General features: G+C 42.6%; 6 protein-coding genes, 5 long non-coding RNA genes and 1 other non-coding gene across 41 annotated transcripts; 6 read left to right on the top strand and 6 right to left on the bottom strand.

Annotated features, from left to right (window-relative positions):
* Positions 1-30,447: 30,447 nt before the first annotated feature.
* TCP10L (t-complex 10 like) lies at positions 30,448-37,697 on the bottom strand. Its single transcript, XM_007964936.3, has 4 exons — positions 37,451-37,697; positions 35,626-35,841; positions 32,440-32,577; positions 30,448-30,678 (listed from the first exon to the last, which is right to left on the bottom strand). The coding sequence occupies exons 1-4, from the start codon at positions 37,589-37,591 to the stop codon at positions 30,448-30,450; spliced, it is 726 nt and encodes a 241-aa protein (XP_007963127.3). The 5' UTR covers positions 37,592-37,697.
* A 7,446-nt stretch (positions 37,698-45,143) lies between these two features.
* CFAP298 (cilia and flagella associated protein 298) lies at positions 45,144-58,510 on the bottom strand. The gene is given in 9 exon segments (XM_007964765.3): positions 45,144-46,482; positions 46,779-46,874; positions 47,663-47,794; positions 48,630-48,788; positions 52,128-52,195; positions 54,416-54,583; positions 57,772-58,126; positions 58,128-58,390; positions 58,393-58,510. Coding segments are annotated over 9 exon segments (1,461 nt in total). The 5' UTR covers positions 58,502-58,510; the 3' UTR covers positions 45,144-46,371.
* Positions 58,334-71,171, top strand: LOC119621441 (uncharacterized). Its single transcript, XR_005237991.2, has 2 exons — positions 58,334-58,567; positions 70,923-71,171. It is a non-coding gene; the product is annotated as an uncharacterized lncRNA (long non-coding RNA).
* On the bottom strand, positions 64,265-166,018 carry SYNJ1 (synaptojanin 1). 24 transcript variants are annotated; one of them, XM_007964898.3, is made up of 33 exons: positions 165,572-165,882; positions 164,400-164,545; positions 138,384-138,470; positions 136,269-136,536; positions 131,518-131,743; positions 130,375-130,458; positions 124,466-124,527; positions 123,142-123,238; positions 121,918-122,087; positions 120,205-120,286; positions 117,769-117,921; positions 114,908-115,064; positions 112,581-112,604; positions 109,610-109,801; positions 106,636-106,720; positions 102,816-102,956; positions 102,328-102,520; positions 101,300-101,458; positions 93,755-93,911; positions 93,044-93,161; positions 92,739-92,954; positions 89,020-89,098; positions 85,590-85,752; positions 81,802-82,011; positions 81,066-81,209; positions 80,380-80,418; positions 78,851-78,898; positions 77,577-77,615; positions 77,383-77,453; positions 75,159-75,267; positions 74,397-74,614; positions 70,388-70,411; positions 64,265-67,317 (listed from the first exon to the last, which is right to left on the bottom strand). In XM_007964898.3, the coding sequence occupies exons 1-32, from the start codon at positions 165,661-165,663 to the stop codon at positions 70,391-70,393; spliced, it is 4,050 nt and encodes a 1,349-aa protein (XP_007963089.3). In that variant the 5' UTR covers positions 165,664-165,882; the 3' UTR covers positions 64,265-67,317; positions 70,388-70,390. The 24 variants fall into 24 exon arrangements, with proteins under 24 accessions (XP_007963089.3, XP_007962979.3, XP_007962968.3 ...); XM_037990617.2 differs by lacking the exon at positions 165,572-165,882 and adding an exon at positions 144,099-144,403 and having other exon boundaries at positions 67,211-67,317; positions 114,908-115,073; positions 164,400-164,502; XM_037990619.2 differs by lacking the exon at positions 165,572-165,882 and adding an exon at positions 144,099-144,403 and having other exon boundaries at positions 67,211-67,317; positions 70,388-70,408; positions 114,908-115,073; positions 164,400-164,502.
* LOC140709826 (uncharacterized) lies at positions 165,904-166,909 on the top strand. The gene is made up of 2 exons (XR_012090560.1): positions 165,904-166,131; positions 166,700-166,909. It is a non-coding gene; the product is annotated as an uncharacterized lncRNA (long non-coding RNA).
* Positions 166,910-167,011: 102 nt separating this feature from the next.
* LOC119621440 (uncharacterized) lies at positions 167,012-170,580 on the top strand. The gene is made up of 2 exons (XR_005237990.2): positions 167,012-169,082; positions 169,694-170,580. It is a non-coding gene; the product is annotated as an uncharacterized lncRNA (long non-coding RNA).
* Positions 170,581-171,291: 711 nt separating this feature from the next.
* On the bottom strand, positions 171,292-208,731 carry PAXBP1 (PAX3 and PAX7 binding protein 1). 2 transcript variants are annotated; one of them, XM_007964752.3, is made up of 18 exons: positions 208,248-208,728; positions 206,705-206,833; positions 201,235-201,411; positions 199,025-199,246; positions 198,035-198,138; positions 196,797-197,014; positions 196,100-196,289; positions 192,242-192,365; positions 188,413-188,512; positions 188,210-188,325; positions 185,780-185,979; positions 182,848-182,992; positions 182,069-182,190; positions 180,969-181,045; positions 180,540-180,606; positions 175,809-175,955; positions 174,887-175,041; positions 171,292-172,554 (listed from the first exon to the last, which is right to left on the bottom strand). In XM_007964752.3, the coding sequence occupies exons 1-18, from the start codon at positions 208,588-208,590 to the stop codon at positions 172,437-172,439; spliced, it is 2,754 nt and encodes a 917-aa protein (XP_007962943.2). In that variant the 5' UTR covers positions 208,591-208,728; the 3' UTR covers positions 171,292-172,436. The 2 variants fall into 2 exon arrangements, with proteins under 2 accessions (XP_007962943.2, XP_037846554.1); XM_037990626.2 differs by lacking the exons at positions 171,292-172,554; positions 174,887-175,041; positions 175,809-175,955 and adding an exon at positions 177,399-178,986 and having other exon boundaries at positions 208,248-208,731.
* A 164-nt stretch (positions 208,732-208,895) lies between these two features.
* On the top strand, positions 208,896-333,241 carry LOC119621439 (uncharacterized). Of its 6 annotated transcripts, XR_012090556.1 has the most exons (6): positions 208,896-209,121; positions 214,709-214,770; positions 215,420-215,541; positions 244,124-244,288; positions 308,659-308,847; positions 332,910-333,241. It is a non-coding gene; the product is annotated as an uncharacterized lncRNA (long non-coding RNA). The 6 variants fall into 6 exon arrangements; XR_005237987.2 differs by lacking the exon at positions 244,124-244,288 and having other exon boundaries at positions 208,903-209,121; XR_012090557.1 differs by lacking the exons at positions 244,124-244,288; positions 308,659-308,847; positions 332,910-333,241 and adding an exon at positions 251,619-253,384 and having other exon boundaries at positions 208,904-209,121.
* On the bottom strand, positions 220,444-240,835 carry EPCIP (exosomal polycystin 1 interacting protein). Its single transcript, XM_007964747.3, has 2 exons — positions 240,730-240,835; positions 220,444-221,271 (listed from the first exon to the last, which is right to left on the bottom strand). Exon 2 carries the CDS (start codon positions 221,205-221,207, stop codon positions 220,548-220,550), a length of 660 nt encoding a protein of 219 aa, XP_007962938.3. The 5' UTR covers positions 221,208-221,271; positions 240,730-240,835; the 3' UTR covers positions 220,444-220,547.
* LOC119621539 (small nucleolar RNA SNORA70) lies at positions 267,212-267,346 on the bottom strand. The gene has a single exon (XR_005238092.1). It is a non-coding gene; the product is annotated as a small nucleolar RNA SNORA70 (small nucleolar RNA).
* A 36,181-nt stretch (positions 333,242-369,422) lies between the features above and the next one.
* LOC140710453 (uncharacterized) lies at positions 369,423-371,602 on the top strand. Its single transcript, XR_012091472.1, has 2 exons — positions 369,423-369,840; positions 371,229-371,602. It is a non-coding gene; the product is annotated as an uncharacterized lncRNA (long non-coding RNA).
* Positions 371,603-433,692: 62,090 nt separating this feature from the next.
* Positions 433,693-436,264, top strand: OLIG2 (oligodendrocyte transcription factor 2). The gene is made up of 2 exons (XM_007964707.3): positions 433,693-433,852; positions 434,630-436,264. Exon 2 carries the CDS (start codon positions 434,691-434,693, stop codon positions 435,660-435,662), a length of 972 nt encoding a protein of 323 aa, XP_007962898.1. The 5' UTR covers positions 433,693-433,852; positions 434,630-434,690; the 3' UTR covers positions 435,663-436,264.
* Positions 436,265-476,495: the final 40,231 nt, after the last annotated feature.

The raw sequence follows: 476,495 nt of genomic DNA, 5'->3' as shown, positions 1-476,495 counted from the left end.
TTGAGAGGCCAAGGCAGGTGGATTACATGAGGTCAGGAGTTTGAGACCAGCCTGGCCAATACAGTGAAATCCCATTTCTACTAAAAATACAAAAATTAGCCAGGCATAGTGGCATACGCCTGTAACCCCAGCTACTCCGCAGGCTGAGGCAGGAGAATTGCTTGAATCCGAAGGCCAGGATTGCATTGAGCTGAGATCTCGCCACTCCACTCTAGCCTGGGCAACAGAGTGAGATTGTGTCTCAAAAAAGAAAAAAGAAAAAAAAAGAAATGTTTGTTGTTTGAGCCAGTCCATGATATTCTGCTATAGCAGGCCAAACTGATTCATACACTCCCTTTGTTTCATCTTCATGTATTTCTGGCATCCTCGTTTGTACCAAATAATGGAATCTTAGAATTTTCAAAATGGAAATGTTCTCAGAGTCCATGTCATCCAGATCTTCATTTTACAGGCGAGGCAACTGGTCCAGCGACTCATCTGTGCTCATGTCAGGAGAGCCATGCAGGCTCTGGAGAGCACACACGGAGTGAGAGAGACAAGTAGAGATCCTGTCCTGGCAGGCACCAGCCTGTCCGTGGTTTGGTACAACACGGGTGTCATCCTGGGTTTCCCAAGCCTCAGCAGCCAGTGGATGTTAATAAGGTCACATTATTAATAAAAATAAGAATGAATAGGCTGGGCACGGTGGCTCACGCCTGTAATCCCAGCACACTGGGAGGCCGAGGCGGGCGGATCACCTGAGGTCAAGAGTTTGAGACCAGCCTGGCCAACATGGTGAAACCCCGTCTGTACTAAAAATACAAAAATTAGCCAGGCATGGTGGCAGGCACCTATAATCCCAGCTACTCGAGAGGCTGAGGCAGGAGAATTGCTTGAACCCAGGAGGCAGAGGTTGCAGTGAGCTGAGATCGCGCCATTGCACTCCAGCCTGGGGGACAAGAGTGAGACTTCATCTCAAAAAATAAATAAATAAATAAAATAATAAGAATGCATAAATAAGTAACTAACTTGACATAGGAGCCATACATATGCATCTGTCTGCTACAGAGCCTCCCACCCCTCTCCAAGTCCTCACCTGGGTTTTCTGGAGTCCCGTGGTCTGTCTCTCAACCACCCCTATTTGTACTCAACACCCCAGACGTTATTTGAGTGTTTTCCTCAATCATGACCGTAGCTGCTCAGACCTTCTCTGTCAGTATCTGCTTCCCCTGAAAAGATTTCTTTCTTAAGCCTTTCTGTCTGTGTCCACAGTGTCTGAATGAAGGTCCTTGGTCTTCAAGGAACCAAGACTACACTGAGATCCATTCTTGGGAAGTGCCTCTCCTTCAACCTCCAGTATCACTCATCCATAAACACCAACACTATTTGCCTCTTTGTGTATCATAAAGTTCCCCGTTGAAACAGCCCCTTAAACTCCAGTCCTGAAAACAAACCCACTGGGCTACAATAAGAACCAATTTTAGACACAGACATCTTCCCACTTCCACTTGACCCCAGGTATTCTCTGCCAAACTACAATTCCTCCAGGAAATCAGCATCTAGCAGCACCCCCACCAACCCATGGAGGTTTGTTTTGTTTTGTTTTGTTTTTTGAGACAGGTCTCACTCTGTCACCCAAGCTGGAGTGCAGTGGCGCAATTACAGCTCACTGCAGCCTGGACCTCCCTGGGCTCAGGTGATCATCCACGGGGCAGGTTTGAAGAAAAGCCCAAGATAGATTCAGGCTGGAATTCCCACTATATACAGATCACTAGATTTAATTTAAATGTGTCTTAAATTTTACAAATGATGCAACAGAATGAAAGATGTAATTCAACAAAACTTGTCCAAGAGGTTCTTGGTATTTTCTCTCTTCTGGAAATCGTCAATGAAAAAACATGTTATATGAGCTAGCAGAACTCAGTCTTTTAAGGGCAAAAAGGTCATTTAATTGCACAATAAGAAGCATACTGTGGTCAGAAAACAACTCTCTGTTTATTGCCTATGTCAAATTATTTAGGTATCTATGAGAGAAAGGTGGATGTACCAAAAACCTAGGCTATGTGTAATCATTGAAATTGAGTATCAAATTGTGCTCTACGTTTCCTGGGAGCCAAGATAAAAAGTAAAATAAGTAAGTTATATAGTCCTCCACTATTATTCATTTCATAGAGTACCACAGCATCTGGTCTGATCTAACAGCCAAAAGCCTATCATCACATAAATAAATGAATTAATTACCTCGGTCTCTAAATAAAGGGAATAAATCACCCTAGACAACAAGGTCTTGGAGGGTCTCGTCTGGGTGGTCCCCACCACATGGCCCGCAACAGTTTTCCATAATAGTCAGAAACAGATTTCATCTGACTTTTTTTTTTTTTTTTTTTTGAGTCAGAGTTTTGCTCTTGTTGCCCAGGCTGAAGTGCAATGATACGATCTCAGCTCACCGCAACCTCCGCCTCCCGGGTTCAAGCGACTGTCCTACCTCAGCCTCCCAAGTAGCTGGGATTACAGGCGTGTGCCACTATGCCCCGCTAATTTTGCATTTTTAATAGAGACGGGGTCTCACCATGTTGGTCAGGCTGGTCTCAAACTCCTGACCTCAGGTGATCCACCCACCTCGGCCTCCCAAAATGCTGGGATTACAGGTGTGAGCCATCGTGCCTGGCCCTCATCTGACTTCTTATGCAAAGTACAAGAAGAAGTCACATTGCTTTCTTTCCTATCGTTTTGAGAAGGTGTTTGTACAAAGACCTCCTGCTCTGAACACTGCTTGTTCTGCCTCTGATGGGCCCAGCTTCCTGGATGGACCACACATGCTTCCAGGCATGGCTTATGAGACCCTTGAGCCTGGCTTAGGATGACCCTTGGTGTTCATTTTCCTCATCATTTTCAGCCTGGGCCAGCTTGTCTGTCTCTCTTGGACATAGGAAGGTGCCTTGTTAACCTCTTTTCACCCTCTCCCATAACCAGCGCACAAAAAGATACTTGGATCCTGGGTCATTGTTCCCTGACCATAGGCTTTGTCGAGATTAGAAATAACTGATTCTTTCAAAGAGAATGCCTGTATTAACCAAATATACTCTAAAGATATGTAGCAGATGCTACATTTGTAATCATCATAAAGCTGAAAAGAAAAAGAAACACTGCAAACATAATGAAACAATTCAGAAATATTCGTTCCTGACTTTAGGCTGGAAAGAATATTCTTTGTACACCATATTGTTGATAAGACAACATTCTGAGGCCCACGTTTTAGTTAGTTACCAACTCCTAGAAGCCAATGGAAAATCACGTCTTTGATGTAGAAAATAACTGAGAAAAAGGGTGTAGAGCCTCATAAAATACCTGTGCTTAATCTGGACCAGCCAGGAGCAAGGCTTGAAATCCTCTTACTGAGGAAAATGAAGGAATGCACACTTGCCTTTTGAGGCACAAAATAAAAGAAACCTATAAAATTTGTGTGGCACAGTGTCTCAGAAATCAATTACGTAATTCTTAGAGCAAAAACCTGCTTATAATCTGGTGTTTAACAAAACTTTTAAGGGTTATAAAAGGCTTATTAAAATCTTACCTTATGGTCAAACTGATTAAGATTAAATACATTTGTCTATAAGGTTTTATTAAGATTTTGGTTTAACATAAATAGTACGTTAATGTAAAGGTGAAATTTGGCTTACTGGGTATAAAAATCATACAGGGAGTACTGCCAAATATGAAATGGTATTTGGCTTTCTTTGGGCTATATTTGCATAAATATATTATTGGAATGTGATCCGAAATAATGAGAAACTCCTATAATTCTGATATGACTTAGTGTATGTTACTAAGAATTATAAGAAAAACCTGTTGTACTTTCATTCCAATGTTCAATTTATCGAAAAGCTGAAATAATATCCCTGTAATTTTAGTCAATATTTTCACAGATAATTTCTTCTATGAGATTAATATTTCACAGACCTTTAGCAACTTACTTAAACCTTCAACTTTATCCTAAAACATTCCTTTAACTCTCTAAACTTAGGCAAGAAATCCATATTCCCATGCCTTCCTATAATCTTTTACCAAAAGTACATTCTATTTCCCTTACACACCTTGAAGGTAAAACTGTTTCTTCAGTAGTCTCAATTACATGTTACAATGTTAACTCTTTTTTGTTTGTTTGTTTTGAGATGGAGTCTCGTTCTGTCGCCAGGCTGGAGTGCATACAACGTTAGCTCTTAGCAACTTTTATTTTTGGTGAAAAATCTGGTTAGTAAGTGATTTTAATTATGTACCAGGTATGGAGCCTAGGACCCAGACAAAATAAGACAAAGGACTCATTCCCTAAGGCAGGAATTAAGCCTGGGCCGCCACTGTGAAAAGAGAAAGCATCACTACATGGTTACAAGGTCAGGCTCCCCAAGACATACAAGACAAGAGGGAAATCTCATCCAGTTTTGTTTTTAGGGACCTTCAGCAAAATTTATAACCAGTTTGCTGGGCCATCTTGAACAGTGGGCTTACAGGTGTCTTAAGACCATATTCCATCCTATGATACCCCTCTTTATGGCAGAACAATACAGAAAGACACACAAAGCACACCAGATTCACTATAGCTTAGGACTAGCCTCACAAATCCTTTTCTCCATTAATCTAAAGTTTACAGAGGAGATAAACAATGATTTTTACAATTCATTCAACCAGTTTGTGCACACAGAGAGACAGAAAGAGAGACAGACGCAGACAGAGAGAGACAGGAAGCATTGCTTGAGGCAGGGTAGGGAAGGCAAGGTGCACAGGGAGGCCAGAGCAAGACCCACCCATTGCAGTGACACTGAAAAGTTTGGGCGGTTGCTTGTGAGTAGAAAAGGGATAGTTTCCAGCAGTCTTATCAGCTCTCGAGTTTCCCCTTTTAGGGAGAAAAAAGCTCCCCATGTCCCACAATCCTGTATGTGCCTAATCCTGTCACCCACAGCCCTTAGCAAAGAGTTCAAGGCAGATTAATCTAAAGAGAATAGCAGTTAACATCTCATAATACCAAACCCATTCTTAGCCAAAAGGAACTTTACTGAAAGGGGCTTCTAACCCCTTAAATCTTAAAAGGGACTCTAACCCTCCTAAGCTGGGCCTTTAACCCAAGGTAGGTCAAGTGTCCATGCCTTTTACGAAGGGCGGCCTCTAACCCACTCTGTCTTAGGAGAGCCTCTAACTCCCCTAAGTTGGGCCTCTAACCCAATTCCACCTTTACCTGGGTTCCCCACCACTTACCCAAAGTTGGCCAATCAGTGCTGTGGTCCATTTCCTTTGGGTCGGGGGGTTTCTTCAGCATTGTCCCCTCAGGGTGCACCGGAAAGATGTTACTGGCCCCCACCACTTACCGGAAGTTAGCCTTTGGTGGGCGTTTTCTGCACTGCAGTCCCTTCAGCGGTCACCAGAAAGATGCTACAGGAGAGGAGTCCCAATCCAGACCCCAAGAGAGGCTTCTCGGATCTCGTGCAAGAAAGAATTCAGGACGAGTCTGTGGAGTACAGTGAAAGCAAGTTTATTAGGAAAGTAAAGGAATAAAGAATGGCTTCTCCACAGACAGAGCAGTCCTGAGGGCTGCTGGTTGCCCATTTTTACGGTTGTTTATTGATGATATGCTAACAAGGGGTAGATTATTCTTGCCTCCCCTTTTTAGACCATATAGGGTAACTTCTTGACATTGCCATGGCATTTGTAGACTGTCATGGTGCTAATGGGAGTACAGCAGTGAGGACAACCAGAGGTCACTCTCATCACCATCGTGGTTTTGGTGGGTCTTAGCCAGCCTCTTTACTGCAACCTGTTTTATCAGCAAGGTGTTTAAGACCTGTATCTTCTGCCAGCCTCCTCTTTCATCCTGTGACTGAGAATGCCTTAACTTGTGGGGAATGCAGCCCAGTAGGTCTTAGCCTCATTTTACCAAGCCCTTATTCAAGTTGCTCAGGTTCAAACACCTCTGACAGTAGTTTTTAACTCTTAGTAACCCTTATTTCTAGTGAAAACTCTAGAAAGTAATTTTGAACTGTTTCATATCAGTTATTTGTAGACAAAAACTATTTTATAATTTTTTAGATAGTTCAAATTATTTTTATTATCGGATCTAAATATATTTACTTTACTATATAGAAATAACATGTCAAGGTATATAGACTTAAATGCATGTTTAATAATGAATACTTCAGTATCTTAACTTGAACATGACTTATCTTCTGATGTTTTTATTACTTAATTTAACATAACATGACTCTAGGATTTTAAATCACTGAAAAGAACTTTGAGGCTATGACACAGGCAGCCTCCCTAATGTCTCCTCTCAGTCATTCTAAGTCCCAAGAAGCATGTGCCACCCATGAGGACTGTGAAGGTCAGGGCCTGTCTGAGTCCATTAGGACAGAAGCCAGAGCTGTGAAGACTATGCTTGGAGGATCCAGCCCCTCCCACAATAGCCAGGAGGCAAAACAGGGAAAGCAGAGGAAGAAGGGGCCATATTGGGCTTGTAGCTGGTGGTCTAGGCACTAAGAATGCGTCTCCAGATGTCATCTTGGCCACCTATCCAGACCCCTGAATCCAGAGACTCCAAACCAAAGACATAAGCTCACAATCAAATCAAGCGAGTATCTATTCATATTTTACTGATAGTTTTGAAGCCATTTCTATTTTACCAACAAATTAAAAACTAGCTTTATTTACCAGATATCACATACACATAATACATATAGACATACGAACAAACAGAAGCGGGTCCTAGAGCTTTTGCCAGTTTTTAAATAGTTTTTCTTTTCTCCATTTGGTGTATCAATCTTTCTATTACCTATTTCATTTCCCTAAAGCAATTGTTAACTAGGCATCAAATTTGCATTTATAAAGAGAGGACTTGCCACGATCCCCAGCTGCTATGAGAGGGAAATGGACACAATCCCTTAGGTGAAACAAAAAAACATGTATATTTCATAAGCACAGAGCTAAGATTCTTGGCCTAAGTAATGATTCACCATTTGCTCAAACCAAGGGGAAAAAAACTGCTCAAGTAAAAGTTCACTTAAGATAGACAGAAAAGCACCTTAAATAAAGGCATTACTTATTATTTAAATTTCAAAGAATGGTTAGAGTTTCTATGGTACGTAGGCAGACATCCTTAAAAATTGAGATTTCTTTTATAGATGTAAATTTCTTTTACAAAAGAGTTTCAAGGTAGCCAATTAAATTCCAGAAAAATGCATTTTACTTCAATAGGGTGTCCTTTTTAATGTAGCCACTGTTTCTTAGTTAAAAGTACTGAGTTCAGGGTGGAACCCATTAGGGAACAGAGCCAAGAAAGCATCCTCTATGCCAGACCTCCCACATGGACAGGTCTGAACCAGAAGCAAGCCTATTTTACCGGAGGGCCTAACTTTTGTAAGTACCTTATCTAGGATAACTTTCTTTCCTAGAAAGTAATAGTAATAGTAGCAGAGAGAAGCAGATTTAATTTTTCTTATCAATTAGTTTCTTAAGCGTTTTATTTGCCTTTCGTAAAATCTTTAAATAAAAATATTGAAATCTTTTTAGAAGCTTCTGCACATCAATAGGCATCCCTAGATAAGACTAATTCAGGAGCCCTCATTTTCAAATGCATTTCTTCAGTGCAGTGTTGTTTATTTGGAACCTTCCATGGTAAATTATCTTTAGTAAGATTTCACCATTTCTGTAAGACTTGCTGCTTCTGAGGCCTAATACTTACGCATTGTGAAAGGAAAATAAAACTTGGGGCCCCCAAATCACTAAGCTAAAGGGAAGAGTCAAGCTGGGAACTGCTTAGGGCCAACCTGCCTCCCATCCTATTCAAAGTTACACCTAAGCTCACTGAGATAAATGCATATCTGATTGCCTCCTTTGGAGAGGCTCATCAGAAACTCAAAAGAGTGCAACCATTTGTTTCTTATCTACCTATGACCTGGAAGCCCCCTGCTGGCTTTCCAGACTGAACATCTCACATATGTTGATTGATGTCTGTCTCCCTAAAATGTATAAAACCAAACTGTGCTCTGACCACCTTGGGCACTTGTCATCAGGACCTCCTGAGGCTGTGTCACAGGTGCGTATCCTCAACCTTGGCAAAATAAACTTTCGATATTAACAGAGGCCTGTCTCAAATATGTGGGGTTCACAGCATGTATAAGCCAGAAAGTACTCAGTTCTTCCAAAACTAAGGGTTCCATCTTTATGTGAAATATTGGCTTTGGAGATCAGGTTCCCTTAATCAACTTGGCTAATGATTTTTTTTTTTTTTTCCTATCTAAGCCTGCAAGAAAAATGAAACAAAAAGGAGAACAGAAAAATCCCCATGAATTTCCAAAAGTCAAATTTTACACCCCCTGCAATATTGCCATTTACTACTGGTTTCTTTCTGACCCAGTCAGATATAAGAGGCCTATAACTGGATCCAAGCCAGTTAATTATCAGATCCAATCCGATCCCGGGCCTAGTCTAGTTTCTATTGTGACTTCCAAACCCAGTTTGGGTCAGAAATTTGCTCAAAGACATTGGAGACCCCAAAACACAAATCTGTGGAGCTTCAGAATCTAAGAGAGAACTTGCCACGATCCCCAGTTGCTATGAGAGGGAAATGGACACAATGGTGTGGGCAAAAAGAGTCAAACTCTGTAAAATATTCTCAGAGATTTATTCTGAGCCAAATGTGAGTGACCGTGGCCCGTGACACAGCCCTCAGGAGGTCCTGAGAACATGTGGCCAAGGTGGTCGGGGTGCAGCTTGGTTTTATATACTTTAGGGAGGCATGAGACAGCAATTAAATACATTTAAGAAACACATTAGTTTGGTTCAGAAAGGCGGGACAACTCAAAGCGGGGAGCTTCCAGACTATAGGTAAATTTAAACATTTTCTGGTCAATAGTTGATTGAGTTTATCTGAAGACTGGAGATCAATAGAAAGAAAATGTTTAGGCTAAGATAAAGGATTGTGTGGCTGGGTGCAGTGGCTCACACCTGTAATTCCAGCACTTTGGGAAGCTGAGGCAGGTGGATCACCTGAGGTCAAGAGTTCGAGACCAGCCTGACCAACATGGTGAAACCCTGTCTCTACCAAAAATGCAAAATTAGCCGGGCCTGGTGGCACATGCCTGTAATCTCAGCTACTTGGGAGGCTGAGGCAGAAGAATTGCTTGAACCTGGGAGGCAGAGGTTGCAGTGAGCTGAAATCGTGCCATTGCACTTCAGCCTGGGCAACAAGAGCGAAACTCTGTCTCCAAAAAAAAAAAATAAAGGTAAAGGATTGTGGAAACCAAGTTTTATTGTGCAGAGGGAACTGTCGGATAGCCGACTTCAGAGAGAGCAGGCTGTAAAATGTTTCTTATTGAACCTAAAAGGATGCCTGGCTCTTAGTTGATTATTCCCTGGATCTGGAAAGAAAGGAAGGAAAAAAGGGGGGGTGAGGGGAGCGGGAGGAAGGGATTCTCTGCAGAATGTGGATTTTTCCACAAGGGATGGCTTTGCAGGAACACTTCAAGATATGACAAAGAAACATGTTTTGGAGTAAAATATTTTTATTTTCTTCCTTGTTACGCCAGAGTCAGATTGGAAAGTAAGTCACAATATACAGAATTAAATAAACCCCATCTGATGAGAATTTAGGGTTTGTAGGGCATGACTCCCCAGACCCCTTAGACAGGAATTTGAACAAGATAAAACATATCAGAGCTTAGTCCTCGGTGGGTCCGGTGGGTACCTTGCTTAGTCACTCAGCACTCATGGGGATCATCAGAAGATCTATTTGGATCCCACTTCTGATGCCATCTATTAAATGATAAAACTTCAGCTGAATTAAATGTAAGAGTTTAATTTAGCAAAGAATGATTTGTGATCCAGGCAGCCTCCTGAGCCACAGTAGGCTCAGAGACTCCAGCGCAGCCACGTGGTAGAAGACTCACAGACAGAAAAAGGAAAGTGACGTGCAGAAAACAGATGTGAGGCACAGAAACAACCAAATTGGTTGCAGCTCGGTGGGAGTTTGCCTTATTTGAACATCGTTTGAACAGTTAGCCCTCGATTGGCCAAAACTTGGTGACTGGCACAAAAGTAGGCTTCAGTCTGTTTACATCTTCACTTAGGTTAGATGTAACACTTAGGTACAGAGAAACCTTTAGGCTGAACTTAAAATATGTTAAAAGGCAGCGTTAGTCTAAACTTGATTTAACAATAAAAAGACTTGAGGCAAAGAGAATTTCATAACTTGTTCAAGATCACAGAGAGATGAGAAACTCAGAATAACCCTCAAGTACTCGGGCTCCTGACTGGATGCTGTCAACCTCCCCTGGACTCTCACGTCTACATTGCTTTTGGCCTATAACTTTTTTGTGTCTGTGCATGAGATTGTGAACTTCTTTTCAGTGATAGCCTGGTATTCTTATTTTATTACACTTTTTAGTTCTTTTTGAGTACAGCCACACCACTCTGAACACGCCCGCTCTTGTCTGATCTCATGAAGCTAAGCAGGGTTGGGCCCGGTTAGTACTTGGATGGGAGGAATAGATCTTGAATTTTATAAATAGCACTCAGACATCTATTTTTATGCTTATTTTTAAATGTCTTGATAAAATGTTTGACTACTATTACATTCTTGGGAAAAATCTCACTTTTTCTTGTGTTATGCTTTTAATAATCACTAGATTTTGTTTGCTAAAATGTTATTTAGAATTTTGCATGTATTTTTCATTGGCCTGTGATTTTTCTTTTTATGTAACATCTTTTTTAAGGGTCTTTATTAATATTACACTCAAGTTTTCTTCCGCTTTCTATGCTCTGAATTCAAGCAGTTAAAATCCATGGGAAATATTTTTCCTTGACATTTTCGAAGAACTACGCATGTAATATTATATTGACTGCTCACTGAGCCCCTTGCCCTAAAGCCTGGTAACATGATTAACTTACGATTCCTGGATAAATGCTATATTCTCATTCCTCCAATTTTATCTATATGTAAGGCTCTTGGCTTTGAATTTGGTTTCTATCTCTTTGTTTACTTAAGTTCATCTTGGTAAAACACTAGCTCTCCCAGCATTTGTTCTCAGTTCTGTGAGGCAGAGTTGATAAACTTTCTCAGTAGGACAGACACATATTTTGCCCAATGTGTGTTCTCCATAAATGCAGGTGAGAAAGGAGGGATAATTAGAGGAGACAAAATGAGAATCTCAACCATTTGAGCCCTTAAGCAATTCTACGATAAACTACAATTTGTACAATATTTTCTGAGTCATGTAGATTTATCACAAAATCTATTCTTAATTCACAAAAGTTACTTATTTTGTTTAACAACAAAGGAGGAAGTTTAAAATACCCATTTTTATAGACTCATATGTATGTGGTGTGTATGTCTTTATAAGAAGCATGAACAAAATATAATACAACAGTCTCGATATCTTGGGACTTGTAATATAAGTGACTTTTTAAATTATAGGAACGTAACAAATTTATAAACAAAAGTTATTTCAACACAAGCTAAAAATCTAATGATCCTATTAATTTACTGAAACTAGCACTATTCATCTGCAAGACTTATATAGATATATGTGTTCATTTTCTTGGTTATTAAATATGGAATTGTGAGGTTTCATTAGAAACTATGAAATTATATTCTGAAGTGATTGTAGCATTTTTCACTCCCTTCAGCAACATTTCTCCCTACTTGCTGTTGTTATGATACTGGCAGGCTGGGGGAGGTTCCTGAATGCCAGTGGGACCTTGACCCCAGGGCCGTTTAGGCTCTTGACACTGTCATGAGGATGAATTCAAGGGCGAGTCAGGAAATAGTTAAAGTACAGAGATTTATTGTAAAGGGAAAAGTAGACATTTCAGAAAAGAGAGTGCAGTTGTACTCAAGAGAGAGACATGTACAAGCAGGTTTTACCTTTCTGGGCCCCTTCAACCAAGGGGTTGAATATTCATGAAAATTCCTGGCAAAGGTGGAGATTTCTCAGGTCTGTGATTGCCACCCATTTTTAATCAAATATGAGTGTTCTCAGAACTGCCATGGCACGAGCGGGTGTGTAATGAGCATATAATAAGGTCCTAGCGAAACCGAGGTCAAATCCAGCGCCATGTTGGGTTTAGTTGGTCTTAGCCAGCTTGGTCCACACCCTGTTTTTTAGGGTCTTATTAGCCCTTAGTCTCTGCAAATATTTCAACAGCTTCCTTTTGCTAGTCATCTGAAACTGCTGCCTGGATCATCTACTCTCCTGTGACCACCCTGATTTATTCCTGTCTCAGTCTTTGTAATTTTTGCTATTCCAGTGGGTGGCAAAAAATACTTCGTTTTTGCTTTCATTTGTACTTCTTTGCTGATGAAAGATGTTGAACACCTTTTCATGTACTTATTGGTCATTTATATATGTTATCTTAAGAATTATCTTTCAAAACTTTTTTCTATTATTATTCAATTACTTGTGTTTCATATTTGTAGGAATTCTTTATATATTCTTGATACAAGTCCTTAGTAAGATTTAAGTATTATGATCGTATTCTCTCAGTCTGTGGATTAACTTTTCATTTCCTAAATGGTAATTTCGCATAAGCAAAAAATTTAATTTTAATGAAATTCATTTTATTACTTTGTTTCTTTAAGATGGAATTTTTGATGCATCAATTTGACCCGCCAACAGTTTTTAGTTTTTCAAACACTAACCTAAATATCATTGTGAGGGTAGTTTGCCAATGTGCAGATATAAGAGAGATTATTCTGGAAACTTTTGGTGAGTCTGCTGAGTGAATCAATTAGGAGGCCTTAAAAACTGGGCTTAGGTAGGAGAGAGGGAGTGAAAGTGGGAGAGAAAGTAGGGGGGAGAGAGAGAGAGAGAAAGAGCACAGAAGAAATTCCACTTGTGACCGATAACTTCCTATATGCATGGAGTTCATCCTCACGATCTTCCTTTCTTACTGACAGCTTTATGGATTTTGGATTGTTTAGCCATCCATTACAATGCCATGTCTGGACAATAAAAATAACTTGCATGATTTTCGGCTCTTTTTTTCACCTGCTTGTTGGATGTTAATGCTGAGGACACCTTTGAAAGTCACACACTGAATATTGTTCAAGCCTCCATCAATCTGGGTTCTTGAATTGTTAGGGTTAACACCATCCCCTCATGCCAGTTAGTCTTACATAAGTAAGAATTAAGCTTTTCTTTGTTTAGTTGCTGAAGTATGGAAGACTATCAATTATAGTAGGTATAACTATTATAACAAACACAAATATCTTGTTGAAGTTTGTCATAGGTTGAGTTATCTATGAAGCGGACCCCCCAAAAGAACTTGAAGGCAAATAGTTTATATGGGAGGTTATTGCAGGGTGTAGGTGATAGAGTAGTGGGGGATGAGACTATGGATGGAAAAAAAGACAATTTAGTGCGCATTAATCAGGTTACTACTCTACTCCCTGTGGTGACTTCTAGTACAGTGTGTGGAATACCTCTCAGAGATAAGTAACCCAACAGGCAAGAAAGCTGTGTCATTGCATAAACCCTCCTTGTAGAGACATCAAGCCATTGGTCCTTTTAGCCTGTGCCTACGCATGCTCACCCCAAACATCCTGTTATGGGATGAATTGTGTTTTCTCCACCCTCTCCAAATTCATGTGTTGAAACCTTAACCCTCACTGTGATTGTATTTGGAGACAAAGCCTCTAAAGAGGTAAGTAAGATTAAATGAGGTCATATAGGTGGGATCCTAGTACAGTATGACTCATGTCCTTAGAAGAAGAGAAAGAGACCTTAGGGATGCACATGCATGGAGAAAAGGCCACAGGACAACACAGAGACAAGGATCCACCTGCAAGATGAAGAGACCAACTCGGAAGAAACCAACTCTGCTTTACACCTTGATCTTGGACTTTCTGCCTCCAGAACTGTGAGAAAAATCTCTGTTTCTTAAGCCATTCAGTCTGTGCAGCCCTAGCAAACTAATACACCTACTCCTACAGCACAAGAAAGCACGCAGGCTGAGAAGTGCAAGTCTTTATAGTAAGAAGCATGAGAATGCAAAGGATGGGTGAGGTGATGCTAGGGCCGACTTAAGCCCCCTGGCACTGCTCAGAGACACTAGTGCCCCGTGTTAAGTTCAGGATATCCTGATAATTGGTTTTTCAAGTGATGTCTTCTTGCAACTACCAAAACTTACAGCAAGAGGTTAGCAGACCAAGTAGCATTCTCCACTTCTGCACTTCTGCATTCCTGAGCTGTAGTTGATATGTATACTCTCCCTCCTCTGCCTGTGTTCTAGATTCCCCTCAGCCACACCCAGCAGTTCTGTTCTGCTAGTGGAACTTGCTTGTTTGCAAGCTGTGACCTGCACCCACGATGAGTCTGACTTCCTGGTGACCATGCCTTTGTCACATCATGACTTCTTCCATGCTCGTTCTGGTTGTCACCAGTCAGAAACATTGAGATATTCAGTAAATAACCAGAGTTCCAGACAAACTCCACATTCCTTCTCTATATAATTGTGCCTCTGAACCCATGATAATAAGAACGAATTACCTCTGCTTTTATATTAACTCTTTTCTTTGTCTGCTGGGTCTATCAGGATGAGTGGTCCAAAGTAACGAAGTAACAGCTTAGTTACTGCCTGGTATAAGTGCCCACCAACCTTGCAAGACAGAGGCAAACACTAATTCTGCAGGCCCACAGGTTTTGGGATAGGAAACCATTTCCTGAATGGATTACTAGAAGTTATAATGAAAGGGACCACCCCTCCTTGCCAGGTCTGTCTTGCAGACCCTGACTGAGTGATGGATGAAAGGAGTACTCAGACACAGGTATGCAGTGTAAGAGCAGCTAGGGGACTCACTAGTGGCCAAAGAGTGAGCAGTCTCGAACAGCCAGAGCTGCTTGCTTTTATTCACTATAGATATAATGCTGAAAGCCTGGAGCAAACACAATTTGCAGGTAATTAACATTACTGTTCCCCCTTTTAGGGAGCAGTCACATGCATGGATGATCAAAGGTCCGTTTCTGGACAACATAAGTAAACAAGCCTATTTAAGATAAATTCCCTTACACTCCCTTGTACCTATTCCTTGCCCTCCTCCTCGGGGTAAGAGAACAGCTGCCTTCAACTTGTTCTCCCCCAGAGCTACGCAGAGCCTCCGACCTTTCAGAAGGCCTACTCCTTTCCCTGTAGCTTCTTCCACCACTCTGACAGATCTCCTACACCTCATTCTATTCTTTGGTTTCTGGTCCACGTGAAAATAAACAAAGATCACACAAGCGAGATCAAGCAGAGGCTTGTTATTCACAGATTTTTATAGCAGGGGAGGCCGCCAACATCACTAGAATCCCTAAAGTTGGCAAAGACTCAATGGCAGGCAAGGGAACGGGAAAGTTTTACAGTAAACAAAAAGGGAAGATTTCAGGTATCCTCTGATAAGAGGTTGTTGGCTCAAGGTAGCTGGAGGTGGGCTAACTAGGGTCCTATGTGATTGGTTTAGGGAGCATATTTGGCTTTCTCTAGTTGTCCAAAGTTATAAAGGTGGCAAAAATTAAGGAAGCTGGAAGTTCTTAATTAAGTCCTGACTGTTTTGGGCTGATTGATAACAGAGCTTATTTGGTTTCCTGGACTGGCTGCTGCAGATTATGGGTCAATGTCCTGTTTTTATATATAGTCTGGCCATTGTTCATTCATAGATCCAGTTTATCATCCATGTATTCTAGTTAGTGGGGAACCATGTGATGGCCATTCACTCAAAGTATGAAAATGCACCTTTGAGGACGGGGCCAAAACGTTGGAAGGTGTCATCACCAGGTCAACACCATAGCTTTTTTTTTTTTTTTTTCTTTTAAAGAAAAGAGACCAATCCAATATGACTCTTATAGGCAGAGAGGTTTTGATTGATATGGTCAATGGATGGATCCCACTGCCATATGTTCATTGTTGCACTTCTTTTTACCATAAAGTTGGTCCTTTAGGTTTAGGCATTATTCTATGGGATTTTATATTCATAAATCAGATCCCCTGTGAGCCCCTGAATAGTGTGGACTGCCCCAAAAGTTGCAGGCTTGGAAACTATTCCATATGTGAAATAGCTGTCAATTCCTGTAAGAACAAATTATTGCTGTATGTATCAAAAACATTTCTTTTGCTATGCAGAAGCTCTTTAGCTTGTCTCATGTGTCTATTTTTGGTTTTGTTACAGTTGCTTTTCAGGACTCAGCCATAAATTCTCTACTAAGTCCAATGTTGAGAAGACTATTTCTCAGGTTATCGTTTAGGATTTTTATAGTGGGAAGTCTTACATTTAAATAGTTGATTCATTTTGAGTTAATTTTTGTATATGGTAAAAGGTAGGGGTCCAATTTTACTCTTTGACATTTGGCTAGCCAGTTATTCTAGCACTATTTATTGAATAGAGTCCTTTCCTCATTGCTTGTTTGTATCAGCCTTGTGAAAGGTTGTGGGTGTGTGGCTTTATTTCTGGGTTCCCCATTCAGCTCCATTGGTTTATGCATCTGGTTTTGTACGGTGCCATGCTGTTTTGGTTACTGTACGCTTATAGTGTAATTTGAAGTCAGGTAGTGTGATGCCTCCAGCTTTGTTCCTTTTGCTTAGGATTCCTTTAGCTATTTTGGGCTCTTTTTTATTCCATATGAATTTTATAATAGTATTTCTAATTCTCTGAAGAATAACATTGGTAGTTTGATAGGAATAGTGTTGAATCTGTAAACTGCTTTGGGCAATATGGCCGTTTTAACAATAGTGATTTTTCCAATCCTTGAGAATGGAATGCTTTTCTATTGATTTGTATTGTCTCTCATTTATTTCAGCAGTGTTTTGTAGTTCTTCTCATAGAGATCTTTCACCTCCTTGGTTAGCTGTATTCCTAGGTATTTCATTTTCCTTTTGACTATTGCAAATGGAACTATGTTCTTGATTTGATGCTCAGTCTAAACATTATTGGCGTACAGAAATTCTACTAAATTTTGTACATTGATTTTGTATCCTGAAATTTTACTAAAGTTATTTATCAGTTCTAGGTAGCATTTGGCAGAGTCTTCAGGATTTTCTAGGTATAGAATCATATCATCAGTAAAGGGAGACAGTTTGACTTCTTCTTTTCCTATTTAGATGCCCTTTATTTCTTTCTCTTTCCTGAATGCTCAAACTAGGACTTCCAGGACTAGGTTGAGCAGGAGTGCTGACAGTGGGCATCCTTGTCTTACTCCAGTTCTCAAGGAAAATTGTTCGAGCTTTTGCCAGTTGAGTAAGATATTGGCCATGGGTGTGTCACAGATGGATCTTATTATTTTGTGGTATGTTCCTCTGATGCCAAGTCTGTTTAGGGTTTTTACCATGAAGGGATGTTGGATTTATCAAAGGCTTTCTTTGTATCTATTGAGATGATTATATGGTTTTTGCTTTTAATTCTGTTTATGTGGTAAAGAACTTTTATTGATTTGCATACGTTGAAACAGCCTTGCATTCCAGGAATAAAGCCTTCCTAATTGTGATGTATTAACTTTTTTATATGCTGCTGGATTTTGTTTGCTAATATTTTATTGAAGATTTTTCTGTCTATGTTCATCAGGAATATTGGCCTGAAGGTTTATTTTTTCAAATCCAGATTTGCATATCTGGCTCATACTGGCTTCATAGAATGAGTTAGGGAAACAACCTTCCTCCTTGATTTTTTGGAATAGTTTTGTGTTGGATTGCTTTCAGTCTGGTAGAATTTAGCTGGGAAACCAACTGCTTCAGGGCTTTTTTGGTTGGTAGGTTTTTCATTGCTGATTACATTTCATAAGTTGATATTAGTCTATTCAGGGTAACAGTCTTTTCCTGATTCAATCTTGGAAAATTGTGTGCTTACAGGAAAGTATCCATTTCTTCTAGATTTTCTAATTTGTGTGCTTAGAGTTATTCATAATAGTTTCTGAAGGTCTTTTGTATTTCTGTGGGGTCAGTTATGATATTGATTTTAAAAACACCTTCTTCATTTCTGATTGTGCTTTCTTGGATCTTCTCTTCCTTTTTCTTTGTTAAACTAGCTAGTGGCCTATCGATTTTATTTATTTTTTTGAAAAACCAGGTCTTGGTTTTATTGATCTTTTGTATGGATTTTTACATGTCAATTTCATTAAGTTATTCTCTAATTTCAGTTGTTTATTTTTCTTCTGCTAGCTTTGGGATTTTCTCCCCCCTAGTTCCTTTCCCTAGTTGACCTAGTTTCTTCCTTTCCAGAGATAGATTGTTAATTTGAGATTTTTTTTAACTTCTTGACGAAGACATTTAGGGCTATAAACTTTCCTCTTAACACTGCCTTGGCTGCATCCAGAGATTTTGGTAAGTTGTGTCCCTATTTTCATTAATTTCAAATAATTTTTTTGATTTCTGCCTTAATTTTGATGTTGACCCAGGAGTTATGCGGGAGTAAGTTATTTAATTTCATGTATTTGTATAGTTTGAGGAGATCTTGATATTGATTTCTACTATTATTGTACTGTGATTCAAGAATGTGCTTGGTATGACTTCAATCATTTTGAATTTATTGAGACTTTTTTATGATCAAGCATGTGGTTGATCTTAGAATATATTCTGTGTGCAGACGAGAAAAATGTATACTTTTTGGTTGTTGGGTGTAGTGTTCTGTAGCTGTCTGTGGTCCAGTTGGTCAAGTGTCAAGTTTAAATCCAGAGTTTCTTTGTTAACTTTCTGCCCTGATGATCTAACACTGTCAGTAGGATATTCAAGCCTCCCACTAGTATTTTGTGTTTGTCTAAGGTTTTTCACTGGCCAAGAAGAACTTGTTTTATGAATCTGGGTGCTCCAATGTTAGGTGCATATATGTTTAGAATAGTTAAGGCTTCTTGTTGGATTGTACCCTTTATCATTATATAATGCCTTTTATTGTCCTTCTTGATTTTTGATTTAATGTCTGTTTTACTTGATATAAGTATAGTGACTCCCACTCTTTTTTCCTTTCAGTTTGCATGGTAGAATTTTCTCCATTCTTTTACTTTAAGCCTGTGGGTGTTATTATATGTGAGACGGGTTTCTTGAAGAAAACTGACATTTGGAGCTTGTCTTTTTATCAGGCTTTTCATTCTGTGACTTTTAAGTTGGCATTAAGCCTATTTATATTCAAGGTTACTATTGATATGAGTGATTTTAATTTTGTCATTGTGTTGTTAGCTGGCTATGTAGACTTAATTATGCAGTTGCTTTATAGTGCTTGTGGGCTACATGCTGAAGTGTGTTTTGGGGTAGCAGGCTCTTTCAATTCTATGTTTAGCATTCCCTCACCAGGTCTCCCTCATCAGGGACCTGAGGATCTGAGGACCCCCTCACCAGGTCCACTTCTGGGGATCTCTTGTAAGTCTGGTGTAGTTTAAATATATTCCCTCAGAATTTGCTTTTCTGAGAAGGATTTTATTTCCTCTTTGTTTAAGAAGTTTAGTTTGGCAGCATATGAAATTCTTGGTTGGAAATTGTTTTCTTTAAGATGCTAAAAATAGGCCCCCAATCTCTTCTGGCTTAAAAGGTTTCTGCCGAAAGGTCTGCTGTTAGCCTGATGGGTTCCCTTTGTAAGTTACATGCCCCATCTTTCTTGTTGCCTTTAAGATTTTTTCTTTTGTGTTGACTTTAGTGAATCTGATGACCACGTGCCTTGGGCATGGTTGTCTCTTACAGTATCTGGCTAGGGTCCTCTATATTTCTTGGATTTGCAGGTCAACCTCTCTAGTGAGATTAGTGAAATTTTCATGGACTACATCCCCAAATATGTTTTCCAAGTTGCTTATTATTTCTTGTTCTCTCTCAAGAATGCCAACGAGTCACAGATTTGGTCTGTTTGCATAATTGTATATTTCTCAGAGGTTTGGTTCATTTTTCTTTATTCTTTTCTCTTTATTTTTGCCTGAGTTGACTCAATTACCTGTCTTCAAGCCCTGAGATTCTTCTCTCTGCTTGGTCTATTCTGCTGTTAATACTTCTGATTGTAGTTTGAAATTCTCATAGTGAATTTTTCAGCTCAAGAAGTTCAATTTGGGTCTTTCTTAAAATGGCTTCTTAGTCTTCGAACTCTTGAATCATTTTACTGAATTGCTTTGCATCCTTGAATTGAGTTTCAACTTTCTCCTGGTCTTGATAGGCTTCCTAGCCATCCAAATTCTGAATTCTATGTCTGTCATTTCAGACATTTCAGACTGATTAACCATTGCTCCATGGCCTATCTGGAGGTAAGGGGACACTCTGGCTTTTTGAATTGCCGGAGTTCTTATGCTGATTTTTTTCCCATCTGAGAAGGCTGGTGTTCCTTTAACTGTGATGGAAATCTCATACAGTCAGTTGGCTTGGTTTCTGGAAGTTTTCAGAGGGCTGAGGCTCTGTACAGGATCTTTGTTGTTGAATTCTTGCCCTTGGTTTATCAACAGGGAGAATTTGCAGAGTGACTTTTTGTTCTTGTTGTAGTTTGGGCTGTGATCCAGTAGACAGTGCTTGAGAACAATGGATGGAAGATGGGCAGCACGGCTCCTTTGTGTGTCCTTGGATTTGTAGCTATGCTCTGCAGTGCAAAGGGGAGAGAGGTGACCCCTTCACCAGATCCATTCCTGGGGATTGGGGGAGCCACCTCTGATCACTGGCACTTTGCCAATAATTCCATTTATTTATTTATTTATTTATAATTTTATATTTCAGCCTCAGGGCTCCCTTGGACAGAGGTCCAGCAGGGAAATAAGCCACATCCTTACTGGACCTGCTCTGTGGAGGGAGGCATGTCTACGTTCTAGGACAACCTGTGAACCAGTGCAATTCACCCTTCTCAGTTTTCTGAGAGTGTGGGGTACTCCCAGACTTGAGTGCAAGGCACAGATCCTGAGCCATGGGCCATGGCCCTGGGGTATCAGGACCTGCTTGCAGCTCCCTCCTCCAGACCCTTGGGACTGGGCCCCAGGTGCACTACAGGATCTGAAGAGCTTCCAGGCTTCCAGAATGCACTTAGGTGGTGCAAAGCAACAGGCTGGGCAGTGGAGCTATGCTATGTACAGGCTTCTGCCGGGTGGCCAGGCAGGAGCCCTGGGAGGGGCTGGCAGGCAGGTAGCCTGTTGGACAGATGTGCCCCAGTCCCACAGGGAAGGTGGCCCTGCTTTCTCCTCAGTTAGGGCCAGAGACTGTCAAAGGGAGATAGGTTAGCTAGGGCCAGAGCCTGTCAAAGGGAAATAGGCAGGCCTTGGTGGGTTAGGCTCCGCCAAAGCTCTCCCTAGTACAAAGGTTCCTGGCACCATGCTTGCGGCAGCTCTGTCTAAGCACATGTCTAATCTCTGATGACATCCACCTACCAGCTGAAATGTCCATGGCAGGTGTGAGGTCTCCAGTCTCCAAGTCCCTTCACTTACCCCTTCCTCAGACACTGCTTAAGGCCAGGAAGGAGCCTTAGCATTAAGTTACCCTGCTTGGAGTTTCCAGCTTCCTCCCTCTTCAGCCTCAGGGTCTGCATCTTTTCTACATCCACAATCAGCATCTTCTTTACAAAGATCTATTCAAATTATGTTGATTTAGTCAAAATCTTGGCCTTTCTCTAAGGGAGCAGCACTTCCCAGCAGCATTGAGTTGGCCATCTTAAGACTCAGTTAGTATATAATTTTAAAATATTTAATAGAAACTTTAAAATATTTGAAAAATTAATCTTACATTATCACACTGTTCATTCTGAATTGTCAGCTTCCATGAGTTGAATCATTAACTTAACTGTCTGAACTATGTATTCTTCAAATTAAAACAAATGACATAATTATTTGGAATAATTTTTTCTAAAGGTGGACAACATGATATTTCTGTAGTATTATTAAATTACTAATATTTGGGCAGCACTTAACAAGTTAGATAACTGACTTGATAGTTTGTAAAACTAATCTCATTGACACTTCTTCTAGTCCAGATATTATTTTCTCCAATAAACAACCATTGTTTATAAAAATCACTGTCAAAGAAAGATTAAAACAGATTTAATGAACTAAAAGAAGTGGAAGGTTTGTTTATTAAAAGGAAGAGTTCAGAGATCTGAGCTCAATACAAGATGAGCATACATCTTAAATGAAATAAAGGGAATAATAGGAAAGAAAGAAGTCAAATGAATATCTAAACATTTTTCATCAAGGAAAATATAGGAAAAAACATTTGCCTATATTTTCATAAAGGCAAAATGTAAATATCTAATTAAAGTGCAATTGTAAAGAAGGACAGGCAATACAGCTTTGTTAACATACAGCTGCTGTTTATTGATTGTCCAACATCCTTGATGAAGATTAGATTTTATCACCTACTGGGTCCTCAGGGTCCACCCAGGAGGTAGTGGGTTTTGACAGTTGATAAACACAGCTGAACTTTACCTATTATTCACAGTTGGTTTTCCTTTTTTTTGGAGACAGAGTCTCGCTCTGTCACAGAGGCTGGAGTGCAGGGGCGCAATCTCAGCTCACTGCAAGCTCTGCCTCCTGGGTTCACACCATTCTCCTGCCTCAGCCTCCCGAGTAGCTGGGACTACAGGCACCCGCCACCACACCCGGCTACTTTTTTGGATTTTTAGTAGAGACGGGGTTTCACCGTGTTAGCCAGGATGGTCTCGATCTCCTGACCTCGTGATCCGCCCGCCTCGGCCTCCCAAAGCGCCGGGATTACAGGCGTGAGCCACCGCGCCCGGCCCACAGTTGGTTTTCTATATGAATTTCTGTGAGTAAAGTTTTCTATTACTAACTTTTTAATAGTAAAATTGAGAACGTTTTTCAGGCGTGAGCCACTGCACCCGGCCCACAGTTGGTTTTCGATATGAATTTCTGTGAATAAAGTTTTCTATTACTAAATTTTTAATAGTAAAATGGAGAACGTTTTTCTTATTGCCATTGTTTTTTTCTTTTCTTTTTATACAATTACATTATTTTACAGCATCTTTTAATACCGTCAACCTATAGAAGATAGTCAGAATGTGGTTGTATTTCCTTACAGGTTCTACTGACTTAGAAGTGTTCTGAAGTTGAAGGTTATGATTCTTTCTCATTTTGTTTCAAAACAGGATCCCCATTTCCCTAACGCAGGATTCGAGGGCACAAGCAGAGGAGGAAAGGGGGGTCAAAGTCAGAACCGCCTAGAAGGCAACGAGAAGCAGAAGCGCGGGCCTGCCAGATGCTCTGCAGCCACTTACCTGTGGGCTGCGGAAGGCCACAGAAGGAACTCAGCATCCACCGGCCACATTCTGCTCCCCGGAGCGGAGGACAGAGCCGAGTTTCTTCAGCCAGTGGCTCCAGTCAGCTCTGCCCCACAGGTAAGGAGCGCGCAGCTGCCACACACCGCAGGCATCGCGGACAGATCAGCCTTCCTGGGGCGCCCGCGTGTGGAGGGCGCCGCCCTGGTCGCTGTTGGGAGCTCCGCAGGCCCGTGGCCTTCTGCCTGGTTCTCCCACCTCTGCAAGCCTCGCCTTCAGGACTCCGCCTGGCCTTCCTCTTTTCTGTTGGACAGACTCACGGGACTGTCTGTCTGGACGATGTGTGCACATTTCTTACCACGATTCCTCTGCACACCGGGTCCAGGCACCGCTGCGCTGGGGATCGCACAGCTGACCTGTGCAGGCAGCGAAGGGGCCTCACGGGGACCGCTCAGCTCCCTGAGGGCGCAGCCCACCTGCCCCGGAGGGAATAAACTTCCGCGGTTTGCAGTGACCCAGTTTGTGGCATGGCACATGTTGAAAAGTTAAATTCTGGGCGCGTTACTTCAGAGGTGCGCTGCGAGCAGCTTTGAGCGGCGCAATGACCTGTTCACCGAACAGCGCCCTCTGTAGCCCAGAGCTCAGAACGGGCCTTTTCATGATGTTCCTGCATTGCGTTTACAGCCTCCCTGCGAGGGGGTTGCGCGCACAGGCGGACCTCGTTTATTGCGCCTTGCTCTATCGCGCCTTGCTCTATGGTGCCTGGGAGATACCGCATTTTTTTTTTTTTTTTTTTTTCAAATTGAAAGTTTGTGTCAACTCTGTTGGGGCACCTCTATGGGTGCCATTTTTCCAACAGCTTGTGTTCGCTTCATATCTCTGTGTCACATTTTGGTAATTCTTGTAGTATTTCGAATTTTTTCATTATCATTATGTCTGTCATGGTGATCTGTAATCAGTGATCTTTGATTTTACTTTGTTTTGGAGAACCAACAACCGCACCCACTTAAGACAGAAAACGTAATAAATGTCAGGTGTGTTCCGAGTGCTCCAATGATCAGCTGCCCCCCATCTCTCTCCCTCCCCTCAGGCCTCCCTATTCCCTGAGACACAATTGTGGAATTACACCACTAATAACCTACAGCGGCCTCTAAGTGTTCAAGTGAAAGGAAGAGACACATATCTCTCACTTTAAATTGAAAGCTAGAGATGATTAAGCTTAGTGGCGAAAGCCTGTTCAAAGTTGAGAAGGGTTAAAAGCAAGGCCTTGTGTACCCAGGAGCTAGCCCACCTGTGAATGCAGAGAAAAACCTCTTAAAGGAAATTAAAAGTGCTGCTCCAGTGAACACATGAATGACAAGAAAGCGAAACAGCCTTATGGCTGATTTGGAGGAAGTTTGAGTGGTCTAGATAGAAGATCAAACTAGCCACAACATCCCCTCAGGCCAAAGCCTACTCCAGAGCAAGGCCCCAACTCTCGTCAGTTCCACAAAGGCTGAGAGGAGTGAGAAAGCTACAGAAGAAAAGTTTGAAAGTAGCAGAGGTTGGTTCATGAGATTTAAGGAAATAAACCATGCATACAAGTGCTTCCCTCCAATAAAATGTCATGAGATAAGAACTTTTTGCAAATTTGCTCACTGTTGATTCCCTAGCCCTAAAACAATGCCTGCCACACAGTGGCCATGGAATAGCTACAGGCTGAGGAGTCAGAAGGTGCATCAGGATGAACCATCACTCGTGAACAAGGCAAAACAAAGGACATTTTCAGATGAGCCAAAATTGAAAGGGTTGATTGCCCCCATCTCTTCATGCTTGTCAAGTAGAAGGAAATTGTGCCAAGAAGAAAAGCCCAAGAAACAAACGGGAAAGAAGCACCCCAAATTCTGCATAAATTTAAGAAGTTTAAAGTAAACACTGGCTACATAAACACCACAGTAATAATCATAACTAATACTGAGGGTAAAGACAACCTCGAGTGAAAATCCTGGCAGAAGCCAACACAATGACATGAGAGATCGGGGAGAGTTAGAACTAAAAGACTCTTGAGTTGGTTGTGGAGGACAATAAGGATACTGATACATTTTCAGTTTATGAAACAAAACTTCAGATTAAAAGAAAAGTTATTTTCAGATTCTATACCTTTCTTAATGTCTGTTTCTTATAAGATCCTATTTAAAGATAAAGATTTAGAAATAGCAAAAGAGAAAGAATAGAAACAGGTATACCAGGCATATATTAACTAAAAGAAAGCTGCTGTACCTATTGGATTTAATAGACTTAAAGCAGAAAGCATTAAAGGTATAAAAATAGGTGTCACTGGTTAAGGATTTTTAAAAAGAAACCAATTCGTAAGAGAGAGAAAAATTACAAATAAATATTAGGAAATTCATAACCAAACTAGGGTTTTTTTTTTTTTTTTTTGAGATGGAGTCTTGCTCTGTTACCCAGGCTGAAGTGCAGTGGAGCGATCTCAGATCACTGCAACCTCTGCCTCCTGGGTTTAAGCAATTGTCCAATCTCAGACTCCTGAGTAGCTGGGGTTACAGGCACACTCTGCCACATCCGGCTAATTTTTGTATTTTTAGTAGAGATGAAATTTCACCATGTTGGCCAGGCTGATCTCGAACTCCTGACTTCAGGTGATCTGCCCACCTTGGCCTCCCAAAGTGTTGGGATTATAGGAATGAGCCACTATGCCTGGCCCAAACTGGGATATTTTTAACACAGTTCTGTCATTATCTAATGCAGTGGTCCCCAACCTTTTTGGCACTAGGGACCAGTTTCATGGAAGACAATTTTTCCATGGACTGGCATGGATGTGGGGTGTGTGGGGGGAGGTTGGACGATTCAAGTGCACTAAATTTACTGTGCACGTTATTATTATATTCATTATATTGTAATGAATTAATTATAAATTATATAATTCACCACAATGTAGAACAAATAGGAGCCCTGAGCCTTCTTTTTTTTTTTTTTTTAAATAAAATCTCACACTATAACCCAGGCTGGAGTGCAATGGCACTGTCTCGGCTCACGGCAACCTCTGCCTCCCAGGTACAAGCGATTCTCCTGCCTCAGCCTCCTGAGTAGCTAAGATTGCAGGCGCGTTCTACTATGCCCGGCTAATTTTTTGTTATTTGTTTTTTAGAAGAGATGGGGTTTCCCTGTGTTGACCAGGCTGGTCTCGAACTCCTCACCTCGTGATCTGCCCACCTTGACCTCCCAAAGTGCTGGGATTATAGGCGTGAACCACCGCACTCGGCGCCCTGAGCTTTTTTTCCTGCAACTAGAGGGTGTCATCTTGGGGTGAAGGGAGACAGTGAGAGATCATCAGGCATTAGATTCTCTCAAGGAGTGCACAACCTAGATCCCTCGCTTGCACAGTTCACAGGAGGGTTCGCGCTCCCATGAGAATCGAACGCTGCCACTGATCTGAGGGAGGTGGAGCTCAGGCCTAACGGAGCAATGGGGAGTGGCTGTAAATACAGATAAAGCTCCCCTGGCTTGCTCACCTCCTGCTGTGCAGCCCAGTTCCCAAGAGACCTAGGAGTTACCCAGAGGATGGCATTTTAGAGTCCAGGCGAGACTTCGGGAAAGAATAGGGTGGCTTTTAGGACAATGAGCTGACCATACTGTGTGAATAAGTAACACCCATTTATCCGGGTTGCTGCTCGAGCCATGTAGCCAGGTCAACCCAGAAAAGCTAAAACACAAGCCCCTGACTGAGGTCTGATGGTGTTTACAGAGGCATCCAGACCTGGGTGCACTTACACACTGGCACGGAAGCCACAGGCTCACAGTTCTTGGATAAGAACCCGGAAAACATGCATTAAGCGGGGTGAGCCCCAAATTATCTGGACAGCTGCTGCTGTGGGGAACTTGCCTATAGGGCTCAAGTATTTGCTAACCTGCAAGTCTCCACACCTCTACACGCTCACATGTAAAGACACCTATGCACGCGGGTTCCTGGTGACGTCACTCACCTGTCTGCTTGTTAAGAAACTGCACAGCTTCCAAACCATCAGGGTAGGTCGTGTGTGTCATCTGAGCATTTGCATAATAGTAAATCTGTAAGTACCAGAAGCAGCTATGTTGGGAGGCAGTTTGTGTTAACATTTTGAACCTGGATTTAATCTAGTAAAGTCCTTCCTGCAGGTGGGTCAAAGTACCATCCCAGCAGGTGGGAGTGGGCTGACCTCGTCCATGGACACACTCCACAGCAAGGAGGCATGGGGAGAGGGCTTGTCACCCAAGCCCAGAAGTCAAGACATTGTGGCACTAGGCTAGTGGGAGAGAGGACTGGACCGAGGTGGAGTTCCCAGTCCTTCACCTGGGAGAAACGCACGTTGCACTGGCATTTTGCAGCCTCTGCCTCTAAGTCGGTGGGCACAGCTGAGCCCCGGACAGTCAGCAGCAGGACTTGGGACCACGTTTTGTGTTGTATTAAAGTGTTTATCTCCCACTCGTACGCTTGCTCTGCGGTCAGGGTGGCCACAGTGACAACTGCCACATTCAACACCTGATACAAATAACGCACAGAGACACCACCTGCCACGACTGCGGCGCTCTTTCTAAATGCAGATCATTAACCCTGAGGCTTCCAGGTAAACCCATTAGCTGGATCCCCAAACAAAATAAAATCCCAAGAAAAATGTTCCCACTCGTCCCCCAACTGAAGATGTTGCAAAGGGCAGAACAGAATGTGGGTTTTTCTCGGGAGAACAGAAAACAAGTGGGACCTGTGTTCCTAGACTTCCCCGCCAGGTGCCTACTTTTACATCACACGGAAGTTCACAGCCCAAATTTCCTGCTGCAGAGAAAATAATTGCATTTTATTGACATGTTTTATAAAATATAGCATGTTACAAGTGGTCCACTAGCTAGGGCTTAGAAGTATGTGTGCTATTCTTGCCTTCCAGTCTATTAATGTCAATTGAGAACTGTAAATCAAAATGATAAGAAATGAAACTTTGACTTGGGAAACTCTTAAGCCGTGAAAAATACTAATCTTGTTTGACTATGTGCTAAATGCAACCAACTTAAATCTGTAAAAAAAAAAAGTCTCTGTTTGAAAGACTGTACTTCAGGAACTAAAGAGACATTTGGAATCGTCTTAATTTTCTGCTCTTGTGAAGAAGATGCAACCATCTCTTGACACTCACTCCGCATGTCACTTCCCCAAGATGAAAAGGTCACCTTCTCAGGTCTCCCTCAGGGGAACCAGGTGGGCCACCCTTGCAGAAGCCACTCAGTCCACCTAACTGCAGCTCTGCAATGTTTGGGGAAAAACCAGTGAACTCATCAGGTTGAACGTGGCTGAGAAATCCACCTTCAGAACTCTCTAAGACTGATGAGCTTCCATCTAAAAAGCAAATAAGTTAAATTTAAAAGGATATGGCATATACATTGTGGAAGTATCATTATCCTAATGCGATTGCTACATTCAGTTTAAGTGAACGTATGAACACGTTCTCTCTTGTTCATGAGATTACTATACACATGTCAGGTCAGTTCAACAACAAATGATCCTGTCAGGAGCATTAATTCTTTACTGAATATGCTCCGTGGTATTTCTTGGGCATCACTCTCTTCCGAGTATTTTGACGGATCCGGAGATTCACGGATGGAAAGGCACTCTCTGGGCCCTGAAGCTGCCCACAGTCCCGCGGCAGGCAGACACGGGAGAGAAAAGCCGGATCCTTGTGACACTGGCTTACGGGACCTATGAAGGGTGAAGGAGCACCACAGGCTTCCAGGAGAGCTGGGGGTCAGGGCAACTTCCCCAGGATGGCGTCACTGTCAGCTGAGATGATGCCTGGAGGTTGCGCAGATGCTAGCAAGTGGGTGGGAGACAAGGTCCCCCATTCTGCCCAGCACCAGCAAATAAACTGAGATCTTGTCCAGGGGCCTGAAGGGGAGGAGGCGGCAGGAACAAAGCAGCCAGGCTAGTGCAGACCTCATGGGAAGGGCTTCCCCACCCCACAGAGAAGTGCCGAGGGGACTGTGAGGGCACGCAGAGCCTGCGGTGGTCTGAAGCAGACAGATGGTACCAGCCTCACCTCTACGAAGCTCCCTGCAGAGGCCACGAAGCAGCCTGGGGGCAGGAGGCCGGGGGAGCGGACTCAGGAGGAAGACAGTGTCGGGTTGTGGCTGTGCTGTGCATAACGGCCACACCTGAAGCTCGGCCACACCTCAGGCTCGGCCACCACATAGGCTCCATTTCTTTACCGAGATAGGTTCCTGCAGGGGTGGCGAAGCTGCTATGGTCATTTTCTGGCAGCGAGGTGAAGAGGGAATTCTTTCCTGACTCCCCCAGGGGCACTCTTGGCTCCTCCCGGCGGGACCCCCAGTGCAGGAAGCACCCACAGCTGCATGGACAGAACTGGGGCTTGGGAAAGGGGCCAGGCAGGTGCCACACGAGAGGGCACTCCATCAGGGTGGCAGCAACACCGTGGGCCGGCAAATGGAGAAAGGGGAACAAAGCACCCAGGTCCACCCAGCCCCAGCCAGACGCCTTCTGCTGGGAGTGTGCTCAGAGGGAAGTGACCGCTAGGATTCGGAATCTCCAGTCACGGCCCCTGGAGACCGACATGTGGGCTGTGTGTGGGGTGAAGGGCTGGGGGTGTCGGCAAGTCTCACAGGTAAGAAACCAATGAGAGAATCAGACAAAACGTGGCCACAAATTAGGCAGCTCCATGAAGGACATGTCCTTGCCATAGTAAGATGTTCTGCTCACGAGCATCCACAAGAAAGCCCTGCATTTTACCGGGAGCATGGAAACAGGAGTCCCCGACCCTGCTCACCAGCTCCTCTGGCTGCTGCCATCTGCTCCTGCAGCATGGCGGCCTGGGAAGCCTGCACTGGTGATTTGCTGCCCCTCGAGTTTTGCAGACTTCGGGAAGATGGATGCATAGCCTGGAGCAATGATAGTCACAGGCCTGCCTTGTCACAAGGTCCCTGGAGCGGGCAATACCTTGAGCCCAAAGGCTGGGAGCACAAAGCCATCTTCAGCCATCCTCGATTTCCAGCAAGACGCCAGGGCTCACCCAACAGCCCTGCACCCCGCACTACAAGGTAGATCAATTCTTTTAAAGACTCTGCAGAAATATACCAACTACAGTGCTCAGGAAAGCAACTGATTTTTAAAACCCAATTCAAGTTGTTTGCTTTTATAGCATTAAAGGCATTTCTGAAGAAATTCAAGGTTTTATCTATAGAAACATAATTAGTTTAATAAATTACTCGGTCTATTTTGAATAACAAATTGAGTACTTTTATTAGACCTAAGTGGAACTTTCTCTGAATCTGAATTTTCCATTCAGCCAGTGTAGAGTGACACAGGTGTCCGAGGCCACCTTTCCATCTTCAGACACCCTCCGTCTCTCTGCACAGGGAGTCGGCCTTCCAGTGGGTGTTGCTCTTCTGCCTTGACGTCTCCCGGAAAGACTTTTATCTCTATTTTCCTGTGGTGTTGTTTTCCACAAGTTAATTCTTCTTATCTTTAAACTCAATGGCTGAAAATAAATGTGGGAAATGTTTGCATTAGTAGCCATTATATTTTTTTTAAATGTTAAGCAACACATCACACCAGGTATCACAGAATCTAGATGATTCTGCCTCTGCTTCCTACAGAAGGACACACGTGGCATCCACTACTTGGTGTCTCTGATTCCCCATTTTACAGCCCACGCTCCTGTGGAATTCAGGATTCCAATATATGGCTGATATTGTAGAATAAAGTCAGCAGTGAAATAAAGTGCTTGAAGCTCAATTAAAAAATGCATCATAAAAATAATTGTCTACCTTTTGCACTATTTAAAAAGTGATGGTTTCAAGGCATGGATAAGCCACCCATTCAGTTATCTATTTGCTCGTACATTGCCCAGCATGCCTGTGATTAACTCAGGTCCATGAGGGAGCATGAGAGAAGTCCGCATGTCACAGGAGGCTGGGCCTGTGCAGTCCATCCTGGGACTTACAATGTTTTGTACTCATAGATCTGAAAAAGCTATTTTCCTACTTGTGACAAACGCTTGGAGTAGATTTCTGATCTTCCTTCAGGGAATAAAGTGTTATCTGACCAGCAGTTGCTTTGGGAAAGAATGCAAAGGGATAAATCATCTTCAGGAGTTGGGGGTATCAGTTGCTGGCTGAGGACTCACGATATTTGCCTCCTGAGTATGAGGGTGACACAAAGCTAGGACAGGAAGAGACACACTGGCTGGCAGAATGTTCTAAAGAGGATCTAATTTTAACAAAGAAAAATTTGATGGAGACTGCTGAGACCAGCTCGGTCAGGGAGACCCTAACCCAGTAGCGCTAGAGGAATTAAAGACACACGCACAAAAGTATAGCGTGTGGAGTGGGAAATCAGGGGACTCGCAGCCTTCAGAGCTGAGAGCCCCAACAGAGATTTACCCACATATTTATTGACAGTAAGCCAGTGATAATTTGATTGTTTCTATAGATCATAGATTAACTAAACGTATTCTTCCTTATGGGAAACAAAGGGATGGGCCAAAACAAAGGGATGGGGTCTGGCTAGATATCTGCAGCAGGAGCAAGTCCTTAAGGCACAGATCACTCATGCTATTGTTTGTAGTTTAAGAACGTGTTTAAGCGGTTTTCCACCCTGGGTGGGCCAGGTGTTCCTTGCCCTCATTCTGGTAAACCCACAACCTTCAGTGTGGGCATCATGGCCATCACGAACATGTCACAGTGCTGCAGAGATTTTGTTTGTGGCCAGTTTTGGGGCCAGTTTATGGCCATATTTGGGGGCCTATTCCCAACAAGAGACAAAATAGCATCCTGTACTGTGGCCCCCAAGCTAATAGTGCCACCCCTGTTCAGAGGAGTCCACGCTGACAAGCAGCAGGTGCAAGACGGCAGTGCAGAAGCAGGGACACGGGAGGCTGTGAGCCCCGAGACACAATAGCCACGGCGCGTGGAGAGAGTGCCTTGCACATCACCTCCGCAGGCTGCACCCACGGAAACAAAGCCCCCGAGTCCATGTGGCCCAGCCAGACGCTTGCTGCTGTGAGTGCGCTCAGAGGGAAGCCGCAGGAGGACTTGGAATCTGCTCTGCAGCAAGAAGTGCTAAGGGTTAGGATCTTGTTTGAAAGGCATGCACCCGTGTCCTTGGAAGAACACAGGACTCCAGGGAGCACCCTGCTCACCCAGGGAGGAGAAACTGTGTGGTGAGGAGCTGACGGGGTGTGTGTGTTTGGGTACAGAACTTCTGCTGCTCTTTACAGATGATAAGCACAAAGGTTCACCTTTGGAGGAGCTGAATTGTTAGATGACGATCTTTGTCCCAGGAGAGTGGCACTCTGATTCTTGCGGCCAGCGTATTTGGGCATTGTCTCTTCATCAGCCGACGGAGGTGAAATTTTTCCAAAAGCGGGTTCCAATGCCTAAAAGACAAAATGCAGGGAAAATTTTTCACGTTTTCGAAGGTAAAATAAATTCAAATTTTAATACAATCAAGAATAATTGGAATGTCCTAGAAAAAATTACAGTACCAGGTAAGGGGACTTGGACTGGGTTTTCCCCCTAACATGTTGATAAGCACAGAAACCCTCACCAAAGGTTTGTGAAGGAAACTGGAGCCGATGTTTGCTTTGTGCTTCTTATTGTGGTTCCTTGTTTCAAAATGATCACAGGATCCCAAAGGCTACAGAATAAACAATACCCAACATACCTTCCTTTAGGCTCCTGGTGTCTTCAACCAGGAATGTGTTAACGGAGGAAGAAAATGTGATACTACTTCTAGTGTTGTCTCTACAACTTGTCTAAGATTCAAAATGCAACTTCCCAACTTTCCGAGTTATCAGCAGACTGACCTGGAACAGCGTGATCCTTCAGGTGGGATGAGGTATGTGAGGTCTGGAATGTTAAATTATTCACCACTCTCCCCTCTGAGGAGGAGGAGGGAGTGAGAAGGGGAGAGGGTTGCTATGAACGAACCCTTAATATCAGATCCAGAGTGGCTCACCCACACAGCCGTGCCCGCGTTCCGTGGGTGCTCACGCCTCAGCCTTTTAGATTATTCAGTCCCTAAAACTGCAACTACACACAGATACACCTACGCATATTTAAAGTGTGGGATTCACATATCCCATCCTCTTTCTTCAAATCAGGTGTGCTCTTGTGAGCGTAGGTCCTGTTCTTATGAAGAGCTCCATGGTGACCAGTACAATGCACAGAATGGAAAAATATTTGGAAATTCACCAAGCTCTGATCTTGAAATAAGAGAATGATCAAAAACTGTAGGGCATGTGAAGACTGAGTAAGACTTCATTGACTCTTGGGGTAATTGTCATGGTTACATTTCTCCCAATGTACAATGACCCAAATGGGGCAGTAGATACTATTTTTTAGGAACTGGCATACAATATATGCAGGGAAAAATCCCTGTGGGTCTTCTTGGGTTCTCCCCACAGAAGGTGGACAATCCTGGCCAGTATTTGTGGCAATGTCCCCCTCTCTTCCTCTGATGGAGGAACAGCCTGCCAGCTTCTGCTCTTCCTTCCACAGAAGGACTGGGCGCTTTGCTGTGCTGAGAAGCTAAACCCACTTTCTTTCTGAGGCAACAGAAGCCATCTCCATGGAAACAAAGCTCTCGCAGAGCTCCCAAAGACGGAGAATAACTTCCAAGATTTCCCATAATTTATTGTAGAGGAACTTGTGGCTGTTCTCGCTGTGCTTGGAGAACAGAACACAGAGCAGGCTCCTCTGGAATATATTCAGTGGGCGCGTGTGTGTGCGTGTGCGTGCGTGTGTGTGTGTGTGTGTTGTAATCACTGTGCTGTATCGGAAATATTCTAAGTCCTGGAAGTACCGATTTAAAAGTTCACACAATAAGTGCAGCTAGGAAATGTTAGTACTTTTCTTAACCTACTGAGAAATATCCCCACTTACTTTTGGAGGGTGTTCGCGTGGTTCCATGTGTCGTTACCTGTACGTATAATTTTAATGATTCAAGTTGCTTAGACCCATGTGCGGGAAACAGGACCCAGACAAGGCAGTAGTAACACTGGCCACATTCACACTCTCTCAGGCTGGTTCTTTGAGCCATGTGATCAAACGTGAAAGCTCAGTGTTCTGTAAAGGCAGGCTGGTGCTGGGAGGCACCCACTACTTCAGCATGAGAATGCTGGTTCTCCGTTTGGGATAGAGCAGGGTAGTGATACAGGATGGGGGCAGGAAAGTCCTGGGTAGAGAAGGACGGGTCCCTGGCTAGGGCTCCACCCCCGGGCCTGTGCCCACGGACCCAGGCATTTCTGCTTTCGGGCCCAAATGTTGCATTTCCCAAGACCACCCTGGCCTGCCACCCTCCCATCCTATGCCTATAAAAACGCCGAGACCCTAGCGGGCAGAGACACAAGCGGCTGGTTGTCGAGAACACACCGGCCGAAGAGCACACCAGCAGACACAGCAGACACCAACAGGGCATTGACTGGTGGAATGACACAGAGTTTGCTCGGAGTGGTGGGAGGAGAGCCCAGCTGCTGAGCAGCCCAACTCCAAGGGGAAAACCGCCTTCCCACTCCATCTCCCTTCTGGCTCTCCCATCTGCTGAGAGCTATCACCACTCAGTAAAAAACCTTGCACCCATCCTCCAAGCCTACATGTGATCTGATTTTTCAGGTACACCAAGGCAAGAACCCAGGACACAGAGAGCCCTCTGTCCATGTGATAAGTCAGACGGTCTAATTGAGCTAATAAACACAAACTGCCTACAGACGGCTAAACCAAAGAGCTCCCACCCTGTAACACACACCCACTGGCGCTTCCGCTGGAAACTTTCACCCCTAGACACTGCCGTGGGGTCAGAGCCCCACAGCCTGCCGGTCTGTATGTTCCCCTAGAGGTTTGAGCGGTGGAGAACCAAAGAAGCGAGCCACACCCCCATCGCACACCCTGTGAGGGGGACAGGGGAACTTTTCCCGTTTCAACAGGTCTCTATTGCATTCTACACAGCTGCCCTAGAGGATGAACCGAAGGACACCAGGCTACTGAGCTGGCTCTGCAGTCACCCTGGGTTCAAATCCCAGCTCCATGTTCTCCAGCCCGTGGCCACGATGGAGTTAGTTTTAGTATCCATTTCATAAGGTCGACATAGAGAGTAAGACCGTACAGCTCTGTATCTAGCCCATGTAAAGTCCACAGTAAGAGTTTGCTGCTGTTGTCCTGAGATGTCTTAGAATTCTAGACTTGAGACACACAGCCTGGGGGCGGCAGTTCTTCTGTCGGCTGGAGTGCCAGGGGAGAGGCCTGATGCATCCAGTTCTTATTAATCATTACTTACGGGAAATGAAGTTGATTGGAAGTGAGCAACCCCGCCCACCACCTGGAGCGTGAGCGATACCACGTCACTCAGCAATAAAGCCCACATCTTTACAGGGACGCTATTTTCACATAATGCAAATGGTACAAAAACATAAATGCACTTTTGGTACCAGAGCGCGTGATTCTTGCCCCGCATGTGGGGACGCTGCAGATTTCTGCCTGGCTTCCCACTGCCGCAGCTGCGGAGATCTCAGCTCTTCTTGGAGCTCTACCTTCTGCTTCCTCAAAGCATGTATACGACTCCGGAGTTTTGCATGAACATCAGCCCACAGAGACTTCTGTCTCCCGAGCTCTTGGTGGAGTCTGATGATCTGCTGCTGTAATGGCTGTTATTGGGAAGAGAACACCAGAAAAACCTCTCAGACGTCACAATGGGCACATTTATCTGCACAGTACTCAAGCCCTCTCTGATGTAAGACCAACACTATTCCTGGGACAAAAGACACCCGATGAGATAAACAGGACAACCACAGCCTCTTTCTTTCTTTCTTTCTTTCTTTCCTTCCTTCCTTCCTTCCTTCCTTCCTTCCTTCCTTCCTTCCTTCCTTCCTTCCTTCCTTCCTTTCTTTCTCTTTCTTTCTTCTTTCTTTCTTTCTTTCTTTCTTTCTTTCTTTCTTTCTTTCTTTCTTTCTTTCTTTCTTTCTTTCTCTCTCTCTCTCTCTCTCTCTCTCTCTCTCTCTCTCTCTCTCTCTCTCTCTCTCTCTCTCTGTCTTTCTTTTTTCTTCAGGGTCTCACTCAGTCTCTCAGGCTGGAGTGCAGTGGCATGATCTCAGCTCACTGAAGCTTCAACTTGATGAGCTCAAGTGATCCTCCTGCCTCAGCCTCCCAAATAGCCTGGACTGCAGGCATGTGCCACCACACTTCACTAATTTTTGTATTTTTAGTAGAGATAGGGATTTCACCATGTTGCCCAGACTGGTCTCAAACTCCTGGGCTCAAGCGATCCACCTGCCTCGGCCTCCCAAAGTGCTGGGACTACAGGAATAAGCTACCATGCCTGGCCATAGCTTTATTCTTATTAAGTAGTGTTTATTATGAGTTAGTCCACATAATATAACCAGATAAAGATGGTTAGTGAATTATGATTTTTCTGTTAAAACACTACTACAGCAAAAAGAGGCTGGCATTCTTTTTTTTTTTTTTTTTTTTTTTTAGACAGTGTCTTGCTCCGTCACCCAGGCTGGAGTGCAGTGGTGCAATCTCAGCTCACTGCAACCTCCACCTCCCAGATTCAAGCAATTCTGGTGCCTCAGCATCCGGGGTTGGGATTACAGGCACATGCCACCACACCTGGCTAATTTTTCGTTTTTCAGTAGAGACAGGGTTTTGCTATGCTGGCCAGGCTGGTCTCAAACGCTGTACTGGCATGGATGTATGGTCAATAGTTTAAAAATTATGGAAGTCACTGCATTTTCAACCTGACGTGTTAGCCTTCCCCTGGGATCTTTCAGTGGATCGTAGAGCCTCCAGTCTTGCTCTGAGAATATAAGCAGGATCGTGATAAAGGTATAGCCCTGCACTGGGTGACACTGGCCCACCTGTGGGACTTTAATGACAGCAAGCACTGTCCATCAGGGTCCAGTGAGGAAGATGGTAAAAATCAGGAAACTTGCTGGGATGATGTGAGGCATGTCACCTTTCTGATTTTCTTTAATGAAGTTTTTAAAGTCTGGTGCCTTCTCCTGGATTACAGGAGAAAAGTTGGAATGTTAATATTTTCTTTAACTACCTGCCCTGCCTCCCATCCACCAAGAGATATGGTTGCAGAGGGGGAAAAAGCCACGTGACCCTTGGAGAGGAAGTACGGAATCAGTGTCCCCGGGTGGTGCATTCCTACAGGGGCCCGGCGAGGGAAAGTCCAATGGTGGGCCTCAGGGACAGGAATCGGGGTCCCGCCTGGTGGGGCTAACTCTGTCCCCACAGAGCTCAACTCACTGGCGTCTCCCCGGCGTTGCAGTCCTCTGTGGGGACCTCAGCTGCCGCAGCTGTCTTCTCCATAACAGCCCCAGCTCCCGGGCATGGGTCCTCTGGGTGGGTGCCCTGGTGGGTGCCAGCCTTGAGCTGACCTGCCAGCATCCTGGTTGGGAAGGGAAGGGCTATGGGGACACTTGAATGCAGCCCCCCTAACCTGTCAGTGTGGGCTGAAGGCCCCAACCCCAACCTAAGTGTAAGCAGGACCTGGAGCCACTCTTCTCCCCCTGGGTCGTGTGCACATTCCCAAGCCTGAAGCTGACCAGGTGAAAGGACACCACAGACGGAGGGACTGAGCTGTCCACTCCTGGCTCTCCACCATCCTCTGTGGAAAATGCTTGAAATCCTAGAAGATCAGCCTGACACCTAATGCACTCTGGTCATCCAAAGAGGGGTGTGAGTGGGATGTGAGCAGAATGTGAATGGATGTGAGCGGATGTGAGGGGAATGGTCTCGGGGTGTGAGCGGGATGGTCTCGGGGTGTGAGCAGGATGGTCTTGGGGTGTGAGCGGGATGGTCTCGGGGTGTGAGCGGGATGGTCTTGGGGTGTGAGCGGCATGGTCTCAGGGTGTGAGCGGGTGTGAGCGGGATGGTCTCGGGGTGTGAGAGGGATGGTCTTGGGGTGTGAGCGGGATGGTCTTGGGGTGTGAGCGGGTGTGAGCGGGATGGTCTCGGGGTGTGAGCGGGTGTGAGCGGGATGGTCTTGGGGTGTGAGCGGGATGGTCTCGGGGTGTGAGCAGGTGTGAGTGCGATGGTCTCGGGGTGTGAGCGGGTGTGAACGGGATGGTCTTGGGGTGTGAGCGGGATGGTCTCGGGGTGTGAGCAGGTGTGAGCGCGATGGTCTTGGGGTGTGAGTGGGTGTGAACGGGATGGTCTTGGGGTGTGAGCGGGATGGTCTCGGGGTGTGAGCAGGTGTGAGCGCGATGGTCTTGGGGTGTGAGCGGGTGTGAGCGGGTGTGAACGGGATGGTCTTGGGGTGTGAGCGGGATGGTCTCGGGGTGTGAGCAGGTGTGAGTGCGATGGTCTTGGGGTGTGAGCGGGTGTGAGCGGGATGGTCTCGGGGTGTGAGCTGGTGTAAGTGGATGGTCGCATGCGACACTGAGGGAATTCTCAGCCCTTTAATCAGCACCATAGGATCAGCACCCACCTGGAGGGGCACAGGCAGACCCTCCACTGTGCTGAGTATGAGTCTTGAACCGTCAGGGCGACATTTGTGAATTCATGGTGAAGACGTGGAAAGGAAATACCTTTTTATAGGTAGAGCATTTATACCAGTTCTAGGAAGCTCACAGCAATTGGAAAACAAAAACAAAAGAGAAAACGCAAAGCTTTGCTGCAAGCCTGCAGGGTCATCTCCGAAAGCTGCCTCCACCTCTACCTCGCCCTCTCAGTTTTAGGAAGCCCGTGGCCCCTAGCAAAACCCTGACTGTGTTTTCATAAACTTCTAACTGTATACAAACATAAGAAGGAACAGTTTAACCACAGTGATCGGAGAAATGTTGTTTAAAAGAGAGTCTCCTGATGGAAGCGAATCAAAGGCCTAGAACAAGACCTACCAGTAACCGGACCACTGCCGTTCCTTCCCGGCCGGGACTGGGAATGTGTCTGCGGAAGTGGGCTGGGGTCACGGTCCTCACAGCCCTGAGAAAGCTCCTTCTTCCCCACTCCTCTGAGGGGATACCGCAGTGTCCTCGGCCCCAAACTCATGACCCCCTCCGTCCAGGGAAGACCCCTTCCCTCAGCCCTACTACCAGACCTCGTCACCTCACCTGTTCCCTGACGGTCAGTTCTGCTGGGACCAGGTTATCTGGGCTGTGTCCCAACAGCTGTCCCCAAGCCCTCTCACCTCATATCCGGAGACCAGAGAGCAGCAGACGGTTCCAACGGACTTTCTGTCTTAAAGGGGCATGAACGTCTCACTCAGTGTCACCATTGTACCAGCTCAGATAATAATTAAACATCCCCAAACCTGCAATTCTAATACAGAAACTCATCGTCAGTAGAGTCCATCCATCCACAAAGGACACTGGAGAGAGTCAAACTGCTCCTCCCAATTGACAAAAATCATGTGTTTAATATCAAGTCTTCAACACCCAACGTGTAGTAAGAGCTCATTTCTCTGAGCATACGTTTTTGAAGAAATATAAATTTTCTTTGGATATCAAATTATTTACTAGAAAAAAACATTTTTTATGAGGGGAAAATAATATATGTGAGTTTAAATAGGAGACAGGATTCAAAGTTTCATCAGTTCACTAAATGCATCTCCATCTGAATTGTTCGTGTGATTTTTGTGATAGAGAAGAGAATGAGGAGCAAGCGAGAGTCAATGTTCCTGTTAAACCCTGGCCATCCTTCTCATCCATGGTGCTGCGTGTGGAAAACACACACCTGGGGCTCACCTGAGCCTGCTTGGGACGTGTGTCACTCGGATAGTTCTGCAAGCGACTCATGTGCAATAGGCGGTAAACGCCGACATCGTGAATGAATGAAGAAAATACTACAAAGAGGAACCAGAAGGCGCTTTTGTCCCTGTGCATCATTCTAACTGTGGGAGTGTGTGTGTGTCCTGAGGTGTGCGAGTGTGTGTGTCCTGAGGTGTGTGAGAGGTTGTGTGTGGGTTCCTGAGGTGTGTGAGAGAGTTGTGCGTAGGTCCTGAGGTGTATGAGGGATTATGTGTGTGTCCTGAGAAGTGTGATGAATTGTGTGGGTCCTGAGGTGTGTGAGGGTTTGTGTATGAGCCTGAGGTGTGTTGGGGTTGTGTGTGAGACGCTGAGGTGTGTGAGGGGTTGTGCGTGGGTTCCTGAGGTGTGTGAGGGCTTATGTGTATGAGCCTGAGGTGTGTGAGAGGTTGTGTGTGAGACGCTGAGGTGTGTCGGGGTTGTGTGTGAGACGCTGAGGTGTGTGAGGGGTTGTGTGTGAGACGCTGAGGTGTGTCGGGGTTGTGTGTGAGACGCTGAGGTGTGTGAGGGGTTGTGTGTGAGACGCTGAGGTGTGTCGGGGTTGTGTGTGAGACGCTGAGGTGTGTGAGGGGTTGTGTGTGGGTTCCTGAGGTGTGTGAGGGATTATGTGTATGAGCCTGGGGTGTGTGAGGGGTTGTGCTTGGGTCCTGAGGTGTGTGAGTGGGTGTGTGTTTGTCCTGAGGCGTGTAAGAGGTTGTGTGTGTGTCCTGAGGTAGGTGAGAGTTTGCATAGGTTCCTGAGGTATGTGAGGGGTTGTGTGCGTCCCTGAGGTGTGTGAGATGTTGTGTGTATGTCCTGAAGGGTGTGAGAGGTTGTATTGGTTCCTGAGGTTTGTGAGAGTCTGTGTAGGTTCCTGAGGCATGTGACGGTTTATGTGAGTCCCTGAGGTGTGTGAGAGGTTGTGTGAGTCCCTGGGGTGTGTGAAAGTTTGTGTAGGTTTCTGAGGTGTGTGAGAGGTTGTGTAGGTTCCTGAGGTGTGTGAGGGGTTGTGTAGGTTTCTGAGGTGTGTGAGGGGTTTTGTGTGTCCTGAGGTGTGTGAGAAGGTGTGTGAGTCCCTGAGGTGTGTGAGGGGTTGTGTGTGTCCTGAGGTGTGTGAGGGGTTGTGTAGGTTCCTGAGGTGAGGGCTTGTGTGAGTCCCTGAGGCGTGTGAGAGGCTCTGTGAGTCCCTGAGGTGTGTGAGGGGTTGTATGTGTCCTGATATGTGTGAGGGGTTGTGTAGGTTCCCGAGGTGTGTGAAAGATTGTATGAGTCCATGAGGTATGTTACGGGTTGTGTGAATCCCTGAGATGTGTGAGAGGTTGTGTGTGTCCTGAAGTGTGTGAGGGGTTGTGTAGGTTTCTGAGGTGTGTGAGGGGTTGTGTAGGTTTCTGAGGTGCGTGAGGGGTTGTGTGTGTCCTGAGGTGTGTGAGACGTGAGTGTCCTGAGGTGTGTGAGGGTTGTGTGTGTCCTGAGGTATGTGTTGTATGTGTGTTGAGGTGTGTGAGGTGTTGTGTGTGTGTTCTGAGGTGCGTGAGTGTTGTGTGTGTGTTCTGAGGTGTGTGAGGGTTGTGTGTATTCTGAGGTGTGTGAGGTGTTGTGTGTGTCCTGAGTTCTGTGAGGGTTGTGTTCGTTTCTGTGCTCCTCTCAGGTGCCACATGGGTTTTGTTTGCAGGTTGAGACCTGGACGGCCATCCCTCCCCTCTCCGTGGGGCAGGCAGGTTCCATCCCCATCTTCATGGTGTCTCCATCCCCTAGAGACTCTGCCATCGCTGGGACACCCGGGGGTCTCTCTGCCCAGTCCTCAGAGCACCCTGAGAAGTTTGACCCAGCTGGAAGTTGTGATGTCCTCGAGTTTCTGGAAGCCTTTCTCAGTCATCTCTACAAGTTGGGGAATGAGGGCTCATGTCCAGTGTCTCATGTCCATTTCCACAGAGTTGTATTTTTTATCCCGAGGATGTGTGAGCTCAGATCTGTCCATCTTGCCATCGAAGTAGGTCCACCTGTTTTCATCACCAGCCGTCATCGATGTGTTTCAGGCTTTGCAGCTCCCCTCCTGAGCCTCAGCCGGAGTGGCTCCCAGGGCAGGGTCCCCCCATCCCTCTCTCTGCTGCGGTTGTGTGTGTGTTGCTCTTCCCGGCCTGCCCAGGACATTTTCTTCACTGAGTCTTCCCCAGATTCTCGCCCTGCAGCAAACACGTGCAGCCACAGGTCAGGTCGGAGCCTCCTGGGCGTTGGGACTATGTGGCCCTTCTCTTCTCTCTGATAAGGCCCCCGTTTTCTGTTCAGCCTCGTGGTGCCTTAGCCGCATTTCAGGCATGGTCTTCCAGGGCTCTCTGGTCTGAACATTCTGTAGAGGAAACCACGGCACATCTTTCACTCATCTTTTAAAATCAGGGTGGCGGAGGCAGCAGTGGGCGGAGATCGACACACTACACTCCAGAGCGAGACTGTCTCAAAAAAATAAAATAAATTTTATCAATAAATAAATAAATAAAATGGTGGAATGTATAAACACAGTTTTGTGCTTTGCATTTTTTCTCCCCAGTTAGTATACATACGATGGCCTTGTTCCTCTTAAGGGCCGCAGAGTGCTCCACTGTATGGATGTATCATATTCACGCAGGCCCCTCTGATGGCTGTGTGGGATGTTTCCAGTCTCTTGCTATGATGATGTTGCTATAGGTATAATAGGGCTGAATGGTGACCACCTAAAGATACGTGGTCCTAGTCCCACGTATAGGAACCCATAAATACTCCTTACTATGGAAAAAAGATCTGTGCAAATGTGATTTAATTGAGAATCTAGGCCAGGTGCAGTGGCTCATGCCTGTAATCCAAGCACTTTGGGACGCCGAGGCAGGCAGATCACCTGAGATCAGGAGTTTGAGACCAGCCTGGCCAACACGGTGAAACCTTGTCTCCACTAAAAATACTGAAATTAGTTGGGCACAGTGGTGCGTGCCTGCAGTCCCAGCTACTCAGGAAGCTGAGGCAGGAGAATCGCCTGAACCTGGGAAGTGGAGGTTGCAGTGAGCCAAGATCATGCCACTGCACTCCAGCCTGGGCGACAGAGTGAGACCCTGCCTCAAAAAGTAAATAAATAAAATAAAATAATTAAAAATCTAACAACAGTGCCCTGGCCCCCAAGATCTTACGGTCCATCCAGGGAGACAGACTTGTAATTGAATGCTGTGATTACAACCAGCTCAATGGGGGATGAAGAATGTGTGTTTGGAAACCTGGGAACTGAGGAGGGAGTGGGCGCTCAACCTTAATGCGGGCTGTGGGAGTCAGGCAAGAATCAGAAACAGGTTACGGAGATGATACTGGAACTGTTTTCCGCTTTACAAAAAAATATTTAAAATTATATTTTACAATGTTAGTACACAATGTTAGTATATTTTAAGAAGTGAAGTCCACTTTGATAAAAGAATGTCTATCTTCCTTGTATATATATCTGTTCCTATAGAATACCCATTTAAGTTTGTGTCTTTGTAAGAGCTGCCATAACGAAATACCATGGACTGGGTGGCTTAAACAACAGACATTGATTTTCTTACAGTTCTGGAGGCCGGAGGTCTAATACCACAGCATTGGCAGGGCTGGTTTTTCCTGAGGCCCCAGTACTTGTCTTGCAGATAGCGGCCTTCCCCCTGTCCCTTTCCTCTGTGTACACAGATCCCTGGTGTCTCTTTTTTTTTTTTTGAGATGGAGTCTTCCTGTGTCACCCAGGAGAGCAGTGGCATGATCTCGGCTCACCACAACCTCTGCCTCCTGGGTTCAAGCAATTCTCCTGCCTCAGCCTTCCCAGTAGCTAAGATTATAGGCACATGCCACTATGCATGGCTAATTTTTGTATTTTCAGTAGAGACCATGTACCATGTTGGCCAGGCTGGTCTCGAACTCCTGGCCTCAGGCGATCCACTCGCCTTGGCCTCCCCAAGTGCTGGGATTATAGGCGCCTCACCTTGGGCAATTTAATCCCTCTAGACTCTGGTTTCCTAACTCGTGAGATGACAATAGTTTCTGATTTGGCCGTTTTGTGGTATAAACGAACAAAATATGTAGGTAAAGTGCTTAGTACAACCGTGTGGAAAATAGTAAAGCCTCCATAAATGCCAGCTGCCATTACTGTTATGTCTAGCATTACTTCTCCTGGAAATCAGCCACCTCTTTTCTTGAGCCCTGTCTAGGGCCAGTGGGTTTTCAGAAATCTAGAGTGGCAACTCGATCTTGCAAGAATCAGTGAGAGGTGGGGGCAAGCAGCTCTCTCGTCACTTCTCCAGGGGGGTGGTTACTGAGGCTTTGGAAGGGAATTTAGCGAGCTCAGACCCCCTCAAGGCTACTGTGTTCCAAGTATGTGGCAGTTCCTTTCAAGCTTGATGGCACATTCTTTGCAGAGCAGTTGCCAAGGAACAAGGTAACTTGTGACAGAAATACTGCCTGATGCTGTCAGTTTGATGGTCGAAAGGGTTTTAGGTGGTGTCAAATTTTATTACTAGCATTCCTGGTCTCCATGAAAGAATCACATAAGAAGACAAGTTATGTCACAGGATAAAACTGCAGACCCAGATGGGCACTGTGCATACAACAGACACGTGGTTTCCTTTTGATATTGACCCAAGAGGGACTAGATTAAAAAAAGACGAAAATAACACCAGAGACCACAGACTTAAGCTGATCAGTGGTCTAACACTGGCAAGATCACTTTTGTTGATAAATTGATTTCTTGGGAAATCCCGGGAAAGTTCCTGGATGTGACCCATGGTCCTACCATCACTAGCTGTGACCTTGGATGAGTCAGCAAAGGGAACACACACAGCACAGTGACAGAGCGGGCACCAGGGACCACCTGCGACCCCCCCCACCCCATCACAGATGGTTTGCAAATAAACTACTCACGTACTTACTAGGATCTGCTGTACCCAAACACACCAAGCTCAGAGTTCTCACTTGGGTATTTAAGGAGTGTAGTGTCATGGGTGAGTGAGTGACTTTTTGGTTAGTAAGTTCTGCTGATTACATGAAGCAATGGGATAACTATGATGGCCAATAGAGTGTTCATACTGCAGGTTCAACAAGACTTTCTAATAATATTGAAGTTGTAGTTCCCTGAAAAGAGCTACTATGATTACATGGCTTGGTTAACTTTTTCTTACAAGTCTGAGCATGGATTTAACACACACAAACTATACAAAGACAGAATGGTCCTGAAATAAAATCACAGCATCTTATTGCATACACTACATCGTCCAAGGTCAAAACCCTTTCATAGAGACATTTAAAACTATAACCAAGTAAAAGAGAAAATAGATGCAAATTTGCTTTTACAAAATTTGAAAATCAACCAAAAGAGTAAGGCACAAGATGCAGTCAACTACAATGCACTTTAGAGAACAGAGCTTTGCTCTCAGGTCTGGGACCCATCCCCTGGGCAAGGCCGCCTGGCAGCAGGCAGGAACCAAACCCCTGCCACCTCCACTACCTCCCAGGGTTCCTCTTGGCAGGATGGTGGGGAGCACAGGCACCAAGGCAGGAAGGCCAAGGCAGGAAGACGCCACACGTCCTTTGCTTTCCCTCAGTGCAAGCACACCAAGTTCCCTGTAACCAGAAGAGGACCCTAGGCACCAAAAGTCAAGCATGAGGAAATGTCTGGGCCATTTCTGGTTGCCACAGGTGGTCTGGCAGGTGCCTTTCAGACGCTAAAGTGCCAGGGTTTGCAGGCTACTCGGATGGCTTACAGTGATGATGAGTTGGAGTCTTTAAACTCAATGGTGTCCTAGATACTTAGGATGATGGTGACCTTCTGATGAAGGAGACTTGAGAAGCTGAGAAACTCCAGGAGAATTTAAGTTTCAAGGTCAGATGAGTTTGCTACTCAACTTCCATCACGGTTGTAGCTTTCGCTCCCAGAATACAAGGCTAGAGAGGCATCAGCCAGGAGGTAAACTTCACCTTCAAGGCTGGGCGATGCCTGGCTACAGTTAGATCCCGCAGCAGGGTTACAGAAGTCTCTCCAGCAAGGCCGGGAGTTTGGCTTCCAACAGATCTACAAAGAGGGCCAGGAGAAAAAGTACGCTGAGGGCCTGGCGGCCTCTAGTGGTCACTGCCTGTCATCAGCTTTCCTCCAATAAACCAGGTGTCATGAGAATATAAAACAATCAGGAAGGAAGAAAAAAAAGTTTAGTATTTTATCAAAGAAAACCGTGACATACTAAATAGTCCTGAAACAGAAACGATTTACACATTTTCTTATGATTACGTATTTATTAAGTTCTAAAACCTTGAAGAACTGCTATTTTTAAAATTCACACTAAAAGAAAACTAAGAAAACTAGAAATGTTAACATCTTTTACAGAAGGTGGTAAGTAGCCTTTTTAAAATTATAATCGCCTAGGAGAAAGGTGAGCTAATCTCTTTGGAAGCGTCATCAGCTGGTGAACTTCATCTTGGTCTCCACTTTATGTCTTTTACTCCATGAAAATGTCTTTTCAAAGCAGTGTTATCCGCCCACGGTGAGTTTAAACAGGCGTCGTCATCATTTTCTTCCAATCTCTGGAAATAAGTATGTTTTACTCAGGCAGGCATTTCAGGAAGGTGTTTTGCACATAAAGAGACTGAAGAAAGAGTCTATGACTGACCTCCCCTCTCCCTGCCCACTAGGAGCGGGACCCTTCCATGTTTAGCCCCAGGAGACACCTGGCAGGACCCCGACAGCCCTGCAGAGAGAAGCTCTAGAAAGAGCCCTCCCCAGCATCCTGCAGAGCTCACCACTCCCCACCAGCCCCAGGTAAGGCACGCAGGCTCTGCTGGGCGCCAGCGCCGCAGAAAGCCCATCTGTTCCCCGCTACCTTGAGCTCCTCTTGCCTTCTGTGATAGAACAGCATCAGCTGCTTCTGCTCCTCGCTGCTAATAATAGGCTCTCGGGCTGGGGCTCCCTGTCCCCTCTGCAAAGAGGATGGCAGAGCAAATTGTGAATTAAGGTCCTTAGAGTGACAATCCTGAAGTTACAACAAATGTTTTACAATTGCCTTTGCCAACTACTAAAGATAAGCAGGTCCCCCACGTCTGATCACCCGAAGTGAAGCATCGAGGGAAGCCTTGGTCTTGAGCAGACTTGAGCCCTGGACTCTCACTGTGTGGAGACCAGAGGCTGCACGACGCCATCTCTGTCTTGGGCATTCCCAAGGCAGACACTGTAGGCAGGTCCAGTGGGAAAGGGAGGAGGCTCAGAGCCACAGACTCTGGATCTACATATGGTGGAGGGCCCCATTTCCCCGAAATCACAGCCTAGTGACGTAGGAGCACCCACAAAACCAAGGCGGCCCCTCAGGTTACAGCGCTACACGATGTCCTTCAAAGGTCTCGAAACTTTCCTCCTCCTCCTGTACATGGCATCAGCAGTTTGCAAAAGCCTGAAATCAGTGTCGGGCGAAATTTTACATTTCAAGGAAAATATTTGTTTACTTGCAGCCCTATTTTTAAGGTTGAAATTAACACAGTGTATTTCCTCTCCCCCACATATTAAAACAAACTCTAGGTATCACTAAACAATCCATATTTTCTTCCAGTTTTTGTTGGTGTGCAGGAAGAGGATATTTTTAGTTTAAACCCAAGCCAATAGGATTAAAATGTTTGTACCAGTAGTTTAAATCTTTCAGATTCACTGTACATTTTTATCAGTTTGAAGGGAAATAACAAAAAATACTGACATGTTAAAGCAAAAAGTACTTACTTGCTGAATCTTGGCAATAATTTTGGTTTTTTCATTTTTCCCCACGTAGTCTGAAAGCTTCTTTGTTCTTCTCAGCTCCTTGGCTGCCCACCACAGCTGCGCCTCTGATTCTTTAATGACGTTGAGCCCTGCCTGGGGCCAATCATAAGAACTAGCTTGACTGTGGGTTCCCACCCAGGGGGCAGAGCCCAGCTGAGCCCCTCCCAGCAGAGCGCAGAGAACAGATTTCTCCCGGTGCTCCCCATGGGAGGCCTGACTCCCCCACCTTACTCTAAGTCCTTGCTGACTTTAGTACCTTCCCTGTTAAGTTTCCACTCATACCCTGACGCAGTTAACCTCCTCCTCTGGACAACAGGGAGATCTTATCTCATTTGCACCTTGATCCATATAGTTCATCTTAGACAGATCTGTAGGCCACTGCCAGGGAAGGGCACTGGCATCGTGCTGGGTGTTTAAATCGAGGTATAATGGGGCTGCCTGTTTACTTCTGCATATTCCATTTACTTAAGATGGCTTAGACAAAGAATATTGTCCAATAGGATAAGAACTGAGAAAACCCAAGGAAAATGGAACATGAGGGTCAGAAAATAACATGAAGCAACAGGTAAGACTAGAAACACAAATTTCCATGCAAAGGGACGGATGCATTCGGGTAGAAATAGGAAGAAGTTAGGTAGCTGGCTTCCTAGCGGCCAAAGACAGTGGAAATGTTTTCAGTCACTCCTGACGGGTGGCCTCACAAACTGCATCCACTGCCTCCCTGTGTGTGGGGCCAAACCCCTGACTCGTGAGTACCCACTCTCAGGGGCCGCTCCTGAATTCGGAACTCTGCTCTGATGCCGGGCCCAGCAAACCTGACAGCTGTGTAGGGAACAAAACACTACATCCAGAAGAGGGGCGTCAAATCTGAAGGGCTTTGGGGGGCCGTGAACTCACCCTCCAGAGTGCCCACCCAAGAACTACATACCTGCGTTCCCGACAAATCTTCCTTATTTTCAAACTCCATGCGGATGGGATCATACGGTGGCAACCCCATGGGGTAAACAATCATCACTGCGCCTCGAAGCTGATCCAAGGCATCTTTCACCATCTCCATCGTAACACAGACACCGGCTTCCACTTGTTTCTGCAAGCAGAAAGGCATCGTTATCTACAGTGTGGCTAACCAATTCAGTAAATTCGATCAAGATCTTGTACAAGACCCTTGCCAGATACTGCCAGAGCAACAAAAAGAAACCAAACTCTCCTTGCTCCCAGAGTGACTGCCATCTATTTCAGGGGCTGAGCCAAGCACACCGCGGCCTGTATTATAAAGCAGACAGTGAGCAGCACTGAGCACGGAGTACAGTGAAGTGCGAAGCATGCTCCACCGAGAAACAGCCCAGTGCTGGCAGCACAGATGGGGGCAAGGATCGGGAGATACACGGCAGAGGCAGCAGGCACCACAGGTGGGCCTTGAAACGCAGACGGGCTGAAAAGGTAGAGATGGCAGCAGGTGCTTCAGGACAAGCTGAAACAAAGAAAAGCAGGGGCCAGCCTCCCCGGCACAGGGCAGGAAGGAGAGGAGAAGGTGAGGCCAGCTCTAGTTGGATCAGCTGGAGTTTGTTTTCGAACGGCCACAAAAGCCAGGCTGAAGAGTTCACGTTTCCTCCGTTAGACCACGGGAAGCGACTGCCTTTTCTGGGAAGGAGTGGTAATGTTGGGAGATTTATCTTGTAACTGGTATAGAACAGACCCAGTTGGCCAGGTGTGGTGGTTCACACCTTACATAATCCCAGCACTTTGGGAGGCCAAGGTGGGCGAATCATCTGAGGTCAGCAGTTCAAGACCAGCCCGGCCAACATGGCAAAACCCTGTCTCTATTAAAAACACAAAAATGAGCTGGGCGTGGTGGCAGGTGCCTGTAGTTCGAGCTACTCAGGAAGCTGAGGCAGGGGAATCGCTTGAACCCGGGAGGCAGAGGTTGGAGTAGGCTGAAACTGTGCCACTGCACTCCAGCTTGGGCAACAGAGTAAGACTCTGCATCAAAAAAAAGAACAGGCCTAGTTGGAGGGAGACCAGGTAGCAGGCACTGAAGAGCACAGAGGAAGGTGCGATGAAATAACAAATACATCTGGTCTTTGCTACTCAGTTCCAGGCACAGAGCTCCAAAACTAGTGGAATTTCCTGAGGGACAGGAGTGTCTTGTTATTTACAACAAGCCCCTCCTCACCACACCTGAGCTTGTGCTAACACAGTAACCTGTAATCAGCGCTTGGTTTCAAGGAAGGGGCTGGCCATGCCAGGGAGACCAAGGACATGATTAGAGGGTTGGAGCTTTCAGCCTCACCCCCGTCCTCCACCTCCGGGGGCTAGAGGTTGGGATCAAACACGTGGCCAGTGGTTTAAGCAATCATGCCTACTGAGCAGAAACTCCACAAAAATCCCGGACATCATGGCTCAGTGAAGCTTCCTGATTGGTGCAGACGCTGATGTGCCGGGTGATGCATATCAATGGGGGCGTGGTGGGAAGCTCCAAATTTGTAGTCAAGCTGGACACACGTATGGGTGGCCTGGGGACCTCACGCACAGCTGGTGTCTGAAATAAGAGGAGTCTTGTTGGTGATCTTGCCCTTTGACCTGTGGGGTCTGATGCTAACTATCTGCCTTTGACCAGTGGGGTCTGTGCTGTCTCTGAGTAGTTAGTGTCAGAATGAAATGGAATTGACTGGCAGGACCCCCTGTGGGCACCAGAATGCAACAGCCTACAGGAGAGCCTTAAAGAAAGCCAGAGCTGTGGAAGTGAAAGGAAGAGGTGGATTTAAGAGGCATCATGGGACCAGACGGTACAGGACCCCACTTCAAACCTAGAGGTGACAGAAGGGAGAAGTGTTGAAGATGACACTGAGGATTTGGCCTATAAAACCAAGACACTGAGGTTCTGTTACTGGAGACAGAGAAGCTCATAGGAGGTGCTGATTCTCAGGGACAGAACACAGAGGGAGAGGAGGAAGCAAGGAGCTCATTTCTAGAAAACTGGACTTCAGAGTGCTGACCGGGTGTTCAGATAGCACGGTCCCGCAACCAGCTGGAAATTCAGGTTGCAAGTGAAGCAAGATGTCAGGGGGAAAGGATGGAAGCTTCAGAGTTATCTGCAGAGGGTGGAATTTGCATTTGGCAGAGTAGATAAGATGCCAACGGAGGAAGGCGGCCAAGGATAAAAAGTACTTTCAGAAGTACACAGGCAAAGGGGAGAAGTGAGGCGACCGAAAGAGGAGTTCCACAGCAAAGCGTGGGGAGATGGGTGCAGAACAATGGCCAGACCACCGTCTTCCTGCCAAGGCCTGAGATGTGCTCACATGCCTAGGTGCCATCATCACGCAAACACTGGACTCAACCAAGGCCTCTCCTGTAGAGCTTCTTAAAGCCGTTACTATATTAACAGGCACAGAGCTTCAGGGCAGCCTTTGCTGAGGCTCTTCAAAGATTAGTCAAAAGCTTGATGAGTTTGATAAATATTGGTTTAAAAATAACAGTTCTGCTGAGCAAATCAGGAGAAGCAGAAGAAAAAGTGGTTATCAATCGAGAGACTTGCAGTTGAGGGTGGTAGCAACTAATATCACCAACACACAAATACAAGCAACACATACAGACACCACTTCTTTCAATAGCCTTAAATTCTTTTCCTCCAGATACACATTATCTGTGTATCAATGGTATAAATTTACGCTCCTCCCTCTATAAAATAGCCTTTGTATACATGCTAAAGACAATTACAAACAACCAATTTATATCAAATACATATTAAGTCAATCAAGTGTCTGGAGAGCTACTCTATGGCCACAATATTCAAATCTCCCCTACTTAGCTTTGTTAAGTTCTTCAAAAAGGTAAAAGAAACGAAATCAACATTTGTATTATACATATTTGTATTATACATGAACCTACATTTACACAAGTCAACAAAATTTATGTCTGCCTGTAGGAACGGGGAGGACTCTGGGCAACTGTCAGGATTATGAAAGGAAAAGCTATGGCCTACCCCAAATTGCTTGTTTCCTTTGCCTCCAGAAGGCTGAAAGAGAAGGCTGGCAGAGAGGCAACTCTGGAAGCCAGAGTTGGAGTTTTTTCTCAAAAGACAAGTTTCAGGCCAGGCGCGTGGCTCACCCCTGTAATCCCAACACTTTGGGAGGCCGAGGCGGGCAGCTCACCTGAGGTCAGGAGTTCGAGACCAGACTGACCAACATGGAGAAACCCCATCTCTACTGAAAATACAAAATTAGCTGGGCGTGGTGGCATGTGCCTGTAACCCCAGCTACTCGGGAGGCTGAGGCAGGAGAATTGCTTGAATCCAGGAGGTGGAGGTTGCGGTGAGCTGAGATCGCATGATTGCACTCCAGCCTGGGAAACAAAAGCGAAACTGCATCTCCCCCTCACCCCCCCTCAAAAAAAGACAAGTTTTAGAGCATCATTTTAAAAAGCCAACCTTAGATATTATTGCTTTGGCTTCTTCTATAGTCTTCTTTAACACTTGCTTCATTTTCTCATTTGGAGCTATATAAAAAAAAAAAGGAGAGAGGGAGAGAGAGCTGTCAAATACAAAGCCTCTTTAAAACTCTTCTGAAATATCTCAGTCCCTTCTGTCTGAGCCAGGGGTAAGTGGACTGAGACAGAGTGCGAGTGTGGACTTTAGGGAAGAGAGGCAAGAAACCTGGTCGCCGGAAGTTAGGTGAAGATCTCTTCCCAACACAGACACCTGGAGTGTGCTTTATGCAAAGTGGCAAAGGCTACAAAAAACAGAAACCCATGTTGTTGGGTAAACAGGGCCGGCAAACTTTTTCTGGAAAGGGCCAGAGAGTAAATATTTGAGGCTTTGCAGGCTGCACAGTCTTGTTGGGTGGGATTACTCAGCTCTGCCACGTAGCACAAGAGCAGACAATACCACGGAGCTTGTAGTGAGCGGAGATCGCGCCACTGCACTCCAGCCTGAGAGACAGAGCAAGACTCCATCTCCAAAAAAAATAAAAAAAAAAAAAAATAATAAATAAGTAAATAAATGGGGTGGCTGCATCTCCATACAATTTTATTTACAATAGGCAACTGCCTGAATTTGGCCTGTAGCCCATAATTTGGTGACCCCTAGATTAGGAAAAAATAATAACTTGAAAGCTTAGAAGCAAAAAAAAAAAAAAAAAAAGAAGATGGAATGCCCAAACCTAGGGAAAATGGGGCAAGTTGAAACCATATATTCCTAATAAATAACAGTATTAACTAGACATTGAAAATATTAAAAATTTAAGATTGTATTAGAATAGAAGTGGTTAGGTCAGGCATGGTGGCTGATGCCTATAATCCCAGCACTTTGGGAGGCCGAGGCAGGTGGATCACCTGAGGTCAGGAGTTCGAGACCAGCCTGGGCAACATGCTGAAACCCTGTCTCTACAAAAAATACAAAAATTAGCTAGGCGTGGTAGCAGGCACCTATAATCCCAGCTACTCTGGAGGCTGACAGAGGAGAATCACTGGAACCCGGGAGGCAAAGGTTGCAGTGAGCCAAGATCACGCCACTGCACTCTAGCCTGGGTGATAGAGACTCTGTCTCAAAAAAAAAAAAAAACAAGTGGTTAATTTAAGAACATATTACATATTGGTTTAATGATGAATAATGAACTGTTAAGTGGTTCTCATATTTTTTTTCTTCATCTTACCACATCTTCTTAAGTCAGAAAGATGTGGAAGAAAACCATTTTTCAGGTTAACATTCAAAGGAAATAATACTAGGAATTCTTACTATCCCTGATATTTTAAAAAAATATATTTTTGAACTGGTAAGGCCTTGCAGGAACACTGTTCTTTTACTCCTAACAGTGTTTTAGGGCTGATCAATTACAGTGTTTTAAATGGAGTGTTTAATGCAGGTTAAAAAGAATAAGCTATCAAAAATGATTATCATCAATTCCACATGATCAGCCCAACACTGAAAGGAGAAGAATTTCTTCAGTGTTTTGCCATGTACGGAAGTGCTCTGCCCCAGAGAGAGGCATGTCCTTGATCAGGGAAGTCCATGTGCTGACATGCTTTCCCTTTCCTCTCTCACACAGTCCAGCTCGAAAGATTCCCCCAACATCTGTGAACAGTAACAAAACACAACTCTGAATACATTTCAGTGAGTATCTGCCAACAATTATTAGGTGGAACCACATGAAATTGCCAATACTCAACCATTTTTGACCTACAGAAGGGAAAGGGTCATTTCATCTCGTTCATCGAATATATTTAAAAGCAGGCTGCAACTTATTAAGAGCTAGACAAAAACTTCCTTTATCTACCTAATTCATCCTAGATTAGAGTTTTACCACAGGAGCTACAGAGTACAGTATTTTCTAAGTCTGTAGAGAAATGATGAGGTCAATTTTTGAACATAAAGAACTGCTTTCTTACGCCTATAATCCCAGCACTTTGGGATGCCGAGGTGGGCAGATCACCTAAGGTCAGGAGTTCGAGACCAGCCTGGTCAACATGGCAAAACCCTGTCTCTACTAAAAATACAAAAATTAGCCAGGTGTGGTGGCGCATGCCTGTAGTCCTGGCTACTCAGGAGGCTGAGGCAGGAGAATCGCTTGAACCTGGAAGATGGAGGTGGCAGTGAGCTGAGATTGTGCCACTGCACTCCAGCCTGGGCAATAGAGCAAGACTCCGTCTCAAAAAAAAAAGGAACTGTTTTTATACTTATGCCTAGATAAGCATGCACATAGAAGAGAAATCCTCACTTACCTTGCCCATTCCTTCGTCCAATATCATCCTTTTTAAATACTGCACCTCCGCTAGGTACACATTTTTCACCCCATTCATCCTTCAATTTCAATTCTTCAATCTGATCATCAGTCAGTCCTTGCATATTAGGAGGGAGAAATATGCCATGTTCAGCTAATTCTTCCATTTCTTAAAAATAAGCAAAAGACAGTATCACAATCACAACACCTCATACCATTGGAACGTAAGCTACAAAGGGCCAGGGGCTTGCCCAACTGGCTCACTATTTTGTGGAACAAACATTTATATGCCACTTGCTAAGTGCCAGGCCTGGCCTGGACCCTTGACAAAGAGTCATTGATCCACCCTCAGCCAACAGCATAGAGAGCTCAGAAGCTCGCCCCATGTCCCAGGCAGTCGGCCTGTAGATTGAGTGGCCAATCATTTGTGCTATGTTGTGCTTCCTAGAACTCTGGAGGGGCAAAATTACTATTCATTGAACACCTGAATATATATTCACATGGGTCTTACAGTTTTCCAAGTGCACTCACATGGACTATCTCATTTAATTTAACCTTGTACATTCCCCCCACCCTCCTTAATTTATGGTTGTATCATGTCAGGCTAGCTCAGATGACACAGCTGCAGCTGATATCTTTTTTCTTGAGACAGAATCTCACTGTGTCACCCTGGCTGGAGTGCAGTGGCACAATCTCAGGTTCACTGAAACCTCCAGCTCCCAGGTTCAAGCGATTCTCCTGCCTCAGCCTCCTGAGTAGTTGCGATTACAGGTGTCTGCCACCATGCCCAGCTAATTTTTGTATTTTAATAGAGACACGGTTTAGCCATGTTGCCCAAGCTGGTCTCCAACTCCTGACCTCAAGTGATCCACCCACCTCGGCCTCCCAAAGTGCTGGGATGACAGGCGTGAGCCAATGCGCCTGGTCTGAGACCTTCTATAAAACTTCATGTCAATGCTTCATAAATAATTTATACAAATCAGTGGGGAGGATTTAAAGCAGCTTACACCCCTCAGAGGTAGCAGAGATGGGACAAGGGACTTGGTTTTCTAGTATCATGTTCACTATTCAAATACATGGCTATTTTCCCTAATCCTTATATATTCACCCCAAAACCAGTCTGCATTTTAAACTTGCAAAATTGCCTTCCTTTCTCTCTCTCTCTCCTTCCTTCCTGTGGAGGCACCTGGATCTCAGTGTTCCCATAACATTGTATGAGGACGTCACCTGACCTGAAATAATACAGTATTACGAATAAATGGTGTCATTGAATGGGATGTTTACTGTCTCCCTCTCCACCACAGTCTAAGCTACTTGTTTCTTAAAAGTAAGGGAAGGTTAGATAACATCTATCACAGTCATCATGATGCCACCTCATACCCCATTGGAATGTTAGCTTCCAGGGGTCAGGGGCCTTGCCCATCTGGCTTTCTATTTTATGGAACATTTATATGCCACTTGCTATGTGCCAGACCTGGCCTGGACCCTTGACACAGGGGCACGGTACTGGTCTTATTCATCCTTGTCTTTCTTTTCTTTGAGACAGGGTCTCCCTCTGTCACCCAGGCAGGAGTGCAGTGGAGCGATCTCAGCTCACTGCAGCATTGCCTCCCCGGTTCAAGTGATTCTCGTGCCTCAGTCTCCCAAGTAGCTGGGACAACAGGCATGTGTCACCACGCCCAGTTCAGTTTTGTATTTTTAGTAGGGACTGAGTTTCACTATGTTCTAGGCTGGTCTAGAACTCCTAGGCTTCAAGGGATCCACCTGCCTCTGCCTCTCAAAGTGTCAGGATTACCCGTGTGACCACCGCACCTGGCGCCATCCTTGTCTTCTGAAGGCTGAGCACTGGTGCAGAATAAATACATGAATTTTAAGTTCACTAATGTGACTCTCAGCATTCAGCACATTTCCAATTTACAATGTTATAGAAAGAGAAGACAAATTCCTTTTCTCCTCAAATGCTTTAACTTAAAAATAACATTTAATATTGTGTTTGTGTTGGAAGCTCAATTAATACACTACACATAAGTTTCATGAAAAGAACCATAACCCTCAGGAATTTCTCCAAGGTGCAAAAATTACATGTTCATGCAATTTAATCAATACATTTCATAATAAATCACATATTCATGCAATTTAATAAATCACATAAATGAATATACTATTTATTGCAAATAGTTACGTTTCTATTTTCTATGTATACATGATGATAGTTATATAAACACTTAGTAATATCCTACACCACATTCAGAAAGTATCATCCCGTCAAGTTCAAAAGCTATGCTGTCTAATGCGGCAGGTACTCACTCACTTGGCGATTTAAATTTATTTAAATTAATTAAAATCAGCCGGGCGCAGTGGCTCACACCTGTAATCCCAGCACTTTGGGAGGCCGAGGCAGAAGGATCACCTGAGGTCAGGAGTTCGAGACCAGCTTGGCCAACATGATGAAACCCCGCCTCCACTAAAGATACAAATAGTAGCTGGGCGTGGTGGCATGGGCCTGTAATTCCAGATATTTGGGAAGCTGAGGCAGGAGAATCCCTTGAACCCGGGAGGCGAAGGTTGCAGTGAGATGAGATCGCGCCACTGCACTCCAGCCTGGGCGACAGAGAGACCCTGTCTCTCACACACACACACACACACACCACACTATATATATAATTAATTAATTAAAATGAAAATGTAAAATTCGGTTGCCTGGCCGCACTAGCCACATTCCAAATGCTCTGCCACACGTGGCCGGCGGCTGCCCAAAGGACAGCACAGATGGGGGCTCTTCCACCGCCGGGAGATTCTGCGGAACAGCGGTGCCCTGGAACCTGCGCGGGGAAGGGAGACGGCGCCGCCAAGCGAGCAACAGGCCGTTTCCAGGGCGGGGAAAGATCACCAAGGCTTCCTCAACTGTAAGGAGCCGCCCCAAAGCCAGGTGGCTCGCTGCTTTACATCGGGCGACTAAAAATAGTAATTTCAGCTTTTAAAAGCCCACCCAGTTCTCATCTCACCCCTCACACGTGATTAATTGCACTAAGTCGGCTGTTCAGCCAGGTCTTTCGGCTCCCTCCTCCCTCCCCAGCCCATTTCCACTTATTCGCAGCACCCCAGGATTCGCACCCCAGGATTCGCAACATCCCGGGCACCTGGGCCCACCTCCCAGCCCGGGATGCCAGACAGGCTGGACTTTCTCCGGTTCCTTTCTCATCTCCGGTTAACCCCAGTGTCCCGTTTCAACCCCGGCTGCTGCAAATCTCTTCAATAATCTTCACAAACCTGACCCCTCGGCCCACCCTACCCCTCTTTCTCCATCCCACGCCTGTCTCTCGATCTGTCCCGGCTGGGCCCGCCCGCGAGCCGCACCTGAGCAGAGGCGCTGCACCTTGAGCCGCCCATTATAGACCCGGGCCACCTGCACCGTGAGCTCCTCTAGCTCGGTGCTCCCAGGCGCCTGCAGCAGGAACTGGCTCTCGTCGCCCCGCTTCACGTGCAGCAGAACCATGGCGGGCCCGCCGAGGCACTGAGGCGGTGAGAAGGCCCGGGCTGCGTGGCCCGCGAATCCGGCCGGTCGAGGGTCGCCGGATCGCCAGCAGCGACGACGCACTAACAACCGCTTAGGGGCCCGAACCCCACGCTCCGGAGGCGGCAGTGAGCGAGGGAAACGGCACTCGTTCCCGGAAGTGGATGTTGCCAGCAGCAACAGTGAAACAGAGTCAAAAGAGCCCCCAGCTCCAGCTCAGAACCCGAGTGGCGGAGGCTGGGGTGCACTGAGGCCCAGCAATCTACGCCCACATGTAGCTGCCGCCGGAGAAACCACCCACACAGCCTGAGAGGGCAGCTGATTCTGGCCCCACCGACGGAAGGAGATTCGCAGAAACCCCTCCCGGAAGTGACTGTTGTCGTGGCAACTTCCCAAACACAGACCAAGCCGCTGAAATGGAGGGTAGACCTCCCAATAGACTGGTCTGGGGCCCGAGATTCCACTGAGGGAGATACGTGGGCTGAGATGGGAGTTACTAGATGGGGAATGGGAGGAACGGCAGGCAACATACGCGCCGAGTTCCGCAACTGCCGCCCCACAACCACTCCACATGCCAGCGTCCCTTCCGCCGCTTTCAGTCTCCACTTCCGGCAACGCCTCCATGCTGCTTCCTGCCTGGTAAAGTTTGGCTGCAGCGAGCTAGAACTGGGTCGCTCTGTTTGCTGCTGTTTGCGCGCGTTTGCTTTTCAGGACGGAGGGGCCAGGGCGAGTGTCCGCACTTCTTCGTTCAGGCTGATTTGGATGGCGTTGCTAGGGTAGCTCCAGCGATTCCTGCCACAGCGACCCTTCCCGAAATATCCAGCGGACTCTTGCAGAAGTCGATCGGCGTCAGTCGCTGTTTCTTCCGGGCGCCGCAGATCCACAGTCACTGCTCCCATGGAGCTTATATTTTAGTGTGACAAAGAGAAAACAAAAATAAATGGCAGGCCGGGCGCTGTGGCTCACGCGTGTAATCCCAACACTTTGGGAGGTCGGGAGTTCGAAACCAGCCTGGCCAACATGGTGAAACCCCGTCTCTACTAAAAATACAAAAATTAGCCAAACGTAGTGGCACGTGCCTGTAATTCCAGCTACTAGGGAGCCTGAGGTGGGAGAATCGCTTGAACCCGGGAGGCGGAGGTTGCAGTGAGCCTAGATCGCGCCACTCCATCCTCTGCGACAGAGTGAGACTGTGTTTCAAAAATAATAAATAAACGGACGATGCAAATTCAAATACAGGTCTAAAAAAACTAAACAGGTTGATGGACTTCTTAGGTTGGATGGTCAAGGAATGCCTTAAGAGATGCGTAACATTTGCAGAGTCCTTAGTAACAAGGCGTCTAGGCGAGATAGTGCAAGGCGTCTACCCGTTGTCTCGTGGTTCTTGGAGGGGAGCAGTGCTGAGTACATATCGATTTGACTATTACAAGCGCCCGCTACTTCCTGTTCCTTAAACTATGGAACTTTGGTCTTCTTGGTTGAAACTGGGGAGTGTGTGTTGGGGAGGGGGCGTGTTGGGGGAAAGGGTATGACTGAAGGCCTGGAAATGCCCAAAGCTAATCTGGGCTTGATAGGAAGACTGATAACTGATAGTGGATAGAAGGGGGAAGGAGCCTTGGGAGAGGGGAAGGTGTGTTATTATTTCTAGTACTGTTGAGACAGGGATCACCCAAACCCGAGAACAGGCAGTACTGGTCTGATTGGCAAATGCCTATCTCGCCAGAAGGAGAAATGGGCTACTATGTTTTCTTAGCTCCTGACTGCGGGCCATAAGGTCATACCCTCTCTTGAATCCAATTCCGTACTCATCAGCTTCTTAAAATTTTACAGTATAGCCTTCCAGATAGAGAGCTACATGTCCACAAACTTACGTATTTTACAGGGTCTCCATATAATTGTTAATAATATTGAGAAATGTAGAAAATCGTTGCGTAAGAACCCGTGTTTTGACCATCCAGTTTTGTTTAAATATGTAGCTTAGTAATCATCTAGTGATTATTAAAATCACCACAGATCAAGCCTGTGCAGTATCTTTAAATTTGTCAGCCCTGGTATTTGTGGTCCTCATAATTTTATTATAACTGCATTCTGTTCAGCATTTTCTTTTCTTTTCTTTTCTTTTTTTTTTTTTGAGACAGAGTCTCACTCTTGTCGCCCAGGCTCATTGCAACCCCTGCTTCCTGAGTTCAAGCAATTCTCCTGCCTCAACTTCCTGAGTAGCTGGGATTACAGGCGCCCGCCACCAGGCCCAGCTAATTTTTGTATTTTTAGTAGAGACGGGGTTTCGCCATGTTGGCCAGGCTGGTCTCCGCCCACTTCAGCCTCCTGAAGTGCTGGGATTATAGGCATGAGCCACCACCCGGCCCTGTTCAGCATTTTCTTAAGGTCCTTTTCTTGTCATACAGGTCTTGTCTTAAATATCTGTGGTTAGCTCTTTCTTGGTGTGGTTTCAGCAGTCATAAATCATGCAAAGCCTGTTTTCTTGCCCTCAGGCACCCAAATGAGTTCTGAATCTGAGGACCAAGATGACACCTGGTGTGGTCTTGTGAGTTTTCACTAGTTTTCTCTTTGTATTTGAGGTGCTGTTGCCTTTCTAGGATGAAGAGCATCTTATGACCATTTGTATCTGTTCAGCAGTCCATCAGTGATTAACATCTTGATCTGGATAATTTATGAGTCTTTCATGATGGCTGCTGGATATCAGGCAGCCAGAAAGGAAAAGAGCAAATTTTGCTCTATTGACTGCCTTTTTTTTTTTTTTAGGTCCTAACACACTACAAATACAGTTAAGGCCTCTCTCTAATCCCATTCTCTTCTTCCCCTTCTCCAGAGGTAAACTGCTATTCTGAATTTGGTGCTTATCATTTCCATTGCATGTTTTTAATACCATTAACATGTGTATGTACCCCTAAAAATATATCCTCTTGTGTATTTTAAATTTTATTTATTTATTTATTGAGACGGAGTCTTGCACTGTTGCCCAGTCTGGAGTGCAGTGGTGCAGTCTCGGCTCACTGCAACCTCCGCCTCCCAGATTCAAACAATTCTCCTTGCCTCAGCCTCCCAAGTGGCTGGGTAATTACAGGCGCCTGCCACCACGCCCAGCTAATTTTTTTGTATTTTTAGTAGAGACGGGGTTTCACTATGTTGGCCAGGCTGGTCTCAAACTCCTGACCTCGTGATCCGCCTCCCTTGGCCTCCCAAAGTACTAGGATTACAGGCGTGAGCCACTGCAGCTGACCTTGTAAATTTTATATAAATGATATCATACTATTTTGTATCTTGCTTTATGGCTACACTGTGAGGTTTTCTCATATGTTCTTTTCACTCACTTATTTTCCACTCCACTCCCCAGTTGAGATTTATTTCTGGATTTCACCATTACGAACAATGCCTCTCATGTTCCACAGATCCTAGTTTCTCTAGAAGTCGGATTTCTTGTTGATAGGGTACATGAATTTTACCTAATATTGTTAAATTGTTTTCTTGAGCTGATGTGCCAGTTTACTCTTTCACCAACCATGTAAGAGTTCCCCTCTCTCCGTATAGTATAATTGGTAATCCTTGATATGGTCAGACATTTTTTTAACATTAATAAACTGGTGTTTTGATTTATACATCAGTTTCTTGTGAGTTTGCTTATTACATGCCTATCACCCTTGCTATAGTTTCTGGCCCTGCAGAGCTCAGAATCTGGCTGTGGGTCATGTAAAAAGAATGAAAACTAAGCTACAGACTGGAGAAGTATCTGCAAACCACATATCCAATGAAAGATTAGTAGAATCTAGAATATGTAAATAATCTTCTAAACTCAACTGTAAAAACAAAATCCATTTAGAAGATGGGCAAAATACTACAGACACTTCACTAAATATAAGATGGCAAATAAGCACTTGAAAAGATCTTCAGGCTGGGCGCAGTAGCTCACACCTGTAATCCCAACACTTTGGGAGGCCGAACTGGGCAGATTACGTGAGGTCAAGAGTTTGAGACCAGCCTAGCCAAAATGGTGAAACCCATCTCTACTAAAAACACAAAAAATTAGCTGGGCATGGTGGCAGGCGCCTATAATCCCTGCTACTTGGGAGACTGAGGCAGGAGAATCATCAGAACCCGGGAGACGGAGGTTGCACTGAACCAAGATTGTGCCACTGTACTCCAGCCTGGTTGACAGAGCAAGACTCCATCTCAAAAAACAAAAACAAAAGATTTTTATCATTAGCTGTTAGGGAAATGCAAATTAAAACCACAAGGAAACATCCACTACTATAATAGCTAAAATAAAAAAATAACGACAACACCAAATGAGGAAAAGGATGGGGAGAAGCTGGATTACTCATGCATTGCTGATGGGAATATGAAAGGGTAGGCACTCTGGAAAAGATTCAGTTTTTAAAGAACGGAAGCATGCCATTACCATATAACCAAGCAATTGCACTCCTGGGTGTTTATCCCAGAGACATGGAAACTTCTCTTCACAGCAGCTGTATTTGTAATAGCCACCACACTGGAAACAACCCAGGTGTCCTTCAGTGGATGAATGGTTAAAGGATGGTACATCCATACCATGGAATACTATTCAGCAATAAAAAGGAACAGACAGTACGTGCAACCTAGATGAATCTCCAGAGAATTATGCCGAGTGAAGAAAGCCAACCCCAAAAGGTTACATACCACAAGTAAATTTACATAACATTCTTGAAGTGAGAAAATTATACATGCAGAGATCAGATTAGTGGTTGCCAGAAGTTAAGGGCAGGGGAAAAGAAGATGGGATGAAAGGGCAGTGGGAAAAGGGCAACATGAGGGCTCCTTATGGTGATGGAAATGCTCTGTGTCGTTCATGTCTTGGTCATGCTCTGGTACTGTAGTTTTGCAAGATGTTACCCGTGGGGGCAAGTGGGTAAAGGGGTACATGGGGTCTCTGTATTATTTCTTATAACTCCATATTAACCTATAAGTATCTTAAAATGTTTTTTTAAGGCAATAATTCTGTAACTTCTTAATCAAAGGTTAATGAATATTAAGAATTAAGGTAAGAATTTCAAATATCAACCAGATAGGTCTGAAAAAAGGCAACACTAGCCTTGGCCTTTTTTTTTTTTTTTTTAATGAGATAGGGTCTTGGTCCGACGCCCAGGCTGGAGTGTGGTTGTGTGATCATAGCTCACTCACTGCAGCCTCGATCTCCTGGGCTCAAGTGATGCCCCACCTCAACCTTCTAAGTAGCTGGGACTACAGGGATGCACCACCATGTCCACTAATTTTTTTGATTTTTACCAGATATAAAGTCTATGTTGTCCAGGCTGGTCTTAAACTCCTAGGCTCAAGCAATCCTCCTGCCTTAGCCTCCCAATATGCTGGGAGTACAGGAATGAGCCATTGCACCTTGCCTAGCCTTGGCCTCTTTCTTTTTTTGAGGCAGTCTCCCTCTGTCCCCCAGGATGAAGAGCAGTGGTGTGATCTTGGCTCACTGCAACCTCCGCCTGCCAAATTCAAGCTATTCTCCTGCTTCAGCCTCCTGAGTAGCTGGGATTACAGATCCCTGCCACCACACCCAGTTAATTTTTGTATTTTTAGTATAGACAGGGTTTCACCATGTTGGTTAGGCTGGTCTCGAACTCCTGACCTCATGATCCACCCATCTTGGCCTCCCAAAGTGCTGGGATTACAGGCATGAGCCACCACACCCGGCGCTGGCCTTTTACTTTGGGTCTTTTTAGACAGTCCCTTTTTCTGTCTGGTTGTGTCCCAATTCCTTTTTGCCCCCTAGTTGTTCCTTCTGCTTTGGGTAAGAAAAATAATTCATATTTCATGTATTATTTTCAAGTCAGCATGATTTTGAGTTAGGGCCTCTCTTATGGAGTAAGTGCATGGACCTTCTTCCCCCGGCCCCCCCCCCCCCCCCCCCCGAAAGAGTTTCGCTCTTGTCGCCCAGGCTGGAGTGCAATGGCACGATCTTGGCTCACTGCAACCTCTGCCTCCCAGGTTGTAGCCATTCTCCTGCCTCAGCCTCCCCAGTAGCTGGGATTACAGGCCTGCGCCACCACACCTGGCTAATTTTTTTTTGTATTTTTAGTAGAGACAGGGTTTCACCATATTGGCCAGGCTGGGCATGGACTTTTTAATAATGATTAGTAATCTCAGAAAATCTTTCTTCTTACTTTTAGAGGAAGCACTATCTGGAGAAATGAAAATAAGGTCTTGAATTAAAATACCTGATTCGGCAATAAGGGTTAAGCTTATTTAGTTTGAACGTCACTAAACTTGTGTATGTAAAGTGCAAGGACAATGGCTGAGAAAAATTCTTCCCTTTCGAACAAAGAAGTCAGCATGGTAAAGACAGATATATTTATTTCATATGACAGCACGTTTCACAGGATATGTACAGAATGTCTGTGTACCACTGACTTTAATACTGTACTTCTATAAAGTTTATCATTATAAATATTGTATGCCACATAAGCAATAAAATTCTTACATATAAACAGCAATCTAATATAGAGAACACAGAGTTCACAAAGAGATCTTAGTGTCTAACTTCTGCTCTGCTTTTAACAGAACTAGTAAATATTTAATAATACACAGAATAATGGCTAGTTATTTGCAGCATACCTTTAACTTTCATAACTTTGTGCATTTTCAGCAACTTGCCAAGTGTAATTTTCCTGATAAAGGCTGGGCTGCTGATATGTATATTTTAGACAGTAGTTTATATCCAATAGGAAACATTGCTCACAGAACTGCAATTTGCACTAGTGAAGTTTACCTAACAATGAATTATTTTGCTAATGGAGAGCAAATACCATATACACTAGTCACATGGATGTTAAAGCCACAATTTCAACAAGTTAATTCACATTTTGAAGCATACTGCTTATAGTAATACTGCTGTTTAAAAGACACTACTGCTGAAATGATTAGAACCTCCAAAAAGCACAATATAAAACTCACAAGAGTTATTTCTAACAGCAAATCCTGGCTGTTAACAGAGAAGATTACTTCTATAAATATAGTATTTTGATAACATTTGAGCATTTAGAAAAATGCTTTTTTTTCCTAATAGATTTGCTTTATGTCTAAGTGCAGTGCAGTTTGCTGTGCTTTTAACATTTTACATATTCGTAGCCATGAACGCTATTTTTTGATATCCCTCAATGTACATCTTTAAAGGTTAAGTGTGGACATAGGAATTTAGGTGGACATATACAACTCTTTATATAAAAGGAACGCTAATGTAAGTCTTAATGGGTAAAGATGATTGTAATGGAAACTGACAAAGAAACAACTATTGCTCAAGGAGTTTTCTGATTGGTTTACTTAATGATATCAAAATACTACATTCTGTAAAAATTCTGTGTACTTCTTCATAAAATTAATAAAAGCGGGATCAGTTGCATATTGGCAGTGCAGGAGACAAAATCCACAGCTAATTTGAGGTATAGCCTCTAAAAACTTAAAGCAGCATCATAGATGTGTTATGTAGCCTCGTAAGAGGGGGGAGAACACAGTGGATATATCCCCAATTCAAAGTACTCAGGGGACGGCTGCTTTCCCTGCTAAAAGCAAAGTTCCAGAGCAAAAGCAGCAAAAAGAAAATATGGGAGGGATATAGGCAACGTACATTCAAATGTACGCAGAGAAGATAGTACGGTTAGTTCTAATATTTCTCCTTGAACTTGGTGGTATGTGCCTTCCCTGCATATAAGGCCATAGTGCTTTTTTGGGAGCACTAGAATATCTATCCACTTGACAGCGACCACAAAATAGGCTGTTTCCAGCGGCAAGAACCTCCTCCTGGAGAAAAGCATATGAAGGCGCTGGAGTAAAAAGTAACAAGGTTGTGTGTATTTGAAGGTGTTGGGTGTGGAATGGTAGAAAATTCTGATTCTGTGGTGAGATTATTCTAGTTTTGAAAACAAAATTAATGAAAGGTCCAAATTACATTGCAGCCATCTTTTTGGTAATGTGATATTGAGAAAGGGACTCTGTTGGAACTTTTAGGTATAATTTGGTCTGAGTTATATCCTAGAAATTAAACTATGAATTGTGAAAATATATAAATGTATATGGAAGTATATGTGTTTGTATGTATTATATATGTACACATACTTATACTTTTTTCCTTTAAAGCAATGCCTTTCAAAACTCTGTTCACTGTAACCTTGGCAGCTCTTTGGTAAATACTCATAGATACCAATTGTTAACAAGTATGAGGGGGCTGGTGGAAATGTCAGCTGAAAGTTGGGTGGGCTTTTTTGAGATTCTTCAGAAGCCTGACTGAAAAGTTTCTGAATAAGGACTGTTTTCTAAAGCAGTTTTAAGCACTTTTTATGGCTACTACTGTCTCCTATTCATCCAAAGAGAAATACATCAAAACTCCAGTTAACAATGAGAAGGGTTTTTCCTTATTTCCAATATACACATATTCCAACTCTGTACACATCAAATAGTGGTGTTTTGTGAAGATATCAGTGCACTTACAATGACTTATTGCACATAATGAAATACAAATGCCCAATTCTCTTGGCTCTACCTGCCAAAAGCAAATACCCACTGTCTTCTGTTGCGTGGCGTTATCTTTCTGTAAAGTCCAGTGTGGGCGAAGCCTTAGAGGCCAAGGTTGTGAAAGGATCTACTGGAGGGCTGGTGCCAGGCAGGAGCAGAGGGACAGGAGGTGGAGGAGGTCTTCTTGATGGCAACACACAGAAAGAGACATTTGTACCTTTATTCCAGTCATCATTCAATATCAGGTTGGAGCTGGAAAATGAACTTGGCTGATTACCCAGTAAATCTGAACAAGCTGACTTTGACTTCCCTTTCACACCAAATTCCTCTTCTTCCTCAAAGGTTACCCATCCTTTTGGGTTGCTAATTTTTAATGTAGACTGCCCCTGTAGATCAAAACTTTCCTTAAAGCCATCAAGTGAAGATGAAGCCTTGCTTTCGTTATGACTGAGAGGCTGCAGAGAAGGGAAAGGATTGATAGTAACGGGCTCTTCTTTGGAGAACCATGAAGTTGCCTCTGATTCTTGAGACTCGGCTTTAAATGGGTTTCCAGGAGCAGCAGTCCTGTCACTGAAAGGATTTGTCCTGGTCAAGCTGGTAATAAATGGGTTTGGAGAACTTCGCAAATTTTCCTGGGACTGACTCCGAGCTGGAATTGGAGGCATTGTTGGCATGCAACTTACAGAACTCAAAGTATTAACATTACTTTGCGTTACAGAAGGCAACTGAATCAACCTCTTTGGGTCTGGGGTTGGAACAGGTGACGTTTGAACAGATAGCTGAGCCTTTGATACAGCAAGCAGATTAAATGGCAGATCTTCAAATGGGTCAATCTTTAACGGTGATTCTCGTTTGACACCAGAGATTCCATTTGTTTTTACCTGCAAAAGAAAGGGAGCACTAAAAAATCAGTTTATATTTACTTTTAATACCCCCCATTCTTCCTGTCTCAATTATTCTTCCCTTTTTAGGGGCAAGCATATAAATTTAGAAACTAAAAAGTAGCTTTGTGTAGTTTGTTACTCTGGTGGTTTAAATAAGATGAAACAGCTACAATCTTTAAAAACTTCTTTCTAAATAAATCCTTTCTAATAAAATCAATTTTTTAAATCTCTCAAAATCAGCTTATTTCATTGATGCAAGTTTTGAAATGGTAAGAAGGAGAATTGTATAGAATTAACAAATTTGTTCATGCCCAGTTCTATCACATTTCAGTATGAACTTAAGAAATCCATACTTATAACTTATGGTGAACCTATATAAATAAATTTCCAACACCCATCTATGATGATGATGTGGTTTCATTGTTCTTTTAAGTATGTTTTCATTTAAAATTAATGTTACTATGAAAATTCAATTTTATAGGTAAAATAAATTCTATTAGCATATTTTATTCATAAGATGAAGACTCCATCTTTCCCTCTCCCTCTTCTAGTTGGAAAAATAAATTTTGAGAGTTCTTTGCTTTTTTTTTTTTTTGGAGACTGAATCTTGTGTTGTCACCCAGGCTGGAGTGCAATGGCACGATTTTGGTTCACTGCAACTTCCACCTCCCAGGTTCAAGTTATTCTTGTGCCTCAGCCTCTGAGTAGCTGGCACTACAGCCATGTGCCACCATGTCCAGCTAATTTTTTGTATTTTAGTAGAGATGGGGTCTCACCATGTTGCCCAGGCTGGTCTCAAATTCCTGAGCGCAGACAATCTGCCTGCCTCAGCCTCCCAAAGTGTTAGGGTTACAGGCGTGAGCCACCACGCCCGGCACAGCTGACTTTTAATGCAAGCTCTCCTTTGTTGAATAAGCTGAGTAATGTGAGGCTGAGTGCGGTGGTTCACGCCTGATTAATCCCTGCACTTTGTGAGGCTGCGGCGGGTGGATCACCTGAGGTCAGGAATTCCAGACCAGGCTGGCCAACATGATGAAACCCCGTCTCTACTAAAAATACAAAAACTTAGCTGGGCATGGTGGTGCATGCCTACAATCCCAGCTACTCAGAAGGCTGAGGCAGGAGAATCGGAGAATCGCTTGAATCGGGGAGGCAGAGGTTGCAGTGAGCTGAGATCGCGCCACTGCACTCCAGTTTGGGCAAGAGCAAAAACTCCGTCTCAAAAAACAAAAACCAAAAACTGAGTAATGTGGCAACTTTCCGTAAAAAAATTGACCCTCCTGTCTTGTAAAAATGTTCCAAAACAGATACACTATTAGTAACCAAATGCAACCATTGCTTAAAACCAGACGAAAAAAAGTCCCATTTTCTATTTGGTTTATGAAATCTACAACCACAATGAAGATGTGCCTAGAGTGGAGCCTGGTCTCTTCTATGTGACAGAGTTGTCTGTGAACTGTCATCAGTAGGAAGAGTGCTTGGAATTCCTTCACTCTTGCCCTAAATCCCTTGGTCCCTACTCCATAAAGAAGCTGGTTGGAGTGGAGCACAGCCAAGGGACTGAGCAAAGCCAACTGATCAGATGAAGGAAAAGAACTACGATTCTGGCCTCATGGGCAAATTAGCTTATCAGGCATTCATTATTAATTTTGAAAAAAATGTATATAATTCTTAAAACTAGAGTAGATGACTTGGACACTTATACTAACTTAAGAAAACTTCAGGGTTAGAGAGGACGGAACAAAACAAAAAATTCAGTTCAAGACTGGCAATGTAATAAAATGAGCACTGCCCAACAGGAATTTGGATAGTTGTTAAAGCAAAATAACTATACTTTCATGAAATATATTGGAAAAAAACAGCAGCAGTCTCAATAAAATGTAACTGCATATTATGAAACAGTTACTGCTTAAGAATAAGGAAGGATGTTCACTTGTAAGAGGAAATGGTGTGGATGACTTAAGTGAATAACTTTCAAGTATCTGTTTTATTCAACTATCCTAGAATATGCTTTATAATTGGTTGAAAAAGTATACGTTTCTTCAAACTTAGTGTGATAAATTTGTACAAAATTAAAGAGAAAACATGTCGCAGACTTTAAACTGTATTCTAAATGTCTTAGGTAAGTAGATCTATATGTGGAAATGTACTTACAAGGAAATTTATATAGCTATTATAAAATTAACTCTATATTACCAAAAATCTCTGGACTATTTATAGTTAATATAAAATGGAAATATTTGAGTCTGAGACAAAATTCTCCTATGGCAGATAGAACCGTCCGCACAGACATTAGAGGAGAGGAGAATTTTGTGCTCTGCCAGCTTAGAATAGAAGTCACCTGCTGCATAAGTGCTGCACATTTGAATATCTTTATTTTCATTATAGGAAAATTTTTATTTCAAAATATGTTAATTTGATAGAATCAGGATCATTTTTCCCAGACTTGAAATTACAATGACAACCACATCACTATTCATCACATTAGAATTAATTTCTAATCTAAGCAGGATTTGTGATGACAATATTAAAACTGGTGCTATTTTTACAGAGAAAGGTGTTGGAAGGCCCTTTAAATAATCCTGTTATACTGCTAACTTTCGTCTTTCTAAACCATCAATTCTTCCTTACCAATAACAATCTTGCTACTAAAACTATTTGAAAAAATATTTCCCCCAAATATTTTTTCCTAAAAAACATACTGAATTTTGTGTTTATGTAATTACATAAATGCCATTGTTAAAACCAAGAACCAATCTGCTTTTGCCAAAAAGGCCTTCATATACCTAAATCTTACTTTCTTGAAGTTATACTTTTTAGTTTTGTTAATTTTCATTTAAAAATGAAGCAAAAAGTGGTAAAGCATTAGCAAGAACAACAACATGATTCCTAAAATCCAAAATACTAAGAAGAAGAAAAAGCAGGTTTTATGGTATGATAGAATTTATTAATGGAGACAGGTGGTTTTAAAAATGGGTGAAACTTTAGATGTATGAAGAAGAGATTCATACATCTAATGTGTTGAGACGGATGAAAACACATGTAAGATTGATAAATTGTCAGGTACCTGTTACCCTGATGGTTGCTCCTGCTTTGAGAAAGGAAACAGACATCAAAGGAAAGAGTTAGGAGGATAATCCGAGATCAACCAGCAACCCTAACAATTCAGTCAACAAAATACTTTCTAAGTTACATACAGAATCCAAAAGCAGCAATATTTGCAGGTTGTAACATAAATTCAAAAGACAATTCCAATTCCTTTTGTAATTTTGTTGAATTAGGGTCCAGACTTTAGTTTTGTCTGAGGTTGATTTACTAACCAGTTCAGTTTTGTTATTCCAAAAATAATACTCCAATTGATTTCAGAGTTCTACAATATTTTAAGCAACCTGTTATGGACTGAGTATTTGTGTGCTCTCCCCTCCCAAATGTGTATGTTGGTTCCATAAGCCCCAGTGTGATTGTATTTGGAGGTGGGGCCATTGGGAGGTAATTAGAGTTAGATGAGGTCATGAAGGTGGGACCCCACGATGGGATTAGTGTCCTTATGAGAAGAGACACCAGACAGCTTGTGCAAGTGTGTGTGCCTGCTCTCATTCCAGGCACCACATGCAATGAGACGGCGTGAACACACAGTGAGAAGGTGGCTGTCAGCACGCCATAAAGAGCGACCTCACCAGAACTCAACCATGCTGGCACCCTGATCTCGGACTTCCAGCCTCCAAAACTGTGAGAAAATAAATTTCTGTTGTGTAAGTCACCCAGTCTATGGCATTTCTTATGTCAACCCAAGCAGACTAAGACACAGCCTTAGGATAGCCTAGGGGTGTCATTATTAGAGAAAATGGCAATGTAATGGTACAAAATGATACCATTTTTGGTACATACTATTTTGCAAAAAGACCATCCCACTGAAAATTAGTATTCATTTTAACAAAATGGTCAGCATCTAGCTTGTTTTATCTTACTCAGATTTTCTGAAAAATGATACCCTTAATATCATTAATTTAATTCATAACATATTAGTTGGAACATACAAGAAACTTGTACCTTACAAGAAATTTGGAATTTACCTTTGTTTAAAAATGAAATCATAATCCCTCTATAATATACCATTATTTGAAAAAAATCTAGTATCCTCAAAAAACAGTTTTGAGGTAAATCTTCTCCAATATCTAAACGTACTACTAAACAGCAAAACTAATTTTGACAATTCAGAGACATCATCCTGAAATATATTAAGTACTTCAGAATTCCCTGCTTAGTAAACATGAGACTCTTGTTTAACACTCAAGAGTTTTGTGTATCAGCTCTGGCAGTGGATAGGAGATCAGGAATAGGTTTATACTGAGAGGTACAATGTTGCTGTATCCTCCATTAAATGGGTCTAGATTGCTGCGATTTTTCTACTAGGTCTCATAGTAACAGTACAGCAGTGAGTTCAGTTCCTTTACTTCCAGTTGCATTTCCTTATTTCTGGCTTAGCTGATAAAGATGACTAAGATGCTGGAAGTCAGATAGATAAGTAAGGATTTTTTATACTTTGTAAAGGATGTATGACATGTTATATAATCACTCAAATTAAACGAATCTCTTCTATACAAAACTAAAAAGTCAAAGAATAAATAATAAAAAGTAAAACTGGGTCATGTATGTTATGTTTTAAATACCTTGTAGATTTGGAACAGGATAAGACTTGTAAAAATTACAAATGTTCAATTCTAAAACTATTCCATCTCATTACAAAATATCGAATTTGTCATATTTAAAAATCTCACCATCAGGTTTGAAAATCTTGTATATTTTTCAACTTACAGCTACTTCCAATAATTTTTAAAATTTTTTATTATTTTTAAAATAGGCATTATTTTATGGTTCAAAATTCAAAAGGTACAAAAAGATAAAAAGACTCCTCCTCACCTTCCTCCTGGTCCCCCAGCATTGGGCATTCCCTGGAGGAAACTGTAACACTTTGTGATCCTCACAATGACACTTTGCGATCCTCACAATGACACTTTGCATGTAAACAAGACCCCACCCTCCAAGAAAAGTGTGTCTGTGTATCTAATATTAAGGAGTTTGATATCAGTGACAGAGGCAAAAAGATATTTTTGATGAACTGACAACCACAAGATTCAAGAACACAATCTAAGGGCGCACACACAAAGCATGTGCGTCGGCCACGAAATTGCTATATTCACTTCAATGAAAAACATAAATCAAAACAATGGAAAGTTTTCTGTGAAAATGATACGTGTCTTAAGATGATTTTATAATGATAACTACAATCTCAGCTGACAGTCTGCACTTCCGGAAGTTTTTCAGAGTACTTTATCTACTTTCTTATTGGTCTAAGGACACTTAAACCATCAGAGTTTTAGTAATTATGGCACACATCTACAATGAGACGGATGCCCTAAAGCAGTCCTAGAAAGCTCAGAGTGGCTAGCTGAAAAAGTTTTTTGCCCTTCAATTACATTTTAAAAACAACAGTATACATTACAAGAAAATAAGGAAAAAAATCACTATTGACTAAAAATGGATTAGCAGAAAAAAAAACCATTCTTTGAAGTTCTGCCATTATTATGCATTTTCAGCATCCTCAATTTTTTTTTTCTTTTTATTTTATTTTATTTTATTTTTTTGAGATGGGGTCTTGCTCTGTTGCCCAGGCTGGAGTGCAGTGGTGCAATCTCAGCTCACTGCAACCTCCACCTCCTGGGTTCAAGCAATTCTCCTGTCTCAGCCTCCCAAGCAGCTGGGACTACAGGCGCCACCACCACGCCTGGGTAATTTTTGTATTTTTAGTAGAGACAGGGTTTCACCATATTGGTCAGGCTGGTCTTGAATTCCTGACCTCAGGCGATCCACCCACTGTGGCCTCCCAAAGTGCTGGGATTACAGGCATGGGCCACTGCTCCCAGACTTCATCCTCAATTTTCTAAACGAAAAAAATGTAGCATGCTTTGTGTTATTAACCAGCTTAGAAGAACATTTATTTTTCTATATTATATATCCTTCAACTTTCACAAATGTTACTTAATAAACGCTAACTGCTAACATTATTCATATTGTTTTGAGTCATATTTACTTTAACATCTGTTTTCACCCTGTAGACACTTAAGAAACTGTTCACTTCTGCCAACTAGCTGGAAATACCCATATATTTGTAAAAATAAATGTTAACTATTACTTATAAATGTGCTTAAGGGACATGGCTAATACATATTATTTCTGTATTTCAGATCTTTCCAAAGTGTAAAAGAAGACTTTTTATTTATTTATTATTATTTTTGGAGGTACAGGGTCCCACTGTGTCACCAGGCTGGAATGCAGTAGAGCGATCATGGCTCACTGCAGCCTCGACCTCCTGGGCTCAAGTAATCCTCCCACCTCAGCCTCCCAAGTAGCCGGGACCACAGATGCATGGCACAATACCTGGATGATTCTTTAATTTGTAGAGACAAGGTTTCACTGTGTTGCCGAGGCTGGTCTTCAACTCCCAGGCTCAAGGGATCTGCCCACCTCAGCCTTCCAAAGTGTTAGGGTTCACTCATCTCACAGTTTTTTCAGAAGAGTGTAATGAGATACTTTAAGGAAAGATCACTTTGAAAATTCACAGTAGGCTGGGCACAGTGGCTCACACCTGTAATCCCAGCACTTTGGGAGGCCAAGTGAGCAGATTGCCTGAAGTCAGGAGTTCAAGACCAGCCTGGCCAACAAGGTGAAACCCTGTCTCTACTAAAAATACAAAAATTAGCCGGGCATGGTGGCAGGCACCTGTAGTCCCAGCTACCCAGGAGGCTGAGGCAGGAGAATCACTTGAACCCGGGAGGCAGAGGTTGCAATGAGCCGAGATCACACCACTTCACTCCAGCCCAGGCAACAGAACGAGACTTTGTCTTAAAAAGGAAACAACAACAACAACAAACAAACTTATATATATATGTATAACAAAATATAAAAAGAAAATTAAAACTCGTCTTTTACTTCTTAGACAATAATTAAAATATGTATGTTCAAAGACTAAACCATATGCATCAAAGATAATATTTTGTGTAACAAATGAGATTTACTTGCGGTTGTGAGGAAGCTTCTGAAGGCAAGCTATGGGATGACCTGCTTCGAGGTGGTGGTTGTGGTGGGGTTTCCAAATTTGGCTGGGGGCCAGACTGAGGCATAGGTGCTGCCATAGGGACAAGAGGGTCCTGCAACCTTTGAGCTGGCGGGGCCAAAGAAGACTGTGGAGGAAAAGCAGCCTGAGGCTTCAGTGGTTCAGGAAGGAAAGTTGAACCTGAAAAACCAGTGGTTGTCAGACGTTAGGTGTATTCTAGAAAACCACATTTTTTTCCTTCTTTGGTGAAATGTTAGGAGAATATTCTAGTTATTTCTTCCCCCAATAAGTAGCCTCATTTCTTGTGGTATAATGAAGGAAAGATATATCTATTTGAATACATTGTAGAAGGTGGGAGATGACAGAAGGAAAAAGAGAAAAATACACAACAAAACCACTATAGTATTTCTAATCTAGTATCTACCTTTCTTTTCTCTCAATTTTTAAAGATTTTTGGTTTTTGAGACAGGGTCTTGTTCTTTTGCCCAGGCTGGAGTGCAGTGGTGTGATCACGGCTTACCACAAGCTCAACCTCCCGGGTTCAAGTGATCCTCCCACCTTAGCCACCCGAGTAGCTGGCACCACAGGCATGTGCCATCACACCTGGCTAATTTTAAGAGTTTTTTATTTTTTTACAGATGGGGTCTCACTATGTTGCCCAGGCAGGTCTCAAATTCCTGGGCTCAAGCGATCCTCCTGCCTCAGCCTCCCAAAGAGTACCTACCTTTCGATGTTTCTGATGTTTTGCTTTGGCTTTCAGGAGTCAGTCTTCCAGCAGATGCCCGCGCATGGCTCTGTGGGGCACTGATAACTCCAGCACGAGGAGGAATCATCTACAGATGGGAAACATAACACTTGAGACATTTACTTACCTTCTACAGGTAAAATTCTGTGAAAACATTTGCTTTTGCATCTCATTTACTTTCTTCTATGGTATTAGTCCCTATCTTGTCATTTTAAGGGTTCTCTACCTGAATCCATATAGTGATGAATTTTAAAATCTTCCTGTTTACTTCTGACTGTTTACTATCTGCCAGACATTATGTTAATTAAGCACTGTATAGGCATTTCCATTTCATCTTCAAAATATCCCTCAGAAGTAGGTATTATTTTATCATCTCTATTTTAAATTAAGATGAAGAAATGTATACAACTTGCCTAAAGCCATGTAGAAAGCAGAGCCAGGATCCAAACTCAGGTCTGACTAGCTGCGGGCTAGAGTTCTTAACCATGTGCAATGCTGTCTTCATGGAAAAAACTGGGATGATTTTAAAATACACAAGGAGACACAGAGACATATACCTGAGCAACTAGGAGACTTTGGGGAAAAAAAACACCCTGAGATTTGTTGTTGTTTTTTTTTTGAGATGGAGTCTCACTCTGTGGCCAGGCTGGAGTGCAGTGACACAATCTCTGCTCACTACAACCTCTGCCTCCTAGGTTCTGGTCATTTTCCTGCCTCAGCCTCCTGAGTAGCTGGGACTGCAGGTGCCCACCACCACACCCAGCTAATTTTTTGTATTTTTAGTAGAGATGGGGTTTCACCATGTTGGCCAGGATGGTCTCGATCTCCTAACCTCGTGATCTACTTGCCTCAGCCTCCCAAAGTGCTGGGACCACAGGCGTGAGCCACCGCGCCAGGCTGAGATTTGTTTTTTAAGAGATGGGGTCTTGCTATGTTGCTCCAGCTAGACTTGAACTCCTGGGCTCAAGCAATCTTTCCACTGTAGTCTCCTGAGTAGCCAGGACTACAGGTACATGCCACTGCCACCCAGCCATATATATATTTTTTAAACACAGAAGTACAACTTTTGAATGACTAACTCAATATTCCAAAATAAATACACTGAAAAGACTCATCAGTGAAAAATATTTTTTCTATTTTCATATGTTTGCTGAAGGATCTAAGCTAACAATATTTATTTTAAGCAAAATATGAACTTTTAAACTCACAAAAATCCTGACTTTCTTTTCCTGTACTTATGGTATTCAACAGAATAAAGAAAGTTCTTCTGCCCAGTGTGGTAATGGAATCAGTGAATGGCAAATTTTCCTTTTTTTGAAAAAAGGATAAATATTTGAATATTACACATAAAAAAGAACCTTCAAATTATTAAGTGGACAGCTACAACAGAAAAGACAAAAAACTTCTATGTTCATAGGAAGTAGTTTTTTCAGTTCTCACAATCTTAATAATCTTAATTTCTAGGTATAGTAACAGCTCTCAGTTTCCTACTCTTCAGATATGGGCCTCTCAGTAGTCTCAAGTTCTACTAGACTAGCCTAAGTCACTGCTTTTTATTTGCTCAGTCACTGGTTTTTATTTGCTCTTTCTCTCTGTTCTTGATTACCTGTTATAGTCCAGAGAAAGTTTTCAAATTATAAAAAACCTACGTGTATAAGAGAACATATAAACATACAGAAAAGATACATTCATCAGGTAGAGAAAAATCCTGCAACACCATCAACCCTCCTATTTCTAATACCTTTACGGAATATGATGAATCTGATCAAGGAAAAAACCAAAAAGAGAAAAAAACGTTTGGAACCAGTTTTACTATACTGTATTTATCATTTTTTTTCCTGAAATGTAATTAAAATCCTTTTTTAATGAAGGATTACTTTATATCTTCATTACTCAGGTAAAATGATAAAAAGCTGCCCAAATCCATCATCTCCTCATATACTGAGACTCTTAAGATATTTACTTAGTGACCATAATTGTTTTAAGTCTATCACTTTTATCCAAATAGTGGCGTTGGTTATTTTTGAAGAGTGTGTTAAAATAATGTGAGAGTTGGGCAATCATCAAGTGCGATCCCCTCATTTTAGAGCTGAGGAAACTGAGGCCTTGAAGGTCACATGATTTCTCCAAGGTAACAGAACTGACTAGTAGTAAACAGGACTTAAAGCCCAGACCCCTTGGCTCCAGGCAAGGTCTTACCTACCGGTCTGGCTGTACTGTATCCAGCAGGTCCTGGTCCTGCAAGTCCTGCTTGAGGTGAAGGCTGACTGCGTCCTGGAACAAAGACATCATATATTTAAGTTTAAAACAATAAAAAAGAAACCATGTACTTATATTCCAAGTGTGTATTTCATGGTCCAGTTTTGAGGGTGAATAGCTACATTCAAGTGTTTTTACCTATGTTATCTTTCCGTGTTGTTCCAGGGCTTTTGGGTGCTTCGAAGCAAGAAGGGAAAAAAACAATTAGTTGCAAGTTAACAATTAAGCAATGTTGCATAACATCAGCTTGCTGTTCTGCTTCATTACCAGCAGAAATGGGGGCTTTGGATAATGATGAAGAGTATTATCAGTCCTGAATGAAATACTCCAAAAGAGAGAAAAATTACAATATTTAGAGAGACCTTTATGGGAGACAAGTGGTGACTTTAGTTTGGTATCTCACTCATGGGGCCACTTTTAGGGTGGCATTCCCCATAGAGCTCTCTTTTGTGAACCCTGAAAACATACAGCCAGCTGTGCGAATGGTCACCAGATGTGGCACTGCTGCCCCTTCGAGTCTGGCAGACAAGTGGCTCCTGAGCAACAGACAGGACTGCATTTGTCAAGTTACACAAGAGGCTCCTAGTAGCACTACTTTAGGGCTTCACACTGTGGATGTCATTGTGGACAAGGTTATCTTATGATGAGATCTTTCGTATTTCTATAACAAAATCCTATTAAGACAGAAGACAGGCATATGTTATTACCAAATATCTGTCTTATGGAAGACAGTGTTAAAAATATGTTCAAACTCATTAGAATGGTAGCTTAAGGATAAAATGAAATAAATTACTCTTGGGGCCAAAAGGAGTAGGAGTGACTATCAAGGGCAGCACCTTAGATAAACTCTTTTTGTAAAGAAAGTCAAGTACAATTGTTATAAGAAATACATCAGCCTTTTAATAACTAAAATCATAACAAATGGCCACTAGTCTTAAAGGTCTTTTAAACAAATCTGGCTCAGTGCTAATCTATAAAATAGCTATGTTATCTGAAATCAACTACAAAATACTATATTCTTGGATCTGAATTAATAGGGTTTAATTATAATCAATAATTTTTAAAACTTCAGATTAGTAAAGTACATTTCTAAATATTTTACTTATTCTGAAAATAATTTTGAAGACATTCTTAAACAGTAATTTCACAACCTGGACATACATAAACTATACATGAAACGGAGTACAAACAACACTAAGGATCTCAGGGAAATTAAATGGATATCCATTAGAAACTATAGGTGACATAGAATGAAGAGAGGAAAAAATACAAGATATACATAAGGAGGGGAAAGAGAAGTTTACAGGTGGACCAAGAAAAGATTTAGTATGCCTGTAAACACTGGGGGGTGGGGCACTGACACTGAGAAATAAAATGAGAGAACCATTTCTATAATGCAAGAGTCTTGTTACCTTCCATCTCTCTCCTAGCTACCCCAGGACTGGGAGGGGCTCCAATACCTTTTTAGAGAAAGAACAGAAGCTATATATTGTTCAGGGCCCACATCACAGAATGAAAGGCAGGCACACAAGACAATTTCCATAGTAAATTCACTTTTGCAAAAGGGCTCTTTTATTGCTTTAAATTTCTTCAAAGATATAAATACAAACCAAAGTGACTTCAGATGCTTGGCCCAAACCTGAATCCTCCCTTTACTCCAACAGAAGAGTAGAAACAGGACGACAGTTTTCTTTTTATATATACAATTACTACCAGTAGGGAATTTAAAAATATGTTTGATGAAGCCCTTTGCTTTAAAAATCATCTTACTCCTTATATCCAGAGCAAGTAAAAACTCTGATATTTGATAGTCAAAAGAAATCATAAATTTCTATGAGACTACGTAAGTCTTTTGAAGTTAGTTTTTGACGCATTAATATTAAAAACTCTAATGTACTATAATTACGTAAAGGAATTATTGGTTACAGGATGAAAAAACATGTTGCAAACACTGCTTACAAAAGAATTATGAAGGGGAGCAATTTTTAAAATTAAGACAGATTTCACTGTAATCCACTGGTTTGCTAATGTAACTTATGACAGATCCATTTTAAATTTATTTTTTTACAGGATGTTTTCCTAATTAAAGCAGAATATAAGCAAAAATTATCATGGAAATTTAAAAAAAAGCAGGAGCTTGAAAAGGGAAAAATTAAATGTTTTCTGTAGGTCAATGGAAAAACGATCACTTAGCTGTATTTGGCAGAAGCTGTAATGCTGAAATAATTAAGCTATTCTTATCACACGCAGTCATTAAGATCTACACACAGGCAAAGTCGGTCTGTAGGAAGACCTGAATCTCAGTCATGTCACTAGGCAAGCTACAATAGAAACAGACCAGCTACACATGCACAGTGAGCCTTAGCAACATTGGATTTGTAAAAATTCTTCTGAGGAATTGTGAAAACTCACCTCATCTTTTCTTGAGAATTAGAATAAATAAACTTGTCAAATGTATAACTCCAACTGAGCTCTGTGAATTTTCACCTAAACCAAATAAACTATACTTCAAACAAAAAGTGACCCACTGTGAATAAAAATTTCCTTATGAAGAAATGAAAAGAAAATCATACAGTTCTTTGCTAATCCACAAGCTTTTCCACTAGAAAATAAATGTATCACTAATCAAATACTTGGGAAATGTTCTGTATTTACTGTACCTGAGTGACTTTTAAAATTAATATAACTTTTAGGTATTAAATCTTTGTAAATGAATCGACCACATTTATTTTTAAAAAAATTATTAGGCCTGATGAACAATCCCAGCCTATCTGGGAAATGAAAGCCTTTATTAGTTTTATTTGTGGATTAGTTTTAGACCGGAATGTCATTCATTTTGACTTTTATCAAACAAACCTAAAATGTCTTTCAGTTGTAGGGATCAAGCTCCAAAACATTAATGAACCACGATTCACACATGCTAACAAATGTAAATGGTTACCTCCAAATTCCTTTCTAGCGGGTGCAGGACTCCTGGCCCCTTATAGTTCATAAGAAAATAGGCAGTAGAAAGGAAATGACATTAAATACATAAGTGAGATGTCAAAGATTGCTATAGTATCCGTGATGTCAAGTATCATGCAGGAATTACATATTATCTAGGTACTACAAAAACTATTATTCAATGCATATGCTTATAATTGAAGTAACAGCACTATATTTAATTTAAAAGAACACTAAACAAATATATACAATTGTACATTAATACGTATGCTCTCCAGTTTTAATTATAGATTTTACAGAAATTAGCATATTTTAATGATTTCATGCTTATAAATCACCCAGAAATGAGGATTTTGAAAAAAATTAAACCTAAATTTACCTAAGAACAGTTTACATGCGTTACTAGATCAAATTAGCAAAAACAAAATAAACCTCTCTGGCTGGCTGGTGAGAAGGCAGCTAAAGGCAGCTGTGAAAACACCTTAGAGGAATCTACTCTGCAAACACTCTACCGTGTCTGTTGCGACTACGATGTTCTTTAGAGAAAAGCTAACAAATAGCAACAATGATAGAAAAAAAAATCCCAGTAAAATCCAGAAGCTAGAGATTGGAAAACATGCAAAACATTTTAAAACAGAGTGAAGAATTTTACATCTAGCAGAAATGGAAATAAAAGGTTTTCACCTGAAGGCGGAGGAGGTCTCTGTGGGGGAGCCGGACGTGTGGGAGGGGCAACAGGGCGGGGCGGTGGCGGCCGCTTGGGCTCCAAGGGTTGGGCGGGGTCTTTCTGTGGCAGCGGCATTGCTGGCTGCGCATCAATAGGAGAACCTAAAAAGCACAAAGGAGGTAAGAAGATCAGGTTCCAAGTAGCTGTTGACAGAAGGGAATATATATATGTGTAATGTTCTATCAAATGTGCACAATGGTGTAAAAAAAGGGCATGTATTTTCAGTATGAATAACAAAAGCAGTCTACCATTAAACTGCCCTCTGGTACCATGGCAGCAATAATGCTACCTCTGTGCTGACGTCTTCCCTAGGCCTCAGGTGCTGAAAGCTAATTTACTAAGTGGCCCTGATATGGCACAAACAATTTTTTGAGTTAAGTCATTTTGCAGTCTGGCCAGGAGAGAGAAGAAAAAGCCCAAATAGTTATGGGTTCATACCATAGAAAATCGTCAGTTGTACGATACAGACAAACCAAACCACATAGAAAAAAGATTAAGAACAATTTCCATCTAGTGACAGTTATAACAAATTTCCTTTCCATTGAGAGCTAATCATCTACAAGTTTTCCTCTTCTGTACCGGAGAAAACAAGGTGCACTTTAGCACCGAGGTATAAAACTTAAATGATGACTCTCCAACATCAAGCACATTGGCTACAGGAAGCCATACCGAACTTTCAAATAAAATGCATACTCTGTGCACTGGGAGGCCCAGGAGTTCTTGACGGTGCTCGGCTTGGTCTGATGGGAAGGGAAGGTACAGGACCCTCTGATATCGTAGGTGACTGGCAGGGACTAGTTCGGGGTGAAGAGCTGGGGGAAGTACCAAGGCCGGAACTTGAAGATGGCTGGAGATGCTGAGGAAGAAGTTCCTCCACTTCGGCACTATAGTCATCAACATCACCTAAGGAAAAGCAGGCTTGATCAGAGATAACTCCATTTTAACTTGCTCAGAGATTTTTTTTCACCTTAGGTTTTAAAGAGTTAAAATACACAAAACAAATATGAACATTATGACACTGCAAACACACATGGATTAAGCGTGAAGGTGTGTATAAAACCAGAATTAGTAGAAATGCTGTTTCAGAAGATGTGAAGATATCTATTGTCTCTGAGCAATAAGATGCCAGGTGACCAACCACTTGGAGCTGGGGTGACCCAATGGGTTATCAATATGCCCCAGAGCAGCTTCTCCAGTACAAGCCAACTCAAGTTTCCTGCTCTCCTTCCAAACCTGTCTACTGTGCTCTATGGAACTGCCTCACTCCCTTGCCCAACCCAGGTCCAGCCTTAGAGTCAACAAGCTCTCAGGAGCCACACAGCCTTCCCCCAGAAGGCTCCTCACTGCCACCCTCACCCCACAAAGACCCTCTTTGCTTTAAGCAAACACTAGTTCTCCCCCAGGGTCTCCTCATCTCCACTTACTTCTGGGTAGGAAAGTGGGGTCAAGGTAACCCTTGCAACCTAACTGCCATTCCAGAACATTAGTCTTCCAACCCTGAACAAAAAGTCCTACTGCTCTGAGGCTATGCCATCAGGAATTTACGTAACACCCTCTACCCCCACTTGCTATAGTCATCTCCAACGTCCATTCTTCCATTTCCTGAACCCATTCATTGAGGACTAAGCAGAGAGCAAGACTGTAAGTCAAGTCCCGCACCATCTTTCTGTGTGACATCAAAGTCCACGTGGACAACTCATTCAATAACAAAATGCCTTGGTCCTAACCTTACTGACATTCACCTCCACTCCTAACCCACACCCCTCAGAACTGCACTCCTCTGAAATAACAAACTCAAAAGCTTCATTCTGAGTTTGGCCTCCCAGCTTTTCAGTTATCTCCCTTGGCTACTCTTTCTTCTTTTGATTTCTTCAGAAGCCAGGGCTTGATCCCTCTAACTTTGACCTCCATCGGATTCTGCTTTCTTCTGTACCTACTTCAAATTCTATGGTTTTCCATCTCAAACATTACCCTACTTCACTCTTCTTCCATTGCCCGTGCTTGACATAACCCCATCCCTGTACTGATTCCCCTGTTTAATCTTTCTGTGGTAGCACTTGGACTGCTGACTGCCTCTGCTACCCAGTCCTGACCACTGCAGTCACATTTGAAATCATGCTTTTCAGTCTCTTCTGGGCTCCTAAAGTGCCTGGCAATTCCATGATTTCCTGGTTTGCTCTTCCCCTCACCCTTTGCTCTTCAGGAGCTTTACTGCAAAACTCCTCAACCCTCCTGAAACTGTGGGCTGTCCCACTCCTGCAGATAACTTCAACACTTCACAGAGAAGAGAGAAGTCTTAAGATGGGAACCCCTGCTTCAACAGCCTGCCCCCAAGCTGGAGTCTCATTACATGGTTGTCACTTGGGTATTTGAGGATGGAACAAATGGACCCTACCCAGCCTAGTTTTCTCAGTGACACTGCTCTACTATTCTGCCGTGCCCTTCCCCCAAACCATCAGCCCTTTCTCCTCTACTTTTCCATTAGCACTGTGCATTCTCAAGCCTCTTCCATCCAAAAACACCACCCTAGGACCTCCAGTCTTCCTAGAGCAATTGCCCTCTTCTCTTTTCCACCAAACCTCCTTAGAAGAGTTGTCTACAGACCCTTTTCTCCACTTCTTTACCTTCCATCCATACCAATTTACCACCATCTGGCTTCACCACTCCTGAGATCATTCTCATGAAATGTCAATAACAACTTCCCTTCCTGTTATTAAATTAGAAGGACACGTTTCCATCCTCATTTCTTCTCATCTTTCTGTGGCACAAGACACCAGTGACTACTCCCCTTCCATGCTCTACTTTCTTTCCTTGATTTTTAAGCCATGAATTTCTCTTGGTTCTTTGAGATTTCTAAACAATTGACATTGTTTCTTCTCATTTTCTTTTCATGGGCAGCCTTCTTCTGTCTATATTTAAACTCTGTATTTCCACATACTCAATCCCAGGACTATATTTCTCCATATTCAATTTATTCTGTCTCGTTATAATTCTGTTGGCCAAAGTTATATTAATAAATGCCCATCACTTTGCAGACCATTAGAACTTCCTTGACTCCAGGGCTCTCTCCTGAGCACCAGACTCATGTTTGATTGACTCCATGAACATCTCAAATTCAACATATCCAAAACAAAATTCATCTTCCATCCTGCACCTACTTCTCTCTCTGCATTTCTTTTCTTCATTTACTCCCTCACAAACATCCCTGCATAATCCATGTGGATCCTCTTTCTCCCGGCTTGGGCTGTGCACATGCTTTCTTCTTGGATCACTCCTCTATAGTGTTAATCCCATTCTTCCTGAGTCTTTGGATTCTCAACTTAAATTTCAATTCCTCTGGGAAACCTTGCCCAACTTCCCAAATCCAGGTTAAGCACCTTTCCCATGAGCTACCACAAAACCATTCATTATCACAATTATTTCACTTTATTATGAGTGCCTGCTTACTTGTATGTAACACCCAATAAGCTATGAGTTCTGGAAAGGCAAGAACCACAGCTGTCGAATCTCCAGCACCCAGCTGTTTCTGGCATAAAGGTACTACATAAATGTGTGGACTGAGTAAACAAATGAACAGAGAATGTGAAAATGAGATAACTTTGTAAGACGTTCCACTCTTAAATGTGGTACCTAGCTATACAGTGCATTACAATATTATTATAATCTAAGGTATGCATTTTAATGAAAAACTGGCTAGAATAGCATATTGTGATAGAAAACAAATGCATTTAAAAATTGTTTTCTTTTGATAATGTTGCCATCAAACAAATGCATTTTAAAATCATGTTTAAGGAAATTTTTGGCGTAATTACTTAAACTCATTTCTGTTCTCAGAATACCCTTTTGGAACTTCTACTTTTTTACCTTAACTTTAATTATTGGGACTAAACCATACACCAACAATACTAATTTGGGTTTTTATCCAATAAGAATATAAATTAATATTTGTAAAGGTCTTAATATTTGAATGGAAGAATGGTAAATACATTTAAAGTATACACAAAATAAACACAATATGATGCGAAATAAATTCGTTGTTTTTGTTTTTTGTTTTTGTTTTTTTTTTTGAGACAGTCTCACTCTGTTGCCCAGGCTGGAGTGCAGTGGCACAATCTCGGCTCACTGCAACCTCTGCCTCCTGGGTTCATGCAATTCTCCTGCCCCAGCCTCCCGAGTAGCTGGGACTACAGGCGTGCACCACCACACCCAGCTCATTTTTGTATTTTTAGTAGAGATGGGGTTTTGCCATGTTGGACAGGCTGGTTTTGAACTCCTGGCCTCAGGCAATCCACCCTCCTCAGCCTCCCAAAGTGCCGTGATTGCTAGCATGAGCTGCCGCACCTGGCCAAAATAAATTCTAATTAATAGTGCTATGTATGTCCCAAGAAGAAGAAGAAAGATAAACTTGGAAAACAAGACTTCACAGATGGGAAGAAAACATATCTAGAACTACAAGAAGTAAATGTGTTTAAGAAACAAACCTTCCATATCAAAATCTGCTGCAACCTCTGCATCTTCACCAAGCAGGGTAGAGCTTGTTGACGATGGCAATGCAATGCTAATTTTCTCTAAACTCATTTCTTCTTCCAAATTTTTGATCCAGTCTGGACTTTTTAAAGCAATAGTTATAGTCCGATTCAATAACTAGTGGAGTAAAAGAGATATAAAATAAAGATTAACGTGAAAGTTAATTATTTTGGAATAAAGAGGCTGACTTCGTTAAACTATGCAATGGTATAGACAGTTAATTTAGTTAGACAATTCAGCATAGTTCTTTCACATATACTAAATTTTAAACTAGTTTAAAAGTAAACATTTGTTTACTCAGTTCTCCCTTTAAATGCCTATGGTGATAAAGATCTTTTCTAGGCTGCCCAGAGATGCAAGTTTCCTTTGCTATAACCACTATGTTTTCCTGGCCAGATGTAAATTCACCGACAACTTTGCCACATAACTTTATACTTTCTTTACTTTGATTCAAGTAATTGTTCCCATGTGAAACAACTACAAAAGAGACAGCAGAAAATCTTTAAAATGCATTTCCTGTTCCTATTCATTTGGTCTTTCTTAACTTGGCATATGGTCCTGAGAGCTGCTATACTGTCAGCTGCTAAGTGCTAACCTATACTTTTAGCATTTCAAATGTCAGAAGAATATTAAAAGAACTGAACACCATTTTAAATCTTCAACAAAAATTAATCATTCTAAAAACACAATGAGTTCTACCTGTGAAAGTGGCACTCTACCTTCTCTATAAATTTGGGTGACTTTTAGACTAACGTATAATCTAAGACAACCAAGACATTATAATCAAGTTATAGCACATCATGTCAATGTATTTTTAAAAAACTCTCAAAAAAACTTGCTGATAACAGCAAGACTCTTTGGTCAAGGATAAACATGCACTAGAAAGGAGTTCTCATTTAGAACCCATATTCTTGTAACAAACTTGCTTTCTAAATTTAATCTCTCTCCCACATAGTTTCAATTTCCTTTGTTTGAAGAGTTTCTTAATGTGAACAAGATGTGAATATTTTTGGTATTTGCAAATGAACTGTGTAGCTGTGATCAATATGCTGTGCTGACAGTTGGCACCTTTGTGGGTACAGATCTTCCTTGGCTCAAAGTGTTACTGATATTGGAATTCCTTGAAGGCATAACAATGGAGGGGTTGAAAGTTGCTGAACTGAGTGACACAGCTGTGTTTATTAGTAATTTAGCATCCACACTGAACTTTAAAGTCAGAATCCTAAGAATTCATAATCCTTTACTTGCTAAGTAGATATAAGTACTAAAATCAATCCAATTTCAGAACTTAACATGCTTTACAAGTCATATACTACTTTTTAAAGTCAACAAAATTCTTTTATATTCATCAAAAAATACTAACAAGCATTCTTAAATACCTATCACCATAATGGTCAATTAAGATATAATTCCTTAGGAATATCCCCTTGATAGAGACCAGGGCCAAATGAAAAGGAAGAAATGTAGAAGGCAAAAAAAAAATACTCAAAAAGATACATAGAGGTTCATTGGAATATTGGTTTTACTAATTAAGAATAGGAAATAATCTAGATGTCTATGAATAGGAGATTGTTTAATAAATGTATATATTTATTCACATAATGAAATTAATGAAGCCATTAAAAATCACATATTTAACATGTCCCTGACACAGTCACAAGAGGTAGTAAGAAATAGCTTTATAATATGGTTTCAATTTGTGTTTGCATATATGCATATCCCATTTGTGTTAATGTGTCTGTGTGTATAAAATCCCATTTGTATTTATATATGTATATTTTAACATGAAGATTAAGAGAAATTACTTCAGAATGGTAAGATTATGTGAGTGGTCTTATTTTTAATTCTTTTCCGTATTTCCTGATACATTATTTTACATGAGTATATTAGTATTACATTTAGGAAAACGAAACTCTAGAAAACCTATTTTGAAAGCAATACACACAAAGAATTTTTTTTTTTTTTTTTTTTTTTTTTTTTTTTGAGACAGAGTCTCGTTCTGTTGCCCAGGCTGGAGTGCACTGGTGCAATCTCAGCTCACTGCAACCTCCACCATCCAGGTTCAAGTGATTCTCCTGCCTCAGTCTCCCAAGCAGCTGGGATTACAGGCACCCACCACAACGCCTGGCTACTTCTTGTATTTTTAGAAGAGACGGGGTTTTGCCATGTTGGCCGGGCTGGTCTCACACTCCTGAACTCAGGTGATCCGCCTGTCTCCGCCTCCCAAAGTGCTGGGATTACAGGCATGAGCCACCGCGCCCAACCTAATACACATAAAGAATTTTTTTTCTTCGGCCGGGCGCCGAAGAAAATTGGGATTTTCTTTCGCCGGTAATCCCAGTACTTTGGGAGGCCAAGGCGGGAGGATCACGAGGTCAGGAGATGGAGATCATCCTGGCTAACACGGTGAAATCCCATCTCTACTAAAAAATACAAAAAATTAGCCGGGCGTGGTGGCGGGCGCCTGTAGTCCCAGCTACTCGGGAGGCTGAGGCAGGAGAATGGCGTGAACCCGGGAGGCGGAGCTTGTAGTGAGCTGAGATGGCGCCACTCCAGTCCAGCCTGGGCGACAGAGTGAAACGCCATCTCAAAAAATAATAATAATAATTATATTTTTTTTTCTCCAAAGAAGTTGATGTGACAGAATAGGAAGCTCAGGCCAGTGCTCATGGAGTAGGTCAGTGCTGCAGGAATCAGGCCTAGAGTACAGTCCATCCTGTGCACTGACCATATACTTAGAAATTTAGGATTTGAGTCTAAAAGAGTTCAGAATAAAATGACGGATGCAGCACTTCAGAGAGGTAAAACTGTTCCAGGCCAACAATGTAAGTTTCTGTCATCAATGACTTTTCAAATCACTGGTTAGGAATATTTCCATTTGTTAAAAATTTCTGAAATACTTCAATGGGATGGATTTGTTATCTCTGGAAATTAATTTAGTTACGTTTGAAGAAGATAACTAGGTAAGCCAAGCCAATGAAACAAATTCCTAGGAATAATGAGCACCTCCCTCCCTTGTTTTCTGGTAAATAATGCATTTTCTTTCCTTGATAGAACATTTTTCTACTATACAGATGAGCCAGACTACCCCCAATTAAAATTTTAAAACTTTTTGCATCATAAAATGTAATAAATCAAATTAGGTGCTAAACATGTTTCCTTCTTAGTCTATATCAACAGTTAATATCTCTGGGGAGAGACCTAAATAAGCCTAGGCTAGTCAGAAATCAGGTCTAAATAAAAAACATTAAATAACTCCTCGAACATGCCATAAGGTCTTTTCCCCTCCCGTTTAAATAATTTTGCTGCATGTCTATAAAAACATCGTATCATCTTCAGGCATTTAATTTCAGAATGGTTTAGAATCAACAAATGCTACCTTACCTCTTTACCATTTAGGCTCAGAACATTCAAGGCAGAGCTTCCCTCCAAAAATGTAACCCACATTTTATCTTCTACAAATCTTTAAGAAAGAGAAAACCAATAAAAAACCATAATTAATATCATAGACATAACAAGGTCAGTGACGACTCCCACGATGACCGATTAACAAGGGCCCGCAGAGGCCAGGAAGTAAAAAGTAAAGGAGGGAGTGCAGGTAGGGCTAGTGGTGACCTGGAGAGGGCACTCTTCCCCTAAAAACACTCCAATTTCTTTCAAATACTGTTAATGGAACAGCCACAAGAAATGGGTCTGTGCACCTCCATTTGTCATCACTGCTAATCTACTCCCATCCAATCCTCTATTTCATTGACAAGGCAAAAAGGGAAAGATGTTAAGTGACTTGTTCAAAGTGACTCTATAAGGAGAATAAGTTACAGGGCTGGGATCCAAGTCTCCTGACCTCACAACCCTGTCCTATGTATTTTCATTGTCTCAGTGACTTCCCTGAAGAAAATTTCCTATGATCAAAAAGATGAGAGTTGTCAGTGAAAGAAAACAAAACCAGACTGGCCCCAAGAAGCCTTAGGTTGTGCTTCTTGTCTTTCGTCACTGACAAACATTTACTCTTTTGGGACTTCAATGGTCTTTGATAGGATTCCAAGTTTTCACTTTTGAAATAAAACTCTCAAGAGGAAAAATAAATAAATAAAAAGGACAGAACAAGTTCTGAAGAAGGTCACGGGTATGTAATTAAGTTATTATTCAAAAAAGAACAAATTATGTTATCAATCTTATTATAGAAATAATTTGGCAAGTTGAACCACAAGTTCAGAAATCTTTACAGATTTTTCCACAATGAGAGAGGGGAAAACATGTACACACACACACACACACAAAATCACTTTCCCCCTAGCCCCCTGCTTAAACTAGGATTTCAAAGTATGAATTATGAATATTAAGAGGAAAAGGCCAAAAACAAAAGTGTGCACAAGTACTTCACCCTGGTAAAATCAACGGCCGGGAGGGACTGGAACAGATTTCTACAATCCCACAAATATGACCCAGGCAACTGATTCAGTTTCTTTGGCATAAAGCTATATTGTAGGATGCTATTCTTTGAAATACACAGGGAGACCATTCTTACCTAACTACATGAAGGTATCTTTTTCAGATTGTTGACAATGGAGAATATCCCTCCTCCAAAGGTTATAATCACCACGGTAAGCATACATTTATGCCACACCAGTCCTCTAAACCCCAAACATTATTTTTTCTTTGATAGGTACCAACACTTTTGTGGTCCTGGGTTAGGGCTAATATCTTTGTCCTTATTCTCAATCAGCAATGTGCCCCTTACACATTTCTAACTTTCACAAGGGATTCTGGTTCTTATATCTATTGATTTATGTAAGTTCTTTTGGAAGCTGTATTTTCTTCCTGCTTTCACCCACTATGGTAAAAGCTTCTAGACTTTTCCTTCAATTAATGTAAGCATCTATATGTATTTAAATTTATCCCATACACATTTCCAAGGAACCTATTATTTAAAAATAAAGGGGTTTACAGAGTTTACTCACTCCTTAATGGCTTAGTCTAGACTAAAAGGTAATAATCAGTTTCTTCTCACTGCTTATAGAGATCCTCTTTGTTGACTTTCAGTGTCTGCTTTTTCTCTTCCAACTTAGTCATCTTGGGGTTTAACAATCAGAATATTCCAGGTTGGAGACACCCCATGGTTTTATAATGTTAGGTTAATGCTTTAGTTTCTTACCAATACTTTTCCTAATGATGACAAACATTTGGGGGAAACCTTCTCACTTCAATTTAACAAGTTCTTTAGAGGTTGGGTTATAAAGACAAGTCCCTTTCCTGTATCAGAGTCTTTCATCCCTTACACAGTTTGGATTCTTTGTAGCTCAGTGCAGTATTTCACATTTGCTCAGGAAGACATTTATCTGCTACTTTGCAGCCCACTCACACAGTCTACATGATGCTTCTGGTGGTTTGGCATTTCTGTACTTGGCAAAGTATACTGTCATCTGTACACTTACAGATTTCACTGTGTACTTTCTAGAACCTTAAGATTTTTTAAATGTTTTGTTTTAATTTGAAAGCTTTGGGATAGATCTTTGTCAAAAGATTTGAGCAAAGTCTAAACACAATTTCTTCTCCATTTGTTCATTTACTCTCTGAAAGGACTTGAGGAGTCTTTGATTTTCACTCTGTAGAAGCCATACCATCTTAATTCTGTGGACTATGCCCTTTAGGATCTGGGGGTGTCATTACACACATGCTGACCTTCCCTACTAGATTACAAGCAGGAGTTGTATCTTCAATTTCTCCTCTGCTCTTCTACAGCAACTAGTATAGAGATCCGCCCACCAAATATCTATAAAACATACCTAACTAAGCAAATGAATGGTATTTAAAGGGATTTAATGGTACCTCTTTCCCTATGAAATTCAAACACATGCACACATGGACATCATTCAGTCTCAAAACTGCTGTATAGTTGGAAGAGAAAGTTTTTAAAACAACGAAAGAGGCATCTGGTTCTGCAAAAGGCAGATGGCTAAGTCAATAAGGGAAACCAAGACTGGAAGGGAATGACTCCTGACTATTCATCACATCTCTGTTTGTTAGAAATTAAACATACTTAAAATTACTCGAATTTTTTTTAACTGAGGCAGGAAGGGAGTCACTGTTACTTCTCCTTAAAACAAAGAAACAAAAAAATAGCAATCACAGCTTCATTTTGTTATAGGGTTTTGTTACATGTTCTATTGTGTAGGAATCATGAGAGTTCATATCTGAACTTGCACCTATTTTTGTTTTCAATTGTTCACATAAAGTTTCACTATTTAGCTGGATGTGGGGGCTCATGCCTGTAGTCCCAGCACTTTGTGGGGCTGAGCTGGGCAGATCGCTTATGGCCAGGGGTTTGAGACCAGCCTGGGCATCATGGTGAAACCCTGCCTCTACAAAAAAAACACAAAACGAACAAACAAATAAACAAACAAAAACTACAAAACTTAGCCAGGCATGGTGGTGTGCACTTGTAGACCCAGCTATTTGGGAGGCTGAGGTGGGAGAATTGCTTGAGCCCATGTGGTTGGGGCTGCAGTGAGACATGAACACACGACTGCATTCCAGCCTGGGCGACTGGGTGAGACCCTGTCTTAAAAAAAAAGTTTCGGCCGGGCGCGGTGGCTCAAGCCTGTAATCCCAGCACTTTGGGAGGCCGAGACGGGTGGATCACGAGGTCAGGAGATCGAGACCATCCTGGCTAACATGGTGAAACCCCATCTCTACTAAAAAATACAAAAAATTAGCCAGGCATGGTGGCAGGTGCCTGTAGTCCCAGCTACTTGGGAGGCTGAGGCAGGAGAATGGTGTGAATCCGGGAGGCGGAGCTTGCAGTGAGCAGAGACTGTGCCATTGCACTTCAACCTAGGTGACGGAGCCAGACTTCGTCTCAAAAAAAAAAGTTTTGCTATTCATTTAAGCTTTCTAAGTAGAGAATTCAGTTATAAAACCTATAGAATAATATCCACAGTATGGTTTTTCTTTAGTTTGGAAATAAAAATACCATATACTAAACACTAAATAAGGTGATATCTTTCTTTTTAAAAATTCTCTCCTTTTCCAAATAAGGTGATTTCTATATAGAAATAATTGTTTATGAATCACGAGCTACTTTTGCATAATAAACATCTTACCTTATAAGTATAACTTCACCAAAACTTGCAAACTGCTGCAGAAGCTCATCAATCAAGGCATCATCAAAAAAATTATTTTCTGGTAAAGAACTTTTGATTGAGACCAATACCGTACCATCTGGTGGACCCTGAACTGCAATTACTTCTTTATAAATGTTTTGCCTCTCTTCAGCTTCAACTTCAAATATATCTATATCAATCAGGGCAACGACAGGCCTTAAGGCATAAAGAAAGATAGATGTATTAGAAATGTTTTTAAAAGGGTGTATTTCAAACACCATTAGAAAAACTGAGACTGCTTAAACCTATGGTCAGAAGTCTTCAGCTCAGCTCTTCCATAGTGCAGCAAAGTGCCTGGAGTCCACGTGTACAGGATTTTGCTTTCATCTTGAAAACTAGCATTTAGAAGATCTAGATCTTCAGCTGCAGTCAGAAGAAAAGAAAACACAAGAGAAGCTGTATGAGCAGGACAGATTGTGTAGAGCAAAGAGGCATTCTCCTTCCTTTCGTGAGCTTCAGTGGTTTGAGGCTGGAATGCCAGAAACACCTGGTAATAGGCAGGCAGTCTAAACACCTTTAAATTCGAAAGGCTTTTGGTAAAGTTATCTTTTTATTCTTTATTTAGTAAAAATTAAGATACAGCTTTACTTCTGAGATTACTTAAAGGACTGTGACTAAACGGTGTTTCATAAACAATTCAAGAGACAAGTGGCAGTTCAAAACATATGCAAACCACTAAAGTTAGTTTAAAAACCTAAATTAGCTTCAATTAAAAATTTCACAAAAATATTTCCTTCTCTTTACATGAAATTATATGAAAATAGGCTGAAAAATTAAATAAGTTATTATAAACAGATTTGAGAATATTTTTAAAAATCTGACATATTTAATGTATTTATTCTATTCTAGATGATGTTTCTTGAAAAACAATATTCTCCTCATTTGATATTATGTCATTCCCTGCTTCCTCATAAGTTTACATTAGTTCATTTAAATAAAGAAGTCCATTTCCCAACCTGATCTATCAAAAGGCCATTTCCTCCTTCTCCAAAGGACACGGTCTGTCCATGCAGGGGTGCGGCACTTTTCACTGGTGTCATAGTCGTCAGAAAACAAGTCATACTTATACGTCGGAGCAAAGGTTACCTTTCCTTCTAAAAATCCTCTAAAAATCTAAAATAAACATATACAAAATAAGTCATTCCCAAATAGCAACAAGTTCTGTTTTCATGCAGGCAGCCATCCATTAAATGTCTACTATATGCTGGATCTTCTCAGAAGAAATCTGTATGCGTCTGACGAACACTTCTAGCTGAATGGAACAAAGCTTAGAAAAATAACCTGAGACGGAGCCTTTTTCATACTGATAGGGATAGGAGGCAGGGAAATTCTGGGCAGAAGTGGGTGTGTCCCCAGCAAGGGCTCCACCCTCAAGCCAAAAAGCCTGTTACCAGAGCCCCACGTGAGAACTTATATCCCTGTTTTCCCACCCAAATGTTGCTTTTTTCAAAACCGCCCATGGCCTGCCTTGCCCCCAGTCCTGTGCCCATAAAAACCCCAGGCTCAGCTGGCAGAGAGAAGCAGCTGGACATCAGAGAGAAGCAGCTTGTCTTCAAAGGGACAGCTTGGCAGTGTAGTTTTGGAGAGGAGTCTAGCCATGTGATGGCTGGACTTCAGGGGAAGATTATTTATTGCTTTGTCCTCTTTTTAGCTCCCCTTCCCACCAAGAGCCATTTTCATCGGCACTAAAATCCCCCACATTTACCATCTTCAATTTGTTCATGCGACCTCATTCCTCCTGGACACCACACAAGAACTCGGGTGCCATAAGTGTGGGAGCATAAGGCTGTCACACTGACCCTCCACTAAGCTGTTAACACTTGAGCCATCTGCAGGCGGCAAAGCTAAAATGGCACTGTAACACTTCCTCTGGGGCTTCAGCGGTTGCAGGCACCCTCCCCTAGATGCTGCCTCGGGGCTGGTACAGAGTTCGTTCTTGCTGGTGCCCAAAAGTGCTCACCCCACCTCCTGTACTCACTCACCAGAACTACCCCCCACACAGGGGTGGAGCGCAGGTCAAGTGAATGGAGTTCGCCCCGTCAGTGCCCATGCACTCCAGTTCCCACTTGCGAAGGGGTCACGGAAATATCCTGCTTCAATACCACTTGTTTGACATTCGATTAAACTAACCACATGAATAAGGGAATTCTGCCCCATCTTTGAGCTATATGAGACATTTGGAACTGTAAATGGGATTTTGGAAACATCTAGCCTGATATCTTATTCTCAGATGAGGTGCTGAGGCCTGAAAAGGTAACATGGTGCCCGAAGTGTTAGAATTCAAGTCTGGGGATCACCAGGCACCATACCAGATGGCCACTGATCCTTTTACCTAAAACATATATATATTTAATAAATTCTTCCCAAATTTTGTGGTCATAAGCTTTAAGAAGTGTTTCAAAAGTCAGATGACATAAACAAAAGAAAAGTCAATAACCACAAGACTTAACCCCCCCAAAAAAATAGCCCTAAAGACTAAGATTCTAAACTATTACCAAGGAAAAAAAAGTTTATCCTTCTATTTGAAAGTGAATCTTATAGATACATAATATATTTTTCTTTATGGGAATTATTATAGGTTTTCTCTTTCCTACTTTTATTACTTTTAAGGGAGGACACCAACCCTCATATTGTCTTATGCCCAATTTCTGCCTCCAAAGAAAGAAGTAAAAACTAAAAGGCAGAAATGGAAGCCACAGGCAGACAGCCTGGCACCGCGCACCCTGGGCCTGGTAGTTAAAAATCAACCCCTGATCTAACTGCTTGTGTTATCTATAGATTTCAGGCATTGTATGGAAAAGCATCATGAAAATCCCTGTCTTGTTCTGTTCTGTTCATCAGTGCATGCAGCCCCCGGTCACATACCCCCTGCTTGCTCAATCAATCATGACCCTATCACGCAGACCCCCTTGGAGTTGTAAGCCCTTAAAAGGGACAGGAATTGCTCACTTGGGGAGCTTGGTTTTTGGAGATGTGAGTCCACTGATGCTCCCAGCTGAATAAAGCCCTTTCCTTCTACAACTCAGTGTCTGAGGGGTTCTTGTCTAAGGCTCGTGCTGCTACATTTCTTGGTTCCCTGCCCAGGAAGCAAGGTGATTAACGGACCAGGAAGCGAGGTGATTAACTGACTGTGGAGGCAGCCCCTTAGGCAGCTTAGGCCTGCCCTGTGGAGCATCCCTGTGGGGGATTCTGGTCAGCCTGAGCGACGCGGATCCTGAGAGCACTCCCGGGTAGGTAACTGCCCCAGTGGAACGCCTCACCAGAGCAGCGCGTGGCAGGTCCCCGTGAGTTAAAGGAAAAACTTATGTTGGCCCCAGCCCTAGGACTACCAGATTTGACAAAGCCCTTTACACTCTATGTGTCAGAAAGATAAAAAATGGCAGTTGGAGTTTTAACCTAGACTGTGTGGCTCTGGCCAAGGCCAGTGGCCTATCTTTCAAAACTAGATGGGGTTTCCAAAGGCTGGCCCCCATGTCTAAGGGCCCTGGCGGCAACGGCCCAGTAAGCACAAGAAGCAGATAAACTAACCCTTGGGCAAAACCTGAATATAAAGGCCTCCCTCCCATGCTGTGGTAACTTGATGAATACCAAAGGACATCACTGGCTAACAAATGCTAGATTAACCAAGTACCAAAGCTTGCTATGTGAAAATCCACGCATAACCACTGAAGACTGTAACACCCTAAATTCCACCACCCTGCTCCCAGTATCAGAGAGCCCGGTCAAGCATAACTGTGTAGAAGCGTTGGACTCAGTTTATTCTAGCAGACCTGACCTTTGGGACCAGCCATGGGCATCAGTAGACTGGGAGTTATACATGGACGGGAGTAGCTTCATCAACCTAAGGAGAAAGATGTGCAGGATATGCGGTGGTAACTTTGAATGCTGTCACTGAAGCCAAGCCATAGACACAGCGCACTTCAGTCCAGAAGGCTGAGCTCATTGCTTTAGCTCGGGCTCTACAACTCAGTGAAGGTAAGACTATTAACATCTACACTGACTCTCGATACGCCTTTCTAACCGTCCAAGTGCATGGAGCATTATATAAGGAAAGGGGCCTGTTAAACTCTGGGGGAAAGGACATAAAATATCAACAAGAAATTCTACAATTATTAGAGACAGTGCGGAAACCTCAGAAGGTGGCAGTCATGCACTGCAGGGGACACCAGTGAGCCTCCACCTCAGTGGCCTTAGGAAACTCCCAAGCTGACTCAAAAACTCAAAAAGCAGCATCTACCCCTTACTGCGCATCAGTAGCAGCCCCCTTACTCCCTCAAACATCTGACCTGGTACCTACCTATTCTAAGGAAGAAAAGGACTTTTTCCACACAGAAGTGGGGCAAGTAATAAAAGAAGGATGGATCAGATTGCCAGATGGGAAGGTAGCTGTGCTGCAGCTGCTGACAGCCACAGTTGTACTGGTTGTGCATGAAACCACTCATCTAGGTCAAGACTCACTTGAAAAGTTGTTAGGCTGGTACTTCTACATCTCACACTTGCCAGCCCTTGCCAAAGCAGCAGCACAACGGCGCGTTACTTGCCGACAGCACAATGCGAGGCAAGGCCCCACTGTTCCACCCAGCATACAAGCTTATGGAGCGGCTCCTTTTGAGGATCTTCAGGTGGATTTCACAGAAATGCCGAAACGTGGAGGTAACAAGTATTTGCTGGTTCTTGTGTGTACTTACTCTGGGTGGGTGGAGGCTTATCCAACACAAACTGAAAAGGCCTATGAAGTAACCTGTGTGCTTCTCCGAGATCTTATTCCTAGGTTTGGACTGCCCTTACAAATCAGCTCACATAACGGGCCAGCGTTCGTGGCTGACTTGGTACAGAAGACAGCAAAGGCATTAGGAATCACTTGGAAGCTACATGCCGCCTACCGACCTCAGAGTTCCGGAAAGGTGGAGCGAATGAATCAGACTATCAAAAATAGTTTAGGGAAAGTATGTCAGGAAACAGGATTAAAATGGATATAGGCCCTTCGTATGGTATTGTTTAAAATCAGATGCACCCCTTCTAAGAAAACAGGATACTCCCCTTATGAAATACTGTATTGGCCAGGCATGGTGGCTCACGCCTGTAATCCCAGCACTTTGGGAGGCCGAGGCAGGCAGATCACGAGGTCAGGAGATTGAGACCATCCTGGCTAATATGGTAAAACCCCATCTCTACTAAAAAAAAATATACAAAAAGTTAGCCGGGCGTGGTGACGGGCGCCTGTAGTCCCAGCTACTTGGGAGGCTGAAGCAGGAGAATGGCATGAACCCGGGGGGGCAGCACTTGCAGTGAGCCGAGATTGTGCCACTGCACTCCAGCCTGGGCGACAGAGCAAGACTCTGCCTCAAAAAAAAAAAAAAAAAAGAAATACTGTATCATAGGCCTCCTCCTATACTAGGGAGACTTCCAGGCACTCCCCGAGAGTTTGGTGAAATTGAGTTACAGTGACAGCTACAGGCTTTGGGAAAAATTACACAAACAATCTCAACTTGGGTAAATGAGAGGTGTTCCGTCAGCTTATTCTCCTCAGCTCACCCTTTCTCTCCAGGTGATTGCATGTGGATCAAGGACTGGAACGTAGCCCCTTTGCGGCCACGGTGGAAAAGACCTCACGCCGTCATCCTGACCACCCCCACGGCTGTAAAGGCAGAAGAAATCCCACCCTGGATCCACCACAGCCATGTGAAGCCTGCAGCTGCTGAAATTTGGGAGGCAAAACCGAGCCTGGACAACCCCTGCAAAGTGACTCTAAGGAGGATGACAAGCCCTGCTCCAGTCACACCCGGAAGCTGACTGGTCTACGCACAGCCGAAGCTGAGGTGAATCATCGTGGGACTCATTTTCCTTATAATTTGGACTTGTATGGTAAAAACTTCCACTGATTTTCCCCGCATGGAGGACTGCTCTCAGTGTATATACATCAGGTTACTGAGGTAGAGCAACAAGTTAAAACAGTCTTTCTGTTCTATATAGTTACTATGAATGCCTAGGAATTTTAAAAGGAACATGTTTATATAATGACACTCCGTACAAGGTATGTAGCCCAGGAAACGACCCACCAGATGTGTGTTATGGCCCCTCTGAGCCTCCCAAGTCCACAGTTTTTGAAGTAAGATTAAGGACTGAAGAGTGGTGGGGACTTGTAAATGATACAAGTAAAGTATCAGCCAGAACAGAAGCAAAAGGGGTGCCCAAACACATAATCATGAAATTTGATGCCTGTGCTGTCATTAATAGCAATAAGTTAGGAATGGGTGTGGCTCTTTTGATTGGGAAAAGGCTGTATGACCAAAAATCAGTACATTTGTCATGAATTAGGACTGTGTGGAAATGAATGTGGATACTGGTCTTGTGTCATTCGGGCCACTTGGATAAAAAATGAAAAGGATCCAGTACACCTTCAGAAAGGAAAAAGTGGCCCTTCCTGTATTAAGGGACAATGTAACCCCTTAGAGCTAGTAATAACCAATCCCCTTGATCCTTGCTGGAAAAAAGGGGAGCGTGTGATCTTAGGAATCGATGGGGCCGGACTGGATCCTTGAGTAAATATCTTAGTTCTAGGAGAAGTTTACAAACCCTCTCCTGAGCCAGTGCTTCAGACTTTCTATGATTAACTAAATGTGCCAGTACCAGAAACTCCAGGAAAAACAAGAAATTTGTTTGCAACTAGCCGAGCATGTAGCCCAGTCTCTCAATGTCACTTCATGTTATGTACATGGAGGAACTATAATGGGAGATCAATGGCCATGGGAAGCCTGAGAATTAGTACCTACGAACCCAGTTCCTGATGAACTCCTGGTGCAAAAGAATCACCCTGATAATTTCTGGGTCCTAAAAACCCCAATTATTGGGCAATATTGTATAGCTAGAAAAGGAAAAGAATTCACTCACCCCGTAGAACAACTTAGTTGTCTGGGACAGAAACTGTATAACAGTACCACAAAAACAGTCACTTGGTGGAGTTCAAATCACACAGAAAGGAATCCATTTAGTAAATTCCCAAAGTTGCAAACCATGTGGACCCACCCGGACTCCCAGGGAACTGGACAGCCCCCACTGGATTATACCGGATATGTGGGCATACAGCTTACGCCAAATTACCTGACCAGTGGGCAGGTAGTTGTGTTGGCACTATTAAACCATCTTTCTTCTTACTGCCCATAAAGACAGGCGAACTCCTGGGCTTCCCTGTCTATGCTTCCCACGAAAAGAGAAGCATAGCTATAGGAATTGGAAAGATGATGAATGGCCCCCTAAGAGAATCATACAATATTACGAGCCTGCTACTTGGGCACAAGATGGCTCAGGAGGATACCATTTACATGCTCAACCGAATCATCCAGTTATAAGCTATCTTAGAAATAATCACTAATAAAACCTGCAGAGCCTTGACTATTCTGGCCCGGCAAGAAACTAAGATAAGAAATGCTATCTATCAAAAGAGACTGGCTCTCAACTACTTGCTAGCAGCTGAAGGAGGGGGTCTGTGGGAAATTTAACCTTACTAATTGCTGTCTATACATAGATGATCAAGGGCAAGTAGTTGAAGACATAGTTAGAGATATGATAAAACTGGCACATGTACCTGTACAAGTGTGGCATGGATTTGATCCTGGGGCCATGCTTGGAAAATGGTTCCCAGCGAAAGGAGGATTTAAAACTCTTATAATAAGAGTTATAATAGTAATAGGAACCTGTTTACCGCTCCCTTGTTTGCTACCTGTACTTTTTCAAATGATAAAAAGTTTCATTGCTACCTTAGTTCACCAAAATGCTTTAGCACAAGTGTACTATAGGAATCACTATCGATCTGTCTTGCAAGACGACATGGGTAAGTGAGGATGAAAGTGAGAACTCCCACTAATGAGTGAAGTTCTCAAAGAGGGGAATAAAGCAGGAGAGCACCACTCATATTGTCTTATGCCCAATTTCTGCCTCCAAAGAAAGAAGAAGTAAAAACTAAAAGGCGGAAATGGAAGCCACAGGCAGACAGCCCAGCACCGAGCTCTGGGCCTGGTAGTTAAAAATTAACCATTGACCTAACTGCTTGTGTTATCTATAGATTTCAGACATTGTATGGAAAAGCATCATGAAAATCCTTGTCCTTTTCTGTTCCATTCTGATTACCAGTGCATGCAGCCCCCAGTCACATACCCCCTGCTTGCTCAATCGATCATGACCCTCTCACATGGACCCCCTTAGAATTGTAAACCTTTAAAAAGGACAGGAATTGCTCACTCGGGGAGCTCAGTTTTTGGATATGTGAGTCCGCTGATGCTCCCAGCTGAATAAAGCCCTTTCCTTCTACAACTCGGTGTCTGAGGGGTTCTTGTCTGCGTGCAGCTCATCCTACTATACTTTAAGGAAAGATAATTCTATTATCTATTTACCTACCTATACATATTTAAGTATAAAAAGACCCCAATAAAATTTTAAAACATCTTGATTTAAAAAGGCATGTTTCATGACCCAAAATCTTAATGCTAGAAGTATGGATATACCTGTCCAGCATTTTTCTGATTGATAAGTTGATCTCCTGCTATAAGAGAATCCCAATTTTGCTGTCTTATGAGCTCTTTAACTTCTTCGTTAGGGAGATCGATTCGATAGTTGAAATCACCACACCAAAATACATAGTCATGGGAAAACAGCATCCTTCCCTGAAAGCAATGAGATAGAACTTTAAATTCAAAACAATCGATGTTCAAAAATGTTTTACAACTGTTTCTTTGCCTGAGATATGCTTGTCTCCTCCCATGTCCTGTTTCTTTAACCCAACAGTAATAACACATGTGAAAGGAAAATCAATCTCAGGACCCCAAAATCACTAAGCCCAGAGAAAAATCAAGCCAGGAACTATGACAGGTAAACCTGCCTCCCACTTTATTCCTAAATAAGATAACTCCAAAGATAAGAAGCTACATACTTCCTCACAATTTGCCCACAGGAAATTCCTTGTGGACAAAGTACAGACAGAACTCAAAGTCATCCCTCTGAGACTCACCTGAGACAAATGCACATCTGACTGCTTCCTCTGCCCTATTGTTTATGTAAAAATGCAGATTCACTGAGCCAGACTAAATTATGTATTCAGTGGAAGGCTGATCTAGGACTTAAAAGAATGCAACCTTTTGCCTCTTATCTACTTCTAACCTGAAAGCCCTGACTTCGAGTTGTCCTGCCTTACCAGACCGAACCAGTGTACATCATACACATATTGGCTGATGTCTCAGGTCTCCCTAAAATGTATAAAAGCAAACTGTGCCCCTGACCACCTTGGGCACATCTCATTCTGAATTCTGGGGGCTACATCATGGCCACGTCCTTAACCTTGGCAAAATAAACTTTCCAAATTGACTGAGACCTGTCTCAGATATTTTGGGTTAATATACATGAAATATCTATTTAGGTGAATATTCTTAATGTTTCTAGGAACTATCTTAAAGTTTCAAAAGCAATGATGTAGAATTTGGGGCAAATTAAAATACATTCAAAGCTTTATCTTCAAGAACAAGCAGCAAGAGCTTACCATAGGAAAACTCAATTTTCGTGCTATTTCTACAAAATCTTCATTTCTTTCTTTGACTTGTGACTGCCCTGCAGCAAAGTGGCTACAGACAAAGCAAAGGCTGGTTGTATGGAAGAGCATTCGGATTGCAACTGCTCCCTTATTTCCAGTTGCACCTCCCATTCCAGTCTTCACAGTATCAACTGCAACATCCCTTTGAAACAAAGAATTCTAAATCGCAGATTTGAAATTTCAAGAGTTCCATGTGCATAGGAAATTAGGAATATACATAATCATATAAGTACACATGGTATGGTACTTTGAGGGCAAGCCTTTGAAATAGTACAGTGAAGCTATTAGTGAGTCTTTAATCAAAACCCCCAAAACCCCATTTTAAAACAAGAACTATAGATAGTTTTTGTTTGAATAACTCAAACAATAAACATTCTAGGCTTTTCTTGTTATGTAATGGTAGGAAGTAGCCTTAGAGGAGTGTTCTGTTTACTGACCTGATAAAAGGAGCATGCTGTGGTCTGATAAAAACAAACAAACAGACGCCCACCAACTGTTCAGAAGCCAGCAGCACATACTTGTTGTCTCTGGAGATTGTCTTCTGAAGTTCTACAGCCCAGAGCTTCTGATTTGTTGTGCTACAAGAAAATATTAAAAAGAGAATTTTTAAAAAAGATAATTGACAGTAGCCTCTTTTATGACAATTGTCAATTACACCTTTACCCAAATTTCCTAAGACTCTGAAGGAAGCTTAGGCTGTTTTTGTTTCCTTTAAAAAGGAAAATCTATAATTTAGCCAAAAGAAAACCACATTTCAAAATCTAATTTATTACTTCTTTACAAAGACAATATAAAAACATTAAATGACTACTCACTGGGTGAGTAAACTCAAACTTATACATTTTACTTTTTCCTTAAGTATTCATTAAGATGACAGAGAAGTACAGTACTATGGGAGATTGGTTCCAGGACCTCCTGTGGATACCAAAATCCAAGGATACTCAAGTCCCTTATATAAAATGGAGCAATACTTGTACATGTACATCTCTCCTATACTTTAAATCACCTCTAGATTACCTATAATACCTAATACAATGTAATGCTATGTAATTAGTTATTATATTGTATTGTTTAGGGAATAATGATACAAAAAAGTCTGTAAGTAAAAAAGACCAAAAAAAAGTCTGCACGTGTTCAGTACAGACATAATTTAAAAAAATATTTAATATTTTGATGAGCTGAATCCAAAGATGTGAGACCCAAGGATATGGACAGCTAACTATATGTGCTTCCAAATACATTTCCCCACTTTTTAAAATTTTAAATTTTTCTAAATTATAATTCATGTCTTTTTAAAAAATCTTGCTATGGGAAATTAGAAGAAATAATCATTAAACAAACCACCATATACCCATTTTGAAATTACCAACATTTTGCCAATCTGTTTTCTTCCAGCCTCTTTACCTTATCACATTTAAACATTAACAATTCCTTATTATCATCTAATAGTTTATACATACAGTTCCCCATTTATAAAAAAAAATCTTCTAACAGTTGGTTTGTTTCTTTAAAAAGGGTCCAAACAAGGTCCACATATTGCATTTGCTGGTCATGTCTCCTAATCTTTTTTTCTTGAGATGGGGTCTCACTCTGTCACCCAGAGCTGGAGTGCTGTGGCGGGATGTCAGTTCACTGCAACCTCTGCCTAAGCTCAAGCGATCCTCCCACCTCAGCCCCCCAAGTAGCTGAAACTCATTCTTCATCTTCTCAATGAACCTTATCCTGATCATTCATTTAAGACTTCCAACACTTCCCTGTGTCCCTATAGTTGGTTCCCCTTTCCTCTGTTTTCCATTGCACTTTTCTAACATGCTGTATAATTTAACTTGTTGTTGTTATTGTTCACTGTCTGATTCTTCCCACTAGAATACAAAGTCCATGAAGATAGGGATTTTTGTCTGTTTGGTTCATTGGAGGTACTTAGAGTGGTGCTCAGTAGATACTGCTTAAATAAATGAGTAAATATTCACCACTTCATTGAAGAGAATATATATATTATATATATATATGTGTGTATATATATGTATATGTGTGTGTATATATATGTACATGTATATATTTGAGACGGAGTCTCGCTCTGTTGCTCAGGCTGGAGTGCAGTGGCATAATCTCCACTCACTGCAACCTCTGTCTCCCGGGTTCAAGTGATTCTCCCTGCCTCAGCCTCCTGAGTAGCTGGGATTACAGGCATGGGGTACCATGTCCAGCTAATTTTTGTATTTTTAGTAGAGATAGGGTTTCACTATGTTGGCCAGGCTGGTCTCAAACTCCTGACCTCAAGTGATCCGCCTGCCTTGGCCTCCCAAAGTGTTGGGATTACAGGTGTGAGCCACCACGCCCAGCCTAAAGAAGAATTTGATTAAACCTAGCCTAAAGAAGAATTTGATTAAACTCTATTTAGACAAACAATTGATCCATGCACTTAGTACTAGGAATCCTCGGAGTTATATTCTAGTTTAAGACCTGAATATATTTTTCAGGAAACATAATCAAACAACAAAATGAGTGAAGTTGATTTCTTTCCAATTTTCCTGATATGAATTGTTATTCATTTTGGCTAATAAAATATTTGTCACTTGCAAGATTGATGGCTATTTCAGCCTATAATTTTCTCCTGAAAAATCCTTTAAAATATCATAAAATATGGGAAACTGCTGAAATTTAAAAGCAAGCATACTTTGTTAAAATAAAACACTGAAGCTTTAAGCTTCACTCATATAATTTGTATTTATAATATGGGTTCAGAGCAGCAATTCCCAAGTGTGATCTGGGGACATCCTTGAGGGTTCCCAAAGCCCACGGGGTCACAACTATTAAGACATCTTTCACTGTGTTGACTGACATTTGCACTGATGGTGCAAAAGCAACAATGGGTAAAAGTGCTGATGCTCTCGCTTGAATCCAGGCACCAAACTATACTAGTCGTCATTACAATCCCCACTGCCATATACCTGCAGAAAAAAAAAAAAAATTGCCACTTCACCTAAGAATGTCCTTGATGAAGCAACAGACATTATTAATTTTATTAAAGCTCAACCCAGGTCACATCTTTTTAATATTCTGTGTGATACACAGGAAATAAACACAAAGCACTTTAGTTGCATACTGACTTATGATCTATAACTCAAAAAAAGAAAATACTTTAAGTTGGGAGTCAAACTGCCACTTTTTCTTTGGAATATAATTTTTCCTTAAAAGAACTAATGACAGACAATGGTTATTCAGATTTAGGTTACTTGGCATTTTTTTCAGCTAAGTCTGTCTCTTCAAGAAAAACAACCAAGAGCATTTGTTTTCAATGAAAAAACTTGAGTTTTCAGGCAAAAATTAGTATTCTGGAAAACTTGTATCTGCTACCATGATCCTTACAGCTTCCCAACAATTATTTTCTGATGCAAATACCAGCGATGGTAATTAAACAATATGATGCTTTGGTATTATATAATGAAATGTGTAAAATTTGGAAGCGCTACATAACTTAGGGAACCCAAGTGACCAATACATGATGTTACCAAATCATGCAAAGGTAAAAGATGAATTTTAGAATAATAGAGCACAAAAAGTTCATCAATACGGTTTCAGATTCCATTTTGCAACTAACCTTTAAGACACTACCATTTGGTGTAGTGTCTTATCTATACTACACCAAGATAATACTTCTCTGTTATCTACACTACAGCAGAGAAGAAATGATCTGTTTTGGTGTAGTATCAGAGAAGAAATTATCTAGAAAGGTTATTAAAATATTTCCTTTTCAAACTACATAGTTATGTGATTTTTCTCCATATACTTCAATCAAAACAACATACTGCAGCAGACTGACACAGAAGCAGATTTAAGAATCTGGCTGTCTTAAACTAGACATTAAAGAGATTTGGAAAACGACAAGACAGTGCCACCCTTCTCAGTAAATTTTTTGTTTTGAAACAGTTATTTTTCAAAAAATTTATTTTATGTTAGCATGCAATAGGTTTATTATTGTTTTTAAGTGAATTAAATGTTTTTAAATTTTCATTTCTAATTTCTAATATAAATAGAAAGACATAAACAACATTAACAAAAGTTATTTAACATTCTCAATATTTTTAAGTGTGCAGAGAAATCCTCAGACCCAAAAGTATGCGAAATGCTCTTTTACAGTTTAACAAGCACTTTTCCATTTATTATTTCAAACTATCCTTGTAACAATTACTTATCTGTCCTCCATAGTTTCCCTCAACTGGCAAACTTTTCAGCGTATTAATGTGGTTAGCTTACCTTGCATTCACAATGTTTCCAGCATTCAATTCTACCATTTCTTCAAAACCAATTGCAAATATATCAGTTGGCTTACTTCTTTTATCTAAAATTAAGCATCCAAGAAATACTTTTAAATATAGCCTCAGGCAAATGGCAACCCCACCCAATACAATATAACACCAGAGCTCATAAAAATTGATTTTTGTGTTTTGAGTTTAACCAAATTCACATTAAAGGCAAAAATTCTTGAGTGGAATAAAATTATTAAAATTTACTTTCTATTAGGGTGTCCTAAGTTTGCTTCTTTAAGACTTATCCTTGAAGATTCTTCAGTCCTTTCAGAATTCACTTTGAAAAAATTCTTGCTAAAGTTTTTACCAGAAACAGCACAGAAACAAATCATTTCTCAAATCAAAATCTCACATAAAACTTGAGAGAGAAAGAAATTATTCAGAAAAGGCACAAAGAATAAAGTGACTGAGAAACTACCTCAAATTGCTGGTAACAGTTGGGAGGAATTTTTTCACATTCAAATTTGAAAAACATAAGCTTGATCTTTTTGCTATTTTCTGGGTGAAAGAAATCCAGGAAAACTAGGAGAGATCCAGAAAGTAGGACACATCACCCTGTCTAGCTACTGGCACTCTGGAAACTACAAGAACTAATGGAGTACAGAGTCGCCTGAGAAAGCTGCCCAGCGAGACTTCAGGTGCCCCAAGTTTCTAGAAATGGGGACAAATAGCTAGAAAGAGCCTATATGGCCAGATGCTATAGCCCCTGCCTGTAATGCCAAATCCTTTGGAAGGTTGAGGTGAGAGGATCACTTAAAGCCAGGAGTTTGAGACCAGCCTGGGCAATATAGTGAGACTCCATCACTACAAAAAAATAAAAATAAAAAAATTAGCTTAGCATGGTGGCATGCCTGTAGTCCTAGCTACTCAGAAGGCTGAGGAGTGAGGATCTCTTGAGCCCAGGAGTTTGAGGTTATAATGACCTATGATATAGATACTGCACCCTAGCCTGGGCAACAGAAAAAGACCCTGTCTCAAAAAGAAAAAAAAAAAAAAAGAAGAGCCTATAATCTGAACTGATACTGAAATTTAAAAAGAATTATTGACTGCTATTATGTGCAAGGATCATGCATACATCATCTCATTTAATCTGCCACACAAACATAAGAAAGATTATTTTTGTCTTTTATGTACAGACAGGAGGCTCACCCAAGTTCACACATAAAATGCAGCCTGGCATACAGACTCTAAAGCCAAACTGCCTTAGTTCAAATCCTGGCTTTGCCACTACTGCACGAACATGGGCAGGTTCCTTCCCTTTCTATGTCTCAGTTTCTTCATCTGTAAAATTGGAATAATGGTGTCTACGAAATAATAGGTCAGCTCTGAGGATTAAATGAACACATGTAAAGTACACAGAATTATACTGTTAGCTGTTATTTTATTATTACTATTACAACTTCAAGTTCGGTTAAGAAAGAAAGGGCATTGTAGGCTGGGTACAGTGCCTCACGCCTGTAATCACAACACTTTGGGAAGCCAAGGTGGGTGGATCACCTGAGGTCTGGAGTTTGAGACCAGCCTGGCCAACATGGCAAAACCCCATCTCTACTAAAAATACAAAAAATTAGCCAGGCGTGGTAGCAGATGCCTGTAATCCCAGCTACTCAGGAGGTTAAGGCAGGAGAATCGTTTGAACTCAGGAGGTAGAGGTTGCAGTGAGCCGAGATCCTGCCACTGCACTATAGCCTGGGCAACAAGAGCTAAACTCAATCTCAAAAAAAAAAAAAAAAAGAAAGAAAGAAAGAAAAAAAGATTTTGATTAGAATCATGAACTTAATTTTCTTCTTTTTAAAAGTTAACTTTAATTCCTTTTTAAATAGTATATAATTACCAAGTTTTATATGTGAGGGTGATGTGTATAGGAAATGGTGTGAGATAAAATTTTTCTTTTCTAGTTATTTTTCATCAGTTTCATCTTAAACCCTGGGATTTTCCCCAAACTTTTTATTAAAATGCCCTTTCTCTTTTGTTTTTTTGAGAAGGAGTTTCACTCTTGTCGCCCAAGCTGAAATGCAGTGGAGGGATCTCAGCTCACCACAACCTCTACCTCCTGAATTCAAACGATTCTCCTGCCTCAGCCTCCCGAGTAGCTGGGATTACAGGTGCACGCCACCACGCCCGTCTAACTTTTTATTTTTAGTAGAGATGGGGTTTCACCATGTTGGCCAGGCTGGTCTCAAACTCCTGTCCTCAGGTGATCCACCCACCTCGGCCTCCCAAAGTGCTGGGATTACAGGCATGAGCCACTGTGCCCAGCCCAAAATCTTAATAATTAAGTATCCTCGGCTCAATGTTTGTTTCTGGCTATTAACAGTTTGGTGCAGAGAACCCAAACTGAATGCCAACAAAGTTTTTCAAGGATAAACCAATATTCTTAAGTCATCACATAAAGTACCAATAAATATCACTAGTTTTATAAGGCTGCTCAAGACCCACTCTGACGTTTCTTATCTAGTAACTAAATAGAGGATTAAGAATTGAAAAATGGGACATAGTAGGTTTGAAAAATAAAACCCAAATGATCAATTATATTTTAATTATGTAATTTTGGTTAAAATTAAAAAACGATCAATGTTAAATAAAATAAACAAATAAAAACAAAACTAGATTTTCTTATATGTGTGGTTGCCTTCAAAGAAATCTATGTGTGAATTCCTACTTCCTGAGAATAAACTATGAAAAGAAAAAGATTTTTTGTTTTACCATTATATGTTTTTATGAAGTAGAAAACAAAGGTCTAGAAATTTTAAAAAGGTAAGATTTTAATAGATGTGATCTTTAAAGACATCGGTCTTCAAATGTATAGCTCCAAGTTTCTTTCATAAATTAATGCATACTCTGAAGTGCTATATTTGTTTTCTAGATCAATACATCACAGTCAGGATTTATTAACTAAATCCAAATTATAAAAAGCCAACCTTGAAACTCCTGGATGCCAGCTAACTTGGGTGCATCAAGAAGCCAGTCAGTGAGTGTTTGATTCTTAAAAGCTATGCTGCGAAACTGCTTCCCACCATTCACATTCCAGGTTCCGACACATACTCGAATTTTCTTGGGCTTTGAATATTTGTAGAAATTCTCACACATGCTCTTTAGTACTTTAGAAGATGCTAATCAAGACAAGACACAACAGAATTTTAGCTGCATCAAACCATTTATAAAAATTGATTTTCATAACTGAGATATGATGTCTACCGAAAAGCACAATTATTATCACAAGCACAAACAAGCAAAAGATACATGCACAGGCACAAAAAAAGATCAGCCTTCAATGCAAAGCCTGTTATGAGGCAATTAACCAACACATCTTTTAAAAAAAAAAAAAAGTCAACATTAAATAGCCAAGTAAAAAAAAAAAAAAAACCACACATAAAGAATTATTGCAGCAACATGCAGAACAAATAGTTCTGTTTCAATGAAATGGTACATTAATGTACAAATACTAAGAATCATACATTTTTAGGAAGATAGCAATTAACTTTCTACATCTTTCATTAATAGTCTGGTAAAAATATAAATTTTATTTTTCTCCAAACAAAACCATTTAAGAACATTTACATTTAAGATTGTAGCTACTGACAGGCAGCTTGATGAATAATGGCTCCTTGACAAAAATGCAAGATGATATTTCTGAAAATGAAATCACTACTAAATGCTTCCCATCTCACTCAGAGTGGAAGCCAAAGTGCTTAAACAATGGTCCACAAGTCCCTAAACAATTTGTTTTGTTTTTCCACCCTCATCTTCCACTCTCCCTGGTGCACTCTGCACGGGTCTTCCTGCTGTTTCAAAAACATATGAGGCCTGCTTCTACCACAGGGCCTTTGCACTAGCTGTGCCCATAGCCTGCAACACTCTTCCTGTACATCCTTCAAGTTTTTACTTTCCAATGAGGCCTTCTCTGACCACTTTATGCACTCTGCCCTTAACTTTCCATTATCCCCTCCCTGCTTTATTTTTCTCTATCGCATTTATCACATTTATAAACTATGTATTTTATTTATTTATCCTGTAACTTTCTCCCCTCATGAGAATGGAAAATCCATGAGGGCAGACACGTTAGTCTGTTTTCTTTATGGCAATACTCCTAGTAACTAAAAGACTACCTGGTACGCAGTAAGTGCTCAATAAATAATTGTTAAATGAATGAATGTTGAGTACATTTTGAATCCTCAATCCCCCCCTTTTTTTTTTTTTTTGGTCTACAACTAATCTTTTTTCCCTTTCTAAACCACATTCTATCTTGGTTAAATTCGCAGCATAGAACGTTAAAAGCACCTCAACCTAAAAACAGAATCTGTACTTAACTGGCAGCTAACTGGTAACAGGAAAAGGACATCAAAACTATTTTCACCTTTTACCACATGATCTTATTTTATTACAATATTATGATACCAAGATATAGCAGTCTATGAGAGGAAATGAGAGTGAAAAATGCAAGTAACATCTTAGTATTCTTGTAAAGATAATTTTGACCTGTGGAACTGCTGATTTAGATAAGTATATCGCTATCGTTTCCAGGGACAGATATGCAGATTGCTCACCATCTAGCTGTTTGCTTTGATAGCTTGTATAGAGGTGTCTGGGTGGTAATGAAAGCAGATTACTTGTCTGGCCTGTTAGTATGGTTAATTCAAAGCTGACTGTACCTAGATAAAAATAATTCTCTACGATTACGGTTTATCATTGCTCTTTAAAACTGAAGTCACTACTTGTTGTTACCAATGCAAACATAGCTTCTACAATCTATTCTATATCAACACACAGGTTCTATAATAATTACATGGCTTAAAATATTCAGCAAGACAATGAACTGTGTGAACAAAAATATGCTGCCTCACTGTATGAACTAATAAAGTCAAGTCAGTTTTTAAATGAAATAAAAAGGTAAAAAATAGTCCTAGTTTACTCTTAACTGGTGGCACCTTAATGTGCTTAAAGCAACAGTGAGTCAAAAAAATAAAATAAAAAATTTTAAAGAAGAAACGAGTCTATGCTCAAACAACAGATGTCCATCCCTAAATACCATACCATTTCAGAAAATGGTGTTCATTATATAAGTTAAAAACATATCCAGGTGCTCCCTTCCTCTACCCTTCTCAAGAAAATAATCAACAGCTTCTCAAAACATTCAGAACAACAACTAAGCCAAACAACTCTTAAGGGATAGCAAATCCTTTTCAACTAAATTTCTGGCAAGAGTTAAGCTTTCATTCCTTTTGCCACAGATTCATGTTTAAAGACAAGATCATAAACCTTGCCCAGAGAATGAAGACATGAGATTCCTAGGAATAAATAGGCAAGAAAAATAAAAAATAATCTTTAGGTCTTACACACTTAACTATTCGTTGTTAGAAATCTTGGCACTTTTTAAAATTAAGAGATTTCAGATCATATTTTAGTGCATGTCTATAGTTTCGAAACTATTTCATTCACAATAAGGAAATGCAACAATGCCTTCTTAAATATTATATGTGAGAAACACTGTTGAGTAGTCATAAATATCACAGATGGCACTCAGAAATTAATTCAACATAGTTACTTCTGGATTTTTTTCCATCAGCCTGTTAACAGTAAGGCATAACACTAATAATGTTTGTTCAATGAAATGTAAAGTGAAATTAAAACTAGCTGAATTATCTTCAACTGGAATTAAGCAATTGCTACAGGAAGACAAAGGGCACTGCACATTTTCTTCAGAATGAAGTACTTAATTTTCTCAAGCTTGAAATTCTTTTCTCAGATTAAAACAAGATATCAATTTATCCTGTTAGCATCTGACGGCAAAATGAGAAAGCTTCCAATTATATGGCTTTATTTGTTTACAATATCAACTTCAGAAAAAAATGAGAAAAAATTGCTTTTATTTATAGATTTTCTATACTGTACCTGACTGTAATGTCTGTTCAGAAACTATGGATGCATCAAGAAGAAAACAAAGAATCATTAGTAAAAACAAGTTACAATTAAAATGTAGAGTATAGTGACAAAACATTTTGAGAAGACCTCACTTTTTTATTTTAAGTCAATTTGATGACTTTATTTTTTCTGATAGCTATAGAACACCAAAGGTTACAAAGAAACGATAATGACGGATACAAACCTTCTGCACCTAAGAAAAATCCTACAGTGACTCAGTGATGTCCACCATTTCACCATCAGAAGCTCCTAGGCCTGCTCTTCTGGCTGCTCCTGTGTCTATGTTATGCATGCATGTGTACATGTATGAGAATATTATGAATATAAATATGAAAACCTAAGAAGATGGAGGATGTTGAAGATATGGAAGATACTGCCCTAATATACAACTTTTAGTATTCTTTCTGGGACTTAGCAGTTGATAAGTACAATCACTTCAGCTATAACAAGAAAAACACATTCTAAAAATATCGCCATGCTATGCAAATTTTGCAAATTCCCACAACCACAGGGCTCATGGAAAAATGGGGTAAGGGGTACCACATTCAAAAACTTCAACAGTGACACAGCAAAAAAGACAGGAACCTCATAAAAATAGTAGCAAGACATTACACATGTTAAATGGTTATGAAATACATGAATACAACCATTAATAAGGCCCTTCATCTTGAATGAAGTTGGCTTGCAGAAATGGGCATCAGACAGAGTGCAGCTTGTAATGTGAATAATGGAAAAAGGGATATCTGAAATTAGATGAAACGTTGAAAGAACAGATGTGAATAAGTATGGCTCATAACACACGTAGTGAACTGAGGCAGGGGAAGATGTTTGAGGTGTGTGTGCATATGTGTATGTGTGTTTTATATGTTATATATATTTCTAGCCATCTTAGTTCTGCTGGGTGCACTTTTCTGCATTTACCCAGTGTTGCTTGCCAGCAAAATCACTCATAAGCTCAAGCAAAATTGGCCTTATGCTCAAACAGTTCCCTAACATATCACATTGGAACAAATTCCATTCTCAAAACAAGCGTTACAGCAGAACTGACTGTACTTTTTTTAAAGGTATTATTTTACTTATAGTAAAATGTGAAGGCAACTAAAAACACTAATGCTGAAGTTTGGGTATTACATAGGTCCCTTGTTTCTCCTCTTCTTTCCTTCAACCACTTACTTTCAATTGTTGCTTATTAATGCCTCCACATCAATGTAGGCACAGGTGGAAAGAGGTGACAAAACACAAATCAGTCAAGTCTCTACTTTTGGAAGCCAGGAAGAAAGCCTGAAGTTGAAAGTAGTAGCTGAGATCAGATACTTTTGGAGTTTTAGTAGGTCTAAGTTCCCCAGCCCAGTTATAGGTCCCTGCGGGGCTGTCTGTAATTAACTACCTTTAGGCACCATGCAGAATTCTGAAAGAATCCATAACCTATTTGACCAAGTAATTACCCAAGAATACGTTACTTGATGCAGAAACAATTTTCTCCCACTTGAACAGGGAACATTAACAAGTTTGGTTTAGGGCTAACAGAAAAAAATTTGTTTTTCAGAGTGCTAAAAAGTTAAAATGGAAAAAAATTATTGTGTCAATTATACCTCAATACATTTTAGAGAAAGAAAAAGCACGTCTAATCTATTAAGTTCTACAATGAATGCTGAGTTTTCCCATCATGCTACTTTTATGTGCTCACTGATAGGAGAAGCTTTTTTTTTTTAATAGAAGACACAATGGAAGGTGAAAACCGATTCTGAAGGCCATATATTTATTTCAAATATTAAAATTGGTAATAGCAGTTAGTGCCCAATAATTAGCACTACTTTCAGTTATTAATATGATTTAATGCTTATTCGAACAATAGCAATTAAAAGTTAAGACCAAATTACAGAAACTTTTGGGGTAGTGATTTAAAAAATAACCAATATAGGCATTAGTTTTTCCAGTAAAGCATTTTTCTGCATAATTAGGTTATTAAATGCTCTATTAAAAGTACCAGCTGAATATTCTATGAAATACTGTCTTGTACAAAGTTAACAATGCTTAATTATTTACCCTCTCAATCATAATCTATAGAAGAAACCATGCATGGGCCTCAGTTTATAGCTTAGTAATACCACTGATTATACAAACATTTTAAAATAGACAAATTTCCTTTGGAGAATGTAATTTTAAAAAATTACCTTTATAGAAATCCCTTCGAAAACTATTTTAACCAACTAAAAATTGTTTGTGTAAATAAGTTTACATTTACCTCTTGGACTTTTAGGAATGTAAATAACAAATAAAATATAAAGTGCACATACCACGCAAACTTCCAGTAGTTAAAAGTGCTCGAGCTTTGTCAGCTAAATCACTATTCAGAGTATTTCCCAGCAGCAAAACATCAATGGCCTCTTGCTTGGAGCTGTCAAAGAAGTTATTCTGAATTGTCCGGGTGACAGACCGAGCACCATCTTTTAACTTTCCAGCCTGTTGAGAAAGAAAGGAGTGCAGATTTTCATTTTAAATATTACTGATTTTACTCAGTAGGTATTTTGAAATTTTAAATCAGTTTTATATAATTTGAATATGAAAAAGGAGCTAATCGTTCTATTTTGAATATATAGTCATGACAATTAAAATGCCTCCAACATGTCACTGTTTCCTTTCTTCTTTTGGATTAAAGCTCTGCACAAAGAAATGAAAAAGCCCAGTGCTACAACCTCATCCAGTAATGACATCTAGAGCAATAAATGTTTAAAATTGCTTATTACAAAGGAAATAAACTGAAGTGAACTTATTTAAAACAAGACAATTCCTTCTTACAAGGTAATTTGTAAACTTGGGGATAAAATGGGTAAGGAGAAATGGGAGATAAAAGAAGATACACTGAGCTTAACTGACCCTAGAAAAACTTCAAATTACTTTGGTAGTAGAAAAAGAAAATGGAAATTGCTCCCAAATAGCTTACATTAGTTAAAATTAAAACTAAACCTAAGAATGAAGGTCTAGTCTCAAAAGAAATTTACAAGTACAGTTCACAAAAGAATATTACATGTAAACTACAATTTGTATATTTTGAGTCATTTTATTGCCTATGCAAAAATACATCATAAAATAAGAAACTTATTCCTATAGTGAGAGTTGATTATAACTTTTAATGAATATATATTTTACTTAGGCATATCGGTTACCATAAAGATTTATTTTGATCTTACAGTTTTGATGACTGTCAAAACAAAAACCTTGCGCCTTTTAGGAAATAACTTCAGTTTGCAATATGTAATTTTTACTCTTTAAAGAAATAACAGTAACTCTAGGCTTCTTTTTAGAATAAAGAGCCAAGTTTCTTAAATGCCACTAAATGAAGAACCAGTTTTCTTCAATGCCGTTAAATGAATGCTACTATATTTAATAAGCAATTAATGTTTGGCATTAAATGTTATTTCCTTCTATATAATAACATATACAAATGACATTATTTGAAAAGACACTCACCATTCACATTATCAGGCAATTAATCAAAAGGAACCCAGAGAAAGGAAAAGAAAGAGCAGTTCAGATGTTAGATTTTAGTTCAATTCAGACTAGCATATTTAATGTATAAAATTTTATATCTGTATATGTTAGAGATAAAAGATCACTGAAAATATATGTAACCTCTGTACATACATTGTAGTACATACATTGTAGTCACTGCAGAAATAAAAAGGTAGAAGAATATAAAAGAATATTTTAAGCAATAGTTTGAGAATCAGCTTTTAATAGCAAGAATTATGTTCTTTATTTAAAAGGAATAAATCAAAGTTTAACAATTTCATGTTTACAAAAATAGGGACCACTTAAGAAGTAAATATTTGTAAAAGTCAATACAAATTATTTCTATGAGTTGAACAAAAGAAACTTTGCAGGTAAGGCCAATACCTCTGGGCAGAGGCATGGCGTATTATGAGACACAGGGGAGGAAGACTTGGAAATTAAAAGAAGACTTGGAGATCATGAATGGTCTTTAAAGAATTTCAGCTGCTATATGGAAGAAGCTGAATGAGAACTATAAAAGTGATAAATGTTCTCATTTCTATTCTTGAAATAATTTGAGGAACTGTGGAGAATTAGAAAGTTGATAAATTCAAGTGAGGCCAGGATCCTTAAAAAGTTAAACTATATTTAAGAATATAAAATAATGAAAATTATCTCAAGTATTGTTCTGAACTCCCTCAACAAGGGCCAAATACTTGAGAAGAAAGTAGTGTGTAGATACTGCCAGGAAATAAAAAGTAATGATGAAACAGACAATTATAATTAAGTCCGTTCTTTTTTTTTTCGGAACAGAGTCTCACTCTGTCACACAGGCTGGATGGAGTGCAGTGGCATGATCTTGGCTCACTGCAACCTCCACCTCCTAGGATTCTCATGCCTCAAAACTCCTGAGGAGCTGGGATTTCAGGTGTGCACCACCACGCCCAGCTAGTATTTTGTATTTTCAGTAGAGATGGTGTTTCGCTATGTTGGCCAGGCTAGTCTAGAACTCCTGGCCTCAAGTGATCCACCTGCCTCAGCCTCCCAAAGTGCTGGGATTATAGGTATGAGCCACCACACCTGGCCCATATCTCACACGTCGTTGGCACATCTTGATAGCCACACTTCCCAAGGTAAGATAAGTAAAGATCAATTATGCCCTAATGTTGGGTTCATAGTAAGCACTGTATAAACTGCTGATTGACTTATTTGTCCCAGTGGCATACGTCACACATCTATTAACTGTACGCACTGTGTCAAGTGAAGGGAACACAAAGCCAAATAAGACAGAACCCTTTATTAAGAGGTCTATGGTTTTAAAAATCATATTTGTAATCAAAACAAACAATACAAAAAGTAAAACAGATATACAAGGGAAAATCATGAAAAAAAGAGCAACATATATCATCTTAGTGGACTGTCACTAAATGACTAGATATGTCATATATACATACTTCCCAAACTTAGGGAAATATCTATCTTCCATTTATTCACTACTATCCACTGTGAAAGGAAGTATCAAAGAAGGCATAAAAGTACATTAAACAGAATTCTAAGACACATCTATTAATTTAAACCATCTATTAATTTTAAAAGGCCATTTAAAAGCTTTATGAAGAGAGGAAAAAGAGGATATTCTGTAATGTTAAGACAGATCTAGATCTACCTTCGCTTTCCCTTCAAGAGCTCCAGTTCCTGCATATATCTTACTGATTGAATCACCATTCACGGACCACATTGACCGAAAAACTTCTTGAAAGCGAGTCACCAACTGAGGCTTTTCACCTAAACCAAGAGCTTCCAACTGTTTAGCTAGCATCTAAAACAGCAAAAGAGAAATTTTTATAAGTACATTAATATATTAATTGTAATATGGCTTTTAAGAACTACCAGAATCAAACCAAAAATTTATCGTTATAGTACTATTTGGGACTAGATTCTGAAAACATAACAGTTTACTAGGCTGAGTTATTTCCCATCATTTCAATTTTTAAAACAAATACTGTATCAATGAAAACTGCAAGTATTGATAAAGACTTCTTTCTGGTTAAATGACAGAATTTATCTTATTAAAGTAGCCCTATAAATCAGAGTTGTTTACCTTGCCCACCTAAAAGAATTCATCCATCAACAGTCTGCATTTGAACTGAGAAAAATGTTTACTTAGTTTACCTAAATAACTAGGTCTCTTTAATTTTTGGATTTGGCTTTATAAGTTTAAGTAATTAAGGTAGGTAAAAAAAAATACGGAAAAAAAGGAGTTGCTCTTAAATTGTCACAAAATAAAGAAAATAAGTAAAACCTCTGAATAAAGTCATGACAGCTTTTTATGCATAAAATCCTCATTGGTAATATATATATAAGGAAGAACTGGGGGGAATAGCAGGCAAGAAATTCAAGGATCTCTCAGCTTTCACAAGTCCCTATCACATATAACAATAAAAGTGTTCCAAAAAGTTACTGATCTTCATATGTATGAATTCTAGCCTAGAGTCAATGTTCAATCTTTATCCAATCTGTTTATCTGGAATGTAGTCATATTCTATGCCTTGCATTTTCACTTAACTCTTTCCAATTTATGTTTTATTTTATCATGTAAGTATGGTGATTATCCATAATTATAGAGAACCAAAAGCTAAAATAATATTTTTTAAAAACCTTAAACTGGGTTCATTTAATTACCTAGAGACTTACACCAGAGCTGTTCTTTGCTAGCATGGAGAACAAAACAAAATAAGCTCCAGGTCCTCCTTTATCATTTAAATCTTTCTCTCTTCAAGGAACTGGGCAAAACGGATCTTACTCCTCTACTAGTTTGGCTTTGTCTATCTTAGTGGCAAACTTTGTAAACTGTCAAACGTTTGCTATCCTAGGGAGTTTTCTAATTCCTAACTATCAACAGTGGAGAATCAGCTAAGTCAGATCCTGAAAACTAACATCTGTTATAATTTTGATGAAGAGATCCAAGTCTTTCAATAAGCTTACTATCAGAATCCATGAACATTTATTCAGCCACTTAAAACCAGAACTTGAAACAAATCCAAGCCAAGATAAGATAAACTCTTATCTAAATGACCAACATGCTTGCTTTCATTTTCTTGTTTCTGTCAAATTTTCTAAATAAATTACAAATAAACCTCAAAAACATATTTGAAAAAATCCAAACAGTAAAATTTATTTAGTTACATGAAAAATATATTCTATAATAGAGAATTTTATACACTGTACTTTCATTTTTGAGATAAAGAACCTCAGCTGCAAAGTAACTAATTAACCAATATTCAGGTCAAATTTAAGATCATTAACTAGAGGAAATAAGAACATGTAACTTCCTATTGCTGTTTTTTTTTTTATAGTATTTGAGAACTATGTTAAGTTCTGATGGAACTAAACGAAGTTTAGCCACAGCCTTATAACCCTAACTTGCAGAATAGGGAAGACTTAGAAAGCTCAGCACTGCTAAACAGTTTGTCAAATAGTTGAGACTATGTTTATATTAGGATGAATCTGATGGATAAGTAGTAAAGAAAAAAAAAACAGTTGCAAACAGAGACCTTATCACAGAAGTTGAATCACATTCATTTTCATTCTAACTGGCATTTTCATCTGATCCTGTTTTTTATAACTACTAATTTGAAAACACCAAACGAACTGGATTGGGTTACAAATTGTCAAAAATATAGTCCTATATAATTGTACATGTGAAAATAGACCCTTCTTATCCTAAAATAGATTGTTAAAAGATAACACAGAGAATAAAAGGCCAAATACACACATATACCCACACCCACACCCACGTATATATTTCCTCCAAAAAGACAGGGAAAAAATTGTTGAAATACTATAAACAGCAGATTTTAAAAGGGAGAATAAGGAACAACAGAAGTAGATAGACAGCTACCTAAAGAGAATATGAAGATCAGGTAAAGGAAATATTTAAATCAAAACAAAGTTTGGCCAAAAAAGAGACAGAGACTAGAAGTACAAAATGAAGCATACCATTACATATATCTTCTGAAAAGTAATAAGAAATCTAAGTATTACAAAACCACTTAAAGAGGCAGATGATACAAGGCACATACATTTTAATTTATTTTTTTACCTCTAAGCCAAGAAATGCCTGCACACTATTTGTTCTATCAAGACAATCCAAGCAGTTTGTTCGAACTGTACCACTCTGGCATCTGTAAACAGTAAAGTTAAATATCTAGTTTGGAACAAAAATAAAACTAAAACAAACAGCAAATAATTGAGGTAATTAAAATGTAGCACCCACCTTCCCTCTCCAGCTTTTTACTATTACAGTATTCAAATACACACACAAAAAATTATACTGTGAACATCCATATACCCACCATTTAAATTTGACAACTGTTAACATTTTGTCACATATTCTTCATTACATTATCTATCACACACTTACTTTTAATTAGGCCAACAATTAGAAACTAAATATACATTCAGGTTTATGCTCTTACAGTTCTTTGCACATAAAAGAAAAATATTTATGGAACAAAATTTTTTTTAAACCTAAGATCTGTTATCTCTAATGACTGTGTCTACAGCATTGATGCTAAATAAAATACAAATTGAAAAATTAAAAATTTGAGCTTTCTGCACTCAAGTTTCCCTTAACCTATATTCTGAACTTTTTTAACATTTACTTGGCCGGGCGCGGTGGCTCAAGCCTGTAATCCCTGCACTTTGGGAGGCCGAAACGGGCGGATCACGAGGTCAGGAGATCGAGACCATCCTGGCTAACATGGTGAAACCCCGTCTCTACTAAAAAATACAAAAACTAGCCGGGCGCGGTAGCGGGCGCCTGTAGTCCCGGCTACTCAGGAGGCTGAGGCAGGAGAATGGTGTAAACCTGGGAGGCGGAGCTTGCAGTGAGCCGAGATCGTGCCACTGCACTCCAGCCTGGGCGACAGAGAGAGACTCCGTCTCAAAAAAAAAAAAAAAAAAAAAAAAAAATTTACTTTTCTCCTCTATTTCACATACGAAAACTGAAATTTAAATTATACTAAAGCAGTCAGTAAACAATGTCTTTCACTTCTATTTGCATTTAATAGTCTTTACTGGCATCAAGAAATATTAAAACATAAGTTTTAAAAGAGAAGCAAAACAGTTTCATATATAATAACATGAGGTATGAAGCCAGACAAATCCCAGTTCTAACACTTGTTAATTATGAGACTTGCAGCAGATGGGAATGGACATAACAATAGAGCCTATCCCTACAATTGTTATTGATACATGTTAAGACTTAAGTACACTGCCTGCTCTATAAAATGCACTCACTAATGTAACCTCTTATTATTATTTGATGAATTCTAAAGAAAGAAAAACAAGTTTAAAATCAAGTATAGGATGGGTGAGATGGCTCATGCCTGTAATCCTAGCACTTTGGGAGGCTGAGGCAGGTGGATCGCTTGAGCCCAGGAGTTTGAGCCCAGCCTGGGCAATACAGGGAGACCCCGTCTCTACAAAAAAAAAAAAAAAAAAAAGCCAGGCGTGGTGGCACACACCTGTAGTCCCAGCTACTCAGGAGGCTGAGGTGAGAGGATCTCCTGAAACCAGAAAGCAGAGGCTGCAGGGAGATGAGACTGCACCACTGCACACCAGCCTGGCAACAAAGTGAGGTCCTATTTCAAAATAATAAAAATAAAACAAAAAATTTAAAAGATATTTTATTTGATTATAAACTTTAATTTTAAAAAGAAAATTTAAGAGTTCAACATTAAGAATAATTTTTAATTATAGCAATGTTCCAATTCAAAGAACAGAGAAACAGGGAGAAACAGGGGAGTCAAACCTTTGAACTTCACTTCCATTGAAATAAAAAAATCCATAATCTAGAAACTTCTGGACTTGAGGTTTAAGGACACTGTGTAATTTTTCTGCCTTTCCTCCCTTAACCATTTGATGATAGTCAAAATTCACCATCTGGATATCAGCAGCATGTTCAGAAGCTTTCAAATGACTCTGGAAGTAAAAAGGCAAATATTCATCTAAATGAAAGTAAAAAGGCAAATATTCATTTAAATATTCATCACATTTCATTGACACTGGCAATAAATCTTTTCCCTGAAGTCTCACATACTATCCCTCAGAGATAAGGTGACATAATTCACATCAGGGTACTTAAATAATATTCTCACCTGGTTTAGGAAATAAAAAATCATTTCCAATTGCCAGCATTTTATTTTTACAACACAAATTTAATAACTATTTATACCTATTATAGAATCTCAAAATTATCTAAGACAAAGGCTATCAATGACTGAAAGATTCCTATTTTATAACTTCACTCAATACATACAAATATTTTTTAAATTTTACCATAAAGTCACTCTGTAAAGTATAATCTGTTTATTAACAATATTTCACAAGATTAAAATAACAGCTATATAATTAGGATGCTTCTGGACTTAGGAGATTGAACTTTAGAAAATGTTTCCTAACTATCTTAAGTTTATAATCATATGTAACACCATAATTTATACAAATTCATTATTAATTCAATAAGTGCTTAATAAAATATTTTTTCTTTAGAAGTCAGGCAATTTGGGGGTTCCTTTCGACATGAAATTCTCAAGTTTTCCCTCATCAATGCACGAAGGTATAGTGCTGCATGTATATAAATGCATTATTCCCAATTCCATAGGTTAAAAACAATGACTATGGTTCTAGGAAGCAGGCAAAGCAATCAACAGATGAAGAAGGAAACTGCTATTTCTCTACTAGTGATAGATAAACTTTGGCAAGGAGGGTATTTTTCTGTTTCTCTACAAAATAAAAAAGCAGATTAGAAAACAGTGTCATTTGCATTGAAAACTTTTCAGAATCCCAGTTTCAGCAACATTAGCCTAAATTGTTTCTTAATAGACCCAAAGAGTTCAAGTTTCCAACAAGTACCCAACCTTTTTCTTGGAAGTAATTTACTTCCTGGAAGAATCTGATTACCATATTATTTTATTTTTTACTACCATTCTAGGTGTCCATGGGGCAGAATGAAATAAGAAATGACCATACTTACCTGGAAAGCTTTACTTAACATATGTTCACCTTCCTTAGATCCAAGCAAGTTTACTATTATTTGTTTACCATATAAGTTCTTAAGTGTTCTAAAATGCCTATTTAAGAAAGAAAGGAAATAAGCACATGTCAAATAAGAAGCCTAATTTTTTCAATAAATAAGAATCCATTATTAGATATAACTTACATGACATTATTTTAAACACAGAATTGGAAAACTGGGTGCAAATTCATTGTACATGGTCTCAAAGCTGAATTTATGAAAACTCATGAATGCAATTTCCTCTCTGACTTATGGGTACTGAGACTCCCATCCCTGCCGGAGCTGTGGACACATACAGCTTCTGCCTACTCTGTGAGGCTGGCACCAGACAAGACAGACAACAGCCATAAGCTTGACTGGAAACGCAGTAAGGGCAGATGGCAAAGGGCTGCTGCTCACATGTGAGGACATCATACACTCTGTTGAGGATTCACAGGGACCTCCTTACTAGCTCCAGTCTTCAGAAAAATGGGCCCCAAATACGAGTCTTTTTTCTTTCCAGCTTCTAACCATTCCAGAAGCTATGTAGAGCAATGCCACACAAATGTAACACAAACCACACCTATAATGTTAAATTTTCAAGAAGGTGCATTTATAAACATGAAACAAAATATACTTTCTTTAACTCAAAATGTCTAAAATATCATTTCAACATGTAATCAATATAAAACAACTACAGTTAACCTTTCAACAACACAGGTTTGAACTGTGCAAGTCCACTTATATACGGATTTTTTCAACCAAACAAGAATCAAAACTACAGTATTCCTGGCATGCAAAACCCATGAATATGAATGATGACTTCATACGCATGGGTTCCACAGGGTCGACTGTGGGACTTGAGTATGTGCAGATTTTGGTATGTGAGGGTAGAACCAATACTCTGAGTATACTGAATGTGATTTTACTAACGAGACACTTTACATTCTTTGTTATTTTTTAAGGCAGTCTTTGAAATCTCGTGTGCATTTTATACTTGCAGCACATTTCAACTGAGACTAGTCACACATTTCAAGTGCCCAGCAGCTACATGTGGCTAGTGGTTGCTATACTGGACAATGTGCCCACAGAGGAAGTTTTAAGGTCAAGAGATTAAGACCCACACTTCCATCACTACCACCCCCAGAAGTCGTAACAGTAGGTGTCACTGTCTTTCAATTAAATTAGGAGTCAGAAGGAATTTTATTTAAAGCCAAAAAAGTCTGAAATGAATCAGTAAATATAAGTAGTCCCACTGCTTAGCAATATCAAAATTTAAAGCACTATGTAAAAATTGTCTTACCTGTCAAAAGCAGGTGCATTGGCCTCAAATCCTCTTGACATACGGACACGATGAGATCCCACCTTAGACAAGAAAAATATATTTAATCAAACCAAAAACCAACATATAGACGAAAGAAATATCACTGCTTACAATATTTAACAATTTCTTTGCTGAACACACAGTTGTTAATCAAATAACTGATTTTCATTCATGATATGCTTTAAAAAAAAAAAAGTTCCAGGGGATTTCCACCCACCACCTTTATTTTTAAAAAACCAACCTCATCAAAAAAATAACTAGAAGTTACCTCATTATGAAATATTCGTAAACTAATAGGAATTTTTATTGATGAAAACTATTTTTAAAGGTGTTTTCATATATGTTACTTTAAGTTCAAACTACATGCCCTGTGTAACAGATAGTATTACCATTTGGGTAATTAAAAAAACTGAAATACCAACAGGTGAAATAACTCTGAGATCAACATAACTAATTCCAAAAGAGATTCAGATGAGATTTTATGTCTCTGACCTAAATTCCTACTCCTCCAAGCTGCCTACCAGTACAAATGTCTATGTGTTTTTTTCTTCTGCTATGTTGAATACTCTATTCACCTCTCCCTCACCAAAAGTTCCACCAAATTGAGAATATCATTCCTTCCTGGAAAAGCAGACTTTCCAAGTCAACCTTGCCATCATCCAACTATAGTAATTGCACATTTTGCGGAATCAGAAATTTTGGGTTAAGCAAATTAAACAAGATGGAAAATATCTACCTATTGTATATTGTTATAATTTTTCTTTTCTTACATAGGAGAATAGCAGAGAGATGAGGCATAACTGAGAAAGATACAACATGCCAAGAAGAAATATATAGGTGAGACCAGTTTATTTCTCTGAACTTCAATTTACACATTTCTCTCTGAGACTTTGGGATGAAGGTTGCCCAACACAACAAGGACCACTGAGGTGGGCAAAAAAAAGTCGCCCAAAATTCATTCTTGCTAACCTGTGAACAAGTGCTTTTTTTTTTTCTTTTGAGACAGAGTCTCACTCTATTGCCAGGCTGGAGTGCAGTGGTGCCATCTCGGCTCACTGCAACCTCTGCCTCCCGGGTTCAAGCGATTCTCCTGCCTCAGCCTCCCAAGTAGTTGAGACTACAGGCACGCGCCACCACGCCTGGCTAATTTTTGTATTTTTAGTAAAGATGGGGTTTCACCATGTTGGCCAGGATGGTCTCGATCTCTTGACCTCATGATCTGCCTGCCTTGGCCTCTCAAAGTGCTGGGATTACAGGCATGAGCCACCGCGCCCCGCCCAAAGTGCTTTTAAAGAGGGTGTAAAAGGAGGATTGTCAAATCAGTCATGCAATTTGACAAGTAAAACCAGAAAATAAACTCTAATATGCTCATCCAAATCCAAAACTGAATTAACAGTACAGTATTATCATTCATTACGCATTATTCCTCACTGCACTCACTAAGTCAGATAATCTAATGAGTATTCTGATAACCAGGGGATTCTCTAATTTTTAAATAAGAAATCAATTAGCCTAATGTCATATCTGTGTTTTATTTTATAGTACTTAATAATCTTCATAAAAGTTTAAAATTTGAAAGATGTATGTCCCAGGACATTAAGCATTTTAGACTGCAGAAAACTCAGAAGAAGTTGATACTTTTTCTTTGGAGTAATCCCAGATTAATTGCCTATCACTCTATACAAGTTCAAGACTTAGCATTTTGTTTACTGATTAACATTTATTTTGCATAGTACTGCAATTGTGCATAAGGTGAAAAAAATCCAGTTCTCACGTCTTCCAGGTAATGCCTGTGGTTGTTTTCCATCACTCTGTTCCCCAACACATATACACATCCAGCTGTGTATCACAGATCTCATAGCAATATACTGGCTAGACTAGATTAGATTTTTGTTTTTGTGTTATTAGAGACAGGGTCTCACTCTGTCAACCAAGCTGGAGTGCAGTGGTGCGATCATAGCTCACTGCAGCCTCAACCTCCTGGTCTCAAGGGATCCTCCCACCTCAGCCTGCTGAGTAGCTGAGGCTACAGGCACATGTCACCATGCCTGGATGATTTTTATTTTTTTATTTTTTTGTAGAACTGGGTGTCTAGGTTGCCCAGGATGGTCTTGAACTCCTGGTCTCAAGTAATTCTCCCACCTTGGCCTCCTAGACTAGGTTTTATTACTCAACGTTGAAAGAAAAGTTTTACAATAAGAGAGCTGTTGCCAATTGTGATAAAAGTAGCACTCCAGAAAGTGTTAAGGCTTTAAATAACCGTAACTTTACCCAATTAAAAAAAAAGTTGCAGCCAGGCGTGGTGGCTCATACCTGTAACCCCAGTACTTTCGGAGGCCGAGGCAGGTGGATCACCTGAGGTCAGGAGTTTGAGACCGGCGGATCATCTCAAGTCAGGAGTTCGAGACCAGCCTGACCAACATGGTGAAACCCTGTCTCTACTAAAATACAAAAATTAGCAGGGCATGGTGGCACATGCCTGTAATCCCAGCTACTGGGGATGCTGAGGTAGGAGAATCACTTAAAGCCAGGAGGAGGAGGTTACAGTGAGCCAAGACTGTGCCATTGCACTCTAGCCTGGGAACAACGGCTAAATTCCATCTCGGCAGGGAAGAAAAAAGTTGCATTAAAGGTATTTTAAAAAATCATTTAATTGTGTGGTATGGAAAACCATTTTCCATCAATATTACCGCTTCATATTCACATATTTCTGAAATTTCAACCAAAAATTGGGCGTAGATCTCACAATGTTTACCGTTTTTTGACTTATTGATATGGTTTGGATCTGTGTACCCCCCAAATCTCATGCTGAATTGTAATCCTGAGGTTGAAGGTGGGGTCTGGTGGGAGGTGACTGAATCATGGGGGTGGAGTTCTCATGAATGGTTTAGCACTATGCCCCCTTGCACTGTTCTTATGCTAGTGAGTGAGTTCTCATGAGATCTGGTTGCTTAAAAGTGTGTAGCACCTCCTTCTTATCTTTCTTTTGCTCCTGCTCCCACCATGTGATACTCCACTTCGCCTTCCGCCATGATCGGAAGCTTCCTGAAGCCTCCCCAGAAGCAGATGCTGCCATTCTTCCTGTACATCCTGCAGAACCATGAGCCAATTAAACCTCTTTCTTCATAAATTACTCAGAATCGGGTATTTCTTTATATCAATGTGAGAATGGACTAATAAACTGATATATACTGTAATGTAGTATAATAGTATACTGAGTATTGTCAGTTATAAATGCTAAAGAACTTCAGAGAAAGGAAATAAGTAAAAGGAAAATCACAAGTAAAAGGAAAATCACAAGTCAAAGGAAATCATAAGTAAGATGCCAGTCTAAAAATGTCATCTTACTTGTGTAACACCTTATGACAATTCTTACAATGCCTCAAACAAATTCATCTTGGTATTCACCTTTTCCATAAAAGGCCTGAATGCCCAAATGGCAAGCTCTCTATGAAGCATCATTATATCTTTGAATCTCCCATAGCACCTAGCATAAAATAACATACATGAGAAGAACTCAAGTATTTAACAAAGAGATCTGAGTGGCCACTGAAGGAAAATAATTCTTAATTTTGGAAGTAGAGGATTCCTGCTAGAAAACTGCAAGGCCTGCAGTTGGATAGGCTGAGTAAACCAGATCATAAGGACACAGGTGCCTAGTAAATCTGACAGGCATAATATATATCAAAAATAAGAAGACCTGTTGGAGTTAGCAGGAAGCAGGGCCTTGAGGGACAAGACAGAAAACTGTGAGAATCTTCCAGGCTAGAAGAAATTATGAAAACCTTAACTCAGAGGATAGTAGTAGGAATAAAAAGAAAGTCCCACTGCCTAGAAGAATGCTGGGACTAATGGTAACAGGGCTACTTTTCACTTGGTCAGGACTGGCTGCTTCATAGCCATTACAGTAGGATCTTATAAAACAGAAGTTCTTGACTTTGAGTGGTAGAGAACTTGGTTAAAAATGAGGATTCCTGGCCGGGCATGGTGGCTCATGCCTGTAATCCCAGTGCTTTGGGAGGTCGAGGTAGGTGGATCACCTGAGGTCAGGAGTGCGAGACCAGTCTGGTCAATATGATAAAACCCCATTTCTATTAAAAATACAAAAATAAGGCAGGTGTGGTGGCACGTGCCTAATAGTCCCAGCTCTCAGGAGGCTGAGGCAGGAGAATTGCTTGACCCTGGGAAGCGGAGGTTGCAGTAAGCCGAGATTGCACCACTGCACTTCAGCCTGGGCGACAGAGCATCTCTCTGTCACACACACACAAAAAAAATTCCATATTTTTCCACCTGTCACGACATAACATTAGCAAACAGACTGTATAGGAAGGCTGCAGCACACAGGAGAAGGAAGGAACAAGGAAGTCCCACTCAAGGAAGATCCTTCAGTGTAACTACTCAGGACCCAATCTTATTGGATCATCAAAACACTGTAATTCAGAACTTCTTACTAAAATAACACAGGCCAGGTACAGTGGCTCAGGCCTGTAATCCTAGCATTCTAGGAGGCCAAGGCAGAACTGTTTGCCCAGGAGTTCAAGACCATCCTGGGCAACATGGTGGGACTCTGTCTCTACAAAAAATAGTGATATGTGCCTGTAGTCCCAGCTACCTGGTAGGCTGAGGTGGGAGGATCACTTGAGCCTGGGAGATCAAGGCTGCAGTGAGCCGTGATTGCACAGTGCACTCAAGCCTGGGTGGCAGAGTGAGACCCTGTCTCAAATAAGTAAATATATAAATAAATGTAAATAAAATAACACAAAAACAGTGTAACACAGGGCTCATAAACTGTTATTAGAATCTCTAACACTAGCCTGTCCCTAAAACAAAAGCATTCACCTTGCATCACATCAGGGTTTCAGCAATGTTCTTAAAGCAAATATTCCAAACACCCATTGTTGATCATGAAAGCTTAGGAGAAGTGGGGTTCTGTTGGCATTCTCTCCTAAGGGAAATTTGGGGAAAGATATATCTATTTAAGTTATCCCTACAAAGATAAAACAAGTCAAATCATCTTGACAAGAATTCAAGAATTTTTGCATAGCAGTACAAGGGTTAATCCTTGTTAACTCTTAGACTGTCTTAAATAAAATGCTACTAAAAAGGTTCAAGTGGTCTGTAATATTTCTCTGCAATAAACAGTCTACAACATAAGAGATCCAGCAGTCAAATAAAAGAAGCAAGAATTTTTTTTCTTTCCCTTTTCTCAATACTATAGGCTGAAGCACCAAACTTACTAGACTATACATACTTAGATCCTAAAGTAAATATGACATACTTTAAGGACTAATAAATTTTGAATAAAAATAAAATGTCAACAATAGTTAACCCTTACATGGTGCTGACTGGTGGCCAGGTGCTATTCTAAGTGCTTTTTATTTAATCCTTACAACAACCCTATAAAGTAGGTACTATTAATATTCCCATTATACAGATAAGGAAACTGAGACACGGAAGGGTTAAATTATTTGCCCAAGATCACACAGCTAGTAGTGGTACAGTAAGGATCTCAATTAAGAAGTCTGGTTCCCAAGGCTTTGTTTTATCTACTACATTCTTCTGTCTAAAGAGATTAAATCATTATATACTAAGATAAGAAGATAATAAATATGGAATCACATTGAAAATCAATACACTATAAAGACCTCAAAATTTTTAACACTAAATACAGCAGCTGAATTTCAATGGCTATTTGAAAGAACATTAAAAGAAAAAATATCTAAGATAATTCCAGAAACTCTGTACTCAGATCCTTATTTGTAAATCCAGTTAACATTATTAGATGGAATAATGGAACTATCAATGAATTAATTAATAAACTATCCAGAAAGTTTAAAAAATACGAAAATTTTTCAAAAAATAAAAATAACTGAATGTCAAACACATACTTGCAACCCTGGTTGCTCCCAGAACAATGGAACAGATCCTCGGATTTGTATGAAGGAAGAAACTGAGTCATCTAAGTATACAACCTACAGAAAAAAAAAATAATATGTAAACTATTTCCACAGAAAGGTTGTTACACTTACATTAGAAAAACAAATTGACTAAAATCTATTGCATACTAGTTAATTTTTTTTTTTTTTTTTTTTTTTTTTTGAGACCGAGTCTCGCTCTGTCGCCCAAGCTGGAGTGCAGTGGCGTGATCTCGGCTCACTGCAACCTCCACCTCCCGGGTTCAAGCAATTCTCCTGTCTCTCCCTCCCGAGTAGCTGGGACTACAGGTGCCCGCCATCACACCCGGCTGATTTTTTTTATTTTTAGTAGAGACGGGGTTTCACCATGTTCGCCAGGACGGTCTCAATCTGCTGACCTCATGATCTGCCTGCCTTGGCCTCTCGAAGTGCTAGGATTACAGACGTGAGCCACCGCGCCAGGCACATACTAATTATATTTTATAACCTAACTCTCATGTACAATTGTCCAAAACAGGCCACTATACAGGCTTGACTTTTTTTTTCTGTTAGCAATATTAACCAAAAAAATTGGTAAAAATATAAGCATAAGATTCACAATGTTTAAAAATAAATACCTTTTAAATCTTAATATTTTACATACATGTCTTTATATTTCATTTTGTTTAGCTCTTTATAACATAATTTGAAGATCTCTGTTGGGCTGGGTTCATGGCCTAAATTTATAATCATATAGTTTCATAGCCAAAAAATCATAATTTCTAATTTTTAGATGGTACATATATTTGCCATTAAGAGCTGGCTTTAATTTAACTTCACAAAAAAACAAGCTGTCCAGCTCTACAACTGAGGATTTTAAAATTCAATACCAAAACACAGAGCATTGACTATGTCATGCTGATTAGTGACATCTTGTTACCCAGATGAAGAGCCAGACCAAAATAAGTTTGTTTTAGGGAAGCCTTTTTTTAAGGCCCATAAGTAACCAAGAACAATCATAAAACAACATTATAGATGTTAAAATGAGTTCTGAATCAAATAAAAATCTATTATTCTAGTATTTTCTGTACCTCTCCTATAATACATTAATTAAGTAATATAAAACACTATATATACCTGTTCTGTTTCTACAAAATTGGCAACATGACCATCATCATTTGTTCCCCGGACATTAAACCTGGTCCCAGCTCGTTCACAGCTTAATCTTGAAATGAGGCAAGCCTTTGCCTGTTTATGAGCAGCATAAATTGTTCTGATTTCTACTCCTCCACACATAAGACGTAATAACCAGTCATCACAATTCACACCATAGTGTTTGAGATGCAAATGCAAAGACTGATTCCTAACAGGAAAAGAAATAAATGATTAGCTTATGGAATACTAAATAACAAAGTATGACTTTAAAAATAATCTCCTGGAAAATTAATTTAATATTATTAAATTTAAAGGCACAAACAACAAATCAATTCATTTACATTTACTATGCTAGGGATCAGAAGACAGGGCCATAAAATGAGATCCTTCAACATGTGATCTACGGTCCACAGAAAAGGAGTATTTTTGTGTTTTTAATATCTATGGCCCATTTCTGTTACGTCTTTATATATAATGTATTTATAACCTAACTTGTTCCAAAAAGGATTACATATGCATGTCCCCACCTCAATTTATGAAGCTCTACTTTTTTAAAATTTTTTTTATTTTTGAGACAGAGTCTCGCTCTGTCGCCCGGGCTGGAGTGCAGTGGCGCGATCTCGTCTCACTGCAACCTCCGCCTCCCAGGTTCAAGTGATTCTTCTGCTTCAGCCTCCCACGTAGCTGGGATTACAGGCGTGCACTACCATGCCTGGCTAATTTTTTTTTTTCTTTTTCTTTTTTTTTTTTTGAGACGGAGTCTTACTCTGTCACCCAGGCTGGAGTGCAGTGGCGCAATCTTGGCTCACTGCAAGCTCTGCTTCCCGGTTTTATGCCATTTTCCTGCCTCTGTCTTCTGAGTAGCTGGGACTACAGGCCCCCGCCACCACGCCCGGCTAATTTTTTGTATTTTTGGTAGAGACAGGGTTTCACCGTGTTAGTGTTAGCCAGGATGGTCTTGAACTCCTGAACTTGTGATCCATCTGCCTCAGCCTCCCAAAGTGCTGGGATTACAGGCGTGAGCCACAGTGCCTGTCCACGAAACTCTACTTTTAAGGCTTGACTTTTATAAAGCTCTATTTTAATTAATTTAAATTTAAATAGCAAGATGTGGCTAGTGGCTACCACATTAGAAAGTGCAGGCATAGGGTTTACCATCGCTCCAAATACTTGTAGCATTCTAGGTAACAGATGTGGCCTGGTTTCCAAACTTTTTTCAGAGAAAAAAAATTTATTCAAACAAACATGCAGAAGCCCAATGATTATGATACAGATAAAAACTGCTATGGCTAAAGTGGGGATTGGGACTGAGCCTTGCTGGGTTGGCCATCTCACCCTGATTACCCCTCAGGGGTCTCTCCTGGAACCTTAGACCTCCACAGAACATATAAAGAAACTTCTAACAACATACCACTAAGGAAAATATATTAAGTGGAAAAACTCTATCAATTTGAAAGTGAGTTTTCTGTATTGTTCAAGCTTGGTTCTCTAGGTTTTAAGTGGAATTCTTCTACTTAAGTGCTCCGTACTCTCTCTCTCTCCCTGTCTTAAATAAGGTATAAAAGATGTAATAGCATTCTCTTGAAGACTCACAGCAATAGCCCTCAACTCCCTACCAGCCCCTCAGATTACAGGCTGCAATAGAGATAAAAAGGGTGGTCACCTGAAGTTCTGGAAAACCAGCTATGACCCAACCCCTCTTATCCATCCAGGAAAGCACAAGCGAATATAAATGAGTGATGAGGTTACTACAGGGATAATGTTAAATCTGATAACCGTTACTTATTTTAAAAATACATTGACTTAAACTTCCATACTTTACTACTGCCCACATTGATCTGCGGCAAAGTTCAAATTGGTTGTGACCCAGTATGTCCAAACACCACAGCTGAGATCTACGCCACAGCAAAGTTACAAGAAACTTACTTGTCCCCATTTAAATAGACCTTAAATCCTATGCATTTTGTGCAGGCAGAGTTCCTCTCTCTGCTGTCAGTTTTCATTTTTCTTTGCTGTCAGTGTGTCACTGTTTTAGCATTTAAATTTATACATGACTTTTGACTGGCAGCAGCTTAGAATTTCCAATGGAGTAAAGTTATCTGGGTTTTGTGATAAGTATCTGCCACTCTTTGGCTACAAAAATTACATGGTTGTATCCTGGAAAATATTGCTATTAAGTGCAAGGGTATGCACAATGAATTCCAAAAGTTTCTGTTTTTCTATATAAACTGAAGCTCAAGAATGCCAATCCTTAGCAAAATTGTAAAATGAGCAAAATTCACCTTTGGTGCTTTAGCCGTCCCTTTGTTCAACCTGTCTCCTACTGGACAAACCTCAGGCTTTCTTTTATCTGACTTTGCCCCCACCTCTACTCTTAAGTGAATTAAAAAAAAAAAAAAGATGAGGCCAGGCACGGTGGCGCACGCCTATAATCCCAGCACTTCGGGAGGCTAAGGTGGGGGGATCACTTCAGGTCAGGAGTTGCAGACCAGCTTGGCCAATGTGGAGAAACCCCATCCCTATTAAAAACACAAAAATATTAGCCAGCATGGTGGTTCACGCCTGTGGTCCCAGCTACCTGGGAGACTGAGGCAGGAGAACTGTTTGAACCCAGGAGGTGAAGGTTGCAGTGAGCCAAGATCGCGCCACTGCACTCCAGCCTGGGCAACAGAGTGACACTCTCAAAACAATAAATCAACCGACCAACCAACCAATCATTCCTATTGATTAAACCTAGGCAATATATCTGCATCTGCTTGGACTTCTAATTGTTGTATGAAAGCTTTTATCTCTCAATCTAAGAAACTTTGGGTAAAATGAGGAGGGAAAAAAAATGTAAGGACAGCTGAAACACATTTACCTTTCCAAAGGACTTCAACATCCTCTGCTAGAAAAAGTGTAGTGTTGACATGGTTTTAACTCTTGGAAGCCTATTTCTGAATGCTACACAAAAGTACATCCCATCATTGCTAGCTTCTTTGGGCAGGCAGGAACTCATGTCCATTCATCTGCCCTGTTAGTCCTTGCAACCTCTCTCTCCTTTCCCCTCCCTCATGGTCTCCTCCTTTGCTAAACCCAAGTCTCTAACACATAATGCTATAAACTCTGTTTTTATTCTGTCCACTCTTCTCCCTGATGCCACCACTGGGTCAAAATACTTCCATGTGAACTACAACGTGATTAAGCTGTTGCTCTAAAGTTAGTTTCTTATCCTAAGGTTGTTGTTGACTTTGAGTCTTCTGACAGCTAGGGCAAATGGGTGACACCCAAATGTGCTACTCAAGGACTACGTAAGTGACAGTGAAAGTGTGAGAGAGAAAAAATACACAAGAGGAAACACCTTGAATCTGAACTGTTAAGGGAGGCCAAGAGCAAAGAGTCCTGAACTTTGGCCTTAAACCATATGTCAATATAATAAAACATAATTTGCACAAGATATCAAGGGAAAAAGTCAACATCAATGCTGGCTGTAAACAACAGAACTACTATACTAGAAATCTGGTCTGCTGCAATAGAACAATGCTAATTATAGTCCCATGTGTTCTGCTCATCATTTGTGCCTACTTAGAACACAGCACAGATATGCATAATTATGAAATACATCGCACTTACCTACATAAGTCCTACCTTATTATAGTACTAGACTTTGTCCCAGTATACTACTACTTCACAGTCTGTTGCTCTTGAATCAAGACCACCTACTTATAACCTTAAAATTTAGAATAAGGGAATGCTGGCTTAGAAAGGGAATGCTGCCAGAGACAGGATTTCAAAACCAAGAATAGGAAATGTGAGTAACACAGTTTTGTTACAATTAAATTCATTTCTAAATTTACACAACTATTTTAAATGTATTTTTAAAATGAAAGTTCAGTCTAGATCAGGTGGAGCACAGGGGTTTTATGTCACATGCCAACTTCAATAAACCAACAGTGGCTGCCTGCCATGCTCAGCTGAGGACTCCAGAGAAAGAAAGAGGGATACACTCAATTAGCAATGTCTGTCCCTTGTTATCTCTAGACATAACAACTGCTGAACATTTTTTTTTTTTTTTTTTTTTTTTGTAAAGCAAGCACAAGTTTTATTGGGGGAAATACAAGTACACTCCAAGAGAGGAGTGGGCTGACCCTGCTTGAAACACCCCCAAGACATTCTACATTGTGATCTTCTATTATCCCAGTTCTTTCTTTACCCAGTTCTCACCAAAGTTTGGGGGATCCTCCCTTACTGTGCTTAATGCACATGCACAGGAATGAGTGATCAATATGAATCCTATCTAATGGTGGCACTGCTTATTACCACCAACCCAGGAAGGTATAGCCATCAATTTTGTACTCATTGTGCCTGCTCGGCTCTCAGGAATTCCCCTTTGCCTTTTTCCTTCCATATCAGGATCTAGTTAACAACATTCTGACAGTTCAACCATGGAGTGAGTACTGGGCATCCTAAGAGGTATTTCGGGGCGTTCTTTCCAACATGGATACCTCCCCCTCATGCCTGCTCATATCTGACTGTCTACTCTTACATTTCTCCCTCAAGGCAGGGGGACCCAGAAATCTTTTGGGAGATGGGGCAGAGGTCATTCTCTGTAGCTACTTGCTGCTGAAAAAGGGCATCGAGGGTCTTCAGGGTCCTTCCTCCTTGCTTGCTGCCACGGTGAGGAGGTTTTGACGACTGAACAACTGCTGAACATGTTATGTCCCAAATCACCAAAAGGGAAAAAATGAACTCACCAGAAAAATCTATTATCTGTTGTCTGTTCTTGCATGCTACGATGCGCATTAAGACTCAAATCTAAACTGATGCCAGATGCAGACCATGCAAAATAAAAGTTTCCTGAATTCAAAACTTTCCGCACTTCTGAAATGCGATCCTCATCTGAAGAATCAATTCGCAGTGATATAAACTCAGTGGAAGTAACTCGGAAAACTTCAGATTCTTGAATTTTTCCAACAGACATACATCCAGTGACTAGGACCAGATAATGTAACATAGTATCACCTGCAAAACCCAAAGATTTTACTGGATGAAAAATCCCAACATTTTCAAGCTATTCCATTTCTTCTTGCACCTCTATTTTTAAAATCTGACATTGTGATTATTTTAAACTTATCATGGATGTGTTGAAATTCACTAGACATTTTGGTTGAAAAAAAATCCTTGTTTAAATATATTAAGTATAATAAAGCATTTAAACATTAACAGGATAATCTCACACAAAACTGTTCCCGAACTTACTATGAGGCTATAAAAACTTTATCAAATAATTGGCCGGGCACAGTGGCTCATGCCTATAATCCCAGCACTTTGGGAGGCCGAGGCGGGCGGATCGCCTGAGGTCGGGAGTTCAAGACCACCCTGACCAACATGGAGAAACTCCATCTCTATTAAAAATACAAAAATTAGCTGGGCGTGGTGACGCATGCCTGTAATCCCAGCTACTCAGGAGGCTGAGGCAGGAGAATCACTTGAACCTGGAAGGCAGAGGTTGCGGTGAGCCGAGATCGCACCATTGCACTCCAGCCTGGGCAACAAGAGTAAAAAGTACGTCTCAAAAAAAATGAAACAAACAAGAAAAAAACTTTATCAAATAAAAAAGTATGTGTTACCTTCTCTACTTTTACTTAATGACTGTCAGAAAATTCAGATAAGATAATTAATTCACACTCATTTTTACAAGTTCTTTGTAAATAGTAAAGTTGAAAAAATGGTATACTATTTTGAGCTGATGATATTGATGACATATGGGCAAAAGTCTCTGGTAATAATTTATAAAGCAATCTGGTTTACAAAAACTTTCATAGAGATTGTTTTCATGTAATTGTGACAAAAAGTCTATGAAATTAACATAAAGTTGAAATTGAACAATGGTATAATGTGAGCATGGGCTCTGACACAGGTAGAAGTGGCCCTGAATCGTGGCTCCATTACGTATTACCTGGACCAATTTCAGTACGTAGCATAACCAACCTGAAATACCATCTCTTATAAAAAGAGATTAAAGCAAATACCTCATTACACTGTGAGACTTACCCAGGACTAATCAGCAAAGCACCTAAGCACAGTGCTTTATATGTGATCGATCCATAACAAACGACAAATCTCCATTTTATAGAACGGTGCTACTCAAAGTATGGTCTATGAACTGTTACCAGCTCACAGTGAGAAAGGACGCTTACACCAGAATGGAAATCAACTATATTACTAAGTTCATCCTTTAGTTTAGCTGACTTTTTTTTCTAGTAAGACTTTATCAATGAAAGAAGCCACATGTTGATTTACATCATAGTGCAAGCTCCTTATCTTATCACGGATCAATAACAAAATAATTTATGGACCAGTACCAATCTTGAAGCACCACTTTGAGCCACACAATTATAGATAAACTAGTAACTGCAAAGGTTACTCTGCAGCTCATGGTGACATTAAGTGGCAAAAAAAAAAAAGGCTCAAGCAGAGACTTTCTGAATTCAAAACAGATGTCTTTTCCACTACAAACCAAGAAAAATCAGTGTAGTTCTAATGAAGACACTTTTTCCTAAATGCACTGAAGCAACGAAAAGGAAAATGTTCTGATTTTCTCTTTTGACAACTGACACTTATCTCTTCAAGTGGTCAAACCAGAGACTGTCTCCGAACTTAGACTTACATGAGTTTGAGCATGTAGCATGCCTTTTTGGGCAACAAACATTATCACAACATTAGCTACATTAATGTTTAAAAGATGTTAGCACATGTGTAGCTTAAATAAGGAGTCTACAATAATTCATAGCTAGTCCCTCTCAAATCCTTAGAATTACAAAATAGAAATGAAAAAATGAATGAATTCTACTGAATGATAAACTTACCAAGATTTAACCGCAAAACACCTAAGAGTCCATATGCATCCAGTACTTTGGAGTATGTACCCTTGATTGCCTCTTTTTCTGCAGATGCTACAAAAAAAAGTTTTAGTTTAAGAAAAATGACCTGAAACATTGGATTCTATTTAGCTAAGTATAAATCCAGAGTTTCAATCAAAAGTTTCTAAATCTGATATTCTTAAATGTACTGCATAAAGTATTTTCTCAAACTAGTAACATAAGTATTCTTCCCAAAGAGTCAACAAATTATTCCAAGACCATCTATTAATCAATCCATCCTCTCCACTGATCTGAACTCTGTCTTCTTATCCTTTTATTCTTGACAGAATAGTGCTTGACACTTAGAAAACTGACAAAACATTTAAATGATAAAAGCTAATGGCAACACTTAACTACACAAATGTAGTGCAAGAATGGGGAAATCTGATTCTGAAAGGACAAAAGTCTGGTCTTTGCCTTATTTCTTCTGCTATAAAGTTAATGTTATCTTGCTAATGAATATAAACCACAGAATAATTTTCCTAAGACAGGCTATTATGATTATTCTATTGAGAAGAAAAAACAACAACAAAAATCAAATCCTGAAACTTTCAAGGAAAAATCTTCCTAGCACTTAGCAAATATATATTAAAAAATTGACAAAGAACCAAAGAAATATTAACAACCAGTATTTCAAAGGACAAATACAAATAATACATCCCACAGTCTACAGTTGATCCTTGAGAAAGATACCTTCCTTTCCTTCCAGGTTTCTTTCCATCTTTGCTGCTTTCCCTTCTCCATTATCTGCCCCACACTCAACTCACTTCCCGGCTGACTGGTCCACACATTATTTACTTCTTATCTCCTACACTTATCCCCTTTCCTTTATCTACAAAATATGATGTTTGGCAATACTGACGTGTTCCACGTTAGAAAATCATGTAAGGAGATCCTTATGACTGGTTCATTTCCAGTGCATCTTTATTGCCAACAAAAGGGCTCTTCTTAGCCTACTGCTTTGCCTAATACTCCTTTGTACTTCTCATTAGAGATCTTTTGCTTTGCCTGGAAGCTCTTCTCCAGAGTCCTACAGAACATTTCAGTTTCCCTGCCTGCTTCACCTCTTTTCAGACCATGTAGGCTTAAGCCTTCTTCCTAATGATCTGGTTTCTGCCTTCTGATGAGTTTTGCTCTGCTAGTTGCAGCACAGGCTAAGACTAAATGACTCAATCACTCAATTAGCTGACATTTTCACAATTCTCTAATACGTTCATTATTAAGTGTGGGCCATTATCAAACCACCCAGTATGAAATTAGGGAGTGGAGATTTCACCAACCCACTAAAGTGATGGGGGTTTATATTTCATTCTGCATTCCTTGAGTTCCTATTATTATTATTATATCTTATGTTTGCACAACAGTTAATCCTAACATTCCATGACAAACAACCCAAATATAAAACATTACAATATAAACTTTAATTACATTTTATAAAGCAAAATAGAATTGCCTTCTCCTAAATACTGCCTCTTTAAGAGTACCACATGTACTGTTAACATTATAGAGACTTGTTATACCTCTCAGGACAGAAGGCATGACTTCCAGGATAAATATTATTCTAGAATTTTACAAGTCATATGCCATATACATTTAAAATACAATCACTAATATAGTTATATAGAAAGTACTAGATATATCCATTTCAGCAGCAATCATCATTTGGGTTCAAATACCAGGAGGCAGAAGAGTTAAGAAGAAAATATAGTTTTTTGTCTGTTTTTTTTTTTTGAGACAGAGGCTGGAGTGCAGTAGCACAATCACAGTTCACTGCAGCCTTGACCTCCAGGGCTCAAGTAATCCTCCCACCTTAGCCTCCCAAGGAGCTGGGATTACAGGCATGTGCCACCATGTCCAGCTAATTTTTTTTTTCTTAATTTTGTAGAGATATAGTTTCTCTATGTTGCCCAGGCTGGTTGGGAACTCCCCGGCTCAAGCAATCCTCCTGTCTGAGCCTCTCAAAAGTGCTGGGATTACAGGCATGAACCACCATGCCTAGCAAAAAATATATTCTTAACATTAAGTCCCCACCTTCCTTTAGAAAACAGAAAAGTCATTCTATAACTTAAATTACCATGTAACAAAATGTTCTGTCTTCTAATAATGCATAATAATTATCTTCCCATTAATTACACTCCAAATACATGAACATATGTCTCTCAGGACCAATGAAGGCCCATCTGTTAGACTATCATCTAACTCGAACATGCAAACAAATACCTTGCAGTTTAGTTATGTACATGTTTGTATTCTATTCGGAGACTCAGGAAACAGGAGACACACATACCCACACACACACCTTAAAGTGCATACTCTTACAGCCAAATGTACTTTTAATTCCAGACACTTCCAATTTCATAAGAGAAAACAGTATCTTCTTCCTAAATATATTTGTATCTGAAGGACAGTAGATGTTTCCCTATTTTATGATACATGCTTCAAAGGTTTTGAGTAGAGTGGAGGGAGGCCCAGTACTGGCCACTAGGAAAAGGATGGCCTGTGCATGAAGCTGAAGCTAGAGGCGGGGGTAAAAGGGCGTCCACTCGTGGGAGGGGCAGCCTGGCATGAGTTCCTGAAGTCTGACTAGGGTGAGGACTGTCCACCCAGGTGTGTTAGGGGCACCCTGGCATGGTAAGTAAGAGCTTGAGAGGGATGGGGAAGGCAGGGTTTTGAAGTTCCAGTGGGGTAAGGAGGGTACCTATGCGGTGGAGAAGGCTACATTGGCAATAGGAGAGTGGTTATCTACGGGGAATGATCAAGAATAATGACAGCCAGGTTTCTCACTGTCAGAGAAGGTACTCACAAATGCAAAGAGAGAAAGTAGAATGGACAGTGTTGATTAGAATTGGAGTTACCAGGCCGGGCGCAGTGGCTCACGTCTGTAATCCCAGCACTTTGGGAGGCCGAGGCAGGCGGATCACCAGGTCAAGAGATTGAAACCATCCTGGCCAACATGGTGAAACCCCGTCTCTACTTAAAAAAACAAAAAATTAGCCGAGTGTGGTGGCAGGCACCTGTAGTCCCAGCTACTCAGGAGGCTGAGGCAGGAGAATCCCTTGAACCCAAGAGAGGGAGGTTGCAGTGAACTGAGATTGTGCCACTGCACTCCAGCCTGGTAACAGAGCGAGACTCCATCTCAAAAAAAAAAAAAAAAAAAAAAAGGAATTGGAGTTACCAGTGTTTTCTAGATAGACTGAAGACAGATAAAAAGACATAGAAACATAAATATAAGTATATATGTCGTATACATAGTTACATATACTCCTTAGCACTAGCCATTGAGCAGACCCAGGATCTATAATACTCTGACAGCAATGCACACACCTAGCATACTTTGGCTTCTACATACCATTCTCCACTAAAAGGAACTACTAGGATTCCTTAGAGAAATGGTTGATTCCAGGGCAAAGGCAGGGACAAAATGAGCCTGAAACATAGTATTGTGCCAAAAAGTAAGCAAGTGTTTAAAGGATAATGGAGATATGTCACAAACATGTAGAAGGCAGCTTGAAGGGGTTTCTACTGGTGAAATCCAGGAAAATTTAAGCATCAAAACAAATAATAAGAGTAATGGATTATAAGCCTATGAATTCAAAGTCTCATGAGGAATGGGCAAAACAATTATAAAAAGTCTTCTCGAAATGCCTAGCAAACCATCACCTTTATCAAGTAATCAAAGTGAACACCAACAGGGAGGGGCCTGGCACAGTGGCTCACGCCTGTAATCCCAGCAGTTCGGGAAGCTGAGGCAGAGGGACCGCTTGAGCCCAGGTGTTCGAGACCAGCCTGGGCAACACGGCAAGACCCTGTCTCTACAAAAAAATATATTAAAATTATCCAGGTGTGGTGGCATGCACCTGGGGTCCCAGCTACTCGGGAGACTGCAGCGGGAGGGTTGATTGAGCCTGGGAAGTCAAGGTTGCAGTGAGCTGAGATCATGCCACTGCACTCCAGCCTGGCCGACAGAGTGAATCCCTGTCTCAACAACAACAACAATAAACCAAAGTGAACACGAACAGTAAAAGGACAAGTCAAAACCGTGAGCCACCTGTCAAGATACAGTGAAAAGAGCACCACTGCTGCAGTACTCCTGCCAGAGGTGAGTAACCTGAATCTATGCATGAGAAGCCATCAGACCCAAAGTGAAGGACAGTCTACAAAGTAACTGGCTTTCACTTTCAACATTTTTAAGGCCACAAACATCAAAGATTGAGAAATTTTTCTATTTAAGGAGACTACAGAGACTGACAACAAAATAAAACGTATACATCTGAACTGGATCCTTTTGCTATAAAAGACATTGTTCGGGCAATTGGTAAAAATTGAAGACAGGATAAGGATTAGACAGCAGTAATGCATCACGGTTAATTTTATGATAGTGAGAGGTGACAATGTGCTAGCAGCCCTCACTCTCAGCGCCTCCTCGGCCTCCGGCCTTGGGGTCCACTCTGGCGGCGCCTGCGGAGCCAGCCCTTCAGTCCGCCATGGCACTGTGGGAGCCCCTCTCTGGGCTGGCTGAGGCGGGAGCCTCCTCCCTCTGCTTGCAGGGAGGTGTGGAGGGAGAGGTGCGGTGGGAACAGGGGCTGCGCTGGCCAGCCAGTGTGAGTTTTGGCGGACGCCGGCCAGGGCACGGGCTGGGTGGGCCCTGCACATGGAGCAGCCAGCCGGCACCGCCGGCCCAGGGCAGTGAGAGGCTTACACCTGGGCCAGCAGCTGCGGAGGTTGAGCTGGGTCCCCCACTGCTGGCCCGCCGACTCTGCACTCAAATTCTCGCCGGGTTTAGCTGCCTGCCAGGGGAGGTAGGGCTCGGGGCCATGTCTGAGCTCCTCCCCCTGCGGTGGGCTACTGGACGGTCGCCGCCACCTGCTCCGTGGCACCCAGTCCCATCCAAAGCCCAAGGGCTGAGGCATGCAGGCACCGCTGGGGACTGGCGGGCAGCTCCGCCTGCAGCCCTGGTGCAAGATCCACTGGGTGAAGCCAGCTGGGATCCTGAATTGGATGGGGACTTGGAGAACTTTTATATCTAGCGGGAGGATCCTACCTGCACCAATCAGCACTCTGTATCTAGCTAACCTAGTGGAGTCTTGGAGGACTAGCACTCTGTGACTCTGTGTCTCGCTCAAGGATTGTAAACACACCAATCAGCACTCTGTGTCTAGCTCAGGGTTTGTAAATACACCAATCAGCACTCTGTGTCTAGCTCAAGGTTTGTATACACACCAACTGGTACTCTGTATCTAGCTAACTCTGTAGCTAACTAGCACTCTGTGACTCTGTGTCTAGCTCAAGGATTGTAAACGCACCAATCAGCACTCTGTCAAAATGGACCAATCAGCTCTCTGTAAAATAGACCAGTCAGCTCTCTGTAAAATGGACCAATCAGTAGGATGTAGGTGGGGCCAGATAAGGGAATAAAAGCAGGCTGCCTGAGCCAGCTGTGGCAACCCACTCGGGTTTCCTTCCACGCTGTGGAAGCTTTGTTCTTTCACTCTTTGTGATAAATCTTTCTGCTGCTCACTCTTTGGGTACAGGCTGCCTTTATGAGCTGTAACACTCACCACGAAGGTCTGCAGCTTCAGTCCTGAAGCCAGAGAGACCACGAACCCACTGGGAAGAACGAACAACTCCAGATGCACTGCCTTTAAGAGCTGTAACACTCACCACGAAGGTCTGCAGCTTCACTCCTGACAGCGAGACCACGAACCCACCAGAAGGAAGAAGCTCCAGACACATCTGAACGTCTGAAGGAACAAACTCCGGACACACCATCTTTAGAACCGTTACCACTCAACGCGAGGGTCTGCAGCTTCATTCTTGAAGTCAGTGAGATCAAGAACCCACCAATTCCAGACACAATAGTTTTACAAGAGAATGTCTTTCTAGGAAATACATAGCAAAGTATTTGGGGGTGATGGGGCATCATGTCAGCAACCTATTCTTAAAAAGTCCAGAGAATCCACTCAGTTCTGGGGCAAGAAAAAAAAAAAAAAGAAGTCCAGAGGAAAAAGGTTATTTATACCATACTTCAACCTTTCTGTATGTTTTAAATTGCTTCAAAATTAAAATTTTTTCAATGTAACCAGCAAAAATAATTTTAAAAAATACATATACTTATTCCCAGATAAAGAAGCTTTTATCTCTGACGTTAATAAGGTAAACTCTTCAAAATACCTTGTTATTCCCTCCCCGTAGATTTTTTTAATGGGGAAAAAAGATTTCCTTATTTTATGAGACTCCATAAAATTCACAAAAATACATGGTGGAAGGGGGATGAACCTAATTAAATTACTGCCCCACTTCTCTGATAATTTAATTCTAGAAAATTTTAGAATCTTCTACTATAAAGAGATTATTTAAAATAAGAAAGCCTATACAACATTACATAAAATAATATGTATAATCTTTAGATAAAATACAGCACTTGGAAATATTTTACAATCATCACCATCATTCTTTTTCCCTTAATAACCTCCTTTGCATCCCATGCTTCAGCCAAAATGAGTAATTTTGTTGCCCACATGTTCCACATTCTCTTCCCTCTCTCCCTTTGTTCATACTGTTGTTTCATCAGGACCAACCTTAATCATCCTTGTATTTCCAAATATTACCTATCCTTCAGTTCCAAACTAAAACACCACTTCCCAAAGATTTTCCCTGATCACTCTAGTTGGAGGTAAATCTTTCTCCCAATTTATACTATAGTTACATCTAAACTAGTAACAACAGAAACTAGGTCTTACTTCTTTTTCCTTTTTTTTTGAGACAGGATCTCACTCTGTCACCCAGGCTGGAGTACAGTGGCGCAATCACGACTCACTGTAACCTCAAGCTCCTGGGCTCACGTGATCCTCCTGCCTCAGCCTCCTTCCTGAGTAGCTAGGACTACAGGCACTAATACTACAGGACTATACTGAGTAGTAATAGGACTATAGGCATGTGCCACCATACCAGGTTAATTTTTATTTTTTGTAGACACAGGGTCTTGCTATGTTGCCCAGGCTGGTCTGAAACTTCTGGCTTCAAGTGATCCTCCTGCCTTGGCCTCCCAAAGTACTGGGATTACAGGCATGAGCCACTGCACCTAGCCTCATTTCCTTACATCTCAACACCATACCTACCTAACACAGAGACTTTGAATGAACACTGCAGCTGCTGATTAAATATTCATCTAATAGACAAAAACAAATGGAGAGGTTGTGCATTAAAGAAAATGTTTTGCTAACTTAAAAATAATACATAAAATGGATCACCTGAGGTCGGGAGTTTGAGACCAGCCTGGCCAACATGGTGAAACCCCGTCTCTACTAAAAATACAAAAATTAGATGGATGTGGTGATGCACGTCTGTAATCCCAGCTATCTCAGGAGGCTGAGGCAGGAGAATTGCTTGAACCCAGGGGGCAGAGGTTGCAGTGAGCCAAGATGCGCCACTGCACTCCAGCCTGGGTGACACAGTGAGACTCCATCTCAAAAAAGAGATAAAACATTTTACTTTATCATTGAAAGTATCTGAATGCCCTCATTACTGAGATTCACATTCAACAACTCCTCAGTTATGTCTGGAAACTTTGAAATGTGTATGTCTGTGGCAGGGAGTAGTAAGGTGGGGGTGGGAAATACAGGCATTGTTAAATGATTGCTAACCAGGGTTTAAAATACTGAAGTTTATGAAGTGGCAGGGTGTGTGGGGGAGCTCAGAGGAAACAAACTGAAAGAATGAGCGGAACTGAAAGTTCAGGAGATACAGTGTTAGGGAAGTTCAGGTCACTTTCCTGCTAGTGCAGTCTTGCAAGGTATTCACTGCACTTTCAATGAACGGAATAAACTCCCTTTTGTGAAGAGGTATTTTTTTTCCCCTCCCATTCATGGTGGTTATTAAACAAACGAGATGCTAGGCAAAACAAACCTTTCTTTGTAAGTTACTGATATCTAACCATAAGTAGGTAGGAATGTCCCAGAAGAGAATTGCTTTCGGAGTGATTCTGAGCCCATCAAGATCGACAGCAGTTCAGCTAAGGTAAGGCGGCCTGCACCTCATTAGTTCACATGCTGAACACATCAGCTAAGGCAAATTCCAACTTCTAAAGTTTCTGCTATAACACCTTAGGAATAAATAGTACCTAACTCCCGCTATAGCTCATTTTAAAGGAAAAGACTTTATTTTTCCCATGTCATACTCAACACCATTTTTCGTTCATACCTTTTCTTAGGTACTTTTTTTTTTTCCATTTGATACCAACTGTTTATTAGAAAAGAAAAACTTTTTTGTGGGCCCAAAAAGAATCGTTTTGCTGGGCGTGGTGGCTCACGCCTGTAATCCTAACACTTTAAGAGGCCAAGCAAATGGATTGCTTGAACCCAGGAGTTCAACACCAGCCTGGGCAAGATAGCAAGACCCCACTCTAAAAAATAAAAAATAAAAATAAATTTAAATTTAAAAAAGAGTAGTTTCTCCATAAAAAATAAAGGTGGAATGAAATGTAACAGGTTAGGTATAACCAAAACTTGCCACATAAAGACAATAAGAAAATTTTAACAAGAAGATTCATTTTTCAACGGCCTATTAATGACAGAACAATTAAAAAGCCACATAAAAACCAATCTTACTTAAGTATTAGAAATATATTTCAATTCACCCATGGATCCAACTCACTTTTAGACTGTAAAATTTTTACTGACTTTAAGAAAAAACACTGCCGGTTGGGCACAGTGGCTCACGCCTATAATCCCAGCACTTTGGGAGACCCAAGGCGAGTGGCTCACTGAAGTCAGGAGTTTATAGAGACCAGCATGGTGGAACCATGTCTCTACTAAAAATACAAAAATTAGCAGGGTGTGGTGGTGCACACCTGCAGTCCCAGCTAGTCAGGAGGCTACGGCAGGAGAACTGCTTGAAGCCAGGAGGCAGAGGTTGTAGTGAGCCAAGATCACGCCACTGCATTCCACCCTGGGCGACAGAGTGAGACTCCGTCTCAAAAAAAAAAAAAGAAAGAATGAAAAAAACCCTGCTTTTTTTTTTTTTTTGAGACGGAGTCTCGCTCTTGTCACCTAGGCTAGACTGCAGTGACGAGATCCTGGCTCACTGTAACCTTCGCCTCCTGGGTTCAAGCAATTCTCCTGCCTCAGCCTCTCGAGTAGCTGGGATTACAGGTGCCCACCAACACGCCCAAATAATTTTTGTATTTTTAGTAGAGATGGGGTTTCACCATGTTGGCCAGGTCGGTCTTGAACTCCTGACCTCCTGTGATCCTCCCACCTTGGGCTCCCAAAGTGCTGGGATTATAGATGTGAGCCATGGTGTCCTGCCAAAAACACTGCCTATTAAACTCATGTACTTACATTATGCTTAAAGAGTATTGACAGAATTCTCGCTGCCATGTTTTCATGTAAAAGAAATGGAAATCAGGTGGGGCGTGGTGGTTCATGCCTGTAATCCCAGCACTTTGGGAGGCCGAGATGGGAGGATCACTTGAGGTCAGGAGTTCAAGACTAGCCTGGCTAACATGGTGAAAACCCATCTCTACTAAAAAAAATACAAAAATTAGTCAGGCATGGTTGCAGACACCTGTAATCCCAGCTACTCGGAAGGCTAAGGCATGAAAGCTTGAACCTGGGAGGTTGAGGTTGCAGTGAGATGAGATTGCATCATTGTACTCCAGCCTGGGTGACAGAACAAGATGCCTTCTCAAAATAAATAAATAAAAACATAAAAACATAAATAAATAAATAAATAAATAAATAAATAAGTAAGGAGGGAGAGATAGTAGGTAAAAATATAGAAAAACAAAAGTATCCATGAGTTGATGATTATGGAGGCAAGGTGACATATATAACAGTTACACTATTTCGCCCAAAAAAAAGTTAAAAAAACTATTCTCATTATGTTCTTTAAAATACTGGATACATTCAGAAAGGAGAGAAGATAACTCTGGCCAATTATCTTGAGAGAGCCAGAAGCTACTAGAATTCTAAGGGATCAGAGAAGTACTTTTCTCTAATTACCCTAGACCAGGAGTGCATTAGCCAAAAGTTCAATAGGCATTTGAACTTTTTCTTTTTCCCCCCAAACACGATCTCTCACTCTCACCCAAGCCTGAGTGCAGTGGCATGATCATACCTCACTGTAACCTGAAACCCCTGGGCTCAAGCGATTCTCCCACGTCAACCTCCCAAAGTGCTGGGATTATAAGTGTGAGCCATTGTACCTGATCGATTTGGACTTTCATAAACTTCAAAGGGAGTAGTAAGTCCTACAATCTTTAGAATGGTCCCATAGCCCACACTTCCCAAGGCTCTCAAACACTCATCAAATAGTAAATGTATATTAAATTAAGAAAGGAGAAGATTTAGTAATTCCAGAATGGAGGCATTAGGAAGGGTAAATATTGTTATACCCTGCCATCAATATCAATGTTTTCCTTACATTCATCCTAAATAATTTAGTTTTAATATTCTACCTGTTGAAACGGAAACTATCCTTGGAAAATAGTAAGTTGCCTTTTGCTCATTATCACAGAGTAAGTTAGGAAATATTTAAAACTATATAAAGCCATGAGGTAGTAATATCCTACAACTTAATTCAGATAACTCAACTCCTTCCTTATTTTAGTCTGTGCATGTTTTCAAACTTCTTTTACCCGAACAAATTCATGCATGACTGAAGGGAGGCCCAACCTACAACTATTCCTCTTTAAGCTACTGGAAGGTAACAAAAATAGAAACTGTAGAGGTGGTCTATTTATAGACTACAGAAAACACTCAGAATATAAATGTATCAATTGTTCTCTATCAAAATTTAACATATCAGTTGTGCTCTATAATATTATTTGACATCCTCCACCTTTTTTTTTCTGGAGTGACTTAATTTTTTTTTTTTTTTTTTTTTTTGAGATGGAGTCTCGCTCTGTTGCCAGGCTAGAGTGCGGTGGTATGATCTTGGCTCACTGCAACCTCTATCTCCTGGGTTCAAGCCATTCTTCTGCCTCAGCCTCCTGAGTAGCTGGGACTATAGGCACGCGCCACCAGGCCCAGCTAATTTTTATATTTTTAGTAGAGATGGGGTTCTACCATGTTGGCCAGGATGGTCTCGATCTCTTGACCTTGTAATCTGCCCGCCTCAGCCTCCTAAAGTGCTGAGATTACAGGTGTGAGCCACTGTGCCCAGCAGTGACTTACTTCTATAATACTATGTCATGTGACATAACTGGCATTATTCAGCATTGTTGTATTACCACCTCATTTCTCAAATTAGAATTTAAGGCAAATAATAAAGTATTAGGATTAAACTATAAAAATTCAGATGAAGACATAATCATATACCTATTTCTTGATTTTCATGAGTTGTGGCTCTAAAAGAGAGGCTTGTTAAACATAAAATAGTTGTCACATGATAATCACACCTGCATTGATAACTCCACATCTGAACGGGAAAGAAACAAAATTAACTTCTTATCCAAGAGCAATAGGTAACTTAAATGCCACTTTCATTTAACTTTAAAAGTATTTGGAGGATGAAATTTAAATGTAAATTTCTCCAACTTCTGATGAATTATAATAATTTAAGCTAAATAATAAAGCCATGCAAATGAAGGGCCTACTATCCAATGTCAGCATTCTGCTGGGGCTCAAACTTTCCAGTCTGAGAATACACTGTTCTTCCCCAGCTGACACAGAAGACCAAGCTAAAGAAGGTCAATAACAATGTAAAAATAAGACTGCATGTTACAATGATCTCTCTAGAACCACAATTTGCCTGTGGTTGCATGCACTGCAGTTTGTGGTGAGCTTATTTACATGCAGACAGCACTTTGGTACAGAACCGGAGAACCTCTTGTGTGAAGATCCTAGAGATCATGCAATCCAAGCTTCTCATTTTCAGAAGAAAAAGAGTAGGGGTTAGATCATTCATCCAAGATCACATAACTAGCTGGCAGTTAAGCTTCTTTCCATTCATATATAAAGAGAAAAATTATTTTAAAAGGAAAGGTTCCTCTTATAAAAGTAATTAAAATTCCAGCTGAAAGACATTAAACTATCTAAATTAATGTCCTATTTAAATTGCACATTCTAATCTTGGTGACATTTAAGGGGAAAAAAAAACAAAAAACTTTCATTCATTCATGCAAGAAGTATTTACTGAATGCCTACCATGCACCAGGCCCCTGGTAAGGTTCTAGGAATAAAAACAGTCAGTACCGTGACACCTTCTTAGGAATCAGATTAGGAAGACAGGTATTATATAACCATAAAAATGCAAAATTATAAATTATAGTCAGTACTATAATGGAGTTCCAACAGATTACAATGGGAGAACCTAATTTAAAATTGTTTGTTCGAGGAGGACAATTATTAGAATAAACCTCACTGAGGAAGTGACCTTTATAGTGAGACAGGAAGGCTAGCCAAATAAAGTGGAGATAAAAACGTTTCAGGTGACATATATACTGTGATCCAGCAGTTCCATTCCTAAGAATATATCCAACAGAAATGTGTACATATATGTACCAAAAAACATGTACAAGGATGTTCATACTTGTGTCATTTATAATAGCAAAATTGGAAATAAAGCAAATGTCAACAGCTAAATATTTTAATATTCATAAAATGGACTACACTGCAACAAAAATGAGTAAATTACTGCCACTTGCTACAATATGGATGATTTCCCAGGTATCAACATGGATGATTTCATTGAGTGAAAGAAGCTAGATACCAAAGAATACACAGAGAATGATTTCATTTATGTTAAGTTGAAAAACACTTAAAACTATTCTATGATATAAGAGGTCTGAATAGTGATTATCTTTGCAGATCATAATAAAGATAATTGGGAAGGAGCATGAGGGGATTATTCTTTGGAGAGCTCTCTGGTATGCCAGTAATAATGTTCTATTTCTCAACCCAGTTGTGGTAATAAGGGTATGTTTATCCTATAATCATATATCAAGCTGTATGTTTAAGATTTATATACTTTTCTACATGTATTATAATTTTAAAAGCTTATTATTTTTAAAAAAATACATTTGAGCAGAAGGGACAGCATATGTAATGACCCTGAAGCCAGAAAGAATTTGGCACATTCAGAAGTCAAAGAAGGCCAATGAGGTTGGAATATAGAAACCAAGAGGTAAAGTGGTAACAGGTTGAAGAGGGAAGCAGAAACCCGATTTTATTATAGGTCATCTTAGAGTTTAGATTTTAACTTCAGTGGCCACTCACTGAAGAGTATTAGGCAGGGGAATAATAAGATCTAAATTGTGTTTTTTAAAAGACTGTGGGGGGTAGGTAGGGTAAGTAGAAGCAGAGGGACCCGTCAAGGAAGCAATTGTAATGATCCATGAAAGAGACAACAGAGTCTTGATTGAAACAGAGCCAGCAAAATGGAGGGAGTTGCATGGAATCTCAAGGAAATTAAGAGGAGGAATTGACTAGACTTGGTAATAGACAGAATGTGTGAAATGTGAGGGGAAGAGGTAGAACAGAGAGAATGTGTGAAATGTGATGGGAAGAGGTGTTGAGGATGATTCTTAAGTTGTTTGAAAAAACTTGGTAGATGGAGTGCAATCCATTGAGATAAGGGAGACTGAAGAAGATCAGGTTTGAGGGTATGCAGTGGTTGATAAGACCATCAATACGGTACCTATTCCAACTCTTCCTCATTTGGTAGCCACCAGTTTGTGATACTATGGAAATCACAGAAATTTCTACCTTCTTCTGCCAACGATCTACCTGATCCAAACAGCACATGATATCTCAATAGTCATTTTTGGTTCAGGAATACACAAACATTCAATCCAGTGCAAGGGGAAGTGCATTTTCATTTTGTGGGTTCTAACCCATTATCTGAGTTTCAAAAAGCTGGATCTCAATTGTGTCATCCAGCATAATTACTCAACCCAGCTCTGTATCAATCCCACGTCACTTTGCCACAACTAAAAATCTGAAAACTATACTTTCTATTCCATTCTCTAAGAGAACTGATAAAACTAGGATACAAGATAGGCCAAAGATACATTCCCAATGCTAACCAAGGACAGACAACTAATGAGCACTAAGGAACAAACAGCTAGAAATTTACTTAATTATAAGATTCCAGAATTTAAAAATAAAAACAAAGAGGCTGGGCATGGTGGCTCACGCCTGTAACTCCAGCACTTTGGGGAGCTGAGGCAGGTGGATCACTTGAGGTCAGGAGTTCGAGACCAGCCTGGCCAATATGGTGAAACCTTGTCTCTACTAAAGAGATACAAAAATCAGCTGGCCATGGTGGTGCACACTCGTAATCTCAGCTACTCAGGAGGCGGAGGCAGGAGAATCACTTGAACCCAGGAGGTTGAGGTTACAGTGAGCCAAGATCATGCCACTGCACTCCAGCCTGGGCAACAAAGTGAGACACTGTCTCAAAAAAAAAAAAAAAAAAAAGGCCGGGCGCGGTGGCTCAAGCCTGTAATCCCAGCACTTTGGGAGGCGGAGACGGGTGGATCACGAGGTCAGGAGATCGAGACCATCCTGGCTAACACGGTGAAACCCCGTCTCTACTAAATATTACAAAAAACTAGCCGGGCGAGGTGGCGGGTGCCTGTAGTCCCAGCTACTCGGGAGGCTGAGGCAGGAGAATGGCGTGAACCCGGGAGGCGGAGCTTGCAGTGAGCCTAGATCTGGCCACTGCACTCCAGCCTGGGCGACAGAGCAAGACTCCGTCTCAAAAAAAAAAAAAAAAAAAAAAAAAAAAAAAATTAAAAAAAGAAGATTCATTCTACTTATAGTTCACACATGGTCCACAGGATATTAAATGACTTTGTTTATCTATATTTCAGCAACAGATTCAACAGACTACAGCAATCCTATGGTCCACCAGTGAACAGAATGAAACATAACTCAAAAAATATTTATTGCTAAGAGCTAGTTATATAAATAAACACACTTTTATATATATAAAGTTAAATAAGACTATAATGAAATAGAAACACAAAATTTTAATAAGTACATTTAACATATATATTTAATGTTTTGAGACAATAAAGTTTTTTTAAAATTTTTTTTCTTTTCACTGACTCAGTTGGCCCAGAATTATCCAGGAATTTCAAGGGTCTAAAATTTTTTCATTCTGAACTGAGGAAGTAATGCGTATCCAACCAAGAAGAATTTATACATCTCTCCAAGTACCAAATTTATTTTCTCCAAGTGCCGAATTATTCAGTAATTTGGTTCAGTAGCTATGAAATGCAACCCAATGTGAATGCATGTGCTCACATACGTAACACCACAGATCAGCAATGGCTTATACTTATAAACTCTATTTAAGTTGGAAAAAGATAAAATACAAATTCTTATTAACAACCATTAAAACACTCGAGCAAATTTTAATTGTCACCAGTAAAAATACGACACACAATTTTTAAAACTATACTTCCTTTTGATACTCTAATTACAAGGCTAACCAATTGCACTAGCCCATTCCATTCTTCATTGCTTCTTTCACTTTGTATGCTTCTTTCAAAATTTCACTGAATCAGACTTTACAATCTCAAAAGTTTCAAAAATGTTATATTGGATGCTAAGAAAGGTAATACTACAATATTAAACTACTAATCATTATAATTAGCTCATATTTTTTCAACCTTCGAATGTCTGAAAAGTCTTTATATCTTCATTTGTGGTTGGGTAAAAAACTCTAGGTGGATGGTTTGGTTTGGTTTCTTCCTTCCAGTACTTTAAAGATGTTCCCAATGTCCTCTGGCTTGGATTGCTTGTAAAGAAAAGTCTACTATCATTCTTATCTTCACTCTTCTTCTGTACATGTGTCTTTTCTTCCTTGGGCTAATTTTAAGATCTTCTCTGTATCACTGGTAAACAGTAATTTGATCATGTATTTGGGTATAGTGTTCTGCTTTGTGTTCATTTAGCTTCTTGGATATGTGGATTCATAGCTTTCATCAAATTTGCTAAATTGCCAGCTATTATTTCTTCAAGTATTTTTCTTCCCTACCACCTTCTTTCTGGGATCCACATATTCATGTACATTGGGTCACTGGAAGTCATCCTGCAGTTCACTGATGCTCTGTGTATTTATTTCAGCCTTTTTTCTCTCCATATTTTATTTTGGACAGTTTCTATTACTATGTCTTCAAGTTTGCCAATCATTTCTTCTGCAATGTCTAATACAGTAATCCCTATCACATCTAGAAGTCTAATTTGGGTCTTTCACTTTTTTTTTTTTTTTTGAGAGATGGAGTCTTGCTCTGTTGCCCAGACTGGAATGCAATGGAATCCTCTTGGCTCACTGCAACCGCCACCTCCTGGGTTCAAGTAATTCTCCTGCCTCAGCATCTCGAGTAGCTGGGATTACAGGCGCCTGCCCCCACGCCCAGCTAATTTTGTATTTTTAGTAGAGATAGGGTTTGACCACCTTGGCCAGGCTGGTCTTGAACTCCTGACCTCAGGTGATCCACCCACCTCAGCCTCCCAAAGTACTGTGATTAACAGTGTAAGTCACCACACCTGGCCTCTTTCACATTTTTCATATCTCTTCTTAACAGGCTCATATTTTCCTCTACTTGTTGAGTATATGGAGTATATTTCTAATAGCTGTTTTAATGTCCTTATCTATTACAGCATCTGTTTCTACATTTGACTTTGCTCCTTATGAGGTATATTTTCCTATATTCCTATAAATATTCTTAAACTTCATTCTGGGATAGTTATTTGGAAATTAAGTTACTTGGAAACAGTGTCATTCCTTTGGGTCTTGCTTTTAAGCTTTGTTAGGGAGGGCTGGAGTGGAATTTAGTCTAGGACTACTTTGCCCCTTTACTGAAGCAGTATACCGTTTTCAGTTCTCAACCCAATTCTCCATGCAAGACTTCTCCACTCTGGTTGTTAAACATGAACTATTCCTAGCCCTGTGTGAGCTCCAGAAATTTTTCTGCCTAATCCTTTTTGGTGATTCCTTCCCTGCCTCAAATGGTTTCCTTACACACTGGCACCGATCAGCACTCAGCTGAAGTCTCAAGCGGAGTCCTCCACAGATCTCTGGAGCTCTTTGTGCAACTGTCTCGTCTCTAGCACACAGCCCTGAGATTCTGGCTGCCTTGATCTCCCCATATTCCCTACTCAGGAATCCTGTCAAGCTTTGTTTGAGTGACTCTTCTGCTGCTGTGGCCTGGAAGCTCTCCAGGCAGTAAGCTGGAGCATTCATAAAGCCCACCTCACTTGTTCCCTTCTCTCGGGGGTCAGCATCTTATGCTGCCTTTTGTTCAAGGTCTGCAAATCATTCCATGTATTTTGTTCATTTTGTTGTTGTTAATTAAGGTAGGAGGGTAAATCTAGTTCTTGTTACTCCACTGTGGTCAGAAGCTCCTGTTATAGTCCTGAGTTACTTACATTTTATAGGACAAGTTAGAACATCTGATAGACATGAGATGATGCAATAAAAAGTCACAGAGTTTTTACTATTCAGTGAGAGTGGAAGTTCTGCCTTTCCTTTTTATTTTCTCATAGAAAAGTTAAGTGGTGAAGAAATGAAAGTATTAACTAACTACCGGTTTGGCCCTAGGTTAATCCTACTACCAACCCAGAATTAAAAAGTTCAGTTGATTTTCTTTTTAAAGAGTTGACATTTAAGTTACTTTCTATTAAATACGTACATTCCTCAAACTACAGGGGCACATAAGAAAAGAAATATGCACCTTCCAAAAGTATTTATAAAAAGAAAATGAATTTTTGCAACCCTAACATAAAGTGATATCCAACAAGTCTAAATTTCATGATTTCTCTGCTGAAAAAGTCAACTATAAAAAGTCACTTCTTCCCTCAACTTGCAAATTTTTCTTAAAAAGAAGACAGGACACTGCAACTTATCTAAAGGGCAATCATGCTGACAGCATTTGGCAATTAAAAAACAAACTATACACACTGTTTGGCATTACCACCTACTACATTTATCCAAAATTCTAGAACCTGACATTTAAGTTGGCGCAGGAAAGAAACTTTGTTTTTAATGACTTTACTGTAAATTAAACCATACTTTCTCCTCTAATATATTAATATATTAATAGTTTGTAGGGAAAAACACAAGTGTACAGTTCCCTCATTAGAAAATGCTACCAATTACACCCTTAACCTTAACGCCTTCCCTTCTTTTCACGCTTCATTCCCCACCCCTGAAAATAACAGCCACACAATATACAGTAATACAATAGCTTCACAACAGCACAAACAATAATTACAGTAAAAAAATTAAATGGTAGGACTATGTCATTAGAGCAATTATCTTTCCATTCCTCAGTTTCCAAATCTCTGAAACACGGATAAAAGCACAATCTGAACTGAATGAAAAAAATTGTGTCAAATGCCACATCTCCTAAACTCTGTGCTAAGATGCCCAACAGCACTATAGCAAACTCCCAGGAAAGCTGCATATTTTAAACAGAAGGAAACACTGAGATTCTCAACATATGCTGGAAACCAGCCAAACTATTAACCTGAGGTGCTTCAGAGTTGTCATATTAGATTGCAGTGCATTCCTTGGATGATATATATTAGTGAAACTGGGTTTTTGCTGGCTGCTGTGATAAAAGCAAGTGTCACCTAAAAATCAATGTGGAACAGGAAATGAGGATGGCAGTGTTCAATCTGTTCCAAGGTTTGAAAAGCTATTCAGGCTGGGAGCAGTGGGTCATGCCTGTAATCCCAGAACTTTGGGAAGCCATGGTGGGCAGATCACCTGAGGTCAAGAGTTCAAGACCAGCCTGGCCAACATGGTGAAACCCCATCTCTACTAAAAATACAAAAATTAGCCAGGCGTGGTAGCAGGTGCCTGTAATCCCAGCTACTCAGGAGGCTGAGGCAGGAGAATTGCTTGAACCCAGAGGCAGAGGGTGCAGTGAATTGAGACCGTGCCATTGCACTCCAGCCTGGGTGACAAGAGTAAAACTCCATCTTAAAAAAAAAAAAAAGAAAAAAGAAAAAAAAGAAAAGCTATTCAGCGCTCAGTGCTCAACAAGCACACACATCTCATTAGTAAACTGTGGTTATTTATGAAGAAAATAAATTTTCTAATTTTTTCTGCATTTTTTTTTTTTGAACAGCTATAAAAGTTGTTGGGACACACATCTTTATTGGATCTAACTATTTAATAAACAGAACTATTAAGTATTGTCTGTGACAGAGGGGTGTTGTGAAAAACTTAACGAGGCCAGGCGCAGTGGCTCACACCTGTAATCCCAGGACTTTGGAAGGCCGAGGCGGGCGGATCACCTGAGGTCAGGAGTTCAAGACCAGCCTGACCAACATGGAGAAACCTCGTCTCTAGTAAAAATTCAAAATTCGTCGGGCATGGTGCCACATGCCTGTAACCCCAGCTACTTGTGAGGCTGAGGCAGGAGAACTGCTTGAACCCGGGAAGCAGAGGTTGCGGTGAGCCGAGATTGCACCACTGCACTCCAGCCTGGGCAACAAGAGTGAAACTCACTCGGAAAAAAAAAAAAAAAACTTAATGAGATAATAAGGTCACCATAAAACAATGAAGTTTAAAAACCTCTGGCTTAATGTTGTGACTGGCAGAATAAGCTTCCAGTAACTGGTAGCCATTATCATTTCACTATGATTAGTCCTTTAACTATGCAGTTTTATAGAAAAGAGAGGATTATTTCGAATTCTGTAATAAAGATCTCAGAATATTGTCCTATAGTATTATGATTTATATTTAGTATTATATATAGCATTATGACTTACGTTGTAAGAAAAAATTAGGTAGACAAAGAATCTCATATGGACAACCTGGAGGAAAACCAGGTCCAGTGATATGGCCTTGCTATTTATAAAATGCATGATTTGAGTCCTAATCTGACTCAAATTATGCTACTTGAAAAGTCTGAAAATAATTTTACCACTAGACAGATAAAAGCAATTCATCCTTACTCCCATGCTAGCATGTAATATGGAAAAGAGCAAAAGTTTTAATTTTAAGAGCTAGGAATCCATGGCGTCACCTCACATCCCCATCTTTTACGTGACTTCTGTTTTTACAGTTATCCTCCATTTCCCATATGTTGACCTTTTCTTTACTCCATCTTCTATTTAGGACATAATTATGAAATGAATCATTCACTTTACTGAAGCCTGAGATGGGCTGTAAAACACTGAGACTGTAAACGTAACGCATGTATGTCAGACTGATGGCTTGTCCTTCTCCTGTGACAGTCTTTGTGTATGTGTGTGTAAACTGTAGAAAGACTAAGAATAATGAATTGTACACAAAGCTGAGAGACATTTTTTATCTCTTAATAAACTGTTTCCAGGAAAAAAATATGTACCTATTTATAACTTGCTAACCATCACACAAGCTGCTTAAACTGGTAGATGCAGCAAACTAGACACAGAGCTCACCTGCTACACTGACCCACTATTCCAAAGACATCAAATTGCAATTTAATCAAACATTTGCTGTACAAATACTTTTCAAAACTGAGTAATGCTAAAAATGGGTACACTACTAAAAAACATATTAACTGTTATCTAAGGGTAAGAACTTTTTAGAAGGTGTTTTAAATAAATCAATGCAACAGAAGAAGTAAATAATGAAATTATTTTCTATTTTAAACAGGTAACTTTGAAGGCTGGGCGTGGTGGCTCACACCTATATTCTCAGCACTTTGGGAAGCTGAGGTGGGTGGATCACGAGGTCAGGAGTTCGAGACCAGCCTGGCCAACATGGTGAAACCCCGTCTCTACTAAAAATACAGAAAAATTAGCCAGGTGTGGTGGCAGATGACTGTGGTCCCAGCTACTTGGGAGGCTGAGGCAGGAGAACTACTTGAACCCAGGAGGCGGAGGCTGCAGTGAGCCGAGATCGCACTACTGCACTCCAGTTTGGGTGACAGAGCAAGACTCCATCTTGGGGGAAAAAAAAAAGTAATTTTGAAACAAATTAATGGTACTTATAGAAATAATAAATAACATTTATCACAGACATTTCAAATTGGCATTTCAGAAGAACCTTAATAATGTGGGTAATAGTTATTTCCAATAGAATTTGTCAATAACAAATCTAAATAATGTGTAATATATGTCTTTTATATCAGCAGTTCAGTCAGATAACAATTCTTACAAATACAGGAAATAGGCCAGGCACGATGGCTCATGTCTGTAATCCCAGCACTTTGGGAGGCCAAGGTGGGCGGATCACCTGAGGTCGGGAGTTCGAGACCAGTCTGACCAACATGGAGAAATCCTGTCTCAACTAAAAATACAAAATTAGCTGGGTATAGTGGTGCATGCCTGTAATCCCAGCTAAGTACTTGGGAGGCTGAGGCAGGAGAATCACTGGAACCCGGCAGGCGGAGGTCACGATGAGCCAAGATCGCGCCATTGCACTCCAGCCTGGGCAATAAGAATGAAACTCCATCTCAAAGAAAAAAAAAAACTCCATCTCAAAGAAAAAATAAATGTTATATATATATGTGTGTGTATGTATGTATGTATGTATATGAAATAAGTGTTATAGGGCTGGGCTTGGTGGCTCATGCCTATAATCCCAGCAATTTGGGAGGCCAAGGCAGGTGGATCACTTGAGTTCAGGGGTTCAGATCAGACTGGCCAACATGGTGAAGCCTCATCTCTACTAAAAATACAAAACTTAGCTGGGCATGGTGGTGTGCACCTGTAGTCCCAACTACTCAGGAAGCTGAGACACGAGAATCACTTGAACCCAGGAGGCGGAGGTTGCAGCGCACTGAGATCATAACACTGCACTCCAGCCTCAGCGACAGAGCAAGACTCTGCTCAAACAACAACGACAACAACAAAAATATACAGAAAAATACCTCATATTTTCAAACATAATAACTGCATGTTTATCAACTTTGTAATCTAGGTTAGTCTTTCCCTTACTGTCATTCATTTAATAATCACATTTTCTTCAAGTATGAGTAAAACACTACACTAAGCACTAAGACTGCAAATATTACTAAGACACACGGGCCTTTTCCTCAAGAAGCGCGGCATCCAGACACAGAACCTGAGCACATTTCCCCATGATATGAAGGCACTATACTCAAAGTGCTACAGGAGTATTGGCACTTGGTTCAGCCTGAGAGTTTTAAGAAAACTACTTAGTAGCCCCATAAAAGACAACAGCATTAAAATTCTGGAAACATGGTTATTTTGGATGAAATCTGCAAGCCAAAAAAAAAACAGCAATCCCCTAATCTATCACAGAAAGGCCTATATACACTTTGCTCAGAAATGAGCATCACTATCTAATTATATCAGAACATCCAGGGGCCTGGAGCCCAGACACCAGTATTTGTAAAAGCTGCCCAGGTGACTATAACACTGATAATGTCATAACATCATGACTGATTTAAGCTTAGAATCCTATCAACATAAAGACAGTCTTGAGGCTGCATTAGTGAACACTCGGGTCCCTAAGGGGATCCATGGTCTGAGACTATTTTCATTGTATTTTTACTTGCAACCTTTTGGTATGTGCTAATAACATGAAAGATAAAGTTTCATGTTTGGTATCTCATGACCCTTCAGCATAAGCCAAGAAAATTAAGTGACTGCTAATCCTCAACACTGTACGCTGATTAAAATGTCCGTTTAAAATCTACTCTTTAAAGTAAAGCCAGGGCAAGTAGAGACTTGAAATTAGGAACTTTGGGTACATAAAGACCAAGTCCTGCTAAGGTCACTTCCACCACCCATTTCCAAGAAAAACACCTACATATGAGCATTTAGACAGCAACAAAACCAGCACATAAGAAGTATGGGTCTCGGCTGGGAGCAGTGGCTCACACCTGTAATCCCAACACTTTGGGAGCCTGAGGCAGGTGGAGACCATGAACCCAGGAGTTTGAGATCAGCAGGGCAACATGGCGAAACCCCATATCTACAAAAAATTACAAAAAAAAAAAAAAAATTATCTGGGCATAGTGGTGTGCGCCTATAGTCCCAGCTACTCAGGAGGCTGAGGCAGAAGGATCAACTGAGCCCAGGAGTTCCAGGGAGTTCAATTACAGTGAGCCGTGATCACGCCACTGCACTCCAGCCTGGGTGACAGAACAAGATCCTGTCTCAAAAAATAAAAACGAAAACAAAGTATGCAGCTTGTGATACAGAGTAAGTTCTAGAGAAACGAAGGGAAGGCAGAGATAAAGGTGAGCTGGAGTGGTTGGGGCAGAGTCTTACGAAGGAAGAAGACCCGAGGAGGACCTCAGTGGGACTGACAGGCTCAGATTAGAGAAGCAGCACTCTAACAGTCTTGGAGGAAGAAGGTGTAAAAAGCAACAGTATAATGAAGCTGAAAAAAGCATGGTGCTTGGGAAGGCACTGAGGAAACACCAGATCTCCTTAAAGGAGATCAACACTGGACAAATAACAGGTTGAGGAGAATAAACTTAATCTTGGTGAAAAACAGGGTTACACTTTGCTTTACTATAAAAAATGATTTTAGGGCCAGGCGCAGTGGCTCATGCCTGTAATCCCAGCACTTTGGGAGGCTGAGGCAGGCGAATCACCTGAGGTCAGGAGTTCAAGACCAGCCTGGCCCATAGTGAAACCCAGTCTCTACTAAAAATACAAAAATTAGCTAGGCGTGGTGGCGCATGCCTGTAATTCCAGCTACTTGGGAGGCTGAGGCGGGAGAACCACTTGAACCCGGGAAGCGGAGGTTGCAGTGAGCCGAGATCACACCTCTGCGCTCCAGCCTGGGCAACAGAGTGAGACCCTGTCTCAACAAACAAACAAATAAAACATGATTTTAGAAGATTCTACAGGTAGATGAATATGCAGAATGCACTGAAATTCAGGGAGCTGGGATTGTTGAAGATGAAGAGAACACATTGATATTTTCCAAGCACAGCTTCTGAATACAATAGGCATTTTTAAAGTGTGAAGATTTTAAAAGTGAACACTGTATAGCACAATACAAACCTTGGTATCACTCCAAAATGAAGGCCAAATTAATTTTAAAAGTCAAATGACTTAAGAAAGTATTACTGTAAAGTTTATAGTAGGAAAGATAATGACATTCCAAGAGATTAGACATCCATTTATGTTAGCTTTATAGAAAGAGGCAATACTCCAACATTTTTTTTCTGAATTACTCACATAGTCTAAATCTAATGAAAACAGAATAGTTTAGACAATATTTTAATATTCATTCTCCTTAGAATGCACATTAATGCCAAAATAAATGTTTTAGGGCCTTTTGGCAAAAACAAACCATTATTTGGCATAAAAGATGGCTGCTGGAGGTTTTGGAAATATGATTATTCTTAGGTTTCCTAACCTTGGAGTAAAGTATAGCAATAATTCTAAAAACTATAAGTAATACACAGTTTGCAGCTGAAAATTTGACTTGCTGTTATGAGTAATCATAAAGACACATTTAGAATTTATACAAGATTAGTAAGTCAGGTAATGTCACCAAAAAACACAAGCAGCTGAAAAATGCTTCCCATAGGAAAGCAAACATTCGCCCCCCCGCCAAATATTTTTATTAAGAATTCATCAGTATAAGAATTACACTTGTATAAAAATATATGCAGTGGATATTAATACTGTACCAAGGTACAGTTTGATTTAAATCCAAAAAACAACTTGAAGTAATTAACCCCATACTGATTGAGTATAGTCAATATTATTTATACTTATTTCTTAGACCTAGAGCCCCTTCTCCTTCATGCAAAAACTTATGTACCAAATATATATTTCTTATACACTGTTCTTTGCTTGAGACTTTTCATTATGTCACTATCTTTTTCCCCATCAGATGCAATTATACTATTTTAGTCAAGTTAACACTTTAACTGACATTAATATTCTATATGCAAACAGTGTGGTCTTAAGCTCTTCATTTACTGAGGCTGGAGAAAGCTTAGTAGTTTAAGATATTTAAGGGCTTATATGTGTAAGTATGCCTTTCAAACACTATTTTTAATTTATAAGGATATAATCAGTAACTAAACTAATCCTAACACTAGGATTATCTGCCTAATTCATATATATATAATCATATATTTTTTTTTCTTTTTAATTTTTGAAACAGGGTCTCACTGTGATGCCCAAGCTGGAGGGCAGCGGCGAGATCAAGGCTCACTGCAGTCTTGACCTTCCAGACTCAATCAATCCGCCCAACTCAGCCTCCTGAGTAGCCGGGACTAAAGGTGCACACGACGAGACCAGACTAATTTTTGTATTTTTTGTACAGAAAGGGTTTCACCACGCTGCCAAGACTGGTCTCAAACTCCCTGCCTCAAGCGATCTGTCCCCCTTGGCCTCCTAAAGTGCTGGAACAACAGGCATGAGCCCCAACACCTGGCATATCTTACATTAAGAAAGAAACATAGTATTCAAATGAATTTTAATTTCATCCATCTGCCCCTAAAATAACTCAGACCTTACTAATATATTTTTATTGTGGTACAATAGTCCTTTTCTTTAAATTAGACTATCAAAATGCTTTTTAAAATAATATAAAATCAATCAAGTATCTCACATGAAAATCTAGAGGTTGTTTACAATTCCCTTAATGAAAACATAACGGCCATAACATAAATACTCCAACAATATTGGATAACATTAGATAATACCTACTACTATAACTGACCTACCAGTAAATATGTCAAGCAAGACATCGTATGGGTTTATGTGATATATGATACAAACTGCAACAATATTTCTCTGGAAAAAAAATTTACTTTTAGAAGCAGCAGCAGAACCCAAGAAAGCAAAATCCTGCACCAAAACTGGCATCGCCCTACACCCCCCCCTCAACAAAAACCTGTTAACAAAAAGTTTACAGGAAAATAAGTTTGATTAAAAGAAATACAAGCATAATCTGCTAGAGGAAATACAGTGAAAGGGCTGTCGGACTCTTTTCTAAAAATGGTTGCATCTGAATTATTTCAAATCAAAACAGAGACCATGATAAATTGGGCTCTAACAGATGACTTACAGAGCACAGCGACGGCCCCAGACTCGAACATGAGACATTCTTCCTTATGCCTAGTTTCCACTATGAGGCTGAAAGGTGGGGGATCCAATTTGTGATAGATCCGGAATCCTTTACTGAACGCCATTCTCCTTTCTTCGGAGGCAGCCCTGTGGAAACCAAGCAAAGCAAAGCAAATGAAGCTGATGTTTCCTTCTGCAGCAAGGACTGCAAAGCATCCAAAAGTCCCTCCCTGCCAGGTTTTGATGGGGGGTTGGGGTGGGGAAAAAACAGACAGCTCAGGGAGAAAATGGCTTATTCCAAAAGATAAGTCGTCACTTAATTTTACCAAAAAGCAAGAGGAAAAGCTACCAATTCTCATACCAAGGCAAGACAAGGTTTTAGCACTGTAAGTCCATCAACGGTTTGGTTGAGTTTCCCGTTTAATTTATGCTTACTGAAAGGAAAAATTTTGAGCGTATTTCGTTCGGAGTTGCTTATCAGCTTCCTGCTTCAAGGTCTGTCACTACGTTGAAACGGAACCTATTTGGAAACTTCAAGCAGTTCCTTCGAGGGGAAAGGAGCGGAGGTGGGAGGGAAGGGTGACAAGGCTGGTTCAAAGCTCCTTAGGGGGCAGGAGGAGGAAAAGGATTATTCTACGCGACAGGCTCTCCCGGGTGTGGCGACGAAGGGCAAGGGAAACGGCACAGGTTACCACCGCCTCCCCTGCCCCGGGCTACCGCCGGCTAGGGGGACCGCACGCGGGGCCGAAAAATACGAATAGCCACCCGGGAAGAGTCATGACTCGGGGCACCGACCCGACTGGGGCTCCTCGGGGTCCCGGGAAGTCGACTGCCCGGGAAAACGGCTCCTTCTCAGAGAGACTGAAGAGCCGAGAAGCCCAAACCCTCCATTTATGCGCCAGAAGAGATGACCCGGCGCCCAGGCGGATTCGGTTCGTTCCCGCGGGCAGGCTGACAGCCGCTGTCACCAGCCCCCCGCCTGACGCGGCGCCCTGCACAACCCGTGGTCTCCTCACAACCCCGCCCGCTCTCCCGCACCCCGGCTGCTCGCGGTCGCCCCTCACCGCTCCCGCTGAGGCTGCGGAGGCAGAGGCTGGTCTTGGAGGCGTCCGCCCGCCCGGCTGCCGGTGGCTCTGGCCGCGGCCGCTCCCCGCCCCCCGCCGCCTTGCTCACCCCTTCCTCCGGCTCCTCCTCCTCCTCCTCCCGCAGCCGCCACTGCCTCCAGAAGCGTCACTTCCGCTCCAGCAGGCCCATCTCTTCCGCATTGCGCCGCGGCAGCGAGCGGAAGATCCGCCCCTCGCGAGGGAAGGGGCGGGGCGTCAGGAGGGAGATCACGCCCACTCTGCGCCGACCGGCCAGGCCGGCCACCAGCGGGCTGCCAGAGCCTCAGTCTCCAGCGACCTTCGCCTCCTGCGGCCGCCCCCAGGCCGAGCTGCGATCCCACCGCCGGGGGTGCAAGGAGAGGGAAGATCCGGCCTCCTTGGTCCCTTTGCGTGGGCTCTTCAGAGCGTGAGCGCCGGGGAGGGACTCAGGAGAAAAGCTTGGGGGGCTGCGTATTGCTGCTCCCCAAGCTGGGCGTCAGGACCACCCCCTGCCGCCCCCACGGGCCTGACGGGAGAGGAGGGAGGGCTCGGTATGGTCGGCTCGCCTAGCCAACTAGGTGGCGCCTGAAGAGCTGTCCATGGTGTCGACAGCCCAGCAAATGGCACCGAGTTCCCAGTCTGAGTGTCGGGGTAGGTAGCAGAAGAAAAACTAATGCCTGCTCTGGGACAGTTCTGTTCGGTGCCTTTTCTTGTGTGTTCTGGAGCTCACAGGGTGCTATCGAAGAGTGCTCAGGTGTATACGATGGAGAGTGGGAAGTCACAAACCAGGATCTCAAGGCTGAGTCCAACAAAACATGGCTGTAGGGAGGCCACTACAGCTGTGGTTGTCACTGATGGATGAATAGCTTTTGCCAACCGTGGAATTTAGTGACTAAAGGCACCTGATCCTTTTATCTCATCCTCATTTTTCAACAAATCGTGCTTCCTGGCTAATATCAGCGTGTCCCATAGATTTATTTCTGATTCCATTGAATAGACCTAATAAGTATGAGAATGAAGTCAAAGCCAACAGGGCAGAAAGGAATTGAAAACCTGAAGAACCCAGCACTCAAACTGTCTCCACTTGCCTTTGTTCTTTGTTTACCTCTTCTCCTTCTGGTTTTTAACAGCCAAAGCAGAATTTAAATTTGGTTATGTTGCAAAAATCATTTCCCTCTTCAGGCCCTGTCATGCGACTTGATTTTTTCATCCATTTTAGAGAAGCTGCACCCACCCTGGTTTCAGGACACGGAACTAAATTTATTAGAAAAGAAGCCACTTCAAGTCATGAAGGAGAAATACGAAGATTCTTGGATTTCGTTGTAAGAACTGGAGGGGGTTTCTATCTCAGTACTGTCTCAGAAAAAAAACTGTCGATATCAAATGCGTTGCTTGAGAGGTACCTTTTATGACAACTGAAATCACTCAGTTTCAAGAGGAGTTGGGGACTGAAACCAAACTTGCTTACTCCAAAGCCCAAAATCTTTTCCACCATGCCTGTGTGTGTGTAAGGCTACACTAGAAACGCATCCTTTCTTATAGTGTGAAGCATGAGTACTAAGCTCTTTTAGGAACAGGTGTTCTGCATATTCCTGGTTCCTTTTTATTTGGAACTAAGGAGATTTAGGTCCAAATTTCTGGGTTCTGGGTTGGAATTCCTGCTTCTTTCTTCAAATTAAACTGGGGGGTAGCAAGACTCTTATTCCTAGATTGTTAGACGGCCACAGCTTTTCCACATCTCATTTTAGTCATGAAAAAACATGCCCAGAGTTTGAAAAACATAAAGGCAATTTGACTAGTGGCTTGACTGGTTCTATCTTCTTTTTCTTGTCCCTCTTTCCTATTTATACTTCTACTTTTGTTACAGCATTTGACAATAGCTGGAAAAATTTTCACTGACCTTGAAATGTCTTTGGGGTAGGGTGACTTAAAATATAGGTTAAGTGGCATACACAGACTTCTTAGTGAGATCCTAAGGGCCTACAGAGACAGGCTGACACCAACTCAACCCTTGAAACTGAGCAATGAAGAGGCTGTGGGAGGCTAAAAAATGCTACTTCAAAAAGATGTCCTTGTCTGTGAATGTTAATTTAGGTTAATTTGCAGATTTGATTAAGGGACTTGAGATTATTTTGGATTATCCAGGTGGGCTCTAGGGCCCTAGATGCAATCACAAGTGTCCTTATAACAGGGAGGCAGAGGAAAATTAAACATGCACACACGAGAGAGAGAGAGAGAGAAAGAGAAAGAAAGTAAGTAATATGAAGACAGCAGCAGAGATTGGAGCTTGGCAATAGCCAAGCTATGTCAGCAGCCGTCAGAAGTTGGAAGAGGCAAGGAAGGATTTGAGCCTAGAGCCTTTGGAAAGAGCATGGCCCTGTTGATTCTGGCCTCCAGAAGTGCGAGAAAATACATTTTTGTTGTTTTAAACCACCCAGTTTGTGGTAATTTGTAACACCAGCTACAAGAAATTAACACAAGGCTGATGTGACTTTCCATCAGGAGAGAGCGAGCCCCAGGTAGGTGTTTCAGATATCACATCCAATAGAACAAATTAAAGACAAACACCCTAAATTTTCAATGTTGATTTGTGAGCAAGTTATTTCTCCTATAGGTAACTCTCATTGAAATACACAATTCATTATGTGGAAACATGGAATTGTTATTTCCATAGGTTTAAAAAAAAACCTCACATAGTGGCAATATGTGACCCAACCTAATAGTATGACCCAGGCAGACTATACAAGAATTTACGTATTTACAGATGATTAATGATAATCCCAAACAATCACATTAAAAAACTATATCAAGTGCATGGCTATAAATTTTGACAGGTGATTACTATGTGAATTAGTAGTAGTGCCTGCTTTTCTCTTTTGTCTGGCTTTTTTTTTTGGTCAAAAATGCTAGACAACATGGAAAATCAGGGAAATAGTCACAATCTGATTTAGTAACCTTTAACAGCTTCTTCTCAGGTTACACAGGCTAACTTTTATATCAGGATCAGGATCTGCAGAGCAATTAGTATAGTGCTCTGCAGATCCTGGTCCTAATATAGTATAGTATAGCAGGATCTGCAGACCCTAGTTGTACCTGGCCATACTCCCCACCAATGACTGAGAAAGAAATGGCTGATTGTTCAAGAGAAAACAGTGGTCTTGAAAGACAACACAACAGTAGGTTACAAAGAGCATTAGCTTTTTCTTTAAAAAAATTCAATGTAACCAGTGAAGGATGAGATTTTAAATTAGAAAAATGGAAATCCTATGAATAAAAAACTAGTAAGCTCGAGAGCAGAATCACTGTGGGAAAAAAAAACTGAAAAATAACTTGCAGGTACCATAGACAGGAAATTGCCACTAGAGCAAACAGGAAACTTGTGATAGATAAAAATGAAGTGTTTTCATTTGGAACAAGAGACCAACTGAAGAGAGATCAAGTGAAGGGCGTTTATTTTAATGACATACAAGGATTCTTGTGGACATCAAAGTGCCGGAGCCAAAAACAGGGCTCAACCTTCAAGATTAGAGCTGTGTTCAAGTTGTTCAAGTTGACTCTGGGTCCCAAAGCAACAGCAATTTCACTAAGGTTATGCGTAAAAGGTAAGCTTTCATGATCAAAATGTTTTTGCAAAGTAGCTTAGAATGGTTTCTGCAGTGTTTTGTCAAAACTTTTCTCATATATTTTCCTAAAGATATTTAACAAGATCCTAAGAAGTCATGTGCTAGGGATTCTCATTGTACTGAATGATTGTATCCTTTAAGCCTCTGGAGTTAGGACTCACAGGAAGCCAGTACAAATTACCGGGGGCTAGAGTCCAGAAGCAGGCCAGGGGCCAGTCTACATTGCACTTCGATACCAATTCCATATAACAATATTCAGCCTGTGTTTGGGCAGTCTGAAGCAGCCCTTAGCAGCTGTGAACCCCATATCCATGGACTGTTTCAGTTCTGGAGGGCAGTCTTCAAAACATTTATGAAAGTACAAGACCTCCCAAACATTCAGATACATTTAATTTTTCTTCCTACATGTAGTGCCAGTGTTTTTCTCATTTTCATTTACTTGAAACAACAGATCAAATGTTTTGTCATAATCAGTGAATGGCAGGACTCCCTTTATTACACGGGTATTACCATGTTAGAGATAAGAGCTCTTGTAACCATAAACAACCACTACAATGTAGCAACTTACAGCTTCCTATTTTATATTGCAGCTCTGTAACATTTGACCATTTTTGTAAGGGTTTCATGATTTCAAGGACGATTATTAGCATTTTCCATTTTTGGCCAATTCTGGATGCTGGTAATGTTACCACTGCAGGCAACGATGGCTCTACTCAACTGAAGACCTCTTGCAGGCAATGTGGACCATATCTGCTTTCCTACCTGAGAGATTAGCAAATTGGGTTTGGTGATCATGAAATTCTCTCAGATCTCATATTAGCAAGGAGACCCTGGTTGTACTTGTCAGGGCTGCCAGTTGGCCCTGCTGAAACTTTAGAACTGCACCAATGTCTAAGACTTTCATCCCTCCCTCCTTCCTTCACACAGGTGAAACCTGCCTGCCTCACTGTCTGACAGCTTTCCCAGCCTCCTCCAGGCTCCCCTCTGTTTTCTCTTATACACATTCCCCTCCAATAAACTTCTTGTACATTTAATGCCATCTCAGTGTCTGCTCCCAAGAGGACCCCAACTGACTCACTGGGGCATTTAACCTCCAATTCCTTTCCTCCCTTGGCTGAGATCTGTTCCAAGAAGTATCTCCAGGACACTCCAGCCTGTTGCACAGGCCAAAGAAAAGCCCTCAGGCAGAGGAGCAAGTACTTGCAAGAGGACACCCGTGGCAAGAACAGGGACATGGTGAGACATCGACATCATTGGCTCCAGTAGTACTAGTCACTCTTGACTATGTTGTTTCAATAGTTTTCCTTCTCAAAAACATTTGTCACCTATTTTGGAGTTAATTCAGAGGATTGCTCCAAAAGAAAAAACTAAAAAGCAAAACCAGCTTTATTAAAATGGTTCTGGATTTATCTTTTGAGAATTCTTTTCATAAGAAATAATGTCCTTAAGCTATATCAGGAATAAATGTTCTGCTTGAGATAGAAAAACCATTGGTTTTATGTACCCTACATCAAATTCCTAGTGTGATGTTTAAACCCATTCCTGAAACCTATAGCCTGACAGATTTCATAGGATAAAAAGCCTGAGTTTAAGAGTTCTTAAAAGCAGAGTAATTAGTCTAATGGGTTTGGAAATAATATGCAGTTTAAGGCCTAAATGATCTGCATGTGTATACATGTTTATATGTTTTATTCTACTTAAAATGAGGAATAGGTGTTCTGACTTTAATTCTACTTAGTAGGCCAGTAAGGTGTAACAGAAAATTCATCCAGAATGAATACTGTTTTGGTTTGGCTGTTTCCCAACCCAGTCGCACCTTGAATTGTAGTAATCCCCACGTGTCAAGGGCAGGACCAGGTGGAGATAGCTGAATCATGGCAGGTGGTTTCTGCCATGCTGTTCTCCTGCTAGTGAGTTCTCATGAAATCTCATAGTTTTATAAGGGGCTTCCCCCTTCCCTCAACACTCATTCTTTCTGTTGCCACCCTGTGAAGATGTGCCTTTCGTCATGATTTTAAGTTTCCTGAGGCCTTCCCACCCATGCAGAACTGTGAGTCAATTAAACCGCTTTATAAATTACCTAGTCTTGGGTATGTCCCTATAGCAGCCTGAGAATGAACTAATACAAAGATGTAGGAATAAGATAAAATTAACAGAGGAAATAGAGTGCATGACACTGTTCTGCATATTATGTTCTGATCAAGGGTACACATGGACCTGCTCATAGTCCCACTTTATTAGTCATTTGAAATGCTGCAAACTTAGTCATCAGGAAAATACAACAAAGGATATATTTAAAAATTAATTTAATGCTTGGCTAAAGCTTAATTACATATATAATTATCAAACGATAGTCCTTAATTTCCAAAAAATTCCTTTTGAAAATCACAGAATCAGAAAGCATAAACTTTAAAACAAGTTCTTTGAATATTTACAATGTGATATAAACATTATAGAAGACCATGGATATTAAATTGCCTGGGTGTGGCTAATCAGCAAGGCGTATTCTTTATTGCATATTTAACTCACATATGTGGGATTTTAAATATGACAGACTACTGAAATTCAAATGCATGTATGTGCAAGCTGGGCAGGGAGTAAAATCATGAATGAGACAGGACGGTCAGCCCAAAACCATGCAATTAGGTTGTGGGTTTATTATTCTCAAAAGTGAAATTTCTATGTTCCATTTGAAAGTATGTTGCATATATCATTTAGCATTCACATTAAACCCACATTTGACTCTAACGCTGATTCAAGGAAAAAAGTTCAACATTCACTCAACGACTAAGTCCACAACTCAACTCTCAATGTTAAGGCAGCACAGCTACAGTGATAGCAACGCTAACCAAAAGGTAATGAACATTTAGTCACTTGCCAGCCCTTTTGTTACAACAGTGTAGTAATTTCCCTAAGACAATTTGCTACCGGATAATTTTCTGCTGTTAAAAGGCTTTCTCTGTAGAAAAACACCACAAATTTCCAGTGTGAAAGTAAATCCATGGTGGTATAAATATATATATGCATAATTACACAATTTACACTGCACACATCGTTTATAGGGGACAATTAACTGAGAGGGTTAATTTAAATGACCATACAAAATACTTCTGTAAACAAAGTATGACAGGCAGTAAACATTCATAGACTCCTAGAAATAATCTGAATTCCTTTCATTCTGAAGAAATATCATTTAAGGACACAGTATTGAATATAATGTTTTTTGTATTAAAACAAGAATCGCTATTTTACAGTTTAAGAAACTTTACATATATACAAAATTTACACATTGGGAATGGTAATCAAGCAAATAGGTTTTTCAGTCTCACAGATCTATTTTCCTTCAATCAAAGACTTAAATTCTTTCACATTGTGGTCACTTGCAACAGACATAGCATGATCCAAAGCTCGAACACTTGCAAGGAGTTTTACTATCTGTTTTATGTTTTCCCTAAAAGAAAAACATATAGCAGCATCTCATTAATTAGTACATCTAAGAGAAAATTTGCTACTGATTTCATGGCTATTTTAGAGCTTCTGCAATCAATTTTTCCAAGCACACATTTTCAAAGAAGGGAAACAGATATACAAGCTACGGCATGTAGGAAAAAAAAAAAAGGCCTGGGCGCGGTGGCTCACGCTTGTAATCCCAGCACTTTGGGAGGCTGAGGCGTGCGGATCACCTGAGCTCAGGAGTTCAAGACCAGCCTGGCCAACATGGTGAAACCCCGTCTCTACTAAAATTAAAAAAAAGAAAAAAAAAAGTTTACATTTATCCATATAAAACAAAACTTACATATGTTTAAATGACTAGCCCAGAGACAGGGGACCCATTTCTTTAAAAAAAAAAAAAAACAAAATTCATTGAGATCAATGAGTTTCATTAATATTGCGAAAGAAAAAAAAGCAATCTGTTTTCAAACTACTTCAGAGGCCTGTCTCCCATTCCTTCTCAAACCAGAGTCCTGGCTCTTTCAGCACATACCTGGAACACAAAGGGTATTTGTGTCTTTTCATCACTAATCCATCAAGATCCAGTGTAATTTCCACTCCACCAAAATTCACTAAATAAAGTATAATCTGACTTTCCTTATCACCCCAGCTAGAAGGCATTCTGCTTTCTTATTAGGAAGTAATCCTCAAATTTTAGAACACATTAGAATTACCTAGAGAATTGCTGAAATGCAGATCATCCCTGGCCCCACCCCAAGAGTTCTATTCAGTAGGCCCACAGTGGGGCCTGAGAACTTGCAAGTCTATCAAACTCCCAGTATCATGCTGATACTGCTGGTCTAGGGACCACGCTTTAAGAATGACTGTTTTAACAGTTAGCTTAAACCACTCATAAGAAACAAGACATATATGACATTAGTAATTGTCTCATCTCTTCTACAGAATTGTAGTAAGCACCTATTAGGGAAGAATTAGAATTTGCAAAACTTGGCAACCCACGTGAAACCTGCTTTATATGCATTGCACAAAGCAGGTGCCTACATAGCTGTTAAAGTTCTTTTCTGTAGAAAAGTAAACACTATTTGTTAACTCCCAAACAGAAACACTGTTAAATGTATGTAAATCAAAGTTTAAAATGTGATAAAACTTATCTAGTAGAAAACAACACACTGAGAAAAAATGTTAGTGCCAACAAATAACAAAATGGCACACACTAAGAACAAAATCAAATCAACCAAAACCTGCCAAAGAATTTTACCATTAAAATCTTTTTTGTTGTTTTTTGAGATGGAGTCTTGCTCTTTCGCCAGGCTGGAGTACAGTGGCACAATCTCAGCTCACTACCACCTCTGCCTCCCAGGTTCAAGCAATTCCCCTGCCTCAGGCTCCCGAGTAGGGGGGACTACAGACATGCACCACCACGCCCACCTAATTTTTGTATTTTTAGTAGAAACAGGGATTCACCATATTGGCCAGGATGGTCTCGATCTCCTGACCTCGTGATCTGCCTGCCTCGGCCTCCCAAAGTGCTGGGATTATAGGCGTGAGCCACCGCGCCCAGCCTAAAATCTTTAATAGCTACTTTAATTTTATTGTGGAAAAAATATCCAATTTTCTTGCAGGAAAATAAAGTCTGTTTTCAAGAAAGGGGAATGAGGGAACGGAAGGTTTTGTTATAGGGGTATGACTAATGGTGTGATCTAAAAAAAAATGAAACTTTGACATTACAAAGATATATGAAATTAAAAATTTAAAAAGAAAATTCCTTCAAACTGCCCTAGTGCTATTATTTACTTTTTATGCTAGAGATTTATCCCAGAATTACCTGAATATCCGTAATTAATGTCCACAGAAAGGCTAATGGTTCATTCACTCTTTTCTTACAACCCTTGATAAAAATTAGAAATAAGTTGCTCCCAAAAAGCCATTAGTGATAACCTCTAGTTCATAATATGGATTAAAACAAAAAATTTCCCCAAATTGGGAGATAACCTTGAATTTACATCTGTATAATGAAACTCCAAACAAGAGAGTCTGAGACTTCTCTAATTCTTCAAAGAGGGAGACAGAGAAAACCACCATTGATTCACTCCCCTGAGGGGCTGGTCCTTACCAGAAGTCTTTCCTTAGTATCTTCATAAGTAATATACTGAAAAAAGATAAAGTAAAAACTGCAAAAACAAAAAATTATGTGCATTTTGGTAGGTTTATAATACTAAGTGAACATACAATTTAAACTAAAATATAAATATTTCTACTTAAAACATTTTAATACTAAATCTGGCAACTAAAACAACTCTAGATTACCATTTCATTAATTACAAAATTACCTTGCATTTCTTTTTTCCACATCAGAGCACCCAATACTGTTTCTATAAATTGTATCTGCTAAGTGTACAAGGTATCGGCAAAAGTTTTCTAACTGAGAAATAGTCCTTTCTCCTTTCAGATTCATGAACCATTGTTTGGGGAAACAATTGATTACCTGTGGAGAAGAAAGATGTAAAATAAAATAGTTAAGACAGAATAAATTGAAGTATTAAAAGCGAAGTCTAGATAACGGGTATAAATGTATTTCACCAGAAGATATGCTTCTGAGCTACAGCAATTACTCTGAAGAAATATTCTTTTAAATCTGACTTCCTACGTTAACTAAACCAATATACCTGAATTTTTACCCCAACCAATGGGTTAGGCACTCAAAGCAAAAGAAAATCTGTCCAATATTTGAGTAAATTAGTAATGTAAAACTGACAACCAACGGCTTCATTTTCCAGTCTTCTAGGATGGCCTAAATAAACTGAGTTTCCTTTTTCAGCAGTTTTTGATGTAAAAATATGAGTGGTATAAAAATGAAATCACAGTGCCCCCATCCCCCGCAATAATTCCATGAATAGGTATCCGTGCATGCTGACAACGGGAGTCGAGTTGGCCCAGACTGAGGTTAAGATAGTAAGGTTATTATTATCCTAAAATTAAAGCTTTCATTTATACCTACAAAATATTAAAACTTTTACTAATATCTATAAAATATGGATATAGATGGATAGATATATATAATAGTATGCATTTTTATGTAAAAAAAAGCTGTAGGGGTTTGGAACTACCTGGGTAGGCAAACTGTCAACCTTACATGCAAGTCCAGTAATCAAAGGGGTTTCATAAAAATCTCAAATCCCTCTTCAAACAAACAAAAACTTAATTCAGTTTAACTCATATGCTTTAAAAACTACGCTATGTCATTTAACTCACATTTTGGGCTTTTTTGATGCTGTCATCTCCATATTCTGAATTCTGAAAAGCCATGAGAATATATCGATTTAATAAACCATCTATTGATAACTCTTGTAGAGTTTTATTTGAGAAAATGCCATACCACTGAAGAAAATTGCCTAATAGCTGGAAAGAAGAAAAAAAAATAGGTAACGTGACACAATTAGATTAGGTACAAAGTAAATAAGTTACATAGTAAAACACCATATGAAATAGAGCAGACCCTGTCTTGCCAAAGCACTAAGACATATTAATACTTTCAAAGGTACAGATATTTCCTAGAATGGTTACATTTGAATATTCAATTTTAATTAGTCAAAATTGAAACAGCCACATGTAGCTAGTGGCTACAGCACTGGTCAGCATAGATACTGAACAGTCCATCATCGCAGACAGTTAGGGAGTGCTAATTCTTAGGTAAGTGTCCTCTATTGAAAATCACACTCCAGCTGGTTCTATGCACACCCCCACCCACCCTCGCCGCCGCCCGCAAAGGATGGGAGAGTCTGACTACAACCCTGCATGGCTACCACATATCATGAACTACAACCAAGTTATAGCACTGTGCATCTCAAGCTACCCAAGCTCAATCAATACATAGAAAATGAAAGCTATCATCGTAAAATGGAAGCCCCATCCCATCCCACCATAAAAATTTATAATTTCCCAGTTGTTTCTCAACTTAGTAAATGGTAACACTATTCAACCAGCTGCTCGTGCCAGAGGTCTGGAGGTCATTCCTGACCTCTCTCTCAAGTTGTGTGTCTCCACCACCATCCAGTCTCTCCATTTCCCTCAGTTCCTGCTGCCATCCCCCAAATCCAACCCACCTTAATCTCTTCGGAACCCTGCAGTTACTCCAGTGATTATGAGCAAGAGCATGGAGTAGCCTTTCTTAAGCAGGGCTCTGCAAGAGTTCCAAACCTATAGAAAATGATTTGTGTGGCTCTTTACTCAGTTCTCCCAAGAATGATACACAGTTAGTACTGTTACAGATGCACGGGAAAGAGGAGAATTCACTGTAGACAATGGAGGCCTTAGGGCATTAGGTATCAAGTCTCCCACAGAAGCCCAGTTGAGAAGAGCTGCTCAAGAGTCAGACTGGCCTGAGTTTGATTCCCATCTCTAATTACCAATGGAATGACCTTGGGCAGGTTATTGTGTGCCTCACTGCCCCATCAGTAAAGTGAAAAAACAGTGTGTACCTCATTGAGTCATTCTGAGGATTCAAGATAATCTATGTCAAAGGTGCGGCACAGCGCTTGGTACACAGTAAACACACAATAAATACTGGTTCCCCTAAAATACACAATAAATACCAGTTCCCATTTTCATTATTACTATCCATACCTACTTGAATCTATTATCTCCACATAGCAGACAGTAATCTTAAAAATGACAATTTATGGCTGGGCACAGTGGCTTATACCTGTAATCCCAGTACTTTGGGAAGCCAAGGGAGGAGGACCACTTGAGCTCAGGAGTTTAAGATCAGCCTGGGCAACACAGCAAGACCTCGTCTCTTTAAATTAAAAAACAATTTAAAAAAAAAAAAAAAAAAAAAGGCAATTTGTTTACTTACCTTAAACCCTTCCACAACACACATATATAGTTAACTGGTTTTCAACAAAGGTACAAAAGCAATTCAATGGACTGTGAAAGGGAAATATGTTGGGTTTCTTCAAGCTAGGAACCCCGCTCGGGCAAATCTGCCTCCCATTCTATTCAAAGTCATCTGTCAGCTCATGGAGACAGATGCATATTCTGATTGCCTCTTCTGGAAAAACTTATCAGAAACTCCAAAGAAAGGAACCATCTCTCTCTCACCTACATGTGACCTGGAAGTCCCCAATGGGGGGGCCTTGCTTTGAGCTGTCTCCACCTTTCTGGATGGAACTAATGTATTGATTGATGTCTCGTGTCTCCCTAAAACGTATAAAACCAAGCTGTTCCCCGACCACCTTGGGCACATGTCATCAGAACTTCCTAAGGCTGTGTCATGGGTGCGTCCTCAACCTTGGCAAAATAAACTTTCTAAATTAACTGAGACCTGTCTCAAATTTTCGGTGTTCACAGGACAAAGGATAGCCTTTTCAACAAATAGTCCTGGAACAAATAAACCTTAATCCAGGCCTTACACCCTACAATAAAAATTAACTTGAAAAGAGTCATAGACCTAAATGTAAAACTTAGAACTATGAAACTTCTAGAAGAAAGGATAGAAGACCTTTGTGGCTTCAAGTTAGGCAAAGATTTCTTAGATATGACATCTAAAGCACAATCTGTAACAGGGAAAAAAGAAAAACTAGACTTCATCAAAATTAAGAACTTCTGCATATGGAGGACTGTTAGAATGGAAAGATAAGCCACAAACTGAAAAAAAAAAATCTGCAAATCATTTATATGATAAAGGACTTCTCTCCAGAATATAGAACTCAATGCTTAGTAAGAAGAAAGCCCAATTTAAAACCTAAGCAAAAGATCTGAAGACATTTCACCAAAATACATAAACGAATTGCAAATAAGCACATGACGGTCATTAGGGAAATGCAAATGAAAACCACAATGAGATACCACATTGCACCCCACAGAATGACTTGAAAAGCAAAACACTAACAGCAAGTATGGTGGGAGTAAGGAATAACCAGGACAGTAACAGGTTACTGGTAAGAACGCAAAATGATACAGCCACTTCCAAAGACAGCTTTGTCCAGCTGTTTCACCCAACTGAAATGAAACTTACATATTCAGAACACCCTTATAGAAGCTTTGTTCATAACCAAATTGGAAATGTTGGGGCCAAGGGAAAGCTTCCCCTTAGGCCTATGAAGTTTCGCTGAAAATTACTGACAAGAGGCAAATTAACAGGAGAAAAGACATATAAATTTATCTGATCACAGTTTTATGTTACATGAGAGCCTTCAGAGTAAAGACCCAAAGATGGAAGAGAAACTGTCTACTTCTATGTTTAGGTTTAACAAAGTATGTACAGGCATGCAGAAACACGCCTGGACAAAAAGGTATGATCTACTGCTCATAGACCAAGAGAAGACACACAACAAAGCCTGTCCATCCAGATTCTTCTGGGCCTCTCCCAGCAGCATTCTTTCTTTCTGGGTATGGGGCAGGACCTTCTCTGGAATGGGGGTTTTATGACCTATAATCAAACAAGGTAGGTCAGATTTATGGCCAGTTTTTACACAGGCAGAGCCAAAATTAAGAGTAATATATTTAGGTTTTATGGTTGGCTTTGCAGAAAAGGGGTTCTGAGTCTATGACCCACCTGGGGCAACAGGGATTCTAGTTTCTATGTCAACCCTCAAGGGAGAACAGGACTGAAAGACAGGAAGGCAGGAGAAGGTCAAAGAAAAAGTTCTTCTGAGGCCGAGGCCTTCATTTTATGGTATTGTTTTCTGAGTCCCAACATAAACAATCCAAATGTCCCTTAATTAGGGACTAAATAAAAACCAAAACCCAACTCTGGTGCACCTACACAGCAAGGCTGAGCCTCAAATGTATTCAGTGAAAGCAGCCAGACTCCAAAGACTGCCTATCATGTAATTCCCTTCACTTCCTAGGACATAGACTGGGAGGTGGCCGGGGCTTGCTGTGACCTTGACTGTACAGCAGCAGATAGCATGGCTGTACCTGCTCATCAGAATTCACACAACTATACACTAAAGAGAGTGAATTTTACTGTGTGTAAATCATACCTTAATTTTTTTTTTAAAGGAAAAAATCTTTGTGACTTCCTACAACTTTTGGGATAAGGACCAAAGTATTTCAAATGACCTACAAGATCCTCTACCATCTGGACTATGGACCTCCTTGCTCACTCCAGCTGTCCTATGCTTTCTTCAGCGCCTCCAGTGTAGCCTGCTCTCTTTCACCTCAGGGCTAACTCCTATTTATGCTCCAGGTCTAAAGGTCTAAATATCACTTCCTCAGGGTGGAAGGAAATCTTCTGGGACTGGCTAGTCAAGGTCTCTGTGCCCTTTTTATCTGTTCCACATTACCTTGCATGTCCCCTTTCATAACTCATCACACCTGCGATTACCTATTTGATGTCAACTGTGCTGAACTATGAACTCCACAAAGATTCCACTTCTAGCTTGCTTACTGCTATATCCCCAAACCTCAGAAGAGTATCTGCTCCAGCCGTCCTCCTTATCTGAGGTTTCAGTCAGCCGTGGCACAGTACGATAACGTTATTTTGAGAGAAAGAGAAACTACATTCATATATCCTTTACCATAGTGTATTATTAATAATTGTTCTATTATTAGTTATTGCTAATTTCTTACTGTGCCTAATTTATAAATTAAACTTTATCATAGGTATGTATGTAGAGGAAACAACAGTATATATAGGGTTCAGTACCATCTGTGGTTTCAGGTAGCCACTGGGCATCTTATCCCCATGGATATGGGGAGGACTACTGTAGTCTACTTGCTAAAAAATTAATTGCAGCTTAGTCAGGCATTTTGTTGAGTACCATGGACCTTACTTTGAAACTCAGAAATCACTTTCTCCTCTGAAAATATCAAACTTGAATGAACTTTTGGAATAAAATTACTTTATAAAATGGAGATTTTGGGTATACATATAAATAGATCTAAGCCTATGGAGTTAATAAAACAAAACACTCTGCAAAATATAATATATGAATTCAAACGAAATCTGAGTATTTTAGATAGTCTATGAATACGTACCTTAACTGAAGACCAAAACTGTCGTTGAAAAAACAAGTAAGGCCCAGAATTTTTATTTTCTAAGACACTAAGTAAAAACAGAGAAACATACCATGATCAGATATTTTATATGTAGGTGCCACATGATTCCTAGACAAAAGATTTTTCTACAAAACAGGTAAACTAATTCTTTGATTTTTCAAATAATTGCATTCTGGAAGACAGTATGTTAAAAAGGCAATGGAAGTTTACTCTGAGACACTCAGGGAGAACATAAGAGTATTAATTGTTTTATTCTGCTTACGGGAACAATCTCCCCACTAATCTAGTCTCTCTGTAATACACTATGAGGGTGAAGTTTGTATTTCAAGCTAGTTTTTCAGAATTTTATAAGCCTTCTCTGAAGGACAATGGAGAATATTATCTTTAATATTCTTCAGAGTTACTTACTTTTTGGGATATAAGGGCATAAATACATCGTCATCTAAAGTTCTTCTCATTCTCAATAAAAGTGCCTTTAGGTATACCTAAAGAGTTAAAAGTAGATCACACATTTTAATAAGCACTATGACCAAAAAAAATAAGCCATATTCCAAATCATGTAACTGAATATTGAACTCAGTGAACCAGTTTCCCAAATTTTTAATTTTCCTCATTGAAGACCCTAAAGTAATTAATACTTAATAATCTATTAGTTCGTTCCTCAACAACTGCCATGCAATAAAACTTTAGAAATCTTTCAATCCCTTAGTCTACATAAAGATTTAAGACCAGAGACATAATCAAGTTCTCAAAGTGAAAATTCAACAATGACAAAGAACACCCACCTTCTCTACATTTAAATAGCTCCTATGAAAGGCCCCTGAAGAGCACTACCTTTAAGTGTGGAAACTAGTTATAAAACAGTATCTAGTTGTTTTATATACTGTTTAATTGGTTTGGGTGCCCAATCTTTTGGCTTCCCTGGGCCATACTGGAAGAACTATCTTAGGCCACACATAAAATACACTGACACTAATGATAGCTGATGAGCTAAAAAAATAAAAAAAATTTAAAAAGGGGGGGCAGGGTCTGTGCATAAATTTCATGTTTTAAGACAGTTTACAAATTTGTGTTGGGCCGCATTCAAAGCCGTCCTGGGCCACATGTCCATGGGCCGGACAAGCTTAAATTATCAACTGTTAACATTTTAGTTTCTCATTTCCCCCCAAGAAATACAGTCCTTAAAAGGACATTTGATTGGATTGGGACTGAGGTGTGGTGGTGAGAAATCATAATAATGAAAGGCTATTTAAACTGATGGCATCTTTCTTCCTTATTAATTTTTTTAAACTGAAAACTAACATCTCTCTGTGGGACTAGGTATTAAAAAAAGGAAAAAAACCTAGCATCTCAAATTTTGTGTATTTCAGGCTTTAACAGCCCTGATGGCCCAAGTGGGAGAACCAGATTTCTGATTGGTTTAGGATAACAACTCATTCTCTCAATGCTTGCTCATATTCAATAGAAAGAGGAAAAAAAAAAAAAGTCTTCCAAAGATACTAAATTACCTGTGTATTTTTATTTTCTGCATTCACTACTGAAGGATATCCATTGATTAATTTTAGTGTAATTCCCACCATTCTTGAAGTCTGTGTTGTAGAAAAAGGGTCCCACATATTTTCAGCTATCACTATTAAGAAAAAAAGAGGATTGAGACACAGAAGCCAATTGTAGCTTAAATTTTTTGTCAAGCAGACCTCTATTAATGCCAATCCTAATTTATTTTTCCTCTTTCTCTACAATATAAGCTTTAGTCTTCTTTGTGCTATTAACTGTGGGAATTTGGAGGGATAAGGATGTGGAGAGAGGATAGATTATTCTTATTTCTGGTACTCGGGGAAAATGAAGATAAGGAAAAAAGAGGATTTCTGTAGAAATGTTGTTTTGGCATCAAGAATTTCAAACTAACATTTCTAGTATTCAAAATAAATTCCTGTACCAATGATTCCTAATCTTTTTTGAGGAACTTATGAAAGTATTGAAATTGCTCCCCACATAAATGCATATCCTCCCTCAAACTATGTATAATTTTGCTTCGGTTAGTCTTTGAATTTCTAAACCTCACCGATGAAGCAATTACTGCACTCAATTACAGGTCCACCCTAAAGTGGTCCTCAAGTCCCAGGATAAGAACCCCTCTGCCCTCAAGTCATCTCTGGGCCAGGTGGTAACCATTATTTCTCATGTAATTTCTATAAGGAAATATGCTCTGAATCAAAAACTCGTAAAAATAGATTTGGGAAAGCCAGTGTGTCTGAATGCTCAATTCAGAGAACAGGAGATTTACCTGTTAGTTTAGGAAGAATCACCTTTTCCACAATGGTAGGTAGTAGGGCAACATCTACATCATCTTTTTCTTGCTCTCGTTCTTCACAACCATAAAACAGCAAAGATTCAAACCACAACATATTCTCAAAGTCACGACATTTTGCCTAAAAGACATTTAAAAGGTTACCCAAATACTAAAATAGTGGGTATTTCTGCTTCCAGCTATGATAAGAGAAACAAGAACTGGATTTAACCTTTGGTTGTAAACAACTAAAAACTAGACAGCTAGAGATATCATGCTACCGGACTTCAAACTGTAAGGCCACAGTAACCAAAACAGCATGGTACTGATACAAAAACAGACACATAGACCAATGGAACAGAACAGAGAACTTAGCACTAAGACTGCACACCTACAACCATCTGATCTCCAACAAACCTGACAGAAACAAGCAACAGGGAAAAGATTCCCTGTTTAATAAATGGTGCTGGGAGAACTAGCTAGCCATATACAGAAAATTGAAAATGGACCCCCTCCTTACACTATATACAAAAATTAAGTCAAGATGGATTAAAGACTTAAATGTAAACTCCAAAACTATAGAAATCCTGGAAGAAAATCTAGTCAATACCATTCAGGACATAGGCATGGGCAAAGATTTCATGACAAAAACACCAAAAGCAACTGCAACAAAAGCAAAAATTGACAAATGGTATCTAATTCAACTAAAGAGCTTCTACACAGCAAAAGAAACTATTATCAGAATGAATAGACAACCTACAGAATGGGAGAAAATTTTTGCAACCTGTGAATCTGACAAAGGTCTAATATCCAGAGTCTACAGGAAACTTAAACGTGTAAGAAAAAAAAATCCCATTAAAAAGTGGGCAAAGGACATGAACAGACATTTCTCAAAAGAAGACATTCATGTAGCCAACAAACATGAAAAAAAGCTCAACATCACTAATCATTAGAGAAATGCAAATCAAAACCACAATGAGCTACCATCCCACACCAATCAGAATGGGAATTATTAAAAAGTCCAGAAACAACAGATGCTGGTAAGGTTTTGCAGAAAAAGGAACACTTTTACACTATTGGGGGGAGTGTAAATTAGTTCAACCATTGTGGAAGACAGTGTGGCAATTCCTCAAAGATCTAGAGGCAGAAATACCATTTGACCCAGCAATCCCATTACGGGGTATATACCAACAGAAATATAAATCATTCTATTATAAAGCTACGAGCATATGTATGTTCACTGCAACACTATTCACGATAGCAAAGACATGGAATCAACCCAAATGTCCATCAATTATAGACTGGATAAAGAAAATGTGGTACATATACACCATGGAATACTATGCAGCCATAAAAAGGCACGAGGTCATGTCCTTTGCAGGACATGGATGGAGCTGGAAGCCATTATCCTCAGCAAACTAACGCAAGAACAGAAACCCAACACCACATGTTCTCACAAGTGGAAGCTGAACAATGAGAACATATGGACACGTACTGGGGAACCACACACACTGAGGCCTGTTGGGGGGTGAGGGTGGGGACTTAGTGGAGGGAGAGCATCAACAGCTACTGGATGCTAGCTTAATACCAAGGTGATGGGTCGATCTGTGCTGTAAACCACCATGCCACATGTTTACCTAAGTAACAAATCTGCACATGTACTCCGGAACTTAAAAGCTGAAGAAAATACAAAAGAACTGGACAAAATACAATGGACCACAGGCTGCACAAGACTATGACCCTTGAAAGAAAGGAATCAAATGAGGTGAGGTGCTAGTTCAGGACAGCAGAGCAGTCTTGCTGAGTGGAGGAAACAGAGGGTGGAGTTCAGGAAGGCTGAGACAGATGGAAGCTGTGGGGCAGAGGAGTGGGCGACACAGAAAAACAACTCCAAAACACAGTCTCGGGCCTTTGCTGTCTACCAAGATACTCAGGCACACAGCAAAACTTCAGGTCTGGCCAAGAGCACACAGGAAATAGGAGCTGTGAGCTGAAAGCTTCTCAGAGCTCACATTTTTTTCAGTTGTGTTTCCAGGGCTTCAACCTCAGCCCCATTTTCCTTACAGTCCACAAATTCAACCTAGCCAATCTCAACCGTGTGTACAGCTTCACCCAAGTCGGTAACTTCTCAAACCACATTATAAACATCACCACTAGACCTCCAGAGTCAATTCTAGCCCCCTCTAGCCCCTTCCCTTTATGACAGACCAATAGGTCCTCTTGATTCCACCTCCTTATCTTTTTTCTTTTTCTTGTGACAGGTCTTGTTCTATCACCCAGGCTGGAGTGCAGTGACACAATCATAGCTCATTATAGCCTCAATCTCCTGGGCTCAAGCAATCCTGCTTCAGCCCCCCAAGTAGCTGGGAATACAAGCAGGTACCACCACAGCTAATTTTTTTTTTTTTTTAAATAGAGACAAGGTGTTGCTATGTTGCCCTGACTGGTCTTGAACTCCTGAGCTCAAACAATCCTCCTGCCTTGGCCTCCCAAACTGTTAGGATTACAAGCGTGAGCCACCATGCCTGGCCTATCAATTTTTCTCACCATGACCACTGACTTGGTTCATGTCCTCATTTCACACCTGCCTCATTGTGCTTTCCCATCTGGTTCTGAGTTCCTTTAGGATCAAAGGACCAAGTTCTTACTATTCGTATTCATATCCCAGTGTTACTACATATAATTTTAGCTGGCTGAAAAAAGAATTATATGTAAACTGAAAGAAAAAAAAAACACAGCTCTTCTGGGAAGAGATGAAACTTAAAAGGAAAGATCATAAGATTATAACCAGATACAATCTGTATCAATTACAGCCTATTCCTATCGCCCCTGCAAAATATTTTGCTTAAGCTTACTTCTCTAGCACTGAGATTAAAATTACCCAGATATCAAATTATAACACTTTCTAATAGTGACAGAAGCCACTCACCTCAAGAGGAGTCCAAGTGAGGAGCTGAAGTCGTATGAGGGGGTTGAATAATTTTGGCAAACAAAGGCCAATGTAAGCATCCTTGTAGGACGTGTAGTATTTTGAACGCCATGCTTCAAACTGTGATTTAATACAGTCAATTGAATAGAAACTTTCAAGGACATCTTCAAAAACTTTGCTGGATTCTTTTGAAATTCGATCTGAAAACAACAAAATCCCAGAGAGAACCATACATTAGTATGAAGTAGGAAAAAAACAGTCCAATATTTTCTGTGTTTTCTTTGTTGCTTCAGTATCAGAAGATATGCTAATTAACAAAGGGCCAATTATTAGTCATAATTTAGAAGAAAAAAATAAAGATAAATTGATGTTTCAATTTCTCTTTTATGTAAACTAAAGTGCAGCCAGTCCTTGTTTTGAGTTCCAGTATGTACAATTTTTCTAAATTTAGCTAAATAACACCTGTTCCCAAACAAGACAGTTCAAATTTCAGTTACCATAGTACATTAGCCATGAGTAATTGCACTGCTAGCTTTCTAGTCCACAAACCACTGCACAGATTAACAGCTGTGCATCATAATCAGTCACTAATCACACTGCTTCATTCAAACTCTGTTGGTGATTATAACAACTGACATAGCCAACCATCAGTTGAATGGATGCTAAGAACTTCAAGTGAAAAGTTATTTGAGAATAAGTTTTTTTTTTTTTTTTTTTTTTGAGACAGATTCTCACTCTGTCACCCCAGCTGGAGTGAAGTGGCACAATCTCAGCTCACTGCAACCTCTGCCTCCCAGGTTCAAGTGATTCTCCTGCCTCAACCTCCCGAGTAGCTGGAATTACAAGTATGCACCACCATGCCCAACTAATTTTTGCATTTTTAGTAGTAGAGATGGGGGTTTCATCATGTGGGCCAGGTTGGTCTTGAACTCCTGACCTCAAGTGGTCCACCTGCCTCGGCCTCCCAAAATGCTGGGATTACAGGTGTGAGCCATTGTGCTGGACCAAGAATAAGATACTATTATGATGTCCCAGATTACTTGGGAAAAGGAAATCTTTACAATGGAGAGAGGAAGTTCTGAGAACCTTTACTGCAAGATCAATCTTAATGCTAATAGTGGGACAGTCTAACATTTGTCATGTGCTTTTAGGCAGTATGAAGCAGCATCCTGTATAAATTATTCTTGGGAAAAAAAAGTTTAACTTAAATCTAATTAAGCCTTCAGACCTAAATTCCAGTTTACAAGAAATGGATCAAAGAACAAGTTAAACAATGCTATGAGGAAACATACAGACCAGTCTAGAATATAGGATATTCTATAAGAGAAGTGGCCCGGTCTCTTCAAGAAGCTAGTGTCTTAAACAATAGGGGTGGGTGTGTGAATGTGTAGAGTACTTACGATTATTCATTTATTCTAGATTTTAAAATGTAACAACCAAATGCAGAGCATGAACCTTAGGTGGATCCTGGTTTCAAAAACCACAAAATAACAAAATAAAAATAGTTCCTAAAAAGAGTTTTTCCAGGATGCCATTGAGGAAAATTAAATATGGACATGATATTAAGAAATTTGTTAATTTTCTTATTGTGTTTAAAAAAAGAATCAGAATAGCCATCGTAAAAAAAAAAAAAAAAAAAAAAAGATAATAGTACTGTGATTATACAGAAAAATATACTCATTTATAGGAAACAGACACTGAAATTTTGGGGAGTGAAGTGCCAGGAGGTATGTAAGTGACTTTCAAATGGTTCAACAAACACACACATCTCCATGTATAAAGAGTCAGGCAAACTTGGTGAAATGGTAAGCATTGTTATCTGAGTGATAAGTATGTGGATGATCACTGTGCTAGTCTTTCAAATTTTCTGTTTAGAAACGTTCACTGTAAAAAGTGAGAGAAAGAAGCTTCTCCAACTAAGTTCCAAATGGTGTGCAATTGATATAATTCCAAACAGTTATAGCCAATGGTGGGAAATGAAGACTTTTATTTGGGACCCTTCTGAAAATGCCTGGCACATAATAGTACTAACCACCCTCTAAAGTGAGATTACTCATGACTCCCCAAATCAAGGTTTCCTTCAGGGCTGAGTGCTCTACTGCCAAGCTTTACCTTTCCAGACCAGACAGGCTGCAATGAGAGTTGCCCTCAGGACCTGACAGATTTCCAGTCACTTAAAATTCTCCCATTTGGAAGAGTAACAACATTTATTATGCAAGTACTAAGTATACCCTATGAGAAGGTGTTACCTATTTTTGAGAATTCATCATGATATTCACTAATAAAAAGGCATGCAAGTTTCTGCAATTAAAAAAGAAGTGCCTGGTTCTAATGCAGAGGCCATGAATATTCAAACCATTTTATGGTAAAAACCATACCCAAGTAGAAACTAAATTGATGATGAGTCTTATTTCCAAATAAATGTCTAACCTTTTTCCAGATTGAAATTAGTAATATCTGTAGAAGTTTCTTCATCATCACTGGAAAGGCCTTCAAGGTGATCTGCCATCTTACCGGTTTGCTCTCTGGCTTGTCTACGACGAGTCCTAAATAATAAACATCAAGTTCCCAAACTAGATAAAAGAGACTCCTCCCTTCCCAAACAAGCCAAGAGCAAAGGTTTTGAAAATTACCTCCTGGCCTCCCGCTCTGCAATGCGACGTTTTGCATGCTCTTGATACAGTGCCCGATCGCGTCCAAAGGAATCAAGATTTGGTGCCATCAGAGCTTTGTCTGCAAAACAACAACGGTTAAAATTAAAAGCCATCTTTCAACAATCTTGAGGAAAGAGTTTGCACAGAATAAGCCATTACGATAGACTGCTTGCTAATCTCAACGGCAAGATTCTGCAATAACTGGTAAACCGGACAGGATTTTAGTTTAGAACAAATTTCAGTATTATTCTGCGTTCCCATTTTAAAAAGCAGAAAAATTAAAGAAGTGATTTCTTTTTATGAGTTCAACAACCCTACAAATATGTAATTGGGCTTACTCACTATTTTTATGTCTAAGTAACAGGACAGCTATCAGGAATAGCTATCACGATGACCAAATAAATTAAAACTCTAAATTACCTGTGCAAAGGGAAAAATAATATATTACACTTTTAAAGAAGATCTTAAGCATCATGTTGAATGATATGACAGCAGGAAAACATAGGAAGACGTAAGAAAACAGTTTTGTTGCAAGAGTTTAATAAATTTATTATAATTTTGCTTTGTAGAAGTTTGTTTTCTATCACTATTTTTAGAACAAGGAAACACTACAGACTGAAAACCGTATCTAAGCAGGACTAACTTCTGCTTTCTCAATGCTAATCTTTCTCTTTCACAGCATAGTTTGTTTTATTTATTTATTTATTTATTTATTTATTTATTTGCCTTCCTATTTTCCATTTGTCAAAAAACGTTCTAGGGTAATTTCCTAGCTTTAGTTTCCAATCCTATTTGTATTTCAGTTATCATGTTTTTCGTTTTCTAGCGATGGTTCCTGTTCTTACAATATTCCTCTTCTACAGTATTCTATACTGCTGCTGAATAGGATACCTTCTGTTATCTCCCTGGGGCTCCCAACTGTTTGAAAGTATCCTGTTCACAGAAAACTTGTATACTTGCACCAGCACTGTCTGTCTCCTCAGTCCCTTTGGTTCTACTGCTCAGGTTGGTCCTTCTGATCATCGTTAACTGCCTGTTCATGTAGAAGAGCAAGATTGGAAGCTGTGTGTGTGGGCAGGAGCTGTCTAACAGAGGTATCTCCATCGGATCACTAGGTACAGAGCCAGTTCTTTTGTTGGGGACTCCCAGATTTTAGTGTTTCAGGGTCTTTATTTTGGACCTATTCTCTTTAATCAAAAGACTCCCCTAATCTCTTGCCTAGGTAGAAGGGGTGGGGGAAACATCTGTCCACTATACTTCCCTCATTTCTACGTTTTAGTTCCACACTATGAAGACATGATAGTAAGGGGAAGCAAACAACCCAAGGCATTGGGTGAGAGGGGAGAGAGGTGAGCACATGCAAGATGAAAGACATCCAAGTTAAGACGTGCGTATTTTTTTACTTGATATCAGAGATGTGTCACCAAAATCAGCAACAGGAAAAACAAAACCAAAAATCAGCTCTTACTTCAGAATATCCTAACCATCCCAGGCCTTACTATTTATTTATTTAATTTATATTTTGAGATGGAATCTTGCTCGTTGCCCAGACTGGAGTGCAATGGCACAATCTCAGTTCACTGCAACCTCCGCTGCCCAGGTTCAAGCTATTCTCCTGCCTCAGCTTCCTCCCGAGTAGCTGGGATTACAGGCACCCGCCACCAGCTAATTTTTGTATTTTCAGTAGAAACAGGGTTTTGCCACGTTGGCCAGGCTGGTCTTCAACTCCACCTTGGCCTCTGAAAGTGCTGGGATTACAGGCATAAGCCATCGTGCCCAGCCAGACCCTACTATTTTTAAAAGTTGACTTTTTTTTACTGAGTTTTTAATTCATATTTCAAAATAGCTCTGAAATTAGGAAGGAGGTATGTTCCTGAGTGCACCAATTACAATGAAAAATTACTAAACCAGAAAGATGTCCCAGCCCTAGATGTGAGTTCACTACACACCCTAGATAAATTAGCTAAAATATCCCAAACTATAAAAACAATTCCTGACTCAAGAGTTTTCCTTCATTCAAGAAATATTATTAAAAATATCATTATACTTAAAACATTGCTGCACGTATAGGTTTTGTAAAATGTGCACTGGAGGAGACAGGTGAGTGTAACGTGACTCAAGTGACAGCTCCTCCATTTCTGTAAGAATTATACACAGTAATTGCAGGTAAGTGCTTATCAATCTAAACAGATGAATTTCAGACTATTCTTTACTTCTTTAAAAAACAGATCAGAAAATGAATTGATTCTCCAGCGTCCCACGTAATTTTCCTCAAATCTGTGGCAATTAATGTATACTCCCTCTAGGGCTGAATTTTTCACTTTCCCAGTATCTTTTAATTTCTTTCCAACTTTCAACAAATTAGTATACATAATTCAACTCTTCCTTCAAATTCCCTCCAAGTAAATAGCATCATATTCTCAAGAACAAATTACAGGTGGGAAAAGGTATTTGACGAAATGTACAGCTCACACAAACCATCTAACTTAAAAGAAAATTACCTCCTTTTGTAATATAATGGTTACCTGCAATCTGCCCCAGAAATCTGGTTATCTGGATCAAAAATGATCTGGGAGGGATGCATTAGTCATGTAGGTGGCTAATGTCAATAATCCAGTTTAAAATTCGGTGGTAAAAACAGAAGGTCACAGCCACTTATAGTGCTCATAGCTGAGTCTGCCTCAGCTATGAGGGCTGTATTACCATCTGTTTATGCCTCTTCAAAACCCATCTGACATATAGGAGGATGCTTTTTCAGGGATCCTACGTCTCTCTGACTTAGAGGAGACCCTGTACAGCAAAGCATTGCTTTCTGAAAGAATAACATTAGAGCTCTTTGCATTTGATCACCTGGAAAGGTTGTTTAACATGCAAATTTCTGGATGCTGAAGACCTAGTAAGAATCACTGGGGATAGGACCAGAAAATCCGTATGTTAAACGAGTATCAGGTAACTGTGATACACACTTCCATTTGAGAAATGCTGACAAAGGGAACAAAGAAATGACAAAAGAAACCACAAGGAATTCATGCTAGGAAAATTCCTATTAGCGCACTCAAGAATATGGAGGGCAATGGAAAAAAAGGAACTAAAAGGTTTAAAACATCTAGTTAAAGGACCTCCACTGAACTATTTAACAAGGGGTTTCTAATTCTGGTTTTCCATAACACATGTCATCATGATGGAAGTACAATTCAATTTCTATCCATTTTTATACAAAATTTCAAGAATTGTAAGCACCAACTGACTTACTAAAAAACCCAGTATATAAGGCTAACTAGAGAAACATTTAAAAAGAAAACACAAAACTTTTGCTTTATCCAAAGGATGAAGCTCAAAACTCTCTTAATCTTGGAGTTGTGTCATTTGTTAAGTTATAGCTTCCCTCCCCTTACCCACAAAATGTCCCAGTCCCTAAATTCAAACTCTTTCACTGTGATCAAGAAAAGCATTTATTTGTATTGGTGTTTTAAATGAAAATGGGGGAAAAAAACAACTAGGGCCAAACAAACAATGGTTTTAACATAAAATACTGATAATATCTTTTCTGTCCTCTAAAGGAGAATGAAAAAACATGCCCAAAGAAGAATAAGACTGACAGAATATTAGCACGTTTTTGAGCAAAAGCTCTATTTTCTTAAACACAATTCAAGTACATGCTGTTACAATTTTTAGATCTACCTGACACAAGAGCAAGGAAATTGTTTCTTTAAAAAAAAAATGCTCCAAGATCTCTAATTTTCAATTAGGCTGCACTAAGTAAACAAGGTTGTTTAATGAATAATAAAAACCTTCAAGATGGACTGACTTGAATGGCTTGAAAACTCCGAAGATTCATCTTTAATATCATCTTGTCGTCTTTGGACAAGGCGGGAAGCTCGCTGTTTGTACAGCTGATGTATTGCTGATTCAAGTTCATTAATCAGTGGCACCTGTAAAAATACAACACACTCCGTAACACCAAACTCCTCAGCTGCTTACTTATTTGAGGGTTCCATACTATTTCCGGATTTCTGAAAAAGTACCCTCTCTATGGACAGAATAATCATGAATCCCCAACAGCACACAAGTAGCAAATTCAGTTTTACATTTGGGAAACCACACTTCTTCTCTTAATCCATGCATAGAACTATAATGTCCAGTGCCTAGTTATTGGAGCAAACGTTAGTTAAGAAATGTAGCACTTCAGTATTCATGGAACAAGTAAAGAAATGTCAACAATTTTAGAGCTTTTCCTTTAGAGAATATTTAAGTACTTAGAAGTCTTTTTAATATCTATTTTTAATTTTCCAGCAGCATTATCTGCCTTGTGATTTTTGTAGCTCAAAGTAAAACATTATCACTGTGCAATACCAAAAAAGTGCAATGGCTCTATGAGTAGGTAAGAACAAAAGTCTGCTAATTCTCCAGTTTTGGATATTTCAGTTGTTCTGCCACTCATAAGTACCAAGTACGTTACAGTAATCTGTTAACTATTTTGTACCTTTATTACAAATTTTTTAATGTAAACAAAATAATTATTAGGGCAAATAAAATTTCTAGCTATCACTAACCTCTCTGAAATCAATACATCGCAAATTTAGAAAGTTGTTCTCTTCCTGTCAAATGTTTAAATTCTTCCATATTTTATAAAAATTTCTTTACATGAATTGTGAGCTTACAAAGTCAATAATTTTTTCCAGGTTAATATCCCTAAAGCATTTACTTGATTCATATAGAATACAAAAGAACATGAGAGCTAACTTAAAACAGAAAACTTTCTCTTTATAAATACCTTATGTTATAGCCAAATGCTATGAAACTTTCACGTAACACTAATGACCACTACACATACCTGAGGAAACCAGAAATTCTAGTTTCCTGATGGTTAGTGCAAATGGAAAACACATTATTTAGAGTTTGGGAACACTGGCACCAAGTGTTATAGCAGCTTCCTGAACTGAACAGACTGCAAATGGAAAATAAAAAAAGGCAGGTGGAATACAAAGATGTCTGTAATAAAAGCAATTTTATATACTTGCATGATTCCATTGCAAAAGTAGCAAATGTTCACAGAAAGGTCAAAGTAATGGAGTTATTTTGCTCTTTAACATGCCACACTATGGGCAACAATGTCCCCAAATCTGCAATGATTATCCTTCACAGCTGAGTCCAGAGACTCTGTCATTACACTCTACTATAATCTGATTTTTTTTTCCAGCAATTACTGCCATAACATTGCCATTTACACTTCCCCACGCCCTCATTATTTTTTTAAAAAAAACCATGAAGTACTGAAGATAAATGAGCCTAAGAGGCATTCTTTTATCTTTTAGTCCTAGAGATTGTTAAGCTTCCTGTACTGTAAGAACTACCCACCTAAGCTGGCATCATACAGAATACAATTTGCAATGTATAGTTAAGATCCTGACAATGTAGTCTTTTTCTTTAGATTAACTGGAATGCCTTTTACTGGAGGTCCAGAGAAAAACTCTACTGAGAATAAAAGCCCTAAACTGACTCTCAGCTCTCATTCAAGTTTCTTAACAATATTGATTTATCTCAAGAGTCTTGCACCATGACGATTTCTTGATCCTCTCCAAACTCAAAATTCTTACCAATTATTACTATTTTAGGACCAAAGTTAAGGCAAAGAACCCAAGAAAGATAATTACAGGGAAACAAAAACAATGGCAAGTTAAAATGATTTACAAATATTTAAAACTTAAGTTTAAAAACCAACTAAACTTTCATAAGCAAAGAGGAAAAAAAAGGGATCTTTATCTTTTTAGTTTAACTCTGAAATAATATTCTTATGGTATAATTATTCAAAATATCCAATTATTTCTAAGTATCTCCAATATAATAATTTATATTATCAACTCAGCAGTACTCTTTTTTGTTTTTTCTATGATTATCTTCTAAAGATCTAAACTGAGCAGTACACTTAATAAAATGAAATACACATGAAAATGTTAGAATGAAATATAATACTCATTTTTAAATGAAGGTATGTCTACCTCTCTTTTAATTAAAATGTAGTCACTGTATAAGGTTTAAGATTTGTTCCAAAAAATCTAAGTGACTCTGTATAACCACGTTAGCATAATCTGAAGTAAACTTCTCTAGGACCAGGGTAATCAAGAGATGAAGTACACTAATAATTCAACAATTAAAAACTATAAACTAGGTTGTCCTACTTTCGGCATGACCTAGCTGACCATATTACTGTCAAATATTTTAGACTTGTATTTGCAATTATGAATATCTTAATTTACTCAAGAAAGTTACAAAGCAAGTACCAAGATACTTCAAGAAGCAGCTCTCCAGGGACAAACTCACAAAGTATAGTTTAAGTAAAAGATACTTTCTCTAGTCACAAAAGTTGTAAGACCAGCTCCCACCATGCCCACTGGGCTCAGAAGAGTTTTGCCAGTAGGAAGGACACATCTGTCAACTCTTGACACTTAGGTTCCACTTCCAATCTTGACTCCAGCTCCCGGCACAGAGGAATACAGACAAGCCTATACTTCTTCCCCACCCTAAGCAACTGATATACCACAAGTGGTACCATAACTCAGACTGCAGCTGCTTCTCCAGAAACCAGGTGATAAAGACAAAACATAACAAAGCCTACAGAGAGGACGTGGTGAATGCTATCTCATCCTGAATCTGATCACAGACTGACTGGAACCATTAAGACCCATCAGGAAGAAAGACCCATCGGGAAGAAAGAACCATCAGGAAGACAGTCTAGCAATGTTCTTTTCCCAGCTATTGGTTTTAGGGTATTCAAGTAATCAACAGAGATAATAAAAGTTGAAATACATATTTAACCACACTATATGCTTACAGCTTCTAAGCTAATCTACATAGTCAATAACAAAGGGAAATGTGTCTTGCAATCCAAAGTTCAGACAGGATATTTAAGGACCACAGTTTAAATTTTTTTTTTAAAGATAAGGCTGCAAAGTCCACGAATGCTTATAAACCAGTGCCTCAACCAATATTTTATCTTAAAAAATCAATTAGGAGGTCATTTGAGAAATTAGCTGTGTGCACCTAATTTTAAATGTAAACAATAAATGGTATAAGAATGCAAAACATTTTGTCAACTGACTATCCTATTGGAAAAAAATAAACTTGGGAGAAATGAAACCTTAGAAAAATGACATCCAATGAATGGTTTCTGAAATGAATCAAGCATAGGCTTATTTAGATAAAAGCTATTAGCAACCATGGTAATCATCCAGCGTTTAAAAAAAAAAACAAACTAATAAATATTTGCAACTTTATATGCATATTTAGAATTACTTGTAGAAACAGCTTAAAAATAAGTTTAAACCTGAACCATAAAAGAAAATTTTATCAGATGAGTCCCTTATCTTCTAAGAATTCAGCACAGGAAAATAATAATCTACCACCATATTGACATAAGACTTTCCAAAGTCTTATTTAAATGTGCTTTAAGATATTATCTTTATTTCTGTTTTCAACAAAGGTATTATATTGCACCTAAGAGATAATGCCACTAATGAAGTGAAGAAAAATGAAGCATGACTTTTCATCACTTCTAATGTTGAGTTCAGTGGGTACTTTCTGAGAATTATAGAATGTTCTACACAAGGCCATGTAGACCTCCCTAATTTTGCCTTATTCAAAGAGATTAATATTTTTGCATTCTTACCTTTTCACTGAAACACTCAAGCAAGTCTTGGACATACCCTCGCATTTCTTGCAAAAATTTATACCGTTCACCAATACCCCCAGAAGACCCTTCTAATCTTTCAATAGCCCTGGTAGAGTCCACTCGGCTTTGCAGGTGTTTCTCATGCTGCTGTCGATTTGTTTTGTGCAATTCTTTCATGGAGTCCAACCTTAGGAACACAAAAGGATAAATATAACACATTTACATCCAAAGGTCTATGCTGTCAGGACTCTTGCAATATTAAAATATGCATTTAGTTCCACTATTAGAACATAAAAATATTTGGAATGGCATCTTTTCATCTGTACTGCTTTTTTTCTCAAAAAACAAAAAATGGCAGTTTACAGATTTCGCAGTTTTGTGGGCTAACCAAAATCTCACTGTTTTGCTTTTCCCCCCATAGCGTGACTACACTTTTTCAGAGTCCGAGAGGTACAAACTCAGAAATGTCTTCAACAAGATCATGGAGTGGCATTTTTTATAACTTTTCGAGGCTTCCACAGAAGTAATCCAAGAAGGTAGCAGAACAAAGTATGAAGTCATCTTCTGTTTAGCTTTTGAAGCTGGGCCAGTGAATCTTCTTTGCTGATATTCTGCATCTGCTACCCCAGACTACATGTTGCCTGAGGGAACAGAAAGCTAGCGGACAGGTCTTTAAGAAGTTGATCTGCCCTACCTGTCTTTAAGCTGTTTCTTTACCAAATCAATAGTAACGGGAGTCATCTCATTACTGGGAGTTTTGAAAGGGACTGTATTATCTGTTTTTTGAGATTTGGCATCTGATGATCCATAGGCCGTATAACTATAAGGAATGCCATAGGATGAGCTGTAAGGCATTGTCTGGTAAGTGTTCTGGTAGTACATATTCACTTCCGTGGGCTGACTGGCTTGAACCTAGAAAAGAAACGGGATATAAATGAAATCCAGTAGTTAAAACTTTGAAAATGATAATACGCCTTTAGGGTTAAAAAAAAAAACAGCAAAAAATTATACCTATTTGCCAAACATTATGTAATAATTGCAGAACTCTTCAAAGTTAGATAAAAACAGGATTGAATGAATGTCATATCTCTTGGTGGAATCACTGCATTTATTTCTAATAATTTTCAGAAAAACAGCATTCAGAGTTGGAAGGAACATCAAAAATCATTTAAGGCCACCTTTGATCAATGAAAGAGGATAAATGCCTTGCCCATGGTCACAGAATCAATGGGCAACCAGAGATTAGAATCTAAAACTCCTAACATCCAGTCCAAGACTTTCTCTATTGTGTTATTTTCTTAACTTCACCCAAATGTATGCGAATTCTGCCTCAAAACACTAGTAACAAAAATAGGTTTATGTTTATGTAATTTTTCTCACTGTATTACTTACTTTTATAAAACAAATTGTTTTAACTATTAGGGAAGATATTTTTCATCCATCTCAAATTTTTGTATTACTTAGAAATCCATCTTCTTTAAAATAATTCTTAAAGTCCAAAAAAATAAGCTATACACACAAAAAAATTCCATTTAAAGCAATGGTTCTCAAACTTTAGTGTGCATCAGCATCACCTGGAGGGCTTGTTAAACAAAGATTGCTGGCCCCACCACCCCAAGTTTCTAACTCTGTAGGTCTCTGGGGGCTGATAATTTGCGTTTCTAATGAGCTACCAGGTGACGCCGATGCTGCTAAAATTAAGGACCACTTTGAGAAAAACTGATCTAAGAAACTGGAAATTCCTCCATCATTCTGACTGCAAAAAGCTGAACACAATGCAGTTTATTCTAAAAGCCTGTGTGTGTGTGTGTGTGTGTGTGCGCGCGCGCGCGCTTTTATCCTCATGGGATTTTGTTACTTGAAATGACAAAGATTCAATTAAAAAGGCTTTTTAATCTACTTTTAATTTTTAGTTTAATTCTTTTGTCTTACCTGAGGGATATTAATTCCTTTCCTTATCTGCTCCTGTTCCCATCGGCTGAGCTCTTCATCCTGTTCTCCAGTTACTAAAGCATCATCATCACTCCCCTCAATTCCTGCAGCCATGAGCAACAAAGAAAAGTAAGTAACACCCAAACAGCAAAGAGGTAAAAGATGCTGACCTGACATTTCACAAGAACTGAGCAAAACTATTAACTCAATCTTACTAAAATGTCTAATATGATCTCCTCTCTCATTTGGTAGTCCTGACTTTGCCTGTTTTAAACACAGTATTCCTTGAAGCTAAAGGCAGTATTAATGTAACAGTTAAAATCTTGGATGTGTTTCTTAACCTCTGTAAACTTGACATCAACAAAGGGAACAAAATCTAATGCCTCCTAAGAATACAGAATTACATGAATTTATGCATGTAAATTACTAAGCACAATACCAGCTGCACAACAAATGTTCAATAAACATTAGTTATCACAATAATATAGTTTTTTAAAATTCCAATAAGATACTTGTACCCAAGAACAGTCCTCTAACATAAAATTTAGTAAGTCTAAATACTTTTTACTTGACTATAATATCAAATCACATTTAACAGCATTAGAGGCCAGGCATGGTGGCTCATGCCTGTAATCCCAGCACTTCGGGAGGCTGAGGCACAGTGGCTCATGCCTGTAATCCCAGCACTTCGGGAGGCCAAGGCAGGAGGATCTCTTGAAGCCAAGAGTTAAGACACCAGACACAGTGAGACCCCATAACTACAAAAAAATTAAAAATAAAAAAATTAGCCAGGTGTGGTGACAAACACCTGTAGTCCCAGCTACTTGAGAGGCTGAGAAAGGGGCACTGTTTGAGTCCACAAGTCAAGACACTGCAGTGAGCTATGATTGTACCACTGCACTCTGGCCTAAGTGATGGAATGACACTCTGCCTTAAAACAAACAAAAAAAGGCAATGCAATAGGCTTACTATTCAATTAAATCAAGTTACCTATTTCCTCGGCAATTTTTTGTCTTTGTGACTTTTCTTTCACAGAAAAAACTATCCGGCGTTTCTCGTCGTCATCTTCATCATCACTGGCATCATTCTCATCTTCTCGAACAAGGCGGCCTTTGCCAGGCTCATTATCATGAGGAGTGAAATCTCCCAATTCTCGGGCCATTTGGCGCTTTTTCCTTGCAGCATGTATAAAAGCTGCATCTGGAATTTCTCCTAGAAACAAATGGTAAGAATATGACAGTATGAGAGGTGCAAAGTTCCTATTTTCTTGAAAATATGAAAGGTAAAATAATCCAAGATAGCCTCATCACAGTGATGTTTCAACTGCTGGCACCTCCTTCCCACACTGTGTCTGCAATCTGAAAGATTGTTAATTGAGTTTAAATGGAGTATAAAAGTCACTGAGGAAACTAAAAAGAACATATAATGGTAATATATATGGGAAAGAGTGGGACGGGGTAAAAAGGAAAAACCCACCAAAGCAGTTTTGTTTTAACTGTAATTTTTTTCTTCATTTTTAACAAATAAAAGTGGCCGGGCACGGTGGCTCACACCTGAGGTCAGGAGTTCAAGACCAGCCTGGCCAACATTGTGAAACTCCATCTCTACTAAAAATACAAAAAATTAGCCAGATGTGGTGGCAGGCGCCTATAATCCCAGCTACTCGGGAGGCTAAGGCAGGAGAATCGCTTGAACCCAGGAGGCAGAAGTTGCATGAGCTGAGATTGCACCATTGCACTCCAGCCTGGGCAACAAGAACGAAATTTCGTCTCAAAAAAAAAAAAAAGTTACAAAACTGTATTATGATGCTGGAAGAGATAAAAATAATACAATCTCATGACCCTGAAAAGGCACTATATGATGTATAGTATATTTCTCTTGCAGATAGTTTTTAGTTCACCCGTAATCATACTAAATATTTAATTTTGTACCTAATTATTTCTCATATCATAATAAGCTTTATTCCACGTTATTGTTCTCCATAAACATAATTTTTAATGGCTTAACATTTTCCGGATAAGGCATAATCTACCTCACACATTAACTGACCTTTTGACTATAGTAAAAATTAATGCCTCCCTACTTGCCTAATCGTTATTTTAACAGCTACATAATATCCTATCAAGTAAATGTACTATAATTAACTAATGAACCTTTCCCCTCCTGCTAGAAAATGTTGCTCATTGCAAATGTTCCAATAAAAACATTATTTCCTTGGGATAAATTTCTAGATATGAAATTACTGGGTCAAGAGTAAGAACATTTTGAGATCTATTGATTCATATTGCCAAAGAGTTTCCCATAAGGACTGTACAAATTAGACTCCCACTAGTGATGTATGTATAGAATTTACTACAACTTTCTCAGCCCAGAGTAGCATGTTTTTAAATTGTATAAACATTAACAGGAGTTAAATGGTACTGCTTCATAATTTAAATCTGGCTACTGAGCACTTATTTATTCAAAAGCTGATTAGCCAGTGGATAGACCTGCAAACTATTTTTTGCAGAAAAGTAAAAAGGAGTATGGACATAAAACAAACAGAAATTAGGCCGGGTGCAGTGGTTCACGCCTGTAATCCCAGAACTTTGGGAGGCCGAGGCAGGCGGATCACCTGAGTTCAGGAGTTCAAGTCTGGCCAACATGGAGAAACCCCATCTCTACTAAAAACACAAAAATCAGCTGGGTGTGGTGGTGGTTGCCTGTAGTCCCAGCTACTCAGGAGGCTGAGGCAGGAGAATTGCTTGAACCCGGGAGGTGGTGGGTACAGTGAGCCAAGATCGTGCCATTGCACCCTAGCCTGGGCGACAGAGCGAGACTCCATCTCAAAAAAACAAAACAAAACAAAACAAAAACAAACAAAAAAACTAACAGAAACTAGTTTTGCTTTTAGCAGCCGTTCAGAAGAAAGTTAAGTCAGTCTCAATCTGATACATTAAAAAGGACTACAGGACCATTTTTCCACTTACTTGAAGACTCATTTGCAAAATAAAATTACCTGTCTGTGAATAAACTTGGAAAAGGTGGGAAACTTCTGGTTCTCCTATTTTTTATATTTGCAAATGGAAAAACTCCCTCTTCAAACAGCGATGTCATAATAAGAAACACGACTTAGCTAACTCCTTCTTAATAATCATCTTTAAAGATGGCCCATTCTTGCGGGTTTGGTTTACTTCTGAGAAACACTTTTGAGTACACACCTGGACGGAGAACATTCAATGAAGATAAAGCATTTGAAAAAGCTCCACCAGTCTTTGGCTTTTCTTCCTCTTTTTCACTTTCCATATCCATTTCATCTTCACCATGTTCACTGATGATAACTCCATCTTCTTGATTTGTATCCTTAATATGTCCTGTTTTGTCCAAAGGTTGTTCACCTAAATTTTTGAAGAATTAAAATATATGTAAAATAAAATTCATAAATTAAGAAAGCTTATTTCTATGGTATTGACATCATTTAAAAAATATTTAATTTAAAAAAAAGGAACTTTTCATTCAATTATGGGCTCAATCCAGTAAAGCTTGAATTGTTTTGTTTATTAAAAACTCAAAACTCTTGAGTGCATGAGTATGAAATAGCATAACAGACAGGATTAGGTAAAAATAATACAGAAGATAAAATAAAGGATGCATTTGAGGCCCCGCTCCATCCCACCTTCAGTTGATTTTATCAAAATGTCAACAATTTATCAAAACTGTTTCCTCTAAACTCCCACAAGGAACTGCTTGTACCTCTTTTAAGCATTACTTCATTTTATGTTAGTATTTCATTAAACCCTAAGCCCATTCAAGGCAACTCTGTTATGAACAAAGCACATTTACAGTCCAGCTAAGTCTCTTAGTAATGGACACTTACATGGAATACCTTCTTAGCTCAAAACCACTTGCCACCTATCATCTAAAGAGATAAGATCCCAGCAGTCACATGTACACTGTGCAAGCCGGACCCACTACCATGACTCAATGTTTAGGAGTGGATGTCTGACTGAAGCAGAGGTAACCGACTCTCTTTCTGGGAATCTGGAATCAGGACTGAAACTAAAGGCTACATGACACTAAGGAGAACAACCATATATAAACTAGGAAGGGAGCTGAGGAATGGCCACATTGTGCCATCTGGACAGAGAAGAGAGTTTCCTAATTCTCAGTTCTAATCCACTCCTGAGGCCCATTTCAAGATTGCTTTCCTGCCATTGGCGTCCAGGAGGCACCACTACATCTTAATGATAAACTGCTCTGGTTTACATTGCTTATAATTAAATAATCCTACTACAGCCAAATCAAAGTGTTTCACCTTGAAGCAATGAACCTGGTAATACTCACAACAGGCACAAGGAATATACTGAAGAAAGAGTAAAGCAAAAGTTTATTCTCAATATGAAAGATATTTTTCTGTCATTTCCTTAGAATGTTCCTGTCCCCAAAACTACTTCAAACTTCTTCCTTCTCAAACCATACTGTACTCCCTTAAGTAATAGTCCTAGAGATAACATCCCTCCCCTCTTTTTAACTTTACCAAGAAGATTTCAGGTCACCTGTTTTAGGCTCTTTCATTTTTTTTTTTTTTTCACTTACCATTTTCTCATTACCCAGACTTCCTTCTGAAGTGGATTCTGAAGCTATAAGATTTTAAAACTAACTTTATCACATTATTAGATGGAGTAAAAACTACCTATTTCCTTTTGCTCTAAACTCATGCTAGGCAAGGCGTGGTGGCTCACACCTGTAATCCCAGCACTCTGGGAGGCCAAGGCAGGTGGATCACCTGAGATCAGGAGTTCAAGACTAGCCTGGCCAACATGGTGAGACCCCGTCTCTACTAAATATACAAAATTAGCCGGGCGTGGTGGCACACACCTGTAGTCCCAGCTACTCAGGAGGCTGAGGCAGGAGAATCGCTTGAACCCAGGAGGCAGAGGCTGCAGTGAGCTGAAATCACCCCACTGCACTCCAGTCTGAGCAACAGAATGAGATTCCATCTCAAAAACAAAACAAATAAACCCATGCTAAACCAATGGCTTTTAATGGACTAAAAACAAAAGTGCAAAAGGTCTACTACATCAGATATGCTTAGATAATGAACCAGTCCTACAAATTTTAAGAGTCAATGTTACATTAAATTCACAAGTATTTGCTTATGATTGAGCAAACACAAGTCCAAAGCATGGTGATATGTGAATGTTACTGGTCACGTGTTACCCTTCCAAACATCTCTATAGAGATGTTAAATAACCTTTTTCAAGTCTCCATTCATGCCTTCAATTTCATTTACTACTACTTCAGGAAACCCGCTCTCACAATTATTATCCACTTCACCTTAAACCTGGTCAGGCTCTCCCTCTCCTCTTCTACAAAGAGGCACAGGCTTCTCTTCATAAAAAGAGCGCTTTCCCACTTGACTCCATTGGTCCCTCTAGTGATTGCCTATGTCTCTCTCTGCCAAACTTCCCAAGGAAGCAGTGTGGACCTGCTGCCCTCTACTTCCTCACCAACTTTTGTGCCTTGACCCTACGAATGGCCTTTGATTTCACCCAACCTAAGCTCAGCAGCTAACCCAATGGCTGCAAGTATGGCTAATTCATATTTGACAGCATCATTGAGCAATTTAGCAAAAGGTGTTCCTTCTTCCAAACAGCTCTCAGGGCACTGGGTCGGGTTGGTGGGCCACTCCCACCCAGTTAGAAGCCCTCTTCAAGAGAAAAGCCGGGCAATCCTGCCAATAGCCCCTCCTTGGTCCTCACTTTTCCTGACTTTTCTTGTACTAGTTCACATAAGCGACCATCATCTTCCTGAAACTTTCTTCCCTTTTCCTCTTTGGCCTTTCTGATTCTTTTATCTCTTTGGTAAATCCCTTCCTCTACATGTAGGCTTACTAGAGTAGAAGTCTTTGGTCTTCAGGAATTTTTCCTTTATGTAAGGCTCCCTCATCAATTCCATCCACCTTTAATTATCACCGCAATAAGCACTACCCACAAATCTATATCTCTATTCACTGGCTACTTCCACTCAACTTCAAGTTAAAAATTGAACTCATTATTTTAAGAATATCAGAAAAACGGGGTTCTCAAGTCAATACCGTGGTTATTTTGAAGTTAATTGTCTCTGCCTACTAAAGAGGGTTGAAGGTAGGAAGAGTTCTGATTGTCAATGACAGACCTTCATTTCAGTGTTAACGACGACAATCTAAAATACAATCAGACTCTGCCTTCAGGGAGGACATTAATTGGAGTTATCTGGTGAGTGGAGTATCAGAATTAGGTGAGGGTAGAAGGAAGAGGTCAGAGATGGCTTCCTAAACTTCACACTTGTTTCCATTTCTAAACCCAACAATAAATGACAACTAATATGGTTTGGCTGTGTCCCCATTCAAATCTCAACTTGAATTGTACCTCCCAGAATTCCTACGTGTTGTGGAAGGGACCCACGGGGAGGTAACTAAATCATGGGGGCTGGTCTTTCCCATGCCATTCTCATGACAGTGAATAAGTCTCACGAGAACTGATGAGTTTATTAGGGGTTTCCGCTTTTGCTTCCTCCTCATTTGCTCTTGCTGCCGCCTTGTAAGATGTGCCTTTCACCTCCTGCCATGATTCTGAGGCCTCCCCAGTCACGTGGAACTGTAAGTCCAATTAAACCTCTTTCCCAGTCTTGGGTATGTCTTTATCAGCAGCGTGAAAAGAGACTTAATACAGCAACCATGACAACAGGCCTTTCTCAGTTGTCACTCATCCTGACCTTTCTTCTACTATCTCCTTATAAATAACTGGTCTCAAGAATTCTGGGGAAAATAAGGCAGTCTCCTAGACTCCAAAATAACCAGTTCTCCTAAAAACATTCCTCCTTCCACTTGGCTTCGCTATTCCTATATGTAATTATTCATAACCAAGTCACCCTATGGTTTGAGTGTCCCCTCCAAAGCTCATGTTGAAATTAATTACACTGTAACACTATCAACAGGTGGGGCCTTTAAATGGCAGTTACAACCTGAGGAGATTAATGCTGTTATCCCAGGAGCTGGCTCCTGATAAAAGGGTGAGTTTGGCAGGATACTCCCTCTCTGTCTTGGAGGCTCACCTGCCCTTCTACCATGTTATGACACAACATAAAGGCCCTTAGCAGATGCCTGTGCCATTCTCTTGGCCCTCCCAGCCTCCAGAACTGTAAACCAAATAAACTTCTATTGTTTATAAATTACCCAGTCTGTAGTATTCTGTTACAGGAGCAGAAAAATGAATTATGACACTCCAGGTCAAAAGCTCAAATTTGACTGTTCTTTTAAATCCAACATGGCAAAGTGTACATCAAGCCTATCAATTCTTCCCTTGGAATGGTTCTCAAATCATTCTTTCTTTCCACTTCTCCCCCTACAACAACAGAAAACATTTTTAACTCACCCAGAATTTCCTACTAAGTCAGTAGAAGCCTTTACTCTTGCTCAACTGTGAGACCTTTTTAAACCCACTATTAATGGATCAAAGCTGGCCCTTGAGTTTAAACTGCTTTCGACCTCCAATCTCTCCTCATGCTGCATATTAATACCAGGCTAAAGTTTCAAAAGGCATTTATCATGTCATCATCTTGGCAAGCCACTGTAGCAAATGTAAACCCTTACTGGATACTGAACATCCTTCACAATCTGTCAACGTGTCTTTCACATGAAACCTCTAACTACTTCCTTCACAAATCATCCACTCAGACCTGTCAGGTGTACTTGTTCTTTTCCAAAACGGCTTTAGTCATTTTAATCCTTGATCATAACCCCAATCCTTCCCTTTCGGAATTTTAATTATCAAAGATCCATCTTCAAGTCCCACTTTTTCCATAAAGCAGTCCTCTCTCCTCTGAAAGCGTAGCTATCCTTTAGAACACTAATTGAACATTTTGGCAAACACTGAGTTCTCTTACACGGTTATGAGATACTGTCTTCACAACCAGATTGTAAATTTGAGATACAATGCCATACTTTTTCACATTAAGCCTGTGAGAATCTGGGAAGTCATGATTCTCTCATTAATTCCATAAAACAAAACAGCATTTGCATGAGAATAACTCAGATCATGGAATATTATACTGGATCCACTTCCCTAAAGACAAAATAACTGCTTAAAGTTTTTTAAACTGAGGTTTTGAGAGACGTAAGAGATGTCTGTACAATACAACTGCCTCATTATTCTAAGGAGTCTTCATCTAGTATCAGATAAGGCTGCTGAATGGAAGTAATACCAATATTAAACTTAGGGCATTCCTAAAAGTTCTCTAAGAATAAAATCCACTGTGGAAGTACCACCAAGGAAATTGCAAATCTGTCTCTACAAAACACAAGTACAGGAATTTGCACAACACTCCTTCGAACAGGAATAAACCTGTGTCTTAGGCTGAAATGAGAAACCTTTCTCTGTTCAACAGCAGTCTGCACACAAGAAGGAAAACTGTGAGAGAATCTAGTCATTGCAGCAGAAATGTTCCAGTGGCAACAATTCTGTCTTTTTAAAAAATACATTTACAAAGCAGTTGTGTTACAATAAAATAACAGAATTGTATTGCTACTCAATGAGGGCCCTTGACAACCACGGGGTCCACTGAATGAGTTCAGAAGATATATAGCAAATTACTGTGAGAAAGAGCTTTCATTTTGTCATTTCAAAAGAATTCAGTTAGTTTGGTACTTACTTTCAGCTGATGAGTTGAGTTCTGTCTTAATCTTCGATTTTTCAAGATCTTCTTTATATTCCTTCTTGAGCAATTTTACTATCTTTTTGCTATAACTTGATTTCTTCACTTTGAAAACTTCTTCATTTTCTTAAAAAGGAAATTAAATGAAGTCTGTAGAAACTATTTTCTGAAAATATTTTCCCTTCTTTCACATGATCTTACGTGCTGTTCAGACAAATTCTCCCAAGTATACATACTCATATGCCAAAGTCATTGTATAATTATTTCAAGTTTGTCACAGACTCCAAAAACAGAGGTCAACTTCCTAAATTACTGTGAAGTAATGAGATTTTGAGACTTTTTAAAGGACTAGCACATGTAACTTCACAAAATTTTCCTATTGTCTTCCTTAAATCATCTATTTAAGGAGGGGAAAAAAATCATTCAAAATGTTTCTGAAAAACCACATCATCAAGTTATTAACGAATTTGAAACAAAGTATCTAAAATAAAAAGGTGCTGTCAATTCTGAGTAACTACATCCACCATAAGCTGACATAGTTGTTTTAAGGCTAAGGTAAGAGCAAATCACTTTTCTTTGATTTGAAATTTTAAAAGTACTAAATACTTCTTAAAAATAGCTCATGTATCTCAAAAACAAAAATCTGTCTGTACTCCTCACAAACCAAATAAAAAGTAACAGAAATGCCAAAGATAAACTGCCTACCTTACTGGAAACCTGAAAGCCTCTAGAATAAAAATGCAAGCAAGAGTTCCAAAACTTAATTTCTTTTTTCGTAACACAGAATTAATTGGGTTATGCACATTCAAACGGTCAGAAGAAAAGATTTAAGGCTCATTTAAAATCAGCAATCTAAATCCACTGCAGCCTGGTCTCCCACAAGGAATTGGAGAAACTGCCTTGCTTTTACTATTACACCGTCTCGCTTCACTGTTCCCAAAGTCAGTGCGAAGAAGGCTGGGTATTAGCTACCCGTAATTACTTTTATGGGTAAACTGAGGCTCAGCGACTGCAAGGGACTGGCCCAAGGTCACTCAGAAGCAGAGCTGCAACTCCAGGCTTCTGTTCCCTCTCCTAGTATTACAAACCCAGCCTTCATGGTCGAGGACGCCTGGACAGAGGATCCAAGAAGTGTGGGCGCAGTGACCTGCAGTGGGCTCGGAAAGCATACCAAGAGCAGCCAGGGGACCCACACCAAGTTGGCTCTGAAACACGCCAGGCAGAAAAGAGGCAGGACAGAGAACACCGAATTTCCCCTGAAACATTCAGAATGCCCAATCTGAGCTCCCGCCCCGTGGAGTAGGAAATGCACAGGAAGACGATGCAGAGGAGGTGGTTAAGAAAAGGCTGGTGGCAGCGCGGGAACGTGTCCCTTGCCCGAGCAGAAGGCCGGAGGCTGGGGAAGATTCGCAGCCGGTCGGGCGGCAGGGGACTCCGTTCCAGGGCTAGGGGGCTGGGTGTCCAGAGAATACGGGGGCCGGGTACTGGGGCCTGGGTCGGGGATGCGGCCGTCTAAGGGCGCCCGAAGCGCGGACTTTACCTTCCTCCTCGTCCTGGAAGCTGAGCAGGCTGGCCCGGGGCATCTCTTTGTTCTCCCGAGGCCTCTTGCGCGTCTTCAGCCCGTTGCCCGGCTCCGCGCCGCTGGGGAAGCAACCCCCGGCCTCAGCTCCGAGGCCTGGGGTCAGCGCGGAAGGCGGCGGCGGCCCCGGGCCCAGCAGCGACTCCCCCCCAGGGGCCCTGTCGCCGCCGCCGGGGCCCGCCTCTTCGCCCGTGCCCGGCGGCGGCAACAACGGCGGCGGCTCCTGCTCCTCATCGCGTTCCCGCTCTTCCTCTTCGGAGTCGTTCCGCTTGCGCACGTTCACCCGCCGGGCCTTTCGGAACATCTCCGCGGCCCGCACGGCGGTCGAACACCCGCTTCCACACCGCGGTCCCGGCAGCGCCGAGCTCGTGACGGCGCACGCGCGTTCTCCCCAGCTCCAGCCGGGTCGAGTCCTCTCTGTTGCTACCGCGCACCCCACGAGCGCGCATGCGCTTGTGCTCCCACGCGCTCTCAATACTTGGAGAAAAAAAGAGAGGGAGCGAGAGAGAGCGAGCGAGCCGCACACCTCTCGCGAGAGCGTCGGCTCTTTGCATCTCCCTCTGTCGGATTGGAGGACTATTAGCATGGAACTCCGGTGTTGTTTGACAGGTCACAAAGAGGATCATAGAGATGAGAAAAAAGAGTAGGCTCTGTTGTCCCTCAGACTGCGCTGCTGCAGTGCGTCTTCGCACTTACGCGGAGCGGTTGGGTGAGGAATCCTCCGGCCAAGCGGAGGAGGGGAGGGATCAGAGAGAGAAGCGGCTTTGGGGAAGGAAAGTGTGGTCTAGGAGGTGAAATAGTCCTCTCCAAACTTTGACCGGAGGTGTGACTACTGGTAATCACTACTCTTGAGTAATACTTTGTATTTCTACAGCTTTATAGCTACAGAACTCTTACAGAGACATTGAATTTTATTTATGATACAATGTTAATTCATTGAATTTCTTTTATGATACAATGTTAATTCAAAGACATTTGAGTTTCTTTTATGATACAATGTTACTTCAAAGACGTTGAATTTCAGTTATGATACAATGTTACTTCAAAGATACTGAATTTCGTTTATGATACAATGTTACCTGGCTTGATGTCCCCTGCTCCCCAGTCTCTCAGTAACAAAGAAAGCAAAAGTGTTTTCGTAAGAATGCCAAGTTTGCTAGCAATTCTTTGAGTAAATACTTTCCGAAGCTTAGTGAGTTTCAGAAACAAATGGAAGGAAAACCGAGCTGGGGGTGGGGAAGGTTGTGACAGTTCTCAGACGTGGGTGACAAAACCCTCAATGGCCACACCTTCACAGGGTGATTGCTCTTGAGGTTGAACTCACAGGCTTTCCCTGTCTCCTCACCGAACTTGAAGTTTTTCCCTCTGGCGTGCCCTTGTGTGTGCAAATTCATTTTGATGTTTCAAAATTAAAAGGGTATTCGGTAGAGTGAAAAAAATCCACCCATGTCTGGAAGACTGTTCACTTCCTCAGTGGCAATGTTAACAGTTTCTTATGATCCTCTAAAGATGTTCTACAAACATAAAAACAAATAAATACGCATATTTTAATGTGTTCCCCTTTTTACACAGATTGTGTGTAAACAGTGCATTTTTAGCCTACCATAAATTGGAAATCTGCCCATATCCGTATATGAAGGTTTGGTTTTGTTTGTTTTTTGAGACGAAGTTTCGCTCTTGTAGCCCAGGCTAGAGTGCGGTAGCATGATCTGGGCTCACTGCAACCTCCGCCTCCCGGGTTCAAGTGATTCTCCTACCTCAGCCTCCCCAGTAGCTGGGATTACAGGCATGCGCCACCACGCCCGGCTAATTTATTTTTGTATTTGTAGTGGAGACTGTTTCACCATGTTGGCCAGGATGGTCTCAATCTCTTGACCTCGTGATACGCCAGCCTCGGCCTCCCAAAGTGCTGGGATTACAAGTGTGAGCCACTGCGCACGGCCCTCTTTTTTTGTCGTTGTTTTTTCGCAGCTGCATAGTGATTCATTGTTGGGATATACCATAATTTATTTAGCCAGTTCCATAAACACTGATATTTAGATTATTTCTAGTCTTAATCAGTGCTGTAATGAAAAGCTTTGAAAAGTTGTCACATCTGGAAGATGAAATAGAATTGGAATTGCTTGATCTCAATATGTGCATTTATGATTTTGCTCATTCTAAATTTATTTTTATAGCAGTTATGCAGTTTGTACTTATATCAGCAAACATTAGGAGGCTGTTTGCCCACACCATCCTGTCGAAATTTCAGTAACATTTAAAGTCCAGGTTGAAGCGGAAGATCCCGAGCACTCCAAGCATTTCTTTTTATTTTGTTTATTGTTTGTTTGTTTGAGACGGAGTCTTGCTCTATAGCCCAGACTGGAGTGCGGTGACGATCTCGGCTCACTGCAACGTCTGCCTCCCATGTTCAAGCAATTCTCATGTCTCAGCCTCTCTAGTAGCTAGGATTACAGGCTTATGTGACCATGCCCGGATAATTTTTGTATTTTTGTTTTGTTTTGTTTTTCTGAGACAGAGTCTTGCTCCTCTCACCCAGGCTGGAATGCAATGGCACGATCTCAGCTCACTGCAACCTCTGCCTCCTGGGTTCAAGCGATTCTCCTGCCTCAGCCTCCCCAGTAGCTGGGATTACGGGCACCCGGCACCACACCCGGCTAATTTTTGTATTTTTAGTAGAGATGGGGTTTTGCCGTGTTGGCCAGGCTGGTCTCAAACTTCTGACCTCGTGATCCGCCTGCTTCGGCCTTCTGAAGTGCTGGGATTAAGGCATAAGCGACCACACCTGGCCTAATTTTTACATTTTTAAATTAGATTTGAAGTGTGCACAACTAGGACTCAGTTTCGGAGCTAAGTGCATCCTCTATAACATTAACATTTTCTTCTAGTTAATAGGAGAGGTTAATAACATCTGGTTTCCATTCTACTCATATTACTCTCAGTTCTTACATTCTGGCTGTTCAGCACTGATGTCAGTTCTGATTCTGACAGACTGTTTCACTAGTGAAATTGAACTCCCTTTTCTAATTATGGAAGATTCAAATTGTGCCTGGTCAGCCTCCAGACACCTGAGCCAAGAGAAAGATTTGCAGTAAAATGATTAGGGTAGAGGTAGCAAAAATAAGGTCCAGAAGCAGAATATGTTATTATGTTGGCCTGAAATTTCAAAAATTTCTCCCAGTGTAAAAATGGTGATTGGATATGAACAGAGGGAAGAGCACCTGCCATTTTAAAGTAAGTCACGATACAATCATGTGTCACTTGACAGGGATACATTCTGAGAAATATGCCATTAGGCAATTTCATCACATACTTACACAAACCTAGTGGTATAGCCTACTGCATACCTAGGCTGTATGGCATAGCTTATTGTTCCCAGGCTGCAAACCTATACAGCATGTTACTGTACTGAATACTGTAGCAATTGTAACACAATGGTAAGTATCTGCACCTAAACATAGAAAAGATATAGTAAATATATGGCATAAAAGCTTTAAAAATAGTATAGGACATTTACCAGGAATGGAGCTTACAGGACTGGAGGTTGCTCTGGGTGAGTCAGTGAGTGAGTGGTGAGTGAATACGAAAGCCCAGGATATTACTGTACACTGCTGTAGATTTTATAAACAACTATACACTTAGGCTACACTAAATATTTAAACATATTTCTTTCTTCAATAATAAATAGCTCACTATAACTTTTACTTTATAAGCTTTCTTATTTTTTAAAACTTATTTTGTTGTTGTTTTGTTTTGTTTTTGTTTTTTGAGATGGAATGTCACTCTGTCACCCAGTCTGGAGTGCAGTGGCACGATCTCAGCTTACTGCAACCTCCACCTCCCAGGTTCAAGCAATGAGACAGAGTCTCGCTCTACCCCCAGGCTGGAGTACAGTGGTGTGATCTCAGCTCACTGCAACCTCCACCTCCCAGGTTCAAGCAATCCTCCCCCTTCAGCCTCCCAAGTAGCTGGGATTATAACCATGCACCACTATGCCCAGTTAAATTTTGTATTTTTAGTAGAGATGATCCACACACCCCACAAGCTCCTGTGTTGGCCAGGCTGGTCTTGAACTCCTGACCTCAAGTAATCTGCCCACCTTGGCCTCCCAAAGTGTTGGGATTGCAGGCATGAGCCATTCTCTTTACCCTCTGAAGGACTGAAGTAAATAGACAGTAGACAGAGTAAGAAGAAAAAAAGGCACACAAATTTATTATATGCACAGGGGCATCATAGGAAAAAGTGAGTACCCAATAATGGAATGAAATTTAGAAGCTTATATACCTTCGTCAAAGAGGAGAGAGAGGGAAGGATAAGGTAACTCAAGGTTGAGAAAATAGTTTGGGGGAAAGATGAATAGGTGATAGAGCCTGTGCCAAGTCTGTCTGGGCATGGTGTTGACCTTCAATCTCTTCTCTTGGGATGCAGTCAATCTTCCTTGATTGATGAGATTCCTGGGGAGGAGACTCATGACAATTGAGTTTCTTTTTGGAGGATCTATCTTTAGGCAGTTATGAGAAGTTCAGAGAGCCTCTCCCTGTGCTTTGGGAAAGAAAGAGGGGCCAGAGACAGGAGGGCAGGAGAAGGTCAGGGAGACCCTGGTTCTGAGGTCCTTCTGTGGTTTTCCAGTCTCCTGTAGTTCAAAGTACTCAGCATGCTAAGGTGGCATGCTTTGTGGTATTGTGAGCCCTAACAGTGCCAATGGCCGTTTAAGTATCTTTATCATTAGAAAATGTGTAAGGACTTTGGGGGCTGAGGCAGAACATTTTCCTGCAAGATGATTACAATGAAAGGTTTCAGGGTGTCTTCTGTAGTAAACTTTTCTTCAAATATTTCATGTAAAATGAGCATTTGAAATCATTTTATCCAGTTCAGCATTTTTTATCTTCTAGTGTTACTATGTGAAAGAGTATTATTCAGAACCATAACCATAGTAGAACAAGATATTTGTATTACATTCACAATGGACACTTTATATTATACATCTGAGAATAGTGTAACCAATGAAACAGCAAAAATAGCAATCTATGCACCCTTCCTGAAAGAACCCACTTAGTACCTGTTGGGTCAGTATCATTCATACATTATTGTCCCTTTTGGAAAAAAATTTGAAGCAGATATATTACGGAAGACAACAGTTATAAACATGCCCTCTAGGTATAAAAGGTAGAATAATTGATGTTTCTTTTTTTCTGTATTGTTTAGTGTTACTAGAGGGCAGCAAAGTCATACAATAAACATACAGTAAGATTAGACTGTGATTACATAACAGAATCAGATGCAGCTTTGAATTTGTTAAAAACTACAGATGGACTTTAAAAAGTAACTTTTTCCTAATTATAAAAGTACTGCTTGCGCATTTTAGAAATTCAGAAAATACAGAACAATACAGAGAAGAAAATAAGAATAACTTATAAACTAATCATGTGGTTTAAATCGTAAAAGGTATTAAATGTTAATTTTTGGTTCATTCCCTTCCTGATTGCTTTAGTCATCCTCTGCTCAAAACACCTAGACTGTTTTCTGTTTTCCGCACAGATACAGCATCTATTTATCTACAGTAATGCTCTGTGTATTTTTTAACTAAATGGTATCATACTCTATGTGTTGTTTTATAACTTGCTTTTTCCTTTCAGCTTGGGATTTGCAGCTCTTTTAAGTATGTATAAATATACCTCATTCATTTTCCCAACTTTTTATTTCGGAAAAATTCAGATGTATAAAAACAAGCAGAGCCAGGCGTGGTGGCTCACACCTGTAATCCCAGCACTTTGGGAGGCTGAAGTGGGCAGATCACAAGGCCAGGAGTTCAAGACCAGCCTGGCCAACATGGTGAAACCCCGTCTCTACTAAAAATACAAAAAAATTAGCCAGGTGTGGTGGTGCATGCCTGTAATCCCAACTACTCGGGAGGTTGAGGCAGGAGAATTGCTTGAACCCAGGAGGCAGAGGTTGCAGTGAGCTGAGATTGTGCCATTGCACTCCAGCCTGGGCGACAAAGCAAGGCTCCGTCTCGGAGGAAAAAACAAAAAACAAGCAGGAGGCTGGCATGGTGGCTCATGCCTGTAATCCCCAGCACTTTGGCAGGCCCAGGCAGGAAGATTTCTTGAGGCCGGGAGATCGAGACTAGCCTGGGCAACATAGCTAGACCCCATCACTATTAAAAAAACTAAAAATAAAAAAATTAGCTGGGTATGGTGGCACACACATGTAGTCCCAGCTACTCAAGAATCACTTGAGTCCAGGAATTAGATGTTACAGTGAACTGTGATCACACTACTGCACTCCTTCCTGGGCGACAGAAAAAGACCCTCTCTCAACACACCAACACACATAAAAGCAAGAATAATACGATTACCCACATATCCTTCATCTAGATTCATCACTGTTAATATTTTGCTACATTTGCTTTCTCTCTTTAGCTTTGCTGAGTCATTTCAAAGTTACCTGCGGACATCCTGATACTGCAGCCCTCAATACTTCAGTGAGTATCCCCTAAGAACAAGGGCGTTTCTCTACATACCCATAATACAGTTATCACACTCAGGAAGTTTTACATTAACATACTACTGTTAATCTAACATCGAGTCCATATTCAAAATTCCCTCACTTATCTTAATAATGTCTTTCATGGCTGTTGTTTTATCCCCAATCTGGTATCTTGTAAAGATTGTGCATTGCATTTAGTTGCCATGGGTATTTAGTCTCCTTTATTCTAGGACAGTCTATCCTTTCCTTTTTTCTTCTTATCTTTTAACTTTCATGACATTGACCTTTTTTTTTTTTTTTTGAGACAGTCTTGCTCTGTCACCCATGCTGGAGTGCAGTGGCGAAATCTCAGCTCACTGCAACCTCTTCACCTCCCAGGTTGAAGCAATTCTCCTGCCTCAGCCTCCCAGGTAGCTGGGATTACAGGCATGCACAACCATGCCTGGCTAATTTTTGGTATTTTTAGTAGAGACGGGGTCTCTATGTTCGCTATGTTAGCAAGGCTGGTCTCGAACTCTTGACCTCAGGTGATCCACCCACCTTATGCTGGGATTACAGGTGTGAGCCACCATGCCTGGCCAACATTGACATCTTTGAAGAGTCCTCGTCAGTTGTGTTTGTTTTTGTTTTTTTTTCTTCTCCAGAATGTCCCCTATTTGGATCTGGATTACACAAGTTTGACATTTTTTGGCAAAAATCTTACCTAGGTAGCGTGTCCTTCTCAGTGCATCACATCAGGCAGCTTATGGTGCCAATTTGTCCCATGGTAAGTTTTTTTTTTTAAATCTCTGTGGGTACATAGTAGGTGTATATGTTTGTGGGATACATGAGATAGTTTGATACAAGTGTGCAATGTGATCATGGAGGCACATGGGGTATCCATCCCTTCAAGCATTTATCGTTTGTGTTACAAATAATCCAATTACACTCTTTTAGTTATTTTAAAATGTACAATTCAGTTATTATTATTGACCATGGTCACCCATGGTAAGTTTAATCACTCAGTTATGGACCTTTCTCCATTGTAAAGGTCCTGCTTGTAATTAATAAGTAATCTGTGGAGTGATGATACTTTTAGACTGTGTAAATATTCCTCAGAATTTCAACCAATAATTTTAGCATCCATTAATGATTCTTTTCAGAATTTATGATTACTATAGCATTTGCAAAATGGTTATTTGGTATTACTCCCTATTACTCCTTCTAAATTTATTAGTTGCCATTCTTCTGTAAATCAGACTTTCTCTCCTCCTTTCCCACTTTTTATTTTTTTACTTTTTTAGTGACAGTACAGATTCATGGAGTCGTTTTCAAATCAATATCTAAAATCCATTTCTGTAATTGATCATTTTGATGTTTATATTGTCCCTAATTTGGCCAGCAAAACTCTCTGCAATGGCTTCTGTATTCTCTTGCTACATCTCCATCAGCTTTTTGACCTTATCTTACTTTCTGTTACAGTAAGATGTTTCAAGCTCACTTTATGTTTTTGTTTCTCCAGACCCCTGGAATCAGCCATTTCTTCAAGGCCCTATTTTTGTTTGTTTGTTTGTTTTAGTGGGGAATGGTGTTGAGAAACCACAATTTAGGTATCAGGTGTGTTCTTTGCCACAGGGGTATCATTGCTTCTAGGCTTTCTCTGAGGATAAAGCTAAGACATATGTCTTAAAAAGCATGAGTTTGGCCAGGTGTACTGGCTCACACCTGTAATCCCAGCACAGTAAGGGAGGATTGCTTGATCCTACGAGTTTGAGACCTGCCTGGACAATATAGTGAGACTTTGTCTCTACAAATAATTAAAAAAATTAGCCAGGCATAATGGCATGCACCTGTAGTCCCAGCTACTTGGGAGGCTGATGTGGGAGGATGGCTTGAGCCCAGGAGGTTGAGACTGCAGTGAACTATTAGCACACCACTGCACTCCAGGCTGGGCAACAGAGCAATACCCTGTCTCAAAAAAAAAAAAAAAAAAAAAAAAAATCTTCAGTTTGCACTGATACCTTTAATTCCAATCCAACATCCCAGGCGGCTGCTTCTTCCCTCACTTCATATTTCCTACCATTACAACTCTGGATGGACCCCCAAAAACTTCAATGTATTTACTTTTTTGCACAATCCTATAAAGTGGTTTTAGAATTGTTGTACCAATATTATCACCACTAATAAACCTACTAAAGTTTATAATTTCTTTGCATTTTTAAAAGCTAATAGTGTTTTATTTCTTTCACAAAAAAATCTTAAAATAAATGTGGCAAAATGTTCATATTTGTCAATTCTGGATGATAATTACATGAATGTTAGTCATACTATTCATTCTTTTCTTTTTAAAAAATAGTTATTGAAGTATAGAATGCATACAGGAAAGTACATTTATTGTAAGTGAAGAGCTAAATGAATTTTTACTAACTGACATATGTGTATCTGTGTGTGACACTTCTCTATGTAGATATACAAAAATATAATTGTTGTTTTCTAGCTTGTGTAAATTTTAAGACACATTACTAAATAGTACTCAAAGTGATTGTACCAGTTTATTCTCTTAAATAGAGACTATCTATTTGCCTACAGGCACGACAAAGTGGAATATCAAATAACTTTACTTTTTGCCAATCTAGTGGATGAAATATTAGTTTCCTATTGCATTTCTCTTGGTAGAGGTAATTTTTTTTTGTTCAGTTATTGGCTACTTGTTTTCATCTTAAAGTTAATTGCATGCTTATTTCATTGTTTTTCTATTAGATTGTTAGTCTCTCTGTTTTCCACTTTAATACTATCTAATTTAACATTATGATATTTGTCTTGGGTATAATATTTGTCAAATGGTTGCCCATTTTTATGGTGATTTCTTAGTTATATACTAAACAAGGGATGGATTATTCATGAGTTTTTCGGAAAGGAGTGGGGGTGGGCAATTCCCAGAGCTGAGGGCTCCTCCTGTTTTAGACCATATAGGGTAACTTCCTGATGTTGCCATGGCGTTTGTAAACTGTCATGGCACTGTTTGGAGTGTAGCAGTGAGGGTGACCAGAGGTCACTCTCATCTCCATCTTGCTTTTGGTGGGTTTTGTTCTTTACTGCAACCTGTTTTGTCAGCAAGGTCTTTATGACCTGCATTTTGTGCCGACCTCCTATCTTATCCTGTAAGTAAGAATGCCTAACCTGCTGGGAATGCAGGCCAGCAGGCCTCAGCCTTATTTTACCCAGCCCCTATACAAGATGGAGTCGCTCTGGTTTAAACGCCTCTGACATTTCCCCCATCCCTTTTATAAGAGAACCCTTAATCCTAAGGGTTGTAGAGAGATGAAGGTCCATCTTTTGTAACTTCTGGAGGCTGAATGGGGCGATGATATTCCTGCCTAACTATTAGGGTCTCAGATCCAGGGTAGAGAGGAGTTCAGTCAGAGAAAGTCTCAGTATGGTGAGGGCCATTCATAACTCTGACTAAAGGCAATATAACTAGTTTCTAGATTTTGGAGAAATTAGGTAGAGAGAAACAAACATGCTTCAAATTTTGTTCACAGGAGCATAATTTACTCAATTGTTGAAAGCTGTCAATAGCTCAAAAGAAAAGTTTCCTTGACTCCAAAGTCAGCCAGTCAGTGTTGGTCTATTTCATTTGGGTCAGGGGTCTCCTTAGTATCATCCCTTCGTGGTTGCCATAAAGATGTTACCAGAAAGGGGTCCTAAACCAGACCCCAGGAGAGGGTTCTTGGATCTCACATAAGAAAGAATTCAAGGCGAGTCCATAGAGTAAAGTGAAAGCAAGTTTATTAAGAAAGTAAAGGAATGAAAGCATGGCTATTTCACAGGCAGAGCAGCCCACCTCCCTTTTCTGTTGGAGAGCTGGTGGTTGAAGTTTTATTAGCACACCACTGGCTGAAGGCAACAAGCTACTAGCCCCAGACCAGATAGGTACCATTGACATAGTTTGTTTGACCCACATAATATTAATTAAAACAAACAGACAAAAATGCTGAATGGCATGCCACATTTACAAGTTGTGAGAATTCGCATAACAACCTGGAATACCTCATTCTCTTGAAGGATCAGATCTGGCCTCATCAGATTTTCCCATGGCAGCCCTCAGTGGGAGCTGAGCCACTGTAGAGCTTCAGGTGGGGCGTGCACCTTACTTAACCACCATCCCACCACTCCCTGTTGTCCCCCAAACCCTGCAGCTAAATGCCAAATGCCATTTATCCCCATGCCTGTGCTGTGGATTTTCTCTCCCATTCTTCACCCCACAGCAGCACAAACTGAACCATATTTTTAGTCCAGAAATCTAAAACCTCAGGCTTGATTTATAACTAAATTAGTTTTCCTTTTCTATTGATTTAAGTCCCATTAACTCACAAGTATTTCTCAAAAGGCTCACTTAAAACGTATGTGAAAGGGTTTTGAAACTATTAAAAGCTACAAAATGGAAGATATTTATAGGAGGCATATTACTTTCTAACATCATTTAATTTTATACTTTATTAATAAAAGAAATTAAAATTCAATTTATTATATTTTCAGTAACTAATGACAGTGAATATCTTACTAATCTTTTCACTTATCTTTTCTTGCTTTCCTTTCTCCTCCTTTTTCCCCCTTTCCTTATCTTTTTCTATCACTTTAACATTATCTGAAGTACAATGTCAGTAATGAGGTCACATTTTTCTATTAAAATTAATACTTTGGTCTTTGTTTTGGCCTAATTTAAACACTGACATGGACTCATGCTAATTAGCCTGAATGGCTAAGTCCCCCACCAATTAAGCAAATGTAGAAATTGCAGGTTATTTCAGTTGCTCTATGTTAAGGTTAAGAGGAAAAAAAAAAAAGTGATGTATGTGATCTAAAGTCATCAGCCCCAGGACATCTTGTTAAGTCATGGACTATTTCTTATCATTATGGCATCATGAATGCAATAATGTTTCAAATTCATTCCACTCCAGGTTTAGACATTTGTATCACAATTGCAGTGGATTTTTTTTTTTTTTAAGATAGAGTTTCGCTCTTGTTGCCCAGGCTGGTGTGCAATGGCGCGATCTTGGCTCACTGCAACCTCCGCCTCCCAGGTTCAAGTGATTCTCCTGCCTCAGCCTCTGGAGTAGCTGGAATTACAGGCATGTGCCACCACGCCTGGCTTATTTTGTATTTTTAGTAGAGACAGGGTTTCTCCATGTTGGTCAGGCTGGTCTCAAACTCCCGACCTCAGATGATCCGCCTGCCTCGGCCTCCCAAAGTGCTGGGATTACAGGCGTGAGCCACTGCACCTGGCCATTTTATAAAACTCACAGTCCTAAGACCTCTGAAATCAATTATTCTCTACTTAGAGGAATTCCAAGCAATTTCACAAAATGAATCAGAAAAACATTAAGGCAGTGTTTTGAAAGAAGGTATGTTTCTTGGGGGTCACCTCCTAGGAGGAGCTCCACTAACCAGTCTCCAGGGTATGTTGTTTTCTCCATTTCTGACGGGATGTTTCCCTACAGGCTCCTAGTTGCAGAGACCAAGCCTAGCTGCCTCCCAAGACATGTCCCTGGACGGAATCAAGTTGGTTTTCGGGTTTCTTTTTCTTTTGTTTTTCAAAAGTGCACTGGCAGTTGGGCAGAGAGCAGAACAGAGAGCTGGTTATTGGTGTGTGTGGCTGTGTTGCAAATGGAGCCTGCAGAGAGAGGCACAGTTGTGGTTAGGGATACCCATCTCATGGCCTTATTTCCAGATTCCTTCTGCAAATTATCCATCATTTGCCAAAGTTCCAGGCAGCTGGACGCAGTTATTATGTTAGTAAATAAATGTGACAACATAGCTTTTGTGGCTTGGCATTGGGAAGGTTTTAAAATAAGAAAAGTCAGGAAAGTTGTTGGCAATGCTGGTAACGTTTTCAATACTATATGATTTTAAGGATGAGTCCCTGTTGAAAAGAGCCATATCTAAGAATGAGATATACATACATGGCTGCCAGCCTTTGTGTAACCACATGGGCTTCTCTCTGGAGTCACTGTCCCCAGCACTATGGATGAGTAGGCTCTGCTCTGGGAAGGGATGCTTGGCCTCCGTGTTGATGCGCAGCCTCTGCAGACCACAGATAGCCAGGTATTCAGTGGGGAGAGTGTTGGCGCTGCACAGGGAAAGCTTCAGGTCTTGGACCAGCGTGAAGTTCAGCAGGCGGCCCAGCGCAGATGTGTCGGTGAACCAGATGGTCAGATGGCCATTGTAGCTGGTTCGCCCCACCGCAAGGGGCAGGACGGTTTTACAGCTGCACATCAGGTTGGCCAAACTGTAGTCACAATCCCGGATGTCCGCAGAACAGCTGCAGTTCCGAATGGTGTTTTCCTTTGTGAAGATGAGCGTGCTGTTCTCCTGACCTTTGGTGAAGCAGTTAAGTGCAAAGACCCCCAGAGCGCTGATCAGAAGGAGACAGTGCCTGCGAGGTGGTGCCATGCTTGCCCAGCGTGGGCCAGCGTGTTTATCCCCCACCTTTGTGAACCAATTTGTTGGAACTCACCTGAAAGAAAACAGGCAGCTTTATCACAACCTTTCATTTGAAATACACAGTTTATGGAAAAGGAACCCCAGAAAAAAAACAAGTTGTAAACATTTCCTTCTCACTGTTCTAGTAACTGTTTCTTGAGCCTCAGGCAATACTTGCAGCCCAGGCACTGGGAAAGCTCTTTTCTCAGCACCTTATCCAGAGACAGCAGCCAAACCTTTGAGCTCTGTTCATCTGAGGTGTAAAACTCCCAGTGATGTCGGCTGACAGTGAGGCCAGCATGTCAACAACACAGCCAGAGCAATGCCAGAGCGGATGCCAGAGAGGAGACCTACCGCATCCTATCTACGGGCAGGGATTTGGAGTTGAGAGAGCACATTCTCCAAACATCCAATTACTAGTATCAAGTGCCCACAAACACCTGAACATGCACATGCTTTCCTCCCCCTCAATATCTGACTTCCTGGAATTCAGGAGACAAACACTTCTTTGTTGGATTCAGCTATCCAAGCACTACCTATTACACAACATAGCATGAATACCAATGAAGCATTTAGTTAATGGTAAGCTTTAATTTCTAAGTAGATAAACATGCCTTCCATCCCCACTGTATCAATCTGTTTGTAGGTCCATTCATCCTTTTCAGGGCCTCCTACCTAATGTACCTAAGTAACTGTGGTAATGGACAACAAAAAGACTAATCACCCACTGATTAATCACAATTATTTTGATTTAGCTACTCTTATGCCAGAAGAAATTTATGAACTGATCTTGTCAATTGCAGGGCTCCAAAACAAAACCATATATAGAACTTCTAAAAAATCTAAATAAGGTAGGGATGCATGGGTAATTTAAAGAGCAACACCAATGTCCAGTTTTGGGGGGAAAGCCCTACAGTGTCTGGCATATGACAGATGCAGGGTCCTCCTTTGTGGTGTGATTGGAATGAGATGGCAGAGCGTACCACATTTCAGTTTGGCGAAAGTAATCGCATTCCCCCAATGACTGAAGAGAGAAACCAAACAATACAATTCAGTCCGTCTCCATTTGCTGAGTTCCATGGGTGTGGTGGGATACTGGGCATGAGACCTCTGAGTGCGAGGGCCCGGAGCTACTGGCAGGGCCACTACACTAAGGGCCAGGGAGCAACAGATGGAAGGGTCAGTCTGAGGATCTCAACATGTGTCCAAAGAGTATGGTGACAGCAGGGAAGAGGCTAGGCAGACAAGCAGCAATTAGGGTGTAAGACGAGGCCACAGGGCAATTAGAAATCCAAAGGAATCAAAGCTAAAAATGTCAGGGATCAGGTAGACAGGAGGCAGAAGCCACAACCCCATGGCTGGAATGCCAGGAGGATAGAAGTAAGCTCTGCCACGTAAACTTGAACAGAGGGCAAGACATTGATTCACAGCAATTCTGACTGTATTCATGCATTTATCCATCCATCCATCCATCCCTCCCTCCCTCCCTCCCTCCCTCCCTCCCTTCCTTCCTTCCTTCCTTCCTTCCTTCCTTCCTTCCTTCCTTCCTTCCTTCCTTCAACTAATGCTTATTGGAAGATTACTAGGTGGCACGCCCTCTCCTAGCCATGAGGTTACAACTCAGAACAAGACAACCCAGGGCCCAGTCCTCATTGAACTTTTGTCCTAACGAAATTCCTTCTGCTTCCAATGGGCTGGGCATCAGAGCCCAAAGCCAGGCCAGTCCTGCATGTGAGGACGAAGAGGCTGTAGCAGTGGGGAAGAAGTGGGAGGAGGGGGCAAACACAGGAGTTGGGCAGGACCTAGCCTAGGCCATGTGCCAGGCCCTGGCTTAGGCCAAGCAGAAGAAACAAAGATACAAAAGACCTGGATCCTATCCTCCAGGATTTATCCCCAAAGGAAAAGACAAATAAGGCTGAACTGAGAAGCGCTGTACTGAACATACAGGCTGCTATGAGAACACAGCAGAGAGAGAGAGAGAGAGATTCGACGTGGGGGACTGAATAAGGCGCTTTATAGAGCTTTGTGTCTATTTTGAAGTTGGCACAGGATTTTCTTAAAGGATTTATTAATAGGTACATTTTGTCATGAAAGAAAGAGCTTTGAGAAACGTGGAGAACAAGAGTTCTCCCTGAACAAGAGGCTTAACAGTCTTAAGCAGTGTTAGAATGTGGGTGTGTCTACCCCGCTTAGTGAGCATGTGTTCTTGTTCTGGTCTTTGGGCTTCCTGATGTCCAGGAGGCAGGGACCATCCTGAGGTCCTGAGGAACGGTGAATAATTTATTAATTACAAGATAATTTTAGACAATCAGCTGTCCCAGATTCCACTGGAGGCCTCTGGGACTTCATGTCCCAGTAACCCTGTCATCCCAGAACCAGGAATGCCGTCAATACCGTTGGCCCACCCTGACCCTAGCCTTAAAAGGAAAGAGAGGGGAGAGGTCTATTCATCAGCCCAGACTTACTGAGAAAAGTGCCTACCTCCCTCTTTCACGTGCCGATCCTGTTCAGGGGCGGCCATGGAGGAGGAAAAGAGATCAGAAGAGAAAAGGATATTGGTTTGCTGGAACATGTGGGACAAGAAGTTCCCAGAAGAATTTGTGAGCAACTTCCCAACAGTAAGGCCCTGGCTGGACCTCAGGATGGTCCTTCCTGGATATCAGGAAGTCCCAATGCCAGAACAAGAACACATGCTTGGGGGGAAGGCTCACTAAGAGGGCACTGAGTGAGGCAAATACCCTGGTAACCCGTTTATGGGGGCCGCCACAGAGATGCCAGTTGGATATTTTCCTCCTTCAGTCTACCATGAGTTTCTTTTTTCTTTTTTGAGATGGAGTGTTGATCTGTTGCCCGGGCTGGAGTTCAGTGGTACAGTCTCAGCTCACTGCAAGCTCTGCCTCCTGGGTTCCAGCAATTGTCTTGTCTCAGTCTCCTAAGTAGCTGAGATTATAGGCATGCACCACCATACCCGACTAATTTTTGTATTTATAGTAAAAATGGGGTTTTGCCATGTTGGCCAGGCTGGTCTTGAACTCCTGACCTCAGGGTGATCCACCCGCCTCGGCCTCCCAAAGTGCTGGGATTATAGGCATGAGCCACTGTACTTGGCTGTACCGTTCAAGGTTCTCTTTCACTGGGGTAAACACCTTGAGAGAACAGTTTTTGGGCTTTATATTCTCAGTTTCCCACACAGTGCCTAGCACATAGCAAGGACTCAACAAATTTCATTGAATGAATGAAAAAACATAGTTTACCAAATGACAGTGTACTCAAACTCTTTTAACTGCTAGCTATAGAAATCCAATTAAGACTGACTTGAGTAAAAAAAAAAAAAAAAAAGAAACTGCTCACTTATTTGAAAAATTAAGGAAGGATTTCAGGCATGGCTTGATCCAGTTACTCAAAAAAGGTTATCAGAAATGTCTTTCCATCTTTCAGTTATTCTTTCTCATTTGTGGGCTTTATTCCCAGACAAGATTACTCCTGCTGGGGACAAGATGGTCACTAGTAGATCCAGGTTTACTTTCTATCAGCTGAGCAACCTCTCAAGAAAACAAACAAACAAACAAAAAACCCAAAAAACTCTTTTTAAATAGCACCAGGCTGCTGGGTGTGGTGGCTCATACCTGTAACCCCAGCACTTTGGGAGGCCAAGGTAGGAGGATTGTGGGAAGCCAGGAGTTCAAGACCAGCCCAGCCAACAACATGAGACATAATCTCTACAAATAAAATAAATTAGTTGGACATGATGGTGCGCACCTATAGTCCCAGCTACTCGGGAGGCTGAAGCACAAGGATCACTTGAGTCTGAGAATTCGGTGTTGTTTAAGCCACCCTGTTGTGGTATCTGTTATGGCAGCACAGGCAGAAATAGGGACACAAGTGCAGGTTCAGGGCAAGGTGTGCGAGCACACTCAGTCCCTGGCCTCGGCGTCTCTCTGGATAGCTTCTTGCCTAGGGTGACTGACAGAGGGAGGGATGATATGAAAAGGCACCTGTTCTTCTCACGACCTAACCCCAATTCTTACTCCACGGGTTCATGACAGCCAATTCTGCTGGAGACTGTGTCTTAAACCTTCCTCCCCTAGTTTCCCTCAAGTACCCCTCGTGAGCTGTGATTTCACTGGGCTTTGAAATCTTAGGCCATTTGAGGCTGCAGTGAGCTATGATCGTATCACTACACACTCCAGCCTAGATGACAGAACAAGACCCCCTCTCTAATAAATAAATAAATATGGCTGGGCGCAGTGGCTCAGGCCTGTAATCCCAGAAATTTGGAAGGCCAAGACAGGCAGATCGCTTGAGCTCAGGAGTTCGAGACCAGCCTGGCCAACATGGCGAAACCCTGTCTCTACCAAAAATACAAAAATTAGCCAGGCAGGGTGGCATGTGCCTGTAATCTCAGCAACAGGGAGGCTGAGGCAGGAGAATCGCTTGAACCTGGGAGGCAGAGGTTGCAGTGAGCAGAAATTGTGCCACTGCACTCCAGCCTGGGTAACAGAGTGAGACTTTGCAACCAAATAATAATAATAATAATAAATAACCAAATAAGTAAATAAATAAATATTAGGAGGCAAAAATACACTGGTCTCCTGAGTCGTACGCTCAGCTCAGGACCCAGCGAATGGGATCAGCCGCACTGCAAACAGTGGACTGAGAAGGTAGGAGGATGGTTCTGCAAAGGGAAATCAGGAGGCACTATTAGAAAAGGGCCAGGTAGGCAGTCAGAAAAGTGGGTGCCCACAAGACCGTGGGATGAGCATGGGTGAGCATTGCAACTCTACTCCTCTCAGTCTCAGCAAACACCAAAGCACCACTTAGATAAAATGAACTCTAAGAGTGCAGATGTATGTCTGACTTTGTGGGATATATTCAGAATTTCAAATTGGTTCCTTTGCTGGAAGGCCCCTCGTTTTTACCTCCCAAGAATCTTCAAGGATTTTTGCAGGGACACACGTTGGGGACTGCATTTGTGAGTGATAGCCCTGCTTACCTCTCCAAGTCCTGCCTTCACAGTGTGTTCCTTGGGGTGCCCAGGCCCCGGCTTTCTTGTGATTTTAACCTCAGAGCCATAACTCAGATCTATACTTGAGACTGCTTCTTGCCGGGGCATCTCCTCAGCTTCTGACTCGAGCCTTTCACAGTTTCTTCTCTTGAGTCTTTCCCCTAAGTGCATTTCCACTTTAAAAATAAAAATCACCGCCAGGTGTGGTGGTTCACACCTGTCATCTTGGCACTTTGGTAGGCTGAGGGAGGCAGATCATTTGAGGTCAGGAGTTCAAGACTGGCCTGGCCAACATGGGGAAACGCTATCTCTACTAAAAATACAAAAATTAGTCAGGTGTGGTGGTGCACACCTATGATCCCAGCTACTCAGGAGGCTGAGGCATGAGAATCCCTTGAACCCAGGAGGTGGAGGTTGCCGTGAGCCGAGATCGCACCATTACACTCCAGCCTGGGCTACAGAGTGAGTGAGACTCTATCTCAAATAATAAAATAAAATAAAAACCACTTTTGATTTCAAATTAAACTCACTTCCAAATTACGTTTTCAAATTGCTTTTGATTTTTAATTGCTGTAAGAATTTGAAGAATATCACTTGATTTTTCCACAATTAGTTATTTGTCTTTTGTGTTAGGACTATAGCACTCAGAACATCATTATTTATGACATTTCAGATCTGTTTTGGGCAATTGCTCCAAATGCTATCCTCCCACTGACATAATATCTCCTTACTAGTAATATCTTCTTATAAACAGAACTAGTCGAGTTTGAAACATTCCTTTTGAAGCCAAGTATAAACATTATCTAAATGTTGGGTGTAATCCTAGATTGAGAAGGAATCTGTGTGGAATTTGTTTTGAAGTAACTGATGTCTGTATCTCCTCAATTCAGAACCCTTTGCCTTTATGCAGCTAGTTGCTAGTATTGTTCTTGAGATTTCTTCAGCTGCAATACAAAAATAATACTCAAACTGACTCTGATAGTAGCTCTAGTTTTTAAACCTGTCCGGTGATTTAAAGGCTCAAATATTTAACAATCATGCACATAGGCTGGGTGCAGTGGCTCACGCCTGTAATCCCAGCACTTTGGGAGGCTGAGGCCGGTGGATCACGAGGTCAGGAGTTTGAGACCAGCCTGACCAACATGGTGAAACCCCATCTCTACTAAAAATACAAAAATTAGCTGGACATGGTGGCATGTGCTTTTAATCCCAGCTACTCAGGAGGCTGAGGCAGGAGAATCACTTGAACCCGGGAGGCAGAGGTTGCTTTGAGCCGAGATTGCTCCATTGCACTCCAGAGCAAGACTCGGCCTCAAAAAAAAAAGTCATGCACAGTTTTTAGCACCTTGACTGAAAAATTTGGATGCACAGACATCCCCCGAGTTTTTGTCATGGCTGCATCAAGCTACTTATTGTGTCTTACAACCTAGGTATGTCAGAGACTTCTAGTCCCCATGAATGCCATTTTCGCCTCTTCTTCCTTGGCACATCGTTGGACTTTATTTCTGAGCTTCTGGTAGTGAAGTGGTGCCATGTGATTGAGTTCTGGCCTATGGAATATGGTAGAAGATTCCACAAAGGAACCGGCAGCCCTAGAAGATGGCAGAACTGTAGACAAAAGGTTGAATCCCTGAATGATTGTATGGAAGAGAGCACACCCCTCTACCCCCTTAATGGCATTAGTCTGTGATGTAAGGGAGGAGCAGATCTCAATTGCTCTAAGCCACTGATGTCTTGAAGTTTGTCAAAGCAGCTAGCCTACCCTGTTAGCTGGGTACAATACAGCAGGTGCTAATATTGCTTTGCTACTTATGATTTTTACATCCTCTTTTCTCAAAAGAAAATGAGAAATCAACATTTAGAGGACATTTATTGGATGCCAGGCAAATGGCCTAAGTCATGGGGAGGCAAAAATGAAGACGATATCATCCATGCCCTCAAGGGACTTGAAGTTTGCCCAGAGAACTTGGGATGTACTCTGGGAACAAACAACTGGGCAACTAATTATGAGACAACATGATTGGTAGTTCTTAAAGATGCAGATGGAGGCCAGGCACAGTGGCTGACGCCTGTAATCCCAGCACTTTGGGAAGCCAAAGTGGGCAGATCATCTGAGGTCAGGAGTTTGAGACCAGCTTAGCCAACATGGTAAAACCCTGTCTCTACTAAAAATATAAAAAATTATGGCCGGGCGCGGTGGCTCAAGCCTGTAATCCCAGCACTTTGGGAGGCCGAGACGGGCGGATCACAAGGTCAGGAGATCAAGACCATCCTGGCTAACATGGTGAAACCCCATCTCTACTAAAAAATACAAAATACTAGCTGGGCGAGGTAGTGGGCGCCTGTAGTCCCAGCTACTCGGGAGGCTGAGGCAGGAGAACGGCGTGAACCCAGGAGGCGGAGCTTGCAGTGAGCTGAGATCTGGCCACTGCACTCCAGCCTGGGCGACAGAGCAAGACTCCGTCTCAAAAAAAAAAAAAAAAAAAAAAAAAAAAAAAAAAAAAAATTAGCTGGGCGTGGTTGTGGGCACCTGTAATCCCAGCTACTCAGGAAGCTGAGGCAGCAGACTCACTCACTTGAACCTGGGAGGCAGAGGTTGCAGTGAGCGGAGATTGCGCCATTGCACTCCAGCTTGGGCAACAAGAGTGAAACTCATCTCAAAAGAAAAAAAGAAAAAAAAAGATGCAGATGGAGTGGTGGTAAGGAAGAAATGGAAAGACTCCCAAAGGATGTGCTCTTTGGGCCAGGCGGAGAAGAGGTTCGGGTTAGGAAAGGTGAGGCAGTGCAGATACAAGAGTCATTGGCGCAGATGTCAGAATGACTGAAGTCCTTAGTATGTTTAGAGCAGGTATAAGACATCTGGGGGTCCATGAGGCTGGGGAGGTAGGCAGGAGGACAGGGTTAGACAGGACTTTGCTGATCAAGCTAAGGGGTTTGGACTTTATGCTGGCAGTTACTTGGTCTCCAAACTCTTCTGATCATCACCCCATCAACAAATAATTTTAAAACTGTCCCCAATTGATGTATCTGTTAATTTAGGAATTAATTAATACAGGCTATTCACATATTACCATGCTTACATATCATCTGTATTATCAACAATACACAAACAGTAGCATTTTTAAAAATTTGAGATGAAAAATAAATAAAAATGAAAGTTTGAATATTTTCAGCTCTACCCCATTAGCTTGGCTTGCAAACCTCCTGTGATGTAAACTCCCTTTTTGGAGCCTACTGCAAGAGACAAAAAATGAGATGGTAAAGGTCTGAAGCAGGAGACATCTGCTTAGATCTTGTTTAAGGAAGGTAACCTAGGCTGCCAGGGAGAGATCAAATCTGGGGAGAAGACGCTAGAGTCAGGACAGTGAGTTCAAAATATTTTTCTTTTATATTTTCTTCAATGATTTCCATCTATCCAATTGTTGACTCCTTATAACTCCAGGCTCTTTGGATAAATCTATTTCAATATCTGGAATCCTCAAGGAGATGGAGAGGACCAAGAATGTAGGATTGAGAAGGTGGGGATGAGGAGGAAGCTGTCTTCCTCCTATGACGATGCAGTCAGGACACCTGCTAGAACTCCCGGGAGGGAACCAGTGGTACAGGGAGCAGGAGAGCCCGGTGGGCAGCACAGAAAAGCATTCGTCTCGCTCTGTCTCCCAGACTGAAGTGCAGTGGCACGATCTTGGCTCACTGCAACCTCCCACTCCTGGGTTCAAGCAATTCTCCTGCCTCAGCCTCCCGTCGTTGTCTCATTCTTAGCATCCCAACACAGTTTGCCTGGGAACGCCACTCCCTGAGACATCCACTGTGAGCCCTGACAGCCACGAGAAAAACATAGCTCATTTTCTCAGAATTAGGAGCCTCTGGGTGGCTTCATCAGACTGGCAGCAAGCCTAGCTGCTAGTGAGGGTTAGTTATGGCAAGCTATGGAGTGGGTGGAGTAGCTCTCCAATCCCCAGTTCCCCTTGATGTGCCTTCCTCTTAATTCCTTGATCATCCATTCTTTCCAGGAGCCAGTGCTAAAAACCCGCTCACAGATTGGGATCTGATACCAGTTGGTTAGGCCTTAATCAGAATTTAAACCAGCACATTCTTTCCCAAGGGTATTTACACTGTAAGCCGTATGGCTACCTTGTTCCTTATTAAAGAGATAGCAAGGATCAAATAGAAAGTATGGGAGGAGTGTGGGGTGGAGACTCCACGCTAGGGCTCCAGAAACAAGTGGTCACCTGTTCTCAGGTCCAGTGCCCACTTGTCCAGGGTTGTGCAACCCCTCTTCCCATTTAGGTCAAGGAGGGGTGTTGGCTATTCTGTTATGTTGATGAGATGCCCACATAAGCACTGTGTGAGGGCTTTAGATGTAGGACCTTGAAATGCTCTTGGAAAAAGGGATTTTAGCATTTTTCTTTTCTTTGGCTTTGTTCCACAAATGCACTGCAGGAGGCAGGTTAGAGATAAACACTATGTAAGATGATATTTGAAAAGGGAATTACATCTTTGTTGTTTAATATTTCAAAGCTTATGAAGTTGAAAGCTAATTTGGGTCCCTCCCCAATGTTTTCTTACTGTGGTACGTGTTGTCTTTTATTTCTTCTTCACATTCCACAACAGCACATCCTCATCCTTGGTACGAACTACTGAGTTTTCACAGGCCCTTACAAGGATCTAATGCTGAAGTCACCGTTCTGTGTAGTCTCTGTGGGTGAAGATCATTTCCCTTTCATTGTGGTTTACGCAGTTCATTGTGAGGGGCAGGAAATGAGTTCCCAGTAATTCCGATGTGATCAGAATCTCTTTTGGTTTATATAGTAGGATCTAAACTATATGCTATCATCTGATATATTTGCTCATCTAGAAAAAGATGAAGTAAATTCATGTCTCCGTAAGTTGGAATTATGCAGGCAAAATTAGCTTCAAGTATGCAATTTGGGTTTTGAGAGGACACACTTTAAAATATTTTTGTGACTGTTCATGTTGAACTCACTAGTATATAGTTGGATCAGTCAGATAACCTGTCTGAGTCTTATTTCTCTTGACATGGCACAGGATAATAATCCAACCACACAGGTTACAAAAGCAAAGTAGATGCATGTGATTATATATATATATGAATAGTACTATATTATTTATTTATTGTGTTTAGAGATGGGGTCTCACTATGTTGTCTAGGCTGGTCTTAAACTCCCAGGCTTAAGTGATTCTCCTACCTTGGCCTCCCAAGGTGCTAGGATTATAGGCGTGAGTCACCGCACCCAGTCTGAATAGTTCTATAGTATTATGTACATTGTAGTACTAATAAGTACTCGTAGGTATACTACAATATACATAGTACTATTCATAGACAATGATATTTTGTAATATCGGAGTCATAGTGATAACAAATGTATTACCATGCTCTGTGAGGGCATCCCAAAAGCCACCCCAAAGAAATCTGAAGTAACTGGTTCATTTAATGCATTACTTGTATCAAACATTTGACTAGAGAGAGAACAAGCACAGCATAAAACAAAAATGTCTCTTTGCATGATTTTTCCTGTAACCAATCAAATCAGATTTACAAATGTCCTCCTGTAAATGCTGAGGACTGTGAGGTCCTGAAATTATTAGTGAGCTAGTCTGGAAAATAGAAATTAATTATCCGATTCCCATTTCTACTAATTTAAATGTGTGTAAAATGTTTAAAGGAACAGCAGGAATGTGGGCTGTGATCAAAACATTTTATTTCTGATCTCCTACTGTGCCTAATGGATATTACAGTAGGTCAAATAATGGTCCCTAAAGGTGCCTGTGTCCTAATCCCTGGGCCCTGTGAATGCTTTACCTTACGTGGCCATAAGTCCTCTACAGACATGATTAAATTAAGGAACTTGAGATAAGGGGATGATCCTGGATTATCTGGGCGAGCCCAATGTAATCAACAGGGTCTGTATAAGAAGAAGGCAATATGACAACTGAGATTGGAGTGATGTGGCTACAAGCCAAGGAATGCCAGCAGACTCTAGGAGCTGAAAGAGGCAAGGAACAGATTTTCCCTTGGAGTCTCCAGAAAGAACCAGGCCTACTGACACCCTAACAATAGCCTGGTCAGACTGGTTTTTAACTTCTGACCTCCAGAAGTGTAAAAGAATATAGATATGTTGTTTTAAGCCACTAAATTTGTAGATTTTTTTTCTTTTTTTTGAGATGGAGTCTCGCTCTGTCACCCAGGCTGGAGTGTGGAGTGCAATGGCATGATCTTGGCTCACTGCAAACTTTGTATCCCATGTTTAAGCGATTCTCCTGCCTCAGCCTCCTGAATAGCTGGGATTACAGGTGTGTGCCACCATACCAGCCTAAATTTTGTATTTTTAGTAGAGATGGGGTTTTACCATGTTGGCCAGGCTGGTCTCAAACTCCTGACCTCAAGTGATCTGCCTGCCTTGGCCTCTGAAAGTGGTGGGATTACAGGTGTAAGCCATTGTGCCTGGCCAATTTGTAGAAATTTGTTATAGCAGCAATAGGAAATGCATACAGAGATGATGAGGAAACCAAACCACCACATCAAACCACCCTTGTGGACCAAAGCAGCCCTTCTGTATTCACAGCCCTGCAGTGTTTGCTAATTACATTATGTGGTTTATTCCTCTCATTAGCCTAGATCATAAGCTCTCAGGCTAACTATTCTCCTGAAATACCAAACTCAATGCTCCCATAGAATAGTCACACCATGTTGGATCCTGCCAAGCCCAAATGGATACATCTGGATATGTCTTATGAGTTGAGGAGGAACCATCTTCAGGTAGTTAATTGCATACGTGGAATTGTTGAAGAAGAAAGAAGAACGAAGAGGATATGGGAGGGTCCAGGGCAGTGAAGAACAGAGGGAGGGGACAGTAGCATTTGTGTCTTTACAGCCCACACATATGCCTGAGGCTGAGTCTGGTCAGGTAGCAAGCAAAGGCTGCAAGAAGTGCTTTTGAGAATTCTGAGATGTGAGGTACAAGTGGCCCCCTGTCCAGGCAAGAAAGGGTGACATTGAGTGATGGATAGAAGCATTTTCTCCACTTCTGTACTGAGTACAGCTCAGCTGTAGCACAGTGAGGAATGAGGGACAGGTGGTACCATTTGACCCTTTCTCGAGAACAGATTGGGGCCACCCCGATGTTGCTCCCTGGTCATCAAGCAACAGGGAGCCCCATGGCCAAGGCAAGGGACAGTCAGCATCCAGTGGGGGCTGGGGACAGGAGCAGATGAAAGGACCATTGTGAGCATAGGCAAGACCCCTGGGGACTCAAAGGAGCACCTGGAGAAAATTCTATTTTGTAGACATAGTGGTGGGAGGAGGCAAGGACCTGTATCAGGTAGGTGGGAGCATGAACCAGCAGAATACAAGCTATTCGTGTTCACTTAACTTCATCTGTGCCTGGTGAAGCCAGGAGCTCTTCAGGTATCAGCTGGATTACTGGTTTGAGATTAAATTGATTGAATCATAGAAATAGACTAAAGTGCTCAGGAGCTTAGAAGCTGAGTAAGAACTCCTGAAAAGCAGATATTTTATTTGGAAAGCACTGAGCTCACCTGGGTGTTAATTTCACCCACTAATTTGCTGCCTGGATACAGGGCTTCCTTGTTGGTTTACTGTGGGGTTTTATTAGTCCGTTTTCATGCTGCTGATAAAGACATACCCAAGCCTGGGCAACTTACAAAAGAAAGAGATTTAATGAACTCACAGTCCCACATGGCTGGGGAGGTCTCACAATCATGGTGGAAAGTGAGTCATGTCTCACATGGTGGCAAACGAGAAAAGTGAGAGCCAAGTGAAAGGGGTTTCCCCTTATCAAACCATCAGATCTCGCGAGATGAATTCACTGTCACAAGAACAGTATTGGGGAAACCACCCCCCATGATTCAATAATCTCCCACTGGGTCACCCCACAACACGAGGGAATGATGAGAGCTACAGTTCATGATGAAATTTGGGTGGGGACACAGCCAAACCATATCACGGGCCAGGTTTCTGATGCTTTCTTGCTGATCGAAGTTTCCCCAGACCTTAGCACAGGGCTGGGCACACAGGGGCACACCACGACTGTTTATATTATCCAAATGAGTCCCTACGTTGGCTAAGCCAATGAGGTATGTTATTGGTCCTTGATTCCCTATTATGCGTTTTTTTTTTTTTTTCGGTGAGGGCAATGGAGTTTTGCTCTTCTTGCCCAGGCTGGAGGGCAATGGCTCGATCTTGGCTCACCACAACCTCCGCCTCCCGGGTTCAAGCGATTCTCCCACCTCAGCCTCCTGAATAGCTGGGATTACAGGCATGCGCCACCACACCCGGCTAATTTTTAGTAGAGATGGAGTTCCTCCATATCAGTCAGGACCTCAGGTGATCCACCTGCCTCAGCCTCCTAAAGTGCTGGGATTACAGGCATGAGCCACCTTGCCCAGCCCCTCTTTTGCCTTTTACCTCCTAGGATTGTCAAGTGTTATCAAATCAGCAAGCAACATTCATCTTCTTCTTCAGCGACTTTCATTATATGGCCTAGCCATGGCAGAGAAACCAGAATGAGTTTCTGTGTATGGTTGACAGGGTGGGAATTTGAGCTTACTCTCCTATGGCCTAGCTGTGCATCATCCTTGAAAGCCACTGAATGACATCTGGCAAAATCCCAGGAGGCACCTCCAACCTCCTGTGACTTTACCAAAGGGCCTAGTCTAGGTTCCCGGTTGCCTTACAACTTCCCTTGAATCTGATGAGGATGAAGGGTAAAATACACTTGGCTAGAATGGAGACCGTGAGTCCCAAGTCAGGCCTCCAATCACTGCCCTTCCATCTTATGCCACACACCCTCCGAGGGGCGAAGGAAAACATCAGTACAGTTAGTATATTTTGGTCTCACAGACATTTGTGAGCATCACAAAGCCATTCCCCTAATTGCTCTTGGTTAAGCGATTACAACAGCCCTTGCTGCAAAACTCCCCCACGACCCAACCTTTCAGAGTCCAGTCTTGTAAAGCTAACTCAGGGAGAGCTGAGCTGAAATTACTGGGCCAGTATTATGTGAGTGTGAGGTTGCCAAGGAAAATGAGTCAGACACTAATCCCTTTGCTAGGAGATGAGGAAAAAAAAAAAAAATGGCTGGCAGACCTTTACTATTTTAATTACCTGCTTCCAGAACAATAAAAGGGAATTCAGATCTTCCACTTACAGTTGTGCCTTCTTATATTCCCATAAAGTACCTGCACTATTTCCTTAAGATGTAAGCCGTGGACTTTTCTTCCTTTCAACTGTGTTCAAGCTATAGTTCCGACCATTCGAGTTTGGATAAAAATAAGAATTAAAATTTCCTTTGCTGGTTTTGGTTACAAATATTGGAACCAATGAACATTTAAACCTTGTTTCCTTCTTGAAAGATTTTTCAGAGTTTTAAAATGCCTCCTGGGAATGATGACTAAAGGTAATGTGGGATCCTGGATGGGATCCTGGGGCAAGAAAAAGGACAATGGGCAAAATCTAAGGACATCTGAATAATGTTTGGACTTTATTTTATAATAATAGTGTGTCAATACTGGTTCATTAATTGTGACAAACGTACCATGCTAATGTAAGATGTTAACTCTATGAGAACTCTCCATTAGCTTCACGATTTTTCTATAAACCTAAAACTATTGCAAAATAAGAATTTTATTTAAAAAGAGTGAATCCTGATCTCATTGATTACTCTTTGAAGATTAGTTTTGTGACAGCAGCAGAGCTCCAGTAGATAATCTGGCGTCACGATTTGGGCTAAACTGAGTGCCCATGAAATAGTGTCTAGGCACAACTCCAAATGAATTATTCAGACCTCCTGGCCACAGAGAAGATTCTTTTCTTTCTTTCTTTCTTTTTTTTTTTTTTTAATGACCCAGAGACTGGGCATTTCGGAGATGCAAATGCGAAGTAATCCTTTTATGGGAAGTGGATCAAAACTGAGAAAGGAGATACACCAAGGCATGTTGTGGCGACAAGCCTCGAGGAGTACGTGTGTGTGTGTGTGTGTGTGTGTGAGAGATGTCTCACTGGGCTTTCATTGTTCTTTCTTTCTTTTCCTTCCTTCCTTCCTTCCTTCCTTCCTTCCTTCCTTCCTTCCTTCCTTCCTTCCTTCCTTCCTTCCTTCCTTCCTCCTTCCCTCCCTCCCTCCCTCCCTTTCTCCCTCTCTCTCTTTTTCTTTCCTTCTTTTTTGACAGAGTCTTGCTCTGTCGCCCAGGCTGGAGTGCAGTGGTGCGATCGATTGCAAGCTCACTGCAAGTTCTGCCTCCCGGGTTCACACCATTCTCCTGCCTCAGCCTCGCGAGTAGCTGGGACTACAGACACCCACCACCACGCCCGGCTAATTTTGTGTATTTTTAGTAGAGACAGGGTTTCACCGTGTTAGCCAGGATGGTCTCCATCTCCTGACCTTGTGGTCCCCCCGCCTTGGCCTCCCAAAGTGCTGGGATTACAGGCGTGAGCCACCGTGCCCGGCTTTTCTTTCTTTCTTCTTTCCCTCCCTCCCTCCTTCCCTCCCTCTTTCTCTCTTTCCTTCCTTCCTTCCTTCTCCCTTCCCTCCCCTCCCCTCCCTCCCTCCATCCCTCCCTCCTTCCTTCCTTCCTTTCTCTCTCTCTCTGTCTGTCTTTCCTCTCTTCCTTTCTCTCTCTCTTTCTTTCCTTTTTGGAGACAAGGTCTTGCTCCCTCACCCAGGCTGGAGTGCAGTAGCTCACTGTCACCTTGAACTCCTGGGCTCAAGCAAACCTCCCAACCTCAGCCTCCTGAATAGCTAGGACTATGGGTGCGTACCACTGGCTAATGTTTTTAATTTTTTGTACAGACACGGTCTCACTGTAGTGCTCAGGCTGATCTACAACTTCTGGCCACAAGAGATCTTCCCACCTCCCAAAGTGTGGGGATTACAGGCGTGAGCACACCTGCCTTACACCTTACACCGCGCCTGCCCGCGTTGTGTTTTCTTATTCTCCAATCTGGACCCTGTTCCCCTCATGCTGCTTATGCCGCCCTCTGTATTTGGGATGATTTCTCTTTCTTATCTACTAAGAAACCACCTTCATCTCTCATACTGTCTTCAAATCTCTCCTCTTTCATGACATTTTATTAGGCTGGGGGAATAGGTGACAGTTCTTGTTTGACTCAAACTTACTTTTCCTAGAGTGCAGCATCAGTCTATTGTAAGATAAATTAAAAAAAAAAAAAAAAAAAAAGGTTTTTCAAGCCAATCTGTTATCACACAGAGCCTAGTACCTAGTTGTGTTAGATTTTTAAGCCACTCCCCAAAACCAGACTTTTGCTGTGATCATTCTATTGCAACCATTCTCTTCAGGTTCCCAGTGAATCCCACCACCCCCATACTAAATCCAGTGATTAATTTCCTGGTCTCATTTTGTTTGACTTCCCAGCAGCATCTGACTTGGTTGCTTCCTCCCTTCTTTTTGAGTGAATAACTTTCTGTTCCTCCATGATGTCACCTTCCCCTGGTTTTCTGTCTCCTCCAATGGCCACTCCTTCTCAGTCTTTTGGTTGGCATCTGATCTTCTTACCTGTTACTGTTGCATGTCCGCAGCTCAGTGCATGGCTGTCTTCTGTATGTGTGTCCACTCTTTTGGTGCCTGCATGCTGTCCTGTGAAGTTCAGTACCACCTAGATGCTGATGGTGAACTGAGATATGTCTCTGCCTCCTGACCGCATCGTGTTCACATGTCCCACATTGTATCTGATAGCTCTTTCTGAATGTCTAATAGACATCTCCAACTTAACATGCCAAACACACGGCTCCTGATCCCCAAGGAAGTTCAGACTCCTATGAGAAATGTTATTGTATCTATAACTCACCATTCCTCAGCCCCATGTTCCCAAGGCTAAGCTAGATAAATATAGCAAATTGTCATTGATAAAGAGGCAATATACTTTAAAATATAAAATGTGATACATGTATGTTGTATGTTGAAAATGGAATGATATCAGGAACTATCCATATTTTTATTCACTAATAGTAAGATCTAATGAGTGTTTCTTTTGTGCCAGGTACTAAGTGTTTCACACATTTTATGTTATTTAATCCTTTCTGTAATCCTACAGGTAGATATTATGGCCCCAATTTTTTTTTTTTTTTTTTTTTTTTTTGAGACAGAGTCTCGGTCTGTCACCCAGGCTGGAGTGCAGCGGCACTCTCTCAGCTCACTGCAACCTCTGCATCCCAGAGTCAAACGATTCTCCTGCCTCAACCTCCCGAGTAGTTGGCATTATAGGTGGTGTACCACCACGCCCAGCTAATTTTTGTATTTTTAGTAGAGACTGGGTTTCACCATTTTGGCCAGGCTGGTCTCGAACTCCTGATCTTAAGTGATCCACGCACCTCAGCCTCTCAAAGTGCTGGTGTTACAAGCATGAGCCACTGCATATGGTCCCATTTTCATATCAGGAAATGATACACAGGGAGGTTAAATAACTTGTCCAAGGTCACAGAACTAGTTAATAATGGCTAAAATTTGAACCCAGACAGCCAACTATATTCTGAAGAGTCATGGTGGAAATTACAGTGCTATATCCCACCCCAGGGTCTTGGGTCTATTCAAGGGAGATTCCATGCATTGTATTCTATTACTAGATGCTGCGGCATTTAACCTAGATGTGTATAGAACCCTCATGCTAAATGCTATGATGTGGTGTCCTCATGAATGGATTAATGCTGTTATTGAGGAGTAGGTTGGTCACCATGAGAATAGGTTTCAAATGAAAGGATGAATTTGACCCGTTTCCTCTCTGTCTCTCTTATGTGTGTGCACATGCTCTCTTGCCCTTCCACCTTCCACCATGGGATGAAACAGCAAGAATGCCCTTGCCAGATGCAGGCCCCTTGACCTTGGAATCCCTAGTCTCCAGAATCATAAGAAAGAAATCTGTTCTTAAGTTCATAATCAGAATAGAGGACAATATGAGCAGAGTGCTGCTTCTGCTAACATAGGTATGGAATGTGGGACAAAGAATTCTCAGAGAGTGAGCCACTGGGAAGTCCTAACTAGAATATGTGGCTACTGTACCTTTCTACTTGACACAGTCCTTGAGAGAGTGAATTAGGCAATGAGTGCAAATCCTTCAGGCTTTTCCCTTGAGTGACTTGGTAGACACTCAGTTCATTGCATCACCAGGGTTCACATCCACAGCTTTGCACAGCTACCCCTTGGTCCCATGCCCACAGAACTGTGAGGCCTGCCTGTTCTTCCCACTGGGGCCTGTTGACCTACTAGCTCCCACAGACACAGACACAAGCCACTGGGCACTGAATTTTAAAAGCTGATAATGTAGCAGCTTTAAGCAGTGAAAAATATTAGTGTGGAAAAGAAAGCTGAGAAATCCAAGTCAGCTCTTGAAAAGCACTCATATCCATAAATACTTTATTGAAACTGTTATTTTCAGAAAATGCCCAATTTCTGTCTGAAAAAAAAGTAATGAAAAGTCTTTTTTTTTTCTTCCAAACATATTGCATTATTTAGTCTAAAAAAAAGGAAAAAACTTCTCAAGGATGGCTCTTTTTGGTAAAAAAATTTTCAAACAAATGAGATCTTTTCTTTTTGGTATTTTTTAAGGATGGGTTTTTTATAAATATTATGCACAATGTTTTTGAAACGTTTCCTGTCCTCAATATACACCAACATACTTTGTGCTAAAAACTTTCCAGAAATATTTTTATTAAACAAAGAAATATATGCAAGACTGTATATGTTCTACTCATTTTGAGATATAACATTCCCCTCCTCATCTTGCCTTTTGCTACATTATTTATCATGCTTTTTCACTTTTGAATAAAAGACCAATTTTTTTAAAAACACGAACTATCCAATCCAAATGTTAACGCTCATCTTAACTTTCTTTTCTTTCTTTGTTTTCTAATCAGCAAACTCTATAAAGCCTGGTGTGTAAATAGGCAGTAAATATAATACTATTAAAAGATAAAACAGAGCAAAGAAACAATATCAGCCGATGTTTTGGGAGTTCCCACTTTTCTTTGTTTGCGATCACAAAAAGGAAAAGAGATATCAGATCTGATATATCTCTTTTCCTTAATTGTTATTTAGCACTGAAGACTAGTGAAAAGTCTAGCCAGATGTTTTAAAATAGAGACAAGATTTCAAGGAGCTTTCTGTTATATTAGCCTTAAATGAGTTTATCTTTTTAGGGTTTAAATGAGAAGACCATTTCATTATTTGCTTAATACACTGAAAATCTTTCATTTTCAAGGCAGGATCTCAGTAAAGAGGAATTCATATGCCTGGAAGCCTAAAGTAGTGTTTCACAGTGAAAGCCACTCATACGTGTACATTATGTTCAGGAAATGCAAATGCAACAAGAAGGTGACCCTGATAATGGTTCTTCCAACCGTCACAATTCCTGCCATGCAGCAGAAATTCTGAAGCTCTTAAAAACTGTCAGACTAGGCATGCTTTTTAAAAAAGAGGAACAGAGAAATTACTTACATCTCAGAGTTCCATCGTGAGGCCTTGCCTCTCCACTCCACAGACCTCTGCCTGGCCACGGATCCTTCACCCTGGCTTGACAGCTGGTTTAATCTGCAAGCCAGGGTGGAATGCGTGGTCTTGCACTTGCTGTTCTTTTCCGTCTTCAGAGGGCCAGCGGCCTGGTCATTTCCATGGCAACCAGGAGGAAGCGGCTGGCCTACCAGTCTCATTAGCTACACGCAGGAGAGAACCTGCCTTGGTGACTTCTGGCCACTCTTTTGGGTTTCTAAACTGGGAAGTTTCTAGAAGAAACTGAGAAGACTGTTGCTGTAGGCTGATCCAAAGGATTGACACAAATGGAAGAAATTCTACTTTAGCAGGAAATTGAATGGATTAAATGTAGAGTACGGAGACTCCTTGATACTTTTACTTTCATGATTTATTCCACCTTTTTTGGTCTGATGAATTGTTACTTACGGTAAATGCCTGCATTACTGTAAAAAGTGTCCCATCGTGGTTGTTCTAAAGGAAAAAAAAAACTCATTTGAACTCCAAAGATAGACATTATTCTCTCTCTCTTTTTTTTTAAGTTCATTTAAAAAAAATAAAATGAGAAGCCACAAAACCAATAAATAGGTAAAAATTATTCTATGTACATTAACTGATGTCTTAGTCCTTGTAGGCTTCTACAAAAAAATACCATTAGTTGGGTAACTTACAAACAACACATTTATTTCTGTAGGCTGGGAAGACCAAGATCAAGGCAGATTTGTTTTCCGGTGAGGGTCTACTTCCTGGTTCATAGATGGTACCTTCTAGCTGAGTCCTTAAATGGTGGAAGGGAGACAACTGTGGTTTTTCAGCTTCTTACAAGGGCACTAATCCCATTTATAAGGGCTCCACCCTCATGACCTAATCACATTCCAACATCTCCACCTCCTATGCTATCACATTGAGGATTAGGTTTCAATATATGTATTTTAAGGGAAGATAAATACCTGGGCCTTAACAACTGATGAGGTCTCACTAAATACGGGAAAAAAAGATAAGGTAGGGGACCCCAGTCTCCAGGCCACAGACTGGTACCAGTCCACGCTACAGCAGGAGGTGAGCAGTGGGTGAGCAAGAGAAGCAGCTTCATCTGTATTTACACCGCTCCCTATCACTCACATTACCACCTGAGCTCCACCTCCTGTCAGATCAGCAGTGGCATTAGATTCTCATAGGAGCAAATTGAGAATGCTATTCTATTGTGAACCATTATGAACTGCACATGCAAGGGATCTAGGTTGCATGCTCCGTCTGAGAATCTAATGCCTGATGATCTGATACTGTCTCCCATCACCCCCAGATGGGACAGTCTAGTTGCAAGAAAACAAGCTCAGGGCTCCCACTGATTCTACATTATGGTGAATGGTATAAGTATTTCATTATATATTATAATGCAATAATAATACAAAGTGCACAATAAATGTAACGCACTTGAATCATCCCCAAACCATCTCCTACCCCTGCCTGTCTGTGGAAAAATTATCTTCCATGAAACCGGTCTCTGGTGCCAAGAAGGTTGGGGACTGCTGAGATAAAGAAAATTCTTGCTAATTAAAAGCATTTAAGAGACTGGAGCAATTGATTTGTAATTACCCAGATACAGATTCTCCAATATGTTAAAGAAGAGAGCACCTCAGTAGGGATATTCATTCATTCATTTATTATTCATCTAGTGAATCCTTACCATACACATGCACTATGCCAGCAGATTTAAGGGGCACAGAGATCAATGTCATGGTTCTTGTCTTTAGGGAAGTTATACTATAGAAGGGGCAATTATATCAGTTGTATCTGGGAAATGTTTGAAGGGAGGTATAGACACAATGCAGGGGAGTCTCAGTGAAGGTCAGCCTTTGCCAGGGAGACTGGTGAAGTCCTTGTGGAGAGGTAGTTTTGGATCTAGGCCTTAAAGGATGGCTGGGATCTGTGTGGTCAGTTGTGGGGGAAAGGACAACAATCCCTAATGGAGTGATTCTTTGATGAATTGCAGATCCAAGCTGATGGATAAATCCTTCCTCCTTTCTGTACCCAGAGAGCCTGACACAAATGGCTTCTCGGGTGGCCCACAGGATAAAGGAACTCAAGTAACTAAGAAAATTGCTGGAGCAAAGGTTTGGAGGTGGAAGAGTCCCAGGCCTATTCAGCCATTTGGAAAGCCAGTGAATCACAGCCAGGATAAAGGGAATTGAGAATAGAGGCTGCTATTGTTTAGTGATCAGTTTCAGCAAAGCACATGTATAAATTCTACCATGTGAGAACAGCAAAGTGGATCTTGGATCAAACCTTGAGTCTGTTACCTTCTTGTACATTATTTAAACTTTATGAGCCTCAGTTTCCTTATCTATAAAGTGGGTACAATAATACTTTGTTGAAAGGTAGAACTGAGGAAAAAATGAGATAATATATGTGCACTGGATGCCTGAAGATGAGGGAGGGAAAGGCTGGCCAATGATACACTGAGTGCCCCAACTTTCCAGAGCAACTGTGGCTAATCCAATGGTTTGGCGTACTCAACCTCTGTTTCTACATCTTTCTCTCTTGCCTGCCTCTACTGTAGAGACTGGAAATCTCTATAATTCAACACACCAGAGTCTCTTGAAGCTGAGGTTTCAGATGGGATTTAAGTTTTATTATTTATACTTGACTCAGAACGAAGTCATGTGGAGAGAGGACCCTGAGACTTTGGGAATGAATTAAGTGAGGAGAGAGAGGAGAGTACTGGGAATCTCTTGCTGGCCAGGGTCTCAGCATATATGGCACGGTCTGTGGTGGGGGTGGCCTTCTGACTGAGTTGTGGACTGGTTGTGGCCCATGTGGCATGGCTCAAGAGCTGAGAACTGTGGCACTAACTTCCTGTTGGAGAATGTGGCCTCTTAATTCAGCAACTTCCTGATGGTGGATCAGGTAGTAGCTCCCATGATGGTCAATTTCTATGATGACTTTCAGAGTTCAGTCTAGAATCCATTTCTTCAGTCCTTCCAATGACTCAAGGAAGTATCTGCACATCTGAAGAAATTCCTGGTTGGTCTAAACCAGCTGGAGTAGACTCTGTTGCCTGTAACCAAGAACCCTGCATTATATACTAGTGCTTTCATTCTGGCCAATACAAGGTGACAGAGTTTGGATATGTGTCCCCGCCCAAATATCATGTTGAATTGTAATCCCCAATGTTGGAGGTCGGGCCTGATGGGAGGTGATCGGATCATATGGGTGGATTTCTCTTGAATGCTTGATACTGTCCTCACGATAGTGAGTTCTCATGAGATCTGGTTGTTTAAAAGTGTGTGGCACTTCCCCACACCTATTCCTGCTTCCCCCATGGGACACACCTGCTCCCCATTCACCTTCTCCACAATTGTAGGTTTCCTGAGGCCTCTTCAGAAGCCAAGCAGATGCTGCTGTGCTTCCTGTTCAGCCCACAGAACCATGAGACAATTCAACCTCTTGTCTTCATAAATTATCTGGCCTCAGGCATTTCTTTATAGCAAGGTGAGAATGGCCTTGCTATAAAGAAGCCACTTACAAGGTAAGTGGGAGTTTGCTGGTATTGTCTCTTCTACTCCTTTATTTTAATAACTAAGATAAGCAGCATAAGGTATTTAGTGTAAACCACGCACAAAGAAGGCAGCCAGAAATGGTAGCTATTATATTGATTACTCCTTGTCACTTTCTCTATTTATGACCCAGATACCTTCCAGGACCTCTTGCTTAGTGGGGTTCCTGGCTGAAGGCAAAGAGTGTGAAGAGCCAGGTACTTCCCTGGAAACTTGAAGGCCAAACTCGCAGCTGCCGATGGAATGTGGCTCCGTCTCTGTATATGGCATGTTAAACATTTACCCCAGGTTTTATATCTCCTTGTCTTTTTAAAGCGTTTACTTCCACTGGCTCTTTGTGTTAACTGGGTCACATAGTTTAAGTTGATTTAGCAGCAATGAGTATTGGGAAGGTTAATAAAACCACACCTCAGACTGCCTGTTTTGTTCAGCTGTGGAGCCAACGGGTGGCGGACAAGTGTTTGTTCACGATGAGATGGAATTCTAGCTTTGTCCTTGACCAATTTGTTTTCTTTCTTCCTTTTATTTTTATCATAAAAGCAATGCAAGTTTCTGATAGCACATTCAGATAATATCCAATGTATTAAACAAAAGTGAAAACCCACACCCTCCTCTACAACTGATCTTCCAGAAATAACGTCTGGTGTAAGTCTGCAGTGAAGCAAATAGTGCTTGATTGTTCACTAACATGTGTTCCTTAAAATCTTTTACCTTGGGCCTGGCATGGTAGCTCATGTCTGTAATCCCAGCACTTTGGGAGGCTGAGATGGGAGGAGCACTTGAAGACAGGAGTTTGAGACCAGCCTGAGCAACATAGTGAGACACTGTTTCTGCAAAAAATAAAAAACTAGCCAGGTGTAGAGGTGCCCACCTATAGTCCCAGCTACTCAGGAGGCTGAGGTGGGAGGATCTCTTGAGCCCAGGAGGTCGAGGCTGCAGTGAGCCAAGATTGCACCATTGCACTCCAGCCTGGGCGACAGAGCAAGACCCTGTCTCTGAAAAAGAAAAAAAAAAAAATCTGTTACCACAAGACTTCAAATTCCACTGTTTCTGACACCCTCTCTTCATGGATTCTCATCTGGAGTCTCTACCACCCCCTACTTAACTGCCTCCAAATCACTACCAGTGTCTTCTATTACTGTTTCTTCCATCCGGGGCAGCTTCAGGAGTCATCTCAGGCTCTCTCGTTCCTTCTCAACTTCCCTTCCCCTTCCTTCTTTGGTAACTTCAACATCTGTATTCTCAGCTCGCTGCAGGATGTCAGCACCCATGTCCTCACCTCACGGCCTTGCTGGGCCCCAGAGCTTGTGCAGGGCTCTGCGTGTGTTCCTTCTCCCTGCTCCATCCTCACAGTGTCTCTAGATATCAGGGCCTCTGGCCTTACCTCTTCCATCCACCCTCGGCTCTCCCTGCCCTGCTGCATCCACACTGCCCTGACCCCTACCAGGGTGACCCCTACCTATGACCTTTGCCCTCTGCAAATCCACTCTGGGTCCTCTCATGGTCTGCTTCCTCAGCATCCACTCTAGGGTGCAGACACTCATGGAGAAAATGCAGAGAACTAAGAATTCCTAATGCTTGGTTTCCTGAGAACCCCTGATGTGATCCCAAAAGTCTTCCTGGCAGTTCTGGCCCAGTGGCTGTGATAACTCTTCTCCACTTGTATCACATACTCACTCCTGTCACGGCATCCCCAGCCTCGTGAGACGGCCTTGCGTCTAAGAGGAGCCAGGAATCGTACCGGGGCTTTCTCACCATCCTGCTCACACCCATATACTTCTTAGAACATGAACTTCTTGAATCAGACACCTCGTAAGCGCTGCCTCAGCTCCTTTCAGCCACACCTGTCTTTGATTCCAGCCGCCACTGTAGTGACAATTCTGCCATAAGCCTGACCAGCAGTATGTAGAACTAACTTCAAGCACCTCTCACTTCCTATCCGAAGCCTTCTCTGTCATCTCTGCAGCCTGGGACAGACGCTACAAACACTCCTTAGTAGTCTCATGAATGCAACCTGAAGTTCCAGGGAGTTAATGCCTCCATGGAGTGACCCTCTGACCAATGCGGGATTCGAGCTGATGGATAAATGCCTCCTCCTTTCTCAACCCAGAAAGACAGTCTTGAGATGCGTGCCTTGTGGCTTCTCAGTGGTTCACAGAATTAAGCAATAATCTACCTTGGGCTGCCTCTCACCGCTTTCCTCTCCCTCACTCTTGCTTCTAGGCATCGCAGTTCCCAATACAGTGTTTGCATATATGTATACATATATGCTTTTCTGATGTTCTACTCTCTGGGGAAATCAGGCTAAGCCACATTCTTTCTTCTTTCCAGATTCTGAAATACATTCTTCTACCTGTGAGCTAAAAGCAGCCCTTCCCAACTCCTGCGTTTCTTCTCTAGTGATGGCCTCACCTCTTCCAATAAGTAGAATTTTGATCTTGATAGTTTTAAGAAATGTATCCTCAGAGCTTTGAAAATCCCTCTTTTCAGAGTACCCCTCGTATGGAATTACCTGCATCCGGAAGAATACCTGAAGCATCAAAGTGATATCTTCAGTCCCTTAGATGGTTTTTAAAGAACTAAAGTAGTCATCATACATCATCTTAGTGGCGACATTACCTATGCACTTATCTGAATTTACAAAGCAGCAGAGTCCCTCTCACTCCACGATAGTTACAGCGTGTACGATTAGCAGAGAATAACAAAGGCATGATATGATACAGATGTTGGGCAGCTAACTAGGCACGCTTTCCAAATAAGTGACTCACTCTTGTGCGGCAGTTTCTCAGCGGATGTGATTCCAGTGTGTGCCTTGGCAAAATTTAAAAATTACAACATGGTTTGGACCGTAGAGGTCGATGACAAATGGTAAGAACCATAGATATTAAAGCATAAATGTCAGGAATCTCTTGTACTTTCTATCTCTTAATCCCTGCTGTTGGCTCTTTGGACTTCAGATGTGTATGGCCTCCTCATTCTGAAATGCATAAACTGTCACTTGACTCTAGAGTGCCACTTAGCTGTCATTTCACTGTTGCATAGATCTATTGGAACTTCACTCTCCAAGTCCTCTCACAACTTGCTTGGCCTTACTGTACTTTTCTTATTTGTGGTACCTATTAGCCAACCTTTCCTTGGTCCTCCACTGTCATCCATGAATCTATAACTTTCCTGGTGCTTATATTATTTTACTGGTCACATCCTCTCTCTCTCTCTGTCTCTTTCTCTCCTTTGGGCTCTTCTTTCTCTCTCTCTTTCTTTTTTTTTTTTTTTGTATGGAATCTCCTTCTGTCGCTCAGGCTGGAGTGCAGTGGCACCATCTCAGCTCACTGCAACCTCTGCTTCTTGGATTCAAGCGATTCTCCTGCCTCAGCCTCCTGAGTAGCTGGGATTACAGGCAAGCACGACCACAGCCAGCTAATTTTTGTATTTTTAGTATAGACAGGTTTTTGCCATGTTGGCCAGGCTGGTCTTGAACTCCTGACCTCAAGTGATCCACCTGCCTCGGCCTCCCAAAGTGCTGGGATTACAGGCGTCAGCCATGGCACCTGACCTATTTTTCCTTTTTTTGAGCAGCCCTTAAAGTATTGTCCTTAACCCTGCTCTTCTTCATGAGTTCTAGTCACTTGTTTCAGTTATATGACGATCACCCCCGCTTGGAGAATAAACTCAACACAGATGATTAGAAATAAGAGGGCTGTCTTATTGACACTCATTGGTAATCTATCCTCAGTTTGGATGCTTCCAGAGATGGAAGGCTTGCCTCCTTACACAGCAGCTTTTTTTTTTTTTTTTTTTTTCATTTTTGGAGAGCTCTATTATGTAAAATAATTTCTTATGTATGGCTGAATCTACCTTCTGGGAATTTTGAGACATTGGCTGTTTTACCACCCTTAAGAGTAACACTCTTCTCGCCTCTTCTTTCTGATAACCCTTAGCAGATAACCCTTGCTCTTTTGGCTCCTATGAAGCTTTTCTGAGTCCCAAACTCTCTTAGACCAAAAATCTCAGAAACATTTTGACTCTTCCTTCTTTAATCCACACAGCCAACGAATCATCAAGTACTGGAAATTGTAGTTTGAAATTTCTCCTGCAGAAAAAGCATGTTTCAAGGTGTAATAATTAAATATTGTAGAAATAATAACTATTTTTTTTTTTTTTTGAGACAAGGTCTCGCTCTGTCACCTAGGCTGGAGTGCAGTGGTGTGATCTCGGCTCACTGTAGCCTCGACCTCCTAGCCTCAAGCAATCATGCCATTTCAGCCTCCCAAGTAGCTGGGACCACAGGCATGCACCACCATGCCCAGCTAATTTTTATATTTTTTTGTAGAGACAGAGTTTTGCTATGTTGCCTATAGTGGTCTCAGACTCCTAGGCTCAAGCAATCAGCCTGTGTCAGCCTTCCAAAGTGCTGGGATTACCGGTGTGAGCCACTGCGCCCAGCCGGAAAGAACAACTTCTCTCAAATTAATTTAGAGAGCTAATTCAAGAGTGATTTTAAAAATCCAATGGAAATTGATACAAGTATCAAAGGAGTTGATACAAGTATTCTGAAGTTCAATGAGATAATAAAGGAAATATTCAAAAAATGAAGAATGATAAGGGGGAATTAGTCATTTGACTTATTAAAACAAAATGATACTTTGGGAGGTTGAGGTGGGTGGATCACTTGAGGCCAGGAGTTCAAGACCAGCCTGGCTAACATGGCAAAACTCTGTCTCTATTAAAAATTCAAAAATTGACTGGATGTGGTGGCAGGCACCTGTTATCCCAGCGACTTGGGAGGCTGAGGCCCTAGAATCCTTGAACCAGGAGTTGGGGGTTGCAGTGAGCTGAGATCCACCTGGGCAATAGAGCAAGGCTCTGTCTCAAAAACAAACAAACAAACAAAACAAACAAACAGAAAAAAACAAAACACAAAAACCAAAATAGCAGTCACTGAAATAGTGCAGTACTGACATGAACAGAGGCAGACTGTAACCACAGGTGGCGGTGCACACCTGTAGTCTCAGCTATTTGGGACAATCACTGGAGCCCAGGAGCTCGAGGCCAGCCTGAGCAACACAGTGAGACCTTGTGTCTAAAAAACATTGTTTTGAATTGATATATAAAAGAAGAAAATACATGTTACTGAGGAGATTAAGGATTACTCAGCAATAATTTGGAATCACTGGCTATGAATTTGGAGGAAAATCCAAATATATAGATTGTCACTATGTATTGAATGAAGTCTATATGGGATTAATACGTTTTAAAAAATAAAACCATAGGAAAACGAGGTAAAAATTATTTGAATAGTAAATAAACATTTAAGATAAGAAGTACAGGCTAAGTTTCCCTTATCCAAAATCCTTGGGACCAGAAGTATTTTGGATTTCAGATGCTCTTTGGATTTTGAAATATTTGCATGTACATAATGAGAGATATAGGGGATGGGACCCAAATCTAAACATGACATCCACTTATGTTTCAAATACACCTGACACACATAGCCTGAAAGTAGTTTTATACAATATTTTAAATAATGTTTTGCATGAAACACAGTTTGTGTACATTGAACCATCTGAAAGCAAGTGTCACTATCTCAGTCACCCATGTGGACATTGCTGTTTGGCATCACTGTTATTCCAGGCTCTGAATGTATATGCTATTGATAAGAATCATTTTTGGCCAGGCGCAGTGGCTCACGCTTGTAATCCCAGCACTTTGGGAGGCCGAGGAGGGCAGATCATGAGGTCAGGAGATCGAGACCACCTTGGCTAACATGGTGAAACCCCATCTCTACTAAAAGTACAAAAAATTAGCTGGGCGTGGTGGCATGGGCCTGTAATCCCAGCTACTTGGGAGGCTGAGGCAGGAGAATCGCTTGAATCCAGGAGGTGGAGGTTGCAGTGAGCCGAGATCATGCCACTGCACTCCAGCCTGGGCGACAGAGCGAGACTCTGTCTTAAAATAAATAAATAAATAAATAAAATCAGTCTCTTACACTTATTCGCACATGAGTACTGACCAGTAGAAAATATGGCATGCCATCCAATACCGTTTAGGACATAGGCATGGGCAAGGACTTCATGACTAAAACACCAAAAGCAATGGTAACAAAAGCCAAAATAGACAAATGGGATCTAATTAAACTAAAGAGCTTCTGCACAGCACAAGAAATTGCCATCAGAGTGAACAGGCAACCTATAGAATGGGAGAAAATTTTTGCAATCTACCCATCTGACAAAGGGCTAATATCCAGAATCCACAAAGAACTCAAACAAATTTACAAGAAAAAAACAAACAACCCCATCAAAAAGTGGGCAAAGGATATGAACAGACACTTCTCAAAAGAAGACATCTATGCAGCCAACAGACACACGACGATGTGCTCATCATCACTGGTCATCAGAGAAATGCAAAGCAAAACCACAGTGAGATACCATCTCACACCAGTTAGAAATGCAATCATTAAAAAGTCAGGAAACAACAGGTGCTGGAGAGGATGTGGAGAAATAGGAATGCTTTTACACTGTTGGTGGGAGTGTAAATTAGTTCAACTTCTGTGGAAGACAGTGTGGTGATTCCTCAAGGATCTAGAACTATAATTACCATTTGACCTAGCAATCCCATTACTGGGTATATACCCAAAGGATCATAAATCATGCTACTATAAAGACACATGCACACATATGTTTATTGTGGCACTATTCACAATAGCAAAGACTTGGAACCAACCAAATGTCCATCAGTGATAGACTGGATAAGAAAATGTGGCACATATACACCATGGAATACTATGCAACCTTGAAAAAGGATGAGCTAATGTCCTTTGCAGGGACATGGATGAAGCTGGAAACCATCATTCTCAGCAAACTATCGCAAGGACAGAAAACGAAACACTGCATGAGATCACTTGGACACAGGAAGGGGAACATCACACACCAGGGCCTATTGTGGGGAGGTGGAAGAGGGAGGGATAGCATTAGGAGAAATACTTAATGTAAATGATGACTTGATGGGTGCAGCAAATCAACAAGGCCCATGTATACCTATGTATCAAACCTGCATGCTGTGCACACGTACCCTAGAACTTAAAGTATAATTAAAAAAAAAAAAAAGAAAAGAAAATATGGAATGCCATAAATACAGTGAAAACATAATGTGTTCAGGGCAATCAAGCTTCTCAGTAGCATTCCTGGAATAGCTGGATCAGCTGCTAAACAGCAGTAGCAACAAACAACAGCAGGTTTCCAGTCTCCACCTACGATGCTGTGTTTTGATGAAACGGTTACTGTGCACTGTATTTTATTTTTTTAGATGAGAAGAAACTTCAGAAGCAATTGAGAGACCAGGAAGTGGGTCCTCTGGGGCTCATGAGGCATTCTGCTGGATGGCTTTTAAAGATGTTTCCTCCAGAATCATCTGCCTCATTAAAGCATAAATGTCAAGCGTAAATTGTTCTTGTCTTAGAAGTCTCTGTTTGACTTTATAAACCGGATATGATTTCTTGTTCTGTTATGAATGCGTGGTGCTCTGGTCCTTCAATGAGCCCATCATACGTTTTCATTATGTCATCTAGAGGCAAATTTTCTGCAGTGTTAACCACGTTATCTTCATCATTGTGCACCTGCATTTTGACTGTGACCCATCACACGAGGTCAGGTGAGAAATCTTCCATTTGTGGCATCATGTTGGTGCTTAAAAAGTTTCAGATTTTGGAATATTTTAGATGTGAAATTTTAAGATTAGGGATGCCCAGCCTGTAATAGATGGTGCAGCCACTTTGGAAAACAGTCTGACAGTTCCTTGAAAGGTTAAAGATAGAGCTACCATATGACCAGGCAATTCCACTGGAAGGTATGTACCCAAGAGAAGTGAAACACATGCTCACACAAAAACTTGTACATGAATGTTCATAGCAACATCATCATACCCCAATATTGGCACAACCCATGCCCATCAACCGATGAATGGATAAATAAAATGTGGTATATCCACACAATGGAATATTATTCAGCACTGAAAGAGAATGATATACTGATACGTACTGCCACATGGATAAACCTTGAAACGTTAAGTGCAAAAAGCCAGTGTGAAAGCACCACATACGGTATGATTTCATTTATATGAAATGTCCAGAAGAGAAAAATCCATAGAGACAGAAAGTAGATTGGCGATTGCCTAGGGCTGGAGGTGAGATGAAATGGGGAATAACTGCTAATGCGTATGGGGCTTATTTTTGGGGTTATGAAAAGCTTCTAAAATTGATTGTGTTGATGGTTACACAATTCTGTGAATATACTAAAACCAACGAAGTTTGCACTTTACATGGGTGAATTGTGTAGTGTTTGAATTATGTCTCATTAAAGCTGTTGAAGAAGTAATTGAAGAAGTCAGAAATAAAATGTATTAGAGAAACAGAACTGATAGTCTATATATAGATGTATAGAAAGGGATTTATGATGAGGGATTAGCTCACATAATTGTGGAGGCTGAGAAATCCCTTCATCTGCCATTTGCAAGTCGAAGGTCCAGGAAAGCCAGGTGCAGTATCAGTCTGAGCCCAAAAGCCTGAGACCCAGAGGAACCAATGATGTGAGTCTAGGTCTGAGCCTAAAGGCCCGAGAAGTTGGAGAGCTCATGTCCAAGGGCAGAAGAAGATGGATGTCCCAGCTGAAGCAGAGAGAGCCAATTCACCCTTCCTCCACCAGCTATTTGCTTGTTAATCCTGATTGTGCAAAGAGCTCAGTGTGCAAAATATACGTCTAAGAGGGAGGGAGGCTGGGCGCCGTGGCTTATGCCTGTAATCCCAGCACTTTGGGAGGCCGAGGCAGGTGGATCATGACGTCAGGAGATCGAGACCATCCTGACTAACATGGTGAAACCCCGTCTCTACTAAAAATACAAAAAATTAGCTGGGTGTGGTGGCGGGCACCTGCAGTCCCAGCTACTCGGGAGGTTGAGGCAAGAGAATGGGGTGAACCCGGGAGGTGAAGCTTGCAGTGAGCCAAGATTGTGCCACTGCACTCCAGCATGGGCAACAGAGCGAGACTCCGACTCAAAAAAAAAAAAAAAAAAAAAAAAAAGGGAGAGGACACACAGGAGATCTGGGCAACGAACTAGCTCTAGTATTTAAACAACCATTGTAATAGGTTGTTTATGTATCCAGGTGGAGAGCCAGTGATGAGGGAACTTGCTGGGCTTAGTTTCTGAATCTCCATCAAACCTGTGCCTTCGGCTAAGCTGGGGATCTGCTAGCTGCCTACTAAAGGACGGGTGCCTGGAATCCACTGACAGTTTCATATATGGTGTGTTCTGGAGCATCAGCCATCGAGCCGGGGAGAGAGCCCTGGCTCAGAAGACTATGAGGGTGCACAGGAATAACTGGGGCTCCATCACCCAAGGGAGGGTGCCTGTAGGACTCAGTTTCAGGGACAGTTTCAACCTCCTGGTACCATCTTTCACTTAGCCTTGTGCCTCATCTACATACCCACACCCTGATATTTGCCAAACTGTCTGGACCATGAGCATCGCCTCGGATTCTGCTTCAAGCCATAGCTGAGCAGGCAACTCCACATAGGCCCCAAGGCCTGTGTATTTCTGATCAAGTCCTCCACCTACTGGTGACGCTTGATTCTCACGTCCCTAGGGTTTACCAACAACACTTGTCTTTCCAGACTGTTCTATTAGAGTGAATGCTGACACTCCCTCCATCCCATTACTACTAGAAGTTTCAGACCATTAACAACAACAAAAAATCAATGCCTGTTGGAGGCGCTATCGGTGAAGCAGCAACAGGAGACTGACTGCTTTTGTTATGAGCCAGAATCTGGTGTGATAAAACCAGAAACAAAAACCAGCCCCTTGTCTTGGTGAAAAAGGGGGTCACTAGGCAAAAGGATGGCGAAAAAGGCCACCTACATTCCTCATTCAAACTCTTCCTCATTCCTTGATTTCTCCCAACAGGTAGCCGTCAGATATGAGAGTCGGTGTTGTTATAAACCTCTTCAAGAATATTGGGGAAGAGGCCGGGCGTGGTGGCTCACACCTGCACTTTGCGCCTCCCAGCACTTTGGGAGACTGAGGAGGGCAGATCATGAGGTCAGGAGTTCAAGACCAGCGTGGTCAACATGGTGAAAAGCCCATCTCTACTAAAAATAAATTAGCTGGGTGTGGTGGAAGGAGCCTGTAATCCCAACTACTTGGGAGGCTTAGGCCGGAGAATAGCTTGAACCCGGGAGGCAAAGGTTGCAGTAAGCTGAGATCGTGCCACTGCACTTCAGCCTGGGCAACAGAGTGAGACTCCATCTTAGGAAAAAAAAAAAAAAAAAAAAAAAAAGGACTATTGGGGAAGAAATAGCAAACCCTGGACATTTCGGATCATTAAACTACCCCTTGTGTGACTTGCCCACAGTAACGTTTTTACAAACTCATGGAATTTTACTGCCTTTAGGGGATGAAACAGTTGCAGTCATGTTCTGATTTGATTATTCAGAAATGAAATTTATGCTTTAAATTTCATCCAGGATTTATAGAATTAAAAAAAGTTATTATTCAGTATTTGAAATACCACTTTGCAAAAGCAGAAAAGTCATAAATGTGTTAAACTGACTAAGAAAATTAAGATGGCAGTAATACATTTTCTAATAAAAACCATAGCATAATAGCAAAATTACTGCAGAAAACCAGTTGTTGTGGCAAAGACATAAAATGTTACAGCTGCAATAATATGCTATTTGTTCCAGCTTTTTTTTTTTTTTTTTTTTTTTTTTTAGACAGAGTTTCGCAACCTCTGGCCTTCCAGGTTCAAGCTATTCTCCTGCCTCAGGCTCCCAAGTAGCTGGGATTACAGGCATGTGCCACCACGCCTGGCTAATTTTGTATTTTTAGTAGAGACAGGGTTTCTCCATGTTGGTCAACTGGTCTCAAACTCCTGACCTCAGGTGATCTGCCTGCCTTGGCCTCCCAAAGTGCTGGGATTACAGGCATGAGCCACTGTGCCCAGCCAAATATAACTGATTTTTAAATCCAATCTGTTTTTACTGTGGGAATTTGATCCATTAATATTATTATGGTATATTTAGGTTTGTATTTATTATCTTACTCCATCATGAATTTGTTTTTTATCCCAATCACCTCCTTCATTTTAATTCTAAGCTTTCTGAGGTTTGTTTTGTGGAGACGGGGTCTTGTGTCACCCAGACTGGAATGCAGTGGTGCAATCATAGCTCACTGCAGCCTCCAACTCCTGGGCTCAAGTGACCCTCTCACCTCAGCCTCACGACTAGCTAGGACTACAAGTTGCATGCCACCACACTCAGCTAATTTTTAAATATTTTGTAGTGATGAGGGTCTTGCTATGTTGCCCAGACTGGTCTCAAACTCCTGGTGTCAAGAGATTCTCCCATCTCGGCCTCCCAAAGTGCTGGGATTACAGGCGTGAGCCACCTCACATGGCCAACAGTGATTGCTTGATAGTATGTTTCCATAAAAAAAAAAAAAAGATCATCAAATCAGAACACCACACAGGGAAGCTTTGCTAATATGAGCTTCTGTTCTTCACCTATGGAATCTGACTGAGTCCATGGGGCTGGATTTGGTGAAGTGTTGGACAAAGGTGTCATCCTAGATACATAAACAGGAGAAAAGTACAAAGAAAAGTACAAGTGATAATGAGGGAAACAGCAAGTTCATCATGAACTACAGATAACCTCTATTTTCTCTTCATTTCTTTTCCTGTCTAGCTTAGGTGGTTTCTGGTAATTTCCCTGGGAATGAAGTGCCCAGTTGTATTTCTTTTTTTTTTTTTTTTTTGAGGCAGAGTCTCGCTCTGTCGCCCAGGCTGGAGTGCAGTGGTCGGATCTCAGCTCACTGCAAGCTCCGCCTCCCAGGTTTACGCCATTCTCCTGCCTCAGCCTCCCGAGTAGCTGGGACTACAGGCGCCCGCCACCTCGCCCGGCTAGATTTTTGTATTTTTTAGTAGAGACGGGGTTTCACCGTGTTAGCCAGGATGGTCTTGATCTCCTGACCCCGTGATCCGCCCGTCTCGGCCTCCCAAAGTGCTGAGATTACAGGCTTGAGCCACCGTGCCCGGCCTGTATTTCTTTAAATTTACTGAAGTACAAATTTTAAGGTAGGAAGAAGATGATAAAAACTTTTCCTAGGAAAGTTAAATGTGATCAGCCCAACAGTGAGACCGCTCTAAACATCCAATCCACAGTTACACCCCATTAACTCAAGAAAAGAAATGAGAGCGTTGCTCTTTCTTCCACTAGATGGCAATGTTTCTCTGCGCACCAACCAGACACGCAGGCTCTCCCGCAAGGTAGCCAGTGTCCCCTAGGAGGCCTCCCGGGCTCGCAGCACCTGCTCCCGACCCAAGGAGCCACCTAAGACGTGGTACAGGCTTCTACTTAGCTGGAGGAAGAAGAGGTGCTGAGGGTCCCCTGGGCCTGTGACTAAGAACTGGGGAAGCAAGGGAGTGAAAGAGGAGGGAGGGTATTTCCAGCACGCGAGCACTTCAGTGAAAACACACCGAAGAGAATGCCTTTCCCAGGGAGTATCTTTGGACCTAATTCAGGATTTGAAATGAAGCTTTCTTTCCTTCTTCCTTCATCCACTTGTCTTGGAAAGCATCTGAATAATAGGCAGTGCTGGTTTAGGTCTGAGTATGACCCAGCTGGAGGTCAATTCAATTTACAAGATGCTCACTTTATGTCATTGTACCATTAAAAGTAATTGCAAAACCACAATTACTTTTGCACCAACGTAATAATTAAAAAACAAACATCTATCCACTCGTCAACTTCCCAGAACAGTTCTTTTAGTATTGCCTCTTTTCATGGATAGATACGTTTGGAGACAAATGTTCAAAAAATCATTCTAGCACCTCAGTAGGTACAGAGAAGTACTTGGTAGGTACTGAAGAGGTACGGTCAGATTGCTGTATAATCACAGTGGATCATAAAAAATGACACTGCCCACCCCCTATGTATACAGGGGTTGTACTTTAAAATTTTTGGATCTCAAAATACATTTTCTAACTAAAATGTTGTACATGGCTGTTAGTTTTCTGAGTTAGCCCACAATATTACTTCCTATTTTATCATATTCCTTTATCATTTGAGTCATCTATGGTTATTATAAAAAATATAGACCAGGCACAATGGCTCACGCCTGTAATCCCAGCACCTTGGGAGGTTGAATTGGAGGATCGCTTGAGGCCAGGAGTTTGAGACCAGCCTGGGCAACACAGTGAGGCCGGATCTCTACAAAAAAAATTTAAAAGCTAGCCTGACATGGTGGTATGGGCCTGTAGACCTAGCTACTCAGGAGGCTGAGATGGAACGATCGCCTGAGCCCAGGAGTTTGAGGCTGCAGTGAGCTATGATCATGCCACTGCATTCCAGCCTAGGTGACATAGTGAGACTCTATCTCTATAAATAAATAAATAAAATAAAATAAATAGAGAGAAAGATATTATAGTCTCCCCAAATTTCATCCCCAGATACAACCATTGTCAACATTTTTGGTACCAATATTTTTCTCTACACATTACCAAAAAGTTGTCATAATTTTAAATTCTTCACAGCGACTAGGTGCTAAAGACTTTAGGTGACCTGACTTTAGGTGACTCCTCTTGTCTGTGTTCTGCTGTCACCGACCCAAGACAATTTTTTTCTTTTTTTTTTTTTTGTTTTGAGACAGAGTCTCGCTCTGTTCCCCAGGCTGGAGTGCAGTGGTGCAATTTTGGATCACCACAACCTCCGTCTCCTGGGTTCAAGTGATTCTTGTGCTTCAGCCTCTCAAGTAGCTGGGATTACAGGCATGTGCCACCACACCTGGCTAACTTTTTATATTTTTAGTAGAGACGGGGCTTCCCCATGTTGGCCAGGCTGGTCTCGAACTCCTAACCTCAGGTGATCCACCCTCCTCGGCCTCCCAAAGTGCTAGGATTACAGGCGTGAGCCACAGCACCCGGCTGGCAGAGCAATTTTTACCTGTTCTCTGAAGATTTTCCAGCTCACTCCAGGTGACATGGTTTCTCCATTTCCTGACTGCCGAGGTGCGGGGAGGCATCATCACCAGGTTTTCAAGTATGTTCTGTGTTCTACGATGGTCTCCTGTTGTTAACCCTTTCGTCTTACTATTTCTTTGAGAGTAGAAGCCATGCTTTAGTAAGTGCTTAATAACACCTAATAAATATTTGTAGACTAGTCCATTAGTTGAAGTCTAGCCCCATAAGCCTCCGTTTTTCACCGGTAAAATGTCAGTCCCCAACTCTGTCGCTTGCCTTCACAAGCTAATATCCACACTACAGAAAAGGACCACAGAGGCAGGATTGGGCCCCAGATCAGGATAAACCATTGCGGCCAGATATATTTCAGGACAAAAGTGGGAACTTGGGTTCTTGGTTTTGGAGAGCTCATTGACTATAGAGTTCTGCAAACATTTTTGTACTTAAGTGTCGTTTTAAAGCTCAAGTTGGTTTCTCTACATGATATGGTCTTTTTCTCCCTACCATGGGAAATTAGCATTAAAAATGGTCTTAAAACATATTGAAGCCCACTTGTTTTTCATAAGGAAACATGAAAAATGTTCAGACTTCACCAGTAGTTAAACAATGCAAATGGTGGCAACTTATATAATTAGCCAACCTGTTTTAAAATGAAGTTTTGCTATGCTGGTGAGGTCTTGGCAAAGTGCTACATCCTCATGTAGCCAATTACAATGTAAGTTGGTTCAACCCTTTGAAAAGCAGGTAGCAATTCTGATCTAAGAACCATAACAATGTTTATTTATTTATTTATTTTATCAAATAGTCCTGGGTTTTGGAATCTATCCTAGACAAAGCATCTGAAGGGAGTTGAATGCTCTGGGTTTGAAAATGTTTGCTATAATCTTTATTTTTAGCATTGAAAACTGGGAAACAAGCTACTAATAACTACCACTTGTCTGGCTGTGCAGTTCAGAAGCGACTGTCACATGTATCATTTCCTTTGATTTTACCGTGGCCCTGGGAGGGAGGTGCGGTTGTGACCCTTACTTCATGGATGAAGAGAGGTGTTCAGAGTGGTTAAGGTACGCAGATCACACTGTTGGAATAAAAGCAGAACAAAGCTGAGGTTTTCTGATTCCAGGGGCTGATCCTGCAGTATGACATCCCTTTATATTTGTGTGCAGCAACAGGATAAATGTTAACATAGGAATGTGAGTGTAAGTATCTAGCATTAACATGATTATTTTGAAAGCAACATAGCAATATTAAAAAGCACTTGGCTGAGAAAAAAGTACAAAAAAAATCACATCTTTGCTGTAATTATTACATAAAATTAGATAGTCATAATACTTAAGGACTGGAAGAGAAGAGAAGAAATGAAAGTCATTGAGAGATTTCCTCTCATTTTAGTACCGCTATGCTTATCATTTCATATTGCTGGGAACCATCTGGCACTCTTTGACTCTTGAATGGAATCATAATTTTCTTAGGAAAAATTATATATATAGAAACGCATTTCACCGTGTTGCACTCGCTTTGAGAACACTAAATATAAAAGTTCCTGGAATTATAGATTCACAGAGTCACAAAGGCCTACGAGGGAAGGGCCGGTGCTGGTGGCAGAGAGAGGCTGAGCCCAGCAGTCCCCAGCCCGTGTTCTGACTGTTTCATCCCAGTGACACTTGGGAAGCGAACCTGGTGTGGAACACGGAGGGGTGGGACCTCCTTGTGAGGCTGACAAAAGGGGGCTGGGCTTGCCAAATGAAATCAGGCCTTGGGAGGGTGGAGGAGCCTCCATTGTCCTCAGCGCCAGTGATTAAATGCCGGATTACAGGGGAAACATTCCTTCCACCTTCCCCAGGCCCCAACCTCAGCCCGTCAGGCCCATTCACAAGGCTTCTTCCCCAAAATATTGACTGGGGTACCTTCTATTTATCACCCTTGCAGCGGACACTACAACCCACACAAAGGGGCTTCAGGAGGCTAATGAAAACCAGGTAATAGAAGAAATCAAGGGCTAACGCCTCAAAAATGCCACAGGGGCTCTGGGGCAAAGGAAAAGACATATGGTGTGAAAAGCACCTCCCAGATGCTGCCCTGCTCTCACGATCTGCCTGTAGTTAGCACTCGGTTATTTTCTTGTGCCTTCTACTGGCCAAGCACTAATGTCTTGCTGCACAAGTCTAGCTAGTTTTCTCTCTTTTGCAGACAAGACATGTCGTGTTGGGTAGCGTCATTTGCAACAGCCTGATCATCCAACTGACCTGGATATTCGGTTCTCCTTTGTTACTAAGGCCTTGCCTTTCCAGGAGCATCCACATAGACTCTGCCAGAATGTCATCAGACTAGGCTAGTATCTTGGGCTCAGCTTAATATTCCCTCAGCCTGACATACTGGATCACAGCAGTCAGGACAGAAATTTTGAAAGGTTGGGGAGAGAGCTGTATGGGAATAGTGCCTGGAATAAATAGATAAACACATTTTAGAACTACTGCATAGACCTAGATGTTCATCAAAGTATTCGTTTGCTTTTTAAAAGGAAAATATTATGAAGTGTCTTCAAAATAGGAGGCAGGGAGTAAATACATGCTGCAGGTGTAATAAACGAGTGACTTAGGGAATCACAACACAAACTGTCATGCCAGATTGCTTGGACTTTGTGACTTACTACCTATGTGAACAAGCTCAGTTTCCTTGTCTGAAAAGCAGAGATAATGATGACGATAATAATGATAGTACTTGCCTCACAGGATTGTTCTGAGGATTGAAAGCATTGTGTAACAAGCTCTCAGATCATCATCTGTTACAGAGTACATGCTATAAGAAGTGTGAGCTACTATTATTATTATTACTTGTTTACAGCAAATAAATCCTAGAGGTGTATTAGCAGCACCAACTTTCCTACAGAGCCAAAGAATATAGAAATGCCGGTATGGAGAGGGATAATTCTGATTCCCTTTCCTTTCCTTCCTTTCCTTCCTTTCCTTCCTTTTCTTCCTTTCCTTCTTTCTTTCCTTCTTTCTTTCCTTCTCTCTTTCTTTCTCTCTTTCTTTCTTTCTCTCTTTCTTTCTTTCTTTCTTTCCCTCCCTCCCTCCCTCCCTCCCTCCCTCCCTCCCTCTTTCCCTCCCTCCCTCCTTCCTTCCTTCCTTCCTTCCTTCCTTCCTTCCTTCCTTCCTTCCTTCCTTCCTTCCTTCCTTCCTTCTTTCTTTCTTTCAACATACTCTCACTGTCTCCCAGGCTGGAGTGCAGTGGTGCAATCTCAGCTCACTGCAACCTCTGTGTCCTGGGTTCAAGCAATTCTCCTGCCTCAGCTTCCCAAGTAGCTGGGATTACAGGTGCATGCCACCACGTCCAGCTAATTTTTTGTATTTTAGTAGAGTTGGGGTTTCGTGGTGTTGCCCAGGCTGGTCTCTAACTCCTGAGCTCAGGCAATCTGCCCACCTCAGCCTCCCAAAGTACTGGGATTACAGGCATGAGCCACCGTGCCTGGCTCTGATTATTTCTTTATACTATATGTCCTTAAGTACAATTCTTAAAAAAAATACCAGCACATAGAATTTAGAAGTTTATTGAAATGTAAAAATCATAGGAATGCAAGGATGGCTTGCTATTATGAAGTTTATTATCATAATTTACTATATTAATAGGTAATGGAAGAAAAAACCCATAATTGTATTTTTGTGACCCAAATAGCTTTTTTTGTCAAAATTTGACAATCATTTCTTTATTTTAAAAGTTTCAATTAGGAATAGATTCTAGACACAATAAATTAACATGTAAACATATATGCACATATTAATTGAAAAACCATCATGATACTAAATGGCAAAATGCTAAAACCATTTTTTTCATTATTAAAGATAATATTGATCACCATGGAAACTATTTTTTAAACTGTTCTAGGAGTACTAGCCAATGCAATTAGATAAGAGAAAAAAGCTATAAATATGGGGAGAAAATTATTTGCAGATTATATCATTATATATCTTTAAAATCCATATCAGTCAATTGAAAAGCTGTTAGAAATAATATGACTAAATACCTGGTTATAAAGTTAGTTATGCAAAAATTACTAGGCTTTTTCTGTACATAAATAGAATGGGATGAAATTGATCAATTTCAAGTCTGATTGGCTAGATGATTTTTTTTTCTTCTGCAAACCAGACCCCCTCTGCCTCTGAGAAGTGGTCTGTAACAGGATGAATTTCTGTTGGATCAACTGAAGTGGTGGCTTGGACAGCAAGGCAATTCTTCATCAAGACATACCTTTTTGTTGCTTCTAATTACCTGCTGGCAGGAACTAAAAATGTGTCTGTTGTATGCATGCCATGTGTGTGAAATTAGAGTCTTTGAAGTTGTTCAAATAAAGAACATAGTTGTAGGGAGATATAAAGACAAGCCAAAAGAAGCAAAGTTTATCTGCCTTCACACTTCACCCATCTGTTAACCCAGCTGAGACACATTTTCTTGTAGTATTAGTATTTTATGCACTGTTTTTCTTGATGTAGTAACAGATTTAATTAATTCTTTATGGTATTAGACCCCTCATATCCATGAAGAAAGAACATATTCCATCATTACGTTAATATCATGTCTAATACAGAGTGGCAGTACAATCGGAAAGTTATTTCTCAGACCGCTAAATTTATTCATAAACATTAAACACTGTGCATTACTTTTAAACTTACTTTTGATCTGCTATCAAATCTAAGAAGTTGCTTTGTTACGATTAACTCTATATAATAGTGAATTTTTTCCTCTAAAATATGTTTTAAAGGCTGAAGCTATATTTGACATCATTTTTGAAGCTAAGTGATTTATTCTTTTTTATTCTCCACTGTCAAATATACATATTTGAAGATATGTACAGTAATACCATTTTCAAGCACTAGCTAGTTTAAGGAGCATAGAGCATGGTAAGTGATATAAAACTTCATTCACCCATAAGCCCCAAACCCCTAGTACTGAATGCTCACATATATCATCCTTACTATTAGAGAAATTCTGTTTATAACATATATGCTGAGTTCGAGACCAGCCTGGGCAACATGGCAAAACCCCACCTCTATGAAAAAATACAAAAATCAGCCGGGTGTGGTGGTGCACCTGTAGTCCCAGCTACCTGGGGGGCTGAGATGGGAGGATAACCTGAGCCCTGGCAGGTTAAGGCTGCAGTGAGCCGTGATTGTGCCACTGCATTCCAGCCGGCATGACAGAGTGAGACCCTGTCTCAAAAAAAAACAAAAGAGAAAAGCGTTCAGCTTTTTGCTTCCTACACGTATGTCACCACATAAACAAAGGAAAGTGAGACTCAAGTTTACCATAAAAGAATCCTTCACTGGAAGCAAACCCTCAACTGTTTTAGAAAAATGAGTTATCATTATTATCTTGCTAAAAGGGTTCTTTATTTCATCACAGGAACCTTCTACTAACCTCCTTTAGTCTAAAAAAGCTCTAATTTATACAAATTAAATGTATAGATCAATTTGATCCCTATAGTTTATCCATCCAACAATTTTTTTGATTAAAATTTTTATGGCAGATAAATCTTTACTTCCCTTATTTCTACCTCCTGTATTGAGTGCTCAATCAACTTTTAAATAAATTATCACATGTACATATACATAAGATTACTTAACATTCCTATGTTGAATTTTGAATTTCTTTCATTTGTTCGTTCATTATTCCATCCAACAAATATGGATTGCACACCTACTACATGGCAAGCCCTGGGGTTATGGCAGTGAACAAAATTCTTGTTCTCGTACAGTTTATATTCTGATTTGGTGGAGGTGAGAAACTGGTGACCTTAAAATTAAAATCAATCAGATGCTGAGTTTGTTATTAAAAAAGAAAAGAGAGCTCAGGTTAAATATACGTCCTAGCAAATCTAAATCTTTCTTGGAAGTAAGACTTGGTACTAGTCTCTCCATTATCAATCATTTGGGCATTCTGTGATGATTTTATTATGTCCTTAATTGCATTGCACAAATGGAAAGAAAATTATCTCTTCCAATTGCTGCTCCCTTCTGAAGAGTCCTTCATGGGAGCAACAAGCAGCTGATTTGCCATCAGCTTTGTACCCGTGTAGGGGCTATTTTGGCAACAGCATATGCTTTGGTGTCAGAGTAACTGACCTTAGAATCTTAGCTCTTACTATGATATTGGGCTAGTTACTTGATTTCTCTGAGCCCATTCTTCCATCTGTTAAACAGGCATATTAATCCTCCTTTAAAGGAGTATCATTCAGATTAATGAAATAATTGGCGTATGGTACCTGGCAGGTGGGACTCCCCTACACAAGGTCCCCATTTAGTGGCAGAGCCAGGATTTTAGATCCTACATCACCTCGCTCTGGTGCCTGTCCTTATCTCATACCAAGTTTACATTTAATAATCTCTGGTGATTTTGCTCACATGACAAGACAATAGATTTATTCATCATTTATTAAGAAGACATTGAACTCTGTGCTGTGCTGCCTCTTTGACCTCTCTGGGCCAAAAATGAGGGATTTGGATGAGGGTCCAGGGTCTCTTTTAACCATGCACTTCTATGACTCTAGGCAGGGTGGCCAACCATTTGATTTGCCTGGGACTCAGTGGTTTCCCTGGACAGGGACTCTCAGTACTAAAACTGGGAAAGTCAGAGAAAACTAGGATGGTTGCTCACCCTAACTCCAGGATTCTTCTGCATTTGATTTATTCTGTCACCTTCCCTGATATACCTCTGAATACCTAAGATTGGACATAATCCTGCAAAAGAATTCAAACATCAAGTTAGCAAACAGAACTGCAGCCATGTGGCCTTTCCACCTCTTCCTTCATTCTTTCTTCTGCCTTTGCAATTTCCTATCTGGGTGCTGTTTTGGGAAACTGTTTTTAATCATTCATTGCTATGATTTTAGTTTTGGTAGCTAGCCAGAGAGCAGCTGATCAGCCATGTCAGCAGACTAAGGAACACTCACAGAGATTTTCTTCTCTGCAAGGTTTGATGTCTCCGTTTACCTTGGGAAGAAAGCAGAATGTCCACAATTTCACCGCCTCTAGTCTCTCTAGTGAATGTAAAGGCAAGTTCCTTCTCCCACTCCTCCTCTGCCTCTTCATTTTTATTCTCCTTCTCATTATTATTATCATTACTACCAAAAGGCAGTCACCTCTAGGGGAACAACGACCAAAGGAGAACCTCTCCGAGCACCATGTTTTGATGCTGATCGGAGGCTGCACACCTTGCAACGGCTCCCTGGTGGGAAGACGGGCTCTGCCAGCCCCAGCTGAGATATCACTTAACAGTGCAGGCTCTTCAAGGGCAGGGCCAGCTCAACATGTTTACAAGATGTGTAGCTATTAGCAACATCCTACAGCTCAGCTAATTAACGGGGAGAGTGCCTGATGAAGCCCGGCTCTAAAGAGGACCAAATTGCATCAGTGTTTGGGCTTTAAATTGATACCAAAAAATAAATAACTCACTGCAGGTGTTTCGAGTTGCATCTTCCCCCAGCAGGTTGGTTGTTTTGAGTCGCATCTTCCCCCAGCAGGTTGGTTGTTTTGAGTCGCATCTTCCCCCAGCAGGTTGGTTGGTTTGAGTCGCATCTTCCCCCAGCAGGTTGGTTGTTTTGAGTCGCATCTTCCCCCAGCAGGTTGGTTGTTATGCTTCAGCTACCGCAGATCCCAAGGTGGCCCAAATGCCAGGGTTACAAGTTTATTAAGGTCATTTAAGTTGGTTACATGTAGCCATTATTTTAGCTGAGTGGTTAAGATCATACACGGTCAGTCATATGGTTTGGACCTGCGTCCTCACCAAATCTCATGTCAAATAGTAATCCCCAGTGTTGGAGGTGTGGTCTGAATCATGGGTGCTCATGAATTCTCTTAATGGATCATGGGTGCTCATGAATTCTCATAAATAGTTTAGCACCATCCCCATGATGCTGTCCTCAGGATAGTGGGTGAGTTCTGGTGAGATCTAGTTGTTTAAAAGTGTGGAGCACCTTCCCCCGCTCTCTCTTGTTCCTACTCCAGCCATGTGATGTGCCTGCTTTCCACTGCCCACCATCATTGGAAGTTTTCTGAGGCCTCTGTAGAAGTTGAGCAGATGCCAGCATCATGTTTCCTGTACAGCGTGCAGAACTGTGAGCCAATCAAAACTCTTTTGTTTGAGACAGAGTCTCACTCTGTCACTCAGGCTGGAGTGCAGTGGTGCGATCTCAGCTCACTGCAAACTCTGCCTCCCGGGTTCAAGAAATTCTCCTGCCTCAGCCTCCTGAGCAGCTGGGATTATAGGTGTCTGCCCCTACGCCAGGCTAATTTTTGTATTTTTAGTAGAGATGGGGTTTCACCATGTTGGTCAGGTTGGTCTTGAACTCTTGACCTCGTGATCCACCTGCCTCCATCTCCCATAGTGCTGGGATTACAGGCGTGAGCCACCGTGCCTGGCCTCAAAACTCTTCTTTGTAAATTATCCATTCTTGGGTATTTCTTTTTCTTTTTTTGGACAGTAAGTAGGATTTATTGGTGAATATTAAGAGGGGGCAGCACAGTGGAAGCCCTCATGAGTGCAGGGCCTGTCACTTGTCCAGAGGGCCACAACTGGGATGCACTTGACCCCATAGTCATCTGGGATGAGCCACTTCTCAGCCACCATGTCTTCAAATTCATCCACATTGAACTTGGTGAAGCCTCATTTCTTTGAGATGCGGATCTTCGGGGCAGCCAGGGAACTTGAATTTGGCCCTGCGTAGGGCCTCAATCACATGCTCCTGGTTCTGCAACTTGGTGTAGATGGACATGATAACCATGGTACAATGTGAACCCTGGCCACAGTGCCCTGGGGCTTTCCAAAGGTACCTCGCATGCCTGTTTGGAGCCTACACTGGGGTAGTGCAAGGTCAGAGACATGAACATCCATCTGAAGGGCCTGTCTCCCAGGTCCCTTAGAGCAACCCATACAAGAAACAGGCTGCATACACTACCAAGGAAGCAGCTGTTTGCAGTCATTGCACACCTGGCCCCCATGAGGAAAAGAACTCACTCAGCTTAATTGGCTGCAGATCGGGTATTTCTTCGCAGCAATGTGAGAACAGACTAATACAGTCGCCAACCCCCGTGAATCCTATACCGGGAGTCACCTCATCCTGCCACAGCTAAGGACATGATCTAAGTCTTGTCTCAGATGAGCTCAGTCTCCACTCTGTGGCACACATGTTTTCCTTTAAAATGTCCCTGTTATTCAAGCAGGAATGAAATATTTCTCTCACTTTTCTGGTTGAAGTCTTTCCATGATGAATTTTCTTAATCAGACCAGTAGGTGAGTTCCATTTCTTATAAAATCTTCCTTTTACTAATAATCTCTTCAACAAATAATGACCTTAGCAATTGTTGACACAACTTCCTCTATTTGAAGTTTTAAAGGTTTCGTTTGGTTAAGAAAAGTAACTTGGAATTTTGAGGTCACTTCTATTGCTACTCATGGATTGAATTGTCCTGGCTACCTAGTGATTTATTGCTTTTTGCCCACTGCTAGGAAGGAGGTTCCCAGTGTTGGAGGTGTGGCCTGGTGGGAGGTGATTGGCTCATGGGTGCTCATGAATTCTCATAAGTGGTTTAGCACCACCCCCTCGATGTTATCCTCAGGATAGTGAGTGAGTTCTGATGAGACCCGGTTGTTTAAAAGTGTGTAGCCCCTTCCCCCTCTCTCTCTTGTTCCTACTCCAGCCATGTGATGTGCCTGCTTTCCACCGTGTGCCATCACTGGAAATTTTCTGAGGCCTATGCAGAAGCCTAGACATGGTAGAGCCCATGTCTATTTTATGAAGGGTAAAATAGCACCCCTATGATACTGTATCATCCTGCCAGAGTTTAATAAATTAGGGTAAAAACCAGGATTTCCCAACTCTCAAGGTAAAAGGCTGTGTTATTTGTGAAGTATTATTAGTAGGATGATTTTACCAAGGCGTCTGGGTTTATTCTCAGTGTAGAGGAGATTCCTGTATCCACTGGAAAACTGACCAGGCACTATCTAAGATCGTTTTCAGGGCAGAGAACATGCCAGCACCAGTGGCTACTCTTGGACAGAAGGGGAAGGTCAGTAGTCAGCTGACAAGACTTTGACTTTTATTTTTATCCCCTTCAGTAGAATTTGAAAAATGAAGGTCATGTCTTGCTGTTGAATAATAATCATAATATCTTTTATTTATTTTTTAATTTTGTTTTTATTTTTGAGACAGTCTCGCTCTGTCACCTAGGCTGAAGTGCAGTGGTGCTGTCTCAGCTCACTGCAACCTCTGCCTCCTGGGTTCAAGCAATTCTGGTGCCTCAGCCTCCCAGGTAGCTGAGATTACAGGCACCTGCCACCATGTCTGGCTAATTTTTTTTATTTTAGCAAGACTGGGTTTCACCACATTGCTCAGGGTGATCTTGAACTCCTGAGCTTAAGTGATCCTTCCGCCTTGGCCTCCCAAAATGCTGGGATTACAGGCAAGAGCTACTGCATCCAACCAATAATAGTATCTTTTTTCAGGCTGGGATTCAAATGTTCCCTTAGTTCTCTTAGTTGTGTTTACCTCTGAGCAGACATAGAAGGGGCCTGTGGACTTAGGGCTGCCTCCTAGGAATGGTGGCAACTGTGTGGTCAGAAGTGACAAAGGGTCACATAGTAACCAGAAGGTGGGAGGTGACCCATGGCATCTCCACACCTGCATGAAGGCTGGTCAAGCCTTCTTGGTTTGGGGGCACTTTGAGGGGAGGGTGGGATAAGAGTTGCAGTTGGAAGAGAGGAATTTGGCTCAGGTGACCTGCCACCTATGACATTCCTTTCATGCTGAGCTCACAGGGGCGCTGCGAGGTTTGCTATTCACTAATCGCATGTTGGCTAATCCATCACATTCATGGAGCAAAGGTCAGCCACATACATGCAAAATAGCAACCAAACATCACTCCTAGTATTGCCTAATGACTTTCTCTTGAAAGTCAGACTTGGGCTGGCCTCACCTTCCAGTATCATCTAACTGGTGCATCACAAACTACGAGGGTTCTACTGGAGCCACCAGAGGCTGACACAGTTGCCCTTCACCGACTCCTCTACGAAGCTCTGTCCTGTGTCTCTCCTGAGAACATCCTCTCCCCTCCAGCAGGTCTTCTAGCCACATGTCTTGCCTTGATTCTTGCCTTGATTCTAAAACCATCCCCAGTCTGCTTTTGCCTAATAGAGAGGGAGAAAAGTCTATCCTTTTTTTTTTTTTTCTTTTATTCCTCCTCCTGCTCTAGCATTTTTTGAGTCAGAGTCTTGCTTTGTCACCCAGGCTGAAGTGCAGTAGAGCAATCATAGCTCACTCACTGTAGTCTTGAACTCCTGGACACAGCCTTCCTCTCATGTCAGCCTTCCAAGTAGCCAGGGCTGCAGATACATGCCACTATACCCAGCTAAGTTTTTATTAAACATTTTTTATAGAGACAGGGTCTGGTTTCAAGCTCACTGCAGGCTGGTCTCAAGTTCACTGCGGCTTCAAACTCCTGGTCTCTAGTCATCTTTCCACCTCAGCCTCCCAAAGTTTTGGGACTATAGGCATGAGCCTCTGTATCCTTTGGAAAGTCAGTTTCTAAGAGCTCAGCATCCATCCAGGTGGGAGAGGTGAACATAGGTGTCTCTCCTCTGTGATCACTGCCACTGAGATGGGAGAACAGGAAAAGATGGCAGTTGATTTCTGTCCTTTCATCATGAGTCCATCTACTCTCCTTCCCGTCTCACATCCTGCCCTTGCCTCCAACGACAACGTTATCAAGCCTGCAATTAAAAGCAACCACTTTTATGAGTCATTGTTTTGCAAAAGCAAATACCCTCAATATGTTGATTTAGAAGGTTTCAGGGGAGCCACCATGAGGCCACTTGTGCAATGCCAGGCTAACTACTTTTGAAAGAGGACCATATGCTGCCTTTACAACATCCCTTTGGTGTTTAATTTGATGAGACAATGTGCCACAATCAGCTGTGAGGACAGCAGCCGTGATTGATGGAGAGTGACTCACGTGGTCTGACTCTGATTTCAATATCACCGTGCTAATCCCATTATTCGCTCGAGTTGGCTTGTTTTGGGCTACCTTAAAAAAGTTGTTTCTTTAATGGTCAAATTGCCGTGAGGTCTGGAAGATTTAATGTATCATAAAACTCATTAAATAAGCAGCCTGGCAGCCCACACTACTGGGTAGTGTGCTAGCATATGGGAGATCCAAGCTGAAGACTCCAGCATTCATTTCAGTGCCACCCAGTCAAAGCCTCAAGGGACAAGTCTGGAGTGTGTGTTCTAAGCCAGCATTCCTCCAACTTTCATGGGCGCGTGAATCATCGGAGTGCTTTATGAAAGTACAGATTCTGATTCAGCAGTTGTGGGGCCTGAGATTCTGCATTGCTGACAAGTTGACGTCCATTCTTCTGGTCCAAGGCCCACACTTCGAACACTAGTGAACATTCACTAGAGGATCTTGTGAATATCCATTGACAGCAGCTAACACTTATGAACCACATGACTGTGTTGTAAGTACTGTATATGTGTCTGCTTATTTAATCTTTACTTTTAACCTCACGAGGGAGATATTATTATCACCTCCATCTTCTAGATGAAGAATTAAATAATTGAATACCTAAGTGAATAAACTAAATAACTGAGGTCAAAACCGTGTCCCCTGGCTGTACAGCCTCTTTGTTTTTTGTTTTTGTTTTTCCCAACCTCAGCATTACATTCCTTTTCACATAAGACTTAGTGCTCTGACCGCATTTTTAGTTAGAGAACGGTAGCTCTTGTGTAGATCTGCCACGGACTTGTACTGGGTAAAACAATGCAATCCATCTTGGGGGCTTTAGACTTCTCTTTCTGGATCCCTTTCTCTAAAAGATAGTCTTTACCACACCAGGGTGCCACTAATACTGAATCAAAGCAATATGTAGCCAAGCCATGAACGGCTGATATCCTAACCTGAGCCTTGCCTGGTAGTGGCAGCCGTCTTAGCCTCTCTGGTGCTTTATGTTGAATGGGTGCTCGGGATGAAGGGACTCTGGCAGCCTTCCCAGAAAGGGAATAGCAAAAGAGAAAACAAACACCTTCTAGAGGTTTCTGGAGAACTTAGGGAATCCTAGAAAACCTGTGTAAGGTAATGCAAATACGTTTCTCCTCCCATCTGTTTTAATTGGCACTCCTGCTCACCATTCATTTCACCCTGGGGCCATGGTTTGAGTACAGTTTTCTCAAATCAATAGATTTTTTAATGTGAAAATGTATTTTTGATGTTATATTTTAAAAGATTTAAGGTAACAATAGGTTATTTTGTTTTCAGGGATTTTTTCCTGCTTATTTTACTTCATAAGTAACAAAACAACAATAACCATGACCTAGACATTTAACTGGAAAAAAGGTAGACTTAGTAATTAACTTCTAAAAATAGATCTCACAGATTCATAAACATGCCTAAAAGGCAAAAAGTACTGAACCAATGTCAGCTCAGAAAACGCGCCGAACCCACACAACTGCCCCATTTTATACAGATAAAGTAAGAGTTATGTGTCAAAAGATAAACCAGGTTACAGCATTACAGCCTTTCCTTTAGAATGAATGTGCTGAAAGGGAAGAACGTTACTACACTGGTGATCAGGAGGCCTGAGTTTTTTTGTTGTTGTTGTTTTTGTTTTTGTTTTTGAGATGCAGTCATGCACTATTGCCCAGGCTGGAGTGCAGTGGCGCGATATTAGCTCACTGCAAGCTCCGCCTCCTGGGTTCACGCCATTCTTCTGCCTCAGCCTCCCGAGTAACTGGGACTACAGGTGCCCGCCACCATGCCCAGCTAATTTTTTTTTTGTACTTTTAGTAGAGACGGGGTTTCACCGTGTTAGCCAGGATGGTCTCGATCTCCTGACTTTGTGATCCGCCCACCTCAGCCTCCCAAAGTGCTGGGATTACAAGCGTGAGCCACAGTGCCTGGCCAGGAGGCCTGAGTTTTAACCCCATGTTAATTTGAACCTCAGCTTCCTCATCTGTAAGATGAGGTAGACTGGCATCCAGACCTGATGTTAGATGAATTAAGCCTCACTGGGGGATGCAACACCAGCCTGAGGTTTACCGATGGGATAGCTCATTCAGCCACAACTATCACCCTCTGTTTTCCACTGGACTTTGAGATGCATCATAAAACACTAGGATTTTTCTGCTTCAGCCAGTTGCAATTGCTCAGAAACCTCATAAGAATATAGATTCCTTTTTTATTTTTTTTTTGAGACAGGGTTCCCCAGGCTGGAGTGCAGTGGCACAATCATGGCTCACTGCAGCCTCAGCTCACTGCAGCCTCAAACTCCCCAGGCTCAGGTGATCCTCCCACTTCAGCCTCCCGGGTAGCTTGGAGTACAGGCACTTAGCACCATGCCCGGCTACTCTTTCTGTTTTTTGTAGAGACGGGGTTTCACCATGTTGCCCGGAATGGTCTCGAACTCCTTGGCTCAAGGGATTGTCTGCCTAAGCCTCCCACAGTGCTGGCATTACAGGCAAGAGCCACCGCGCCTGGCCGCTATTTATTCTTTTTTTTTTTTAAATAAGGAATATATTTACATATATTTGATTGCTGTACTAGGCATTGTGTAACACAAAAATTATCCATTATAATAACAGCATGAGATACTGTTCTCCCCATTTTACGGATGGGATGAGGAAGCTCAAAGAGGTTAAGAGACCTGCCCATGGTCACCGGGAGACTGAGGCTTTACCACCATGAAAACCTATCCATGAAGGTCAACGGCGTTTCCTTCCGCAGAGACCTGTGCGCCATGCCCATCCCTTCCTGCTAATGATGCAGCTTGCTTGCTTGCTTGCTTTATCCTCAGCTCTTTTTTAGAGCAGGAAGGCTTTGTATTTTAGCCTATAGTGTGCTATTAACAATGCTTTCCATCAGCAGCTTTTGTTTCTCATAAGGAGTAAGACAATAAGCAGCCTTAAGTATTTATTCATTTCTCTTCAACTCTTGCATGGAACTTAGGTCAGCTTTAGTCTTACTCCCCTCTGCATTCTTTGTAATCTTGTGGATTGTGTGGAGAAGTCTACCCCAAACAGATGACCTGATTACTGAAACCCCTGCATTTTCTATGGTTTTCCATTGTAAGGGAATCACTGCACTGTAAAAACCATAGGAAAATGCCATTTCTCTAAGCATATTTCTCCAAAAAGATTTCACCAAACATATGCATTTTCTTAACCTGAAGTTCTTCATCAGTCCTGGCCTCTGTCTTTGAAATGCCCAAAATGTGATGATGTAGGAAAAAGAAATTTTGGGTTGATGGGAAAGGAATGGATTTTAGAGGAAGATGTTTGCAAAGTTCTGGGAGTGGTAAGGAGAAATGGGAAATGGACGGAGACCACTTGGGTCTGTTCTGTGTGCAGCCATAGTGTTGTTTGCTATTGAGTTGTTTGTAACTTTCTCTCCCATTCCCATCCTGAGATTTAAATGACCAATTTTGGCATAAGGACTCACAGGTGCAGAACATTCTATAGGCTTGGACGACTTCATAAAAAACGATTCAATCATATCTGGGACGAAGGCTGTCCCACTTATTCTCTCTAGCAGCCTAATGCTCTCGCTTTATTCAGATTTCCAATAGCAACTGTCATTGACTTTGTACACTTACGCGTTAAGATTGTACTTATTGTTTGGAACTCTTAATGCTGCAAATACCCGTGCAAGACTTAGGCACTGATAAGAGAAAAGGTTTTAAGGAATGTTTGAATTAACTCATAACTGCTACTTGCAAAGCTTCCAAAAGGTCTGATTTTTAAAAATTGTCTTTAGCATATGTAGAAAGATGTGATCAGGAACTCACTGAAATATAAGAGCAACTCCTAGTATTATAAGGAGTTTGGCTACCCTGGGAATGCATTTTATAAAGAAGAAAACAGTTGTTAATTCAAAGACATTGGGTCATGCTCGAAGTTGAAAAAATTCTTGTCTATTACCATTTTTCATTTGTGTTCCCTAGAATTCAACAAAAATATATGCTGTCACTCCTGTTCCTCTCTACTGCTCTGCCTCAGTTATGATATAGCAGAGAGTTATGTAACCTAACCCAGACTAAAAATTATCACCACATTGAGAAATCACCTGGCAAAAGTATTTACTTTCTTTCCTACAGAACTTTCTCTCTCGGTGATTTTTGCATTAGTTTACTTTAGTCACAAAATGATGCAAACCAACAAGGAAAACTAAAATGGTTTTTATCTAATGTACATATAATTGCCTCTGAAAAAGTTTCAGAAATCTCAGTGACCCATTGTGTTGTTATAACCTGTTTTAAGCAACAGGTACTAAAATGAATAGAAATGAACATTTTTGGTCTCTCTCCTTCCCCCTCTGCTCCCTATCGTTTAAAATCACGTATCTTACATTAATTCCATTAGATTTTCAGCTGCTTTTCAAGAAGCAGGGTGTCCGAGCAGAACAAAATGTTTCCTGCCAAACAATGGTTCTGCTTAATTTGATGGTTCTGCTTAAGCAAAATCCCAACAATATTCCATGAGACCATTACACACTATTTTATCCTTTTCTTTTCTTTTTTTTAATGTTTCACTTGCAGGAGCGGGGAGGGGAGGGGGAAAGGCTAAAACAAACTAATTTTTGGTCATTTTATCCCTTTCGCAAACAGTTTGAAGACTAACCAGTTTGTACTTACAAATCTGGGGCATTAGCAGACGGGGATCCGAAATCCTCATGCATGCAAGCAGTAACTGTTTGTATGCCAAGCTGTTTGTAAGCCTGATTTGACAGGAGAGAGCTATTCATTCTTTTGTCAACTGTCAGTCTAAAAACGTTAACCTGCCTGGGTCCCGGGGTATGGGAGCGCTAAATCTTCCGTCCTACCACTGTATAATGAACAGACTGTTTCATTAGTGGGACAATTCACTCGACAAATCCAGCCCAAACAACTTATTTCACAATTTGTGAGCAGAATTAAATTTCGGGGGAGTCGCAAGAAGGGGGCGGGAGGGGAGGAGGGGGAGTAGGTGAGCGGCACACAATATACTGAGGGATCAATGCGTTGGGATAAGTGTTCCAGGCAATTTTGCTGGCAGTTGCGGGCTGAGGCTCGCAGGACCGCCGCATGCAGATCAGCGGATTAGGGGCACCGCAGCATTAGGTCAAGTGTCTCGAGGGGAGCTGATAAACACCCCAAACCTGACAACAGATTTTCCTTTCTTCCTGCACCACTTGTTAAGTGTCAGAGCAAATCTTTTGAATGGCAGTGGAGTTTACTTAGAGGCCCTTTCTTCAAGAAGACACTCTATCCATTTTCTGAAGCCCATTCCAGGCTGCCTCAGGAATAAATTTGCCCCGCATCTCACACACACACAAAAAACGTCTTTTTCCTCCACATCTTGACTATGAGCCTTTGTCTCAAGGTGTGTGAACCAGAACAAAAATCCACATCAAGAGCCCCTAAGGTTTCAGAGCCTCTGGATTTAGCTTTAATACAAATTAAACACTTTGAAGATTACACAAATACTTTTTTTTTTTTTTTTTTGGTCACAGAAAAGTCTCATTTTAAATATTACCAATGTATGGATTCTGTTAAATGAAAAAATTTTAAGCAGCAAAGGGTCATAGAATGACTTGATCTTAACAATATCCTATATGTACATTGCTGGTAATTCAAACAGAGTAAAGAGCCAGCATGCTGTACCTCTTACAACTTAAGAATCCCAAACAGGAGAAGCCAGCCATGCTTATTGTATTAAGTTGTATCTCTGCGTTAACTCAAAGTGCATGATAGAAAATCTGTGTTGCAACATTAAAAATGTGCTTACTAGGTTTGAGCAGAGAAGTTTGTTTTCACTTTGAGATGTTCTATAATGTCTAAATAGCCTCAAATGTTTGAGGGCTCTTTGTCGCAGCTGGTTTTGCATTATGGTTTTGTTTTTTATTTCTTTTGGCTGTTTAATTTTTGATTTGGTACAGTGTGCAAATCTAATGTGAAGTTTTCAAGTGACCACTGTTAGAATGATCAAGTAGGAAAGTCCTCTGAATATTAGCATATCATTTTCCCAGACATGTGAACTGGAGCCATTTTGGGCAATCGGTTTGAAGATATTTTCCTTTTAATAAGTATATTCTATCAAATAGAGTCTTAAGGAAAAGAAAATAAGTGTTTTGGGTATATTTTTATAATACTTTTTTGAATTTTGGTAGTGGAAAATATGTTACTGAAGTACTGAACAATATTTCTGTGCTGGACCAACACTATGAAAATTATTTCAATATTATTGATTTCTATTGCTAACTCCACCTACTCCATAGAGAATGTTTAATCAGGCAAACTAGTACTTAGGCCAAAAATGCTTCTTATTCTCCCTTTTCCACCAGAAAATTTTGCAGGATTAGAGCTATTATACTTTCTAGTAGTTACATCTTTGGTGTCCGAGGATCTCAACACTAAATGGAACCATTACAGGACATTCTACACTCACTCTACACTGCCAGATTCCTGTTATAGGAAGAGATTCACTATTCTTTACCTCATTTTCACCATTTTTTAGGAAAGAAAAATGTACTGTATTTCACTGTGCTGAATGCAACTGCCAATCAAGATAGTCTGCAGCCTAACTGTGGACCTTGATGATTTCACATGTTCTGTGGAAGAATTTCTCCCCCACCTCCAATGACTATGGCATTCCTTGGGAAAGTTAGCTTGGTATTTACTTTCCCCAAACAGGTCCCAAGCTGACCAAACACACAAACAAAAACAAATAAACAAACAACAACAACAAAAAACAACAACCAGTTAGCCAGGCTGTTCCAGTGGCCCACTGAGTTCCATGATAGCAAGAATTCTATGAATAATAATGGGACACACGATCCCATGCAGTCTCGCAGAGAGCGCAGACTAATCACCCGGAAATTCTGCTTCATCACAGTCCTTTCTCTTGCCATAAAATGGCTTGGGCTCTGTCTTTGCTTCCACATCATTTAAGCCTTTCTGCCCATCCTCTAGCAATCCCATCCCTGGGGCCTCTGCCGGTCGCTATGCTGGGGCTCCCCAGGGCTCCTCAAGAGGCTCTGTCAGCTCCATCCTAGAGGCCTCTTCGCAACACCAGATGAAGTCCACACCTCCTCTTGTAGGATGTTCAAGCAACACAGGCCAGAGTAAGGATCAAAGCAAAAGTCATCCTAAATTCGCCACCAAGGGATACCACTGCCAATAAACAGGACACTTCTTTTCTGGATGTCTATGCATTTATACATCTTGTCCAATAACAATGGTACCATAGCATGCATACCATTTTATTTTATTTTATTTTATTTGTATAAATTTATGGGTACAAGGGGAATTTTGTTGTATAGGTAGATTGTGTAGTGGTGAAGTCAAGGCTTTTAGTGTATCCATCATGCAAATAAGGAATATGGTACCCATTAATTAATATCTCATCATCCACCCCCTCCCACCCATACATACCATTTTATAAATAGCTTGTTTTAGCCAACAATATGTCATGAAGGTTTTTTCTTATTTCACTGACTCTATATCTTCATTTTCCTTTTTTTTTTTTTTTTTTTCTGAGATGGAGTTTTGCTCTTGTTGCCCAGGTGGGAGTGCAATGGCACAAACTTGGCTCACTGCAACCTCTGCCTCCCGGGTTCAAGCAATTCTCCTGCCTCAGCCTCATGAGTAGCTGGGATTATGGGCATGCACCACCATGCCCAGCTAATTTTTTATATTTTTAGTAGAGACAGGGTTTCATCATGTTGGCTAGGCTGGTCTCGAACTCCTGACCTCAGGTGATCCACCCACCTTGGCCTCCCAAAGTGCAGGGATTACAGACGCCTGGCCCATATTCCTTTTTAAAGACACCAATATGGACAGGCACCATGCCTGGCCCATATTCCTTTTTAAAGACAGCATCAGAGTTCAATAGATACTCCTTAATTATATAATTAATCCCTTTTGTGGGCCTTTTGGTGGGGGAGGTGCCCATTTTTTTCTTATTAGAAAGAAAGCTGAAACCTGTGTGTTGTACAAATAACTTTTGTGTACTTCTCTGGTTAGCTCTTTAAGATAAAGGCTTAAAAGCATTGTTAGGTCAAAGGATATATATGTTTTCACATATGTAGTTAAGTTGATCTCTGGAAATTTATCATATTATGGTAATCTTGTCAGCTGCTTTTCAGGGGCAGGAATGCAGTGGGGCAGGGAGGCCATATTTACTTGTGACACATGATTTTTCTTGGCCACTTTGGGGACTTCCATGGCCAGCAACGCCCCCCTGCCCAGGTCTTGCTTAGCCCCAGGCCCGTCGCTGGAGGCACCCTGCCCACTTGGCCAACCTGTGTTATAGCTTGTTCAGTTGTTCCTGAGATCTTGTCCCACGTCCAAGAAGAATGAGAATATGCTAACAACTGAAAGGTGAGGATGGGTGGAGAAGAATTTTATTGAGCGATGGAACAGGTTTCAGTGGAGAGGGAACATGGGGGATGGTCCCCGACTCCTGCAGTCGATGGTTTTTCTCCCTCAGTGTGGCTGAGTCTGGGACTTTTATGGGCTCAGAACAGGGGAGTGTGTGCTGATTGGTTTGTGAATATGCAAAGAAAAGCTAAAGAAAAGTCTCTGCTCAAAGCAGGGCACAGCAGTGTAGAAAACCAATTAGGAAAAGGTAAATATATGTAAAATAGGTGAAGGGTGGGGACCAATCAGAGGAAAGTATGCCAAATGGGAAGAGAGGTTCTCAATCCAATCTGTGGATCTGACCTGTAACTTGGCTTTCAGGCTTTAAACTGTCTTTGGCTTGAAGGTCAGGTTTCACTGGGGACCTGCCCATATCAGACTAGGCATTTGCCTCCTGCCACTATCAATTCCCCCCTCTGAAGAGGTACATCTAACTGCCATTAGGATAAGAATGGTGGCTGATCTTAACTGCTTCATGCTGACAGGGGGTGCTGTTTTGGGAAAATGGCAGTCAGATCTCCCTCAGAGTCCTCTCTAAGGGTCTCTGGTAAAAAGGAGCCATTGTCTGAGGCTCCAGTTGCATGACCGTTTGGAGTTTGATGGCCTGAAGGTGAGAAAAGACAAGCCAGGTTATTAGAAGACATGTATCAAAATGAAACAAGGGGGTAAGAACAGCTAAAAAATCCCAAGGTTGCCAACATGGCCAGATAACTGATGGCTGTAATTATGCCTGCTAAGATTTGAGTGCATGGAGCTTGGCTTTGGTTAGCTCTCTTGGTCTTTTTTCCCCAAACAAAGAAACCCTGGGGTTATGGGCACCCTATTTGCTCCTATCACCTGGCAAGATTTGCAGGATAATTGCCCAGAACTAGAATATTGATCCAGATTTCTATATTACCCAGCCCTTTTGCTTCTTCTGAGCTGCAGCTGGAGATCACTGGTTGGTTCACAGGAATAAACAGGGTTAGTCTGAAATGCAAACAAAAACTTAAAAACAATGAAACTAGGATTTAATGTCAAGTGTATGGTAAGTTTTGAAATATATTTTTTATCTCTCCAGTCCTCTTTTTCATTAAAACAAAACATGTCAAATAATCCTGTTTACCTCTCTTTTGGATGTTCCAGGGGCCCTCTGTAGCATCCAAAAGTTAGGGGTTAGAAAAGACCACCTCAAAGCTGAAGTTTGATTTTTGGCGAAGCCTACAAACATGTTAAAGGTTTAAAACATTTGATATTATCAAATAGAATTCCAAGTTACCACAAGTCATTTATTTAGCCAAAATGATGATTTAAAACATTTTTAAAAAGGAAAAAACCTTTACTTATTAGGAGAGAAGACTTAGCTTTCCAAACAGACTGTCTTGTCTCCCTCTCTCTTTGTTTTGAAACCTTGTAGATAATTCTATCCAATCTTAACCAGTTTGACCATGAGGTGAAGTTCTTATAAATATTTTAAAACTCTTTACAAATTTTTGTTAAAGAGCAGATCAGTGCCTTAAGAAAACCTTGTTATGCTTTTATTCCAATGCTTGATTTATGGAAAAACCAAATCATACTCTTTTGAATTTAGTTGATCACACACAGAGTTTCTTTTGCAGGATTAATTTTTACCAACCTTTCACAACTTGTTTAAACTTTTAGCTTTATATTATCTAATTTAAAACAATTCTTTAACCCTCTAAAGTAGGCAAAAATTTACATTCCCATGCCTTCTTATAATCTTTTACCAAAAACATATTTTACTTTCCTTACACACCTTGCATGTAAATCTGTTTTCAGTAGCCTCAATTACATGTTATAATGGTAACTCTTAGCAATTTTTAATTTTAATGTAAAACCTGGTGAGTTGTTTTAGTTATGTACTAGGTGCAGCTAAGGTCTGACTCTTTCCAGTATAGTTAGAGGTGTAGTTAACTCCACATGTCCCAAAGCCTTACCAAACTGTAAAGCAGGCAAGCTGAACAATTTTCAAAAGCCAAAGAAGCAGTTTATGACCTTAGAGCATTTAGCAAACCTAATATCTGAACATAATTTAGACCACATGTTTACATTTTGAAGACATTTGTATTTTACCAATAATCTTTAAAACTTTCTATTTTTCAAAGATTAAAAATCATGTGAACTAAATGGCATTACAACTTTTATTTCTCCTTTAAAAATTTTGATTTTTTTTTTCTTTAAGTCAATTAGTTAGAGCTCTTTTTTATATAAACATCACACACATCACACATATATAACTACACAGACAGACAGAAGAAGATCCAGTAGTTGTAAGATTTTTCATCTGCCAGTTTCTTAATTGGATTACTGGCCTCAGGGTTGCAGCCCTTTAAGAGCAGCGCTAGGAAAGCATGCAGTTTCTAGGGCCTAATAAACAGGCATAGCTGGAAGACAGATACAGATTTTGAGAGGATTCTATCCACTTTTAATGGGGTTCCATGAGGAAAACAGAGGTTTTTACCCAAAACGGGATCCATGGTACCTTTTCTGTTTTTCCCAAGCCATCCCAGGCTATCAGAGGTTATCTTAGGGCCTCTTGTGTGTGCATTAAGAGTGGCAAGACAAAATGGAGAAAAATAATTCAGGTGACTGAGTAAAAAGAAAAACTTTTTCCAGCAAAACAAGATCCAAGAAGAGAAAAAAAAAAAGCACAAAGGCCTTTTAAATATACATATAGCTTGGATATCCACTTTTAATTAAGCTGACTTTTAATCGTAGCACTCTTAAAAAAATTCCTTTAATTCCCTTATTACTCGACTTTAGCCATGCCAAGCAGCTGATACTCCCAACTTTTGAACTTCACCAAAAGTAACCTCACAGGTGAAACTAATAAACCTCAACTAAGGTTATGATTTAATCATGAATGTACCAGGTATTTTCAAAGAGGTGGTAAGCATTTTTTACACAATCTAAAATCTTTAAAGGTAGCTCAGAGAAAATGTTATGGGATCTTTGAGGTACCACTTTTCTGGTCAGAAACCTCTGTGCAGCTGCTGCAGTGGGGTGGGCAGCTCCAGATGTCTGCACAGGTGCTGGCTGTCTGCAAGGCTATGGCTGGACCAGGCACACCACAAGCAGCTTCCAGAGCTGGTGGTGGGGAACACAGTGGCACTCAGAAGCTTGAACATGTCAGGAATTGCAGGACCCCAAGGAGGGAGATACAGCCCTGGCTCTGGGAGCTCCCCGGTCTTGGCTCCCCGAAGGGCCACAGCTCTTTTCTCCATCTCTTCACCGGCAATGTGGCAAGCAGAGGGCATGTCTTAACCCTGTTTGTGTTACAGCTGTTTTAGCCTCGCCATTTGGCAGGTACCCAGTCTTGTCCTGTGACCAGGAAGAATAGGTATGCTGACAAGTGGAGGGTGAGCAAGATGAAGAGGAGCTTTATTGAGTCATAGAACAGCTAGGAGGAGACCCTCAGTTTGTAGCTCCTTTCCACAGCCAGGGTGTCCTGATGAATGTTCAGCTGCTAGCAGAGAGGATAGCTCCTCTCTACAGCTGGTCATCCTGTCATCTGCTCTGCTCTGGCTGAGTATAGGGCTTTTATGGGCCTCAGAGGGGAGAAAGTATGTATCAACTGGTCCACAGGTGACCATGGGGGGCACCTGGAAAAGGCACCACAAATTCCCACTTTGGTCTGTAGTTCTGGCAGCCACCCAATCACTGAATGAGGATATGCCGACAATTGAAGGGTGAGGATGGGTGGATAAGAATTTCATTGAGCAGAAATTTATGGAACAGCTCTCAGTGGAGAGGGAACATGGGAGTGGTTTCTCTCTCCCAGTGTGGCTGAGTCTGGGACTTTTATGGGCTCAGAATAGGGGAGTGTGTGCTGATTGGTTTGTGTGTATGCAAAGAAATGCTAAAGCAAAAGCACCACTCAAAGGTGGGCACAGCAGTGTAGAAAGCCAATTAGGAAAGGATAGGTATATAAAATAGATGAAGGGTGGTGATCAGTCAGAGGAAAGCATGCCAAACAAGAAGACAGATCCTCAATCCAGTCTGTGGATTTGACTTGTAGCTTGGCTTTCAGGCTTTAAACTGTCTTTGGCTTGGAGGTGGGGTTTAACCAGGGACCTGCCCCTATCTGTGTAGGCATTTGACTGCCTCCTGCTACTATCACTTGTATTAATTCAGCCTATTGTAGCCTGCAGCTCTCATGCCTTGGAACTAGGGTTTGTCCTGTAGGTTCTCATCAAAGCAATTTACAATATAGTTCTTCTGATTTCTCCCTTTCTTTTTTCTTACCTAAGTAACTCATGACATTTTAGGAACCAATTTCCTAATGCTTACAAAAGTCTCTTGAATTATTTGAACAAAGTGGTGATGTAAGAGAAGCATGTTGATTCTTGCAATTCATGTATCAGAAAGTTTAGTTGGCCTGTGGATCATCTTTCCATACTTTCTTTGATTTTGATGCCTTTCTTTGTCATTATATCTGAAAGGACCAAATCCAGGGACATGCCTCTCACCTCTAGTCAGAGTAGAGGTTCACTCTATATTATTTTTAGTAATTGTTTATTGAAATTATTAAACTGGCATGGTCAAATTCCATAAAACTTGTAAAAATCAAAAAGAAAACACATCACAAATAATTTCTCTAAGTTATGACATCATCTTCACAGCCATCAAGGCTTCACAAGGGTTGGCCCCATTCATGAATGTGCCTCCCCTTTATGGCTGGAATGTAGTGTTTTTACTTAAACCAAGAAATAAAGGGATTTATGAACTTTCAGAACATTGGCTTCTCAAAAGTACACAATGCTTTTTCTTTATAAGTAGGATTGTTTTGCTTTTTCAAAATTAACTATTTTTACTTCTACAGTAAATATGAGATTTGATTAAAAGAAAAAACAGACAAAGCAAAATGGGAGCCCTGCCTACATTTTTTTTTGGGGGGGGGGGATAGAGTTTTGCTCTTGTCACCCAGGCTGGAGTGCAGTGGCATGATCTCAGCTCACTGCAACCTCCGCCTCATGGGTTCAAGAGATTCTCCTGCCTCAGCTTCCTGAATAGCTGGGACTACAGGTGCACACCACCATGTCCGGCTAATTTCTTTTTAATTTTTTTATTTTTAGTAGAGATGGGGTTTCACCATGTTGGCCAGGCTGGTCTCGAATTCCTGACTTTGTGATCCACCCACCTTGGCCTCCCAAAGTGCTGGGATTATAGGCATGAGCTACCGTCCTTGGCCCCTGCCTATGTTTTTATTATTTTGTTACTGAGTAAACTGAAGCACCATGTGCAAAATGGAGCAACTGAAGCAGGCTTTTTGTCCTGTTAAAATGCATTTCTGAATGATGGAGATAGTTTTCCCATATGATGGTATAGGAGGCTGATAAGCACAGATCTATGGTTGTGGCTTGGTCTTCTGCATGGTCCAGATCTCCTTTTTCTGCCTCTTCTTCCGAGCTACCGTGATCCATCCTAGTTGGACTCCAACCCTTGTGTTTCCCTGGAGCTTTGCTTCTTTGATGTGCATGCATGAATTCTTACATTTGCGTATTTTGACATTCTTCATTTCCAACAGCTGTGGGCTAAACACTTACAGGCAGGGAGTGGTTTTGTTTTGCAAGCTGCTAGGATGTTTGCCAAGAGTTTAATGTTTTCTTATCCTGTATACAAAGCCTTTAAAAATGCTTTTAGTTTGTCTTTTGTCTTACTTCTAAGTCTTGCCCTCTGTTTCAGGAGCTGTGGCTGGCAAATCTGGATGTTATGTTGGGACATTATTTTTTCATGGAGTTTAATTTCTCTTTCTCTTTAAAAATTGAATGGATACTGCTTCCATTTCCCTTTGTGATCAATAGAGTGGGCTCATATTTGTAATTTCTACACTCATCAAATTATGTCAGTAGGACATAATTTCTTGATGGCCACTTAATCCTATAAGTGATTTGCTCAACACCTTTGATTTTAATTAAGTGGTTCCTGAGAATTGTTAAAACAGCAAGCTCTGAATGGAAAATAGATTCAGGAATTTAAATCACACTGAATCCCTGGACATGAGCTCCATGAGGGTAGAGAATGTTGTCTATTTTGTACACTGCTGTCTCAACAATAGCTGGCACTTACTAGGCATTGAGTAAATATTTGCAGAATAAATGAATGAGGGAATCTAATAAGAAAGAATGACAACAGCTGATATACTTGGATGCAGAAAAAAAAAAATGGAATAACTTTGAATACTTTAATGTCAAAGAGGATCCCTGTTCTCACTTCTGTGAGTTTGCTAAGTGTCTCAAAGTATCTGAATTGCAGTTTCCTTATCCATAAAATAAACAATTGATAAACCCTAAAGTTTCTTCAAGCCCTGAACTTTTGTGGTGTGTGATACACAGGTAAGGGATGGTCTAATTTGTGCACCTGCTACAAGGCAGAACCACTGTGGAAAAGGCAGTTCCAAGTGGGAACTTCCCCAAAACATTTAAGGAATGGAGGCACGGAAGACTAAATGTGTAATCTCAAGGAAGCACTACTGAAGGATCCCATTAATTTAGATGCAGAACTTTCCTTCTCCCTTTGTTGCTCCTTCTCTTCCTCCCTTTCTTCCTTCCTTTCATCAGTCTCATTACCACATCAGGTGATTAATTGATGGGTCCCATGGATGAAATGAATTTGAAAGCTAGTCAAACAAAAAAGACATGAGACATTTACTAGTTAAAGCACGCTGTGCTTTCTAATCTGGGGAAACTTGAATATACGGCCTCAGTGGTATAGCTAGAATTTTGTTGGTCAATATCATCTTAGTTATAATTACCAATATAATGCTCTACAAAATAAATTTTAAGACATTTTGCTGATTATAATTACATTTCCTGAGTAGTTAGACATGTTTTGGAATGAATTTATTTTGTCTATTTCAAAATGGCTTAAAGTGCTAGAATTTCTATTGTTTCCCCAGATTACTCTGTATTTTGGTGATTCTCACCTTTAATGGTTTTCTGGTTGCTTGGGTATTTTTAAGTCATTATATTTTTCTCACTAGTTGTCTCTTAATTTACTTAAAGGAAGATGTTTGAGCTGTAACCCTCTTGACCTCATGCTGATTTCTTGACAGCCTCTTAATCTTATAAGTGAACAATCCACCAATTTACTTAGTGGATTTTCTAAAAGTTATATTCCCAATTCTAGCGTAGTAGCTTGGTTAGTGTTATTGCACTGAAGGGTAGAGGAGATTGTGAAGGCTCATGCACATAATGTAAACAGATACATCTTTGAGAAGAGGAAGAGAACGAGGGAAGAGAGAGCTCCATGGCTCTCCATCAAACAAGGGTAAATGTGTCTTGTTGACCCAGCACGTATTTTACCTTAAAATTTAAGGATAATTTAATTTTTACATGCCAGTTTCATTTCATCATTTATTCTTGTTTTATGGAAATTAAGAATAGCCAGATGCGGAGGTCACACCTGTAAGCCGGGCATGGTGGCTCACACCTGTAATTCTAGGACTTTGGGAGGCCGAGGAAGGTGGATCACCTGAGGTCAGGAGGTCAAGACCAGTCTGGTCAACAAGGCAAAACACCGTCTCTACTAAAAATACAAAAATTAGCTGGGCTTGGTGGCAGATGCCTGTAATTCCAGCAACTCAGGAGGCTGAGGCAGGAGAATTACTGGAACCTGGGAGGTGGAGGCTGCAGTGAGCTGAGATCATGCCACTGCACTCCAGCCCAGGCGACAGAGTAAGACTCCATCTCAAAAAAAAAAAAAAAAAAAAAAAATTGGGCAGGCGCGGTGGCTCACGCCTGTAACCCCAGCACTTTGGGAGGCCGAGGCAGGAAGATCATGAAGTCAGGAGATCGAGACCATCCTGGCTAACACAGCAAAACCCTATCTCAACTAAAAATACAAAAATTAGCCAGGCGCAGTGGTGCATGCCTGTAGTCCCAGCTACTTGGAAGACTGGGGCAGGAGAATCACTTGAACCCGGGAGGCAGCTATTGCAATGAGCTAAGATCGTGGATATTGCGGCAAGCCGAGATCACACCACTGTGCTTCAGTCTGGCGGCAGAGTGAGACTCCGTCTCAAAAATAAATAAATAAAGAATAAAATAATAGAACAAAATAAAAATTAAAAAGTTAAAAAGGAATGAAGAAGTAGGAAGAAAGGTATAGACAGAACGAAGAAGGAAGCATAGAAACAAGCTAGCTGTTGTCACAGCGGTGTTTCTTGCGTGTTGGAGTAGGAAATGACACTGTGATGGAAGTTTTCTAATGCATGGCAACTCCTGGGACCACATAGTTCCTTCCTTCCTTCCTCTGTTCGCCCAGTTTCACCTCCCTTCCTTCCCTCCAATGTTTTATTTTCCTTTCAACTTTGCTTCTCCCATTCCCCAACAATTTCCCTGCTATTTGCTACAATGTGCCTGTAGGATACAGCAGTGACAATACGGATGGGAGGGCATACACCTGCAGCTGATCCTCTCCTCGGGGAGGACAGAGACAAAGTGCATAATCACACAGACCAGTGAAATTAATGCTGTGACAAAGATGACAAGGAGAGGGTCTAACAGGGGACTAATTTAAACTGATGGTCAGCAAAGACCTCTCTGAAGAAATAAAATGTTAAAATGAGACTTGAAGGATTAGTAGAAGTTATCCAGAACCAAGGGGTACGTGTGCACGTGTGTGTGTCTATGTGTGTGTGTGTGCACACGTGTGTGTATGTGCGTGTGTGCTGGAGGTGGCAGAGAAGCACATGCAAAGGCTCTGAGACAGAAAAGTGAGAATGTGTTAGAGGAGCTGAGAGAAGGCCAGTAGGAGGTGGGCAGGGCTGGAAATGACAGGGGGAGGAGGCTGTGGATATAGTCACTTTGATATAATCTAGAACATCCATTGGAATCCACTGAAGGGCATGGGGTAGCGGGTTAATGAGATTTAAGTCTTAAGGAGGTTGTAATGGTTTTAAGAAGACTTTTCTGACCACCCTATAGAATGTGGGTTGCAGTTATTTGAACTAAGGAATGCTGCAATGCACCTCACCAAAGCATAGCTGCCAAGTATAATGGTAGGAGCTGACTGTTCAGGTTGGAATCCCAGCCCTAGGTGTTATTAGCTGTGTGGCCTTGGACAAGGAAATAAAATGTTTTGTGCTTCTATTTCTTTATTTGTAAAGGGAGAATGAAAATTGTATCACCGAAGGGCTCTTGTGAGGATTCACTGAGCACAATACCATGAGTAAGTGCTCAAGAAGCAGCAGACATTGTTTTTACCTATTCCTTGAATGTTGCTCTTATAAGACACAGGTTTGTAAAAAGGTAAAACTCAATACAACTTTGTAAATGGAAAAACATTTTAAATGTTTTCTGGGAAAAGTGTCCTTTAGAAAACCCTTTAAGAAAGCCAGCAAGCAAACAAAAAACCAAAACACCGTTACCTTTCTCCTTGGAAAATACCTTTTCCACAGGGGAGAGTTGTCGCGCTGCCTGCTGAGCCTCTGGGCACAGTGAACCAGCCCTATTTTCCTACTTGAATTCAGTCTGGCAAATTTCAGACCATCTTCTACCTGCAGAACACTGTTATCAGTTAAGCTGGTTTTGGCTGTAAGAAAGAAAATTCCTACTCAACCAGTTGGAGTGTTGAGGGCACTTTATATTTCACATGGCGGGAGATCTAAAGCGAGGGTGGCTTGGGTTCTGCTTCTGCCTCTTTGGGTCCTTTGACTCTGTCTTTTTCTGATACTGGCTTAATTCTCAGGCTGGTGCCTACATGGGCGAGTGGAGGAGGAGACTTACTGAGCAAAATTAGGACTGTGTCAAGGAGGAGAGAAGATGGCATGAGGGAAGGCAGCCAACAGCATTGACTGCAGCTCTGTAGGACATCAACCACTGCCCTCAAAACCTCACACTGTAGGGAGGGATGTGGAGACAGTCACAAGGAATCTGATCATCAACTAGAATGTCATACTTAGCAGAACAGAGTTTCTTTGTAAAACATTTTTTATTTGAGACAGAATCTTGCTTTGTTACCCAGGCTGGAGGGCAGTGGTGCCATCTTGGCTCACTGCAACCTCAGCCTCCAGGTTTAAGCCATTCTTGTACCTCAGCCTTCCGAGTAGTTGGGACCATTGACGTATACCACCACACCCAATTAATTTTTTAATTATTTGTAGAGACAGGGTCTCCCTATGTTGTCCAGGCTGGTCTTGAACTCCTGGCCTCAAGTGATCCACTGCCTCAGCCTCCCAAAGTGCTGAAATTACAGGTGTGAGCCACCACGCCCAGCCTGGAATGGAGTTTTCATCAAAAGATGTGAGACTGTGAAGAAAAATAGATTTGTTATATCCTGACTGGTGCCAGAGCTGGCGATATCTGACTAGCTCCTTGAAGAATTGAGAAGAATTGGCTAAAATATAGCTTTCTTTGCAGGAAAAAAATATGTTTTTGCAATGTCCCTAAAACCAATTTTTTTAAAAATTTATTTTATAAATGAGAAAAATGGTGGTAAAATACAAGAACATAACATAAAATTTACCGTTTTACATTCTGAAATGTACCATTCAGTAGTGGCAAGTATATTCACACTGGTGTGTGACCCATTTCCAGGACTTTTTCATCCTGCAAGAGTGAAACTCTGTATCCATTAAACAACCCCCCATCTCTCCCTCTACCCAGCCCCTGGTTGCCACCATTCTTCCTTCTGTCTCTATGAACTTGACTACTCCTTTATATGAGATCCAAGGATCTCATATAAATAGATCCATACAGTATTTATCCTTCTGTGACTGGCTAATTTCACCCAACATAATATTTCTAAGTCCCATCCATGTTATAGCATGTCCCAGAATTTCCTTCCCTTTTCCAACTGAATAATATTTCATTGTATGGATGTCTACATCACATTTTGTTTATCCACCCACCCATCAATGGCTAATAACTTGGGTTGCTTCCATGTCTTGGCTATTGTGAATAATGCTGCTGTGAATATGTTGCATAAATATCTCTCCAAGACTCTGAGTTCAGTTCTTTTGGATTAATACTCAGAAGTGAAATTGTCAAGCTTGATTTTTAAATCTCTTAGTGGAAAAGCATGTTTTATTGTAAAAATAGTAGTTGAAGGTACATGTGTGATATATATTTTATTTTACTTTACTTTTTCTTGTTTCCAGTGGAGTTGGATGATATACATTTTAGAGCTAGACTGCCCAGTGTGCTACCCAGGATAGCAGCCACAATAGCAGCACCTGAGAGATGGTTAGACCCACAGCAGCTCAGTCAGTAGGGTACTCACTAAACCAGCGTCTACGAGTCATAGGATCCCCAGGTGATTCAAGTACATACTCAGGGTTGAGAAGCTCTGCTCTAGCATTCACATTGCTTTCCTTCCAGGAGTTTACCATCACGAGTATCTCGCCCTCTTTAGTTTTACCTTCATTAAAAAATTTTGTCGTCTCTCCTTTTATAGCTACGTACAAATCATTCCTTTTCAATGACTGGGTTAGAAGTCAATATTTAACACTGCAGCTGCAGAGATCATTTGTTTCTCTCTTTTTCCTATTTACTGTTTCATCTGCTCCTAAAAGAGTCAGGAACTGGATCAGCAGGAATTAGAAAAGAAGGCCCACGTTGAGGTGACTGCTAATTAAGTTCTATCTTGAAGATGATTAGTTTAATTCAGCAACAAAATAAACAAGCAAAAAGAGCATATTTTAGTTTTGGTTGAGAAGGGTAGGACAGAGGAAAACAGAAGTATGTGAAAAGAATTGCTAAGTGACTGATAAATAGGCTTAAGTTATTTAAACTGGCACTGAGCGCAACTTAAACAGTATGTTTTGCATCATCTAAATTTCTAAATACCTGGAGTATATTTGTAAACATGGCAATCTAACATGTTATTGAACAGCACATTCATATTCAAATTAGCATAAATGAGGATTTAACAGCTGATTGCACAGTGTGAATGATAGTAACTAATTGTCAAGTCGGAAAGTTGCGCAGATAATAGTACTAATGCGATCAGCACACAGCAATATGACTTACAGTAGCAAATTCACAAATTTTAAGCTTGCTGCCCAAGTCCTGTACATAAAAGAAGATTCTGGATTAAGGCAATGTGGCCAAAATGGGCGGTCAGAAGGGAAAAGAAGAGAGAGAAGGAAGAACCGGAGCTAGGTTTGAGGGGCGGTGTGAAACTTTTCTTTCCTCCATGCAAGCCTTCACCTCTTTTATAACAGTCATCAATGGGGCTCCCTGGCCATTCAGTGCTGTCCGTCTTATAGGAAGCAATTGTTCAGAGGTGTGGCTCATTTCAGGCATTAATCTCTGCTGAATGGCGGCTGTGCCTGGAGCCTGCAGGCAGCTGGTCAGTGGAATGTAACAATGACCACAGGAGGAGAATGCGCAAATGCCTCGCTGCAGATGCTGCGTCCCCAACTTTGACCTTGGTCATTTCCCTCCCAGGGTGGCGTGGCCCCTCACAGCAGGACCCTGGCTTTCCAAACAACTGCCATTGTGGGCGAGGTGGCAGCTACCTGCAGGATTTGTCCCCTCCTAATAACATTTAGACCCAACAGGTGGTCACAGTGAGGGGTGGAAATTGAGGCCAATGTGGACAAGACTGCAGAAGGCAAAACACAAAAACAAAACCCCTAATTTTCAGGGAGGAACTTTGTTGCAGAGATTAGCAACTATGTGCTCAGCAGGTCTGGTTGGGGGATCTGAAGTCCAGCTGTTGAGCAGCCATAAGGGGAAGTGGCTGTTCTTTCAGCCCAGGGCTTGCCTCCTGCATATCCTCCATCCTCTGGTCACCAGCCTGCAATGTTAGCCAGGAGCACTAGGGAGACTTTGCCCCAAGGTATTTGCAGAACAGTGGGAGGAGAAATGTGACAAATAATTTGGGTCTCTGCCCACTCCTAGTGGCCCACTCCTTCTACGCCTTTAACTCCCTCTACGCCCCACCAGGAAATATATATCCCTATCCTTATCCCTTCTCCCCATTGCAATCTCCATCCCCATCCTCATCTCCACCTCTCTGTATTTCACCTCTACCTCCATCAGTCTATCATACCTATCTATTGTCTATCTATCCATCTACCATATCTATCTCTATGATCTCTACCATTGCTATCTCTATCTATCATATCTATCTCTATAATCTCTATCATTGCTCTATCTATCTATCTATCTATCTATCTATCTATCTATCTATCTATACATCTATCTGATATAGTTGGGCTGTGTGTCTCCACCCAAATCTCATCTCAAATTGTAATTCCTATAATTCCAATAATAATGATTGGATCATGAGGGCAGTTCCCCCCACGCTGTTCTCATGACAGTGAGTGAGTTCTCACAAGAGCCAGTGGTTTCATACGTGTTTGGCATTTCCTCTTGATCTCTCTCTTTCCTGCCTCCTTGTGAAGAAGGTGGCCTGGTTTCTTTCTCCTTCCGCCATGATTGTAAGTTTCCTGAAGACTCCCCAGCTATGCAGAACTGTGAGTCAATTAAAAAAGCTGCTTTTGGATGCAAATGCCCAAAACAAACTCAAGAAACTGTGAGAAAGACAAATGGGGTGTGAGTGGTAAGTAAGGGTGGTTTTTCCGAGGCATCAGGGATTGCTGTCAGGAAAGGCTGGAGACAGGCACAGAGGCTACCGTCTCCACCTCACAGAGCCTGGAACCAGTGTGCCAGAGGGTGGATGTGGGGCAATGGCCTTAGATACAGGTTGTCTGGGAGCAGGTTGCACCCCAGGGCAGGCCAGAGGAGAGGTTTTGGCCTTGGACAGTCCTTGCTGTGGTGAGCAGTTTGGGGAGAGTTCATTTCCTGAGATAGGTTACTTTGGGGCTGAGTGAGATGGGACCTTTATCCAATTTTCCAGGCTTTCCTGGGGGACAAGTCAGGAAAAGAGCTTCCCAGGGAATGGCTATTAGGGCCTGGTATGACTGGGATTCCCCAATGTGGGAGATGGGACCCCACTTTAGCACAGGAAGAAGGTCTGGGCTAAGCCTACCCTTGCACACAGTGAATCATTGGCTTAACTCGGAGACCAAAAGATGTGGGTGGACTGGGATTGGAGTGGGAATTGAGGGTGGTGTCAGGAGACAATTTCTGAGGATTTTTGAGAGATTCTGGGGATTCATCCTCTATTTCTCAAAATCAAGTCACATATTTTGCAATTTTCATTCCCAAGTTATAAAAGGATGATCCTTAATCACAGGATAAAATTTGTCATTTTAGGAGTTGTGCATTGCTAAAGACAAGCACTGTTACAAGGTACAGATAGCCAGGTTCCTCAGTATCACTCAGTTACAGAGAGATAGGATCTGGTTTTGGTCTGACTTTGCTAATTCAAATAGAATTTGTTTTTTTTTATGGCTTTTAGATGAACCCTATTTCACAGAAAATGTCTACAGTCTATACATTTTTATTTGTGCCATGGCAAATTCAATTTAGTTTTACTTGCTAAAATTTTTTACAAGGAAGAGTAAAAGTGAGAGGTAAAAAAAAAAAATCTGTATTTCATGAAGGACTTGTATGGCAACAACGAAGCTACTGCATTTGGGATGTGAAGACTTTCCTTTCAACACAATGAGAACAGTTTGTTGTTCAGATTAGACTAGTTCCTGAAATTTACCAAGCCCCAAACAAAATGTTAGCAAATAGAATACAGCAATGTATAAAAAGAAGAATATATCTTGACAAAGTGGGATTTATACAAGGTATGGAAAATTGGTTGAACATTCAAAAAACAATTTATATCATAAAGAAGCAAATGTACCATCTCAATAAATCCAAATGAATCCCTCAGTGAAATTCAACATCTATCCAAAATTTTAAAAAGCAAAAAGCCAACCAAAACAACAATAAAAAGCTCTCAGCAAACTGGAAATACAAGGAAATTTCCTCTCTAGTAAGGGCTATCTACCAAACACAGAACGAAAATAATATTTAATGGTTAAATATCAAATGCTTTTCCCCCATAGTGAAGGCAAGAATGTCCATGCTCATCACTTCTATTCAACAATGTAGTAGAGGGCAAAGCCAGTGCAATAAGGCAAGAACAAGAAATTAAAGGCCTAAAAATCTGAAAGAATAGAGTAAAACTATCTTTATTCACAAATGACATCATTGTGTACACGAAATGTCCAAAGGAGTCTACAAACAAACTACTAGAATTTTAAAAATAAATTCAGCAAGGTTGTAAAATAAAAGATTGATGTACAAATATTGAAATATATTTCTATATAGAGGCAAAAACCAATGAGATTAAAATTAAAATACACTACTTAAAGTAGTATAAGAATCATATATTCAGAATACACTTAAATTTAGTGAAAGATATGCAAGATCACTACATGAGAATTTATAAAATATTGCTGGAAAAATTAAAGAAGTTTTCAATAAATGGGGAGATATGCCATGTTCATGTATTGGACAACTTAGAATGTTAAGATGTCAGTTTTCCTCACATTTAACTATAGATTCAGTGTAATCCCAATCCAACTATAGATATGGACATGCTGATTCTAGAATATATATGCAAAGGATCTAAAATGGCCAAAACAACTACGGAAAAGAAGAGCAAAGTTGAACGAGTTATACTAGCTGATTTGAAGAGTTATTGTATTAGTCCGTTTTCACACTGCTAATAAAGACATACCCGAGACTGAGAAGAAAAAGACATTTAATTGGACCACAGTTCCACATGGCTGGGGAGGCCTCAGAATCATGGCGGGAGGCAAAAGACACTTCTTACATGTTGGCAGCAAGAGAAAATGAGGAAAAAGCAAAAGCGAAAACCTCTGATAAACCCATCCGGTCTTATGAGATGTACTCACTATCATAGTGAGCTGAGAATAGAATGGGAAAGACCGTCCCCCATGATTCAGTTACCTCCCCTGGGTCCCTCCCACAACACATGAGAATTCTGGGAGATAAAATTCAAGCTGAGATTTGGGTGAGGACAGAGCCAAACTATATCACTTATTAAAAAGCTATAGTAATCAAGACAGTGTGGTATTGGTATGTTGACCAATAAAGTTATGATATTTTATAAATTCGAAATGGAGAGCTTTATTCCTGAAAGGTATCACAACCTGCAGGCAGGAAGCAGAGACTCTGGCAGATGCTGGAAAAACAGCACTTCGACGGAGGAGTGTAAGGAACAGGAATTTATACTGAGGGGATGGCTGAATATACATTTTTAATAAGTTGTATAGGGAGTGCTGAATATTTATGAAAGGAGAAACAAGCACATGTGCAATTGAGTTGTACACCTCTCCTTGTGTCACATGTACAAAAAGAATAGCACCATTAGCATGATCTAAGGGTCAAGTTTTCAGTCCCATGGCATCAGAAGGTGAAGCAGAGGACACAAATGCTGTCATTGCATTGTGCATCCTCTGTAGACTGCCCAGAACCACCATGGTTGGTGGCTTCTCATCAGGAAAGGATGTGTTGCAAAACTGGTGACTGTCAATGTAAAAATGACAAAGGGGGTGTGGGGTGGGGGTGGTGGTATTGGGAGAGGCTGGCTGTAGCCTCAGATGTTTGGCCAAAGGTGAAGGAATAAGATGTCCATTTCTTGTTTGTCACAGCTGGTTTCTGCTTACTCCTTAGGAAGGAATTCTGGTTAAAGGTTAATAAGGAAGGGGTATCTTGGGGCATAACTAGCTCCCATTCCACCCTAGCCAGCAACTCAATGAACTTTTTCTTAGCGTTTAGGATTTCTTAAGCCAAGGGGGTCCATTTAATGCATTAGTCGGTCAGGATTATTTCTTAAGTATAAGGATAAAAAATAGACTGAGAGCGGTGGCTCATGCCTATAATCCCAGCACTTTGGGAGGCCAAGGGTCAAGAGATCGAGACCATCCTGGCTAACACGGTGAAACCCTGTCTCTACTAAAAATACAAAAATTAGCTGGGTGTGGTGGTGCATGCCTGTAGTTTCTGAGGGAGGAGAATCTCTTGGACCCAGGAGATGGGGGTTGTAGTGAGCTGAGATTGTGCCATTGCACTCCAGCCTGGTGACAGAGTGAGACTCCGTCTCAGAAAACAAAAAACAAAAAACAAGCAAACGGAAAAAAAAGTAAAGAAAAACAGTGAGTCTAGAAATAGACCCACAGTGGTTTACTGGACAACATATAGACCCATGGTCAATTGATTTTTGACAAAAATGCCAAAGCAATTTAATGTGAGAAAGAAAATAAATCAAATGTCAGTAAATGGCAGGGAAAAGTGGTAGAAAAATGAGATACTGGCATAGAAAAACATTAACCTTGGGTCCTACATCATACCACACATATAAATTAATTTGAAATTAAAAATTAAGGACAGGTTGGGCATAGTGGCTCACACCTGTAACCCCATCACTTTGGGAGGCTGAGGCTTCTGGATCACTTGAGGTCAGGAGTTTGAGACCAGGCTGGCCAACATAGTGAAACCCTGTCTCTACTAAAAAATACAAAAAGTAGTTGGACATGGTGGTGGGTGTGTGTAATTCCAGCTACTCAGGAGGCTGAGGCAAGAGAATCATTGAAACCCAAGAGGTGGAGGTTGCAGTGAGCCGAGATTGCACCACTGCACTCCAGCCTGGGCAACAAAGCGAGACACAATCTCAAAAAAACAAAAAATTTAAAGACAAAGGAGAATATCTTCACTATTGGGGACAGGCAAAAATTTCTTAGAAAGTAAAAAAAAAAAAAAGTATGAACAATAAAAACAAACTATTCACATATTCACATATTGGACCTTATCAAAATTAGACACTTTTCATCAAAAGAAACATCATTAAGAAACTGAAAAGTTAAGCCACAGACTGGGAGAAAATATTCAATACACGCACACACACACACAGACTTCACTTAGAATATATTTGAAAATTTTCATATATTAGTAATTAAAAAACCAAACAATTCATTAAAAATGAACACAAAATTTGAGTAACAGCTTTGCAAAGGAAGATACCTGAGTTGGTAAGAAACATGAAAAGGTGTTCACCATCATTCAGCAAGAGGTAAATGGAAATTAAAACCACAGTGAGATACTACAACACACTCACCAGAATGTCTAAAATTAAAGAAAGACTGGTAATACCAAGTATTGGCGTAATAGGTTTTTCTGCCCAGTGCATAGCAAGTCCATACACTGAGACACTGGGGAGAGTCCATATATTGAGACACTGCAGCCGAGAGTTCAATAATTGCAGGGCAGCCAAATGAGACAAGAGGAAATCTCAAATCTGCCTCCTTGAGGAATTTGGAGCTCGGGATTTTAAGAGGTCTGGAGTAGTCTGAGGTGTGGGGACTGTTGATTGGTTGAAGAAAGCAGGGTGAAATCACAGGACTGAGAGATGAAGAAACAGTATTCCCATGCTAATTCACTTCCTCTTTGTGGGTTTGCACACTGGTTGGCATCAGCTATTTTGTTGGAAATCAGGATCTGAGAAATATCTTAAGCAAATTTTAAACAAAAACCATATGATTCTAAGGTCAGAAATTCCATCTGTGGGAATGATATAGGATGGGCAAGTGGTTGTACCTAGTGTTACATGACTTTTGGTTAGCAAGCAACTACAAGGAAGTGGACCAATGTGCAGTCTTATTAATGCTTAATTATGACCGTATTTCTGTCCAGAACCTGGCTTGTAATTTTTGTGGGCCTAGCATGCAATTCTTGTGAGGGTGGTTTCAGTGGCAACTGTACCATGTTGGCAGGAGTATAAATTAGTGGAATCTTAGTCAAATGTGTGCCCATGTTATCACCCAGAAAATGCACTCCTAGGTATATTGCAAAGAAAAATGTCCACAGAAAGATGTGTTCAAGAGTGTTCATGGTAGCCTTATTCTTAATAACCCCACACTAAAAACACAAGAGAATTGATAAGCAAACCGGCATATTTTTACAACGGATTACTACTCACCAATCAAAAGCAACATTCTACTAATACAAGCAACGTCGTGAATTAATTTGAAAAAACACTATGTTGAATGCAAGAATCTAGGTGCAAAAGAATTCATTTTTTAATTCTATTAATACAAAGTTCAGGCAAAACTAATACAATAACAGGCAATACTAACTATGGTGAAAGACATAGGTGTAATCTATGGTGATTACAATAGTGCTGGTTGATTGGAATGGGGCCTGAGGGAATTTTCTGGGAAACAGGGAAATTTTCTATATCTTGTGCTGGGTAATTTTATATGGGATTCACATTTGTCATTAAGTCAAAGAGCAATAGACTTAAGATGTGGATATTTTACATCGTAAAGAAGTACTGCAGCATAGAAGAGAGAAAGAGAGAGCATTGTATTCCAGGAGGATGAGCTCTTGCATTAATCAACTAACAGAAAATGTAAAGAGCTCTTTTTCTTCCACAGATTATAAGCATAAAAAGCAAAATTCTAAGGTTTTATCCTACGACTGTTGGTTTCTAGATGACATTAATTTTCTTTTAAAAGGTAAACTAGGGAATAATGATTCTCATAGTGGTAAAGAACTAGTCAAACATGATACTAAATTCAAGTCAATGCAAGAGTTTCCAATCTTTGGGACCACCACCCCATGCTCAGGGTCCCTGGAGCACCTCTAAGAACTTGATAGTTCTGCAAAGGAGACACTCACTACCACTGGCTTCCTTAACTTGACGGCCCAAATGGCTGGAAAGGAATTGTGTCTGCACCCCTGCTTGGCCTGCTCACCTCTGATGGGTTTCTTTGCTGTTTCGGCTATGCCACAAGAGGCATTTAGCTAGGCCCTTTCAAGCAAGGAATAAAATCACAAATGTAGGGGAAGAGAAATACCTTTTTCTCACCCACTGCTAGGTTCATAGCTGGGACCTCTGGAAAAAAAAAGACAGATCCATAAAAGAAAAGCATACAGATTACTTTAATATAAGTTTACATTGGAGCCTTCATAAGGAAATGACCCAAAGAAATGGGTAAGCCTGTATTTTTTTTATGCTAAGTTTGATGAAGAATTGGACAGCCATGGAGAAGTATAATTGGATTAAAAAGGATGATCTACTGGTAATAAACTGGAGGAACTTAATAAGCCCTATTCAGATTCTTCTCTGTGTTCCTGTGTCTTCAGAGATAAGAATGTTTCTTTCCTGCAGATATAGAGAAGGCACCTCTTGAATGAGGGTCCTATGATTGGCTCTAGGGGAAGGTCAGAAAATCCTTCCTAAGTTTTATGACTCTTCTTCTGGGGACAAGGGCAGAGGCTTGGGAGGAAAGTGAGAGAGATCTTCCTGCTTCTGCTGTTTTCTCAAATGTCAAGGTGCCATATTTTGGGGTAATGCATCCTGAACTCCATCAAAAACATATTGGTTATATCCTTTTGTTGTGTTTTGTTTTTGAGGAAGGACTGCTTGTGGCTGACCTCCATGATAACCATGATTGTTGTGTAGTGGTTGTGCTGCTGTTGCTGCAAGGGGAAGAAAATGGTTTGGGTAATGCATTTGGAAAATTTGGCATCAGATTTGTGTAAAAATGTTAGGCGATTCTAGGTAATGCATTGCCCAACAGTTCTTATTATTAATTCTGGAAGCCTGGTATTAGTTAAAATTTCTTCAAAAAAAAAAAAAAAAAAAAAGCAAAAACGAACTGTCCAATTCTGAGCATCTCTTTGTACTCACCAAGGTAGAGGCAAACTTTATATATTAATTCATGTAAACAAGCGTGTTGCTTCTGAAAAATTCAAGGGTTGGGGAGCAGGCACACACACCTGCAGTGCATCAGACTTCTTGTGACTTAAGGATGAAGGCCACATGTTAATGACGGTGGGTCAGGATGCACTGAACCTATATCACAGGAAGAAAGACTGAAGTCTGTCAATGCCCCTGGACAGACTTGTCACAACTGTTGTCTGCTCTTGAGGCCTAACAGACTTGTCCCAGGCCAGCCTATGTTTTTCAAGCCCATTGAATTCCCCTAAAAATCATTTACTTAACCACTAAAATAATGCACACCTCCCCATCTTCCTTTCCCTAAGAAGTAAGGTATAAGCATCTGTACCCCATTGCATGGTGGAGCAATTATTCTGTGATTTCCCCTATGCATGCTAATAAATTTGTGTACCATTTCTATTAATTTGCTTTTTGTCAGTTGATTTTTCAGCAATCCATCAGAGGGCAAAGAAGTAGTTTTCCCTTATCCCCCCCACATGTTATCACAGGCTCCAAGTTTCATAGATCACACACTCAGAGGTATGTAGAGATTTAGTTTACTTCTCTGAATAGAAATAAACTTGATCTTGAGCCCCTATCCAACTTGGTAGATGAAAACATTTAGACTTGCCACTTGTTATGCACTGAATGTTTGTGTCTTCCTAAAATTCATATGTTGAAACCTTAACCCCTAGTGTGGGGTTAGGCCACAACAATAAGTAACAGGTTAAATGAGGTCATAAGGGTGGGGCCCTGATCCAACAGAATTAGTGTCCTTCTAAGAAGAGATGCCAAGGGCCAGGTGCTGTGGCTCAAACCTTTAATCCTAGCACTTTGGGAGGCCAAGGTGGGAGGATTGTTTGAGCTCAGGAGTTTGAGACCAGCCTCACGACCCTGTTTCTACAAAAAATAAAAAAAAAATCTAGCCAGGCACGATGGCACACATCTGTAATCCCAGCTACTCAGGAGGCAGATGTGGGAGGATCACTTGAGCCCAAGAAGCTGAAGCTTCAGTGAGCTGTGATTGCACCACTGCACTGCAGCCTGGGAGATAGAACAAGATTCTGTATTTTAAAAAAAGGCACCAGAGATTGTTTGCTCTTTTGCTCACTCTCCCCGCGCTTGCACAAAAAAGAGGCCACGTATGTGTACAGCAAGATGGCAGTTGCCTACCATCCAAGAGAAGAGGCCCCAGAATCAAATCTACCCAACTTGATCTTGGACTTTCCAGCCTCCAGAACTCTAAGAAATAAATGCCTGTTGTTTAAGCCACCCAGTCTGTGGTATTTTGTTCTGGCAGCCCGAGTTGACTCGGATACTACTTAAATTGTCACTCGGTAATTTCAGGTTTAAAACAGCTTATTTTGATGAACTAGTCTCTTTCAGATAAATAATCAGTCTTTTGGCGTTTCTCCCTACTTCCCCCTTCTTCCTTCTTTTCCTATGGGATAACTGATGGTTATTGATGGCTTCCTGTCTGGTGGTATAAAGATGAAGGCATCTGCCCTTTTTCCATCTTCTGTTCTGGCCTTTCTGCTCCTGAGATTATCTCTCTATCTCAACTGTGTCTGCAGAGGTGTGTTTGTGACCATCATGGGCACCATGCTGCCTGGCTATTGCTGTTAAAGTCTCTGGTCCCTGGGACAGACCTTGGTTCTAAGATTCCCACAGTCTGCAGCATCCTTGTCTTGCTCCCAATTCTCTTCTTTCCCATAAGACTCTCAGCCTTTCTGCAGGCCCACACAGACATGTGGGGTCCCTGGGTGTCTTTTGTACACGGAACATTTGGTGTACATGGGTTTGCTCATCTGATCAGGCTGTGAAACCCCACACTTTTCCAGGAATTAACAGACAGACTGAAACAGGTGCACAGCCAGCCATCTGTCCCCAAGCCAAGGCAATCTCTCAGAGCCTCACCTTGCACCTCCTTCCTGATATTCTGCTAATCTCTTTCCTAGGCATCACATTGCCTTGACACCTTCTGCTTCCCAAGGTACCTCTGGATACTTTTGAGTGTCCCTAAGTCCAGTGAGTCTGTCCAGGTCTTTCTGACCCTCTGCCTGACCTTTAGCTGCCCAGGATTCAGCAGGACATTGGCATCAGGTGCCTTCTTGAGGATACTTCTCTTATTCCCTTTGAATTCTTTCCTGATCTTTCCTGAAGAAAAGACGGACTTTTCTTCTTCCTGTAGGCTGGGAGCCTCCTTTATGTCGTAGCCTACATTCCATGACCTGCTCCATAGCCAGTCCTAATCCTCAAAGCTTTAGTTATTGATGTATAAAATGCAGCTTTTGGAATTCTAAGAAATTTATTTTTTTTTCTCTTTTGAAAACATGGCTTTCAAGACTATTGTCTTCCCTCTTCCACAGCTACTCACCACGGACCTTAAATAGTTTAGTTTGAAGCATCCAACAGATCAATGACTTCTCTCTCTCCTAGGCAGTCCCCACCCTCTTCCAAAGGCAACGAATCCCTCAGTTTCAACAGGTGGAAGATCACCCAGCAACTAGGGGAAAATAGTGTTTCAATATTTTCAAAAATATAATCCTCATGCCTATACATGATATGTAGAAATGAGCAACACTAACATATTTGTATGGCCACATCTTCTTCAGGAAATTCAATATTCCATAATATCTTCAAATAAGTTTGTTTCTCTGTGTTGCTTTTCTTTCACTTTAATTGTGAGTTCCTTGCTCTTTCATGCCTGAGTAGGTCATTAGCCCCCAAACTGGGAGATCTATGTGTGCCCCCAATCTTGTGCTACTAGGTATATTCAATTGCAAGAATCCGTAATTAACCACAAGTTCAAATATGGGTAAAGGCTGAGGTCCTAAACCTCAGGAAACTGTAGTATAAGTAGAGCTTATCTTTAACATCTTCTCGACCTTCGTTGTTGGCTAAGGTCAACCCTTAGGTCAGGGTTGATTTGGAGGTGATATACAAAAGATTGTCCGGGAAATAGAGCTAGAGTTGCAAGTAACAGGTTAGTTCATCAAACCCAAGGAACTGCATAAAGTCACGACAGGAAGCAGGTGGCCTTCAGTGGCATGGGGAGGCTGTGGGAATGGTTCGAGATACAAGCAGGTGAAATGTAGGTAGCAGAGATGGCTCATTTTCCTCCTCTTCATCTAGAGGAGTGGTTCTCCTAGATTCTCCTAAGTTCTCCATAGTGGGTAGTGTGGGCCCCTGGGGGACATTTGGCAATGTCTGAAGGGATTTTGGTTTGTCACATGGAGGAAGGGTGCTGCTGGTATCTAATGGGTAGAGGTCAAGGATGCTGCTAAACATCCTACAGCACACAGGGCACTCCCTCCACTCCCCCACAGACTCACCAGTCTCAGGATGTCAGTTGGGCCCAGGTCCACCGTCGTTGAATCCTTGATATTTGGCTTACAGGGCTGCCAGCACTGAAGGCTGCATTTCCAGCCAGCCTTGCAGTTGGATGTGACTACATTCTAGATCATGGGACACAGCTGGCATGGTGTGGCAACTTCTGAGAGCTTCCTTAAAGAGTGCTTAAAGGGAAAACATGCACTTCTTATGCCCTCTTTTCTTTCCTCATGGCTGGACTGTAATCGTGTTGGTTGGAGTTCTGGCACCTTCCTGGGACAAAGGGATGACTTTGGAGCCATCCAATGTAAAGCAGTGAGGAAGAGAGTTCCTGGCCCTGTGGAGTAGCACCCACTGCAGACTGCCTACTTCTGACCCCTGTCAGTACACTTTCTTATTTCATCTCTTGTTTTATGTCTTTCTCTCTCTCTCGCTCTTTTTTTTGTTTGTTTGTTTGTTTTTTTGTAGCTCAACTTAATTCTAATGAGTGCAGTGCACCATTTGCACCCACCTTCTTACTCTGAAATGTTCTATTTTCTGGGATCTGCCATGCCACGTTGGGTTGGGGCTACTCTCCTGGAGAGGCTGAATAGAGTAGAGCAAGGAGAAGAGCAGGCCAGGGAAGGGCATGGGAAAGAGGAAAAATAAAGGTGGAAATGAGCTAAGAACCAGAAGAAGGCTGAACACAGGCTTCATCTCTTTTGGCAGGCTTTGCCTAGGGTTGTCCTGGAGCAAGACTGGTCTCCACAGCCAGGCGTTTCACATTTTATACAGCATCATTCTGTCTGCAACCATATCCCAGGATCCTTTGCAGCTAAGGTATATCAACACCTGACCAGGCTCGGTAGCCTTGACTGACATACAACAGGGGCTAATAGAAGGTCCGGCCATGGCTCTTGTTAATGGTTAATGCCCTGGGTGAAGAGCTAAGACAATCTGGTGCTGCTAGGCATATTTAATTGTGAGAATCCGTAATTAGCCACAAGTTCAAACATGGATAAAGCTTGTGGTCCTAAACCTCAGCAAACAGTAATGCAAGGAGAGTTTATTATTATCATTATTATTATTTTTTGAGACAGCATCTCACTCTGTCGCTCAGGCTGGAGTACAGTGGTGCAATCTCGGCTCACTGTAACCTCCCCTTCCCGGGTTCAAGCAATTCTCCTGCCTCAGCCTCCCAAGTAACTGGAATTACAGGCACATGGCACCACACCCAGTTAATTTTTGAATTTTTAGCTAGTCTCGAACTCCTGACCTCAGAAGATCCTCCTGCCTTGGCCTCTCAAAGTGCTGGGATTATAGGCATAAGCCACCGTGCCCAGCCAGGAGAGCTTATCTTTAACATCTTCTTGACTTTTGGTGTTGGCTCTGTCCCCAACTCCCTGAAATCTCAGTGCCCTCAAGTGAGTCTTGGGTTTCCTGTAGCCTTTGTGGTAACACTCCCCTCTGTATGCTCTTTGCTAGCACCAACTCCTCTCTGCGTCTTACCAGCCTTCCCTCTCAGACACATTCCTCATTCCTTTAAAATTCTTTCTTCGCTAGATGATAATAGCTAAGGCACCAATAATTTCTAATTGGTTGAAATGTTGAGGTACTTGTTTCCTAGGACTGATGTAACAAAGCATTACAGATGGGTTGGCTTAAACAATGGAAATTGATTCTCTCACAGTTCTGGAGGCCAGAAGTCTAAAATCAAGATGTTGGCAGTGGGGGTTCTTCCTGAGACTGTGAAGGAGGATCTGTCCCAGGCCTTGCTTCCAGCTTCTGGGGTCGCTGGTGATGTTTGACCTTCCTTGGCTAAGGGATGCGTCACTTCATCCTCGGACTTCATATAGTTTCTCTCTGTGTCTTCACATCACCTTCTCTCTGTGCACATTTGTCTCTGTGTCCAAATTTTCCTTTGTTTATAAGGACGCCAGTCATATAGGGTTAGGACCCACACTAATGAGCCCATTTTAACTTGATGAGGTCTATAAAGATCCTACTCAAAAATAAAATCACATTCTGAGGTCCCAAGGGTTAAGACCTCTGTGTGTTTTTTTGTGGGGTGGGCGGCACATAGTTCAACCAAGTGGCACAGTTACATTTTTTAACACAGCCTCCTGGATAGGCACCAATGTCCACTGCATCTCTGGTAGGAGGATCTGGGGTGTCTAAATGTGGGGATAGTCCATCCTCCCCTCTTGCCCCTCCCAGGCCTAGGACACGTGGCCCATGGTCAGCTCTCTTAGGAAGCTGTTTTCTCTGTGTATCACAGAGCAAAGCCAGACCTCAAAACTTCATTGAAATTCAGCAATACATACTCCTCTATCTCCGCAGAAACCTCATGAAAATGGTGCTGAATAATTGGTTTTAAAGAAGTATCATCTTGAAGCAGGTCTAGTATGTCTAGAGAGAAGGCTGTGAACCTGAAACCAGTGGGCAGTGACTTTTTTTTCAACTAAAGAAAAAGCTGGTGATAAATATTAACAATATAGAAAAAGTTCCAGAAACCAGGCCAGCAAAACCTAAGCAGGAATGTCATGGACGGCTTCTTATAAATGCTTCGTGTTGTTGTTAATCCCAGTTTTAATTTCTAGCCTTATTAAAGACTTAAGGCTTTATCTCCATTTCTTTCCCCTGGAAAACTAGATGCACATAATGATCTTTATTTCTGTCATTTTCTCAGTGGTCACAGGGTCTATGCTGCTTAAGTTTTTTTATTTCCACGTGGATTAATGAGGGCTGTGTGGCTCTGTCTTTGTCCCCTGATGAGTCCCAGGGACAAGTATCTGTGGGATTCAACATTGCTTCTCAAAGCAAGATTTTCACCTTGTGGATAAATGCCACAGTGGAGGGAGGTAAGTACCGGGTGCCAGCTTTGCTGAAACAGGAAGAACAGAATCCACTATAACCTATTTAATGCCCTCCCTCCCCCGCCCCTGATAATTGCATTTATGTCTCAACCAGAGAACTTGTCTGGAAGGCTTTTGCAAGTATAACCCCCAACAGACGGCAGGGAGAGAAGAGCAGTCATAGAAACAGAGTCTTAGAACCAAATATGACCTTAAATCGTTCAATCCAGCCAGCCTTAAACAAAACAAAACAAAATGGAACAAAGTCAAACACCAGAGAGGCTGTGTGCTTTCTAAAGGATACAGCACAGCAATACATAACACCATGAATTAATGGAAGAGAAGATCTGGTCTCAACAATGCCCCATTGACCGTAACCTGAGGACCTAATTGCAACCAAGGGTGAATATTTGTCACCTGCTTTAAAAACATGTGCAAAGTTAGGGGATTAAAATTTCAGATACCTGCCACGGGTGTGTTCTTATGCTGTGAAGGGCTTCACAGCCTTGATGAACGTATTCTTGGTGGGGGATGCTTAACATCAGTATTATTTTTCTTCCCCAACAACAAAAAAAATCTATTTGAGGATGTTCCAAACAGTATAAATAATATGTGACTTATTTTTACACCAAACTTGGAGCATTTGAACAGAGAAGTAGTAAAGGAATTACTTTTAAAAGTACATCATCAGTAAGGAATAATCGTATATTCATGCTTTTGGAATGAAACGAAATATGAATGTTTTAAGAGCTTTGTTCTGGTTATTCGTGATGTATTGGCCACAGTTACAAGTATTCAGAATTTAGATGACTGCCCTACCTTTCTTGTTCTCCTGAGCTAATGGGGATTAGGGGGTTGCCATGGTCCAGTAGGAACTATGGAGTTTCTAGGAGAAAAGGGGTGTTCCCCCATGTAAGGAGTCAGCGATATCTTCAGGGAATTCCCGTAAGGACAAAAAGGACAGTGGTGATATGAAAATTAGAATTTTATTAAAAAAAAGAGGGTAACATTGGAAATATGAATTAGGACATAGAATTGCAAATGGATATTTAACAAATAGGAAAAGTGTTTGGTACAACGAGGGCAACTTAGATTTCGGACCAGATTTGGAGTAAGAAGATGGAATGTTGGGAGTAAAAGGCGAAGCAGAAATAAGTGGATGGGTCCTGACCGTAGAGAGACACAGTAACAGTGGCACTGGAGGCTTATGAAGACTTGTGCGATGTGCAGTTTGAAGGTGTGTGACATCTTTGGCCTCTCAAATCTCCATTTTCGGTTGACAGTTGCACACAACTGGAGCCTAGCAGTCAAGAACTTGAGCTTCAGCTTCAGATAAACCTGGCTCAAATCACACTCCACTTTTGGTTACATGTGTGGCTTTGGACAAGTCGCTTAACTTTTCTAAATGCCTTTTTGTCCCAGCTATAACATGGGGCTGATCACATGCACCCTATAGAGTTGTAAGATTTCATGGGATGCTAGATATGAAGCACTTTGCACTGTGTCTGGCACTTAGTAATTGCTCAGAAATTGATGGCAATTATTACTAATTATTACTAATAAGAACAAATGTTCTTTCAAATTGCTTCAAAGCAAATGCAGTAATTTTCACATCATTGACTTTTTTCAAAGATTATCATTGTGTTACCAGAAAGGGGTTTCTGGATCTCACGCAAGACAGAATTTGAGGCAAATCCAGAGTAAAGTGAAAGCAAGTTCATTAAGAAAGTAAAGGAATAAAGAATGGCTACTCCATAAGCAGAGCGGTCCTGAGGGCTCCTGGTTGTTTTTCTCAATGAAAAATCAGAAGACTTTGCATTAAAGCATGTCAGTGACATAGATAGCCTCAAATAATCACAAAGAATTTACAAAGCTGTACAACTCCAGTTTCAGTTAGCTTAGTGGAATCACACTCTTGCTCTCTTTTCTGTCTAATGGGCATTTCCTTCTGAGATAACAGTTCTGCTTCCCACGTGTTGCTGCTACTGGATGCTTGATGGCTGTGAGTCTCAGGCAGGAGGGACGGAGGGCTTTGGTGTGTGTCTGGGTGAGCACAAATTACCTCGATGCTGACGTGGTAGGTGTCTCCCGGAAAGAACACTCTTTAACTGACTTAATGTTATTTTCACCTGGATAAAAATTTTAAATTTTTATACTATTTGTATTTTCTTTCCTTCTTTCTTCTTTCTCTTTCCTGTCTTCTTTCTTTCTTCCTCTTCTTTTTTTCTTTCGTTCTTTCTCTTTCTTTCTCTCCCTCCTTCCTTCTTAACTTCCTTCCTTTCCTTCTTTCTTTCTTTCTTTCTTTCTTTCTTTCTTTCTTTCTTTCTTTCTTTCTTTCTTTCTTTCTTTCGCTTTCTTTTCCTCTTTCTTTCTTTCCTTCTTTCTTTCCCTCCCTCCTGTCTGTCTGTCTGTCTGTCTTTCTTTCTTTCTTTCTTTCTTTCTTTCTTTCTTTCTTTCTTTCTTTCTTTCTTTCTTTCTTTCTTTCTATCTTTCTTTCTTTCTTTTTCTTTCTCTTTCTTTCCTTCTCTCCTTCTTTCTTTCTTTTTCCTTCTTTCTTCCTTCTCTCTCTCTCTCTCTCCCTCTGTCTCTTTCTCTCTCTCTCTTTCTTTCTTCCTTTCATTGGTCTTGTTCTGTCACCCAGGCTGTAGTACAATGGTGCAATCCTAGCTCACTGCAGCCTCAGACTCTTGGGGCTCAAATGATCCTGTCACCTCAGCCTCCTGAGTAACTGGAACTACGGGTTTACGCTATCACACCCGACTAATTTTAAAAGTTTTTGTAGAGATGGGATCTCACTATGTTGCCTAGGCTAGTCTTGAACTCTTGGCCTCAAGCAATCCTCCTGCCTCAGCCTCTCAAAGTGCTGGGATTACAGCCACTCTGCCTGGACCATTTTTTTTTCTTTAGGGAGCTAGGGGTGAGTGTTTTGCATTTTCCTTTCCTCTCCTCTACTGTCAGCCTGGCTTCTGTTAGCCCTGCTGCGTCTGGAGGACCAGGAAATCCCAGCCTAGAAGACTACCTAGAAGCTCCTTCTTGACTAGAGAGGAGGACTGAGAACATCATAGCAAAGGGCTCCTGTTCTGAGCATAAGCAGAACCCGCCTTAGACCTAACTTCCTGCTCTTCCTCTATGACAGCCTCGAGGTCTTTAGGAAAAGCGTGACTCTGGAGCAGAGCCCTGGAGCCCTGGTGGCAGGTGGATGAATCTGCTCCCCACCTGGATGCTGCTAGTCCTTTCTCCAGGCTCCGTGACTGAAAAGTTTTACTTGGCAAAAGCTACTTCTGCTCAGAACTCTAGAAATCAGATCTTGGCCCACCCCTTTCAGGTAAGGATCTTCTTAAAATTGATGCTTGACCCAACTAAATTTATTACACTCTAATCCCTCTTGACCTTGTAAAATCATATGTATATATTTTGAGATGAAGTCTTGCTCTGTTGCCCAGGCTGGAGTGCAGTGGTGTGATCTCAGCTCACTGCAACCTCTGCTTCCTAGGTTCAAGTGATTCTCCTGCCTCAGCCTCCCAAGTAGCTGGGACTTACAGGCACACACCATCACACCTGGCTAATTTTTGTATTTTTAATAGAGATGGGGTTTCACCATGTTGCCCAGACTGGTTTCGAACTCCTGAGCTCAAGTGATCTACCCACTTCAGCCTCCCGACGTGCTGGGATTACAAATGTTAGCCACTACCCCTGGCCCATATATAGCTACTGTAGAGTTCAAATTCTGTTTCTTGCATTTCCTGGCTGTATGACCTTGTGCAAGTTACTTAACATCTATGTGCCTCATTTTCCTCATCTGCAAAATTGCCTCTTCTTGGTGTTAGCATGAGGATTAAATAACAAAATGAAGTCTAAAGTTAGTGTCATTGGAACAAGATAAATCAAGTTCCCATATTCATGGTTTACTAAGTATTAATTGAGGGGAAGGATGTTAATTCACTGTATGGTCAGTAATTCCTTTGATGGGTCAGTAATCAACGCATAAGTCCACCTTTATCTGGTTGGAAACAGTGTTGGTGATAGTGGGGAGGGGTCATTTATACAATGAGATATGTACTCATGTGACTCGTCACTGTTCTACCACATAGCCATAGAGGAGGCAGATTTTAGGCTAGAACTATGAGAGGAGTTAGGATGGAAAATTGGAAAGTGATTCCAGGGGACAGCCTAGAATAGATACAGACTTTCAAAAATTGAGATTTAAATATGTCAGCAACATTGCTTGTTAATTAACTTGTTCAACAAACATTGAGTGTCATATCCTACCTTCTGGTCCCTTCAAAAGGAGTCAAATTCAGCCCTCATCCTCAAGGGGAACTTAGATCAAGCCAACTTGTTGATTTTTAAATTGTATTTGATAATGCATTGGACTTCGCTAAATTCTAGAGAATATTTACAAAATAAAATGCGTGTCTAGTCATGTAAAATGAGAGACGTGTAAGAATAACCGGGTGTATTAGTTCATTCTCATGCTGCTATAAAGAACTGCCTGAGATTGGGTAATATATAAAGGAAAGAGATTTAATTAACTCACAGTTCTGCATGGCTGGGGAAGCCTCAGGAACCTTATAATCATGGTGGAAGAGGAAGCAAACATATTCTTCTTCACATTATAACAGGAAGGGTAAGTGCTGGGCAAAAGGGGGAAAAGCCCCATATAAAACCATCAGATCTTGTGAGAACTCATTTACTACCACAAGAATAGCAGCATGAGGGTAACCACCATGATTCAATTACCTCCCACTGGGTCCCTCCCATGAAATGTGGGGATTATGGGAACTACAATTCAAGATGAGATTTGGGTGGGGACACAGCCAAACCATATCACTGGGAGTGAATAGAGTTTGTTGAGACAAACTAAAGAGTAATTTGTTTTGTTGAAATGAGTGCAACTCATTGGTATTATACTGTGTTCTGGGATCCAGGAGCCCAGTGTTTAGAACTTCCTCCAACCAAGACCACTTCATTATTCTAGCAGACTCACTGACCCTTTCTTATGTACAGTTTTCACTACTTTCCCAGACCCCTTGTGTTTAGATCGGGCAAAAAAACTGGTTTTAACCAAAGTATATGCACCCTGACCAAACTTAGACAATTGGTGTCTGCTTTCCACAGGCTCTTTCTATTTCACAGCAACCTTGCAGGCCATGTGTTAAAAATGGTGCTATACAAGATGAAAGGAATCTGGGATCCTGAGTTACTGCTTGGGAGGGAACTTCTCAATCTGAAATGGATTGTGGTACAAGCAGAAATAAACCTGTAGTGTGTTAAGCCACAGAGGTTTGGGGGATGTTTGTTACTGCAGCTTGTGTAATTTACCCTGACAAATGTATTCTGTTACCATCCTTGCCAGGACGTATCTGTTCTTTCTATCCCTAATGCTACCTCTGGGTTTTAGTGGGGAAGAGGTCTCAAGGAAAGGGATTCTGTGTATGAACACTGACATTTCTTCTTCCTATACATAGTTGAACATTGGAGAGGTTATGTTTATTTAGAAAAGTTTTCACAAATCCTTTGTCATGAAGATTTCAGGGAAAGGTGACCATGAACTGTGTTAAGGTGACTTTTTACACACCAATTAAATAACCGGATTCAATGATTGCAGGGCATGAAGAGAAACGACAACAGCCGTGGGTGTTCTGATCTGAGTAGCTTGTCAGTGCCTATTAGCTCCTTTGCTGCATGTAGATACAAATGACCAATCTTATGCTTTGTTGTTTTTTTACCCTCTCAAGCTAGATTTTCTTTCCTCAAGAAAATGGGAAAATGTCACTGGTCACAACCTCTAAGCCCTATAAGTTTATGTCTTTATTTTATGTTCTGGAGAGAAAAAAATTCACAATCAGAGAGAAATGTAATTTTTTCTGTTGCTAATAAGCTACGTATGTGCAAAAGGTTAGTTTTGGAATTTCTTTCAAAGATCCTGTGATGCAAAGTAAAATATTTGGTAAACTATAATGAGGTAATTGTGAGAAATGAGACATTAAAGTGGGCTTGGAGCCTTTTATATATTTCAAGTTTAAAAACAATTTGGTGTCTCCATCATTAAAACTAAACTTTCACCTGCTACAAATTTCCTTCTTTGCTCCAAAGACTATTGTTTGTTTGAACAGGGTGGAAAGGAGGCTGTCAGAGGCCTTTTACACACTGCAAATGAGAGCAGAAATCAGTGGGGCCACAAGTGTCAATGAGAGAATGGCTGCTGATCAGAGTGCGGACTTGGCCACAGAAACTTTATCTTGAATTTTAAAAGTTTTTCAGTTGGTTATTGGTGGTTGCAATAAAATAAATTACTTCTAAAATATAAATATTGAGTGAGTCATAATGTCTTAAATGATTATGACCACACTTTGCAGACCTTGTGCTGTAACTTAAACTTGACATTTAAGCAATCAGCCTGCATTTAGAATTTCTAAATCTTAATATGTATTACTGCACACACGTTTTAAAAAACATATAGATGAATACATAGCATTTATACCAATACACATAAACACATATTTCTTTTAAAAGATAGGCAAATACTGTCATTTATTCACTGGTCAACTCATGGAAGTCATGCTTATTAATCAACTATTCATGGATCTAACATTTTATGCATTAATCTATCACACAGCTTTCCCATTGGATAATAACTCATTTTATCTTCAGGACAACTCTGCATGTCAGGGATTAGTATCCTCATTTTCTTTTCTTTCTTTCTTTCTTCTTTTTTTTTTTTGAGATGGAGTCTTGCTCTGTTGCCAGGCTGGAGTGCAGTGGCGCTATCTCGGCTCACTGCAACTTCCAACTCCTTGGATCAGGTAATTCTCCTGCCTCAGCTTCCCAAGTAGCTTGGATCACAGGGATGTGCCACCAAGCCCAGCTATTTCTTTTGTGTTTTTGGTAGAGACGGGGTTTCACCATGTTGGCCAGGATGGTCTCGATCTCCTGACCTCATGATCTGCCTGTCTCGGCCTCCCAAAGTGCTGGGATTACAGGCCTGAGCCATTGTGTCTGGCCATCCTCATTTTCTAGATGAGGAAACTGAGGCTTAGCGAATGACATTATTACTGAGACAAATGTTTGAGCCAGGGTGGTGCTTGGGAAGACTATGAGCCTCTGAAGAAGGCAAATAAAATAAGGGGGTGAGTTATTGTGAATATATGAACTACTCTAAAAAGATAAGAAATGTCACTCTCCCACTCAAAGTGGGGGAACTGGTTGAGTGCAGGACCCTGAAATGTGGAAAGGCATTTAATATAGGGAATGATGCTTATAAGAGCGTTTGAAGGGCTGGGGCAGCAGGCAGAGGGCATCCCCTATAACCATTAACCAATAACTCCCCACTCTTCCTCTTCCAAGCCACTGGTAGCCTCTAACCTACTTTCTCTCTCTAGAAACTTGCCTGTTCTAAATATTTCATTCAAGTGGAATAATACAATTATACAACATTTGTCCTTTTGTGCCCAGCTTATTTCACTTTGTGTAATATTTTCAACATATTACATGTTGTAGCATGCACAGAACTTTATTTCTTTCCATGTCTGAATAATATTCCACTGTATGGATATGCCACATTTTCTTTATTAGTTCATCTGTTGATGGATGCTTGGGTTGTTTCCATGGGATTGCCTTTTGATATGACACATGCCGTCCTCAGATCTACCTCCCTCCCTTCCTCTTCCTCAAAGCTGCTCAACCAGAGGCTTGGGTAACAATTGGCCACACCCAGCTAATCTAAGTCTGTTCTGTCCTCCATTCAGATGGGAGCCCACCCTTCAAGATGGCCATATAGAAAATAAAACCATTGTCCTGAGAGACCAACTTTCTTGCAATTTGGCACCCACTATAAATCCTCATGGGCTATATTCTTCTGAGAGAAACCATCATTTTAAATTTGAAGGTGTGCTATTTATTGTTGTTTTTCAGCTCCAGACTCACCCTTCTAATTTCTGCTCTATGCTATTGGATTGGAGCAGAGGTTTTACAAACCACATATCCACTTTCCCAGCAGGCTCCATGTTAGGCTCTGCCAAGAGGGTGTACTGAAGAGAAGCTAAAAGGTTGAAGTAGAAAAAAGGAACCTGCTCCTTCTTGTTTGCTTCCTGTCCCTCTGTGCATCACCCAAGCATGCTTCTTCACCCCAGCAGCAGCAGTTCCTTCACATAGTAGAAGCTGCACCTAGTGAGCAGTTTTTCCAGCAGTTATAGATCCTACCTCATTGTACCACTCCCCCACCTTGAGAACCAGCTGGCAGGAGCGTCTTCCTCTCAGAACTGAATTTCAGCCCCACAAGGTCCCTCTTATTAGCCCAGAAGCATCATCAGCAGTTGGGCAGGGCGCCTTCCTCTGAGATCTGAGTTTCTGCTCCTCAGAGTCATTAAATTATATATTTTAAAAATACCTCTTCCCTTTGTTTCTGCCAGCGCTAAGAGTAGTGCTGCTTCTGGTAGTTGCTACTTCCGTCTGTGACTTTCCAGTTGACTTTTAAAAAATTGTATCACTAGTTAACAGCTATTTGTATTAAATTCTCACTTTAAGTCCTTGGTTATAGGTGGCTTCTCCCCGTCCTCTCCCAGCCCATACACAATACATGGGCATCGCACACATAGTGCCTGTGCATATGGGATAGGAACATTCCCAATCAAGATAGTGAATATGCTGTGGAGGGCTTTAGAGTGAGGCCGGACCCCATGGATCCAGAAGGTCGTTTTAGTTAAGGAAGGCTGCTATTTCTTCACACTCTCATTACATAATTACTTGTAGAAACCCATGCTTGAGAGAGTTTCTCACTTATTGTAAACAACGTGGATAATGCCTTAAAAAAATCTGTTAACTTCCCAGTTGTCAGGTGACATCTTAAATAGGGGTACTTAAGAACAGGGCATTCAGCAGCAGCTGGTGAGGGCTAAGGAGACAGCTCTCTCAGCCTCGCAGTTTGGGCGGGGCTTGACTTAGAACCCACAGACTTTCCACAGAGCTCCTCCGTGATGGGGCCCTGCATATATAGTTTGATTCCTGGTCTGATTTGAAGGTCCTTGCTATGGGATTACAAGGCAGGTGTTACTTTCTTCACCTCAGGAAGGATTTATAAAGGACTCCTTACACCTAGGTGGTCTGAGAGTCATTCGCAGAGCCTGAGACAGACAGGAGGAAGGGTCAGGTACTGCGGTGCATGGGCCCAGGAGATCTGAGATGGGTCCCTGCCCTGCCGTGTTTGGCTAAAGGACCTTGGATTTCTCACTTCACCACTCTCGACCTTGGCGGCTTGTCTCATCTGGAAATGGAACATGAGAGTGGTCAGAATGAAAATGGAGTCACTAATGTTAAAAACCCAACCTCACAAATAGAGCCAGGGAAAGCCATGAAGAGAGGGTTCTTACGTTTGTATGCCCGATGACACAAATTGTCACAAAGGACTGCAAAATTCACAACCCTGCGCAGAGGCCATTGCAGCCTTACACAAAGAATACTTCTGCAGGAACATCTGTGCAGCAACTGTCTGCCCAACCTTGACTGGTGTCACCCTTGTTATAGATATTTGTAGCCAAGGATAGTTACCTCAAAACAATTATGTGCTCACCTCATTTCCTCCTCTAAAAACCTTTGTGTTCCTTCACCTCCCTGAATATGCATGTAGTTTACTGTGGCATGTGTACTCTCATTGCAATGCTCTGTTCCCAAATCACTATCTTATTCTTTTACAGAGCCTCCCTCTGTTTGTTATCTAGGTTGACTGGAAAGTGGTCTCAACTATTCCCACAGTCCGTCCTCATCCATGAGTCTTTGATAATCTTCTTTGGAGAGATGCTCAGAGCTCAATAAGCCCAAATAGTCCTTTATCACTCAGGGTACAGCAAGCAACAGACAGCATGCTCAAATTGTGTTACTTGAGGAAAGTGTAATAAACGGACCCTTTTCAATGATGTGGGCAGGTTACAGGGCAGCCACAGGGAGTACTGTGGTGTTTCTGGGCTAGTAATCATGGTGGGCACTTACCCCCTTCAGGCCTAAGAGCACAGGAGCCTGAGGCACAGAGGGCTGGGGTTGGAGGGATTTGACCAGCCTGTAGTGACCCCAGAGAAGGATCAGGAGAGCACATGAACTGACCTCATATTTCTATCCCCGTCTCCTCTCCAACCCATGACGTCCCCATTGACTGGAGACAACCAGAAGTCGGAGAGGACGGGAGCCCACTGATGTGGCCCTTTGAGGTCAGACTTGTGGGCATAGAGCAGGGTGGAAGCAGGGCTGGAGGGGCAAACAAGAGACATCCAGCACAGGGTACCCTTCATCCCCCAGTGTTTATGGTTGTCCTTTACCCAGGTTATAAATTTGTGTCCCCAACAAGGAGAAAGTCATACAAAGTCCCATCAGTTACTGTACCATTGTGGGGTGATATCAATTCAGCCAGCTCCCACTTAAAACCTAAAATACTAACCACCTTCATTCAAGGTAATGAGGGAAAAGGGAAAGGAATGATTGATGTGTATAACCACCATGGTTCCTGATGGAGCAGGTTACAAGTCCAAGTAGGCTATCACAGCTGCCTTCTTCCTACTACCCTTCTAGAGTTCCCCTTGTCTTATGCCAGTTTCGGTTAGCCTGAGTTCTTTAACTAGAGGACTGAGCTAAGCTTTCATTCTGGAAGCATCTGTGTCCTTGGAGATCTTTTCTCCATTGTCTAAGCCTACTGGGCAAGGAAGTACTAAGAAACTTCCCAGTGTATCTCTGGGGATCCACACATAGAACTCCATTCACCCATTAGGTAACTTGCTCCTTGGTTATTGGGATCAATTACTGTGTTCAACACAGTGACCCCTTCTCTGCTTGCTGATTAAGCAGCAGGAAGATTTCTCCCCAAAAGCCATGACTTGGAAAGCATGTTCCCCTTGGACATTGTATCAGTCAGGGTTCCAGCAAAAAACAAAACAAACAAACACAGAACAAGTAGCATATATACATCAAGAGATATATTGCAAGGAATTGGCTTACGAGGTTGTGGCAGCCACCTAGGCAAGTCTAAAATCCAGATGGTAGGTCATCAGGAAGGGCCACCTGGAACTCTAGGGCAGGAGTTGATGCTGCAGGTCAAAGGCAGACTTTCTTCCTCAAGGAAGCCTCAGCTCTGCTTTTAAGGCCTACTGATTGGAAATCTCCACCCAGAGTGTAGAGGACAATCTTCATTCCTTGAAGCTAGTGATTGTAGATGGCAATCACATCTGCAGAATAGCTTCACAGCAACATCCAGATTCGTACTTGATTGAATAACTGGGTATTATAGCCTTGCCAAGTTGATACTTCAAACTGACCATTACGGGCACTAAGACCTCCACATCTCCCAGTCCAAGAAGATAGGGATGGGATGCAAACACTCCTCCAAAGAGTTTCACAACATGATAGTGAGAGCGACACTCATTTCCCCTACTCGCCCCCCAGTCCCGTGCATTCTTACTAAAGGGAAGACGGCACCAAACCTTAGATCTCTTTAAGGACACATGGGACAGAGGTAGACAGCTCTCTGACCTCCCAGCATGTTGTCTCCCACCTAGAACTATACCTGAGCCATCCTCAGGCCACTCCACTCTTTATTAAGTTTCTGGGTGATGTGGCCCTTTGGGTTAATTTGGGTATGAGTTCATTGCCACACTTCCTTTGCCCTAAAATATGTCACCCGGTCAGAGGTGATAGTGTAGGATACTATGGCAATGGTGGAAGCATTCTGCAAGTGCGGGAACAGTGGTGCTGATCAAAGCATTATGAATAGGCATGTTATTCCATTTTGTGTTGCCATAAAGGAATACTTGAGGCTGGGTAATTTATTTTTAAAAAGAGGTTTATTTGGCTCATGGTTCTGCAGACTGTACAAGAGGCATGGCACCAGCATCTGCTTCTTGTGAGGCCTTAGGAAGCTTTTACTCATGGTAAAAGGTGAAAGTGAGCCAGTACGTCACAGGCTGGGAAAGAGGGAGAGAGAGAGAGGGAGAGGGGGAACGGGGGGTGGAGGGGGGAGAGAGAGAGAGAGAGAGAGAGAGAGAGAGAGAGAGAGAGGGAATGATGCTAGGCTCTTTCAAACAATCAGATCTCATGTGAACTAAAGGAACAAGAGTGCACTCCTTACCTCAGGGAGGGCACCAAACCATTCACAAGGATCTGCCTCATGACCAAAACACCTCCCACTAGGCCCCACCTTCAACATTGGGATCACATTTTAACATGAGATTTGGAGGGGACAAATATCCAAACTATGTCAATAGGGAAGGCAAATCTCTATCAGGGATATATCTATCTCTGTGAAGAAAAAGTTCTACCCCCTTCATGGTGGAAGGGCTCTGTGGGGGTTACTTTCATGTGTCAGCGTGCCTGGGACATGGTGGCCAATTGTTTGGTCAAGCACCAGTCTAGATGTTCCAATAAGGATATATTTTAGATATGACTAATATTTAAATCCATGGACTTTGATTAAGGCAGATTCTTCTCCGTGAGGCATGTTGGCTTCATTCAGTCCACTGAAGGCCTTAAGAGTAAAGACTGACGTTTCCTGAGGAAGAAGGAGTTTCCAGCCTGCTGCCCTGTGGAATTCATACTCAATACCACAGCATCAACTCTTACATAGGTTCAGATTTTGGACTTGCCAGTTTCCACAGTTGCATGAGCCACTTCCTTAAAATAAATCTCTGTCTTTCTCTTCTATTGGTTAAGTTTCTCTGGAGAACTCTGATTAATACAGGGTTCAGTATAAATCAACTTGCTGGTACCCCTGGGAAATAGTAACAGCTTAGAGGCTCAGATATAGTCTCTGCTGTTGACAAGTTGGAAACTCATCAATAGCTGTAGCTGAATCAGCCCTGGTGAGGAAAAGTTCATAGTGATGAACCCATTTATAAACCTCCACCCCTGCCATATGGCCACTTTGTGTCTCAGCCCATTGAGTGAGCAACATGGTTAGTCAGCCTCTACAGGACAGGTTAACTTAACCACCTCAATTATTCTGCTCAAGCTGCTGTAGCAAGATACCAAGACTGGTTAGCTTAAACCATAGACATTTAGTTTCTCTCAGTTCTGGAGACTGGAAGTCCAAGATCAAGGTGCCAGCAAGGTTAATTTCTGGTGAGGACTCTATTTGTGACTTGCCGACAGGTACCTTCTTTCCTGTGTCCTCACTTAGCCACTTTTCTGTGTGTGCAGAGAAAGAGCTCTCTGGTGTCTTTTCCTTTTCTTATCAGGACACCAGTCCTACTGGATTAGGGCCACACTCTTATGACCTCATTTAATCTTAATTATCTCCTTTAAGGCCCTATCCCAAATATAGTCACTTTGAAGGGTTAGGGCTTCAATATATGAATTTAGGGGGCGGGGTTAGACACAATTCAGTCCATTACACACCTGATTTTTGAGAACCTCCTCCACAGTGAATGCCCTGTAGTGAAGAAGGCATGAATATCCTTATACTCTCTGCTCACACTTTTTTTTTTTTTTTAGATGGTGTCTCACTCTCTCCCCAGGCTGGAGTGCAGTGGTGCGATCTCGGCTCACTGCAGCCTCCACCTTCCGATTCAAGTGATTCTTCTGCCTCAGCCTCCCGAGTAACTGGGACTACAGGTGCATGCCACCATTCTCAGCTAATTTTTGTATTTTTGGTAGAGACAGGGTTTCAGCATGTTGGCCAAGACGGTCTCGATCTCTTGACCTCGTGATCTGCCTGCCTTGGCCTCCCAAAGTGCTGGGATAACAGCCATGACTCCATGCCCATTCTAAGAGATCCATCCACATACTCCCAGACCTCCTTATCATCAATTTTCGAGTCTTGTTCCAAGTCACTGACTGGCTGACCAATCCATCAGTCACTCACCATGGATTGGACTGGATTTACAACTCTGGCCACCTTTCCTGACTGCTTTTTGGATCTGCATAGATGTCAGCACCTCATCCCAGCCTTCCTCACCTCTTGATTTTCAAGCTTTCTGGCCTCAGCTATGACCTCAGCTCAGATGTTGAATTTAAGTGTAAGCTTGCAGAGCAAAAGAAACTAATAAGGATTCCCTGAGTAACAATGAGTGAACAGGCAGGAGCCCAGAAGTGGGCTTGCAGACGGCTACCTTCTTTGCTGTGTCCTCACTTACCCCCATAAATGTTTAGAATCACAAGAGGATCAAAGTCTCTTTACACTTTGCCCTCAACTTGAACTTTATTTCATGCCAGCACTGTTCATAATTTGAGTAATAACACATCACAGTGTGCCACGGATTACCTGTGTGCCTTTTCCCCTTGGCAAGACAGATATTACTGGACAATGCAAATAGATGAGCAGCTAGTGGCCTGCTGGTAAGTGTTGAACGATTGATTCTTAAAGAGAAAGGAGGAAGGTAAGAAAGGAAAGGAGGGAGAAAGGGAGGGAGGGGGGAAACAAAGAAAGAAACAAAAAAGAGAAAAGAAAGAAGCCCTAATTTGTAGCATTTGCAAATTTCTACGGTATAAATATTCCCACTATGGCTGATTTCAATCTACCAACATAATTTCACTCAACACGTAGTTGGAAAGAGATGTACACAATCAGCTCTTGTGAGCCAGTCATAGTTGGCTCCAGCACACCACGTGGCTATCTCAGTCTTCAAATTCAGTTCTGAGGGTCTGTTTCCTGGGGCTACTCCTGGAACCCGCTATTGTATCAGTCAGGGACCTAGCAACAAATAGATGGTCCATTAATAGGGAGTAATTTAAGAAAATTTTAACCAAGTAATTACTTACAAATAGTATTTTGTAATTATTTATCAGTTAATTTAATAATTATTCCTTATAATTAGTAATATATACAATGTATAATATATACATTATATATTTATTATGATTAATAATTATAGAAATATACTTTTATATTATATTGCATATAATATATAGATGTGTAAAATATTTAATATATAAATTGCATATTATATAAAAATTGATATTTATAAATAATATATAAATTAATTATATTTTTAATGTATAAGTATGCATTTATAAATTTATATAAATTACTTATAATTTATATACTTTATTATCTTATTAATTATATAATTACATTATTAATTTCCTAATTACACTTATATAATTATTTATAGTTATATTTATTATAATATATAATATAATTATGTATTATATATTATAATTATATATTTATATATATTATATATAAATAAATATATTGTATATATTTTTATATATATTGTATATAATATATTTATTACATATAAATATATTATATATTATATATTATATATATTATAAATATATATAATAAATATATTTATATATATTAAATATATAATATAATTATATAATTATATATTTATATATTATATATATTATATAAATATATAATTATATAATATAATTATAAATTTATATATTATATATATTATATAAATATATAATTATATAATATAATTATAAATTTATATATAATATATATTATATAAATATATAATTATATTATATAATTATAATATATAATACATATATGTTTTTATTTAAAAATTATATATAATTATATTTTATCTATATATGGAAATATTTTATATATTAATATTATTACATATAAATAATATAATTATAATGAAAATATATGAAAATATAAATAATAAATAATTAGTCACTTAATAATTATTTAATTATTATTTAGAAGTTAAGAGTGGGTAGAGTCTAGAGAAACCACAAAGGACAGTGAAGGTTTCTTGGGCTAGTAAGAGCAGGGCTCTGTTACAATCCCTGGGCCTGAAGTGCAGAGGGAAAGAGCAGTTACTGGAACACAGCGACAGAGAGAAATCCACGTGACAGGTCCTGGGTGCTTTGGTCAACGGATGAAGCCGGCCTATATCAATTCCTTAGGGAGGAAGCTGTAATTTCTTTTCCTCCTGCCCTCCAAACCCACAATTGTTCCTCATTGGTAGGGTGACCAATGGTCTCAGATTGCCTGGGATTACCCTGGTTTTAGCACTGAAAGTCCTAATCCCGGAAAATCAATTTGGTGATATGCACAGAAGCTTGGGGGAAATGTGTAAAAACCATATGGTGGCCCCAAAAATAGGGGCTGAATGCAATACTGTTTTGTCTGTAAGTGGGTACAGTGCAGATGATCCACCTTCCATAACCCGTGTTGCTGTTTCTCCCCTGACTGCTCAGGTTGGGAACCACAGCTTGTCGTTCAGAATAGTGGACCATCCACTGTTACATCATTCCCAAGGTTGCATCTAAGTGTGCGTCACAAGTGCATTGCAAAATCATGGGCATTAACAGTCTGTCTTTGACTTGACCTGTGAACTGACTGTTGTCCTTTGTATCAAAGTAGTGCTCATTTAACTTTTAGCAGTTGTAAATATTGTGGCCATATTTTCTAAGAGTTCAGATAATTTAAAAAGATAGTGATTACAATACCAATGTTGGCATAAACCCAGGCATCACTGGAAAAGAAGGCTAACCAACTGTGTTATCTTAATGACATATGGAAGGACATGTACAACTGGATTAGAGAGGTAAATAATCAAAACAGAGCACACTGCTCAATATGCAGAAAAGAGTTTTGAACTGGGCACAGTGGAGAAGGGGATGTGAAAGTGCATGTAGAGACGACATCTCATAATTCTAAGATGAGACCAATATCCCTAAGTCAATCAAAAGACACCTACCAAAAAATGTCCAGTCAAAAATAGCAGCTGCTGCATTAGCTCAGTCATACCACACAAATGAACACGCTTTATCAAATCACTCTTTTGATCATTTTATAAGATTCAGTAAGGCTACATTTCCTGATTCAGAGGTTATAACTGAAATGTCTTGCAAGCAAACAAAAGAGATGAATAAAAACAATAAGAGATGTGTTGGTCCCTTACATGGTAGAACAGATCTTTTCCTATCTTTCCCACAATCATGCTTTCTGCAGCACTGAATCATGGTAACAACAATAAGAAAACCATTCTCCCTTGCTCTCAGGTGCTCTGATTTGAGAAATGGAGTTTGAAATTGTTTTGATTTCTATAAAGAGTTTATAAACTCTTATAAACTCAGAAAATGTAAACCAAAAGATTACTGATACCTTATCCTAATAAAAACTAGACATTCATACCTCTAACCCCAGTGCCTTCGGAGGCTAAGGTGGGAATCTTGCTTGAGGCCAGGAGTTCAAGACCAGCCTGGGCAACATGGTGAGACCCTGTGTATTAGTCTGCTTTCATGCTGCTGTTAAGATATATCTGAGACTGGGCAATTTACAAAAGAAAGAGGTTTAATGAACTTACAGTTCCACATTGCTGGGGAGGCCTCACGATCATGGCAGAAGGTGAAAGCCATGTCTTACATGGTGGCAAGCAAGAGAAAAGAGATTGTGCAGGGAAGCACCCCTTTGTAAAACCATCAGCTCTCATGAGACTTATTCACTATCACAAGAACAGCACAGGAAAGACCTGTCCCCATGATTCAATTACCTCCCACCTGGTCCCTCCCACAACACATGGGAATTCAAGAAGAGATTTGAGTGAGGACATGACCAAACCATATCACCCCCCATCACTACAAAAATATATATACAAATACATTAAAAGAATAAAAATAAAAACTAGACTTTGTTAATCTACTTACAGATATGACTAAGAATGCAAAGGTAAATTTTGGCAAATTCTTTTCAGTCTATAAACTTCTTACCAATGAAAATGGAAAAATCTTATCTGCTAATTGTCATATATTTAGGGGGTGTGATTTGCTTATCTGGGATATTGATGATTTCATAATGAAAGCTTTTGGTCAACTTTCATTTCTTTCAAAATGTGTAGAAACAATGAGACTTTTGCCCTTGTAGAAATGGTAGGAGATAGTCTCCTTAGACACATGCCTAGAAGGTGGCTATTTTGTTGGTCTGTTGCAAAGTCACATTTTCAAAGTTTGGGATAAGAAGGATGTCCCTGTTTAATTGGGAAATACACTGAGGCTGATAATGGAGACAAGGATTACAGCAAAACAGAACTTATATGCCCTTTCTTCAAAACTGGTGGTCTTTGAAGAGCCCCTAAGGAGCATAGAAAAGGATGGGCAGACTGGACTTCAGTTGTTTGATGTTATGTGAACATTATGAAAAAACTCATTTAAAAAAAAGGACTTAGCAGATGAGGAAAATAAGGCTTAGATTCATTCCAAAAAAGTGATACTTTAAAAAATAATAATAAAGCAGGTTTAAAACTATAAAAAACAGAAAATGGCAACAGAGCTTTCTCAATTTCTCTACTAAATCAGTAGTTTATTTGTAATCCAATTTAAGATTTTAAAAATTAAAATGATCTCTGTGTTTTAATACCATTTTCCATGAGAAACAAAGGTTTAACTTATAATGCCATCCAATGTACTTCAGGCTATGTAAAATAATGGCCATTTTGGACATGACTAACTCATATAACTAATTTATTAGTACAAAGGATCTCACTGCGAAATGTCTGGTTTACCAAAACAAGTCTTTAGATACAAAGTGGATGGACAATCTTGGAGAGCTGCAAACTAATTCTTGCATGTCTAAAAACTTGTTCTTGCTAGTGTATTACATGGCAAAATTTTAAAAGGATTTCACAGAATGTATGTGTTTACTATACATTATTATTACCCTTTCTCCAGAGAAACAGAATCAATAAAAAAATCTACATTTTATTATCTATCATCTATCTATCCATCCATCCATCTATCTATCTATCTATCTATCTATCTATCTATCTATCTATCCATCCATCCACTGAGAAATTTATTTGAAGGAATTGGTCCACACAATTGGGGCTGCAAGGCTGAGATCCACAGAGCAGGTGTCAGGCTGGAGACTCAAGGAAGAGTAGATGTTGCAAACCTGAGTCCAAAATCTGCTAGAAACTCAGGCAGGGTTTCTATATTGCAGTCTGGAGACAGAATTCCTTCTTCCCTGGGAGACCTCAGTCTTTGCTCTGAAGGCCTTTGACTGTTTAGAAAAAGCCCATCCACGTTAAGGAAGGTCATCTGCTTTACTTAAAGTGTACTGATTTATGTGTTAATCACATCTATAACATACCTTCACAGCAACATCTAGAGCAGTGTTTGACCAAACAACTGGGCACCATAGCCTGACCAAGATGACACATAAAATCAACCTTAATTCCAATAAGGGCTCCACATTAAAATGCTTTTATTGAGAACATTGCTAGCTCAATGTCATAACCTTGGGCTGACACCAGGGCTCAGTGTAATGTGGGCTTGATAAGAGGACAGCTGTGACTGGGTGCCCCCCAAAGTGCTGGGATTACAAGCACGAGTCACCATACCCAGCCTGATTTATAGTCTTATATGACCCTGTCCCAGGTTGATTCTGTAAATAGTTGCTCATTCTGCTATTGGTCAGGTATAGCCAGGAGCCAGAGGGTAGGGAACCTGTTGCTATAATCCATGCAGATAAAGGACACAGAACAGAGCACAGGTGAGTGAAGAATGGGTTTGGAGAAGCAAACGGCAGCCCTCTGAGTTGCTGGCTTGTTGTTGGCATTAATGTGATCTCAGTGGTCCAAGACCACCAACAGCACAGTGACACTGACAGTGCAACAGGGAAATGGAGAGTGCTGATTTCCAAAAGGTACCAGGGTTTCCCAGGGCTGCTTCCTAATCTCCTTTCAAGAAATGGTAGCACTTCTCATGTCCCAGAGAGCATCAAGTGAGTGTGACTTTTAATTCCTGTGCATATGGTCAAAAGTGTGCAATAATCTTGTGCTTCAGTTTTCTCTTCATCTTATGGCTCAGTTTTCTCTTCATTTGTAAAATGAAAAAAAAAAAGAATACAGACTTGTTGAAGGATTAAGAATAAAACATATAAAGATACTTTGAAAAACGTAACAACTTAATGATTTATTGGCATTTCTCTCTTCTGCCTTTCAGGCCACTAGAGCCCTTTTCAAAAAAATACTATTCTAAAGTTGGATATTTGGTTCTAACCAAGAGATAATAACCATCATAATAATGGCAGACATTAATTGAGGGCTGACTGTGTGCCAGGAGAATCAGTGGGACATGTTTTCCCATGGCTTATCTTCTTTAATCCTCAGAACAACTGCAGGAAGTTATACTACTGATGTTTGTTGCAGACGAGGGAAACAAGGCTTAAAGCATTAAATAACTTGGCCCAAGTTTCCATAACAAATAAGTAATAGATCTGGGATTTGAACCCAGGCAGTCTTTAGACCATGAAGCACTCTGACTTCCTAATCATAGCACTTTGTAAAGCCAAGGTAACAACTAGGTGACTATTTCCTGTAGGGAGATTTTTTTGATAAAATATTGTAGAATGGTCATGAGAAATGTACACAGCAGGGAAAGTTAAACCCCATCAAGATTTATGCTTCGAGCCCCCCATCTGCATCAATGCAGAGTAATGGTAGAGTTTTTAAAAATCACCATGCTGGAAAAAAAAGATAACATCTCTATGGGCTAGAAACTTAAAACGGAAATTAGTTACTGAAGCTAGCAGCCTACTGGGTTGTGAATCTGCAAGCAGTTAAAGGAAGCAGAGAGTTCATTTTCTGCAGGGTGATTGGAAGGCAGAAGAACAGAGCTAGGGAGGAATGTGGCTCCCTCTTATAAGAGAATATAAAATGCATCTATGAACCCCTGCATAACTGAAAATACAAGATGAGAAAAGGCAAATACAGCCTTGCATCCAGCATCTGGCCATTTTACTAAGCGGTTCAGTGACTAGAACTAAAATATCCCCAGTTATCTCTGTAGGACGAACACTCTGAAAGCCCACTGTAAGATGTGATTCTGAACCAGAGACTCTAAGAGGGCACATAGAGACAAGAAACCACTAGAAAGGGAATGGTGAGTACAGAGCCACTTCTACAAAATGAAATAAAACAAAAATAAACTTACACCTATTCAAAAAAAATTAAAAATCAAGAGATGAAATCACTTAAGAGAAAATGAAAACAATGATGTAATCTGAAAATGATTTAAAAAGTCACTATGCTGAATATCTTCTAAGAGTTAAAGGAAAGATGAACAGGATTTCTTTTTTAAAAAAAAGGACAAGAAATTAAGAACTTGAACCAGGCAGAAATGAAAAAAAGAACAGATAGATATGAAAAAGAATCATTTAGAAATCTTGGATTAAAAGGACAAAGCAGCTAATTACTGAAATTTACAAAGCCAGTATATGGAATAAACCCTAGATTGGATGGCTAGAGAGAAAACTGACAAACTGGAAGATCATTGTGGAGGAACTCATCCAGAATATAGCACAGAGTGATAAATTATCCAAATGGCCAACAATAAAAGAACATGTTTGACATCATCAGTCTCAGATTACATTTTTTAGAAACATACATATTGGTTGTGTACACATTGGTTACAAGTCAGTCCTAAAGCAAAATGAAACAGAAATGCTGAAAATGTGGGGATATAAGAAGCTGCTGTGTGTAAAAGCTGAACAAATGCTGTATTAGTCAGGGTTTTCCAGATAAACAGAACTAATATAATGTATACAGAGACAGAAAGAGATTTCATATAAGGAATTGATTCACATGATTATGGAAGCTAAGTTCCAAAATCCTCAGGGTGAGTTGGCAAGCTGGAGAACAAGCAGAGTCCCAGCAGCCTCCAGACCCAGGAAGAGATGATGTTTCAGTTTGCATCTGAAGAGAGGAAAAAGGTGATGTCCTAGTTTGCAGGCAGTCAGGCAGGAGGAATTGTCTCTTACTTGGGGGAGGGTTGGCCTTTTTGTTCTATTCAGGCCTTCAGTTGATTAGATGAAGCCAACCCACATGAGAAAGGACAATCTGCTCTGCTGAGTCTACTGATGTAAATATGAATCCCATTCAAAAACACCCACACATAAAAAACCGGAATAATGTTAATCAAATATCTGGGCACCCTGTGGCCCAGTCAAGTTGACACATAAAGTTAGTTAACCATCACAATTGGCCTTGGGAAACTTAACAGGCACAGCACCCTGGTCAGCCAGGGAAATAAAGGGAGGAAGTGCTTCTTCTTGGCAAGAAAAGAGAATAGATCCTAAGCATGGAGGTCTCTAGGTGCAGATGGCTGGAGTTCTGGGTGCTGTATTAGAAAACACTTGTGCTTTGAAGCCAGAGATGCCTGAGTGAGACTCTCCTATCAGCTGTTTGACTTTGGACGTGTTACTTAATTCCTGAGTTTTAGTTTCCTCATCTCTTAAAAGAGACTAATGATAGCACCTATCTCAAAGGGATATTGAGAGGATTTTAAAAGATGATATACAAATTCCTTAGCAAACATCTGACCTAAGATAGATCTCTAATGGTCAGCACTGGAACGTGGACAGGTGAGTCACCACTGATGACACCATGACTGGAGAGGACTGGGCAGAGGAATGAGCCAGGGCGTGAGAGCCAACAGACAGCAGGTCTAAGTCCTGCTCTGCCTCCTGCTAGCTGTGAAGCTTCCATTCCTCTTTCACAGGGTGTTTGCCTCTCATCTACAAACTGAGGGTGGTATGCCTACCTCCAGACCTGTGTTTCTGAACTGAGGGACACTCCCCCTGCCTGATGTACAGTGACATTTGGCTATGTCTGGAGACATTTTTGGTTATCACAGCTGGGTTGGGGGTGCTGATGGCACCTAGTAGGTAGAGGCTAGGGATGCAGCTCAGCATCCCACATTGCCCAAGACATGCCCTACAACAAAGAATTATTCGGGCCAATGTGTCAGTTGTGCTGAAATTGAGAAACCCTGGAGTGAAAAACTTAGTAAGATCATGTTTATAAAAGGCTCAGCTTAAGAGATAAAAATGAAGGCTATGATCCTCCTCCTCTTTCTCCTCCTCCTCCTCCTCTTCCCATCAAAGTGATTAGGCCAGGCACAGTGGCGTGCACCTGTAGTCCCAGCTACTTGGAAGGCTGAGGCTGGAGGATTGCTTGAGCCTGGGGTTTGGAGACTGCAGTGAGCTACGATCGTGCCACTACACTTCAGCCTGGGAGACAGAGTGAGACTGACTCTTTAAAAAAAAGATGGAGGGGGAAAAGAAAGAGGGATTAAATAGACAGTGGGTAGGTTCCTGCTCTTCTTCCCCATGCTTTCCTCTTGCCATGGCTGGGGACTAGCGAGGAGAAGGAAGTGTGACTGTCCCACTGCGGCATTCCCCCTGCTCAGAGCCCAGGAGGAAGGGAAACCACTTGCGGCTTTTTATAAAGAGAGTCTGCCAGCTGCAAGCCAAGTTCTGGTACGCAGCTTCCGGGCAGCGGCTTCTGGAATGCTTTCTGGCTCTCTCTGCAGACCCAGCCTCCCGCAGCTCCTTGGCTAACCTGGCAGGAACCTCAGCCCAGGCCCAGGAGGCTGTAGCCAACTCCAGTCCCCTGATGGGCTGCCACCCCACTTCCGCAGCTGCTGGTGGGATTTGGTTCAGCCCTTGGTCACGACCCTTCAATAGACTGACTTCTTTAAAATTCACGAAGCTTTTTCTTTACAATTATGTCTATGCCCATCCTGTGTGCAGGCACTGAAGGAGGAGGAAACACTAGGAATGAAAGGTTAAGGGACAGAAAAGGAACCTCCAGTCCCCCTGCATAAGCTGTCTCTCTGTGTTGTCCTTGGACTTGAGTCTTCCTGTGGCCTGTGACTAATGCTCACACCCCTGAAATTTCCCAGGACAGAAAAGACCCAATCACGCAATCCCAGAAGAAAAACACCAACAAAACCACTGTTCTCTACCAATGTGCATGGGACAGCTCCAGACAGTTCTCTAAGCCATTCCCATCAGCCCAGGGTTCACAATCCAGTCCTCAGCTGGATTTCAAAGGTGGGGACAGGCTGGGTTCATGCCTGTAATCCCACTTTGGGAAGCCAAGGTGGAAGGATCACTAGAGGTCAGGAGTTCCAGACCAGCCTGGGCAACATAGCGAGACCCTGTCTCTACAAAAAAAAAGAAAAAAAGAAAAAACAAAAATTAGCCAAGCTTGGTGTTACACGTCTACAGTCCCAACTGCTTGCTTGAGGATGGGCGGATCACTTGAGCCCAGGAGTTCAAGGCTGCTGTGAGCAACGATGGTGCCACTCCAGCCTAGGTGACAGAGAAAGACTCTGTCAAAAGAAAAAAAAAGGAGGGGGGGAGGGGAGCGGACAGACCACACTCAAATTCCTCAAAAGGAGAATTGCTACTTTCCATTTGCTTAGCTACAGTAGAAAAAGTCTAATCACATAACTTTCCCCGGGGCTGCGGAAGACTTCTCCTTTGAGGCAATTCCTCACAATAACACTGTAATCGAAACAAAGCCTGGCTCTTCTCACGCGGAGCGTTATTTTCTCCTGGAGAACCACAACTGGGTTTGCAAGGATGGAGCCAGGCCCCTACCCATAACATGCTTTCCTTGCCTGCCTGGGATTGAACTTTTTTTTTTTTTTTTTTCCACAAGAGAGCCATAAACACATAGATACCAAAGAGTTAATTTGCGTTTTTTAAACCTCCTTCCCAAAGCCTGCTCTCATTCCTGCATAAAATCCCCATGTCCAGACATCAAATCAGTAAGCCCTGTTGCCTGTCAGAGAATACAATGTCAGACCATTAGTATGTTAATAAGTCCGGAGGGCGACAGGTGGCCTACTAGACAGCTCAATTAAGCTGCTCATTAAACACACGCTAACGAACAGCCGAGGCAGGGCCTGAACAGCACCATTCTGTAATGACATGATGTCAGAGTGAACAAATGAGGAAAAATAACAAAAACATTACAGCAGGGACAGACGCCACTAATAAGGACCCCTCGCACTACATCAGCCCGCAAATCAATGAGTCACCGGGATCAAAAAACTCGACCCAACATTCTCAGGGGACTGAGTGCAGCAAGATTTTTTTGGTCACTACTAAAAAAAAAAAAAAAAAAAAAAAAAAAAGCCCAACCCCAACCCTAAAATTATCGCAAAATATCGCAAATTAACTGCTTTTAAAAAATGAAAAAGAGCAAAGTTTATTTGACACAGAGCTAATCACGAAGTCCGAGAAATCTGTATTGCTGGGTTTAAATGAAAATCATTATTTAATGGGATCATCATTTACATTTGATTGGCATCCTCTTTTTATAGGCCCACAGGTTTGAACCATTTCTCTGCTCTGGTACCCAGGAAGCAGAGCACAGTGGAACAGAAGGAGCACGTAGCCAGATTTCTTAGGTGAAGATTCTGCTTGTCATTATTTTAACAGAAGGGACTTCCAGCAGCTGCTAGAGGTTTCTCTCATTTTCAAGTAAAGCGCTTCCTGAATAATAAAAAATCAAACCTCCGCCAGTCATGGCTCTGACATTGGAGACATATATTGCTAAACTAATAGGCTGGCTGGCCATTAGGAGATCACGACCTTGGCTCTTATCTTTTGTCAAGTTAACAGCTGACACCTCCTCTGCATGTAGACTTTCTTCCAGGCCTAAGGTAGGTGCTGCTCCTCTAGCTAGGCTGGTGAGCTGAAGGCAGGCAGGAAACCAGTGCAGTTGGGCGTAAGGAGCTGACGCAGAGTCCCTCAGAAGCATGATTCTTCCCATGTTGGTTGAACTTTATCTGCACAAATCTATAGTCCAAATCTATGAGTGAGGCAGGTAAGACTGTCACCTGAGTGACCCTGAGCAGGTCACCTTAATCCCTGACTCTGTTTCCTTATTCATATTATTTTTATTTTTAGACACAGTCTCTCTCTGTTGCCCAGGCAGGAGTGCTGTGGTGTGATCACGGCTCACTGTAACTTCAGACTTCTGGGCTCAAGTGATCCTTTGGCCTCAGCCACTGGAGTAGCTGGGACCACAGGCATGTGCTGCCATGGCTGGTTAATTTTTAGAATTTTATTTGTAGAGATGGGGTCTTGCTATGTGGCCCAGGCTGGTCTTGAACTTTTGGGCTCATGTGCTCCTCCTGCCTCTGCCTCCCAAAGTGCTGGGATTACAGGCTTGAGCCACTGCACTCAGCTCTTTATTTATAAAATGTGATTGGACTGGGTATGCGCCTTGCCTTTTCCATTCTAGAAAGGACTTCAGCACAAAATAAGAGTAAAATCCGCATGGAATTTGCCATCTGTTTGAAAAGAAAAACTAGTGGCTGAAAACAGTACAAAGAATTCAAGAACGCAGTATAGTGTGTTACCTAGAAACATAAGAAGAATTTAAAAACAGGAGACATCGAGGGTTTGTAAGGGCTCCAGGCCAATTCCCTGAAATCAGCTGGGCCTGAGTGGGTGGAGCAGATGCAGGGAGAGGGCGGAGCTTCTGCCGACCTTGCAGTGTGAGTAGGATGGAAGGGCAGGAGGATGTCCAAGCGACACAGGAAGGTATGAGCATGGGGTGTGCATGAGTCTGGGTGTATGTGGACAGTAGGATGGGGGCAACCTGTGATCAGAACTGCTACATGGAGGCAAGCTGGGGGGTGCAAAGCCGGAGGAGACAGATGTGCAGGGGCAGAGGCGAGAGGCATTTGGTGAGTCCAGGGGCCACAGCAATCTGGCTTTTTATCTCAGTGACTCTACGTCTATCTTCAGGCTGGTGGATGTGAGAGCATGCCATCACTCAACAGACATTTACTGAGGTTCCCTCTTTGCTTGAGGAACTGTGGGGAATACAAAAATCAGAATATTCTGGACCTGCCCTCAGGGAGTTTATAATCGAGTCATTCCTTCAACTAATATTTCTTCAAGGACTTCTCTTTGCCAGGCTCTGCTGAGAATAATGGTAAATAATGATTTCTTGGTCCCAGCCCTCATGAGTTTATAGTCAAGTGGAAGAGACAGACATATTATTTGACTAACTCCATTTCAAGTCAGACTGTGATGAATATTGTGACTGAGGTGGGAACAGAGACTTGGAGGAACACAGATAAAGGTGTGCTTGTCTGTCTGTGAGAATCACAGAAGCCTCCGGGCACCTTCAAGGGCTCTAGAGCAGCACTGTCCAGTAGAATTTGCTGGAATGACAGAAATGTTCTTTACCTGCATTGTCCAGTGTGGTAGCCACGTCGGCTACTGAGCAGTTGAGATGTGGCTAGAGTGACTGAGAAGCTGAATTCCTCATTTTAATGCATTGGAATTTAGTCACATGTGGTTAGGGGCCACCATATTGGATAGCGCAGCTGTAAAATGGTTAATAAAATGGTAGTATGGATGACATGACTGCTGGTGCGTTTTATGTGGAATGACATGTCTTCTTCCTCACAAAGGGCACTTTCCCTCTGTGCAAGGGTAGCAACATCCTAGAAGCCAGAGAAAAAGCTGTTCTTTCAGTAATGCTATATCCCTTTCACCAACATCTCACTATCTTCATAGGCCACACACAGTGGGTGTATTGATTGATACTGGCATAGACACACTGACTGGTAAAAACTGAAAAAGAATTTTAAATTTAGAACGCCTTTTCTCCTCTTCTCTTCTAGTCTGAGTTCAAATCTCTCCTCCCCTGGCAATGTTTGGTGTTCCCTGGACCATCTTGGAGAGCTGAGAACCCTAAAAGCAGCACCAGCCTGCTCACCAGGGGGCAGCACTCGCACCATGAGGTTGTTCACTGGGCTCATCAAGATCTATCCGGCGAGGGTTGTTTTCAAAGGATTGGGAAGAATCGCTTCGGTCCTCCTTTGGAATTTGTTCTTAAGTCTTCTTCCCTTCATCGCTCCTGTTAGATGCTCCACAGCAAGTGAAGAAATGAGGAAACTGATTTCTTTTCCCACATTAAAGCAATGTTAATAAAATGGTCATGGGCACCGGAAAAGTGTTTGCTTTGGTTTTGTTTACGTGATCATTTTTATGATAAAGATAGGAAAGGAAGAGTCCCAAAGCCAAGGCCATTGAGAGGAGATGAGTGGGGATTTCTACTCAAGGATGGTGAGTTGAATGCAGGGGTTAGCCTCCAGGCCCTCCTGAAACCCCACTAAAGCAATAACAGGGGAGGTATTTTGGAAGACATATAAACCTACGGAATGAAGAGAATAGAAGCAATGATAATAGCAATAGAATCTGGAAGTTTGGAAAGCAAATGTAAGTTTGGTAACTGTGATGGTGAATATTAGGTGTCAACTTGATGGGATTGAGGGATGCCTAGGTGGCTGGTAAGGTATTGTTTCTGGGTGTGTCTGTGAGGGTGTTGCCAGAGGAAAATGACATTGAAGTTGGTGGGTTGGGAGAGGAAAACCCACCCTCATGTGGATGGGCACAATCCAACCAGCTGTCAGCTAAGCTAGAGCAGAGCAGATGCAGAAGGAGAAGGTGCTATGAGCTGGCTTGCTGAGGCTTCTGGCCCACCTTCTTCTTCCCATGCCAGACACTTGCTTCTGCTCCTCCCTGCCCTTGGACATCAGACTCCAGGTTCTTTGGCCTTTGGACTCTGGGACTTGCATCAACAGTTTCCCTGAGGGGTCTCAGGCCTTTGACTTAAAGGTTGCAATGTTGGCTTCCCTGGTTTTGAGGTTTTCGGACTTGGACGGAGCCACTACCAGCTTCTCACTTTCCCCAGCTTGTAGATGGTCTATTGTGGGACTTTGCCTTGTAATCATGTGAGCCAATTCTCCCTAATAAACTCCCTTTTATATATACATACATCCTATTGGTTCTGACCTCTGGAAAACCTGGACTAATACAGTAACTGATGCAGCAGGGTTGAGAAAGCGGAACCATAAGCAGCCAGTGGAGCAAGCTAAAGTCAACCCAGTTGCTCAGAAACTGGTGACACCAGAGACCTATGGAAGTGGGAATCAAGGTGGATCTACAAGCAGAAGGACAGATTAAACATCCTTTAGGTTCTTTGAAGAAGTAGTTAGATCTCCAGCCTTCCTCGCTTATTCTTCAATGTCAGGCAAGAGAAATGTTTGCATTCCAAACATTTAGATCACTGGTCATTTTCCTGATCATGTTGCCAGAATAATGGTAGTAAGGACTATAGCTTCCAGGGGAGACCTTGTGAAGCCTTCACTGCAGCTCTTCCAATAGTATGAGAGAAAAGACTCATAGATACTGCCATCCAAGATTCCCCAGGCAAACGGCCCAAGCAGGTCGCTGTGCTGAGGCTCAGAGTTGACAAACCCCATGCAAATGCACAGAGCTTACCATCGGCTTTGAGTGCCCCATTCTTCAATACGGGAAGACAGTTAAGGACCATTTGGTACTTGAGAACAGCCTCTAAGGCAGAACCAGAAAAGGTGGAATATAACTCAGAGTTAACATAAGTTATAGAAGCTATGAAGGGAAAAGAAATGTTTAAAAATTACTAATCATTACTATTCTTAGAGAATAAGGAGAAGCTATTGCATCCGTGAAATAAGAATAATATACTAATTTTATTTTTAATTGACAAATGATAATTGTATTTATTTTATGAGCTACAGCGTGATGTTTCAGAGCAAGTATACATTGTGGAATGATCAATTCAAGCTAATTAACATATTCATCACCTCGAATAGTTATCATTTCTTTGTGGTGAGAACATTTAAAATCTACTCTGTTACCTATTCTTAAATATAATGTATATTAACTATAGTCATCATGCTGTGCAACAGATCACCAGAACCTATTTCTCCTGTGTTTGTACACTTTGACCAACATCTCCCCTTTCTCCATTCTCCTTTTCTCCCCGACCCCAGCATCTGACGACTGCCATTCTCCTCCCTATTTCTATGAATTTGACTTTTTAAGATTCAACATATAAATAAGATCATGTGGTGTTTCTGCTCCAAACCAGTTCTCTTGGACTTAGCCAAATGTCCTCCAGATTCATCTATGTTGTAGTAAATGACAGAAGTCCCCTTCTTATTTTAAAGCTGAGTAGTATTGCATTTGTGTGTGTGTGTATAAAATATTTTTTATATTAGGCACTTTGGTTGTTTCCATATCTTGACTATTGTGAAGAATGCTGCAGTGAACATGGAATAGCAGACATCTCTTTAACATACTGACTTCAATTCCTTTGGATATATACCCACAAGTGGGGTTGCTGGATCACATGATAATTCTATTGTTAGTTTTTTCAGGAACCGCCATACTGTTTTCCATAATAGCTGTACTAATTTACATTCCTGCCAGCAATATACAAGGGCTCCTTTTCTCCATATCCTCGCCAATACTTATCTTTCAACTTTTTGCTAATAACCAGTCGAAGATGTATAAGGTAATATCTCATTGTGGTTTTAATTTTCATTTCTCTAATGATTAGAGATGTTGAACATTTTTCATATATCTTTTGCTCATTGTATGTCTTCTTTTGAGAAATGTCTAGGTCTTGGGCCTTTTTTTTTGTTTTATTTATTTATTTATTTATTTGAGACGGAGTCTCACTCTGTCACCCAGGCTGGAGTGCAGTGGCATGATCTTGGCTCACTGTAAGATCCACCTCCCAGGTTCACGCCATTCTCCTGCCTCAGCCTCCCAAGGAGCTGGGACTACAGCGCTCACCACCATGCCCAGCTAATGTTTTTGTATTTTTAGTAGAGACGGGGTTTCACCGTGTTAGCCAGGAAGGTCTCGATCTTCGGACCTCGTGATCCGCCTGTCTCAGCCTCCCAAAGTGCTGGGATTACAGGTGTGAGCCACTGCACCCGGCTGGCCATTTTTGTAAAGGGTTGGTTTCTTGTTTTTCAGTAGTTCAAGTTCTTTATATATTTTGGATATTAGCTCCTTATGCAATGTATAATTTGCAGATATTTTCTCCCAATCTGTAGGTTGTCTCTTCACTCCATTAATTGTTTCCTTTGCTTTGCAGAAGTTTTTAGTTTGATGCAATCCACTTGCTATTTTTGCTTTTGTTGCTTGTGTAAGATACTAATTTTAAACAAACATTCAGAGAACAAACAGAAGTGCTTGGAAACAGGAGAAGTGAAAAAGTTAAGAAAATCTCTCAGGATATGGAGCAAAAACACAGAAAATAGGAGGGAAGAAATAATGAATTTATAGAACCACATCAGAATGTCTAATATCCAATTATGAAAAGTAGATTTAGAGACAATGGAAGGCAATTTTCCGAAGAAGCAATTCATGAAAACTTCCCAGGTATCAAGTTCCTGAATCAAGTTCCCAAGGTATCAAATTTCACAATTGTACCTAGCAGGATGGATGGATGAAAATTGATTCACTGAGACACATCATTGTGAAATTTCATCTTGATGAGAATAAAGAGAAGATCTTATATGTTTCCAGAGAGAAAAAAGATCACATACTTTATACAAAGGATCAAGAATCAGAATGGCATTGGACTTCTCCAAAGCAATGTGGTGAAAGACAACGGAGAAATATTTTACTATTTGAAGAAAAAATATTACTAAAGGCAGAATTTTATACCCAGCAAAACTATTAATCAAATGCAAGGGTACAAAAAATAGGTTTTCAGACATTCTGGGCCTCACACTAAAGCTATTGGATTTTTTTTTTTTTTTTAATAAAAAAGGAGTACATTTTAAAAGAGAAAAATGTATGGTCTGGGAAACAGAGACTCCATCATAGAAGGGAGGTGAAGGAAATCTGCACTAATACAATAACTGGATAGTAGACTTACAGAGCAACAATCCAGAAGATTCCAGAAGAGACTGCTTCAAAAAGGTGGAATTATTGTGCTTGAAGGGCACAGTTTGGGGACAAATGATTAAAACAAACAAAAAATTGTCTTTGTTTATAAAAAACAAAATATCTACCCATATGGATTAGAGAAAGTAAGTCAGGTAAAAAACAAAGGCAATTGTTAACCTCAGGGAAAGCATAAGTTGTTCAGAAAAGGGAAAATAAGCATAGTATTTATGGTTCAGCTATTCACAGGATTTACACAATTACAACAATGTAAACATTGTTAAAAAGTAAATTGAAGCTGGTTGCTCCAGCTTACCCCTGTAATTTCAGTACTTTGGGAAGCCAAGGTGGAAGGATCACTTGAGGCCAGGAGTTTGAGACCAGCCTGGGCAACATAGCGAGACCCCGACTATACGACTAATTACAAAAACTTTTTTTAATTAGCCAGGAGTTGTGGTGCACACCTGTAGTCCAGCTACTTGGGAGGCTGAGGCAGGAGGATCACTTGAGCCCAGGACATTAAGAATTCAGTGAGCCATAATCGTGCCACTGTACTCTAGTCTGGGTGACAGAGCAAGACCCTGTCTCTAAAAGAAAAAAAAAGTAAATTGAAGTACAACTTTAAATAATGTATTTGAGCAAACAATGATTCATTAATCAGACAGCTCCAAACAAGGGGTAGCTCAAGACCTCCACCAACAGAACACAAAGCAGGAGACTTTTATAGGACAGACACAGAAGTAGAGCAAAGAAAAATTTGATTGGATATAGTTATCCAGTTGCCTTATTTGGTCTATGCCTGTGTTAGTCCATTCTTGCATTGCTATAAAGAAATACTTGAAGCTGGGTAATTTATAAAGAAAAGAGGTTTAATTGACTCATGGTTCTGCAGGCTGCACAGGAAGTGTGGTACTGGCATCTGCTTCTGGTGGGGCCTCAGGAAGCTTCCACTGGTGGTGGAAGGTGAAGAGGAAGCCAGTGAGTCACATGACAAGAGCAGGATGGCAGCAGGGGAGGAGGGCAGGTGCACACACTTTTAAACAACCAGAGTTCACGTGAACTTAGAGTGAGAACTCACTCATCACCAAGGGAATGGTTATTCGTGAAGGATTTGCCCCCATGATCCAATATCTCTCACCAAGCCCCACCTCCAACCCTAGGGATTACATTTCAACATGAGATTTGGGTGGGGACAAACATCCAAACCATATCAGTCCCACTGGAAAATCCCTAATTAAATAATTACAAATTTTTGGCTACTTCTGATTGGTTGGGCTTAAATTATGTTTTTCTTTAATATAGGCATTTAATAGCTGAAGTTAAGTTTTGCTTATGTTTGCAATCAAGCAAGGTTTAGGTCACTTAGGAGGCCTAATTTGTTTTGTCTGCTCAGAGATTCTTCAGGCCTGGCTTCCACTTTAGTTTACTTGAACAGCATCGAATATGAATCTGCAGAATTTCAGTGAAACTATAGAGGAAGAATGGAGGTAAGGGGTGTGTGTGTGTGTGTGTGTGTGTGTATGCCCGTGCGCACTTGTGTAGGCTCTTGTGTGTATATGTTGTGTGTTGTGTGAAAGAATAAAATCCTTTTTTATCTGTACAGGAAGTAAATATTCAATGCGTAAGATGAAAACACCAAGAAACAGTAATGAAATCAGGTTATTATAGACATATGGATGTAAATATCAAAAGAATCCATTAAAATGAAAGTGATTGCCTTAGAATCAGGAAATGGCAGAGAGAAAATGGAGAGTTGAGGAACTGCTCTCTATCATAAGCTTTAAATCTATCTTCCTGGGCATGGTGACTCATGCCTATAATCCCAACGTTTTGGGAGGCTGAGGCAGGAGGATTGCCGAGGCAGGAGTTTGAGACCGGCCTTGGCAGAATAGTGAGCCCCATCTCTACAAAAATAAAAGAAAACTAGCAAGACATGGTGGTGCATGCCTGTGGTCCCAGCTACTTGGGAGGCTGGGATGGAAGGATTGCTTGAGCCTGGGACAGTGAGGCTGCAGTGAATTGGGATCGTATCACCGCACTCCAGCTCTGGGCAACAGAGAGAGACCCTGCCTCAAAAAAACAAACAAGCCAAAAATACCCACAAACTATCTAACTCTCAACTCTGTGGATTTATAACTTTCATTAAAATTTTTTTTTAAATAAAAGGAAGAGAACAATGGTCAAAAGTTACGGAGTAGTATAGCAGAATGAGAATTGACTACAAATCACTTCCAGGGACCAGCAGGCCACTATTTTGCAATGGAACAGTTCCAGGTTGGTCTATCCTAAGTGCTAGAATCTGCCTCTATCCTAGATCCCTCCTCAGTACAGGACAACTTGTTTCATGAAACTACCGAGTTACTTCGTTACTATATATAAAAATTATTCAGATTTATCACGTCACCACCCACTATGAGAATTTACGCAACAAACACTGAGTGCTTCCTTCTCAATGCCTCTTTCCAACTTTGTATCTCTATTTCTTGTACCATCTCCCCCCACCCACCCTGACACACAATAAATCTAATTAGGGTGTTGTGTAGATTTCAATACAAGTTTGACAAGTAGATGAATAAGAGATTAATACAACCTCACACTGCCCCATGTTTCCCATCTTCATGGAAATCAGCTTGCGAAGTCAAACGAGTTGGTTTTTCTTTTCTTCTTTCCTTTATTTCCTTTCCTTCCTTTTCTCTCTCTTTCTTTCTTTTCTCTTTTTTTCTTTCTTTTGCTTTTTTGACAGGGCCCAGGTTGGAGTGCAGTGGTACAATCACAGCTCGCTGTAGCCTCGACCTCCTGGGCTCAAGCGATCCTCTTGCCTCAGTCTCCCATGTAGCTGGGACCACAGGTATGTGCCACTATCCCCAGCCAATTTTTGTAATTTTTTATAGAGATACGGTTTCACCATGTTGCCCAGGGTGGTCTTGAACTCCCGCACTCAAGTGATCTGCCAGCCTCAGCCTCCCAGTGAGTTGGTTTTTCTCTTTGTTCTCACATCATCCCTTTCTCCTTCTTGCATACCCCTAAGTCTAAGCCCCAGGTTATGCCGCATCTCCTTGATGAAGTTTTTCTGATCAGGGTCAGGCTTCCCAAAGATAACTTCTTTGTTCTCTCTCACCCTCTTACTGCAAGGCACCAACAGCTCTTCTTAGCAATATACTGAGTGCCTGGCACTTAGTATTGTTTACTTTTTTGTTCCAAGCCCCACCTGGGAGCTGCCCAGACTTAAGACATTATTAGTACTCCCTGCGTTTAGGAAAGGCTTAGTTGGAACTTGTAGATTTGGCTCCTGAAACCACACAAAATAAAACAAAATCCTGAACATGCCTACATAAATATGCACAAAAACACATTCAATTCCACTGAATGGTTATTTGATGAAATTGAAATTATTTTTCATTCTTCAGGCATGACAATCATTTTGTTTAAATAAAGACTTCTTCTCTTTTAAAGATATATACTAAATATGTACATATGAGATGGTGTAATGTTTGGGATTTGCTTCAAAATAACCTGATACTTGAAGAGAAATAGGTGGCAGTGTAAGTAAAATCAGAGGACCAGGAATTGATGCTTTTTGTGGCCCAATGATGGGTAAATAGAGGTAATTTGTGCTATTTCCTCTATTTTTAATTTGTTTGAAATTTGTATAATAAAATATTAAATACATAAATATATATTTATATATGATGTAATTATAATAGATATTAAATATTATATGTAAGTGCATATATATGCACATTCAATTATGGAACAGAGTGTTTGACCTGGTTGGGCGCGGTGGCTCACGCCTGTAATCTCAGCACTTTGGGAGGCCAAGGCGGGTGGATCACGAGGTCAGGAGTTTGAGACCAGCCTAGCCAACATGGTGAAACCCCGTCTCTACTAAAAATACAAAAAATTAGCCAGGTGTGGTGGCTGGCGCCTATAATTCCAGCTACTTGGGAGGCTGAGGCAGGACAATCGCTTGAACCTGGGAGGCAGAGGTTGCCGTGAGCCGAGATCATGCCATTGTACTCTAACCTGGGCGACAAGAGTGAAACTCCGTCTCAAAAAAAAAAAAAAAGTATTGGACCTTATTGAGTTATTACTTTCTGGCTTAACCTCTTTTACTTTACAGAAAAGACATAAGAAAGTGAAATTACTTGTTCAAGGCAACAATAATGGCTGACTGTGACAGTGCTGGGCCTAGACTTCAGATCTAATCATTTCAAGTGTAGTGGACTCTGAGATAGCTGAGATAGAGGAGGTGGCAGGGGAGAAGTGCTAACTGCTTTATTCTCTCATCTGAAAGCTTTAAGTCTGTTAAAAATAGAACTTGCCTAGTCAAAGTAATACTTTCAGCTATTATTATTCAATTATACCTTGGTGTGAATGAGTGTGACATCCTTTTCTGAGAAATAACCCATTAAAGAACTACGGAGGAGAAAAGAGTAGAGGCTGGAGAAAGTGCAGCACTTGAAAGACAAGGGGTCTAACCATACATTTTATCTACTCAAAATGTAGAGCAGATGGGCCAGAAAATATTAACAATGGCTGTCTCTAGGTGTTAGGATAAGAGTTGCTTTTGTTTTGTTTTAAATTTTTTTTATATATTTTCCAAGTTTTCTGCCTAATACACATATTACTTTCATCATTCATTCTTTGTTATCTAACATAGAATTTTTTTTTTTTTTTTTTTTTTTTTTTTTTTGACAGAGTCTTGCTCTTGTCACCCAGGCTGGAGTGCAGTGGCACAATCTTGGCTCACTGCAACCTCCGACTCCCAGGTTCAAGTGATCCTCCTGCCTCAACCTCCCGAGTAGCTGGGATTACAGATGCCCACCCCCATGCCTGGCTATTTTTCGCATTTTTAGTAGAGAGGGAGTTTCGTCATGTTGGTTAGGCTGGTCTCAAACTCCTGACCTTATGATCTACCCATCTCGGCCTCCCAAAGTGCTGGGATTACAGGCGTGAGACACCACGCCCAGCTTTTGCTCCAGCCTTTTTGGTACCAGGGACTAGTTTCATGGAAGACAATTTTTCCACAGATGGGGTGCGGGGAATGGTTTCAGAACAATTTAAGTGCATCAAGTGCACACTTATTATTTCTATTATTATTACGCTGTGATATACAATGAAATAATTACACAACTCACCATCATGTAGAATCAGTGGGAACCTGAGCTTGTTTTCCTGCAACTAGATGGTCCTGTCCAGGGGTGAGGGGAGACAGCGACAGATCATCAGGCATTAGATTCTCATAAAGAGCAGCAATCTAGCTCCCTTGCGTGTGCACCTCACAATATGGTTCATGCTCCCGTGAGAATCTGATGCTGCCGCTGATCTGACAGGAGGTGCAGCTGAGGCAGTAATGTGAGTGATGGGGAGCAGCTGTAAATACAGACGAAGCTTGGCTTGCTTGCCTGCTGCTCAGCTCCTGCTGTGTGGCCTGGTTCCTAACAAGCAAGAGGAAACCTAGAGGACACTTTGGTTTCATCAAGCAACACTTGCCACCAGGAAGGCGTTGAGTGCCAGTTCCATGTCCGATACCCCCAGGTAGAGGGAGTCTTGGGCCTTGGGGTTTGCAGTCTAGTTTCCTGGTAATGTCTGTCATGGGACTGAAGACCGAGCTTTGTCTTCATGCTAGACTTTGCCCATTTGGATATTTCATATCTTGAGAGGCAAAGAGAGCTTCTGCAATGTTTGAGGCCAAAATTCAAAGCAGAGCCAGGCCCAGAAAACCCATCAAGCAAGGCCTGTTGCCCATTCTGCTAAGATTCAGCTCAATTTTGAGAATATAAATGGCTCCCTGGGCTACTGTCTTAATCTTTCTATACCTTGGTGAGGTTTCTGTTAATGGTAGAATCTAGATGAAGGGTAGCTTGGGCCACTTTGTAAATGTGGGTAGTGATTTTATTCAGATTAGGAGATGATTTTGTTCAGATTAGGATACCAAAAGTCTGGAAAAAGGCAAGACCAGAAAGTCTGGTTAGGCAAGAGGCAATGGTTTAAAACAGAGACCTTCATAATTTGGCAAGCAATTAAATTACTTGGAGTGTGCGAAATACAGATGCCTGGACCTTACCCGAGACCTATTGAATAAAAAACAACAAGACAGCTTCCATGGATCTGTGCTGGGTTATTCCCCTCAGAGAAACAGGGGAAGTTATGGACGTCCATAATTCCATAATTCCAGACAGAAGCATGGGTCTCTGAGCTTGGTTTGCTGAGACAGCATGTTGCTTCATTCTCTCTCTCTCTCTCAATGTCTCCCTTTTCAAAAGTAGATGTCACCATTCTGATCTGATGCTTCATTGCTAGCTGGGCTGAACCAGAAGCATCATGTCTAGTTAGTGTAGGTGCGGATGGAATTTGGTAGTCATAAACATTAGAGCTAGAATACTATAGGTAATTGATGTAACCAAATGAAGAACCAGAGACCCAGAGATGAAAATTCCTTGCCCAGATCTCCAAACTCACATCCAGGTTTCTCCCTGCCTACCCTCATCTCTTACAAGCCAGCATCCTTTTACAGCGGACTGTGGGCTCCGAAGCACAGCTGTGGACAAGAGGGCGCTGTGCATTCACCCCGAGGTCTTGAGGCCACCCGGGGCTTGGTCAGCATTTTTGGTTGTGGTACTTCGCATTTGCCTGCTTTGAAGGCTCCCAAAAACCCACTTCTTGGCCAGGCACGGTGGCTCATGCCTGTAATCCCGGCACTTTGAGAGGCCAAGGCAGGCAGATCACTTGAGATCAGGAGTTCAAGACCAGCCTGGCCAACATGGTGAAACCCCATCTCTACCAAAAATCCAAAAATTAGCCCGGTGTGGTGGTGGGTGCCTGTAGTCCCAGCTACTTGGGAGGCTGAGGCAGGAGAATTGCCTGATCTCAGGAGGTGGAGGTTGCAGTGAGCCGAGATCACACCACTGCACTCTAGCCTGGGTGAGAGTGAGACTGTCTCAAAAAAACAAAAACAAAAAACAAAAAACACAAAACCCACTTCCTTTCACCTTAGCACCCTAATGAGTAACACAGAAGCACAGGGATGAGTTCCTTGGCCCCAGCCTCTGCAGCAGTGTGTTTTGGGGGTGCTGGGCTCCCTCGTGGTGCAGAGAGGGGACATCATCTTGCAGCGGGCTTTCAGAGTGGACCACACCCACGAAGCAAAAGTTCAGTCCACATGGAGTGCACCCTCAGGCTCCAGGGGCCCATGGTCCCCTGTTCCTTGCACCGTCAGATGGTCCCATGTGTGGGTAGCTGGCCTTGTTTCTGGCACCTTGCAGGGAGACCAGGCCAAGTGTGAAAATCCACCGGGGCCCTTTGCAAGCCCAAAGTGAGGATTTTGTGGCCGCATTAAAATGCCTTTCCCCTTCTTCTGAAAAAGGATTAGATGCAACAAAGTGCTTGAGCCCTCAGCGCCTGTGAAAAGAAGCCCAGTCTCAAGTGTTAAGCTCAGATTCCACGCAGCCTCCGGCAAAGGCCCCCTCAGGAAACAGGCTGTGTGGCTGCAGCTGCTCAGACTCCAGCGTCAGGGTTGATTTGCACCGGTTGCAGGGTAGGGGTGGGGGCGAACCAGATGTTTTAAGGAGATTATTGCCTGAAAGCAAAGCCAGTTTGCCTGTGTGCCACCCACTTCTTGAAGGTGATTTTTTTACATAGTGCCACCAAAATTGGTAAGCGCGGAAATAGGAGTTTACATCTTCTGAGAACATCCAACAGCCTCGGCTTCAGGTGCCTTATCTTATTTAATCATGACCATATTACCTCTGTTCTGGGCTGAATTGTACCCCCAAAATTCATATGTTGAAGCCCTAATTCCCCATTACCAAGGATTGTAACCGTAACAGGAGATATGGTCTTTAAAGAGGCAATTAAGTTAAAATGAGGTCATATGAGGGGACCCTAATCCAATATGATTGCTGTCATCGTGAGAAAAAAATTAGGACACAGGAATACACAGAGGGAGTCTGTGTGACAGCACAAGAAGGCGGCTGTCTACACCCAGGGTTAGAGGCCTTGGGAGAAACCAACCCTGCTGATGTCTTCATCTCAGGTTTCCAGCCTGCAGAATTGTGAGAAAATAAAATCTGTTGTTTAAGCCGCCCAGTTCATGGTATTTTGCTATGACAGCCTTAACAAAATCATCCAACCTCCATTTTACAGATGGGTGAACCAAGGCTTAGCCAAGTGAGGTCACTGACCCAATGGTATGTCGCTCTTTTTTTTTTTTTTTTTTGAGATGGAGTTTTGCTCTTGTTGCCCAGCCTGGAGTGCAATCACGCAATCTCAGCTCACCACCACCTCTGCCTCCTGGATTCAAGTGATTCCCTGCCTCAGCCTCCGAGTAGCTGGGATTACAGGCATGCACCACCATGCTTGGCTAATTTTGTATTTTTCTTTTTTTTTTTTTAGTAGAGACGGGGTTTCTCCATGTTGGTCAGGCCGGTCTCGAACTCCCAACCTCAGGTGATCTGCCCACTTTGGCCTCCCAAAGTGCTGGGATTATAGGAATGAGCCACCACACCCAGCCGGTATATAGCCCTTGAGTATCACGGGCCCAGGTCTGACCTGTCTGATTGCAAAACTCTTATGTTTAACCCCATCATTAACTGCCTGAGGAAGGGAGCTGGGGGACAGAATTCTGACACTCCCTGGGCAAGAGTTAACACCGAGGCTTTATGATGCTTTTAGTAAGGGGGCTATTATACCAATGTCTCCCATCGTACTGTTGTAATTTGGGCAGACCAGTCTGGGGGCTTCCTCACCATGATGTTTGACTAGGGACTTGAAATGGATTTGTCACGTAAGTTGGCTGACAAGTGGTTCTCAAACCTGTTTGCAGATTAAAATCATGGGAGCAGCTAGAAAACAAGAGCCATTTTTTTGGGCCTAACTAAGAGTTGCTTGGAATGGGCTCCTGAAATCTGCATTTTTGGGAGATTCTCTGGGTGAGTCTAATGCATAGTCAAGTTTGGGAATCAATTTAGGAGAGAAGGCATTCAAAGGGTATAGCTTCCTGGTGAGGATCATTTTCATATGGGAAGGACCATTTATTTAAAAGACAAATTCACAGCCAGCTCCTCGGTATTTCTGTCCGCTAGGTGACTGGCATGACCTGTAGTATGCAGGGGACATCAAGAACCCAAGGCAACCTCTGCTGATCTTTAACAGAAGCTTCCTGCAGCTTTGGGTGCCCCCCATTCCATAGATGGATCCACCACAGCCACAGTAACGTGATCCATGTCTCCAACCATCCAGGCAGCAAACAGGTCTTCCTTAAGGGGTCTCATGCTGCAGTTTAATGCTGTCCTCAGTTGAAGAACTTCAGTGGGGATGCAGGACACATTTGCTACAACCCTCATAGTATGTTTTCAGGTGCATTAGCATAATTATTGGGTCATAGGCCCAGCCCTCCAGGTAAGAGCCGCTTGGGGCCCAGCTTCTTTAGCCCAGACATTGTAGTTGGCTGATTACATACTTAGAATTCAGAAAACTGGCTTATTTCTTAGGGCACTGACAAAATAAACCCCACAGCTCCAGGTTGAAGGAATTCTGCTCTGTTCAAGTCTTTTAGGTTGGAAAGGGCAACATCAGGTTCCAATTATAGCGACAAGGGATATTTCCTCATTGGGAACTCTGTCCTACTGGCCTTACAGGGTTAGTGGGGAAGACTCTCCCCATATCCATTGCTGTGTAATTAAACACCCTAAAACTTATGGGCTTAAAACAACAACAAACCTTATTTTATCTCCCAGTTCCATGGGTCAGGGATTCAGGAGAAGTTTAGCTGGGTGGGTTCTGGCTCAGGGTCCCTCTTGAGGTTCCTGTCATGTGTCACCTGGGGCTGTAGTCATCTGAAAGCTAGACCGGGGCTGCAGGGTCGGCTTCAAGGAGGCACACTCACATACCTGGCAAGTTGGTGCTAATTGTTGGTGGACAATCTCAGTTCCTCCCTCATGGGCTGTTCACAGCCTGCTTGAATGGCCTCACAATATGGCAGCTGGCTTCCCTCTTAGATGGTGATCCAAGAGGGAGCGAGGCAGAAGCCAGAAGTACTTTTTTTTTTTTTTTTTGAGATGGAGTCTCGCTCTGTCACCCAGGCTGGAATGCAGTGCCGCAATCTTGGCTCACTGCAACCTCTGCTAAACTGTTTTTATATTTTCAGTTAATCTAATGCTAACTTATTATGATACCACTGGTCCAATTAACAGAACACATTATTCCAATCTGTGGTTGGGAGAGAAACTTCCAAGATATGTGTCAAACATATATACTTATATTTAATGCTACCTTTATTATTGTGAATAAAATCACTATTTATATTCAAAAGTTATTTGCAGAGCCTTTACTATGTTCCAGAATGCTCTTTCACATATATTCCTATTAAATTTTCAAAATAACCCTATAGGCTGAGTATTTCAATATTTGATTCATTTTCCTCCATATTTCACCTCTAGAGAGGCTAGAGGACTCAATCAGTCACACAACGGGAAGAACCAGTTAGTGACAGAGTCCATTTCCACCATTTGAAGCTGCATTTGTGACCCTTTGCCAGCTGCCTCCTTGAGCTTGGTGAACACGTGCCCTCGTTGTCTTCTCTGCGTCACTGGAACTATCTTCTGTGATCACTGAAGATCATGGTTGTGATGTAACGGTGGCATCAGGAAAGTGCGGTAGCAATCCACTTACTGGGAGCTTACTGTGTGCCAGGCATGGTGCTAAACCCCTGCTTGTGTTGTCCATGCAGCAGGAATTATCACCATTTCACAGATTAGCAGATGTAGGTGCAAAAGGCTAAGCCATTTGCCCAGGTCACAAACAATTGTGGGGGCTGGAAATGAGGCCTCCTGTGTGATTCACAGTCATGCATTTACCTGCCAGCTCCTCTCCCCAGGGCTCTGCTGCTGCAACTCTCAGTTGGCAGGTGGAAACCCTCCTTAGATGATTGACAGCCAGGTTTCCTTTGAAAAGCCTCCTAATATGGTTTGGCTGTGTCCCCACCCAAATCTCATCTTAAATTGTAGTTCCCATAATCCCCATCGGTCATGGGATGGACCAGGTGGGAGGTGATTGAATCATGGGGGCCATAACCCTCATCCTGTTCTCGTGATAGTGAGTTTTCCCGAGACCTGGTGGCTTTATAAGGGGCGTTTCCCCCTTCGCTCGGCACTGCTCCTTGCTGCTGCCATGTGAAGAAGGATGTGTTTGCTTCGCCTTCCACCATGATTGTAAATTTCCTGAGGCCTCCCCAGCCCTGTGGAACTGTGAGTCAATTAAACATCTTTCCTTTATAAATTACCCAGTCTCAGCTATTTCTTCATAGCAGCTTGAGAACGGGCTCATACACTTTCCTTTCCACACTTGCTGCAGTTCCTCAAAATGTCACGTAATTGTTTTTATCTGTGTTGATTTTGCAATGTTTCTCCTAAGCAGTTATAATGCGTTATTAGGTCATTGGGTGAAAACCCAGTTTGGGGGTCAAAATAATTTTGTTTCTCTGCTTGATAAATGCTATGCTGTAGTATTAAATAATAATGGCAGTGATCTGCAGGAATCAGGAGCAGCAGCAGCAAAAGCGAAAAAAAAAATAGGAAAGTCTACTTCATTTCATTAAAAATGTTTTCGATGGAGAGAAGTAATTTCACCATAACAATAGTGTATTCATTGTCTGGGGCTGCCATTACAACATACCATACAGCCGTCTCTTGGTTTCTGTGAAGGATTGGTTTCAGGACCCTCACAGGACACCAGAATCGGAGGATGCTCAAGTCCCTGATATAAAATGGCATAGTATTTGCATATAACCTACACACATCCTCCCATATATTTTAAATTATCTCTAGATTACTTATAGTACCTAACACGATGTAACTGCTATGCAAATAGTTGTTATACTGTATTGTTTTTATTTGTATTTTTTTATGGTTGTATTGTTATTTTGTATTGTTTTCTTTCAAATATATTTGATCTGTGGCTGGTTGAATGCACAGTTGTGGAAACAGCAGATGCCGTGCTGCAAATTGGGTGGCCTAAAACACAAAAACTTATTATCTGAAAACTCTGGAGGTTAGAAGTCTGAAATCAAGGTGCTTTCTTTGAGGTCTCTATGGGAGGATGCTTTCTTATCTCTCCTGCTTTCTTTGAGGTCTCTATGGAGGATGCCTTCTTCTCTCTCCCAGTTTCTGGTGGCCTCGGACCTGCTGTGACCTGTGGCTGCATCACTTCAATCTCTGCCTGCATCTTCACACAGCTTTCTCCTTGTGTCACGGTCTTCTCATGGCTCTCTTCTTAGAGGGGCACCAGACATGCTGGATTAGGGGCCCACCCTGCTCCAGTATGACCTCATCCGAATTACATCTGCAGTGGCTCTCTTTCCAAATAAGGTCACATTTGTCTGAGGTCCTGGAAATTAGGACTTGAGCATATCTTTTGGTGGGATACAATTCAACCCACGGCAGGTAGTATTAGGGCTTACCCTTAAATCTAAAAGATTATGCTTGAGACTTATGCAGCATTTGGTGTTGCTTTGGGATAATTTCTAGGAGTTGGGATACATGGGAGACTTTGGCCTGATCTCATAAACATTCAACAAGGAAACAAGAAGAAATGAACAGAAACATCCTTTGCTTTGTGTTCCTCTGGGGGCAGATGGGGCAGGTTTGGTTGGTGAGAAATCTGGCATAAATCTTACAAGCAAATGTGCATGAGGAGGAGTCCCGTGGGACAGTTTCTTGTGCGCATGCACCTGGGAGATTTGATGAGTTGGGGAGTAGCTCATTTTTATGGATGATTTTCTGGTAACCAGATAGAAGATAGACACACTGTGTCTCCTCTGCGATGTTTAGTTGCTTCTGTCAAAGACACAAGGTGACAGCTATGCTCCTGGATTCTGGAGAGAGATAAACAGGACTTAGTCGCAAATGGCAATTCAAAATGGAGGAGGGCTCTTCCCAGCTGGGCAAGGAACATCCACTCCACATCACAGCCTTTGGTAGTCACCTGCATCTACCCCTACCACCGCCACTTTGTTGTCTACACTGCCTAGTGGCAAACACTTGCACCCTCCTTATCTCAGCAGTGTGATAGCCAGCCTCCAAGATGGCCCCTAGTAATTCTCACTTCCTGGCAATCACATCCTGTATAGTCCCCTCCCATATACATAGAGCTGACCTGTGTAAGCAATAGGATATTTAAGGAGTGATGGTATGTGACTTCAGAGGCTAGCTCATAAAAGTACTTCTGATGCCCAGGCACAGTGGCTCACGCCTGTAATCCCAGCAATTTGGGAGACCAAGGCAGGTGAATTGCTTAAGCTCAGGAGTTTGAGACCAGCCTGGGCAACACGGTGAAATGCCTTCTCTACTAAAACTACAAAAATTAGTCGGGTGTGGTGGCATGCACGTGTGGTCCCAGCTACTCGGGAGACTGAGGCTTGAGCCCAGAAGGCAGAGGTTGCAGTGAGCTGAGATTGTGCCACTGCACTTTAGTCTGGGTGACAGAGTGAAACCCTGTCACACACACACACACTCACATGCGCACACTCACACATACAATTGTAAATGACATCCAAAAATCAAAAAGAACTTTGAGTGGTACTTTCATTTTCATTGAGGGGAAAGTGCTTTTAAAGTATGTATACTGGCCGGGCGTGGTGGCTCGTGCCTGTAATCCCAGCACTTTGGGAGGCCGAGGCGGGTGGATCACGAGGTCGGGAGTTTTGAGACCAGCCTGACCCACATGGTGAAACCCCCATCTCTACTAAAAACACAAAAAAATTAGCCGAGCTTGGTGGCACCTGCCTGTAATCCCAGCTACTCAGGAGGCTGAGGCAGGATAATTGCTTGAGCCCAGGAGGTGGAAGTTGCAGTGAGCCGAGATTTTGCCACTGCACTCCAGGCTGGGTGACAGAGTGAGACTTTGTCTCCAAAAAAAAAAAAAAAAAAAAAAAATTGTATACTGAGAGAGAGCACATTAGGTCAATTGATGGTGTGATTTTTACCTTCTAGGGAACATAAGGCTACATTTGACCATATCTGGAAACATCTTTAGCCGTGACAAGGTGAGGGGGGTGCTGCTGGCCTCTGTTGGGTTTAACAGCCAGGGATGCTGTTAAACGTTCTGCAGAGCACGGAGCAGCCTCCACAACAGAGAGTGGTCAGGCCCCAATGTCAGCGGTGCCAAGGTTGAGAAACTCTGCTTTAGAGACTAGCCCGACTCTGCCTGTGTGCCCAGGGAAGTGGGGTCAGAGTCTTTTCCCTTTTTCTCAGGACCGGTGTATGTGAGGTATGGGCAAGGTCAGTGGAACAGGAAAAAGTCAGTGTAAAAGACACGCGGTAGTGAAATTTGAGGTCAGAAAGAATGCTGGAAACAGTGAGCAAGCAAACCAGAATTTGAGCTCAGAATTGCTACCTCTGTTGTCCTTGGAAAGTTGGAGGATATTAAACTCGGAAAATGAGTTACCCAAAAGAATTCCTCCTGCTTTCTAAATAAAGGAATTGCGCCTTTGCTCAGGCACCTCTCCAACCTTAACGAGCTACTGCTGTCTTACTTGAGAACACCAGAGGGCGCTCAAGAGAGGAGGCGACTGGTGACCATTAAGGTATTCTTGTATTTGTCTTCACACCACCCTGGTCCGGAGGGTCAGAAGAAGAAGATTCACCTGTTTCTCTTTCATCTCAGCCCCTCATTAACCAATCTTGGTTCCTCTCTCATTCTTCTACCCAAAGAGCCTCAGCAAAACTTCCCGACACTGGAGCTAAATAAACCTTTGCCATGGGGAGACCTGCTGGTCGAAAGGACTGAATCTTGGGAGTCTTTGTATTCTCAGCCCCTTGGTACTTGAGAGGGAGATTTTGATTTGAAAACAAGCCCTGGAGAGGGATGCTCCAGCTATCTCTCGGGGCAAAGCCTATGATTATTGCCTCTGGTGGTGAGTTTAGTGATACAATAATGGAAAGTTTGTTGGATCCCAAATCAGGCTCTAAGAAGTCTCAGTTTTGCCATAACTGTCTAACTAATGGGACTCAGATGCTCATCTGTAGACTTAGGTGGACTGCATGGTAATTTCCTAGGGCTGTTGCAATAAAGCACTGCAAACTGGGTGGCTTCAGCGACAAAAATTTGTTGTCTCGGTTCTAGAGGCTGGAAATCCAAGATCAAAGTGTCTGCACAATTGGTCCATCTGAAGCCTCTGTGGTAGACTCTCTTTCATTCCCCTCTCCCAACTTCTGGTGGTTTGCAATCTTTGCCATTTCTTCACTTACAGACGCAACATCCCAATCTCTGCCTTTATCTTCACGTGGCATTCTCCCTGTGCGTGTGTCTCTCTGTTCAAATTTCCCCTTTTTATAAGGACACCAGCCATGTTGGATTTGTGCCAACCCTGATGATCTCATCTTAAGACCCTGTTTCCAAATAAGGTCACGTTCGCAGGTACTGAGGGTTAGGACTTCAATGTCTTTTGCAGGAACACAATGCAACCCGTAACAAATGGCTTCTAAAGTCTCCCCTGGTTTCTTGACATTACAGCTGTGGAGTTTTGATAACAGGACTCCCTCCACATGGTGCTAATGATGCATCCAGCCTACACCTCCCCGGAGGAAGGGGCAGTTGTTTCAGCCAGAGAAAATTGATTCCAGCCTGGGGACTGGAAGGTTCAAGTTGACTGGTGACAATTCTTTCCAAGAGGCTGTTATCACTGCTTATTGCCACCCTCCGTGGTTTGGAATCACTTTGTTGCTGGTTGGAGTAAATGGGAAATGTGTTTAACTTAAAAAGTGAAAAATGCAATGCTATCATATTGCACAAGCAAACGTGGAGAGGGGCAGGGGGCAACTACTGTTTCAAGATGATTTAAGAATTTGATCAAATATCTGGCTGCAAAACTGCATGTTTTGAAAGCACCTCACAGATGGGGTCTATAATTGAGAAATGCATTTGTTCTTTGTTGGTGCGTTTAAATAACGTGATTCCAATTTGGAGTTGAATGCCTTTCTGAAGTGACTTCCCTCCATCTCGCGCACACATGGTAGTGTGTTTTCACAGAATGGCGTGCAGTGGGGAAAGGACTGCATGCTTTTGGAAAGACATAGTCCACGTCCATGAGAAGCTATGTCAAAGAATTTGCAAACAGACACTGAAGAGAAAAGTAATAACCAAAAATCAGCATCTGTGAAGCCTTACTTTGTATTTAGAAAAGATAGGCCAGGCGTGGTGGCTCACACCTGTAATCCCAGCACTTTGGGCAACTGAAGGTGTGTGGATCAGTTGAGGCCAGGCATGCTGAAACCCTGGCTCTACTAAAAATGAAAAAGTTAGCCAGGCATGGTGGCACATGCCTGTAGTCCCAGCTACTTGGGTTACTGAGGCATGAGGAGCACTTGAACCTCGGAAGTGGAGGCTGCAGTGAGTGAAGATCACACCACTGCACTTCAGCCTGGGTGACAGAGTGAGGCTTTGTCTCAAGAAAACAAAAACAATACAGAAAAAATAACCACAAAGAATTAAAGGCCTGGCATAGTTTTAAGAGTGAAGCACCTCATAGAAACTGAGAACTCACAGGACTTAATAGGGCCAGGTGTTTCAGTGCTCTGAGAACACCGTAGAGCAAATTTCTCCAGTAGGTATTCCTTCCTTAGCATTTCTGGAGTCCACAGTACTTGAAAAGCTTGATAGAATATTCAGGATCTCTAGCTACCAGTGAAAATAAACAACTTACTTTAAAAAGGATGAAGTGAGCATTTCCAAGTATCAGGTGATTAGAGCTTCCTAGCATTCCCTGGAAAGGAGGGCATTTCCCAAAGCTGAGTCGCTCTGATCCTGTCCTGTTGGATGGCTTTGGACACCAGGACATTATGTGGCTTTTCAACATTCCCAGGATTCCTGACTTTGGGGGCAGAACTAAATAGAATCCTGCCCAGTGTTTTCTTTCTTATTTTTTTCTTTTTTTTTTTTTTTTAAGGTAGGGTCTTGCTCTGTTGCTCGGGCTGGAGTGCAGTGGTGCGATCATGACTCACTGCAGCCTTGACCTTCCAGGCTCAAGTGATTCTCCCACCTCAGCCTCCTGAGTAGTTGGGACTACAGGTGCATGCCACCATGCCCAGCTAATTTTTGTATTTTTTGTAGAGATGGGGTTTCACTATGTTGCCCAGGCTGATCTCAAACTCCTGGGCTCAAGTGATCCATCCAGCTCGGCCTCCCAAAGTGTGAATCACAAGTGTGAGCCACAGTGCCTGGTCCTGATGTTTTCTTTCTTGGAAGACCTAGATACAAAAAGTTGCTGAGGGTTTTTCTGGAATGGGCAACACATGGGTTCTGGTTTTCATATACCTTTGTGTGGTCTGAACAGGTTCCTCCAGTCATAATATGCAAATATATATGATCCTAATGGACTCTGCCCAAACCCTTTCCAGCTCCAAGACACAGAGCTTGATTACCACTTGGTTACTGACTCACAGGAGGATACACAGAAAACTGAATGGACATTCCTGACTCTAATGATCTGCAGCGGAGGCTCTTGACCTCCCATGAGCCGCAGAGTCACCTGGAGGGCTCATTAACACACAGACTGCAGGGTCCTACTCCAGAGTTCCCAAGTCAGACTCAGCAGGTCTGGGGTGGGCCTCAGAATTTGCATTTTTAACAAGATCCCAGGAGATACTGATGCTGCTGGCCAGGGAACCGCACTCAGAGACCCCAAGGGCTCCAGGAAGAAGCAGCATAGAGAATGCTCCCTAGGCACCTGGCACCAAGGTCTCACTAGACTCACCAAGACACACTAAGACGGACTGGCCTGAGCTTTCCCGTGCCTAAAAGCAAGGCTCAAGTGCAGGAATGCAGGGAAAGGACCCAATGACAGGCCACTGTATCTGGATGACTGAAAAACAGACACCTTCATCCTGGTCAATCTCAAGCTGGCTCAGCATCTGTTTAGGAGAGTTTAGAAGACTTTAGCAGAGTCAGAGCCCCCAGAAGAGGCTGTGACTCATGTGTCAAACATCATCAGGAGGCCGGGCACCATGGCTCACGCCTGTAATCCCAGCACTTTGGGAGGCCAAGATGGTCAGATTGCTTGAGTTCAGGAGTTCAAGACCAGCCTGGGCAACATGGCCAGACCCTGTCTCGACAAGAAATACAAAAATTAGAATACAAAAATTAGCCAGGCATGGTGGTGGGCCTGTAATCTCAGCTACTCGGGGGCCAATGTGGGAGGATTGCTTGAGCCCAAGAGGTCGAGGCTGCAGTGAGTTGTGGTTGTGCCACTGCACTCCAGCCTGGACAACACAGCAAGACCCTGTCTTACAACACAACACAACAAAACAAAAAACCCACATCATCAGGGAGCAAGACAGGGGTCTTAAGGGTGGTGGGAGGTCAGAATGTCACAGGCCCTGTCAACATATTCATTGCAGGCTGAGCAGTGGGAACATGGAGACTCTGGTCATCTAACTTCCCTTCAAAAAGGGGTTTTCAAATATTGTTTGAGTGGCAGACATTTAAAGATGTGAAAAACATTGAGGCAGAGCTTCTCTGGTTGAAGTGAGAAGAGGGTGGGCAAGGGGTCTAGAGGCAGGATAGGATGGGGAGAAGGATACCTCTGTCATCCCCCTTGCGTGGCCTTTCTCTTGACCTCCTGGTGGACCTACAGGACCTCCGTGGAACCCCGGGATTCCTCAGAACACAGTTGAAAAACCATTGAGTGGACCTCTCCCTTCTCCCTCATTCACGCATCCACCAAAGGCTTTCTGAGCGCCTCTGTGCAGGAAACTTCTGAGGTGCTACGAAACACAGATACTCCTAGTACACTTTCTGACTTCCACAGAGAAGAAACTATCAGAAAAGATTAGATCGTAGTTTTATTGGAGGATTGTTGGGCAATGCAACAGAATGAGTATGCCTGGGGTTATGAATACCAAGAGCTATTCATGGTCATACGTGGGTTTACCTAGCCATGGTAGCCTTATCTGAGACCTGGAGACATAACAAGACAGTGGTAATGTCAGGCTCTGGCTCTGGGGGGAGGTGTGTGTGTGTGTGTCTGTGCATGTGCGCATGTGAACGGTAATGGTAGTTCTCTCAGGCAACTGGACCTCTTTGCATAGAGCAGGCGCTCAAGGGATACGGACTTTGACTGTTTCCTTTGCCTACTCATGAGACCACCCTGTTCTATTACAAGAAGGTGGAATAGCCTCATGGTTTAGAACATGGACTTCGGAGCCACACTGCTCAAGTTCACAACCAGCCTGGGTGAACCTGGGCACGTGACATCACCTCTCTGTTCTGGTTCCCTGACCCATAAAAATGGGAGTGATAATAGCACTTGCTTCACAGAGCTGTTGAGAAGTTTGAATTAATCAACATCTCTAAAGCACTTAGGAAAGGCCTTGTTGTATGACAAGGACCGTCATTTGATATGTGGTTATAAGAAGTTTTTTATACTTGTACATTTTACTTTCAATAAATATTTGATTTTTATTTTTAGGAAGCAAGACTGGGAAAGCATTAGAAGCTAGCTGCTTGGAGGCCTAAATCCTCTAACTTCTCTCAAATCTTCTTAAATTAAAAAAAATATATCAGCTGGTACCTTCAAGGCCAGATGTGAAAGTTATTATATGATGGGAGCATCAGCTATCTAGTGTAAGAGCTGAATAGCTCTTAAGAGAAGCAAACAGGGGTGGAATCCAACACTGACCCTGTCTTACAACACAGTTCTTGAGTTCAGGAGTTCAAGACCAGCCTGGGCAACGTGGCCAGACCCTGTCTCGATAAAAAATACAAAAATTAGCCAGGCATGGTGGTGTGTGCCTGTAATCTCAGCTACTTGGGGGCCAATGTGGGAAGATCTGTTCTGGTTCCCTGACCCACAAAAATGGGAGTGATGATAGCACTTGCTCTCAAGTTTTCTGCTTCCCCCACCTCTTTGTCATAACTCAAGAATTAGTGGAGAAAAGAAAAACATCCGTCATAAGCTATGATTATTAGAACAACAAAGCCAAGAATAGTGGCCATTTAATGAGCACATACTATGTGCTCTGGGCCATGCTCAGTACTTTACATAGGTTCTATCCTAGGCTGGGTTTCCAGGAGCCCCAGAGACAAAGTTCATGTGTTCAAAGTTCATAAATGACTTCATTTGTGAAAGATAAGCTTCCAGGGAAAAGCAGTGAGTGAGTGAAGAAGCAGGATGCAGAGAGGGAGGAAATCGAGCAAATGTATGATCTCAGGCAAAATCGCTCCGAGGTAGCTGCCACCTGAGCCTGCAGGGGACAGTGGAGTGTAAATTGCACCCCAGAGTTATGCCCAGTAGAAGCAAGGAAGCTGGGCTTTTCTTACTTGCATGCCATCAGTTAGAGGATCAGGTCCACCTTGGGGGAATATAAATTCCCAGGCACTTCCAGCTCCACGTCTTTGAGTAAAGTGGGGCTCCGGTAGCCTAAGGGAAGCCACAGGTGCTGGCTGCAGGTACGGAAGCAAAACGAATCTCAAGGAGAAATGTGCAAAAAATGAGAAAAAGGGGTCCAAGGAGATCTCAAAGGAGAAGGAGTGAGAAGTCCAGTCCTTCCACGTAAGTGTGACTTGGCTCCAAAGAGATCTGGAAGTCATGATCTTGGCCTCTATCAACTATCATCAACAAATCGCAGGGGAGGCCATGTGACCCACGGTTGTGTGGGTCCTCCCTTGAGTAAGATTCAAATCCTCCTCTTCCATTCACTGACTGTGAGAACTTGGTGATCTCTTTGACCTCATTTTCTATATCTGTAAAATTGAGACAATAATAGAACTCGTATCAAAGTGAGTTGTTCTCACTAGGTGCAGTGACACACACCTTAGTCCCAGGTACTCAGGAGGCTGCAGTGGAAGGATGGCTTGAGCCCAGGAGTTCAAGGTTGCAATGAGCCATGATCATGCCACTGCACTCCAGCCTGGGCAACAGAGCAAGATCCTGTCTTCAAACAAAAGGGAGAGTTGTTTTGAGAATTAAATAAGTTACAACATGTAAAGCTTTTGGGGCATCAGCTGGCACATAGTAGTGCTCAGTAAGTGACAACTGTCACTGTGTGGATGCAGTGTGGTTACACCAGGAATATGCACAGTGAGACAGGTGTTGGTCAGGACGCAGTGGGAGCAGGAGCTAGGTAAGCAGAAAGGGGCTGGTGGAGTGTGTGAGTCTGAACAGGAAACAGATTAGAGTCCAGGGAAGCCCAATCAAGGCAGGAAGGCTTGGGCATCAACCAGGGACTGAGACAGGCAGGCTGAGACAAGACCCTGGAGACCAGGCAGTTAATAAGGGGATTTGAGAGCAGGGTTGAAAGCCCCAGATCATGAATAGAGGTTCTTTGGTTTGGGGCTGATTTCATTTTGGCTGCTGGGTCAATTCTATTTCCCTTTAAAAAAATCTTTGTTGAGACATAATTTGCATGCCATAAAATCTACTCATTTAAAATATGCAATTCAATGGGGTTAGTATATTCACAGAGTTGTGCACCTATCACCACAATCTAAGTTTAGAATATTTTCATCACCCCCACACAAATTGCATACCCGTTAGCAATCACTACCCATTTCGCCTTCCCACCAGCACCTGGCAACCACTAATCTATTTTCTGTCTCTATAGATTTGCCTGTTCTGGACATCTCATATCAATGGAATCATGTAATATGTGGCCTTTTGTGACTGACTTCTTACATGTAGCATAATGTGTTCAAGGCCTATCCATGTCATAGCATGTATCAGTTTTACATTCCTTTTCATGGCTGAATAATATTTCATTGTATGGATATACCTGTTTTATTTATCCATTTATTAGGTGATAGACGTTTGGATTGCTTCCATTTTTTAGCTATTATGAATAATACTGCTATGAACATCTGTGTACTAGTTTTAGTTTGGACATACGTTGTCATTCTTCTTGGATATATACTGAGGAATATGATTACTGGGTCTTAAGGAACCTTTATTTTTAAGCTTTTGAGGAGCTGCCAAACTGGTTTCTGAAGCAGCTGCCTCATTTTACATTTCCACCAGGAGACTGTGAGGGTTTCTATTTCTCCTCATCCTCACCAACACTTGTAATTATCTGTGTTTTTGATTCTAGCCCATCCTGGCAAGTGTGAGGTGGTAATTCATTGTAATTTTGATTTGCATTTCCCTAAGGGCTAATAATATTGAACATCTTTTCATGTATTTATTGACTATGTGTATATCTTATTTGGAGAATGTCTACTCAAACACATTATCCATTTCCAATGGACTCATTTGTCTTTTTCTTATTGAGTTGTAAAAGTTCTTTATATATTCTGGATACCAGTTCTTTCTCAGATACATGATTTGCCAATATTTTCTCCTATTCTGTGGGTCATCTTTTCACTTTCTTGATGGTGCAGCACAAAAGTCTAAGTCGAGGTAGTTCACTTTATCTGTTTTGTCCTTGGTTTGTGCCTTTGGTGTCATGTGTAAGAAATCAGTGCCTAATCCAAGCTTAAGGATTTTTAAGACTTTTATAGTCTTGGCTCTTATATTTAGCACTCTAGTCGTTTTGGAATTAAATTTTGTGTATGGCGTGATGGAGGGGGTCCAATTTCATTATTTTGCATGTGGATATCCTTTGTCTATGTCTGTGTCAGAAGTATGTAAACCAGAGCAACTCCATCTTGAATGGGAGCTGGGTAAAATGAGGCTGAGACCAACCGGGCTGCATTCCCAGATGCTTAACGCATTCTAAGTCACAGGATGAGATAAGAGGTTAGCACAAGATACAGGTCATAAAGACCTTGCTGATAAAACAGGTTGTAGTGAAGAAGACGACCCAAACCCACCAAAACCAAGATGGCGACAAAAGTGATCTCTAGTCGTCCTCACTGCTAACTCCCACCAGTGCCATGACAGTTTGCAAATGCTATGGCAATGTTAGGAAGTTACCGTATCTGGTCTAAAAAGGGAAGGCATGAATAATCCACCCCTTGTTTATCATATCATCAACAAATAACCATAAAAATGGGCAACCAGTAGCCCTTGGAACTGCTCTGTCTATGGAGTAGGCATTCTTTATTCCTTTACTTTCTTAATACACTGCTTTCACTTTACTCTATGCATTCACCCTGAATTCTTTCTTGCGTGAGATCCAGGAACCTTCTCTTGGGGTCTGGATCAGAGCTCCTTTTAGGTAACATCTGGATGACCTCACAGGGGGTGGCATCGGTGTGCTCCCTGCCACCTCTGCTGGACGTTAACAACTAGGACTTAGAGAGACTTGAAGCTCCCATGTATTCAGTGGTTTCTACATGTTCTCTATACCAGTCCAGGCCTTGCTTTAATTGTATTAGAAAACATAAAATTGAAAGCAGAACTCCTACATTTTCATTTTGCAAAAGAAAATTAGTTAAGCTCAAATAATTCCCCATTTGGCATTTAGTTTTGGGAGCCTCTAGCCTTTGTTATTATTTATTTATTTTTGTGCCAATGCAGTTGAAATATCTCTCTCTATATATCTCTGGGGCCTGTTTAACCAGGTGAAGAATCCACACAAAGCTGCAAAAATCAGTTGAAAATAAAAAAAAAAATTAGTGGAGAATTAGTTTTCCTTGTCTATCTGATAAATGTCCCTAGACTTGTTTGAATGGCTTTGCATCAAACAGCAATTAGCATGAAAGGACAGCATTACTGGGTGGTTTGGCTTCTTGCAGAGGCAACTTTTCTCACAAGAGCTTAGTGATCCTACTCACCACCCTCCTCTGGGACAGGGCCAGGCCAGCTTGTGACCTGGGACTGGTGACATCTTCTCACTTGGCTTTTCCAGTAGAGTCTCTAGAGTCAAACATTTTAGAATGTTCATCTGGACTAGGCAGGATTAAGTGAGAATCTCTTTAGCATCTGCCTTTGTTAGAATTAGGTTCATCTGTCTGAAAGCAAGGCCTCAAATAAAAGTGGCTTGAAAATGACCCAAGTTTATTTCTCTCTCCGGTGGCCAGGGCTGGTGGGGTGGCTCTGCTCCATGGGTTCTGAGGGGCTGCCCTACCTCCTTAGCACAGCTTCTTATAGCACCAGAGGTCCAGCCATCACGTCTGCATTCCAGTCAGCAGGAACAAAGGAGAGCAAAGAAGGGAATGTCCCTTCCCTTACAGTATGCTTTCTGGAAGTTGTATACCATTTCCACCTTCAGCCTTTGGCTAGGACTTACACTTAGCTGGAAGCAATACTGCAAAATGCAGTGTTGTTATTCCATATGGACCTGTGCCTGGGTATAAACTGGGGCCTCTGTTGCAAAGGAAGCAGAACAGAATTGATATTGGGTGCGGCGGGCAGAGGGGGGTTACTGTCTAGACTCTGCCAGAGTCCAAGGGCACTCTGTCCCAAGAGTCAAGGCACCTTTTCCCAATTTCAATTCTGCAAATGATTTGTCAGCCCAGTTGAGGAGCAGGCTAGGACAGCGTGCACAGATGCCGTCTTGCTCAACTTAACCCTTCTTCATCTCTGCATTTTCATTTAATACACTTGGATTTGGTACAGAGAAGGGGCATGGGATTCTAGACAGCGAAGGGAATGAAACCCCCACATGGCTCAGACCGTGGGGATTTTGCTACTTGAAATACGATTGTATCCTCTCCACTTTCAAATGAAGATCCTAACATTGTTTTCGAGAACAATTGCACCATCCAGACTCAGGGACCCACAAAAGTGTCAATTCACCACATGTTGGCTTTTTTTTTTTTTTTAAACTAATTGTAACAAGTGGTTGCTGCGAAACGCAGGCTTCCGAAGGCTGCCCTTCCAGTGACCCATACCCTGACCTGGACAGACCACCTTCTGTCCAAAAGAGGAAAAGTTTTGTTCTTAGATCAGATGAAACCCTGGCTTACCCCTGGTGACCAGCGGGATTAATCAGACACCAGTAAAACAACTGACAGAAACACTGAACCAACTCACAATAACCAGCACACACATCAGGCAGCATTCCTCTGCAGGGTCTTACCTCATCCCTTTCTTTTGCCCTGAGATGCAATCCCTGCTTCCTGAGGCCTGGTTTTCTGTACTTCTTAAAGGGAGCCCCTTGCAAGCTAAGAAGCTGCCCGTTTTTAGGATCAATATGGTATTCCCCCAGGTTGGTTAGAAAACACAATGGCAGGGACAGAATTTGCAGCAGGGGCTTGTAGAGGATTAGGGCTGCTTCGCCAGGATTTATCGCTCCATGCACAACCCAGACTGAAACCCCGGTCGCAGTCCGGGTGGTTTAAAATGAGCCAACAGGCATTGCCTTCAGTTTTAGGCCTTTGAAAGGTAAAATCTTCCCAACGTGCAAAAAGTAACCACTAAAAATGAACCATATTCAGAGGCAAAGAAAGAATGAAAGATTGTGAAAGGAAAAAAAGTTCTGAAACTGTATTTGGGAGTTTCCTGCAGAAGGGGTCCTTCTGGAAGTACGCGGCAGGCTCCACAGCTGGCCCAATAGTCACGTACGTTTCAGAATGTAACTTTCCAACGCAAGTTGCTTCTTCACTTAACTACCTGCAGAGAGCCACCTGCTTCATTTAATCGTGGTTTGGGTTCTATTTTATTTTTACTGTATCCCATTTTCCAGGGCAAAAAGCAGAAAGCCAATAAAACCACGTTTTTGCTACCAACTTAATATGAAGTATATTTTAATTCAGAATGATTTCCCTCCACTTCTATTTTAAAACATGTTTGAGAAGAAAAGCAAACTTAGAGGATTTCTGCTCCTCAATACAGCAATTTCAAGGATTATTATCAAAACCCTGAAGGGCAGCGTTAAAAAATGGGATGACCTTGAAATATAGGATGGCTAAGAAGTGAGAGCAAAATATCACTCAATAGTGACTATTTGTAGCCAGAGTTATGCCAGGGAAGGGAGAAAGCAGTGAGAGCCAGCAATATTTGAGACAGAAATAGATGACAGAGAAAGGTATCTTTAGTGAGGAAAGGACTTAGTGTCTTTAAATCAGATGCCAAAGGAACATGTACTGGGGAAAAAAATCAATTTTTCTGTGCTGTGGAGGAAGCATTTCAAAGTAAGACAACCTTTATTTCCAAATGCCTTCTGGAGGCCTTCCCCTGAGGACACAACACCAACGCTATTAATCTTGACTTAGTGAATGAGCGTATTATACGGATTTCAATCCAGACCTTCAAGTCTTAAAGAGTTCTGAAGAGCCCAGATAAAGCAACCCGTTTTTACTTTGGTGATTCCACAGGGGTAACTCACTTTAATTCCCCTTTCATCTCTATGGGAGGACTCGGAATTTTAAAAGCAAACAGGTTTCCTATACTAATTCCTGGAGAGAAGGTTTCTGTTGCTTTCTTGCTGCTGTGAGACTGAAGGTGGGTGACCATCTCCATTTGTTACCTTGGAAGATGTGGAGAACCAGAAGTAAGTCCGAAATAATAGGCCAACGGTAGCTGTCTCCTTTCTTCGAGGAAAGTTATTGCCCTTCCAAATGCCAGTTTGTTTTTTGATTTTCCACGGTCCAGCCCCGTATTTAGCACAGAAAGATGCTTTAGAAGCCAGAACACTGGTAATAGCCCCAAATATACACAAAGACAAAGCACAGGGCATGTCTGTTTTGTCCCGTCAGACAAATTATGATCTAAATTTTCTGCCAACACTTTTTTTTTCCCCTGATCGTTTATGGCAACACCAGTCTGTTTATTGAGATTCTAAAATGCAATGAAAGTTTCTGGGATTAAAAAGAATAAGAGAGTCAGAGAGAGAGAGAAGGCTTATTATGTAGAAGTAAACTGTTTCAAATGGAAACCCGATTCCCATTGTGGAAAAGAGAAAGCACTGAGGAAAATTACGCCAGATTATCTAGACTAAAGGAAAAATTTTATGCCTCACTGTGCCACTTGTAAGGGACAGGAGAGGAAAGAAAATACTAGAAACTGCATGGCAACAAATGACTATGTCGGGATGCAGAGACAGCAGACTTGCTAGGTTCAGTCCAACTTGTACAGGAATGGCAACAACCTAAGGCAGCGATTTCCCAGCACTGATCTGTTACCCAGGGATTATATTAATAAAACAGCCAGGGAGGAAAATGGCTACAGTTAACTAACTTTTTTTTTTTTTTTTTAGACAGAATCTCGCTCTGTTGCCCAGGCTGGAGTGCAGTGGCACGATCTCAGCTCACTGCAACCTCCGCCTCCTGGGTTCACGCCATTCTTCTGCCTCAGCCTCCTAAGCAGCTGGGATTACAGGCACCCACCACCACACCCGGCTAATTTTTGTATTTTTAGTAGAGACGAGATTTCACTATCTTGGCCAGGCTGGTCTTGAACTCCTGACCTCGTGATCCACCCACCTTGGCCTCCCAAAGTGCTGGGATTACAAGGGTGAGCCAACACACCTAGCCACTATATTTTCACATAAAGTCCGAAGACGGGACACGGTCAACACTTTTCATCCTGAAGGGTTATCAAAAGACATCAACTTGTAGAAAAACGTGTGAAAACAGAGTGATGTTTTAATCAATGTATATGTTTTGTTCTTTCACGTGTCTAGATCCCGGAATAGGCTGAGAAAAATAGAACCTGGAGTGTAAAAAGCAAAAAGAAACATCTTAGTGCATATAGGACATCTTGCAGCTCTCAATTTGATCTGTTCCTCAGTTGTCACACAGGATGAGAAGATTGTAGGAATGGGGAAAAAATTAGAATAACCTTGCACTTCGAGTTATGGAAAAGAAACTTTTAAGCTTTCAACATTTCTATGAGAACAACATGAACCTGACAGCTAAACCACTGAAATATTGATCACATTACAAATAAAAATCCAAACGAATTCATTTCAACTGAAAGAGGGAAAACATCGATACTACTGCTCATTGGCATGGTGACATGCACATGTGTACTCCAATAAAGGAATTTGTCAAATTTTTGGACCACAATTATGTGAAGGAATATCAAAATGTATAGGTTTTGCAACAACAAAAGGATGTAACTTTTGTCTGATTTTGTTAATCTCTGAAAGGCTTATTTTTGATGTAAATTAATCGGATAGTCTAATATGCTTCTTTTCTGCCCACCAAAAATATCTGTGAATTAAATTATGTAAACAGTTTCCTTAAAAGTAGAAACATCGCTAACTCCCTTCCCCCGCATTAAATAGTTCCATATGAGTTGACAGAAGGAGGTGGCCGTGTGACCTTTTGCAATGAACGGGGAACACAGCCCCCTCTGGCCTGAATCTGAGAGCAGCTCCTTCCCAAAGCCCTTATGAGATGATGTACCAGAAACCAACACATCTGACCAAGAGGTCTCTGAAGTTGCAGCCTTTTGTATTTACACTTTTGAGATATCTCCATTGTGATGCAAATCTCGATTTTCAATCAAAATTGGCTAGAAAAAAACCAAATCTTTCTCTGGAAACCATTGTGGGAAGTACATAAGCCTAAATATTAAATTTTCTCTGTTCTGACTTCCTATGAAGCCACAAAACAAATGTTATCAAACACGAATGCCTTTTGCAAATGCTGATTGAAAATCAACCGTGTCAACTAGCACTTTTAACTAACTATAGTTTTAGTCTTAAAGGGTGCTTAGTTTATGTGTTATAAATGAACACCCCCCCTTTTTTTTCTTTCTAATTTGGGTACTCACGTCCAAAGCATCTAAAACCTTTTTAATTTTTGTAGACTGTCTCAAATCAAGTTTGTTTTAGAGAGCACTCCCTTCTTAGCTTGGATCCTTTATGTAAGGCCAGATGAATAAAATAAAATGAAATACAAAAGGAAGGCATCGTTAATGGCTTGAAGGCGTCCCACTTTTATTTTCTTGTGTTTTAAGAGCTGAAGTTGGAAATATGGAATCCTCCCAAGCTGCTCAGAAAGTCTGAAGACATTGAAGGCAGGCACCCAGGCTTATGGAAGTCTTCGGTCAGCCTCAGGGTGAAGGTTTGTGGGCGTCTGTGTGTGCGTGCGTCTGTCTTTTACTGTACCCTTCAAGATCGAGTTCTGAAGGAGCATTTCTCCTGCCAAAATACACACACAGCCTGGGATTAAAAGGGCTGAAACCTACCAGCAAGTTCTTAACGCCCTCCCACAATCATTAGACCAAATCCACCATCATTCCAGATTCATTTTTCCCTTATTCATCTGTCCAACTAATTCCTGCCACATTCACCAGGCTTATATCTTAATCTTTTCTGTTACATAGAGAATACATAATGAAAAGCTGCATTTTCTGGGTACATGCACACATTTGGAGCGGATGAACCATATGTGAAGCGACATACAATGCTGAATGCCGGCTGAATGGCGTCCAGCGCTAAAAACACCGCGAGCGCAGGAACAAAAAGCCGACGAACAAGAGCCAGTGCCAGGCTTGCCTCTGCTGGAACACCAGGGGCTTCGCCGCGAAAACATGGGTATAATTTCACTGTTTTCACTCACACAAGCTGTGGGAAAGGAGTCACCATCTGATGTTTGATTGTGTGGGATATGTTTTTGGCAGTGGCCTTGTATTCCTCTTTGACAAAAAAAGAAAAAAAAAAGAAAAGAAAGAAAGAAACAAGAAAAAAGGGGGAGAGATGGAGGGGGAAGGAAAATAAAAAAGAATAGAGCTACATTTGCTGTTTTCAATTTGCAGTCTGGGGGACAGGCACAGCTGACAGTTCTGACCAGTGGCCACCTGAAAATGAGGGCCAGGGCCTGGGGACTGTCCCCTCTGCCTCCATCCCCTGGGCCTCTCTTTATGCCCAGGGACCCAAGAGGGGACTTTTCTCCATCCTCCCCCGTCGGCTGGTTAACTTACGACTGAGCCGTGGGGCTGATGTTTGCCTGATTTAATAAAGCCTTTTATCCAAGGTAGCGGCTGGGAAGGCAGGGTCCTGACAGCCCAGAGGGGGAAAGGGCACAAGGCTCATAGCAGGCACTTTCGGAGCCGGTGAGGAAAAGAGTGAAGCTTTAAACACTCCCTGGCAATGCGTCTGGGGCCAAAGCCAGATGGTTTCTCCCGTGGTTTCTGGCTGGAGACTGGTAGGGTGTTAGGTTTACACCCTGGGTCTCCACCCTAACCAAAGGTTCTAGAAAGAGATATGCTGCTCCTTGTCTCTGTCACCATCTTTTCCTCACTCAGGAATGCCAGATTTCACAAATAAACATACAGGATGCCCAGCTACCTTTGGATTTCAGAACAACAAGTACTAAGCCATGATGTACCATTTCCCTAAAAGCCAATTTTCACTGAGTGTCTTGCACGTTATCTGACAACGCTACTCCCACGCCACCAGGCTTCCTGGTCCAGCCACCCACCTCCCCTCACCTGTGGCGGGCAGGCAAGGGGATGGTGATCAACAGCCTCCTCTGCCTGCATCTCAGGGTGTTAAGAGGATAATGAGAGAATAGATGGGTAGCTGCTTTCCAGAAAGGTCATTAATTAGCCCTGCTGGTTAGCATGTGATTCGCGTGCCCCAGCTGTGCTAAAGGCCCTCCTCTTAACTTCCAGTTCGGACTAGGAGACATGACCTATGAGACTAGAGAGAGTTTGGTGTCATTGCCTTCTGGTGCCCAGGGCCCCTTCTCTGATGGGTTTCACATAATTTTGTTTGGACCCTCTTTTCGAATCAAACCAGCCTGGGTGCAATAATCCTATAATCCCAGTGTTTTGGGAGGCCAAGACAGGAGGATTGCTTGAGGCCAGCAGTTCAAGACCAGCCTGGGCAACATAGTGAAACCCCATCTCTACAAAAAAATTAAAAATGATCTGGGTGTGATGGTGCATGCCTGTAGTCCCAGCTACTTGGGAGGCTGAAGTGGGAGGACTGCTTGAGCCCAAAAGTTCAAGGGTATAGTGAGCCATGATGTGCCACTGTGCCACTCCAGCATGGGTGACAGAATAGGACTTGTCTCCAAAAAAAAAATAATAAATTGAAATAAAACTCCCCAGTTCAGCACCCCTTGCTTTTACTAGAGGCAAATATAGTGTTTAATGGAAGACACGGGGAGAAAGTCACATCCTTCCTAATCAACTGCCTCTACTCACGGGGATGTTGGATTGCTACCTTTCAGTACAGTGCTTGCTACGAAGCTGGTAACACCTAGTTGGCCTGCAGGATTTGTCTTGAGGTGGCTATCTTGCCTTGAGTTCCCCATTTGTAGGCAGGCCTGTGAAGCATATCCGATTAAAGGTGGAGAGAAAGAAAAGGTTTCCCTTTGTGAGTAGCAGGCAGGTGACCAGGACAAATCTCAATGGCAGCCAGATCCAGGGTCTGTGCTGTCATTTATCCTCCACGTGGGGAGGTGGGATCGAGCACGGGCTTTAAAAGCAGGTGGCGCTCTGCACTGATCGGGTCCAAGCCCTAAAGAGAAGATGTCAAAGGAGGACTGCTCTTTTGAATATTCCCTTTAGTGGAAGACGTCGTGGCTGCATATATTGGCGGGGACTGGAAGTGTGGTTTTCCCCATGTGGCGGAATTGCTCTCATTTTCAAACATGGGCCAGGGGCATAATGGCCGCTTGTAATGATCACATTAGCATCATGGAGCAATATATCTACAATAAATTAAGACTGCTTTGCAATTAGTACCGATGATCACAGCTGTGGAGACAAATGGCATATGTGCTAATTAAATAATTTGTCACTTCACTGTTAAACAAACAATTCAGCCTCTTTATATTACAAACTGCCATCTCCAGAACATCGCCATGGGCCATTAACCCTGTGGAAGGCACAGCTTGCCATGCCCACAATTGGTGGGGAGCAATGTTTGAATGGCAGGATAAAGGTGATGGGGAAAAATCCACCTGGATGACAGGTCTCCTCAGACTTTGAAAATTTTCTTGGAAAATGAGTTCCAGGAGGACGAAACAAACTCTGCCACTCCACTTAGAAAACATTTGGAAGATAGCCCACTCTGGTGTTAAGATTTCTAGCTCTATTCGATGTGCCCTGATTGAAGTGAACTGTCAAATTGGTTGCAACCAATAAAAACTCCATCACGTCAAATCTCAACTTCATCTGGTGACTTCAGCCAAAGTCCCTCTTCCCATTTGCAGTATCTTTGTACAGTTTTTCTTTTCTTTCTTTCTTTAACTTTTAGCATTTCCTACCCCAAATGCTAATCCATAAAACTGAATTGTGAACTAGGGTTTAATGGGGGCCAGCCATTGCTAGTCTATACAATGGCTTCGTGTGAACTAAGAGGACTCAGCCCTGTGCAGGGCACCAGTCTTGGTAAGCAAGGTGCAGGCTGGATTTGTATCTCTGCTCACCGCCTTGGTCCAGGGCCCTTGTGCAGTGAACAACCTGTCCAACCACACAGGCAGTTCTGACTCACTTGCCTCTGAAACCAGGAGAGGCTTGGGTAAGTTAAAGCCACAGAAAACTTGGAAGTCAGCTGTCATTATTATCCTTTATTCCTTGCCCTTTTATCAGAGTTGTTAACTAATGGAACTTGATTTCTCCTTCTCATTCCTGCCCTTGCTTACATGCGAGAGGCAGAATGGTCAGACAGAGAGAGAAAGGCAAGGCAGTGAGGACTTCATGTCATTGGCCCTTCAGCATATCCCTCATCAGGCACTGCCTTTGTAAGGAGCATGCGACGTGGGTGGTGTTGAGTAGAAGGCATTTGTGATATAACAGATGTTTGGTGTAAAATACTCAGGCAGTGTTCCACCAAAGTCATTCTACTGCAACAAATTTCTACCAGGCAGGAAACAAGCTAGAAACAAGGTTGAGCGTTCAGGCTTCCTTCCTGCAGGAAGGTGATTCCCTGGATAATTTCACCTTAGAATTTAAGAGCTCCTTTCCTGTGGCATTGTGGGAATGGAAAGAGAAGCCAGTGTTTTATCTTTATGGAAAAATCTCACTGGATACAAAAGTCTGTAATAGAGGCAAGTTCCTCAGCAAATTGGTGCATTACTTGCCAAAAAGTCATTGTCTCGTTTATAAAGTGAAATCTGAGTTTATCTGAGAAAGACTGGGACATGGAGCAGCTTAGCTCACATCACTTAGGGTAAAGGTGGGCACACTCTAAGTGAGACACAGTCTCACTCTGTCACCCAGGCTGTAGTGCAGTGGTGCAATAGTGGCTCACTGAAGTTTTGAACTCCTTGGCTCAAGTGATCCTCCCACCTCAGTGTCTGGAGTAGCTGAGACCACAGGCATGCACCACCATACCCAGCTAATTTTTTATTTTTTGGTGCCCAAGCTGGTCTCAAACTCCTGGGCTCAAGCATTTGTCCCACCTCAGTCTCCCAAAGTGTTGGGATTACAGGTTTGAGCCACTGTGCCCAGCCTTGCTGTTATTATCGTAACTGAATTTTATAGCATGGAGTGTCTTCGCCAGCACTTGTTAATATTGTCTGTTAGGGGTGTGTGCAGAGTACGGGAAGGAGATAGCCATAGAGTAATGTTTCCAAAAGAACTTTTCTGACATGTATTTATACATGAGGAAATGCAGAGAGTGCAAGGTGAGTTTAGAGGCTTTGAAAGCATTGCCAGGACATAAGATGTTTTTCCTACAGCTCTACAAGACGCATTATTCTCTGGCCTGTTTCGGAAAGGACAGGCTGTTTTCTTTTTTTTTTTTTTTTTTTTTTTTTTTGAGACGGAGTCTCGCTCTGTCACCCAGGCTGGAGTGCAGTGGCGCAATCTCGGCTCACTGCAAGCTCCGCCTCCCGGGTTCACGCCATTCTCCTACCTCAGCCTCCCCAGTAGCTGGGACTACAGGCGCCCGCCACTGCACCCGGCTAATTTTTTTTTCTATTTTTTAGTAGAGACGGGGTTTCACCATGGTCTCGATCTCCTGACCTTGTGATCCGCCCGCCTCGGCCTCCCAAAGTGCTGGGATTACAGGCGTGAGCCACCGCGCCCGGCCAGGACAGGCTGTTTTCTAGGCAGCTTCCTGCCTTCTGGAACTTCAGGGAGTGGATTTCCATGTGTCCAAATGTTGAGTTGTGAGTCAGAACCACCCAGACCAGCCAACTGTCCTACCAGTGGGCATGGAATCCTTAGACTGCAAGACAACTGAGACGCCAGCTCATCTAAGCCTCTTATTTCACCAGAAGAAGGAATGGGAGTAGAGAGAGACAACAACGACCCTAAATCATCCTGTTCTTTTCCTTCTCTGGGGGGCGCCAGGGAGCCTCCCACCTTTCCTCTATTTTCTGATCTAAGCTGAGGAAATCCAAATGGTATTCTTTTCTCCCAGTATTAACTGGGACTCAGAGACTCCCCAAGCCACTTACTTAATTTGTGGCGTAAAATATTTTTGCTATAGAATCGTTCTGCCTCTTAAAGGAGATCTGTGGGGAAAGACCTGGCCAAACAGCCTCTTACCTACCCCCAATGCAATGCAGGAATCTGAAAAGGTCATTAGGAAAATAAAAACTTAAAGTCCTGAAAAACTTTCTGACAATTGTCCAAGGCCATGCAGTCCTGAGAACACATAGGACACCAGTTACCCCTCACCCACGACCCCCAGGCCAACCCAATGAGACCACATCTTGTCTTTCAGGAAAATGCACTGAATTTTGTACCATGCCCCCAAGAGCCTGGATCAAATTAAGAATTTTAATACTCAAAGTCATTTATTTATATTGTGTCCCTAAAGCATATATAATAAATGTATGCCTCACTCAGGGTATATTAAAATGTTTTGCCATACATTTCTAAAATCTTAACCAATATCGTCAACACTTTAAAATACAACTTTTATTTTGATCAAAATACACTTCATCATTTGAAAATCAAGTATTAATTGGATGAATTCTAACAAATAAACACAGTTCTCTGCTCAGCTTCTTCTGGAATCTTACTTTCACACCCTTGAAACAACACATTTCAGCTATTTAATTTAGATTTTTTTCTGGAATTTACTTCCATATCTCTAGATGATATGTTTCTAGATTTCCTGAATTGTATTGTTCAATACCATTATTAAAAGGGTTTTTTAAATTAAGCTATTCTATTTTCATTTTCAATAATTTTGGTTCTCTGATCCATTTTGATATCCTCCTCTTCTTGTTTCATGAGCTAATCTGCTATTTTTGAAAAGGCCATCGTTTTTAAACATATGTTTACTCATTGAAACATTTACTGAGTTGTCTCTGTTTCTTCTGGGTTCATTTTTGTTTGATTGGTTTTGCCTTTTTCTTCTTGGAGCTTACTTCAAATGTGATTTTGGCAGTTAGTTCATAATAGGGAGGTACTGGGCAGCTAATTCTATCTGGGCATGGGGCTTCACTCTAGAGTGATCAATGGGAAAGCAGTGGTAAAAGCTGACCAGCACAGTATCACCACCTGATACAGCCACGTAATTATTATTTTACTGTGTGTCTCCTCCTGGTCTTGTATGTGTAAGTTCCATTCATGCAAAAGTTTGTTCATTTTGTTCACTGCTCCAGTCTCAGTGCCTACAACAGTGTCTGGCACATAATAAATGCTTAAAAAACACTTAGATGAACAAAGAACTGTGGGAGAAAAATGCTATACAGAGCATAAAGTGAGTAGGAGACTAAGAGTGAGGAAAGTTGATTTTGCCTTGGAGCAATGGGGAAGCTGTTTTTCACTGCACTGACTAGGAGCATTCCTGTAATGCCAAGACACTGCCGAGGAGTTTTCCATGCATTCTTTCATTCATGCAGCCAGCAACATCCATTGAGTACCTACGATGTGCTCTGAAGCAGTGTAGCACGGTGGTTAAGGACATGGGAAGTGATTAATAGACTGAAGTCTAGCCCTGGCTGTGTGTCGTTGGGCAAGTTATTTACCTCTCTGAGCCTCAGTTCCCTTAATTCTATATGAAGAATTGTCAGAGTGTCTGCTTATAGGGTTACCTTAAGGATTAAATAAATTGCTGTATGTAAAGAGTTCAAACATTATGCTTGTTTTGTTATTATGCTTTTAACCAGACCCTGTTCTAGGCTATGGAGACACTGAGATAGGTAGAAATGATCCTTCCCACCCCCCAACAGGAAGACTTCATAGTCTAGTAGGCTGCTTTTCTCTTTCTTGCACACTATCTCCTGAATTTTTTTAAAATACAGAAAGTGCACCAGACAGGGTGGCTCATGCCTGTAATCCCAGCACTTTGGGAGGCTGAGGCGGGTGGATCACCTGAGGTTAGGAGTTCGAGACCAGCCTGGCCAATGTGGTGAAACCCTGTCTGCACCAAAAATGCAAAAATTAACTTGGCGTGGTGTTGGGTTGCTGTAATCCCAGCTACTCAGGAGGCTGAGGTAGGAGAATTGCTGGAATCTGGGAGATGGAGGTTGCAGTGAGCCGAGGTCATGCCACTGCACTCCAGCCTGGGCAACAGAGCGAGACTCCATCTAAAAAAAAAAAAAAGAAACCTAGAAAGTGCAAAGTATGCCCATAGGCAATCAAAATGATGCTTGAATTTGGGGTGGGGGAAGGGGCAAGGTCTCATGTCAAATTGGATGACTATCACCTTGACAGGCGCAGGACTGGCAGAGTTAAAGGAAAATAACAAGTCAACAGCCTCTTCCCTAGGGGCTCAGTAATGTCTCTAGCCTTTGGCTCTGGTGTGCTCTGTGCAAAAGGCTAAAAATAGCAGAGGCATGCTCAGGATTAAGACGGCCTTTCAATCACAAGTCAGGGAAGTAGTGATTTTCCTTAGACAAACCCTATTGCTACTGGTGGGGGTGCGGATGGAGGTCGGGAGACATACAACTTTCTCATACATTTGATTAAAACTTTGGCAACGTTAATAATCTTCATAGTCTCTAACTCTCCATTTGCCTCCACCCTGACCATTCTTAAGTATTGTTTCATTGATTTTTTTAAGGTTACCTTTGAAGATAGAATTGCTGAATAACTCTAAAACTTACTGAAGAGTCCACTCTTTTGGTTGCCTGTTTGTGTGATAACACATCCTCTTAAAAAATGCAGCCCATTTTAATTTGCATCCATCCACGCTTCACCTCGCCATCTATAGCACCATAAATACATTCATCAAAGAAGGCAGCACAGAAACTAGTAAGCATGGAGAATGGTGAAGTGTCAGTTACAATTAATAGCTTTGGAAATAAAAGAGATAATATTGTGTCTCATTTACAAGTTTTGAATTTAATTTCACAACTTACCATTTGAAATAAATTAATGCCAGAATTGACCTGTGAAGAAGTCTGTTTGTAAATAAAATTGGCCCAATTAGTCAGGGGTGGGGAATGCATCTTAGTCCCAGCTACTCAGGAGGCTGAAGTGGGAGGATGGCTTGAAGCCAGGAATTGGAGGCTGCAGTGAGCTATGATCGTGCCATGGCACTCCAGCCTGGGTGACAGAGGGAGATCCTGTCTCTATAAATAAATAAATAAAATCAGCTCAACTATTCATGTCAGTGTTGTAAATACAGAAAGCAAATCCTTAAAATGCCCTAGAAGTGGAGGTTGGGTGGGAGGGAATATCCTCCCCAAACTCGAAATCAAATCCATGCGCTCAGAGCTCCATTGGGTGGCCAAGCTCCATTCAGTCTCGTTTTCCTCTCAACAATGCGCATGCGCAAAGGCTTCCTACCGCGGAAGGCACGGGGCATCTTTTTTTTTTTTGAGACGGAGTCTTGCTCTGTGGCCCAGGCACGGGGCATCTTTTTAAATAAGTCCAAGGATTTTAGATGAGGTCAGGAGCTGGGCATGGGAGCGAGGTGAAGGGCCAAAAAAGTTAAGCTACTCTGGTGTAAACCAACACAAACTGCCTGTTCCTGCTGTTATTTCTTCCCTAAAATTTTTTCACTTTGGGAGAAGATTTTAACAAATCATTATTACTGATAAAAAGCTGTAAAGTGGGCTGCCCATGGGGGCTAATGCCTGTAATCCCAGCACTTTGGGAGGCCAAGGCAGGAGGATATCTTGAGCCCAGGTGCTCAACACCAGCCTGGACAACATAGTGAGACCTTGTCTCTACAAAAAAGCAACAAAATTAGCCAGGTGTCTTGGCTCACGCCTTTAGTCCCAGCTACTCCAGAGGTTGAGCAGGAGGGTTGCTTGATCCCAGCAGGTCAAGGCTGCAGTGAGTCGTGACCACGCCACTTCACTACAGCCTGGGCAACAGAGGGAGGACTCTGTCTTACAAAAGAAACCCCAAAAAACAAAAACCAAAAAAAAGGGAGGAAAATGGCAGGGTGGGAGCGGGTGGGGAGGGGGAAATCACCCATAATGTCAGAGGTATGTGAAGCAGAGCAACTCCATCTTGAACAGCAGCTGGGTAAAATAAGGCTGAGACCTACTGGCCTGCATTCCCAGATGGTTAGGCATTCTAACTTACAGGATGAGATGGGAGGTCGACACAAGATACAGGTCATAAAGACCTTGCTGATAAAACAGGTTGCAGTAGAGGAGCGGGCTAAAAACCCCCAAAACCAAGATGGTGACGAGAGTCACCTGTGGTTGTCCTCACTGCTACACTCCCACCAGGGCTGTGACAGTTTACAAATGCCATGGCGATGTCAGGAAGTTACCCTATATGGTCCAAAAGGAGAGGCATGAATAATCCACCCCTTGTTTAGCATATCATCAAGAAATAACCATAAAATGGGCAACCAGCAGCCCTCTGGGCTGCTCTGTCTGTGAAGTAGCCATTCTTTCATTCCTTCACTTTCCTAATAAACTTGCTTTCACTTTAGTCTATGGACACACCCCAAATTCTTTGTTTCAGGAGATCCAAGAGCCCTCTCTGGGGGTCTGATCAGGACCTCTTTCCTGTAACAATAATGGCACAACCCAGGTACAACGACTTTAATGTTTCAGTCATCTCTTTCCATTATTTCTCTAACTGCATTTATATTTACAGTTACAATGTGCATCAAAGTTTGCGATCTATTTTTCTCCTAACGTTGCCATAGGTTATTAGAGAGTCTTTCGCATAATTGTTTTAATGGGTGCATAATATTTCATTGAGTGGATCATCATTTAACCATTTCCCTATTGATGGACAGTGAGATTACTGCCACTTTTCTCCTTATAAATAAATATACTGATAATCTTCAGTATCTTCCATATCTGCAGTTTGGCATCTTTATTTACCTTTTTCCCTTACAAAGAAAAGTTGAACAAAGACTTCAAATCGCAGATACCACAATCAGCTGATGCTCAAGTCTCTTATATAAGATGACATAGTGCTTGTGTTTAACCTATACACATCCTCCTGTATACTTTAAATCATCTCTAGATTACTTATAATACCTAATACAATGGCTACACTTCACTTTATTCACATTCATACATTCGCATTTACACACACACACACACACACACACACACACACACACAGTGCTAATGCGTATGCCCGCCCTGAATTTTCTCCTCCTGACTGGTTGTGGCACAACTTTAAACCCAGCAGAGTGCGGGGAGGAAGCTGGAGTTTGTATTTTCAGTTTTGTTCAACTCTGTGAATTAGGAGTCCCGTTTTCCCATCCTAGTCACGAAGTAGTCCTGAATTGTCCTTGAGTAGAAGGGAGAGATTTATGGACTGAATCCTGGTCCAAGTCAGAGAGAAAAGTATTCTTTAGAAAGACATCGTCTGATGATTATTTTGAGAGACTTTCTGGTAATCCCCAGCAAATCTGCATGTTAATAGGAATCATTTACTCAAAGCAGGGGTCCAGGAAAATAGCTTTACATAATAACAGTAGCTTGATTTGATTACTTCAATTTGGTCCTAGCTATTGAATTAAAGGTAAAGCCAAGCTTTTGGAAGTTTTACAGAACGATAAACAAAATGGGAATAGTAAATTAAGACTGACTCTGGTTTCAACCTGTACATCTTTATTACTTCTAATGAGCAGGGAGATGTAAACAGGATCGAGGAGTAAAAACCATTGATAATCTTCTTAGCATTCTGGATAATTTATTGGTTTCTTTCTCACATTGAGAGCTCTAAGCCTGCCTAATATTCGTTAAGACTTCTTGGCAGCTCTTTCCTAAAAGAAGCGATTTCTTTTCTTACAGTGCAGTGTAGTTCTGCTCACTTACTCCTCAAAATACTGACGGACATTTTCAGTTGCACTCGGCTATTTTGAGTCACAGCAGCACTTTTAAAAATCCTAGTCATTTTATACTTACAGAAGAGTCGCAACAGTGGGACAGAGTCCTTGGATACCCCTCAACCAGGCCTCTCTCTGTTAATGTCTTATATACCATACATGAAAATTAAGAAACTAACCTTAGCATGAGAGTATTAGCTAAAGTGCAGAACTCACTCACATCCCCAGTTTCTCCACTAATGTCCTTTTTCTATTCCAAGACCCAGTCCAGGACTCCATGTTGCATTTAGTTTTCACATCTTCTTAGCCTCCTCCAATCTGTGATAGCTCCTCAGTCTTTCTTTGATTTCAGGGCCTTTCTACTTTTGAAGAGTAACGGTCAGTTATTTTGTAGAATGTCCCTCCATGGGCCGGGCGCGGTGGCTCACGCCTGTAATCCCAGCACTCTTGGGAGGCCGAGACGGGCGGATCACGAGGTCAGGAGATCGAGACCATCCTGGCTAACACAGTGAAACCCTGTCTCTACTAAAAAGTACAAAAAGCTAGCCGGGCGAGGTGGCGGGCGCCTGTAGTCCCAGCTACTAGGGAGGCTGAGGCAGGAGAATGGCATAAACCCAGGAGGCGGAGCTTGCAGTGATCTGAGATCCGGCCACTGCACTCCAGCCCGGGCGACACAGCAAGACTCCATCTCAAAAAAAAAAAAAAAAAAAAAAAGAATGTCCCTCCATGTGGGCCTTGTTTGGTAGGTTCTCAGGGTTAGACTAGCGTTATGCATTATTGGAAAGGAAACCACAAAGTGACTGCCGTGTCCATCTCAGTGCACCATGCCATCCTCACCACTTGGCTAAGGTGATACCCACCAAGATTCTCCACTGTACACTTTCTGTTTTCCCCTTTGTAATTATTAAATATTTTGGAGGGGGAGATACTTTGAGACAATGCAAATAAATAACTTGTTTCTGCTTAAACTATCACAGCTGTCCTCCAAAGCAATAGTTTAACCTCAGCTAAACGTCCACAAGCTATCAATGGGGACTTTTGGAGTTGGTGGTGGGCACAGGAGCCTCAAAGCCATTCACTTCTTCCCGGAAGCCCAGCATTCCAGGAAAGGACTGGCAGACCTCCTGACTTCCTCCACCAGCTCTCTGACCGCTGCACACTGTGGTTGTGACTTGGGATTTCAGAGAGGAATAGGACCCCACTCCCGATCATAGTATGACTTAGCTTCTCCCTAGAATCACAGTCATCTTCCATATGACTTAGGAATCACATGATTGCTGGAAGACAGAAAGATGTGGGCCTAAGTAACAAACTGTGTTCTGTTAAAGAAAAAAGTATCTGTGACACTCAGGAAAGCATGGCAAGGCAGACTACATTTAGGGGGATTATCACAACAAGTCTAGGTACTATTACAATGGGGTTTTATAGTAGGGCAGAGAGATTGGGCTCAACTCTGTATCCAACAAGGAAAAGTGGGAATTTATAGCCAAGGAGTGAGAGGGGGGCCAGTGGATGGTAAATTACCGAGGAGAAACATGAAGGTAAGGAGGGATTCTGGCTAACTGTCCTCATGGGGTTCTTGCTGAACACAGGCCAGAGTGATCAGATAGCACCTGCAGGATGGTGGAGAATGAGCAAATTCCCCAGATCTGGAAGGTGATCAGATACAATTAGAGTAAGTAACTAGGCAGACATGAGCAGGGCAGGAGGGGGTCCCCCTCCCCACTGGAATGCCAAGTGACCATCAGGTACTGGCCGGGCGGTTGTGGTTGTTAATCTGTCTCTCTAAAATAATAATTGGCCACAGCCAAGGCCAGGGAAAGACAGCCTCCCAACAGATAGAAAACACCTGAAGCTGGTGATTAGCAGCCTTTTTTTTTTTTTTTTTGAGACAGTCTCTTTCTGTTGCCCAGGCTGGAGTACAATGGCACGAGCTAGGCTCACTGCAACCTCTGCCTCCTGGATTCAAGCAATCCTTCTGCCTCAGCCTCCCAAGTAGCTCAGGAGGATTACAGGCATGCACTACCACAGCTGGCTAACTTGTATTTTTAGTAGAGACGTGGTTTCACCACGTTGGCCAGGCTGGTCTCAAACTCCTGACCTCCAGTGATCTGCCTGCCTTCGCCTCCCAAAGTGCTGGGATTACAGGCGGGAACCACCGATCCCAGACAATCAGCAGCTTTTTGATAAGATCTCAGGAGTTGGGCAAATGCGCTCAAGCATGAGCACTAAGAGGCAAAATGGTGGAGTTTAACTGGTACATGACCTTGCTCTAGGAACGCTCAACTGGTAAGGGGAAAATGCCTCAAATGAGCATGCGCACAGCTTCAGTAAACACACTGTGCGTGTGTATGGCCCCTCCCAAATGCTGGCAGCCCACCACGCGTCTGGATGAAGTGGCGTCCTTCTTCTGAGGTAATACCCGAGGTTCGTTGTCTCGCGCCGAGGAAATCAAGGACGCAAACACACAAGAAGTGAGGTTAAGAGCAGAGGTTTAGTAGGCGAAAGAAAGAGAAAAGCTCTCTGCTGCAGAGGGGTGCCAAATGTGTTTTGTGCTTCCACGGTAAAATGCAGTGGGGTTTTATAGACAAACTTGAGGAGGCGGTGTCTGATTTACATAGGGCGTGAAAGATTGGTTGGACCACGTGGGTCATTTGCATAAGACATGGAAAACTGGTTAGGGCTAGGTGTGCCATTTGCATAGGACACAAAAAACTGGCCACCCCCATCCTAATCTTTTGTTATGCAGATCGATTCTGTACCTGGCCGGTGCCATGTTGCCTGTTTCGTTACTGTACACATGGTAACAAAGGAAAGGGAAGATGGAGCCTCCATGTTGAGCATACCTGGCCCCGAGGTAGCCCTTTTCTACTGGTACAGCTGCCCACGTTCACCTGTGCAAGCTTCCTTATCTATGTCTGCAGCTTGGTTTTTTTCAGGCTGTTCTTTGTTGGAAAGGAAATTATTCTGGGGCTACTTTTTGTTAAAAGGGAAGTTCTGCCGAGGACTCTGTTGCCCTTTCTACCTGCCTAAATACCTTCTTTCTACCTCCTGCGTCATGGACCGCCTGCTCCAATGAAGAGTCAGGGGAGAAGAAACACACATCCGGAATCATACCAATGCATGAAACCCCAAGTCAAGGAGCACTTGGATCTCTTTTTTTTTCTTCTTCTTTTTTTGAGACAAAGTCTCGCTCTGTTGCCCAGGCTGGAGTGCAGTGGCGCGATATCGGCTCACTGCAAGCTCCGCCTCCTGGGTTCACACCATTCTCCTGCCTCAGCCTCCCAAGTAGCTGGGACTACAGGCGCTCGCCACCACGCCCGGCTAATTTTTTTGTATTTTTAGTAGAGGCAGGGTTTTACCATGTTAGCCAGGATGGTCTCGATCTCCTGACCTCATGATCTGCCCCCCTTGGCCTCCCAAAGTGCTGGGATTACAGGCCTGAGCCACCAGGCCCTGCCAGATCTTTTAAGTTGCCCACTTGGCCCTCTTCCAAGTGTACTTTACTTTCTTTTGTTCCTGCTCTAAAACTTTTTAATCAATTCTCACACCTGCTCTAAAACTTACCTTGGTCTCTTACTCTGCCTTATGTAGCTTGGCTGAATTCTTTCCTCGGAGGAGGCAAGAATCAAGTTGCTGTAGGCCCTTAGGGATTCACTGCTGGTGGAGAATTCTGGCTAAAATGGCTCAGCAGGATTGTTGCTAAGAATTGGACAGTGCAGAGATGAACACAGAACCCCAAAAGTCAGGGCTCAGTTGAGAAGGGAGTTCAGAGGAGCCTGACTAGATTTGGTCAAGGAGATAGTCTGTCAGTTCAGAAGACTGTGAGGGTTTGCGGTTCTCAGGCCATCACAGACATCATCTGCAGATGCCCTTTACAGCACTGAGTCTGTTTCCAGAGAATTTATGTTGTAAAATAGAACTGAAACTCAGAAAAATAATGGTTGGAGATTTTCACCACCAAATTTTTCTCCTCTTGTTTGTTGTTCTTTAAAAAATAAGTATATTTTCAGTTCATTAGACTTGAAATGATAGATGAGGAAAATTAAACCAAATGTGAAAAATGGGAGACTCAGTCCCCAAATGGATGTCCAGCTGGTGGCCAGTTCTGGGAAGTTCCTTGTGTCTGAGATCTATACAAAGAGAGGAGGAAGTAAGGAAAAATGCTTCCCCTCCACCCAACTTAATTTTTGTTTCTATTTTGTGACAGTAAAATTCTCTTTCTCGGGATTCTACAAAAGGAGAGTATAGTATCTTTGTTTAACCTCAGAAGCAATTTCCTCAGGTCTATTTACACAAACATAGCCTTATTTATTAGGTGTACCCAGCTAAGATCTGATGACAAGGTAGAGGAAGAAGAAAGGGAGGGATCCATTGTAGAGATATTGACAGATATTTGTACAGAAGGCGGCAATTTATTGATCATATATACATCATCTTTCTAAAGCCCCTTTACTTATTCTCTCTGCCTTTCTGATATCTGCTTTTCACTTGTCCTAGGCCACCCATACAACATATCATGTATCAATTTCTTCACTCAGAAAGAAAACATGCATACCAGAGGGTGAGTCAGGCTGGTGGTACAGAACAAGTTTTGTTTGGTGTGGTTTTCATGGCCTGCAAAGATCTGAGCTATGTGGTCCAGTGAGGACCCCCAACCAATGCATGCATGGGGATTTAAGTAAATATTAAACTTCAGTGTGTTCTGTTCATGCTCAAATCTCACAGTTTACCTAAGGCCTTGACTTACGGCACAATAAATGTTGCTGAATTTGAGTAAATAAAGGCATAGTTTGTCTTCTGAAACATAAGAAGGTAGGCCTGGTGCCACAAGAAGGGATAGTTGATAATGAGAGACGAGAGTCTAAAATCGAGTAAAAGAAAACTATTCCATAAAACAAAAGTCGGGGATATTCACATAGGAGCAAATATGTTTAGAATTCTAATGAAGAGTCACCAGGAAAAGTTGAATTTGTGTTTATAAGACTCTGATTAAGAAAGCAGGGACATGGATAAACTTTAAAAAGTATTCTTTACCTAAAATTGTTCATTTTAAAACAAATGTTGATACCACATGAAATAAATGTATTTAGAAATGTAATTAACATAAAGACCCTTTTGCTTTATTATGCCAGATAATAAGGTATTCTTTTGGGATTCCTGAAAAGTCCGTGTAAATACTTACCCTGACCAAACGGGAGTGGGCTGCACTATTTAGTGGAGCACATTTTTGTAAGTTTTTTCTATAGATGGGCTAGGTAGGAGTACCCTGTTAGGAGAAGCTCCCAGGCTGGGCGAGGTAGCTCACGCCTATAATCCCAGCACCTTGGAAGGCCGAGGCAGGTGGATCACCCGAAGTCAGGCGTTTAAGACCAGCCTGGCCAACATGGTGAAACTCTCATCTCTACTGAAAATACAAAAATTAGCTGAGCGTGGTGATGAACGCCTGTAATCCCAGCTACACGGGAGGCTGAGGCAGGAGAATCGCTTGAACCCAGGAGGTAGAGGTTGCAGTGAGCCGAGATGGCGCCATTGCACTCCAGCCTGAGTAACAAGAGCGAAACTCTGTCACAAAAAAAAAAAGAAGAAGAAGAAGAAAGAAATAGCTCCCAGTAGCATCTTCCCATCTCCCCGCTCCCCTCCCCGCATATATCTGGGCCCCCACTTTGAGGGCATTCACACAAACAGCTCCATAGCAGCTGGTGGGCTAAGCCCAATCAGCCAGTGTGGGGCAAACGGAATGCACAATTGATGCAGAACCCTTGGAGAATGAGCCCTGAATCCAGGAGCCAAATGGTTCCTTGCACAGGTGGAAAGGATTAGGATGGGCAACCAGTTTGGGAGCAAGAAGCAGTATCCCACCAACACGCAAAGCCTTTTCTTTCTCTACACAACCCCACCATTGTCTATGACATAATGCTGTTCAGTGGCCTCCACTGCAACATACAAGGCCCAGTCCTGTCTTCTGGGAACAACTCAGATATTAATTTGGAAAGCAGTGGGTGTCCTTCATGCACAGACTCTAAACAGATTCTCCATTCTACATGCAGAGGAAGAAATTGAGAATAATATTTTGCTTTTTAAAAAAAGTTGGTGGCTGGTTCTTCTTGCTCTCCAAGAAAGCTTGTTTGGGAATATTAAAAAAAAAACGAAGACTTACAGCCCCTCTCCTGGGTGAAGAGCACACAGTCCAAAGAGTCGTATTTGTCAGGCTTACAGGATGGGCAAGAGAGGGGGTGGGACTGGTGGGCGGTGACTTTTCACCCTCTGTACCTGGGTTTATGGCCCTTAAGTATTTAGGGGAGCTATTTTTACATGTAACTTGCTCCTATTTTATTCTGATTGGAATCTAAAGAATTGTTTAATTTGAAATGAGTAACCCAAGTTACTTGGCAAGGTATAAAGATTAAGAAAAGATAACGAGAGATAAACAAATGAGGTAGTGGAATTGCTTGATAACTGGAGTAGTGCCTTAGAAGCTCTCTCCTGAGTTAGAACTATTCTTTGTTGTTAAATGAAAGTTAAAATATGCCATTTTCAATGTAAATACATTTTTTCCCAGATTCCTACTATCCTATATTACAATCGTTTTCATTTCTTCATCATAAGAAATCATCACTTTGGAGTTTTATTTATGTATGTCCTGTTTTCACACCGTTTTGACAGTTCTGTAGATATGCTGTGTTTCTCCCCACAGTCCTAATTACATATCATCTTTATCATTTTTAGTAAATAGATAATATCCCATTACACCAATATTCCATAATTTGTTATCTGTAGCCCTTTGCTAAGACTTTAGTTATTTTCAGCTTTTCACTCTCATAAATAACACTGCTATAAATATATCAATGCATACACCATTTCTCCTTTTAAATTACTTTCTTGAAATAAATTCCAAAGAATGAGATTACGGGGTCAAAGAGTACAAACATTTTTATGACCTTTGACCCGCACTGATTGCCAAATGCCCTCAAAAGGCATTGTACCAGTTTTCAAAGAATGATATATCTGCTTTCCCCACAGTCTCATCAGGCATTGAGTTATAGGGTTTTCCTGTATTTTTATTTCTTCAGTCTCAATGGATTGAGATTAAACTATATGCCCATTGGAGCATTATTATAAGTAGCTATACAACTCATTGATTACTTAATAATGCTTAGGATACAACAGAAAGGAAAATAAAGCAGAAAAAAAAAGCCAAATTAAATACTTTCTCAGTTGTGTAAATTGCCTTTGTATGTTGAGTATCTGTGAGCACACTAAGCTTCAATACTGAGAACAAAGCAATCAGTTCTGGAACAACTAGAATAACATCAGCACACCAGAGTCAGATAACTTAGTTTTCATTTCATAAATACATTCACACACTCACAAAGCTCTAAACTTTGCTAGAAGAGTGAGCCTAAGAGAAACGAATGCTTACTTGTATTATCAATGCCTAAAGCACTGATTTTGAGCAGCGAAGATTTGACTCTCTCTGACCTCTTGCAAAGACGTCCAATTATTTCACAGTTGTTCTGCTTTTCCTCTATGTCTCAAGCTATCTTGAATAGGGAAAGAGTGAAAAATGGAGTAAAAGTAAAACAACAGGGGCGAGAGTCTCTCGTTCCCTTTGTGAATTTTGCCTGGGGCCTGGTTCTGTTTTCTGGAAATACTTTGCACGCATGGAAATGGGCAAGTTGTCTGTCAATGCACTTTGCAGACGGCATGGATAAATGAAGAAAGCCCTGAATATCTAATTCTTTGTGACCAGCTCAGTTCAAATACAGTTCCTTCAACATTTCATATACATGACGCCTTAGGATTTCTGTAACACAGTGGTTTGCACAGGGTAGACATGCTATGAGAGTCTATGGGATGGATGGTTGAGTCAAATGTGGCACGTTCATAGACCACTTGGAGTATGCAATCGAAGATCCAAAGAAAACTTAGTGTCATGGAAACTGTGTTCTTTGGGAAGTAAATCCACTCCAGCTGAATGGGCGTCCCTTCCTTTCTCAGCCCCACCATATCAGGAAGGGTGTACTTGGTGTTTATAGCTATGAGTGCCTGAAACACAAGAACAGGTAGATTTGTATGTTAAGGCCTCATATTGATATTGGAAAAGTACAAACCAGGAAGTGCAAACGTTAGATTGGATCTGCTCCTACCTCCCATCACCACCACCCACAATGAAGAGAAGAAAAAGAGCCAGAAATTGTACCCAGAGCCATCAGAAAAGTAAGGGAGGGATATTTTTATTTAGCATCAAACCCGCAGAGAGGGCGACAGGTGCAGTGGCTTCTACCTGTAATCTCAGCACTTTGAGAGGCTGAGGAGGGTGGATTGCTTGAGCCCATGGGTTTCAAGACCAGCCTGGGCAACAAAGTGAGACTCTATCTCTATTTCTCTAAAAAAAAAAAAAAAAATTAGCCAGGTATGCTGGTGTATGCCTGTAGTCCCAGCTCCTCGGGAGGCTGAGAGGTAGGAGAATCACTTGAGCCCGGGAAGTCGAGGCTGCTGTGAGTCATGGTCTCGCCACTGCACTCTCGCCTGGGTAACAGAGTGAGACTGTGTCTCAAAAAAACAAAACAAAACAAAAACCACCCGAAGCGGGTATCCTTGGACTTCCCATGACTGAACTGGTTCATTGCTAACTTCTTTGTGGTTGTGAGTTGCCTCAGTCTTGCTTGCTGCTGGACTGTCCCATTGATGGTGGCCCCCATGGGGGCAGGTTGGGGTCAAGCTGGAGTCCTTCAGCCCTTCTAGGGAGCCGCTTCTTTCTAGCCAAACCACGGGGCTAGTGGAAGGGTGGAAAGGTCAAGTAACTGAGAAGGGTGAACTAGAGAAAGACATGGCAATTTGCCAGAGTGGCCCCTTCATTTAGAGTGAGGAATTGTGTGAGTGAGGGGCCTGCAGGCTGGTAAACAGCTTGTCCAACTCCAGAGAGGACCCACCAGTGTCAATGGCCGATTGAGAACAGGGCACCTCGCTGATAGTCACAGAGATGACCAAGACTGGAATTTCAAGTGCTTCTTCTCCAAACCATGTTGGAACACTCATGAATCTGACTTGCACATCAGGCTGGGAAGTCATCTAGCCCCAAAGCTATGTCCTTGGGGAAGGGGAAGGCTGAAGGCTGAAAGAGAGAAACTTCCCACTCATCACCATATCCCCAATATCCAGTCTCTTCCTATCTTCCTCTCTAGCAAAATCAGCTGCTCCTTCCCCTAGCCTGGGAGAGCACCCTGTACATACGTCTCTGGTGCACTCAGCCCACTGTATACTGTGTTTCCATGCTATCTTCCCAGCTGGGGTATGAGTTTATCAGTGTGTTCCAGCACACCTGGGTTCACATTCCGACTCCTGTCTCCTAAATAGCTATGTGACTTGAACAAGTCACTTCTCTGAGACCTTTGTTTCCTTGTCCTTAAGGTGCTAATAAAAGAGTCTACCTGATTGGATTGCTAGGTGGATCATATGAGCTTCTACAAAATGCTCACATTTATCCCTATCATTCACTGGGCAATTCCTAGCCCAGAGCACAGTACCCTAATAGATATGCTCGGTAAAGGACATTCCAGTTAACAAATGGTTCTCAGGCACTGTGGGTAAGCATGGGGTTATGGCTGGACAGAGTCACTTAGGGGATGAGGAATTTCTTTTCTGGACCTTGGAAAGCACCACTGAAACTATTTTGGTTATAGTAGATTATTTCTCTCCATACTGACACTTCGCCCCGAATCTCCTTCCGCCTCACCCCAACGCAGGACATGGAAGTGTAAACCTTCTTCACGTAAGCCAGCTAACCTTGGGGTTTTACAAAGTGTAGCTCGTATGTTCCCTTTTTTCTTTTCTTTTCTCTTTTCTTTCTTTTTTTTTTTTTTTTTTTTTTGAGATGGAGTCTCACTCTGTTGCCCAGGCTGGAGTGCAGTGGTGCAATCTCAGCTCACTGCAACCTCCGCCTCCCAGGTTCAAGCAATTCTCCTTCCTCAGCCTCCCGAGTAGCTGGGACTACAGGCACCTGTCACCACGCCTGGTTAATTTTTGTATTTTTAGTAGAGACGGGGTTTCACCATGTTGACCAGGCTGGTCTCAAGCTCCTGAACTCAAGCAATCTGCCTGCTTCGGCCTCCCAAAGCGCTGGGATTATAGGCGTGGGCCACTGTGCCCGCCCCTGTTCTCTTTTTTTCTCAATGCATATTTATTGAGTCTCATGTTGTGCTAGGCATTCTGATTGCTGCTATGGGTGCTTATGTGGGAACACGATCCAGTCCATGTCCTGTAGCCCTGGGACCCCAGTAAGGGCTGTGCAGTGTGGAACGTTAGGAGCACCCTAATAAGGCCCAGGGATTTCTCCCTGGGCAGCATCAGGAGAGGCCCCATGGAGGACAGGCACTGCCAAGGTGATCGGCACCCAGGCCTGCAGACATTGATATTGACCACATGAGTCACGTGGGCAGAGGCAGCTTGATTGCGACAGGAATAAAACTTAAGGATGCTCATTTGCACACCATCTTCCAAGACTTGGGAAGGACCCCACTAACTGTTCACATGGTCATATGTTTTTGTAGAATTTGCCTCTGTTAGATGTTTTAACCCCAATGCAGTAAGATGCTGTCTCAACGCTTTGCAGCCTAACTTCCTTCCTCTCCTACCTCCCTGTGTCTGTGGGTGTTGGAGTGGCCGAGAGCATGTGTGGGATGTGGTAAGGGGAGCTGGACTGGGAGGCAGGTTTAGGTGAGTGGGATGCATCTGTGTGCTTTGCTGTCGCTTCTCCATGGTTGAATTATTCCTGGTCACCCGGGCATAGAAATGGCTTCCAGGAGTACCCCTGTTGCCCACTGAGTGGAGTTCCTAGAATGGTGACGGGGTTGCAGGGTCAGAAATCACATCCTTTGGTGTCCAGCATCAGAAACAGTTGGGTGGTGCAGAAAAACAAGGTTTAAAATGTGTAAGGTGAGAAGCCAGTCTGTGGAAAAGTATTGCAGAGGTGTGTCCAGATGCTAATTAAAGAAACATGGGTGCGTGCACACACACACACACACACACACACGGTATTTCTGGATTCTGTGAGGTTTGATATTTTTCAGCTTTTAACTTTTGTAGTTTGTTGTGATTTCTTTTCTCATTTTAAGTGAATATTTTTGTTTATGCCTAATTTTGTATTCATACTTTGAAAATCTTTTTCTTAAATGTAGAAGCTGGACTTGCCCAACTTATGGCTATCACGTATCCCAAAGCGCTGTCCTGTAGACACATTCCTGGGCTGCTAGGACCCTGGCTCTGATATCGCCAGAGTCTCTCTTCCCAGGAGGCAGCAGCTGCTCCATTCCTTGCAGGCACTGGAGTCCAAGAGCACCAAGGGGTACCTGGAGGCCACGGCCTGTCCAGTGGCCTTCCTTCCTGGCCACATGGCTGCCTTTGGCCACCAGCTGCCTGAGTGCAGTCTCTCTCCTGAAAATCTGTGTGGCCATTCATCATAGGCCTCCTCTTGGAAAGGCAAAGAAGGTTGCATTATACTAGGTAAAGCTTATCATTTGCATCTGCCAAGATCCATGCATTTCCCCTCCCTCCCTGCCCCGCAGCCCCCAGCAACTTCCCTCCCCCCTTCTTTTTCCCTCTCTTGTGGGTTTTCAATAGTGTGTGCTTTTTTCTTTTTCCCCTTCTTTCTGGTCAAGACAGGGTTGTCTCTCTGGGTGGAAAAAGGCAGTGTGTTCGTGGAGTGCAGCTGCATTTCAAAGGTACTTTGTTGGCGAGTTATGAATTTGCCTTTGCTACTGTGGGGAAACAGGCAGATTCTTTGCCTCCCGCCCTCCCCAAATTGAAATTGATGTTATTTCTCTGCCAGTGGTACCCAAGGAAATGTTTTGTTCCATTTCCTCCCTTTTCAGGCTGAGCCCTATTTATGTTGGGAGCTGGGGCCCTGCCACTGAGAATCATTGTCATTACCACCAGCGTCTGAGGCTGGCCAAATTTAGCAGCTGTGGTTTCATGCCTACCCTCACCAAGGTTTATTTCCTTGACAACATGTTCTTGTTTAGACCAACTTTCTTAGTCTTTCTCTCGTTGTTCCCCCCACAACCCTACCCCCGCCCTTCCTGAAATCACCCTTACAGTTGCATGGAGCTTAAAATTAAAAAGGAAAAAGTGCAGGTGCGTGTGTGTGCGTGCGGTGTGTGCATATGTGTGTGCGAGTGTGTGTGCATATGTGCGTGCGTGTGTGCATGTGTGTGCATGAGCATGCATGAATGTGTGTGTGCGTTTGTGTGTGTATGGGTGTGTGCATGTGTGTGTTTGTGTGTGTATGGGTGTGTGCGTGTGTGCACATGTTTGTGTGTGTGTGTGTGCGCGTTGGAGGCAATGGGCAGGGGATTGGAACTGGAAAGGAGATAAAGGCCCTGGAAGTTAAAACAAGGATACAGGGAGCCCAGCGAATGGGGTGAAGGGTGGGAAGTTTCCCCATAAGTAACGGGATCAAATTAATTACTATTTTGGTGGCCGCCACTCTTCTCCACCCCAAGCCAGGCAAGGCTCACCCTCGGCCCTGCCCGCCCCAGCATTTCAAATGGAATACCTAGGTGGCCCAGGGGGACCCCTGACCCCTATATCCTGTTCCTTTCTGCCTGCTTTGCTACTTTTCTCCTTGATAAAAGGAGAGAGTGGGAGATAATTAACAAAAAACATGGCCCCAGGACAATGAAACAACTGGCCTTGGCCGGCCAGAAATGTATCCTGGTTTTCTAGGTGAACTTTCTCCCATCAATCTTTCCTTTAACCTCTCTGTTCGTGGAAGCAATAGGAACACCCCGCCCCTCCCCTGAGCAAATGCTTTCTTTTGACTGGAAACAAAACAGGGGCTCCGCGAAGGCTGAGGTGAAATCTGGGTGGCATGGGCGCCGCACAATGGGGCCGCTGTTCCCCGGCCCGGGCTTGTGTTTTACAACAGGGGAGGGGCGGGCGTGAATGGTCTGATGATTGGAACAATCCCCCTGATTCAGGCCTACAAACGCATCTTCTGTTCCACACCGAGGGGACAGAAAGGAGAAAAGTGACAAAGAATGCGGGGCGGGGAGAATTAAAACAAAATCTCTCCTATCCTACATATTCCAGAAAGTGGCTCTAAGGAGAGAGCCTTCAGGAGGCCTCAGCCACATCTGAATGGCTTTCTCTGGCCTCTGATTTATTGATGAAGCTGAAGCAACTTGCTGGAGAAAGGCCTGGGGGCTTCTTTGTCTCCAAGATGAAGTACAATAGGCCACAGGGCGGAGATCTCTTGTGATGCTCTCAGGTCCTGCTTTTCTCTTGCCCTCTCCTCCCTCAAATACCAGCAGCCATGACAAACGATTGGTGGTGTGCCTGGGAGAGCCAGTGACAAGACTGGGCCACTTGAGGTCTCCTTAAGAGGGTATTATGGTCAGGGAGACGTTTGTGCTGTGAAGATGGCCACACTCCATTTTGTTAATGGCTCTCATCGGCCCAGATAATCGCCCCCCTGCCTGGCTGTCAGGGGCGCAGGCGGCCAATTCATGGCGCCCTCGGAGAAAGTGCCCTTTCCGTGGCGACCAAGATGGAGACATTGTGTTCACCTCCTTGAGCAGAGGGGAAGGTGATCACCAGGGCAGCCTGCCTTGTAAATTACCCTGAAAACAAAACATACAGTGCCTCCTCGGCCTGGGACCCCCACCAGTACATTATGGCCAGGCTGTGGAACAGAGCCCAGGAGAGACTAGGTGCTGGAGCGTTCCTCCCCCAAACCCCACGAGCGGCTAAGAGGCCTCTGGGTCCGGAAAGGGCTGCCGGGCTAGCTGGCATCCTGAGTAGATGGGAGCCTAGAGCATGCCAAAGGGTTCCCGCTGTGTTTTCAGGGAGAGTCCAGAGCCAGACCCTCTTGCCTCACAAATTTGCCAGGAGATTTCACCCAGGTCCTCTGTGGCTTCATACCCACGTCTTCCTGCACTTTTCTGTCTGCCAGCCTCCAGCCTTAGACATCATGAGAGAGAAAAAAGAAGAGAAATGAAAAGGATGGAGGGAGGGAAGGAGGGAAGGGGAGATAGAGAAAGGAGGGAAGAAGGAGGGAGGAAGAAGAGGAGAGGGAGCCAGGGGAGAAAAGTAGTAAAAAAAGAAAGAGGAAGAGAGGAAGAGACAGAGAAAGAAAGAAGAAAGAAAGAGAAAGAAGAAAGAAAGAAAAAGAAAGAAAGAAAGAAAGAAAGGAAAGAAAGAAAGAAAGAAAAAAAGAAAGGAAGGAAGGAAGGAAAAGAAAAGAGAGAAAGGATAGAAAGAGGGAAGGAAGGAAGGAAAGAAAGAGATACAGAAGGAAAGAGGAAGAAAGGAAAGGAAAGAAAAGAAAGGAAGGAGGAAAGGAGGCGAGGAAGGAAAGAAGGAAGGAAACCGCCATGATTAATAGCTAAGAATGAGGGAGGGGTGAGGGTGATTTTCCTAAAACTAGTTTCCCACTCTTGATTTAAACTCTGAAGAAGCTCACTTTATATATAACATATGTAATACCAAATATAATAACAGCTCACTGCTGCTGGCCCTCAGCTGGGAAGGGCATCTCCTTATACGTGTCAGGCACCTTGTAACTTGGTGTATCAAGTTATTTACCAAAATCAATGTTCCAAGTAATAGATATCTTTCCCACTCCTTGAAAGCCACAAGTTTTCAAAAATATCCATCATACTTCCTCAAATGCATCGCACACATCCTCAGTTCTAAACAGAAGATACCAAATTGAATTGCACTTTTTTTTATTGACTCAGGCTCAAATAAAATAGAATGTGCAAAAGTGCTCTGTAAACCCTAAAGCACAATGCACCCGCAGGCTATTCTTCTTCCTCTCAATGACTATGCCCTCCCACCTCACGACCCTAAGGATGATGGTCTGGGAGGTTTGGTGCCTGCTTTTACAGCTTTTCTGTGTCCTTCAGCTGTCACTTTAGCTTGGGGGGGCACCTTGCTGTCATTCTACTCTGCTGTTTCTATTGACTTGTGAAACCTGTTAACAAGGTGTAACAAGAATAAGTGTCAAAACTCTGGCTTTGTTATCCTGGGCAAATTATTTAATTTCTGTGTACCTGTAAAAGGAAATGGAAATAATACTTACTCCAGGATATTACTGAGAAGGTTAAATGAAATAATATACATCAAGCACCCAGTGGGGATTGGAGTATAATAAATATGCAATAAATATGAGTTGTTATTAAAATGATAGCTTAGTATTATTAGGAACGAAATATTTTTTCCTGTGACAGTCATGAATTTCAATGATTGCATTTGGTACAATAGGAAGATCTTTAATTTTTGTTTGCTTCTTTCCAGTTTCTTGACTTGATCCTATATCATAAGGTGGCTAGACAGTATGCTTCCAGAAATGGAAGTGTCATGTTATTATGAAGCCCGTTCAGAAGGGAGCAGAGATTTGACCAAGAAAACAAGTTCTGAGCCTAGCCCACCCAGAGATTGGACTAAATTTATTGGTTGAGAAGATTTTCTGAAGTGCACAAACCCCGATCTGTAGCTCTCTTGTGATCCATCTCCCTTCATCCTCATGTCTACATTTCACTGAGAAGTTACTTTTCAGTGAAGAATCACAATGACAACACAATAGCTGTCACCCTTGGAGCACCTACCACGCAACAGGCTCGATGCTCAGAGCTTTATTTACATGCTGTTTTTTTGTAGCCTCACCAGTGAGTTTCTTTCTGAAGGTCCATAAGATGCTGGAGGCTTATTCATTTTCCCATAAGGGGCTGACTCCCAGGGAGGTAAAGGATGTGCCTGGACTCACCTGGCTGGCTAAAAGGGTCCACATTGCCCAACTCCCAATTTGGTGCTTTTGCTACTACCCTGTGTCACATTCTTCTTGGTCCAGCCTCCTGGATTCACTGTGAGTCTCACAGGAGGCACATTGTTTCTGCATCTTAGCGAAGGAAAGGCCGGCAGATGTGGGGAAGGCCCAGGGTCAGACCCGCCTCTGTTGGAGCACCCCAAGGATAATAACCCTTAGATGAGGAGAGGACAGGGGACCAAGCAACTGTCATGCTTCCCCAAGTTACAGTTTATTTTTCTATTGGCTGCATAATTTTCTTTTATTGCTAATACATGACTGGTGTCAATGGATCTCCACTTCTAGAAAGAACCACTGTTGAAACTTCATCCTGTATATTTTTATCAAAATAAACACACACACATACGAGTGAGATCATAAACTTGAAAACATTTGTTTGTCTGTCTGTTTTTTCATGAGCAGGAGAGTGCGGTGTTTAAGAATATGGGCTTTGGAGTATTTTACATTTGGAGTACTTCCCTTCTCTCCCCTCCCCTCCCCTCCCCTCCCCTCCCTTTCCCTTCCTTCACCTTCCCTCCCCACAGACCATGCTGAGGAACAAATGTGTTAATATCTGTGATATATTTACAACAGCGTCTGGCACACAAATAGTATTAGACAAGTGAAGTTTTTTGGTCATAAATAAAACAAAATATGGTTTTATATATCAATACACACAACTTTATTAATACAAAAAGATCAACCTTTGCTTTCTCAGAGACTATACTATATTCCATTCTATCATTATTTATTGAATTAATTTTCTAATGATGGACATTTAGCTTTTTCCAACTTTTGATATCATAAACAATGATGCAACAAACATCCTTATGTATATTATTAATAATATAGACATTTTATCATACATAAATACATATATATCTTAACATTATGTATGTTATTAATAATATACATATTTTAATGTCTGTCTTATTTTTCCTTTGAATAAATTCCTAAGAAATAGAGTTACTAGATTAAAAGATGATATAACTAGTCTGTGCTCCAGAAAGATTAGATGAAATGGTATTTCCACCAAACCCTCACCAATGCATCTCATTATCGTTTTTGTCATCTTTGGCAGTCTGAGAAGAAAAATAAAAGAGGGGTCTCGTTTTGATTTGCATACAGTTGATTAAAAGCGAGACTGAGCATCTTTTCACGTGTTTTGTTCACATCCTCTGTCCATTATTCTACCGAGGTCATTATTAAAATTATTACCACTTTGTCCCGTATGTTGCAAGTATTTGTGCCAGTTTGTAGGTTGTCTTTTAACCTCGTTTCTGGCTCCTTGTGCCATATAAAGCAAGGTGGAGGGAGCAACTTGGAGACAGCACCGTTTCAGCAGACACAGGGAAGCCAAGTCTTTCTTATATTTATTTATGAATTTTTAAATCTTTATTTATTTGTTTGTTTTTGTAGAGATGGGGTCTCACTGTATTGCCAGGTTGGTCTTGAACTCCTGTCCTCAAGCGATCCTCCCTCCTCAGCTTCCCAAAGTGCTGGGATTACAGGTATCTTAATTCATGGCTAGGGGTCCACCAGGATCCCTAGCATAGGAGCATACAGGGAGGGGTGTCATTCCAAGCAAACAGACAACCAGGTTGGATCCAAAGGCCTATAAAATACCTAAAGCCATCAACTTCCTTCTGTCAATGAAATCGAGATAAATTTATCACCTGAGTCCTATACAAGGCTATAGGTCCCTTCTGCCCCCCTTCTTAATTTATCACCTGAGTCCTACACAAAGATATAGGTCCCATCTGTTTCTCCTCTCCTCTCCTCTTCCCTCCTCTCCTCTTCCCTCCTCTCCTCTTCCCTCCCCTTCCCTCCCCTCCTCTTCCCTCCCCTTCCCTCCCCTCCCCTCCCTTCCCCTCCCCTCCCCTCCCAGCAACAGTATGTCTGGTGTCCAGGATACAGGGTACTGGGGACAGGGTATGGAGGTAGGGAGCAGAGAAAGCAAGTCTTCGGAGGCTGGTTACAGTAAACAAGCAAGTTGCTTGAGTCAGCAAATAAGCAAATACACCAAGGCTGGTGAGAGGCAGGTTGCTCACTGTCAGAGAATGGATTTACAAAGACGTTAGGGAGAAGACTGGAAAGAACCCGAAAGTGTTGAATTAGAACTATTATTAAATAATAATTTAAAAATATATATTTTAGTATTTTGTGTGTATATATAAAACAGACATACAGCATACATTCACAGAGCAATGCCTATATCTGTATATATGTATATCTAACACACAGACATACAGATAGATCTAGAAATTGTTATAGATGGGTACATGTATCTGTAAATGGACACTTACACGTTCACATATGTACTTGCTTTGTCCCTGAGACAGACTCCTCAGTAACAATGAACCAACTAAGCACTCAGATCTTGGTTTCTAAATACCCACACCAAAAGCAGAAAAAGCTCTATAGAGAATGAGTGATTCAGGGTTGGAGAGAATGAGTGATACAGGTCTCTTAGTCCATTTGCAAGCTATAAAGGAATACCTGGGGCTGGGTAATTTATAAAGAAAATAGCTCTATCTGGCTCAAGATTCTGCAGGCTGTACAAGAAGCATGGTGCCAGCATCTGTTTCCAGTGGGGACTTCAGGGAGCTTCTACTCAAGGTGGAAGGCAAAGGGAGCAGACATCACATGGTGAGAGAGGAAAGAGGAGGAGAGAGGAGGAGACACTAGGAGCTTTATAACAGTCAGATTAACAGCAACTAAGAGTGAGAACTCACTCTACCCCATGAGAGTCGCACCAAGCCATTCACCAGGGATATGCCCCCAGGACCCAAACACCTCCCACAGGGCCTCACCTCCAACACAGGGGATCAAAGTTCAGCATGAGACTTACCAGAGCCAAACAAACCATATTCAAACCATAGCAACAGGGTACAAATAAAATGAGCCTGGAACACACAATTGTGTCATGAAAAGTCATGAAAGGCTCAAAGAATGGTAGAGATACGCCCACAGGATGCAGAAGCCAGCTTGAACAGGCTCCCACTGGCCAGAGCCAGGATAACTTGGGAATCAAAATAAATAATCATAATATCGGGTTATAATATATTGAATAAGAGTCCAAGTGTCTGTACTGATATAAATGAATGAATAAATAAACGGGGAAGAAAGAAAACTATTTTTTTGCTAATAGTAGAATGCCTGTTAACAAATGTAAAAGGAACCACGCCCATCTAATTTTTTTTTTTAAGTACAGACAGGATTTTGACATGTTGGCCAGGTTGGTCTTATACTCCTGACCATAAGTGATCCTCCCAGCCTCCCAAAGTGCTGGGATCACAGGCATGAGCCATCGTGCCTGGCCCAATTTCTGTTGTTTTAAGTGACATAGTTTGTAGTCCTTTGTTACAGTTTCCCTAGGAAACGAATCCAACATTTTTCTAAAAACATGCAAATGGCCAGTAAGCGCATGGAGATGCCCAGCATCATCAGCCATCAGAGTGAATCAAATCAAAGCCACAGTCAGCAAGCACTCGCACCCCCGTGACTGCTAGAACCAAACAGGCAGGGAATCACTAGTGCCAGCGAGAATGTGGAGCAGTTGGAACCCTCATACATTGCTTGTGGGAAAGAAACAGTGCAGCTGCCTTGGGAAATAGTCTGACAGCTCCTCAGATGGCTAAACATAGAGTCACCATATGACCCAGCAATTCCACTCCTAGGTATATACCCAAGGGGAATGAACACATGTATGCACACAGCTTTCCCACGTAGGATGTCATCACTGATACAGCCTCATCCTCCACCCCACAGACCCCACTCAAATTTTGCCAAATATCCCCATAACGTCTCTCATTCCTCGCTGGTCCAGAATCCCATTCAGGGGCCTGTACTACGTGAAGTAGTACATATGTCATGGGAACATATGTATCCCATGAGAAAGCTGGGAGGCTTAAAACAACAAAAATTAGGCCAGGCACGATGTATCCACTTGTGCGTGAATGTTCATAGCAGCATTATTCATAGCCCAAAAGCCCCACCTCCTAATATCATCCCATTGGGCATGAGATTTCAACATATGGATTTTCAGCGTATACAAGCATTCAGTCTGTATCACTCCTCCCATTTTTAATAATAATATTGGATATATTGATTCACTGTCTCCTGACATCCGTTCCTGCAAATGTGACATCTGTTCTCCGTTTAAGTTTTATTTGTATTTGTCTTCTTTCTAAAATCTCATAAGATCGCTCTATCTTTGCATTTCATTACATTACGACCGAGTGAAGATTCGTTTGTCATGGTGCAGCATTGATTGTAAACATGGTAGCAGAGAACTTACATTAATTCTGTGTCTTTCTTTAATTCTAAAAGTTCTCACCTGAGTTTTCTATGTATCTCCATCTGAAACACTTACAAGAGGTGTATGTTGGAGCCTCTCAACCAGTTTTCTAAGTCGCTTAACTGCTCTTGCATAGTTTTTATTCTCTTTATCTCTCTGAGATGCATTCTGGGTGAATTCTCGAGCATTGTTAACTAATTCCCTTCTCAGTTGCATTGAGTATGGAGCTTGATTTTATGTCTTCAGTCTTGTATTTCAATAATCATTTTTTTTTTTTTTTTTTTTTTTTTTGAGACGGAGTCTTGCTCTGTCGCCCAGGCTGGAGTGCGGTGGCCAGATCTCAGCTCACTGCAAGCTCCGCCTCCCGGGTTTACGCCATTCTCCTGCCTCAGCCTCCCGAGTAGCTGGGACTACAGGCGCCCGCCACCTCGCCCGGCTAGTTTTTTGTATTTTTTAGTAGAGACAGGGTTTCACTGTGTTAGCCAGGACGGTCTCGATCTCCTGACCTCGTGATCCTCCCGTCTCAGCCTCCCAAAGAGCTGGGATTACAGGCTTGAGCCACTGTGCCCGGCCAATAACCCTATTTTTCATTCCAAGAATTTTTTATTTTGTTCATGTTCACCTGTGCTTCTTCTATTTCTGCCACTGTTTGTTTCCTAATTTCTCATCCTTCATTTCTGGGAGAACCTAAACCACATTTATTAGAAAGTCATTTTTCTATTTTGCTGTTATTTTCATTTCTCTAGGAATTCATTCTCCAGGTTGTTGATTTTTTAAAACTTGTTGTTCTTTCTTAACATTTGCTTCCTTCATTCCTTTTGAAATCTTAGTTCGTAGAGTTATCTTAAAGGGGAATCTCCTTTCCTTGCTTTCTGTGAATACCCCCTGCTGCCATCACATACATCTCCTCATGTTCCCCAGACCAGAACCAGAGGTTACACGGCAGCTGGGGCTAGGGGGATGTGGAGGTTCCTGCTGGTAGCTTGGCCTAGGGCACTGTGAGGCCCCTCTGCCTCCTCCCACCTCCCCGGGTGTACAGTTACCTAGCGGCTATAGTCCCAGATTGGTAGCAATCTTCAGTCTCCAGCATTCTAAAGTCTCAGTCTTTAGTTTCAAGCCTGTCTCTGGTCACCTGCCACACCTGGGACACCTGTAGTCCTTCTTATACCACAGGAGTTGAGCTTGTAACTGCCTTTCCTGTATCCAGACCCGGAAGCCAGCAGACTTGTGGATTCAACCTCACCTCCATGTTAAGTTTCTCTTGTTTCTTGCCCAAGGACATGCTACTTACCCAATTTTGATTATCAACTATGCATTTTAAGTATCATTCCTTAAGTTTTTTTTTCCTGTCCTATCACTTCTATATATTGGAATGAAATGGAGTTGAAGGGCCTCAGTGCATGAAATTACAATGCTGTAATCCTGGGACTTGCCATTCACTTTCACCTTGAATTTCTTTACATCTAACTTCAATTGTCTTGTATTTGCTGTATTGTTTGGAACCATCTTAAATCCTTCCAATAACTAGGAATGGGATACATACCTTGTTAGTCCCCTGTGGCTGCAGTAATGAAGTACCAGAAACTCGGTGGCTTAAAACAACAGAAATCTTGTCCCACAGTTCTGGAGGCCAGAGTCTGAGATTGAGGTGTCAGCAGGGCCACACTTCCTCTGAAATTGGCACTGAAACGTCCTCTGAAACAAGCACCTGAATGCTTCCAAGTGGACTGGTTAATCATCTCTGCTTAAGGAAAAGAAGACAGAGGCCCCAGGGGTGTGGCAAAATGGAGACGGGGTAACATTAGGTGAAATGAGTAAAATTATCAGGTGAAAAAAGTCTATCAACTAGGCACTGTGGCTCACCCCTGTCATCCCAGCACTTTGGGAAGTCGAGGCAGGTGGCTCACTTGAGTCCAGGAGTTTGAGACCAGCCTGGACAACATGGCAAGACCCTGTCTCTACAAAAAATACAGAAATTCATCGGGCATGGTGATGTGCACCTGTAGCCCCAGCTACTCGGGAGACTGAGGTGGGAGGATCACTTGAGCCCAGGAGGTCAAGGCTGCAGTGAGCCAAGATTGTGCAACTGCACTCCAGCCTGGGTAGCAGAGTGAGACGCTGTCTCAAAGAAAAAAAAAGTCTATCACTTGTGCAAAGGGGGCACAGTTTGCTTAAACAATGGGGAGAAGTTAGCTTAATTTTATACAAATATGTTTAATTACTTAAGGCAACCCATCTATGTATCTGTATCTACAAATATATAGGTAGAAGTTTTATGCATATGATATAGTATGATATATGTCTATATCCAGCTACCTATCTGTGTATATATTTAGCTAGACAGTATGACAAATGTCAAACCTAAGATGAATCCAAAGCTATTCAAAATAGCAGCCTTATTTAAAATACGGGAGAAATAAAACCACCCACAAAGTTTAATTAGTGAATGTCCTTACCAGTCTGGCTTCTCTAGCAAGGAGTAAGTTCAAAATCCGTAACTGTTTCCCTGCGATCCTTCATTCCTCACCTGGTGGGGCAGAAGGCAGATCTTGTCAAAGACAGCCGTGAACATATTACGCGATTCACCGGGAGACTCCTCCAGCACCTTGACCTGCAAATTTCCAGAGGAGCTGCTCTGCTGTCAGCTCTCCCCTAGAGGATGCCCCAGGGGGCAGGGCACAGCACCACATCTTTGCTCTCTGGGGTTCACTTGTCCAGGGCTTGGAGCCTGCAGGAAAAAAGGCAGCGTATCCAGCAAACCCATCTCTGCCAAACTAGCATTTAAATCCCCCAGCCCTGCATGTCTGCCTCGTGACAAAGCTATTTCTGAGTTTATATCTCTCAGGGCACGATTTTGATTTTCAGTTTTAGAGCTCTGAGTGATGGGTTGTCTCAGCTGGTCCTCAAATCTCTTTCCTTTGTGTTTTTGTTGCTGTTGTTGTTGTTATTTGTTTTTTTGTTTGATTATTTTTGTTTTTGTAGCTCTAGACCTCTATGATTCTACTCTGTCAAAAAGAATCTACAAAGTCCCCTCCCTTCAGTTGGGTAAAATCCAGGGACCTGTTGGTACCTGATCCATTTTGAGAAACACAAGCCCCTGGGAGACATTTGCCCCACTGTGGGGAGCCACTCTCTGGAGCAGTTCACTATTTGTAGGATGGTGAGGACAGAGGAAGGGGACAGGGTGAAGTCTTAACTCATGCTCACATCCGAACAGACTTTTTAAATCGCAAGTAGCATCCATTCAGTTTCTCTACTCAGCTTCAAAGGCCTCGTAAGGCTCCCATTACCATTGTGTGGCTGGTAATTCTGTGTCACAACTAATTACCGCCTAATAGCTGTCACGGATGCAGAGTCTCCAGTTTAAAAGCGAAGTTGATTTCTTCCTGCATTCAGACCTCATCTGCCCCTGAGTGGTGCAGATTACATGAGGTAATACGGCTGTTATTTCTACCTGCTGCAGTTCATCAGCTCCATCTCCAGCTGAGGTAGTCGCCCCTCCCCCTTGGACAAAGATTATTTGTCATTAAAATGCTCAGGCTCACTCACACTCTCTTTTTTCAATCTGGATGTTGCCTACACTTTGAGAAAGGTTTTTGAAGAAAGATTAGCAGGATTAGGAAAGGTTCACATATGTTCAGCTTCACTCTTGGTATTCAAGACATCACAACCCTGCACCACCCAGGAAGCACAAGAAAATGGAGCTTAGGCAGAGGCTGGGAGGGGCTGGGAGGTGAGAGGGAAGCTGTGTGGCTCCCCCACCAATAATACAAAACTGAAGTCAAATGCAAATCTGGGGGTGTTTTATGCTGGGAAATTCCCAGGTGGTTTCCTAGAATTTTTTTTTTTTAATTTTTTTATTTCCATAGGCTATTGGGGAATGGTGTTTGGTTACATGAATAAGTTCGTTAGTGGTGATTTGTGAGCTTTTGGTGCACCCATCACCCGAGCAGTACACACTGGACCCAATTTGTGGTCTTTTATCCCTCACCCCCTTCCCACGCTTTCCCCCTGAGTCCCCAAAGTCCATTGTGTCATTCTTATGTCTTTGCATCCTCATAGCTTAGCTCCCACTTATGAGTGAGAACATACAATGCTTGGTTTTCCATTCCTGAGTTATTTTACTTAGAATAATAGTCTCCAGCCTCATCCAGGTTACTTTGAATGTCATTAATTCATTTATTTTTATGCCTGACTACTTTTCCATTATATATATGTATATCATATATATATATCATATGTATATCATATGTGTATCATATATATCATATGTATATCATATATGTATCACGGTTTCTTTATCCACTCGATTGGTGAGCATTTGGGTTGGTTCCATGATTTTGCAATTGTGAATTGTGTGGCTATAAACATGTATATGCAAGTATCTTTTTTGTACAATGACTTATTTTTCTCTGGGTAGATATCCAGTAGTGGGCTTACTGGATCAAATGGTAGATCTACTTTTAGTTCTTTAAGGAATCCCCACACTGTCTTCCATAGTGGTTGTACTAGTTTACATTCCCACCGGCAGTGTAGGAGTGTTCCCTTTTTACCACATCCATGCCAACATCATTATTTTTTGGTTTCTTGATTATGGCCATTCTTGCAGGAGTAAGGTGGAATTGCATTGTGGTTTTGATTTGCATTTCCCTGATCATTATTGATGTTGAGCCGTTTTTCATTTGTTTGTTGGCCATTTGTATATCTTCTTTTAAGAATTGTCTGTCCATGTCTTTAGCCCACTTTTTGAAGGGACGATTTGTTTGTTTATTTCTTGCTAATGTGTTTGAGTCGGTTGTAGATTCTGGATATTAGTCCTTTGTCAGAGGTATAGACTGTGAAGATTTTCTCCCACTTTGTGGGTTGTCTGTTTACTCTGCTGACTGTTCCTTTTGCTATGCAAAAGCTCTTTAGTTTAATTAAATCCCAGCTATTTATTTTTGTTTTTATTGCATTTTCTTTGGGGTTCTTGGTCATGAAATCCTTGCCTAAGCCAATGTCTAGAAGGGGTTTTCCAATATTATCTTCCAGAATTTTTACAGTTTCAGGTCTTAGATTTAAGTCCTTGATCCATCTTGAGTTTATTTTTGTATAAGGTGAGAGATAGAACTTTTGTTTTTAGCACTGTTTTCTTTTCTCTTCCTGTGTGATAATTTGTCTCCTTTTCAGAGCCTGGCCAGCAAAGAAGTGATGTGTCAGAGGCGGGACTCAACAACTTAGCCTTGAGGCAGGTTCTAAGAGCTATGCTCAACCCAACAGCTGACCCTTGGTATTCCTTCTGTCTACTTTTTCTTGTCTTAGTCACCTTCTCAAGGGCACCAAATGAAGGAAGGGTCATGGCTCCTGGAGCCTGTGAGAAAAGTTGGAATATTTCATCGAGTTAAACTTCTAATCAATCTGCACTGATCACTGGGTGTCTTAGTCCATTTAGGCTGCTCTAACAAAATATCTTAGACTAGGTAATTTATAAATAATAGAAATTTATTTCTCACAGTTCTGGAGGCTGGAAAGTTTAAGATCAAGGTGCCAGCCGATTTTGTGTCTGGTGAAACCTCCATCTCTGTTCCACAGAGGGCACCTGTTGCTGTGTCCTCAGATGGCAGAAGGGCAAAAAGGAACTAACAGACTCCCTCAAACCCTTTTATAAGAACACTAATCCCATCCATGAAAGTGGAGCCCGGCCGGGCACGGTGGCTCAAGCCTGTAATCCCAGCACTTTGGGAGGCCGAGACGGGCGGATCACGAGGTCAGGAGATCGAGACCATCCTGGCTAACACGGTGAAACCCCGTCTCTACTAAAAAATACAAAAAAACTAGCCGGGCGAGGTGGCGGGCGCCTGTAGTCCCAACTACTCGGGAGGCTGAGGCAGGAGAATGGTGTAAACCCAGGAGGCGGAGCTTGCAGTGAGCTGAGATCCGGCCACTGCACTCCAGCCTGGGCGACAGAGCAAGACTCCGTCTCAAAAAAAAAAAAAAAAAAAAAAAAAAGAAAGTGGAGCCCTCATGACATAAACCACCTCTCAATGGCCCCATCTCTTAATACTATGGCAGTGGGGATTAAGTTTCAACATGAATTGAAGGACGGAGGCAAACACTCAAACTGTAGCACTGAGTACCAAGAAGAATTAAAAAGGGGAAAAGAAATGGCTAGGTAGTCTCAGAATCTTCCCAAATCTCCCCATAAAATAGAAACAGCAACTAGAATAGCAAAGCCCAAAGAGCCATGGACAGTATCCACAACAGAACTGGTAGAGAGGTAATCTTCCCAGACACCAAATACTAACAGGTCTGGGCAAAGCATTTACAGTTCAAGAACTGAATGGTAGCAGCATTAGTGCCAGAAGAAGACAAGTAATAAAAGCTGTGATTCTGAAGATACTGAGAGCTTGGGAATCACACAATCACCTGCAGATATTCACCAGCGGGCACAGCAAGACCATCTGAGTACAGCAACCAAAACCAGGAGAGTTATCTGAAAACCCAATACACGATTAAGCATAAGAGACTGTGATACAATAAGGTCTGATGGTGTTGGGGTGATTTCAGCTCCATATGCTCTCAAAGTGAACAGAGTCCCTGCCAATACAAAGCCTTGCGCTGATGAGTATCTAGGCAGATCACTAAAGGCAAGGAAAAAAGATCCAGATAAATGGGATGGGGGGTGGGCAAAGCAGAAGAGGCAGCTCTCAAAACCTTTGGAGATTTTTGTTTTATTTCCTTGTGAAAGGAACAGGAGAGGGAGCTCTAGAGCCTTTGGACTAGAAAGGTTGCCCCAGCATACCCTTCACTCCTAAAAGTATAGGAAAACTCATTTCATTTAGAAAATAAACAACAGAAAAGCATTGTGGTAAAAACGTATAAAAAGTTAGCAAGGAAAAAAGAAAAGAAAGAGCAGAATAAAATTCCTACAAACGATGAAAGCGTGTCCGAAAGGAATGCCCGCAAAACATTTCAAATGTTATGAAACAACTTAAAGAAAATTAAGAAAATGATAGAAGCTATGAAAGAACAACATACCACAGAATCAGAAAAAAGCTCAGAAGTAAGGTGACTGGAGAAAAAAAGTTTGAAAAGAGGGATGGCACAGTTTAGAAAATAACTAGAAATATAAAAAGAAAGGACTGGAGAAAGACACAGATGAAAGAAATTGTAGAAATACGAAGGACAGAGGAGCATGTTAAATGACACCGTGGGACGCGATGAAATCCAGACTGGAAAGTTCTAAGTCAAATGACTTGATTTTTCCAACAACAAAAATGGAGGGGTTAAAAAGAAAGAAAGAAGAGGAAGTGTATAAAGAAAAGAGATTTGTAAGTTATTTCAAGCAAATGCAAAGTAGGAATCTTATTTCAGTTCTGGTTCAAACAATCAATTTTTTAAAATATAAAGCAACCAGGAAAATATAAACATGACAATATTTAATATTAAGGGATTAATATTTTTAAGTATAATAAAAATATTGTGATTGCTTTTTAAAAATTATGATTATCTATTAGAGATGCATACAGTACTTAATGTCTAGGCTCACTACAAATTATCCAGGAACAGTGGGAATAGAAGCAGATATAGAAAAACAAGATTATCTTGTACTGATATATATCGAAGCTGATTGATGAGTACTTGATCGTTCTTTGTATTATACTCTCTACTTTTGACTGTCTGAATATCACTGTAATTCAAAGCTTAATGAACAAACAAATAATAAGGGAAGTCTTAGAGCTTGGCATCCACCAGGAAGGAATACCTTATGCTTCTTTCCTGAGCGGGCTGTGCTACCTGGAGAGGGTTTCAATAGATGTAGACATACCTTGTAACCCATCCCCTTCAGACCTTCTTCCCATTCAAGTGTTCCAGTATATTTTTCCCTAAACTGAACTATATGTGTTACTCCATCACTTGCTAGAATATAAGATCTATGAAGGTAAGAATTTGTCAATTGTGTTACCATTGTATCCCCAGGACCTAGAATAGTGCCTGGCACATAATAGGCCTTCTGTAAATATTTGTTGTTTAATGGAGTGAATCGTCATGACTGGTCCCAGGACATAATCCCAGGCTGTAACTACCACTGTGTGTCTTTTCTTGGAGAAAGGAGGGAGAATTCTTTACTTTGTAATGACCTAAGCTTGGGTTAGCTGCAGAAGTGGCTTCTAAAATGTAAGATAAACAATGTCTGACCTTGTAGCATTGAGGACTTTAGGCAGCTGCTCAGCTGCTGAAGGTGCCACAAGGTGTGAAAGAACTGAACAATGTGACTAATGACTGCTCCCCTTTGCAGGGTATCCAGTATCCAGTATTCAGCCAATGGGCCTTACTTAGGATATCGTGTTAAATATGTTGGTAATTGATGGAATAAATACATGTTAATTTTATATATTGTTTATTTACATAGGTGATATTACAAAATATGTATTTGGCCTTCCTCCCTGTTTCCTGACTTACGGCACTTAACATCCTTGGACTCTTCAAAGTGATGTGTTTTGTTTGTAGGGAAAAGAAAGACAGATCAGACTTACTATATCTATGTAGAAAAGGAAGACATAAGAAATTCCATCTTGATCTGTACCAAGGAAATTTTTTCGCCTTGAGATGCTGTTAATCTGTAACTTTAGCCCCAACCCTGTGCTCACAGAAACATGTGCTGTATAGAATCAAGGTTTAAGGGATCTAGGACTGTGCAGGATGTGCCTTGTTAACAGTATGTTTGCAGGCAGTGTGCTCGGTAAAAGTCATCACCATTCTCCATTCTCGATCAACCAGGGGCACAATGCACTGCGGAAAGCCATGGGGACCTCTGCCTGGGAAAGCTGGGTATTGTCCAAGGTTTTCCTCACTGAGACAGCCTGAGATATGGCCTCATGGGAAGGGAAAGACCTGACCATCCCCCAGTCTGGCACCCATAAAGGGTCTGTGCTAAGGAGGAGTAGTAAAAGAGGAAGGCCTGTTGCAGTTGAGATAAGAGGAAGGCCTCCATCTCCTGCATGTCCCTGAGAATGCAATGTCTCAGTGTAAAACCCGATTGTACATTCGTTCTATTCTGAGACAGGAGAAAACTGCCCTGTAGCTGGAGGCAAGATATGCTGGCGGTAATGCTGTTCTGTTACTCTTTGCTACACTGAGATGTTTGGGTGGAGAGAAGCATAAATCTGGCCTATGTGCACGTCCAGGCATAGTACCTTCCCTTGAACTTATTTGTGACACAGATTCTTTTGCTCACATGTTTTCCTGCTGACCTTCTCCCCACTATCACCCTGTTCTTCTGCCACATTCCCCTTGCCAAGATAGTGAAAATAGTGATCAGTAAATACTGAGGGAACTCAGAGACCAGTGCCAGTGCAAGTCCTCCGTATGCTGAGCACCAGCCCCCTGGGCCCACTGTTCTTCCTCTATACTTTGTCTCTGTGTTTTATTTTTCTCAGTCTCTCATCCCACCTGATGACAAATACCCACAGGTGTGGAGGGGCTGGCCCCCTTCATTGTTGAAGCTAATGAGTTGAGTGGTGACTGAGGGCCTGTAGGTAGCTTCAGGAAGGGGGCTGGTCACTAAAAAGATCAGTGCAGGTTTACATTCGGGACTTTGAGCCCAAGCTCCAACCCCTGAGGAGGAGAGAGGGGTTGAAGGTTAAGATGATTTCCAATGGCCAGGGATTTATCCAGTCATGCCTACATACTGAATCTGCCATAAAAACCCCAAAGGAACGAGTTTGGAGAGCTTCCCAGTAGCTGAACAGGTTGCAGTTCCTCAAGGGTGGAGCGCCTGGGAAGGGCATGAAAGCACCATGTCCCTTCACCCATACTGATAAGGTTTAGCTGTGTCCCCACTCAAATCTCATCTTGAATTGTAGCTCCCACATTTCCCACGTGTCACAGAAGGGACCCAGTGGGAGGTAATTGAATCATGGGGGTGAATCTTTCGTATGTTGTTCTCGTGATAGTAAGTCTCATGAGATCTGATGGCTTTATAAAGCTTTCATTGCCTGCTGCCATCCATGTAAGCCGTGACTTGCTCCTCCACACCTTCTGCTGTGATTGTCAGGCCTCCCCAGACATGTGGAACTGTGAGTCCATTAAACCTCTTTCCTTTATAAATTACCCAGCCTTGGGTGTGTCTTTATTAGCAATGTGAGAACAGACTAATACACACGCCTTGTCCTGTGCGTCTCTTCATCTGTATCCTTTGTAATTCTTTTGTAACGTCTTTTATAATAAACCAGTAAAGTAAGTGTTTCCCTGAGTTCTGTGAGCCACTCTAGCAAATTAATCAAATTCAAGGAAGGGTTTTGGGAACCCCCAATTTACAGCCAATTGTCAGAGGCACAAGTAAACAACTTGAGGCTTGGAACTGATGTTGGAAGTGGGGAGCAGTCATGTGGGGCTGAGTGCTCAACCTGTAGGATCTGACACTATTTCCAGGTAGATAGTATCAAAATTGAACTGAGTTCCAGGATGACACTCAGCTGATATCTGCTACAGAATTGATTACTTGCTTCATGTGTGGGGAGAAACTCCCACATGTTTGGTTACAGAGTCTTCTGTGTTGATAGTTGTGGTGTGACGTCAGAGGAAAAACAGTTTATTTTTCCCTACAGAACATCATTATTTGGTTGGTTGGTTTGCTTCATCAACGAGCATACTTAAAAACTAAGTGTAGCTCTTGCACTGTTTTAGTTGAGAAAGAGTATGTTACAATGGAAAATGTAAAATTTTTCAAACTAGACAGAGCTTAGTTCAAATCCTGGTTCTGAAAGTTAGCTATTAATGTTATAGAATGTTTATTAATCATTTTGTGTCCCTATTTTCTTAATAATAAAATAGGACTATTAATATTCTCTACAGACCAATATCCCTCCTGAATATAGACATAACAATTTAAATTCAGTAATAGGTAGAAAAGATAATACATCATAACCAAGTGGGGGTTATGCCAGGGATGCAAGGTTGGTTTAAATTTTGAAAAGAAATAGATGTAATTTATCATATTAACAGATTAGAAAGGAAAAACCATATGATCATCTAATAAATGTAAAAAAGGCATTTGACAGAATTCAACATACATTCCTGATAGAAACTCACAAACCCTAGGAATAGAAGGGACATTCCTCAATCTGACAAAGGAAATTTATGAATAAAACCAACAGTTTACATCGTGTTTAATAATGAAGAATGAATACTTTCCCCTAAGATTGGGAATCAAGCAAGAATATCTGTTTTCACCCCTCCTAATCGATATTGTGGTAAATATTCTACCAATGGGGAAAAGGCAAGAAAAAGAAATAAAAGACATTCACATAGGAAAGGAAGAAATAAATATGTCCTTTTTTAACTGACTTATTCCTTAAAGATGATCATGGATGTAGACAATCCTAAATAATCTATTAAACAAGACTATTAGACCTAACAAGTGAACTTAGCAAGGTTGCAGGATACAAGGTCAATATTTTAAAAATCAATTGTATTTCTATATACAACAAATAGTTGGGAATTAATACCTTCTATGACATCATAAAAATGTTTAGGTATAAATCTGATGAAAGATATGGAGGGTCTATACACTGAAAACTTCAAAACGCTTCTGAGAGAAACTAAAGAAGTCCTAAATAAATGGAGAAGTATACCATATTTATGGATCAGAAGACTCAGGCTTGTTAAGATGTAAATTCTCCCCAAATTGATCTATAGATTCCACAAAATCCCAGCAGTTTTTTAAAAATAAAAATTGACAAGCTGATTCTCTCTCTCTCTCTCTCACACACACACACACACACACACACACACACACACACACACACATTCTCCTTTTCTATCCATCTATTGGGCCATATGCACAAAGACCTGGACTGTTCTATAGCAAATATTAACTCTGGTTATGGTAGGATTTCAGATAATTTGCTGTTTCCCTCTTACATTTTTCTTTCTTGCTCAAATTTTGTAAATGAATATTTTTGATGTTAATAATAAATCACTATTTTAAGAAATGTTCCTCTCACAGTTTGCCTGCTTTATCTTTGCCATAAATAATTGCTAATCAATCTTGAAAGGACAGATAAGTAAATATTGAATTGAAGAGTCTCAAAGGGAATCCTGCACAATATACTCTCAAAGTACGGTACAGGAGTCATTTCAACCTTAATCTCTTTCCTTACATGGAGTCATTTGGGACAGAATCAACCAGTGATTTCTCTTACTGAAGGATTAGGCCATGTTGTAAATAAAGTAGCAATCTAGACAATTAAAACTAAATAAGTATTCTCTTGTCAATTCCTAGGTAAGTGATTTCTGGTCATTTGAGAGTAAAAAATGCTCATCAATAGTTTTGTCACTTTATTTAAGCTGCCTTAAGAGTTAGGATTATGTTTGACCCAGAAAACCTTACCAGTGTGGTCGAGACCCCTAAGAGGGTTATTGTCCTCACATAGCAAGAAATCAGGAGGTAAGCAGTATAGGGCTAAAGTGGTTGCTTGACCAGCAGTGTCCACTGGGACTCAGACTGGCTTGCTCTTCCTGCTCTGCCAATCTTAACTTGAGGCTTTCCTCCTCTTAGTTGTAAAATGGCCGCTGCTGCTCCGTGTATGATGCCCGCATTGCAGGCAGGAAGACAGAAAATAACCACAAGTCTTTTCCTCTCAATCTTTTGTGTTTTTGTCTGGGAATAGATGCTACTCTTTGGATTTCTGCCACCATTATATTGGCTAGAATGGGTCACATGGCCACCTTTCACTACAAGGGAGTCTGGGAAGTTGGGCATTTTAATATGGCCACAATGGCACCTCAAAAAAAAATAATAATAATAAATAAGGTCTTTGTTAGAAAGGAAGAAAAAGGAATGGTATTTGGGTAGGCAATCAAGAAGTCAGCTACACTGTCTAAAATGTTGCCTGTATTTCATTTTTAGTTTAAAAGTACAAACAAAAATGCCCAGAAAGAGATGTTTGATGTGCGTTCTTGGAAGAATGGCATGAGGAGTGCCACACTGAAGTTAGAGCATAAGGCCATTTTCTATCAGTCCTTGGGCAAAATCTGAGCTTTATTTCCTTTACTTGATGTGGGATTAATAATACATAACCAGTGTAAAACTCACATAATTACAAATTCCACTGGATATGTGAATAGTATTATTGTTGAATATTCCTAAAGTTTCCCATGAGTCATGGAATAAAAAGTGAGACGACTAAAAGTTAATTATGCTTGTTTAGTTTTTTTTTTTTAAATAAATTGGTTTTGTTTCTCAGCTCATTTCATAGACAATTTGAGGCAGCCAACAATGCCAATACATATAGTAAAAAATAAATATAGATTTTTAAGTGGAATTAAAGAATAAGAGCCAATGTGAGCTAAAATAAAAATATAAGAATTTTTAGTCTAAGCTTTCTGCCCACCAAAGTATAAAGGGAATATAGAACAATTTACATAATAGTCATTATCAGAGGAAAACATATCTCATCAGTAGATGTAAGTTTTCTTCATTGTAAAACAGATGTTTATATTCTTGAAATCCTGTCTTTCAAAGGTAATCCTGGCATTTAGTTCAGTGTCTGATGAAAAGAATGCCCTGGGTAAATATTTATTGGATGGATAGATCCAAGATCTCTCTTCCAGCTACTTTGAAATATATGATATACTGTTGCTAACTATTGTCACTGCTATCGAACATTAGAATTTATACCTTTTATCTAACTACAGGTTTTTACCCATTGTCCAACCCATGGATAGCTGGATACATGGAAATGGAATAAAACCCTGCTACATACATTATCTGATTTCTCCTTATTAAAAATTACCATTTTTTGGAGAACAGGAACGGCTTTCTATTGAATGCTATAAACTCTCTCCCCAGAAAAATGAATATATACACAGAAGTCTGCATATCATATAAAGGGGCTGAGAGATCCCCTGAAACTTATTCACAGATCACCTTGGGGGCTAATAGGTTTCAGCTGAGCAACTGTTTTTCCTCAGCACTGCAGGAGACAGTATAATGTGGCAAATAAAATACCATCCGAGGCATTGGATAGACCTGTCTGAATCCACTTGCTGGCTGGGTGAGAAAAAGTTATAAAACCTTTCTGAGCTTCAGTTTTCATAACTGTAAAATGTAGATAAAATGCCTACCTCATAGACTTGTTGGGAAAATCAAATGGCATTGTATATTTCTAGCAGTTAGCATAGCACTTGGTACATACAAAGCCCTCAATAAATTAATACCAAAAATAACTCCCATTTAGTGAGTACTTCTACAGGGCAGCACCTTGATGTCATTCTATCTTTATCTCAACCCTGCAAATTTGATCATCACATCATTACTCCAGTTTTATAGATGAAGCTGAATCATAGAGGTTCTGAAATTTGCCGAAGTTCACACAGCCAGTAAATTACAGAAACAGAAGGTGAGCCCAGGTTTTTCAGTACCAAGAATGCTAATATCAGGTTCTGTCTGTTTTTCAAGCCATTTTCCTCCACTTGTCTTCTGGTAGCTCACATCTGTGACTCCACAAAGGACAGGGAAGAAGAGAAACATCACACAGGTCGGAAAAATTTAATACCTACTGCCAGACCTCTAGTCACTGGTCTAGACTTATGGCCAAGGAGTGGCTGACACATTGAGATGCACATCTTTTATCCTCAGCTGTCATTGGTTTAGTGGGGAGGCTCTCAGTCTGGCTAAACACAGAGAAAGCTGCAGCTACCTCTCCCATTAAAATAATTTGAAATCTTTTTTTTTTTTTTTTTTTTTTTTTTGAGAAGGGGTCTCACTGTGTTGCCCATGCCCAGGCTGGAGTGCAGTGGTGCAATCTCAGCTCACTGCAACCTCCGCCTCCCAGGTTCAAGCGACTCTCCTGCCGCAGCCTCCTGCATAGCTGGGATTACAGATGTGCACAACCATGCTTGGCTAATTTTTGTATTTTTAGTAGAGACAGGGTTTCACGATGTTGGTAAGGCTGGTCTCGAACTCCTGACCTCGTGATCTGCCCGCCTCGGCCTCCCAAAGTGCTGGGATTATAGGCATGAGCCATCGCGCCCAGCCAATAATTTGAATTATTTATGCCAGGTTAGCAACCCATATGCCACAATGTAATTGACAACTGTATCTTGTAGCCTGCCTAGCAGGCTTCTAGTTTTCTGCATCTCATTTCCTTTTAACCATACTACCTTCCCAGGCACAGCCCATGCACATCTGAAAAAGCAAACTCTACCCTCCACTCCTGAATGGGCCCTGATTGGTGAGTCCAATCAGCACATCCCATCCTCCTGGCCACAGTGACTGGCTCAATGAAAAATAACCTGAATCCAGCCAATGGAAAGTTATGAGAGGTTTACTGGGAACTTAACAGGAATACAAGTGCTTGCTCTTCTCATAAAACTGTCAGGAGCAGCTGGGCACAGTGGCTTACACCTGTAATCCCAGCGCATTGGGAGGTTGAGGCAGGAGGATTTCTTGAGCCCAGGAATTGGAGGCTGCAGTGAGTTATGATGATTGTGCCACTGTACTCCAGCCTGGGTGACAGAGTGAGACCCCATCTCTTAAATAAATACGTAAATGCACAAAATTTCTATTATAGTACTTTTAAATTACAGCACATAGTGTATGTGTATCTATTACAGCAGTTACTGTATTTTTTCTTCTGACAATGTCCCTAAGTAGACTACTGTCTACACCTATTGTCTTAACCATTTTTCTATGCTCAGGGCCTAATGCTGGTAGCATTTAACAGCTAGTGAAGAGATGAATGAACACATCTACATCCCTGCCAACACTTTGTAGTTTCTAAGGCTTTTATTATAGTGGCCATCCTGCTGGGTATGGGGTGATATCTCATTGTAGGTTTGATTTCCACATCTCTGATGATTAGTCACGTGGGGCATCCTTTCAGATACTTGTTGGCCATTCATATATCATCTTTGGAGACATGTCTATTCAAGTCCTCTGTCCATTTTAAAATCACATATCCTGTATCTTTTTAAACCCATCTGAGTTGGGTTTTTTTTCCCCTCATCACTAAGAGATTCCAAATTGTCATGTTATGATGTTTTCCATGGCAAGTAACAGAACCTTCCACTGAGGATTCTGACTTTTAGTTGTGATTTTTCAGACCTGGCTGTGGGCAACTACAAGGCTGTACCTGGCAGGCCTTATGGGGAGGCTCCCACTCCACACCAGACCTGGCACAGCCAGGGCACTGGCAGTCCCAGAAGGAGGGGGTAGTCAAGGTCTCAGGCCCCTGGCTGGCCATGCAGTTACATGGACCTGTGTTCCCAGCCCTGCACCTGCATTTCCAGGTCTCTGTGTCCAAGACCTTCTTCAGGCACCCTGCCAAGGCCTCCTTATGGGGGAATGATATGGTTTGGCTGTGTCCCCACCCAAATCTCCTCTTGAATTATAGCCCCACAATTCCCATATGTTGTGGAAAGGACCAGGTGAGAAGTAATTGAACCATGAAGACAGGTCTTTCCTTTGCTGTTCTCATGATAGTGAACAAGTCTCATGAGATCTGATGGTTTTATAAAGGGGAGTTTCCCAGCACAGTTTCTCTTCTCTTGTCTGCTGCTATGTGAGACGTACCTTTTACCTTCCACCGTGATTGGGAGGCCTCCCCAGCCACGTGGAACTGTGAGTCCACTAAACCTCTTTCTTTCATAAATTGGCCAGTCTGGGGTACGTCTTTATCAGCAGCGTGAGAACGGACTAATACAGGGAAGGAGGGAGAAACCTTGGGGATGCTTCCCTGTGACTCTGGCTCAGCATTCAGTGCTTTTTCTCACTGAGCCCTTCTCCCTTACCCCTTACCCCTAAGGTCTATACAACTGCCAGAGTCATTTGTTTGGGTCTCCGTCAACAGTGAGGTGACCACATCTGCATGAATCCACTGACCCTCCACAGAACTGGAGGTAGCCAGTTCTAGCTCCCTAATTGGGAGGGGGTGGGAGCAATCACCCCTCCCCAACCCTCAGTGCATTTGGGTCCAGTGAGGCTGGACTTCTATCCACCCATCCCAGGGGTTGACGCGCGATCTGGGGCTGGCCAGCCAGGTCCTCGTGACTGGTGTGGAACCAACACGTGTCCTCCCCTGGGCCAGGAGGAGTCAACCCTGGCACTCTTTGGAAGGGAAAATTCTCTTTCTGCTGAGAGGCCTGGGCTGGTGGTGTGGGAGCCTTGTGCTGCTGGCAGAAGAGAAGCAGCCTCTAGGAAAGCAGAGACAAGTCAGAGTCAGACTCGTCGCAACAGCTAGCAGGCATCCGGGGCTAGTCAAGCTCAGTTCGCCCACAAACCCCTCCTTTTCCTCAAGCTGTTTCAACTGGGCATCTGTCATTTACAAGAGAAGAAACTCTTTTTAATGTATGCAAGAAAAACTTATTGGGCATCAATTATGTGCCAGGAACTAGAAATACAGCAATTATCACAATGGGTGCAGCCTCTGCATCCACAGAACTTGTGGTTATTTACTAGGAATTCTGATTAAGACAAGCACTTTGTACATGCCAGGGGTTGAGTTTGAAAATGCATCATGTTTTGTATTATTCAGAATTTCTTAACCTCCAGAAAGACAGGGGCCGTGAAGCCTGTTTTGCCTGTAGTATATGGCTGAGTAGGTGCTACACAAATATTTTTAAGTCAACAAATTGACTAACCTAAGGCATAAGTCCTCTTTTGCATATGAGGAAATTGAGGTGCCTAGGTGGTATGTGAACCCAGTGCTTTTAGACCCCAAACCCATTCTCCAAAATTTCATGTGATACTGCCTCATAGTCGTGTTTGCTGCACAGTTCAGGCATTGTCCTGTAGTCAGTTCACAATGTGTAAGTCCACTGCCCTGAGCTCACTAAGGGCACCATCATGGCTGGGCCAAAATGATTGCTGATGATAAGCCAGCCGTGATGGTACGTGGGACCCGCCATCGCTGTTAGGTGGGACCAGGCACTGGGACTCTGCAGGGCCATCGCCCGGGATCTTTCAGTCCACTATGTGCATTTGTCTGAGCCAGACAGACCTGCACTTGACTCCTGTACCTACTAGCTATGCTACCTTGGGCAACTTTTTTTTTTTTTTTTAAACAATTTTGTGCCTTGGTTTCCTCATCTGTAAAATGCAGATGATACTACTACCCACCTTAAAGTCGTGTTCATTTTTTCACTCAAGAAGCATTTCTTGAGTTCCTACCATGTCCCGGTTATGGCTGGAAGATGAGCGACAAGAGTATTTGCGAAGTGTGCAGGTCCCTTGGGTGGGTTCTATACCTCTGAGTTTGAGAACCATTGTGTCCGAGGCTGTAGTAGGAGGGTGCAGTGAGGTTGCCCAGGCACATTTCAGGGCTCAGGGCAATGGTGTGCTGGGAAATGTTCGACAACTGGTTCTCCAAGGGAAAAACATCCGCCAGTTTCCGTGGTGGACATGCCCCTATCCTGGCCAATTTCAAGTTACTGAATGTGGAGTGGGGAAAAGATCCCCTCCATTGGTTCTCCAAGGCAGAGCCAGCCTCCTCTGGCACCAAGTGGTCCTCGGGACCTCTGAGAAGTGGGTGGCAGGTTTATTGCTAGAGGGTAAACCAAAGATTCCTTCAAGAGAGTGCCAAATGGGGAAGAGTGCAACCCCCAGAAGAGTAATTAACTTGAGGCTTTACCAAGAGGTTCTGCTTAACTTGGTGCAGGCTGAGATGCTGGGACAGCTGGAAGATGCAAACTGGATACTCCATGGAGGCTGTTTGGCTCGGGCCTCAGTTTCTCTCGTTGGGTCATCTCTACATGGCTGCTTTAGCAGAATCATGAGAAAGAAGTCATTGTTTTTGTTTTAAGCCACTGACTTGTGGGGTAGTTTATCCCACAGCAACACATAACTACGGTAAGGGAGTTTCCCCCGGAACTTAGATTGTCACATCTACGTTGTGGGCTTGTGCAAGATCAGGATAGTCATCTACTATGTCCCAATGCTTAGACCTGTTTGCAAGACCACATTATTTTCAGGGAGTGGCTTATTCTTAAGCACATGGCTATGATATTGCTTCCTAGAAAACAAAAAAAGAACTGCAGTTTTTTTCTAGCAACTTGCCAAATAGTTGTGCAAAATTGAAAGACAGTAAATTTCTATATGTGTTTGTGTTCACACATATTTGCCACTAAGCCTAAAATAAGTGAAATCAAATAACAAATTTCTCCAATTTATCACAATCATACATCATGGCCCAGGCTGTATATTGGACCATCCGGTTATTTCAGAAGAGTTAGTTGGAATGTATGAATGGCATATGTTGGTGCTCGGAAGAAAGACATAATTACTATTTTCAGGTTGCCTGGTTCCCTATCCTTATAATGAGTAAGATATTTAGAGTCCCGAACTGTTTATGTGACATTTCAATAAGTAATGCAGAGATTTGACAACATTTCCATATTCGTCTTTTAAAGTCTGAATGCCTCTGCCTTAATCCAAGCTCCTTGGCATTTATTACTGTTTGTTACACTAACAAGTAAGATTATGAGAATTCTAATGAAGGCTTCCAGTGAAAAACTCTGTGATTAAAATGCCATAATAACAGTTGCATGCATTTATGTGCCTAATTAGCATAATCTATTTAGCACAAGTAAACATACAAACAGAAGGAGAAAAGCAAGCCCACTGACACTTCAGCTAAAGGAGAATTTGAAATGTGGAGGAGACAATGTAAATATGTAAATGTCTTTGTGTATTCTTTTTATCTCTCTCCTTTCTCATCCTTGCCTTTTTTTTTCTTTTTTCCTGTTTGCTAATGAGAAGACTATATCATCCCATGTGGTCTCTGCTTTACCAGGCTGAGGTGCATTTGGGGCCATCTGCTGGGCCAGCATCCTAAACAATGCCACCCAGAAAGCGCTGGATATATTTGCAGCCACCTTTGACACCCTGGAATAGAAAAAATGGCATCTCAAAGACTACAATCTTTGATGTGTTCACTGTGAACACTTAGTTCAGCTGTTACCCCATTAATGCAAGGCCTGCTTGAGCCTGGCCATGCGGTACCCTGTCCTTCCCCTACCGCCTCCCTTCCCCCACAAACACCACATTGTCAACAAATTAAAAGCAATCATGCCAGGTTTCTAAATTAGTCTCTCTCTGTATCTCTGCTGGCTTCATTATTTTTAATTCTTAATAAAATGTCAGGCAGTAGACTGACTGGCGTCTCCCTCTTGGTATGAGATTTTAAAGAACTTTTTAAAATGTGGAACTGAATACTGGAGTTTTAAAGTAGGATAATGGTGACAACTCCATTCAAGAAGTAACTTAAAGAAATTGCTGGAATCCCAAACATGTTGTAGTAAGGAGACACCATAGGCATGTTCTTTTTTCAAAGCAGGAAATCATTTCTTTAAACAGAAGCAGGCAGGTAGCTGATCTAGCCTCAATGCAGAGAGATGGATGGAAGAAATGTACATGAAACAAGCATGGGAGAGTTTACAGAGTATTGGAGAAATACTAAGTCTTTGAGTTTAATACAACTGAGGCCTAAAGATAGCTGTGCTAGCTCTTGTTTATTAATTTTTTTATTTTCCAAAAACAATCTTAAGTCATGTTAAAAAAACTCCTGAAATACTCATATATAGGGAGCCCTTACAGTGAAATTCATTGAGCTTTTACTATGTCCCAGGCACTGTTCTATATGCTTTCCCCATATTATCAAATTTGACAGTCATATTAAATTGTGAGGGAGACACTGTTACAGATGAGGAAACCGAGACACAGACATTAAGTAGCTCACCCAGAATGGCATTAATTTAATAAGTGAGGAAATCAGAATTCTAACTCAGGCAACCTCAATCCAGAGCCTGCACTCTTAAACAGAAAGCTAATTTTCAATTTTGTATTCTCCAGGGTTTCAGAATCATATGTCTTCGTGGAAAACTACATACCCTAAGAGAAACAATACAGCATAGTGCCTGATACATAGTAATCCTGCAAGATATGCTGGCACTAATATGATAATAACAAAAATCACATCATTATTCACATCATTAGGAGAGACTATTGTTTCCATTCTCACACATTTCTAACACACATTGATATGCATTTTTTCAATTAAAAAATGTTTAAAGAAAGGAGGCCAGAGGGGTACAAAAAAGTAAGAGCATGTATTGCTAAAAGCAAAACAGCCCATTGTTTGACCACTCAGCTCTGTGCTTACCTGCACATATGGTGGCTCCTGGAAGCCAGCATGCTAAGCACCATGTGTACCAAATAATCACAGGGGTAGGTTAAAGAGACAGCCTTCCCCCTAATTTGACCAATTTAGCATTTGGGGAGTAGTCTGTCTGTGCCTATCTTGGGAATTTTTAAACAATGGGTTGAAAGAGAAATCAGGGGAGGCAGACAATATTTTGGAATCAACCTAATAAATGTGAACAGCTGCGATGCGATCATCAGCACAATACATGATGGTCCCTTCCTCCAAGAAAATAAATGTGCACCTCCCCGGGGGTCTGTCCTCTGCCACCCTCCTCTACTCGCAGTATGCTTTCTGCTCGCACTGATGTGCCCTTGTGCCTCCCTCCAGCCCTTGGCTTGAAGCCCTGGACTAGATCAACCAGAGAACAGGCATCCCCACCGGGTGCCCCTCCCGTGTCTCCCCTTCAACTCCTCCAAACAGCAACTCTTCCTCGTGGATTCTCCATCACAGTTGATGAGATGGGGCACCCTCATCCATCCAGCTGCTCAGGCTTAGAAAACTAACAACAAAATTCTCCACTACTCTGCAACCCCACTTGTCCATATGGAGCCATTCAACAAAGTTTGCCCATTTCACCTCCTAAAAATGTCTTCCATCCCTTCCCTCTTCTCCATGTGTCTGCTACTGCCCAAGGTTGGGGTCTTCATTCATGTGCTAGGGCTGCCACAACAAAGTAGCACAGACTGGGTGGCTTAAACAGCGGAAGTGTATTGTCTCACAATTCTGGAGGCTGGAAGTCTCAGATGAAGGTGTCAGCAGGGTTGGTTTCTTCTGAGGCCTCTCTCCTTGGCTTGTGGATGGTCGTCTTCTCCATGTGTCTTCACGTGGTCTCCCCTCTGTGTGTGTCTGTGTCCTAATCTCTTCCTCTTATAAGGACACTAGTCATATTAAATTAAGGGCCCACCCCAATGACCTCATTTTAATTTAATTACATCTTTAAAGACCTTATGTCCAAATATAGTCACATTCTCAGGTACTGGGGGTTAGGACTTAAACATACGAATTTGGGTCAGGGAAACACGGCTCAATCCATAACAGGGTCCTTGTCATCTCTCACCTTGACTACCATGACACCTTGTATTTACTAAGCTTTCTACAACGATCAGATCCTGTATTTTCCATATTTTCTACCAAGGACCATGTATGACTTCTATTACCAGAAAAATACTCACTGATAAAATATTTTGAAGAAAATGGTGGTGTTCTCCTTCCAACTCAGAGACATCTCCTTGGCTATGGTCTGTTCTGCTTTAAGCTTCTCTTTTGTCGTGTTTCTCCATGTTCCATCTCCTGGCCTCAAATCTGGGTTTTCCTCTTCTGTTTCCTTTTCTCAGGCTGGTGAGTCAGCTGGACAGTCATCTGGGTCTGGAGTTGGGGCCAACTTCTTCGGCGTCACCTTCCAGACAACAGAAACACTGATGAGCACAGGGCATCTGAATGGGGCTTTGAGTCATTGTTTGTACTTGTCAGGTGATGCGGTTTGGATATTTGCTCCCACCAAACCTCATGCTGCAATTTGATCCTCAGCGTTGGAGGTGGAGCCTGGTGGGAGGTGTTCAGATAATGGGTCTTGGGGGCAGATCCCTCATTGAATGTCTTGGTACCATCTTCTTGGTAATGAATGAGTTCTCACTCTATTGATTCCTATGATAACTGATTGTTTTAAAAAAGAGCCTGGACCTCTCTCCTCCTCTCTCCTCTTCCTTCCTCTCTCGCTGCGTGATGGCTGCTCTCCTTCACCTTTTGCTGTGATTGGAAGCTTCCTGAGGCCCTCACCAGAAGCAGATGTTGGCATCACACTTCTTGTACAGCCTGCAGAACCATGAACCAGATAAACCTCTTTCCTTCATAAATGACCCAGCCTCAGGTGTTTCTTTATAGCAACACAAACTAAGACATCAGGGAAGAGTGAGAACTATTTGGAAATTGAAACATGGATGTATGTTCTTCAATGCACATAATGGGTTTCATGGAATTTCATCCTAATTCTACAACTTGGAACACTTTTGTCCTTGGAACACTCCCTGTTCTGGGGAGGTAATGGGGACATGGAGCCCTCTCTGTGTCCATCCATATTTCAGCCCTCCAGGAGGCTTTGCCAGGCAAGTTGTACCTCACTCTGGATGAGCCTCTGGACATCAAGAGACATCAGTGGCGCCAAAGCACCATACTAGATTTCAACAGAGGCAGCATGCATGACCCTTCAGAGAATGAAGGGCAGATCCTGGTCCCTGACATAGAGACCCCAAAGCACTCTCTCATCTCACTGTTCAGAATATGTGGATCACCCCTTTGCAGAGTTCTGGCCCTCAGGAAACTTACACCTACCATCTAAAGTTCTACACTTCTACCCTGATTCCCACCCTCCATAAAACCAGGGAGATGGAGCCCCAGCTGCACTGTCTCAGTCAGGGTCCCAGCAGGAAATAGCACACTCAAGTTACTTGGAGAGGGACTAATTTACAAAGGGACTCATTACCACAATGGAGCCAGCATGTAGAGAAGCCACAAGAGATAGTACAGGGGCCAGGAGCTAGCAGAGCCAGAGCTGTCCCCAAAGAACAATGGGAGGGAGAATTTTCCAGAACCTGGAGGAAAGAGAGTTGTGCAGAAAAGGCTGCCTTGGAAGTAACCATGACCTAGTACTGGGGACATAGCTAAGCTGCAATAGACATCACAGGGAGGAAGCCAAGGAGACAAATGCCTCAGTCTCCTCCCCATACCAGGTTGACTGAACTGGAGGAATCCAGGAGCAGAGCGTGGGGTGGAGGCGAGGGAGAGTGAACCCACCAGAGAGGTGAGGCCAAAGGCACTCACCTCTCCATCGTCACTGAGCCTGCTGCGCTGTCTTGCCTCCAACTGGTGGCTGAGTCTTCACTATGGAGGTGCTTCCCAGCATTGCCATAACAAACTGCTACCAACTTCATCGTTTAAAACAATGGATATTTATTCTCTCATAGCTCTAGAGGCCAGAAGTTCAAAAGCAAGGTGTTGGCCAGAGCGCATTTCCTCTGAAGGCTTTAATGGAGAATCCTTCCTCACTTCTTCCAGACTCTGGTGACCTCAGGCATTCCTCAGCCTGCTGCTGCATCACCTCCATCTCTGCCCCTGGCTGGCCTTCTCCTGGCTGCATCTTCTCCTCTTCTGTCTGTCTCAAATCTCCCTCTGCCTTTCTCTTATAAAGACACTTGTCATTGGATTTAGGGCCTGCCTGGTAATCCAGGATGATCTCATCTCAAGATCCTTAACTTAATGACATCTGCAAAGACCCTTTGTCCAAACAAGGGCACATTCACAAGTTCCAGGGATCTGCACATATTTTTTTAGGGGGGTGCACCATTCAACCCAGGACAAGGGGCAAGCCTCTTAATCCTTGGAAAATAGTCCTGGAAGGAAGCCCCACACTATCAGAAGACCTGCTGGCTCCTGCTCAAATCCATGCCTTGGACCTCCAAGGGCTCTGCACCGCCCCCACCCCACCCACCCCCCTACCAAGGAGACTCAGGTGGCAGGTCCTGCCTGACTCATTGTCAGTATAAGGGGCCTAGGGCAGTTTATGGGCCACGTCAGCCCCTCGGGGAAGATCTGTCCAGTGCTGAAAGTAGGGTGTTAAAGTCTCTAGCAATTATTGTACTGGGGTCTATCTGTCTCTCTATCTCTAATAATATTTACTTTATATCCCTGGTTGCTCCAGTGTTGGGTGCATATATATTTGCAATGGTTATATCCTCTTGCTGAATTGACCCCTTTATGTTATGCTGCCAACCCATGCCACCCACTTCACACCAGCTTTCTGCTAGGAGCTCTGCCTGCGCTGTCCCTCACGGAGACATGTTCACCTCAGCTGCCAGCCCTAGGCCCAAGACCCAGTAACTATGCTGGAGGTGATGATGACCTCCCAGATCTTTTCCAGAAACATCCCCCACCACTTCAGGGCATTCACAGCTAAAGGTATACTTGGTCAGAGCAGCTAAAGGTATACTTTCAAAGTGAATCAAGCATCCCATAGCAGTAGGAAAATGTAGTTCCTAGCATTTAAGATCGTGATTCCTAGGCATGACAGAGATTGCTGGGTTTTTACCCCAATATTCATTCTCCTCTATTTTTACCATTCTATTCCCTATTGGGCTCCAATTGGTGGTACCTGGCCATCCATCTAAAGACTACACTTCCCAGCCTTACTTGGCTTTAGGTGTCGCCATGTGACTAAGTGCTGGCCAATGGGATGTGAGTGGAAGTGATGAACGCAGCCTCTGGGTCCTGCCTTAAGAGAAGGTGGTGTGCCCTCTACTTCCCCCTCTTCCCACTGTTGACTGGAATGCATACATGATGGTGGGAGCCACAGCAGCCATCAGCACAAGAGAGGAAAGGCACCACAGGAAGGATACCAATGCAACAAGATAAAAAAGACACTGTGGAGCCACCGTCTCAGCTGAGGGATGCTCCATACAGGCCGTTACATGACAGAGAAATGTTGGCTCAGCTGTTATGCTGAGATGAGGGTTTGTGGCTAAGTGATCTATCAATAAAAATACTTCCAGGGGAGGCTGCTAAGGGAGTTGGCAGGGATAGGGGGAAACTAAGCCAGAGAGGAAGCCAAGAAAGACTGAAATCTCAGGCAAAAGTCCTGCTAAAGAGGCTGGGCTTCTGCCTGAACCCACAAGGGATCTCTAGAGTAAAAATTATGCCTTGGCTCAGAGCTATGAAACCTTGCACCGTCATTGCATTCAGTTCTCTCCATAGTCAGCAAAGCATCCCCAGGAGTCCACGCACAGCCCTGTGAAGATGAGTTGAAAATGTTGGCTATTGAGAGAGGAAGCACACCAAAGCTTAAAGGCATGCAAGGAATGGGTAAAAAGGGACTGGAACGGATCTGTCTGGACAGATGTCTTTGTTATGCTCAAAAGCATAAAACAAAAAGAAAGGGTGAAGGGGCAACCAGGACCTACAACATCTGCTACATAAGTTGGTCTAGGGTGAATCCTGATCACCACCCCCACTTCCTGCCTGGCATCACGAGTGACCAGAACATGCTCACTCACCTTTCCCTCACAGCATCCTCTAAAGTGAGGGATAGCCTCCTAATATTGCAATATTGTGTGAACCTGGAGTTTTGTTATCATTCTGCCCAGAGTAGCAGTCAGGATTCAAACTCAGTTGATAGAACAAAGACGTCTGCAGCAGAGAGATACCCCTCCAGACATCCAAAAGTCCCCACTCAGAGTTCAAAAGTTTGTTACCTTGGGTTAGTATTTGGTTTCAGTGCATTAAAAAAAACCAACATGATGGCTTTAACAAAGCAGAATGGTTTGTTCTCTCATCTAAGAGACCAAAGATTTGGTCCCCAGCAAGTCTGGCACCCACAGTATCAGGGAGCCAGACTCCTTCTCTGTTCATGCTCTTTTATATGTGGCCCCACAGCCAACTTATGATCCTCAACGGCTCTTCCAGCCTCCACCATCACGGAGGTTGGGGTTCCGCCTAGCTGGGAGATGAGAATGGAATGAGAAGAACATGCTCTCTCTCTGAAAGGATACCTCTGGAAGTTGCCCATGCCACTTCTGTTTACTTCCTACTGGCCAGAACTTGGTCACAAAGGAGGCTGGGATATGTAGTTTTTATTCCAGGTGGCCACATGCCCAGCCAAAAAGTGCATTTCCATACAGAAAGTGGAACAGATTTGGAGGAATGATCAGCGATGTTTGCCACGCTGCCATATGACTAGGGAACCCTTGTGTTAATCACATGCACTCTAACCGCCTCTCAGGGCTGGGGAGGGAATCAAAGAAATTGTAATAATTATGATCACAATTACTTTGAGCACAAAATTTGATAGCAGAGATGCTGTAGGACCTCAGCACCTATGACAATTCATGGCACAGGAAAGGAGGTCAATAAACATCAGTTCAACTATTTACTTAAAACATAAATATTCCTCAGCAGATATAATGCATTGATGCACCTGGGCTGCTCCACCCAACTCCTTGGAAAAGTCACTGTTAAATCTTTGGAAGGATTGGAAATGGTCCCAGATGTTGAAATCGTCTGTAATTCGTAGCATTGATGTTTTGAGGAAGGAAGTGACACTTTATTATTCTCCCATGTAGTGCCACAGTGGTCAGTCTCGTCACCTATTCTGACATCCAAATTAGAAATCATCTTTTCCCTGGACTTAGGAAAATAAAAGTTGAGCATTTAAATCAGCCGTCAGTCAGGCAGTCTGTCTTATACATTGCAACATAAATGGGGACAACAACAGTTAAGTGACAATTTGGTAACATCTACCAAAATTACAATGCACAGATTAAGTGGCCCAGTAATGCTAATTCTAGGGATTTATCCTTATGATATACGACATATCTACACATGTGCAAATGAAAATTTGCCAGGTATTTCATGGGAGCATTGTTTGTAATACTACAAAGCTGGAAACATTCTAAATATCTTTTGACAGGCCATTAGCTGTCAATAATAAACCTGTAACATGTTGGGACTCCAGCTAGTTGGGAGACGAGAATGGAATGAGAGGGAACCACTCTCTCTCTCGAAGGATGCCAAGAATGAAGAGAGAAGGAGCCTGAGTCCCTGACACTATGGGTGCCAGACCTGCTGGGAGCAAATGCTCTGGTCTCTTAGATGACAGAACACACCCTTCTGCTTTGTTAAACATATGTTTATTATTGACAGCAAGTGGCCTGTCGAAAGACACTATGACATACCCATATTACAAAAGGATGAAAATATTTTTAAGGAAGAAGCTTTTAACAGGCAGCTAAAAAGCCATCTCCAAGATACTAACTGGATAAAAGCAAGATGGAAAACAGTGTGCACAGTATGTTACCATTTGTGTAAAATATACATTTTTTACAATATAAAACGGTAATATTTGTATACACATACACTCCATGTGTGTCCTTCCAGATACACAAGAGTAACTGGAAGGATAGACAAAAGAGAACTGGGTGGCTGGGGGAACAAGTGTAGTAAACAAACTTTGCATTATATGGTTTTGAATTTTGAACTATGTAAATAGATCACGTATTCAAAAATAATCAAACATAAAAGAATAGCTCATTAGCTTCATCTAGTGGTCTTATATATATTCTTTAAAATATGTCTGTCTGGATCCCTCTGATTGATTGCCCTACAAATAGGAGAGAAGAAATACTATTGTTTTTGCAATTACAGTAGGAAAAAGTGGACCCATCTGTGCATTTCAGGCAGTGCCTAAAAGTACCAGATTCTGGGGCCAGCTTAGAGAAGTTTATTCAGCGTAGGAAGCACCTTGATCTCCCATCATCCTAGCACAGAGTGTCCTAGCTTCTCTGTGACTGAGGCAAGAAAAAAAAAAAGGCACCATAAAGAGCTAGGTAGCTTTTTTTGAGATTGGGGGTGGGGCAGGGGGTGGGCCCTCATTTTGATTGGGCAAATAATTTTTCCTGCACCTGTGACCAGGAAATAATTTTTTTTTTTTTTTTTTTTTTTGGAAACAGTCTCACTCTGTCACCCAGGCTAGAGTGCAGTGGTATTACCTCGGTTCGCTGCAACCTCTGCCTCTTAGGTTCAAGCGATTCTCCTGCTTCAGCCTTCTGACTAACTGAGATTACAGGCTCCTGCCAACACACCGGGCTAATTTTTGTATTTTTAGTAGCGATGGGGTTTTGCAGTGTTAGCCAGGCTGGTCTCGAACTCCTGACCTCAGGTGATTTGCCTGCCTCAGCCTCCCAAAGTGCTGGGATTACAGGCGGGAGCCACCACACTCTGCCCCACGGAAAGACTGTATTCTAAATATGGGCTGCAGGTATGCGTGTGTGTGTGTTTGTAGGTTTAGAAAGAGAGCATTCTCTGTTCAGTTGAGAGAGTGAGGTACAGAAACAACAGTGGACAGAGTATGCTACCATTTGTGTGGGGGAAAAAAAGAGAAAGATCTTTAAATATAGTTTGTATTTGCAAAGAATATTTATAGAATACACAAGAAACTGTAACAGTAGTTGTCTCTGGGGGTCTAGGGGGAGGAGATCAGTTGTACCGGGGGACTTGCTTTTAATCAAATACCCTGTGTACCATTAGTTTTACTGCTACACAGTACCTATTCAAAACATGGTTTAAAGAGGAGGGAATTTCAGTTTATATGATTTCCTTCCTTCCTTCCTTCCTTTCTTCCTTCCTTCCTTCCTTCCCTCCCTCCCTCCCTCCCTCCCTCCTTCCTTCCTTCCTTCCTTCCTTCTTTGCTTCCACTCTCCATCCCTCAACCCCCCTTTCTTTTTTATTTCTTTCTTAGTGCAAACTGTAAACACCGCCTACACAGAATGACCTCTTTGCTTAGACAAATGCCTTCGATTCAACCTAGAAGCAGATGGTCTGTTGTTGTTATTGTTGGAAGTGGGGAAAGAAAAAAGAAATCAATGTCTAAAACTCCCACATTTTGCAAAGTCACAGAACCCAAGTTCTGCCTGGTCACAATTGCAGTCAAGGAATGTCTTGCTCCCACCTTAAAGTCATTCTTCCTGGAGCCAACTAAGCCACTTAAAGGCCAGTGGGCTCAGCTTTCCACACACGTCTGCCTCTTCTTCAGGCAAAGTAGGAACCAGTTCTTCCCTCTGTATATGCAGGAAAAGACTGCAAAGGAGAGCGAGCTCTGGGTGCAGAGCCCCAAAGGGCCCAGGAGGAGAGCATGCCTTCCGTGTCTTGTCAGGAGGGGTCCCTGACCCCAAGGTCTTCCCAGGGCAACCATCCACACAGTGGAAACAGATTTCAGGGGTTCCAGCTCTGGCCAGTTTTTTGGGGCTGAACAAGCCCTGGGCAAATGAGAGGAAGGTCCAAAGGGGACTGAACGGTGCAGCCCTACACAGTTAAAGGGGATTGGGTGGATCTTGTTTTTATATGGAAAGACATCTAAGAGGTGCTGAGAAATAAAATTAAGCAGGTTACAAAGTTTATATACAACCAGGTTGGAAGGGCATTCATCAAAATCTTGACAGTGGTTTGCTGGGAGGGGCAGAGGTGTTGGAATGGTAATGGTGACATTCACTTTCTGTATCATTTCAGTTTTGGGTTGTTTGTTTACAATGCACATGCATCTTTTTAACAGCATGCTTATTGAATGTTGTTTAACAGGTGGTCAAGGGGTTTGGAAGCACGACTATTCATATAGTTTGGGAGAGGTTGCTGAATCTCCAGCAGATACCCTTGTGAGCTTCAGACGGGGGTCTGTGTATGGGACTGGAAGACCCCAGGACCTTGGAGAGAGGTGCAAAGCCTAGCATGAGCCCCAGAAGACGGAGAGCAAGGCTTCGCAAACGCCACTGTGCAGGTGCACCACCTGGGGACCTTGGCTTATGTGGATTCCGTTTCAGTGGGTCTGGGTGGGATTGAGACCTTTTGTTTCCATTGAACACCTGCGTCCCAGGACCTCACTGGAAGGAGGCGGGCGGGCGCGGGGAGCCTTCCCGAGGTTCCTGGTTCTCAAGAGCCAGGTGTAAGGAAAGAAAATCAAAGACAGAATTGATTTATATGTATTGGAGGGGAATATTGGAGGAAGTGGGAGCAGAGGAGCATGGCCAGCCTCCTCTCCTGTCTTTCCCGCCCCCTAGTCCAAACCCCAAACCAAGTCCGGGCGCGCCTTGCAGGGCGCCCGAGCTCTGTAGCGGCGTTGCAGGCTGAACCCATCCGGCACAAACTGCGGGCCACTGGCCCCCGACGCCTGGGAATTTGCTGCGCTGGACTGCAGCCCGGGGCCCACGCGGCAGAGGCTTTCCCGCGCGCTGTGCAGCTCCGCGGGGCCGGGGAGACTCTGCTCGGGAGTCAGTCCGCTTGGCTGCAGAATCCTCACCCGCTGAACGTCGGGGCAGCCCCGAGCTAGGACGCCAGGCGGCGGAGGGCACTATCCAGGTGCGCCGCTGCACCAGCCGCTCTCTGGCGTTAGTCAGTCCCCGGACAACCTGAAGCGCGGTAGATATTGGAGAGGGGACGTCTAGCGGGGGACCAGGCGTCGCACATTACTGATGGCTAGTGGGGAGGAGGGAATGGGTTGCACCTAGTCCTCATAAGGCCGGCAGTGAGCAGCCCAAGAGGCATTTTTGAAACTGGATTAACTAGGGGGGAAAATTGTAGCACTGAAGCCATCGTGACTGTCTTTTGGGCTGTGTGGAAACTACGGTAAAACTCTTTGGGCAACAGTCTTATCACCAGCTCTTCAACATGTGCAGCCCTTCTGGGCCTGTCCCTGTTCTGGGCCCGGGGAATGCAAGGCAGGTCCAGGCACTGTGAGGACCCTGGCGGTGGAGGAAGATGCTCCCTGACTGTGGAGGAAGCCAGACCCTTACAACACAATGACGAGAACCCAGACCTGCATGGGGGAGCTCTGGGTGCTACACGGGCTCAAGGAGGGGTGGAGGGGCCTTCCCAGGACAACCCCTGAACGGCTTGGACAAGATGCTCAGATGGACTGGAGGAAGGGCTTGTGGGATGGAGGAGCTGGGAGTGGTGGGGAAGGATGGGGAAAGCGCTGGACCACCCAGTGTGGGAGGGGTAGAGGAAAGGCCCTCAGGGGCCAGGTTGGAGACCCTGTAGGCAGGGTTAGAGGGCTTGGACTTGATCCTGATAGGCGATGGGGAGACATATTGCTACTTATTATGTGCACAGTGGCGAGATCCCTGAAGAAAACACCATCCCCCGCCCCCACCTCCCATATAGTAAACCAGGTGGTCCGCCCAGTGCTCCCAGGGGGGTGATGGGAAATTCTACTTCATACCCTGAGGCGAGGGATTCCATGCCCTCCACGTGTGCAACTACTCCGGGCCCAGGGAAACACCCGGCCCAAAGCGGTAACCCCCGACCAGTCGGGGTTTCCCAGTTCACATTATGACTGAATGGTCTTGCCAGTCAGCCAACCGGAGACACCCTGACCTGTTTACCCTGATCCTCCACTCTCAGAATTAATCACAACTTGTCAAAGGGGGTGGCCTGCAGTGGGGTAGACAGCTCTGTCAATGCCAATGTGTGTCTAGCATCTCCTGGGGTGGGGCGCAGGGAAGGGAGGTGTAGGATGAAACCCTAGAAACCTCAGGCAGTTGTGATCCGGTGGGCTGGATACTGGAACCACCCCTGCCTTGACCTCAATTTTCAGTATCTTCATCTGTAAAACGGGAACAACGTGCCTTCCTCCTAGCCCCAAAGGGGCTGCAGTGAAGATTGGCTGAGATAGCTGTTTGCAAGCTGAGCTCAATGAAAGTTCACTGTGTCCCCCTCAGTCCTATCCCAGTGTCGTCCCACTGTGAAGGTGGGGGGCAGCTTAACTTCAAGGGCACTTCTAGGATAGCCAGGTGGCTGTCAAGCCAGCTTTCCAGCACAGATCAGGATCTTGACAGAAGGGTTGACTGGGAGGGGCGGTTGCTGGTTTGGGCTTTGTTAGGTTGCATTTTTGTTTGTTGTCTTTTGGTTTCCCTGGGGCAGCACCCCTTCCAGCAAGCTCCACGCCTTCCTCTGGAACGCTCCTAGAGCCCAGCCTCTGCTGGTGCCCGAGCTTAAGCCAGGCCAGCTAAGGGGATCCTGGATTCACACTGCCTCACAGTCACTCAGATTGTTAGCAGAAGACAAAAATTGCAAGGGGAGGGCTTCATTTGGTTCTTACACATCCTCCAAATCCAGCAGACACCTTGGAAGCCACAGGTAGCTTCTAGAAACCCATTTTACCAACGAGAACCTGAGGTGGAAAAAGGACAACTGGAGATCTCTAAGTCTCTGAGCCCACACTCCCTGCCTCCCCACACCTCCAGGCCCTCTGCTGGCAGGATCTTGGACAAATGCCCATAGCTTTTCCCCATCTGTAAAATGGAAGTCATACCTTCCTCCTATGGCCAGTGAGAGACTAAATTAAATTAAAGACTAAATTCAGGTATCAAGACACCTGAAACTCCTGGCACAATTTAAGTTGCCTTTAAGTAGTCACAGTTGTCATTAGATGGAAATCAACACCCCAATCATTGTAAAGGTGCCCATATACCCCAAGATCTAGATTACAGACCTCACAGTTTATTATACACGGCGAATAAACACGTAACACACCTTTGCCCACATTTACATGTATTTTACGGACCATGTTTCACACCAGTCCGCATGCACATCTGCACGTGTGTGCATTCGGAAGTATTTACCAAGCACCTGCCAAGTGCCAGGACCCATCCTCCACACCCAGCGTGAACTGTCCTGGACCAGTCCCAGGAGTCGCGGTTCTCACCAGCCGCGCTGACCCTGGACGACTCCTGGAGCTGTTTTGTGAGAAAGACACGCCATTTGTTTGCAGAGTTCTGACTTCTGAGAGGTCATATAGCACACGTTTGGTAGTCAAACGCTGTCATTCGCGACCAGGAGCGATGGCTGTAATGCCTTTTTCTTTGCTTTGCTTTCCGGTGCCGGGATCCTTTGCCTCCCGCCGCCACCCCTGGTCAGCTCTGCGCAAGAACGTCTTTCTGTTTGGCAGCCAGGCCGAGACGCAGCCTGAATGTGAGCAGGAACTCGGAGAAGGGAAGGGAGAGAATCAGAAAGAAGGCCCGGGAGGGACCCGGGAAGCAGTGGGAGGTCTGCGCCCTGGAGCCGCGCGAGAGCCCGCCGGTTTGGCACGGGCTCCTCCCGGGCCGCCCGGCGGTCCAACAAAGGCCAGCCCCGGCACGCACCCGGTCTTTTGTGGGAGAGAAACACAAAGAGGAGGGAAAAACACGGAGAAGGCCAACAGCACCAGGACGCGGGAGCCAACCAGGAACTCCCGGAGCCGGGGCCCCTTAGCCTCGGCAAGTGAGCACTCCATTCCGGAGGAAGGGGCCCCAGCTGCGTGCTCGCGCTGGTGGGAACCGCAGTGCCTGGGACCCGCCCAGGCTGTCCACCCCGGGCGCCGGGCGCAGGACCCGGACAAGTGCTGGGGACGCCTCCAGGACGCACCAGGGCAAGCTTGGGCACTGGGATCTAATTTCTAGTTATTCCTGGGAGGGGGTGGGGAGGCACAGGAGACACAGTGAGAGGTACTCAGTATCCGATTGGCACCAGGGCTAAGGGAGCCCAGGGGCGACACAGATCTCCCCAACCTCCCAAACTACTCTGGGGAAGGGAGGATGTTGAGGGAAGGCTGCCGGGTGAAGAAGGGGCCAGCAGCAGCACAGAGCTTCGGACTTTGCCTTCCGGGCTCTAGACTCGCGCAGTGCCAAGACGGGCCCCTCGACTTTCACCCCGATTCCCAACTCCAGCCACTGGACCGAGCGTGCAAAGAACCTCAGGCCGCTTGCTCTCACCGCCGCAAGTCGGTCGCAGGATAGACACGAGTGGGCAGCAACAAAAAAAGAAACCGGGTTCCGGGACACGTGCCGGCGGCTGGGCTAACCTCAGCGGCTGCAACCAAGGCGCACGTTGCGCCTGCTGGTGTTTATTAGCTACACTGGCAGGCGCGCAACTCCACGCCCCGACTGGTGGCCCCACAGCGCGCACCTCCACACACGTCCTTGCTGCTGTTGGCCGGGCAGGCCCGAAGGAGGCATCTTCAAATGCCTGAGCCCTTTCTGATCCCCACCCCCGCTCCCTGCATCGTCCGAGTGGCAGATTCTACTAATTGAACGGTTATGGGTCATCCTTGTAACCGTTGGACGGCATAACACCACGCTTCAGTTCTTCATATTTTAAATACATATTTAACGGATGGCTGCAGAGCCAGCTGGGAAACACGCGGATTGAAAAATAATGTTCCAGAAGGCACGAGACTGGGGCGAAGGCGAGAGCCGGCTGGGCTTCTAGCATAGACCACCGAGGGAGACATATCCCAGAACTAGGGGCAATAACGTGGGTTTCTTTTTATATTTGTTTATTTTGTAACTTTGCTACTTGAAGTCCAGTTATTTACTGTGCTTATTTGTTTGCTTGTTTTTAAAACCGTACTTGCACAGTAAAAGTTTCCCAACAACGGAAGTAACACGACGTTCCTCACACTCCCTAGGAGACTGTAGGTGTGTACCCGCGCGCGCGCGCTCACAGTGTCAAGTGCTAGCTATCCGAGATCTGCAGAAACACATTTCTGAATTCGAAATGTATAGGTGCTAGAAATTCAGCTCGGGGAACAGGTTAGGGATTAGGGGAGACAGGCTGCTGCCCGTACTATAAGGAACCGCCAACGCCAGCGTCTGTAGTCCAAGCAGGGCGGCGCTGTAAAGGCTTAGCAATTTTTTCTGTAGGCTTGCTTCAGACAGTCTCTGGGGTTTCCCATTTGTTAAATGGGTGAATGCATTCGTACCTCAGCTACTTCAGTGAGGTGCTTCTCCAGTTTGGGCTTAATTCCTCATCGTCAAGAGTTTTCAGGTTTTAGAGCCAGCCTGCAATCAGTAAAACATGTCCCAACGCAGTCGCAAGTGGTTCGATCTCGCTGTCTGGCCCACAGCGTGGAGAAGCCCTGCCCAGGCCTGAAACTTCTCTTTGCAGTTCCAGAAAGCAGGCGACTGGGGCAGAAGGCTCTTTGCTAACCTTTTACAGCGTAGCCCTGCTCGGACTACAGATGCCAGCCTTGCCCCTACCCTAAGACGTGTGGCGATCACAAAGACGACACTGAAAATACTATCATCCGGCTCCCCTGCTAACAAATGGAGGGGTGTTTAACTACAGGCACGACTCTGCCCTGGTGCTAGCGCGGCTACCGTGCAGAAATAACTGGTCCCTGTACCCACACCATCCTCAACCTAAGGAGAGTTGTGAATTCTTTCAAAACACTCTTCTGAAGTCCGTCCCCTCCCTCCTTGCCCGCCCTCTGCCCCTCAAGGCCCTGCCCCCAGCTGGGGGCGCTACCGGCTGCCCGCGGAGCTGCAGTCACAGCCACCTCCTAGACGCACGAGGAGAGCACCAAGAAAGTGGGGACTTTGTGCCTGGGCATCGTTTACATTTGGGGCGCCAAATGCCCACGTGTTGATGGAGCCAGTGAGATGGGAACAGGCGGCGGGAAACCAGAGAGAGGAAGAGCTAGGGAGGAGACCCCAGCCCTGGATCCTGGGTCGCCAGGGTTTTCCACGCGCATCCCAAAAGGTGCGGCTGCGTGGGGCATCACGTTAGTTTGTTAGACTCTGCAGGGTCCCCAAATCATCCCGTCCCCCAACCTTACTGTGTGGTGGCTGTATTTTTTACAGAAATTTGACTACGTTCCCTTTCTCCCCCGGTCCCAAGCGCGCTCAGCCCTCTCCATCCCCCTTGAGCCCGCCCCTCTCCTCCCCCTCGCCTCTTCGGGTCCCTCCTCTAGTCCCTCCCTAAGAATCTCCCGGCCACGGGCGCCCATTGGTTGTGCGCGGGGAGGAGGCGTGTGCCCGGCCTGGCGAGTTTCATTGAGCGGAATTAGCCCGGATGACATCAGCTTCCCAGCCCCCCGGCGGGCCCAGCTCATTGGCGCGGCAGCCCCTCCAGGACACGCACATTGTTCCCCGCCCCCGCCCCGGCCACCGCTGCCGCCGTCTCCGCTGCCACCGGGCTATAAAAACCGGCCGAGCCCCAAAAGGTGCGGATGCTTATTATAGACCTACGCGACACCAGTGCCCGGTGCCAGGTTCTCCGCTGAGGCTTTTCGGAACGAGCTCCTCAAATCGCATCCACAGTAAGTGTCCCCGCCCCTCAGCAGCCCCAGTCTAGATTCCAAGGACAGACGCTTCTCAACTCCGCTGTGACCCAGAATGCTCCGATACAGGGGGTCTGTATCCCTCCTCTGCGAGCCATTTCTCCAGAGCGACTTTGCTGTTCTGTCCTATCCCCACTCACCGCTGCATGCCCCTCGTCAAAAGCGAGAAGTCGGAGCGACAACAGCTCTTTCTGCCCAAGCCCAAGTCAGCTGGTGAGCTCCCCGTAGTCTCCAGACGCAGCACATGGACTCTGGGCCCCGCGCCGGCGCTGGGTGCTTGTGCGTGTGCGTGTGTTTGCTGCGTGGTGTCGATGGAGATAAGGTGAACCCGTCTGGGGAACAAAATCATTAGTTCTCTATTTAGATCTCCACCGTCCCCAAAGAAAGGCCCTCACTTCCCACTCGTTTATTCCAGCCCGGGAGACTCAGCTTTCCCACTCCTAACTGAAAACACGAAGCCTCTAGAATGCCACCCGCACCCCGAGGGTCACCAACGCTCCCTGAAATAACCTGTTGCATGAGAGCGGAGGGGAGATAAAGAGAGCTTAATTATAAGGAGAGCTAGAGATAGTAGCAAGGGGGACGAGGAACCACAGGCCACCTGTGCCGGGACCCCGCGCTGCGGTACTGCGGCGCAGGCGGGAGCAGCTTTTCTGTCTCACTCACTGACTCACTCTCTCTCTCTCTCTCTCTCTCTCTCTCTCTCTCTCTCTCTCTCTCTCTCATTCTCTCTCTTTTCTCCTCCTCTCCTGGAAGTTTCGGGTCCTAGGGAAGGAGGACCCTGCGAAAGCTGCGACGACTATCCTCCCCCGGGGCCATGGACTCGGACGCCAGCCTGGTGTCCAGCCGCCCGTCGTCGCCAGAGCCCGATGACCTTTTTCTGCCGGCCCGGAGTAAGGGCAGTAGCGGCAGCGCCTTCACTGGGGGCACAGTGTCCTCGTCCACCCCGAGCGACTGCCCGCCGGAGCTGAGCGCTGAGCTGCGCAGCGCTATGGGCTCTGCGGGCGCGCATCCTGGTGACAAGCTAGGAGGCAGTGGCTTCAAGTCATCCTCGTCCAGCACCTCGTCGTCCACGTCGTCGGCGGCCGCGTCGTCCACCAAGAAGGACAAGAAGCAAATGACAGAGCCAGAGCTGCAGCAGCTGCGTCTCAAGATCAACAGCCGCGAGCGCAAGCGCATGCACGACCTCAACATCGCCATGGACGGCCTGCGCGAGGTCATGCCGTACGCGCACGGCCCTTCGGTGCGCAAGCTTTCCAAGATCGCCACGCTGCTCCTGGCGCGCAACTACATCCTCATGCTCACCAACTCGCTGGAGGAGATGAAGCGACTGGTGAGCGAGATCTACGGGGGCCACCACGCTGGCTTCCACCCGTCGGCCTGTGGGGGCCTGGCGCACTCCGCGCCCCTGCCCGCAGCCACCGCGCACCCGGCAGCAGCAGCGCACGCAGCCCATCACCCCGCGGTGCACCACCCCATCCTGCCGCCCGCCGCCGCAGCGGCTGCTGCAGCCGCTGCCGCTGCGGCGGTGTCCAGCGCCTCTCTGCCCGGTTCGGGGCTGCCGTCGGTCGGCTCCATCCGTCCACCGCACGGCCTACTCAAGTCTCCGTCTGCTGCTGCGGCCGCCCCGCTGGGGGGCGGGGGTGGCGGCAGTGGGGGCAGCGGGGGTTTCCAGCACTGGGGCGGCATGCCCTGCCCCTGCAGCATGTGCCAGGTGCCGCCGCCGCACCACCACGTGTCGGCCATGGGCGCAGGCAGCCTGCCGCGCCTCACCTCCGACGCCAAGTGAGCCGACCTGCGCCGGCGCGTTCTGGCGACAGGGGAGCCCGGGGCTGCGGGGAAGCGAGGACTGGCCTGCGCTGGGCTCGGGAGCTCTGTCGCGAGGAGGGGCGCAGGACCACGGACTGGGGGTGGGGGATGGTGGGGACTCCAGCATCTGCGAACCCAAGCAATGGGGTCGCGCACAGAGCAGTGAGGAGTGAGGGGATGTTCGCTCCGGGACCTGATCGAACCCTCTCTGGCTTTAACCTGCGCTGGTCCAGTAGACACCGTTTTATGAAAAGGTACCGCTGTGTGCATTCCTCACTAGAACTCATCCGACCCCCGATCCCCACCTCCGGAAAAGATTCTAAAAACGTGTTTCCCTGAGAGCATGGCCTGACTTCCAGACTCGGCCTGGGCAGCACTTGGTGGGGGAGGGGGTGTTGTGGGAGGGGGACACGTTGGGGACTTACTCCCCTTCCTCCTTTCTTGGCCTGTGGGAGACTCCGGGTAGCCGGGTAGCCGCACTGCAGAAGCAACCGCCCGACCGCGCCCTCCAGGGTCGCCCCTGGCCCAAGGCCAGGGAACACAAGTTAGTTGGAAGCCGGCATTCGGTATCAGAAGCGCTTATGGTCATATCCAAGCTCAATATCTGGGTCAATCCACACCCTCTAAGAACTGTGGCGCTCCTCCCCGTCTCTCGTTGATTTGGGAGAATATGGTTTTCTAATAAATCTGTGGATGTTCCTTCTTCAACAGTATGAGCAAGTTTATAGACATTCAGAGTAGAGCCACTTGTGGATTGGAATAACCCAAAACTGCTGATTTCAGGGGCGGGTGCATTTTAGTTATTATTTTAAAATAGAAACTACCCCACCGACTCATCTTCCCTTCTCTAAGCACAAAGTGATCTGGTTATTTGGGTACATAAGAATATAACAGAATTAAGACGCAGTTGCTGTGAAAACAGTTTGGGTTATTTGGGGGTTCTGTCGGCTTTTTAAATTTTTCTTCTTTGGATGTGTAAATATATCAATGATGAGGTAAGTGCGCGATGCCAGCCCCACCGGAGTCTAAGCCGGCTTTCCTCTATTTTGGTTTATTTTTGCCACGTTTAACATAAATGGTAAACTCCTCCACGTGCTTCCTGCGTCCGTGCAAGCCGCCTCGGCGCTGCCTGCGTTGCAAACTGGGCTTTGTAGCGTCTGCCATGTAACACCCTTCCTCTGATCGCACCGCCCCTCGCAGAGTGTATCATCTGTTTTATTTTTGTAAAAACAAAGTGCTAAATAATATTTATTACTTGTTTGGTTGCAAAAACAAAATAAATGACTGAGTGTTGAGATTTTAAATAAAATTTAAAGTAAATTCGGGCGATTTCCATCCGTGTGCCACTCGGAAAAGGGGTTCGGGACGCGATACCTTGGGGCCGGGTTTGGGGATCGTTCCCCCAGTTTGGCACTAGAGACACACATGCATTGTCTTTCAAACATGTTCCGAGCAAATCTTCCTGGTGTTTTTCACAACTTGCCTCTCCTTATTTCTATTTTCTGACGCCTAACCCGGAACTGCCTTTCCTTTCAGTTGAGTATTGAGTTCCTTTATAAGCGGATATTTCCTTCCCGGAGCATTGGACTTTGGGACTTGCAGGGTGAGGGCTGCGCCTTTGGCTGGGGGTCTGGGCTCTCAGGAGTCGTCTACTGCTCGATTTTTATTTCCTTTCTGCTCAGAGGCGGTCTCCCGCCACCACCCTCCCCTTTACGGGTTTCCTTGGCTTCAGCTGCTGACCTGGGTTCTGCGGAGCAGTGGCGTTCCCGGCAAAGCCCTTGGGGAGTGCTTGGTGCAGAATTCACTAGCGCTTCCATTCCTTTTCAGCCATCTCCACTACCCTTCCCCAGCGGCCACCTCCGCCTTGAACTGCAAAGCATCGGGTGCTCTGCACCGCCTGGAGGAGCACTGGCAGCACTTTGGCCTATGTGCTCTTTCCTGGGGTCACCTCTGTCTCCTCTTGGCCATTGGGTTCTCACAATCCAAACCCGCGATGCAAATTTAGGATGTGGCTGTGAAGAGGGATTCTGGGTAGAAATAAAAAAACTTTGGCCTTCCTGGTCAAGGACCAGGGTAGATCCTGTTACAGTCTCCCCACCCCAGGGATGGCCTGAGAATGCGCCCCTGAAAAGACAGTGGGTACGGGCACAGTAAGAACGTCCCCTGGTCCAGGGCCCTCTCTCTGACAATATTTTTGGTGGCCACTGGCCACCCTGGATCTGGGGGTGCAGAAGATTTCCCTGGTCAGAACCCCATTTCTTGAGTCGCATTGCTGAGCCTGGCTGACCCAGGCAGGCACCCTTTGCTTAGACTTGAAGACTGCTCCATCCCCTAGCAAGGGACAGGCACTTCCTGGTCCTCCAGCGGGGAATGTCAGGCTCCTGGCCAGGATAGCAGTCACCCAGGGATCGGGTGCTGGAGGCCTAGCTTTTCACCGATGGGCTTGGCTTTTTGCAATGGCTGGGAGGGATTTGGAGAGGCTGAGTGGCTGGGGGCTGAGGAGGGGTGGAAAGCCTCCTGCCACCACCATCCCAATAGCACCATGTGAATCCAAGAAGAAGGAAGGGCAGAGTCTAGTCGTTTTTATTCTGAAATCCCATTTGAAATGAAACTTGAAAAGAATTCAAAACTGGGTCCAGCTGCTGCCACAGACACACTCAGAGGGACTCCAGGAGGCTGGAACATAGACCAGCGGGAGCTGAGAACCTGGCCAGTGGGGGTAGTGGTCTTGATGGCAGTTTTGGCTCTTCCACACCCACCGCCAGGCAGGTGTGCTGGTGCAGGCTCTGAGTGTGCTTGGTGTCTGCATAGGACAGTTGTTGAAAGGCAATAAATCAAGTCTTTCCCTACACCCCTGCACCCAAGCTCTCAGTAGCAAACAGCCACCAGTCAGGCCAGGCAAGACCAGGGCCTCCAAAGAAGGAGGGGCTGTGTCCAGCCAGGCTTTGGGCCCTCCTCCATGCCAGCTGCCTAAACTGTGCACCCAGCTGGGGGCCTTGACCATGGTGGGTGAGACTGGAGCAGCTCTGGATGTGGAGGAGAAAGACAGCGGCACACACAAGCGCACACAGCGCACATCCCCCGGAGCAGGTGGCTACTCGCTGAGGGTGGCCCTGGACTGGTGGGGGACAAGGTAGAGGACTCAGGCCAGTGGCTGGGCTTTGGTGTAGGACAGGATGAGACTGTGTGCAACCACTGTGACTTTGATGGGCTCTTCATTGGTAGTGGGCTCCTCACCGAGAGGGGAAGGGAAAGAGGTAACAGTTTCTGGGATCTGGTGCAGGCTGCCCTGCCACACTGCAGGTCCCCTCTGGGGAACATTTGTTGGGAGATTCTCAACAGGCTGGACTGCAGCTCAGCCTCCTCCGCAGCCCCACTGTGTGGCTCTGCAGTGCCCCAGCTCTCAGCCTCTGAGTTTAGGAACTCACCAGCCCCCAGGTCTTTGAGACTCCCCAACCCTCCTTAAGAACCTGGGAGCTGGCTGGGCACAGTGGCCCAAGCCTGTAATCCCAGCACTGTGAGAGGCTGAGGCAGACAGATCACCTGAAGTCGGGAGTTTGAGACCAGCCTGGCCAAAATGCAGAAACTCTATCTCTATTAAAAATACAAAATTAGCCGGGTGTGGTGGCACATGCCTGTAATCCCAGCTACTCCAGAGGCTGGGGCAGGAGAATTGCTTGTACCCAAGAGGTGGAGGTTGCAATAAGCCGAGACTGTGCCACTGCACTCCAGCCTGGGCAACAAGAATGAAACTCTGTCAAAAAAAAGAAAAAAAAAAAAAAAAAGAAAGAAAGAAAGAAAGAAACAAACAAACAAACAAACAAACAAACCTGGGAGCTCAGCTGACCAGAGGTTGAGGGGCCAGTGGGCAGAACCCGAGCCTCCTCCTCTGGCCTCAGCACCCTAGGGCATTGTCCCTGGGCTCCTCACTCTCTCACATGGGCAGGAGCCGCAGAGAAATGACACTCTCCTGGACTCAGTGTTGAAGGACTCACCTCTAATGCTCATGGAGTTGGAATTCTGCACCTCGGGGACAGGCAGTGAGCAGAAGAGTGAAGCGAACCCACAGAGGTGTCACACTCCCAGTGAGGCCAGGGATTCTAATGTGGCTGTAGGAAAACATGGGTACTAAGGACACCTATGGTGATTTGGGGCTGACAGTCATCCACCAGGGGCCTGCCCTTCTCATTCCCAGACTGGGATCAGTGAGGAGCTCCTGGGCCAGGGCATTGAATTTTAAAGCCCCTTAGATGCTCTTATGGATAAAACTACTCCAGTGGTGGAAAATGTCTGTCTCCCATTGGGGCAGAATCTACCTAGCAATCTGTCTGGACTTCTACTGAGTATTCACCTTGATGCTTCCGAGAAGTTCATCTAGGAGGGGGCAAAGGAGTCCCCCTCCACCTGCCATGTCATTTTAAGTTACACTTTCATTACAGATTTTGTGCCTAGTATCACCTTGCCCCCACAAGCGCCCCCATAGTACCACTAGGGGTTATAAGGTCTTTGACAAGGGCCCTACACCGAGAGTGACCATTTATTTATAGTCTCTGCAAAACTGTAAGGGAAGCCAGGATCAAGCCAGGCTGTTAACGGCAGTGGTTGCTGTATTCAGTTCCATCCTGACTAGGGAGAGGGATGTGGGACAGCATGGGGGAGCATGGCCACTCCCTGGTTTGGAGGCAGCCAGCAGCTCATGGGCTATATCCCAGGGGCTAAGCCCCAACTCCCTGTGAGTGAGGAGGCCATTCTAGGCAGGGCAGAGATGGGGATCACCCATAGCTACATCCTTACTTCCTATCTCTCCTCTAAGGGCCCAATGATTGCTACTGGCTGCTTGTCTGTGGAAGAGGGTGGGGGTGGAGGGCTGCAGCCAGGAACTGAAGAGGCAAAGCCCGGAGGAGGGAGTCAGGGCCTGGCTGAACCTCCAGGGCACACAGGATATTAATAGGTGGAGGAGGCTGGGAGAGGAGGCGGCTAGCATTGACTGAGGTTTAGCCAGGATAAGGCAGGACACAGAGAGCTTCGAGAGCCTCAATTCATTCCATTCTCACTACAACCATTTGAGGAGGGTGCTATTATTGTCCTGTCTTACAAGTAAGGAAACTGAGGCACAGAAAGAGTAAGTGACTCGCTCAGGGAACACAACCAGTAAAGGAAGGTGGCAAGGTTGTTGTAATCCAGGGCCCACCCCAAGAAGCCACCTGGCCCGCACTCCAGCAGACCCGACTCTGGCTCAGCTGCCGCCTCAGGAATCCTCTGCTACCATCCCCTGTCCCCCACCCCGGCCCCCTTAGGTGGCGCTCCTAGTGCTTCCCCCCATGCCTGGACCCCATCTGTCCCCGACTCCCCCATCTGGGCGGCGGGCGGGGCTCACAGGCTTTAGCAATTAGCGGGCGCCGGTGGGCGCCCGGCGCGGGCGAAGGAAGGGTCGGAGCAGGTGAGCCACGGCGGAGCCTCATTAGGGCGGTCCGCGCTCCCCGCGAGGGACCGTCGTTAGTGCCAAGACAGCTGCTGCTCCTGCCGGCCTGGGACCACAGCCGGAATCCCGGGCCACATCCCCTGCCCCGTTGTGCCTTCCACACCTGGGGCAGTCACTAGGAAAAGGGTCGCCAACTGAAAGGCCTGCAGGGACCAGGATGATACCTGCGCCAGTCCCGCGGCTGCTGCGAGTGCGCGCTCTCCTGCCGGGGGGACTTCAGACCCTCCTTTACCGAGAGCTCTGAAGACATGCGAGCGGGTCTTCAGTATGCAAACCCTGAAAGCGGGCGCAGTCCACCAGGACGATCTGGCGGGCTCTGGGTGAGGAGGCCGCGTCTTTATTTGGGGTCCTCGGGCAGCCACGTTGCAACTCTGGGGGAAGACTGCTCAAGGAACCGCTCTGAACTGCGCGCTAGTGTCCTCTCCGGCCCTCGCTTCCCGGACCCCGCACAGGCTAACGGGAGACGGGTGCGGAGGGGTGGTCGGGCTCCGCAGGCCCACCCCACCGGCTGGAGACCCCGGCGAGGCCCGCACCCACCAGGATTGAAGCAGCTGGCTTGGACGCGCGCAGTTTTCCTTTGGCGACATTACAGCGTCGGTGCGGCCACAATCCGTCCACTGGTTGTGGGAGGGGTTGGAGGTCCCCCAAGAAGGAGGCACACAGAGCTCTCCAGAACCGCCTACATGCTTGTGGGGCCCAAACAGCCGCCCAAGGAGCACCCAGGTCCATGCACCCGAGTCCAAAAGCACAGACCCGCTAAGGGTTTTTGCACACCAGCTCCACACACCTGAGTCCACGAGCACAGGCTCTCGCACAGGGACTCACGCACCCGAGTTCGCGCTCACAGATCCACGCACACTGGTGCTTGCACACACGAGGGCCTGGAACTGCAAAGCAGAGGCCTCTCTGAACTCCCTCCCTCCCGCCCTCCTGAGCCCTGCTGAGTCCTGGAGGCCCTGTGACCCAGTGTCATTGGGCCGCAAGCATCCTGGTTTACCACCCCTACCCTGGCTTTTAAGGCTTGTATGCTGGGCCTCGCCTTTTCCTCTGCCTCCCTCCCAGACCAGCCCGGCTCTGGCTCTCGGACACCTCCGCTTTCTAGGCAAAAGTTCTGGAGCCCCGGGAAAGGGCCACAAGTACAATGCAGTTCAAACAGGATCACGAGCAATTCTCTCTCCTTCATCCTCAGATTTGGCAGTAGAAGCTTGTTTTTCAGAACAGGGCTGGAGTGGCCTCTCCGAAGCTCTGAACCTGTTTCAACTGTAGAATAGAGCCATAATGGGTGATCTTGGAAGCTCCGTGGGCAGATCAGGCTCTGCCCTAATGCTCTAGCCCTCTGGGTATCCTGGTCCACCTCAGCACAGAGGTCCTGGGAGCCCCTGCTGGAAGGGAGGCTGTGATGGTTGAGAACAGCCCTCCTCAATATGTCCTGTGTGCACTAAGGGAATTCACTGGCCTCTGCTAAAGTGGAGTTTAGACAGTTCTAGAAAGGAGTTGTCCTTGGCTGTGGGGCTTCCCTAGGGTGGAAACTGTGGTTTGGACATCCTTGTACCTTCAGGGTACCTGCTAGATATAAGGGCTCAGAAAAAAATGAATGAATGAATGAATGAACGAATGGCACAGTGCAAGTCAGGAGGTTTGGAGAGTGTGGCGAACAAGGCGGAAGTGTAAAAGTCCTGAATTCTTCATTGATGGGGGACACTGAGGCCTAAAGGCTGGTGAGTACTTTGATTCTATCCAGGGCAGCTGGATTCAGACCAAAGCCCTGATACTACAGTGATCCAGGTGATCAGACCTATAGTGATCAGACCTTACTGATCGTCTCTTCTTATGTAAATAGAGTAATTAACAATAGCACCTGACAACTGTGTTGCTGTGAGGATTAAATGAAACATCCTAGGAGTCGCCCTGTGCTTGGTCCCAGCAGTGAATGGATGCCCTGGACCCAAGGGCCTTCCCAGAGTGCAGCTGCTGCTGGGTGTGGACTCCCACAGCTGAGTCTCCCCCAACCCAAGCAGCCAAGAATGTGTAGGTCACAGTGGGGCAGTCACCATGGAGACCATGAAGACGTGGCTGGGTGTGGAGTGGTATGCTGCCTTGGCCAAGCTCTGTCAGTGGAGTGACCTTGGACAAGAGACATGAACTTTCTAAGCCTTGGCTTCCTTATCTGTAAAGTAGGGGTGATGCTAGTACCGTCTTCACAGGCCATCCGGCTTGAGAGGGAGAACCTGGCACACCAAGCATGCCCAACTAAGCAGAAGAAGATGCCTGACCACATGAATGTCATCCCATTGAATCTTCTGGGAGGTCCTACAAGGTATGGTCTCTGTTACTCTGGGTGATATGACCTGTCCTGAAGCGTCACAAGGGGTCTGTATGCCTCGGGGTCCCAAGGAACAACTCAGCACTGTCCCTGAGTTCTGTACAAGGTCCACTTCCCAAACCCCCGCAACGCAAGGCAAGGCCTCTGTTCTCACCTTTGCATGTCCTGGGGTGCCTGGTGCTGAGCATGATGCACAGTTAGTTCTCTGGGAATATCCTTTGCATTGCATCAGGGACAAGGAGGGCCCATACTCTACATGGAAAACAGACCTGGGTCTTTTTTTTTTTTTTTTAGATGGAGTCTCGCTCTGTCACCCAGGCTGGAGTGTGCAGTGGCACGATCTCAGCTCACTGCAACCCTGCCCTGGGTTCAAGCCATCTTCATGCCTCAGCTTCCCAAGTAACTGGGATTACAGGTGCACGCCACCATGCCCAGCTAATTTTTGTATTTTTAGTAGAGACAGGGTTTCACCATGTTGGCCAGGCTGGTCTCAAACTCCTGACCTCAGGTGACCCACTCACCTTGGTCCCCCAAAGTGCTAGGATTACAGGCATGAGGCACCACACCTGGGCCAGACCTGAGTCCTTTTAAAGGAGGGATCCAGGATCAGAAAGGAACTGATTGAAGGAAAAGTTGCCTGTGAAGCCCAAGCCCCAGCCTCATGGTCCCATCCCCTCATCCACTCACTGAGGAGAGTCCACCCTCTCAGGGCCAGGCCTGTTTGTCCCTCCAGCTGTGCCCCTCAGATGCCCAGTGTAAGGGGTGAGCTGGAGAGCTAAGGATCTGCTCACTCTGGAATTGCAGCTGGGAGCCTCGGGGAGAACAGTGGTGGGGCCTCCTGGGAGCTGGGCATGGAGCTCCCCATTGGCTCCAGCTCTGACCTCTCTGGGCTGTTCAGGCCAAGGCAGCAGTGCTAATGAAGACACTGGAAGACAGTGTGGCTTAGCCAGCACAGGAAGGAAATGACTTAGTGCAGCCGGGTGCTGGCAGGCGACCACAGCAGGGGCAGGCAGCCCATAAGACCAGCACAGCCAGGAGGCCGCACTCTTCCCCGCCCCACCCTGGGCTTGCCTTCTTTGCCCCTCTCTTTCCCTTCACCACCCTCCACAGCCAATCTGCTTGTCATCGCCCACCTTTTTGTGTTTAACCCATCAGCTCTTCCTACCTCATTCACTATTTTTTTGTTTTAATTAAGGTCAAATGCACGTCACACAAAATTAACCATTTTAAGGTGAACCGTTTCAGTGGCATTGACAATGTTGTGCAGCCACCGCCTCTGTCTCATTCCAAGACATTTTCATCACTGCAAAGTAAAACCTGGATCCACTGAGCAGTTCCTCCTCACTCCCCAATCCCTACCCCTGGCAGCCACCAATCTACTTTGTATCTCTATGGATTCACAGATTCTAGATACTTCATGTAAATGGAGTCATAAAATATGTGGCCTTTTGTGACTGGCTTCTTTCACTTAGCATAATGTTTTTGAGGTTCAGCTACATTGTTGCATGTATCCCTACTTCATTCCTTCTTACAGTGGAATCATATTCTGTTGTAGATGTGTGCTACATTTTGTTTATCATCTGTTGGTGATTTCATTCACTTCTGAGTAACTCTTCAGGTCCTGGTATGCAACCTGCCATAGTGAAAAGAAGCCTGTTCCAAGAGTTTAAAAATCTAGGTCTCCGACCAGGCTGAGCATCCTCCAGCGAGTTGCTTGACCTTTCTGAGCCTCTGTCTACTCACCTACAAAGTGAAAAGCCTGGCAAGGGACATATCAAGTTATGATCCTCTATGACTTTTCACAGCCCTGAAGTCCACCCTGCCACTCGTAGGATGTATCTCATGTCCTCCCTGCCACAGGTGTGTGTCAAGGACCCCATAACAAATGTCCCAGGACTTGCATGGTGCCTCCAGCAGCTCAGGATGCCTGAACAAATCTCTGGCTTTGAGTCTCAGGGAGCCAGAATCTCAGTGAGATGCCTGGCTGAAGTAGGCAGTGTTTTGTGAGCAATTCCCTTATTCAATATCCAGCCAGACTTTCATCAGTTGTGACTTGGAAATGAAATAACCAACTAACTTGTAACTTGTTCAGATATTCATTATGATAGAGTTAAGAATCGCATTTTAAGAAGTGGGCATTAAACTACATAGTGAAGATCCCACATAAATCTGGGGCTAGGGGTAGTGGACAAACTGCTATCTTTACTCCTGAAGTTCATCTTCTCAGCCTTTTATCCAGTACACGTTTAATGTGCCAGGGGGGTGTGGAGAACACTCAGTGATAATGGCTGCATCAGGTACATCTGAACTTGATGACCACTGTATTACCCCATCCCCTGCTTTAGGCAGGTTAGAAACATACAGACACACTGCTTTAAAAACATGCTTGTCCTCAGCATTTAAGATCTTAGAAATGGACCCTGATTGGAGCGGGATGATCAAGTTGTCTTTTCCATTTGAACTTGAACTTAAAGAGGAAAAAACTTTATGTAGGGAAGATCCTCCCGAGCTTCCATAGTCCAAAAAGAATTTGAGGGGTTTGTTTGAACCATGTTGCAGAACTGAAAAGTATTTTCATACAATTGAAAGTCACAAAATGGAAGACATTTGCTAGATTGTTCTAACATGTTAGCTCGTCACACCTCATGTTTTTATTTTTTTAACTTTTATTCTGAAAAGAATTTTGGAATATGGAGGCTCTGTAAATTGAGATCATAATTTCACCTCCTTTTTTTTGAGACAGAGTTCGCTCTTGTCGCCCAGGCTGGAGTGCAATGACACCATCTCAGCTCACTGCAACCTCCGCCTCCCAGGTTCAAGGGATTCTCCTGCCTCGGCCTCCTGAGTAGCTGGGATTACAGGCATGCACCACCATGCCTGGCTAATTTTTGTATTTTTAGTAGAGACAGAGTTTCACCATGTTGGCCAGGCTGGTCTTGAACTCCTGACCTCAGGTGATTCACCTGCCTCGGCCTCCCAAAGTGCTGGGATTACAGGCGTGAGCCATCATGCCCGGCCCCTCCTTCCTTTTTAATACTACAACTTTCCCTGGCATTTTCAATTCCATTGCCCAGCTCAACTTTCCCTTTCCCCATATGCTATTTCTTATTGACTAATTTCGTTATTTGTTGCCTGTCTTCCACACTAGAACATAAGCTCCACCGGGCAGAGAACTTTGTCCACCTTGATCACTGATGTACAATGGTATCCAGCCCATAATAAGTGCTCCATAAATACCCATTTAATGAACGAAATGAATGCATGCAGATGATTTTTGGCACTGAACTATTTTGTAACTAGAATGCAAGTGACATAAAGCTTCACTAGGATTCTCACATGAGAAAATATAAGCAAAAATCTGATCCTGTGAAAAGGGTAGCATCAAACTTCATTTTCCTTCCAGAAAATGCTCTTTAAAAATCTGCCAAGTCTTGGAGGCTGGCCTTTTATTGGTCCTGGGGTGTTGGGCAAACAAGGATTTTCTGAAATAATTTATCAGTTACTGTCAACAAATTTGCTAAAGCTTGACATACAACATTCGCTACTGTGAACAAAAGCTGCCTCCCAAAGTCCCTTGGGTAGTCTTTGAGCACGCTAAAAATCCAGAGCTGGAGGCATAAGACTGACCTTAACATTAAATGAATTCATGGTTGGACACTTTGTTCTAATCCTTTGTGAGGCAAATTCCTTGGATTTTTAAAAAATGCTATTGGATGAATCTTTCCACTGAGGAGCATAAAAATATCTCCTTTAGTAGTTCCTACAAAGCATCCATGTCAATGTCATTAACAGAATGGGAATGATATTGGAGGGAGTGGGAGGTGGTTGCAACTTGCAATTCAGACAGCCAGTGAAAACCTTAACATTAAGTATCCTTAAAAAAAAAAAAAAAGAATAAGAAAAAGAAATAAAGAAACCCTCAGTGGTTGTATTTATCCTGAATGCAAAACTGTCCCCTTTGTTGAGATCGGCTGAACTAACTCAGCCTGGAGAACAATGTTGAGGCTGCTGGCGGGCCATGTGCTAATGTGCTCATGCATTACAGGCCGCAACAGATGGCTGTGAGAACACTCGGCCTGCCCCGCCTGGGTCAGGATGCAGAGCTCAACGCCTGTTTCCAGTGCTGTCCGGCTATGAAAACACTGCTTCTCTTGGGAGGGGTGATGGCTGGCCTGGGGGAGGCCAGCCATGTCTGTTCTACCCAATTCAAGGGCAAAGGTGCAAGGGAATAATGATCAGGGGTTTGTTTGAACCATGTTACAGAATAGAAAAGTATTTTCATACAATTGAAAGTCAGAAAATAGGAGACACTTGCTATATTGTTCTATCCTGTTAGCTCACAGGCCTCGTTCTCACATTTAATCTTTTTTTGTTAAGAGAAAGAAGCCACACCTCATGTTTTTATTGATTGTTTTAACTTTTTGTTTTAGGCTCGGATACAGGTGCAGGCTTGTCATATAGGTAAATTGAATGTCATGGGGGTTTGAGGTACAGATTATTTTTGTCACCCCAATAATAAGCATAGTACCTGATCAAAAAGAGGTACTTTTTGATCCTCTCTCTCCTCCCACCCTCCACCCTCAAGGAGGCCCTGGTGTCTGTTGTTCCCTTCTTTGTGTTCATATTTACTCAATTTTTAGCTCCCACTTATAAGTGAGAACATGTGGTACTTGGTTTTCTGTTCCTGTGTTAGTTTGCTTGGGATGATGACCTCCAGCTCCATCCATATTCCTGCAAAAGATATGATCTCATTCTTTTTCACGGCTGCATAATACTCCATGGGGAATATGTACCACATTTTCTCTATCCAGTCCATTGTTGATGGGCATTTAGGTTGATTCCATGTCTTTGCTATTGTGAATAGTGCTGCAATGAACATATGCACACACGTGTCTTTATGGTAGGGAGATTTAATCTTCTGTGATCAGGATGTGGTGTTTTTAGTTTAGTTCTAATTTTTCTTTCCTTCCCTCTGACAAGTTTCTCTTCAATCCTTCCCTATATTCCAGTGAATCAGTGAGAAAGCAAAACAACCCCTCCTGTCCCCCACATCAAAACCAAACCAAACCAAACCAAAAATCCGCCAGGCTTTCTTATAACTACAAAGTGAAGCTACAGAGAAATTCCTTTGGAAACATGTTTGCAAAGGGATGTTTGTCCCTGTATCCCTACAAATGAGAAGAAAACCAACATTAGCCATCAACTTTGCTCTTCCCGTCCCACCCTGAAAGCAAAGGCTCAGGCAGGTGTGGCTGGTCCAGCAGCTCAAGGCCCAGTGTCCTGGGAGGGAATATGGAGTCACTGGCTCTCTTTAGTTGTGCACTCTACCCACAGAGCCGCCGAGCTGCCCAGGCAGCCCTGCCTGCTTCTCCAGCTCATGCCCCCAGAGCTGGGCACTGGAACTCACTCGGAGCCAGGTCCCCTGGGATGAGAGTGGCACCTCAGAGACATCACCCCAGAGTCACTCCAGATGCCTGCAGAGACAGAGAAGCACCACAGGCACACAGAGCTGTATAGACTATCAACCCCTATGCTCAACTTTCTGAAACAGATAAGCAGATGTATGACTGGCTTGTGGTCTTCAAAGTTGGTCTAAGTTTCCTGGTGTTCATACAGGAGCACTGGGAAGCTGGCCTGAGGAGTCATGCTGATGTAAAATGGTGTCCAATCTATAGTAAACTGTAAGCTCCCCACCCGCCTGTCTGTCACACTCAGCATGCCTTCTGTTGATGCCACTGCATGGATAAGCATTGTGTCTCCAGGGAGCCCTGTCAAAATGCCCATTGCCTGGGAAGGAATACACAGCAAGTCACTGGCACTGGTTAGTCTATAAAGTACTACTGATAGCATGAAGTAGGGCACTGACAGCCTGGAAAGGTAAATTTTACCTGGAAGGGAAGCAGGGAAGGCAGGAAAGATGGAGAACTTGAGATCAACAGGGCTGGTGCCATGAGGATTGGAAGTAGGCTATGGGGAAGGACATTTCAAGGCCATAGTGGTGGGGATGCAGGTTAGGTGCCATAACAAAGAAAGTTCCAAGACAGCATCTTAGATAAAGTTACAGTCTAAGAAGGTGGCCCAGGGCTGGTCTGAAAGCTTCATGGTATGAACAACCCAATTCCCTGCCTCTTATTTTTCTGCTATCCTCAACGCAGTCTCCATCTTGCTACTCCAATCCTGCCATCATGCCCATTCTGGGAAGCAGTGTGGAGCAGGGAGGGTTCTCCTTCCTTTTAAGGTACAAACCAAGAATGGCATATGTCACTTCTGCTTGTATTCCCTGCGACAGAACCTAACTACAGGGCCACATCAAACTGCAACACAGGTTGGAAAATGTGGGCTTCGTCTGGGTGGCCATGTGCCAGCTAAAACCTTTACTAAAAAGGGAGGGCAGACACTGGGGACAAGAAGTAGTCTGTGTCACCCCAGGCTGAGGAAGGGAGATCCCCCTCAAAGAGCTCTGCACCCACAGCATCTGACTCACAGTCCGCCGACAACATATACTGGTTTTGGACCAAACTCAGAGTGAAACCAGCGTTCTCAGGGAAAGAGAATGAATTTCTATAGGAGCTGTGGGGAAAAGGGAAATTTTAAATAAAAATAGTTCATTTCTCTAGCACTTGCTAGTCTGTAGGGCCTTTTACATTTTACATGTGTTACCTCCTTTAAAATGAGAAGCAGGTGCAATGTGCGCGACTCCCCTTTCACAGGTGAGGAGGTGGCGGCGGGGGCTTGTCCAGGCTCCCACAGCGGAAATAAGCAGAGCCTAGGGGTCTCTGAATGACTCCCAGCCCATCAGGCAGCCCAGACAAGCTCCCAATCCCACTGACGCAGGCATCCGTAGGCTAACATGGAATAAGACCATCATAACACGATGTGATGTCCTTGTTCATGCCCAGCCTTTGGGGGCTGCCCTCCTAACTTCTGTGCCCTCCCTGAAGGTACAGGCAGTCATATTTTGTGTAGCTTCATGACACAGAATCAGCTGCTCATTATGGAATGCATCTTTTTCATTCCACCTCCCCCCATGGCCTATCACTGAAGTGAGCCTTGTTTTGAAAGGTACATCTTCATTCTTGGTGTGTTAGGAAGTAAAAGGAAAAAACGTCTATAATCCACATAAGGCACACAGAATCAAGTGGAGTCCAATTCCTCCAAGTTCAAGATGAAGGAAGCTAGACGTAGAGGCTGAATTATGATGACAGACATGTCAGTTCATCCCCTGAGTGTAAGATCTAAGACCATGGCCAGGATCAAGCCACGTTTGAAGGGGCTCTTACCAATCACTGTGAAATTGCCATGTGCCTGAATCACTATGACTTGGAATCTTTGGATTTCTACCAAATCATAATTTGGACTCTACCCACAGAGCCAGGCGGTGGCTCTTTCCTTCTTTCCTGATTCGTGCTCTGCCCTCGCCCCTTTCGTTGCTTTTATAATGTTCATCTTGAAAAGTCTTGTTCAGCCTGAGAACTATCTTTCCCATCAGCCATTTTCCTCTGCTTCTTAAACTTCCAGGTCAGGGATTCTCTGGTGTATTAAAGGGGGCTCAGCTGATGGCCCTCAGCTCCATTGTGCCCTGTTAGGCAAGTACCTGTCCTGGTGCAGTGACCCAGACTTGTAAAAGAAAGGCTCTGGGCTTGGGCAGCACTGTCTGGTAGAACATTCCATGATGATGGAAATGTTTTGTATCTATGCTGGCTAATATGGTGGCCACATGTGGCCATCAAGCACTCAAAATGTGGCCAGTGTGACTGTGGAACTGAACTTTCAGTTTTATTTCATTTTAATTAACTTTAACTTCAATAGCCACAGGTGGCTGTTGTTCACTGTATTGGACAGTACAGCTCTACACGCAGAGGCCACAGGATCTCTGGACCTCACCAGGTACATCATCAATCTTGGACTTCCCTGGCTAAAACCCATACAATCTGGCCAGTCTCAAAATGCAGAGGGTTTTCTCAAAGTGAGAAGTATATCTTTTACCATAAAACATTATTTGTATTGATACAATTTGCAAGAAAAACCATCATTCTGGGCCAGCTGAGGTCATCGATTTCTGAAGAATCACAGAGTTGGAACTGTTAGCCGATTGCTTGTAGACATCTGTGACAATAAGCTTACATCACTACCCTTGCCCCTCCCTAACCCACTCCCAACACTTACAACTCTTGTTTCTATCCTTCCTCTTCATAAAACTCATTTTCCATTTTTCCCTGCAACCTAAATCGTGAACACTAGCACCTTATCAACAGCCAAGAAAAGCACATCATGTTTCCTTTACTGACTTTCTCATTAAGTTGCCCCCATTTCTCCCCCTACTCAAATAGTTGAAGATGGGAGTTTCAAAGGTTTTGTTTTAGAAGATAAGCCTACTGCCCAGAAAACCTTTCCCCGGGTCTTTGATGACCCTCTGGAAAGTTATTTAATTTTCCCAAGATCTGTTGTAGATAAACAAATTCTTTGGGTAGGGAGGATAGAATTGGCACAAGCTCAATTGCAAAAGTATTATTGGGTTAATACGGTAGTTGTTGACTCTTCTTCAGGGATTCTCAGTAATGGTCCTGTTACATTTGGGGCCAGATACTTCTCTGTGGTGGGAGCTGTTCTGTGCAGTGTAGGATGTTTAGCAGTATCCCTGGCCTCTACTTGCCAGTTGCCAGTGATATCCTGTCCCCAGTTGGGAAAACTCAAAATGTCCCCAGACATTGCCAAGCACCCCATGGGGGACAAAATCTCCCTGAGTCGAAAATCCCTGCTCCGCTTCCATTTAACATCTACACTGAGTTGAGACAAGAAAGCAGAAGAGGAAACAGCCACACAGAGCCATCTATTTCTATTTGAATCCTTAACTGTCATGAACCTCTTTCTTGTTTAGAATTCTTACTAGTAATGGACTTTCGCCTTAAACTCTGAGCAGCGAGAGGAGAGGAGGACATGGTGATTTCGCCTACGTATCTCAGGAACATACTTTGGAACCAAGAAAGGTAGATCTGAAAATGTCAGGAGCTTCATTCGTTTGGTTCCTGCACGGGAACTGTTTAAAATTAAGAGACAATGCACTCTGATACGACTCGCCAGTTGTACACTGAATTCAATAAAATGTTAATAAGAAACGTTCACGTGCATTGCACTCTTACCATATGTTAAGCATTGTTGCAGGTGTACCGATTCAATTACTATTTTTATTCCTACTTTACCCATGAGGAATCGGGAGCACAGCCATCATGCAGTTAGTGAGCTGCAGAGATAGGATTCAAGACCCCAGGCATATAAGGATTGTGCTGTATGGGCAGACCAAAAAAGCATACCTGGCCCCTCTACATTTTCTTTTTAAAAATATTGATTTTTAAATTAACTTTTCACTGTGGAATAATTCCAGATTCACAGAAAAGTTGCCATGATAGTACAGAAATTTCCTGTATATACTTCACCTGGCTTTCTCTAACGTTCACATCTTTCATAACCTTGGTATATTTCTCACAACTAAGAAGTCAACATGGATGGCTAGGTGTGGGGCCTCACGCTTGCAATCACAGCACTGTGGGAGGCTGAGGGGGCTGGATTTCTTGAGTCCAGGACTTCAAGACCAGCCTGACAATATGGCAAGACCCCATCTCTGCAGAAAATTCCAAAATTAGCCAGGTGTGGTGGTGCACACCTGTCATCCAAGCTATTTGGAAGGCTGAGGAGGGAGGATCAATTGAACTCAGGAGGTTGAGCCTGCAGTGAGCTGTGATCACGCCACTGCACACCAGTCTGGGTGACAGAATGAGATCCTGTCTAAGAAAGAGAAAGAAAGGAAAGAAAGGAAGGAAGGAAGGAAGGAAGGAAGGAAGGAAGGAAGGAAGGAAGGAAGGAAGGAAGGAAGGAGAAGTGGAAGTGAAGGAAGGAAGGAAGAAAAAGAGAGAGAGAGAAAGAAAGGAAGGAAGGAAGGAAGGAAGGAAGGAAGGAAGGAAGGAAGGAAGGAAGGAAGGAAGGAAGGAAGAAAAGTTACAATGACATTAACTAAACCACAGATTCAGTTCAGATTTCACCAGTTTTTCCATGAGTGTCCTTTGTCTGTTCCGGAGAAGAATAGAGGGTATCTAATACAGGATAGCACATTGCATTTAGTTGGGGTTTATATTCAACAGTGTTGACCAGACTTGCTCCTCACAACCCCTTCTAGCTCAAAGCAATTATAGATGCTGCTCCTATGGAAGATGTTATACAAAAATTCCACTGTTGTGCAAAATGGACACAGAGAAAGCTAATCACCACTGTATTAAGGTTTGGTAGAAGGAGATTTATGGGATTAGGGGGGAAATCAGGTGAGCATGGCACACTGGGAGGAAGTATTAGAATCCCTGAGAGTGGAACAGGGCTGGAACACCCTAATGGACGCACAATTAAAGCACAACAGATAACGATTCCCCTGAAAAAGGATGGAACGAGAAAGAGAAGTGTCACGGAAAACTGCTCGGGGAAGCGAAGAGTCCATTTTACAAAGTGGCAACAGAAAAGAGAATCTGCCTAGTAAATCGTCTTAGTAGGAGACCAACTGCAGGTATGACTTAGGCTGCTGAGTGGTTAAGACTTTACCACTCAGGGAAAAATGGGAGAGAGAGGAGACAGGAGTGTATGCCAGACGCATATGTGCCTATAGAAGAGACATGTCTGTTTCAGACCTGCCCACAACCTGAACAAGCTTCATGTCTGTAATTACAAAGAGCTCACTTGATTCTAAATCTGCACTGTGGGCATTCGAATCCACTTCATCAGTGTCGACAGGCAATGGACCTGTACTTAAAGGCATTGTCAATGTGCCTTGCTGAATCGCTTAGAAATCCAGTGCCATTGTTAGAAAACAAGGGTTAGGACCCAGACTGGGACACATGCAAGATAACATACAACATATGTCTCTCTCCAAAACTTCTCCTGCATTCTCCTACCCACACCGTGTCCAAGAGGTAATTGGGATTTGCTACGATTTTTTTTACAAGGACTATAAAGCAATGCCAGAGAAGAGGGGCAGGATCGGGAGACTGGATAACAAGGAATGGTGATATGGTAGGAAGCAGGCCCTCTCCAACTGGCATGTGGCATCATCCCCCTACCCCTCGCCTCCTTCCCTGCCCCCCAACTCTATCTCCACCTTTCTCCATATGCTTGTTCCTCTTTTAAAGTGTTAATTTCTTCTTTTTTTTCTGTGACAAGAGAGTATAATATAAACAGCAGATAAGAAAAGCATGACTCTTACCAGGAGAGTGGATGCCATCCAATCCTCTTCAAATCAAGGCACAAAGTTTTTAGAAGTACATGGGATTTGAGCAATTGAACATGTCATGGAGCAAACCCAAACCCCAACCTTCACGCTAATGAAATCACAAGAAATCAATGCATGGGAGATTTGCATGAAGGTGACTGAAATTAATAAACTATATCATGCCCCATTGGAAAGGATCAAAGAGCAGATGCTGACTTAGCTGACCTGGCAATAAGTGCAGTGGTGATTAGCCATGCTGCAATGATTCACTGACCTGGCAAGCACCATTTGAGAGCAGTCCAATTTGAGTCAGTCACCATAGTGTCAGGGTGGGAGGGAGACAGGGATCTCCCAGTGAGGTCCGTGCCCTTCTCGCTGGAAAGACCAGCTAAAGAGTTGACAGGGTAGCTGATAACACCAAATAATGTTCTACATGTAGGAGACAACAGATGTGTCCTGGATGATTTAGGAGAGGATAAGAGAAAGAACGCATGAGGGGCCCAAAAGCCAGGGAAGGCTTCAGGAAGGAGAGAGATTTCAACTGGTCCTGATAGATGAATCAGATTGAAGCAGGGAATTGAGGGATGCTAACAGTTAGATCACCCTTGGGTTGATTCTGCTCAGAGAGTTCTAGAATCCTTCTGATGATGGAAAGAGCAAAGTCAACTCATGGTATGGGGTAAGACCTGTGCTCCATCATCACAGTTCACAAACCCTGGCACATCTATGGCAGGGCCTGACCTACAGTCAGCATCCTCAGGAGTTAGGGCCACGAATATGTATGTTCATAATTACCAGATGATTCTGATCTAATGACCCCATCTCAAAGATGAAGAAATCGAGGCCCAGAGAAAGGATGTGATTGGCCCATGGGGAATATATTGTGAGTTCATTTAGGATGTGACTTTCCAACCATTTCTCCAATGCTTCTCCATGAAGGGTGTACTCTGAACCCCACCTGCAGAGGCAAGCAGGGTCACCTCTCTTTGGCTGGAGACTCTGTCTCCTCGAGGAAGGATATAATGGTGCATGGCAGCTTCTCTGCTCCATTGTTAATAATCCACTCATCTGGAAGAAAAAGCAGCAGCTTCTTCCACCACCCTGGAATTGCAACATTTGTCCTTAGTGAAGCAGGAGAAGAAAGAAAAGAGAAAGAGAAAGAGAAAGAGAAAGAGAAAGAAAGAAAGAAAGAAAGGAAGGAAGGAAGGAAGGAAGGAAGGAAGGAAGGAAGGAAGGAAGGAAGGAAGGAGGGGAGAGAGAGAGAGAGAGAGAGAGAGAGAGAGAGAGAGAGAGAGAGAGAGAGGAGAGAGAGAGAAAGAAGAAAGAAAGAAAGAAAGAAAGAAAGAAAGAAAGAAAGAAAGAAGAAAGAAAGAAAGAAAGAAAGAAAGAAAGGAAGAAAGGAAGGAAGGAAGGAAGGAAGGAAGAAAGGAAGGAAGGAAGGAAGGAGAGAGAGAGAAAGAAAGAAAAAGAAAGAAAGAAAGAAAGAGGAAAGAAAGAAAGAAAGAAAGAAAGAAAGAAAGAAAGAAAGAAAGAAAGAAAGAAAGAGAGAGAGAGAGAGAGAGAAAGAAAGGAAGGAAGGAAGGAAGGAAGGAAGGAAGGAAGGAAGGAAGGAAGGAAGGGAGGGAGGGAGGGAGGGGAGGGAAGGGAGGGAAAAGAAAAGAAAAGAAAAGAAAAGAAAAGAAAAGAAAAGAAAAGAAAAGAAAAGAAAAGAAAAGAAAAGAAAAGAAAAAAAGAAATCTGCTGTTACAGTTTTGCCTTTTCCTGCAGGTCCTTCGGACTCAGCCTGAGAACCTGCCCCAGCTGCAGAGACACTGCCCTCTAAAGAAGAGCTGCCGTCTCACCCTTAACCCAAACCTCATTCCCTCAAGGCTTGCCAGGGGGCCGGTCTGTCGTCACAGGCATTCCTTGCAGATGTATCTAGGGTCTTTTCCCATTTTGAAAGGATGTATGTGAACATGGGAAATTCTGCTTTGTTTCAGCCAAAACAGAAAAACGGGATCGTGTTCCTAAATCCTTGAATGCCTCTCCCTGCTCCTCTCATCATTTCCTAAAATCCCACTCGTATGTCCTCCTGCAAGACTTTGCAGGTCCTCTGTTATCTGACTGCACCCAAGTAGGCATCATTAAGACCAACTCCCAACTGCTTTTTAACAAGCTGCCCCACCTACCATCTCGGTCCCCCTGAGAACATCCCCATCTTTTCTGTTTCCAAAGATATTTTCATACCTTTTGTTCCAAAGATGATTCCTCCCAGGACAGGGCTCTCTCACCACCTGGTCCTTTGCACACCCTCTGTCCCCTGCACTGATGCCCTTTGCCCTGACATCCCTTCAGCTTTGCTAGGACAAGGGTCTATGGCAAGGGGCTGAGGCCACTGGCTTAAGCAAGGTTTAGAGATCACACATTTATTCCATGTATCCTTGCTTCCCTCTAACACTGAAAACCTGTCAGTTACTCATTCATTCATCACATGTGAAGCACCTATTGGATACCAGGCACTGTATGAAGCCCTGGGATGGCTGGGAGGTTGCTATGGCTCCTTATGTATTCAGATCCAACATGACAGACTGAGGAAATGATTTAGGAATACCAAATCAGAGCTGCCTCAAGAAGCAGATCGAAGAATCCAAGAGATTGCAAAGTCTTTTTCTTCCTTTTGTAAATAAACAGTTATGAGGAGACAAGAAAAAACATGTCACAACTCTGTCTGGGTCCAGGGAATTGGGCTGGTCACATGTGAGGCTTTAGGCACAGAGCTTCATTTGGTTCTATTCATTGAATGCACAAGTATTAAGCACCTCTCATGTTGAAGGGTCCTTCCTCTCCATAAATATCTGCAATCCAGCGCTTATGGGGTCATGGTGATGGGACTTAAAAACCCAACAGATATGAAAATGTTCTAGAGACAAGCTGTACAATGACGTGAATATAATTGACACTCCTGAACAGTCACTGTAATTAAAAGTGGTTATGATCAGTCAGGCGCAGTGGCTCACGCCTGTAATCCCAGCACTTTGGGAGGCTGAGGCAGGCGGATCACAAGGTCAGGAGATCAAGACCATCCTGACTAACACGGTGAAACCCTGTCTCTACTAAAAATACAAAAAAAATTAGCTGGGTGTGGTGGTACATGCCTGTAATCCCAGCTACTTGGGAGGCTGAGGCAGGAGAATCGCTTGAACCCAAGAGGCAGAGGTTGCAGTGAGCCGAGATCACACCACTGCACTCCAGCCTGGGCGACAGAGCGAGACTCCGTACCAAAAAAAAAAAAAAAAAAAAAAAAAAGGTTACAACCACAGATTTTCAGGTATTTGTGTTTTATCACAATTTTTCAAAAGCCTGACAGGTCTTTCCAAAAGCCCTCCCTTAAAGAAAACAAGCCCATTTTCCCATGCACACTGGCTTATAGGCAGTGCCAGGAAAGACCCATTTCCCAGCAGCAGGCCCAGCATGAAAGAGCTGACGGGCGTGAGGCGTGGGCCAGGGGTCCGAGGCAGAGGGGCCAGGACATCTGAGGCTGCCTCATTTGTGCATATGTGATAGGGATGGAGCCAATAAGAGAGCGACGAGCCACAGACCCTAGACGAGCCACAGACCCTACCTGCTCCGTAGGCAAAAGCCAATCACAGCCAGGGATCCCAACATTTGGGTGAATGTTAACTGACGCTTTTTATGTCTTATTTTGTGAAGGTAGTAGAAGTTTTATTTTCTTTACTTCTCAGAATTCCGTCTGGCCTACCAGATGCCTAGCTCTTAAAAGGACCTCGTGCTCTGCACTGATGGACTCTGGCAGAGTTTGGGGGGTTTGGGGGGAGGGGCAGCGGTGGCGAAGAGGAGGCATTCTTACACTTTAAGTGAGAAAAGTACAAAAAACGGTCTCTAAAGCACAGCTGCCATTGTCAGTGGACTTGCTTCGTTCTTGAAATTCACCTGGTCAGGATGAACAGGTTCAATGTGAAGTTCATTTTTCAATTCATTCTATCTCATCTGAGTACCTACTCTGGGATCATGGACTGTACAGAAATTAGGACTTGAAACTGTCCTTTGCCACCTCCTCCCTTTTCCTTATGGAGTACAAAACAATGGCTCTGGGCAGGGCCAGCTTCAGGTGTGCACCACGCATTGGGTCAGTGGCACAGAACCCCGTGCTTAGAAGAGTCCTGAACGTGGTCAATGCTCTGCTGTCAGCCCTTCCTGACTTTTTTTTTTTTTTTTTTTTTTTTTTGAGACGGAGTCTCGCTCTGTCGCCCAGGCTGGAGTGCAGTGGCGCAATCTCGGCTCACTGCAAGCTCCGCCTCCCGGGTTCACGCCATTCTCCTACCTCAGCCTCCCCAGTAGCTGGGACTACAGGCGCCCGCCACTGCGCCCGGCTAATTTTTTCTATTTTTAGTAGAGACGGGGTTTCACCATGATCTCGATCTCCTGACCTTGTGATCCGCCCGCCTCGGCCTCCCAAAGTGCTGGGATTACAGGCGTGAGCCACCGCGCCCGGCCCCTTCCTGACTTTTAAATAAGGGGGCCCCATATTTACATTTCATACTGAGGCTCAAGAATTATGTAGCTGGTCTTGCTCTTGGTAAAGAAAGACTCCTTGAGGTGGTTCCCACAGTTTTCCATATCCCAGCCAGGACTCTCTTCACACTGTCCCCACTTCCATGGCTGGAGCCATAGTTTTTTCCTGGTCATAACTGTGGAAGGCAGGAAAAACTCACTTCTTAGGTCCTAACCCAAGATCATATTTTTTCCTGTTAAAAATTGCTGTTCATCTTTAAGTAGCAACATGAGTCTTAAACAGGATTCAGTACTTCAGTGCAACGTGCTAAAATGATTCCGTTTTAAAGAAAACTCTTTAGGCTGATGCAAAAGTAATTGTGGTTTTTTGCACAATCACCTTTTTTGTTTTGTTTTGTTTTGAGATGGAGACTCATTCTGTTGCCCAGGCTGGAGTGCAGTGGCACAATCTTGGCTCACTGCAACCTCTGCCTCCCGGGCTCAAACGATTCTCCTGCCTCAGCCTCCAAAGTAGCTGGCATTACAGGTGCCTGCCACCATGCTTGGCTAGTTGTTGTATTTTTAGTAGAGACAAGGTTTCACCATGTTGGCTAGGCTAGTCTCCAACTCCAGACCTCAAGTGATCCACCTGCCTCAGCCTCCCAAAGTGCTGGGATTACAAGGCATGAGCCACCATGTCCAGCCTAAACCGCAATGACTTTTGCACTAACCTAAAAAAGTTTCCCTATGAGTCCCACCTAGGCCTAAGGAAGGGAAGGGAAGGCCAACACAAGAACAACATCTTCACTCCTTAAAACTCTTAAACATATAGGCTGCCACATCGCATACACTAACATCTCTGCTGATGTGTGAAATAAATTTCTGGCACAAAAATCCTAAGACATTCATTAAAAACAACAGGAAAGCAAGTTCCACCAAACACCACAATCAACCCACTGATATTTACCGACAGCCTTCCCTCACCCCCACCCCCAACCCCACTGTGGGACTTCAAAGGACAGAATATTTTTGTGAAAACAGCATTTGTTTGCTTTTTTTTTTTTTAAGGGATGAAAGTGCGAGATCTAAATCAATTCTAATATATTTCAAATATATTCATTATCATGCACTAAAAGAGAGTTCCCATTTTGTGGTTCTCCAAGGAGAGTGACAGAGCCTTGTTTGTAACGGCCCCGGGCATAAGCAATCATTGTGTAGCTTAATTAGATATTCCCCATGCTAGTGTGAGGGACATATGTCCATTCACTGTGACAAACACTGACAGCGGCTGGCGCTTTCATGATCCTGCTCTATGCAGATAAAGGCAACGCAAGTGCGGGCTCTCCCAAGGACCTGTGGCCCCAGCCGGCCCCGGCACAATCAGCCCGCATTCACCGATTGGTTCCAGTTTATTAACAGCCTATGAACTTCTCATCTGCTCCCGGACTGGTTAGGACTGTCACCTGCAACTGCCAGGCCAGAAAAGGCTTTTCCACTCCTCGGGATCCGAGCGGATCTGGGTCTGCTGGGCCGGGCGCACTTTGTATTTTCCAACACAAAGAACAATGGATTTGAGGAGTTGTAAACTGCAAGGGTGGAAAAGCAGATCACGTTTTAGGTGGGTCCATCCCTGTGGGGAAGGCCACCCCACAGTCAGAGGGAAGACAACTAGAAGCTAAACTAGACTTGGCTAATTTTAAAAGCTACTTAAATTCTTATAGTTCCAATTTTTAAATATACCTTCAAATGAATAGCAGTGGAGGGGAAGGTCCCAATGGGGAAAAGTCTTGGCCCATGTCCTCACCTTCTTTGGAAAAGGCAAACTATGAAAACAGGGGATGAATACCAGAATGTCCCTGGGTCCCCAGTATTCTCTTCTACACCCCACCTTAGAAGTTTGTCTCCGCCTTCTTCTCAGAACCGAGTCCAACTTTTTTTAGCCGAAAACCTGTTTTGATCAGGAATTCTTCCTTTTTTCTCCTCTGGGAAAATGTGTATTCATTAGCTCAGGCTGCCATAGCAAAGTATAGCAAACTGGGTCGTTTAAGCAACAGCCATTTATTGGCTCACAGTTCTGGAAGCCAGAAGTATAAAATCCAGCTGTCAACTGAGTTGGTTCCTTCCATGAGGGAAGGAGCTGTTCCAGGCCCCTCTCCTTGGCTTCTAGAGGGCTGCCTTCTCCATGGGTCTTCACGTCATCTTCCCTCCACATGTGTCTGTCTCTGTGTCCAAATTTCCCCTTTGCTGAAGGACATGAGGCACAATGGATGAGGACCCACACTAATGAAATCATTTTAACTTGGTTAGCTCTTTAACTTGATTACCTCTACTTCCAAATACAGTCAGTTTCTGAGGTACTGGGTGGCAGAATTCCATCATATCTTACTCCCAAGATGTGCTGGGAAAGGTATCTTTCTTCCATTTTTTAAGGGACCTAATACAAAAGCACCACTTGCTCTAACTCCCCACCCAGACTGGAGATATTTTAGGTCCCCGGCCAAATATCAACCCCATCCTCTCAGATCATTGCAAAATAGACCACTTTCAAATAGAGAGAGGCCCTCTCTGTCTTTGTCTTCTACTGTTACATAGCGGCTACTCTGGTGGAATTTGAGTCTCTAAGCATGGTCCAATTCTATTTCAAAGAGAGCCGGAACTTGAAAAGACCTAAGAGAGGAGTTGAACCCTTCTGTGCAATGGGCCCAAAGGGGAAATGGCCTGAGGTCACCACGCTAGTTAGTGATAGAACGGGGTCTAGAATCCAGGCAGCATTCAGCTCCTCTGATGGGTCCACAGAGCAGTAGGAATTCTTGATGCCAGCTTGTGAGGGAATCCCTCAGTTTAACCCTCTGAGACTAGACAGCTCCCAGGCACCCTTGACTGGCTTTTCTCTCCTTTTTATAGGGAATCCGGGAGTCCCCCATCTGGATTACTAAAGAAAGGCACACTGTCAACCTGCATCAGTGCAATGCTTCCACTAACTGGACAGATCTAGAATTAAGGCACCAAAGAAAAAGGTCCACCTGGTCAGTTGATAATTGATGCTCTTTCTAATTGCAAGTTAATGGGCTCTTGAAGTCTGGCAGATCTGAGTTTGAACACTAGCACCACCATCTACCAGCAGTGTAACTGGCATCCACCATTTAACCTCAGCTTCTTTGTAAAATTACTGCCTCTCCCAGTTGTCATGAGAATGGACATCAATAATGCATATACATTTTTTGATAGCTACCCAGTAACATAACTGACCTTAAAAGAGGTCATTTTTATTATTATCCACCTTAGGCAGAAATGCATTGGTCACATGGTGGACCCAGAAAAGGGAAATTGTTTTACACAAATTAAAACAAAACAAACCTTTATTTTCCTCTTATCCAAAGCTATTTCAGAGAATAAATAATCAGGAAGCAGCTGCCAAGAAAGGTAGATGAATGATTAGTTTCCCCAGATATCACTTCTTTCCACTTCTGCAGACCATAAGCTGGCAGAATTGATCAATAGGAATAATTTAAGAATGCTGCCTATGGGCACTCCAATGAACTTATCCCCATTAGTTGTAGATAGCCACTGTGGTAGAACAGAGGAAAATAGATGGAATGTCAATACAAGTATCAACTGGAAAGTTTCTCCGAAATTAAATAATTAGCCTGGAAGACAAACCCCAATGTCTGACGAGGACTCAGTGGTCCATTTGTGAGGTGAACATGAATCCCTTCCAAGGAGGCAGCTCCCTTTGAATGCTTCTACCAAAGTTTTCCATAATCTTTGGTGTCTATGAGGTCAGCAGGTCAGGTTATTGTCACTCTAATATTGTTCCACGGGTCATGGGGTCAAGAGATTCCCAGAGTCACATGGTAGAGCCAAGACCAGGACCAGGGCTTCTGCCACTGGACTAGGCTCATCCCTTTCACTGTTCCAGACTGTTCTAGATTATTACAGACTGTTCTAGATTATTCCAGACTGTTCCACACTGTTCCACAGTCTGATTTGTGCCTTGGGGCCCAAAACAGGGTAGCTTGAAAAACTGCCACATACTGTTTTCAGGCATATTCCAAATGTCTAAGAGATTTACAGAGCCATTTTGTCTTTACTATTAATGAAGGTGACAACTGGCCACTGTCAACCTCACTGATGTGAAAACAAAATAACTCTACAAATCTCTTAGACACAAGAATAGAAGCTGGGCATGCCCCGGCATGAGGTTATTTCAGAGTCACCTGAAGGTCCTCCATCTCCCACCTCCCCAGTTATAATGTTTTGAACTTTTTACTTCCTTGGATGTCTCAAATATCCATAGAGCTTAGATGCAAATGTTTGTAAAAAACAAAAAAATTCAAGGAGCTTCCTCAGCAGTTTACCTCCATGTGATATGCCTACGTCTAATACAGATACACCTAGTCAAATGCACTTCCCATGCCCAAAGGGGTAGACAGCTCTTCTTGTTGTATGTGGTTGGCAGGGGGAGTCAGACCCATGGAAACATTTTTACAGTTAGGAAATGCAGGCAAGAGTTATGCACATACAAGGTTGGGGGCTGTTTCAATTCTATATTGTGGCAGAGCAAACCATCTCTAAACTTAGTGACTTACAACCACCAGTTCATGACTTCTCAAGACCCTGAGGGTGGGGAGTCTGGAGAGGGTATCATGGGGATGGCTCCCCTCTGCTCCATGTGCGGGGCTGGAATGTCCATGATGGCTTCTTCCCTCTCGTGTCTGGTGCCTCAGCTAGGCTCAGTCAGGGTCACCACTTAGTAATTGGCACAGATGGCTTAAATGGAGGGGGTTGGCTGGATCTGCTTGGTGGTGGGCTCACAAGGCCTTGGGTTAAGGTCTGAGGTCTTGGGTTCCTTTCCTCTCTCTCCATGTAGACTCAGGGCATCTCTCCCTCTCTCCATGTGGCCCCTCTGGCTGAGCTTCTAAAATGGCAACTGGCTTCCAAAAACACAAAAGTGAAGGCTGCCAGACTTCCTTAAGGTTTAGGCCCAGAACAGGCATAACTTCACTTCTATTGCATTCTGTTGACTAATGTGTGTCATGCAACCAGCCCGGATTTAATTTGGAAGGGAATTACACATTGGCATGGGTGCTGGAGGCGTGCTGCAGTGGGGGCTATCCTTGGAAGCCAGTTACCTTAGGAGCTCACTCTTTCCACCTTCCGCCCCTGCAAGGGCTGAACGGATCAGTCTCCATCTTTGAGTGGTGCTCCCCTCAGGACAGCACATCTTCGAGTGGTGCTCCCCTCAGGACAGCACAGGAGAGGCTGGGTCTGCCATTCCCCCCATTTCCCCCAGGAACGTAATTCTCAGCCATCTGAGACCACTGGCAGTGGATGAACATGGATGGCACCATCTAGCCACGAATGGAAACTTCTCCCTGTGCAAATGTGAACAAAAGCAGTTTGCAGTATGTAAGCAATTGCTCAAGGCTGATAACAGCCTCAGGGGGAAGTCCAACATGAGAAACCAGAGGCTGCCTGGTCTCCACGGACTCTGAGTGGGGACTTGTGCATATCTAGCAGAGGAGAACGGAGGATCTGACCACCTTTGTACAGCAGGCTGGAGTTGAGCTCCCTCAGGATTTGGCATCTGGTGATAAATGGAGGCTGGCTGCACACGAGCACTGTCTGTCTGAGGCTGTGCAGTAACCCCAAAAGGACAGTGGTAGACAGGATTCCCCTCAAATGGGAAAAGATAAACAGGAAGTGTGGGGCGGGGTATTGGAGTCTGTTATGTCCACTGTGGACGTTTTGTTTCCCCAAGGCCACGGATGCCTCTATAAAAGACATGTGGTTGGCCAAGCATGGTGGTTCATGCCTATAATCCTAGCACTTTGGGAGGCCAAGGCTGGAGGATTGCTTGAGGCCAGGAGTTTGAGACTAGCCTGGGCAACATAGTGAGACCCCCATCTCTATGGAAAATAAAAAATAAAGATGTGTGGTGGAGATTTCTCTTTATGCAGCCAAACAGTCTGAAGGTAATTAATAACTCCTGATGGCTGGATTTTCATTCATTCAACAAGTACTTATCCTGGACTTTATATGTCCCAGGCACAGTCCTAGGCCCTGGGGACAAGAATATTTACCATATAATTTGAGGCTGGAAAGAAAGCAAAGCTTACAGGGAAAAAGGATGGTTACTACATGGATACTGGGGCAGGGAAGGCAGCTCAGATAAGATGACTTTGGAGGAGAAACCTGGAGAAGTGTGAACACCCCGAGGCTCTGCAGGACAGGTGGTCCAAGGACAGAAAACTGCAAGAGCAAAGGTGCAGAGGCAGGAGCGAGGCTGGGGTGATGCAGAAAGGTCCATGGGGCCTGTGCAGTTGGAGCAAGGTAACTGCAGTGCTGGGGCTGGGAGCAGGGATGGAGAAGGGGCAGGACAAGGAGTCTGAGAAGCAGACAGACCCTCCCCCCACCCCACCCCTGTGCCGTCTCAAGGCCTCTCTCTCTCTCTCTCTCTCTCTCTCTCTCTCTCTCTCACAATGTAGCCCCAAGCAAGACCATCTGACTTCTAATACGGCCACTGCTTCCAAAAACCCAAAAGCTCAGGGGTCAGGTTGGGTAGAACCTTTTGGGCCCTTGGATTTAATTCTCAGTGTGTTAGAAAGCTACAAAGGCTTTCAAAAGAGAACAGACAACCTGCCTGATTTACATTTTGTTCGGAGTTGAAGCCAGCGTGGTCTCCTCCTGTGTATATTAGGGGAAGCTTGGATATTGGTCATTTATCCAGAAGAAAGGAAAAACTGAAGGGTCAAATGAGGCTACTCTGAATATTGTGAGACGCAGGAGAAAGAAGAGAAATGAGGCCCCATGGCCCGTATCCCATCCCTCTCCTCTCCGCACCCCTAGTCTTGTGCTGCAGGCCTCGTGCACGTGCACAGGACGGGGCAAGCTCTGGGTGGACCGGTCCCCATGGTCCTGAATACTCCTCAGCCATGGAAAGGGGCACAGCCAGTCAGGGCCCGAGTGGGGTCTCTGCAGTCCAGGCCCAGGGCAGGTGGCTGAGTCGGAGCATTCAGGGGCAGCTCTGATTCCAACCGTGACCACAGAGAACAGGAGGCACCAGGCATCCACTATCGGGCCGTAATCTGGATGATCAGTCCTTTCCCCACTTGGCACACAGTCTCCCACACACATGCAACCAAGGTGTAGCCTCAGCATCGGGGATATTTGCAACATCCATATGGCTTCCAGAACAAGACAGCAGGGAGGGTAAGAACAGGGAGCAGTGTGGGAAATGGGTGGGCTCAGAGGCCCGCCCAGGAGTTCTTGGCCAGGGTGGAGAACCCGTCTACAGTACAGTGCTGGGGGAGGCCGGGGAAGGAGGCTCGGTGTGAACAGCTGAAGAGCCAACAAAGTGGGCACAATGTGGGCTGTCGCCAGCTCACGATTCCTCCCTTTCTCTGGGCTGTAGTCAGCGTCTACGATTAATAAGACATAGAGAAGTCATTCACCAGAAGTCCTCTTAGAAAAAGCACTGCTTTTGACTGGAACAGAATGATGAGTCGCAAGAGTACGCTAAGTTAAACATGTGTCTTCGGAAGAGGGTGAGTTCTGTTAGCTGGTGGGCAGGGGGATGGGTCTGGGGGCTGGGGCCAGGATTGTGCTGAATTAATATGCGTAATAACACAGGGAGGAGCCAGAGAGATTGGAAAGGCAAAAGGGTGGAAAGAGCAAAACTTAACATGGGTAGTGGATGCTGGAGAGAGAAGTAAATGGGGAGCTGGGGTTGTCTGTTGAGTGTGTTTACAGTGCAAACCTCCAGAGGCCCATGAAGGTATCCTGAACCCATACTACTGCAGATGGGCTGAGAGGCGGCAATAAAGGCGGGGCTGGGGAGTGACAAAAAACCTGTATCCCGAGAGCATCCCAGCAAGCCTCTCCAGCAGCAGCCATCCCCCTGTGCCCCATTGGGTTCCACCAGCTCAGAGCAGGGAGGGCCTGAAACAGATGAAACCAAGAAGCAGCCAGTGATGGGTGACCCAGCCAGCTGGAACCCAGCCCAGGGCAGGGGGCACCAGGAATCTCCTGTCCTTGGCAGAGACACGGTTTTGATCCAGGCTAATACTGATTTCTGATACTCTCAGCACTGCAGAATTTTAGACATGAAGAGGGGCGGCTACCTCAGTTCTTCCCTTTGATACAGGGCACATGAATCCTGCTCTGTTGGCAAGAGTCCAACAATGCAGGCAAGTCCCTGGTCTGGTAAAGCAAAGGAAAACTTGCCCTAAACGCTCTGCAGAACTTAAAAGCATCCACCACTCAAATTGGGAAGAATCACGGGAGTTAATAATAGTGTTATTGCTCTTCTTAAATGTTATTAATAGTGATATAATACTTCCTGTCTCCTCATTTGGAGACAAGCAGCTGCCATGCGCCAGGATAATGAAGGTCATAATAGGGGAGGAAGGAGCATGAAATTGACTCTGACCTTAGTCTCCATGCAATGTGGGAAGCAGTGCCAGTTGCCACAGCTGCACCGCTTTCCCTCCCATCAGCGGGGAGTTGATGGGAGGCCAAGCCCACCCTGGGGAGATTCTAGAATATTCTAGCACCATGAGGCTGGACTGCATCCCATCCTGGCAAGAAAATTCTAGTGATCAAGAGATCATCATTCTGCAAACTTCCTGGGAAGGTTTTTCTGATCAAAGAACTGCGGGTGTCCAATCCTGCTGTATATGTTAACATGTACGAGCACCGAGGCAAGAGGCACAGTGTAAGGGACTCACGAGAACAATTCTTTCCTGTCTGTCTTAGCCAGGGCCCTGCATCAAGTGTTACTGGGCTGGCCTCAGCTTCCTCATCTGCAACACAAACAGTTGTCTGCCCAACCCCATAGGAGTTCCGTAAGGCTAAAATGAGATAACAGATGTGAAAGTGGTTTGCAGAAAAAAAGTGTGGGGCTATTCCTCTGCAGGAAACATCTCCATCACAGCTGGTTAGAGGTGACCACAGACCTCTGCTGCAGAGCATGCACCCGCAAACCTGGACTTCAAAGCAGCCTCTTTTGCTGAGCTAGCTCTGCCCCTGTCCAACACCTGTTGGGAAATCTCAGGTTGCAACATTTCTGAAAACACGTTCTGACTGATTGACAGACCAGAGGAAGGCAATGCACCAGTGTCTCAATCCTTCTAGAAACTGCTATTAAAAACAGAAGACTGCAGGGAGGGTGTAGATCACAGTGGCTGTGGCTGGGGAATTTTTCCTATTTTACCCCTTCCTTTCCCCCAACCTCCTCGCTTGTCCTTCTATCCTGTTCCCGTTCTCTATTCCATACATAATGGTCTCGTGACTCTGCCTCTCTGCCTGTCCGTTTCTCAGCCCCCCAACCCACCCATTCCTTCTGCTTATCAAACCCCTTCCAAGACACTTCAGCTGCCAACAACCTCTCCTTCACCCAGCTCTCAAAAGTAAAGCCTTGCTGTCCTCCAAACTGTGGTCCTCGGACCAAAGCATCAGTACCACCCGGGTACTTTATCAAAATGAAGAACCTTGGGCTCCACCCCAACCCACTGAACCAGACTCCAGATTCTGCATTTTAATAAGATCTACTAGTGCATATGTGTGCTCAGGTTTACAGCAGCTCCGATGACCCCCCCACCCCCAGCACTAACACAGAGGCTTCACCCCTCGTCCATACCACTGTTTGGCCTTTCGTGGTAACCTGATATTGCTAGGCAGATGTTCACCTAGGCATCCTTCATATCCCCAAACAGATTACAAATGATTAGAAGGCAGGGAGCCCACACTTTCTCCAAGGGCCTGGAACAGGGCTCTGCACCACAGCAGATGACTGACCGAAGTCCCCTGAATGGGTCAGAGGTCTTTGATCAGTCAATCTAGATTCTTCCTCTTCACTCATTCATCCAAGTCCTTATTAAGCAGCTACTCGGGGATCAACTCTGTCCAAGCACCAGGGATCCAGCTGAGAACAGGGCTTTCATGGAAGCCTCTAGAGCGGGAGGAACGGTCACATACAAACAAGTAGGCAAGTAGGTGCTGAGGTGGCTTTAGCTGCTGCTGAGTGCCAAGAGGAAAATAAAGCAGAGAGGAGTGGCCACAGAGTAACTGACTGGGAGGGTGGCCATTGGGTTGGGTGGTCTGAGAAGGTCTCTTTGGGGGCTCACATTTTCACTAAGACCTCAACATTGAGAAGACCTGGAGGGAAGCTTCAGGCAGAAGGAACAGTTGGAGCCAAGGTCAGACAGAAGAATCGGCTTGGCCCATGTTCCAGGCACATGGCTTCTTCACCCTGCCCCATTCCAGGTGATCACACACCCACCACATGTCATCCATCCACCTCCTCTCCCAGGGGCAGGACCGATCCGAGGTCTCAGGCTCTTCTGAATCTGTCCCCATCACCAATGAGCAGCCCTCCCGAAAGGCAGGACATCCGCCCCTGATCGTTTCCTCATTGTTTTCTCCAAAGCCGACTTTGCTGCTTCCTTAAGCATGGCTGGGCACTCCATCAAATATTCATGTGCCTAAGTGACATGGATATGGAAAGAAGGTTTCTTGTAAAATTCAAATTCAGTCTCATGATCCCTGATGGGACCTGCTTAGGTCATCTTGGCCCTCACTATTCACTACTTGAAGTGTGGTCCTCTGACCGGCATCAGCTTCATCTACGAGCTTATTAAAAATACCCCAGGTGTCTTGTTGTTCACCCCTTGTCCCAGCTATTCAGGAGGCTGAGGTAGGATGATCACTTGGGCCTAGGAGTTTGAGGCTGCAGTGAGCTATGAACACATCTATGAATAGTCACAGCACTCCCACCTGGGCAACACAGCAAGACCCCGTCTCTAAAAGAAAAAAAAGAAAAGAAAAACAGAATCTCAACCCCCACTCAAACCCACTGAATGAGAATCTGCACTTGAACAAGACCCCCAGGTAATCTAACCTAGAGCAGAGTTCTGCCTTCAGACTCCAGGTCCCCAGAAATCACCAAAATAAGCTACACAGAACAGCGAACATGACATCGGATCCTTGCTTTAAAAATCTCTTGTGAGTTGAGTGTCATTATGAGCCTCATTTACAGGTGAATTAACTCAGGCACACGGAAGTTGAGTCGCTCGCCCGAGTTCATAAACTTGGAAGTGGCAGGGCTAAGTTTGAGCCCTGGGGGACTCACTGCAGACCTGTGCTCTAACACATAGGAGGAGTGAGGCTCAGAGGCTGTATCTATTTGCCAGGGCTGACATCAACAAAGTGCCACAGACTGGGTGGCTTAAACAACAGAAATGTCCTGCCTCCCAGTTCTGGAGGCCAGAAGTCCAAGGTCAAGGGGTCGGCAGGGTGGTTTCCTCTGAGGCTGTGAGAGATGATCTGCTCCAGGCCCTCCTCAGCGTCTGGAGTTTGCTGGCGATCTTTGAGCTTCTTTGTCTTGCAGGGGTCACCCTGATCTCAGTGTCACCCCAATCTCTGCCTTCATCTTCACATGGAGTTCTCACTGTATGAGTGTCTGTGTTTAATTTCTCCCTTTTATAAGGACACCAGTCATGTTGCATTAGAAGCCTACCCTAGTGACCTCATCTTAACTAATTACCTCCGCAATGACCCTATTTCCAAGTAAGGTCACATTCTGAAGGACTGGGGGTCAAGACTTCAACATGAATTTGGGGGACACAGTCAACTCATAACAAGGCTTGGTAAAATGATAATGACAGCTAACGCTGTCCTCACGTTCTCAGTGCCTTACAGATACCACCTCACTCAATCACCACCCTCCTAGGAGATAAATTTGATTTTCATTCTTGTTTTGCAGATAGAGGAAACTGAGGTACTGACAGGTAAGCATCTTTTCCCAAGTCACACGGTTAACAAGTAAGGCAGCCAGGATTCCAACGCAGGTAGCCTGGCCTCAAAGCTGGCATGACAGCTTTCTCTCTCCAAGGGTGTCTAGGAGCACACTGAGCTCCCATCTCTACGATTTCTTTTCCTTTCTTTCCTTCCTTTCCTTCCTTCTTTCCTTCCTTCCTTCCTTCCTTCCTTCCTTCCTTCCTTCTTTCTTTCCTTCCTTCCTTTCTTTTTTTTTTTTTGAAGGAGTTTCACTCCTGTTGCCCAGGCTGGAGTGCAATGGTGTGATCTTGGCTCACTGCAACCTCCACCTCCCAGGCTCAAGCGATTCTCTTTCCTCAGCCTCCTGAGTAACTAGGATTACAGGTGCCCATCACCATGCCCAGCTAATTTTGTATTTTTAGTAGAGATGGGGTTTCACCATGTTGGCCAGGCTGGTCTTGAACTCCTGACCTCAGGTGATCCGCGTGCCTTGGCCCCCCAAAGTGCTGGGATTACAGGTGTGAGCCACTGTGCTCAGCTACAATTTCTTTAGCAAGTTTTTGCTGGATTTTGGCTTAGTGTGTCCAGGATGGCATCCCTGAAACAGGGTCATATGAGTGGAACATCCTGGGTATTCAGCGAGCCCAGGGACAGAAGGGTCTGGAAACCGCATATGCTGGATGCAGAGAAGGCACACACTTACACAAACAGAGCTGGGACGCTGCATTAGTCTGAATGGAAACCATGAATGAAGTAAGTGACAGGGCTCAGCTGGAGCCCCAAGGGTCTCACCACAGAGCCTGCACTCTAATACATGGGAGGAGTCAGGTTCAGAGGTTGTATTAGCTATGTGCCTGGTATATTGCAAGTACTCAATAAACATTAGCTACTATTAATCATTTTACTGAGATACTGCTATGTGCCAGGCTCTGGGTGGGACATCTCACTTACATTTCTTTCTTTTCCTCTTTCTCTCTTTTAGACAGGGTCTCGCTCTGTTGCCCAGGCTGGAGTGTAGTGGTGTGATCATGGCTCACTGCATCCTCAGCCTCCCAGGTTCCAGCAATCCTCCCACCCCAGCCTCCCAAGTAGCTGGGACAACAGGTACATGCCACCACACCTGGTTAATTTTTGTATTTTTCCTGGAGATGGGTTTTCGCCATGTTGCCCAGGCTGATCTCGAACCCCTGACCTCAAGCGATCCACCCACCTTGGCCTCCCAAAGTGCTAGGATTACAGGGGTGAGCCACTGCACCTGGCCGTCTCTTACATTTCCTTCTCAACTTTGCAACAACCCTAGGAGATAAATATTATTATTCCCATTCTAGTGATGAGGAAATTGAGGTCCAGATGAGTATAGCTGTTCTTATCCCCAATCTGAGGATCAGGACTCTTCTTTGTAAGACATAAATAGGCCATGTCTTTGAGCAGAAAAGCCTTAGAATATTGTAGGGAAGACGATTTGCATGTTTAACTTGGATAGTCCTCACCACTGAGTTAATATTTCCAGGTCAGAGCGCCTCCGAGAGAAAAAGGTGGTGGCCTTGGAGCTCCGGTCTCCTTAACTGCACCCTGGGAAGTCTTCACACGGCCTTTCTTTTTCCCCTGGTGGTCTAATCTGGAGTCAGATCCAGCCATCAGCTCTTACAGACGGGGAAGGACCGGGAGCCAACGGGAAAACAACAGGTGAGCTTGTGAACAGTCCCCTTCTGTGTCTCGGGCAGGGTGTCTGCCCGGGCGACTGTGGGGCTGCACTGACTTCCAGAACCTTCTGCCTCTGCAGGTGTTTTAGGAACTTGGCCTCAACGCTTCAGTGACCCATATTTTATTACCTTTCAGGTTTCTATAATTCATCATTCACCCCTTTCTGAAAACCTAGAATGAAAAAGTTTAGCAGCTCAGCGCCCCGGCCTCTCTCCATTCTCTCCCCAAACACATCGGCCTGTTTGTTCTCTTTCATCCCCGCTCTTCCTGTTGCATTCTGCCGGTTCAATGGGGAAGGAGTGAAACCGGATGGCTGGACCCAGTGCGGGGAAATGACTTCAGAGCCACCTTTGTTTCCCTCATTCCTTTGAGCGCACTTGGCCCCGCGTCTCTATGAAAGGGCTTGTTTGAACCATTCGGAACATCCAGCAAGCCAGAGATGCTGCGGCCAGAACCGCTCGCATCTTTTCAGGCTGCCTGAGACTCTGGGTTAAACTGCCAAATTTTTGCAACAAAACTAACCATGACATTGGACATTGTGTTATAAATTAGCCACAGCCTTCCAAGCAAATTGTCTCTTTTTATTGTATCAGTGTGAGCCTTGGAAACATTTGGCTTCAGCTACTACCTTCAGGGAGGCTCAGAGGATATTTTTGTTTTGCCCCAAACCAACTCTACAGACTCCAAGTAGCATGTGCTAATATCCATATCTTCATGCACGGTTATTCTTATCACACTCCCTCTGCGAACCTCTGTCAGTTACGTTCCATCTCTCTGTCTCACATCCACCAACCTGCTTTCAAGTTTTGATGTGGCAGAAACTCTCTCTGAACATCTATAAAACAAAGGATGCACTTCTCTTTTGGAATGCATTTCACGATAATTATGTGAAACTTCTTATAAAGAATAGTTCTTTTCACATATACAGTCAGAGATATTAAAATGCATGTTTATTAGCAATGTATAGAATTTTATTGTTTGGTGCTCACAGAATCAATGTAGATTTCCACATTTGTTAGGTCATTCTGGGTGTGTGCGTGTCGTGTGGGGAGAGAGGCCATGCCCATCTGTTTGAACTATGTCACCAAAAGCTAGATCAAGATTTTTAATTAGGCTGAGAGTGGTAGCTCACGCCTGTAATACCAGCACTCTGGGAGGCCAAGGCGGGTGGATCACTTCAGGTCAGGAGTTCCAGACCAGCCTGGCCAACATGGTGAAACCCTGTCTCTACTAAAAATACAAAAAATTAGCTGGGCGTGGTGGCACATACCTATAATCCCAGCTACTTGGAAGGCTGAGGCACAAGAATTGTTTGAACCTGGGAGGCAGAGGTTGCAGTGAGTGAGATCGCATCACTGCACTCCAGCCTGGGTGACACAGTGAGATTCTGTCTCAGGAAAAACAAACAAACAAAAAAAACCTTTTAATTAAAAGGAACCCCCCCCAAAATACACAGTTGGTAATTTCTTTTCCTATTTTTTCTTAACTTTTACACACACACACACACACACACACACACACATCGCAGGACAAATTTAGGCTCAGAAATAACCTTAAGTAGTAAACTTTATTAAGCTAAAATGCCATTTATTAAAAATAAAATAAACCTTCTTATAATATTTGCAAAACACAACCCATGACATTTGATAATCTTGAGTGCTGTCATCAGAACCAAGAACACTGTATTACTGCCTATGTCCTTCCACATTGGAAATAAAGACAACTGTGACAATATATTGCATTGTACACAACAACTACGCAACATTGTAAGTAACAATAAACACTGTGTCAGTTTACAACAACTTGTTTAACTTGTATTCTCTGTCAAAGTGAACAAAACTCATTTTCTTTCACATTTTCCCAGCAGGAATCTTTATTTAACCTGAACTGTTTCTAAGTGTGACTGAGACTCTGGCGAGCTGGTCCCAGATGAGATGGGATCAAGTTTCCCTAAGGAGTCCTCCCTGTCCAAGAACAACTATCAAAGCATAATCCATCTACTCTTCCCCATTTCCTCTCTATTACTACTCTCCTCTACCCAGAAAGGAGAAATCTAGAACAAAGGTAAGGGCTACTCTCTGCAGCTCCTTCCCTGACTTTTGTGTTCCAGGAAGAGTTATACTTGGATGGGACGGGGGGCACTGATACAGGGCAAACAATGGACAAGGCCGCCACTTCTCCTAGAGACAGTGTGAATATCAACCCCTACTGGGTAATTTAAACTTTCCAGAGAATATTGACCTTCTTAGAAGTAAGTAGCCCTTTAAAAAGTGAACCTCATTATTCCATTAGAGGTCTAAGCTCTAGCCAGCTATGCAGCATATTTTAGCAACCAACTGTTTACATTCTGCTGGCTTTCTGCAAGAGGACAGTTTTGCACAGGACGACAGGCGGCTTCACAGCAGTACACCCCATCTCCGTTCTTACAGAGGAGAGGGATGGTGCTACATCTGAAACACACTCACATATCACAGAGGCTTTGAGTCCCCAGTCTGCCATTTCCAAGGTCCAAGCTTCTTGACCCAAAGCAAGAGTAGGTGGCAGGGACGGGGAAATGGACAGGAGACACTAAGTTTCTACACAAGTAAAAGGAAATCTGAGGCACACACCTCTGCAAAGTGAAAGGAATCACCAACACACACACACAACCCCCTTTAGGCAAAGACAAGAGCGGTTGTTATGGTGGACACAAGTTGCTCCTCAAGCATGTCCTCAATGTGGGAGGCCACAGCAGCTGCCTCCCCTTGAGACAGCCCCTGGGGCCCGTGCCAGCGGCCACAGTAACTGGCTGGCCCTTGCCAGCTGTCACGCTTTGCATGCCACTGCTTCAGCCTGGCACAAGGGACCATCCAAGTCACCAGCTCCAACCAGCCCCAAATCCCGTGCCCAGGCTGGAGCTGGATGGCCACCCAGTACCCTCTTCTGGGGCCCTCTACCAAGGCACTGAAATACACAGCATATCCAGTTGACAGTATCCTTGGCTGGGGGAGAGATAAGTTTTCCAAGGAGGAGATGAGGTGAGACTTAGGTCTAAAGAAAACCCTCAGGGACACCCACAGGAAAGAGGGGTGCTTCTGGGGGGGGGAAAGCAGCATGTGTGTGTTTCCATCTCTTTGATTCCTGGGTGCCCCTTCCTGTGGGTAGGAAATGGGGAGGGTACAAGTTAGGCAACTCTGGCCAAGGCTTTAGATTTTATCTTCCCCATTCACTTCCTCTTCCTGCTGGCAGGGTAAGATCCTAGGGGCCCCACCTAGGCTGTGTGCAGGGGAGGAAGCCAGAGGAGGAGGTCACCAGGGCCCCAATCTGGCATCTCAGCTACAGGACAGAGGATCCTGAAAGAGAGGGTGGGCATTGCCAGAGAGGCTGGAGCAGGGTTTATGGTGGCAGGATTCTGGGGACACTCTCTTGGGGAACATGGCTGGAACCCACGAACTCAACAATATTGGCACGGTCTAGTCTGGCCTCCATCCTTACACCCAGTCCCCAATCCGCCCCATCATGGCCCCTTCCTGGGCTTCTTGGAAGCCTGGTTCTGCTGGAGGGAATTCAGGAAGCCAGTCCTTGGTGGGGCAGCTCTGCCTGTCCTGTCTGAAGGCACAGAGCAATCAATTGCCTTCTGGGAGCCTCAGTTATATCATGGACAGCAAGGGATCAAAAATGCCCAACTCACAGGGGCCCCGTGAGAACCAAACGTGAAAGTGTCTGTAAAAATGACTTGAAAGCAAGCTGCTTAACCGAAGGCGAAATGATCAGTGAGGCGTTAAACTTAATTGCTTGAAACATTCAA

This window comes from Chlorocebus sabaeus, chromosome 2, assembly GCF_047675955.1.
Source record: "Chlorocebus sabaeus isolate Y175 chromosome 2, mChlSab1.0.hap1, whole genome shotgun sequence".
NCBI lineage: Eukaryota > Metazoa > Chordata > Mammalia > Primates > Cercopithecidae > Chlorocebus > Chlorocebus sabaeus.
Note: the sequence above shows the minus strand (reverse complement) of the source record. Positions and strands in the feature narration are given on the sequence as shown.

Coding starts and splice junctions, on each gene's coding strand:
- TCP10L (XM_007964936.3), bottom strand. CDS start 37,591: ATGCTGGCAGGTCAGCTCAAGGCTGGCACCCACCAGGGCACCCACCCA. Junction 35,842..37,450: donor GCAACGCCGGGGAGACGCCA/GTGAGTTGAGCT, acceptor TCCCAATAACAG/CCATTACAGCAGCAGATCAT. Junction 32,578..35,625: donor GGCAAGAATCACGCGCTCTG/GTACCAAAAGTG, acceptor TTTGTCTTTTAG/GCATTGGAACCCGCTTTTGG.
- SYNJ1 (XM_037990607.2), bottom strand. CDS start 144,360: ATGATGCCCCATCACCCCCAAATACTTTGCTATGTATTTCCTAGAAAG. Junction 131,744..136,268: donor ACAGATAATAGATTTTTCTG/GTGAGTTCATTT, acceptor TTTTCCTGTTAG/GAATCAGTCTTTGCATTTGC. Junction 92,955..93,043: donor CTGAAGACTTCTGACCATAG/GTTTAAGCAGTC, acceptor TTATGCCTTAAG/GCCTGTCGTTGCCCTGATTG.
- PAXBP1 (XM_007964752.3), bottom strand. CDS start 208,590: ATGTTCCGAAAGGCCCGGCGGGTGAACGTGCGCAAGCGGAACGACTCC. Junction 206,834..208,247: donor CTTCCAGGACGAGGAGGAAG/GTAAAGTCCGCG, acceptor TTCCTTTTTAAG/AAAATGAAGAAGTTTTCAAA. Junction 180,607..180,968: donor ATGCCCTTATATCCCAAAAA/GTAAGTAACTCT, acceptor GTTTTTACTTAG/TGTCTTAGAAAATAAAAATT.
- EPCIP (XM_007964747.3), bottom strand. CDS start 221,207: ATGGCACCACCTCGCAGGCACTGTCTCCTTCTGATCAGCGCTCTGGGG.
- OLIG2 (XM_007964707.3), top strand. CDS start 434,691: ATGGACTCGGACGCCAGCCTGGTGTCCAGCCGCCCGTCGTCGCCAGAG.